Genomic DNA, 477,170 nt, shown 5'->3' with positions numbered 1-477,170 from the left:
ACTACAAGATTTAATAATTATACTGAACTGCCCACCCATCTGACTAATTAAAGCCTGGATATTCTGCATGTCCTTAAACCCAAAAGTAGACAAGAGTGCACAAAAAAGCAGAAACAAGCAAGTATACTAGCAACAACAAAGCAGAAATTTGTTAAAAATCCCATCTCAATTTGCTACCGATTCACCCAGGTCAGATTAATCTCAGAGCTTCACCAAAAAGAAAACACACAGCCACTTGGGCAAGAGAAAAAAACGGACTTCCAGAAGGCAGTGCAATTCATCTACCTGTCTCTCGGGTATCCTAAGGTTCTTTCAGGGGGGAGAGGAGAGCCTCATTAAACATGCCAGAGGTGGGCTTTCGGTGTCATTAAACAGATCTGCAGGGGGTTTCTGCCAAATCCCCACGTTCTTCAACAGTAGCATACCTCTAAATACATCTTTCAGAAGCAGGAGGTGAACAGAGACAGGGAATAGTATTTACTTTGGGAAAGTATCAGTCACATGCCTTGTATATATTAGCAGGTTAGACCCAGGAGAGTCAGCTGAATTACTTGTGACCAAAGAAAACAATTAATCAACAGTTTTAAGGCTTCACAGAATTTTAAATATGTATTTACATGTGGTGTACGCTATTTATTTTGGGTATCTTTAAATGTAGACTCTGAATTCAGTCTCAAGGTTGTGGCTGGCAGGTATTCTGACATAGAAAAAGATGTTTTGCGAAAGGCTGGTTGGTGATAAACTATTTTCAGAAGAGAAATTGTGGCTTTGGGGATTTGGGGTTTTAATTAAGCTGGTCTGAAAAACAACACAGAGATACCTCTTTACCAAATCACTTCAAATTCTAACCGGTTTTAATATTGTTAGGTTTTGATCAAACTGGCTTTAACATTCTCATGTTTTGAAGTCAGTCTGCATGGCTGTAGTGTAGTTTGTATTGGTAGGGAAGTCAGACAATAAATGACATAACTATTATTGAACGAACAGAAGCTTACGGTGCTGGAAGCCCTTTGGAAAGTGTGCACCATGTTAATAAACCACATAATTTAGATCCTTCCCTGGGAAACGTTCTCACATCAGAGTAGCCCCAATGAGGTCGATAATAATAATCACATCACAGGCAGAAGGCCCTAGGTCCCCAGAAGAAGCCAGGATGATGTCACTCAAAAGCAGGGCGAGTATGGCGTAGGGGTGACTATAGCATCAGGGTGCCCCTGTGTTCAGGTTTGCTCTGTGTTGGGTTACCCAAGGAACAGGCCTCTCCCCCCAAGGGGGCTGCATCTCCCGGAGCCCCCAGGACGAGGAATTTCAGTCCACAAATTAATCCGCAAACTCACCCAAGCAACTGTCAGTGTCTAGGGTCTCCCAGGCTTTCCTTGGGAGGCAGCGGTTTCACGGAAGCTAGACAGAAACCAATGCAGAAGTCCAACTGGAAACCTTCGGAGAAAAGGTGTGAGATTGCCCCAGTACTTTCAGCCGATGCCAAGCAAGCTGCGTGCCCATTGGCACTGCTTGGGACACGCACGGCGTGCAGCACCTGCAGGATGGAGACCTCAACCTTTCCCTGGGAGATCATCCAGGATGGCATTTCTTAACTTTCACAATTACTTTCTTAGACAGACTTGTTTTGAAGCATGCTTTTACCTGCATAAGTGTTCGTATTACGAAAGAAAAATATCAAATAATAACCCACAGAGCTGAGGGTTTTGCCACCCCACAGCAGAGCTGCTTTCAGTTCTGTTGTGCCAGAAGTAATGAAAGCAACAGGACTTCTTAAAGATCACTTCTGTGCATCTTTATTTAAAAATAATCATCCCCACACTCCAAATGATGATGAATTGACATCTGAGCATTCCATAAAACAACAATACAGGCCATCTATTACAGAAAGCAACATTATAAGGACTAGCCAGTGCTCACAGCGGTTCCATGCTTTGCTTTTGGATCCACTCCAGCTGGATGAATAGACAGCACAATTCCCAAAGTGCAGGAATTTTGCTGCTATGAAGCACGCGGAGCACAACAATCAAGCCTCGGCTTTGTAATGATAGGATTTCAAAAAATGGCCATTTATTTTAAAATAGTCTCTGTGGTTTGTAAAGCTGTTTCTGCAGAGCGCAGAGGACAAAACGCATATACTTTCACAGGCTTTCGGCTGCTGGCCCAAGTGCAGAAAAGGATTAAGACAAGACAGTTTGAATCTACGTGATGCAAACTAGAAGAAATGAGGAAGATGGCCCTGAAAGCTATACTTTGTCTTCTCCTAGAAGAGGCATAATGAAAACTAAGTGTTTTTTCACAGCTAACAGGATCCAGCCAGACTGCAAAGGTGTAAGCACGGGAGCAGCCAAACAATAGCTCTATTCACCTGCAAACAGATTCTCCAAATCTGGAGTCTCACTTTCTGGGTTCCCAGACTGAGCCACAGGCCTCGAGTTTAATTGGGGTATCTAAAAAAAAAAAGAGCATAATCCAAATTATCAGTTAGTTTTGATAATGCAGGCCTTAGCAAGGGAAAGGACAGCGGCTGAGCCAAACCTAGCAGAGACAGTGTGCTGCATTAACCCAAAGATATCCCCATGGGCACACAGTGAAGATGAAGATGGATGTAGGAGCCTGTAGGGAGAGGGAAAAAACTATTACACCGGTTTACGAGTATTTTCTAAGTACCGCCTGGCACTACAGTTTACAAAGGGGGGGAGCCAGACGACACCTCCAACGTGATCCAGGCGGAGGCACGGAGCCGGGGGACTCCATGGTGAGCCTCGAGGGATGCTGGCACAGCCTGGCTGCAGACGCAGCCTCTGCTGGAGTCGTGTGCTGGAGCAGGAGATCTACCCTTGAGAAGTGAAATCGAGCATCCCTGCTTCTGCCCTGTGCGGGAGCACAGAGGAGCCTGTGCGTGGGTGAGGAGAGGGGGAGAAGGGGAACAGGAGCAGTGCATGGCTCTGGGGCTGCTGTTCAGAGCCTCGACTACCCCAGTTTCAGTTTGTCCTAGCTGAGAGTCAAACCCACGCTCTTCTCACCACAGAAGCCACATGACTAACAGCCTAGCCCCGAGTAACAATGAAGTAGGCACAAGAAATTAAGGTGGAGAAGGGTGCTCCTCTTGCTTGTATCCTCTGGCTGTTTTTTTCTGAACAAAAATGTCCTCTGGCCACTCTGGTGACTAAGTTTACCATTTTGGAATCGGCTCCACCACGCCCGCTGGGTGCTGAATCAGTGGGAGTTATACAACTTCACTATTTACAGGCAGTTTGATCTGCTTACCTCTGCTCTGCCGCTCGCAGAGTGCGCGGCTGGTTTTTCAAGACGAGGTAGCTATCGACAGGGATGAAAGTGGTTCAGAGAAGGAATACTTTGTCTTTCAACTTGGTGAATAAAAATTCACGGTAGTGACGACAATGACCAAAGAGAAAGAGAGGAACAAGTTTCAAATCAGAAGTCAACGCAGAAGTGATTTGGTAACAAACCTCTATACAAAAAGTCACAGCGCATGCAGGTTTACATAAATGTTACCACAAAGCCTCCCCCAGCTCTACTGTAGCAATTCAAATAAACAAATATACACGTAAATCCTTGAACTCACTTCCTAGCTTAGCCACAGAGGGATGGACATGCCCACTGGCTTGAGACCTCAGAAGCCTCACTCAGCTGAACACTCAGGGTTCAGATCTGTCTACTGCAGATCTCCAAATGACAGAGAGGTGGAAGGGCATTTGTAGAAATTGTATTTCTCGCCAGTGCAATAATCCTGAAAGATCAGGACCAGACTGTATTTTTGTGCCTACTGGTTTTTGTGCGATCAAAATTGTCAAGCTGAAGGTAGGAAGCTCACCAGGCTTAGCAATTAGGTCCTCTCTCGGCGTGCTGTAAACTGGACGCCAAAAATCAGTGGCCAGGTTTGAAAAAGTTGTCCTTAATGAGAAGCAAGAAAGGTCAAATGTACAAACTCTGTTACTCATTGGGATTTATTTGCTCAGTTCTAATTTTAACTTTGGTTAGCCCAATAAGAGGTATCACATCACCGTCTGGGTAGCTGTCATACAAAAAACAATGCAGCTACCAACTTTCCTCCATTGGATGACATACTTGGGCAGTAGCCCTTCAAAAAAAAGCTTCAACTTCTTTAGAGCACATTTGGTTTTCCACTCATCATTTTCCTGATGCTGAAAGCAATGTTATTCATCCCAGAGAAGAATAGCTACATTGTATTTCAAAGGTTTAACCAAAACACTCCTTCTGCTGCAAGTTTTCCTTCTTTGAGGATTTTAAAATATATCTACAAAGTGGCTGCTGGGCAGTATCATCAATTTATGGTTAATAGGATCTAATAGAAAAAAAGGACAAAAGGGAAAAGAAACGAATTACGTGATTGCAAGAGTGACTGCTATGTACAAGAATGTGGATGACGAGAAGGAGGACTAACAGGAGGGACTCCTCTCCCCACAAGATGAGCTAATGATTGCTGAATGTGGAATGACTTTGTTAAAAGAAGAGACAAAAACAGAAAAATAAAATGAATTCTTAATACACTATGTGTGTACCATCCTCAATCTATAACCACCTACACACTCACAACTCTTCCACCTTGTTTTTGCAAACCTCACCTCTAGCACTTACATCAAAGACCACCCTTTACCTTCTCCAGCCCTGCTTTCCTGCAGTGAGGAAGCATCATCCACTTCTGCTTGGACCTTGTTTCCCTCTGACTCTTGACTTGTAGTCGTGTGGGACTAGATAGGTACAACAGACACGGCAATCATAAACCATTAGCGATTCTGAAAGGCCAGTCATATTTTGCCCATATTCTTCTTTGGTTGTTTGGTCACACATTTACAGTCTTCTTTCACTAATGTCAAGCTGGTTATCATCACTGCATCCAGCCCTGCTGCCTGACCACTGAACACCCAAATGTACTATTCTGGGGGCACAGTCTTACCCAGGTGAGGCAGGATTCCTCTTCTCAGGAGAACATGTTTCTCTGGGCAGCGGGCATGCGAGCTTTAGGACACCATCCTGCTGGGAATTCAGCTCCTTGGGTCTACTCTTCCTCCTCCCAGGCCTTCTAGTCACTGCCAGAAGCGGCAAATCCTTACAGCTGAAATACTGGTGCTCAGATCAGTGGTCAGTACACTCCCCTCAAGTCACACACCTCCCGGCTGCTTTTGGGACTCACACCCTGAAATCTGCAAAGCAGCTGGCCAGTGTCATGATGAAAGAATCTTGTCGCACGACCACAAAATACCTAGTTAATGCTGGAAGATGGCACTCAAAACATGCTGCCAAGAGAAACTCTCTTTGTTTCTCCTGGATCAGACACAATCGCACCGTGTTAACCAAGCTGTATTCTCACCACTTCCCAGTTGCAGTCATTGCTCAAGACGAAGGAAGACACTACACATCCGGACAGCTGGAAAAAGCAGCTCCTGTTATATATGTAGCAACTTGACTGTTCTCCAATATTTATGGATCCCAACTGCCTTCACTTCATTATACCATTGGGGAAGAAAAAGTACAATAATCCCCTTTATGTCTCTTGTAAGTGAATCCAGCCATGATTATAATATATTGTGGTCACTTGAAGTAGCTATTAATTATTGAATGCTTGCTTCATAATGAATTGGAATATCACCTGTTATAGACCAACTTCTTCATATATTCTCTAACACTTCCAAGTTGCTGTGAAAATGGTCTATATTTTAAAATTAATAAAGTAATAAAATCAATGCAACAAAACCTCATTTCTTTCCCAAACACACTGTAGACTTTGCAGTACGGTCTCATCAGACGTAGCAAAGTAAGGAGGACTGGTCCAAGCCACCCTTGGATCAAAATCCATATTGTTTCCTAAGGCTGTCTAAGAATAGCACCTATGCTACATTCATTAACAATGATAAAATGTCTCAGAATAATGAGAGGAGACTGGCAGTGCCAATTTTTGAATAGTGCGTGAAATTCAGGAAACAGTAATAATAACAACAACATCAATTAAGAGAAACCACGGCAACTTTTACAAAGATAGAGGGCCAAGCTTTCTGTTGATCAAATGCCAAATTAAGCAAATGCATTCTTCTTAATAGAACGTGTCCTGGAAATACTTCCCTCCCATACTCTCTTGACTGGAGAGCAAGAAGGGGAGCATGCTGTTCATTGCTTGATTTCCTAGACTATTTAATAGTACTTCTTCGGTTGTTGAAAAGCTGCTATACATCATCCTGAGAATGACTTCATCTCATAAGTGACTGAAGTAACATGTATAAAATGCTCTGGGGTTTTATTTTGCAAGGGCCTATTTCACATGCAGCATCACTTGCTGCAGAGAAACAAGCACATCTGGGGTGGAATGCAGCAGCTATTTAATTAATACTGACTAGCTAACCCTCATGGATATTGTATTTTGGGAATAGCACATTTTGGAGCAACCCTCATAAATTATTACACCATCTAGCTAGGTGTTAAATGGTGCTTATTATGACACGCAGCCTCCAGTAGAAGAGTACGGATGTTCTCTTGTCAAAAGCAATGGCAAAATACTCAGTTAAATTCAACAAAACTAGAGCTGGGTCTCTAATCAGGTTACAGTAATGCCTCAGGATGACTGACCTCCCTTCAAGATTCCTCATCAGGCAACAGTTTACATCATCAGAACATCTTGTTTCTGCAGCTGAATACACTGTCAGTCTGCACCCACCTGGAGCTGTGGAGGAGGGTAAGCTATGACCTGCAGTGATCATTCCCACTTAGGAAGCACTCCAGGTCTCTATTCTGCTTATAAAGATGAATCAAAAGACCTTATCAAGCACTGTTACCATTTTGCTCTGGGGTCTTAACTGGTTTTGCCAAAAATGATTTCCAAAAGAAATATTTTTTATGATGAGAGTGTAGTGTTCAAGTGGTGCTAGCAAACAGTGAATAATACAATATGCTCATGCTATATCAAATGCAAAAGACTCCCATTAGAGCTTACATCAATTTATATGCTGCAGCCTGGGGGTGTGGATCTCTTCCAGGGCTGCTGGTTACTTCTGCAATTTTTCTCCTGCTATAAAAACATGATTTTACTCAATCCTTTCATTTTAAGAATGAGGATGGATACTGAAATCCACAATACAGCAGGTTCATCTGCAAGCATGGATGCCTCATATACACATAGTAAATCTAAGCACATGACAGTGCATGTGAAGTAAACATCAACCTACAATGACTGTATATGAAAATATAATGCTCTTTTACTCCCTTTCCTGCTTTCAACAACATGAAGCCCTTGGAAAATACCATAATATTTTAAAATATCAATTATACTTATTGAAATGTGCTTGCATGTTGCATTTGTTCATACTCCTTGCTGTAGCAGATGTAAAGATACAGTGATCAGAACACATTGTCAGAGAACACCAGGTCAAATCAATTAACTGGGTTATGCTTGCATCCCACGACTAACTAAATCACTTGCTATACATTTAATGTTAACAAAAGTGCTAGGTGTCTCTGCTGTGAACTGCTGGTCTCCTGGATAAAGCATATTCTCCCAAACCAGCAGCTTCTACGCAGCAACCAGCTAGCTATCTTGCAAAGGAGAAGGACAGAAATAATCAGTGCTGATACCTCTGACCATTGTCAGAATTTACAAGACAGGAGATGGACAAGAGTTTCAGACTCTAAACCAAGCAATGTTTTCCAGCCTTTACATAAGTATCTAACTGTGTTGAACTTGGTCTACTGGAATGTTAGAATAAATTCTCATAGAAAAAATGCATTCAAAAAGACTTCTAGCTTGGGTCATTTTGCTAATTATAAGCCGAGCCCGGTAGACACTGAGCGCCCTGGCCTCCCACTTGTTTCAACAGGACCTGAGGCCATTCTGTCCCCTCAGCAGGACCAAGGCTCATGAACCAGCAGAAAGTAATGCAAACTTTACTTTTGAGCTGCAGAGGAGCTAAGTCACCTCCAAGTGGCATATACAGATACCACATAAATAGCGGAGGAACCTTATCCTACAAGGGAGTAAATGAACAAAGCAGCATGCTGTCAAGGTGTGAAAACAAAGACTACAGGAAATTCAAAGTTAATTTCAAGTAAAGAAGAAATACAGAAGCTTGGTTTCAGGAGAATGTCATGTATTTTACAGCACCTTTGCAGCAGTTTTTTTAATAGATTCTTTATAAACACAATATTCTGATAAGAAGGAAAGAGAATTATTCAATACGATGCATACCCTGTATTTTTTTTATGCTGGAAGGACTTCACAAAGAAATACAATCTCTGCTCAGCAAATTTCAGTTTATGGCAGTAAATTACACTTTATAAGCAATACAAGAATAGTGAAACTTATCTCTAATGCTTGCTGTACAGTAAATGCTGAAGAAGAGAAAAAGACGAGACTTTATAAAGCAAAACCCAGCCCCTCGGAAGTAATGTTGTTTTTCTGTGTCATAGTTCAATAATAGTTGGACAGAAGAATCAATCTGGGGCTGGAAACCACAGTCCTAGTTTTAACTCAGCATTATGTGCAAAGCTCTAAAGATCAGCAGAGCCCAGACCTCCAGACTTTGGTCATCAGAGCAATAATTGTTTTAATCTCTTTTTCTAAATTGCAACAGCACAAAACCAAAATGAAACAAAAGCCCTTGGATAATAACATTCAGAAAATAAACTCTATCAAGAAAGTAAACTGTATTTACCTGTTTAGCAGAAAAAAAATTATGTTTTACGTTCGAACTTATTTTAGAAAATGCACTTCAAAGTGCTATAGCACAAATATAATAAACTTGCCGTGACTCACAGTGTTATTTTCAAAATGTCACAAAATTCCCTTTAGACATATGCTTACAAAATTAATTTCAATAAAATGATCATTTAAAATTTATTTTTATCTGTGAGCCACCTAAACATATAAAATTCTCCTCAAATAGGTAAACGTGCAGACAGGCAACATATTTAAGCTGACCAGAACAGCTGACCAGGCATTACTCTAAAATCCTGTTCAGAATAGTTTGACTGGCCAGCAATGTCTGTCTTGGCCTGAGAAACACCATTGATGAGAACCAAACATTTGGTCCCCCCTAACTAGCAATGTTCCCCTACCTTTTTCAGTTGGCCAACTCTCCAACTTCAAAACTTCCTATAACTGGCCTGATTTTTTTCCAGCCAAAGAGAACTTTCATAGAAATTCAAACTACATTTGAGAACTGCTAAGAATTACTTTGCAATATTTCCTTCTAGCCTGCTGTGCAAATGACTACATTTCAATTACTTCCTTCCTCTGAATTAGATGGACTATCTGGCATTGGGGGCAAGTAAGTAATTTTTACTCAGTGGAACCGTATTTCTCTTTTAAAATTCTGATGATACTATCAAATACCACAATTTAGTGCAATATACAAAGAGGTCATACATTACTACCATAGACAGTTCTACCCCACATCCTCCCCTTTGTTACCACTATGTTTTCCCCTTTCTGTAAAGCTGTTCTCATGAGACTTCATTTTACAAAGCACGGAGCAGAAAAGGCAAATCAGAGTACTTCTGAGCCTTACATCCTAAAATGACAGAAAATAACTTAAATAAGAGTGGATGATATAATTGACCTGAGTGCCTACTCGTTGTTTACCCTAAACTCCCAATGAAGCCAGGCAGCTCTGAGCACTGGGATCATATTCAATAATGATAATTATGACAGAGTAATACATTTCACAGATGTCTCATAGTAGTTTGCTTTCCAGCTATATTATATGCCTATAGCTTAGAATTCTTTGGTCCATGATTCTACACTGTTATGGTACAGGCTTTCAGTAATAACTAGGGATGATTTTTCTAGATTACCTAGAAGACACTGACAAGAGGACAAAAGAAGATTTGAGATCTATAGTTAAAGTTTAAGCCTAATAGCTACACTAATTGATTAGTTCTCCATGGATTTTCTTTGGTCACTGAGGTGTGTACAGAGACTACAGGAGATTATTTTATTGTGTAATTTTCGCAGCGCAGCAGGATACCTTGACAATGGGTTGGATACCACCCTCCTGACAAAAACCACAGGCGAGGGATCAGAGTGAAGAAAATTCAGCCAGCAGAAACTCTCCATAACAAGCAGGGGGTAGGATTTTTGCTTCCTGGGAAAGCAGCAAGATTTCTGGCCCCACAACCTGCAGATATCTGAGGTCTCCCGCGGGACAGTCATTTTTATCGGGAGTTGCTGTCCATTTCAGTCCTAGAGGTATCGGAAGCCTTACCCAGTTCCCTGGCCACTTAGTTCTATTTAATAGCTATCCTGTTGAAAAAGGCTTCATGAAACATGGTTATATCTTGTTTACTGAGCCAGAGCAGAACCAGAGGCTTAGGCAGCAGATGCACAAGTGGTGCAAAGCTGGTTTTGTTTTTGGGGGTGGATGCAAAGAGGCTGAAAGTAGATCTGGAGATGATGAAGGCTGATGGCTGAAGACTGAAAAATGTCTCCTTTTTATACACAGATCAAGCTAGCACAGGCCATGGCAACTGTCACGTCTGCTGAAACAGCACAAAAGTGCTGGAGGACCTAGGGGGGACCTATTCTACAGCTAGAACAGGAGTTGGTGAACCTCCGTTGAGGAAACCAACAGGACAATGAGATGCAGAGATGGCTCATGCAATTGCATCCACCAGAAACTAAGCTGAGACTAGCAGTGCTTTTTGTATCTGCCATCCAGAAGACTGCAACTTGTACTTTGGTATGAACCTGCAACAGCCAGGGGAGACCTCGTTCAAATGCCTATTTTTACTGTTGACCCAGGTCTCAGTTATTTTCACTTCTGAGTATCTTTTCTTGAGATTTCAACTCACAACTCAGGAATCCAGACATGAGCTTGATGCTTCCAAACCCTAGGTCATGGTCCCCTCAAAGGTCGCCTCAGTTGCTGAGTGTTGCATTTCAGGCACCTTGCATGGACGTGACTTTCAGAAGGCGAATACTCAACACTTTCTAAAAACTCAATCTTCAAAACCCTCTCCAAATGGATTAATAAAAATGAAAGCACTTAAAAATTGCTAGTTACTTTCAAAAATCTTACCCATAACTAGAACAGACTGATTGACAAGACAGACAGAAATCATAGGTAACCATAAAAAGATCCATGCCTTGCTGCGCTCAAGGTACTTACAGCGTAAACTTTATTCACATTCATAGTGACATAGTTAATGGCAAAAGGGTTTGCCCTTTATGTCCAGTAACCATATTTTACTTTGTATCTCTGGAGAGCAGGAGTCTGTATAAGCAATGAAAGACGGAAAAAAAAGTTGATGGATTACCAGTTTTTCTTCTGGTGGTGAATTCAGCTGTCTGGAATTGTGAATGTTAGTACAGGAGGAAACGAGATAGTTATCTTTTGTCGAAACTGTGATATAACAAATGTTAATATAATCTCAAAGGGAGGTACAATTCAGAATATCTTTAAAAAAAGATAAAACATATCCTGAAACAAAGGTTGCTTTTAACTATGTGTAAACAGTCTTTGATCAATCAACTGAATCCTTGGAAAGGGCTGATAGATAGCAAAACATAACACAGCACCCCTACCACAGTTGGGTAAGTGCTTAAACTTTACTCACAGAAAGGATGCAAGTAGTTGGCAGGGAGACCCAACCATAATTATTAGAATGGAACTTCTTAATATAAATTAGCACAGTCCTCTCCTTCTGGAAGCTGCAATCAGTACAGAATAAAACAGATTGGTACTGCTGCATTATAAATGCAGTTGACATCAGACAGAAATTCCTCCTGAGGGTTGTCTTCAGATTTCATGGCTTTTCTGCTTCCTCTGCTGCATCCTCAGACAAACCTACAAAGCAGAAAGAAGATGCTTAAAAATTCAGTGTACTTGGCAACTACATGCACTATATTGTTGATTCCATCAGTTTGTAAAAGCCTTGGTTATAGCTGGAGGAAACAATTTATTACATGTAAAACAGTTGGGATAAAAATGCTTAACTTGCAAATTCAAGCACTCACAAGTTTAGAAAATATAAAAAATCAAGGTAATAAGGGCAATTTCACATCAGCTTTTTTATGCATATGATGGATGATACAAGTCTAAGTTATAAAATCGTGGACTACTTATACATCAGAAAAAAACAACAGAACAGCAGGGCATATGATCTGAGACAGTTACTCCAATCTACGTGCATTTTGCCTGCCCCTTTTTCTATGTACAACTGGCAATACAAATTGCAAAACAATGGAAAATTAGGCTCTAAACTCACCAACAAGGATTTTTTTTTTTTTTTTTTTTTTTTTTTAATGTAAGACTAACACTTTCAGCAAGGGGAAAACAGCAAAACCCCTGTATTGAAGGTAACTTCTGCCTTAGATCAAGAGTATGAGGTTCCTATTTTCAAATGTCAGTTCAAGAGATGAAGCCATCTTGGATTGGACATTAATCTTTGCAATAATGAACCTGACAGAATTGGAAGAGTGGGTGGAAACTCACAAAAAGTTGCTTGGAATATCCAGGGAGAAAAAGAACAGGGTATAATAACACAGATTTGTATATGCACATACCTGCATGACTTGAAATTAAAGTCATTATTTAACCCCGCAGTTTCTTCCATGTCCACTCTCAATTTAGGTTGAAAACTACTTCAATCTTTTTCTAATGAATATAAAACAATCCAAAATAAATTGGCACCATCTCCAAATTATATATGAATAATAATAAAAATAACATGTAGCTTGTATGGTTTTGTTGGTTTTGGTTTTCTTCCCCTTTCAAGCTGTCTCTGAAGAAAGGCTGCAATCCCCACACACCCAGTGAAATGAAATGATCCAGCAGGTCAGCAGAATAAAATTTGAGCATCCGGGTCTGCTAAACCTAAACACCACCAGTCACCTGTCAGCCCGACTGCCTTGACAATCAAGTTCACACAGAACTTAGCACCAACAACCTATATAATTTTAAAAGAATATGCTTTCATTTAGATCCATGCAATTCCATGTGAGCAAAACCAGCTAGATCTCTTTTTTTCAGTTTTTATTTTACTCTATCAACGTTTTTTGGTGCTTGGGGATTTCAGTATTTACAATGGTTTTCATGGCTGATGGTACTAAACTGAACAAATTTTATCTCCAGCCTTGAGACTTAAGGAGAGCATCAGGGAACCTAACAGAGCAGGAGATCAAGGATAAAATCACCAAGATACAAAACACTAAAGCAGTAAAATTTCAGCAACAGCTGGAGCCCAAGAACCCTAAGGGGCTAAAAAGTTCCCCTTACTGAAGTTTCTACTTTTTTTTTTTCTTTATTTTTTTTTTTTAAGAGGACAATTAAACATACCATGTTAAGAGCTGACTTAGGTTTACAAAGGTCAGCCCTTGAATGGTACTTCTTTTGTTCAAAACTCTGGTCACATATCGCATGCTGGGATGCCAAAGGGACTGGCAGCAGGTCCCGTCTTGTTTCATTAATGATCTAGGGGAAGGAGGCAGGTAGCATGATAATGAAATGTGCGGATTATAAGAAACCAAGATGAGCTACAAATGCTGGAGAAGAGAAAGAAATATTGCTCTAGGACTAAGAGATTGGCAAAGCTGAGAGAAGATAAAAGGAGATACCACTTGAAATACATCATGGAAATAACAATCTTAAACGCAGATACTTGCTGAGGAAAGCCCTGCAGAAGCAGCACAGTGGAAAAAGCTGTTCAGGAGATACATTGGCAGTGAAATACCCCACGTAGCTCAATGAAGTGCAGAAGCAGAGCTCACAGTTACTGTTCCTGACTCTGTAGTTTCATTGAGAACACATATGGAGCTTTTGATAGCTCTGTACTACATAAAAAGATACCGGAGAATATCTTACTTTCCCACTACAATCAAGCAAAAGAGTTTGCAAGACTGGTTTCTGCACACTCTGACAAGTGAAAGCAGGACACGCACACAGTTTGGATGAGAAACAGCAAAAAAGACTATTATGGTCAGCTCTTTGTACCTAAAGAGAGAAGCTGCAGATTTACCAGAGACCGAGAGTCATGAACCTGTACATTAGCACTGCCCACTGAATTGCACGCTTGAGACACGTGACACTGACACTGCCCAGTGCCCTCAACCTCCATACATTTGAGGACTGGCTAGAGAACCTCTCAGATGCATAACAGCACAGAAATTAATTAAGGAAGAGAGGTTCACAAAAATACCGGGGGGTGAGAGGGAATCGTCATGAAAAGGCTGTAAGATGCTAACACGTATTTTCCTTTATTACACTGAAAACATAACATGTTAAAAATTAAAAGGTAATAATAAAATTCTAATGCAAAAAAATTTGAGCCATAACATAGTGGCCAAGATTCTGCTTTCAAAAGCTGTGATCTCCAGAACATTGACTTCTTACAAATAACCTTTATGTCTATTTCTACAAATTACCATGCCAAAACGGGCAATGTGAACGCTTACTTTCAAGCACATGAAGCACAGTAGATCTGCTAAACCTAATGTGTTAACTGTAATTATGGGCTGGCAGAACTGAAGTAATACAGCAGGATTTACCTCCATTTCACACAGCTTTGCCCGACAGCACTATACACGGCAACAGGGAACCTGAAATACTTCTACATGGATGAAAGAACTATCACATGAGTAAACTGTGGGAGAGGTGAGCTGACAGGTGACATACAGACTGTAGTTATTTTTATTGTGTAACTCCAAACTGGAGGCAATACGAAAACATGGCTTGCAATAACCAACCTTGCCACTCCTAACCTGTATTTTTTCAACATGCAGTATTTCTTAGTCATCTAGAAGAACATAAATTTCACATCAATCTAACTGGCACATGCTATATCATAGTAGGTGAGATGATTAACATCAGAGAGGTTTATGATCAATATATTCTGACAAGCTGAAGCAGATCCTAAGAAATATAGGGTATTAAAATTTAAAAAAATCTGTAGATTAAGGCTCCTTTATCTCATTTCATCAGGACAAAAATCTTCCTTCCATCTTCATATCCCCCATTATGAAGTTCTCAATGTTTCATTTTATAGATAATCAAAAAATCCTATCAGAGTAACACTGGTCTGAACACACACTTAGATAAATGTATATGAAAAGGTTTATATCTCTATTTATCAACACAGTTATGAACTGGGAAGCTGCTTTAGGAAATAACTGTGATAAATTTTAACTCCTCTGTAGCGGGCAATCCCAGGAGATTCTGGAGGCAAGATTTCAAAATAGTGTTAAAATATATGATTAAACTAATACCCTGATCGGTAACATGAGATTGCATATATCTGAGGCCCAAACACCAGATTCCACATTCAGTCACTTAAATCCCTCAAATTGTTTTGTGTATTTGTCAATCAGAGCACATTAGCACCCTCATGTAAGCAGCTTCTATAAACAGACACAGAATACCTCAGTCGTGTTAATTTGCCTCTTGAAAAGCAGGCAAAAAAAAAAAAAAGAAATGCATTCTGTGACTTAATGCATACACATCATCGAGTCATAGAAAGTTCATTTGTAGATGAAAATTTTTTTTGAGTCTTGAAAACTGAAAGTTCAAAGAAAATCAGTTACAGTGACAGAAGCACCGAAGACAACTAAAAAACCCCCAACTTTCCTGGAATTATTATTCATGCAGCTAGAGGGAAAAAAAAAGAAACTACACAACCAACCAACACACACGTCTAAAGGGAGGGATGATACTTGAGCATGATGGCAGAAGTGAGGAGAAAAGATCGTTTTCTGTAGTCATAAATTGTTCACACTAAGCATGATGGTGTAAAGTTTCAAGATGTTCAGGTTAAACAATTAGGCAACAGAACAAACTACCCAGGGAGGGGGCCAAGTCGAGGGTATGAGAGGTTTGCAAAGATAGGGTAGATGAAATCCTAGTGGGGATTAGTGAAGAGGAAGATGCACAGGCTTTGAACTGGATGACCTAAAGGATCTTCTCCAATCCTATCATTTATGCTGCTATGATTCATCCCAAGGAGAACATTTTGGACTCTTATGAATTACTGGCTGAGTTTCCTGGATACTATTGTACATTAGTCTACTCTGAAGCATGCATAAAACTAAGTCAAAATTGGCTTTGAAGTGTTTGATCTACAGCATTCGACACTTCCCAGTCTCTTTTTTATACAGTGACTCAGAAAAAGGGCTGTTGTAACAAGACAACAGAAGTTATTTTGAGTTCAGATTAAGTTAGAGAAGGGAGGCACCAATTTCTTCAGCTATTCCCACCTGAAAGAGGAAAAAAATACCCCATCTCATGGTCTGATGGTTAATATTGCTATTTCTAGACCTGACATAAAACAGCCTTAGAACAAACTACGGCTTTAAAGTAACTGGTTTTCATAAAATATTGGATCCAAAACTAAATGTTCCGAATGACTAAAGTTAATAACTCTTACTGCTTTTTTGTTGAGACAACAGACTTTTCCCAGCACCTTCAAGTCACATTTCTGTAAACCGTAACAATTTTCTTTTTAAGAAGTCCATCTATTCACTGCTCATAGTTTTCATTACCATTACAAACTGCTTAAGGAAATATATAAGGCTTCCTTTTTCTCAGCATATAATCTTTATTCCATGGATACAATCCAAAGGGTTTTTCAGAAAGTTTAAGAAAGCAACAGTATCTTGCTTATCCCAAGCAAACTGACACAGTCTAGCTTGCAGTGCAAGAGGGATTAGTGTAAAATCATCAAGACTAATGCCGTGCAGAAGAGTGATCATCATGATGGACAAACTACGAGCTTTCCTACATTGCTTTAATGGGAGAAACTGGACTTGGGCTGTATTCTGTATCACTCTGTATGGAATAATAAGCAGAGAGTGAGCCTTACCATTGCCTCCCAAGTCACCGGTGAGTCACTGATGATTGCATACATAATTTAAAAAAGATCAGTTTTTTATCTGAAACAGGAGTGATGGTAGCTGAATGAGTGGGAGGCATGGACCGACTCAGTCATTAAAGAATTGTGTAAATCAAATAACTTTGCTTTCCATTTACGAAGTAGTGTGAATGAAAGGACTTCATTCAGTGAACTTTTCTTTGTCCTAAGGGACCATATGTATCACAGGATAGATAATGTGAAACAGTTTCCATCACTCATTCTTAAATATGCCCCCTACTAACTGCAACTAACCTGACAAGTCCAACCTATGTAAAGCTATCAATAATTAAGTTTCTAAACTGGTACAAAATAGCACGGGTAGAGGGGGCAGCTCTTACCTTGGGGGTAGCAGGGTCTATTCCCACAAAACTTAAAAAACCTTGCTAAAAATCTTCCTTTTGTCATTCTGAGTTAATAGTGACATGTACTAGCAGTGTAACACAATGGAGGTAAAAAGGACGTAACAACAACAAAGGCAACATTTATCAAGTGTCCACGCTTTTTTTTTTTTTAATTAACTTTTAAACACCTTACAAAGTTCTTGTGCATTCACACCCTCAGGCAGTAGCCCTCAATGAAATCCCTGCAGACATGGGCCTGGGGCAACTCAGGCTGACTGTGAAAAGGGACATGTTAGGAAAAGCTACAGTGTCCCTTCCAAGGCGATTTCTTTGTTTTGTTTCTTTGTTTTCCAAAGTATCCTTACCATTAATTTTATACTGATAATTAATAACTTACGCTGTGCTTGTCTTGTATTATACTGTTATCCTCAACCATTACATTATATAGCATACACACACACGTACCCATACACATCCCCACTATAAAAATTTTCTGTTGAGAACCCCAAGACCTAAAAAGCATTAGAGATGCCACTAACGGGTCGAAGGAGTGAAGTAGTAGGTTGGATTACTGCCCATTTGGGTAAGGTAAGGAGGTGTGCATTGGTTCGCAGTTCCTGGGATTACCAAGTACTCAAGCTGTAAATGGTAGAGTTCAGACTCCTACATTTACAGTGCTGCTAAGTTTCTATGCTTTCTTTAGATCTTTCTTCTGCTTTGTATTTGGAAAACGCCTAAGACATATGAAATGTTTCTCCTACAAAAGTATCAAATTTGAACATCAGCAAAAGCATCCAGTGACATGACCAAAAACTCCCAAGGCACACAGCTGCTTCTCCTAATTACCCTGGTCACATATATATACACACACACAGAGCTAGAATAAACACCTTCTGTAAGAAGCAAGGAGCTACCAAAACACCGAATCTAGCTTGCATACAGGTATCAAGAAGGAGAGAAGAACAAGAAGAATGGGATGCTGGTTAGTTTGAAGCAACGTAGAGCTCTGTAAGCAGCACTCTCGTAACAGTACTCGAAGTTCCATTTGGGAACCCAGAAAAAAAAAATCATCCAAAAATATTACAGAGAAAACTGAATATACTCGCAGAAAGACAAGGTGCTTAAAAAGCAGTTACCTATCTGAAATTAAGCTATTGATCATTCCTGTGGGAAATATAGTTCAATTAAGCCAAAATTTTGGATGAAAACTGCCTATTTTCTCCAAATACCTGGCTTATCACAACCGCCTATCAAAACCTGGACATTTTTCTACGAAAGCTTGCAAATTTTTTGAGAAATGGTTGTTGTCCTTTAGAGATGATCCAAGCAGTCACAAATGACACATTTCAGCTGGAACAGGTATTTCTTGCTAGGAAGCAAATCCCTAAAAATCAGTTTGCATTTCAGCAGCCAAAACTCACTTCTTTCTAATTAGCTATCAGCCTTTATTAGGGTGCTAAATTAATTCAGTGGCTTCTAGGGCAAATACATACAATATAAATCTAAAACTTCACTAATTATGGCCAAACAAACATCAATGCTTCAATTTACTCTTCGTCATGCTTATATCTTCCCATTCACTGCAACTTAAAATCCTACTAAGCTTTTCAGAAGTGTTTGGTCTTTAATAATATGCTATCAGAAAAGGAAAAAAATATATATTTGGGCCACATATACTGAGATTAGACAGATGATAATCTATTAAAAATAGGGTCTTTTTTAAGTAGACGTAACTCTTTGCTTTTTCCCGGGGAGAAGCAATGCCATAGTAATCAGTCTTTTGCCTGCTTGATTTGTTGTGCTGTTTTATTGCCTTCCCAGACAGACAGACCCACCAGCCAGCTGACTATTAACAAATCCTTTATCTTCCCAGACAAGTGATCACCGTGACAGATAGGCAAAACTCCAGGGGTAGGTTAGCTTTAGGGCAAGATTTGCCACTATTTTCACATGAATGGCAGTGAATCCTACTCCTGGAGACAGCTACACAGTGTCTGCCTGCAGGAGGATCTAAGGCCCTTCACGGATATGAGATAGAGAGATATATATATATATACTCCTATAGGTTGGCTGCAGCTCATAATCGACATCTGAAGATCTACAACCTCTCTGTTAGTATAACTTCAAACATCTCTCATCCACCAATGTAACTCTAATACTGAGCAAACTTTTCAGCTGAGATGATTTTCCTTAGAAAATTGCAAATGCATGTCAACCAAACCGTCGGTTAAATTTCTGCTGAATTTGTCAAATCGATTTGGCTAAAAAAAGTAAATAATTACAAGATTTTTGATATTTTCAAAATATTTTGAATTTTCATTTCACACTGAAGTATTGCAAACAAACTTTCCTTGAATGTAATGTTGGGTTTCTTTTTTTAAAATAAGTTAGCATATACAAAATCTAAGCGAAATACTTCATTTGAGGAGAAAGAGAAAACTGAATCAATCATTGGAGGTTGTTCCAAAATAACAAATTTTCTAACTTTTTTACTTCAGGTCAGAAACTTCAAAACCAAAGTTATTCACAGAGCCCTACTCTAGTTAGTGTATACCTGTATCTTAAGTCAAAACAGTGGCTATTCTTTCAATATGCATGACATAACTGTCAGAATGAAGCTTTCTACAAGTTTAGCTACAATACATGCATGCAAAGTATATGCAGATTTATCCAACACCAGCTTCAGTAAAACACAGAATAAAAAGTATATTATGTTTATATGTGGGAAAAAAAACACCTTTTTATGAATAATAAGTCTTACATTCAGGGTCTGTGCTGTGCATCTTGAGCAAGTTTAACTTGTATGGCTGTGGAACAACTTAGTACCATCACACATAAACATTAGTTTCTCCAGGAGAGGTTTCCAATATTTTCTTTACAGCCTCCGGTACACATCAGCCTATGGCTCCTCAGTACCAGAAAGATACAACAAAACAGAAGAAACTCCAAAAGGAACAGTGTAAATAACTGTGTGATTTTGTGGAAAACACAAAAGAGAGGAAGGAGAGAAATAAAATCGCCAAAGGCAAAGCAACATGAGGAATTTAGTGCAACAAAGAGATATAAAAGAGGATCAGAAAGATGAAGTCAAGGAAAGGAATATTCCAGGCTGCTTTAATGCCATCTATTCTCCCAAGGGAAGTAGTGGAAGACACATGGCTTATGACATTCACAAATTAGTACCACAATGAAGACAACAGTCTGGTGGTGTCAGGGAGATGGTCAAGCTGATATAGCAGGAGATTTCCATTTCTAACTCCTATTATCATACAACTGAGCTGAGGTGCTACAAATTCCTAAGTGTTTTGTAATAGTCAGAGAAACATCAGCTTTTGCTTACCATCAAGTATTCAGCAACTGAACACTCTTCAATATGTTGTTCTTTTTAACAATGGAACATTACAGCGCAAATGATAAAATCATATTCAAGATTTCCACGGATTCTTCTGGAAATAACATACAACAGGATTTTACCATTTGATGTCATTTTTCCTTTGGAGTCTTGTGGGAAAAAGACATTGGTAGAGAGGCAGGTTTGAGGAAAAATGTGTTTTTTTAAAAAAAAAAAAAAAAAACAAAGGAAAAAGAATACTTTTGTGTAATACTTTCCAATCTTGAATTTCACACATTCCTTTTAAGCTACAGTATATGAGAAAAATGCTCTAAGAGGTTTTTTCCAAATGCAATCTTTTGATAAATCTCTGTGTTGGCTTAAAAGCAAAAGAACAAAATAAAAACAGCCTGTATTAAAGTAACAGATGAAAATTCTTCTAAGTGGACATATAACTCGTTTCTATTGCTCACCAAATATCTGCATCTGCTTGTGTGGTTTGGTTGGGGTTTTTAGGGGTTGGGGGGGGGATTTATTTTTTTATTTATTAACATTACCTTTGCAAATGCCAAGTACGTTTTCTGGGGGATAGAGGGGTAACATAATAGCAGTTTGTATTTTTTACCTGTTACTTATTCTAAACTGTCTTAGTATCTCTCTACACCAAAGGCCTGTAATGTAATGCTCCTTATTTCCATGACTTTTTCACTAACATCAGTCTTGTCTCCTACAAACAGAAGTAGAGTTACCTCCTGCTACCCCTTGACCTTAGTAGTTACAACGGCAATTTCAGTACTCACAACAAAAACTGTAAAGCTACTCAGATCTGACGATCCAGTCAGAAATTCCTTAAGGCCCAAATCTGTGCATTTCTGAATGATGACTAGGAAGTTCTGGGCCCTCCAACCTCATATCAAAATCAGCAGAACCAGAGGGAGAGCAGCACTTTGCAGGACCGAGCCATAGAGTAGTGGAAGCCAACACCTCTGCATCAGTTTTAAATGTATTATGGATTTTCTCATGGGTTCAGGAAGCAATAAAATCTAAATATAGTCAGATTGCAGGAAAGCAATATAGCTTTCATCATTATATGATTCTATGGTTTTCTGTGACTCTAGGGAAAATATACTCAACTTTTATAGACAGGCAATTCAGTATTATTACAAATTTTCAGGAGACGTGACTGCTATGAGATTCCCACAAGAAATGCAGTTTATGTTCAAATTACTGTTTTCTATGAGGACACTACTCAAAATAAATTTGTCATGTAAATGAGCTGGTTTAATTACAGCATAACACAACTAACTGTCCTAGATCACAGGCTTTTTACTGAATCAGACACTAACGATGCTAGGAAGAGCAAATGATTTCATTCTGGTGGTCATGTAATGTTAAGTTTATTTCCTCATTGACTAATACGGTAACTGCCTGACGAAAGCAAAGAAAGCAAAGGCAGACATGCTAAATCAGAAAAAAGTATCTAATAAGGTAAACAATTTCCAGCAAATACACTGAAATACAGTGAGGAGGAGATCCTTTGTTGTGCAGTGTTTCAATTTATCACTCACTTGCCAGTTCTTTCCAAGTTTGGAAAAAGTTTAAACAACATCAGTGGCTTAGAACATTCAGAAACAAAATCCCAAATCCCAACATAGTTAAAGGGTATGCCACAAATAGTTAAAAAAAAAAAAAAAATCCTCTATTTAAGGTCAGGTACTGCGAACACTTGCTGTGGTTTATACATAAGTAATTACACTGAACTTAACGAGTCCTACAGGAATTCTCAAACACGTAAATGCTTGCAGAAGTAGAACCTGGTTTTCACACTGTATGTTTTTTACGCTGCTAACTGATTTTCTCTTTTCATTCTAGTATGAGTAGCATAATACTATTAATTAAATATTATCAATTAATGCAAATAAATTATCTCTCAAAGTATGAAAGTCAGGTTTCTCAGACTCTGTAGTTGTACCTACACAGCAGAGAAAGAACTGCCTTTGGAGCTGGTTTACCTCCAGTCTGCCTCTCCTCCACCTGAGACAGCCTAAAGACAGTTCAGCCATGCTTGAAGTAATCCACCTGACGGAGGAACCTCACAGGCTTCTTCATACTCCAATTCAGCTTAGTGCTGATCTTCCATACTTGATGCATGCAAGGTCCACAAACCTGGGCTTGAAGACAGCATCTAGGCCACCATTATCTGTCCTTCTTTATGTAAGCAACAATGTACGCCTCCCCAAGAGGGTGGACATCCAGGTAGGTTTTCACAAGGCACCCTGAAGTCAGTAAAGTCTCCTCAACAACACAAATCTGCTCCTACTTAACAGCTTGTAGGACAAAGCTTTAAGACTTATGTTTACTAGTTCGGACAGTAGCCAACTACTCATACATGACACTTAATCAGCTTTAATTTCAGCTCAGAAAATAGTCTCCAATTACTTCAGCATATGATCAACTTGGAACTGAACGCACCATGTGTGTGTTCCAGCTACTGATATAAGTTGGGTACACGCACAAGCACTGCCTTAAAAAAGAACCTAGGTATAGCCTTAAAGGCTTTCCTAAATAATGCCCCAGAATTCTCTGATACTGTAACACATCAATTCAACCTATACTCCAAAAGTGGCGATATCAATGCATTTATGTATTTCAATGTTATTCCTGATTTAACCTTGCTAGAATATTGATTTTGGAAAAAAAAAATCAGAAACATGACAGTGGGTTTGTGTGTAACTTTTTCTTTTTATCCTCCTTTCTGCCTCCTCAATTTTGCTAATGATCTCAAACTCTGGCATAAACAGTGCTGAAACAGAAAATAAAATAAAAATCTACTTTCATGTTCTGGATGAAAAACAAAATGCTAATGAACAATGCTCATTTAGTAACAAAAAGGAAATGAGGTTTTTTCTTAACATCTTTTACATTTTACCATGCACATGACTTGGAAGTAATGTTGGCATGGTTGGTTTTTTTTTTTGTGGGAGGTTTTAAGTCTAAAAAGAACCTGGTGACATCACCCAAGGAAATATCTAAACTGTATATTATCTTTAACTCAGTACAATTTTGTTTAAAACTTTCTTAGGAAACAGATGCTTTTCTGCCTCCAATGCATTCTCAAAGGAGTCTCTGCATTTACACATGGCATTTCTGATCTCTCACTGAAGGAGAGCTTTACATCAAAGGTCACACAGAGCTCCAAAAGCTCGACTAGAGCCTCTCTAGGTGATAGTCTGGGCAAAAATGTAAAGGGAGATTTGTTACTGAGAGAGATTCTGTTGCAGCCAAAGTGAAATCTAAATACAGTAGATGGAGATTTATCAAAATGTAGATTTAGTCCCACTGTGCCTGCTTATTATCTGCTTCTGCTAGGATCTTGCAACAAGCTAGATGCTATTGATTCTCTCCCAGTGTGTTTGCAGTTTAGAGGTCTTGTTGCTGTAATCGGGGATTTTGTTGGAAGAAAGGCAATATACATCACATGTAACATGTTTTGAAAAGAGCTGTGAGTTACAGTATAGACAATTTTGCCTTTTAACCCTTACTTGGAACAGTGTGCAAGCATGTTTTCCAATCTCTTCCATGAAGTCATGGTCTGCAGTCCATGAAACCACATTAAACAGGAAAATAAATATCATCCTTACAGTGTTTTCAGCTAAAGCTGCAAAGGGATGATCACCTCCAGGAAACGAGCTAGCAGAAATGCAGGATTGTGAAAGTGTGAAAACCACTCGTTCAATGCTGCGTGAAAATGAAAACTGGAGGGTCAACTTGTAGTTTTACCAGTGTTAGTTTAAACTACAGATGATGAACAACAAAACCAGTGTGCAACAAAGGTTCAAATACACTATTTAAAGTAGCACCTACCCTTATTCTCCTGCCTTTTGGAAGGCAGTGAAACAGAAGTACTTTTGAAATCTGTCCAGGTATTAGCATCTCATTTAATGGGTTGCAGTAATGACTGTGAAGTAGTTCAAGACAGACAGCTCCTTTAAGCATGGTGGAATAGTCTGCTGGCTCACACTTAACATGGCCAGATCTTCTCCACCCACACAGGAGAATTCAAATTGTGCTGTCAGAAATAGTATTTGCCTGAAGGATTCCATACGCATTACCAGTCTCAGTCCCTGTGCAGTAGCTTGGAAAAGGATGACTAGTCATTTTAACAAGTTACAGATTTAAAAAGGAATGAGCTATTCTCATATCTATCACACATCATGCATGAAATGACAAGTTAAATAACTTCATGTTTGTAAAACTAAACTGGACCATGTTGAGACACCTGTCTTCAGAGATGCTGCAACACCCATTCAAGCCAAGACTGTTTTGAATGACTTCCTAGAAATACTTCTAATACTTCTTCACCTTCCAAATTTCAGGATCAAATTGTTCTCTTCCTTCTTTCTTTCTCTTAAATCTGATCTAGAAATCCCTTTATCTGGCATATGACGCCATCTTCACATGACAATACCCATATCTGGCACATTTCAAGCCTCATCTGTTTTTCCAGGCTCTTCCAGCAGAGACAGAAATATGCAAGGAGGATGATAAAGTCTGAATACAGTTTGAAATACATCACTTATCTTTGCGAGATCTTTCTGTGTCATTTTGACACACTAAGCTCTGGATATGACTTGATGACACACTGAGCTCTTTTAATACACTGAGCTTTACGGCTGGACTCGATAATCTTAAATGTCTTTTCCAGCCGACATGATTCTATGATAACTGCAATCTAAAACTTTGGGTGGAGACTTCTGTACATGTGAATAAATAATTTTAATTAACTTTAATTATCTGATGGAAATAATACAAGGCTTTACCGTATCTTCCTTAAAGGCATGTGCTTATTTGTCCACAAAGTACATCACCTATCTTAATCAATGGGTATTCAACTCGCGACAGGATGACTGGCATCGGGCTTCAGGGTGGGAGCAAAAAAGCAACCCACAAAGCTCAACGGGATTATGAGTCAACTAAAGTCATGAGTCAAGAGCAGCCTGTTGCTGATTGACTCTGCCTCACCAGTAGGTGTTACTTCAGCCATTAATGCAGATTGCTGTATGGCTGCAGGGATATGCATGCCTGCCAAGGTACATAAAAAATATCCAAACCAAACTAAAATCTGCCAGATTCTGAAAATATCATGTAACACACTGCTCTGTATCTGCAACAGCATCCAAAGTAATGTTTGGGAGAGCTGACCATGACCACACCCATCCCTATGTCTGCAATATAGCCTGAAGGTTTTTCACTGACGACCATTCCACCTAATCAGTCAAAGCGATACTTGGCTATTTGATTGCTGTGATTTAACACAGTAATAACAATAATCCAGACTGTGCTTAAGCCACTCACAGTACTTCCAAAATTGTTTATTAGCCTTGGCTTCTGCTTTAGTAGCTATTTTCAACATCCTTATTACTGAAGTTCCTCCTCTGGCACCTCTGAGAAGGCCAAGGCTGTATGAAAAAGGCAGCCTTACTTTTTGTTTGACCAAGTATTTGATAACTGCACGGTTTATTTATTTAACCTCAGCTCAGGCTAAAGCCGTCTAAAATGCCCTGTGCATTGTAACTTTTGGTTCAAGGCAGAACTGCATACAGAACACAGTCTCCTTCATCATAAGTCAACTGCAAGGCCATCATTTAACAATCTCATCCTTCTGTTGCAATCATATTCTGAAAATTCAGGTCCCCATGCTCAACATCTCTGAGCAAAGTATCAGACATATCAGACTGAGGGTTTCTGTCATGCTTTCACTGAATCTTATCTTTGAGCTAGTACTTCCCAACTGGTAATGGAGCCTGTTTCTGATGACCCTAAGAATGGGAAGGTCATCACTGGCAGTCTATTCTATCATATTCTTTCAAAATAAAACACTTTCCATGGGCTGGAATGACTTCTTTCTTAATGTATTAATATCCTTCCTAACAATAGAATTCACAGGAATTGAATGCATAATTTAAGACTTACACCCAACAGAAGTCAGCATTTTACCAAGCAGTCATTAAGATTAGACAAAGGACATTTCCCCTTAAAAGCAGGTTTTGTTCAACAGGCAAGGCACAAGAGCAATATACAACATAATAAAATGATTTGTCTATTGAACATAAAATATCTCACATTTGTTTTCTTTAAAACGATACACAACTGTTTAATGTATGCACTAGTACTTTTATCAATGCTTCTATAAACTTATACAACTTATTTTGTCTACACAAATACTGTACGTGAAAGGCAGAAGTATGCAGCCTTTCATCTATACACGATATGAAAGAACATCATTTCTCTAGGAGACTTATCTCGTAAAACCGACGCTTAGAAAAGCAGTGCAATTGAAAGCAGTTGGGACATTGTACAAGGGTTTCTCATCATTCTAAGCCTACAGTTCAGCTCACTCAAATAACAAAACCTCTATGCTTATTCAGTCTTGTGCTTCTCCTAAAGCTAGGCCACTCAATGGTGCCAAATAATGTGTTGTCCAGCTTGGACTAAATTGAGAACACTAAGCTCATTTTTCTAGTAAACTGTGCTGTACTTGTACGATTTCTACATTACAAACAGACATTATCTATAGGAAAAGAGAAATTAAAACTTTCTAAAGTCAGCACTGCTTCCTATTTCTTATATTACTGGTGAAATCTTAAGTGTAGATAAATGTGATTGAAACTTAAAAATAACATTATTACCATGATGTACATATACCCACATGATCATATATAATTAAGTAATTGTGTACATGCATATATTCCCTCTGCCAAATTCTACGCCATCGCTATTACTTATATTTGATCTGATAGCTGGAAGACACTCCTCAGACCATTTTATTTAAAACTGTTAACAGTAGATAGCATCATCCTTTACACTCATTAAAGATTAACAAGCTGCTAACAAAACTTATAACACATTCATTTTTTGCTAACTTAAAAGTAAGAGGAAGATAAAAGGGTAACTTGCATCTCATTATGTTGAATTGTAACAGTGAAAAAGAAAAACAAAGAAGATAAAGCAGGGGTTTATACAGTACATCTGCTGATAGCTGAACTTGTTGAGATAAAATACAGGCTATAAATCAACTTGAGATAGTTGGAAGTATTAAAAAGACCAGGTAACTTTCTGGCGTCTTTCATTCTTCCCACCTCACATTATCTATTTTCATAATAATCTTTTACATTTGGTTTGTGGCTGGTATCAAACACTAAAATGAGGAGTGACAGTAAGAACAGCTTTTTGTCTCTGAAATCTGACTTGCCAAGGAGTGGACCTGTCAGCCACATTTGCAAAGGCAGTTCTTCTGAGATCTGTATATAACTTTGAAGTGCCAAGAGGCCAGAAAAACGAAATCAGATTTTTTTACGTCTGACTGTCAGTACTTGTGCTGGACGAATAGATATACTCTCAACTGTGCAAAGTCTGTGATTACAACTCTGTTCTGGAAGTGGAACGCTTGCTTTATGGAAAATGTTGGTATTTGCCATAGGTTGTCATGCTCAGCTATATCAAAACATGGAAGTATAACAAAGAATGAAACTTCTCACCAAGTTTTAGATTGGCAATGTCACCGTAGAACAAGTTGTGGTTATGAAGAACAACAGAAATGACAAAGTCTAATTTCCTGTCCTGATTCCTGTTCCTGACTTCTGACAGATTTAGCTATTCCCTCTCCCACAGTCTGCCAGCTAAATGCACCTATGTCCCCTCTCACCTTATTTCACAGTATCCTCAGCTACCCTTCACATCTACTGATTTCCTCCTAAGCAAGAGCCACAAATTAGGCTGATTTTGAGGTAGGGGTGTACTTACTCAAGATCACAAACGCAACAGGTAACTGTCAAATTCCTGTTTGAGCCTTCCCCCTACTAAGCTGAACCTTTCCTTTACACCCAGCTGACTTCTATGAAATTTGTATGAAACCATGCATTTTTTGAGATGTTTATCTCGCTTTAAAACGCATCAGAAACTGATCACAGGGGTTCAACAAGGGTAGGGAGAGAAGAACAAGAGGCAGCCATTATACTTACATAAGGTTTCAAAGCAGATTAAAAATGAAAGGTATTTTTGTTAGACAAAAAGTAACTGGCCATAACCGGACATTTTGAAATTATAATTTTGGGACATTCCAGTTCAGCAAATCCCAATGTCCCATTTCACTATGTCCAATCGGTTCACGTCAAACAAAAATAGATGTGTTTTCAGCTTGATTTCCTGCAATACGTCTATGTCTCACAGATATTCACTGAAGTTGTGTAAAAACCTTCCCATAAACTAATTCATCACAGGGGCATTAAAAAAAAAAAAAAAAAAAAAAGGTATTGTTGATTTTCCCCGGATAAGAGTAGCTTTAGATGAGAAATTTTGGAGAACCAAAAAAATACTCAAAAATCAAAAGCCCACACCCTGACATTTAATTATATGCTATACTAGGAAAACAGTCTATAAGGAAGCATTTCTAAGTTAGAGGCTTGCATTAAATTTAAAAAATAACCCTATAATTTTTACCACCAGTTGGCTTTATAAAATGCCACATGTTAAAAACCAAACATAATTAAAAAAGCAGGGTGAACTCAATACCTCTAAAAATGCCTTCCTGATTGTAAATGTTCTGTAGAAAGATGGTGCTGAACACTGCATCATTTGAAGAGATAAAGAAAACGCCCTTCAAGTGGAGATGCCCGATTTTACCCCCGGGTGTCTGTGGAACAGAGCACGGGGCTCATTAATGCAAGCTCTGTCCCACACAGGTGTGATCAACACGCCGGCAGGACCCCAGCAGATACCTCCACTTACGGGTACAAACTCCGTGTCAGCACTGGAGTCTCCACCGCACAGCCTGAGCACAGCTCTGTCGGCGACTAGGAGAGCCGTAACCCCGCTCCACACCCTTCTGGCCCCGGGCCTCTCTCAGGGAATAGAGAAGATTTCTATGAAACTGGTGGAAATCAACTTATGTGGTCTGCTGCCCAGTGAATCAAGGAGAGGACAGGAGTCCACGGAGCAAACACTTCTCAGTAAGGGTTTACAAAAACAGGTGCTGATTTTCAAAAGGTAATAATCAGGGTTTGGGGAGTTTTTTCTTCACATCTGGTTCTGGATGAAGCACTGAATGAAGGGCCTCATCTTCACAAGCGTAAGAATGATGAGGGATTCTTTCAGCTGGTACCACACAACCCTAGAGTGCACCACCAAAGGGACTCTTTAATGGACCAGCAGGGAAAGGAAGACGTGGTAATGCGCCTGGCACATGCACACAAAACACAGAATACCTCTGTACCAGGGAAACTCTCCACTGGGAACCTACCAAAAACCTGCTAGCACTAAACCAAGCAGAATATGGCTATTTTAGAGGAATACTGGGTATTGTTAAGCAGCCTTTAGAATGCTGCTCCTCACTGGGGCACACCACTCCAGAAAACACAGCATGGTAACAGGAAAACGCATGCCAGTAGCCTTCATTGCTCACAGATTTTAAAGAACAGAAGGACTTAGACTATGATGATGTCAATACAACCATCTAGTCAGATGGCTGGAATAATACAGAATACAGAATTTCGTCCAATAGTTTACTCAACAAGCCCTTAACTACAAGTTGAGCTTTTTGATGTAAAAACTTCAAGTGAAGAATGAATCACATCTGTAAGGAAGTTATTCCTCTCTGCCCAAAATTTGTCCTTTATTTCTACGTCCAAATTTTTCTTGCTTCTGCTTCCAGCCACATACATGTGCAATACATCGGCTCTAAAATCATTATCTGGTTTTGTTCATCTCTACTTTACATCAAACAAAACACAAGAGGAAGTAAAAAAATAGCTGTAATATGCACATTACAGAGCACTTAATCTCATGTCTAGTGTCATACAAAGTATGAGATAACGATCTTGAATATAACACACATCGTCTACTGGAATGGTCATTGCTTGCATAGCGAGTTTGATTTGCCAGTACTAGCAGGATTAAGTCTCGGTTAAGCACGTATCCAAGAAAACTAAGCCCAACATGGAGAGATTCCCCATTTGTCAGGGAGCACTTGCAGAACGAAGGAGACAGAAATGACACTCACGACACTCCGCGCTTTTGCAGTTTCAGCAGATTTTTCTCCACAGGATACGTAATAGTCTGGTGGACTTTTCTCTCTTTTTTTCAAAGTATGTTTGAAAGCCAGATGACTTATGCAAAAAGCTTTGTTTTAATAAATCATTCTACTTCCAGATAATTTTATTTATAAAATAACAGTACATTTTTTTTAAAACAAAGGCTATAACTATGGAATAGTAGCTCAGCCCTTTGCTACATGTCAGTCAGTGGAAGAGCAGAGTGGAGATGCTGAGGGTCTTGGCAAACAATCTGTGTTATTAACTAAAAATTTGTATTCTGCACATTGAAACTCTATACCAGAAAAGTCCCTACTGATTAGGACACTGATGTTTTCTTCAGCAGAAGGCACTGGCAGACATACTTGCCCAGAAGCCTTCAACTTGAGTGTCATAACATAGTAACAATGGTGGAATAAGCTTCTTGTTAAGAAAGATTCATACTTTATCAATAAAGAAGAAACGGTGAAGCTCAGAAAAGCAGTGTGGAGAGAGATGAAGATAAACTGCACATTTGTTCAGTGTCCTAAAAAATGCCATTTGAGCGCAAGGTAGGAGAAGGAGTAGTTTGGAAATACAGTTGCACCAAGTTGCATCAGCAGTGTAAGAGGCAAAGAGAAGACCACAGTTTTATGCTATTTCTGACCCAGGGGTGTTTCTCCATCATCTCTGATGAGACCAAAGACACTGGCTGATGTCTGACCAAAGACTTTGGCTGGTGGTGAAATCTTTAGCCAGGTTTGCAAGATTAAATGGCATATGGGAACAGCGCAATGCAAGCCAGAACAGAGTGTTCTGTGGGATACTGGCTGACCTGAGGCAGCCGAATCCATAGTGTAAACAAAGTTTCCGAAAAATATCATTTTACCATGTTCACCAACAAACCAAGAATAACAGGAACACAGTTACATCGACGTCTACGTCATCTTTTGCTAAAGCCTCGAGCCCTAAAGCCATTCCTGGCAACCGCTCTGCAGAAGGTGGTATTACTAAAGACAGCAGCTCCGTAACTGAGACATACACAGACACCAGGACCAGGTTCCCTGCTCAGGTCATCCAGCTGAGAATCAACAGGCTACTGTTGCTTTGTTTCTAACCACTTCCTGACTATAGTTTAGCTATTTAGTCTTCCACCGCCTGGTTTGTATTTGATTTGCAAAAATAAAAATAAACAATCTCCCCTAAGGAACAACAAGAATATCGCACAGTATGCAGTTTGTGACCAAAGAGGCTAGGAGCTGAGGCAATACATTCTCTGGTACCTAAGCCACAGGTCAGACTGGTTGCCAGCTAAGCCAATATTTCTGGTTTGAAGCATCTGCTGAACTCTCCCAAACAATAAGAAAGATTTGTTCCATCACTGAAATAGAAAACCAAATTTAAGAACGGCTGTGTAAATAAAGTGGAAGCTCATTCAAAACCCAGAGGCCAGTTATTTCTAGAATATAAAGAAAATTAACCTAGGAAGAGGCCTTAAAGTTTGAAGCTATAATTCTACCAATTTCCTTCACTATGAATGTATACAGAGGAATAAAAATGGCTCTGAAATATAAAATTTAAAGAACACGATTTTTTTTCAGATGTTTCTCTCTGGATAGAACTAATTTTTTTTTTACTGTTAATTTTAAAAGGCACCTGCTGAATTAAAAAGCTGTGATTCCTATTTTTTTCCTAGTAAATAATATTCTATGGTTCATTGCATGTAATTGCATATAATATTGTAATATCATAAAGATTTTGTAAACAAATCAACCCATTATAGCATTTTATGGCTATCTCATCGCTTGTAATTTTAATTTATCCACTTTTAATTAACTTTGGGATTAGTTCTTCCTACGCAATTAAGCTTCAGGCTTTAAGTAAAATCTACATTCCAAATGCCTACTTAAAAGTTGCTTACATAGCATGTTTGCTTAAAAATATGACTTGTCCATCAAGCAAAGCTGAATAACAGCATTTGAAAACTCTGTGTAGAACTTAAATTCTCAAATCAGTTCAGGGTTACCCAAATGTCACTGAAATTTAATTATCATTATGCTCCTTAGCAGTCTTTAAGCATGGCAATGGGAACCCAAAAAGAATCAAACCTGCACTTACCTTCTACCTCCAGACAGTATATAGCAAGCATGGTTCATTCCCCTTGCAAGCTGTACAGTTAACGCTCAGTTCTGGCAGTAGGGCAGGGTGGGAATAGAAAAAAATGCTTCTGTTGACCACCACCTTATTTTCTTACACCCCAGACAGGCTACACATTCGGTTCCCTGTCTACTGATTCCAGTTCCCAATCAGTCAAGCTGCATAGAACAATCTGTTCTCTGGCAATGACCACACTTACTTTCACATTGAATGGAGGGGGGGGGGGGCAAGACCCGGTGACTTGCAGTTGTACATGTTCATATGTTGCCACGTACCATGGCACTAAACCACAGAAGAACTTACACCTATGCTTACATTTTAGCACGTACATGTTCCTGTTTACTTCTGGGACAGTACTCACAAGCTTAAAGTTAGGCATGATCCAATTTTTTAGAATAAATTGGGTAACTCCGGCTTCCCATCTCCTTCTATGCCTTCTATTTCTGCCTAAAACCAAACTTTTTGAAATTTTTTTCTTAAAAGGAAAAGTACTTACACAAAAGGACAGGAATGGTATACATAATCCTACTCAGGCCAATAGCCACCTTTCGAGAGTGATCCAAAGTAGATACTTTGGTAGTGTGCATAAAGCAGAGGGCAAATACAAAGCAATGTCCACCTTCTAGCACTCCGCAGCTGGAAAGTTTCCTAAGCTACAGATCAGTTTTACACCTTTGGAGCCAGCCGTTCTCAACTGATTTTTCTTGCATAAATTCATGTAATCACTGAACCCATTTGTACTTTGAGTTTCCACATCCTGTGGAAAGGTGTTCTACAATTTATATGCCATGTAGACGGGTATCCCTTTTACATTTTTGCAACCTGCTGCCTGATACTTCACTCAGTGGTCCTACTTTTGGTATTTTGAGAACCATCGAACAATTCTCCCCAACTCCACGCCACTCAAGTTTTTCTACATCTCTGTCATATCTTCTCATGTCTCCTTCACCTCTCTTCTATTTTAGAAAAGGCTACCATGAAGTACCCGGTCTTTAGCTTAAATTTTGCCCTTTGGATCTGTCTCCTCCCCTGTCTTTGTTATCCCTATGGATTATGACCAGCACCTCCCCCCTCCGTTTACTAGCAGATGCTCTAAGTGTCTTGATAAGTCTATCACCTCTGCACACCAATCTCCTACCTTGGGTAGGAACTGGTCCCTCTTTAGTTAAGTGGTCACAGCTGGATAAACTAGCTGTTTTCCCCCCAAGCAGACTCTGTTCCAAAAAGACTTCCAGTCACGTACTCTTCCCTCCTGCAGCAGGCCTGGGAGGAGACAGCACAGGTACAGACAACCCTTCTGCTGGCAAAAGGCCCCACTGTTCCAGCAGGTGAGATACACACGATACCAAAACGGCCAGACTGCTTTCCTGCACCCTTCCACCACTGCTCCTCAGATGCCAAATTCCTGCCAGCAGAATGTCCTCATTCATGACTGTCACAAGTACAAACAGGACTCACAGAATGAATGGATTCATAACTGAACCTAATCCCCAAACTGCAAGAGAAGCCATTTGAGTAATCCCCTTATCTGTCAGGGCTGTGTTCCACTTCCCCTACATGTTCCTCACCAAAAAGGGCAGAGAGGAGTAGTTCAGTTGTGGGAAGCTACTGGCATGGAAGGAAGCTCCAGCTGAGCTTATAATGGAAACCACCTGCCCCTTGGTTATGACAGAACAGAATTTCTCATTATATTCCCTCTATACTACTTACTTACAAGACAGGAGGTTTTCAATGTCACATTAAAAAAAGAGAAGGCAACTTAAAAGGATAAATGCATATGAAGAAGGTTAAAAATAAAATATGACTCTTTTTTAATTGGTACACCCAGCACCTTGGTGGGTTAGTAAACCAAAACACAGTGGAAAAGACAGAAACAAAGTAAGAGTTATTACAACAATTCCTTTTCATCTCAAGATAATGTCATCATTGCAGACAGTAGGAAAGAAATTCCTTCTGCTTTCAATAACCAATGTATTGCCGACCTATAAATGTCCCACCTCAGCTTCCCAAAGCAAGTACTAAGCACCACACCACTGGCATGAGTCCCCTCCCCTCTTCTCCATCTCAGTTATGTTTTCTAATTTGGGTAAAAGTCATGCAAGGCGTGTTCAAAGTTAAAATTCCATAACCTGCTATTCTTCAAAGCAAAGTAGCCACAAACAGGTATGTTTGTATTCTACAGCACTCAAAAAGTAACAGTGGAAAAATGCTTTGTTGTGGGTCTAAGACTTTAGTAAAAGTTGATTCAATGCCTTAGCTCAATTTTGAATGTAAAAGCTAAATCAGCTACCAGATAGCAGTCCATCTTGTTTTTATTTTCTGGCATCATAACATGACTTGAGAGGGTAACTGTATCTTGTGCTATGATCCCATCAGATCTTACAAACACAACTGGGATGGACCAGTGTGATACTTGGTATGGTAAGCTTCCAGGGAAGAAAGGTGCTGCCAGTCCACAGCTGATGACAGAGCAGATGATATGTTCCACTCTCTAAATCAGTATCAAACTCTCAAGACGTGAAAGTAACAGAGACTGCATTTATTAGAAGGGATACCTCATTGAATGGAGCACCACAGCACTCTGAGCTAAATCACAGCTAGGCAAAGATCATTTGTGGGGACCTAGAAGCAAGTTCCTATCCCCTCACAGTCATCAAAAAGATAGTGGAATTTAACCGACAACTAAGAAGGAAAAGTAACAAGAAAATAGATATGCTAACAAGATTCACCCTGCAGTCTCAGTGGGATACAGTATTTTCTTCACACTCCCTCCTGAACTGTTGTGTAGTGTTTCTACATAATATTAAATACCCACCACATTCCACCCCAAGGGTGGCTCCGTTTCAGTGCTGGGTGAAGTGATCCTTATTTAAACATTACTTAGCTCACAGGAGTGCTATGAAATTTAATTAAATTAATGCCTGAAAAGTGCTTTGAGGTGCTCAGATGAAAGGTGCTATAGAAATCCAAAGTACTATTAGTGTTTCTAAGGATCGGAAAAGCAATTTGGATAAACTAAAAAACTGTATAAATCTTCCCTCAAAGCAAAAGTTTCTTGCAATTTCAGTTAACCTTTTTTGAATTTTTGTTTTCATTTTTAAGACCTTTACAATTCCTGACTCCACCTTCAACTGGAATAACCATTTTATAACTACACAAAACAAAGCATACTAATACCTCATTCATTTTCAGTCTCAACTTTACTTCTGCATAAAAAGGCACTCTCCACATTTCAAACCACACTGCTTTTGAAGATCATAGCCATCTTTTTATCTATGTTCCGTTACACAGACAACCTTATTAGATAAAAAATAACCAAGTCTCGAATCTTCAGTGAATCTATAGTTACAGAATTAGCAATCAACTATTATTGGCATTAGCTCCAGTCTAACTCTATCGAGCAACAATAACACCCTGAAATGAAAATCGAAGCTGTAAGTACCATCATGTTGATTCTACAGACAGAAGAAACAATAGCTTTCAAAGAAGAAAACAAAGCTTGGAGAGATGGGATTTTCTCCTCAGTCTCTGTGACTGCCTTTGGAATTAAACAGATTTTTGTATGTCCAAATTAGAACACTTCAGAGAATCTTCTTTCTTGAAAAAAAAAGTTGAAAAGATTATAATCAATATACTCTGTTACCATGCAAACAGAGGGCAGCCTTTTACCCAACATATAGTTGAAGACTACATAAGAAACGCATTTCTAAAAGCATAAACACAGAGCATTATTAAAACCATGCTAGAACATGTAAAACTTCTATCAAACAGAAGGTAATTAAACCCCAGAAAACTCATGAAAATGCTTGTTCTCATGAAATTTCCAGCTTGGTTTCCAAATCAAAACAATATGAATAAATATCCTACACAGAAAAACTGCAGGAATGGAGCTTTCAATTCTTTCAAGATTTGCCCCTCACCATTTATTTCCCTTGCAGTCTGGAATGGAGGGGAGGAATGCTGCAACTCCGTCACCTGCAACAGAGTACCAAGGGACGTGGGTACACAGAATGGTATGGCCACGCCACTTCAGTATCACTTTGTTCAATGCAGGCCGAGAGGAATTTTTATTGATTCAGTGCACTTTGGGGGTTTGTCATCTAGTTACAGGTTGTATAACACTACTGTGAGAAATCGTTTTTAACCTTGAGTATGCATGACTGCTTATGACTGCTTTTATGTTATGAGGTAACTATACAGGAACAGAGCAGGCTGCGGTCAAAAGGAAGGAAGTCCCAATCTCTGCCCTATATATATATATATTCAATATAATTGCCATCTGCATATAAAAATATGTGCTTGGTTTTACTAAAACCACATAGAATCTGTGTGTTCTTTTGAAAGAATACAAGAACATCAACATGAAGCAAGCAAGTACAGCACATTGCATGTTACCCAAATACAAAAGTACACTTTGGCCAACAAATAAACACCCACCAAACCTAGAGACCAATCAAAACACAGTGTATTCTACTTAGATGCAGCCATAAAAGTGAAATGTGGTGACTGTACTCGAGCACACACATCAAAATACTACATGCCACAGCCTCCATGGTGAACTGGCCCTGCCAGAGTCTAGCAGATATTTTCCTTCCCTGTGTTGCCTATCACCACGGACCAGGAACAATCCAGAGAGAGATTTCCATTCATTCGGAGAAGCCAAAAGCCTACCTAGGACACTCCCCTCTAAGTCTGCATATGTTGACTACATATATTCTTTCCAATACCTATCCATCTCTCTTCTGGAAACTGTATTAGTTGCTTCTCTGTTGTCTTCTCTCTGGAAGCTGTACAACATTAACAACCATCTTTGTAAACCAGCAATTCCTCCTCAATTCCTTCCATACGTGGCACTTCAAGACTTGTCCATCTCCTTGTTTTCTGCCCCAGACTCGTAGTTCAAAAAGCCTTTGAAGACGCACTCTTTCAATTCCCTTAAAAATTACATTTTAAGTGGAATCCCTCTTACTTCAGTAGGATCCCCCTCATTCCTAAGGAACTCACACCTAGTTATTTTGCATACCCAGAACTGCTGTATTACTGCCTTATTCTAGCTGTCCTTTGCTCTGCTGTAACTTTTCTCTTTCTGTGTTTTTTCCGCTCTTTTAAAATAACATGCACTTCTTACACAGACTTGAAATTATTTCCCACAACTATTCCTGAAATTTTAAATAGTGTTTTTTGCAGTTTAATACAAACGGTATTTATACAGCACCTGCCATCCAAAAAGCCTGAAGGACTTAACACTTTATGTTAAGTTTTACCGTATCTCCGTGAACTGCCTCTTTATTTACAACTCTCTTCCCTCTGGGCAAGTAAGACTATATCCATGTTACAGAACCAGAATCTAATGCAGCGGGGACCAGAAAAGCCCATGGGCATGGCTTCACCCTTGGCTGAAGCTCATCTAAGTATGGGCTGCAGCCCAGAATGAAGGCCCACCCTTCCTCCTCCTCCCTCCTCTTGGGACCCTGTGAACAGGGCTCACACAGCCAAATCAGGGAATGGATCCAGCTGAAAACAGACCTCTCCTTTTGTCAGGTTGCTAACCATCTCTTGGCTCAGCTGACTATCCCACCACACAGGCACTGGCAGTGTCACCACGAGGCAGGGAAAACGCGTGGCTGAGAGGCAAGCATAGCTTCCACTACTTTCAGCAGGAGCTTCAACTTAAATATGCTTCAGATAGTTGTAAAACTGCATCCACAGCTGAGACACAGATAAGACAGCTGCTCTAGGGAGTCATTAAGACACAATGCAGTCTTATCTCTTGTCTCTTACTCCAGCTGCTTGTTCCCATTCCTTCCTTGTGCTGGTGCTAAGGCCCATCAGACTTCACAACTGAATCACCACGTAACACCATGGAAAGCGAAACCAGGCAAAAACCATGCAAACATTTTTTTTCTGGTGGTTTAGCAAACAAAGTGCCAGCACATGGGCAAGGCAGGGGGGTGGGCTCCAGAGCTGGGGGGACAGAGCAGGAGGAAGAAAGAACAATCTCCTCTTTCCAGCAAGCCGTGATCCTAGACCAGTTCAGTCATCTCACGTAAGTCCACGCTAAAGGACTTCTGTAAAGGACCACAAGCCAGCGAGTTGTGAGAATTAACCCAGAAATATGTACTACCCATCTAGTGCCGTACTTGCAAACACTTTCGACCTTTATCTCAAATAGCCTTAAAGACCTTTTATCTTACTCATCGTCTGCCAGTATTTGTCGACTTACTGCTTTCTCAACCTCTTACTTTTTATTCTCAGAATTCACCATTTAAGCTCTGTTGAGTGTTTACTGACTCCCACATTCCCCAGTTACCCAAACTCTGAATCACACTATTCTCTGTGTGTTAATCCCCTTCATCATCCTTAACTGTTCTACCTTCCACCCAAATTCTTCAAAACATTTATCATAGTACCAATGCTGTCCTCCTTTTAACAACTTCTTCACTAGAAGTGGAACTTACCCAGATTTACCATCTACTCACGATCACGTCTTTCCTTAATGTATCTCTGAATTGCCAGTCTTCCCCTTTGCGCCTAGCAGACTCCGTTTCATCTGCTAGGGAAGAAGGGCCACCTCTCACCAAACCCAAGAACGAGCAGTAGTTGTTTGGTACCCACCACAACAGAATCCCATCTCAAGCATAACACATACCAGTCAATGCAGAACATACAGCTATCAAATGATACATTTAGCGTAACAGAGAGCTGCCATAGTCTACCAGTGACCTCCATTATCAAGTGTGTTATAAGCACCACCCCATAAGTAAGTTTTAAATGGGATTTCACCTTCTATTAGCTCTCGATCTTATATTCATATCTAATTAGACTATGTTAACAGACAATGTCGAATGAAAAGTATACAAAAAGGGACAGGACAAGGGCTGAGCAATATCCTCAGCAGAAGGACCTGATCCTATGAGGTTCTGAGTGTCCACAAGTCCAACGCTATTAATACAAGTGAGGGTACCAACTGAGATGTATATAAATGTACTGTCTCAATAACAGTACGTCACACTGACACGAAAAATATTTATGTGCCAGGCTATATAGCTCTGCTCCCATGAGTCTCTAGAGGCTCAATTTACAGGAATGCTATTCCAGAAAATAGTAAATAATCTCTTGCCTACATGGCACATTCACACACACAAAAGCAGTTGTGAAAATCCCTCAGTGCTGCTCCAGCCACGAGAACCTGTGGTCACCCTTAACTTTAAACTCTTGATCAGTGCTAAAGCACCAAATATAATTACACAACTGCATAAAGATAGACACATAAGCTTTTGCAGGCCTCTTCAGAGGAGGAGAGGTACATTTCTTTAAAATGAGAGAAGAAAACCTTTTTTATTTTTAATGCAGGGACACAATGTATTTTATAATTTTAGTACTTCTTTTTAGTATCAGGGCACATTTAAGTTACTGTGCTTTCTTACAGAAATGGTCATGCAAAGAATGAATCTTCCAAGGAGAATGTGGTCCCTACCTTCAGCTTAAAAAGCCTCCAAAAGCCAATTTTAATAGGTTACCACAAAAAGGACAAATTTGCTATTCTGTCAACAAAGAACACCAAGAAGTCGACTAGTCTTGTTACGAGATGGGAAAAGATGAAATGTGATGAATATGCAGCTGATGAAGGAAATGTATCATGAAAACTCTTCAGGATGGTACTCAGTCTGCTAGCAGAGGGCTCTGCCTTGCCAGCTGCCAGAGCTCAAACAAAGCCTTTGATGAAATCACAACTACCCTTGTCTCGGTTTCACAAAAAAAAAAAAAAAAAAGAGACTGTGGACAGTTTAATTATCACAGAACCATTACCATCAGTGGCAGTTTCATAATCTTGAAATGCTGCCATTCTCAAAAGCCATTTGCCTGAAAAAAAATCCTTACAGCAGAAGAGGCTGTCATACTGTCCAAACAATAGAGCAATTCTTATACAATCAGACGCCATAACTAATTATTCAAAACAAAAATACACACCCTCCCCCCCCTTATTTTTAAACAAGGGAACAAAGGATGTAAATTTTATCCAGAAATATTAGATTTTAAAAGGAGTAAAAATATCCAAAAATCAAACCAGATGAACACTGTAGACTTGCCTGCCTTTCATGCCTGTACGTGCACAAAACTGATTCTGTGTTGAAGGAATGAGTACATACACTGTTCATGTTCCTAACAAATGCAATAAAAAATAATAAGTAATAAAAGCAAACTCTGTAGGAGCTTTTTTGGTCACTTTCACTTACATTTCAAAGGAGCTGCCTGCTTCATTCACACTCTATCTAATTTAGGTTAATCACGCTGTATTTTATTTTTTCCTTGGCACGTATAAAGATTGTACTGATACAGTGCCTATTAAGATAAGTGTTTCAATGTTCTTTCTTCTTACCATTAGTCACAATTTCCTAATGCTGATATTTTGCCAGGAAGACTGAGGAAGCAGTTACAAATGCAAGTGATTAGTATGTGTGCGAGTGCCTTGACACACAGTTTTGGTCACTTACTAATACAAATACTGAGCTGGCCTCAGGGCATCTTTGTGTCATTTTCCATTAATAGAAAAATATGAACTCTTTGTAACAAGTTGCTACTAAGTATTATTTCCCTGACTTCTATTGAGTTAACTTTTCAAACATCTGATGTTTGTTATTCATTTTGTACAGCTTTTGGACATTCTAAAAACCTCAGTAATCAAAGCAATATGCGCATTGGAGAATGTTCTTTTTGTTAGTCTATACTGGTCATATATCAATCATCTGACTATACAGAGACTGGAGTACATTCAGCTTATTTTTCTTTTATGAGACAGATCCATATGTAACAATTATATATGCAAATAGTGCCCAAACACGCGGGGAAAAAAGCACACAAAGAGACAGATGGCAAAATCCTCAGCCAGTTGACTTGAGTAGGGCCAAAATTACATTCCTAACATTTTGGCTTAAGATATCCTGTTTGAAAAGGTAAAAGGAGTCCAAAATCATGGAGATTATGAAGAGGAGGCTCAGAGGCTGGAATAAAAACACGCTGCCAAAGCAGGAAGTAAGTGAGGACTAGCTAGAGAGGAACTGCTGCAGCAAAAGCATGAGTAGAGCTGAAATTCTGAAAGGACAGCGTGAAAGCAACGAAGCAAGAGGACCCAACATCGGTGGTTCAGGCAGAAGACAGCAGTTAAGAGGCAAATAAAACCAGTGGTTGTCAATGAAGGAAGCGATAGAAGAGACACATCTAGTTTGCAGCACATTTCATTAGACATAACTGAGTAGGAAGAATATGGTTATTAGTTGTAAGCAGTGGTCCTGGACTAGCAGAGGGTTTTCAGGAGAGGTGCTATAAGCAGGTCAGTAGCATGTTTGATCTGACCCTGAAGTGGGCACACAGGCCAGATTTGTCGCTTCTGATATCCCAGTACTTGGAGGAGGGGGTAGCAGTGTGAGGATTTTCGTGGCCTGCATGGTACATACGGGGAATGGATGCAGTAAAGGTCAGTAAAGGTAAGCAGAACCACCCCATGGCTTGGGGGGGGGGGGGGGGGGGGGGGGGGCGGGAAATCAAATCAACTGACAGGAGCAAGACTACTGAAGAAGGAAGGCTTGTACCTGGAGGCTGTGAGCACTGTAAGCATCAGTTCTTGCTTCTAAGGTGGCCGACCTACATTAAGATTCAAAGAAACCCTCTGGAAGAAGTCCAAAAGGATTTCTGCTGGTACAGGAGGGTCCTGGGATTAGGGGTCACCTAGTGTCCAAGAGAATGTTTCTCTGGCTGGCCTGAAACAGAGCAAGGCAGAAAAGCTTTCTTTGCTCCATCCTTCTGAGCTGCCTGTTTTTTCTGGAGTCTCTTAACCAGAAGCAAAAACGTGCAAGACTGCTTCTACAAAAATACATCAGTGGGGATCCATGGAAACATGCTACTGTGACCAATACATGCCTCCTTTGATTTTAGCTAGATATTTTCTAGCTGCATCGGAAGAACACTTCTTCCCGTTTCTAAAGTGCCTGCTCTTCCCCCCTCCCCGCCCCGCCCAACAGCAAACTAACATATAAAGTCATCTGAGAAAGGTGCACTGTGTACATTATCTGTATAGGACACGTAACAGCCCATGAGGAATAACTTCCAGGATGGTTTTAGCTCACATCCACATTTAAGTAGGTTTTGCACAGCCAGTAACATGGGGAACTCGAGTCACTTCAATGACATCTGCTTCCATTGCCAGTCCAATTTTCAACTCTGTCCCCAGCAAAACAAGCATGTCTAAAGCAAAATGTTTTAAACTCTGTATAGAGTATAAGCCAGGAAAACAAAAAAAAATCCCTTCACTTCCACGAAATCAAATCAGTTGGGGAAGGGATAAATTACAAAACAAATTCTAGATGTAACTAGAGCTGAAGTGAGGTGAACTAGTAAACCAGCAAGGTACCACTGGCATCCTGCAAGACATTTCCATGAAGTCTATCTTCCTGCCCCCCCTTACAAAACACACAAAAAGGCTGTTTAAGCAGCACGCAGAGCCCAAACTAATCATGTTCTGAACACAGTCAAAACACTTGGAGTCTCAGTGGCTGCCACCACACAAAGAGCGAGAGCAGACTGGAGTGGCAAGAGATGACCTATGCATGTGGCAAAGCACTTGGATCTCGCAGCCACTGCATCAGTGTCATCTGCAGGAGGTTTGGGATGCTCTGCCTGGCAGCTTGATGGGTTCTACACTGTATCAGAAGGCACACGCATGTCTGCGTGCCTCTGCGCATGTATGAGCACGCACAAGTGTCAGGGATAAATGCCAAAGCTTTTCTTAATCTTTTACTAAATGTATAAACCTTTAACTATCCGTAGCAGCTAAAGTACAATGTAAAGAATATCTCGACCATCCTGATAACAATGAACTTACAGAAGGTAAAATAAGATAACGTAATATAGGGGAAATATCATTTATACTATTAGTCTTCTATAGAATTCATATATAAACTTATAGACAGGAGGAAGAAAGTATTGGGAAAGCTACCACATTAAACAACAGAACCAATGCATAAGAAAATACACCTCTTATTTGGGACTTAGCATAAAAAAAGAATGGAGGGAAAAACACCACCATACATTTTCAACAGAACAGAAATGTATTTAACACTTCTTCGATCTTATATAAATAGTAAGCTTATTCTATGAAGATTTATGACACTAATTCCATGAGATTATTTATTTTAAATGAGGTATTTAAATCAATTCACAAATGGATTGTTCCACGCCAACTTGGATAGCTCACAGGCACTGTACAAGTTTAACATAGTAGCCCTTTTGGTCTGGGAGGGGAAATAGTCGTGTTTTCCCTTCCCCACCAAAAAAGGCTTTTCTATTAGAAATATAAACTCAAATCCAGGGTGACAGCTCATCTCTCCCTAAATCTAGGCATGTTTTTTTTTAAAGGCCTATGAAATTATAAAGAGTTAGGAATTATATACAAAATAAAAATATGACAGAAAGGGAAGCTTTCATCTCTCATGGAAGCAAAGACTGTTTTTGTTGATACATATGGAAAAAATTAGGACCAATTATATGTTGTGCTTTGGCACTGGGGTTCCAACTTCACCACAGGCTTATTTTTTTCACAGATATACCATTACAGTCAATTCTACCCTTGAACATTTGAACTCAAACCTTGTAACACAGGCATTTTTGTTGCTAGACTACTTGTACCCTGGATGAAATGCTCTGTGTTACCGCTGTACTATATTTAGAGGTTAAAAAAGGGTTATCTGTATAGACCTCCCAGAACATATATTCATAAAAATATAATAAGCTTAAAACATCTTGTGAATAAAGCAGACTTCATTGCAGCATAATTTCTCGTTTTCTAAGTTAGACTGTGAATTACAGTTCTTGGTATCATGAGCTAAATATTCACTCAAATGCAGTTTTTAATATCACAAAACCATTTTACTTTATGTGACAAATCTCTGAATGATGATAGCTGCTTTTTCATGTTAGAAGGTGATGTGATGACTGAGAGGAACTAGTCTAACTAATCCTTCAAGACAGAAATCTTGGCTGATAAAGAGAGGAAAATTTCAAGAGTTTCAGAACTCTTTTGCTACAACAGCCAGAGATCTTAATTTATTACAGCCTAATTTACTAGAGCCCGTGGACTGCTTAAATATCACACATTGACCAAGATAACACTGTATCTGGCACAGGCAATTGGATGCTTTCTTTCCCCTGAGGTTTTTCAAAGAAACAGAATATCGTTAGTCAGCATGGGGTTGGAAAGTGTCTTCTCTGATTTCACAAATGCAGGATATGGAGAATCCATCCCTTCTTTACACCACAAATGAGTCAACCCAGTTAAAGCCTACGGCCAAAACTTGTGATCCCTATGTAAAAAGAAATACAAATACTCACATCTGTCCTCTGCACCTCCCTCTTCCCCCCAAGTTAATGTAACTGCAAACATTCGGAATCAGACAAGCAAAGCCAAAACTCCTGAGAAAGATAAGGTGCAAAAAATGGAATACGCAAAGACTCATCTTCATGACTCGGTGACAAAAACAAAACCCTGCTGCTCAGCAACAATGGCAACAAAGGCTTCTATAATCATAATAAACTCCATTTCTCAGGGGTTGAAGACAGAAGGGAACATTAGATCAAGTAGGCTGATCATATGCATATCAAAACCACTGAAGTTCATCCAGGTACCTCTGTACTGATAATGCAAAACTTACGTTTGGCAAAAAGACAGCTTTCTGAAATGCATCTCATTTTCATACAAACCCACCAAAAATGCAGATTTTAACTACTAATCACCACTTAATAGAAGAAATCTTCACAAAAGACAGTTTTTCAAATCCCCTAAATTCAAAACAATGAGTCAGGCTCCAAAATTTGTGACATTAACTTTAAAAATAAAAATATAAAAAAATAACATTAGGGTGTTTTACTTTTGCTTTATCATTCCTAAGCATTTAGTGCAAATCTTTCCAGGACCGCAATTGCTAGGAAAAAAACTGAGTTTAATATGAACATTGACATACTTTTCAAATCCGTTGTGTTGCAGAACTGAAAGTCTTACTGAAGTATCAGATTTTGGAAGACATAGAACTGAGAGTTAGCAACACCATCAATAAATTTAGATACCATTCACCGGAATCCCTTTGCCAAAAAGCGTATCACCTACGAAGCACAAGAAAATTCACAGAGGAGTAGTTAACAAAAAGATGTGCTCCTGGTCCTGAAGAGAAGCTTTAAAAGGAATTGGGGAAAAGGATTCTTGAAGGATTGTTTCAGGCCTGGAGCATTAAAAACACCACACAGAAAGACAGACAGACATGAGGAGGACTGTACACACCAGAGCAGCATACACCAGAAAGCGACAGCAGCCTGAAAGAAGGAAGAAAAGCAATGGGACTCTTGACAGCTGAGGACCAAGAGACTGAATGGGATGTGGTAAGAGACAGAAGAACAGAGATGGTCAGAGAGACAGCAGACAAAATTATCTTAGAAAAAGATCATTTGTAACCAGGAGAGATGATGGAGAGGAAGCTATGATGAAGAGAAGACTGTAATAGTGAAGGTAATGACAGAAAGAACAAGAAGGGAAAAATAGATGAAAAAATGTGAGGTTTACACATGAAGATTGTTATGATAATTCTATTAATTGTCAGTTTAAGAAGCACCATTGCTAACATCTGAAAATAAGCATCTTCAATTTGTAATCAATGGTCTACTTCTAAAGGCCTTGAAAAAACAAATTTTCACTATAGTTCTGCAGTTCTTTTGGAAAAAGTGTAGTAGTTTAGAAATCAAATCACTTTGTAAAAGCACTAGTCCTAATTAATCCATAAGCATCTCTGTGGTTAAGTCCTTATATAAGTTTAATTATATTTTATTATTTGAACAGAGAACACAAAGACACAGCTATCTTAAAACTCTGCATCAAACAGATCTGTCTGAAGTATCTATGAAGATAATCAGTCATATCTGGACTAAAAATACAAGCTTCCCAAAGATCACAGGCATAAGTAAAGGTGGCCAGGCTGTCTATAACCTGGAAGAATGAAATGCCAGAGCAGGCAAGCCATCGATCGTCTATCAGCGGTATTTCCTAAACGCCTCATCTACTTCGATGTACAATGTCATCTAACTGAAATACTCTGACAATAATTGGTTCTTCCTGTACTTAGACAAGAATGAACATTACGTACAGAAAATGGAGAGGGATCCTAAACTCAAATGTAACAGACAAGGGAAAAATATTCAATGGAAACATAATGCATGTAGCGAATATTAATAACTTGAGCTATTGTGGCTTACGGGGAAGGGTACTGAAATTTTCCCCTTGCATAGCAAAAGCTGCTGCAGAACTAGGAAAGGATTCTTTTCAAACAGCTTAATAACAACTACGTGAGCATAACAGGAAAAAAGTGTGCAGATTCAGATCAGTTTTAATTAAACCTTAAAATGACTACAAGTTCTTCAAGAATCAACAAATTCTGTCTCCTAAATAAAGTTTACAATATCTCCTCACTTTAAACATACTGGGAGGAAAACTGAAAGTGACGAAAAATACCCATTTTCATCCAATCTTTGGTCATGTGAAGACATCAGAAACACTTTTTCCTGATGCCTATATAGGACATGCAATCGATTTTTCCTGAAAAATAATATTGCCCGAGAATGTCAACAACAGAAATCATCAATATTATTAAGCGGAATATGAATTTCAATGGTTTATTTGAAATGAACTCCAACCATCTTGAAAATACCAAAGATGCTTTTGTGAATACAGTGCCCCTTCCAGTCTTTCACAGGAAAATACAGCTACTGATGATATCTACAATCTTGACAGTATGGATAATCACTTTCTGATAAGATCACGCTGTCTGGGCACTGCAAAATTACATAGTTCTGTAGTCTGCTGCACACTTTTCATTACATGCAGAAAGACAGAGTAAGCTGCAAATTCCAAAGCCATGTAGCAGTCTCTTTTAGAGCAATACACCTATCAGGCTGATGTCACATTTTCTCTGGATTATCCAAACCAAACTTGTAACTAAAATCCAGAGTTTGATAAATAGACTTGAATACGAACTTTATGATGTTTTAGAGCTGGTGTTTAAAACCCAGCAGAATGAGACGAATAGAAAAAAATCCCAAATATACAGTCTTTTAATACATCTACTCTTTATTTCCAGTTTTCCTATATTCCAGTTTTCCTGTTTCCCAAAAACTCTATTAAGGAGTTTACGCTTTCACAGAATTTTGGCTCCCCTAAGTTAGGAATAAAAAAGTTGTCATGGATGAAGAAACAACTGCATCAAGACAAAATTATTAAAATGATTTGTGATTATATATTTGGCCTGGTATGCCAAATTTGAAAAAACAGCAACTACGATTTTTATGTTTTCTCTCCAGCCTTATGAATTCTGCTTTGGAACATAAAGGAGAAAATCACACACATCTTTTAGAATTATTTTTTCACTAACTGAAAATAGGATAGCACAGGAAAAAGTTAAAAAAAAAAATCAGTAATGCATCCTTTAAAGGTGGGCACTCACACTAGAGTAGCCACATTTTCTCACAGCATTGGTTATTGATTCAGTGGTATATGAAAAAAAATAACGCCATTTTACGCTTTATGTTTCCTGGAACATTTCCCAGGAGAGCTTCTCATGAATGACACTTCATCTAGTAAGAGACCAGACTTTCTCACAGGAGTTGTACAACGCACTATGAGGATGAGATTGCAGAAGCCTAAGCTAGTAAATCTACATAGTGCTATGGAGTACCATGTACCTTGAACAGAATGGTACATTTAACACAGCGGCTACAGGAGTAGCACAACTGTCTCCACATGCCACTTGTACTTTTGGAGTAAAAGGGTTATTTTTTTCATTAAAATAAAAAGAAAAAAATCTTCCTATTCTGCTCTCATGATGAAACTAAGCCTCAAATAAACCCACACTACCACCACAGAAGTGAAGCAGTGATCCAGAAGCATGTATCTGGGTTCATTCAGGAAAGTTAAACTGATTAAGCAAAAAGGTTCAAAGACAAATGCATCAAATGACACTTGCTACTTCTTGTTAGAGGAGTATTTTTAGCACCCTGATGGCACACTCTGCCAGCACCTTAATTCCAGAAGGAGACCCTCCACAAGGCCATCCACCTAATTTTGGCTTATGTGCTTTATTTCTCTATCTTACACAAATTCAGTCTCACTTTCTTAAGCATTCCTATATACACAAGCACTCTGGAAACCATTCACTGCAGTCCTTTTCCTTTCCTCTATTTCCACAGAGAATTATGCAGGCCACGGTTTTAAAGAAAACACAGTTTATGAATCAAAAAGACTGCTTGGGGAAATACAAAGTAGGTGACAGATTTGTAATACAATATGGAACTTGCATACATGTAAGTAGGAGTATACATGTTAAATCATTGCCTGATGGATTTCCCATGGCAGTGAAATATTAAAAAGTCTGAATAACTGCCTAAAGTTGCTCATTGGTACTGCGGTGCTGAAAAACAATTATTAAAAATCATTTTCTGTAGTAAACAGATGGCTCACCTTTGCAAAGGAGCTCTCAGGTGCTCAAGGCCACAGATAATGACTCCTATATTTCCTTATGTCCCACCTGCTTGTCATGAGATAAGGAGAATGGAGAAATAACTGGAGTGACCCTAACTCTGACTACACTCTTGCTGTTAGACAGCCTTCTGGGTGCAGAACAGGTACACGCAGTTTACAACAGCTGTTAGGAGAATGATATTGAACACTACAGAGAAGCAAACAGATCTATACTGCTCATGTATGTTAGATGATCTAAACCTCTGTTAAGTCAGTGAAAGGCAATCCAAGAAAGTAACACATTTTTATCAGACGCATCTTTCAGCAGTTTTGCCTGTGCAGCATTACTACTTTTTGGCCTGAGCAAGAAGCCAAAACTTCGTGTCTTTAGGGTATTTCTATTATGAAGAGAAAACAATGAGGAAGTCTCCTGTTTCTTTGAAGTGACTTTTCACTAATAAGGTTATTTGCCTTTCCCTCAGGATTGGGCCTGATCTTAGCTCCCTCTTTGCTTTCTTCTGAGGCTGTGGTTTCGCAAATTTTGTGTCCCGTGATTCTCTGCAGGCTCAGTTTTTTAAATCTTGTTGCCTCTCGCATATTTCCACAGAGAGCGTGAAGGCTTACCAGGAGTTTTGATGGGCATCTCTGCGAAGATGCAGCATCAAACACAAGCTACAAGCCTGCCAAGGGTTCGTGGTGCTCTTCAGGACCACTGGCTTGTGCCACTTCATTACCACTGCTGGCATCAGCAACGTCGGAGTAAAGCCTCCCATGGTGAAGTCACATTCATTTACTTGCTTGGACATACATGGAAACCATCTTCGAGAAAGCTCCTCAATCCACACATGCTTTGCTGCCAGTTAACGTTAAGTAGCAATATATGTCTGTACTTTTTCTGAAAACAGCTTCCCCCGCCCCAGTTGACTCCACAGAAGTTGTACTGCTTCTTACACTGAGTAAAGTCTTAAATTGCTATGTAATAGTGGTGTCATAAAAAACCCAACAAAGCGACGGTTTCAGGATTTAAGTTTTTTGATTGGATTCAGAGAAAACATTGCTGAGACAGACATTCTACGACAAAAATAAATATATTTAACCTAAATTTACAAAAATAAAACTGGACACCATTCACTCTGCACCAGGTAGCTACAAAATGTAGCACTTGCTCTCAAGACGATGCCCATAGTTCAGACTGAAATTACCACAGACAACTTAATGACCCAACTCTAAGATACTTTATCTTCAGAGATATTCACTGAAGCTCAGACCCTCTCACAATAAAATACTGAAAATATTGCAGCAGTTTTCAGCTACTAGCCAAGTACTATGATTTCACTGAAATTTACTGAAATCCAGACCTATCAAGGAGGATGTTTTGGGAATATACAGGGGAGTGACAGGTTACACACATCTTATTTTTAAATGAATACTATTTACCTTTGATGTTTAGTATCAGGAATATATTTTTCCAGATTCTATGCAATTAATATATCTACAGACATGCCTAAAAACATTTTGGTCACCGACTTACTAATTCTTTGACATAGAAAAATTCCCTTTTTTAATCTAACACTTCTCCTTTGGTATGGCTCTGGTACAAGACTACTTAACTAATCATTTCATTTTAATGATGCAATGAAAATACCGCAAGGCTGTCCTTACAGTCCTAATTACTACTAAAGGGATCTAAAGGGGATACTTTAGAATATATTCATCCTGTACTCCATAAACCATAAATGCAATTACCAAGCTATATATTCATACCTAGATTAATATACTTTAGAGAAATTAATTCTTCATTACTGACAGGTGTACTAAATACTTCATTCCCATTTGTACCAGCTGCTACACTAATTATGATTTATTCTAGTGATTAATTTTAAGACTTTGATGTTATGCAAGATTACTGTTGAGTAGCAAATAGAAGTGAGATTTAACAGTATATGTATTTATCGTTCTCAGGAAGTTAATATCAACAAGCCTATCTGTCTTAAAAAAATATTCTCTATTTCCAGCTAGCAAGTGTCCAAGATAGATGCAACAGCAGAATTTTAACCATGGTACTTCGTGGATCTCTTGGTTTATTGTCCCAGCTAAAGTATTTTTCTGTGTACTAAATAACCCATGTCTCCCCACTTTTTAGATTTAAATTGTATTTAATTTTAAAAGGCTCCACACAAAACGACAACTTTAAACATTCTAAATAATGAAATAGATCCTTAGGAATTTCTGAGGCAATTAAAAAAAACCTATCCTCCAAATATGGAGTTTTATAGGCTTGGTCTAAATTCTTCTCTGAAGAATTGTTAAAATAATTGTCTTCCTTCCAAATTTCCTCTTTCCAGGAGGAGCCTGAATACGCTGTTAAAAATCAGCAGGCTGATTATTAACTATAATATTCAAGATCGACATTAACAACTACATTATTCAAGTCTGACGTTGTTAAAGTAGATTTGCCTTTTCTGAGTCATCTCAACTTGTCAAAGAAAGAAACCATGGGTTCTGGTTCATTTCACTGCAAGTGTATAGAAGCTGCATTATTTCACTGTCCACTGGCCCAGATTTTTCTTACATTCTATTTATAAAATGAAAACAGATGAACTCAGTAAAACCTAAGTCTACAGAATTATGGCTTCCTTTATTCTAGTGGTAAAGAAGTTTATACGTAATTGGCACATAATTCTATCCAGTGGTTTAAACTTGAAATCAAGAAAGGAACTACTCTGTTTAAGAATCTGATGGTTTCATTTCAGTGCAATCCATCATATTTTCTGATGCTAGTAAATATGGGCAGACTAAACAGCACTAACCTACTACACTGCTTGATGCTCCGGAAAGCTTCCGTATTTCAGTGTCAAGCCCAAAGTGCAGACCAGTGCAGTCAACCAAGACAACCAGTAGCTTATCAATAATAAAGACAGGTTAGCTTAAGAGGATGGAGGCCAAATTCTACTTTCACATTAATGACATCAGGAAATTGAATTTCATTTAATGGAGAGCAGAACTTAGCCCTGTTAGCCCTGTTATGCCAATACCATATTAGTGAAATGTACCTCTCTATATGTTTCATAGTTCTGTGTCAAGTTTTATTTGAGGTATATACTAGAGCATAATGTTTTGGTTTCCTGCCAGAACTCAGATGGCAAAAACTGCTTTGTATTTTCATTTAGTTACTTCTGGGTTAAACAATCAATTATCAAATCTTTTCTGTGTTTCATGAGCAACTAATACATGCCAATTCTAAAAAGTGACTGCCACAAATATATGGCAGTGCAGTGTGGTTTTGGGACACTAATAAAGTAAAAGGTAAACACAAAAGATCCTCCACACTAGCTCCAGAACACAGGCCAGATCTTCAGCTCACATAAAATCAGCACAGATCTACTGACTTCAGTAGCATGGCACTGATTTTACATACAACGAGATACTAGCTCTTCAGTAAAGGCACTATTTCTTTCAAAGAGTTACACCACTGTAATACACAACACGCTAATAATGTTAACGTTTCATTTGTTACCAACTTCAGTTTTATCTATCAATTGACTTTATTACATTGGGGGCGGAAGGAGTAGGATCTAGTTCACCTACTGGTAATTGAGCAAAAATTAGATGTAATAAAACAGACTCCTTTGACAGATAATGCAGAAAGGAATTCACAACCAGAGAGTAATTCACTGCCTTGTGCAAGACATCCATCTTGGAGTAGGATGATGTTTCATCCTATCCTACTTTTCTGTATACTGCTCTAAAGTCTAAGTATCTAGCACCGATCATACATCCAACTTTGAAACGGTAATTGGGAAAAGTTGTTGATTTAGCTATTTCACATTTCTTTTTCTGCAGCTTACCTGGAGCTGAGAAGAATCAATCACCACGCAGAATGTATGTAGTAGGTGATTCTTTGCTACTTCACGAACAAACTAACATTGATCAATAGTCTACTTTTTTTTTTTGAATATGTGGAACTGTAAGAGTTGAAAATAGACAGGATGTGTAGCACTAACGTTTTTCAACACACCACTGAAGATACGTCCCTTTAAGATCACAAAGCAGTACTGTTTTCATCTTAAACTACAATATACTCAAAACATACAGTTGCCTTGAAATAATAAAATGGGAACAGATTATAAATTACAACCCAGTCATTAGCTTGAAGTTCTCTCCAATCCAACAGGATCATAAGGAATCACTTTTCCCTTTTTAATCTCTTTTGCCATTCAAAAGAAATTAGTTTTGGAAAAATTTAACAGTATGAATACATTTGTGTGGATGAATACAAAAATCCTGCTTTTCAAGTCACTTAGGTTATTCAGTCAAAGACACACTGTTTTATAACGCACACCTTGTTGTGTGCCGTAACTCGCACAAAAATATTATTCATACAAAGTTTGTAATAACATACTTTTAGCATTACGATAATAAACATTGTTAACAAATGTTCTATAGTTGGCAAGGACACCGCTCCACCTTACACTAGCTACTAGCCTTGCAGAATAAAGTTTCACTTCTTAAATTAAAAAAAAATAATAAAAAGAAATAAAATCCAGAAGATTTTAGACATCTTTTTGTGAAGTTATTTGGAAATGAAAATCACCACAAAAGCAGATAAAAGACACAAACCAAAGAAAAGTAGCATTAAAAATCTCACATCTTATGTTACAGATCAAATTAAGGTTACAACTCATCAAGACATTTTTAATAGTCTTCTTAAACTTCAAAATGCAAATTTGCCAGATTCAGAGAGGGGAACAGAGGATGACAAAAATGCCTTCAGTAGAATATTCACTTGGAAATATAGAGTCTTCAGTCAAAATACTGGATTCCACTATTTCCCCAGATCCCCGGGCATTCTCTACCTATCAGTCTCTTGGCTCCTCTGAGGTGGCTGGCTCACTTTCTGCAACCATTTTGGGTAACTAAAATTCACTGAGGCGAGGATGTGAAGTCAAAAATCTCCACTTCCTAAGAGAACTCAATGGCACTACCCCTTTACTGTGGTCTTTCCCTCTCATTAATACTTCATTTATTTGAAGTGAAACAATTTGAACAGGAGAGACTGAAAAATAATTATTCCAAAACTATCAGTATACCTGCTGGTACATACACATTCATCTTTGTCTTGAAAGCCACAATCATGCCTCTGCTTAGATCAGTGAATAAATATCAATTATCAAAACACACCAGCAGGCACAATTTAAATTGATTTTTCTCACTAAAATTATTTTGAAACTAAGACCACCTAAAAGTAAACTGGAAAGAAAAAATAACAAGCATTACACAATCTACTGAAAGGATTTAATTAACCAAGTATACCTTGATTTTGCATAGGTGAATCAATCCTGTCCCTCAGCTCCAGCCCCAGCCACCTGAACTCACTCCATTTGAGATTCTTTCATGTATTGAAGGCCCCAGACTGGACGCAGTATCATGTGGTCTAATAAGTGCCAAGTAGAGGGGGAAAATATGTCCTCTCAACCTATGGGCTGTGCCTCTGCCCACAGCAGTCAGATGCTGTTCTCCACTCACTGCCAGGGCACACTGGGGACTCATGCTGGGCAACCTGCCCAACATCCACAGGGCTGCTCCCCCAGCCAGTCCTTCCTCAGCATCACCATAAGGGGTTAATCCTTCCCAGCTGCAGCACTTTGCACTCATCCTTGCTGAAGTTAATAAAGCTCCTGTCAGCCCTTCCCTCCAGCCTGCCTGGGCTATGCTGAATAGCAGCCCTGACTTTGAGGATATCAGTTGGTCACCTTAATTTCATATGGTGGACACCTGATGAGAGTGCACTCCATCACCTTGTCCTGCTGGATGATACAGATGTTCAACAGCGCTAAGCGACAGACAGACCTCATTTGTGACTGGCCTCCAGGTAGAGTATGACCCACTACTACCTTCTAAGCCCAACCATCTCAGCAGTTATTTGCTCATCTACTTGTCCCCCTCTCCAGACCATGAGACCCCAACTTGGATACCCTTCCTTTTGAGCTGTTATAGTGTAGAGCTATGTTCTCATGTCAAATCTTTTATTTTATTCTTCATAACTCCCAAACTGCAAATGGTACAAAGCAGATTTAAGACATGGAAGCCAAAGCTTCTTGAAAGAATTTATCTTGCTAGTGGACTATACATCACAATCAATACCCCAAAATACAACACCTCATTTGGATAATTAATGTTTTTAGAGTATTTCTTTAATTTCCTTCACTCTTTGTCATTATTACAGTTTAGGTTGCATTATCTTAATAATATTGTTCCATGCCACGTTTAAAATATGACCGCTGCCATAGCAATCAAGTACTTGTAGTACATAGTAACCAAACCAAGCTGGGAAGAAACTAAATCAGCCACACTAGCAGCAGCGTAACTCGGTTCAACGAATTTAGGCTACAAACCTCTAACACTTAGACAACTGTCAGGGTTGATATGCAGGTTGCATTATAACAAGTTCTGCATCTGTTTTGTCACAGATTTTGTCCAAAAATGTTTCATATTTAGACCATGATGTCCTTTGAATGACTTGCAAATTTACTTTGCTTCTTTTTCAGCAAGACTACAGTATCAGCATCATGAAAACAAAGCAGCTAAATAAACTTGCAGTAAATGTCCTGTTTGAGGGGAAACTTGCGATTTACTAAGAACCCCAAAGTGCAACATAACATCTACTATATATTTTCAAAAAGAGCCTTCTATTCCTACCTCCCTGAAAGTATTGAAGGTAACACTTCTTTGAGGCTTTGGAAGGCTATGAATGATTTAATGGTTATATCAGGAAATTTAGTCCCTCCTGAATTTATTTTAGGCACTCTTCTGATTAGATAATCCAGACTGCATGAAAGCTCCATTTGCTTTTGTCGTTTACACGAAAAATCTTTACAACAGTAGAAAGTACATTGTCATTACCTAAAGAGAAATTAAGCTAGTGAAATAAACTAGGAGATGCACTGAAAGAACATCTTTGTTTTCAGTTACACACAAGGAAAGACTTAAATTGGGGTTGATGAGGCATCTTGGAAAAGCTAACATTATCAAACAACTGACATTTGGTTCCTGTTGCAAACTTTGGCAGACACAGTCTAGTAGTACAACTGGTAGTTAATCCACTTCTTGTTGGGAGTGTAGCGTCAACCTTTTTAATCAGCCATATTAAACATATTATAATTTTAGCATAATGAAAATATGACCTTTATTTTTGTACTTGACTCAGTCACCACGCACTTAAAATGGTGTAAGACTCCAAATAAAAAACCCAAATGGATTTCTTTGGCAAATTGAAACCATTGACTGCCCTCTTGGTTTTAGACAGTCACTACCTTTTTTCTGGTATAACCTACAGTAAGGTCAAATGAAGAAACAGACCCCTGATCTTCTGATTCCATTGAAAATATTTGCTTTTTTCTATTTTATACAAGTATTTGAGTGGCTCTTTTCATCAGATACTAAAAAAGTAATCTAAAGAGGAAAAAAAAAGATGTTGAGAGGACCTTTGATCTCACAAGTGACTAAAAGCAAGGTCAGAAGCATGATCCAGAAAGTCATGAGCTTTCTGGTGGTTTGTTTTTTTTCGCAAAGAGAGCATCTTCAACGGGGGAGGGAGGAGAAGAGTCAATCAGGAAGCAACAGAAGTCACTTTCAGATGAGTGAGAGCTGGCTGGAACTAGAAATAGGGCCATTAGAGAACAAATTCCTAGGGCAAGAAAAAGCATCCCTGCGTATTTCTTGGGAGAGAGAAGGACCACCTTTGTAGGACAACTAGCTCAGCTACAAAAAGTCTGTAAAATGCAGAAGTCGGAGTCTCATCCAGTAGCAAAGAACTCCTCTTCAGCAGAGAAAACCCCAGCTCCTCCATCTAATCTGTTTTTCAGAACAAAAAGAAACTACAGATGCTTAAAGAACAGACTTTCAACCCACCTCTGACTGTCAGTAACAAGCTGAAATCCCAGGAAAAATAAAGTACGCTGAAACACTCAAAACCTTTCAAAATGTCAGCTAAGACGGAAACAAGACTCAATTGCTACTATTACTCTGTGTTCTAGCCACATCCTTAACAAGAATCTGCCTAACTCTCCGCAGCGTTTGGACAGTATTTAGCCAACAAGCAGAAATTCATTATTATGAACACTGATATTACCTTCATTTTACGTCATTAATATAACTGGCCTATGGGATTTACTGCCACAAGAGAAAGAGTTTAACAGAATTTCCAGATATATTAGTCTGTTTGTAATGTAAACACTGAAAACTATGTGAAGATTAAGATTCATCAACTGGATTACACTTCTGTGTATAGCTACTGAAAGGGTAAAAGCACTCTTGATCAAACACCAGGTTAGGTTCCTTTTATTCTGCTGCTAGCAGGAATTCTCCATGACTGCTTCAGTCTCATCATCCATCATTCAACCTGTACTCATTTTTAGAATGCATGTATCATTTGGCTGCACTTTACAGTAGACGATGAATCATATCTCCTTCTCTCTTACCACAATGTATCCAGGTTACCAGGAAAAAAGATTAGTCAGGAGTGCAGACCACAGCATTAAGAGTAAGTGTCCTGGACTTTTTTGTCAGAAACATTACAGGAAAGCCAGAGATGGGAAGGTCACATTAGGAAAACAAACTCATTTGAGAAAATATAAATACCGGTTCTAAGTCGGACAGCTTTGAATGTTGTATAACAATCATTGTAAATGTCAGATAGCACCCTACACGCAAGTGATTCTTTAAGCCCTCATCTTCATTATTCAATCTGAAATATTTTAAAACCTTGCATAGATACACTTACACGCACTAAAGTCAGAACAGCATAAAACCAGTAATATGATCAATAAAACAAGACAGGAGCCTCTAGACTTGTCTCCACATGCCCAGACTGAAAATGGTGCAGTTACAATTTGAACTCGGCAACGGAGATGGGTAAGTCATTCTCCCCTGCCTGTATCTTCACAAAGAAGTGATAATTCCAGCACTCAGCAATGCTCCGCAAAGAAAGTTCCAAAAATACCATCACGGGCTCATACCTCACTGCCTAACACAGCATGTGCTCAATGCTCGTTAGCGTTGCCCACCTTCCATTAACACCTTCCTCTAACTGCTCAGTTTGCTAGCGCACAATGCATTAGTGTCAGAAAAATATCTTGAAATGTTCTAAGATGATTCAAATGATTATTATAATTGTCATCAGCCTAGACTACATTCTCTTTTCCCACAGTTAACTGTGAGCATCAGATGTGATTTAGAAGTTCTGCATTTCTGGACAGAGGTATGAAAAATATAACACTTTTCTGTGAATTTCTGGTTTTGTTCTGAAAAAAGTTTGTGCTCTGGCTAAGGCAGGTCTCAGCACTTTCCTCTGCCAGAATCCTATGACATATTCAGCACCTTCAACTCCTACCAAGCTGACAGCACTTTGACCTTCAACTTCATGTCACCCCCAGCAAAACATTTAGGAGGTTTGGGAGTCGTTGCTGTTTACTTCCTTTCTTTCTCATGGAAATGATAATGCCTGGTCACCATGTCTGCTTTGCAGCCCTGGACGTTATCAAGAACTTCCTGAAATTTTTCCATCACATTGTTTTGCCTTCTTTGAAGAATACAAACAGAAATTCTGTATTGAAGGTGAACAGCTCTGCTGTGAAATCTCTGATCCCTTCCAGCAATTTCTGTAAAAAGTTAAACATTCACATTTGCTTTTCTGAAGTCACTTACTAGCCTTTCTGTAAGGAAAAATAAATCATCTTTACTAATGACCACTAATCATCATATTGGGTTAAAAAAAATTTCTCAAGTCCATTTTTACTTTGATTTTGTCTTTGGGGAATTGGTTCCAGTTAATACATAGCACACCCCTCCCTTGGCTAACCAGCACTGGCTAGAGGTGATTTATCCGACTGCCATTACCTAGGTAATTTGCCATGTATCATTACACTGTTGACCAGTGATTTGGGAGTCCCAGCAGTATCCCTGGGATGTAAAACTAGTGAGAACCTACTATATGAAAGCTGGAGTTATTGTACTGCTCCTCTCTGAGCTATTTAAGCTACTTTTAGGAGACCCTGGAGCTTGCTCCTTAAAGTGCAGTATTTATTTTCCATGACAGTTACAGACTTAAAAGCTCAGGGCCTGATCCAAAGACTCCTGTAGTCAATGGTAAGCTTTCTACTGATTTCCTTTGCATTAAGCCTTCACACACCATTCACAAAAGTTACAGCCACAACAGGACCCTGTTTTAAAGACCCAAATGATAGTTCATAAGGGGTGAGCCCTTACACTCACCCCTACTGCTGCTAACAGCTGCAGAGAGGAAGAACACGCTGCAGAGCCATTCTACTGCCAACTCACAAACAAGCACATGGGAAGCAAGGAGACCCTCGACTTCAAGTCCTCAATTTTACAACTTGGAAACAGTTCGGTCTCTTATTCTTTCTCTCTCTCACACAGAGGATTCATCTGGGGGGTGCCTTTAAAAAAAATTTTTGTATTCTCTAGATTTGCCCTGTGAACAGAAATACTTGAGTTTCAATGGCAGACTAAAATGTCCTTTTCCTTCTAACTGTTCAGGATTTTGTGGATTAAGTAATTTCTATATGAAGTTTGCAAGTATCAGCCCTGATTTCCCGCTTATAAGAATTCTTACCAAGTTTAAAAAAAAAACCAAAACAAAACAAAACATGTACCCAGACCACTTAGGAAAAAAGTGTATGGCTTCTGCAAATTATCATAACCCGCAAATTAAGGACTTTAAAACAGATACAACCTACGTACAAATATATTACTCTCTGATATAAATTTTAAAGCAGCACCAGACTTGTTTTATACCACAATGATTATGAATACAATTTTGCTGTAGTACAGAGGCAGTTTGCAGAGCCCTGAATCTGTGATTTATCCATTGGATTGGCTTCATATTTAAAATCTCATGTTGTACATTTAAAACATCTGTTGTTCTGAAAGTTCCTAGCAACAAGGAGGGAACAAAATCCCAAACCAAGATCGTAATATGGCTAAATCACTCCTCAGTTTCACTTTTGTATTAAAGCTGCTTTGGGGTTTATGAGCCAGAGAAAGTCTGTGCCATTACCAAAAGGAAATGAACATACACCTCGAAATGATTATTTAGAACACAGACTGTCATCAGATGGAGAGCTGATGCTTACAACAGCTAGAACTGAGCAATGACATATACGGAAGGCTATCAAAATAATACAACCTGACTACTAATCTCAACGATTTTGACCCATTAACTATCATAGAAATTAATCTGTTTTTAAAATATTAAATAGGAATTCTCCCTCTCTGTCTCAGAAATGGTACAAACAATTTCTTTTAAGACCAAGCACGCAGAGTTACGTATTTTTTTTCTAATACAGACATATAATGCAACCTGAAAAACTACTTTCACAGCTAATAAAAACAAGCACAGCAATAAAAACTTATCAAAAAGCAACTTGTTTTCCCCCACTAGAGACCAGAAAGTTAAAAAAAAGGGGGAGGGGGGGAGAGAGAAAGAAGGTCAGAATAAGATTGAGTTTTATGTATGCAGATTTTGATTTTTCACATAACAGAATGAAAGCAACCTCCTAAAACATCTGTGTTGTCTATTTCCAGACCACACATCCTCCTGGACTTCCTTTTGACTAAAGCTAGCTGCAGGATCTTTCAACTTGAATATCCTTGTTTCACACCTGCCTTACAACAGCAATATACGTTTAAGTTATTATATTATGCACGTGTTCATGTGACATGCCAGGAGTTAATGTTTCTGATCTGCAAAGAAAACAATGGCTTCCTGTTACCAGTGAACCAGTATATTGTGTGTATGAGCACAGCACAACTGCTGGGAAATTACATGCACCACATACACTTCTTTGACCAGTGCCAATAGCTTCCCCTGCGTCTAACTTCTACACTCTACTTGTACCAGCTCTTCTGAGGATTCCTCTGACTTCTTCGTTCCACAAACCAGATCTAAGCACAACTTCAGCACAGCAGCTGCAGACAATCCTTTTTGGAGAATTCCACAAAAAGGTCAACTACGCTTGTTAAGATGTTTAAGGTGTCTGTTCTATTTAAATCAAGTTTAAAAAAAAAAAAACTGAATGGAGTCTAGTAAGGGAGAACAATTCCACATAAATGAAAAACATGTGGAAATGTTCAATAGGTCAACTATGTAAAAACGTGTTATATACTGTGTTTATAGGTATTTTATTCACAGACAAGGCTGGCATTAGGGTTTTATTGATATCCTGGTAAAAAGCATGTTAATCCAAAGGTTGCAAACCCCTTTTCTCTGCATTTTAATACAGACCACATAATAGCATAGTAACATACAATTATTTCCAAAACATATTAACTTGCACTTATTTTACATTATATTTTCATAGTAAATCACTTCTGGATTTATATCCAGATTTATTTGCAGGTGACCTGTCCATATACGCCATTCCCATTCAGACGGCCTTATGAACCTAGATCTAAAAATCAGGGTCCTCTATTATCTACGTTATACCGCAGGCTCATCTGCAGTCAGAAGTGCTGGACATTTTACCACAACTAATTAGACAATCTAATCCAAGCAATATACTGTCTGATTTTGTTGTGCCTGGCAACATTCAAAATTTGGCTGAAATCAACTAGGCCAAGTCTAAACATGAAAGCATAAACAAGAAAAGCTGTCACACAGCAAAGACCTTGCGGGTACAACAGAAACTACACCCAGAAAACACCTTTAAAAAGGGGGAAATTTGTGCCTGTAAATAATCTTTGCTTTCAGCGAAACTGATGATATGATTGTGAATACAATCTGATTTAGGCATGGTGGTGTATTGAGGCCTGTGTTTCTCACTTCATTATAACATGGCTGTAACCACCCTGCGCTCAATGGACTTGCTAAGGAGCTTCAGTCACCTCCCGAAATCCTGTGCAACCTCTTTTCAGATCCAATTAGATTTTGGACTTTTTTAATCATGTATCTGAAAGCAATCCACACTTAAATCATGCTGGAGCTGTATCAGTGCAGCACATTACAGTTATGTTTGCCCCTAGAAATCACACCAGTTCTGCACAGAGCATAGCAACCAGTTTGGTACTACTACGTACCAGTTCGGAATCTCAGCACAGAGTATTCATTTTTGACTACGACCTCAGTAACTGTCCTTACCCAGCTATACCGTTAATGCATTTAAGGAGCTAAATGTCCTACAGGGAACGCACCAGCAGCTATGACAGGAAGTTGTTAGCTGCTGGGCTCATGCCTCAGAAATCTGCTTTCCATTTACACCTGCTCCAGCCAGAGCCTGTAGACCAGAAACAAACTTTTGATTAAGGCTGGGAGGTGTAATAGTAGGTGTGATTGTGGAATACAGGAAAACATTTGTGGGTTATGTCCCTTCTCAGACACCAGTTAAGAAGCAACTACGGATACCGGATTTTTTTTTTTTTTTTTTTTTTTATTAAATCAACAGGCATGCATGGTACAACGGGTCAAATCTAATGAGACACCTGTAGTAAAATTGATGGTATCGCCTGATATATTTTCTATCTCTATCTAACCTATAATCAAAACATTTAATACATAAAACTATGTTATAAACCTACAATATAAACCTCTGTGTAATATATATTTGGATTAACTAGAGAAACAATTTTGTACAATTCTGTTTTCCATTTACTAGTTTTAGACTTGGAACAAATTTTTTACCTAAATACAAAAAAATCAAGTGAAAATAAAAGAATCTTCCATTGCAGAAAGTACTGTATTCTGCAATTAAAGATCCTGTTTTGCAATTGATATAAATAGAAAATCTGAGCATTAAATACAGAAAATTTTCAAAGAACACCTTAATGTTTTTCATGGATAACACAGCACCTTCAGTGAATCCTGGAGGAGTCAGGGATATAAAAAACTAGAAAAACTGAAGTTAAGACCATCTTCTCTGAGTAATTAATTCCATTTGCAACATATTCAAATAGCATTTTATTTCAAAGGTATAAAAAGGATATCGATCTACATCCTTTCAGAAAACAAGAGAGGCCTCAATAAAAAGACAGGGACTGCACAAATTTATTAAAACTAACAGGTCAAATTTGGGGCCAACTGAGTGCTGAAAATGCTCCACTAATTTGGACTCCTCTCATAAAAAGACAAGATGACAAACCCTCCAGTCCTCAATAAATGATGCAAACTCCACCATTTACATAAACATATATTTCAGGTTCTATGTCAATATTCAAGTAATTTCAAATCCTTTTTTCAGTTATTCCACTGAAAAGATAAGGCACCTACACATCTGAGCATGGACCCACATGCTCCATAAGAGTATATTCAGAATTTTAAATGGCAGTATTTGAGACATTGATCTGAGAACACTTATTTGAAAATACATCTAGAAGAATGAAAAGAAAAATTATGAGAATAAATGTGTTGCTATTTTAAAACTGTTAAGGATAATTATTTGTTATGATAAATTCTTTTGATAAAATCTTACCACAGGATTTATCTGTTAGAAGATATGTTTCTACTAAACTTACTCACATTTTCCATGGTAAATACTAAAAATCATCCCTCCACTTCCTCCTCATACTTATTTCAGAGGGAAATTACTTATCTACTATGTTATCTTCTTTAAATTATGCTTAACATCTACTACAAGAATTGAATAATAAACCTATTTCCCTGTTTCTTCTTCAGTCTTTCCAGTGCTTAAAACATTGTTCCATCCCATAAATATGATGAAGTACATACACATGTGTACACAACACTTTTCTACGCTTCAAGTATCAAATCAGTAGCTGCCAAGTAAAAAGGAAAGCATTCTAGATTAAAAAAAATTCCTGCACAAGGTACTGAGACTACGCTCAAGAAAGATGCGTATTAGCCTCCTCTTTGCTGCCTGTACGACTATTTACACCAGTGCTGATACACATATATTGACTATTTCAGCACAGAAGAAACCTCACCCTAGGAGAACAAAATTTTTCTCATGCCAGGCTCCAGAATTTGAAAGTGGTATTGATCACTAAATCTCTATATGGTTAGTTCACATACGTCAGGGTCAGATGAAGTTTAGCGTAATTCAGGACTCCCTACGTGTTACATGTTTTGCTTTGGAGCAGACTGTACCTCATTTGTCCCTTTCCCTTTCTTCCTCTTGTTCAATGAAAACGGAGACTATTTCAAGTCTCAGAGATCTCAGGAAACTGCAGCTTGATCAGAAAACGCTGTAGGCAGCTGAGTTTCAAGTGACTTCCTTCTACCTACTGGTATTTTTTTCTCCTCTTCTGGCCCAGTACCAAAATCACATGCACAGTTTTATTACTTCTCTCGGAAAACTATCTGGGAAGGTGCATACTTCCCAGCTGCTTTACTAACCTTGGCCACATGAAATATGGCATTTCATGGTATCTCAACGATCAAGTAATGGTCTGAATGTACCTAAGCTTCTCCTTAAAAAAGTTTCATTAAGTTTTTCAAATGTTGCATGATTCTCCAGAATTCTGATCAAATAAACTTGCTGTACTGAATTAATTTGGATGACCTTAAGCTCTTTTTTAAACAAGTGCTTCTTCATTTACTCATCTAGAGCTCTATGTATCTAGACAGACCAACTTAGACTCTAGAGGATGGAGAAGTAAAAGGACAGAAATTTCAAGAGGAGAGAGAGAAATGACAAAATGGGCAAGATTCATCAGAGAAGGGAAGTAATCCTCACATTACCTTTAACACGCATTTCCCACATCCATGTCTGCTCTTCCATTCTTCCTTTTTCTTGAACTTTGAACAGACATTATCTATAATTGATGAGACTATTTTCTAAGACACAATTACATACTGCTTGGCCATTATTTCTTCTGCCTTCATATTTTTAAATTCCAAACTCCTTAGCAAATCCCATTTAATTAGAATATTACACTGATAATATTTAACATTATACATTAACTACAAATCTCTGACAATTCAGGCAACAGTTGTCGCTGAGGAGATGGATCAATCATAAGATGACTAAATGCCTACAGTTAAGCAACCAAAACAGCTTACTTTCATTCTATACAAACATCTTAAATGGTACATAAAAACAGACAAGCATTTTAAATATTACAAAACTCCTTCTAATGGAATCCAGTCTGGGCAAATACAATGCCCAAGATCAACAAACAACCTTCTTGTGATATACACATAATTAAACGAACATGCTAGTGTAAGCTTCTACACAGAAATGCACTTGCAAAAAGAATTTCAGTGAGGGCATGTATTTCAATCTACATGAATATGAAATTTGAAATGCAAGTGAGATTTCAACAGAGGAGCGAAGACAAAGACTTTAAACACTACCAGTGAGGAGAGAATTTTTATATATAAAAGACAAACAGAAGCAACTGAATTTAGTGGAATTTCTCAGAGACAGAATGAAACAATGTAAAATTGGTATAGCTAATGAGAAGAGTCACATAGTTGAATCACATGGAGTAGGACTTGGTACAGGAAATCATATTTACAACAGTGTTCTGAAGATCAAAACCCCACAAACTTACTTTCTGCGATTTGACCTGAACAAGAATTTCAAAAGCAGCTGAAAGCAACTCTGCTCTTTCAGAATGAAAAAAAGCAGATTCACATTACTCTTGAAAATACACTAGCTCTTGAAGCAGGCATTTAAACCACACACATTTTATTTCTTACAATTTCCATTCAACTCATTTATGTGGGGAATGGGTGAACTGCAAGAATTTTTTCATAGCCTTATCAGAAGATTTAAAAAATACAGATACTGGGAATGGGAAATCTTATCATGAAAAGCATGACACACAGCTCAAAACCCTGAAACCAAACTGTTTTCCCTAAACACCTGGCTTTCTTTTGCGGGATTTTCTGTCCATAATAATCAGTAAGTAAGGTTTAGGAGTGCCAGTTTATTAAGTATTTAAAAATGGCTAAGCTACAGCAGCTGCCTGGATCTCACAGCATGTCCAAATAGACCAAATGTTCCCTGTTGGTAACAGTACATTGAAATACAAGTATAACTATTATGGATTGATACTAATAAACACAAGATTTAATTTTAAATGGGGCTTAAAAATCCATTTCCTTCCCTTACTATTTGCTATTTATTTTTTAGCTACTGAATATTCCTGGACAGTTAGCAAAAATCTTAAACATTTCATCACTCTGCAGTACTGTTGAAGGCTTCGGATGTAACAGTACAATATTTCTGAATTAAAGTTACTTTTCTGGAATCAAGTAAGTAAATACATACCATGTCTGTGTATTTTTCTTTTCAAACTTTCATTTTAGTTCATACCTTACAGTTTCAGCTCACCAATTCCTATCATCTGAACTGAGGCTGAGGGACAGTGAATGAACAGGCTTCTAATGTCACCACGCCTACTTCTTTCTCAAATATTTTGATTTTTACAAGCCTATGAAGGTGATTAAACAGAAAATATTTTTCATCTGGATTTAGTTTATAAAATGTGAAAATTCCATTTCTGAAACTAGGCAATGTTCACAACCAGCTAACTAGGATTTCTGACCTTTTGGGTAGTCATTTGGACTAGACCACTAGGAATTCTATTGCTTTAAAGGAAATCTCTGGGTAGCAGAAGGATGAATGAATTGTTAATAAAACGTGCTTTACAGAATCATTGCATATCAGGTGCAGCACAGAGAAGGAAAAGAAGTTGACTATAGAGCTATGGAGCTATGAGTGCTCTTGGTTAACAGCCAACAGCTGTAGACAGCTCCCACAGTCTATAACATTGGTTAGGTCCTGTAATTTAAGAGTCCATTACAGTGACTGTACTGTAAAAACTAACTTTGTTTCAATTGCTTGGACATGAAGTAAGGAAGTCATGGAAAAGAAAGCTCTTCAAGAATAGCTGCATATGACCACCATAGTGACTGAAAGAGCATAAGGTCTGTTGCATGCACAACAGATATAAAAAGACACATAAATACATAAGCAACTCCACTTTTGCAAATTATGCTCACCTCATCAAATATTCCGGTGCCATTGATCAGCCCTTCTCAAAATTAGAAACAAGATCGGACAAAGGTGGGGCTAATTTTGGAGCCCAAACAACCCACTGAAAAGATTATCTCTGACTTCTGCCCATGATAAGACTGAATCCAAGCCAATATAATGGTTTTGAGCAGCATGCATTGTAGTATTTGGCATGTGAATGGAATTTTTTTGCCTAACATTTTTGCTGTGATATAAGGATGACAACTAAAATAATTCCAGTCATATAGAAAGAAGTTTTCTTTTAAAAATTATTTTAATCATCTGTAATATTTGGAAAATAATTTTATAATCCAAAACACAGCCTGCCTCAAAACTAAGTTAACTAAATGGAATTTTTATTTTCCTCCAAGAGACACTGCCAAAACTGGTTTTCAGACTTTGAGGTGGATTTGTTACTAGAAAAACAAGGTTTGGAACATAACAAATATATACACTAAGCTATTTGTAACTAACAATGGGTGCAAATGCTCATTGACATTCAATAGCTTTCACAACATCACTAAAGAGATTAATCTGAACTAGTTAAATGTGTTTCTATTCTATTGAATGCTATCAAAAGCAATACATTTTGAAAATTGTCATTTTGCAAGTTTTGCAAAATCTCCACAATAAATTTCAATAAGCCAAAGTTTCCTATAGCATTCAATATATAATTTTAAAAACCACTAGAAGTAGGGATTTGTTATCCAAAACTAATAAATCTAGAATATACAGAAAGAAACACCTAAATAATTATAATTATAATCAATTACCTGAGATAAGACATTATTTTTCAAGTTCTGAACCAATTTTGTGATTTACTCGATGTATGCTTTGCAAGCCACTATTTCAGTAAAGGAAGCTGATGCTCCCTGAAGCACGTTCAGCTACTCTTCTCCACCCTCCTCACCAGAAATGCCCACCTTCTCTAGACCTGCTTACGGTCTGCTTCCTTAGCCTATCCCAGAGAAAAAAAGTGAGGTTAACTTAAGAACTTAAAAGGTAGGTTTTAGCTAAGCAAGGTCATTTTGTCTGAAGCGCTTTAGACAGCATTCAGCAATTAGCTCCACACATGAGTAAATTGTTGCTAATTTCTGACAAGGAGAAAAAAGAGGGGGAAGAGGGAGAGGAATATTATGTGTACCCGTGGAAAGGTTGCAGATTATTTCTTTTACTGACACAGCAGAATGTGAAAGGCCGGATGTCTGTGACCTAAAGCATTAGACAATTGCACTTGTGAATTCTTATAATGCATATTTCAGGGAACAGAAATCTTTGGGAGTGAAAGCCTGTCTGAATTGGTTAAGTCATCAGATGCCAAGTGTGAGAACTGCTGGTCTTGTTTCCCTGTTTAATCTCGGGTGGAGGGAGTCCCCAAGGCACTCTGTGTTTATACAGCAAAGCAAAGACACATCACATATGGCAGTACAAAAATATTTCCACGTTGATTATATAGGTTGGTACAACTCTGATTAAGGTACTTCTCCTGTTTTAACTTTAGAGCTGGATTTTCAAATTTACATGTGAACTTGTAACTGAACACTTGCAAAATTTGCACTCACATATTTAAAAAATTATCCTAGTAGAAAATTATATCTGGTTTGGTTTCATTTTAATTGCATCTCTTTTACATGGTTATATTAAAATAAGATTTCATTCAAATGCCTACTGTGCATTTATTGCATGTACCTTGACAAACAAAAGCAACCCTGTTCCCCCAGTGATCTCCCATTTGGGTAGCAGAGTACCTAAGAATAACTGCAAGTCTGTGCAAAAACCGAATGCTACATGTCTCCAGAAAAGCAAATTGCAATTGCTTTGTACTTTACTCACTTGTTGTTACAATGCTGCACAGTTTACAAGTCCAAGTGATATGAATGGTATGTTATACTCTTTAATCATACCAGATTCAATTCTCAGAGTAGTTACAGTTTCATATGTAAACTATCATATGAAGAAAACTCTCTTTTCTCTTGTAAAACTTGACAGATGTCTAAGGTTTTGGTGTTGGCTTTTTTTCTGCTTTGGTTTCTTAATATTTGTACAATTCAGCATTGTTCAGAGGGGTCCTGGGTGTGGCCAAGAAAAACCCTCTAATGATTTCCATTGCACATGAAAGGTCAATGTTTCAGATTGCAATCTAACAAATTTACATTATTTTACAAATATTTTTGGGAAAGAAGACCAATTAAAGGTTGTTTTATAATGCTGGAGTAGGATGAGCTACATTTGAAGCTGCAAACCCGGGGGGGAGGGAAAAAATCAATTCCATATAAATACATGAATTCATATTTACATTGCAGCATTACAATATTAAAAACGAGAGGATAACCAAACTGCAGCCACCCAACAGAACTAGTCTGAAGAAAGAAAACTTCTTTGGTTTAACTTGTATAAACAGATTCCATACATGGCAATACAAAACATTGATTTTTAGAAGCAAAGAAAAGGCATCTCAAGCCCTAAAAGTGGAAACAATCATACATTCCTAAAAAAAACAACTCAGGTCTTGTTTGTGAATTTGCAGCTGACAGCCCTGTAAAATCTTGTTTGTATCTATTTTACACGCAAATATATTCACTCTTATATACAAACTGTATGTATAAATGTTTATAGATACCCTAATATTATATACTACGTAAGCAGACTAACTTCAATTCAGCAAAGTGTGAAGGATTTGCTTAACATCTTCTGAATTTGGGTAATAACGATACTCACACTAGATTTTACATTGTTTAGCATGTATAACAGCTTTGCTGAATATAACTATTTTCTTAAGATACAGCTGCACAGCAGACAAGGTATGTAAGTGAAAGTTACTCGGGTATGTTCCTATATACTTTGCTGATTTAGGGATCGCATATGTGGCAGGAATCACGCCTCCAATAAACCACAGATCTTTCCACTCAAAATATATTAAGTAATATTTATGTACACCAAATAACAAGCCAACATGAAACACTTCTGTTCAAAAGGTCCCCTCCATCCTGTGCAGAGACTTCCAAAAACTGCAACCAGTATCACACACCACAAGTGTTAGACACAACCGTAGAAAGCCACCAACAGTTAAATCCTAACCGGTTTCTATTGCTTTCTGCCACTGCCAGCATGCATTTCAAGTCAGATGTGCGTGTTCACATCTGCACCCTGTGCCTGCGCTACCTTCACACCGCAACAGAACATGTCAAAGTCTCCGCAGACCATTTCCAAAAGCAGTGTAATAAAGCAAATGAGCCAGTGACTTTTTTTAAAAAAAGAAACAGCACGCAGCGCCCAAATTCCATTACATTTCAAAGGAATTTAAGAGTTCAACTCCCTTAAGGTCTTTAGTGTAGGTTAGCTACATGCCATTTATCAAAACAGTAACTATTTGATCCCCGCTTGTGTAAAAAAAAGATGGGCGCCAAGAGGCAGCTTCAGCATCTTAAAGTCAGTGATTTACATACATCAATTTAACCTTATACATGGTGCCTCCACAGTCATTACCCAATAACTACTTTATTGCTTCCTGACAGGGGCCTCCTCCACTGTACCACAGCCATTAAATAATACACTCGGGCTCCCACACCTTTTCAACATCACAGGTCTATCACTGGATCACTGACCAAGCAGTTGTCATCCTAAGCTGATATGAGTTCAGAAAAAAGCTGATTTATCCTTTCAAAAGAACTCAGGAGAATTTTCAGAGAGCGCTATTGAATCAATTGGGTGCACCCAACACAAATTTTTGTGTATACTGACCTCATAATTGTAAAATTATTCTAACACTGTACACTGTCTTTGAGGGAAGGAGATGCTCATAAAGTGGAGGCTCACTTTTTTCAAGTTATCTTCCCACTGTGCCTGGCCATGGCTCTTTAATGCCACCTAGGCAGTTTTTCATTCTTGAATTCTGCAATTCTGTAGGGAAAGCAATTGCCATTCTTCTCACCCAAGTAGTAATAGAATCTAACACAAAAGCAAAGAATGTAAATATGAGGCAACTACTCCCTCAGTATAGATCAGCAAGAAAGAAGCCAACAGCAGAACCCAGAGGTTGACCTCATGTTGTTTAGTAACATTAGCACTTTCCACCCAAAGGGCAAAAGTCAAGGAGGGTTTGATTGTGGAGTCAAAATAGTCCTGCCACTCTGTTATTTTAGCCTCCCTTTCTTCCTCCTGATTATTCCACTCAACATAACCTACAGCATTTAGTGATAAACCTGCTGGCACACAATTTATAGAGAAACAACAATTGACTCTCTCGGCCACTATCTTTTTAAGCAGTCAAAATTAAAAACCCTACTATATATAGTGACTCCTTGGTGTCTAGACTTCTCTCCCACCCCCCCACCCCCCTTGTTTGGTTGTCGGGTTTTTTGTACGTGAATGGGACATGAAGCTTTTAAGCAGAGCAACAGAGAACAATTCACTTTCCCCAAAGGACATAATAGTTGCTTTTTCACAGAACCAAAGGCAGCTTGTAACACATGGTTGACCATGAAAAGTAACTGCTAAGGGATGGTAAGCTCAAGTATCTTCCACTATATTGAAGAAACCAAAGCCATTAAGTTTATGCCATTAATTAAGAATCAGTACATATTTGCACATGGTTCAAACAAAACTAAGATTATTCCATTATCAGAGTAATTTAAGGCAGCAACAACAGTTTACTTTTATAACTAGAAAAGTGTAAGAACAGCAAAGGGAAAGCAGAAAAATCACGAAGTAAGGAAACAACTTTCCTATTCTCATGAACCTAAGAAACACCAGTGACCAACGTGTGGAAAAAATCACAGAGAATGTGAAAGCTGTTTTTGAATTACTATGTCAACCAGTGGTAGAATTTGTTTTTCCAAAGGAACACCTCTAATACTGCTATACGATTACCTTACACATTACACTATTAAATGGCATAAATATTCTGATTTTATAATTGGACAAATTAATGTACAGAAAATAAAACACTTAAATTGTAAACCACACCCCAGCACTACTTCAACTAATCAAGCATCTCCAACTCAGATTTTTAAAATATCAAACTGTTATTCCATCATTGATATAACCAATGATCAAAATTAAGAAATTTTCCCCTCAAAATTTAATTTGTAGACCAATGCTGACAACCTTCTCTGATTGAAGACGTGGCTTTTGATGGAGTCACACAAAGGTCATATTCAGTGCTATATCTGGGCTTCTCTTCTGGTGTTCAGTAACACAACCAAAAAAGAGCTGAAGGATCTCCAAGAAGGTGTGAAGGAGCAAGTGAACACTGGATTGCAAATAAATTAATATCTATTGTAGCCTGCATTCTGGAAAGATAGCGACCAGAGAAACTGGTCTCATACATCTTGGCCAAAAGCAAATGAATTCAACTCACAAGTGACATGCACAGGAAAACAAAACTTACTAATGCACAGAGTATTGTAACTTAAACTAGAGAAAGCAGGGAAACAGAGGTTTTGCATAAAAAAATGAACCCAGAAAAGAGTACTTTGAAATTTCAAAATTTTAGAACTTTCAAGAAGTTCTCCATATTTTTTCATTTGTTGTAACTTGGGCGAGAAAAGAAGTAAAAAGGTTTTATTCCATGTACTACAACCTGGCTCCTGTTATAGGTATCCTTGCATCTTTCTCAGCCTGCATCTGCTTATTTTCTAGACAAAATAATAACTTTTTAAAATCACTTACCACAAAACAATAAAAAGAGGCTACAGTAAAAAAAAATTAGAAAAAAAAATCTGGATTTACACATCTTCAAAATACCTAAGAAAGAAAAATACCAATAAGGAAGAAGAGCCAGTATGAACCTAACCTGATTTTTGTATAACAAGCTGAATTTGCAGAACTGAAATTTACAAAATCAGTGGTTTGCTTTTTTTTTTTTAATAAAGAAAAATGGATTGGTTTAGAAACTTTCATTAGAATACTAGAAGCTACAGATTATATTACTATGTTATCCTCCCACATGGTTTCTAAACCTAACTTGTTCACAATCTACAGTCAACATATGGTGACCATTGAAGATGACCATAAAAAAATTTTTCAAAACAAGTGTACTTGAATAAGATGTTGGACTTCTGAGAGGACACAGTTGAGCACTTTCCGCAAACGCTTCTGCAACACAGATCTCCTGTTTGCTTTTCATAGCTTTCTAACACAGATTCAAGGACAATAAGAAACAAGGATAATGCTATCCTAAGAACAACTGCACAGAAAGTGCACCTACAGACAGTGGCAATGACTTGGCTCTTACATCCAAAGGAGCGAGGATTCTCGTGTGCTGGCCATATGCAGGTTGTGTAATGGCATTAGAACTATGAACAAATAGCCAAGGGACTCATTTATATCTGTTTTTGCAGATGAGACAATTTAATATGAGGATCCATGGGGTGGCATAGCTGTAAATCTTTGACTGAAAACTACAGAGACAGAAGGCAGTGGAATTATTGCAATGCTTTGAGCCTAACAATGAACATCTCAGAGCTCCTACAGCATCAGTACAGGGTGCCAAAGACATGAATCACTAGCCTGAATAAAAATGAAAAGGGAAATGTTTTATTTGTGTAAAAACATGAGAAAGGATGACTTAATTAGAGAACACAACCCTCACTATATCCAATTGATTTATAAGGTTCTTTCATCTATGAGACAACAGTATTTTGCATTACATTTCTCTGCAATAAAGGGCATGAGTTATCCTTCACTACCACAGTGAGCACAGTAACGCATCAAAGGGTTTAGGGAAGGTATGTTTGATGACATCCTTTAGATAGCCCATAAAGTAACACAACACTTCTTGGCATTTCACTACTCCCAATCATCCTGCCTCCATAAGCATCTCAAGAGGCAGGCAGGCTCACCACTATCTTGGCACAGCTTTAGCAGAAAGAAACTGCCATGAGTCTCCTCTCGCTAAGACAAAAATGTTTTACAATATTACACAGACTATTTTACAGAGTTTACAGTACGAATTAATAAGCTATGAATTAATACATTTATACAGACAATGATACCTTTACAGAACAGAAATCTAAGTGTCTCTGTTCCATTCAGTCCTGTCCACAAGCCTTCCCAGTGACCTGGAGAAGTCTTTAAAATTCTCCCTGCCTGCGGTCTATGTTCTTCTGAGGTGGGAGATCATGCGAGTACTTTGAAGCACAGGATGTCTTCGAGATCCAGAATTTAGTATTTCTATTTCACTAAGTTTAGGCTATCCACATACCTTGCCTGCCCAGTAACCATGAGGTCAAGCCCCCTCCAGCCCTCCTCCTTTATCAGCACCAGTCTCATGACAACGTTTTAAGGGCAGGTGAGATCAGTAAGCCCTTGGGCCAGGCAGCATGCCTAGCTTTCCATGTTGCAGGTGAGTGAGTTTAGGACATCTTCAAAGTTTTCTCTGCAGGGTTGTGACTGCCTTACACTGGAATCAACACTAAAAGTTATCAACACCTAAGCTCAGATGGCAAATCTGGCCTTCCTGTGCACAGCAAGCACAGACAGAGCTTCTGTATTACCATTCTCCAGTGGGGAAAACAAAATCCACAGGTTCCTAATGTGTGAGGCTTAAAGGCAAGGGTCAAACAACTACCTTCGGCATTATACCACTATATATCAGAGAGCCTCAGTTCTACTTCCGTTCCTGTGCCACGATGTGTGACATAAGCCTTTGGAAACACCTAAACATAAAACACAAGGTGGAGACGTGTCAGGTGGAATTTAGGTTACTTCTATTTGGTGCTGGTCTCCTAAAAGAGACTTTAGTAATTAAGCCTTTATTGAGGTGATGGAGTCAGCTTTCTCCACAGTGTCATTCAGAAAAGTTTTACATAATAAACAGAAGCTTGTAGTAACAGCTAGTACTATCACCAACCAGGACTTAGGCAGCATATATAACTGATCAAGGCACATGTGTGCATCTACCTCTCCAGTGCCAGCCTAGAGGACACAACGTTTTTGAACGAGGAGGAGACAGGAATCATTTCCTTTTTTAGACTGAATCAAAAACACTCTGTGCTCCTCTCAGAACAGTAAACTGCCTGGCTCCTGGCAATTTTCATCTCTGAACCTCCCCCTCCAGGACACGTTAAGCATTTTAAGGCTTCTAAAAGCAAAATCTTCCCAGAAGTATTACCAGAACACAGCTTTCACTGCACACCCCCTGCTTCCGCCAAATGAAGTAGTGATTCAACTACAGAAAAGTAAGGCTTAAAGCATGCTGAAAAAACTGCTTTGCATTCATGCTAACACTGCCTCCTTGTACTCCACAGTCTTCTCTGTCTCCGCTTCCCCCCTCCTGTTTTGTCCTCTGACTGAAAGCTCAGGCACCAGCTGCCGCGCTGCTCTCCATTTATACAGCACCTACTACAATGGGGTCACAGCCTGTGAAATGAGTTCCAGCACGCTACGATGCTATAAACCACCACCACCGACGGGCCTGTCAAAGCAAATTAGCTAAGTATATTTTGGTGATGCAAGGTTCCCAACTGCTTCTTAAGCAGTTTCTCTTACTGATTTATGAAATCCAGTTTTCCTCAACGAATTAGATGGCCGTTAGTGCATATTACTGAAATTCTGCTTGACTTCTGCAAAACACTTCATGGGCAGAATCTCTGCTGATGCAAAGTAAGAGCTTCAACAGAACAGTAAGAACAACTCATACCACCATCTACCTACCCCTTTACCCACATCGACCTCAGCCCTCTGCATAAACACTCCAGTTGCAAGGGTATGACTCAATCCACATTCGTATTTGAACTCTCAGTCCTGAGGAAAAAAGTATCTGTTTGGGCTGGATGCAGGTACGCTTAGTGAACGTCTCTATTGTACGTTGACACTGTACATACCTGTAGGTGGTCCCAGTTGGATGGAAGAGTGGAGCTAGGATAGGGAAGGTTACAGCTTCACCTCCACTCCTCAGCTATTGTCAAAGCCATCCCCATATTTCAACGCTGAGACAGAAATGAATGAAGTATACAGGACCTCACTGGCATTTAGAAGATTTTTCCCAGCAGCAGCTGGTTGCTACGACTTGGTCTAGACACGAAGAATTTAAGAAGTTTCCTTGTAACCCCCCATGGGAAACGGCCAACTGTGAACACTGCTGGAATTTCCTGATAACCACAGCATCCTGCCCTGTATTTTAGAATAAACAATGTCGACAGCAATAGTGCACCAGAAGTAGGCTTTAACAGTTTGCAGCAGCAACAGGGAACTTCCACCTACTTTTCACTTTTCTTCATTATGCCAACTGATACGTGTACTATGAGCCATTCCTGACACACTCCTATACATTCCCACAGTTACACAAGTGAGTACGTATAGAAGAACAGAGAATAGACAGCAAAGCAGAATTATTTCAAAAGCTTATAGACATTCTTATTGATTCTTATCACATCCTTATGACAAATACTGTAATCAATACTCTTCAACCTATTTTTATAGAGTAATTACACTAAAGTAAGATTTCCTCTACTGTATAAAATCATGCACGGTGAAAAAATAATATTTACAGTATACATCTCTTTTAGCCCACCTTTACCTCAAACTACAGGCAGTCATAACACTTTATACGACTTGGCTTTTTAAATCAGCATAGACTCTGGATTGTACTGTCAGAAAGACCAAGAGATATGATAACCTCCAATACACACGCTTCATACCTGTACAATTTTTGCAATAATAATTCATAGATTTAAAAAATCAGAGCTAAGAAATGTATACGACACTTTCTAGCTATATCCCCACCACTACCATTATGGAAGTCTCAAAGGAAATCTTTCAATATCTGTTGAAAATTATTTTTACATGAGGAACAAGATGTCAGGCCATGAACTTAAAAAAAAAAAAAAAAACACCAACCAAAATCATGCCACCTACCCTACAACACACTTGCACTTCTTAATAAGCAAAATCCAAAGAATTTATAAGAGTTTAGTTTCCCCATATTCTAGAGATAAGTGATCAGTTCAAGTATCTGCATGTTTAGCCACCATCCCAATGAACATGGCAACATGAGTGCTAGCTACAGTGACACGCCATTATACACTGTCTCTTCTTCCTAACTGATGTATGCAAAATTTGTCAAAACAGTACTTCAGGAGTCCAGGAAACTCCTGCGTATCCATCCGCCAAGCTTGATCAGCCTGCAAAAGCAAATGGTGGGGGAGCAGCAGCTACCAAAGACAAATTCAAAGGCAGGTCAGAAAGTAACAAAGCTCCATATGAAGGAAGATCAGTTGGCTTCAGCTGCTTGCTGTATCATCAAGCAACATGGTAACATACCTCTTTCATTAGCACTACATCCAATTCCTCCATCACTTTTTTCTCCAAACTAAAATTCAAGAGCCAACTAAAAATACCAAGCAGCAGATTCACAGCAAGTGAAGGGTGACAGTAGAATCAAATGGACACAACTGCTCACAAACATCACCAGCTGCTTCTGAGGGATGAGGTTTGCAGGCCATCAGCTACACTTGGTCACACTGGCCAAAGACAGAGATGTAAGGAGTTGGAAGATACCTGCAAAGTGTCTTGGTATGGCCTTGTTGGGAAAGGCATAACAGACGATGGAAAATGAATGGCTAACAGAGGCCAAGAATAAGAAAGAACAGAGATATTCAAACCAGGATCACGCTTCCGATCGCTTTTAGTTGGACTAAGCCAGGCAGACCATCTCAAATTATGTTACACTACCACGGCGCTTCTGTGAAGTCCGAATCCAGCCCCTGGTGTCTAAGTAATAGTGCCAGACACACCGAGTCGCTCGTGCCTTCTGTCAGGCCATTAAAACACGCTACAGGTCTCAGACCTGGCCCGGGAGGAGAAGTTTTATTTGACTGCCTGTGCCAGCAAAGGTGGCAGGCAGCGAGCGTGCACTGATGTGCCTGCCACAGGGAGAAGTTGAGTCACTGCTCACCGTGCCAGCTGGATTCAAACGTGAGTTTAATAAACTGGTTCACTGCAGCCATCATGCCTGGTTGCTGCTGGCACAAAATGCTTTCATCTCTAAATGTCACAGGCAGGTTAGTGTGGCTTTTTTTTTTTCCTTCAGTAGGTGAATGGAAATGTGGAAATTCCAGCTAGAAAACACCAGAATGAAAGAGAACAGAAAAAAAAAATAGTCTACTTTTGATGTTGTTTGTTGCTGGCATAAACTGGCTTCGTGATTCTAGCTCCACATTAGGAAAGGGAAGCAACAAAAATAAGCCCGTCCTCTGTGGTCAGTTATAATTGCTGAAGTCTTGGAATTATTTTGAGTGCAAGTTCACTCTGCAAAGGTTTTCTTGGAAGGGGTCAGGGAAATATCAGGCAAGGAAGTAACTTCTTGTCAGACAATCTGAAGAAACATGGCCAGACAAGCAAGAAGTAACCAGCTCACTGCTTGCCAGGAAAGCTGCATGTAAACGCCACTGAAAATCCTCAAGAAACGCATAACCTGTACTGCCTCGTCCTTTGCTAAATTCCTTCTCTGGTTGAGGCTGGTCAATTTTGAACTATATTGCACTTCAGGAAAAGAACTGATCTCTAGATGGGCATAAACGCTATTTAGACCTTGTTCAGACCTTTTAAACAAGATCTCAGTGTGATACTGGTAACCATGCATCTTTTTGTATCACATACAAGAACAACAAGGTCAGCAGCAAGATTTTTGGGAATAATCTTTGAATCTTGTTGCCCTAGTTGACTGTAAAATATGTTTAACCCTCACTGCTCTCAAAGCTTCCAAAAATCCAAAAAAGTTTGTCACCCCCAAGTGCTGGCACCCAGTAGCAAAGGGACTTTTATAAAATTCTGGTTTATCTGTCTTGCTGTGACACACAAAAAAAGGCCAATGATAAAGAAAATGAAGGTGAATGATTATTTTTCATTCCTCAGCCATCAGGCTGCACATGTCTGCTGACCATTGAACTCCTTTTATTTGCAAGGGCAGCATGGAACAATAACTGTTCTCCAACAGAAAGGGAAATGGAAGAGTTACAGAATCACACACCACCCTGTCCCCAACGTCCTTTTAATGATTAAAGGAGAAAAGATAACCCTATTTCCATCGTGGATAATGTAATTTGAGATTCAGGTCATCTTCTCGTTTGTTTGTTGACAGAAGTAAGTTAAGGAGCAAGTACCAAATTTCCACTTCAAACATTTATGCCATATTCAAAGACAATTTATTCTTCACTTTTCCTCTTCCATCAAAGAAACAGCACAGATACAAAACAGGCTTTTAGAAATATGAAATCATAGATTTGATCATATTTAAAAGGAAAGAACGTTTGTGTATTTTCACACACTCTTCCAGCATCTAAATAGGGAAAATGACTTGCTTTGCTCCTGTTCATTCTGGATACAGGTCAGATGTGTCTCTCAACTAATTTGCCTCACCCATGTCCTCACTAAGGATTGCCAAGCCTTCACAAGGCTGTTTCTAAGCTTTGAATATTGCCAAGAGAACAAAACTGCTGCAATATACGTCAGGGAGACATTGAAGCACTTGTGTATTATAATGTTTGAGTTCTATCTGGAGCTGGGATTTAATTAGGCCTTGTTTCTTCTTTACTTTGAAATGTAACAGAAGTGTAACTTTACACAGTCAGCCAACAAGTGTAACAAGATAGACAGTTAGGGCCATTCAGAGTGTCGTCTCTAGACTAGACAGGCATGCAGAATACCATGCTCCATCTCACAAGGCTCATTATATAAAACCATGCAGAAAACAAAACAGGACCGAGTCAGCATTTTCTGCCAGGAAAAATATTATACAGCTTACCAGCTACTAAGGACAGGAGACTGTGAATTCAAAGAAAAAATATAAATTATGTGATTCAAGATTTAAATGTCTCCTCAAAATGAACTGGAGTGGGATGGAGTCGAGTGGCTCAGCCAGCCCAGGGCAGGATGCATTAGCAGGATTACTGGAGATGACTCCTGCCAGATCTGTACCTCAGAGTAGGAAATGCAAGCACGTTTACGTGCCTGCCTCAGTGCCTTCTTAGACAGCACATCAGACCTTTTAGCAACCCAATTTCTCTTTCCTAAACCCACTTGCACACCAAAATTTTAGACTGCGATTTCTTTTGTTAATATTATAATTCATGTTAAATTGATGATGTTGCTTTATACAAATGGTTTAGTCTAAACTGATGGTAGTAAATTTTTACCTTACTAGACAGTGTGAGTGATTTGGGTGCTGCATTTTTAATCAAACAGGCCAACTGTAACCACAGCTTGGAGACAGATGCACAGATTTTGGCTTGAACCAAAGGTGATGAACAGAAACACGATGAAAAACCTCAAGCCCAATATTAATTATTTGCACAATAAAAATGCACTAACATAATTTCTCTTGTAGAAGCATTTGATTTTTCCCCACTCTACAGATTTTGTGAGGTCTGACCTTCATATTAGGTCCAAAATAACCACCCCTCTAAACAAATTCCTTCAGAGATCCCTGATAAGCAAACACTGGTACAATGACATAATTGAAGTTGTTTTGGTTAGATACTGGGAGCCTGATTTCACTTTTCTAGAAACTCTGAAATGTGGTGTACCATGTTGCCGGAAATGCAGCAGCTTGGGGTGGAACACTAGATTACATCTCTTCTGCTCTACTGAAGTTTTTAGCAACTAACCAAAGCAGCATTTGGATGTAGTGTAATATATATAAAAACATCACAGCTGTCTATTTACCGCAGAAAAAAAGCAGATATTTAGGTCATTAACTCCCTGCTCTTGATACTTTAAAAAAATAATAGTCAGCTGACTTCTACTGGTAGCAGATGCTATATACTAGAGAATAACTCCCATAACAGTAGAGCAAAGTTTTAGAATAAAAATTGGCTGACGAAGTAAGAAAAGCAGAGTTAGGCTTTGAAGAGTCACGAAGACCGCACACTGGAAATCTAAAATGATTTTTAAAACAGGCTCTTGTTCCTCTCCCCCCCAACCCCCCAAGGCCAGAGAAGCCACATAGGGCAGTATCAAATTATTTTATTCTGAAATATTATTAATCATTCAGGATCTTTGTCTTCCTTTGAACTTGAAGTGAAATCAGAGTCATCAGTCATCCGCAATGTTTGGGAAAACTCAGCTTTTCAGAGTCAGGGCAGTGATTCAGGCTATACCTGAATTTTCTTCAACACATCCCTATAACTTGTGAATTTGACTGCCACCAAGTATAACACATATAATAAAAATATCACAGTCTAACAAACTAAGTGTAAGATTCAAGTTAAGGAAATTCCATATTTTAGTCCTCGATTTCTCCTCAAACTTACTCAATTCATGTAATGTGTCTCCTTTAGTTTCTCCCTGTGTACGTACATCTAATTATCATCACCTGCATCACAGTGGGGTTTTGCTGGCCAATCAATCTACGAAATGCTTATGCTCAGATATGCAGAATGATCATGCAAAAGTCTCTTGCAGATAGGTGCCACTAATCCCTCCCCAATCCCTTCCAATCCTAATTTACACAGCTACCTCTCGGAAAACACTGTCAAATTATGGTAAAGACATTCTGCGTCAAGGACTTCGTATCATTCCTGGGACAGGAAATACGGCAGAGAAACAACCAGCTACCTGGCACATCCACATACACCACGGAAAATGAATCAGAGTTCGGATTCACCAGGTATTTTTCTTCATAAATCTGTGCAGCATATCTGTAGCACAAATAAGACTGCAGTTGAAAGAAGGCAGAAACTGATTCAGAAACTCCACCAAGACGAATAATACCAACAGAATTTAACCCGCTGTGGGTACCTGCACAAAGCATCAGAGATACTGAAATGAAATGGCCATCTGCACTTAGCAGTTAAACTTTTGGCAGCTTTTTCTCCCCCCCCCCCCCCCCCCTTTTTCTAAATTTCAGAGATGGACCAAATACAACTTTCACTTGATTCTGGAGTGATCAATTTGTGCAACTGGAAGCACTTTTTATCCAAGAATTCAAACATAAATGGCTGCATGCCCTTCCACCATTCAAGGGCTCTAAAGGACATAGGAAGTGTGCCACTGCCAGCTCAATGACTTCTACAACTGTCACTCTATTGAAAGCAATTTTGGGAGGCTTAGCTTTAGACTTTCTTCTCCTACATAATCAATGACCTTTCCTTTGTTGTGTCTCCCAAACCCTATCAGAAGGCTCAGCATTCAAGCAATACTTACATGAGCAGATGGAAGTGCTAAGAGAGACAGCGAGAACGGGGAAAACATGAATGTGATTCAGATATCTTAGGTAGTTTTCAAGATCACAGAAAGCCACAATACGAAACTCTTTCTTCCAAAGGAAATGCAACTACCAACACTTGCTCACTGCTTTAAATGCAGTATTTTCTATCTGTCGCAGTGACAAAAACCCACCCTGGTGAAATACTGATTTTTAAATTGAAAATCTTTGTAGTCATTAAGGGTTTAAAGTGCTAGTATGGAACCTTTACTCTTGACTGATTATATTACATCCACACAATATACTTTACAGAGTGCAAACACAGAATAAAATACCAACTTCAAAAAAAATAAGCTACTTTATTATTCATCTGCTGCTGATTAATTCTGAAAATTAGTACCGTTTGCAGTTCTGTGGGTTTAATATTTTCAGAGTATTAAAATGAACAAGTTGTATGACACTTGTCAGTTTATTAGAAAAAAACCCCATGGATTTCATTATGAAATAGGAAGGTCATCAAAAGTTATCAAGATTTGATTAAACCTCCTTGATCAAAAACACACCCCGCTGACCTTTCCTTTTCCTGTACTTGCAAGAAAGTTATTCCATACAAAACATTTCTTGCAAATGCTCAAATTTCCTGAAGACTACTGGACTGTTTGTTTTCCCAACTGTAAAGGGAGAAAGCAGCAGTGTTAATGATATACCTACTTGAAATCTGCATGCAATTACATTGCATACAAACAGCAGAATGTCAGTAAACTATTTCCCTTCTGCCCATCGACAGTTATTTTCTGTGTATTATTAAACCTATTTAGACAAACATTTCTGTAAATTATGTTGTAAATTACCTGACTTCCAGTATCCCCATGCTAGCAGCTGAATGGGTATGCAGAGAAGATGTTGCCATTCTCTTTAGTGACATGATATTCCACAGGATTAACTTCCATTACAACTTCAGGTTTTGTAGCGATGCTTATGCTAGTAATCACTGTTAATGTTATATTCAATATATTTAGCACAACTTTTTGCTAAATTACTAAGGCAATGAGCAAATACTAAGAAAAGCATGAACGGTTAGAAAATGAAACCAAACCATGGCCCAGCGAACTCTGGCTTTGCTTTAAACACATTAGCAAATCCGTACCTCAGCTCCTCATTTCTCCCACATTTCATAAAGCAGTATTAACCCCTTCCCTTTGCTTGTGGGTGGAAGCGCAGTGCACCGATGAGATACGTTCAAAACCAGACAGCCTTCAATGAGTTAACTTTTCTTCCAGTAAGGTGAAGAGTTTTGCTGACCCAGTGCGAGTCGACTCGAATAAAATTCAATTCTGCTGTAGTCAACAGGAAAGTAGGAAGGAAAATAGGATTTAACAAACAAAGCATAAAAAGTGCACAGCAGGAAATCATTATTGGGGCAATTGTTCACTTTGTTAAGAGACTGGACTGTATTAATATCTATCAGGGCATACCGCTGTGTTTGTGGTTTCTCTTTAGTGCCATGTCTAGTCTAATTAGTTACAAAGTGGTCATACAGGCAAGCGAAGTCTGCAATTGTGCAAGGTTTCCGAAGAATACAGAATACATATGTCATTGATGCATAATCTGGCACCAGCTTATTCTGGTTAAAGTTTGAGTGGTTCACTAAAATTAAATCAATGCTAAAGGAAGCTCAGAATGCCAACAGAAGTGGTTTACAGAAATAGTTTCACTGACCATTACAGCTGCTATGGATTAGGAATGTTAAACGGTTCGGTTCAAGTTAACATTTTTAGTACAGACACACAAAAAACTGCAACCACAGTATTCTGCCTGCATGTTTGCAGTTAAAAGCATCCTAGGAACACACACAACATTGTTCCAAGTTACCATTTTACATTTATCAATTTCAGTCACACTTCTCACCACAAGGTTAAATTAAAATACCTTAAAATATAATATTAAAATACATATGTGTGTGTGTATATGACACTGCAGTTAAGAAATAGATTTGTAGGCAGAAACCCTGTAAACGACTGGTGAAAGCCTGACATTCTATAGGGTTTTACAGGTCACAGAGCCTTATTCATACAGCGATCACAATCATTATATTCTGAAACACAAAAAGCTATCAGTAATAACCAGTGAACAACGTAACATCAGCAATATTTGTACTGGAATAGTTTCTTAACTTTTTTAAGTATGAGAGCTGTCATAAACCAGTTTCTTAAGTATATTCTGAAGGTTCTGGATACAAAGCAGCACCACAGGCAGAACACTCACCTCAATCTAGTTACATTTCAGCTCCTCTTTTTCCAAGTAAAGGGAAATATTTCCCTGGCTGCCTGTCTTACTCAAGCTTCTTTGAAGCTACCTTAAAAGCTACAACCAGCCTCTGAGAACGAGCTTCTGGTTACAAACTGCAGGTGGTGAGGTAAGAAAAGGCTTACAATACAACACAGCCAGAGTTTTTATCAGACTCAGTTTAGATCAATATGCAGGCAGTGGAGTGATGCAAATTTACACTGGTTGTGAATGCAATTGAATGATTTCTACTGAAGAAAGACTTTGATTTACTTGTTTTAGGATGCGAGTGTGGTCCTGCCAAACGCTATTTCCTAATACTGCAGACTTAGATGAGACACATTCGGAATAGATCACTCCGATCCATACATTTGTCATCTCTTACGGAATTTGAGGGATTTATTATGGCCACTTCCTTTTAAGTATTAACATCTGATCCAGTTCACAGGGCATTAGCCACTCTGAAGAAAACCGGAAAAGGTCAATACGCACCGCCAGCTATTGCAAAATGCATCGCATGCATTGCATTTCACTCCTGACCCAATAACTCTCCTTTCCCAACCTTGATATTTCAGAAAACATGGGTATTTTTTTCTATCTGTCACTTGGTAGGACTATCATTTGCTGGCTTTCACAGCACTATGCTTTGACCACTTTTCAAGGGGTGGTATCAAACCCAGTATCTGGCAACATTTCTAATCCCCTCTAGACAAATCTTGTGCTGAAATGCAGAACACTGGTGCAAGGCTCTTTGTAGCAGTTAAGCCCCCCATAAAACCAATTTGGGAATAAAACTATGAGAGACCTGTGTAGGTTACCCATGCCTCCTCTGCTTTTCATTTCTCAGCTAGCCTTACATTTGAAAAGTCTCAACCAAAGCAGCCTCGGGCTTTAGATTTACACAGAACCAGTGGCCCTGTTTGCCTCCATAACTAACATGGAGGAGATGCACTGGTACACCTGATCGCCCTCAGCCACAACTCTTCAAAAATAAAGTGCACAATACTAACTCTATTTGCCTTAGCATGCTGCAGGGCTCCAATAACCCTGTGGGTTTACTAATCTATATATCGCAATAGTGCAGGAGTTTCCAAACTTTTACATAGATTACTTGACTACTCTATCAACCATATATTTATTAAAATTCTGTTTCAAGCAGTATCAATTTAACACTAAAATAATTATTTTCATTTTTAGTCTCTGCTAATTTGAAATCAGTTTCAGGTATGTACATTAACAGAGATTTTGTTGGAGTTATCTGTAATCTACAGATTCATAAAATCCCTCACATGAATCTGAGGCATAAGCCAGTTTGTTCGTAATAACCTGGATTTGTAGATCAGAATTCGGTCTGCTTATTGTGAAAGGTTATCTTTTGTATTGTACTTATAACAATTGCCTTTAAGATAATCCACTGTAAAACTAAAAACCCAATACTCACCCTTACGCAAGACTGCAATTCATTGAGGCAATCTTAGGGGTGAGTTAAAAAGCATTAAATACTTGGCTTCTACAAATTATTAGCACGAATTAATGTCACGATTTATTTTAACTCCAGGTACTTGAATACTACCTCAGTGCGCTGAATTCTGCTGACAGATGCCACGATAGGAAAGAATTTTGTAGGACAAGTTTACAAGATGACGTTGCAAGTTTTGTCAGTCAGGTCCCAAGTACTATATATATAAAACATTTATTCTCATTATTAAAAAAGAGAGTATGATACATAAGTCAAGTTTTATAATGAGAATGAGTAATCTTATGGTTTTGACACTAGGCTGGCACTCAAGAGATGTGGACCCAGTTTAACTAAAAATACACTATGCTTTTGGGTAGATCTTTTAAAACATATTTAAGATGTCCCTCTGAAAAATGGGAATAGTAATTTTGTCTTTTATTTGGGATAAGATTGCCTCTTCTAGCAAGATCTCATTTGCAGCAGCACAATAAGAAGATAACTTCGATAAAAACCTATTCTAAAACTTCAGACCACAATCTGCACTGACCTGAATTCAGGAAGAAAAGGGGGACACAGACAACAGTGACTCTGAAACAAGTCTGACAATAGAAACAGTGCACTAAATGTGTGCAAAGTGAAACTTAGGCATATTAAATACAAAACCTAACATGACCACTTAAGGAGAAAGTATCTCCAGCTATTTTATACTCCCTAAATTACGTTACTATCATTTAATGTCTCGTACACTTCTTTTATCCAGTAGCATATGAATTGTATTTCAATGACATACCTAATCAATACCAAGACAGTGTGAGACTTTTTATTCCTTAGATTCATACAATAACTGTGAATATAACAGTCTAAATCAAATCTCCTGCTCAAAGCAGGGTCAATACTGAATTCAGACCAGGTTGCTCAGGGTTTTAGTTGATCTGTCTAGTCCTGAAACCTCCAAGGAAGGAGATGCCACAGTTTCACTTGGAAGCCTGTACCAAAGTTTTACTGTCCTCATCATGAAAAGGTTTTTTGGATTTTGAGGCTTTTGGGGTGGTGTTTTTTTTGTTGTGTGGGGTTTTTTTAACCTTTATGTTAATTTCTAACCTACAATATTTGTGTATTAATTACTGTATCAGCTATAATTACTCTGTTAAAGTACTAAAACCACTCTCACAAACCCCCAATAGGGTTCTTTCTCCCTTTGGACCACACGCAGTTTTTCCATCTACCAAGCTCATGCTGTACTGTCTTCTCTATTCGCAATATGGAAAACTCTTTTCCTGCACTAACACTATGAAATTTAATCCCTCTGTTGCCGTCTTTTAGAAAGCAAGAGCCATCATCCTTTTCTTCATACATCTCAGTCACCGTGTTCCCATGTCACGTTTTTCATTGTAACTCTTATGAATACAAAACCTTCTTCAGACTAAACCACCAAAAACCTACAAAACCCTACCAGCCCTGCAGTAACAAAGCTTGCCTTATTTGGTGTCATCTTGATCTTCTCTGTTTATCAGTACCTTCAGTCTCCTCCCTCAACCAACGTAAGACCTTCCAACAAAACACTGCCTTAACTCTTTTTGTAGGCAAAAATAATTATTGTGATGCATGACTCCTGTTATATACAAAAAGCAACGCAACAATTACTTCTTTTGTTAGGAAGAGGTTAACATCACTCTGTGGGCTCCTTGTGGAACTCCAGCAGTTACAAAATGTCTTTGTGTAATGTATCAGCATTCCTGAATTTTTGTGAAACTGGAGGGGGAGGGGGAAACCCCAATGTTAAAAATCAGGGAGCTGGAGTCTTTACATGAAATACAGTTTTCTTCCTACCACAAAGCTAAGTGGTTTTGATCCTTCTGAACTTCTCAATCACGTGTGACCAAAGAATTCTTTGCAATGAATTACGCTTGCCTTCTATGTTAATGAAAAGCCAACACACACAATTTATGGAAGTTAGGAACCAAACATTAAAAGTCATAAAAAAGCCACAGGAGTCTTTAACGGGAGAGTCCTCACCTCAAATGGAACTGTTGTAGAATATTTTTGTCAGATTAGGCTTTATTTGAATACGTTCAACTTCGCAATGATGTTTGTACAAACATTCCAATAAACAAAAACATCAAAAACCAATAAAAATCAATAAAAATGAATGGTCACAAGAAAAACAAGGAGTCTGTAGAAGACCCCATTTTCTTTTAAAGCCAGTACACCAGCATTAGGCTTAAATCTCAATCATAAATATCTTAAATACAGTGTCCCTCTTTCACAAAGATGGATCCTGATATTCTGCTTTCTTTTTAGCTTTTATGCTGCTACGCCTCAGTACAACGACTACCTGTAAGGAGCGGTATTCCACCAAAATAACTGTCTTCCTCTTTGTATAGTGACAGAGAAAGGCTTCTTCGAGAGGCAAGAAGTAGCAGTGGAAAATACCATAAGGTCTGAATCCTGAGCCACAAACATTGACAAGGAGCACTTCCATTAGCTTGTGCAACTTCAAAGTATATGTAGCTATATATGTTTTGTAGTGCCCTGTCAATGTTGTCGTCCCTGCTTCCAGATAAATGAGATTGTATAGTAAATTTTCAATTGAAAAACAAAGCTAGCAATAGAAAAATGTTTCTTCACCCTGTTCCTTCTATTGGGACATATTATTCACTTGTTATACAGAACAATTAGCTTTTTCATGTAGTGAGTAATAATTATCTCTCATCCTGTTAAAATCAATACACTTCATTTGAGTTTGTCCACATAAGCCAAGGTTCTTCACCTACACCATCTTGCAAACCTTGAACTGCCTTATTCAGAAAGTTGCTAGACTACCGCTCTAAGTGTTAAGCTGTCACTGTAAGTACTGAGCCATCTATGTGCTTATCTTCTCTACAGAATTAATTAGGCATTTAATCTGAAGTGGCTCCTACCCTCAGTTATGTCTACACACATGATCCTTCACATGACAATGCAACTTCTTGAGATGTATTAACAAAGATTTCCAAATAAAACTACTTTGTACATCAAAGAATTAATTTTCCAAAGTACCTTTGCAGTCACTAAATGTCTGGTTCACACAAGCACAAAAAACTTGAGTAAATGGTGCGTACCACATTCACATTTACCTCACTAGACCCCTGAAAATACTTAACTTGCATCCAGAGGACTTCTAATCTGAAAAAAGGATATTGACAAAATATAAATTTTACATCTTTACCAAACTGTTCAACTGATAGTAAGTTCGAAGGTATATATCAGGAAAACATTAACAAACTATCAATAATGCCATCTTATTCTGTGCTGACGCAAATTATTCACAACAAATTAAGTGAGGTTAAGTAAGGTTAGACTGCCTCCATGCAGCTTGTGTAAGCAGAGGAATGTAATAGTTTCTACTTTGAAAACAATTCAAGAGCTGGATCTCATTCCTAAGGAAAGCCTGATCAGGCCAAAGTGTTTGACAAGCGAGCTGGTTAGACAGCACAAAACACCGTTTAACTACAGTAAAAACTGAATCGTCAGTGCAGTTGTGAAAGAGCCCTTTTGAACAACCCAACCCTCCGTTTCCTAAAATCAGTAATTGAGAAATTTGTCCTGTCCATTTATTACTGCAATATTATTTATGAATCATGAAAGAAGGTATTGATTTGGAGAGGAGCTGTGATGAAATCCATTGCTAAGTTTAATATGGTATTTTTTTGGATCCTACATTGCTTGTAGGAGTAATTACAGATTACAAATTCAGGAAAAAATCCTCATGTTCACCTTTTCTTCTAGCTAACCTACTACCTTTTGGCATTTCCTGCTTGTCTGTGGTAGGTCTGTCCAGATGTTACAAAGAAAACAAGTGAGGAGAAGAAATGTGTACTCCTCACTGACAGCAGTCTTTTTTACCTGTGCATAGTTCCTACGGTAAGCCATTCTTCTTCTTTATAAACATTTTAACACGAAAACCTGCTTCTCAAGGTCAATAATAACAAATTAGTTCCAAGGAGACACACATGCGAAGACCTGTTCCACAGGTTGTCAAAAATATTTTACTAAATTTTTTTTTTTGCATTTCCACATGTAAGTTTTACCGGGAAAATTAATTGAGTGAAAAAAAAAAAGATGAAAGAAATATGGTCAGGCATTTGCTTCCTGTGCATCATCTAAGAGTTAAAACTATTAACTTTATTCAAAGTGTTAGTTTGGCTGTCATTATTACAGACATTAAGTCTTCAGATATCTGAAAGCCTCACTAGCTTCATACGCAAAGTATAAGCAACTCCATATATATCTTTCTGCACTTCAGGATGACATTAACTCCATGATGATCAAACAGATCAGGAGTGGGAGAATAATTATAATTCAAGATCTTCATTTCATATGTGATCATATTCAGTACCGCTGGTACAAGGATCTTGATGACTTTAATCAACGTACCAGTGGACAAGAAATCAACACCACAAAAAAATCTGTGCAGAATTTGACAGGCTTTGACATTTCTATCGTATTTAATTACGTTCCCCTCAGATTTCTATGGGAAGATTCGAATTTGACACTGACTTCCATTATTGTCTTCAGACATGTTTACAACACACAGATTTATTAGATCTCTCAGGAAATTTTACGTCTTGACTATTACTAAATTTTACAGAACTTTGTATTAGGAGCCTGAACACTAACAAACAAGTTGACAGCCTCAGAGGCTAAAAATAAAAATATCTTTACATGCTTTTAGTTTCTCAAATACATGACAGACATACCATGGCAATGTGGCATGAAGGAATTTGTACCACTGCTGTGTCTGATTTTCCTTTTCTTTGGAATACGCAGTTAAACAGGCAATGAAGTAATAACATGGGTTCTGTAGCAACTACTCCAGCAACCTTCCGAACTGTCAGAAAATAAGATCTTGACTCTTGGAATCAGTTTATAAAACCCCATAGCAAATAAGGGATTTTTCTCTACCTCGTACCAAAGTCTTCTATAGGACAGTTCATGAACATCATGCACCCATAACCTCCAATGCAAGTTAAGTACAATAAGGAAAAAATCCACTGCATATAAGATTGAATACTATTCATTATAACTTCTCAGAAATAAAAATTCCATAACTACATTATTTATTCTTTAACAGACTGCCATATTATTGATGTTAAACAATGTGAACGAATAGTAAATACAATACTCAAAGCAGTAGATGTTGCTAAGGTACCTGATGTAGTTGAAGTCAGAATTGCTACAAAAACCTGCACTCAAGAAGCCATTTGGCTGAATTCCAACCAGGATTCTACTGTGTTAAGCACATTCAAAGCTTCACAATTACAAAATTAGAATTGTTTCTCAGTGTGCAAAAACACCTTTTTTTTTTTTCAGTGTGATAAGGTAACAGCACATTCGTAACAGCCTAGAAAATTCTTATTCTTATAAGCTCTTTCTTTATCAATATAGCCATAGTAACAAAATCACCAAAAAATTCCTCTCCTCTGTCTTAATCATCTCAAAGTAAAATGAATACCAACATCAAGTAGGGTCATTTAAATATCATTGATAATTTCTTTCCTTTTTTTTTTTTTATATAATGACCAAGGGAAATTAATGCAGTCCCATACTTTAATAGGAAAGTAGATCTCTATGGTTAATATAACCACAGAACTTAAATCGTTTCTAATCTTGTCAAACTGTCAGTCAGGGTCCTTTCTCATGATCAGAGATCAGGAGAATGAAACTACTGCTCCATTATCTTATGTAAATACTCCAGATGGCCAAGCATGGCTTTTACAGTTGATATCCTTCTCATTAAAAAAGCATGATTTGATCACGCACCTTTGATGGAACAACTAAAAAAGATTCAATGATTGAAATCATCAATGCTAATAAAAAGATAATTGGAAGACACATGCATATGATGCACTTCATTTTCATCTTTTCTGATATTAACTATCAATCATTTTATTTTGGCTAAGATATAATTATATGTACAACCTTGATGTACATGCAGCTCAAATTATTCTTTCCTACACAGTCGGAACCAATTAAAGCAGTAAATGAAGCATGATCAACAAGATGATACAAAGAAAAACCTGTAAATCTCATTTCTGATGACCACCGTTACCATGTCTATCTGCAAACACAGATAAGACAACTTGCTGAGTAGAATTTTCAAAAGTAATCAATGTTATACTAAGCGTGGTCGTATTTAAATAAAATTTCACCTTCTGTGTTTCTTTGGCATGAAGACAATAAACAACCACTTACCAAAGTAGAAGACAGCTGGCAGGTCAGGAAGCGACTATGTCTTTTACTGGCTCGGTTTCATTTTTCAGTCAAACTTTAATAAAACACTGAATGACTTAGAACCCCAGCAGCACTAAGAGTGAGTATTCACACTCTTGACCTGTTTATTAGTGCTTTTTAACATAGCTATCAAATATTACACAACTGTACATTAGTTCCTATTGACCAGCCTACAAAAAACCCCTCCAAAAATTAAAAGGGGGGGGAAGCAAAATAAACATGGAAAAATGCTTTATATCGGCTTCCTTCACAGTTTGCAATCTTAATTGTGCAGTAAGGCAGCATTTCAGCAGAAAAAAACAGCAAACAAGTAACCTTAGCAATCCTGTTTCTACTTCATCACTTTCCTCATTTTGACTTTTTAACAGCAAGAAGAGAAACACAACCCCTACAAAGAACACAAATCTTCCCATAAAAGCTCCTTCCCAGATCAACTGTTAGTGAATGAGAGAATTTAGTACAAAGACATTCTTCAAAACTTGCAGCTTATACTACAACTGTATAAGACTACATAAAATTATTACATTTCTGTTAAACTGACTTTCTATTTATTGGAAAAGTCCACAGGAGAGACTAATTTTGGACAAAATATTTAAGACTGAATGTAGACATGGCACAAAGAGAAACACTTTTCACTTTATTATTGAAAAAGTCTTGTCTTCTACATCTCCCATTTAACCCAAATACACAGATCTCACACCTAAGCAAGCTGTCACTGTACACGCACTGTGTCTGTCATAGGCTTAAGTAGCAGAAAATTGCCAAGGGCTAAACTATTTACAATCACTGTCCTTTTTTTTCACGAAAGAAAACACTGCAGCAGTATGTAATTGTTTTACAATGTCTACTGTTGAAGATTTCATAATGAATGTGTAAGTTTGCATGGAGAACTGTTGTCTGCAAAGGGAGTAAGGTTACAGATCAACAAGCAAATTTTCCAAGGATTTTCATCGTCACCAAGGGGTCAGTTTGGTTAACACTTTATCAGTAAAGCTTTGCCTCAGGAACACAGCAGTTTTCCAGTTTCAGAGAATTTTCCCCTTGCCTGTCCCAACAGCTTCACTCCTCCTGAGAAATCTGGCCAGTGCTGCTGACTAATTTTAGATCTCTGCTAATTTACTTGTTAAAAATACTACTACTGTCTTCATACTGTGCATTTTGAAACATTGCCATTCTGTAGCACTTAGAGAAATGCATCTGGAAAAAAAATTATAAATATTCACTACTTTCATGCACAGAACAGGACCAGCAATTTAATACTGTGTCAGCAGACTGTTTTAGAACTACATCCACACACTCTCTGGTGATACGCAAACTTGCTGCCTCACCCTTGTATGTTTTCTTCTTCAAAGCAGATACCAAAGAAATGAGTCTGCCCCCAGTTTTTTAACATCAGAGACAGTAGGTCAAATTAATACCTAGTGTAACTCAGTGAGATTGGTCCTTGGTCTTATTCCTCGAGGAAAGCACTATTCCAAAACATACAATTAATTAATATCCTCTCTCGTCTATAGATTCCTACAGGGCTTTTAAACCTTTCCTGGTGGCATACTCTCTGCAACTAATATAAGTTAGTACAAAGGCCCTATCTATGCTGGTGCTTTTAACATGTGTGTTTAAAGATGTTTCCACGACCACACGGATAACACGCAGTGACCACTCTACAGTGCAATTATGCAACTAACCTAAAGTAAAGAAGTAGCTTTATTGTCTGTGACAGTGTATGGAAGAGTGATAGAAGAGAAGGAGAAGCAATGCCTCAAGACAGATAAAACTGAGTATGGAAAAAAAATATATGACCACTGATCCCCTCTCACCCACATTCATAATCGAAGGCAAAGCACCTGTTAACTATAATTACATAGGATCAAGATTTTCACGAAGGGGGATAAAGTCTTCTCAGTGCTCGCAATCAGAGTTTAATACTGAATTGACTTACGCATATACTTGAGTCTTTCTGAAAAAAATAAACCTGGGTGTACACATAAACAAAGGAAAGATGGATAGTTTTTCCTGAATCAGATCTCACATGAAGAAAATAGCAGCCAGGAAGGAAAAAGTGCGTGCAAGTGTAATGGAGAGGAGTAATATGAACTCCTAACTGCATTTAGCTTCTTGAAATTAAAATTAGCAAACAAGATGAATAAAGACTCAGGCTTCAGTAAATGCCTGTTTAAAAAAAATCCTTTAGCTGCCTCTGCATCTATTTACCCTTTATCACTATGAACTGAAGTGCAGTGATGCTGGACAGCAGAGACATATGCATATTTTAGGTTATAATTTGCACATGTGTGTATTTTCAAAGAAGTTCCCTTGACAAAGAAAACCAAATACTTCCTGATATCCACGCTCCATGGTTAAAAGTACATCAAACTCAAGAAAAACTAAAGCAAAACTATAAAACCAATAATAAAAGCAAACAATAGACTGCAGGACATGATTTCTGAATGGGACTTCTCTGAAATGTTGGGACTATGAAGTAACAACACGAAAAAGGGCACATGGGAAACTCTCCACGATTCTGAAAAAAAACAGCACTAGCACACAGCCTCCAAATACTTATTGAGAGGAGGGAGGAAAGAGAGCACTAATGCTACTCAGAAACTTTAGTTTGTATTTAGGCAAGTCACATAAGTTTGGAACTTTCACCTTGAGCAGAAGAAAAATGAGAAGTTAGATTTTAAAAATAAAAACCGTACCACTGTAAACTCATTACATTAAAAAAAGATGTATCCAAAACCTACCGCACCATCATTCATCTCCCTGGACTATCTAGAATGTCAACCTTTCGGACCAGAGACTCACAGAAAAAAAGATCAGTGGAAGACCATGTGACCAAAATCAACACTATTAGCAAGGTATTTGTCAGATGAGGTTAATACCAAGTGTAGAAAAACTCTTGACACTTTTCATTCTTGGACTTTATCCTCTGCCTTATACTTGCTCTGGAAATAGCCAGCTGAACAGAATCACTAGTCATGCTAAGGCAAATGTCTTTGATTATAAAACGTCTATGCGGTCAGAAAAACCTCAAATATCTGGAATTCATCTTCTGGAAGCATTTTAAATGACATCTCATGTTCCACAGCTGATAAGAATATGACTTCATAGAATATGCACTTTGTGGTGTGATGTGATCTTCTAGTAAGAAGGTCATGCCAAACGTTCCATGTTGCATTATTTTCTGATCTGTGCAGGTTTTTTACATTAGAAAATTCAACTTTTATTGTACTACTTTTTCAGCTGCTAAGATACCTAAAGTGCAACGTAATTTTTGAGAAAAACTAAAAGTAACAGGAGCTTGAAAACAGAATAAAGCTGTTGTCTTTAAAATCATTTCCCAAAATTCAAGTGATCTTGCAATACACATCCACATTCTTAGTGAAATCCAGTTTAAAATAATTGATCATTTGCAAAACCATTCTAAGATACAGCATTTACATGCTTTTCCATTATAAATGGGGGTAATTCATTGTATGCACTGTTAGTTTGTATTTTCTTTTCCAAAAATTTACAACTGAGAAAAAAAGCCATCAAAACTTCACTCAAAATCACTGTTCACCTGAATGCATTCTGCAGAGAGCGCTTCCTCAGTACCCTGGAAAACAACTGAATATCAAGGTTCTAGACACAATCTTCTTTTCAAGGGATAAGCTTTCTAATTTTATCTTCAGCTTTTGGTCAATTAAAAATTCAGCAGCAGCTTCCAAAACAAAATAATCACCGAGCAGACAGATTATCACAGAATCACAGAATAGTAGGGGTTGGAAGGGACCTCTGTGGGTCATCTAGTCCAACCCCCTGCCGAAGCAGGGTCACCTACAGCAGGCTGCACAGGACCTTGTCCAGGCGGGTCTTGAATATCTCCAGAGAAGGAGACTCCACAGCCTCCCTGGGCAGCCTGTTCCAGGGCTCCATCACCCTCAGAGGGAAGAAGTTCTTCCTCATGTTCAGACGGAACTTCCTGTGCCTCAGTTTGTACCCATTGCCCCTTGTCCTGTCGCTGGGCACCACTGAAAAGAGCTTGGCCCCATCCTCCTGACACCCACCCTTCAGATATTTACAGGCATTTCTAAGGTCCCCTCGCAGCCGCCTTTTCGTCAGGCTGAACAAGCCCAGCTCCCTCAGCCTTTCCTCATAGGAGAGATGCTCCAGTCCCCTCATCATCCTCATAGCCCTCCGCTGGACTCTCTCCATTTTCCTACCCATGCTCATATTTGGGTGACATCCTAGACATACTGCAGTCACGGGGAAAGTACTCCAGACTGCTTCAGGGGAGGAAGCTTTCAGCCCTAATGTGAAGCATTACTCCACAAGCACTTCCACTGGTCAGCAATTATGCAACAGTGGCAAGACATGGCAGAATAACTAGTCGTGTGGCTCTTTTGTATTCTCAAGGAATAGCTACGTTTATTTGGCTTAAAGTATGATTTTTAAGCAAGTATTTTTGACTCGAAAACTTAATTCTGATTCTGACTTTCTGCATGACCTTGGGTGATTTTCAAACTCAATATACCTCAGCTCCTCCTATACTAAAATGAATGCAGCATAACTTATCCACCTCTATAAATCTTTACCCTGCTTAGGTGAAAGCTGTTTTGCAACGTAAGTGCAAATCTTGTTATTTATTAAAGGAGGCTTCTACCACAGCCCCTCACTTAATGTTGTTAGGGTCCCCCTGTACATCTAGTAAGATAATTATTGATTAATGACCACATCATCTCTGTCAGAAATATAAAAGCAACATAAGCACGCCCATGCCTGACAAATCAGCCGTCTTCAGCAATGACTGGCATCATTTTATCTCTTCATCCTAATGCCCCTCCACCTTAGTAGCTTCTAGCAGTCTGAAGCAGGTACACTTGCACTCGCCAACCCCAGTTCCTGTGGGTGGCATGCTGGTGCCAGCGCTGAGGAGCTCTCAGCTTTAGCTTATGAGCGACTCGGAGGTTATTGCACAGATCAGTTCTCTTCCTCACATTTAGGTTTCTCAGCTCATTGCAAACACAGGTTCAAATTTCCAACCCAACAGGTAGGACTAAAAAGTAAGATATTGTCTTAACCTACAAAATAATTACAGTAGCAACACTACTAAACTTCGGAATCTACACTATCCAGGGCAGTATTAGCCAACTCATTTCTGGAAATAAGAGAATTTACATTGACTTCAGTGACACCGTATCATGAATGATGTGCTGTTGGGATTACTACAGTTTTTAATACTGAATACCGTTACTGCACACAATTTACACCCACCTACAAATAGCAAGGACTGAAAAGATACAATAATATTTACTATTAGTATGTAAAAGCAGGTAATTATGAATCTATTTTTTGGAGTGTATCATTGAAAGAAATTTCTCAGTTATTACAGGTAGCAGTTCTTTGGTGTTGCTGGCAATTTCAAAAGTTTGCAAAATTCATCTTAAAACTAACATTTTGCCTGAATGAACCCTACTGGTGAGCTGTTTCAGAACATCACTGTGCTTTGTAGATGGCAAAGGGGTGACTTAGAAATCATTTTATCTTGGCAAGGCCTCATCTGGAGTACTCTGTCCAGTCCTAGGCTCCCCAGTTCAAGAAAGATGAAGAGCTACTGGAGAGAGTCCAGCGGAGGGCTACGAGGATGATGAGGGGACTGGAGCATCTCCCCTACGAGGAGAGGCTGAGGGAGCTGGGCTTATTCAGCCTGAAGAAGAGAAGGCTGCGAGGGGACCTTAGAAATGCCTGTAAATATCTGAAGGGTGGGTGTCAGGAGGATGGGGCCAAGCTCTTTTCAGTGGTGCCCAGCGACAGGACAAGGGGCAATGGGTACAAACTGAGGCACAGGAAGTTCCGTCTGAACATGAGGAGGAACTTCTTCCCTCTGAGGGTGACGGAGCACTGGAACAGGCTGCCCAGGGAGGCTGTGGAGTCTCCTTCTCTGGAGATATTCAAGACCCGCCTGGACAAGGTCCTGTGCAGCCTGCTGTAGGTGACCCTGCTTCGGCAGGAGGGTTGGACTAGATGACCCACAGAGGTCCCTTCCAACCCCTACTGTTCTGTGATTCTGTGAAAGTAACAATCTACCTAGAACAGGTTATATTTATCCAAGATTTGATACATTTAATAATCAAATGTAGATCTGCTAAGAAAAAACAAATGCCATCCCCTGCTAAAATGTAAGAATATTAAGTGCTTGCTAACTGAAAAATGTTACATTAGCAGTAAACTGACTAAGTAGACTGTCACATTATGGCAAGAGCAAAGTGTTGCATCCCAAATACGAGGACATATATTTTAACACGGCAATAAATTATGACTATATGAAGAATTTGCACAAGTGACTTTTTTATCCCTCTCACCACAAAAATTTGTTACAAACAGTAAGCAACTACACATTAAAGTTCTGTCAAAAAATGTGAATTTAAGATACGTAAGAATGGCAAAAGCAGTTTCTAAGACAGCAGAATTAAATTTAAAATAACCAACCCAACATATAGCTCCTCTACATTTGCCAATTAATAAATCCATATATAGATGATTCTGAATTCAAAAATAAAACCAAGAGAAACCCCAGACATGCACCTGCAACCTCCTGCAGCGGTTTTTGTAGAAGAGTGGCATTACTTTTTTCTAGTAGCTGTAAAGGTGTCTCATCCTAAAACAAAAGACACAAGGCATGCCCTAATTATGAATCTAGGTCTAAAAAGAACCTCTAAACCCTACTGAAGCTGAAAGGACAACCAAAGCTTCATGATACAGTGCAGTTGTTGGAGGCATGTTTTTTACTGTATATTTTATTTTGAAAGCTTTAGTCTGCTTCATTTAGAGACTCTCACTATCAAATATAATATCTGGTCATTCGCAGAACAATTACCAAAAAGGAAGTGCAACCACACAAGAATCACTGCTTTAAAAACCCAAATGAGCCTGAAATCAGGGATATTGATAGTTTTCAATTAAATATACTTCTGTATCCTTGTATCCTACGTTTTGCTGAAAGCGTTTGTATCCAATGGAAATCACAGGCAGTGCTGCCAGGCCATTACCAGGGTAAGTCAAAAGTGCAAGAATTCATAAGGAACAGAGACAGCCTACGCGAAGTTAAACACCCGGGTGCCTCTCTCACTAAGTTACCAGAAGTGCCACCACTGGACCTGGATGCTTTTAGCTTTCCTTTAAGTTCATTCTCTTCCTTACCCCCCAGTACATTTCTTGAGCAGACGTATTTGTTACCCCTCTAAAGAATCAGAGGTTTATAGTTCAGCATCCATAGATCTGCAAGACAATTTTGCTGCCATCAATAATACAGTAGTTGCTTAAGTATCGTCTTCCAAGAGCTTCAGCGTTTAAAGGAAGCAGATAAAAATAGAATTTGGAAGGTGATCTAAAAAAAATTACACTTTATTTAATAAAAAATATTTACATACCCAAGTAATCAATAAATTACCTGTATGACCTACACAGCCTCTATCTCCTCACGTTTCCTGAGAGTTCAGCAGGTACAAATGAGATCTCCATTGCATATCCATGATCCCCTTTCTTTTCCTACAACATCATGCTGCTCTGAGTTTTTCCTTCTCTCTAAACTTCTTGGTAGAAAAGCTACCTTTTTTAAAGTTACTGTTCACCAAGCAGATGACCCCTGATCACCTTCACTGTATGATCTCTTCAGTAGAGACAAAAGTCATAATCCACAGAAACACTTAAGAAAAAGAGCACCGGGTTGTTTATAATTCAACACTGGGAAAAAAGTTACAAAGAATGAACTTTTAGCCGTTTTTTCAACAAATATGTTTGCCTTTGAAATAGTTATAAGTTTCATAATATAACTGGATGGATCTGTTATTTAGACCAACCCATCTTTTCTCTCCAAATGAGCTTCTTACCAAAGACTCAAAATGCAAATTTTTTTCATTTCTAGCACTGTGCCATGACCCTGCAATTCTACCCCAAGACTCAGAAAAATGAGGAGAGGACACAAGCAGCCTTACAACAGAAACGAAACTTGCAGTGTGCTAAAAGTATATGCAGGGAGTTCACAATCTCAAACCAGTATGCGTAAACTGTAGATAAACACAGTCCCTATGGAAATCTTCTAAACCTCTGCAGGAGCTGCAAATAGCAGCAAGGCCTAAGGCAAAGCCAAGGAACACTTGGAACTTCTGAGAAACTGAATGTCAACACAATATCATTTATGAAAGTATGCGGTGAATTCTGAGAAGCTGCCTCGCGAGTCTCAGTTCAACCGATGACTTTAGCAGGAGGCTTAACTGCTTTTCCTGCTACCCTTCTTCTTGAACCGGTTCTATTTTGACCAGTGGATAGGAACAGCCAGTGTAAATCTCCTAATCCCTCACTCACGATGTTTAAACAGGCCACGTTGTGGTGAACAGGGTGCTTCAGGTTAAATTTCCATTAAAGGACTTCTCTGCTTTAATCATTTTTTCAATGAAAGTTGACAATTGTAACGCAAAAAAAAAAAAAAACACCACCATAAACAGGCAAACAGGCTGGAACTCCATCAGGAAGCTGTCACTAGGCAGAGTAAAGAACTGAGTTTCGGATGATTTCAGGAGGTTACCATCAACAGAAGAAAAAACTCATCTCCAGACTCTAAAACGCTCATCTTTTGGCTTTGTATCAATTCTTGCTGATTGTGACATACTTCTTGTTTCAAATATTTAATGGTGGAGTTCAGAGGAACTAAAGAACTCTGGAAATTCCAGACAGCAGAAAAGCAATGCAACACAAAGATTCCTGTCAAATAACTATCACTTTTCTCTGTATTAGAGCCAATAATTCCAAGTACTGATATAACAAATGCTGCAACTGTGTAAGAATATCTTTGACATTCACACTGCAACAGCAACAGAAATACAGAGGACCTGCACATACAAAAGGACTGCTTCCAGCCTTTAACTCCAGCTCAGTGCATGAAACACTCACATGCATAAATCCATTCCTACTCAGTACAGCAGTCCACTAATATTAAAACACATTCTGGAAAACCTTGACCTCAGTAGCCTAGATATCACAATTATCATATTAAAAGAGACGAGTAATGAATTGGGTCCCCATGTGGCTGTTTCCCCATAAAACATATCCCAATAGCTTCAGTGGTTTAAATGTCATTACGAAGAGACAAAATTGAAAAATCTGGTCCCCGTTTATTTGCATAATAAATATTACACTACAAAATGGGATTTTCTCCTAATTGTTAGCTAGTAAAAAGTTACTTGTTCTCTTTTCTATGTGGCTGCTACTGTTTTCAACACCTGAAGCAACAGCTGAAAATAGATTTTTAAAAAATTACAACTGCAGAAGGAATTACTGGATCCATATGAAGAAAAACTGTCAGTAAGGCTTACAGAATCACACCAATGACAAAATGCAGTCAATTCCAGAATATGTCCTTTGGTTGGACTGAAAAATATCGTGTGTATTGACATCTGATAAAACATATAATCCAGTAAAAAATTATTCAACCTGACCAAAACCCGTATTTAATTTTACGAAATGTGATGACATAACAATTAGATGAGACTTACCACTAGCTGCTTCTACCGCATTCTGCTTCAGCAATACACACTGAAAAAATTTTGAGTGAAGAGGATGAGTGCCCCAGCATTTTTCTGACAGAGAGAGCACTCTTTTGGGCTTCTAGTTCATGGGTGTCTCAAATTATGTCATTATCAAAAATGTTTTAGAAAATCTACAGAAGTGGCCAATAACTATTGGAGATACAGGGAATGGACAGATCTTTTTGAGGAAACTGGCAGTCTGACTCATTCCTTCTTCTTTGCCATTAAAAACAAATACAGCCTCTGGAGAACTTCGGTATTTTGGTTTCAATCTCTTTAACTCCTAGGCAGGACACAGCCACAGTCAGCTAAAGGGAATGCAGCTAAGAAGTGGTACTATAACCTCCCCATCATCTGACATACAAAGTGTGCCATAAGATGCTAAAACTGAGCTCTGATGCCTTTTCCAGGTAATTCCCTTTTCTCAATATGACTGTGAACCCCTCAAAAATAAAACATGTTGTAACTGAAGTGAAGGCAATACCAGCAACAAAAAGGGGATCAGCAAAAGATCATCAGGAGGAGGAAGTAGTAGTCTCTGAGTCTTGAAGACTTCGTTCACACCTCTGCTCACTTCGATTACTTCCACCCAACAGCCCAGTATCATCTTTTGCTTAAACACAGAATTCAGCAGTCTACAATAGGGTCTGTCTTCTAACCTCCTTAGACATACAGGAAATGCAGGATGGTTGGTTGAACCCACATACATGAAACCAGACGAGGCACGCATAATTAATGAGACAAGCTAAAATTGTATCAGCGCAATTCACTCCTGTTTAGGCAGAAGGATATAATCTGTTCTTCAAATTGAAAGTCAGTACAATACAACACAAATCTTGCACCAACAATTTTTAAAAAGGTAATTTCTCTGAGCATATCTAACTTATACAAAGTAAATTTGAAGACATATTTTGAATTTGTCAGTTTTGTCATAGAGGCTGTTACTTATAGTAATATAATTTTCAAGGAACATACAGACATCATAGTCAAACATCAAGCACACTGCTTCTCACAGAAGGCTACAGTGTCAAGGAATGTTTTGACTACATAGTATTTCCTGAACAAATGGGAACATAAGGTCTTTTTACTGTTATAAAACTATAAATATGAGAATACATAATGCTGATGATGGTGTAGCTTAGGAACAAGTAGAGGATTGCTTAGACTTTTTTTCTTTTTAATATTCTACTTAGAGCATCCATTCAGTAATGTATCACATGCATCAAGGATAAAGAGAGTGACAAAGTTACACTGTGCAGAGCTATTGAAAAGTTCTAATTGCACATTAACATATCAAAAGCACAGAGTTTTAGCTGCTACTCAAATTCAAACAAGCCCTTCAACTGAGTTGCACGTGAGCAGGACCACTGTCTTCAAAGCTTATCCATGCTGCTTCATAAAAAAGTTCTCTTTTCCCAAAGGATTTTTTGTTTATCCTCCAGTATAAGTTCTTTTTTCCCCACAGAATAATATTGTGTATTACCACAGCATCTTTTAGTGCCTTCTATCTAAGTCCATAGGCCTACTTTTCAAGAAAGCAGAGCAATCAGCCTAAAAAATGAGTCTGAAATAAGACCAAAATAAGATACATTCAAAACCACAAGAATTCTTAGTTCTGTTTGTCAAATACACTTTAATAGTTTTTACAAGTCTAATACTGAAGTTGTGTGAGAACTAGCTGGCAAAAAACTAACTATAACTTATCAGGGAAAACACAAAGAAATGTAAGCTATCTTGAATGATTCTCAACAGCTGCATTTTAAAAACAGAATCAGGACTGCAAGTGCATAAACTCTGATGAAAACACTGATTTATTTTTAAGTATGTTGTACTTGGAAAATCATTATAAACCAAAACAAGGCAGAGCTCAGCAATGGAAAAGAAGCTAAAAGAAATCCATATGGGCTTCATCTTTTCACATTTTTTTCCCTAGACAAATCCTGCTACCCTCACTGTTCTTTTTCAGAGCCCCAAACTGTTTTCTCCTCCCTATGTTGTATTCCTGCCACCTTCAGTACAGACCTGCATTGCTAGTCCCTCTCCTTCCCTTCCTTAGAGCTAATTATCTGTCTGTTTGTCATTCAGATCCTTCCCAAAAGTTCCTTTCTCCAACAGATTTCCTTCAACACTCCACAGACTTATGCATTCATGTGTACGTGCAGGACAAACTCAATCCAGGGGAAATTAGGTCCCTAAGTGTACTTGTGAACCTGAATCTGAAAGATAACAACATAATAGTTAAATTTATTCTACATTTGATTCTGCAGAGTGGATGGCCAATGTACTAAAAGTTATAGAATCATAGAATTATTAAGGTTGGAAAAGACCTCTAAGCTCATCAAGTCCAACCATGAACCCAGCACCACCATGCCTACTAAACGATGTCCCAAAGTGCCACATCTACACGTTTTTTGAACACTTCAAGGGATGTCGACTCCACCACTTGCCTGGGCAGCCTGTTAAGTTGAATGAGAATTGTGGGAGAGATCCAGAAATTCCTCCTCAGGAATCTCTAACTTGGGGGTTGAAATACCCAAGAAGTGGTTATCTGGTTCCAGAATGCAATCCTGGTCACTTGTCTACATAGCCTACGGACACAGCAAAATATTTTCCAAGTAAAGAGTCCAAAAACCCAAAAAGCTGTGTGTAGAGCCACTGAGGACAGCCAGCAGGAAATGCTGTACTTTACATGTGTTGGAACTTCATCTCTCCCATCAAAAACATGACTGCCTACCAAGTGCCTCCAGTTGGAACAGATCAAGTGCAGAACTCTCCACTGAAGACAGGCGCCTCAATAAACAGGGTTGCCTCTTTGTAAGACTCTCTTCTTGGGTTTTTGAATATATACAGCTGTCATGCCCAAGTTCTGCTCTGAAACAGATGGTGTGGGCGCATTTTAATAATACTCAGGGAATGCGACTCCAGTAATATTCAAGCATATACCAGTTACTTGGTGAAAGGCAGTGAAAGTGAGGGGAACTTTAACCCCAATAGACATCCTTAGTGCATTTAAGGCATCTCTAAGGCCAAAGCAGAGCACGAGTTCACTATTGTTTTCTTATGATTTTTGTCCACTCCTAAGTTCCATTTTAAACACCAACACAGGTGTTTCAAATCTGGCCTTTCGAAAAGGGACACTGTGAAAGCAATCTCAGTTTAGTACATCATGAAGACTGTGTGATCTAATAAACAGATAAACTGATGTATATCTTCATTTAAAAATAAAGATCCAAGTCATTCTTGAAAAATAATCATTGTCAAATGTGTCATTTCATGGTGTCAGTACCAAGGTAGCTCTTTTATATGTTTAAAGGCACAAAGACCCAATTGTGAAAGGAAAACAGATCATAAAACTGTGTTTCTAAAAAAAAAAAAAAAAAAAGAATGCTAGCTTCATTGGAGAGTAAAGAGTCTACAATAAAAAGATTCAGGCTGAAAAAAAAAAAAGAGAAAACTTTCCTCAGTAAGAAATTGTGGTACTTCAACTAACATTTATCTGTCAGTGCAGCCCCCACCTTCACTACTCCTGGCATTGCCTATGTAAGAACAGCCAGCAACTGGCAATGATGTAGCCTGATGTACAGTAACCTGGTGTACAGTTTCCAAAAGGAAGAAGATTGAGAAAGACAACAGAGGAGAAGTAATTCTAGCAGCAAGTTGAAGGTACAAGGTTTGTTGTTGGCAACCCTCTTTATAACTCAGGAGCAAACTCCTCTCCTGCCTGCTTAAACGACAGCAACAGACGTGCGCAAACAACAACAAGAATACGAACCGCTTCAAATTTTGTCTGAGCGCCATACTTATGGGGGATGTAAAAGCATCAGGGTACAAGACGGACAGCCAGTAGGTGCTATGTGTAGGGAAGTGCCAAACGCTGCCTGCAAGGTATTAGGAGACTAGAGCTTCTGCTGAAATACTTTGCAGGCCCTCAGGATCATGCCTCGGGTTGTGCGCTGCCAGCTGTTACACAACACATTCCTGGAACGAGATCAGCGTAAATGAGCAATGCTGTGTTTAGCGCAGGACATAATAGGTTATGAATCAGGAGCACTGAAGACAAGAAGCTATTCTCTTTTTAAAAAAAGACTTCTTCCCAACATGTATTAAACACACCAGTAAAACGATGACTGCAACTATGAAAACATCACTGCAACCATTTATTCCACTTAACATACCACCTGTATGACAGAAAACAAAAATATGTGAATACAAATGGAAAATAAAACTCTACCACAGTTAAATATGCCACACACAGAGACCTTTTCATACAACATTATCAGCCAAAATAACAAATGTCAAAAAACATAACATCAGTGAAATCTACTAATAAAATTAAATTTCATAAAGGCTCAAGCCAGAGGAGGCAGCAATAAAACCTTGGTAAAAAACCTTACAGCACGCATTAGAAAAAAATCTGAGGGAGAAAAAAGCTAGTAGCATTTTTCATTTTTATTTCAATCTAGGCTATTTCAATCTAATAGAGTTCTTTTCGCAATTAACTGGAGAATCAAATTAAGGGGTTTAGTCATCTAACTACCCAGCAGGCAGGTGCAATCAAGTGGCCAGGTGACTGAATCCTAAAATACGGCTGTGCAATTAAACAGCCAACATAAATTTGTCCTGAGAAAATTATAAGTCATCTTTCAAAAGCAACCCCTTAGGCAAAGAAGAAGAAGAAAAAAAATATAGAGTTCCTTATACTTTCTCTAAGACTTGCAACATAAATGATACTTATACTTCATTGCCAGAAGGTTTTTCTGTTAGAACAACATTTGGAAAAAACAAACAAAATAATTTAAAATTAAAAGGACTTGTAGGGAGCTACATTAGTAACAGGTATGCTTTTTTCAGTTCCCTTTAATCTGCTGTATAGCTTTATAATTAGACAGATCTGATCCAACTGAGCCAAACTAATCCTTAAGCCCAATTAAAGCAAAACTCTAATTGAGGTTTCTACTCTCTGTTCTGCGGATCAAGTTATTAAATTACTTTTGCCTGTACCAGCACAGATGTAATATGTTCTTCCTTTAAAGCCAGCAGCTTTATAAATCCATGAATTTTTTTTCAGAAGTCTCTGGACAAGTTCAAACAGAGGCAGCCATCCAATCTGACCAATATGAAGTGAAGGTAGAGCAAAAAACCACCCCGCCCTCTAACTAGCCCCCAAAATTTCTGTTATATCAAAGCTATGAAGTTATATGCTGACGCTAATTATTAAGTCAATTTGGTTACTTTTTCCTTCCTGGGTCTTTTCCTGATGTAGGTCTTTAAACTTCTGTCCATGCTAAGCTTGTGAATCAGTGCAATTTACAGCGTGCATTAAGATAACTGAACATGGTAAAGTGGAAACGTATACAAGAGATCAAGTATTTTACATAGAGCAGATAATTTTATCAGTGAAGCAGATTTTAACACACTGAATTAAAGAAAAATTAAATTGCAAGAACACTTTAAAAAAAAATCAGGTTTTGTCCTACTTTTGGTTTCAAAAAACCAGTTTTCTATACTTCACCAAAACATAACATAGAACAACAAATTCATGGTACACTGTCTAAGGACAACTAAGAATGCTGCAGTTCAAAATGGTTAAAACAACATAGCTTCAGAGCACGGCTCTCTAGTGGTAGTGAAGTGCTTTGGCTTAAAAATACTTCTACATTTAAACCCAAAAGCAAAGAAAAAGTACTTACTGGGCAAACTAAAAGGTCAGAACTAGCTGAGGGCTCAGTTCTGCAAACCACCTGCCTATGAATAGCATCACTGCTTATTGTCGTGGCTGTATGACCAGCGCCCAAAAAAAGCATATAATTTTGCTACAATGTTTGATTATCCTGTTTGTAACATGAAAAATATGCATATAAATGGTTAAACTGGATGTGGCTACACATATATAATTGATCCTAAAAGACGATACAGTGAATCTTCAACATTTTTTGTTTTATTTTTGTTGGGGTTTTTTGTGTGGTTTTTGGTTGTTTTTTTTTTTAAAGTATGCTTCCTTCTTCGCTACATATGTACATATAAAAACAGGTAGATGTTACTCAACAGATGAGTAAGCTCCTCAGTGGTTGATCACATCCATGGGACACCACAAGCATGAGTAACTCACAACTAAAATTTCACCTCAAAAGTGGGATTAAAGAGCAGAGAAGGTCGATGCAATGTAACAGATCAGAAGTATGGTCATTTCCATCCCTACCTGAACTGCTGAGGATTGCTTTGTCGATAGGTGCGGATGGACAGATGTTATACCTATACCTGCACAGCTAGGCAGAGATCTCGCAAATCTCACTCCTTGGCCTTCTAGGAAAGGAGATAAGGGCTCTGAAAGGCCAATAAACTAAACTCCGGCAAGGGGAGCTTTTACGTAAATGATATAGTGGATTAAGTCAGATCAAAGTTCGAGTTGGTCGGAAAAACAGTATCCCTATAAAACAATCTAATGTGAATGAAATTGTATTTTTTAATAAGAAACCTCAAAAAATCCAAACCACATGAAAAAAAATTTTGCAACACCTGATCAATATTCTAGACATTTTGCAACTACTGAGTAACTCACTCCTCCTGAAACAGTACATGGCTCCTGAAGTGCCCTGAGCATGTTATTAAAGGTTCATTTCATTGACAGGTAAGTGTAACCTGATTTCAAACTTTTGCACCTGAGCAACAAAATAAGAAGCTAATTTCAAAATTACACTGAGATTTTCAAAATTTCTCATAGTGTTTCATTAAACTCTTGGACTAGAACAATTCATAAATTTCATCGTATCCTGATTTTTGTTATCTATAGACATATACACAGATCTAGACATTAAAAAGATGGCACAGCATGTGACCTAGTTAACTTTTATTCTGCTTATATCAAAGATGTAACCACTGAACAACAAATGCAAACGTCACTGTTGCATGAAGACCAGCCTGATCTGAATGTGTAACCAGTACTGGGCATCCACAAATCACAACAAAGAGTTGATCAGTTCTTGCTAAGTATGTTTCATAGCCTTACAAGAGAGCAGTCATGAAAAGTAGTAAAAGGTAAACTAAATCAGTAGTCAGAAATCAGTTTATCAAAAACATACATTTCTAGTTTTGCAAAAGTTGATCGTGGATCATACTGCAGCTATCTCAGGTACTTAAACATTCAGCTTACATTTCATTCCACTGATGGTCACACATTTGGCCAGTTCTTCAAACAGTAAGATAGTCCTTACCAGAACAGGATGCTTAACTTTTTTTTAAACTCATATTGCTCTGAATTTCTACACAAAACTCACCTATAACAGGGCACTACAAAGCACTAATAGATGCACTAAGAAAGTATCCTTTAAGGACAGTATTACAACATAGCAATGATTCCTATTCCAGCAGTGCCGGGGGGGGGGGGGGGGGGGGGGGGTAGGAAATTAGGTATGTAGATAAGAACAGTGAGATTTGAGATTAAAATATACTTTTCAACTTTTACTTGAACGTGGGAGCACACAAATAGAATCCATAATTTAATGACCTGTAATAGGACACGTTCAGTCAAAAACAGAACTAGAGGACAAAATGTTCTAGATGAAAACAACCGCATCTCCAATTACCATAAGAATATACTTCACTTAAATCTAAAATAGCATTAACATTTTGAATATTTTAATTAGCAGAAACCAATTATTGAAACTCGAATATGAGTAAAAATTGAACAGCATGTTCAGTTAATTCTGTTGCCACTATCAGTGACATATACTGGATGCACCTGACATTACAATTTAGGTTTGGAACAGAAGCGAGCTTTTGAAGTCACCCCCACCTTCTGTACTTTGGTTTATACATCATGGAGCAGTCTCAGAGAATATAGATGAGACTCCTGTTAGATGGAGCAACACTAGACAATGTACTTCAACCACTAATGGAGTCCATTGGACCAGATTAGAGACAGTCGGAAGTGAAACGCTGTGAAATATAGACAGCGTGAACATCAAGCTCTCCACATGAAGTGTTTCCTTCCACAAATGTTGGGGTTATTTTCCTCTGCACTGTTTAGCATAGCCATTACAATCACTACTTAGACCACAAATTATGCCTACTGTCATATGCACTTCCATTTAAGTACTGCAGAGTAAACTATACAAACAGCACTGAACCTGTTGCTTATCCCTGCTCTTTGGCATCTGAACTTACGAGTGCTTAGTCTCCAGAGCCCAAGCAGAGAGAGCTAACCTGCTGATGCTACATTTCTACAAAGCCAGTAAAAGAGCATAAGCAATATTGATTCTGAAATAGGCAACCACACTCTTCCAACCCTCACCTCTTAACTTTACAGGACTGGCTCAAACATTTTTGCAGCTATGCAGAGCAGCGGATCAGAGAACCGCTTGAGGTGAAACCAGCCCACTGTGCAAGCACAGCATGAGCAGCCCTGAAGCAAAGACAAATTCAGTCATGAAGGCCTGAACCTAGAGCTTCCCCCAATGCCACGTGGCCCCCTGCACGGCATGCAGGAGCACTGAATTGCCATATGCAGGTATCAGGGTAAGCCTCAGAACAATCCATGGAAAGATATCGGTATCTTCACTAGTTCTTCAGTTAACGCTTCAGAGGAATCTGCTTTCTTCCCTAACTGTCCAGAAGCGTAGGCTGCTAATGTAGGGGGAATGAATGACCAAGCTTGAAAAAAACGCGCACATTTTCAGATACTGAAATACTTCATTAGAGGCCTGAAGTAAGCAGTCAAAATACAGCTATTTGTACTTGATGCAAAGTGCGTTTGATTCAAAAGAAAGCCTATCAGCAGTATCAACAATCTTGAATATATTGGAAGTACATCTATATATGATATTAACATACAGTAACCAACAGCAATAATCAAAGTAATTTAAGAAAACATTATGCCATCTACTTTCTCTGTACTGAATAGTGAGGTCAGTGGAACAAAACCCTGACCTTTGGATTCACTAGAGACAGTAGAAAATTATCTTCCCTTTTTCGCCTTTTAAAATGCTAGTGATCTGGTAGGGTTGACCTTTTGAAAAGGCAAAAGTCTGCCTCTTTCCAATTTAATAGTTTAAGTCAATAACCTGAGTATCTGGATAAACATTCCAATTAAATATTAGTAGTTCTACGTAAATCTTACACAGATCCAGATGCAGAATTCAAAGCTACACAGGCATAAAGCTTCAAATAATAAATTATATCTAAAATAACTCAGAAGCTCATTCCAGAAGATATTTAAAGTGTTCATAATTTAATAAGACTTTTTTTAAAAGGTTTAATGAATGAAATGTAAGATACTGGCAGCTTTGCCTCATTCCACTCCCGTGAGCTCAGTAGAATTAAAGGGACAGAGGTGGGGAAATAAGTATTTCAAGTCACATAACCATGAGAAGTAGGAGCGCCTGATGTAGACAGTCAGCACCGTTTTCTTTATTATGCTGCATACTTAGTCATGTACTTAGCTAAACACATTTTCAGGTTCCAAATGCACCACCTAAGCACACTACTGAGCTCTGCAGATCCTCCAAAGGTGGAAAAGCTCATACTTTCCAATTCACCCCCTTTTTCTTTTCTATCAGTCTAATCAGTTATACTCAAAACTGTGCCAGTTGTGTTTGGTATTGCTTTGCCAGTGTTGGTGGTCTTAAATTTCCACTCCTGTCAAACCTGCCTGCAGGTACTCAGTTACCATTTTTCCCTTCTCTGTTAAATACCCAGCTTTTAACAAATCATCTAAATGCATGGCAATGACTGGAGACAGCACGGAATAAATAAAGTGCAGAATATCAAATTTGTAACGTAGCTGGATGGGAGAGTGGGGGAGCAGGCACTTGAACTTTTTTTTTTTTATTTTGTTACTTAAAAATCCTAATTTTAATTTCTCTTTAAGTTTTGAAAAAGTATTTCCTTACAGTGTTGGTAATCCCTCATTGGTCTAAGATACAAAAAAAGTTGCTATCGGGTATCTATTACATAGGACAAGATATAACCACACTGAAAAGGGATTCAGTTCAGCCTTCAGAAAACTGGACTTCATAAATGTTCAATATATTTTATCTCTGTATAAATAAATGATCAAATAATTTTAAAGCATCACTAATGAACAGGCTGACCTATATTCAAGCTCCTCTAATCGCACCATGACAGACTGTTTCCAGTCTCACCTGAACTGATACTACCCTTAAATGAAATGAATACACCCAATATAAGTGGGGCAAGACAAAAGATTTGAGACTATGACACAACGACCTTTCTAGTGCCAATGTTTGTCATCAAAAGACCTGACAAATCAGTTTCCTCATCATTGTTCCAGTATCAGAATTCTTCCATTTCTTCCACAAAGGTGAATCAATTACAAGACATTCCCTTTTATATTAGTCATAAATCTATGTTGGAAAACAAAGCAAAAGTTCTACAAACTTCTCAAATTCAGCTCAATATGAGACAAACTGCCTCTTGCCACAACAACTCAAAAATACTGACTCCAGTTTCTACTGGAATAGCAGGTGGAAAGGGATGTCGTATCACAGAATGAATGGATATGAACAGATATGAATGACAGGCAGATATTTCTCTGGGAGAAAATAGATGCACAATACAAGGGAATGTACCTTGTCTATCCAGAGATTCCTGTGGAAAGTTTTGTAGATTATTTTACACATCTACACAAAGATAGCAGGTCTTTTGGGATCTCCCTCATCATGAGCCTGTTAATTCTACTTCAGACAGTGCCTGCCAAGAATAGTCTCCCCCAAAACTGTTACTTATGACAAAATCAGGCAACATGCAGTACTTAATGTACATTGCAGATTTTAACACCCATCCTGTTTGCTGTAAAAACAAAGATTGTCTTTGTGGTATTTTAGAACGAAGCATATCACCATGGTTCTGCAATGAGGACAACAATATGTATCTAGCAAAACTATAGTACAAAGATCTAAAACAGCACTGACAACCTATCTCAAGAACTCGGATGCAACTCCTATTTTTCTGTAGTAGCAGATACTAGTGAGCAGGCATGCCTGAATCACCCGCTTTCAGAGAGTTCGCAGAACATTCCACTATTTAGGATTTAAGGAATAGAAGGCAGGAGGGGAGCCCCCTGTGCCCGCTTTTGTGACATAAGAACCAAGTACTTAAACTGGTACAGCGGAAATTACAAACATTAGCACTCAGGTTGCTTTTATAAAAAAAAAAAAAGAAAAAAACTAAACCAAACAAAAAAACTTTACAGGTTGTCTCTCCCAGAACTACAGGGCACTCAGTAGGAAAACCATGAAAGATTATTACTTTGAAAAGTACTGAAATCACAGATAATTGGAGACCAAATAACTGTTGGCAAAAAAAAATCATTTGTGTTTGAAATAGTGATTTAGGTGGAAGACTTTTTGCGAATTAGAGAATGGTTTATAATACCTAATTTATCCTATTTGAATTTTTTAATTCCTCTATGAACTCCACCCGTAACCTTCTCTTCTACAAATGTATTCCCACCGATTTGCAGAAATAAGTCTGAAAACACTGAGGTTCTCTAGAATGAGCTGCATGCATACTTCACATTTCAGTTAGTTGCCTTTTGGTCATTTATTAATAATTGGATTAGATATTACTATTGCCTCTGCTCTGTGATTCTGTAAATAACTTCAAATACGAGTTTAGAAGCAAATAAACAAAATAAGCTTCACACACAACCCTGTGAAGTGTGCTTCTAGAACAGTTTTAGCTGATAGTTCTGTTGCTTTATTTGAGGCTGCCCATGTGTAAACTCCTGCTTGAATCAACGTTAGCCCTCATCTGCTCTTCTTGAGAACACATTCAGGGATATAACCTGGCAGAAGACTGTTCTTTTGGCCACACCTAGGCTCCTCTCTGAGCAGAAGTTTAGAAAGCAATGGGGTCCGGTCCGAACCCTGTGACTCAACGCGAGGGCTTTCCCTTATCCCTCACCTCTCTCCAATCTAAACATTCCCTTCAGACATAAACCGCTGTGGTCTGAGGCTAGGTCTGGATCCAGCCGCACCTAGACTCCTCTCTGAGGAAGATTTTATAAAGCAATGGGGTCCTTTCCGAATCTTGTCATCCAATGGAAGGACTTTCCCTCACACCACATATACCATCTTTTAGACATAAACCGTTGTAGTCAGAGACTAAGTTTGGATCCAGCTGCACTAGGACTCTGAGAAGTTTAGAAAGCAAGGGAGTCCATTCTGAAACTTGTGTCTCAACAGGAGGGTCTCCCTTATCCCTTACATCTTTCTTCAACCTCTATAAATCTTTCTGCCTCAACGCTACCTCAATTTTGTACTCCATTCGCTCAATAAGTAATAGACTGAACCTTGCCAATGAACTTTGTTAAGTCATATTTTAGAAATTCCTATTAAAATCACTTCTTGCAAATACCTTTGATGCTGATTCATTAAGTGACCTAACCACTCATTCGCGACAGGGCATTAGGAACAGAGAAGCAACTCTCAGTTCTGGAGGGAATGGCAACCTCGACAGCCATTGACCTAAACTGTTGCAGAAATTATCCTGAATTTGGAAGAAGAAACAAATGGGTAGTAAATATGGATAAGGCAAAATTCAGATTGGGGAAAACACTCTAATCACTGACCAAATTAATGAAATCTTGCATTCATTTCCACTGCCTTTCTCTACATGTAACACAGTAACTTTTAAGTGTTACCTGTGATTGTTCTTTAAAATTCAGAAATGTCCTACACTGAGAAACAGTTACATAGTTTTCTTAATGAAATTCAAACTACAAAACCACAAAACTGAATATGCAGAGCAGCTGTGATACCTGGACAGGAAATCCAGGAGTCCTGATCACCTTTGCCTTCATAACTACCAACAAGCATTAGCACCTTCTGCACCTCTACCAAATATTATAAGCTGAGCACTGAAAAGGATTCATTGTTCTCCAAGAAAAAGGACTTCTAGATTGGAGAATGAAAGGAGAAAATGGGAGCAGAAGGCGAATCACTCCAAAACAAAAGCTGATCAACAGAAAAAACAGATCTGAAACACAGATCTTAATGGTTACCACGAGAGAGGGATGCAGTTACCTGAAAAAGAAATCAGTTTTGGCTAAATAGTCTATGTTTTCTAGTTTTTCTTTGCATTAAAGTACACAATATAAATCACAATGTATTACATGACTATAAATATCAGATCTTGAGGATCCAGAAAAAAAACGGTGAAATACAGGATGTGACACATTACTTTAAGTCAGTGCATAATTGTCAGAATAGTACTCCAGAAAGCAAATGAAATTTAACAGAGGTTCTTGTGTTGCCCCCCCCCTTTTTTTTTTTAGTTTAGTCACATTTATTATATTACACTGAGTGTATCAGTCAGCTCCTCTGAAAAAGCCTTTTAACAAAGGGAAAAGAAAAGAAAGAATGGTAATTTAATTTTAGACCATTCCAGCTTGATTTCTAGTCCATGCTCAAATGTCTGGAATTCAGCCAGGATAAAAATTGTATTTTAGAGAACACAAACTAACAGAGCCCATGAACAGTTTATTATCCTAAAGTTTAGCTGTTAGCTATAAATATTCCAAAATGTTCAAGCTGCTGCTCAAGGGTATTTCTGTGTTGGCCTATCTTCATGTTCGCGATGGAGTCTTGACCTAGTCTCCATTTGACAAAACCAACAAAATGCTAAGGAGGATAGGAGAAGCAGCTGTCCTAATATGACATTTCTTTCAGGCTTAAAACCAATTTCACTCCAAGAAAGACCAAACAGAGTTGATATAGAAAGACCAGAGGGTGTTTTCACTTTGCCTACTACAGTCCCTTGTGAGTCCAGTGAGACGACATATACTTAGCAGTGGATGTGCTTGTTGGATTAGGTCCTGCATCCACAATTTTAGAGCTGTGAGAAAATTGCCAGGAAAAAGCATAAATGAGTTCTGGCACAATGGACTGTGAACACAACAATGAAGAGGCTCCCCATCATACACTAACCATCTTCCACAGCATAAAAATAAACTAGTATTTCCATTACTGGTTCATTAGGTAACGGAACTCAGAATAACTTTACAATTCCACTGAATAAGGCATAGTACACAATTTAAAAAAAACTAATAGCATTCTGGGTTCTTTTCTCAGTGCTCCTATTTATTAAGGGTCTGAATGCGCTTCAGCTACTGTGGCTGCAAGTCACATGGCAGCATAAGCTATTGTAGCTCATGCAGATACAACCAACCTAGTTTTGGTTTAGCTAACCTAGGTACTGCTAGCAGCCCAGCTATGCAAAAGTTATCTTTTCAGACACACTTTGCAACGTGCACTGAGGAACAGTTGCAGTGACTGTTTGCTTAATGCTGCTAGAAACGCAGGTCAGATGAAAACACGCACGTGCTTTGAACCACGCTTCTCACAATCAAGAACTTCACTGGATTATGACTACAGTGGGGACAACTAATACCCACATGATGTGGAACATTTAGTGAATTTTCTATTTTTCTCAGTTTCTACTGTGCTATGTTCCTCTATCCTCTGCTCTTACCTTGCTGCTTTTTCCTCCTTCCCACCTGCAATGATAGCAGTGGCCAATTTCAAAGTGACAATCTTCTAGTACTCGTACACATTAAAAAAAATCCCTAACATTTGCTGGAATATTAAACACACCAGAATAAAGCCACAAAAGAACAAAATTTTCTTGATAAACAGAGCAACAGGGGAGCTCTAACTCTAACTGCATATAATTTTGGCGGGTTTAACTTCTTTCACATTTAAGGTTTTCTTGAATGGGATTAGAGATCACATCAAAATCCAAGTTACAACATTTTGCTAAGGCTACTTTCCAGAAAACAAGCTTAGCTTCTAATTTTCGAAGTAATATTCTCCAGGATGCTAACAGCTGGGGTATTGCACAGTGTTACACAGCCCATCACTCTGTCCGTGACACTCAGGGTACTAGACGTGAAGACAGATAAGACATCTATGAGACAAAATACATTAAAAAAAAAAAAAAATCATAGTTTCAATTCATTATGAACATGAAGGCAAAGGCAACCTTTATAGAGAAATCTTAAAGACAATTGAATTAAGTAAGAGTTCAGCTTTACGTAGTATCTTATTTACTGTCTTACTAGGTAGGAGGTGCATGTTGAGCTGAACAGTAATCTGGCCTAACCGATGTCACAAAATTTTTTTACTCTATTTAGGAAACACAGCAGGCTAATTAACTACAGCTTTTCTGTTGTAGTTCATCTTGTTCGCCGAGGCAACATGGGCCGTACGCAACATGCTACTGATAAAAGCAAACGTGTCCTCAGTAAGTGGCATAGTTGATTTGTTTTGAGGGTAGCAGGAAACAGACCTAGTTGTAACACCGCTCCAGGTATCACATCCTGTGCTGCTGAACATTTTGGAACCTCTTTCTATTCTTCTCAATGAAATAGAACCAAACTTTGAAACCAAAGTCTGTGCTAGGAAACACAAACTACTTATGCATCCACCACGTTACCAAAGACCTAAACTTGATAAGCCTTATGCACTGGCATACTGCTTACTAACACTAAAGCATGGTATAGATTTACTCATGCAATAACATAGGGTGCAGAGACACACCAGCACTGCTTTGTGCAGCACGAATATTTCTCGTCGTATGTTCCAGTAGCCGTTACAAAATTCAGCACTTACACTGGTTTACATTCACTTCTACTTCAGCCTTATACTCTACATTTGGAAACACTGCAGTAGGTGTAACACTGTATCGGTGAGGGTGACACTGCAACCGCGGGAAGATGGAATTACTCTCACAGGTGAAAAAGATGAGAAGATACTCTGTGGAGTATGACAATACAAAATAACTCAGAATTAAAACGCTCTTAGCAGAGGTGGCTGATAAATATTTCATGAGGCTGACAAAATTACTTCTTACTTCAGAGTAAGTAATAAGCACTACATTGTTGGAATTGTTGATTTTAGTAACAAGGGCTACTGCTATGCTGGTTTTTGTCCGTTTTATGGAAGTCCTCCTGAAGTGTAATATTGTTTGGTCCCAAGGTACCAAACAATTCTTTAACAAAGTCATCCAACCACCCTCACCCAGCACAGCAAACTTGAATTAGTTCTGCAAGCCTAACTTTTCGAGTTCTGTTAGTGTACCCAATGTGTTCCTTGACCAGAAAACATCAGAAGACCTGCATTAACCACAGTCAAACTTACAGAATCAATAACTACTAAATTTTAATCCTCCAATTAAGTTAGAAATATGACACATTCAAGCATTAGGGACAACACAGTCACATGTGCTGCATCTCACAGTCACAGGCAATGAGAACTAAGTCAAGAACCAAGGATTTTGTGACAGGCCACCAGCTATGACAGTTGTGACAGCAGAGGTGGGGCCACAAAAGACATAACTCTTAAAAGCAGAATGCAGTCTTCTGTAAATTAGGCATCCATTCACACTGGGGAACTGCGTCACCAAGCATTCAAAAAATTGTGGAATAGCTCTTAATGCTACCACATGCAAATATAAAAGAATTTTACTAAGTCACCAGTTTTAATTGCTACAGTCAGCACGACCAAAATGTGTACTGCTCCAGCATAGCAAAGTGAGAACAATTTTGAACCACAATAGACTATTGGGATTCAGGGTTCAAGCCTCTTTTGAGACATGTCAACCCTAGCATCAAAGTATCACCTACCTGTACAAACATCGAAATCACACTGTCTCTACAGAAACCCTCTTAGTTGTAGAACCTTGATAGTACAGTAACATTTTGAATATTTGATTCTAATAATTAAGAGAAAAACTTTCTGATACAAACTCTGGAAACATCTCCATACTATTCACAATTTTCTTTAACTAAGATGATATGCTCTGGCATTATACATAATCCACATTACCAACAATGTCTCTTCCTTGACAATTCAAAGCTCTAGCAATGCTCCAAAGTGACTTATAATGGCACTGATAATTTCCACAAAATGACATGGAAAACCTATTTGCAATTCCAGTAACGCTTTCCAACAAAGAGCATCTGGGAATGTGCTCCCCTCATTTCAGGCGTGTCAGCAGTTCTTTAAATGAGAGTCAATGTTTCCATTCAAATCCTTTATTTCTCAAGAGGTTGCAGAGTCAGCCTTCAGGGAGGGAGAACTGATACTAGCAATTTCAGGTGCTTTCATACAATCTTGTATCTCAAAACCAGTCTTTTTTCTTTTTTCTAAAGAGACTTTAAGCCATTAGCTCATAATATGGATGGCTGCCTTCTGGAATTGGGAAGGGAGAAAGGGGCACAAGACACTAAAATTACTTCTAAAAGAAGGTATTTTGGAAAATAACCTCTAACACCTCCACAATGTCATTTTTTTTTCCAGCAAACAGTTCCTAAAGACCTAGAGCTAATCTCCCTTTGGTGGCCAATGTTGACAAGCTATAAAGCAAGTCTTGGCATTTTGTACAACCTGGAAAAAAGACCTGGAAAACCATTTTACAGCCTCATCCTGGATTTAACTAATACTCATCTGATATATCAAACAATTACATTAGTATTAACTTTAAGATTCTGAGAAAGTTAGTGAAACAGTTCAAGCACAGCAGTAACCTTTATTATGTGTAGTCTGACTTTTATATATAACAAGCCACAATTCAAACCCCAAGTTTCTGCATCAGAAAAACTCCTCCTTGGAGTACTCTGAGTTTTTGGGATTTCCTAAAACTTGCAGCACTGGTTTTCAGCAGTACAGGAGGTCTTGGAGTGCTTGGCTCTGTTTTGTGCTATTGAACATCTTGCTTTTAATTACCTATTTTACATAAAGATGGATGGTAGGAGCCAAAAGTGTCTGTATTTTCCTCTGCCTGCCAACCTTGTTGTCCAGGGCCACGAGCACCTGACCAGCATTCAATACTACACCTGGCAGCCACTAAATCCTTCTTGGCTGGCAACACTAAGTGGGCATTCAGATAATATTTTCATGAGTTTCTTTCTCCTTTTATTCTTTTTTTTTTTTTTTTAAATAATACCTCACTAGAAAGGTATTATTTTAGAAACCAGAACAGCGTGATTTTTTTTTCTCAAAGACTGCCAAGAACATACAGGAGCCATTAACATCTAACACAAATGCACACAAAGAACCATTAGTAGAAAGTAAATTATATACACACACTTCTATAATTCAAGAAAGTAGCACAGATATCCATGTACTATCTCACTAGCCAACAAAGGTCTGACAAAAGTAGCAAAGCCAGGAATAATGCACTAATCCAAACATATGAAATTCAAAGCTATGTTCTGAACACAATTATGATTTTCCAGTTCAACAAAAAACTAGGTACAAAAGTTTGTGTATAAGAACTGGAGCGTCAGTAAAGCATTATGTGGGAAAACAGATTTCTTGAGAACAAAGTTTTACTGAGTATTCAGTGAAAAGATTTCACCACAGAGTTAGAGAAAACCGTCACCAGCAGTTCGTATCTATGAGAAACAAAGCACTGAGCATATCTGCAGTGTGCACTTACGATGGCAACACCTGACATGATAGAGAAAATAACTCGAGCGAGGAAATAAAAGCAACACAAGGAATCCTACAAACACTAGCAAGGGAAACAGAGCATTAACCTTCACTTTTACACAGGAAAAGTAAGCAGCAGCAAGTAACAGGAAAGTCAGACTAGTTTCAGTCCTGCCCATCTTTACTGGCAGAGGACAAGCAAGTAAATGAATCCTAGTGACAGACAATCATCTGCTTCTGTTAAGCTCATAGTTATGCAAGATAACTGCCAAGAAAATAGGAAAAACAACATTTAGTCACATAAAAAGCTTTTAAACGTGTCTTTCTTCAATTCCTTCCACTGTGCTACATTTCCCCTTTCTTACATACAAGACCTACTCAGAATTCATAACAACGTGTTTAGCTTTGATTTTCATTTTGTTCCCTATTCAGCATGCCCTTTCTTCTCAACCCATCTCTTATGTGCTTCTTACCTTCTATTACCCATAAACAGTTCTCACGTTCAGAACTTGATAAAAGGAAAGGCTTTTTCATAGATTCCAGAAAGCTTTGGATATGCCCATGAGTATGTTATGCCCTGTATCACTCTTTACTGCTCCCTCAATTGCAACAACAGCAGCCTTCTGCTAATAATTTTAAGAGTGCCTTTGAATTCTCAAATCATAAAAGTGCTTTAAACAATTTGTTTTTTCCTTTAAAGCCACTGAATTTGAAGGAAAATATTCAGGCTTTGTATACCATGACTTGTTCATTTCATACCTTTTTTCTGTGATCTTATAGCAATTTGAGACAACCCATGAAGAAGAGTGTAAAGGTACCCTTCAATTCTTTGTTTCATTGACAGTCAGGAAACAAACTGGAATTAGTCAGAGACCTTTATAACCTTTGAAAGGAAACATTTTGTAAAACACTACCACAACCATTGGTATGGGGCAAACAGAGACTGATCTCTTTACTCACTGCAGTGGATAATATACTTGAATCTGCAAACACTAGAACATAAATAAGACTTGCTATGTTCTCGTGTTATATTACATTTCACAGGAGATGTATATACAAGCTTCTGCTAAAAGAGAAACTGTACTTCATTTGGTATTGACTTAATGAAGGAATTCTCACATTAATCTCTTAAGCTGTACTGCTCTTTAGAAAAACAGACTCTGTGGAAAAGAAAACCGCCATAAATCTCTTCAGCTCACTCCAGAAAAAATAGGCTTTTTGTAGCCCAGTGATTTTCTTTGCACCTTTTCTTGTGGAAACAATTAGCTTAGCAATTTTAAAGCATTAGCTGAGCCCAGCTGCAGGCTCCTGGTATCTTTCCTATTATGTAGCAATGTCCATACAGAAAGAAACAAGGATCTAGTCTCACAGTACCACAATGTATCAGTGGGAAACGCGTAAGTGAGCTAGCTACTAATAAGGTTAGGTCTTGAAGGAGCTTTGACTTACCTGAGGCCATCACAGGTTCCAGCGTTTTTGCCAGAATTGTTTCCAATTCAAGACTCTTCGTTAGCTCATGAACAAAATCCTGTGTTGCAACTCACTTGTCAAAATGCTTGAAACTGAACTGCGACTGTCGGAGGTACACTTACCCCTTCAGACGAGCCCCATTCATTGGTCCCTCAATAATTTTCAAACAGTCTGAAGTCAGACCTGTTGTTCTTACCTCTGTCATGAGTGTAGTAACCAAACTTCAGACAAAAGTTGAGATTCAAAACTGTGGCCATGGACAGCTGAAAAGTCTGCGCTGCCAACAATACCGATTCGTTCAACTGATTGTTTTGACAGCTCATTGTGGGCATGAAATTCTATTCCAGACAGCATGTACATTTTTCCAAAATGATCTTTAGCTTAATTCATACATTTCCCTTTCATTTAATCTCATGTACAATACAGTTAGTACTAGGATTGATTTCTGTCCTATTATACCATCTAACCTGAAAAAGTTAATTGCTTGGCTATGCACATTGAAAATACTTTTGCTGTAATTGGCAAGCATATCAGTATCCAAATGATCACCAGTGTAGCAAATGAGGATAAGCACAACAACAGTAGTAAGGCCACCTGTATCTTACTTTTGTATACTGAAAATTTAGTGCAGTTATTAGTCCAATATGTACATGTGTCTGATCTAGAGCAAATAGAAATCTTTCATAGACCTGTTTTAGAGTTTTCACAGCATATTAAAACACCCTTCGAAACAAATTCAAGGATATGTCTCTGCTCCTTTGTGTAGGTAAAAGACAGTATTAAGAACACTACCATACAAAAATAAAAAGACTCAGTGGATAGCTGGCAACAACTTCTATCCAAAAGCTCCTTCCCATGTAACTGTGTCTACGAACACTCCCCTCTAAAATCAAATAAATAAAACGCTATCACAAAACTTCATCTTCCATCACTTTGTGACGAGCTACTTTATAGATGGCAGTTTCACACAGTTGTGCATTCACATAAATTATGATTCATAGCAAAAACTGAGCACACAGCTAAATTTCAATGTGTCACTAAACCTTTTAAAGAAAAGTAGTTGCAATCTTGTTTACTAACAAGAGTTGTTTGCACAAGGGTGTGTAACTAAGCATCCTTGTGGACTGGAATCACGTGATAGTTCCTAAAACTGTCTAGGCATAGTAACGACAGCAATCTAATTAGAAGGGTAAAGTCGAAAGAGCCTCTGAAATGGCACCCACAACACATACATGAACATTGTCATGCAGTGCTGTAGATGAAGTATCAAAAAACACAAACAAAATACACTAAATAAAACTTGTAGGAAAAGATGTGTGCAGTGTCTGGGTGCAACCTTGGTGGATGTTTCGCAAATTTGGCTCAGAATGTCTTGTTTTACTGGAGTTTACAGCTCAACCTCACAGTCATTTATAGATAGCTGCCTGTGTATTTAATCAAAAGTAACAAGCCAGATGCTTCAAATTAAAGACAGTCAAAAAAATTTATTCCAATACATAAACATAAATGCTGAGACAGTTTTTGGTCTTAGATGCTACGAGTATTAAACTATGAAAGTTTATTTACTTCACTAAATATAATCATACAAGATGAGGACTTTGAAATTTAATCTTCAAGTCATCTAAATATTTGCATGACAGCAAAATACAAAGAATTTAACTAAATACAGTGGCAGTACAGTAGCGAGTGCAAGTGCCAAACCTTTGGTCTCATTTGGTCTCATGAATAGCTTCTCAGAAATATTTGTATTTAAACAATAAATGTAAATACTGGGCCATGTTCTCTGTTGCTCTCTCAGGAAGAGACAATGATAATTCTGAATTATCATGGTAAAGTCAGGCAAACATATCCCTTAAACATTTAAGACTTTTTTCATTGAGATAGATCATTTACAGGATAGATTTATAGGATCTTTGGTGAAAAAATCTGCCAGGAAAATCAAGTCTTACAAGTTGTGGAAATTCCAACAGCCGCATGACATGACACTTGACAAATCTGACTCCCAGGGTTGTAAAATCCTGAACGACTAAGCATACTACAAAGTAATTGGCACCACTGTTCCACAAAAAAACCACCACACAATCAAAAAACTAAAGATCCATTTTTCAGCCCAACCATTCTTTGATTCATACTAACTTTTCATCTGGTTTTCCATCAACTTAGTGGAGTTACTCATGATTTACCAGCATTAAACTCTTTACTCATAAAACAGCAACCAGATCATTTCCGTCTAAAATATTCAGTAGGAATATTGGTTAGAAAAACACGCCTTAGGAAATTCTCTTTCATAGTAGGTAGCATGCAGCAGTAGCATATGAGGAGTACAGAATACTTACAGAGCTATATGCTGATCAATACATGTGTTACATATGTCGCTATTTCATTCTAAAGCTCATCACCAGTACAGTTTACTTGTTCAGAGAAAAGTTGTTTTAAGATTGTTCACCATCTCCCTTAGAGACATCTCTAAAAAGTCAGCATGTACAAGAACTTCCTTATACTTACTTGCTACAAACCACATTTTCAACTCATTTAAATCAGAAGTATTTTAGTACAAGATAGAACTTGAGAAGTGGAGTTCTGCAAATCTCTGTTAATTGTTACGTTCTGGAACATATGAAAACATCTCCTTGAAACCAAACCACTTACTCAAGAAGACTGCAACTCCAGTAAGAAATTCATAACTTGTAAAGAAGAAAATGGAAGATGGTGGGAACGGCATAACAAAGAGAAAGGAAGTCCACAGGACCTACACAAAAGAGTCGACAATCACGGCATTTGTACTCGTGATTGCAGCAGAGGTCAGCATATCTGCATTGGTATTGTAGCTGTGAGCTCATGGAAAAAGCAATGATGTAATGAGAGAGACTTCAAAGTGGACTCAACTTCAAATTATATTCAAACTCTCCACCAGGCTTGTGCAGCCGATGATGGAATCTGTGCTGCTCTGTCCTCACTCTAACCAAAACATTAACATGAAAGTTAGCAGGAATAGGTTTGTCATGCTTACGTTTCTCCCCAGCCGCAATGCACACAGACTCAGTGCCTTGAGGGGGTAAGCAGGAAGAATTATTTTCCATTCACTGGGATAGAGAATGTTCAAGGGTGTATTTTGTACCCACTCAAAGCAAAAGCCATTGGCAAGAAGCTACTCCTACAACTGCAATAACATAATTAACTTCCAAATTTCACGAAACTGATCCCATTCTTTACTACAGAATCACAATATACTTGGATTAGAAAAAAAATAAGAAAAAAAAAATCAGTGTGCTCTATTTCAGCAATAAAAAGAAATCATCATATAATCATTAATTTCCCTTCCAAAGAGATTCTGTGATTGGGCCAGAACCATTCATTCTCTCCTTGCACAGACTTGCAGCGTGACTACTAGATGTCAATTTCTGCTGTCCTAAGTAACTATTCCAAATAAAGCCAAAAGCCTCATTAATATGCTTAGCAGCTGCCTGGAAAGTCTCAATATAATATTTTGTATGAGAACTCACAAGTCTGTAGCAGGATCCTACCCTACAGCATACTTTCTCATAGCACTGCACAGTCTTCCAGGTCTTAGTCCTTTACTCCCTTCACAGTTCTTTGCATAGCGCATACAACATACGTGACCTCTTTCCTAGATCTAAATCTACTCAGGAAATTGAAAAGGTTTTTAAAAATTCTCAGCATGTCCAAAGAGCATACAATGCAGTGACTGGCAGTCATCTCCATGCACTACATACTACATCTCACTAGCAACAGATTGGCAAGCTCAGATATTTATTAGCAGAGTTTCATGTAAATTAACTGTTGAGTATTTACTTTGAGTTTTGGTAAATTCTCCAGCCAGGGTTCAATGCCATACTATCACAGGTAGACTGCTAGCAATACTGGAGTCAACTAGCTCAGGACTAACTGCACATCATCTGCGCAAGCAGCAATCACAGTAGTAATAATGCAGACATGCGGAGCTCAGTCTGGCACAGAATTCAGGTCTCCTCTTGGTCTTGAGGCTTCCCCCTTTGCTCATCATTTCTCTATGTTCCAACCTTCTCAACAGCACTTCTCTTCAGCAGATTTATACGCACAAGCAATTTAACTGTAAGCAAAGGTGTCCAAGTACATCACACCTCAGAGGACTTCTTTCGTCCTTTCTCAGCAAGGAACTCCCTGTGCCTCCTGCTGAGACCTTTGCAATTCAGGTCTTACACCTCTTTTCATTAGATATGGCGTGACTGTACTTTTGAGAACTGCTTGAGTTTTGTCCTAATCCAGCACACTGTATCAGTGGGAGAAATTAGAGTTTACCCTTTGTTCTGATACAGAAATACATGTGACTCCACTAAGGCAACTTCATTACCTTTTTTTTTTTTTTTTGCACTACATTGTGTATAACTATTAACAGAATTCAATCTGTACAAAATCCTGTTGCTAAGATTTGGTCTGGCACCAGATGGAGCAACTACGTAACTACACTTGTCACTCCATTTCAATGGATGGTAGTCCATCGCATTCACCTGAACTTCTCCCATGACCTACAGAATCCTTTGGAATATTCTAACTTGATCATCTCATTTCATTCCTTTGATTTCCATCTTCCTCTGTGAACGCAGTCTGTTACTAGACGTGTTTCTCTTCTGTGCTACGCAGGGATATCAGCCATTCCACCCACGTTCACACTGAACTACAGCTGAAGAGATCCTGTTTTTTCTCTTCAGTTTTGAGCTATTTGGTGTTGTAGACTCAGTCTGTTTTTATCTATTTACACCTGTATCATTAGACTGTGGGAATTTTTTGGTAAAGGACATTAAGAAGCTTAGGCATGGCCCATCAGTTCAGCTGGTCAGCCCAATGAAAAATATTAGCTAAATGCAGAAACTTCTCTAAAGGCAGGATGATTTTGCATTGCCATTAAACTACCTCTACAGCTACAGAACAAAACAACAAAAGCGATCAACAAGAAAACAAAACCCCTCAACTTATAAGCAAACCCATCTTGAAGTCCCTCAGGAAATGAGGGGAGATATATCAAGAAAAAGAATTTTTACTCTACTTTGTCCCTTTTTTCCTCTTACGGACTGGACATGGTTAAATTAAATGCCAACTCATAAAAAATATACATAAGACACAACAAATATTCTTTGAGGTCTCACTGTAATCACCATGGTCTTGCTGAAGTCTCTGATGTCTGAGCAAGAACTCAGGCCAAAAATATCACGTACAGAAAAACACTGCAATGCTGTGATTTCATGCCTAGTGTTACCTTATGGTTTAAGTAGCTCCCTTGGCTCTTACATTTGTAGCAATTAGAATTTCCAGACAGCCCAGTGGCAGATATTCTAGGCGCTCTCTATATCACAGCACTAACTGGCAGATGGCAGTCAATTCTTACCATGAATGAATTAAATTCACTGGTATAACCCATGGCTGTAAATCTAAAGACTTTTTAAAAGCTTTCAAAGTTTTCATTCTGCCTTTTATAGTTACAAAGCAACAACAGACAGCTATGTGATGTAAGTCTCAATTTCAATCATGGGCTAAGACTTACAGTAGGATATTTAAGTCCCCATACTGCTGTTTGTGGATCTCATGAATACACTTCCACACTTTCCCTCTTGTGCTAGTTTTTTCAGCTATAAGGTTATTTAAACATAGCAGAACACTACCCACTGAAGAACAAATACATGCTTGATTAGAAGAACGGAGCATCAGACAAAGAGGGATTACCTGCCATATGTTCTTGATTTATTTGTCTAGTTGCCTGAAGCTGGAATTTTATCAGGATTGTATCCTACATCAGAGAGATGATATACTTTTCCATTACCAGGAGAGTACTTAATATCCAGATGACAAAGGTTAAACTATATGTATGTCAACTTTGACAGCTTCCCTCCTTCTTATGACCTGAAGTCCATGAGGACTGCAAGCAATTAGCACTCTAGAAAAGTCAGAGCTCTAGGCCTTCCATGGATTTTTCAGGCTGTTCTTATGACCAGATACTCATTTTGGAGTTTCAAGTTACACTGTGGCATTATTATACACTGCTGCATTAGATACCCTTCTTTTTTGCTAATGTAAATGGTGCTATTGCAATTAACTATACATTCTAACTCTCTGCCTCTGTGCAACAGTTAACTGGGCAAACAAGCAGCTGAATGCATTTTAAACACAATTAATGTGTTTGCAGATGTGTAAGGAGTTTCTGTCTATTTTTGACTATCATTCGTTGCAACCTCTAAGTTGCTCTTCTTAAGTTCAACACCCATCTATAATAAACACCTCTGATTTACAAACAACATTCAAAGATGTTTAAATATTACAGGACAAAATCAGACAATGAGGGAGGAAAGAGGAATGAAAGTACAACTTAGTAAACAAAACGGGAAATAGCTGCAGTCAAAGCCTGAGAGCTTACCACGCACTTTATTAAACTGCAATGCACTACTTTACAGTGCTGCTTTTAAAATATGTTAACACTATATCACAGTTCCCGGCAGCTCAAAGCCTTTCCAGAAAATGTGTCATCACTGTATGCAGCATATTTTATAGCCAGTATAATTTCATTTGATTATATCCAATAATATTTTTCTGAAATTCTAGGAAGTCTCCCCACAAAAGATAAGTAATGACCATATTTTAATCAGCTGGCACAAAGTCTAACCACCACACTGCAGAAAAAAGCCTTTATTACAACAAAATGTCCTCAGTTTCATTTTGCCTCTGTGGAAGAGGTCGTGAATAAAACCTGCGAGAATCTCATTCAAGTATTATGTAGCACAAAACCTTTCAACTGCGAAGTTACTTAATTCCAATACCGATCTCTACAGTTTAACTATTCTTGATAGAAGCAGCTGAATAAACTCAGAACCCTACACATTGTACTATTACTGCAAGAAAAATTGAAAATTATGTTAACAAAGCCTGCAATATATGTCATTGGTTTCCTATGCCCACAGGCATTCTGAAAAGGTGAGCTGTGCACCCAAGTAAAACAACGTAATTTTCCTTTTCTTACCAGGCTTGGACTTCTGCTTTGCGATCCGCCCATGATCGGGAAATGTTGCTGTGGAGCCTGGTGTAACTGTTCTTTCCTCTAAATCAGACTCTGGGATTGTAGTACAGCCACCTAGTTGAAAATGGAAGAACCTTAATGTGGTGTTTATGTAAGAAAACAAATTCACCGGTGCATAATTAAAAGACGTGATAAATTAGCTGACAGGAACATATAAAACTGAAACAGTCTTTACATTCACTTCACAGAAATGTTTGTTCAAGAAAACTATTACCCTTGTTTAGAAGGTTGATCACGCCTTCATGACTTCTCTCTACTACTTATGCTGGTTTGAAAAAAGTTTGAGTGTATTAAGACCACAGAAGATGTAAAATTGGTTCCACATAAAAGATAGAAATTATGCAATTTGTGTTAAAGATCAGATTACTGGGACCTACTTTTGTAATAAAAGTAATTAAATGTGAATGAAATGACTTTACAAAGTCAACAAACCTTATGAAGATTGTTAGCTCGCCACAGAGAATGACATTATGATATTTTTTGGATGGGCTATTAAATACAGACTTTTTATTACTTAGTGCTAGAAATATGGAAACATGGGGACACTTTCACTGCCCAATAACACACTGCACTGGCAGTGCCTTACTCAAGTGATTTTAGGATGCATGGCATAATAGATTCTTTGTATTTTGCAACATTGCCTTCCGAGTACTTCATTAGAGAACACAATGACTTCTAGCTTTCTCTTCAAAGATGTTTAAATGCCTATGTCTAAAATATGAAGTGAGGGATAATCTAGTTGTAGTATGACCCGAAGATAGCTGCAGTAGCTTGCAGTAGAAAAGGCTGATGTAAATTTATTTCAAAGCAGCTGTGATCACGGTATTGGAGGATGTGTCACTATTCCACAGCAAAAACAGGGCCTTACAGTAAGTGCATTGCCAGCAACACAGCACACAGCTGAGCTGCATCTCTTTCTCACAGCCCTCCCAGGATCACCACTAGCAAGCAAAGAAATCCAAGTACATATCCATTGCATTCTGAAAGCATGTGTTTATAAACAGCAAGTCAACCCCCAGTGGAGCACACGGACTTTCCACCTTTGTCAGAATCATTCCATTTTGCAAAGCAATGTTCTACTCCAGGCCCCATAATCAACCCACAGCAACACAGGCTATTCTCTCCTTACAAACTAAACGAGTAAAACAGTTTAAACTAAGGTTGCATTCCCAAGTAGGACAGCTGCAGTTTCCCCAGCAGTTTCAGAAGCACCGGCAAAGCAACACACTATGTCCCGCGGAAACGTAGCACACTAGCTAGGGTATAGCACTGCAGCTCCAGTGAATCCTGCAAAAACACTTATTCCTATCAGACGAAGAACCAATACAGCATCCTTTGTTCCTAAGGATGAGGAAAGACACAAGCTACTATATTCCAGATATACTTTCTGTCAGGGTGTAAGATGCATCATGGGGTTTATGTTTGACTTAGAGCAAGCAGATTTTTTCAGTTAGCAAGGAGGGTTAGGAGTGAACATGTCAGCAATCTGCAGAATTATGACCCACAACAGCTTCAGATATTTAGGATACCTGCTATGAAACTGAAGGAAAAACTGGGCAATCAGAAAAAAGTCTTCATGTTTAAATACTGTAACACTGTGGCAATGTCTGACATTGCATTAAATATAAATGTACCTAAATGAAAATAAGCATCAGTAAACTAATACATCTGTTCCCATTTGCAAATTTTGACTAAAATGTAAACAATGAGATTTGACAAAATGGAAATCACTGCTTTAAAAGTCAGGTTAGATATTTTTCATTTCGTTCTTCAGATAAAATCTACCCTATTAAACAGTAATCTATAAACAGAGGATACAAAATTAAGGTTTCTTGTACAGAAGAACTATTAAAAATGGCATCATACACTTTAAAAGGTTTTATAACATTTTCTAACAGCATGAGTGAAAACTCACGATTAGCATCTATTGAGTTTCTACACGGAAGTAAAAGAACTTTCACAATGTTCATTCTAAAACCTGAAATTCAGTAACTGATGTAGCCTTGAGAACTGATGGCTTTTGATGCCAAAATACTTAATTAGTTGTCAGTACTGGTAGTAACTGAGTAAGAGTCGGAAAAGGTGTATTTGCCCTTAGGTACAACACACTACTTGCTGAAGGGAAGCAAGACTTCCTACTCTTGATTTTGATGCGGGAGATTTGTTAAGATTTACTTGTCATCTGATACTATTCAAAGTTATTAAAATTAAAACCAAAATTCACTTCTACCATAACTTTATGTTCTTGACAGAGAACAGTGAGGACTAAAATGTTACCAGTGATAGACAGACTATTTTACACAACAAGAAAATGCATGCTGAGTACACAGAGCTATAGTATCAGCATCAATATTAAGAGTAGTAATTACTTCTTACTTCTTCAAGGATATTAATAACTATTCCCTGTGAGCTATTCTTTAAACACTATTGTTTCATAAAGGCATTCCATGTGCTGGGAGCACTGTTCTCAGTGGGGCAGGATTTCACCAGGACCCTTGTGCCAATAATTGTTTAAATGAATCACCAGACAAGAGAGCAATACAACAGTGACGTTTTTACTCTTTTGAGGAAATGAGGCTTACATGACCAAGGTCTTTGTGCCCCCGCATTTCCATCTTACTCTTCTAATACCAGTATTACCTCCCAACTGAAGGAACTATTAGAATTTGCTGAACTATGTATCCCTCACCCTGTTCATATGCCTGTGGCTAGGTAGGACGACTGGACCCTCATCTACACATCAACCTGCATCAACATAAGTGGCGTGCGCTTCTTCAGTGGAACCAACGGCATATTCCATTCTCTTGCTCCAACAGGCACAGGTACCCATCCTCAAGATAACAATGGATACCCTTGACAACTTGCTACAATTCCCAACAGGAGGAAAGGAGTGGAGACCACGTTCAGACAATTGTCACACTGAAAGAACCAAAAATCTTCAAAGCATACTGTAAACTTTCACTAGGCTAAAAAAGAAGCTGGATAAGGCACAAATATACACCACTGAATATAATATTTAAACCACAGTAGACCATGATTTTGTGATTCAAAAACACTTCACAACTCCGAAGGAGAGCTATCTGAAGAAAAGAACCTTTCCTGCTAGGACTCTAAGCTCTTTTCATACTGCAGGGGTTCTACTGAGAGTATCTACTCTGTTCAAAGACTAACAGCACTTTATGTCAAAACCACCCCTTTGAATTCTTGCATATCTCTGTATACATTTCAAAAAGTATCCACTGAATGTCCATTTTAGCAAGGATTTAAAGTTTTTATGCACCTGGAATCCTAAAAGAAATCACAGCAGCAGAATAATTCACATTCATTCATAACTAGGTGAATGGTACACATCAGAAAAGTGAAATACTTAAGGAAAAAGGGGGAAGAGAAAGATAGGAATAGTAGTACATAAATCTATACACTGGAAATCATCCAAGTTGAGAAGTTCTCCAGATGTCATTTTGTAAACAGTGCTTCATAAAACGAATTTCCCCATTAATTGCTGGCAGGAATAACATCTATAACATGTTATTACATTTGACCCACTCTTTCCCCCTTTTCTCTGCAGCTAAATTCTTGTCTGACATCACAGATCTTTTATCAGTTGTGATAAATCCATGAAAGCAAGCTTTGGTGAGCAAAGCCATTTGATAGGGTACTACACACATAAAATTACACTCAAGCTAATTGTGAACTTTGTTCACCAAAGGAAATGAGACTTCTCTTGTTTATTTTCACTACATCTGTTTTTGTATCACATTCGGTTCTTAAGTTGGAAAAAGACACCCACACCCAAAGGAAACATAAACATATAATACATATTGAACAAAAATTAAGTACTGACAATTTTCCTACAGGTTCCTATCACCATGTTTTTACACATTTTAACATAGCTCTAGAAGCTGAAAAACAGGAAAACAAAAGCAGTATACATCTAAAAAATGAAAAGGTACTTTGAGGGAAAGACTATTTGGGTTTCCTCTCTCTCTTCCACTCAATCACAATCTAAACTAAGCACAAATTTTCCATTTTCCTCTGAAATTAACTCTTACAAGAGTCAACAGAAAGAAGAAAGAAAAGCTTCCTGAGCAGTCTTTGGCAGCAAGAGGGTCAACATGTGAGCAGGAAGCTCTAAATAGCAGGTTTTGTCATACATGTATATACTATTATACAATGGAGATAACCTAAACAGCAAAGTTATTTCATAGAGATTCCAGAACTATGTTCAGTTGGGTTTTCTGTGCTGACCACAATTTTTAGGGAAGTGTATACTAAAAATGCAGTCTAACACATTAGAGATTGTTCTCTCTAAAACAGAGTTAATCAGTTACTTCTACTGATTCTGCTACCTAGATTTATTCAAGCTCTGTAAATTTTATTAGGCTCTGTCCATCAGAAAGTAGCTTGCCTGTTGAAGTAAACACTGCATGCAGGCTTTGTAGATGGTGCTATTGCTGCTTTCTAGAAGGAAGATAATACAGTAAAATCTATAGAAGAAAATAATACATATTTGAGTGTACAATGAGATCCAGGGAACATCTATTCATACACCAGGTCTGGATTAGAGTCTGTCATCTGAACAGACACATTACAGGAACACAGGTATATTTCCATTGCAGAGTATAAGGAGAAAGAACAGAGAAAGAAAAAGAAAGATTTTTTTTTCTAAATTGGTGTCTGATAATGAACACAATTCCAATTCGCAGTAGAAAACTGTCCAGGTTTAGTTCAGATACTCACCGGTAAAATGCAGAGTCTCTAATTAATCAGATACAGATTATAAAACATAGCACTTAAGTCTAATAGTGTGGCTCAATTGTGCAGTATCAAAATTCCACTGTTTTGTGCCCGATGTAAGTAAATTTAATGAAATGATGGAAAATATTTCTGTATCCCATTCCATTAGAATAATAAATTAATGAAAAATTATACCCACGAAACATGCAGTCCAAGGTCACTGAAGATCACCAAAACATTTTCAGAGGAAGTACACACAGACACACCAGATTTGATCTGCTTTATTCTTGTTTTACTGAAATGTTTCTTAACAGAACTTCCAGTTCATAAATTCCATAGCTTGTCCCCTATTAAGTTGCCACTATTTACATTGAGAGCTATTCAGATATAATTTGCACCAATTGTGTGGCCTCTGTTTGAGCTTGTAGCCCATTCAAATATTTTCAGCATGGCTGAATTCATGAAACCTTGACTTAAGTAGTTCACGGTACTTCAGCCATATAAACTCTTCATAGAAGCAACAATGCTGTTTAAACTGTCAAATTGTCTTGGCTATTCTTCCAGGATGAGGTTCAGTGCATGGGGTATGCAAGTCGTATGAACAGCACTGAGAAACACATTGCTAAGAACGGATCTAGCAGCTGTTTTCATTAAAAAAGCTTTATTGGACATTCATCCAATAACACAACCAAAATCAACATTCAGTAGTACCCTTACTAATGCAGGACTGAATGCAATAAACTATATAACGCCATTCAGTACCTACACCAAAAGTATTTTGTTACTCACTGAACAAAGGATGAATGATGACAGTTGTGCTTCAACCATGTAAGCGCACTCTTCCATCCAACAACCTGTTCACCTGGGGGCACAGACTGGCTGAAAAACATGCTCTGTGTTCTGGCGTGTGTTGGGAAAGGTAACTGTCACTGAGTTTTGTAGTGCTTGGAGGCCTTCCATCTGTCTTTATGTAACAGCATAAAAAAAATTCAGCTTATGACAAGAACTTTTCAAGGGCAATATCAACTCTTGCAAATACTGTAACCATAAAAAAAAAAAAATCCACGGCCTCACATAACACCTGGTGGGTTTGGTTGAGTGGGTCTCACATCCTCTTCCCCATATTCAGTGTACCACGAAGTGTACCTCTCATTTAGCATAACTAGCAAAGGTTTTTTTCAAAACACTTAAATACAGCAGTAGCAGAAGTTATAGAATATACTGTCATCAACGTATTTTCAGGATAACTCTCTTCATTCAGTAACAAACTCAATTTCAAGCTATTGTTTTGGGGAGCAAGAGGAATATGCAAGGGCATTGTCATTATTACTTTTGTTTTACATATATAAATTCATTTTGTGCACAGAAATATACATATGTATTAGGACAGATATATGAAATATATGAAGAATTTCATACCAAATATTTTGTTTTCAGTAAGGCGTTCTTCCAGTTCTGCAGAGCTTATATTTATTGCAATATTTCAGTAATGCACAGCGGTAAGGAGGCTAATAGATCTTTAGGCTTTTGTACTAACTTACACCAAAAACTTAAATAGGTAATGCTCCCCTTGATAAACACTTTCCTAATTATTTTTTTCTAAAAGTGCCTTCAAATGAATTTCTGCTGTCAGTTCTTGCTTATATCTGTCAACACACCCCAAGAGAACACCTGGAAGTCAGTGATCAGAGAAGCTGCGATCTCCAGAGCATGCTTGTCAAAAAAACCCATTCACAATATTGTCTTTATGTAGTCTCTAACCTTTCTTCAGCGTACATTGAAAGGAGACAGACTAGAACTGACTGTTGTAACCTTGATACCAAAGTCTTCTGGTATTCATCCTTCTAAAAAGTTTAGACAGATGTTTTCCTCCTATTCCCATTTTAAACGCTTGTATTTGCTGGAGCACATATATGAAACATTCTTCAAGCTGAAGATGCAAGCATGCAGACACATACATAGACACTACATATTGGTATGTATACATACATGCACACAAATTTTGGACTTACTAGTGAAGAAGGAGCAAGTCCTCATTCCTTGCAGTCCAAAGTTGAAGAGACAGTGTTTGTGGCTTGGTTTGCAGTTTTGTAACCTACGAGTTACAAAACTGTTCTGCCATACAACCATACCCGCAAGACTTTCAAGGTGAGTATTCTTTGACTAGTTCAGAGGAACAACCAACTATTTACCTTCAAGGAGACCAAGGCATACTGACCTAAGCAAAACACTGTTTACAAGCTCTTAACAACAAGCAGCAGCTTGGTAATGCAGGTTAGTGAAAATGGGATGTTCATCCCAGCCGTGAATGTGAAATAAAAGATAATGCAATTTGCTGCATGAGACCTTGTTATGCAAGGTCTTTTGGATGTCTGAGACAGCCTTGATGGAACAGTAGTCAGACAGAAACTGTTAATGAGGGGCTTATTCATAATCCAGGTCAGAAACTCAGTCAAATAAAAGAAAAAGCATTTGAGATATATGCTAACGCATGATTTTGGGTAAGAACACGAGAATGAAAACTACTGACATCAGATGCAATATCAGATATACTGTGGATAACAGAAGACAGTGGTCTCGTAATTGGGATTCCAACACAGATACTGCAGAATATATGTTGCTCAGAAAGGCAAGATTAAAGTGGTAGAGTAATACTTCATAGCACTGTTGTGATGGGCTACTGAAAGGGTAGTACACAGAATTGGTCAATCTGGAAAAGGATTATAAAATAGTTTAATACACTAACTGTTAAATTATAGCTACAGAATACCAAGATCGTATTTCAATAGCAACTGCAGTTACTTTAATATTATGAGAAGAATTAGTATTATCAGAAATAGTGGTGTTATGGAAACACAAAGATAAAAAATTCACAGAAATAATCACAGGATGATAAAAGAAAAAGGCTCCAGTGTGATGACCAGGAAAAAGGTGAATGCCATTCTGAAATCCACCTAACTGTTCCAATTACGGACCAAGAAAGCAGTCATACTGTTCATCAAGGTACTGGTAAGACAGCTGGAATACTGTATTCAATTCTTGTTACTATGTTTATGACATTAAATAAACCCGGAAAAATTCAGCTGAAGGTTACTAAGATCATACAGAAATCACTTGCCTTATTGACACATGGGCAATGACCAGTCTTGTTTAGCTCAGAGGACTAAAAAAGGAACAGATTGATCTTTACACCGTAATGCAATTAGGCCAGAAATCCTTAGTGTCTGGCAAAATAAAGGACACTTAGACCAAGAAGGAACTGATCATAAATTAATTTTTACTTGAAATTAGGTTTCTGACTACCAAGAGAGCACAGGTTTTGAACAGCTCCTGAACAGAAACCACGGAGGTAGACAATTGTATTTCTGAATGGGACTGAATTACTTTATTCCAACACAGAAATGGAGTTTCTGAACCACGAATTTCTTTACTTCCTTTCCCCCTCCCTTCCCTCCAAATAGAAGATACAGGAAATACAGGACAAAACAGATACAGATTTATGTACTAGTATTCTGAAATTATCCAATTACCTGTTACCTAAGTTGTTATCTAATCATTAGGACATTAATGAATTGCTATTCTCTATTTATCTAACAGTATTTTCACAGCATTCAAACTGAACATGAGATATCACAAAAGCAGGCTACCTGGCTACCTTAACCAGCTACAGGAAATGAACCATTACTTCACAATGGAAAATAAAAAGTTTAAAGATTCTGGAACGAAAGCCTCATTGAAAATATTTCATTAAAAAAACAGCAGTGATATTGTAAACCCTTAAAAACTCTAGTTCTGACAATTTTGGTTCCCAAAGTATTTGGCAAGTAAACTTACTAAATTTACATTTGGAGAGACACTAGACTATAAAGTATAAAATGCCAAGCACTGAAATTTAATACAAGCAATCAGACATTGTATTTTTAAGAGGGTAATGAACTAGCCTCTGTTCTTCTGTATCTCCAGATACTACTTGGAAATAAGCAATTCAAGTGATGAAATAAACATGGATACAAACATCCTCTTTTAATATTACTAAAATACACCAAATAAACATCTATCTGTTGCCTTTCCAAGATAAACAGCATATAGATCCTTTGGGCACTACAGAGTCTAGGAAATCAAAGTATTCATAAGAGAATTCTCTTTTTTATAAACACAGAAGATCCCTTCCACACTTCAAAGGCAACCTCTGCTAAAAATACTTGCTTCTCTATTAATTATATCAAAGATAGCACATAGTTTTTCATGTATTATAAATTTGTACTTTTTCAACCGTACACAAATATCAGATCTGTCCATAACACATAAAACCTGAGTAACTCCATACTTATCTTGTCTATATATATATTCCACTGACCAAATAAATCCAAGTATTACATTGTGTTAGCTCAACCTTTTACAACATTAAAATCTCTGGGATTGATTTTAAGAGGAATCAAAAAAAGGCAACTTTGGCTCCATTTAGTATTGTAATGCCATTCAATTAATCTAGGTTATTTGCAGGAAATCAGCACAGAACCGCACATAATACTTTAAAACTACATCTTATCCTGCAGACAATTTTTTCCTTTGTTTAGAACAATGTCCTATTCAGCACATTTTACTCTATAATTGTATAGAATTTCATTATTTCAAGAGTACTACACTTATCTATGTATAAATTATGCAACTTCACTAACATCAATAGCATTCAACTGTTATGAAAATGACAGAATCAGAAGATAAGTGACGTTTCATTACTGGGATTACTTTGGACCTTTCTTCTGTTTAAGAATGAAGGACTTCATTTGTAGAAGCAAACATTTTGCATAGGATCTTCTACACGTATTTTCAGAAGTAGCCAGAAGACTGGTGTGCTCCACATGACAAACCTTGAAGAGAACTGATTTTACAAAACTGCCAAGTACCTTTCCACCAAACACAAGGTATCTGAAGATATGAGAAATCACACTCCCAAAACTCTCTAATAACTCAGGAGAACCTTGACACTGAACTTTTCAGAGAGGAGGGAGAGATTCAATTTGGCTAATGTCATCAGATGAATTACATCCACTAGAAGATAACGGATATTTAGGGAGAACTGTGTTCAAATCATACCTGCTTTTTTTTTTGTAAAAAGCAAGGTCTGTTTTTACAATAAGATGCTATGTCTAAAACAAAGTGGCCTTTTACATGGGAAGGCACAGGATTAACTGTTCCATTTCATCTTATTTAAAAGCTGACATTGCTGCTATATGATAAAGTACGGGACAGAGCAAAGAGAACACAGAGATGATCTCAGTCAGCCACTTTTATGCCTGATCACAGAATCACAGAATAGTAGGGGTTGGAAGGGACCTCTGTGGGTCATCTAGTCCAACCCCCCTGCCGAAGCAGGGTCACCTACAGCAGGCTGCACAAGACCTTGTCCAGGTGGGTCTTGAATATCTCCAGAGAAGGAGACTCCACAACCTCCCTGGGCAGCCTGTTCCAGTGCTCCGTCACCCTCAGAGGGAAGAAGTTCTTCCTCATGTTCAGACGGAACTTCCTGTGCCTCAGTTTGTGCCCACTGCCCCTTGTCCTGTCACTGGGCACCACTGAAAAGAGCTTGGCCCCATCCTCCTGACACCCACCCTTCAGATATTTGTAGGCATTTATAAGGTCCCCTCGCAGCCTTCTCTTCTTCAGGCTGAACAAGCCCAGTTCCCTCAACCTCTCCTCGTAGGGGAGATGCTCCAGTCCCCTCACCATCCTCGTAGCCCTCCGCTGGACTCTCTCCAGTAGCTCTTCATCTTTCTTGAACTGGGGAGCCCAGAACTGGACACAGTACTCCAGATGAGGCCTCACCAGGGCAGTGTAGAGGGGAAGGAGAATACTTCTTTAATTCTCTCAATCAGCTCTAGTTTTTAAGGATCATCTTGTAGCCTGACTGGGACAAGGGGTTACTCATTTAAAAAAAAAAAAACACACAAGTATTGTTGTAACTGTGACTGGATACTCTAAAATCTGCTAAAGTACAAAGTGAAAGTTGTATGACAAAGACAGCCCCTACTTGTCTTCTCCTCTAAATCATATTTTTCTTGGTTTTGTAGAACATGTATTTAGCATTTGTACATGCTAAAGAAAGTCTATGTCAAATTAAATATAAATCTTGTAATGCATAGTTTAAATATAACATAATTCAGAAACATTTACGTCTTCTGCAAGGAAGCTATACAAAGCAATCTAAAGACTAAAGGATCAAATATGCTATTCAAAATACAACTAAAAGTAGCAGACAAATAACCTGAAACTGGAGAGAAGAATTAATTGAAATTACAGAATTTTATGGATTCCTTTGCACAATCACACCAAAGAAAAAAGAGAAGAAACAAGTTTAGAGTTGCTTTTTGCTAATTTGTATATTGTTCCATGCCTGCATATCTGTTCTTTAAAAGTAAAAATATTTCTTTCTCCCTTAATGATAAAACTGAATCTTAAGCCTTCAGTAAAACCAGAAGATCATTTTATCATCCTGTTTTTTGGTTCCCATTATCTCCTCTGTGCTGGCACAAAGGTATATCTGAAGTTGTGTGATACATCAGATCTAGAAACTCAACTAGCTGAAAACACAACAGTAAAACGCACAAAGGCTAATAAGACTCATGAAATAATTTGTTGAAAGGGCCCTCTGGAGATCGCGTAATCCCACCTCCTAATCAGAGCAGGTCCAGCTAGACCAGCTTGCTCTGGGACTTATCAAAAGGAATTCCAAGTGTCTCCTAAAAAGAGATTCCACCACCTCTCTGGGCAACCTGTTCTGGTATTGGACACAGAAAAAGAAACATTACCATATTTGCATGGAGTTAGCCGTCCTGAGGGATAAGCGTCAGGCAAAGATTAGTCAGGACCCTGAATTTTAGGAAAGCAAACTTTCAGTTGTTCAAGAAGTTAGTCAAGAGGGTCCTCTGGGAAACTGCCCTCATGACAAGGGAGCAGAACAGAGCTGGCAGATGTTTAAGGATGCTTTCTACAGAGCACAAGAGCTCTCGATGCCCAGGTGTAAGAAATCAGGAAAGGAAGGCAAGAGACCAGCAAGGCTGAGTAAAAACCCACTGATCAAACTAAAGGGCAAGAAGGAAATGCACAGGCAGTGGAAGCAGGGACAGGTATCTTGGGAAGAGTATAGGTACACTGCCCAGTCGTGTAAGGATGGGGTCAGAAAGGCCAGGGTGCAGCTGGAAGTGAACTTGGCAAGGGACACAAAGAATAATAAGAAGGGCTTCTACAGGTACATCAGCCAGAAAAGGAAGGTCAAAGAAAGCATACCTCCCCTCATAAGGAAGAGTAGCAATCCGGTAACAACGGACAAGGAGCACGCTGAGGTACTTGGCAGCTTTGTTGCCTCAGCCTTCACTGGCAACCTCTATTCCCACACCTTTGGAGTGGATGGACTGCAAGACTGGGAGGGCAAAGTCCCTCCCACTGTAAGAGAGTATACCCGAGGAACCTGAACATACATATCGGACCTGACCAGATGCATCCCAGAGTCGTGCGGAAATTGGCTGATGTAGCTGACAAGCCACTCTCAATCATATTTGCGAAGTCATGTCAGTCAGGCGAAGTCCCCAGTGACTAGGGAAACATTGCACCCATTTTTAAAAAGGGTAGAGAGGACGATCCCAGGAACTACCAACCTGTCGGTCTCCCCTCTGTGCCTGGGAAGATCATGAACCAGATCTTCCTAGAAGCTATGCTAAGGCACATAGAGGACAAGGAGGTGATTTGAGACAGTCAGCATGGCTTCACCAAGGGCAAGTCTTGCCTGACCAACCTAGTGACATTCTATGATGGAGTGACTGCATCAATGAACAAGGGAGGAGCTACAGATGTCGTCTATCTGGACTTCTGTAAGGCTTTTGACACGGTTCCCCCACAACATCTCTAAATTGGAGAGATACAGATTTGATGGGTGGACTGTTCGGTGGATGAGGAATTTGCTGGAAGGTCGCAGGCAGAGGGTAGTGGTCAACGGCTCAATGTCCAGATGAAGATCAGTGACAAGTTCTGTCCCCGCAGGGGTCCATACTGGGACCAGTGCCATGTAGTATCTTCACTAATGACACAGACAGCGAGACTGAGTGCACCCTCAGCAAGTTTGCAGATGACACCAAGCTGAGTGGTGCAGTCAACATGCCTGAGGGACAGGATGCCATCCACAGGGACCTGGACAAGCTGGCAAAGTGGGCCTGTGTGAACCTCATGAGGTTCAACAAGGCCAAACGCAGGTCCTGCACCTGGGTTGGGGCACCCCCCGCTATCAATACAGGCCGGGGGACAAAGGCAGTGAGAGCAGTCCTGAGGAGAAGGACTTGGGGGTGCTGGTGGACGAAAAGCTGGACATGAGCCACCAATGTGCACTCGCAGCCCAGAAAGCCAACTGTATCCTGGGCTGTATTGAAAGCAGCATGGTCAGCCGGTCGAGGGAGGTGATTCCGCCCCTCTACTCTGTTCCAGTGAGACCCCATCTGGAGTTCTGTGTCCAGCTCTGGAGTCCTCAGCACAGGAAAGACACGGACCTGTTGGAGCAGGTCCAAAGGAGGGTCACAAAAATGATGAGAGTGATGGAACACCTGTCCTACGACAAAAGGCTGAGACAGTTGGGGCTGTTCAGCCTGGAGAAGAGAAGGCTCCAGAGAGACCTTATTGTGGCCTTTCAGTACTTACAGGAGGCTTATAAGAAAGATGGGGACAGCCTTGGTAGGACACAATTTTTATTACAAAAAACACCCACCAAAAACCCCACTAACCACATTGCCCCCGAGAAATTCTACCAATGTAAACATCCTGCTATTTAACTTCCTTGCACTAAAAGTTTGTGTTCTTGTGAAAATTTTGTGGTATAACCAAGCTCACAATGTCTGTGGCATTCTGATTCTTTTGTCTACTCAAAATGACGGAAACACACTGTGAGTTGTCTTGGCTTCCTTCCATAAAATAAGCTTAGTGACTTTATACACAGAAAGACCGAAGACCAAGGACACATTTCATTGGCAAAAGAGTGTTCTGTCCCTTTGCTTTAATTTGGTCACCTCTACAATATCAAGTAAAGCAGAGCAACAGTAGCCTGTCCTGAGAGTGAAAGAGTTCATGCTGTGGATTCAGTGTCCACTCTGATCATGTTTAAAAGATTTCTGACCTGTTCTGAAACTTCAAACTTTGTTCGTAGAATCATAAAATGCTTTGGCTTGGAAAGGACCTTATAGACCATTTAGCCCCAACCTGCCTGCCATAGAAAGGGACACCTTCCACTAGACCAGGTTCCTCAAAGCCCTGTCCAACCTGGCCTTCAAAACTTCCAGGGAGGGGACATCCACAGCTTCTCTGGGCAACCTATTCCGGTGCCTCACCACCCTCATGATTTCATATTCAACAGACAGTTCCCTACAGGTCAATGTACTTTCCTCTTCAGGTAAAATTTATTAAATCAGACCAGTATCTAGAATGCAACCCATCCCTCAACACTATTATAGTACATGACAACACATTATAGGATTTTAAAGACTTGAGGAAGCTTATTTTAATTGAGCAGTCATTTCAACACATGCTCATGAAGTTTTCTTCTATGTATAACTAACCACTGTTTCACAGCTGGACTCAGTAATAACTTTCAATATGAAACAGTGTTTAAATTATTCTTATTAAGCAGTAACACATTTACATTAAGACACTAGCTATATTTCCTTCATATATAGAAAAATTGTTCATTAGAAATACTAAACAAGAAACTCCATCGACTGAATCTAGACTTCTGTTTTCCAATTAACTGAGAACTGAAAGAGAAATTGGAAAAGACATTGTCTAGATTACAATTTGCCTAGAGTTACTGAAATCCAGATCTAGTTTCCGTTGTGTAGTCATATAGCCTGCAGGTATAATATCCTCAGCTGGCACCAGGCTTAATGCTTTTTTATCGATCTGCCCATAGCTTAAGTGCATACATAAGGATATGGATTGTCAAACAATTCTTGTTATCTATCACTGATTATGGAAATATAATACATCTTGCAGCAGCATCTGCGCTTTCTCTAACATGAAACGCTACTTACATCGGACTGTTCATTTCATCCTGTGAACTCTCTGACACTTGTGGTATTTTTTGTGAATTTGTTAAGCACCACTTACACCACAGGCCCTCTCTGCTACAGCTTGTGGTGTAAGCAATAACTTCTCATTAGATTATTTGTATTTTGTACAATTATAATTGTAATCTACAAGGTACATTCAAATTCTTTATATTTCTTGTCTTCCCCAAGAGCTCCTTAGCTTCTCCTCACTTGAAGAATTCAACGCAAAAAAAACTACTAGGGGAAATACTGTACTTAAAGTTCACATTTTGTGGCAGTTGCTAAAGTCAGTCTTGCAAAGGGTTTGGTACAGCTGTTAATACTACATGCTAAGTGTTTCCTACTTGGTGCTCAGTAGGAATTAATAGAAATGAATCAATGAAATTTTCATATTTTCTTTATACCATTATCTCTGTACTTGTCATGAAGACAAGGACAGCACTGCCATCACTGCACCAAAGTTGCAGGGAAAAATGAGGCTTTTACAGTCCTCTTTTTCTCCCAGAACATAAATTGAGTATTTGTGTATTCCTTTCTACTAACACCAAATCTGCAATGGCTAAAATATATCTTCTGTACCTTCCTTTTTGTTCTAATACTGAAGTAAGACTCACCTGAACTGAATGCAAACTCTGAAGGTACTTTTAAAAGAAGTCTGCTCCAGAGTTCCCTCTCATGCGTTCTGCTACGTCAGGTTACCAGCGACTACATCAATATGAGTAAAATGGTAACATACAGTACTGTCAAGCAAATAGCAGAAATCCTCACTAAATTAAGTCACTGGCAAGACTCCCAGCAAACTCAATGGGGCCAGGATTTCACCCTTATCTTGTTGATCAAAACAATTGTTTTACTGTTCAGAAGGACCAGACCGCTACGCCTGCCAAGAATGTCTTAATGCAACTTACCATGAAGAGTCTTAATTTTATATACCTCTATAACTATTCCTTTTTTCATTCTACCACGGTAAACTGTTGACTTGCCAAAAATATTACAACATAATCAAGCAGCATCCATAACAAAGATCTTTAATCTTAGCAAAGAGCCAGATGTACCAAAGCTCTCCTTAGCATAACATTACCACTGCTCTGGAAACGAGTAAGTATCACTCCCTCAGCACCCGCTACCAACCACTGATGTTCGTAGCTGCTGAAGTGGCATACCTGCAGTAAAAAGGAACAGTTTGAACCAAGAAATAAAGTGCTTTCTTGGTTCGTCAATGTTGTGTTGCAGAAAGCTTCCTATTTTTCAGTGAATCGCAAAGCATACACTTGAAGGAATATCTTTTACATAGCACAGACCCAAATTCAGAGTAGACTAACCATGAATAGTATAACTGAATGTGGTGGTTTGACTGCAATAGAGTTAATTTTCTTCATGCAGTTAGAAACTTTTCTTTCTCATAGCTAGCACGGTTGTTGGTTGTTGATGTGGGGCAGCTAGGAAGGGAGGCATAGATGGACAGACTTCAACTAACATCCACATTGATCAATGAGAGTATTCCATACCATCAGCGTCACGCTTTGCATATAACAGAAGTCAGCTTTTCAACCTCATAGAACAGTCCTTTTCAGGAGAACCGTTCTGTTTGGTTAGTTTCTTTAGTTCGGCCTTTTGCTCTTCTGTCATTGGCCTTTGGCCCTTCCTGTCTTGTCTCTTCGCTTTCTCCATGGCATCAGCTGTTTTGGACCAGAGTGTTCTCTTCCCAGCACTGGCTGCTCGATACGGGTGGTTTGTGAGGAACCGTATTTTATATATTATTAAGTGTATTAGCATTATTGTTATTTCTATTAAACTTTTTATCTCCACCCAAGAGTTTTCCCTTTTGTCCATTTCTCCTCGTCCCGCTGAGGGTGAAGGAGAGGGGTGAGCGAGCAGCTGTCCAGTGTGTAGTTGCCAGCTGGGGTTAAACCATGACACTGAACACTTCTTATTGCTTCACATGGTTTACAATATACATTAACTACACTAACCAAAATGATCTCATGTATATGCAATTCAACAGACAGAGAAAATTGAGTTAGCCACATGAGAATCAATTTTACGCTAAACAGAGTTACAAAAGCTCTGTTTTTAATGTGCTGCAAAGACAATCAAAAATAAAGCCTCTCTTTTGACAGATACCAGTACTTTTTATTTGGGAATCTGGTGTAAGATTGTACAACCACCATTTTTCCCTTGATAACTAATTAAATTAAATAATCAAGCAGAACTGCTTAATTTGTTCTCCTCTGACAGCAGAAGTATTGCAAAGTATTAACTCTGCCAACACAGCACCTTTCTAGGGAGCCATGGCAGTTCTTTACTGCCACAGGCATCATAAGAACCTGTCTTACTTCAGAAGGACTTAGGATAGAATCACAGGAGCATAAGAAAACCCTATCTATAACATGGGATATGGCCCTTGCTAGATCTTCACCTCTTTAGTCACCTCATCATATCTGGCTGGATCCTACTTTACATTACTCCATAGACTTTCCTTCTGAACAATTTATGGCAGAATGTAATCAGATCCAGGATATCTAACATCATTTATTCCACTAACTTTAATCTCCTGCATAACTCCTGCCACTTTATTGCCTGCTTTATCAATGATCTGATTCAAATGGGAATATCAGTTTATAACTTCATTTAAGTATCCCTGAACAGCAATCTAATACCCCTAATGACTACTCTGGTTACAAGAAACCCTCTCCATTTTAGAGAATGTAAAAAACAAGAATTACTAATTCACATCTATTTTAAATAGATTTTAAGATTGGAAGGAAACAGTCTGATCATTTAGCCAGACTTTACTCTGAAATGTCCTCCACAAATCCCTATATGTAATTCAAGCATCCATTTATTTTTAAGCTGCTTTCAAGAATGTCACCAGCAATTATTTTTACTTAAAAAAACCCCTCAGTTTTGACCTAAAAGTTCATTTGAAAAAAGTGCTAAAGAAACACATGCTTATCAGTACTCTGATACGGTTTTGAGACAATCATTAAATATTTCTCAGTGCAGCTATAAAATTTAATATAGTTCAGCACCACATAACTTACATTAAAAAAGGTTGTTCATAATACTTATTATCCTCTAGTTGCACTGTTTCTGCTCAGCCATCCATTTGAATTGAGGCATCCTTCATCATCCATATACATCAGACCTGTTCTTTGATCTCTAATGGTAAATTTAAAGGCTGAGTAAACGTTCTTTGAAACACAGTGTGGCACAGCTCCTTATTGTTACACAGAAGACAGTAGGTCATTAAAATTGTAACTCAATTAATACAGTGGAACATCCCCCTAATTATATCCCAACTTTGAAGTAATACCCTTTTTGGTGATACCTCCAATTTACAGTTAGTTTTCTTCAAGTGGAATAACAGCCAAGCTTTCGTTAAGGTCAGAATTAATAAAGTGCATCTTTCATCAAAAGACAGAGAGCTATGGGCAACATACCCTGCTACGGTATTTGCACTTTTAATACACAGTGAACACCCAACAGATATGCAGCGTATCATGTTCATCACATGAAACTCATCAAGCCTGCATTTTTTACCAGTTTGCTGAAGGTTTTTATATTCCTACAAGAAAGTACTTAACATTATTTTGTTAACTATACTTTTTTTGTATTAGTGCTTTAGCATCATTCTAATTAGCAGATGGTGAGCTATATCTTTGCCTCGAAGTGTAACTGAACCAAAGCAAAACCTCTGGGATTCAAGTTTATGTAGCTTTTCACTTTTGCTTGTGCCCTTATCACCACTGTGGTTTAGCGAATGACCCAATTAAAAAAAAAAAAACTGTTTTAAAGAATTTTCAAATCTGCCAGTGTCATGAAGCACCTCATGTTTGATTTCATTACATTTTCCAGCTCATATACCAAATTGTTAGAGATGGGTGAATCTGAATAAACACAGGGGCAAAGCAAACATGAATTCATGGACCTTTGCTTACCATATGAACACTAGCTGAACCATCCATACCAGTTTCATGAGTAGACTAACTGCTGACTGCTCACAAATAGTGGAACAGTCATAAACATGTCTGGTATTCCAAATGCTCTCATTCTTTAAAAACTAAGAAAAAAAGTCTGCAAGTTCAATACTGACAAAGCACAACTTCGTTACAATGTCAGGCATTTGGATTCAGCAAGATGTCACCCTTTTTCTCCCTAAGAAGCAGCCATCAAGACCATGCAGAGGCAACTCACAATGTAGCTACTGAAAAGCTTTGCTGCAGCCAGATCTGCATCCTATCTTTAAAATAAAAGAAAATTGAGAGATACTATACACCCCATTGACTGCCATCCATAATCCAAGATGTTACCTTAAAACACCACTATTTTAGTCTCCGACTGATATACAAGTGTATGACCTATGCTTGCTGAGGCACAGGCTGTGCCCCATGCCCTCTCTAAAACCCAGCCGGTCCTGTCACATCAACCTCCAAGCCCGGTGATCCAACCACACAGAGGCAATTAAAACCACCCTGTGTCACCAGATGGATCTGGCTGTGTTACATGTCCCCTGAAGTCCAAGAGCGCTCTCAAACTGGTGTAGCTAACCTCTGAGAATTAGTGTCTTTAATTGCAGTGTAGCTTTCCATTGTAGGGGGAAAAAAAAAAAAAAATAATAAAAGATTATTAGGACAGACATCCCTGGTGCTCTGAAGCTCACGACCCAAGAAAATTTTATCCTAACTTATAAGACTGTAATTTTAAGCTTTGTTGTCATACAGTTATGCATTGTAAAAATAATCTTCTAGTAGAGAATTTGTCATGCTTAAAGAAAGACCAAAGGCAATTTCTGCTTCAAATGTTAAAGCCACTCTTACCTACTAAAGTTATATGACCTTTAAAATTATTTTTTTGGTTTCAAAAAAAGCACTGGGAACTTTTCTGTGTGCAGCTCAAAACCAGCTGTACTTTGCAAGTAAAAACTTTCCAAGTGCCTGGCTCTCCGCAGATTTTTGGCAAATCTATTTGAAAAATTGAAAACTGGGGGCCTGAGCCAAAGCTTACTGAAGTCTATGGAAAAACTCCCATAGATTTCATCAGGATTTGGATTAGGCCCTAAAAAAGTCTGAAGTAATTGAAAAATCAGTTCTGCATGTACAAAATACAAAATTTTCACTAGGTTTAGATTTATTAGACTTCTTTATGGAAATGTGGAAGACCAAATGCATTATAAGTGGTGTTAGTGATGTACATATAGTTTTGCACTGTTAATTCACCAGAGTTCCACAGACTCACACGTTACTTACACTGCCTACACAATAAAAATGAAATCAATCCCACATATGCAAATACCTTTACTTCATTTTCAAAAGACCTGAATATTGAGAAAAGACATTAATACCATCATAATTCAAGTGATTCTTTGTTTTTAATTGAGGACCCAATAAAATATGGGGTAAGTTTCCCTCCAAAAGCTGTAAGCCAAATTCAGTGATAACAAAAAAAAAAAAAAAAAAAAAAAAATCATTCAAATAACTATCTCATTCTGGGCACACTTGCTTAGAATAACCTAACACTAGTAATTTCAGCTAAGATGCATCTAATTTATGGCAGCATAAGAGAAAGTCAGGTTTACCCAACCTAAGTGTGCCAGAAAACAAAGAAAAGCAGCGACTGCAAAACAAATGGGTTGTGGTGCCTGAAAAAACGGTCACAACATCTCCTGATGTGTAAATAGTTGCACCTCTTGACTAAAGGATGCTACTTCCAGTCAGAAGAAACTGAATAAAAGCCATTAAACCTTGACATATTCTGGCTTGAGCCATACATCATGTTAAAAGAAATACTTACAATCAACTGCAGAGAAATGTTGCCCACACAAAAAAAGGAAAAAAGGAAAGGCTCCCAAAGAACCTGTGTTCAGCACTTTAAGAGAGCAGGGGTCACCTGAAAATTATTTTCCACCACCACCCCCCTCACTCCTCTGTAATATCACTCCCCCAGTACCTTTTTGTGGATGGATATGCTTTGCCATGGTTATACTCAGGAAAATCACTGACAATCACTGTAATTTTGTGGTGGTCCTGTCTAGATAGGGACTGGAAAGGAAATATCATGCAATTATGCTCTTCAAATGCCTGCAGCTCATGCACACATATCACAGCACTTCACCATATAGGTTGTTCTTGAAACATCACAGGAAACCAAAACTTTAAGGAAGCAAGGGAAACCTGTTAGGTAGAAATCCAAAGTCTGACTGGACATACAAGACTGACTCCTTACTAATAGCATACCTTAAATAAAAGGATTATGCTACATTATTAAATTTTGACTTTATTTAAAAACAGATTACATCATTTGTTATAGCCTCTTAAAATAACTATTCAGGTTTTACTTTTACTTTTTTACTAGCTACTATTGAATCTTCTGAAATGGAATGTCAGAGGCTGTACACTTGCTCCTTTAGCAACACTTTTTCCATAGTTTAGAACAATTAGCTTAATAGTGCACATTTTAGAAGTTTATTTCTGCTTGTGGTCTCTCAACAACTCAAACATTATAGAAAATAAAGCCCAGTGACAAGCACAATCATTATGGGAAATTCTTTCAATTGACAATTATTTTCACCAAAAGCTTACCTCAACATTATGAATCATTTGTGATCACTTACACTTAAGTGGGATATATTAAAATTTAATGGATTTCAATGCAAAGAGCCAGCAATAGGACCGTACACACCAAGGTACTAATGTGTTGATCCGAACTGTACTTAGATGAGGCAAGTTAGAATTGCAACACTGCCAACTAAATTTCATAGTACAACAAATGAATGAATCCCAAGTCTCAAGCGGGATTTCTTTTTTATTCATTATGCATGACATTTTCCTCTAAATTATTCATTTTTTTGGAAAATGTTATTGCTTTAGCCTTCTTAACCTTTATACTCCTTCCCTCTGTGGGTTTCACCAGCTGTAATATCAATTGAGGAGGGGAGATTTTCTCAACAACATAATAAAAACTTTTTCACAAGCCTGCACACGAATGTGTTGTTACCCTTCCATCTTCTTTTTCCCCTTTTCACAATACTGGAATCTTGCATTTTCTATCAGTACTTTCTTTTCAATAAAAGAAATTAATACCAATCCTTTTAATCCCTGAAAATTAACCACTTGGAGTACTATCATTTGAGTCCAGCAAGGTGATGAAATTTGACTGAATTCATTAAAATTCAAGAGAGTCCTTCCTCACTCTCTTCCATGTGCAATTCAGATTTCCATTTTTAAATGTGTTCACCTGAACCATGCAGAATGACATAACAACAGGCTGCAACACAAGCTTGCTCACCACAATCTGCTGATCTGTAACCTGTGTTTTAACAGTAAGACACCTAAAAATAACAGTACATAGGAGCTGCAAGGCATATTTGAATTCTATTTTTATGCACAGGTGTTCTTGGCTCATGGTATGACCTTAGGAAAGTCACTTAGCTTCTCTATAGTTCAATCTTCCTTTCCGCAGAAATAAATTACCGAAGTTACTAAAACAATAGAAATAAAAGTTTTAAAGAGTAAAGGAAGTTACAATGGAAAGAAGTTACAAAGAGTAAAGATTCAAATCAGAGAGCCAAACAATCAATGTTCCTGGCTCCATCAAGCTGTTCTTAAGCTTGTCTTGAGCAACCACAAAATATTGTTGCTGTAAGCACTCCCAAAATTCTCCCTAATGACTTGCTGCTCCCCTTTCTTTTCACTAAATCAGCTTTACAGGGCAAGGGACATATTTTAGTCTCAAAAACAGAACCCAAATTATTAGTTTAAAATGTTTGATATATTATTATTTGCTTATTTCTCAGCTTTCACATTAAGACAGAACTCTTCATCACTAACAGCTGATAAATTTCTGTAAAAGTACTTTAAATGTGGAGAACCAGAAGTCACATGAAAATTGCAGCACTGTATCATGTTCCATTATACACCATATCATGTCTGATTATTAGCTGGCATGACACAATATAACAGAAGTGCATGACAATGCTAGGGGCTGTAAGAGTTACGGCAACTTCTTTGTTCCTATTACCATTCTTATGTGATTATCATCTGCAATTAGATGGAGAGAAGAAGGTTATGTTTAAACTGGCACAACATCTCAGCCGTGCAGAGCTGCACAAATTGGATACAGAAGTACACAATGATCACACTGTTTACAGATTTAATCTCTGTTATGCCTTTGTCAAACCTTGCTAAAATCTCCTTGCCTCACAGATCCACACTAGTACTGCAGGATTTTCTCTGCAATTACTGCTTTGGGCCACTCAGATTGATAGCTGACCAGGAAAAGGGTCTTCCTACTGCTCTAGAGATAGAGATACTTGCTTCAGCTATCACAGCGAGGGAACCCTGCATACAGTTGCATGGATAAAAGGCACAGTTTGCAGAAGGAAACCCATGAAGCATACTCTAGAGAGGAGAAATGCAAATAATTGAGAAAAAAATAGAGGAAACCAAATAATGCACAGCTATAGTGGTAGTCTTACTAGAAGGAAGAACTATGACAAGGTAAAAAGTACACATCTTTACCAAATGTTTGTTTGCCTTAAGGCAGCAAGAAAAGTGTGCGAAGTTTGAAACAACTGATACAGTGATGATAGATCTGTTTTGGTTTCAACGCAAGCAGTACACAAATTCCCACAGAGAAACCTTTATCTGGGTATAGGAATCCCAGATTCTACAGGCAAGAGAAAAAAAACATATACTTGTTAAAATGCAAACATACATTAACTTTCAAATCAAATATGTCTAAGTTTCAAGCACTTAAGAAAACAAAGGTTAATGAATGATATTTTAGTGATACATAGCTGTACTTCATATATATATAATAAATAAATTCAGCCAGCGAATGTAAGAAAAATCTTATCTTTCTGTTTAAATGCGGAGTTCAGTCTTTTTTATATCACCTCATACATTAAAACAAACAATTTTTCACTCTTAGTAAACAACCCGCTTCCTGGGGGAATCAGTCTTTCAAGGTACTTTATTGATCAACCTACACGATTTTAAGGAAGCTAGAAAAGATGAGTTCGAGTTTTCATCACAACAGTTAAAGTGAGTTAACGTCAATTTCATATTTAAGGTCCTGAGCCAACAAATCCATAGGAATGAATTGGCATGCAGTGTTTTATAAATGTGCTTTAAAAGCCTCATATAAGAAAAAAAAAATCCTCAGCAAACTGACTTTAAATGAGAAATAAGCACTTATAGTGAGGTTTAGATTCCTGAGATGACAGATACTTACCAACATCCTCTAGATACTTATGTAAATGGTAGTGTATCATGAAATAGTAGAAACATGTGAGGAACACTATCAAAAAGTTGGGTAAAATGCTGAATCTAATTTGGTTGGTAACAGTTTCCACTGACCTCATTGTACTACCAGTTATATCAATCCGTACCATCCAGTCTTCAGGTGTACAAAATCCTTGCAAGGACTTGCAGCAAGCTTTCTGAATAAATGTTTACTCTCACTTTTCCTTACATAGACTTAATAAGCAATGTCAAAAACCTCTATGAATACGCAATATATTTAAACTAAAATAAGCAAGCATATCTAAAAGCATTATTTAAGGGCTACAAAAGGGGAAAAAGTAGTTTAGTATTTTATTGTTACACAAAACACATGTAAAGTATCTTAAGTGAGAATCATACATCATAATGGATCATAGTCTTCCACAGAGATAATCAACACTGGATTTCTGTCACATCAACGACAAAAAAATATATTGGCAATTTTTATACACTTCTCTGCACCAGCATGGGGGGCTATACAAAGGTGTCAATGCACCATGATGCCAGTCTCAGAACACTAAAGTTACAAGAAAAGTTTTCAAACCATGATCCACCAGCCTCCAGTGACTTTGAGAATATCTGCTGGTAGTTGAAAACCATTGGGAAGGCCTCAGTGCTGACTTCTGTACCCTCTTCAGGCTGCTAAATTGCTTCTGAATACTTTTAAACTACATGATTCTAACTTCTCCAGGCAAAAAAATTACTGTAGTTGCTACTGAGATAACATTACCATAACAGATGGGAGACTGGAATCTGTATGAGTACAAGTGGCAGGCACTACATTTTGCAAGGCATTCTGTTCTGAAGCCCACACTACAAAGTTCAAGAGTACCTGAGTTATACCGCTTGTTCCTGTCCCCTAATGACCAATGAAGAATCAGTAATTAGCACTAAGAGAGAAATTTGCAACAACAAAAACTGGTTTTTTTAGACTGAACAAACTATTACTAGTCCTTCTTTATGGTACACTCTGAGTACTAAGAACTTCACAGCAATGTTTATGTCTTTTATATAGACATATAAAAATGAATATTGCTCTTCCAGGAACTCAGATCCACATGTTTTTCCAATTAGTTCTAACATTCTCCTCAAGTTTAGTAGCACACAAAGTTCCTTAAGGAATATGACGCATCCTCTTGCATCCCAGATTTCCAGCTAAGAACACAGCTTCAAAACGGGTGATAGTCACTCACAGATACCACTACAGAATTTCGAAACATTTTTATAAGCTTACGCAAGGAAAAAGAACCCTAGAAAAACTTCCGTCTTCCAAAGCATGACATTTAATACATTCTGGGTGCATACATATATATTTAATGTGGTAAAGAACATTGTCTTTAAAGTTATCATTTACCCATTCATATTTTGAATGATACAATCATGATTACACAAAGCAGAATTATAAACAACTTGATAAACTAAAAAAAGCTATGAAGACAAAGTGTCAAGCCAAGTATATACTACCATGCTTCAGAAAGTAACATCATATGTATAAATACAGAATGGGAAACATCCAGTTAGGCAACAAGTGTGTAGGAAGGGGTCTGGAGACTGAGATGAAGCTAGAGTGTAGCAGGGTATACTCCCTGCTATAGGAAAAGCATTGCATTTTGGAAAACAAATGCTAAGAATTGAAAATCATGATAAAAAAAGACTGAGATAATTTAGTCACAATTAATATAAAACAAAACGTTACAGAAGGGATGTACTAAAAGTGTTCCAAAGCTTTAAACATTATAAAGAACAACATTAGTCATCACCTTCATCTTCAATATTCACAATAAACCAGTATGATCTGCAGAGAAGACAACATGTATCAAATATTAAGAAACCTTTCTAGAAGTACGTTAAATTAGCATATAAGCTATCAAGAGCTATTGTTCAACTTTGGACAAAGTGTTCAAGAGTTCAGATAAACTTAGTCACTGATACTCTGGTTACATTAACCCCATCGCAACACAGAGGAGAAAACTGGATGGGCAGTTGGCTTGACTTCTAGCTCTACCTTTACATAAATTTTAAACATTACACTAACACAAAACTGTTTGCAAAGCCTATTTCCTGGATGCAAAATATTCTTGTTTTTCCTTATAATTTCAGTTCACCTGAGGAGACAAGAGTCTTTGGCATTCCACAGTTTAAGTGATGCAGTACCCAGTAACTGATTTTCAGGTTAAATAATAGTTCCTCTACTGCTCCACTTACATTCAACTATGTATATAAATCATGCTAAAGCAAAATACAAAGATCTCCTAACCAAACAAAAAGAGAAAAGAATTACTGAAGTCCAGTTACAAAAAGTAGAAGAAAAAGGATGGTTTAAAGAAAAATAAAGTCCTAATTTAAAAATAAAAATCCTTGCTTGAACAAAGCGTTGAACTGATACAGACCTCATTTGCAACAGGATGCCATCTGCACACCAGGAACTACTATAGGAAAAGTAGGATCACATTCTAGACCAAGACATACCCAAAACTCAGGTTACACCACACTGCAAACAGACCTCAGACCAATCAGGCTGACACCTAAACAAGTCTCCAAACAGCCACAGCTGACACTGCTTAAGGTTTTCAAAGCAATCCTGCAAAACACAGAGATATTATACAAGACCTTTAAAAGCTACAGAATAAATTCACTGCAGGTAATCAGGATTTATGCTATAAATTTTCACACCGATTAAGCTCAATAAATGACAGCCTGGGTGGTCTACAGCACCTTTCCCCATCACTTCCCTGGCACTGACCCACACTTTGGGTTGGCACCACTCCCTAGGCCCCTCACCGTTCCTCTCATCCAACTGTTTATGCATTGCCAAAGGCAACACAGTACAAGATATAGCCTGATGTGACTTATGGTTATAATCGTACTTAGCCGATGATTCTGATTACCTTCTAATCATCCTTATAAGAACATTTTACATACTGGAAAACTATCACTTCCCTCCTGAAACTTACCTTTCTTTTTCCCCTCAGAAGAAACAAAAAGCAAAATTGTTTCAATCATTTGTAATTTTTGTGCTCTTCTCTGAACTCTATCCAATTTGTCTAAGTTTTTCTTAAATTGTGTTACCTTGTAATTTCAACCAAATCTTTCTCTTGAAGAATAGAAATAAATAATTATATCTCCTCATTAAAGTCATGTAACTACATCCCAAAGTTGGAATTTGCCTTTAACAGGATCGTATTGCTGACTTTTATTCGGTTGCTGGTCCACTATAACTCCCAGAAGTCTATCCCACAGCAACTATGCTTAAGGCATTATTTCTCAGTTTTTAGTTTGTCTGATTCTCATTTGCTAGAGTCCTTTCGGCTTGTCTCGACGGAACACTATCTTACTGGCTTCAGATCCTTCCTCTAATTTACCAAGTAGTGCTTGAAACTACTGCTAGCTTGTTGCAAAACCACAATTTTAACATCCATGCTCCATATTCCACCACTGAAGCCATTAAAGAAAGTAATGAACAAAACCAGACCCAGCAGAGACCATGGCATACCTCTAACATACACTGCTGGATTAACTACAAATACTGGTAACTATTTTCTGGAGGCATCTTTCAAATAGTTGCACACTTTAAGCTAATCATCAGCTTTTCAATGTGGCTTCAGGCAATTTCTCTAGATTGCAGGGTACACCATCTTGAACGTATTAAATATAGCTTCCAGAAATCCAGCTTACTGTTACAGTGCTGCAATGCCACAAGGGTCATAAGCACTTTTAAACAAATTTTTAAACGTTGGTTGCTCTAGAAAAAGGAGTTTCCACCATTAAGAAAAAGAATGAGCTTAAAAACTGGCATTGAACAAAATCCTCAAGCTAATAACAGCTACACTACTGAACAATTACAGGACCATCTTTGGCTCAGAGCTTAAACATCCTGAAGAACTTTCCCCTACATTAACATCCAATATTTAACCATAAATCCTCAGATACCAATTTAATTCTCACTATCTCCTTTCTCCATGCGTAGTTCTACCTCATTCTCCTCTACCTATTTCTATTCCCTCCTTTAAGGGCTGGGAGAAGGAGTTCCTCTGTTTCGCAGGAATTATTGAACAGCTCTTAACAGCATAGACTTACTTCGTATACTCGTTTCCCTTTATAAGACATCATTCAATTTCCTCCTAGAGTAGATTGAACAGGTTTTAAGTTGTAATCAAGAGTGAGGCAATTTTTTTTTATTATTCCCCACTAACTGCACTGCTTTCACACTGAGGAGTGGTCTTTGGCAAATGAACTTGGGTCTTTTAGGTGAATCTAACCAGGCAGATGAATTCCAGGAAAGCACCTAAAGCACTCCGACTGCTCATGGGGGAGCAGTACACCAGAGAGGAGCAGAGCTGGGTCAAACGCCCTCTGAAACACAGAGAGGACAGAAGTCACATTGCCGGCCTCACTTACTTCCCCCTGCAGATCTTCTTCTAACGGACCACATCTCTTGCCAATGTAGAGACAGTAACAGAAAAACCAAACAGGTGACAACATAAACATGTTCAAAGAGTCTCAGTAAAATCTATATTCTCCCAAGCAAGCTCCCAATTTTCTCCAGTCTGTCCAAACACCCACACAAAGCATACAGCACATCCCGCTAGAGAGTAACTAATTAAATACTACGCTATTCTAAGCGTTTGTCAGAAGTATTTATCTGTAAGGACCTTGTCCTGTAAATGAAGATGAAATTTCTCATTTTTAAGCTCTTCCATACTTTTCCAAAAACCATGTTCTCTCAACAGTTAATGAGTAAATGCATAAATGTACAGACCCTTTTATCAAGGCTTCAGGTTGAACTCTTAGTGAAAACAAGAAAGTTGTATTAGGTTTTATAATTTCTTTAAGTGATACATTCTTGTGACACTCTGAAGTGTTAGCCTAATTAGATCATAATTTTGATTCTTAATTAGGTGATTTGGTATTCAAAAGGGCTACACACTACAGCCAGAAATTTTGACAGTAAAACTATTTTGGAATCTATATTTGAATTACAAATTTTAATTCTTTTTAACGTAAATCATGGCCAAAGGGCATTTCAAGTTTAGCTAAAACAGTTTATGTTGGGTGGGACATTGCTGTACCACGTGTCTCAACCAGCTCTTTACAGGTACTTAATTTTTCACTATTCATTGTGTGAAACAGTAATCGTGGCCCCACATATCATCAATACACGGCTAACAGCCCACAGTCAAATATCTTGTGTTTTGCTTGGAATGTACTTCTTCCCTGTATTATTTTTATTTGAGAGGTAGTATGACTGTCTACCTGTACCACAGTGGTAAAAAAAAGATTCTAGTACATGTCACTCATGCCTTCTTGGTATTATTTTGGCCTCATGTAATAGAAAACTGGGGTGTAACATCTTTTAAAATTTTAGTCTTTATATATGCAATGTGAAGGGCATGACCAGACCGCTTTGCCAAGGTCCTTCATCAAGAGCAAGACTACTTCTGATTTGTTTACAATTTTTAAAAAGTTTACTCTTTTCATAACAGAATTAATCATAATCAGTCCCCTGAATTCAATAACACTAGATAATTGAAAAGGCAGAAGTGAGTTTCCTTATTAAATCAACTCACCTTATTAACTTAGGTGGAAAAAGATTAACTGCAGTTATTTACACCTTTTCAAAACTTAGAAGGAAAAACATTGCCTATATAAATCTTTACAAAGTTCATCAAATGAAATACCCTTAAGGCATATTTTAGTTTCACAAGGAAATATTAACAAAAATTTGTAGAACTAATTTAGCTCACTTCACATGATCAGTCTGCTTCCACATATGGGCATGCTGTAACACTAAAGAAAACATATATATATATAGTATCTACCATTGAACAGTCTGCAGCCGTTTTACCAAATCATTTAAAGTAGCACATGCAAAGGAGAGCTGTACATAGTAATAACAAGGACTTCTGAGTTACTGAAACATTGCACAAGCCAGTCAGATATACTAACAGAAATTTAATTATTCTTTGTAATGTAAGAAAATAAAATACAGAAAATAAAGATACTGCCCTAACATAACTTTTATCAAAAGCCATACCTATGAAGACAAGATAATAAACTCCCAATTTTAAGCATGAAGCGTGCATACGGTACACACAGATGAGAAGACTGCTGTAAGTGAAGGAGATCATTGAGGCCAAAGACTATAGTGATACTATGTGGTTTAGGAGACTATGAAGCTGAAGGAACATCCAAATCCAAATTCAGAGCAGGAAACTGGAAAAAAACCCACCCCGTTTCCAAGTCAGCAGGAGTATCTGATGTTCATTAACAGACTGTCTGTCTCACTAGAGAGAAAAGACAGGAAGAAAATGTCTTGCAACTGTACAAAGACGTTAGCCTTCAGACTCTACAGAAAAAGTGTGGCTTTGCTCTCACTGTTACTAAAAAGTGGGAAGATAACGAAGAATATGAATACATTTTTCAAAAAAAATGTTAACTCTGTGACATTCATTTAAATTACTGCGCACTGAAATCTTCTCCATATTCCTTTTCCATATCAGAAATACTATTCAACACCTACTTAAATTAGTATCATCTTTAATTTTATGTTTTCTGCAAGATACCACCCAGTCAATTAGTACTTTCTTAAGTCACAGATTTTTTTATTCAGTGTTATCACTACTTGATAATTAGTCACATTGATATTCCATAAAGCCAGTAAATCAACCATAATAATTTCTCTATCCAGGAAGCAGGACTTTTCACTCCTCACTTTTCCATCACATGTTAGAAATACACACATGTATACATTCAATTGAAAAGTGCAAAGAAATAAGTGATAAGGCTGTTAGAGCATAAAGATCATCATCTGGCAATCACTTACTGCACACTGTGCATGTGCTGCAAGAACAGCAATAAATGATCAAATTGAGATAAAACTGAGATTTAAAATTTTCTTATTACCTAAATCATTCTACTGGTCAGCAACACAACCAGTGTTTGGTTTCCACAATCGGTGAAAAACAAACTGCTAACACCATCAAAAATGCATAATTTTTAGTTTTAATATACAAATACATATTTTGAATTATGAACACATAATTCACGTCTTACCTGGCATGACAGCAGGTTGCTGAGTAGCTGAGTCTGTACTTAAGGAAAGGCGGCCACCTTTGGCCAATCTGTCACAGAAGAGAGTGATGTTCTTCTTCAGTCTGCTAGTATCTTTGGGCATGCACAACTGGCTGCTGAGAGTCAGGGCCTGTTCCTTAGCGCTCTTTGACAAACAAGTTCTTAACAAGTAAGAAAGAGCAGCATCCACAGTTTCTTCCCAACCCTGGATTAAAGAAAAGGAAATTAAATAAAATTAGGTGAAGTGTAACGTGATATAGCACACTAAAAAAAAAGGCAAAAAATCAAGGACTAAGAATTTTCAAATGATGCCATGAAATATAAGTGGGCATTAATGAGTGTCATGAACACCCAGTTCTTCAGCTTGTACAAGTAATAACTAAAAAAACCAAACTTGTTTCAGTATTAAGATTGACAAAAATATAATTTCAGTAATAGTATTTGGACAGTATGTGACACAACAATTACATTCAGTAGTTGCATTAATAATAAAACCAGAAGTTCCTGCATGCAACATTTAGAATTAAGAGCAGAACTGAGATGTAAATACAAACATAACATGTAGTATATAACATTGTGCTGAAGATATGTCAAGGCCAGGGGAAAAAAAAGTATCCAATTGTACATTCTTTGACATCACAACTGCAACCCAAAGCTGCAGATACTCAGTATCTATTTATAAGACCAATTGACTTCAAGTATCAGTACCCACAGTATTAGTACAGGTATCAGTGCTCTGATGAACTGGGACGTAGATTTCTAACTGCAGTGTCAAGCTGTAAATATTCATGAGAAGAACAGCTTAGCAATCCGTTCAGTTAAAACAAGAAGCTACCTACGGAAAAGTTTTCAGGAGGAAAAGCTATATTCAGTGCCATATTCAATATACATATTTCCACAAAATAAAGTGTTTACTCCTGCAAATAATACTCAGTTACAAGTAAGTTTCTTCTCATGAGGCACCTTAAAAAGCACCTTTCAAAGTTGTTTTCAATTTTGTAATCTGTACAATGGTTTTCAGCGACACGAACAAATCAAAGACATTCCTTGAAGTAAAAATCCTGGGTAGCAGAAGTCTTCTTATTTGTGACACGGTTATTAGGTCAACACAAAATTTTAATACATGACACCTATCTCATTTACACAGTGTGCAGTGCAGAATTGTCTCTTTTTGATACATTCTGTAATTTTAAATTACACTCTGATGAGACCATGTGATCAATCCAAAACATCTACGATTAATGAACCTGCAAGATAACCACAAAGTCTGCACATGTCATTTCATTACAATCTTACAGAGCTTGGACAGAGTTAGCAAATACTATGAAGGGTGTTGTGGTCTGCTAACTTCAAGACTCATAACATCTCTTAGCATTCAGCTACCTGTAACCAAGTCTTCTATACGTGCTGCCTACACGTAGAGGGAAGTATAGTCAATCGCTGTAGTATTAGTGTCTCTCGCTCCTGGTTGCTTGGGACTTACTTTGGCAATAGTCTTTATTGACTTTTAAAGTTTTGTGGCTAAAGTTTGGAACCACCCAGCTCTATCTGCTGCTAAGCGAACAGAATGTAATACCAAGGTAGCTCTTTACATAGCAGCTACTCCAGCAAAACAAAAAGAAAACTCAAGTATCCAGTTGCAGTTAATATAACGCCAGAGTCTTCTAGTTTTTAAGGTCTTTCTCATGATGCATTCTACTTGACTGAAAACGCTCAGCTGAACAGCAAATCACCTACCTCTGCAAATTTCCATGACTGGGTAAGAGTAACATTTGAAAGAATGACAATGTCAACCCTGTTGGAGTCCACTGTCAAGCAAGTAAGGTTTGTGAATGTCTTACTAGATACACAGGGCTTTTGTGAAGGCCAGGGTACTGCTTTCGACACACAGAAGTCAAGGCCTCACTTCCCAACCTTGTTACTTCCTAAGAACAGGTTCAAGACAGATGCTTGCTGCTAGTCAAGTACAGCAGTGAGACCACACAGTCATACACAGTGCATCCTGGCCCAAACACACGATTCTTAATAGTGTACTGAAAACACACTGTATGTGTATAGAGCACTTATATTTTACAAAGGAACAGGATCAACTAGTGGGGTTTTCTTCATCAATGTGTCCTTTCCTGACTTCAGAACAATGACAACATTAACTTACTGTCTTATCTGGATTTCCCCCCCCAAAAAGAGACAGGTAAATTAGAAAAATCATGTCAATCAATGCTATAGTAGCTTAACATTTTTTAAATATTCCAGGAAAAAAAAAAAAAAAAAAAAAAAAAAGAGTCCATTGCAGTGCAATCCAGCCACTGACCTGTGATGGTGACAGGAAATAATCCATTCCACAGCGAATTTAGAGGTTAATGAGCTGGCAAATGCTGTCTACATGCCCACATACTGGGCAATGAAACTCAATATGTACAAGGCATCAAAAACAGTCAAGCCAGGCACTCCTAATTATACTATAAATCATGAAAAATAAGGCAACATAGACATAAGAATCTTGAGTTTCACTAAAAGACAAACACTTAACTAACTGGTATCAGCATACAGTAGCTGAGAAGCTGGCCAATACATCTCTCCTAGTAAGTTAGAAAAATGCAGCCAAAAGGAGTATTTAAATGAGGAGAGTGACATATTAACAAAGATACTAAAAAAGCTAACAAAAGTCAGGAAATTAAAAGTGACTAGTATTCTGTCCTTGGCTCACACAGGTATGTTTTACTTTGTACTATAGCATTAACATTTTCCAACCCTTGTTCTTGTATTTAATTTCCATGTAAAACTGGTTTCTCAGTAGACCATAAAACTATCTTCTCCAATTCAAGGACCGTTGACGTAGCAAGTCTAGTCAAATCCAAAGTAGCCTTTATGGTTAGCGAAAGAGTACACAAAAGCTATCTACAAGAAAAAAAATCTTGATGGAAATCTGTGATTGGTGATTTTATACAATTAAGAATGAATGGCCACAAATAAGACTGCATTTGTCAGCAATTTTTATTGGCGCAAGGGGAGAACTGAAGGAACAAGAAAAGTTCTTCACCTCTTACGAGTTAAAAAAGCTAAAAGACATTTGAAAGCAAAAGTGTTCTAGTATACAACCCACAATGAAGAATGATTCTACAGCTATAGTCATAATATTCACTAATGGCTGTATAGTATTCTGCATATTTAAGGTCTGAAAGGAACACCTTCTACAGGAGTGTGATGCTAGTAATCCATCATCATACGACCAGCAAGCATTGCCATAACTGCCACAACAAATGTGAGTCAAGACTCACAAAAAGAGGTATTAAGTCATGCTAATTCTTCATCTTGACTGTATCACCAAAATAGATATGAAAAATACTTCATTCAATTTAACTTTTTCACTGGGAAAGGCTTGGCTTCATATTTCACATGTATGCATTATTTATTTTTCTTTTGGGTAATAGGTAGAGATTGGCAGTTCCTTTTAACCAAATACTATACACTGCAGGAGTCTGAAGACCAAATGTAGATTTGTGATACCAGCAGGACTAAGATTATACTAGTACACATCACTTATATTCCATACACATGATCATTACGGATCCTCAGGTGTCATGGCATATCTGAGTATCGCCATGATTACACATTCAATCTTGCTTTGACATACTGTTTAATCTACAGCACCTAAGTTTTAGCAAGATTCTTAGGTTCTACCATTTGCCAAACAAGAAGAAACCTCCAAAATATTGTTCCCTGCAGGGTAAATGATTAACACACTGTTATTCTAAAATTCTAGACAACAGAACTGGAGGCCCATCTCACACTGCAGATAAATTGCCAGGCTACAGAAAGGGCGCTGATCCTTCGACACAAGGTGCAGGTAGGGAATGTGGTTACCAGCAAAGTTTGAGGGCAGGCCCTGTAAGGAGGCACAGCACCACAACCTGCCACTTGATTGCAAGACTTCACCCTCCAAGAGTTTAAGCTCGTCAACAGACAAGGTCAACCAGACATACACTGCTGCAGGATCCGAGAGAAGGATTTCAATATTGTTGTTAAGATGCATAGGACACGCATATATAGGCAGAAGCATGAGATAAGGCCTAACTGTTGTCAGATTTGATAGGTTTACTCACATAGTTTAGCTTCATAACGCATTTATACTGTATAACCGTCCAGAAGCAATTTCTGAAGTTTTCAGATTCCTCTTGCTTCCACCAGTAGCACCATTCATAAACCACTGGAAGTTAACAAAGTGAAAGATGAAGTACTGGTTAAGCTACATTGCTCCTACTGAGGCCCAATCAAAATCCTATCTAACTGCATGGCACAGAAGTTTACAGCAGTTGGTTTCCATTGCAAACACATACACAAATAAGAGTACCAAGTTCAGTTTCTAAACACACTAAAGCAATTTCACTTGGGAAACACTGAGAATCTCACAGCTCATGCTGCAAACACAAGCTGAAATTTCTGGTGGATACAGTGGTTTTGCTTCATGTTTCCCCCCAGAACATGGCCAAACTGCTTCCAACACAGACAAGATCTAGTAAATACGAGACTCAAGTAGATAATCAGGCAAATTCTGTTACATCACTTTGAATGTAAAAACAAATTAGGATACTTTACCTACAAGTTTTACCACACGCACTTTCTATGAAAAATAAAAGCATTTGTTGCTTTTTTAACAGAAAATCTTCAGCAAGTTTTACCAAATTTTAAGCTGTACTTAAGCAGATAATGAATAAACTGAAAGTCTACCTTTCTCTGCATTGTCTAATATTAGGCTTTACGAAAATTTGTTCCAAGACATTGAAGGTTTTGACACACAAACCATTGATTTAGCTAATGGCAAACATATCCAGACAGCCAAGCCTCATCTAACTGATGAGCTCTATAGACAGACTGATATGACTAATCATTGAGAAACCGTGGGCAGTCAAATCTATGATTCGCAAGGATAGCCTACAGGACTATCTTAAACATATAAATGGTGGATAAAACCCAGTAAAGATTTTTAAAAAGATTATCAAGCCTTCTGAAATTATGATACCACTAATATTCACCAAGCTTTACCTGGACCAGATTATAGCAACGAGTCTACAGCTTTGTAGAAACAGTCTTGTAAGTACCTTTTCTTAAATCCCTTCTGGGGATTTAAGATTTAACTTCTGAAAAGTTATTACTATATTGAGTGCATATATTTACAAAAGACTTTTGCTAGAGCAATCTTTGTGAGCTAGATTTTGTCCTGTAAGAAAAACCTGTAATAGATGTAAATAATATGTAGATTTACTTTCAGGTAGTTATCAGATTGTGAAAAGAACACAAACACAAGCAAAGAAAAAAGACGGAACTGGGAGACAGAAAGAACCCTTGGGATATGCTGAGAATGAATGCTCAGATTTTATGAGACAGCATTTCCTTTAGTACTCTGCAATTGTCATAAATTCACATAATGCACCAAAGCTTAAATCCTACAAAAGGCTCTGACCACAAAATGCCCAAGACACATGTAGACCAAAGCACTGAAACTGAACAGGCAGGGATTTTGTGAAGTTTGAAACCTACTAGCTCGTTACATTGTATAACACAAGTAAAAATATCATTTATATTCACAGTTTTAACCAGATGACCCCAATGACTTTTCCTGTTTTAATATAGATAACCATAGAAACTCATTTTTGCCAAGCTATTAGTCTTCCAATGTTTTTCTTCTCTGAATATAAGATGTGAGCAACGGGTTCTCTTTGAATATAAACCCCAGATCACTTTGTGATGCTTAATATAATAAAAGTATATAATAGGTCAATAGAATTAACTACTGCACCACTCAAACTGATGGAAACATCGTTGTTATATGACAGCAAAACAAAATACAACAAAGTAAATGTGTAAATGCCAGTCCCATAAAAGATGATATTTAGCTTGGAGATTATACCTACAAGGTTTGAAAACAAACAAAGTTAATGATTTAATGATTTAGTCTGCAAAAGAAATAAATATTGTTTTAAATGCCACAAGATTTTTTGGTAAGGGAACACTTAGAGGACCACAGAAACAGAAGATTGCTTTAGCAGTAGTGGAGAGGTGAATGTTGTCTCCTGAAAGTGTGCTTACACCAAATACATAGGCAGGACTGGAAATTACTGAAATCTCTGCTATGCCTTTGACACTGATTAAAGAGCTTCAAGTAGAACTGTTTGCCCAAAAGTCTAACAACAAAGACTTTCAAAACCAATTTCATAATAGGTAACACAGAAGAGCAGCAACTTCTCCATGAATGCTTCCTAATGATATAAGCCCGCTACGACACAGTATTATTCGAAAACTGTTAGATGTTTTCATAGCTGTTTCTCCATTAGGCCATTTAGTTTTCCTTTAATTAGATCTGCCAGTTCCTTTTAGGAAGCCAGGTAAAGTGGCTTGAATTCAAAAAAAAAAAACATAAACCTTTCACAAGACCCACAAAAGCAAGAGAAAGTAGAATTAAAACAGCTACTTCCATCCACAGTTACAATATTACACATAATATTGTGCATATTCCTAAACTGCAACAATATTGACTCCTATTCAAGACCAGAATCTAGAGGTACAAAAGCAGCTCTAAGCAATCACTGCAATCAGCTGAACTCCATCCCAATAAAAACATATGTTGCACTGCATCTAGAAAACCTCAACCCGCCATGCTAGGATTTTTTTTTTTCCTTAAAAATGTCCAGTAAACTATATCAATACAGGATAACAAACTGGGTTTTTCCTAGAGACTGTACAGAAAAATAAGTTGGCCAGTTCATGCCAGTAGGATTATAAGTCTGTACTTTGCAAAAGATATTAATAATTCTCTGATAAGGACCTTCTCTAAATAGTCTTAAGAGCTTTGAAGGCAAGCTTTAAAGCTACATGATGTCATTGCTGCCCAAGAAATAAGTCACTTTGTCCACAGTAAGCTTCTATTTCTAATTTAGTTTATAAAATATGAGATAAGGCAACTCCACTCAAACACTAACTGTGGTTACTGCAATTTTTAAGCAACAAAAAAACTTCTATTAAAAAAAAGTAACAAGATGCTTTATGCAGATAACAGCATAACAAGGGAAATAAGTCACAAATGCCAACAGAAATCTGTACACAGTGGTGCTTGCTGATAAATCTCTTCATAATTTTAAAGCACAATAAAACTCATTCAAAATCCTTCACATAAGATATCTTAGACAAGAAACTGCATCATCTTTGTGAGAAGATTAGATCAAAACAAATTATAGTACTATTGAGGCACAGTTTCTCCAACCTGGAGGTACAATGGGCAAGGTTTCTGGGTGGGGAAATAGTGCTCTATAAGGCGCAGACCTGGAGATATAAGCAGAAGGAAGTGGCTCCTGTAAGAGCTCAGAATTATTTTAGGGCTGAGGACATTCCAGGGAAAGGATGGGGTGGACAACATGGAAAGGGGGGGGGGGGAAAGTGACTCTTGGGAGGCAAGTTTGAAAACAACTGGTTTATGGAATCAACAGAACTCTTAAGTGTTGCAGAAAACTTAGTTAGAGCACTACAAATTAATACTATTTATCTTAAGTGTAAATAAATCATTCTAATAGCACAGTCAAACTTGAACAAGATTGTTTCTAAGTTGCGTTCATGAGCCAGACAGATATTTGATTCTGTATCACAAGACGTCTCTCAAAAAGCCTGAATTTACCTTGAAAGCCTAATACTAATCCTTCCTAAGGCAACAGCCATTTTTCCAGCTGCCTATGAAGTAATTTATCCTGCAATGACAGCCAAGACAGTTCTTAAAATTCAAATGCCATGTGAAACATAGTGCAAAAACTATGCAAAATTGGTGCAAGCCAAATCATGGGAATTCTTACAGCTGTTAACTCAGGAATTTGCCTGGCTATATCTTATTTCTTGATTTTAGTCACAATAATGATTTCATCAGCTCTCAAAAATGCTAGAATACTTGGAAGCTCACCTTACTGAATGACAATCTTGGCATTTATGCTTATGCAAACCACCAAAGAGGTTTCTTTATCTGAAAGCACTAATTCACAAAAAACACCAGCGGTGTGTGTCTCAACACTTCGCTTTTACAGTGATTGCAAAAAATTATCTTATTGTTACACATACAAACTAGTAATCCACTAATCCAGGGCTACTGAACTGGTAATTTCTAACATAGGTGCAGACCCTTGGCAAATTTTGCCAGGATTTCACTGAGCTACCAGTCATCCTAGCCCATATTCTTCCAGCACGTTCTATATTTCTAACTGACCTAATTGTCTCAAAGAGGAGGTAACAGCCACAGCAGTAAGGCATGCATTTGTATGTTCTGCCAGAAACAGAGCTTACAAACATTCCTTGTGAGCGTCCCTGTAAAATTACTGCTAAAAATGAATTGATAAGGCATTTCAGAGACCTTTTGAACAGTCTGAATAAAATGAAAGAAAAAGCTAAGCAAATAGACTCTGTATCTATATAGCACTTGGGGAAAAAAGCAGTAAAATATTACTGAAGTCTTAATGCTGCATTGAATTTAACTGAACAGTCTCAAGGGACAGTGTATTTTGTAAGATGCAAATGACTTGGTTAAAGAATTATTTTTGTAACAATATAAAAAAGTTTTCTTCAATACAGTGCACTAAAAATACCAGTCAGATTATTCTAGAATCTTCTACAATTCACTTTTGCAGAGAAAAAAAACAACCACAAAAAAAAACCCCAAAACTCCACATACACAAGTAATGAAAACCTACCACTGGAATACCTAAAAAGCAGGGAAACGGTGAAATCCTACAGACTAACAGAATTCAAGTCTGATGAAAATCCAGACAAACGACTTAAGCTTAAATACGTTCCAAATCTACTGAGAGCCTAAGAGGGACATTTGCAGTGAGCACACAACAGAAAAAGCATCAACTAAAATTCTTGTACTAATCCTGCTGTCTCTAATCTTTTCTTCCTTTAAATCAAATATTATGTATTCCTTTAAATCAAATATTATGTATAACATCCATAATATTAACCTACCTGACTTTTATTTCAATTGGCATTTAAAATAATTCGATTCTAACAGAAATTTGCAGACTGATGAAAGCAATATCAAAGTGAGGATATAGCTGAACATCCAGGACAAGGTAAGAGACAGAGCAACTAAAATGAAGAAAGTAAGATACACCGTTCTAGAAGAATAGTTCAAAACAGTACATAAATCAGTTTCATTTCAATTAAAGGAAAGAATTTTAGGCAGAAAAACATCCTTATTTGTGAGACAGTACTCTGAAGTCTTAACCTATTGTCAAGAGCTGCACTAGAGACATTATAGTCATTAAAATCTTAAGGATTTGGACTTAACATACTTAACCACTCCAAAAAAGTACAATTTACTTAAAACACAAGGGATAAAAGACAAGTGCAAAACCCAAGTACAAAGTAACTCTGACCACAGTACGCCATCTCCTAAACAATCAAGCTCTGTAGGGATCCTGGTATAAAAGATTAAAGAGCCTATGAACAACAACAAATAGAAGAGCAGAGAAAGGAATCAAGACTTACACAGAAAATTTTGAAATCTCTTTACCATATTTATTGAACTAGTCTGTGCAAAGCTATTTAACAGTAACTATTCATGCTAGCAACTACTTTCCAGCTACTTCAGAGCATTAATTCAAATACTAACATCTCACATTTTGAGGTAGCAGATTGCAAATATCAGCTTTAGAAATAACCCTTTGTGAATAAATTTTCTTTTTTAGAGTGTCAGATACACTTGCCATTTCTGCACAGTGGTTGTAACCACCAGCGACAACAGAAACAGCAACTTCATCTGTTCAGTGCAGAAATATTTATTTAATAGAAGATCCAGCAGCATAAACAACCTTCTACAAGAACTTCTCAATTTGAGTCTTGCTCGGTAAACATATATTGGTATCCTACAGCAACTTCACCTGACAGAAATCGGTATATATGACAGGTTATTTCCTGAAAAGGACACTTGCCATTTAAAAGTGATTTTTTGTCTTTCTCTGGTATTTTTGTCCTCTGAAGCATAATTTACAAACCACTGAACACTTCTGCACTAAATACAAGACTAACGGTGTTTGGAGGATTCTATTCAAACAACACTTAACTTTAAAACAAAATTTTCCGAAACCTCATTCTCTAATGTCTCCAGGTATGGAAGGAAAGCTGAAAATGCATATGGCTTAGAAATCAAAATAATGTTTTTAAAATTATCTTATGGAATATGCAATATTTGTCTTTTAGGAATGGTGTTCTTAAACTAGTATTTTACCAAAGATCTTCTGGAAAAATCATAATATAGAAGAGTAGTAATAAAGTAGTGGGTGTTTCAGGAATCTAGCAAATTGAGCATTACTAAACAAAAGTTCTGGAATGCTGCGTTCCACCATGATGATGACCTCCATCATTAAAAACTATAATGTATTTTTCAAGTTCAATTCAGAAGAAACTCCTGCTCACAGAAACAAATTATGGTTATTAACAATTGTAGGGTTTCATGTATTAATGAAACAACTGATACCACAGAGAGTGTATCACCTGTAAGAAAGCAGAACTCCTCCAGGTAGGGATCATAATAATAATATTTCTACAGCTGCATAACTCTTCCATGTTTTGGGTTTAGTAATTTGCTCTCAGGAAAGTGCATGCTTCACCAAAACACAAAATAGCAGGATGACTACAGATGGTGGTTTTATTAGCTCTTCCATTAAAATGTAATTAATCTGATTATTGTAGCCAAATTTCCACATACGCTGTGTCCTTTAGGATTGAATGTTCCTCACTTGCACAGAAAGACTTTCAAAATTAGGTTAGAATTAGGTCAGAATTAGACTAGAGTTATATCAGTAGTTTTCTTCTTGACTGTACCTATATTGCCCAGCTCCTCTTTCAAAATTCTTATATCTCAAAATCATAGCACTACAGATTGTGTCCTAACACCTGTTTTTTATTATTTTATTTATGGACAACAGTGAAAATTATAAAGACCCTTAAGGCAGTGAGTGAGAGGCAGAGAAGAGGGTATGTTTTTCAACACATAGGTTCTAACTATCTATCTAATTGTACAGTTACTCCCCTAGGAATGCTTGTTTGTTGTAAGACAAATATATCCTTTCTGGAATCACAAATGTTCACATACATCAGGGGTTTCTGTAGAAGCCACTTCTGAATTCTGAATTTTTGAGGATTTTTTAGCATCTGAATTTACTTTTTAACTTGACTGCTTACAATCATTGATTCCATTCTGGGAACTGACGAAAGCAGCTCTTGTATGCACTACATGAATGCAGTGATTTGGCTTCTTCTTTGCCATTTTCAAACATCTATTGTTTTCCTTTTTAGCACTGAAACCCTTTAACACTTCATCTCTCTTTTCCTCTAGGACTTATCATCAGTTAGCTAGGAAAACTGGAGGTGCTGTTTGGGTTTTGTAAATGCTGTCAAAGTTGTCTGCGTGCATGCAAACACATCAGGAGTCATGCATCTTGCCGAAGAATGCTGTACATACAACAGCAGGTCTGCCACGCATGAGGTCTGTAACTTCAATGAAGTTCAGCAAGATAGTTTTTGATATGGGGAAGAGGAATCAGACCTTGTTATAGTTGGTCTGGAGAAAAAAAGCAGAGAAAAGCTAAGCTAAAAAAAGCTTTTTGAGACATCTTACTGCATCTCAGCCCATATTTTATTCTCATATCAGTGATGCACTTGAGAAGGAACTCCTCTTACTACAATATCCTTTATTAGGTTACCAATGTAAGATGCTATGAAACTCTGACTAATGAGTGTTTCCAAAAGCTACCAAATATGGAACTATATCCACTCAAATATTTTAGCTCTGAAAAAAACACAACTTGACAAAAAAGTTTGTTTCTAATTAAATTCTCACGGTACTTTAGATCTCTTCACTATTAACTTTAAACTCAGCTCTGTTGTATCAAAATGTGGAATTTCTATTCTCCCAAAATGCACAGGTGAGGACAATGAGAATAGTGGCAAACTGGACTTGTACTTTTACATGGATAACCAATTCTCATGCTTATGCTAGAACTATTGGGTTTTTTGCTTGAGACAGTAGCTTGGGCAAAGATCACCAAATCCTCCATTGTTTCTACAGCCTTATGACCAAATGCCTGTTTCACTTTTGAGGTAACAAAACCATATTTTGGCGATATCAAACTCTTGCTTCACTGAAAAAGCCAGGAGAATACAGCAAAATCAATTACACAATCTTTAAGTTCCTTTAATTTGAACTATCCTGTCCTAATGTAAGGTGGTGTATCACCACTTGTGCAGATAGAATACTGGTATATCATTCCTAATCTAGGAATAAAGACAAAGCATCTTATTAACTAAAAGGAAAAACTTCCATCTAAAAAATGGCTACTCTGAAAATCATGGTAAAAAAAGCCAGCAAGCTAATGATCTGGATGAAGAGTTAGAGTGCACCCTCAGCAAGTTTGCTGATGATACAAAACTGGGAGGAGTGGTGGATACACCAGAAGGCTGTGCTGCCAATCAGTGAGACCTGGACAGGCTGGAAAGTTGGGCAGAGAGGAACCTGATGAAGTTCAGCAAGGGCAAGTGCAGGGTCCTGTACCTGGGGAGGAACAACCCCATGCACCAGTACAGGCTCGGGGTGGAACTGCTGGAGAGCAGCTCTGCGGAGAGGGACCTGGGTGTGCTGGTGGATGACAGGTTAACCATGAGCCAGCACTGGCTGCCAAGAAGGCCAATGGGATCCTGGGGTGCATAAGAGGAGTGTGACCAGCAGGTCGAGGGAGGTTCACCTTCCCCTCTACTCTGCCCTAGTGAGGCCTCATCTAGAGTACTGTGTCCAGTTCTGGGCTCCCCAGTTCAAGAAAGATGAAGAGCTACTGGAGAGAGTCCAACGGAGGGCTATGAGGATGATGAGGGGACTGGAACATCTCCCCTACGAGGAAAGGCTGAGGGAACTGGGCTTGTTCAGCCTGAAGAAGAGAAGGCTGAGAGGGGACCTTATAAATGCTTGTAAATATCTGAAGGGTGGGTGTCAGGAGGATGGGGCCAGACTCTTTTCAGTGATGCCCAGTGACAGGACAAGGGGCAATGGGCACAAACTGAAGCATAGGAAGTTCCGTGTGAACACAAGGAAGATCATCTTCTCTCTGAGGGTGACAGAGCACTGGAACAGGCTGCCCAGAGGGGTTGTGAAGTCTCCTTCTCTGGAGATATTCAAGACCCATCTGGACGAGTCCTTAGCTTCTTTTAATCAGATACTAGCATATCATCTCATTCTTTAGAATAAAAGTATCATAGCTTTGAACTGATGTGAGACAATCAAAATAAAACCAACAGTAAATACGCAAGTTTTCAGTCTATGAACTCTGTCCTATTCTGTAATATAGAGGCCATACACTAATGATGCTGAAACTGATAAGTTTTTCCAGCATACAAGTAATTCCAGTGGAACTTTGCAATCAATGATAAATCATATAATATTTCTAAAACCTCGGTACTATCCTTTTACTTTTCAACACCCAGCAAGAGTCTGCAGATCTTTCAATCAGGACACAATATCACAGGAATTCTCCACTGACAATCAGCTTCTTTAGAAGAAACAACCCAAAAGAAAGAGTCACTGATTATGTATATTGAGTGTTAAGACCTTTTGGTGAATGTAATCACTGTAATGCATCACTCTCGTCATTAAGCAGTTTAGATGACAACTGATCTGAACTCCTGGTATGCAGCACATGTTCAGTAATTACTACTATACTAAAATACTTTAGCTTCTCTTTGTACCTGACCTAGACAGATTACACTACCCTAACAAAGAGAAAGGTTAGAGGTCCCCATCACAATATTACATAAAGACATCTGATAGCAGAAGCTGATTTAATCTAATCAAACAAAGGCTGTATCGCTTGGGACAACTGCAGTATTTTGTAGAATATCCTAGTTAGCTTTAAAGGAGGTAACATACGCTGGAGGCAAACTAATCCAGCAGAACACGGTTCTGCCTTGACTAACTTACACTGAGAAATACCATCCTTGAGTATGCTTCTGCTCACAGGAGAGACAGCCCACTGAAGAATAACTTCAGTATCTCTAATACTGGCAGAATAAGGGGATAGCTCAAGTTCACTACAAAATTAATTCTCTAAACTTATTTTTAAAATACATCCAACAAACAGATATATCAGGTTCTCCATTAACATAAGGTTTATACCAAGGCTGAACACTTGTTCTGATACAAGTTCAGGGAATACAATTAAACAAGAATACAATGATTCTTTCCGTCCTTCGACTTTTATAATTCATAATGCATATTAAAACCTGCTTGTCCATAATTTTATGCCACCTGGAAGAAAAAGACAAAGTTTTCTCTTTTGAAAAGCAGTACTATTACCAACCACCAGAAGTAAGCCTTTTGAAAAATAATAACCTTATGCTCCCCTATTACCAGAGACCATAAAAACTGCAAATTAGAAAAAAATTTGAAAATGCAATTGGGCATAGCTTCTTCTGCTAGTTCTTTGAAGTGGAAAGCATCAAATAAAGATATATCCTGGATTTTCATTAATACACAAACAGCTTAAACAGACCACACTAAGCCTTTCTTTCTCACACCAACAAAATATTGGCATTTTTCTGTTCTACCCACAGACTCCACTGTGAAAAATCACACGAATTCAGCCACAGACGAACGTCACCAGATATTGGTGTAACTTGCCTCCCACTTGTTGTGTTTGCCATAAGCCATTGTCTTCTCAACAAATAAAATTAACTGCAGGAAGAGAAGGATTCTCAAACATATAAAGGAACCACGATAGTGCTTAAAGTAACAGTGAGATTACCACCTTGCTCTTCAAATTCCCTCTTTACTCCAAATTACTTATTACAAACAGTTGATCTTTCATTTATAGACACCATAAAACTGACAAGTAATCAGTTTGAAACTCTGCTTTTAAGGAATCACAAATTAAATAGAAATGGTTACACATCAATTTGCAGTAACTTAGTGGCTTTACAGCCACATGTCCTTGTCTCCACCTGTTTTAGTTGTCTCTTGTGTACTCTGGTCCTCTTGAAAGCAGGCTAGCAGGCAGAGCACTGAACAAAGGAGTTTAGCTTCCATATCAAAACGTAGAACAAGAGAAGGCTGGTACTTAAGTCATCCTCTTACTTCTCATTCTCCAGCTGGATCACATATACACACCCGAGCAAAAAGATACTGACAGGATCCAGGCACCACTACTCCATTTGTAACCTCTCTCTCATACAGGGCCTTCCCTGCCCAAGGAGTGGGAATCTCATTCCTTCACCTTCATCTTTCCTTCACTTAACAATCATATTCTGCCCTGAACCAAAACTAAACTGCAGACTGAGGCCGACCTTTTTTACTGAAAAAAAGCTGGGTTTTACCACGAAAAGCTTAAAGTTCCTTCCTTTTATTTTGGCGATTAAAAGTTTAAAAACCACTAGCTTGTCTTCCCCCCCCCCCCCCTCCTCCCCCCACTGGACATAGAACTGCTTAACTGTACCAGAAGAGTCTGAACGGTTCTGCTGCATGGCCTTGATTCAAATAGTAGAAAGGAGGCCTGTTTACTAGCTTTGATCTCTGAGAAAACATACTCAACATTATTTATTTTTCCCAGCTGGAAAAAAGGCAAATTTCCTGTGCTTCTCCCTCTAAAACTACTTATTTTCAGTTGCATTATCCTTCTTGTTTCTAGAAAGAATGGGGGGAAGGGAAATAATCTATCTGCTACAAGTTTGTCTGTTCACAGAAATAAGGAATACAACTGTATGGAAAACTGGTTCCAAGTTACCCGTTGTCACTTGCCCATTGCCTAATGGTGGTTTGGAGTTTTTTGTGGGTTTGTTTGGTTTAGGGTTTTTTTTGTTTTGTTCAAGAAATTTAAAAAGTATTTACAAAATACCAAAAGATAATTCATACTAGCCTATGGCAAACAAAATATACAATATTTCAGCCTGTTACACAGTTGGAGCTTTGCATTTAAAAAGTGATTAAAATAACAAGCAGATTTACAGACACAAAAAAACTAATTCCAGATGTATTCTACTGTGATTAAGACCTGGGTTGGATTATACCCTAATTCATTACAAGAATTAGTGAAAAGTGACAGTTGACAATGAATACTAAGAATTAGGGCTCAAAAATTACTCTCAAAGATGTAATTAGTAGCTCAAAGCTTCAACAGTACTAAACATTAATGGAAAAATTCAAGAAAAAGTTGGCTACTGTCAGTCTTGGCAGAATTAAGCCTCCTGGAATTACAGAAATAACCTTATCTTTAATCTTGAAAGCTTTCAGTCAGTAAAGGATTCTTTCCACAAAAGGGTATTTTCTACGTTACTCTAGAACTCTACGGTGAAACCCACCCGCTATCATACATAAAACCCATCAGGCTATCTAGTCTTTCCCAAATGACTCATCTTTTTTTTCTAGCAGTTTACATTCAGATCATCCTCTTACAGAAAGCACAGATACTTTTGATAGTAACTCCTATGACTCTTACTAGGCACTTCATGATTTTCTTCTGACACCATCTCTTTTTCATCATTGCTTTTTCTACTTTATCTAATCAACACTGTAAAGCAGTAAATTTATAGTCAGTCACTTAAGTTAATTACACTAGGATCATGGAGTCACTTAAAAATATCCATTTCACCCTCGGGCATTTTTCTTTCAAATTGCAACTTCAATAAGAAATTAAGCTCAAAAACAGACATTTACTTGGTTGGTACAATTCCAAACGTGAAAAGAGATTAAAACATACTTCCTTCATGCCATTTTATAGCTATCAACTATAGTATTACAAATGTGACCATAACAAGAAACAGATGGTTCTGAGCAATGAATCACATGTATGTCATTATTTGGTAACATCACGAGAACTATGAAAATATTGATTCTTCAGTAATGTTACTATTGATGACTATACTGCTGAGGGCTCTCCATCAATTCTAAAGTTAGAGTGTTAGCATTGACAGACGTTTATTCCTTTGTAATACCAAACAAAGAAAGCATTAATAGCTTAATGATCAGACTTCTGAGCCATCAGTCTATCCAGACGTCATGCAATCATTATATCAAAACTATCCCAGGTAGCATCAACCCTTTGAACCCTTTAAATCAGCCCAAATTCCCGCCTTTCCGAAAAGGATTTGCTATTGTAAACATATGCTTTATCACAAACTTTGAATTTTACCAATATCTTTTTCAATTCACTCAGTAAAATATAATCATTGAAAAATGTCTTGAAGTGTTCCTTGCTTTTTTCATTTTTCAGACTTTATAGTATTTCAAATTATTGTCACTCCCTGCTATAAGCTAGTAACAAATATGCTAGTCTTGCAGAACAGTCATCAACTATCCTAAAAAAAGTCAATTGCGTAATAAAAATTTGATACATCATTAATATTACTACAATAATCATGGATTCTTTTTTCTCCAAAAGCACTCTAAAATAGTTTTCTACCATATATTTGAACAGATAGCAAAACACAGGACTCCAAACCAGTATACATTTTCAAGTACAGTTTGCATGGAGCTGTAACACTACGCTTTGAAATACAGACAACATACTTCTATGTCTTGCATACAGGTTTAATTTTAGTCCCAGAGTAACAAAGTACATTGGGACAAAATTGCACCTAACTTCCATGCAAACAAGATTAACTTTTATTCAGTTTCAGAATCACTTTCTTAATGGTTTGATCAGCAGAAGGATTAGCTTATTTATCCCACTGGTCAAAAGCAGAGACCTGAGAGATTGAATTCCATTTCTGCTGTTATACTTCTCAGATTGTACAGAGTTCACAAAAAAATCACTGAAAAGGGAAATATCTTTGTACTTCTAATGCTAAACAAGGACAACCCTTTTCGCCAGTTTAATCAAAGCAATACTATTTAGGTGCTAGCTAGTTTACTGCTGGAAATACGATGCCAAATTACTGTTACTCTGAAAATATGCAAGTTTTCAGTATTACTTCCACTGTATCTTTGTAGACAAGAAAAAACAAATTTTACATGTTCTTACACAAAAGGTTGCAGCAACAGAAACCATTTAGTAGTCTGAAAAAAACTGGTGACAATAGAAACACAAAGCCCCAATTTTGTATTTGCTAAATATCTAACTGGAACAATCGCCAGGTCTAGAAAACAAGACGCAATCTGTTCTAAATGGAATGGCATGTATGAGAATAATGTTGATGTTATGGTCAGAGAAGCATTTCTTTTTACAGTAACAGTATATTCTAAACATTTCCCTTTTATTAAAAAAAACAAACGACTTCCACAGTTTAACGCTCACAAGGCAGAAAATGTTCTGGATATGCAGACTGCATCCAAATTGTCTTCTAATACATTCCACCCAAACAAAAATACAACAAACCATTGGGCAGAATTGTTTGAAGAGAAAATAAAAATTCTTCAGAGTACTTTCTTTTACCAGTGTTCCACTCAACTGCTTACAAGGAAACCTGGACGCTAGCTAGGAGCTTCTGTCTGTAAATATCACTGGTCTGTGAGAAGATTTCCCCCTCCCCTGCATAAATTTCTCCTTAAATTACATTCAGATTTCTGTGGTACCGTAACAACTTCAATATGGCACGTATTTCAGTATTTTGTAAAGGTTTCATTTCCATTTCCACCTCCAGTTCTGGCTGGTTTACATCTTTCATCCTGGCTGCTCTGCAGGATGTACATCCTTACAATATTTACGTGAGGTCTCACAGTTTTAGCATGGAATATTGTTAACAACTGTATCAAACCCACATTGAGATATATACTGAAGTGATATCTGTATTACAGGATACGCAACAGACCATGTTTTATCAAAATATGTGTCAAAGCAAAGCAATTCCTGATGGCAAAATAAAAGTGAGTCATGCAAAAAATGGTTGTCTGGTCTTTCATGAGATTCATACGAACTTTCTTTCAATTCCACTCACGTGAATGCATACTCCTCAGTTGTACAGCTTGATTTTTGAAGTTTAAATGAGCAAAAACTCCAAAACAAGTCTCAACAAAACTGTTTGGCTTTGACTGCTATGGGTCAATATCATGTAAAATGCCAAAATACTTTCTCCCCCTCAGCCGGAAATTGCAGATGATCCTAAATTCACTTGGAACCCAGCACAAGCTTTCTAAATGGCCACAAACCATTCTTAGTGCTCTGGGTATGTACCAAAATCTAGATTCACTGTACATTGCAAAAACCCTGTGCAGAGCATGAAAATTAAAATGTATGTGTACTTTGATAATTATTATTTTTTATTCTATAGAAGTCGTTTGTGAAAGGTTATGCAGTATAGTTTATAGTTCAGATACCTAAAAGAAACTGTTGAGATATTAACGTCAGAGTTTATTTTGCTTCTGACTGTGGCACACTATCGTTAAGTACTTTATTCTAGAACCCAGCAAAAAGGCTGGATCTGAAACTAACTGGAGATCAACTACAATTCTCAAATTTAGAACATTCCTTAATTCAGCTAAAGCAGTGTTTAGCTGGGGACCTTAGGCAAGCGTAAAATACAGCATTATCTTTCTTTACAGACCATTCTCCAAATTTTGCACGCAATCTCACATAGTCACACTCACTAAATCAGAGCAGAATTTGCAAGATATCTACACAATGCAGGACTATCTAGTGCATGGTTTGGAGAATACATACGTATTATCTATTCACAGTACTTTCTTTGTATAACTTTCATCCATTATATAAACCAATGTGCAAACACTAAAGACCAAGTATGGCAAATGCTTAATAGATGAAATATAGCATACTACTGTGTGTACATGTCTATATTTTATAGTTCTGTTGGACTGTGTGCATGTGAGTACACACGTATGCATATTATATAGCATTTATATTTAGTCTTCAAAAAATTGAGGCTATTCTGCTCGTGCTAACAACTGGACAGAAGCCAAAACTAGCTAAACTTGTGCGAGACACTCCTACTTGGCTTAATAAGGAAGGATTAAGCAGAAGTTAACTGGTATTACCCATATTTTCTAATGAAACATTCTATAATCTACTCTTATTTTCCCACTTCCCTGTGAAATCAATGTAGTTTGTATCAAACACCCACTTAATGAGACTACTAAATCACTTCAAAGGACAGTCTTCAACAAAGCACATGGGGAAATGTGTTAATTTAAGCGCTTAAAGCTCTGTCAATGAGCATTTTTCCAGCAGCTCTTACAGATTCTTACCAGTTCTTGTGTATCTTCTGCTAATGGCAAAAAAGCAGCTTCCAGAATAGCAACTTGATCAGCGCTGAGCTTCTGCCACAGAGTAATCAGCATAATCACCAGATGAGTGGCACTTTTCAACTTTGTGAATGCCTGGAACATGTTGACTTGATTTTCTTCTGCTGCATCTGCTAGAGCTATTACCTGCAAAAATTACAAACGTCTGTTAAGTATAATTTTACCATCCGTGAACACGCAGCACTGAAATTACCTTTGGCACACTTGTTTACTTTTAGACAATTCTGAGGAATTCTGTCTTCCATAAACAGAAGCCACAGAGTGTTAAATGAATTATCATTTATCTAGATTTTTCTTTTGCACACCCAAGGCAATTTCAAGTCCCTGTGGCAACAGCATTAGTTTATCTAGTATGATAGTGTAGAAAGGATTCCGTTTAAAGCACGTTAAGACATTCCTGAAATTGATCCCCATCATGTCTCATAATACATGATAACAAAATAACTTTCAGGTTTATACCACACAAGACACTTATCCATCTATGACCAGCAAGCCTACTGTATTAATCAAAAACAATACATTTATTTTACGCAATTAAAAATGCAGTATATAATTATTTCCACATGAACATAACAGCCATCTGTTATTTTATGAACACTCGGGTGTCTCAATATTTTGCGCTAGCTGCTTCAGCTTTTATGCCAAAATGTAAACATTATGGATCATATGTATGAAGCCAACACCACTTTAACTGCCAGACATTATGAAAGAATTTTCAAAATAAAATAAAATGGCAGATTCACTTCTTGTAAGATAAGATTGTTTTGCCAAGTACTTCAAGATGGGGAAAAACAGAAGAGCTATTGTATGATATTCTACTCTGTTCAGAAATAATTTGTTGTTGTATATAATATTGTCTACTCACAGCACTACAAAAACTGGTATTTTGAAAAACATTGTTATAAATGCCTTCTTTCTTGAAATACAATGTTTAGACATTTTCCATCACTGGTGAAAAGTGAAGATGACAGTGATTTCAACATGCAATTGCTATCATTTCAGTATGACAACACAAGATTTTCCACAGTATTTGCACTAAATTACTTCAACTAAAGGAAAAGAACAAAGGTAAGGGGTTTATCCTGGGGGAGCACAACTTACAAGACCTGTTCTCATGCATGTCACTACATCTTCATCTTGCCTAAATAATACTTGGCTTACACCAGTGCTGATTATCTTCACTGTCATTTAAATCAACGTAAATTTAATTCACACACTTTACACAATTTAATTCTCACACACTTTCTCTTCCTGTTTGTTTATCTGCAAAATCAGCTAATGGGTGATTGACTGGAGTTGTGAAAAACTTCACAGAAATGAAGTTAAAGTGTAATTAGTATTACAACAGAATTTACAAAGTAAATCTTGTAGAGCTTGATCCATTAACATTTGGCAACAGCAGGATAATGAAAATACTATACGATGCATCTTCAGCCGGGAAGCAAAGCCAACCAGCTGTTAGCATTTCGTGGAGAAAAACTATTTTTAAATCTGCAACACTGGCATTAGACATGCATGTGTGTTCCCTCCAAGCTCCCATGTGACTGGGAAGATAAAGAAAACAGAATTTCAAGGAACTATAAATACGAAACATTTCAAACAAAACGTTTTGATAGCTTTTGGTTTAGGTTTTAAAATGTAGTGTTTCCAAATAAAACGGAGAACCCACAGGACACTCACGAGTCCAAACACCACATAAATCAGAGCCAAGTAACAAAACAACAAAAAAAAGCCCAGCTAACCACGTGAAGAAGTGAGAAATTAATCAAAAATACTGAAAACCAACATGACATACTTTGGTTAGAGGAGAGTAAAAGTATCACAGACATGTCACCTAATGTAATCGTGCCCACATTCAGCTTGCTCAGACCAAAGCGCTGATGCTCTTCATACCTCACCTTCTGCACAAGGTGGAGTCCCCTGTTGCAGCTACTCTTCATCAATTACGGGTGATGAAGCTACACGACAAACGCCAACACCAGGCAGCACCCTATGTCAGTTGCACCTGACCACTGTTAAACAGTAATTGTATGCACTATGCAGCTTCGTCTTTCTGAGGAGACAAGCAACAACAGTAGACAAGTTCTCCTTAGTCTGACAGAGGTCTTCAAATATCGAATCACCTTTCATGTCCAATATGCATTTGAGAATTTTGGGAATAAAAATACGCTAAGATGAATTTAAGGTGCTGATGACGTTCATCAGTATGCTTCTTATAATATTACTGGATGGAATGGTGTAATGAATAAATTCACAAGTCCTGGAATCTGGAACAAAGGCAAGCTAGCTGTATCTCATTATGCATAATGCTAAGCTAGTATCAATTGTGCTGCAGAACCAGACAAACACAGTTGCACTTGTGTGACAGCCACCTGAACCCCACTTACACAACAAAGGCAAAGGACACCTAGACCAAGTCATGAATTAATTCCCAAGTGGTCTCTCACTCTGTGCTGTATTTAAACTTCTACTGTAGTGTATATTTCAGAAGCATAAATCACATAAAGTAACTGACATAACCTTTTACCTTTAGGATCCCTCATTTCAGAATTTGCTTTCTTTCCATTTTATAACCATGAACAAAGGAGATGCTCACCTTTTCAAAGGCTATAAATATTTGTAAAACAAATATCCCAGTACTCCCAAACAATACCTAACCTATCAAGCCTGTAAGCCATTTTGAAAGCAGCTTCACAAAAAACCCTAAAAAGTACAACTGTTAAAAAAGTTTGTCTTTGGCACAAAATTGTACAATTCTGAAGGCACATAATACAAAACAAATATTATACCAGTGACAAGCCTAAGTTTCTCAAGGACAGGTGCAGCCTTGGAATGTTGCAGGTCACCAAAACATATAGCAATTAAATCTTTACATGACTGCATATACACAAGTTCTACTTTACACTTGCAGAGAAACCAAAGAGAGGGAAAAAACATTCCTAAGTACTAATTATTCTGTTAATAGATGAAGTGACCTACTCTAGCTTTCAGAGATCTGGAATATCCAGGATAATACAATATTAATTACCATATGGTAATGTAAGCACACAGTCACTGTAGTTTAAAAAAAAAAAAACCTATACCACAGACAGAAAAAAGGCTGCCAAAACAGCACCCGTTGAGATATTCCGAGTACTAAAAACCAAAGCAACACAGAAAGCAGCTGGAAAGGACTAAAGATAACTTTGACAATACATGGTTCCACAGTAAATACTTAACATGAGGGGAAAAAAGGAAGTCTTTCCTCAGAGAAAAACTACTCTAAACATCTCCCAGGACATCAGCTATAAATTTTGGAAGTGTTCTGGGGTTCTTCATTCAAACAGTTGCAGCATGTAAGGATGAGTAAGTTCTAAAAACATGACATTCACTTTTTTACATGATTTTATTTTCACCTGAACATTACCTCTAATTGTACTTTACAACAGTTGAGGGAAATAAAGAATCCACAGCCTTTGCAAACTGAGATCCTAGTCTCTTTAGACTTAGTCATGTTTTCTTTGTGATCTCCCAACTATATCTTCAACTCTCACAGTAGATTTTCAATCTGTTTAGATAAGATCTATTATATCACTTTCTAAACAGATGCAAAATACCAAAAAAAAGGAAACTTCTCCCTGTCTCACTTTTTCACAGGGTAGGTGGAAAAATGTATTGCAAGTGGCAGTTCTAAGTGTAGCTTCAATGCAAAGATTTCAGACGAACTGGAAACTATCAAGTAAGAAGTCCATCTGCATTGCATAATGCCTATCATGGCTTATTTAACATTTTTCTTTCTCTTTCTTTAATATCACAACGCTTTCAAAGAAAGAAAACTGAAAATAAGTTTTGCAAACTTTCTTTCTATAAGCAATGGAAGAAAGGAAAGTGGTTGATGCAGGAAAGATCTAAGAGGTACTGGAACACGTTGAAAGTACAACGTTGAATATATATTCTTACAACCTACCAAAACTTGCTTTTCATTTAGATCTTTTTTTGTTTAAATTTTTCTCCCCAAATTCTTGTTCTGTTCCAATACAGCAAATTACAGGCCAGGTAAGTTATTAACGAAAGCATGTTGTAAGAAGAAAAGAAAGAAAAAAGAACTATTCTCTAAATTAAGATAATATTTAAGATTTTTACTAAATTTCATATTAAGTTGCAAAGGTAGAGATGCAATCCAGAATTACTCTTATAATTTTGAGAACTTCATCTCTCACCATTATTATCAGGATCTGACTGCAGTAATTTCCAAGCACAAAGCATTTCTCATGCTTTCAGCCTTAAGCGTTCAAGCAGAAAGATTTCTCTCCATGATTATTTCATTGCTGAGTAGACCTTAAGATATCAAGCATTTAACAAATGCAAACTAATGGTGATTCAAGTCTTAAAACCAGATTTCTCCATTATTAGTGCCTACTTCAAGATATTTCTTAGGGCATTAACATCAGCAATAACTTCAAAATTACCAAACTCTTGAAAAAGGCTTGCACCATATCCACTCTTGTGTATTCAGACAAGTTTATTGGGGCAATAATGAACACCACTCTCCCAGGCTTATTCCAATAACACAAAAAATATCAATACAATTCCAAAAATACAAAATGCCTTCCTATTAACTGGCTAGGAAGTTGAAGAAAACTTTGAAAAAGTAAAGGGCAAGAAATGAATATGAAGTTCCAAGGAGCTTTCCTTTGAGTTGGTAGTATATATTCTTGGAGTCCCTAACACCATTGAAACTGCAGACTCTCACAGATTTTATACCATACTCTAAAACAGAGAAACAGAAAGGCGGCTGACAATTTGGTGGATTTTTTTTTTAAAGTCAAGAAAAACATAACTGATCACCACCTGTGAAACTTTAGCCAAGTACTCTTATTCTCACCTAGTTCTATCACACTGGGTTCAGTTTCTAATAAATTTGAAGTACCTTCATTTTTAGCAGAAATGAAGTTTGAAGAGAGCAGAAGTTAGGCATTTAAGGAATACAGAATCTCTTTATATTTCATCCATAGCACTTAGGAGCAAGTCGTCTATGCAAAATTTGTTAAAATATGAAAAATACCATCAGAAATGTAATTATTCTGAAATGGACACAGGGATGATGAATTATCAAGACTATTATATACCCCACAGTAAATTAATCCATAATCAAAGCCTTTGTACCCAGTTTCAAAAGAGCCGTTCTGTACACTGTTATCTAAGCAAGAACAGAGATCACAAGCTCACAGGTCTCCTCTGGCAATCTTTCTTACGGAATAATTAATTGATCCGACCCCTTCCAACTATTTTTAAACACAATTAGATCTTCATAAAGCAGGATTTTAATGCATATAAAGGAGAAAAAAAACAGAGAGCTGAGAAATGCTAGGATTACTGCTTGTTCATTCCTATTGCAACTTGACATTTATTACTACTCTGTAAGCCTTTCCCACATTAACTCATTTTAGAAAAGGAAATACAACTCAGTTACTAAACCTATAACAAGGCCTAACAGAATATTTCTGTGGTTTTAAGAAGTCTCCATCATATATCCTAGTTCACATAAGCATTTAAAGTCAAATACTTTTTTCCTTACAAGCCCCTTTACCTTGCTCATGTGGCATGCAGCCACACATGAAAGCTAAGACACCAGCAAAGCAAACCTTTAAAATAGATACAGCAATATAAGTGATAATATCAATTTCATTAATTAAATCTTGAATATCCATTATTCTGGGAGAATTTTTTTTTTTTACAGGCAATTCTCCAAGTAGTTTACAAAGTGACAATACAGTGATCAACAGCATGATTCCCTGTGCAGACCATCTCACTCAACCACTGTGCACACAGCTTTTTCAGGGGACTAAAGCTTTATGGAACACAAGCAAAGATATTTATGGCAGAGCGCCATCTTTACCAAACACTCCGTCACCAGAAAGACTAACCATGTCACTCCTGCAAAGGAGCACTTTAAATGCTGTGGTGTTCCCACATCGCTGCAATGTCAACACAAAAGCACACTTTGGGATTACGTAACCTCATGCAACAATTATCTGACCCTTTTAAGAATGCCTCAGCTAGTGCTAACCATGACCACAGCTTTTGAAACTGTGGCATAGGCCCACCAGGATGACAAAGCATCAATTCACTAGACACTGAATACTCAACTTTCAAGTGAAGCCCAACATGACCTCAAACTGAGAAGACAGCAGAAACGAAACACATTGCAGCATGACGACCCATACTTTATCTGGATGTGCCTAGCTACTTCGCAAAATTCTACTGCCTCACTTGATGAACATGAAATCATTGATTATGACAAGTAATTACTAGTGATGTGTGCCTCTGGAAACTAGAACAGCCAGATTAAATACTCAAGGTTGCAGAAGAAATTGTGTGGTTTTGTTGTCTTCTATGTTATTTCCATGATAGAATTATCATTAGCAGCTCTACTGCACCTTTAACTGGAATTTGCCACGAAGCTGTACTGTCCACCAGCACATCACAGGTTCCCAGAATCTCTGATAGTCAATGAATATTGAAGACAGTTTCACTCTGGAACTGTGGTTGAATTGGGAGCAACATATAAAAAAATACAGCCAAACATCAGCCAAATTGACACAGAGAAGTGGAGAGATTGGTTTTTACCACCAAATATATGGTATTATGCAATGATGACCAAAAGAATTGTTTTACAAAGGAACAAATGTTCAACAGTGAAGTTGCATACTTGATATATTAAAATAAGCTGTGAACCTAAGCCAAGGGTTTAAAAAAACTAACAAGGGCATCATCCTGCAAATTTCTAATTGTATTTCAGTTAAATGGGATCTATGGATGTCCAGGAAACTAAGAGAGACTCATTAGACCTGACCTTCTGCAAACATTTATGTACAGTGAAGCTCAATAGGTAACTACACTGGGAACGTTGCATTGACTCAGTAAAGGCAGGACTTCATCATATCATAGACAACCACTGTCAGTGTGATTATTCATATGTATCTAGTGAGAAAAAAGCATTTGCAGAATGTTATATATCAGGTTATGAGTGTAGTTTTAGAAATCCAGAATAAATCCACAAATCATTGCTTCATTTACCGAGAATGTACACATCTCCTAAATCACGCTCATCTAATATCTATATTTTGTCACAATAATGAAAAACAATAAACATTGTGACAAATGTATCTTTAAAAGTTCAATGAAAACAAACTCAATTAACACATAATATAGATATTTTTCCATCTGTACAGATGAACACAAAGCCATTTCAGCAAATTCTATTCAACGCCTTTAAAAATATAAGTATCAGTATCAAACAAATCAGCAAAGCAGTCAAGACAGTGAAATACTAACCTAAATTCTAATCCGTTAAACTTGACCCAGTTGCGATTTTGGCACTTCTGCTTTGTACCAAAGCACCTGAGGAAATTTCCAGAACTCCCCATTCAGGCTGGCTAGCATATAATTTTAGGTGACTAGAAAATGTTGTGGTTGCTAAAACAGTGTCTGACAGTAAGACTCGGAATGATTAAACTAAAAGAGTACACTCTGGAAACAAATTCTAAACATAGCAATAAAAGAAAATGGATAGTGGGCTAATTAGAAGCTCAGACTTAACTGCAACACTAGTTTCAGGATATCCCTCATTAAAATTACTTTTCTATTTTGAGACGCTTTATAGAATTTCTCTATTCTTAGTAAAATCTTGAGAACATGTGCCAGTACATCTGGAAGTAAAACAGGCTTCTCAAGTCAAAGTCCAAAGGTTGCAAGACACGAACTGTTTGCTTGAATACCTTGTCTTATTACAAGTTTTCCGTAATTTATTTTGGTTTTTGTTCTGAAAGAGACATAACTGCTTCAAAACGAAGCAACATCCTGATGAAATGCATGTTTTATAAAACTCAGTCAAAAACACAGCCCGTGTAACACTTGAGAATTCTGGAAAGACTGGAGTTCACCAGGTTTTACTGGATTTTCTAGCAAAAAAAGAAAGATGGTTTCAAAAGAGTCACTTGGTGAAAGTAAAAATTAATTTTTCATGCAAGGTGCCACAAGAGTAAATTTCAGACAAAGTAGACTCCTGCATTCCTCCACAGATGAAGTATAGCACAGACCCACAGCAACGCTTGCTCCACAATACCAGCAAATAACCTTTCCAAACTTGACCTGCATCGTACAATATTCAACTTCTATGGCAACAATTATTGCTGCACAGGTGCGATTATTTTCAGTGATGCAGATTTCATTTTATGGGAGCAAAACAAGCACTGACAGACCGAAAACATCCTACTGCCAAGTCACACAGCACATGGACTTAACCTAATAACAAAGAAAAGAGCTTATCATATCTCTGCTTGCGATCCTCCATCTATAGAAAAAGAAAGAAAAAGTAACCACCTAAAGTAACATTACAGTGTATTCAATGGCAACTCTTCAGGTGGTGATCAAAAGTACACATATTTTTAGGTCACCAAATTTCTTGTGCTGCAGATAACCGCCAATGATGTTCATTCCTCTGCACACCTGGAACGGCACCTTCTAACTATCTTCTCTCACACTGACAAATTAAGAATTCCCACTTGAAATACCCTGTTAATTCACAAGCACAAAGCCCAGGAACAGAATCAGGTGCAGTTTTCTTTACATGCACACCTGCCCTAGCCACACAAAATCAGGCAGTGCATTCTGCCAGTTAAACTTAGGAGTCAGAACTTAAGCAGAAATCAAAAAATAAACCCAAAATAATCAAGTGTTCGTCCCCCAAACTGGTTCATCTTATAATCAAAATAAGATAAGCTGCAAAACTAGTAATTATTTTAGTGTGTAAAAATCATTTTATCATAGGATTATTCTGACAAAATAAGTATGTCTCACCATAGGTTATGGATTACTGTTCAGTAAAGTAAATGTCAATATTATATACAAACGTACATATTTACAGGATTAGGGCTTTATGATCAATCAAAATTCCATGTTGTTCCCCTGCGGCACTTCTAAATGTATCTGAAGCTATACGGCTTTCTCACATTCACTTCAAAATACATTCTTTAATGATACACTTACAATCTTAAAAAGATTTGAGAAATGAGAAATGTCATGAAAAAGCAGTTCAAAATTGGCAGTATGGGCAAAAGGCCTCCACCCCTGTCTTTGGAAACACGACTTTTTCCCTGCCTTCAGTAGAGCAACTGCTAACTCCACTCGCATTCAACATTGTTGTTCTTTTCCTTAAAATAAATGAAAAGATAGAAGAGCTAACAAACAGATTAAAGAAACTTCTTACAATATGTTTAGCACCAATTCTCTATTGAAAGAGCAGCTGTGTGGCTAACTTGCCAATTTTTGAGACACACACTTATTTGACCTAGCCTCACCACCTGTGTATGCTGACAGAAAAGCAATACCATTCAGGCCAACCTAGAGTTAAAGGGGGAACAATCTCTCACCTTTAAAAAGGCTTTGGAGGCACTCAAAAAGATTCAAAGTTCAATTCAACTCTACTTCCTAGAAGAACACCACTTCCTCCAGGAAGGAAAAGCGCTAAACAGCCTACCATCAAATGCACAAGAATTAATGCATTTATATTGCAGCCTTCCATGCAAACATCTCATTCTTCAACTTCTTTATTCTAACAGGCAGCTGAATCTACAGAGGAGATGGCACAAGATGTGCAAGGTCCTTTGTAAGTCCTGCTGTCCTAGACTAAGATTCCCACTGGGGCTGCCAGAAGTAGAGGAGCAGAGGAAAGAGATAGCAAGTGTCAGGTACACTTCAGTGTCTGAAATATAATAATTAACCTTGTATCTTTCTGTTTTATATCTAGAAAAATTTCCTTGCTGTCTGAACAGTTTATGGATAGTTCTACTGCATACTATTTGGATTAACTGATAGCACCCTCAATTATACAGAGCATGAAAGAGCTCATTTTTCAATGCTAATAATATAACCACATGCAAACACACCCCACTAAATTAGTAACAAATGCTCTTACTGATTTTGGCTGAGATAGGGTTTCTGATAAGAAAAGATTTTCCTTTCAAAAAAGCTCAATTTAAACACTTGCCTTGTTCCCCTGATGTAATACAGATGAAGTTCACACCCTGGTCCAGTCAAATTTAATAGTTTCAACTTCGTTTCAATCATTACTGGTCATCACAAGATGTATTCAAAAGGGTATTTATGTTCGCTTTATTCTATTGCATCAAAGTTAGGAAAACACATCTGGGTAGCACACATTCTAGCCACACTGCAGACCAAAAACCCAGATAAACGTTTTGTCTAGAGGGATGACTAAATATGTTGGCGAAGTATCAGAACAAATTCACTTTGATGTTTCAAGTTGGTGGAGCTCAGAAACATGACTTAAATTATACAGTTACATCCTCTGAAAGAGTAGCAACCATCTCTTCCTTTAGCATCTGCTAAAAAAAAAAATCATTATGAATGATGGTAGAATTTCACATAAAAAATGGTAGAAACCTAAGAAAAAAGATTTCCCTACTTTCACTCATATTCATGAATACTTCACCTTCATATCGTTGTCAGGATCATCGCCAGTGCTCGCCTCTGCTGTTACCAAAAGTGCCTGAGAGACTGCTTAGGAGCCCATAGAGAAGGAAGGCATGCGAGATCCACATTGCAGGTGCACACAGCTGAACTCCGACTGCACAGACAGGTTCCACATAAGCAATGCCGTCAGAGTGATGCCGAGCTACTTGTCAAAAATTAGTGATGAAAATATATAAAAATAGATAAAACCTCATATCAGGTGTAGAGCTAACTTACTGAGCTCCATCAATCAAGTAAGAAAGCAGACAGCTGGCGTGTTGTTAAATGATAGGACTGGAGAGAATTACTAAGCACCATTCCTGTGGGAAGTACTAAACAAAACCCACTGCGCAATCAGAATATGAACCAAACATTATGTTCTTCTCTAAATGGAAAAATCCTACGGGAAAACAGAAAAGAAAAACCATCTCCCAAAAGAAATGACTCCATTGCAAAGCTTACCGTTAAAGAAACTGGAGGAAGAAAGCATAATAACCAATTTTGTAATTTATATATTGGTAATTTCCTACACAGACACACTTTTTTAATTCTACGAGGGGCATTTCCAGCCTTTCACTACCATTTGGAGCTATTTCCATTACTTCCTACATGGAAATCTTTCAGTTAAAGGCACAGGTTCTTTCTCACAACACAGACAAGCATAACTACGCGCACACCGAGGTTTCCTCAACCAGCGGTTTGACTCCCTCTGTACATACTCATTTGACAAAACTTTAACCACGACTTTACAGCAACTGTACCTTACAATCTGCATGTCGCTTGATTAGCATTCCTCATCTCACTAGAATGACTGAACTGCCAACATAAAGAGCCACGGTAGGTGAAGTAGTTTTAAAAATACATTAATAACCTGCATCCCTAAGTTATTTGTTTCTGAAAATCTCACTCTTCTTCGAAAGTATGCATCCAGGAAGCAGCTATCACTGCTTTATTTTGTGGTAAAAAATGAAGCTATGCCCAAGACTATCAGGTCACTTGGCACTAATCTAAGCCTGTAACAGCCATTCAATGCAAGAGAATAGAGCAATGACTACATCATACCACTTACCAGCGCTCCTGTTCTGGACATCAGAGAGAGGTCTCAAATAATCCCTTAGGATTAAATACAAAGCTATCCACAATATAGTGAAGTTCCATTTTCCACAACTCCTGTTTGACTGGGACAATCCGTCTCACATAAATGACTACAGAAGTCTACCCTTCCGCCCTTTATCCAGTTCTCTTCAATACATCCCTGAAGGGCAGCAGGGGTCTTCTGAGGTGCATACACACCAACGCATGAATTCTTAGAGTCAGGTCTTCATCTGACAGCAAAAGCGTAACACCCAGAGTAAATTGAAAAAGGAGAATAGGAGTAAGTGAACAGTTCAAAGTTTATTACATGCTGTTATTCACCACAAATTTTCTTCTGCATAGTAGCACAATACTAAAGACACATCATTCCCAACACTTTCCCTTACTGTGAGTAGTAACGTGTATTAAATCTGCAAAAGGAGCCAAGAAGGTGGTCCAATCAAAATCAGCCACAGACACTTTGCTTCCCTTCAGAACAAAATTTTAGTACATTTGGGTTTGGAGTCACAATCTATATCTAAATAATTCTGGCTATAAGTAAACTAAAGCTTTACCTAGTAACTGTTAAGAGTATTACTTTTCCCATTGAAACAAGCCATTCCAACCTAAGTCTACATACCACATACCTCTGTTGAAAACAAAATACCATTTAAAAACAATCAACATAAACCCAGACCAAACAAGTATCCTTCATTTGGTGCTCAGGTGGTTAAAGCATCATGTTTAAGAAAAGATCGATGTGAGAGTTGCTGTTTGGATCCTTGAGGGCCCATTCACAGAAAAAAAAAATTCCACTATGCCAACTGACATATGAACAAGGACAGCATGTCAACACCATACCATATTAAGTTGTTTTCCATTTTCTGTGCCACAGATAAAACATTCCCAGCACTAAAAAAGCCACAGGTAAACAGCATTTTACGATGGAGGCAAATGATTCTAGAACACTGCAATATTGGTCATTCTCTGAACCTGAAGATTTATCACAGGCCAGGCAACCATATACTGAATTCACAAAGAAAGCAAGTTTTGAAACAGAATACTGTACATTGTAGTCTCAACTACAATACGCATCTATGCTATAATAAACAAAAATATTAACAATTCAGACTTAAAAACTACAGTTTAGAATATACCTCATGCCTCTGGTAACTGAGGGTCACAGTACTGCTTATGTGTCAAGTTATACAAAAAGCTTATGTTCCTTAGTTATTGTTTCAGAAAGTCTCACTGATGGGGTTAACATTTGGGTAAAATGAACCACAAGTTCGGGGTGAAAAAAGTCATTGAATCTTGCAGTCATTTTTTCTAGTATGTCCTCAGCACTCTAAAATTAATAGATGTTAAGTAAATTTCTTAAATACAGTATATGTAGGTCAAACTTCATAGTCTTTTTTTTCCCCCCACAAATCTAAAAACATGAATTTTTGCTCCACAGATGTTCTATAGTAGATTAACCAATTATAAAACACAAAACTGACCTTACACGAATAAAGCCAGAAATTTTCTTTAAGTCAATGAAAGCTTTGTCACAGATTTCAGCATAACAGATTTTACGAGGAAAAATCAAATGCAAAAAGCAAACAAGCTAGTAAAATATATTTTCTCCAATATATAATTCTAATTCTTAATCATATTATATAATACATAAATATAATAAAAATATAGCATTCTTAATAATTCTATTCTTACATATCAGTTTTCTGTGGATAAAACATATTCAGCTGCTATCCAACATAATATTCACACAACAGAAAAACTATAACTGCCCTGACCTTTATCAAAGAGTTACCCCAATATAACATTTCACTTGATAAAAAGTAGCTCCATATTAAATGAAAAAATTCTTTCCCCAAAAGTTAATATTTAGCATTTTCACCATTGAAAGATCACTACCACCATGAAGAATTATTATCAGAGCACTGACGGACAAAATCTCTTTCAAAATGGGAAGGGGGTACTTCTGTCAGTAATTATCCCTGATAATTGGAAACTGTCCTCTTTTATGTAGTCTGTTCTAGTGAGTGCTCCTCTTATCGTTTTTTCTCCATGTGATACCAGCCAGTACCTCTCAATTCATCTGCTGCTTCATTTAACAGTCTTACTCCTCCATACTGAGTTGTTTTCTTTTCAAATATCTTCCAATCTTCAACATGTTTCAACTAGGTATTACTCAGTTTATTTCTTTATTATCAAGCTATGAAAATATTGCAAAGATTTTTTTTGGTCATTTGATATATATTCAAATAGCAGATGAGTTAGGAGTATACCTTATGTATGCTAGGGTGTCAAGATACTCTTTTCTTTCAGCTTTTACGATGATGTTTCACAGATGACATACCAACAGATTTTACAAAAGGGTATTACCCAGAATCTGTAATTCACCTAATAGCTCTTTGAAACGCAGTGTAATTTTAGCTCCCTCTCCTTTATCTCCAGGTACCCCCAACCTCCCCTGTCCTTTCGTGGCGATATTGCAAAACAATATCCAAAACAAACAATAGAAATGGGAGGCAAAATACACAGACTTAACAATGGTACTTACAAAACAGAATCCTGAACATACAGCTTTTTCCTGAACCACTGCATAATAAAATTCAATAGCATATAATCAACAAGGAGTTATTTGGAAACTGAACATAATTTTTTAAAATAATTTAAACTAAACATATAATTACAGGAAGATAAATAAAAATCTCGTATCTTTCCATAAATTTGTATCAATCATTAATTATATTATACGCCCACGTAACTTTCTACCACTATTCCATTTCAGCCATTCCATTATTTTGACTAGCATTAACATCAGGTCAACAATCTTACACTTACCTCAGTCTTCCTTGAATTCACTTGAACATCAGCTTTACCCAGTTCTCTGGAACTGCCCTGCTTTGTCACTTCTTGTTAACCTTTCTTCTACAGGGAACTGTTTGCCCAAACTGTTAAAATTCTCATATACGAGACAAACTGAAGATTTTAAAAGGTTTACAGTATTGTTTAATATCCTTTTTAGTGACTACTGGAATCTATTACATCATTTGATAGGAACACAACTTTTCCCTTTAGATCAATGAAGAATATGTATTCAACTTATCTGCTTCTTGAAGTTACTGCATCACATCACAGCTGGGGGGGGAAATCAATAAAGTAACACCTCTAAAGGAAAAAAGTGTCTAATATGAATGCACCAGTCTCAGGTAACTGGAACTTTTCAGCTTCTGGAAGATTTAAATGCAAAATAATATTCTGACATCTGTCTGTGGAACAGCCCTCTCATACTGACCCTTACACATACATTTCAAATCCATCAGCAGAAAGCTGGAAGAAAAATATGCTATTAACTAATTAACTTAAATAGGCAGGGGATCAAGTAAGTTTCTTCCCTATTGTGCTGTGATCTTTTGTCCCTATCTTCTGTTCTCAATCTGACTGATACTGCTTTGAGACACACAAATAACTCTGCAGGAAAGAAAACCCACACCTGCACTAAACTTATTCTTAGAGCTTTTCCTTTAATCTAGGTCACAAATGTCATTATGACAACTGAAACAGTTCTTAATGTTATAATTTCTATTTCCTTCCATTCCTCTCTGCTTCAAGAACATCTGATGTTGCAAGTTCAATAAGCAAAATATCATCCCATTTGCTTTAATTTAACCCAATAAAGTAATTTGCAACTCATTTTCTAAAGAGTTCAGTTTACATACACAGAAAATGCAGATTTTATTAGCAGCCTGTTCTTAAATTTCACACTATGAGGAAACCATCTCAGGTTGTATACAGATATTTCAGTACGTAAACACACTGCGAAGTATGTTTGAAAGCATCAGTGGCATTTATGCCTATAATTCTGATGTGCTTGTCAATTTGCCACAAGATGATTACACTCTCAAATAACGTCTTGTGTGGCTGTAATCACACTTTCCACTACATTTTACATTATTCAAACTTCCGATTGTAGTATGAAAGCTTCACGTAAACTAGAAGCATGCAGGCAGTTCTGTTCCATGGTGATACAGCATTGCTCCACACTTGCTCGCTCCTCAGTAAGGCTCAAATTTTGCATATAATCTAAGGCCCCCTAAATTGGGTAGGACACTAGTTTTAATCAGGATTTGTCACAGGAGTTAAGATTTACAGGATTCAACCATTAAAGATTCCTGGGTTCTATTCTCCACAGCCAGGAAGAACATTGGGTGGGCTATTTATAGGCTAGGATATTTCAAGAGGGGGAGAGAGAGAGAATATACATATTCTCTCTATATGTGGAGAATATGTATATGCTATATATAATATAGGATATTTTAGGGACACATCTCCACTGCTGAAAAGTATTCACCCAAGAAAGCAATTAACATTTAAATTGAGCAACTGTCAGGCAAAACATGCGACTTCTCTGTCTGGTCCTATTCCTAGACATTTTTAGGAGTCAAACAAGCAAAGAGCTTTGCCTTATATCCTATTACAACTACTTTTCTTGATGTTCAAGTAATTGGTGACCTGACAATAGGCATCAATACAGCTGTGAAAACAAATACACTCCACATATCACCTGAATAAGACCTCCATAATTGAAGGCTAATACATTAACCTATGGTGTCATGTACTACATACGCAGCAACAAAAACCTATATTTTTGTAACATCTTCACCACTTTCTTTCCAATGTTATCCTGACACCTTGGCAGCCCATGGAACTATTTGAATGTAGAAATGCCCTGTTTTAAAAAGAAATTGGGCTCTTTAATCTTTGTCTGTAATATATTGTTTTAGTTCAAGAATTAAAATCCAGAGAAATAAACTCCCACCACTTCTTTCATATCACTGCTAGGAACATTGTAGCCTGAACTTTTTCGCATTCTAACACAATTTGTAATTGCTTTAGAATGCATTAGTTGAATGGTCTTTAATTTGAATCACCTGTCTAGCTAATTTTTACTTTGATTTGTGGTATTATTGTAAGTCTTAGATAAGGGTCTTATGTTAATAAAAGGTATGCTTTGATTTTGCTTAAGCTCACTTAATTATTATATACTATAGCACCAAGACTTAAGGGCAGTTTTATGACTTCATTTCTGTAAGTGGTATCAGCTTCTTATCAAAAATTTTGCATACAAGTTTAGTTAAAGCATGATGGCAAACAAAGAATGAGTTTATTTAAAATGCGTATATAAAATGCATCCAAACTATAAAGCAGAAAATGTACATCACTATAGACTATACTAAAGTACATCTCTTCATCAGATTAAAGTGTGCAGCAAAGAATTTTTTTGCCAATAGGTCAGAACCTGTACACCTCCTTAGAAAAAGTTGCGATCATACAGTACAATTTTACAAGCAACAGTCCTCCAGGCCCATGAGGTTAATGTGAATGGCAAATACGTTCCTAAAAGCATAAGATGACCTTTATTGCTTCTAATTGGGTTTCTATGTCTTCTTCAAGCCAGTGAAAATTGTCTCATTAAACGACACACTTTTTACAGCCACGTGGTTCTGACAAACAGGAATACATCCACTTGAGAGATGTCAATGAACTTCAATAGTACATTGTGCACTTTGGCCTCTGAAGTCAAATGTACATGCAAATAAAGCCTTGAAATGGTTCAACAAAGCATTTTCTACCAGTGTATATTAAAATGCAAATTGCAGGAGATTAGCCTAATAACTCACAATTGGTGACCTTAAAATAATTTGCTTCTAATCCTCACTTAATTTAAAACCAAATATTTTAATAAACAGACTCGTTATCAACTGTTTCCCCATCAACTTTTTTCTGTTTAAGACCTACTATTTTTCTATAGCATTGATTTGATGATATTTTCCCTTCAATGGAAATTAAGCAGGGGTTGCCCCTGTACTACCAAAGAAACGGAATACTTTTTGACAGAATTCGTTTCTCTATGCATTTAGCTGCCTTCACACTTTTAAAACAAACTTTACTACTTTATTTTTTAACTTTTATCTTAGCTAAAGTATTTGCTTTAGTAGAAATGTTACAAGCTCTCTGCATTTCAGATGGAGAACTTAATGCTACTGAGCACATTTTCATCTTTGTCCTAGTTAGTACTATTAAGACTGGTTTAATGAGTATTTTAACAAGTATATTCTTGATTCTGCACCTTTATCTTAACTTGTCAACAAGCTCTGCTCTCCATGGAAACAAACAATAAAAGACTAACTTGACATATTTAACAAAGGCTCTGTCCTTCAAAGACAGAGAGTAAAGGAGCAATTTAATTAAGATAGGAACAGAAGCTGCCAATCAAATTTTAAAACACTATTCATTAGATCGGTTAATAGAGAAAAAGAGTGCCACAATTTCTGGAATCCAATCTCTTTCACTGCTGCGAGCAATACCTCACTGAACATGAATTGTTAAAAGGATTGACATAATATATTCTGGGGGAGGGAAGGGTTAGAAATGTTCACATATTCCAGTGAACCACTCTGCCATAATGCTTGCAAAGTAACTCTGGTGTATTCCCCTTGGGCAAACACCTGTTTACGAATTGGGACATATCATTAAAAGTGACTTCACCTTCTTTTATGCTCCATGCCAAATTTAGTGCAACTCATTTGGGTTATGCCAGACCTGCATTCCATTCCCATGTTCTGGACAATCAATTGCAACCTTCAGTTTGACTACTTATCTAAGGTGTTTACAACTGTGCCTGAAAACAGGGAGAGACAGAAACGGCTTTCAGATCTCCCATCTAAAAAAATGGTGCCACTAGCTAAGTTAACGCAAACACAGCCTTAAAACCCACGAATGAGGCAAGTTATTAACTCAAGTGTACAGCACTTCTCATTTATTCATTGATGATGTCATACAAATTTACAGAGGAACCTTTCTTAAATACCAAAAGATAAACAAACATGTCAGCACACAGTGGAGAAAATACTCTACTCTGAAAACTACTCAAATGGCTAAAAGGACGCTTTTGTCATCAATGGCCTCTTTGCCGAATTCAGGTATGCAAATTTTTTGCAGAGATATGTATTTTGTAGGTTTTGCTGAAAATTTTTAACCAACTGTAAGAAATAAAAAAATAAAATTATAAGAATGCATCTATTCCTTTGAAGAATGTCATTGGAAGTGACATGGGCAAAATCAGAAACCTAAATGAGTAATATGTAGGCTACTTAAGTACCATGGTTTCATGTTCAAATGCACTAGATCTCTTCCAATAATTTTGGAGGATATGATACTCTAAACAGCTGAAGTTCATTGTTATTTTAGGTACCCAGATAAGGTGTTGGAACATACAGCAGACTATGTAAATTTCAAAGTGTAAAGACTAGTACTTTTTATATTAAAAGTTATTCACCCGTCTGACACTTATTACCATACAGTCCAATTTTTATTGTCATTAGTCACCTCTTCTTTTGATTGCACTGATTAACCGTAGGTAACAGCGGTTAGAAATAACAGTATAAAAATTGATGGGACACAAACACACGCTGTATTAGTTGTAATGGACTACATCCTGGTTACTAGGCAGAAGCTAGCTTTCCGCTAACACACAGTAAGCGCACCACCTAAGCCAAAACAGGGTTCACCTCCCACATCACTTGTTCCAGTATCAGAGACTTCAAAGCAACAAAGCCAGTAAGAAAAACTGACACATTCAGTGCCCTAGAGTCACACAGACAGCTGGGATTACTCCAACACCCTAGAAACCTCAACACAGGAGTTTAATTGCTGCTGCAATTTACTCAGATAATTAATCTCAACTCTTATGACTTAAAATGGCTAAGTTTCAAAAGATACATCTACCTGAACCAAATTAACATCTAGATATTTCTTATTTGAAGGCGGATCCACCTGTCTAAGCCTGAGCTTTTAAAACAGCTAAAATATTTCAAGGCCAGGGGAGTTTTTTGGGACAGTACCATTATGTCTGTGTAAGGAAATGTCAGGAAAGCTTCCCTCATTCTGGGTATAGATGGCAGGTCTGTCTAAAGTGACTAAATTCTCCTAACTTAGTCGGGGCTCCTCAGCAGAAAGTTAACATTCTCTCAAATGAAACATTGTATCTGATCATACAAGACCTTCTAAAACATCTCAATGCAAAGTACAATTGGTCTAAAATTTTGTGCATATTAAAGACTTTTTCCTTGCAGTAGATTAGGATTGATCATGTATGAAACCAGAAGTAATGCACGTAAAGGGTAGCCTGAGTGGCAACTTTTAATGCCAGTGTAGGGACCACTGTAGCATATACCTATGCACTAAGCATTAGTTCTTAGACTACCTCTGCACCATAAATCAAAAGTTAAAAAAAAGGAGGATCTCTCCTTTCATAAAACATGTTAGTAATCAAAAAATTAAATCAGAGACTAAAGGTTCTTAGCTGAGTTCTTACTTCATCTGAAAAAGTTCATTCGTCTTTGTCCTTAACCTCAGCCTCCAGACACTGCATCTTTTAATATTACTAGACACAGTGTCTACCACTACCTTCTTTTAAAACTGAGTACTATTGCAAGGATGTAGACTCTTCTTTGTAAGAGCTGTTTAACAGTTGAAATCCATGAATTTAAATCCGCCGCTGAGCGTCTGAACAATACTATTTCCCTCTTGCAGCTCTGACTTGAATATTATGGAAAACATTTCACCTTGTTTTCTGGTAGCTACTTAACAACATTAAAAGCAGGGGGAAGTCACTTGCACTTAATTTTGTTTTGGTGGCTCTAATCATTAAATGATAACTGCACTTTCAGAAACTATGGGAATTAGTGAACCTTGAAGAATGCACCACTTGGGGAATGAAATTCCAGTAGTAAATGCTGTTTGAAAGTGTCTTCAGAGATTATCAGTAAATTGTCTAAATGTAAGAGAGGATCCAGCAGGAAAGTAAATAGATCTGTCCCGAATACTGCATTTCACATTTTCATCAGTCACCTACAGCATGGAGTAAAAAATTATACCCAGACACCAACGCACAACACCACATCATAAAGGCATACCAAAGAACAAGATTAAGCTTTCAAATAATTCTGAAAAATTGAAGGTTTAAAAAGTTTGCTATGCAACAGGAGCAAAGAAAATTAAGTATTGCATTTAGGCAGAAATAATTAACTGTATAATATAGGGGAGGGTAGGCCTAGGGTTATGTACCAGATCTGCAGAGAAGGATTTCAGCACCACAGCAAATCAAAAATCTGAAAATATTTCAACAGTATTCTGCTGTTGCTAAGAAAAATCCACCAACAGGACAGTGCAATGTATAAACAGTGACTGTGCGTATGTATATACATAAAACTTCCATAAAAACTGAAAACATTGTTCCATTTTGCTGGAAATAAACCACCATAAAAGGACTAAATACTAAAATGAAAGACTATATTGACTAACATTAATCATTTCCATGCAACTCCATATGTAGCACTTCCCTTTAGAATTTTTTTCTGATACCTATGGCTAATTTGTTGTGCTGTTCATTAGGCAAAACTTACTTGAAAAAAGGTATTTGCATTTTAGGTTAATGAGTTGGGGGACACAAATGAGTTGGGAGCAGCGCTATTTAACATCTTTGTTGGTGATGTGGACAGTGGGATCAAGTGCACCCTCAGAAAGACTGCTAATGACACCAAACTTAGCGGTACAGTCGATACACTGGAGGGAAGGGATGTCATCCAGAGGGATCTGAACAGGCTTGAGAGGTGGGCCTGTGTGAACCTCATGAAGTTCAACAAGACCAAGTGCAAGTTCATGCACATGGGTAGAGGCAGCCCCTGGTATCAATATAGGCTGGGTGGAGAATGGATTGAGAGCAGCCCTGAGGAGAAGGACTTGCGGGTGCTGGTTAACGCGACATTCAACATGATCTGGCAATGTGCACTCACAACCCAGAAAGCCAACTGTATCCAAAGCATAGCCAGTAGGTCAGGGGAGGGGATTCTGCCTCTCTACTCCGCTCTGGTGAGACCCCAGCTGGAGTCCTGCGTCCAGCTCTGGAGCCCCCAGCACAGGAAAGACATGGACCTGTTGGAGCAAGTCCAGAGCAGGGCCACAAAGATGATCAGATGGGTGGAACACCTCTCCTAGAAGGAAAGGATGAGAGAGTTGGGGCTGTTCAGCCTAGAGAAGAGAAGGCTCCGGGGAGGCTTAGAGCAGCCTTCCAGTACCTGAAGGGGGCTTATGAGAGAGCTGGAGAGGGACTTTTTACAAGGGCACATAGCAATAGTCCAAGAGGTAATGGCTTTGAACTGAAAGAGGGTAGATTTAGATTAGAAAAGAAAGAAATTCTTTACTGTGAGGGTGGTGAGGCACTGGAAGAGGTTGTCCGAAGTTGTGGATGCCTCCTCCCTGGCAGTGTTCAGGGCCAGGCTGGACAGGGCTTTGAGCAACCTGGTCTAGTGGAAGGTGTCCCTGCCTAGCGCATGGCAGGGGGGTTGGAACTAGATGATCTTTAAGGTACCACCTTCCAACCCAAACCGTTCTATGGTTCTACGACTAGATTATTTACTTGTACAGCTTAACTGCAGAGTATTACAACAGCCAAGGGATATAGCTGTTTTGATATCTGTACCCAAGAACTACAGTAAGTATTCCTGAAATGGACACTGCACAAAAAGAGTTTGAAATAAAAATTTTATCTTACTCTTTGATAGTAACTAGCACAAATACCTTAACCAATTTTTTCATAAAACATGGGAAATTAAAAAAGCCAGCAATAACTTTTTCTGCCAAAATCCAGTGTTTCTTTAAAAGTAATTTCACACATCATCTATAAGCTTGAGTATGTAATTATAAAAGACTTGTATGTTTGAACACAAGAATTCTGTAAGTAGCTTACCACATTGTGGATTTGAAAGACAGCACTAATACCTTGGAATAATGCAGAAGTATGGGGTCCTGTTCTCCATCGTGGCTGAGCTTAGTGCAATTGGTGCATTATGCTGTCTTTCAGCAGAACTGAACTGATCCACTTGTTGTTATTTGCAGCTAGTCTCAATTTATCTAGTCTGAGGGGCACTTGAGCACAACCCCATATAGGGATCTCATGAGTAACTTGTATTTCTATATCCTCCCAGAACAATCAAAAAAAAAAAACAACCCAAACCTAAGAATGTAAGTACAGACAGCACAAGATCCTCTAGTCACTACATGAACAGGTCAGCCAAGTGCAAGTCAGCCCTAGCCCAGAAATGTTATTGGTGTTTTTTGCGGTCTGCTAACCCAGTCAGCTTGGGCACAGCACTTCACAAATTCAGAACTGCAGCATGGCCAGAATTAAAACATATTTGTCTGTAATAAATATGTAGACATACCCTACCAAAAACAGAACTCTCATAGGATCATTTCTGATACTGAGACAGTATTGTTACACAGTCAAGGATCTTGCTCAATAAGTGTAATGTAGAAATGTAAAATATGTATGATTGTAATCTTAATTTTAGCTTACATATCATTATTACTAGAGGAAGAAACTGGCTCAGTGTTCAAAAACAAGTGCTTCAGCTCTGGGCTCAACAATCTGCCGTCATTTCCTCCTGTGCTAAATAAATGGAATAAAATCTCACACCTCAGTCTCAAATAATAGATCAAAACTATAACGTAAATTATCCAAAAAAGAACTCTGTTCCACCACATTTCTGCCAAATTCGATAACATATTAGGTCTGAACAAAAGAAAGTATAATATCCAACTTGGATGATGTAGAGCCATGTCTCCATCTGGCCATGGAGACATGGCTGTCCCATTTGTTTTATTACGAACACTTCATTCACATGTAAAACATCGGAAACATTCTAGAAATCAACCCAAATTTATGCTGCTAAAGGTATTCTACAGTTATCTTTAGAACCTGTGTTTTATACACATACGGATACACACAAATATATTTGCTCACACTATATAACATACCACACACTACAAATATTCATCCACATATCAGTTTTATAAAAACATCCACTTATCAGCTATATAAAATAATCATGAGGAATCTAAGCACTTCCTATGCACTTGCACAAAATTGTCCTGAAATTAAGTCCACAATTAATACATTTCTCCGATTTTTTCTAACTTTCCTATTTAACAGGGCATACCGCCTACACTGAACAGAATTCTCTTTTCAACAGGGACCAAAGCAGTGTTCTAATACAGACTTTCAGAAGTGAACTGTAGCATAATGCAACTAATATGCATAGAGCACGCTCTCCCAGGACTAGTGTTCTGCTGCCAGAACAAGGGAGGCCCACTTACTCAGCTGACCTCCCATCCTCAGAGGTATTAGGACTCCTCCTCAAACTACCGAGTCTCAATCCTGGCACAACTCCAGTACCGCACTCGTTTCATAAATGTGCTTTCAGAGCCAAGACATCTGCGTACTTCAGTGACATGCGAGTTATAAAAGCAGTGTTTATACCCAACTTCAGTATAATGTGAAAGTTTAGCAGCCACAAGACAGCTTTATACAGTGACTGGACATTAGTTAAAGGATTCATTGTACTTCCAATGACAGTACTCAGCAAAATAACTAGAACTCTATAAATTAATTATGCTTTCTTCTAATAATTACTCAACTCTCCTGGGTTTATATACAAGATGGTCCAAGCATCTGAAAACATGGCAGGAGGCCCATAGACTGATTTAATATTTATCCCTACTGACCAGCACTTCCCATTATCATTGTTCACTGCAGGAAACAAGAAAGTTAGCTTCGAATCATACAAAAATGTAGCACTGCAGCTGCTGAGCTGCACAGCCTTCTGGCTGTGCTTTGTCCCCAGGGCCAGTTCTCAGAGTGGGTATCCTGGCAGGACTGCACTTCTTTCATGCCCGTGTATCCTATTCCCGACGTGGCATTTAAAGCCTTCATTTCTGTTCCCTCAGAGTTCAGTCCTCCTACATGTATCATTCATTCTGGTAAATTCAAACTAGCAAACACCATGTACACACAAATATTTTCCTAGTGGTTTGAAATGAATGAAAAAACACTATTTTCAAATATCTAGTCCTTTCAGATAATAATAGTACCTACTGCTTGCCTATAGGAATTAATTGTCTTCCAAATAAAGCTAGACATACGGAAAGCAACTTCTAAAATGCATTATTAGTGCTTTTAAAAAGCCACTGCTATGAGCTGAGAGTGCAAATATGTTTTATCATCATTCATTATCTGAATCTGGGTGGAAAAGTCACAACTGCTAACAGATGCCTAGATAGATGCCACATTGGAAAAGGAATGCATGAGTAAGGATGGAAGCAAACATCTAAAAAAGCACCATTTGTACCTAATCTTCCATGGAAGATGTTCCAACATTCCCGTAAGAGTTACGTCCGCTATACTTTCTAATTTCATCTAATGTTCCTGCTCGTTTGCCAAAAACTCCCATTTTAGATTGTTAAATATGTGAATTATTAAAATCTATAGTGAAATGTATAGGAGTACACCTTTAAATAAGTGAAGACTAGAGTAGTGTCAGGGCTTCTGCAGTTTGATAGAATAATCTACATCATCTTTGCTATTTTATATTTTAGTATTATCAATTATAATTCCCTACTCTTGCTTTTCCTCTGAACCTTTTAAGGCCAGATTCACTGGGACTTTGACTCATTCTCAGCAACAAGAAAAGCAGAAGCATGCAGTACCAGTCTGGAAAGGTTTACAGATGCTTTATTTCCTCAGCATAGCTAGAAAGCACATTCCTCTTCTCCCTTTCACCTTACAGATTCCCATTGCTGCTTGCATCTTCCCATGACTTTCTATACGCATACCCCAAATTCCCTGCCTGGTGGCTTTCACGCTCCACTGCATAAATTTCTTTTCACTGCACACATTCCCTTGTAGTCCAGAATTAATATATGTCCAATACACAGCTTTCTACCTCCTTAACCATTTACACTCTCATGGACAAGCATCTGAAGGGATAAAGCAAGCCCAACACAAACATTTTGCAGATTGGGATTTCATCACTTTTACCAGGTAACATGTTTAAAACTTAAGATTTTGATCGTAAGTCTTAGAAAAGTTTGTCATTAAATATTGTCAAATAGCCTTTTTCAAATGGTTTACAAATTAATAAAGATTTTTCAGATATCAATTTTTTTCTGCCTCACTTCACTAATCAGACAAGATTGTAAACTCTGTCTTTTCCACAATGAAATAGAATTCCCATCTTCAGTGTGTAATTCAGCTCCACCTTAATTGCAAAGCTGCAACTAGTTCCTTAAAATGTCTTATGCCCGTTCTAGACACGTCCAGTGCTAAGGAAAGTGCAAATAAATTCAGAATTCTTCAAGAATACAATATTTAAATACAGTACACAAGGCTTCTTCTGTGGAGCTGGGGTCAATACTCAATACATAACATTTTCTGAGACAGCTCTACGGCCTCCTTTCCATAAAGCCTTACTTGTAGAGGGAGGGAAAAAAAAAAGCATTTTCCTGTCAAAGAGCTCATCTGCTAGCACTGCAATGAATACGACATTTTTAACTACAAGATGAATGTAGTGTGAAATGAACACAGGTATCTATGATCCTCCCAGCTCCAATTGCAGTTGTGTTATGAATATTTAAATAAACATCTGGATTCCCTTTAGAATTTAGCTGGGAAGGGAATGCTGTGTTGTAGAATAGTGGTTTGGGAACAAGGATTCCGACTTCTTTCTAATACAAGAAATTATTTATTACGTGGTTTCTGTATCTCTAATAAATAGAAAATCATACCTACATAACAGCTTGAAAATATAATTAACAGAGAAGTGCAGATTTTAACATTTTCATTCTGCAGAATATTCAGCAATTTAAAATCTCAATGCAAACAATAGTATTAAAGCTTTCCAGTAAAGTTTTCAAAACTATTCCATTTGAGCCATTTAATTTTGTGGGGTTTGAGTTTTGAAATGGTCACACTCTCAATTTAGACAATACAAAATCATTTAAAGAACAAAAATATGAAGAGTGGAAAATAATAATTCAAGTGAAACATTTAGCTGAATTTCAAAGTGTTAGGTTTCCAATTTTCTCCTTTAGTCTTAGTAAATATAAATCAATTTCACCATGAACAAGAAATCTGTACAAATGCTCCATATACAAAATAATTGAATAGAACATTCTGACAACTACAAATAACTCTGAAAACCTGGAAACTGGCTAACTTTAGTGACTCAGCATTTTCTGAAGAAAATATACATTGTCAAAAAAAAGCTAAATATATCCAGAGAAGAGACATCATGAACTCCAGAATAATGAATAATGCTGTATGTGTAGGGAAAACAAAAACCATAAAAGACTAGTTAAATGTGGCAGAAGAAAGGAAAGCAGAGAAAGAGCAAGAAAAAGGAAAGAGACATATCTGCAGCAGACATTCAGGATGCCAGCAAGAAGTGGCTTCTGGACATCTAGGTTTGTAGGTGTTAAAAGACATTGACTTAAAATAAAATTGTAGAAGAAAATACAATAAAAGTAATAAAATTACATCAAATTCAGGCTCAAAATATTTTAATAATTACACTTTTCAGATGACCTGTGCTATGAAACCACTGAAAAGTATCCTTTCAATATAACAAAAAACCTTGAGCTGGAACAAAACATCCACTATGTAGTAGCAATATCTTTAAAAACAGTGCTTGCAGAGTACAGTTTCTCCTACTGTTTCACCCATGAGGCTTTATAGTATAGTCTCACTATACTTGCCTTTCACTTCAAGAAGAAAAAAAAAAAAAAAACAACACACCACACCACATAAACCACAACAAGCCCTCAGCAAAGCTCAAGTGCTCCCAAATTTCTTCATGGGCCACCTTAGTTCAGTTTTTCTAGCACTGCTCTACTGCTTCCTCATAATTTATTAACAGCCCTCAAAGACTTTTTTTGCACCTCTGAGCAGAATATTGATTGCCACATTGGAGAACTGATGCTTGCGTTTAATTCAACATCTTTCTTCATCAGTGTTCCTCCCACTACTTAAACATCTCACAGGCTTGTAACGTGAAATTTGTGAAGACACAGAAAATTCCACTGTCTTACAATTATGGGTTTACAGCTTCACCACTAAAATCAACCAGCAGCTTAAACAGATGCTGAAACAAGAGTCACATATGGATCTTAAGCTACATTTGAAGGAACAGCCAACACCGCTGGAAGAGAGCACCCCAAGAGCAAAACCATGTAATACTGTCAATCAAGTTTTTACATTTAGAGGATGAATTTCACAGATTAATCTGCTGATCTGTTATTTCTCCTAATGTTACACACAGCCATAAGCCTCTGACTCCAGTACCTTTGACCTGAAATGTGGAAGGATCAAAATTTAGCAAGTTAATCTGGTAGAAATGACTGTTGAAACATACTAAAATACACAGCCAAATTTCGATGCCAAAACAATACTTGTTCCTGCTGCTTTTTTTCCCCACCTTTTTTTAATTATCAGTAAGATGGTTGGGTTTCACTTCAAGAGGAATTGCAAAATCAAATATCCGGACAAAGACCTCAGAGGATTATCAACAACAAATTTATCAAAGCAATAAAAACGCACTTTATATTTCAAACATTAATATGGAGAAGTTTGCAAAATTTACATTAAAATAATTTTTATTAGGAATACATAGTTGAAAAACTGAAAAGAGAAAAAAGGTAGATGGAGAAAGAATTTCCTTAAATGACAGAAAATCTTCTTTTACTCAGTATGATTACAGAAAGATTGAGACTCGACGTCTTAAGAAATATTTCCTCTTATTATACTATCATTTGCACATAGCACTTACCACTTACTTTGCACTTTTAGTACATATGTGTTAATATCATTTACACACTCAAGTGTAGCAACTTCAGCTTGTAAAAGGTCTCATACTAAACCTGAAAAGACACTCAGATCTTCTACTACCAGATCTCAAAGTATATTCACTGGATGACATTGCCCACTATGCAACCAATTCCACATGATATATAAATCCTAAACATCTAAGCAACCAAGTCTGCCTGCTGGACCTAATTATTTGTTTTCTACTCCTGTGTTAAGTTATCAGTTTGAAGTAAACGAGGAAAATATGGCCCTAAGTGTATTAAACTTGAAACAAAAAAAACTGTTTACAGAATGAACCCAGAATTATATATGAGCTGCTAAATTCCCTTGCTGTTATTTGGTATTTGCTAGAAACATATTGGTAAGGTTTGTATGCAATCAGTTTGAGTAAGTTTTCACCTTCCAGGAGCTGGGAATAATTAAAATATGACAGGTGATAAAATATTAAGTAATTTATAAAACTTTATAAACTAAACGCCAATTTTTCTTAAGTAGTACCTAAAAACCATCTCATTTACTGTACTTTTACATCTGTAGTGATCCTGACTGAAGCCCATGACGCACCGAGGAATTTGTGATCCACACAACAGTTCGCCTGCACAGGCCCAGGCCAGCGGTGTGCTGCGAGCCCAGCATGGCCCTTGGGCTTCTGCTGTGCCGCACACATCGCCTGGCCACAGGACAAATGCGACCAACACGCTGTCACAGAGGAGACCGTAGGTAGCTCCACCTCCATACCAGCAACTACACCACTTGAGTGGCCTTGCCTTTACCAGAAAGTGCAGCAGGAGGGCCTCCCAATAACATTGTTCCTTTCTGACTGCAGAGATGATAAAGAGTGGTTTTCTTATTTTCCAAGAAAATCCTTTAATAGCTTGAACGACCAAAAGGGAGAACATCTTTGACAGACAGTGTATGCCCAGTACCCTGCACAAGGGTGGGAGGTGCATTTGATGCTGCACTGCCTGGGGTTCCCAGCATCTAAAGGGACATAAAGTTATCTACACTTCTTACAGTGTTAGCTCCAATAAACAGCATCATGAATGATACCTTACAGAGTCTGAGTACCTTTCTTACTGGGATCATAACTGACCAGCAGCTTCTAGTGCAACACATCTCATGCCTATATTCTCTTAGCCTACTGCTGGCTTCTCACACTGCAGCTGGTAAACCCATGGTAGCTTGGGGCTCTACAGTAGTTCCTGCTACCCACAAAATACTCAGCCAGACAAATCCAGGAAGGCATCTAATGGAAGCTGCACATCTTTACGCAGGATCCTTTACACAGAAAAGCACTGCCCTAGGAAGCGTGGTAACAGGTCCCTACCCTCCTTAATTGCTATTACGGATGAAAAGATCCAGGGATGGTACCTTCCAGTCAAAGTTGGACCCAAACGAAGTACAGAATGCAAAGTTTAAGGCTAGAAAATAAAGAATACAAACTGCAAGCCACCAAAGAAATATCTTATAATCCACTGAGCTGTTCGGCTATGTCACATCATGCCCTGGCCAGGCTAAATTCTTTCCCCATAACTCTGTCCTATTCACTGGAACACATTCAGATGTAACTACTCTTAGGAATATCAAATACCACACAATATATTGTAAAAATTCCTCATATGCTGGACATCATCAGGTAAAGGGGGGAGGAAATACACTGGGGAGGGATTTCACTGATTTTTGGACCATTTGGTTAAAGCCTCTTCCCTGTTTTTCGCAAGCAAAGAGGTTCATCCTATACTGTTTTAATCAGGATTTTGATTAATTCTTTAAAAATAAATTGGTAACTGTCTGACATTATATATGTGCATGCTGCAATTAATAAAGATGAAATATTTTAAGCACTCAGTCTACAACACTCAAACATGTTTCTGAAAAACTGACATGAGCATGTTAAGGCAATGAATCAAAGACTATTCTGTAAAAACTAATGTAAAACCAAAGAAAATCTGAATATATAAGCCCTAACTGAAAATAGTAACTTAACCATGTTTTCTATACTAAAATCTACTCAGTACCTCACAGATAAAATTCTACTACAATGAAGACACGATAACACTGCTGTAAATATCTGAGTTCTCTTCCTCATTTTCATTTAAGCCCTGAAAGGTCAGTGTTCTATTGACATAAGTTCCAGAATGCACATTTCCTTATCAGAGAAACTGAGAAAAAAAAGCTGCATATATACGAGTACCTTTCAGAACATCCAGAGCCTGTTAAAGAATGCTAGCCTCCTTGTTCTCCAAAAGGCTGAGCAAATCTTTTCCCCAGTCCAAATAAAGACCAAAGTACAACCATACCTCTTGGACTAAACATACACCAAAAATAAACCAAAAATACTCACTCTTCCTCACCATCACTGCTTTTCTTTCAAACTTCTGTTTTATATTCCTTTGATATGCTCTTCCTTGACTACTGAATCTATTACTTTTGTACTGCAGGCCATCTGTCTCCCCTGTTCTACCTTGAAATTCTTTGCCACCCCTCATGTCCTTTCTACAGAACCTTGGGAGTCAGTTTGGTTGATTGGTGAGCTCATAAAGCACGAGATTTTTTTTTTTTTTTTTTTTTTTAAGTATTCATGCCAGGAAGAGATTGTTTCATTGTTTACACAGCTGTTTTAAAAAATGAAAACATTATGAAAAAAACAACATTCTTCAAACTTTCAATTTTATTTCCTTGTCTTTTGGAACTAAGTTGTCTTTTAAAATCAATCTTCATCCATCTGTCTAGAGATTTCCATTTTTTATGGCCTGGATTCTCAGAATAGTGAATGGAGAAGTCCATTTTTTTCAGAGTAAAAAAATGAAATCTTATGTATTCATGTAATCAGCAAGACAAATCATTCAGTCACTGAACAGGTTATCATTTAATTAGACTGACATTGCGCTGGGCTTACTGAACATGCAAAAAGTTCCTGTACTAAATGTTAAAAAAGCAAATGTAAAAGATTCAAATAAAATTTTTTTTTTTGTACTAGCATTAGGCTGACCTTCAGTAATCTTAACCATGCTGAGTAGTTGGCTTTAGCACATATTTAAATCGGTTCTACACATGATTTACATGATCAAAAGTATACCCATAGGATCATACATGTGGATCAAAATGCCAGACTATTTCATTTGAAGGCTGTTTTTATTTCTCTTCTAGTTATTTTTGTAACATGATGGTTTTAGTTATTTGGCTGTTCTAAAGACATTAGCTATCAGGCAAACAAAGATATAACACAGGAACTAAAAATAAACCAGTTCTGATACACATTCTCCTTTTCACAATTTGGTTTATAGGCCTACAGTACATTTAGAATTCTCATTTCATTTGAGGGAGGAAAGGGTTTGAGCAAAGTCTGAGTAGTATCAACAAGGTGCTGTTGTTCACTCTGTCTCGTCAGTAAATGTGAAACAGGATCTGAACCACAGCACAAGTCACTGTACAAAGACTCTTCACACAAGATTACCACTGCAGAATTCAGCATAATGTTGGCATTGCTAATGGGATGAAACTAGAACAGTATGAATAATACATTACATGCACCAATCAATGTTACACTGTAATGGACTGATGGAAAATAAATACTCTTCATGAAAACCAAGGAAGAACTTTCAAACACAAATATTTTATGATTATTCATTTATTATCTTTACTAGATGAAAAGAATCAACTGTGACAAAAGTGTAAAAGCAGCATAAATCTTCCTTTATCTTTACCAAACATTTATTATTGCTTTGAAACATGACTAGCTTCTGTACTTTCTGAGTTTTCTTCCCCTCCACCCTCCTTTCCCCTCCCAATCAGGACATACAAAATCTAAATGCCAACTCCTGTTTTAAATAATTTCTACGCCTCTATAAATTGATTATTTGGATTTAAAAACTAAGACTAAGTAGTATGTGTAAAAATAATTTGTCTCATTTTGTCTGAAAGTCCCAGATTCTCTTTCTCTCATGTGTCATCTTACCCACCTTTTCCTCCAAGTACAACCTCTACCACACTTCAGCCCCCAGATTTCCTAAACTGTTATTTTCTTACCCAGTATCAACAGCCACTCACACACATGTACCTCCTCTGAGCTAAGATCACCTTTCCTCCTTAGTCTCACCAACGTTAATAACTATGTAAGAGAGTGCTTTCCTACACCATACCTTAACTTCAAAATGCTCAGCACCCACCTCTCTTCTAGGCTTCACTAATCCATCCAAGGCTCAGATCTCCTTCCCTACTGCCCCACAACCTCCATGAACAGTCAGACTCTGTGCAGATGACAAATACCCCGTACTAGTTGCGTGCCTGGAAAAGTAAAAACGAAGGCTGCAAAGGATCTGGTGTCATAATAATGAAGCCAGCCCTGAATCTCTCCTCTTTCCCTGCATGTGGTCCATGTGCTTTAGTCAGTCCAGGGGCACATAGTTGTATCATTATTAAATCAAAAAAACACATGGGCATGTCATACTCTCCAACTTATTACTCCACCTTCTCTTTTCCTCAGCTCAAAAAAAAAATCCAACAGTGAGCGTGCTCTTCATAGCCACTATCTTGGCATTCTTCCCACTGGCTGAATTTTTGAAACCTTCCGTCTATCAGTTACACAAAGTGGCTCTCAGACTAACGACTTCTTTATACAACAATTTCAGGACCAACCTATCAACACCCACCACATTAATTATTCAAGGCATAATTAACATTCCAAAATCTCCTCAATCCAAAGGGATTTTATGACTATCTTCAGGTTCATTTGATATTACTATTAAATCTTTGCAACGACACCTCTATCTCAGCCATCGGCAAACTCTACACGTTTTTCAGATTGTGATTTCATATCTACCAGTGCTAGTCTTAGAAGAATTCATGAAGCAACCGGCAACTAAAAATACAAATAAAAACTACCTACACAGAAATCCCACTCATCTGGCAGGTATGCAGCTGGGCCTGCCAGAAGGCAAAGTCAGAGGCTGGCTGACTGCTGTCAGTGCAAATTTAAAATATCCGGTTTTACAGCATTAAAGTAATGCTTCTGTAAAACAATGAGACTCTGTTTGTCTAAATTCTAGGCATTTTCTTTTCTGTGTTTCCTTTTTTATAACTTCCAAACAGCAGGGGAAAACAAAAAAAATTAAAAAATTCAGTGTGCAGGTACCCATTATGTTAAAAAAAGGACAGAGAGATACTGTATTAGGTTTTACAATATTTGAGACAATGATTGGTATTTTAAGTTTGGACTGGCTGCAGAGAAGGGTTCCAACTCGAGTGTGGCCACACTGGGCTACCACAAAAGAAATGTTAAGATAATTAACGCTGTAGGACAGCCCTGAAATTAGTCATTGCCACATGTCCCACACTATTGGGAGAGAATTTTAAATTTTTCTTCATGGTCCTTTTGGCCTGTATTTGTTGACCACTTTTTCTTTAGTCTACCAAGACTAAGAGTGTGCTCTGTAAAATTAAGCATCGCTTTTGTAAGAGTAATGACCATTCCAACGATCACATTTTCTCATTAGTGAGTGATTCTTAAATGTATTCCCCTTTGTCTTCTCGTAAATAAAATCTTTACAAAGTTGAAGAAAGAAAAATACTAGATGAGCTTTGCATCATTCTTGCCCTGTTAAGATTTTCTGCTATGGGAAAAGGTCAGTAACTAATTCCCTTCAGACTACAGACTGAGGCAGATCCAAAAATGTACACAAAAAAACAGTATTAGAAAAGCCAATAAATGAACGCAGAATCATCTTATTGTGTAACAGCTTTCCTAAGTACCTCCATGTTCTTATCACTCTGACCTTCATCCCTAACCAAGGATGTTAGATTTGTTAACCTCAAAACTTGATTAGGATCTGGTGTACTGAAATGGCAAGATCTTCAGAGAAAAACTTTATTCTGCACTTCCACAGCATCCAATACACCGAGTTCCTTGAGCCTAGCTGGAGTCTACAGGTACTTCAGAAATTTCGAGTTACTTCACACCGCTTTAAAGATCCTGATCAGAACCAAATCCAGGCATTTTCAACTTAAACAGAAACTTTCTTTTACTGCCATCCGAGAGATTCAAGGTCACAGCTGAAGAAAATCAGTCAGCATATCTCAGAGGCTGTTACCACTAGAACCAGAGGACATGTGAAAATTGGGGAACTGTTGGCTGCAGCAGACTGCAATGCTGGGACAGCCTTCTAAAAGCCTGCTCTGATTTCTCTCCAAACATCCCTAACCCCTTCAGCACGACAAGAGTAGCTTCCTCATAGGTTACCTCTCTCACTGTGCCCGGGGGAACTGCCCACATCTGACGGGTGGGAGGAGGACGAAGAGACTAGCACAAGCAGCAATACCCAGCACTTCTACTGGGCGAAGGTGTCAGGGAGGGGGCCACTCGTGGCAAGGGGGGAAGGGGACCCACTGAAGGATGGGAGGGCATACTGTGGGGATGACAGGTCTCCAGTGCCCACAAACGACTGGATGCGGAGCCCAGACTCACTCATCCTCAGTCTCTCATTTGACCTGTTCATGTTAATGAGCTGAGAATGAACTTGTCTGGGAACATTTCCCACTAACTTTGGCAGCGCAAGGCATTTTGAAACCCAGGATCCAGAGAACCAGGGGATCAGGCTGCAACCCAAACAGTGAAAACATAAGCCTGCTCAGGGCTCTAAATCCAGATTCTGACATGGGAACCACACTAGAAACTATTAGTAAAAACGTATGACTTGATTCAAATTACATAAAATTTAACAGACAGGTTAAGGAAGACTACATTCCTTTGAGATTTCTTAACAAATATTTAACATATCAATTTTGATTTTCAGTCTCTGAATATACATATATTCATTTTTTTATTAGCTAAATATGTAGTTCTTACACTCATTAACATGTTTTAAGACCAAATTTCTTCTTTTCAGCTTCTGAAAACTACTACTGGCTTTAATGTTATAAAAGACTATACTTCAAGGTGGTCTCTTCACTATTTTTTTAAATTGCTAATATCCAACAAAGATATGAAGAAAAAATACCTTGCAGTGAGTTTAGACATGCAGACATATCAGGAACATACAAGAACCCTTTTGCATTATTAGGAATTTTCCCCAAGATTAAACTAGAAGACCGACTCGAATTGTATACATTATCCAGAAACCAGTATTTGCACACTACTCATTCACATTTTGAAGTGTCAAGGTAACTATATAATTTTTTCTTAATGATGTCACTTAAAGGCTTCAAAACACTAAAGAAATTTTTTGTATGTTTTGGTGAAACAAAGGCCAAAAAATAAGGCACGCTAACTTTTAAGCAATCAAGCACAGGGAAAAAATACCCAATACATTAGTAGCTAAAATTATAAAAAGGCAGGGGAGTCTACTAGCTTAAGTATGGGGAAGAAGGGAAAAATCCCGAATTGTAATCGCAAGTCTTTCACCAGCTTGCAGTCAGTCTCAGATAAATTGCTACCCAGTAGCATTTAGCTACCCACAATTCAAAGTTCTGCTTCTATTTGCCAGGAATGCTTGAGAGATCTTAGACTTTACTTATTCACTATATATGAACACTTCTTTAATGACTTTTTTTTTTTCCTAGTAAATTCTATTGATGTCTCAAAGTTTCAGAAGGAAAAGCCTCCAGAAAGAACTTCATTAAATTACAATCTTCTTCTACAGTTCCTTGATAACTTATTTGGTATTTTATGTATTATGAGCTCCTTATCCAAATTCTTCCTTTTTCATAATGTAACAACTCTTAACATGAAAGCTAAACATATTTACAATATTTGTCTTTTGCTGCACTCTGCTGGAACAATCCATTTTTCAACTGAAAGCAACATTGTTCTGTATGCTGTGCAAAAGTTGAGAGAAACAAAAATCTAAGAATCTTATTTCTGGTAAATATGTACTCTTTTGATGCACATGTATTTTTCAAACCAGAGTTTAGACATTTAAATCCATATTTAGTTGACCTAATGAAGTGGCCTGTTTTCCAAGACAGAGCACCTGAAATAGTCTTGCATAGAACAGGATAAAGGAGGGCTCCCTACAGCTCACAATAAAACAACAATTAAGTGCCTCAATAAGGCACTGAAAAATCTCTTGAAACAGACTGGAAGAGTCTGGGCTTGCATGCATCAACTATCCATCACCTGAGAAGCACACTATTTTAGAAATGCAACATACACAAAGAAACCAAACCCTCTCCATTTGAGCCCTGATCAAAATACGAAAAAATTAAGAGACAATATAGGTTATTATAACATTCACAGAAAATGAGATAAGACTTTGAATCTCTTACAAAAATCACTACAATTTACTGGACATTTTATGAAATTTGAAAGTTTACAGCCCCATTTGCTCAATTAAAAAAATTAAGAAACTTACCTGAGCTAGAGAACAGACCTCAGCTTGTCTTAACAGAGCTATTAGCTCCCATGATAATTTATTCTAGTTGAGGATCTGCTCCAGAATCACCCAAACACACTACACAAATTAAATGTGACCTACTACTACAAAAATGCGATTAAAACAAAAGGTTATGACTTTTTCTTTCCTTTTTTCCCCCTCCCCCAGAGAGTAAAGTCCTTTGCAGTGACCATAAACTTCCAAAAAAAATATCTGAAGGGGAAGTAAGTAACACAGATGCAACAGAACTGAAATGTCACAGGCTTATTCTAGCAGTCTTCTGAGGGTAATGAGAAAAAGCTTTCACTCTTAGACCTGTCTTGGGAGTTGCAAATACAGATGTTGGCACCAGTCCCAGAACACAAAGCATACTTTTCAATTTTTACTAATACCTGCTAAAACTGCATCTTGGCATTTTTGTTTGGAAAGAAAATTAAGGAATAAACCTTCTTAATGCTTTGTAATCCACGTAAGTCTCAAAAACTCTTCTTGGGAAAAGGTTTCCACAGAATGTTTTTTATTTTGCAAAGAACAACGGGCCCTCTTAGGCAGTCATTGCCTTTACAGATTGTCTTGCTGAATTCAAAACCAAGAATACAGGCAATAATCAACAAATCACTCAGACTCACACGAATAGTGAAGTAATAGTTTCAGAGCTTACAGATATAGAATGTATGAACAGTGACACAGGAAACAAAACACAAAGTTTCCAGTGAAACATCTACTTCAAAGGTCAAAGCACTTAGCCTAAAACTGGACAGGCCAACCAGTTTCTCTGTAAATGCACTGCTGGTATCCCCACCACCGACACCCTCAAAAAAGTTTAATAAAACATATTTCAGAAATTAAAACTGTTTTTCATAGGAACAAACTTATAAACTAGAGGCCAAGTATTTCTCTGTTCCATAGATGGGTTTCCCACAGAAGACGACACATGAGCAAGATGAAGACTTGTATCGGTAAGCGTAAACAGAGAGTTATACTTCAAACTGTAACCATGCCAGTCTGCAATGTTTAACCCGTACTGCAACCAAACATATGGGGAGAATGGGTGAAAACTTTCTGAAGACACTGGGCTTCCAAGAGAAAACGGACAGTGCAGGCAATTTAAGAACTAGATAAGGGGAGCAATAGTTAATTATTGGGTAGGAATCAAGTCAGATAGACCTACTTGTTGTAGACAAGCTTCCACTACCACGAATCTCAGAAAAAAGTAAAAAGAGGAAATGAAGCAGGGTATCTTTGCATGTGACATTATTTCACATTGTAGAACTAACTAATTGCAATTAAACTACAATCTCTTCATATGCTTTTATACAAAGGAAAAAATAGCAAAAGATAAAGCAAAAAAATGCAAAAATACAATCCAGTAGATATGAGTAAAATACTGAAGATTAAGTCAACCTGTGAGCTGTTCTTAACTTCTGCAGTTTATTGTTTCTGCATACAATCGAAAAAAACAAGACATGATCTTTAACTTTGTCAAAGACAATTCAACAGATGTTTTAATGAATCATATTCCTTGTGATTCTGATCAAATACAGACTTCTTCCCAAAAGGAGGTAAAAATCTGAAAGATAGCTATTAGTAGCCAAGAAATAATCTGCTTTATATTTGTTTCCACAATAAAGAAAGAAGAGAAATTGAGTGCATCAGATGCTCATAAAAGCTAAAAGGAATGAATGAAGCTAGAAGATATACAACATGTTGAAACACAGTCTTTTTGAAAATACTATTTTAAGACAGACTTTCAACTGCCTATTGAAACGAAGCAGATAGCTAATAGACAATGAAATGCTCATTAAGGAGAAATGAACAAATAATGAACATTCAAAGAGTTTACTTTTCCTCCAAAGCATGGAATTTTCTCAAAAATCTTCAACCCCACTCAAATTAGAACAGAGGCAAGAGTTACTGTTTTCTTTAACATGACAAATCTAATTAGCTAGCAAATATTTAACCAATAGCTAGAGGTTGCTCTTTAAGTACTAAATAATGAGATGTAATTAAGGTAGAAAAGGCAAAAGGTTACTAATTCAGGGCACTTCTATGGTGTAGTGTTTAAATTACAGGTTTTATACAAAATGCATGGGCCAATGCACAAGAAAAAAATCCAATTTTAATGGAATGCAGAACAAATTAACATTTTAACATTATAATACTACTCAATTGTATAATAGGATTTTGCTAAGTGTCACAGAACAGAAAATAAAAGTAACACTCCAAGGTATGCTTGTTAACCTCTTCAAGCTAAATATATTACAAGCCTACTGACAGCAGTAAATAGACACATTGTAACATGAAAGGCTCTGAATTCAAAGGCCTTTAATGGCTGTTGCTTTTTGTAAGTAGATTGGCCTTAAGAGTATAAGCAATGAACAAATTAAAAATTGTTATCTATACCAAATACTTTCAAACTTCCTAAACCGAAATGGAATGATTCCCTCAAAAATACCATTTAAAAATCTAGTTCCTGTGATATATAATGTCTTTCTCTGCACTTTTCCTTCCCATGTAACAAGAAGTTACAAGAAGCCTGGCAAGTATCACCTTCAGCACCCATATATAATGTTTTCTAGATTGACCAAAAGGCTTTTTCAAAAAGTAAGGATTACAGCTGTTACAGTCAAAACCTGCCACCTCAGCATTTCAGCATCCTGGCTGTCTACCCAATCAGGGACTCCAGCAAACACTTAATATTAAACATGTCTAAATAATACTACATCTGCATCCATAACATTCCCAATATTGAAACAAGAAACTGGCAGCCACAAAACTTTGTCAAAGAACTCAAGGCAAGTAGAATTCTATTTAATAAAAGCCTTAAAATATCACCTCTGTAGTTATGATACTCATCATTACTGTCTTCCTTCCTGACTTCTGACCCCCTCAGTTCATTACACCATCTTTTCCTGCATTAACCACCTTTTTCCTTCTCATACGGGTTTAAATTATCCGCAAGAGAGTAATTAACGGCTTCACAATGTAGAAATACCTACTGTGTGGAAGTCAGCAGTTAAGCACAACTGAAACAAAATAGACCTTCTGAGATGCCAGCTGGCAAAAAGAAATGGAGAAGAAAGTTCTTTTCCCTTTTGTTTTTGTCAATTTACGGATTTAACCAACAGTTTAGCTCCAACAAACTGCACCTTTTATTAAAAAGATCTAAACTGGGAGAACGACCACACAAGTTACATTCTTCCTCAGAGAGGTAGTAGCTAGAACAGCAGCCCCGAGCTGACTACAAGGAACATACACACAAAGAAACATTACATTTTTAATAAAGTGTCTATATTCTTTTTTCTTATTTTTTTCCTTTTCAGGAACACTTACTCCACTACTATACTGCCTCTGCTTAATAATACGAAGCAGAATCCTAACTCATTTGATCAGGAGTGTGCAATGAGTATGTAAAGCAGTATTAGTTGTACTGGGTGGAGCAGGGGACTGATGAACTGAAGTCAATTCACACCTCTGACATTGGTCCACAGGACAGACGAATGGTCTCTACAGGTCATTTTGGGCCAGCCATCATCAGCAACTAAATTAAATGTCACAACTGTATGAGTATGCAACACACACAGAACAGTGATTTAGATGCTTACTTTCTCTATGCTAATAGAAATAAGCAGTTGTGGAGACTGATGTAAAATGATTTTAGGTTAAGTTAGCAAAGAAAATAGCTTGGTGTTGCTGGGTTTACAGTAACAAAACAGTAACCAAATCCACTTCAATACGAAATTCATACCAAGATCTGCAAGCAATAAATGAGTAAATGAAGTTAATTTGGCCCTCAAGTATTTATTTCCCAGGTGTTTTTTTGGAAATGGGAAGAGGGAGGTCTTTTTGTTTTGTTTTAAATCAGAATTTGGCATAAAATGCTATTAAATTACATGACTTCTGTAGCTCTCCTCGTTATTTAGTTGTTGGTATAATGAACATACAAGTCTACACAAACCCAAGCATTTCATTGAATCCAAGAATCAAAGTCTCTGAAATATTTACTTGGCATGAATTTGAAGCTAACATATACTTGCCATCCAACCACACTGCAAAATTACCATCTACTGTACAAAAATGTATCCCTTATTGTGAGCTTACACCAAAAAGTGATTTAGTTCGATATTATTTCAGCTACCTGAACGCACAGTACCCATATACACACTAGTAAAACAAGTACAGTAGCCACCCAAAAGCAAATATTAAGATTACATCAGAACCCACCAAAAAAGTGCTTAGTACTACACGCAGAAATTAACCAAAACTGAGCTTGGATACATGATCTTTGTGAAATTGCTCATTTCAATTGAGTGGTCCAGATGTGATGAATTAAGTGAATATTAAATTATTATCAAAGTAACTAATATATCTTCCACCACATATGGTCACTAGTCCTTCTCAGCTGTATAGCTTTTATGCCTCAAATGCTTTTGTACTGCATAATTATAGGGCTGATAGAGAAAATTTCCCAGGGAGCATGAAATAATAGTGGTTTCCAACCTTGCATGTAGACAGTATAAATTTTTTTATTCAGGTTTTGATTACACTACTACACAGCACTTCCTCTCTTGCCCATGGAGTACATTTCTCCCAGTGAAAGAGCCTGTCAATGATTTCAGCTTCAGCACAGGTATCTGACATTTCAGATTATTACATAGGACATTCCTTTCAAAGGAATAAGACTTGTCAGTACTGCTTTCTTTGGGGAATTTTAGCCAAATGGTTCCACTTCTACTCATTCAAACGCACACAGGTTCTTTCAGTCCCTACAGAAACCCCTCATACTGTCTGGTGAGTTCACGTTAGGCTGAGGACACAAGATCTACCCCTACAAAGGAAAGAGATTTTTTCCCCACTTCAAAAAGGCACTAGCCAATGAAACTAATGTCACAAGAAGTGACATAAATAATTTCCTGCCACTGCTTTTATGCACCAGGGGGTACAGTCACATCGGTATACCAGCTCTAAAGTGGGAACTGTACTTAGGGTGGAGTGGGGGGAATAAAAATCACACCTCTAGGCCTTCAGTGATTTGAATGGAGCAGTGGGTGTTGAAACCTGGCTTTCAGATTCAAGGAGAGTAATTCAGTAAATAGGGGTGTATTGATATTGGGCAGAAACATTTAGAACTGAATGCAGTCCAGCAGACCCCAGGTGAGGCACTTTGTGCCATATCTACATGCACAAGGACATTTTACTTCCAACTTCTCTTGTGATGGCTGTATTATTTCCAGCTTTTACATGCATTTAATACCTTCCACAAAAAAATGGTTACCGAAGATATGAGCAATTTTACCTATTTGCCCCACAAACTGACCTGAAATGAAGACTGTCCCACACTGAAGCAAATAATCACTACCACAGACCAAAGTACAGAAGAGTTGTGCTGACAATCCTAATATATGCTTCTCAAACACAGGTTAACTACTTCCAGACATTTTTGGAATTCATCTTCTAACAAAATGGGGCTTTGATGGCATTGTAAGTACCCCACTGTTAAAGCTAAATAAGTCTTAGGGAAATAGAAACATAATACTATTTGAACACCAGTAAAATAGACCATTTTAATTATACGTAATAGTCAATAAGCTACTTTTAGTGGCTATGAAAAAACTACATTTAGCAGAAACAGCAATAAAACAAGAGAAGTTAAACACAACTCCTCGAAAGAACACCGCATTTATTCAAGCCAAAAAGAGCTAATTTGTATTATGGGTGTAGTTCTCACTGACATTATCTGGGGACAATGACTATTACAGGAGCAGGTGTGATATATAGCCTTTGAGTCATGCATGATAAACCCTAATGGTTTTGCTTTGAGGTCAAAGCCCTTACTAATCAAGTAATGATTCATTCTCAAAAATTCCTGAGGCCATGTGTGTCAGAACTGCAACTCTAGAGAGAATGCTCAATCATTAATGATCACTTATTTATATCAGCCAATTAATAAGCAAGGAAAGGAGTTAAGGTGCTTGAACAAAGAGTTAATGGACCTTTAACGACATTCCATGTGTTTTAGTGAATAGAACATAATGAATTGTATTTGCCATTGGCCACAAACCACCAACCACCGAAGTGTTCCACACACTGCTAGTGTTAAAATAATCCTAGGAACAGTATGAATGCTTTCAAAATATTAGAAAATTATGTTTACTTAAAAAAATTGTACTGTCCATACTTCTTTCATATTACACCTATGTAGTAGGTTACAGATTAGAAATAAAGAGCCTAGCTTCCTAAATCAGTAGACAGACATGAGGTAAGGAGAGAAATGGGAGATTTTCTTTTTCTTTAGCATATTAGGCACTGAACCTGTTATCAAGTATCACAGAAGTAAAATTCTGACTCTTAAGATATACAACTCCAAAAAGACATTCAGGAACAATTCTGAAGGCTAAAATAAAGATATAATGAATTATATGTATGTACACACATATATGCATGTGCACAAACATAGAATCACAAAATGGTAAGGGTTGGAAGGGACCTTACAGATCATCTAGTTCCAACCCCCCTGCCATGAGCAGGGAACCCCCCCCTGCCCTATTCTTTTGTACTAATGCCTATAAATTAGACACCTAAGGAGAGCAAAGGCATTTGCCTTTGATATACTCTTCATCTTTGTTCCGAAATCGCTATGGAAATATCAAAGGCAATTATTCCTTCTAACAGCCTGAAACCACCAAGGATTACTAACCTAGAGTATTTGCAGTTCCCTAAACAAAACAGAAAGAATATAGGGAAGTCAGTTCATTGATGTGAGCCTGCAACGAAGTCCCAGAAATAACAGACCCAAAAATCAAATGGGAGGGTGTCCTTTACTAGCTGGGGGAATCTTATTCCAAGAGCAGAGAAAACACAGGAAACAGAGGCAGAGAGGGGAGACCGTGCTTCCTTTCAATAGGCAGTGACAAGACCCAATTCTCTTGCTGAAGAGATGAAACTAAGTTAAAATCTTCCAATTAGGGTGGCTGTTTTCTACACAGCTGTATTTTTCATGCTGTCTAACAAAGTACACATGCATATTTAACAACTCCTTCGCAAAATTATAACTTGCTCTAAGCGTCAAATACACATACCTTAAGCAGTGGGGAAATTCAGCATCAGGGACTGGACAAAGCTGGAAGAGCTGTCACCAGTTTGCGTTAATTGGACTCCACAAAATTCTGAGCAAAAGAGATACGAGATCGAACCTAGAGCGCATGCTTAGAGACCAAAAGATAGAGAGCACCTGCAGTTCTGCTTCTCACAGCAGCCAACAGCACAGCAAAAGTTAGAACACATCTGCAGAGAAGGCTACAGACAGTCACAGAACTTCTTCCACACCAGCTGAAAGACAGGAGATAGTGAAACTGGGAGCCACGTAACTACAGTAGTGCAGTGCTATGAAGAAGGTGTATTAGTGCATTTTTGTTCAACTGACAGGTGCAAACCTGTCAGATGGAATCACATTCACACCTAGGTGGTGCTCACCACAGGCGAAGCAGATGTGTGACCATGTCCCCAGGTGTAAAGGCAAGCCCTTAAACACTGGACCAGAACCCATGTCTTAAAAACCAGGCTGTCTGGAATAATGATGTTTTAAAACAGCTAAGGATCTGTTCTGAAAACTGACCAAAAGCGTTAAACAAAAAGGACAAAATGCTTACATTTAGATATCTGTCAACTGTTAATTGGAATATTGATTTTTCATCTGAAGTTCCGAAATATCAGAGGGGAAATGTTATGATTCAGAAGATACAATTCAGAACCAACTACTTACTTCAATCGTGATAATGATTTACACCCAAAACTAATTTTGCCTTGTAGTGTCAAATACTATAAAATGGACAAGAACTGGCACACAGTATTTTAACACTTCAAATACTGCTTGACAAGGTTTCAACACTCTTGCTTGATCACAAACCACAATGAGAGACATAACATGCATGATCAGTAGCTCTAGGGAGAAAATTGCTCACAATTGTCTTGTTAAGTAAGATGTGCTCAAAGGGACTCTAAGTTCCTTTAAGTTCTGTCCAAAATTCAGATTAATTACACATTCTGCTGAAACCTCAAGAAACAAGTCTTTAGCACGCTTCCTAAACTATGTCCAGGGATACAAAAGAATTGCTTTTTCTCCATACGTTTAACTTTGAAAGTTCATTGCATCATTAGCTTTCTCTTTTTGGATGCTTTTCTAAAACACCTTTAGTTAACGCTTCAACATGAGCTGACTTTCTTTTTGTGTGTGTATTTTAGAGTAAACTTGAACAAAGCTGCAAGTCAGGTCCTACATGCTTTAATCAGGTGTTGCTGTAAATTTTTTTTCCTTCTTTGAGAAAAAGAATGCTATAAAGTTCGCTTAGATTTGATTATTTAAATGTCAACTTTCAAGACAAGAATAGATCCTGTCATGTAGTACAGCTACTCAGTGTCACTCAAAATAACATGGGACTGAAGGACTCCAAAAGGATCAAACCAGTTGCAAGTTATTCATAAACAAGGAACAAACATAAGGACACTTCAATACCAGTCCTGTGCTGTGGCATGGAACTGTGGGCCAGTCCTAAGTTTTAGCAGCTGACATTAATTCATAGCACAATTGCTTAAATACCATCTCAAAAACATGAAATAGTCCACATTTGTTTAAATTAGATTACAACAAAGAAACAGTTGTTGAATGAAATTCCTAAGGTTCTAAAAATATGAGAAGCACCTTTCTTCAAAGCTGTCATATGAAAAAAGGACAACTCCTGTGACAACACTAATTAAAAGAACCAGTGCATTCATTTAGAGATATCTGACTTCCAAGTCCTTCACAAAATTCATCTGTTTCTCCAGAAGTCTCTACTGCATGCTCAGGCTCCCCAGCTAACATCCAGGGCTGTCTATGTGAGGGACAGCTCAGATCACAGACCTCAGGGAAAACAACTAACCTTACACAGGGATCAAGCTTTCTCAGTCACAGGCAACAATGTCCTACACAGTTTACGGCCTTATAAAGAATTCACATGGATCCTCCTGGTAGAATTGTCTAGTTTATTCTAAATAAGGAGTCAGGGTATCTCTCCTTGGAAGCAATTGTGTTTGTTGACAACTTCTAACAGACTGATGATGAAATGCTACACTTGCTTTCCAGTGCTGCTAACTATATGAACAAGATAAACAATATAGGAATGCTGAAAGATGAACAGATGAGGGAGATTACAAAAAAAAACACCACTGTAGGAATTGTGTTTGTTCCCATTCCCTATAAACAGTAACCTATGAGCACCTCTTAATCTGAAAGACTATTTGAATACTTCTCCCCTTGTTTGAAGCAGAGGTTTTAAGTGAAAAATTCCTACACTTGTGAATCTCTTCAAGCTGCAATTCATATGCAGAACTCACAAGATGCAAGATCAAGACCAGCCAAGATAAATACAAACCATATACTAAAGACAGCAGAATGAAATGGACAACTTCTAGTTGTTTCCAGAGCAGGATCTGAAAATTATGTTGAAAGCCACTTTACTCCTGCTTAAAGCCAAGTATTTCTGTGAGACAGGTTATTCAGTAATAATATAAGATGACCATGACAGAATAGCTGAATTAGGAGAAAATAAAGGAAATCAACTTGCAGCATCAATTAGTTCTAGCAGTTCTGTTTAGAAAAGCATGTTAGGTCCTCTTCCTAAGGGCAAAATGCTCTCTTATAAAGTATGTTAAAGAAATGAAAGCTAAAATGTATCACCAAACAAAAATAAAGACCAACTGTTGTAGATCACAGTTATTAACCCTACATATCCAAGGTTATGCAACTGTGTTGACTATTCACGTCAGACTTGTTCTGTTGGTCCATTCCTAGTAACTGTCATTTCCAATCACCACAGAAAATTTTACAGTGACATGAAAATTCAGAAATCATCAAGTTCCTCTACATATTTTTTAAATTAGCACACTAGGAGGGGAGAGACACTCTTAGTATTTCTACTGAGACAGGGGACATCATCCATCTTGTCTGGTTAGTGGGGTACTGCCAGTCAGCACTAGTGCGCTGGCTTGACAGTGCACAAATAAGCAACTGACAGAGGGGGTGCTGGTGTCACGGGTAGAAGTTGAGATGTCAGTATGAGAAAGCACAAGTTGGTAGTTTTACAGAGCAGAGATGAAGAAGCCTCAGAACATGGGGAAACCTCAAGTACTGTGCAATACTGGCAAAGAATAGGAAGGGAGGTATACTTACTACTGATGACAGAAGTGTGGGGATTTTGCAACCTTTTATTGTAATACAATGCAAGGTAGAAGTGATTGCTTTGTCATTATATTTTTTGTAAACTTGAACTGTTCGCACTTGTCTCAGATTCACGTTTTAAGTACTTCAAACTGGTTAAGCAACAGTTAGTGCCCTAGGAAAACTCTACCTCACATTTCAAATTCATCCTTCTTCCTCTTTCCCTAAAACAATGTAACTGCAGTAGTCTACTAAACATGGCTACAGGGTTAAACACAGCTTATAACTAGACACAGTTAGTAATGCTAAGATTCACTAGGATAATATCGATGTGGGTTGAAAGAAGAAACTGATCCATCTGATTTTTATGACACTTGTTAATTCCAGCTTGTATTTGGAAACCCAAATAACCTATGTCAAGACTCACTGCATGAAAACTATAGTTCCAGGGCAAGCACCTGCAGCTACTCCCAAACTATGTTTAATAAGGCAAAAAACACATTGTAGAGATTAAAGATCATTAAATTACACTTACAAGCAACAACATGTTTCTAGTAGGTGAGCATTATACAAAGTGCACGCTGTTTACAACAGCTACCAAAAGTTTGCTGCAATCTCATTTCATAGTTCATGTCCTTTAAACTAAAAGGCATCTATGCAATCTCAACTACTGTTCAATTGCTTTTAAGCTTATCTGAATTCCTCTCTTAGTGCAAGAGCTCGCAGCATGTCCAATTGCACTAGTATTTTTTTAACCAGAAATCAAGAAATTGATTCATAGGCATACAAATAGGATTTACTGCAAATTTATTTTTCCATTATTTCCGTTGCACCTTCCTATAAATCATTCCTAAACATTGTAAGAATTTCTTTTTTCTAATATACAAGGCTACTACGTATACAGCAGCTTTTCTGTTCCTTCCAGGATAGAACACCTGATGTCACTATTTGTTAACTGTTGTTAATACTCCAATCTATTTAGACCTATAATATTATTTCACGAAGAAAATTCTAGAAGAAAAAATTAAATAGGACTATAAAACCAAGAGCAATCTTTTCATCATTGCACACACTGATGCCTGCTTATACATTTCTCTGTCATTGTGAAGATACAAAGTAAGGCTAAAGTTTCCTTACAATAAATCCATTAGTAATTTTATCGCAGCACTGCATACATCCTGTCTTGTTGGCAATGGACAAGGACTAATAAAAAATACAGTTGATAAATAGAAATGCTTTTTACCAGAGAATCAAATGCATTTTGATTAATTTTCTCTGGTTTGGCATCTATGGGTTTGAGACGTATGGTACACCCACATACATATCACACAAACCAAACTTACTTGAAGTTGAAAATCTGAAAATTAACATCTACAATCTATGTCAGCTGTAAAATTCAAATCAGTTCAGTAATTCATAACAATTTGCAGTTGGGCAAAGAAACTGCACAGAATAAATTTAAATTAGATATGTACCACACCTAGGCAATGACTACATGAGTTGAATATTCACTGTTACCCGATTTATTTTTAAAAGACTGTTAACACAAAGGTTATTTATTTGCTGTATAAGTGTTCTGATGCAAGGAAATAAGGGAAGCAATAGAAGCACCTTTATATCCCTGTGGATTTGGAGAGGTTATACCATTATATTTTCAGTTTTAAAAAATCCTAATCCTAATTGTTCTATTAAGAATGCAATTCATAGACCCCAAGTCCTGGAGATTCCAGGTTAAAAAGAATAATAAAACCACATACTAATACTAACTGGAAACTCCTCCTGTTCTACATGAAAACGTTTGGAATATACTATAAAACCAGAACATACACATTTCCCTTCTGATTGCAAAACCCAATGCAAAAAGTAACAAAACCTTTCTATGTACATAACTGTTACTTTGGCACAAAGATCAGGGGATAAAACAAAGCAAATTTTTCTAATTATAGAATCACAGAATGTTAGGGGTTGGAAGGGACCTCTGTGGGTCATCTAGTCCAACCCCCTGCCGAAGCAGGGTCACCTACAGCAGGCTGCACAGGACCTTGTCCAGGCGGGTCATCAGCAAACTTGCTGAGGGTACATTCTAACTCTTCATCCAGGCCACTGATGAAGAAGTTGAATAAGACTGGGCGAAGTACTGACCCCTGGGGTACACCACTAGTTACAGGCCTCCAACTAGACTCAGCACTGCTGATGACAACCCTCTGAGTTCTGCCATTCAGCCAGTTCTCAATCCACCTCACCGACCACTCATCTAGCCCAAACTTCCTGAGCTTCCCTAGGAGGATGTTATGAGAGACCATGTCGAAAGCCTTGCTGAAGTCGAGGCAGACAACATCCCCTGCTCTCCCCTCATCTACCCAGCCGGTCATGCCACCGTAGAAAGCTATCAGATTGGTCAAGCATGATTTCCCCTTGGGTAATCCATTCTGATTGCTCCCAATAACCTTCTTTTCCTCCACTTGCTTGATGATGACCTCTAGGATGAATTTTTCCACCACCTTTCCCAGGATGGAGGTAAAGCTGACTGGCCTGTAGTTCATTCCCTGGATCCTCCTTCTTGCCCTTTTTGAAGACTGGATTGACATTGGCTTTTTTCCAGTCCTTGAGCACCTCTCCTGTCCTCCAGGAACTTTCAAAGATGATGGAGAGCAGCTCAGCAATGATATCTGCCAGCTCCCTCAGCACTCGTGGGTGCACTCCATTGGGGCCCATGGATTTGTGGACATCCAGATTGCTGAAGTGATCTTTCACACAGTCCTCCTTGATCAAGGGAAGGTCATTCTATCTGTAGGCTTCCTCTCTTACCTCCAGGGCCTGGGATTCCTGAGGGCCGGCCTTAGCACTGACGACCGAAGCAAAGCAGGCAATCGGTAACTCTGCCTTCTCTGCATCCTCCGTCACCAGGACACCCACCTCGTTCAGCAGTGGCTCCACATTGTCCCTAGCCTTCCTTTTGCTGCTGATGCAGTTGAAGAAGCCCTTCTTGTTGTCCTTGACATCCCTTGCCAGATTCAATTCCAGGTGGACCTTCGCCTTCCTTGTTGCATCCCTGCATGCTTTGACAACATTCCTGTACTCTTCCCAAGTGGTCTGTCCCTCTTTCCACATTCCATGGACCTTTCTCTTCCATCTGAGCTCTGCTAGAAGCTCCTTGCTCATCCATGCGGGTCTCCTGCCTCCTCTTCTAGATTTCTTGCTCAGGGGGATGCACCACTCCTGAGCATGAAGTGATGTTTAAAACAGCGACCAGCTCTCTTGGAACCCCCTGCCTTCTACAGCCCTGACCCACAGGATTCCTCCCAGTAGCTCCTTGAAGAGGCTGAAGTCCAAGGTTTTGATCCTACTTATCGCCCTGCTTCCTCCACGCAGGATCCTTAAGTTCATCATTTCATGGTCACTGCAGCCGCGGCTACCTCCAACTTTCACATCCTCACCCAGCCCCTCCTTGTTTGTTAGTACAGCTTGTGGGCAAGAATCCTTTTTCCCCTTTGAGGCAGCTGGACTCCATCTGCCACCAGCAGGCTCAGTGCCATGCAAACCTTCCCATGATCACAGAAACCAAAATTCCACCGATGGCACCAGTCTGAGCCACATTATAAAAATATTCAATATAAGGGAGGAGATAAGATTCTCAAACAACAGTAAGAGAATAAAAAAATCAAATTTTCTAACAATTAGAGTATTTTATTATGGGATTTATCCTATTTTATTACTAAAACTTCTACATCACTTCTTCAGAGTTCAATCCAAATTCCACTGAAGCAAATACGAGTCATTCCACTACGAGTCTATGGGGTATGGATCATTATTCTTTATTGAATGCATTCTGCCTTAGAAAAACTACTGAACACAACCCTGGTGCTCAAAACAGGCAATTTTCCAAAAGGAAAAATAGAGACAACTTGCTTGAACAATTCTTCTGAAAAGCTGTATTCTCAAAAATACAATTGTATTAATTCCAGTGTCAAAAGGATACATACTTGAAAGTAGTTTTGGAGTGAGACTTTATACTGTCCATATTTATCCAGCCTCATTATTCCTTTACCGAAAATACATGTACCATATTTTGAATACTTCTACTATTTTCATTAGATATACTTGTTCAAACAAAGACAGAAGATGATACTGAATTAAAGAAAACAAGGTCTTTTCTAATATAGGAAATGGATCATTGAGCAATTTCATTTCATCCACATAGCAGAGACAATAGTAAATCCTACCACAGCTCTCATTTTCAAAACAACATATGCAGCAGTAGGGTTTCTATGGTAATTACTGTTTTATTACAATTTTGTTTGTAGTAACAATAACATTTCTTTATTGCAAGGGGATTCACATGAACAAGAAAATGACATAGGAAATCTACCAAGAAAAAGGTGAGCTTGCCTAAAACAAAGCTTTAATAAATGTGGAAAAAGGTAAATATTTGTTCTCTGGAAAGAAATCTTTTTCCTCATTCTCCTTTCAACTACACTAATTCTAATTAAAAATGCTTACAACAGTAATTGTTAAGAAAAGCACCCATCTAATTTTGAAGTACCTTATAAAGCAAGATTCTGCAATATGCACCTATTTCAGCTACTTGAGTTTTGTCATTCTCAGAACTCACTTTTCAATCCAACTGCATAAGAAAACCGTCAAGCGCATCCCAGCTGCCTTTAAACTTAAAGGCAACAGTTCGACACAGCAAAAGCAAAAGCAGACTCAAGAGACTCACTCCTGTTTATCTTTAGGGCTTATTTAGTCATGCCATTTAAAAGTGTTAAAGAATCACCCATTTATCACAACAATACCTAGTATTTCTTAAAGTAACCAGAAAACCCCCACTTTCAAACTTAAACCACCTCATAGTTAACTCATTCACAGTAAAGACTGAAATAAAGGCAAATCTGATTCATGTATAATCATACATGGAAGGGCGGTTTCCTCCATTTTAGAGAAATGTTTTCTTAGAGCAACAACATCAAACACCTTTGGTTTTCATTTGTTGTGATATACAACAGCACATAAAGGTAAGTCTTTTTTCCAGCAAGGAATCTAGCTGTGACTCAGCTTCTCTGACAAGGCGCTTTAGACAGTAAAGTCAGACTCTCCAACAGAAAAGAACAAAACACAAAGTAACTTCTTAGCAAAAGGAATCATGAAACAAGGGTTATTCTAAAGCAATGCAGGGCTGAGGCAGGAAGAGAAAGAAAAAATGTTTTATTTCTTGTTTACTTCCAGTATGGGGATGGTTTAGGAATGATTTTTTTTTAAACTTTCTTCTACAGCTGTCACATTCTGAAGTGATTAGAACATAAAATCCCCATAAGGAAGAACATGGTCAGCCTCAGACAATTTTGTTGTGAATGCTACACCAGCCAAACCATTCCACCAGTTTACAGTGTACCATAAAATATTTACACAAGCTATGAACTATAAAATATTTTCACATGAACTATAAAATATTTACACTATCAACATCAGTTAGGAAAGAATGATGTGTTGTCACGCTGGTGTGACCCAGTAGTAAAGATTTTGTGGTCACAGATTAAATAAAACTATTGCAAATCATCTGGAAAGTTACAGGGAATATTAGGTTAAACAAATTACTGCTTCCTGGTCTCCTGGATGGTAAATGTAACCAGGAAAGCACAGCTTATATGCTTTAAGCTAAGTTTTACCAACAACATAAAGAGGTCAGGCTCATAATCAAACTGTACTGACCTCTCTGAATGTTCCTTCTAGCAAGGTGTCCAGATGTTGAAGAGGAGCAGGAGTTTTGTCTTTGAATCGTGTCAGCAATCGCCGCTCAATAGCTCGAAACTGTACAGCCCTTTCAGATAACAGCTCCTGAAATTTTTCAGCATTCAAACGTAGCTGCAATTTAAGGGTGTTGAAGAATTTGGGTTAAGGGTCATATACATTACATATGCACAGTCCAAATGAAATGGGAGAATGACAGTAAAATTCTTTGGAGAGTGTGTATTATTCAAGCATGATAGAGTCATTTATACCAGTTTCATATTTTACACTCCTCATGAAGCTTATTAATATTTTCAACATTTATCATTTGCCACTAAAAAAAACTGTCACAGCCACAATAATCTGACAATGCATAAATATCTCATCAAGAAGCCTAATAACAAGAGTGAAACTTCACCACCAGGATCTCAAGGCTTTTTCTTGGTTTGGTGTGCTATTTACGGCACACACACAGCATATTGGACTTGATACTCATTGCAGTAGAAAGTAAATGGTTATTTCCTTAAGCATATAGTACTAAGTTCTGCACTGTTTGAATTATTGTCTTTTTCTGAAGTGAAATCCATTTTCCTTTTATATATTCTATAGCAACAAACTTTCTTGAACTGTTCACAAAACTTTGAACTACATTGTACATCAAATGCCCAGGTATTAAGAACTCTTATTTTATCTTTTAATCACCTTACAATTTTCCAGCACATGCCTCTAACAAAAAAATCACTAAAGGTGAGTCTTTCAAAATGCTGTGACTCTTCTGTACAGCTGACATGCTGTAACTAGCAGAAGTTATGAGAAGAAACATTAAGACACAACTTTTCAGATGTGAGCATTATGACACATATCCATTTTGAAGTGCCCCAAAATGAGAAGAAAAATTAAGTTTCCTAAATTTAGAAATCAGATTATATTTAAAAATAAAATATAGCATTCTGTCACCGCACGATTATGAGGGACAGTTCGGGGAAGCGAAGAGAAAAAGAAACACGATGTAGCTTTTCTAGAAGTAGCAGGGGGAAAAAAAAGGGACATCTCAGCTAATACTCTCCCAAGTTTGCCAAACAAAGTTTGTTGAAACTAACAAAGATGGGAACATTAGGATCCCCTTGCTAGATCATTTGACACTTTTTAGACCAAGTAATTATCACAAAATTTCAGAAACTTCAAAATAGCCAGCTGCAACATAATTAGATCCTAAATTAGCAGCCCAGCAATCACACCTATATTTCAAACTTCAACGTATTTAACCTTGTAATACAATCTAGTGAAGCCTATGTCTAAGGTAACTCTACAATACCAGACACTAAAACACCCCCAAATTTTCTGAATTTCAAATCAGTCGAAAGACTAACAGAATAACTACTCATGCGCTTGAGAGATAGACCCGAATCCGTCTTAAACACCAGAGAATCTCAACTACAACTTCAATCTTTCTGTGTGGTGATGGCTCCACCTCACAGAAAATTCGGCAGCATGAAAGAACATCCAGCAGTATTTCTCACTCTTACGTACATACATCGCTGCTTTTGCCCATTACACAAGTTTAATAGAAATTTTCAAATAGCTATTCTTTTTTTTCCACTGGAAAGGCAGGGGGGAGGTGTGCACATATTTTGTTTTATTAGCTATTTCTACAAGCTAGCTAAACTATTGAACATTTTTCACTGTCACCTGCATGACCAAACAGGAAAAAGTAATCACATTTCTTTTACATCTAATCTGGTAAACTTCCTTGAGTCTCCAATGCTGCTTCTACAAGGGCAGTCAGCTTTTTTAAATCTGAAGGTACTTTTTACATAATTACCAGGATGATTCGAAAAAAAAAAGTTCATAGCTTCATTGTTACAGGAAAGTTAAATAACCCAAAGCTAATTTAGAAACCTTTTTACAATTACCATGACATTAGTGAATGAAGAACCCACGGCTTCTGTACAGGCAATGAGCAGAAGGGCAAATACTAGTACCATAACTTGTATCATTCACAGACAGCGCACTAGCTACTTGCACTCTGCTAACCACAAGGGCCGTTTCAGAAGCAAGGCATACTCCACGTTAAAAATTAAATTACAACATTTTTTCCAGCATTATCTCAGACAACTTCTTTTCTGAAAGCCAAATGCCTGTGACAGCTACAAGTTTTAATCTGATTAATCATAGTACTAACATACAAACAATTTTTAAACTAGCAGAATATTAACGATTCACTTAAGTAACATACCTCAAAATGTCGATCAATTAGTTCAAAATATTCTTGCAGGGGAATTGAACCAGAAAAGCTACATGCAAAGTCTTTGCAGTTTTGCTTCTTGAAGTGTTCTTCAAGTCGAAGCATGAGCTCTTTTGTTATCAGCCAAAGGTCTTCCAATTGATCACTCTGGATCCTATATCGTTCTTTGAAAAAAAAAAACCAAATACAAGCCTAATAAATACACATGTAAGCCACATACATTCACTACACAACATAGTTTAGATCACACGCAACTAACTTAATTGTATCCAAAAGCAATCCTGGCATAACACAACCTTAGTGAGCTTTTCTGAGGGCTGGAGGCAGAAACTGGCTCTATTCACTGTGGACCATGACAGAAGCACAGCATCCTAAGCATCTGATAATAGTGATAACAAACCTACTCCCATCCACCTAAAATCTAGGATGTCTTCTGGAAACAGTTATTGAGTTCTTAGATAATATAGTCAATATAATTTTTATTACCTCTCCACTTCATAGGATATCTTCTAGTAGGAAAACTATTACTCTAACTAGTCATAGACAACAATACTCAGTTTTGATAGTGCTATGATTCACTCTAGAGACAATTAATAGTAGTAGAAGGTGAATTTTATCCATCTACATGGTAACATAAACTGAAGTGAAAAAACAAATCCCGTTAGCCAGTGTTATCTGTCCCAGCAAATTCATTTAACTTACCACATTTTAGTGAATTTCAAACTAGTTGGACGAGATTTTACTCCTGTTGTTTCTAGTCCACATTTGCATAACCCTCTCTTAACTTTCCAGGAAATCAGAATTAACTACATGTTGCGAGGAAAACATTGTGGAAAAATCATAGCAGCATTTTCTTTTCCAGACACTCTCAAACAACAGTTCCCTATTTTTTTCATTACTCATCTACAAATACCTTACCCCAAAAGGACAGACACAAATGCAGCTATGAGGAAAAAGAGTTACTGGGGTTTGATATAAAATGGTTCTTTTTTTCCCCCCTTGTTAACAAGGTTCACAGTAAATCAAATTAACTAGAATGCTTTAGAACTTGAATGCACTTATTTAAAATTTTCTCAACATTAGTAATTCAAGATTGTTTGACATTACCACTGGCATCATTCCCAGGATGCATATTTCACTGAATAGAGAATGACAAATTTTGTTTACAGTGTAACAGGAAAGAAGCAAGTTTTATTTAAAAACATGCCTGTTAAAAAAAAGAACACCATCTGCTGAAGATAACATTCAACCTAATATCCATTTTTTAAACACTCACAATGTAATAGCTGGACTTAGTTGGATGTATCATCATGCTCTGCCTTAAGTGATTTTTCCTTGAGGGAAATTAGCTGAGATGTTTTCAGGCTAAATCAACAGTCATTCCATTTATAATTGACATTTCTAATACATTAATGGTTTAAAATGGATAAAACCGATTTCCTCCAAAATGCATATTTAGTTTCCATACACTGTTTGTTGCTCAATGCAATCTAATTTTACTATGGCCTGAGTATTGCAGTCATTTGCTTTACATGATCTTCCAGCTCTCAAAATAGAGAAATTAGATTTAGAAACTGTGTGAAACAGAATCTTTAGTTGTATACGAAACATATGCTTTAAACAGAAATACAATGAAGAAACTAAACAAATAACTGCGCTTCTGCTCAGCCTTGTTGTAATAGTTAATCAGCTTGTATTAGCTTTTTGTCAAAACAGGCTCTTTTAGAGAAAGTTACAACAGATTTCCAGAAAATTCTCAAACAGAAAAGCAGGAAATTGAGGACCACCAACAGGTTACATCGGTTACAAAGGGTTTTAGCACTACAGATTGTCCAACTAACACAACCAGCATTGAAAATGGTTGCCCTGCCAGTAGGTTATCTGAAGAAAGTCTAGAAGATTCAGTTCACTTCTCAGCTAGGAAGAGCATACCAGCAGAAAAACACCCAGCCACAATTAGCAGCTATGCCTTCTTTACACTTTGATTAAAAGACAGTTTTCAGAAATACCAACAAATAAACCTTAAAACCTTAATCTACATGGGGACAGCTTATTTTTAATATGTATTAACTGTCAAAATGAACTTCAGGCTGGGCTTCTTTGCAGCAGTCCTCTTGACAGGCTGAAGTAACATCTTCAATTACTACGCTGTTCAAAATGGATTAGCTAATACAATTAAACAAATGTGAAAACAGATGTCACTCATGTTTGCAGCTTCAGCAGGGAAACCCAACTGAACCTGGAGACTCTCTGGTCTCTCCTACGTGCAGTTCTTCCCATTCAGAACATGGAGGTCCATTTGACAAGGGATATGGAAAAAGATGTCTTTTTCCATTGTCCAAGACTAGCTTCTTTCATGGAAAACCAGAAATATGAATTGATCAGTCCAAATGAACTTCTTTACATTTCCGAAACACCATTACTTCTAGTCACTATTTATCTACACACACAATTTTCTTTTTGAAGAACATTTCCACAACGATAATGCTGCATAAGCACTTTTACAAATTATAAACTCAGTGTTAAGTTACATAACAGAATAAGGACCTCCCAAATAATAGAACAGAATTCATCTGCATTCATTAGTTCCATAGATTTGTCCACTCAAGCACAATCATTTCAGTATCACAAAATTCTACCAAACAATGCTTTTGTGTTATGCATAGTGTCTGTTCACAGATATTTCAAATCTCCTTTGTAAAGTGAACTTCACAAGTAAAGCAGTGTGGGAAAGTTTATAGCAAGACTGCAAGCCTCATTCCTAGCTAGTGAACAAAGAAACCTGAGAGCAAAAGCTTGAGGGTTTGCGATGGGGGAATTCAAAGTTACAGCCTCACTAGAAGCTAAAACACATTCATTATAGACGCAAAATTTGTCCCTTACACAGCACCAGATTTAGCAACTATGCAAAACAAAGTCCAAATAAAAGAATTAAATTGTAATCCAGAAAAAAATAGTTATTTATAAATCCTTCAAATTCTTCAGGTTTTAGGGACTATCATTGCGTGTCTAGTTAAACTCCAAGATCTACTATTCAAACAAATATTAAACACAAACTAACAATAAAACAGCATGCAAATAACGCATACACGAACCAATACAAATGGATTTGAACCTTCGAAATGTAAAGTGATTCTTGGTACAATTAAAGTTACTCTCCAGATGGTTTCTAACACATTTGATTACATTACAAAAGTATTAAATTTTATCTCATAGCTCACACTGACACCACCAATATATATATGTAACCCATCATGAATACTGATTTTTGAAAACAGTGAAGCAGATTTTTGTGTCAAAAGAATTTTGCAAAAACAAACTAGATTCTGATTTTTCGAAAGCATTCACATTGTTCTGTTTGAACCCTCTGCAATGCACAATAAGTATTATACGTTCACAATTTGTTAGTCTGTTGTATTAAATGAAGACTTTGTGCTTTGCTGGCATGGAAAATCCTAAAAACAATTGAACCGATTTGGTTGCAATGCAAATACCAAGAAAGTTTTGCATGTTGAGTAGTTGTACAGGGCAAGACCATAAACCCTGCAAAACTAAGAGAGCAAATCTTTCGTGAGCACAAACTCACAGGTGGTTGGAATATGACTATTTAGTTCACAAACTGCCCTATACATGAGACGCTGGACTAGGTAACAGCATATCTACATGCACGTTCATACATTCTGTAAACATCATAGGAATGATATTGAATCCTTAATCCTATATTTACAAGATATACAGGCATCTAAAAACAGACACAGGCATTTACTTGGATGTACAGAAGCAAGTAAGGTCTGATGTCTAATTAAGATGAAGAATGACTGAAAGTCAATGGAGAGTTAGAAACCTGCTTTTTAATCCCTTTCAAAAATTCCAGTAGATGACTACTTCCAAACACAGGTGTTGATAAGGTGTTACCTTTGAGGAAGAGAGGTTTTTTCCATTATGAGAGTATTAATTAACAAAAGCATTACTAAAATATAAAGAAAATCCAATTTCTTCAGAGAACTGTCACCGTATGTCACGTTAGGGTTAAAGAAATCTGATAAATTTCAAAAGGAAAGCCCTCCCGTTGAGTCACAAGGTTCAGAGCAGACTCCTTTGTGTTCTAAACTCTCTCTCAGAGAGGAGTCGAGGTGCGGCTGGATCTACTCCTAGTCCCAGACTTGCTCAATGGTTTATATCTAAAGGGTTAAGCGTGTAGCCACTTCTCAGATTCAACTTGCCTGTCAGAGCCCCTCCAAGGACTTCCACTGAAAGTTTCACAAAGTTGAAACACTAGGTAATTTATTCAAGGGACAAGCATCACAGGTTCAGGATTGCCGTTGATAAATGCACTGTCTACAAAAATTGAGCTCAAATGTAATGGTTTAGCACTTTAGTTAATCTATTCCCGGGGATACGTCTGACAGTCAGAGGCGCAACTCTTACCAAAGAGGCGTCCTTTCTTGGGGGGGGAAGACAGGTTCAGGTCCATCGACCCATCCATCAGGTAAGGTTCTCGTTTGGTTCCTCCTCCCAAAAAGAGTTTTGCAAGTGCCAATTTTTATACATTTGAAAAAAATCTTTTTGTGAGGTGGGACTAACTCAATTATTATGTGTCAATTGGCTCTTGGCATGGAATGTTGTGTCACAAGCAGGACTCAGCAGTTTGACTGCTCCCTATAGAGCAGGCATCTTGGTACGTGCTCAGGAGGGCCATCTTTTTTATCTGAAGAAACCTCTGGTTTCATGGACTCTGCCGCGCTCCACAGATCACTTGGTTTACAATGATGGGCTATCCCCCCCTTACTTCTGTCTGATAAGATAAGCACAAGGTAATTGCTCATTTGTTAACTCTTCGGCTCTTGATGCCCAAGTCCAAGCATGTCTCTCGTCTTGCATTGAGAAGTCCAGCAAGGCCATAGATTACACTGTAGCATACTATTTTGAGTATGATTTTTTGTTTTGCAATAAAATTTTGTGCCTTCCATAGTAACATAATCAGATACTTAAGAGGAGATCAGAAAAAGTCAGTTAACGCTTTGAAACTCCTGCATTAATTCTCACACAATTATTATCCTTCTTTGTACGACCCACGTTCTCATTTTGTACACATATCTGATGATAGAGGCCTCTTTTACATTAATACTAATAGCACTTACGTGATGTTTTTGAAGCAAGAAGAGTGGTTTTTGAACCAGTTAAAAACTGAAATCCCAGAACATTTGCCTGGTCATCCTCAGACGGATCAACAAAGTCTGAAAGAGAAAGTCAAATACAGTTTTCTATAATTCATCATTGGCATTCAAACAAACCTGAATCCACAGCCAGGACCACATCAACCTTCGCACAAACAGTTTAGCAAAGGCAATCTGAATAAGGATGCTCCCCTTCTTAGGGCTCAGAAGTAAAGATCAGCAGTAGTTTGGTATACCCTCCCTTCATTCACGGGTGGAAGCTGTGCCACAAACTGTTGCTCTTCTCCAGCCTTGAAACAAAAGGTAGATTTCTCAGAGGTTCAGTCTGTACCATCTAAAGAATTGTGATTAGTGTACAGCCCAAAGATTATCACCTTTTACCAGATGCAGAAATTATCATGAAAACATTTAAGCACGCTCTCTTTTCAGCTTTCAGCGGAGCACAACACCTAGCTTGCTAAAACTACCTACTCTGCAAAGTCCATGCATGGCCACCTATCTTTTAATTCAATGTAGTGGGTGATACCAGGTTAAAAGGCTCAATTTTAGAGTGCCACATTTTAAAATCTACTCTGTATCACCTCTCCTCCCAACCTTCTCCCAGAAATAAGGCAAAACAGGGAGTAGAAGAGATACCATTTTTATTGAGTGTACCAAGAATTGAAAGTTCCTTCACGAATCACATCATAAACAGCATACTTTTTTCCCCCATCACTGAAAATGTGATGAACAGAAAACAGAAGATTTTAATATCTTCTTCTGGAACACATTAGACCTGTGTTTTGTGTTCTATTTTCAACAATACATCCCTAGGTTAAAAATAAAATGTAATGCTCTATTCTGAAAGCATTATTGCTTAGCCATACTGGAAGCCTATGATTGAAACCCCAAAATATAGACCTCTGAAAGAAGTTTGGTTCAAGTATTACCCATCCATCTGAGAGAAGAGGTATATTTACTCTCAAAGTGAGGAAAATCATGCTACCAAAACACCCAACTGTGCCTACTCCACTGCTCTCAGCAAATGTACTATATAAGGTTTTCAAAGAGATGCAGTTTCACCTTAAAAGCATCAAAGTTCTTGGCCCATACAGCTCTCACAGCTGTTCAAGAACCTTAGTCCTCTGAAGTTCAGAAACATAATCACTGCCAGACCGAACTTACTCACAATCACTTTAAGCCCTGTTTATTCAGTTCTTCTTGTGTTAATATGATCATCTAGATCCATGATACAGCCACAAAATATTTAGAAAAGGCAAATGTATTCCCTTTTTTTGCCCATCTTCTATTATGCTAAATCAGTCTCTTTCTTCTAGTTCTCCTCTTCAAATCCCTAGCTCATGTTCATAGCCTTTTTCTACAGTGAGTTTGAAGTAATTTTTATTTAATATCAGGAACCAGCACTCAGTGTGCCAGAGCATAGTAACTTGATAATAGTTTCCTGCGTGGAAACATTTTATCTAGCGCATCCTTGGTTCTTATTTGCTTGCTTGATTATACCATATTGTATCACAGAGTACTCCTGTGGTAACATTCATCTCCTATCTCTTCTAAATTATGAGCACATAATTACAGTAGAAATCATCTTCATAACATTACACTTTATAGTACTCAATTTCTTTCTTCACTTTCCAGTCCTAAATGGCACCTAATTCTTCCTTCATGCTATTTTAATATTCTCCTGAATATAAAACATTGCTCAGGCTTGCACATCAGAAAATACTGCTAAAGTGACTGTTGTCTTTTTGGTTAAAGGCAGCTAATGAAATTATTAACAACATCAGCTCCAGACCAATACATCAAGAACTTCACAAATCTTCCTCCAAAGCAGCTGTACCACTTACTTACATCATTTACCACTTCTGCTTTGCCCTGTTTATCTTTTCTTAAATGAATGCCCATCTTTTCCCCATTACAACACCACTCATACAATTTTATGTAAAATGATTTTCTGGATACATAAAAATTAGATCTATATCATACCCAGTGTGTAAAGAAATCGGCAGTTTTACCAGAGACAGACTAGCCCGGGTGGATTATTATTGAAATATCATGCCACCGTTTCTTTCCAAATACACTTATTAAACATTCTAACATCAGTTTTATTAATTATCTCCTTACTTCACATGGACAAGCAACACTTGTTGGAGTTCCTAACAGATTTCCTATTATAGACACATTTAAAAACCTACCTGGAAAAATGGCGAGAAAACTGACAGGAGGTTTATTAGTATCAATAGTTAGCTTGTGGTTTGCTGCTTTTGAAGGTTGAGCTGGAAAGCAAATTAACCGCAAAGGTAGCCTGAAGTTACACTGTGCAACTTTTGGTATTCCTAAAATGAAAAGACAGATTCATCTTTCATATCCGTATTCTGAATACAAGATGCTTCATACCGCTGTCCTCAAAGAAGTATCACAAGATGTTTTTAATGTGATTAAGGAATATGTTAAAATAAAAACTATGTAAAAATCTAGACTTTTATGAATTTTTCCACCTAAAATACCTTTAAATTTTAATATTTTTAATTTGAACGTGAAATGTGAAATGAACATTTTCAACTGAATGGGAAAGCAATTTATTAGCCAAATCCACTGCATACCTGTACTTATACCAATATGCAATGAAAGTTACCATATTATTTAATGCTCTAGACCAACAATTCTACTTTAATACAGACAACAGCTGTGTGATTACTCCTGATGCTTCAAAATTGAAACGTGTTTTGATCAGGAATATCACAAACTAAATCCTTTTTAAGAACATATTTACTCCTCTTTTATACTCTTAAATAGCATCTATGCAACCTTCGTATCACCTGTCAGAGGTCTGAGGCTTAGAGAAAAATGTATCTAAAGGAGATTTTTACCCAAAGGTATACTAAATTCTATCTTTCAACTCACTGCACCATAATAAAACAGAACTGTAAAACAAACTGGCTACTGCCTTTGGTACTGAGATCTAATATCATATGCAATTTTATCAGAATAGTGCAAGAGAAAAGAGCAAGTTTTAACACTAACATTTAGAAAACAAGTCCATCAAAGTGTGTCAAATTTGTTCAAATATAAACATCGTTTAAAATTGTTGGCAGGTCAAAAATCACCTCGCGTGTTCTATGCAAAACGTAAAAGTGCTAGTTGCTACAGAATATAGAGTTGTTCTTTTGGGCAGTCAGATTACGGGGTTTTTTTGAGCAGGATTTTTTGATGAAGCAGCTAACAGGGAAACCTTGTTTTGTTTGGGTACACACATCACTATGGGCACCAATACTCATCTTACTGAGACTAAGGTGATACCAATAATTACTCATTCTCTCCCCAATAACCCACAAAACTCAAACATTAACCCCACCACTCACCTCAGCAGAATTTAACAAAGTACATTTTTATAAAGAATAAAGTAATTACTGTTATTAATTATATGGAGACAGAAAAGTCATGAAACTAATAGATACACAGAGGTTATCAGTCACGTAAGCTTTGCAGGTTAGTACAAAACAGAGCTCAAACATTTAACCATCATCCAAGCAATGCTTTTTGCTAACAATTTTGTTTGCTGCTTTGTGAGTCTCTTGCAATGAAAAGTTATTTCTAAGACTCATCTCAGGGGAAAAATGTTACCAGAAGGCTCAGACTCATCCCTCTGGTTATCAATTCATTAGGTCTTTTAGCTGGCTGATAATGCCTTCAAGTAACTATCCTGCAGCAGCTCGTAAAAAACAAAATCGGTGTAAACCAAGCAGAAAGCTTAAGACAAGTCCTCCAAACTCAGATATTATTGGGTTCCAAGGAAAATCCCTGAAAAAATACTGGACAATAAACCCATAACCTTTCAAATTTACTCACTCAACCTTATCTTCATTACCTGATGGGAAAACGAAAATATTTTCTTGATGACAATGTAACACAAATCTCTTACTATTGAACTTAGATAGGGAGACTTATCAACTGGAAAAAATTAGTAATGAAATTAGCCAAATCTCTGGGGAGATTTCTAGTCCGTGAATCCAAAACAACTATATATAAGAGAACCAAACCAAAAACCTCCAACAAAACATATCACTACAGTGAAAAACTCTTGCTGGGAAAAGCTTTCAAAATATTTCAGAATTTTAAATGGTAGTAAAGAAACACAAAGCAGTAGCAAAGTGCAGGAGCCAGAACTTCCTCAATCCTTTGGTGTTATGTCTAGTAACACATCTCACTTCATCTAGAGTTGTGATACACTGCACAACATACAATTTTAGCACTGTAATAAAGAAAAAATATGAAAAAAATTCAGATTGTCTTCTAATCTGAAACACAACAGAAGCTTTGTAACATTATCTTGTAAATTACTGCTATTTAAAGGCATACTATGCACTTACCTGATAAAAGTAATGTTACCTGCACTGCAGTTATGATTTCACTTCCAAATTGCTCATGCATTCATCTTAATTATATTTGAAATTTAACATTGATGTGCATGATTAAAAAACATTTATGCTCAGATTACTAATTTAGCATGCTAAATATTCAGAGGTTTTACGCTTTTTCTGGTATTGATGACCCCGAATTTAACTAGTCCAGTGCACCTCACAGTAACCCAAACAAATTTTGGGCCACATTTGTAATGTAATTCTACAAGTTCACTGTTTTCCACAATATTCTCTCCAGCATCATGTTTTCATCTTGAGCAGAAATCTCTTACAACAAAATCCAAATTTTAATTTTTGGAATGTTACCCTTCCAAATTATACATACATTTATTTTCATATAGTTTATTTACATATTTACTCTATTTTTAATAATTTGTAAATTACTTTGTGTGGCAGATTTCTGCCACATGGTGATAGCTACTCTTGCCAAGAGCAGTATTTTATTAAGCTGGTTCAAGCATCTATTTCCTGCACAGCACCTCAAGGTCCCCCGAAATATCCAGAAACCGGAAAAGGAAGGGAACCATTAACACAGTTTTCCACTTTTTTACTTTACTTAGTATGCTCATAAGAGCAAAGTACTGAAAAACAAGACTCAAATATATATACATCTATATGTATAACTTCCGCTTAGGAAAAATGTGAAACTGAAAAAACCCTTTCAGTTAATCTCTAAATTTAAGACAATCTTTTTTCCCCTCCCCAAACCATGAGGAAATTTGTACTTAATATATATTTTTAAAGTTAGTAAACTATCTCCTACAAGGACCATATCTTTTCAGCACATGTACAAAACTACAGTGCAAAACTACCCTTCTCTCTTTTTAGTCTACCTATACATACGCTAGCTTTCCAGTCCTGTCTTATAATTGTACCTTTTGCAAGTATCATATCTACCACAATCACAGCTATGTTTTGTACTGCTGGTATTCTCAGACAGAAAGTAGCCTTTTAGCCTTGAATAAGATGTTGCCAATAGGAACTGGAATGAAGAGATGTTAAGCGATAACATTCTCAGAGCTATTCAGTCCAAACAGCATAGAACTAGCTACAAATCCTTAATAGCTGTTTCAGTTGCACCAAAAAAGCTATAATTTAGCTATGTTCCTGCTAAAATTTGAAAAAAAGCTAAAAATACGGTAAAGAAAGAACATATAATTGTGTTTTCCATTTTCAATCTCAACGCACAAGGCACTTAATACTTCACCAAATTCCTATGTTACATATGAGAAAGTGCAATATACTTCACCAAGAAATGTCTTTACCACTTCTTATTTTCTCCATGGGTAATTGTCTTCTTATGGCTAAGCCTCGTTTACTTCCAATTTTCTCAAATATTAACACCTTCATAGCATCAAACCAAGTATAACAAGAACTTAAACAAATAACAGGTAAAATAACAGCTCCCTTCCAAATCTGCTTTATTCAGCATACGCTGTCACTCATGAACCAGTCCAAACTTTGCATTTATTCCATTCACTCACCTTCAGGGTTGAGCTCTACCGTACAACCAGCAATGGGACAAAAGAAAAAAAAAATACATGAGATACTACTCAAATAAGAAAAAAAGGAAATGTAGTAACAAGTTTTAAAGAACTTAAGCCATATTTGTTAAGTAGACCATACATAAAGACATAGTACTAGCCAAAACCAGACACGAGACCACATTCATCAATAGTGCAATACCATCCAACTGACTTCTTAACCTTCAGCTGTATGAATCCCACAGAAATACACTGAAGACTGATTTGACCACAAGTATGATTATCTTAAACAGAAGAGGAAAAAGTCTCTATTCAGATAAAACGAAGTCAAACACACTTAATTTTTGTTTACTAGTATATTGAACTTAAGGATTTGATTGCCTTGTACATGTAACACTAGTATTTATATGTAATTGAACAGCATTATCTCAGCTTATTAATTTAAATGAATACCCAAAAATTTAGCAAGTTCTTAATTATGCTCCTTTATTTAGAAGTCTTCCAAATTCTACCATTAAAGGTAAGTTTGTAAAATTTCTTCTACAGTTCCCTGTGTTAGATGTCCTATCTTCTGGGATTTTTTTTTTTAATTGCATATAAACAATCAAAGAACTTAAGATACAATATTTCTTTACTTGCCTTACCCAAAGCCAACCTCGTATCTAAAATAAAAGCATAAATTTAACTAGTGTCACCCGAAAGAAATACATTAATTTGCCAGTGAGAAATACCCTTTAAGTTCGATCCTCTGTGGTCTTGCAAAGCAAAGTCACAGAAGCAAGACCAGCAAAACAAAAAGTAAGTTTTCAAAATCAGAGGATCCAAGATACTCCAAGGCGTACTACCTACAGTCATACCGCAAAACCTGTCTAAAGCCACATCACTCAGTCGGACACTTCTGAAGGTACAACATCTCATTCACAAGGAATAAACAGTCAAGAGTCACAGTACAGAGGGACTGAAGTTGTACAAGCTGTTTGTGCAGACTCTCAAGAAAAATGGAAGAACAGCCTTTTCTCTCTCACCCTCAGCATATATCTGCAAGCCTTGTCGAAAGAAGGTAAGATTACATTCTTTAAAAACATGAGTTTCAGTTTTTTTTAGAAACAAACATTTCAATCATCACACAGCCTAGACTACTGTCACAATGTTTCAAGTGAGAAGTGATGTGAAGTAAATGCTTAAATAAAAGTGTCTGCATAGGATAAGGTACTCAGGACCACCACCCTTCACAGAAGCCCTTAACTCCATATAGATTTCTTTGGTGCCAGTCTGGCATTCCCTTTGTGCTGGCACAGCTCTGTGTTTTCAGAGTGAACCAAATCAGTAAATCTGGCTGAGAAATAACTGTTGATTGTGTGAGCACAACTGGGGAGGACATGCAGGAGCAAAGCCAAGCAGTGAGAAGTGACAAACAGACAGCTTAAACCTGTTCATGCTGCACGTCATATGGAAACCCTGCCTAAATACAGTTTCTCAGTAGCCTGACACATTCACAGTCTTTGGATAGAAAACTAATCAGTCAGTTACGGATAACAGGGTAAGTTTACATATCTAGGGTCATATCTAGTTTACATCTCAAGGGTCATTAGGGCATTACAAAACAACGACTATGTTTCTTATTCCTTTGGGTTAGTTTATTTGTTTAGAATGAATATGTTCAATTGTTGAAAGGGAAGTGAGCATTAATCACTCCCAATGCTTATTCAAATCTCTTCCTCAATGGGGAGCCAGTTATTGTCACATTTGTTGGCAGCCCAGAAGGCTGAATCGTCATAAAGATGTCCAAGAGATGGACTCTTAAAGGGCAGAACAGAAGCAAATTGATACGACACAACAGGAAAGCTTGTACAGCTGCTTCCCAAGCCATAAGCATACGATTTTACCTCTATAAGACCAATCACATAATTATGCAACAGAAAATACTAACTAAAACTAAAACTGAAGACTCGACTGATACACATTCTTTCTTTAATTACTAATGCCTTTCAAAAGAACATTTATAAGAAATATGTAAAGAAAAAGACCTCAAAAAAGGCAAATCAATTTGAAATATCAGGTGGCTTACCTGTTGGCGTATCATATGAAACCATACAATTTCCTTCTAGTTCTGGTGGAGAACAATTCCCCTTCAAAAAGACAGACAGGACCACGGTTTCAGATGAATCTGGTTCTAAAAAAATACAAAATTAAATCAAGTAATAGGAGCATCCAAATGAAAGCAACACGTTTTCTAGCACTTTGGGAAATATTCTACTGAATTACAATAGTTGTTTCCATCAGTTCACATTTAGCAAATCAGGGCACATGCTCTTTTTTGAATCCTTAATTTATAAAAGGCAAACTAGTCTTTCTAACTTACAACTATCTTGAAGCATAACCAATAAAAGAATTCAGCACCCTGAACACAAAGAATATCAAAATAAATGCAGTTCCAGGTCACGATTTTAATATTTTCCAAAGCCATCAGCCCTTTGTTCCTGTCACATGATGAGAAAACATTAAGAACTATCCTTTCAGATGAGAGCAGCAATCAACAGAGCTCTGTTTAAATAGGGACGATTACTGTACATTTCAGAGCAGAAATGGTCTGCAGTCCGAACTGAGACAGCAGGACACACTTCTCTGGTCTTCAGCTCCACTTAGTCTTCAAAGCAATCCCACTTGCAGTCTTATCAGAGTTGGAAAAAGGCTAGACTCACCAAACAGTTGATGGTAAGCTGGGAACATATGCTAGTCTGCCCACAGGTAAACAAGCTCTCTGTCCCTGCTTTTAGCTCAGCAGTGCCATTTCTACAGAGAATTGCCAGCAAAACAAAATGCCCAAGAGTACCACAGAATAACTGGGGTTTGTTTTTTTTTTTTTCCTCTCCATCATGAAGCTGCCACCCTGCCTCTCCTCACCTGCCATGCATCATACCATAATCAAGGAAGCAACTCCATTCCTTTGTCTTCCTCCACCAAGCAGTATCTAGAAGCTGCAGAGGGCAGGCAAGGCAAAATTGTAATTGTGTAAACTGCAGCATATCTGCAACAATGCACTCGATGGAGGTTGGACTATAACTTTCAAACACCCTCAGAAAGAGTAATACGATAGCTGCAATGGTACTATAATAACTTACCTAAATCATCAAGGACGAACTGGTCACAGGTCACTGCTAATGGAGCTTGTACACATACTGCCAGGTTTGGTTTCTGCGCGGTCACTCTGCTCTGTATTGTTACCTAAATCGAGTGACATACAGAAGTATTTAAAAGAAGCAACAAATCCATCTGCATAGCAGAAAACAAACTAATCAGCAAAAAGATACAAAAAACCTGCAAGGAGCAATTCAGCAATGTTTAGGAACTTCAAATTTCAACTTCAAAACCAGTATTTTCCTTTTACAATTCTTATTTACTTACAGCCAATAGTGGAACACAGTAACTTGAAAGGCAACAAAAAACTGAGGGGATTTCTCATGTTCTTTGTAATTTTAACTCAAGACAAACTAATGCTAAAGTGTTAATTAAAATGATAATATTTTGCCAGTTTCATGCATTTGTTCTAATGCAAATAAAAATAAAGTGTTGCCTCTGAGATGACTAAGGTAAAAAACAAAATAAAAAGAAATCTAACCAAAGAAATTATTTCCTTTAACTGCAAAGAGCAACACAGTCTTCTGAATAACTTTAGATTCAAGTGCTATTTGATTTTTTTACTGGAAACAAATTCTAAAATTCAATATACAGGATACCCAGCACAACTACAACTCTAGATTCTAAGAGCCAACCTAACCATAAACCTGGAGTGGCCCTGGTTGCTTCTGTTGAAGGCAGTTATTTCTCTGCAAAACCAATGGATATCAAAATAACGTCCTTAGCTCAGATCTACAACGAAAGCATAGCAGTGACTCAGATCTGAATGTGATCTGCATATACACAGACCATATCTACTATATATTATCATCTATTTTGTATTGCTGGTATAACAAGGAGCTCACTACAGCCACATTAAATCAGTTTAGGAAAATACTATTAGTTATAACACAACTCAAGTGTTAGGAAGTTTGACTAAACAGAATTAACATCGATACTTATTTTGGTTTAACAATACATTTGGGCTGCAAACAGGCCCTCGGATCATCCATGGCTATTAACGCTAGCAAGGAATGAGCACATCTACCTCTGTACATACATCAGGTAAACTTTGCCCCATTTTCTGAAGAAAAAAATTACAATAAGATGAAAAATGAAGATGGAATCAATAGCCTTACAGATGTTATACCAACTAAATGAGCTAGAAGCATGCAGACATGAAATTGCACACTTGAGAATTTGTAATCAAGACAGTGACTCTTAAAGTTACTGGCAAACACCACTTCGGTACACTTCTCAATTATGTTTGGCTTTCTGCTGCATGTAGGAACCCAAAGTGGAGAACCTTCTTATCCAGAAACTTTTGTCAAAAGTATCTAATTTTATTATATTTTTCTGACATGCTTGTCATTGGTAAATTAAATTTAAAAATAAAGTTTTAATACAAAAATAAGTATCAAATTCTGGAAGGTTTTTTTAAGAGCACAATGCATTGCCTGCAGAGTTTTGGATACAACCACCACCATTGCAGTCAGATAATATACATTAGTGACATTGCCTACTCTGCAGAAAACATGCAAGGTACACACACTGGTTGCAGTTGTGCAATTCAAGAAAATATTTAATTTCAAAATTTATGAAAACTGTTCTTAACTTGTCCAAATTCAGTGGTTAAGTTCAATTTAGTCTGACAGAAGTCATAACATGCAACCATAATGTAATGTACAATTGTTTCTTACTTTCATAAGAACCAATGCTTATAACTTTGTAAATATTAAGGAGTTGAATCCATTCATTAAACGGACTTTTCCATCAACTGCAGTTAGTTAGAATGGAGACATATGAAGATCAGTTAAATGAACTTATCAGGGAAAAAAAACTCTAGAAAAAAATGAATGCTTTATAACTCCTACATTTACTATTTTTGTTTCATTAAAAGGTATAAGATGCATAAACAAGAAAACAGAATAGGGAATTATAAAGTCTTCCCATTAAAAAGCTCAAATATAAACACATCCACCCTTATTTGAAACAGTTTGCCATTGGCGTTACAATACCAATTAGAGTATGAGAGAGAATAATGTGAGTTACTGTGTTCCCAATACTGAAATCGTAACCATTCCCAAAAAATATAGAATGTGATAATTATAAAGACAATACTTTCCTCTGTACTAACTCACATCATATATGGGCTCCAACGTAAACTAAAAGCTGATAAATTCATACCTTTCTGGAGGTAATTTAAATTTACGTTATATTTTTAAGGCACCCTTATATTCAAACAGCCTGATTCAAAGTCCAACTCCGTTCATTTGAACTTCTCTGAGCAAAACTGTCACAGACTATCAGGATTAGTATTTTCTCCTGTATCACCTTACCATTTAAAAATGCAGAGAAAGATATTGGACCAAGAATAACTAAACCACACCAGATTAAGGGAATCTGGTTCAATAAATAGTCCAGTTACCCCCTGTACTTTTCACTCAAGACAGGAGAACTTGCAAGGTTCTCAAACATAATGCTCCATTGATATTCCTGGAAGATCCTCTCACACTCAAAAATCATGACTTTTTTAGGCAATACTAAGAAGAAACTACACTTGCACACACATGCATGTGCACACTCACTTCCTTTAGATCAGTCACAGCAGCAACCCTCATGAAGGACTGTAACGATGTCAATTTTCAAATCAGATTTTCCTAGCATTTTTTTTCCACTAACAAAAGCAATGAAATTCTTTTTTATCAAAAAAGTCTATCATTGTTTATTGACATCTAAAAAGGTAGCTGAAGATAACAAACTTCACATTTCAAGTAAGCGAGCAGGCCCTTTGAAAAGTGTTGGAAAAATTATTCTTATAATTTCAAAACCAACTTCATTTCACTCTAATAATTTTTTTGTGTCTGTTTCTTGATAAGCCCATCAAAAATAAAACTCCAATCGCTTTCTGACTTCAGCAGAAGGTTTGCTGGAATGACACCTTGTCATATTAAGGAGGAAACGAATTAAGTATAAATGGCATTTCAAATTTTACTCATTTTCATGATCTAAGTAAAATACACAAAAAGTGGTAAGTTTGCTAAAATTTGCCCCCACTATTTGAACACTACTGTTTGATTCAGGCACACTACCTTTACTGTGACTGATGGTACTGCCTCTGCTTTTACCTCACTGTCAACGGCTTTCTGTGAAGAAAAAGATGAAAACAGTGAATTCTATTACACATGAATGAGTGAACACAATGAATGCAATATTACTTTCCTACCATCAACTTGGTAAACAGGGAATTAACGGTAAAGGACTTATCATTCCTATGACAGATTAAAATACACAAAATAGATTTCTGTGTTCCTTCTGAAAATGTAAAGCCTATGTTTGAAATTGCCTGCAAAAAGGATAGCAAAAGGTCATGAATGCTGTGTATATAAGAAGCTAATACACTCTGATGTATATATGAATATTTGAAACTGTTTTGTTTGGCACGCTACTTTCCACTGTGTATTTATTTAAATTCTGGAAATACCTTCTGTTATTCAGTAGGGAAAAGCTGACTTCCAATCTGCCAATACATTATATACACACCATAGTATGTACTATAAAATCATCACACACCATCTTATAATCAGAAATATATTTTAAACTTCAAAAGAAAATTATAGCAGGCATCTTGCTACATCCTGCTAACTTCTATTTCAGTAGAAAATTCCATCTAATTCAAAATCCATCTCAACTTTGCAGTCCAGTTTCATATCTTATTTCACACTTGCATGTCATTTTGCAACAGGTCACAATCCCTACAGTTTAAGAAAATGTTCCTGTTTGTTTAAACAATATTTTATTTTAAAGAAACACTTCTGCTATAATACCAAATTACTAACTTGAACTTCTACCTTCTCATAATAAAAGAGCAAATTAAGATCAATCTACATCCTCTGCCCACCCTCCTTTTCATCCCAACATGACAGTATAAGGTCCACATCTGTGAAGTTCCTAAGAAGTTAGGAAGTTGGTAGGCTCTCTGGGTTCTAGAAACAGGATTTTCATCTGTACATTGTGTAGTTTTTTCAGTTAAAAAAAACATAGCTACTATCATGCTGGCTTGTCATGCCCACTGTCTCTGGTGACCAGTGGTTGATCCTAAAGCAACAGCAGAGGTGGAAACAGACTGGTCCCTACCATACTCAGGTTTCACAAATCAGTTGGACTTGCTGGATCAGAGGCCATACATAGAAGCTGGTGTTCAATAACCAGAAAGGTCCTCCACTTGCTTGTCTAATCCATTTTAACACACCTGCATCCCCTTTGCTTTTACCACACAGATTGCAATTTAAATTTTTCACAAGCGCATAAGTACCTGCAAGCCTGCAGTTTCCCAGATCACTGCAGAAGCCCTAAAATTGCTCCTACATTTCCTGTATTGATCCTTCCCCATGAAGTATCTTATCAGATCTTTCCTTTCCAGACAGCTACCGAAGGCAACCCCAGGAAAGCCTACCACACAGGCAACTAAGATATATGGATAGGTGTGGGAAATAAAAATTCAAGGCTGTGGTTTGATTGATATATTGAGTTACTTCTATGGGAAACAGACTATTTGCATCTGGAAGGTTGAGCGAATGAGTAGAGCAGCATTAGAGCATTCTACGGATCTCAGAGTTCTAAGCGTTGTGAGCAGATCATTGCAGCCAGCCAAGACCATACCACAATATCCTTTTGTCCACATACACATGCTAGGACACTAGCACACACTATAGAGAGGTTCCTTTACCAAAGAATATAGAAGTATATAGTAGAGGTAGGAGTAGCAATAATAACAGTTTAAATAAATATATCATATATGTATTGAAAGTATTAAAGCGCAGCTCCTTGTGTATTTTTTGAACGGTAAGCAGCCCTGAAAAGCAGTTTTGCAGAAATTAGTGGCCAGAAATGACTAATTACAGATGTTCTAGTGCAATGAGTATGTTCTGAAACGTTAAAGTGCAAAGTTTTGAGAGACAACATAAGCTCTCCTGAATCTTAATTTGAATTAATTTTTATAAGCTATATATATAAGCTATGTATACAAGACAAATCAACTCATTAGGCTGCAACGCCAGAGAATATTGAATGATGCCTTCCCCAAAGATAATTTCTTACAAAGCATCTTTGAGTGGTTCATGTATTCTACCTTTACAAGATCCACAGGGTGACACTTATACTGCTTCAACCCATATTATTAACTGCTCACCACTACAAATTCTCACCATTACAAAGTTCTTCCAGACCCTAAGTTCTCATTCATTTACATTTGCTTAGCCAAGAATCTAAAGGTCCCCAGACAGAACATACCAAATTTTAATAATTCTAATTAAAATTATTAACAAAAGTGCACTTTAATTGATGGAAAACTGGGGGCTATACAGAGGCTCAGTCCCACAAATATAAATACATCGTAACATCTATCCATAATCAACTGTTATTTACTCCTGTATGAAACTAATGTTTTCAGAGTACTTTTTATACAGGTACATACAGATTCTGCATCCAAATCAGGTGAAACTTCTGTTGTGACAATTAGACCTCTATGTTTTCCAGATTTGGGCAAAATATCTGAAAGAAGAAGTATATTAGCTCTCCTTTAACAAACATGCAGCTGCATTTTTAAATAACACAATTTCAACAGCATCAGGTTTCAAGACTTACATCACTACACCTACTAGCGTACAGGAAAATATAACAACGCATATGATTTTTTGATGAGAGAAAATTCCCAATTTTATAAGATATCTACACAAAACCTAAACCTGGATCTTATTCTGGATTTCTGCTTTATAAAAAGGATTTAGATGCATTCTATAACCATATTTTACACCTACTATCTATGATCTTCAGAGACTATGGAGTTTTTAAACTTTTGTCCTTACATGCATATACTAATACACCTGTAATAAACAACTATCTCCAAAATACACACCACATCTCACAGTACTTTCATCTAAATAATTTGATAATGATATGTTAGAAAGATTCTATGCCTAATAGTGTAAAATAAAAATAGATTTTAGAAATTCCTCTGTGTAAGAAGGTACATGAAAGTTACGTACAGAACATTGTATGAGACTTGGTTTCAATATTACCTGATTATTTCCAGGACTTCCAACACACGAGGCAAAGAATGCTACAAACTCATTTACATCAGTGATATAAAGCCTAAAGATTCACATATGTAAAAAAAGTTGTAAGGATTAAAAGCTAGGCACTTAAATACCATGAGGAATTACATAATCTCCTAAGACTCCAGAAGTCCATCTCTAAGGTATTTGCATTTTTCTGAAAAGTACTTCTCTTTCTTAATACTATATGTATTGTAAAAAGAAAAATCCAAACAGGAACTTTATGGTTCCTAAAGTAATAGTAAATACTTACAGGGGAAATTAACATATTAATTGCATAATTGAGAGCATGAGCACATTCAGAAAGCTGCAAGAATTTTATTACACATAGGGTCCTGAAAAGGACCCAGAACTAATAGGCAACACATTATCTCTTTCTAACAAGAGAGTCAAGGGAAAAGATTTTGATGAAGACAAAGTTTCACTTTCTTGTGCTCAGAGAAAAATTCCTCCCTTTACTACAAGGAAAACAAGCAAAACCAAAACACATTCCTCCAACAGCACCTAAGGAGGAAGATTAGGCCTGTTTCATACTGCCACAATGGCACACAACTGGTTCTGCCAATCACACATAGCTCAGCACAATCCATTCCACTCGTACAGATATGAAAATATCTTCCTCTTCTATCCCTTCTTAACCATTTCTCTTCAGGTTGCTTCTTCAAGCAACTTCTGTCATACAGTCATTTTTCTATTAGAAATAGGACAGATATCACAACCAAAGTTTACATATAAGCACCAGCTTTTTGTTACTACTGAACTGAGCCAAAACATCTATGTTTAACCACTTATGTCATCCAGACTGATGCAAGTTACATTACATTTAAGTCCATATAACAGTTAAGATTTTAAAATATTTCATCAGTTTATAATGTAAATCCTTGTTCTTTAAAATGTGTAAAACAGCTTAAGTTCAACAGTTTAATGGTCAGCAATACAAGACATTTATGGAAATAACTACTCTACTTTTTTCTCATATGATGACCTAATTCTAAATACCTTCCACATCTGGAATTCAAAATGAAACAAAGAAAAATTATATCCACATAAGGGTAGATATTTTCAAAACAACAGAAGCTCTTACTGCACAAGGATGAATTCAAAAGTCAATAGCTCATTTTAAAGATCATGCTTAAGAGTAACTTAATGCTGACCACTGTTCAAAAGTGCTTTGTATTCAGCCAGACACGATGAGCAGTTAGCTAAAGTTCTAAGAAAAAAGCCAAAACGAAACAAAGCCAAAACATCTGAAACTGAAAGCCATTCTTCAGAAGGAAAATGTTTTGTTGCAAAAAAGGTTTTCTCAAGTATTACATCCAGTTAAAGCCAACATCATTAGAGCACCTCTCCACAACGAAAGAAGCATTCACAAAAACTCATCTGGAAACACCACTGTAACATCTTCAATCAGATTTGAAAGACTGAAGTAGAACGGGGAAATGATTGACAATATTCAATGTAAACTTGTCAGTCATACCATGACAGCCATTAGAAAAGTCATAAAGGATAGCTACGTTTCCTTTCTTTCCCTCTAGATCTTCTACACAATATGATAAAATTCACAAACAGAAGTAGGTTCAACCTCAAACGGATTTATTCCCTCCATCATGTTTTTCTTTCCTGTAGTTATGATAGCCAAACAAAACTGTCAAACACTTATAAAGAAGGGCTGTGATAAAATTCAGTGGAATTTACCCACATCTGTATGCTTAAATAACCAATTACTGTATTTGTAAAATCAAAAAATGTATATTAGTCTATCACAATAACGGACAAAGTTATATGCAGTTACAAAAAAGGAATCGAGTTGTAGAATGAAGTTCACAACTGCAGATAAAGCATTTCGTATTTCTAGGGAATTCAACTGTGAGCTTTTTCACTTTCATACAGCAAGCCACGACTATTTCTTTAATGCATTTAAAGAACATGCTAACGATCATGAAAGATTTTATTTGGTTCTTCCTATTTGTCTAAGATTTTTCGATAGTTTCCTATAAAATCACAAGCTTCCAATTCCCTGTGCAAGTCAGATACACCGTATAAAAACTCAGTTATGAAAATAGAGACTTCGAAGGATCTCTGTAGAACTTGTGCCCTTACTTGAATAAATTCAATGCAAGTTCTTAGCAACGAATGTAAATTCCAGCATGAATTCCAGCAATGATCAGTTACTCAAGTTTTGATATCTCTCACTATATTCTTCAAATAAAATTGCTTTTGAAAGTTAAAGCAACAGAAAAGTTGCTTTAACAAAAGTCATTCCGTGTTAACTGCACGACTTAAGTCATTTGTAATAATAAAACAGAATTTGGCAATACTTTTGCGCTCTCTGAAGCCTAGGTATATTGGATTGTTGCTGTGAAATTCCTTAAATTTTCTTGCCTTTGGGTAGTACTGTCAATTTTTTCTCTGAACACTCGCACCAGGGAGTAGATCTGCAACCTGACATATCTCTTAAAAGTTCCAGCAGGCATTATGAAAATACAAACAAAATACTCTGTATCCAAGGGCCTTACAGTCTAGGATTTTGTTTGCACATTTTTTGTTAAAGCCTAAACATTATTAAATACTACATTTCCTACAGAAATGTAATTATGGTTATAGTATGAAAATAAAACAAAATAATTTATAGTGCTAAAAGGAAAGCCAAGTGGTTAAAATTACATACAACTACAGAAAAGGGAGAAGTATACCTTGTGTTTTCGTGGCCTCCTTGATGATCTTCTGAAGCTCTTTCATTTCAGCATCGAATTTTTCATAGTTTATTTCCCTAGAATCAACCCTAGGAGCCTGGAAGAGTGAAGGATCAGTTCCAAGGTAGGAACACTGAAGATGCCCATTGTCACTCAAACTGACTATAACGCCCTTCAAGTCTCTGCATTAAAAAAAATAAAGCTCATTAAGAAACCAGGAAGAATCACAGAAGCAATAACACTGAATTCATGCTGCTTCACCTGTTCCATCCACAAATCTAACAGAGCTTCCTGTTTTTAATGAGATTCTTTGTCCAAAAGAAAACAACATTCATTCTTCAATTCAGATGTGTTTATTAATATTACTTCCACTTGTTGCAATCACACCTAAGAACTAATCTGTGCTAGACAGACAACTAAAACATCACCCAAGTATCTCATAATCTGTATAATCAAGATAGGTAAAAGAAAGGATCAAAACAAACAAGCTGAGTATACAGTACATTTGTAAAATTAAGTAACAATTTGTAAATAAAAAAGGTTTTTTGAAGTGTGGGTATTTAGGTTGGTATGCAGGAAAAGGAACTAGCCAAATGGAATACTAAGTAAGGGAAGGGATGTATCAGAGGAAACCACAAACGCATGGAACACGTTCACAGTGAAGACAGCAGTAGCACTTTGGTGGCATCAGTAGCAACTCTAACCCATTGTTCGGCTGCTACTGCAGCTACTGTGCTGGCTTCAAACCCGGGCTGGCTCTTACTAGCAGCATCCTTCTGAAAGGCAGCCACATGGATCCAAAAGATCCCCCTTGTGCTGCTCTGGATCAATACAAATGAGTGTTTTATTAGCTACACAACAGTCTCTTTTCTCCTGAGGGAAGAGTACTTCACTGAACTTACTCCTACAAAAATCTCACTTATTTTGCTTATCTGATCACATACCACGCAACAGCAAGATTTAGGAAAGTATTTAACAATTTATGAGACAACAGGGAGTACTGCGAACATTTTGCTTAACTTGAAGGTTATTCTTAAACAGCAGAGGAACTGAACAGTGAAGACTAGCATAGGTGCTAATAGCAAAGCTTAGGAGAAATATTAACTGTCATTTTATTTTTTTTAAAATGCTTACCTTAATTAAATTAAAAGCTCATTTATTTTCATAACTGAGGTGACCCTTCATGCCAATAATTTGCTCTTATTCCATACTTAAAATATTTTATAACAGACATTGCCTCTGTGTCATATACAATTGTCATATAAAGCAAAGATTAGTCAAATTTATCTCTTCAATATAAAACTTAGTTTTGAAAAGAAAGCCTAATGCACTATCCATCCCACTAATTAAAGCCATTTCAAACATTTCATTTATATAACTGTTCAAGCTAGAATTCATAGAGAAATAACAAAATTTCTCTTAACTTGCATACTCTGATACCTTTCAAGCACCTCCTCTAGTACAATCCTCATTAAAAACCAGGCAGCTACATCAAAAAAACAGAATTCTCTCTGGTTTCTTATGCTGTCTTGAACAATGGCTCCAGTACATACAAACAGGAAACCTCATCCCAACATTTTCCAGGGTAATAGCAATTGAGAAGGCAAACAGGTGACAGACGAATTTTGACAACTGATAGTCCAATTGGACAGTCCAAAGTGCCTTTTTACAGAACAGTAATGCCACAATCCCAGTGTTGATTTCACAACTGCAATCAAATATTCAGGGAAAACTATGCTGTAACTGAGATAATCGGAACTCTGTACACTTACATTATAACTGCATACAGAAATGAAGACCCCACTGGGCACTATACAAATAAGTAGTTGCTGCAGACAAGTTTGAGCTTTCTCTTTCTGCAAAAAGTCATTTTTACTCAGTGAGTGAAATAAATCTCCTGGTTGAACTATGAACGCATGGAGATTGGTTGTTTGTTTTTTTTTTTTTTTTTATTTTGGACAACAGGTATCCCCAGCTAGTTTGTTGCTGCAGGTGGAACATGCAAATCTGAGCTGCTTTCTGGAACAGAATACACTAACAGGGCTCAAACCACACTGTTCACCTTATCTATTACATAAGCTCAGGTTAAACAGAAATACTGTTCTACTGCCACAGAAAACCTTCCAACTTTTCACCATAATTTTTAACATATATTAACAGTCATTACAAAAACTAAGCAAACTGTAATAGGAAGTCGTCTGTGAGCACCATAAGGCTGGAGATGCCAAGTCTCCCCAACAAATACTTTAAGTAGAACACTTAGTAGTGATTTTCAACTTACATATCCAGTACCTGTGTTAGCAGCCATCCTGTGAATGTGATGGCCTGTTTGTGACCTGTAAACTTCAGGTATGCACCTGTTATTTCTGACAAATCATAAACTCTCAATCCAAAGTGAGAGGAAGAGGAACCAAGCATGAGTCCTGCTTTCTCTGGCTGCTTGAATATTCATTGCCAACTACAGTTGGTTTCCTTGCTCAGGACTGGGTCTGTTGTTGGAGTTACATGCAAAACTGCTCATCCTGGTTTTCTTACATCCAAAGACCTCTGTACAACACATCTGTGCTACACTTACAGAATTCTGGGTGGCACATGGAACAAATACATTGTGCTAACCCTGAGATCTGCATATGAACAATACAAGGAGACAGACTATTGTAAATATTTGGACCATAACACAGTGTTTGTAAGGTATGCAAACACCACCTAATGCACAGTACTTTGCTTAATGCCTGCCAAGCGTTTGCAGAGAACTTTACCACACTGACCATGGTCACAGCAAAGTCTCTAAAACATGGATGTTGTTGAAGCAGATGCTACCATGCATCTGAAGGGTGGGTGTCAGGAGGATGGGGACAAGCTCTTTTCAGTGGTGCCCAGTGACAGGACAAGGGGCAATGGGCACAAACTGAGGCACAGGAAGTTCCGTCTGAACATGAGGAGGAACTTCTTCCCTCTGAGGGTGACGGAGCACTGGAACAGGCTGCCCAGGGAGGTTGTGGAGTCTCCTTCTCTGGAGATATTCAAGACCCACCTGGACAAGATCCTGTGCAGCCTGCTGTAGGTGACCCTGCTTCGGCACGGGGGTTGGACTAGATGACCCACAGAGGTCCCTTCCAACCCCTACTATTCTGTGATTCTATGCTACCAAATATACCACCCCATGTTTTGCTCCAGCAATGGCTTTGGACCATCTTAAAATTTCTTTCCCGAGGCTATGAATCTGTTAAGAAAGATCCATGAGGACATCTGAACGTAAATCAAAAGGACATGAAGAAATATACCCACACTGTTAGTAATAAATCTTTATGATATACTAAAGTATAATACATTCAAAAGTGGTTTATAAATAGTCCTTCCTATGTAACTAAGTTGGCAGTCATCTGTGCAGGTAATTAGTCTACCAAACAAAATCAAATCAATGAGGTGATTTCCCTATACAAATTCATTTTTCTTAGCTTCTTTTCTTAACTGTTTATGTCAGCATTACAGTATGCACATTCAAATACTTCATCTTAAACTCATTTCAACTAACTTTCTTGTTAGTCAGGACATCCTTTAGCTCTGCGCTAGCTCAGAGACAAAAGCATTGGTTTAAGAAAGCAGCATTACAAATGACACTTTTCCTTTGCTTCAGTTACTGTTCTGTGGGGTTCTAAGAAGATTGTTCAGCATGAAATATATAAATATAAAAAAAGCCTTTATCAATAATTTTTCCCTGTTAAAGCTGTCCATGAATTTGTACATCAATAGAAACAATAAAAAATATGAGTAACCAGTTATAACATATGACTTACAAGACATTAATTTCTCTGTTGGAATGTCTGTCAGCCAGTCAAGCTTGCTTTACTTTCTCAAGCTTTTTTAACAGTGGTTAAAGACAGCAGGGGGATCATATTTAATAGTTTTATAGTAGTTTCCCCATAGCTACTGCACTTGTACAATATCCCTGCAAATGCCATTACTTCATTTGGCACATTTTGCACACAATCTGGAATTTCAAATACTTGTTAAATTTCTTTTATTGTAAACTTTTTTTTTTACTATATATCACACAATAGTCAAAATCATAGCAAATCTAAGGGGACACTAACAGTGAGGAACTTGAAGTATGAAACAAATTATTCTGGTATCTAAAATAACTTTACAGTACAAAGCAACTCCTACACACATATGGTAATAATTTGAAAAACTATATTGGATTCTGAGTAATAATAATGGCATATGCTTTTTGTAGGTCTTCTCTTACTAAACAAATTGCTCACAACATAATTCTTAAAGATATTAAAATGGTTTGCATGTTTCCAGTTATATAATACCAAAGTGATCACTCAAACAATTGACTTAGAAGTTGAATCTGTAATTCTGACCTCTACTTCAATGGCACAAGCTAAGCCTTGGACAACTCTTCGAACAAGGTCTGGTTATTGACATCGTTTACAATTTTATTTATATTTATAAAGCTTCTAGCCTCAATCTCAGAATTAGTCTTAATTGATATTACTCATACCAATCATTTTAGAAAACAAGATGCTATAGAATATTAATTTCAGTCCCTTATTAATAATGTATTATTTATAAATTACTAAATTAGGAAACTAATTCCTGAATTGTGCTCAAGCATTTTGAATCCAATTCAGTCCTCTTTTTACCATCCTCTGACTTAATTTATGCAAGGGCATAACTACAATAGCACTTTTTAGTTAAGTGCTTTTGAAAACCAAAATTGTTCTACGTTTCACTACTATTTCAATGTCATTGTAGCTGTAACTGTGTGAAGTATTCAATAAAATGCTGAAGGAATTTCAGCCTAGGAATAAAACTACAATTTTTTTTTTTTAATTAACTAATGGGAGTAAAAGTCAAAAGCCCATCTTACTCTTATTAAACGCACACTCCAAAAATCAGACCTTCAGCTGAATAGTTGAAGTATACCTGTTGCGACTCAGAGCCAGCTACCACTGATTTAACTGGTTTTGGGTATATGGAGCACACTCAGGCTCCTTTGAATACCCCTTCCTCATTAAAAAAATCTTTGTCCAACTTTACATCAAAAGAAATACTTGTATGCGTAAGACTTCCCCATTCTGCTATTATACACAAAACCAGATAATCTGTTTGCTCTCAGAAACTAAAATTTTTAAGGCTATTTATGGTATGTATTTAACATGTTTTGCACACTGCAGAGGGCATACAAATGTATAATGTAAAGTGTTCAATTATAATTGTTTAACAATATGTAATTATATTGAATATCATTAAGTGGTAAATAATTAGTGCTGTTGCTTTACAGAAAAGCATTCTTCATCGTCCCCATCTGTGTGATAGTTTACGATTGCTGAACAGGATACCAGACAAAAAAAATTGTTAAATACACATAACAGGAAAAGGGAAACGAAACATGACTTTATCTTTGAAATCAATGGAAAAGCAGTTAAAGAGAAGTTGTGACTAGAACAACAGGTCAACACCTATCCCCTCTTCTAAGCACTGAAATCCACTGAGTCAGAACTGAATAAAACCCAAATTTGGCCAGCGTTACAATTCTGAAGGCCTGAAGGCTTTTCCAGCTTCCAGGTCATATACAGGACTTTCACTCTCTACATGGAGTGAAGACATTTTCACTAGCGCCTTTACATGGTGACACCACAAAACACAGCAAAACAGCAAACTAGTGCCTTACTACACAACAAATTCAGACAAGTCCTTAGCTTCTGTGGTTCTCTCTGAAAGACACACATTGCCTAGAAGTCCAAATGCCATCCAGCAACCAAATAAAATGGAGCATCTTCCACCAAACAACAAAATGAATAAAGCAATGAAATTAATTGGTTTTACTTCTACTGCCAAGTTAAAAACAAACACTACTCACAGAAGTTCGGGTTGGGGTCTTTTCTGCCAGACCACTGCTGCCACCTGCGGGGCAGCACACCAAGGCTTGCGAGGGCAAGCCAAGCTGCACAGCTTTCACACAGGAGAGCCCTAAAAGCCACCCCATCACATTAACTTTTTTTTTTTAAACAGAGTTAGTATAATAGCTTGACAGTTTAAATGTCAAGGAATCTTAACAGGTTAAGATTTAATAATGCATGCAGAAGGACAGACATCCATGCACGTCATCATCTTCTGGTTCCTTCAGGCAAGGAATACATACTGGTACAGGCAGGCTAAACACGATTTAAACTCATGCTACAAACTGCATATAAAATTATTTTTTATCTGAAGGATTAACCAACTTAGTTTCTTGTTGTTTTAAACATATAATCAAAACTTTCAAAAGCAGTGAAGTTTTATTAAAAACTAGTCAGCTACACAAAATGCAGATTTAAATTAAAATTAGTATTTGTCACAAAGTAGACTACAACCAGAATATTCAGAGTGATGAGAGGCCTCCAGAAATATATGATCTTGCTTTAAGAAAAGAAAAAAAAGAGCTCTGAAGCATAATATATTCAAGGAAAAGTTCGTAGCTTCCACATTGCATTTCTCATTATCACAGTTCCATATCCAAGACACTTAACAGCATTAATTTTCAATTTGGATAACGTGAGGACTGATAAGAAAACCTGCTTACTTTAAATAAGAGTGCAGCCTTTAAGGCAGAGCTCCAAATAAGAAGAAACACAGAGCTCCAAATAAGAAGAAACAAGAGAAATTACGTTGTGATGTCATCGATGACAGTACCATTGCTAGCAGTAAAAAAGAAATTAAGACCAACTGTGACACACCTGAAACATCTCCATGCTTCACTCCCTCTGAGAGCTACATCAAGAAGTATGTGTTTCTTCATTTGCACTTCCTTCGCTTGAAGTCTAAAACCTGTTTCAAGGCCAGACTTCCTCACTGGCAGACAAGGCACACGGCAGCTTCCAAAGGCTCAAAACCTATACCCAAAAGGTAATGGCTATGGCATTGCAAATACAGGATCTGCAGGGCCTCAAAAGTTTATCCTTCATCTAAACCTCTTCCTCTCCCACTTCAAGATAGCAATTAGGGTCCACTTCACATCAGGCAAGCTGGAGAGGCCTCTAGCACCTCTGCTTCCAAATACAGAGACACACAAGGTGCTATACTGGTAAAATCTAAACTCTAGTAGGTTTACTGTTTTAGATAAACCTTATTCTTAACTGTTAGCTTCATACAAGCTAATATTAGATAATATACAAGGAAAATTAGGCTACCCACAGACTACAAAGATGCTAACAACAACAACCATGATGTGTCTTTACCACAGAATTATTCTTAAAGAATAGACTATCTAACTTCAAAAACACTCAATTCAAATCGATCTCCATCTCTTTCTCCTCACAGTTTGACAATGATGTGTCTGCAAACATCAAAATTCACCACCATTTCAGGCAGGAAAAAGTAAACAGGCATTTAACAATACTTATTGTCCCTTCACCCTGCCTTGTAAAGAGCAAAGCTGCTCTTTAAATAATCTCTGGCACTCTGCAGTGCTAGCTGGCTCTCATCTCCATAGCTTAACCCACCTGCTGGTTTTTGTACAAAAAATGTCTTCTGTTAACAGCATATAATTAAGACCTTCAAAACCAACAGCCTTAAATTGCTCATAACAATTGTTTTTCAAACTAGATGTCCAGCACTTCCATGGGCACAAGTGTCAAAATACACCCGTTTACTCCAGCCTACTGCTCAATACTCAACTCCAACACAGAGTTCAGAAACTGATACAGTTATAGTCTACTTTGTCACAACATGAACAGCTACAAAGAAATTGCAGGTTAGACAAAAAAAAATGCTGTTTGTTTAAAAGCAAGTATTTAAAATACTAGAGGGGGAATTACTTGCCTTCTTGTTGTTGAGCAGTTAGAATTTCCACTTTTAAGGCTTTCTCTAGAACCATGAGAGTAGGCACATTTTAAGTGTTACTCTAAAGTAAGCCGAAACCCTTACAAAACCATATGACTGTAAAAAGTAGGCTTTTTGAAAAAGCATATAAGTGACATGAAATAAAATTAGGAGAACTGGCAATATGGGTATGTACTTAATATCATACAGTAAATACCATTTGAAACCAACTTGCTAGAAAAGCCCAGTCATGAATCACAGTATATGCTGGAAAGGGTAATTTCACACATCTACGTCTTTTGCGGGATCAGAATACTGTTAAAGAAATACAATCATATCTATATTTTGTGGCTGAGCTACACACATTAAAATTATCTCTTCAAAAGACCTTTAAAAGGGTAATATTTTGTACTGCGATCTCTTGACAATCCAGTGGCAGTTTAGTGATGAAAAGACAAATGCAATCTTTTCTTAAAAACATTTCTATGAAATGCAGTTATATTTAAGTAGAAAGATTCTAGAATTCTCTGCATATAACTTCTCAGATCAGGCAACGTTCTTATAGAACACTCAAATAAAAATTTATGTATATACACATGTATATAATGGAAGAGTTCATACTGTGCGTCATAACTGGCATTGCTTCTATTACTGTACTACTACCCAGAAAAAGGAAAAATCTTTCAACAAACTATAAAGTTTGAGTCCTGCAGTTTTCTTTCCATAAAACTGTGTAATAAGTGCTAAGTTTTGCTGGGTTTATATGTAAGTTTTGCCATTTTTATATGGCAATTCTTTAACAGTTGTGGTAGCTGCGGTGATGTCAGTTATAATAAAGAATAACAGATGGGCTGGAAAGAACAACAAAGTATTTTCAGGCATCTGGATAGCTAAAAAACGCAATAAGAGGGTTTTTATTTTGACTCCACCCACTATCACCCTATATGTGATTGCACTTTTACACCTTATATACTTAATTCAAGTACAGTATTTTTTTTTCTCCAGTTAAATTCAGTTCCTGTTGCCTTTCTACTGTTTGGAGAGCTCTGTTACACAAAGTACGTTCATCTAACCACCCAATGTACTGTGATTAAATGCCAGAAAACAAGTTTTAATTTCAAGCTCAGATCTGAACCAGGCCAATATTTTCTCACTTGCAAACTGATTGCAGATCTTAATTTTCTTTTAAAAATACTGGAAGCTAAAACTTCATAAAGCACATTTTCAACCAATGGCTGTACACCAGAATTCAGAACTCCAACCTTTTGATTCACAAAGCTCATTTAAATTAAACTGATCAGTCTGTTGAGCTATATATGAGTTCAAATCTGGGAATTCTGTGTCAAAACAAAATTTAAGCACTAGCTTATGTTCTTTTCTTTATGGAGACAGGTTGCTGAATCAGAGACTTTATACATAAACCTATTCAGACAAAGTGCCATGAAGTTATAAGCACTTCAACTGTCAGGCTCAAGCTATTACTCACACACAGAAAACAAGTCTCAGTTTTATGAAGCCAGTCAACAATAGTCTTCAGGCACTTTATACCTCATTAGACAAGTATACAAACCACACATTTTGTACTAGTCACTCTAATATTATGAAATACTACCAAATCAGAAAATGTAAAAGGAATATTGTATTAAACATTTTTCCAGAAGCCATAAAAGTGATTCTCTCCATGGATGTATGCTCCATGTCCAAAGCTCCAGCTTTCACAGTGTTCCCCACAGCATCCTCCTGGAGAAACTAGCTGCCCATGGTTTGGACAGGTGTACTCTTTACTGGATAAAGAACTGGCTGAACAGCCAAGCGCAGAGAGTGGTGGTGAATGGAGTTAAATACAGCTGGTGGCTGGTCACAAGTGGTGTTCCCCAAGGCTCAGTTTTGGGTCTGGTCTTGTTTAATATCTTTATCAATGATCTGCATGAGGGGATTGAGTGCTCCCTCAGTAAGTTTGCAGATGACACCAAGCTGGGCAGGAGTGTCCATTTGCTCGATTATAGGAAGGCTCTGCAGAGGGATCTGGACAGACTGGATCGATGGGCTGAAACCAATTGTATGAGGTTCAACAAGGCCAAATGCCGGGTCCCGCACTTCAGTCACAACCACCCCATGCAATGCTACAGGCTTGGGGAGGAGTGGCTGGAAAGCTGCCGCGCTGAAAAGGACCTTGGGGTGTTGGTCGACAGCCGGCTGAACATGAGCCAGCAGTGTGCCCAGGTGGCCAAGAAGGCCAATGGCATCTTGTCTTGTGTCAGGAATAGTGTGGCCAGCAGGAGTAGGGAGGTGATTGTGCCCCCTGTGCTCAGCACTAGTGAGGCCACGTGCTGTGTTCAGTTTTGGGCCCCTCACTACAAGAAGGACATTGAGGTGCTGGAGCATGTCCAGAGAAGGGCAACGAGGCTGGTGAGGGTTCTAGAGAACAAGTGTTATGAGGATTGACTGAGGAAGCTGTTTAGTCTGGAGAAGGGGGGGACCTTATCGCTCTCTTCAACTACCCAAAAGGAGGTTGTAGTGAGGCAGGTGTTGGTCTCTTCTCCTAAGTAACTAGTGATAGGACAAAAGCAAATGGCCTCAAGTTGCCTCAGGGGAGGTTTAGATTGGATATTAGGAATAATTTCTTTACTGAAAGAGTGGTCAGGCACTGGAACAGCTGCCCAGGGAGGTGGCTGAGTCACCATCCCTGGAAGTGTTTAAAAAACACGTAGATGTGGCACTTCAGGATAGGTTTTAGTAGGAAGGGTGGTGTTGGGTGGATGGTTGGACTTGATCTTAAGAGGTCTTTTCCAACCCATGATTCTTTTCCAACCCATGATTCTATGATTCTCCAATAACTGTAAAATTCTTCATTGTTTGGTGTTGGGATAAAGATGGGATTGTTTTTAAATGCAATAAACACAACAAATGTGTCTCAGTATTGTGTTCCCCTTCAAAACAAAAACTGATTAGCAATCCTGACATGCAGCAGCACATATCACTTGGCTTATGCTTCAAGTGCACTGGAGCTTGTGTAGGGAAAATCAGAGCCAATCAATCAATCTGGTCAGAGCCACCAGAGCAATACTTCCCAGCCTTGCAGTCATGCTGTACACTAATGGGGAGAGACATAATAAATGTTTATTATGTTTATTATGTCAGGGACCTAATAAATGTTTATAAATATCTGAAGGGTGGGTGTCAGGAGGATGGGCCAGACTCTTTCCAGTGGTGCCCAGCGACAGGACAAGGGACAATGGGCACAAACCGAAGCAGAGGAAGTTCCAGCTGAACATGAGGAAGAACTTCTTCACTCTGAGGGTGACAGAGCACTGGAGCAGGCTGCCCAGGGAGGTTGTGGAGTCTCCTTCTCTGGAGATATTCAAGACCCACCTGGACAAGGTCCTGTGCAGCCTGCTGTAGGCGACCCTGCTTCGGCAGGGGGATTGGACTAGATGACCCACAGAGGTCCCTTCCAATCCCTACCATTCTGTGATTCCGTGTGAGACTGGACAGAAAGAGCACCGGAATACACAGTAAGCTACTAAGCCATAAAAACCACTCGACCCTTCCTCACATAGCCTTTGAACCTAGGGTTAAAGCATCAGGAATTTTTTTTGCAGGCATTCATTGCTGCTCATATGGTCCTCAAATAGCCAAGGTCAACAATAACACTGTTGAAAGGTGGCAAATCAGACTATCCAGCCAAAACACCTTCCCACTTTGATCTGTAAGTATCCTTAAGTGGTCATCTCTAGTTATAAGAATGAATGCCACTTGCCTGCAGTAGTATATGGCAAAACAGGAAAGTCAAAGACAGGCAGCAAGAAAACACTACCTTCAAGCAGAAGCAGCTGGAAATTACTAGATAACTAAACAACACTGTACACATCTTTTTACACTACTCATCTGTTACACATGCTTTTATTAGGAAACATGCAAGAAAAAAGGGAAGAGGCAGCTAGGAGTAAAATAATAACTCAGTACATAGCAGGAGATTATTGCTTCAGTAAATTAGAAGTCACTGTCTCAAAAACTAACTTGTATTTAAAAATATTATAAGATACTCTCTTGTAATGCACCTATGTATCCCTAACACAAGTGGAACTTTCCAAGAGACAGGAAAGTGTAGCAGCAAGGGCTATCAGCACCACCTGGTACAATACAAATAGTCAAACACTAATTTACATGATTACATAGAAAATTTTCACTAGTCAGTAACTCTGAAGTGATTCACTAAACTGCAGCATTTTACCCTATTTCAGCCTATGCAATGCGGCTTTGCATTTGTTATTTTAAAACTCTAATTCAGTAGAATCCATAATCAAATATGTAACAGCGTAAGTCAAAACACGAACACCAATAGCCTATGGGAAGCTGGCTTTAATAGTAATGTATTTATCAGCCATCTATGTGATGCAGTCTTAATGGGCTGGTGGTTCGCAACACCAATGTTAGGAGCTCAGGCATGACCCCTATAGTGAAGCCTGCAGTGATCATACTTGGACAAGCAGTAATGACAAATTACCTAAGTAAATTTCAAAGACCCTAGCCAGTTGTAGTGCTAGCAATTAACAGAAACAATCACTTCTTGGTTGTAAATTGCAAAATAGAATCAGTTGTGAAGACACAGAACCCTGTGATATTTTTATGGGATCATTCCTCAGTATAAACCTAGGCAGACTTGAAGTGCATAAAGTGCCAAAGGGGGGGATAAAGCTTAGTAAGTAGCCCTGCATGCCATCTTTAACATATAAAGCCTACTTTTATTTCCTGGCTTTTCAACAGTTGTTTTTGTTTAAAAAAGAAAATTATTTTTTCCCCCATCTCAAATAATGAAGATCTATTTATTAGCTTAACTCAAGCTAAAGAGCTAGGTTTCAGAAATTTAATACTTTTTGCAACTCAGAAATCCTTATTCTTTAAAGGTGATGAATTACTTCTGCACAAAAATACCTTTCCAGACTGCTTTGTATTTCCTCTTCAGAAAACACGCTGTTCCATTACCAAGTAAAACTGTATTTATCTGTCAAATAAATGAACGTGAAAGCAAATATTCTAGTAACTTTCACCAACTTGTCCATACCTGTCAACCCCTTGCAATAAAAGAACCTTCATATTTCACAAGGCATACAGAAGATCATTTTGTGGGTTATTTGCTTCAAGAATCTTTCTTCCATGAAGAACAGTCCTGCTCACAGATACAGTAGCACGTATAAATGCTCACAAAAGAAAGCTGGTTCCCGTATTCAAATTCCCAGATGTAGCTCCTAAAAGCAAGAGGCATCACATATGCCAAGCATCCAATTACCTATAGACAAGTACTACAGGGTATTTCTAATCAAATTCCAATGTGGTTGAAGGTGAAAATATCCTTCATCTAAACATTAAGTTCACTGATAAACTGGTGCCTGAAGTAGTAAGAGTTGCTGGTAGATTCAACTGAGAGGGAAGAAATATCTTTCCCACAACACATCCCCTAAACCCCAGAAAAAAGTCAGGCTAGCTTTTAACATTCACAGGCTTATCAGAGAGAATTTGAAGGCCATATACAAACAAAACCAAGCAGTAAAATTAGAGACTAGTGAACTTTTAAAAGTGTTCAGAAGAAACAAAGCCCCTGATTTACAGGCTTCACGCTTTCCTATTGCAAAAACAGGTTTGTAACCTGGAAGTGATCAAAACAGAAATACCTTTCCTGAGATTTCATCCAAGCTATACTGCTCTATCTATGTGGTTTTAACTCAACCCACAGTGGCATTTCAGATTTTAGTTTGTGATGGAAAAATCTCTGAGGCTAGCAACACAAGCTATTTTGCTTCAGACTGAATGAACCTTAACATAATGCTCTAGTTCCAGGCCAGCCAGGTCAGAGTAATACTTCATGCAATCAACCAGCCTTTAAAACACGATACTCTTAGGAACAGCTTTGCCAAGCCAGTTAGCATCAAATAATTAGAAGCATAGCTGTCTAGGCATTTTAATCTACTCCAAGGACCTTTTGTGCTCAATCACATGGAGACAGAATAATTCTGGCACAGAAAAACAAATACCACTTGTGACAGGCCCTTAAAAAGTAACTTTTGATACTTTCTGAACAAGTTGTTTCAGATGATTCAGACAAAGATAACCCAGAATAAGATAAACTCACAAATTTTTTTCAAGTTTCTGATCACAAACTTCTATAGGAAAATCTCCATTTCCTGACAGAGAACACTCAAGTTTTAACAGAAGGCAAAAAGTGTAGTTCAGAAACTTAAAAATACATCAGTTTCAGAGTGCAGAGACACATCACCAAAAGTGTTAAGTAACCACTTACATTTAATTCTATTTTTCCTTGCATATTTCTGCAAACATGATGAAATCAAGCAGTTTATGCTGGAATTTAATGCCGAATGTTGTAGTGTGTTATTATTTACATACTGGTATTGCAATAGGTAAATATTGCATTTCACAATATTGTAAAAGGAAAAAAATCAATTCATAAAGAATAAGGAGGGGCACACACTAGAAACACAAGTTACTTGGCTGGAATTCTCTGAAGCACTTTAACAGCTGATCTCAGAAATGGACTACCAAAATTATAGGATAAAGTGTATGACTGTCTTTATGAGGCAATCACTACCCCTGTGCCAACGCATTTATATAAAATATCTTCTAATAATGCTTTTCTTATCCAGTAAGCCAGAGCCCCACATTAGAATAGACATTATGTTAACAAGAAAATACAGATGAACATACACGATCTACAGAGACAACTGCTTTCAGAACACTCCATTTACTTTGTAAGTATTATTGCAATAAAAAGAAGGGACACAAAAGTAATTAATTGACATACGTCATATTTAAGGCACTTCAATCTCTCAGCAGTGTAGGATTAACAACTCTGTGCTTATTAAAGTACTTATTTATGTTACATTAGTGCCCAGAGGCTGTAACTGAGACTGAGGCCTCTCCTGAAAGGAGTATTAAAAAATCATTATCACATTGACTCAAAGAATTCCCTTTCAAATTTATATTTTTTTTTAAAACACGTATGTTTTCTTGAAGCCAAATTACTACCTCTATAAACTTTACTACAGTTTTTGCTGTTTAGCTCACCTTTATTTTTGAAGTCATAAAGTATTAAAAGCATACTGCTATTTTTCAACAGAAAGTCAGAAGCAGCATAGGTCTGAAACACACATGCCCTAGACTTCTCCCTGCCTTTCAGAGGTAATCGGGTCTAGACACACAGATGTTCCTTTACTTATCAGTACCTGTACACAAAGAGGTTTGTATAACAAGATTGCTGTGTCTCCACTATCTACAGAACAAAACCCCAAACCAACCCCTAGTAAGTCTGTGGGAATTCTGAATCCAAGTGGCAAAATTATCTAGGACAAATTAGTAGGCTCTCAAAACTCTCACTAAGACCAAACTACCAAGTGTTAAAGTTCACGTGGAACAGGCAGAATCTGCATAAACTTCTTAGAGGCATTATTGAAACAGATGGTTCAATAACATGAGTTTCCAAACAAATAACTGTATATACAAACATAAATACAATCTGCTGCTGCAAAAATCAATACCTTTTTCAAATTTTTTCTGACATTTTTTCCAAACTTCAAAAGCTGTACTGTCATATCCTGCGTAATTAACTTTTGGTTTATACCAACTGGACCACTGAGACTATTTATTATATTCTACTTGTAAGACCTGTTGGATGAAAGCCACTACAACTGTCTCCAGAGAATCTAAAAAAATTTAAATTATATATTATTAAAAAAATCGTTAGGTAACCATTAGTACTAAACACAAACATTCTTCAGATCACTCTGTGCAAGTCAGTAAAGCTAGTTAGTCAGATGTTGCATCTTCATCCGTTACATGATAAAGGACAACATGATCAAGTATTCAATAATCCAGCATCTGTTCGCACAGCAGGTACAAGCCTGCAGGGGATCAGAAGTAATCTACCTGACAAGGACACTCCTATTCTATCCCTCATGGTCACAGGCACTGGGCAGCCAGCACCCACCACAGCTCTGGTGGCACACAGTTCAGGCAGGAGCTGGATTGTAAGAATACCAGTAAACTACACTGTAATTTGCTTATCATTTCAGTGACAGACTCAGCACACATTATCAACATGTCAATCTCTCTACACTTGATCCCCTGCCCAAAGAGTTTTTCCCTGACCTGTCTTCACATGTATTTCACAAAACATTTTAGTCCATTGCACTGCAATCCCAAGTAATTTAAACAGTTCCTTAATTTCCACAGTTTGACACTGGAGTTAAAATCTGTCCCAACAAATCATCTCTGGAATTCATATGCTCTTAAACGCTTAATGAAGAACAGATCTTCAGGGAGATTCCCTATTTTCCTATCTCAGGGAAGGATCTTACCAGACTGCAAAGCTGCACTTTTCATTCCTTTAGAGAATAATCTACTCCACTGGAGCCATGAGACCTCAAGTTCTACCTTCACTTAAGAAAAACAGAAAATCTAAAGCACAGTACAGAAATTCTAGCATTCTTTTACAAATAACAGTATGCCCGTTAATGAAATGAATATTTTACAAAAAGAAAAAAAACTCTGAATTTTCCTTTTACAAGTTACCTTATTTCTTACATACCTGAGAACTGCTTCTTAGGATCTATAAGCTAATTTCACAACTGGAAATAAATCTGAAGAAAGTAAACTTTAACAAGTTACTTACTGTAAATTTGCTACTTTTACTGATACAGGAACATGGGGAAGTTGAGCGGCCCATTTCAGTGTAACATCTTGATAAACATTCAACATTTTACTATGGTTTCCAACTAGAGTGTTTATTGTTCCTTCTTTCACTGTTAAAGACATAAAACAAGTTTTAGGATGAAGGATTTTCAAGAGCCAGTACTCTTTGAGACTTATACCCCCTTTTTTTCTTTTCTTTTCAAGCCTTTACTTGTTATAAATGTATTTAGTATAACTGAAGTGTCAAAAGTTATGAAAGTTACATCGACAATAACCAAGGACAAGTGTGATTAATTACGGATACCAATTTCAGTTGCATACTACACAACACATGCCACAAGTTTCCAAGGTTCTAGCCAGTCATGCTTGGTAATTTAAAGCATGGCTAACACTCATAACTGACATGTTGGCATGCCAGGACACACATGGCAAAATACACATTGGCGAAATTCTTCTACTTATTCTTCATTAATTCATTGACCTGTGAATACTGATTAAGAATGTATGCATTTATAGGTTTTATTTATAGTATAATTCAAATCAGAAAGTACAAAATGTGAAGATTAAGATCATATTCATAAAGTCTAAAAAGATTTTAGGTCTGAAATAATACACGCTGTCAAAAAAATTATCAGATAGTTTTTGAAATATTAATATAGAATAGGCATTAAGAATCTGTAGTTCTGTAGTGGCCTCCAAGTTGCTTACATACAATGTAATAAGTTAGTTTCATCTCCTAACACTAAACTTTGATTTTTTTTTTTTTTTTTTTTTAACTATCAGTAAATGATAGAAGGTCCTCACACACTAGTTTACTCTTCCAAAATCTCTCACTCTTCCATTTCCGTGGCTTTGGTAGCCTGGGCAGACTTACTCAAACACTAGACAAGTACCTCAATTTGGTGACAAGAAAATATCTATTTAGATTCTAAAAATTATGATATTTCACAATAAATAACATTTGAAAATAAATTTGCCTCATCCAAAAAGAGCTCCGATCCCACAGGTTTTCTACAAATCAAGAAAATCTTCTTCAACCAAGAAAAATTTATTTTTTATCCAGTGGAAAAAAAATTCTTTGCTGTAAAAGTAACCAAGCTAAAGTTCAGTTGAATTTTCCTTTTACAAACCTGAACAATAAGGAATGAAGCAACTCGGACTGTAATCAAGCTTTTTCATGAATCGAATTTGCCCGTTATCCTTAAGGCAGAAGAAGTTTCTCTCACCAAGCACAAAAACAGAAGAAACTGCCTGATTAAAGGAGACAATGCATATATCCAGTGCTTGCTCTCCGATGTTTAAAACCCAATCCACCTTCAAAAGAAAAAACATGCTCCAGAGATCAGTTGAAAGCTGCATATTAAAGAAAAACTTACACAGAAAACTTTACAACTCAAGTTACATAAATATTATTAACATAAAAAAGCAAAATCAAGCTCTTTGTGAATAAGCAAATATTAGTTCTCCTCTTATTTTGAAGGGAGTTGGTGACTTTCCTTACTGTGAGTAAAGCAGCAAAACCATCATCCACTTTTTGATATAGTTGTGAATTGATGGCTATGCAGTTCACTTAAAGCATAAAGAATTTTCATTTTGAATGGGATGCGTAATTTAAATTTTAAATATAGTTAACTATTAAATCCAAGAACAGAGTATTAGAATCATTTAAATCTGCCTCTGTATGTGTCCTTATATATTAAGGGCAAGGTTAGAGAGCAGAAGGTGCTAACCTCTTCTACCAATACACGTAAACAGAGAAACAGACAAAGTTTTAGGTGTGTAAGCCAATATTCATGCTTGCAGTCACTAATGTACACATTCTTCACATTGAAGAGTTTGTATATATGATAGCTCGTCTACTTTTCCAACTACATACGTTGATATAATAAACGACTACTCCCAAATCCTGCCTTGCCTATATCCTTGCATCTTTAAACAGTAATACTGCTTATTGATACGTTTCATTGGTTTGTTATTTCAGCTCCTCTGAGAAATTTCAACTAATTCACACATGCAACAATTGCTTTTGACCGCTGCCAAGCTAGTTAAAAGGAAATTCAGAATTTCTGAAGCAAAAAATATCAAAGTTCAACTGCCAGCACTTCCTATATGAACAGCTTCAATCATTTTGCTTAAAGAACACAGAATTTGTTAGTAAACATACTGGAATAGCTGATACATGAAGCCACAAGCGTCATCTTAAAAGTCAAAGTGGAAAAAAGCCAGATTTACTACATTTGTCTCCATGTATATTTCTTTTCTTAGATTTAAAAAATGTATTTAATTTGCAGCATATCTGATGAAGCTTTCAAATTTCTTAATTAAAAACTAGGTCTTCTCCTAAATGTAGGATTCTGACTGACTTAGTTTGAAAAAATTCTACAATTAGCCACTGGAAGGCAGATGCTCTCCTAATATTATACTGTCATTCCTGAAATTTGCTGAATCTAGCATTTTACACAGTACATTTAACAGAAAAACAATTCTACTGCAGGGCAACAGACAATTAAATTTTCTTCCTCTTAGTAGGAGGCAACTCATATATTAAACAACTTAGTCACAGGGACCTCCTGAAGACCACTGAATCCACAGGGATTTGACAAAAAGAGTCCAGGATACTGACTATTTATGGAAACATTTTTCACTGCTGAGTTTTCTTAACGTACAAACGATTCCTCAAAGAGAATGAGGTTAACTTCATAAGTCCAAAGTCAGACAGACTCGAATCAAGAACATAAGCAATGTTTCAGCTGTACCTATTTATCTGTTTTACTACAGTTTAAATTCTGTATCAAAGACAGCCTTAGAAATAGTTATTTCTAGCATATGATTATTTTTTTCCCCTCCTTAGAACAACAGTGTTTTAAGGCCCAACATTAAACAACTGAGGCCTAAAGAAATCTTAATAGAAGTCTACTGGAGTCTTTCCATTGCCTTTAATGGCAATTGGATCAGCTCCTTTGTCAGCAGACAATGTTTCCATTTGTTACTTAGCATTGGTGGTCTTAACATGTATGCAGTGTACCGTACAGGTTATGTAAAATAAACAGGTTTTACCACAAGTCTTTTTCCAGAACTAAGTTTTTGCTGTTCTGTTTCTTGTCTTTCATCAGCATCTGTCGCAAACGCCAGCACTTGGTATCTGGTATTGGAAGTTTAAAATAAGTAGAAAAATAAAATATATCTTTGTAGCCAATACCCTTACATTAAGTAAAAATTAAAATATAATCATCATATTATGAGTATACATACTCAGTAAAAGCAGTCTAAAAGGATTGTTAGAAAGCCTACTGCAACACGTCTATCAGCAAAGATGTTAAATATCACTGTAGGATAACAGCTAAGTGTAAAGGTAGAAATTAAAACAAACTTTTCTACTCAGACTTTATCTGGTGTCAAAACAAATTCAACAGCTAAATATAACACAGCATATAAATCCAGACCAAAGACAGAAGCAAGAAACCAACATGTTTACAAATTGTGAAAGTAGGATTTTAATAAAAAATAAACTTTTTTGCCCTTAAGCTTTAAAAAATCCTCTTAAACTACCCTGAAATACAATCTGCTATATCTAATAGTTACACTCTCAAGTACATCCATTAAGTAAACAAAGTGGTTCCAATACAAGAGATAACAGTAAACTGACACCAGTAGGCAGCACATCTAGCAAAAGATGGGAGGATTGTGGCTTTGGGGTTTTTGTAACTGCCAAACTAAGAACAATTGGCATTGAAGACATCAGCACAAAACATGTCAACTGCCATAAAAGCTTGACACATCTATCTGCCCTTGTTTACACCAATGTAATCCTCAGGGTTCAAACTGTGTCCTCATGGACTCTTCTGTAACTATCTTTCCTGAATTTGTGCTGGTGTCCTAACTTGAACTACCTTGTTTAATACAACCATAAAAATAACCTTTTCTGTCCTTACCATGTCTATTTCCTTCACTTTAGAAGGATTACTTCACTCTATTCTAATGTCCTAATAGTTCAGACACACACTAGAGATCAGTACCACAGTGTCTTATCACTTGGCACTTAGGACCAATAACCAGAATCCAAGTGAAGAATTCCTTTAGAACTACACCTTCCTACAAAGACAGCACACTTGTGAGTCAGTGACAGACTGAGGAAAAATTATAGCCACATTTGTTGTGGAAGTCAAGAATCTAAACATAATGAAAATGCATGAGAACAATTTTAAAGAAAAAATATTTCTTTATTCCTTACCAATATTAATAAACTCTGTTATTTCTTAGGAAAAATATGAACCTTCTATTAAATTACTTTTACTTGCAACACATTTTCCCTTGTATTAAGAAAACAATACCCTATGTCTATAATCTGCTCATGCAATATCCAAAAACTAAAAACCATCTGATCAAGCTCAAGCAGCTTAAAAAGCGTATTGCTTGAGAAATTCAAGTGACAGAGCAAGGTAGTGTGACAAAGCCTTGTGTTAGATTAACATTCCCCAGATTAGATTCAAGGCATAATCTATAAAAAGTGGCATTCTTATTTTCATTGGTATGATTACATATGAAAAAATCCTTAAGGTTGTTGTCAGCGCACTCCTCCAGCTTGACGAGATTCATCTGAATGGCAGCCCTACTCACTATATATTAGCCACTTCCTACAACTTGGCATCATCTTTGAATTTCAGGACATGCCTTTTGTTCTACTGTCCAGGATGAAGATGTTAAAGAAATAGTGGCTCCAGCATCAGCTTCAGAGGAACACAACTCATCTTTGGCTGCTAGTTAGAATTGTGGACAACTACTACTCTGTAAGCCTGACAGCTCTGCCACTTCTTTATCCATTTTTAAGGTGGTGTTTTGTTTTTTTATCATGGGTAGTAGCTCTGCCCAAAACACCACCCCATCCCAATTTACTGCTACAGAGAGATTCAAAATGCCTAAGAGCAGACCTCGTCAGTTTTAATGAAGAAATGATGAGGCAAAGCAACCATTAAGTTCCTTGGCCTTTTCACACCTTTGTTAAAGTTGCTCAATATTTCCAGTAGTGTGTCAATTTCCTGGATCTACCATTTTACATCTGAGGTATCTGTGGAAGTCCTTGTTCTTCAGACCATTTGCCAGTAGAAGTTTTAACCAATCTTACATCTTCTCAATCCCATCCTCAAGCCCAAGTCTATTCTCTTGAAAGCTATAGTCTTTAGTCCACTGCCTATCTTCCTCACTTCTCTCAGGATCTTAATCTATATCATCTCAGGGTCCCTGCAGCCAGTGTCTGCAACACTCAAAGGCAGATGCTGAGTATTACTTCTCCAAACATTTCTTTCATCCAAGTTGTGGATTCATAGAATGGTTTGGGTTGGAAGGGACCTTTAAATGTCATCTAGTCCAACCCCCCTGCAATGAGCAGGGACATCAACTAGATCAGGTTGCTCAGAGCCCCATCCAGTCTGACCTTGAATGTTTCCAGGGATGGGGCACTACCGTCCCTCTGGGCAGCCTGTTCCAGTGTTTCACTGCCCTGATTGTAAAAAATTTTTTCCTTAGATCTAGTCTGAATCTATCCTCTTTTAGTTTAAAACCATTGTCCCTTGTTCTATCACAACAGGCCCTGCTAAAAAGGCTGTCCCCACTCATAATTCTCCCGAGATTCAGCAAAGCACCTTCCCTAGCCAGACTGTCTAGCACCCTTGTCATAGTTTAACCTTGCAGCTGGCAACTAAGCACTAGACAGCCATTCGCTCACCCCTCCCTTCCCCCCCCAGCAGGATGGGGAGGAGAAAGAGACAAAACGGGAAACTCGTAGGTTGAGATAAAGAGTTTAATACAACAACATAAATACTAATACTAATAATACTAATGATAATAGCAATGATAATAGTAAATATGCAAAACAAACTACATACAATTTTTCTCACTACCCGATGAATGATTCACAGCCCAAAAAAGGTTCAAACTCTCAGCCAAAAGCAGATTCGAAAACCAAAAGGACAAACTAGCCTTCCTGCCCCCCAGCCAACCCCCATTCATAAACTGAACACTACATCTATGGTATGGCATATTTCCACTGGCCAGCGTGGCTGTCTGGCTGTGCTCCGCCCCAGTTCCTGCACACCTGCTCATCAGCTGCAATACAAGAAACTGGAAAAAGTCCTCGATTTCATCGCAACAACTGAAAACAGTGTTATCAACATTCTTCTCCTACTAAATTCAAAACACAGTGGCTACTGAGATGAAAATTAACTCCACCGCAGCCGAAACCAGGACATCTGCATGTCTGCATTATCCCTCATGCACCTCAGAAGCCTTCCACATTGCTGAAGCCCATTATGTTGCCTTCCCAGAAGACATCAGTCCTCCATGAGAACCAGGACCTGCAACTGGAAAACTTCTGGTTTAAGCAAGGCTTCATAGCAGACATTCAACACAACATCCCCTTCCTCAAGAATCCCTCTGATTCTAAACAGATGGATGCTTAATAAAGTCTCAACACGGTGGCTCTGTAAGAGACCCATATATTTAAGCTGCTCCTCCGCAGAGAACACAAATCCTCCCTTGTCTGTCTTTTCTTCCTGAACAGCTTGACTCATCAGTTACAGGACCTTAGTCATGCAAGCTAACCTGTCACATCTTCAACTGCACACAAAAATTCTACTTCCTCCTCTTCGTTGCCAAGGCTATAGGTGTTTGTAAATACACACTTAATACAGGCCCTCACTCGTTCCACTTCCTCTAACATATTACAGCATCCCACTTTGTGCGCTTGACCCTTACACCCTATACCATCACTTCTATGCTGGATTTCGCACCTATCCCTCAGTCTAGCAATCACAGAGGTTAACAAGCCTCCTCTGCCACTTTGTTAGGTGGATTCCACCACTCCCTATCAGCCCTCATTCCTTTACAAAGATCCTATGACCACAAAAGCCAAAGCCTTGTCTCAAATCTCTTCTGAAAACTGAAGAGACTCACCAGACTAGCACCTATTTGCACCAAAATAAAAATCCCATTGAAAACTGGAAGGAACACCTTGCTCAAGCACTACAGTGCAGACAACACTGAAAGCAGACTAGACTGCACTGAAGCAGGGAAAAACCTAGTGCTTGCAGGACAGCACAATGTACCTTGATAAGCTAGTAAACTTTATACATTTAAACAAATAAAATAGGGTCATAAAGTCCTCAGGACACATAGTATGCTTTCTTCTATTACTGTATAGAAACAGAACATTTTATTTTTCTTCTTTCCTGAAACTACCTATCACCTGCTTTGGGACAGCATCAGTAAAGGCAACAAACATTAGACATGATTACTTCTAATTTTTTTACATACTAAATGATAGCACCAAAATATGCTATAATTACTGAATGTGAACACATACTGGTAACTCTCAACCTGTCGACAAGACGACACTGTGATGAAAGAATCTGTCCGAGAGCTGTAAGTCAAGGGACCGGGCAGCAGAAAACCAGGTAAAAAACGGCCAAAAGCATAGCTTTCCTGTTCAAACAACATGAGCATCCCATCCATGGACTGTATGCATATCAAATCTCGACCTAAGGAAAGCAAAAGAAATACAAACGAAACAAAGCAATGTTATCAATATAGTTATAATCCTAAAAGTTTTAGTAATTTAAAACTGTACTCAATAAGTAGTCTTAAACATACGATTCATTTTAATTTACATGAGTATTTACTACGAGGAAGAACATTAAGTATTCCAACCTTAGTAAAAGCTTACTAAAATAAACTAGATTTTTTGTGAAATAACATTCGGAATACATTAAGAGAAAAAAAAAAGACAGATACTTTATTATTTCAAACCAAAAATTCAAACAATATAACTATTACAGTTTCAGTACTCCCAAAACCCCAAATTATCCTGGTTCTTAAATGCCTCTACACCTTAGAAGCAATCATAACAACTGTAGCTTAAAAATAACCCATTCTAGTCTTTCAAGTGTACTTAAGCAACAGAACAGAAAGTCCTACAAATATGTATTGTTGTGCAAATACAATAATGTTTTCCACACTTTGAATTCACATTTTCTGTCTTCAGGAAAGAAAAAACAGAACAGGCCCACTCAGTGTTACCAACAAGATTAAAAAAAAGTAAAAAATCATCTTGGAGTAAATGAATTCAAGCCTCATCCATTATTCAGCAGCCTCGAGACATGACTTGTCAGACATCAAGTACACAAATCTAAATTTAAAGCGTAATTTTGAAAACTTCTGAGATCAGAAGCTGATTATGCAGTTTGTATTTCATATGCAAGGGTAACAATTCAAACAAACAGTATTTCACACGCATTCAGAGTCCTATACCAGTAAGACTAACACTTTCTGAAGTTGATAGAGGTATCTCATGAATCCAGAGATCAGTCCCTATCTTGCAAACACAACGTGAAATACTTGTAATTCAAAATGTCTGTTCACCTGCATTAAAATACTCCATTGTGCGTCAGGGATTATTTTATATGCGTGGAGGACCCAAACAAATTGTCTGTTGACTAAACTCCATCCCCAATCCTTTAAGCACCATTTTCTAACACAGGAAGGTGAAGCAAAACAAAAATAGACTAAAACTTCATTCTTACACTTAGATAAAGGTAACAAAGGTCAAAGTGATATTCAGCATTTGAAAAAGCAACAAATGTAAAGTACAGTGCAAAACACTGTTCATCTCCACAGAAACTTTAACTACTTAAAAATAGTGTAATAGGTCAGCACTATATCATGTTATTTGTCCTTGTGATTAAAACCTACCATAAAAATTTAGCTTAGGGTAAGAACAGAAAAAAACAAAAGGAAGGTAAAGCAGCTGAGTCCTTTCCACAGGCTGCCCAGGGAGGTTGTGGATTCTCCTTCTCTGAAGATATTCAAGACCCGCCTGGACAAGGTCCTGTGCAGCCTGCTGTAGGTGACCCTGCTTTGGCAGGAGGGTTGGACTAGATGACCCACAGAGGTCCCTTCCAACCCCTACAATTCTGTGATTCTGTGATTCTGCCCTCCCTCGCATCTTTTCCAGATTTTCCATTTCCTAAAAATCAAGTTCTACCATTCTTCTTTCTAGATTCTGCACATAATTCACTACATGTTCTATAAACCCTGTTGCAAATATCAACCATTTGATAACGAAGGACAATTGAAAGTGTAATTCATATTGTTAATTTGGTAGAGGCGAAGTTGAATCTCAGTCTCTAGTGAAAAAGTTAGAATACTTTAAACCTTCACATCAACGATTATATAGGCAGAACTGCAAAACAATTTCAGCAGTGTAATTTCAGGAACACTGATGGCATTTCAAGTACTTAATCACAACACCTGTTTCTTTATGTTCTACATAGACCTTTTCAGAAAACCTTAAAAGTCATTCTTACTTAATGGAGATTTGTTGGTTTTGTCTGTTTGAAGACTCCTAAATTGCACACATTTTGAGAGGTAACATTAACTGACAATATAAAACTTACATTTTGCTTTCACAAGGTATCAACTAGAAAAGCTGCTGCAAAACTCATAAATTAAAATATAGAAAATAATTTCATTCAACATTAGAAAAATCTCATGTTTAATACAGATTAAGAGAAGTACTCCATTAATTAAGAATCCTTTGTGGCTTCAAAAAGAAACTTAGCTGAGAAACAACAAAAACCTCATCTTCCTAAGCTGAAAAATGTCAGAATCTGTACTAATAAACCAATACATTATATGACAGTAATTCATTAAGGTATTCTTCAAAAGTAGTCAGACTGAGATTTTGCCTAATACAGAAGTCAAACCAATATATCCTTGCGTTTTTTCCTACTACCGCAAATGAGAAGATTCAAATACATCATCTTTATAGCAGCTCATTAAACCAGTGACCACTTGTCACTAGCAACTTCAATTTGATGATTAAGTCTCAAAAGTTTAATTGACAGCATTCTGAAGTTTGCTCCACTACACTGGAAACTTTAAACATTTTAAATGTTTCTTCTTCTACATGCAGAATAAAGTCATACATCCTTCTAGGAAATGTAAACTCTTTACCTCTCTCAACAGCAACAGTCAAGGAAGAAATGCTTCCTGTGACTTAAACGCAACCATTTTGAGATAATTAGGTGTTTGACATAGACCTCCAAAAGCATTTTCTAAACAGATGAATTTACAGCTATGATTTTCCTACGATTTTCTACACAGACTTTTTAAATTATAAAGCAGGGTCTAGGACTTCTGTTCAATCTTTGAATTTGTTGTTTATAAAATTAGAAATATTCTACAGTATACAAACACATCAGATATGCATACATACACACACACCCCTTTTAAATGTGCATACATTTTCTCCAGAATTATTTGTATAAAGCAGCTTTATTAAGCTTTAAGAACCATTTACCCTCTTAAATATTCTTCACAGGACAGATTCCAGAATTGTTTGATTTATTCATAACTTGTAGCTGACATTCTGCAGCTGAAATGTGGTATTCAAGAGGTTACAGCAACTACTGATCATAGTCAGAATAAACATTTGGTTTGCTGCTTATACCAAGTCTCTGGCATACTAGCTAAGAACACTGCAATGCCTTTACTAACCCACCATTATGAAATTAGTGAGCGATCTATAAATATGTACCTTATATGTTTCAATTAAAAAACAAAACAAGATGGATATGGGAATTTGAAAGTTAACATTAAGGTTCCTACAATTCTGAATGTCCTGCTTTTCATCACTAACAGTTAACACTATCAACTATTAGTAGTGTAAATCAAAAAAGAAAAAGCACATATTTGTAAAAGAACTGTAGTAACTACACAAGTTCAAACAGCATCATTTAAAGCACACTAAGGCTGCGAGTAGACAAATGAACAAAACTAACGCTTTGCTACTGCTAGCAGGAGCAGTCCTGCTCACCTCCTTCCCTCTGGGCCTACAGCTCCCCTTGCCCAGGTCACAGTTCCTCCCTACTCCCAAGCGAGATCTGGTTCTGATCCAATGGCTGTTAAGCCAGTAGTAGGACACCAACCTGAATTTGTCATTTTTTAAAAACTTTCAGATGAGTGAATCATCATCTCACATAAATAATTCCCTACAGGCTTAGCAACTGCCAGAGGTGACCTGGAAAGTATGAAGTGTGATACGGCTCTGGAGGTGATGGTTAAGGGCATGACGGCCCAGGTGGCTTTATTCCTTGATGCCACCGAGGAAGGAGAAGGGCACGAGGAAGACTGGATGTATCCTGTGGGCCAACAATTAGTTGCACAGCAGGTAACCACAGTGAGAGCTGTTCTATGACTGTCCCAGGTTTGGCCAGGACAGGGTTAATTTTCACCAGAATCCAGGAAGGGACACAGCCGGGCAGGCTGACCCAACCCCAACCTGGCCAAACAGAACAGGGTATTCCATACCATGTGCCGTCATACTGGGTTCCGGTGGGCGGGGAGCACGGCGGGAACTCACTCGCGGCTCAGGAGGGCTCAGCCACTACCCTGGCGAGCACATTGTCACCTGGCTGCTGCAGTGCTGGGATAACGGGGCCAGCAGCTTGGAGTTAGAGGGCAAGGAAGCCAAGCAGCTGGGATCCCTTGCCAGGGATGGGGGCATTGACAAGGCCATTGGGAAAAAGGAACAAATCCTCAGCCTCTGGAAGAGACTTCTCTCAGGTGTGAGGGAGAGGTACCCCTTCAGTGACGATTTTGTATGCTACCCTGGCAAGTGGACCAATATGGAAAGGGGTATTCAGTACTTGAGGGAATTAGCTGTGCGGGAGCTGGTTTATAATGAACCAGACAATGACCAGTTAGCCATAGACCCAGATGAAGTCCAGTGCACAGCATCTATGTGGAGGAAGTTTGTGCGGAGCGCACCATCCTCATATGCCAACTCACTGGCAATAGTAAACTGGAAAGGTAAAGAGGCACCAACAGTGGATGAGGTGGCTGTCAGACTCCGGCAATATGAGGAAAGTCTCTCTTCCTCCCTTGTCTCAGCTGTGGAGAAACTGGCCCAGGAGGTGTAGCAAACCAAAGAGAATATGTCCTACTCCCCACCTGTACAGGTCAGTATCTCAACTATTAGGGGCAAGCGTTTCTTTGCTCAGGAGAGGGAATACAGAGGCTACATACCACAGGGCATCCTGTGGTTTTACCTGCATGACCACAGAGAGGACATGAGGAAGTGGGATGGAAAACCCACCTCAAGTCTAGAGGCACGAGTGCGTGAATTGCGAGGTAAAACAATCACAAAAGGGGATTCTGTTAGGAAAAATGCCGCTCCAGTTTCCAGCAGTCAGCTCTCCAGGCCAGGCAGACAGTTTGATCTTGATTGCAATCCTCAGGAAGGGACCTCCAAGTCATTCTTACAGCAGGTGAGCAGCAAACTATCTGACCAGGATTAGAGTGGCCCTGCCTCCAGCCAGGTGGAGGAAAGGGACAACCGTGTTTATTGGACAGTGTGGATTCGGTGGCCTGGCACGTCAGATCCACAAGAGTATAAAGCTCTAGTGGACACTGGTGCACAGTGTACTTTAATGCCATCAGAGTTCAAAGGGTCAGAGTCCATTTGTATTTCGGGAGTGACAGGGGGGTCCCAAGAGCTGAGTGTACTGGAGGCTGAAGTGAGCCTCACTGGGCAGGACTGGCAGAAGCACCCCATTGTAACTGGCCCCGAGGCTCCGTGCATCCTTGGGATAGACTATCTTAGGAGAGGCTATTTCAAGGACCCAAAGGGGTATCGGTGGGCTTTTGGCATAGCTGCTGTGGAGATGGAAAAAATTAAACAGCTGTCCCTTTTGCCTGGTCTCTCGGAGGATCCTTCCGTTGTGGGGTTGCTGAGGGTTGAAGAACAACAGGTACCCATCGCAACCACAACGGTGCACCAGCAACAGTATCGTACCAACCGAGACTCCCTTCTCCCCATTCATCAGCTGATCCGCCAGCTGGAGAGTCAAGGAGTGATCAGCAAAACTCACTCACCCTTTAATAGTCCCCTATGGCCAGTGAGAAAATCTACTGGAGAGTGGAGACTGACAATAGACTACCGTGGCCTGAATGAAGTCACACCACCACTGAGCGCTGCCATGCCAGACATGCTAGAACTTCAATATCAGCTGGAGTCAAAGGCAGCCAAGTGGTATGTGACAATTGACATCGCTAATGCATTCTTCTCCATCCCTTTGGCAGCAGAGTGCAGGCCACAGTTTGCTTTCACCTGGAGGGGCATCCAGTACACCTGGAATCGACTGCCCCAGGGGTGGAAACACAGTCCCACCATTTACCATTTGCCATGGACTAATCCAGACTGCACTGGAAAAGGGTGAAGCTCCAGAACATCTGCAGTACATCGATGACATCATTGTATGGGGTGACACAGCGGAGGAAGTTTTTGAGAAAGGGGAGAAAATAGTTCAGATCCCTCTGAAAGCCGGTTTCGCCATTAAGCAAAGTAAAGTCAAGGGACCTGCGCAAGAGATCCAGCTTTTGGGGATAAAATGGCAGGATGGGTGCCATCAAATCCCAATGGATGTCATCAACAAAATAGCAGCTATGTCTCCACCAACCAGCAAAAAGGAAGCACAAGCTTTCTTAGGTTTTGTGGGTTTTTGGAGGATGCACACCCCAAATTACAGCCAGATTGTAAGCCCTCTGTACCACGTGACCTGGAAGAAGAATGATTTTGAATGGGGCCCTGAGCAACGACAGGTATTTGAACAGATTAAACGGGAGATAGTTCATGCCGTAGCCCTTGGTCCAGTCCAGTCAGGGCAAGATGTTAAAAACGTGCTCTACACCGCAGCCGGGGAGAATGGCCCAACCTGGAGTCTCTGGCAGAAAGCACCAGGGGAGACTCGAGGTCGGTCCCTGGGGTTTTGGAGCCGGGGATACAAAGGATCCGAGGCCCGCTATACTCCCACTGAAAAAGAGATTCTGGCAGCATATGAAGGCGTTCGAGCTGCTTCAGAAGTGGTCGGCATTGAAGCACAGCTCCTCCTACCACCACGATTGCCGGTCCTGGGCTGGATGTTCAAAGAGAGGGTCCCCTCTAAGCATCATGCCACCGATGCTACGTGGAGTAAGTGGGTCGCGCTAATCACCTAGCGCACCCGAATGGGAAACCCCAGTCGCCCAGGAATTCTGGAGGTAATCATGGACTGGCCAGAAGGCAAAGATTTTGGAGCATCACCAGAGGAGGAGGTGACACGTGCTGAAGAGGCCTCACTGTATAACCAGCTGCCAGAAGATAAGAAACAGTATGCCCTGTTCACGGATGGGTCCTGTCGCATTGTGGGGAAGCAGCGGAGGTGGAAGACTGCTGTATGGAGCCCTACATGACAAGTCACAGAAACTGCAGAGGGAGAAGGTGAGTCCAGCCAGACTGCAGAGGTGAAAGCCATCCAGCTGGCTTTAGACATTGCCAGTCGAGAGAAGTGGCCAGTGCTCTATCTTTACACCGACTCTTGGATGGTGGCCAATGCTTTGTGGGGGTGGCTGCAGCAATGGAAGAAGAACAACTGGCAGCGCAGAGGCAAACCTATCTGGGCTGCCCCATTGTGGCAAGATATTGCTGCCCGTCTGGAGCAGTTGGTTGTAAAAGTCCATCACGTGGACGCCCACGTCCCTAAGAGTCGGGCCACTGAACCACCAGGTGGATTAGGCTGCCAAGACTGAAGTGGCTCAGGTGGATCTGGACTGGCAACATAAGGGTGAACTGTTTATAGCTCGTAGGGCCCATGACACCTCAGGCCACCAAGGAAGAGACGCAACATACAGATGGGCTTGTGACCGAGGGGTGGACTTGACCATGGACACCATCACACAGGTTATCCATGAATGTGAAACATGCGCTGCAATCAAGCAAGCCAAGCGGGTAAAGCCTCAGTGGTATGGAGGACCATGGCTAAAATATAAATATGGGGAGGCTTGGCAGATTGACTACATCACACTGCCACAAACCCGCCAAGGCAAGCGCTATGTGCTCACAATGGTGGAAGCCACCACTGGATAGCTGGAAACCTACCCTGTGCCCCATGCCACTGCCCAGAATACCATCCTGGGCCTGGAAAAACAAGTCCTGTGGCGACATGGCACTCCCAAAAGAATTGAGTCGGACAACGGGACTCATTTTCGCAACAGCCTCATAGACACCTGGGCCAAAGAACACGGTATTGAGTGGGTGTATCACATCCCCTACCATGCACCAGCCTCTGGAAAGATTGAGAGGTACTATGGGCTGCTAAAAACCACTTTGAGGGCAATGGGGGGTGGGACTTTCAAAAACTGGGATACTCACTTAGCAAAGGCCACCTGGTTGGTTAACACCAGGGGATCCACCAACCAGGCTGGTCCTGCCCAGTGAAAACCTCAGCACCCCGTAGAACGGGATAAAGTCTCTGTAGTGCACATGCGGAACATGTTAGGGAAAACAGTTTGGGTTAGTCCTGCCTCGGGCAAAGGCAAACCCGTCCACGGGATTGCTTTTGCTCAAGGACCTGGGTGTACCTGGTGGGTAATGCAGAAGGATGGGGAAGTCCGATGTGTACCTCATGGGGATTTGATTTTGGGTGAGAATAGTCCATAAATAAATTGTATAAAGTTAATTGTTAAATAACCCTGTCACTGTGTTATCACTGTTATAATTGTTATGTGTTGTACCAGTAGTATCGTAGTAAGAATCGTCCAGATTAAAGAAGGATGGACTTTTTGATGAAAACCTAGCAGAGCACAGCAATGATGGGACTGGACCTGGTTTTCAACAACTGGCACCCAGCAACTTCATTTAGATCAACATCTCCTGTAGACTGTGAGCTCCGGATGCAGCAAGTGACCGCCCATCACCACACATCACCTCTCCTGTCACGGAAGACCATTACGACAGATGGAGCCCGAAGTTATGGATTAAATGAACTCAACAGACACTTTAGAGCGATGATCCACAGACTAAGGGAATGATATCTGGAGACAGCAGAAGTGGTGGTGATCAACTGGACAATGAAGGACCTGGGCATGACGTAGATGGTATGGAATAAGGGGTGGATAATGTCCTAGGTTTGGCCAGGACAAGGTTAATTTTCACCAGAATCCAGGAAGGGGCACAGCCGGGCAGGCTGACCCAACCCCAACCTGGCCAAACAGAGCAGGGTATTCCATACCATGCGCCATCATGCTGGGTTCCGGGGTGGGGGGCGGCACAGCGGGAACTCACTCACAGCTCGGGAGGGCTCAGCGGCAGTGCGGTCCGGGAGAACGGCTCTGTGGTCATGCGGTTTGTTCTGTGTATTCCCCTTATCTGTATCGTTGTTGTTGCTGTTTCCCTTTGTTTGCTGTTCTGTTAAACTGCCCTTATCCCGACCCACCAGTTTTCTGCCTGTTTTCTTCCCATTCTCCTCCGCACCCCAGCGGGGGGAGGGGCAGCCACGTGGCACTTTTGTTGCCGGCAGCAGCCAAACCAGAACAATGACCATGTGAACCTCTGAGGATTGACAGCTGTTTAGAAGAGACAGGATCCCCTGACTAAATCCAGTAAAAGTATCTTTGCTAACAGGCTTGTCAAGTCACAGCAACTTTAAACTAGGAATCAGAGGGGAGGGAGAGATTTTACAGCAGTCAGCTGAGGGAGTGGTAGATGTGGTAGGCAAGCAAAGGGTCCCAGGATGACATGAACCAAAGGGACATAGCAATCAACAAAACAGTGAAGTGGAATGACCTCAAGCATAGGAATCCAAGTAAGGAAGTGCCCATGCAACAGCAGCCTTATAGAGAAAGCTCTCATGCCCTTTTTGAGTGCCCTTCTGAAACATCTCTACAATAATACACATAGAATGGGGAAAACCAAGAGGAACTGCAAGTCTGTGTGCAGATACAGGACTATAACCTCATTGGGAGCACACAGACATAGTGGGCTAGCTCCCATGACTGGAGTGCTACAATGGATACATCCAGACCCTTTAAGAGGGGCAGGCCAGGATGGTGATCAGGAGTTGCCCTTTTTAGCAAGGGAGCACCCAGAACACATGGAGTTCTGCCTGGGGACAGGTGATGAGCCCAGTCACAAGCTTATGGGTCAAGATCAGTGAGCAGACCAACATGAGTGCCTGCCATAGGCCAACCTGATCAGGAAGATGTCAATGAGGCACTCTTCAGACAACTGGCAGAAGCCTCACATTTAGTGGCTTTGGTGCTCATGGGGAACTTGAGCCACCCTGATATTTGTAAGAAGGACAACAGTAGGGCACAAAAAATGTAGGAGGTTTCTGTAACACATTGAAAAAAACTTCTCAACTCAGGTGACTGATGAGCTTAACAGAAGTGTTTCGCTGGACTTGATACTTACAGGCAAGGAAGGATGTGAAGGTTGGGATACAACCTTGCCTGCAGTGACTATGAGATGGTCAAGAGGATGATCAGGCTAAGTTTAGGTGCATAAGAGGAATTAGTAGGGCATAAACAGGACCACAGTCCTAGACTTCAGGAGAGCAGACATTAACCTCTTCAGGGATCTGCCTAGAATAATCTATTGGCATATGATCCTGGAGAGAAAAGGTCCAAGAGAGCTGGTCGAATATTCAAGGATCACCTCCAAGTTCAAGAACAGTGATAGAAGGTCGGTCTGTGGATGCCATTTACCTTGACTTTAGGAAGACTTTTCGTGCTACCTCCCATAGCGTCCCCATACATAAGCTGATGAAGTCCAGGCTGTAAGTGGACAATGAGGCGGACTGAAGATTGGTTAAATTACCAGGTCCAGAAGGCATGCTACCATTCATAGGGACCTCAACAGGCTGGAGAAGTAGGCAGACAGAAACGTCATGCAGTTCAAAAGGAAATGCAAAGTCCTACCCCAGGAAGGAATAACCACGAGCATCAGTACACACTGGGGGCCAACCAGCTGGAAAACAGCTCTGCAGAAGACCTGGGGTCCTTCTGGACAAATTATACCATAAGTCAACAATGCACCCTTACAGCAAAGGCAGCCAACAGTATCCCAGGCTGCACTAGCAATAGTATCACCAGCAAGTTGAAGGACGCAATCCTTTCCCTCTACTCAGCACTGGTGAGGCCACATGCAGAGTATGGGTCCAGCTCTGGGGCCCCTGGTACAAAAAAAAAACCCACCCCAAGGACATACCACAGCAAGTCGAGCAAATGGCCACAAAGATGATTAAGGAACTGGTACATCTTTCAGATGAGAAGCTAGAGAGCTGGGGCTGTTCAGCCTGGAGAAGAGATGGCTCAGGGGCAATCTCATCAATGGGAGAGAACGAACAAGAGGAAGGCAGACTCTTCTGTGGCACCCAGTTACTGGACAAGTGTCAACCAGAACAAATCATATCACATGAAATTCTATATGAACATTAAAAAGCTTGGGTTTTTTTTTTTACTGCGAAGGTCATCAACACTGGAGCTCACTGTCCAGAAATGTTGTGAAGTGTCCTTCCATGGACATATTCGAAACACAGTTGAACACAATCCTGAGCTACTTCTAGCTGAACCTGCTTGGGAAGTGGGATTCAGCTAGATGAAGTCCAGAGAAGAATCATTCAAATAAGGCATTTAAAGGCGGCATTCTATCTTTCATCTCTAATCAAGTCCAAGGCACTATGGTTAGATACGCATTCCTCTAGGCTGTGAAATTTCACAGGATTTAGTGCTATCACATACTCCTGATCAACAAACAGTGGAAGCCATTAGAGAAACTTGAGATGTCTTGCACTGGTATGCTAGTAATGTTAATGATACCCAGCTTCCACTTCCCAAGAGTTCCTGACATTATTATCACACTACTGATACAGTCTAGAAAAAGTATGTAGTCAGCTGTATAAGATTATGAGTAACTAGTAGAAGTACTGAGAAACTTGTACAAACATTGATAACTAGTAAAAGGTGCTAGCCCACTGATTGCTACCACAGTCACTTAGGTATAGTTATCAAAGTATAGTTATTGGCTACTAGAAATGACTAGTGGCATTTTTATTTGGCTTGCAAGAATAGTGCTTCATAATCCAGGTGTCCATGTGACCATGGTTATTCCACCTCTGTTACCTCAAAATCACATATGTTCACATTCAGCACTAAAAGGCTTACTGAAAACCCTCTCAACACTTCATATTAGCTAACTGTTCAGTTACACTTACTTTACACCATTATCAAGAATACAACCCTGTAAGTCTAGGTATAGAGAGTCTTCAACTCCCCTTTCAGTTTCTGATGAATTTTTCTATCATCAGCAGTATGCTACAGAAGACATCTGCATCTGTCTGCCCTATTTACAGAACCTTAACTTTCAATGTCTCACTTCAGTGGAACTCCCTGGCACCTGAAACCTGAAGACAAAGATTACAGATACCAGCCTGAAAAAACCTTTTTTAAAGGCACAGTAGTAAAACACATTTGTACTTTGTTTCCTAAGGCTCCTTATTTGTCATCTTATCTTCCTTAGAAAGAAATAGATAAAAGCCAGGAAAAACTCAAAAATTAAGATAATGCATAATTTAAACTGCCAAAAATTAGAACAGTAATTATGTTTACATTTTTGCCATGTTGCTATTCTACTGTTTTGAAAAGTTCTAAATATTGCTTATATACTAAATAATGCCCTTACCAATACAGAAGTCTTACAGATTTTGTAATAGAATCAAATTTCAGGTACTTCTGGTTATACTGATGGTAGTGAGAAAGCTATCTTTAAGACACTTTCTGACCGCAACCTTCAGGCTTTAAGCTTGTCTAAAATATACAGTTTAGTAGCTAATTTCTATTCTTCTACAGCAGACATAATTGATGTGCAGTGGTAATCTAGTAGACATATTACAATTCAAATAACAAAAAAGTAAAGGTCAGTATAGGTGTTACTGCTTAAGTTACAAGTAGTACTAGCTTCTGCTCTCATATATTATAATACCAATCTTATTCTTACCAAATTACATCATGAAAACAACGAACCAGAAATCCTATAGCACCTTCTGCAATATATAAAGCTGCATGTCATATTAGACATGGAAGCACTCATCTGTAACATTCATAATCCCTAATCATACACAAATATCATTGTTAAAATATCTTCTAAGAGTAGTGATATGATTGAATATGACATGACATAATATGACAAGTTCTTTAGAGCACTCCAATGATCTCCAAGTATATTGCAGTACTGAAACATACCATGTGAGGAAACAAATATGCATCAGGCACTTAAGACCAAATCAGTAATCAGTCTTTTTGCCTTTAAGAGCACAGCATCACTTCCTAATACACCTACCACTTTGTTCATCGTATTTGTGTTGTTCCTACTCACTAATTTCCAAATTTGGATTTTAACTACCTTGTACTAGTGGATCAAACTCCAATTATCCAAACTATTACATTTAAAGCATAATTAAAGAAAATTAAATTGTGTATGAACTCTTATTTCCCAGCTTTTTATAGGTAATCTTATTTCCTTTGGCCATTTGTTTTTAATGTGTAGCTAGTGAATGCAGTTTTTATGTTTCCCTTTAAGAAATGCAGTCTTCCAAGAAGTCAGTCAGAAATGTCCATTTCAGAAAAGCTTATTGCAGCCAGTTGGCTCTGCCAGTGACATATTTATAAAGTGAAAATATAATCCATAATGTTTTCTGCAGATCAGATGGAATCACTTAGCGTACTCTACATGGTTTCAGCAGCTTGTGCCTCAAGAGGAATGTCCCTCAGCCAGAAAGTGTTACTTCTAATCACAAGTCCAGCTACTGCTGTTTTGTAGTTTTGTTATTCTAGTATGATATGAATACATTTACATCACACTTTTAAACCACAACATATTTTTAGAACTAATGCAAAGCCAAAACGAGAGGCAGGTGGTAGCTCTTTGAAATAAGCTTCTAATTAAAGCTATTTTGGAGCTCAAGTTTTTTGCATGTTAATGATTTCCTCTACTCTGAGCCTCCCTTCTGGCACTAAATCATCTTCATAAGTACATTATGTAATCACAAGGCCTGAGCACCATGTGAAATTATGCAATGAAAACTACAGTATCAAATGGGATAAATTAGAAATCAGAGAAGGTGAAAGTTACAGATTTCAGGGGGACATCAGCAGGGAACTTCACTTCCTTCAATAGTAATCAAAAGCCTCATGTGGAAGGAGGCATGAATGAAATAAAATGAGATACCACGGAACCTAAGAGCCCTTTAATGATACATGGGAAATGTTTTCCTAACTCGACAAAAGCAAGCTAAATCCACAGTGCATTGACAAGTGAAGCAATGCACAGAAACTGTATTCCCAGACACTGGAACAGAAATTACTGTCCTGACTCGAAATTTTCCTTTCCCTTCATCATCAAAATTTTTCCCCCAAAATTTCTCTCAGTATAGAGAAGAAAGTCTCTTCCAGTTCAAACCCCTTTTGGAGAATTCAACGTGCTCCTAAGTGTAGCTCCTGAAGCAAACCAGATCTGGGTCAACTGTGAGAAAAGTACTTCAGGAATCACTTCTGACTAATGGAAAAACCATTTGAAAATATGTCAGGCAGTTCTTAAAACAATGTATGCCTAGTAAAAGGCAAGTCTTAGGTTACTTCCCTAACCCCAAGCAGGAAGCACATGTCAGTGTACATTCAGAAGGAGCTCTGAATAGACTAGCTTGGTGGTCTGGTGGTTGCTATTGCATTACTACAGAAGGGATCAAAGTTCAGAACTTCAGAACCAGTCATTCATTCTAGGCTAGAGGATCTGACAGCACCACCACAACACTAGAATACCCTGAACACACATAAAGGAAAGGAAATGCCCTGCATCATTCAGTGCTCATGCATGTACCCATCCCAAACAATGCAGGAACTGCACATATGTTCCAGCTGAGATTGACTAAGTGCTTTTCTGCTGGAATTGAAAAAATTCACTCCAACCAGAAAGAAATAAAAGCACAGAAGTGGATAAGACTTTAAGAGAAACTAAGGAAAGTGTTTAAGGAAAGCACTAAATCCTTATTCTACTGACGTTATCTTTAATTATTTTCTAACCCCTTCCAAACACTAAAGTATTGCAGTAAAACATATTCACAAGTCCCAAGACAAGGGAGATTCTGCAACAGCCCACTCTAAGAAGCCTCCCCGGTCAAGACACAGTAAAACACGCGGTCAGGACTGCCATGGCAAAAACAATCTTTTTGCTTCTCTCAGCCATCATACTGTATTCTACCTAACCTCTTTCAGATTTCTGCCTGCCATAAAGCATAAGAAGGATTAGATGGAAAGGGAATCTTGAACTATTAAAATATCTCCAAAGGCCAATCAGCCCTCACTCACACAATCAATCCTCTAGAGACCGGTGATATACTCCTTTATTCTTGATCCGACTCTTAACACGGAAAATGACATAGTTAAATTATGCAACTTGGGAATGATCCCTTTAAACCTCATATTGAGCTGAGGTGGTGGAAGGACCCTTAGGAAAAACACTAATATGGTTCAAAGGAGCACAAGACTCACATGCAGTACAGAGATCCGAAAGTATCATAGCTGCACCACCCAGCACATGAAAGTTTCCACTGAAACAAACCTGGTATTTGGCACTGTGTAGATGAGGTAAAGTCTCCTTTCCTAAACAGATTATAGTATGAAAAATTGTCTATTACAACCTTCATATTAAGCGAAGAATTTTTTCCACATTCAAAAGCAGATGTTTCTATCTAGTACAAGAAATAGTCTCAGGAAAAATGTTCAGGCAGCTGTGAAAGCAGTATCACACAAAGTTGTTATTTTTTCAATACAGCAAATTGATTATAGACAGTATAGATTGGGTCTTGAAAAAGAACATTAGCTGTGCATGGGAGAATGGCTGTATCCATAAATGTAGCCTGAACAATGATGATTCATTATGAAATGGTAGAATCCTTTCCTTAAATTCTGTTTCTTGCCTTAACTGAGCAACTACTTCTCATACCCTGACAACTGCAGAAACCTTCTTCGAAGTCCCTGCATTTATAGAGGCATTACACTACCAACATATGCTTTTTCTGAAGAAGGCAGAAAAAAAATTCTAGTCTATGAACCTCTCCCATGTCAAGCTGCCCTCACTTCAAGCTACACACCTACCACATTATATAAATATTATAAAACACCTTACTGAACTAGCAAATCTCCCACAAGTAAAAACCAAATAAAAGACAAGTACTGTTAGCAGTTGCCATTCCAAATCAATAGCCTTTGACTGAATAGTTACTTAAGGCACATGGATGTTTTTAATTAATGATGAATCAATAGCAGACCTTTCATCGAACTCAAATAAAGTTCAATATAGGCCCTATTTTGCAATATTTTAGGTACTTTCAAAAGTTATCAGTAGGATCATAAGTCACCATCACACAATAAATCTACCATCTGTAAAATTCCATTCAAGACAGACCTGCAAACTTATAACGAAACAAAAAAAAAAATCCCACTGCTAAACACCAGTGAAACTCCCCATCTTTTCTACTACTTCTCCATTTCCAGTCTCCTTAGTCTAAGAAGCTTCATAATTCCCAAGCACTTCCCAAAGCACTTTGATTCTTTACTAATTTTTTGAGAAAGAATTGTTGAAAATAGTTGCTGAAGAATGCTCTTAACAGAAGTCACATCCAAAGAATTCATTAAATGTAGTTTATAACAAAGTAACAGCCTGAAGCTTACAAAACCTCAGAGTTTACTTCACAGAATCTTAGGTGGAGCACCAACATCTCTTCAATAACCTGTTAAGATTAGAAATGAACAGCTTCATCAAATAACACACCAATAATACAGCCACCTCTCACATTCAGATCATTTGTCTATATATATCCTGACCAACACAAGGAAAGGACTAACTCTTACTTTGTGGTCAAATGAGTCAGTGAATTACATCTCTATCAAAAAAAAAAAATCACCATCCCTATTTGTTTCCTTCTTGGCAGTCTCAGAAAAGACACCATAGATTTAGCAAGCAGGAACAATTTGTTATCTTCTGTTTTAAGACTGTTGGAAGCACACTGCAAATACTCACATGATCTTATTACTTCGCCACTAATCTTGCAAAATATTGATTTCATACTTTTGAAGGTAAGCAAGATGACACACATTTTCATTCCAATCAATCATCACCCTAAAGAGCAGCAGCATACTTTTTTCCCCTGCTGTAATCCATCCTTGTCCATTTTATTCACTACAGTCGCCAAATACATTTGGGGGGGTATTCATATTTAGCTTTATTAAACCATGCTCATAACCAGACTCAGTCATGTTAAAAATGCAAACATTTAGCAAGGCTGCAGCTATTAGGCTTAAATAGCCTAACTCTTTAAGTTATAACACACTCATTTGATCTGACCTTACACAAGGCACAACAAAGCGGACAACCACCACAATGCATGGTGAAGTTACAGATTAATTTTGTGTAAAAAGGAAATTTTGAATCCAGTAACTCGAACTTTTTTGGTCTGCTAGACTTTTTTGTGCTGGATTCTTTTTCTACCACCCCTCCCAGAACTCCCCAGTTTCCCTTAAAACTTTGCCACTTGAAATGGCAGCAGTGCACAGGACCAGCCCTCAAACTTCCAGTAGGCAGAGGTTCTGCTACTTAGCAAGAGCTATTATTAATGTAGGCTCAAGTCTCATTGACCAAAGCTCACATTACCACCCAGCAGAAAACATGGCAGTCCCCCACAAAATCATATAAAATGAAGCCTACCAAAAATGTTTATTTTTCTACCTTCTTGAATTTCTAGTTATTTTGTGACACTTAAAAATCTTCTTCATCTGCATATGCATAGCTGTCCGAGTTTCCCAATGATAAACCTGTCAACAAGGACTAGAACAAGTTGTGACCAGGATAAACACCTACTGGATACCACAGAATTAGAATGCTCCTCATGTATCTGAAGTAAAATTACATTGTCACATTTTCAGCAATTTTCTTCTCCTCTTGCTAGTCTGCTTCCTCTCACTTCTGATACAGGAAAGCTGTATTCATTGTCTTTGCTTTGCATGCTTTTCTGTGCTTGGAGGATACACTCAAAGCTACTCACCACTACCTAAAGTCTCCAAGAAGATCTCTCCTGAATTACATAGTAGAGTGATTTCTAACAGGAATGGCTCGTACCAAACCTAATAACCCAAAGTACAACTAGTAGAAAGCACCATAGCCTGTACAAGATACATTTCACCCCTCTAAGAGCAACTAACAAGGGTTGGTGACCATCCAAAAAAATTTCCATACATTAGTGACTTTGTGATGGAATAGTCACAGATGAACACTAGAAAAATAAACAAAAGCTACATACACACATTTCTGAAAGACCCTTCGAGAAGACAAAAGAGACTGAATAGAAACTAAAACTGCATTCTTTTGGATGAAAAAATCTGGGGCAGCAAAGAAATCCGATAGAGAAATGCATCCAACATGAAATTCTGGAACACTTAAGAAAGTACATATGTAAATAATACAGCTATACATAGGTTTGAAGTAACAGAAAATTCATCATGCCAAACTATTTACTAGACAGGATAACAATATACACTGCATTTCTAAACTTTAGAGACAGCATCTCTAAACTTAAGTAAAACATCTGATATGATCTCAGACAATTGTCTCACAGGCAGGCAATAGCACTAAGAAGGAGAATCTGGGGATTAGAGTAGGATGATTAATGAAATATGAGTCAACAATATGTCATCAAAAAGACAAATGTAAGATTGGGTAATTATTAATACTCATGCACTATTAAAAGCATATGAGGTAATTATAGTTCTGCTTGGCACCCTGTGATTCTTGGAAGGAGTATTGCAGAAGCCATAATCCCACAAGCAAGACAAAATGTTTTATACTACCACTACACCACAACTGCACACATTTGGGTACCATACTTCATCTAAAGAAATTGGAAAAAGCATCATACCAAATCTATCAAAGTTTTGAAAAACAAGTCTTTTACTTATGTACACAACTGCTCCCAAAGTTACATATTTCTACAGTTGGGTTTACTTCATTTTAATTATAGTGCTTTGTTTAAATGAAATGCAGATTAAGTGACATACCTAGCAATTTATAACTGAAGCAAAGTTCTGGCATACTGAAAGGCAATGAGAGTTTTTATTTTTGTTAGGCTACGATCTTACTCAATGTTGTAAGAAGTTGAGGGAGCTGAAAGAAAGGGCACGGTAAGATTCAGAGAACATGTTCCTCAATTATTTTTCCATTCACATGTTCAATTTAGAAAAGAGGTTCTAACTCCATTATTTAAAAAAAAACCAAAAACACACCACTAACAGGTTTCCAAAGTTACATGAGAAACCATTTAGAGTTAGTCATCAGCAGATCTGTTCCATGAAAAAACTTGAAGACCAAGCCTTTAAAGTAATCTGTCCTTATCCAGAAGTAATTTAACAGGAAGGTAACAGTTAAACATTCTGTTCCTTAACAGAACTAGCCAATAAATCAAAGTCCAAATATATACTGCTGCTGTATTTAACATAGTCATAAGAATCATTTAACTTTACAGCATAAAACTTGGCTGATAATTTTTTTCTGACTAACACCTAATAAAATTCATTCTTGCAGAATTGTGGAAAAGTTAAGCACAGTCTACCCTTCTTATAAAGTTTCCTGTTACGAGGTTACATGTTTTACACATACGTTGTATTTCATTATTAAAAAAATTCCTCTGTATAGCACCTTCTTTGTTGTAACACTCAAACATACTTTGCCTCTAGGCCAGTGCTACAATAAAAGTAAAATGAATTCAGGGCCATTTGCTGAGAAAAAGATAGGTTCAAGGTACTTTCACACTTTTTTGCTTGTAACATTTTCATGTCAAAGCTGTGTTTTCTTTTTTCCTTCTCTTTGCTGTTTTATTATTTCCTTTTATTGGCACAGTATCCATTGAACGATTTCAAATAAAGCTGGCTTCCAGAATAGTTCACATTAAGGCATTAAGATTAAAAAATAAATTCTAAAACCTCTGCATTATTAGGGGGATCCAATTCTAAATCATTTATCAACTCATTTGAAGACATTATATAAAACCAGGATGAATTCAGTGATTATTTAGCTACTAGATAATGCAAGTATATTTTGTCGAACTGCACAAAATGGTAATATTGCTTTTGCAGTGAAAATAAAAAGCCATTATCTATGTGAACACCATGAAAAAATAACTCAGCAACTAAGAAAGCAAGGTTATTAAACTATGCTTTCTCTGTCATGAAGTAAAATCAGTATTCTATTCAAGAGTAACGCAATAGCTTGTGCGTCACACTGGTAAGCTATGAATACGCTGTTTCTTTAGTTCTTAAGTAGAAGGTGAAAATCTTAACATAAATTGAAAAAGAAAACTATAAGTTGACAATGTTCATACACCCACCTTAACATACCACTTCTGCCCTGGAGAACAATCACAGAACTCAACCGTTTACCTGGGAAAGGTCATCCTCCTCTTACAGCACGCCATCATTCACAGATTTCCCAAGCACTTCAGACAGTAGCTCAGGAAACTGCACTTCATACACAAGTCCTCAAAGTGCAGAATTTTAGTATTCACTCCTTATACACTGTTATTTGTTCATATATGAGCTACTATCTTGCCCACCATTCAGTCTAATTCACAACTGACCACAGGAAATTTATGTGATAATCCATAAAGCTACCTAAGCTTCAAGTAATAGTGGTTTTGTTTTTACTTCAAAGCATTTCTCCATTCTTTATAACATTTCAGCAGAAGTTTATTGCATACACTTTCGTCAAACATAAGTGACATCCGACTCCAGGCAAACAAGGCAAAGAATGAAACTGCGACCTAATCTGCACACTTTGTCAAAGCAGTAGCAGGGACGCTTTTACTATGTAAGACCATAATACTGTCATTTCTTATAACCCTGCTCCACATCAGTAAATCTCTCTAAGAACAGTCAGGCACAAGTAGTGTACTGACTCTTTCCCAAGATGTAGAAGGACTTAGGCTAATGGCTATAAGCCAGCTGAGTAGTAACCCATTCAACAGAGACTGGTAATGTAGGAACATGAGTGATTTTCCAAGTTAGTATCTTTCTCAGATTTGTCCAAGGGCAGGACAACACACCGTGTCTAAATACTCTGAATGTGAACAAGACAAAGTAAAAGCACAGGACAGTTTATTTCCAATTGCTGCAGGTACAAAATTAAGATATCTGCAGCACCAATTATCTAATCATCACATTAGAAAAAAGCTAGAAAAGTGAATTATGAAGTAATATGAATTTATTTATCCTGAGTTAAAAAACAGTTTTGTCTAATGCCCATAGCCTGCAAGTCTTCTACTGCACCAATATCCAATTTCATGTGATTCTTAAGTAAGCAGTTGATAATTATGTCTACTATCTCCGAGTGATTACCCACCTATAAGAAGTTTTAATATTACCACATGAGGATGGTTCACTTATTGTTTCATATAATTGAACAGTGGTAAATTAACCAAAATTTCTGCACAGCTAGAACAGATCCAATTCTGCATTGTTTTAATTAAAAGAACTAGACCCAAGAGAAATTCTACCACAGAGAACAGAAACTACACTATTTTGGTAGAACTGTAAACAAAAAATTAATGGAACAAACTATGATCAAATTATAAATCACAAAATTTAACAATGCTGGCTCAAAATCTAATTACTACATACTTAAAATCTCCTCACTTGTTTCAATAAACTTTTTTTTAACATTAAGATTAAACACTAAGTAGAATATTGCTTAAGACTTGACTATTTCTAGATTAATAGCAGATTTATGCCTGAAGAACTGGAGGTACACTGCTACATAAAGAAGAAAGAAAACGAATTCTTATCTAAGAAACTATATTCAATTCAGTTGATTCACTCCATTCCATGTTTTAACAGTCTGAAAATATGCAACTCATTTACCACAAGCCTTCTATCAGCAGTGACTTTCAATCAGCCAAAAGAAGTTCTAACATTTAGGGTTTACTAGCCCAGTACAACATTTTAAACTATTTTACACTCTTATTTATTTGTCCTCAAAAACCTTGATACTTCACAGAAGACATTCGAGAGATGCTACCCAGTATACAAATGAGAGTTCTAAGCCAGCACATCTCATGCTGTGTGTAGCACACACACTGTTGCAAAACCAGCACAGCTGCCTCCACACCACACAGCAACCACAGAAGCATAAGTACATCCTTGCTCGCACTAGAGAAACCCAAATCAGATCTTTGATAGACAGGGTAATAAGGAGAGAGCTTTGCTTTTGGGTGACCAAAGATTCTAAACAAGTCTAAGATGCTCAATGACTTCCCCACTTCTCCCCCAAACAAAAACATAAACCAGAGTTATGCAAACTATACTCTTGTACCACAAACTGATCAGGTTCTTTAACACAATCTTACCCAGTAACTTGGCTCGTGACAAATCTTCTAAAGACTCAGAATGACATACTACAGATGTGAAAACAGAAAAGACTTTCCAAGATACTGTAAACTATCAAACCTCACTATCATATAATGGAAGTTGAATTGATAATACAGCAATCTCTGGTGGCATAATGTATGACGCCCTAATAGTATAGCCTGACCTTATAAAAATTGTGATGAAACAGGTTATCTAAAGTGAAATCTGTGAGTTGAGTCCTCACCATAGGTAAGGGTGCAATACAGATCTTTCAAGTGTATGCTTTTTCACCTTAACTTTTTTTAAAAACATAAATCAAAAGAGTTTACAGCAGAATCACCTCAAGTTCTTTAAATTTTATATTTGAAGTAAATTATGAAGACTGTACAATCTGTTCATTACTTAAGGGCTGTGACATTTTGTGGCTAGGCACTGATGCTTGATTTAGATTTTCATCTTGATAGTTTTTTTCCATTTATTTTTTTAAACATTTCCTTTAGTTTTTTTAGGATTCTAGCTAAACATAAGGGATTTCCTTGCTATTTCCCACATCCCTGACCCTTTAACAGTTTTGCTGAAAGCAAGACTCAAGTTCATTTCACCTTTTTGTTAAAGTTCTACAACCAACAGAATACATTTTGTTTCAATCAATAAAACACTTAGCTATAGAGTTTTTTAGAAAGGGCTTTTGTGTTTTCTGTACTTTAAGTCTTGCAGTAAATACACCTGTTGAATCAGTTCAAGTATAAATACAGCTTTCGAGATTGCAGCCTGCTAAACAATAACTGTAATGAGAGGACCATCTAGTGGTGACAACCACAATTCACAGCCTCCTACTTTAAAGACAAACGCATACTGTTAATCTATGCAAGTCACTGGACAACTGCTCAGTCTTTGGGGTTTTTTATTACATAGCTTTAATAATTTCTTTAAGTTAAATTTCAGCCTTCTATGATGAGACTAAACGAGTTGATTGTCTTCATCTGTTCCTGTTTTGAGAACCATGTCAATTCTTCCACATGTGAAACTTGCTCTTAGCATCAAATCATTAATCTGAAGACACTACCAAGAATTAAGATGCTAACAACTAGGCTATAAAATAGGTTTGTTTACCTCAAGTCTCTCCTCAGAAATCTATAAAATCTTTTTTTTCAGTACAAGAGACCAAAAAATCACCAGGTGAGAAATTACAGTTGTACTCTGTATACTTCACACCTCCATCACATTTTAGCTGAACAGACATGCAGTTTAACAGACCAGATTACAACATAACAAGGGTCTAAGATTGCCACAAACTAGCAGGGACAGAAGAGCAACAACCTACATTGGAGGAAGCTGACAGAATGTGATATACATCTAGTGGTGTTTGTTTCTATATTTTGAACACGTCAAACAACATCAGAGACATTCTTCCCCAGCTACCAAAGTAGTAGAAGCTGTGAGAAATCCTTCTCCCTATGAAGCTGCAGAGTAGGCACGCAGAGAGGTTTATGTAAGCACACATTTAATTACAAACAGCTTAAGGAAGCTTAGTGGGGCTTCATAACCAAACCAAAACATAAAACAGTAGTAGAGCATTTGCTTCTAACAGCTCTTCTGCTTAATTTCTGAAAAGCTCTGTTAGCACTCCAAGTCAAACACTACTGAAGATGGTATCGGACAGAAAGGTTCAGGTCATAGTGGCACTGTTTAGGCCTGACTACTTTGTCCAGACAATGTATGCTTTACTAACAGCTACACCCTTAAAGGGGAGTAACAGACTGATGAAAGGGGAACATCCAGCCCAGAAGGCACTGGAAGCTGGATGATTGCTGAAGAAGCATGAAGTTAGCAAGAACCTAGGGTAACTATGAAAAAGGTAAGGGCAGCAAGGGGAGATCGCAACCACCGACTCAATTCATAACCAGAAAGACCGCACCCCCCCAGCTTGCAAGCATGTGTAGTTAAATAAACAAGGAATATAACTTTAAGACAAGTGTATAACACAATGAACTAATTAGACCATAAGGAGCAATTTCTTTGGTTTTGTAAGAGTATATAGTCCTTGTGACTCTGCTAAGCAGTGCGCTAGCTTTGTGGAGTTATCACCTAACACCCATATCTGCACAAATATGCAAAAAAGACAATACCTCTGCTCTGTGTTTACATTGGCATACCACACACCAGGTAAACAAATCCACTTCTGGGAAAACAAAGAAAAATTTCAGGCAATTTCTCCTTAGACAGGCATCCTAAAGACACTAAACTGCTTTGTAAATTAGAGAACTAGATTCTACTCCAATACAATCTAAACCAAACTTTAATACTATGAAAACTGAAAGTTTGGTCTGAAAACTGGAAGCCTGGTCTGAATAAATCTCTACCTCTTAATCCCCTGTAACGATCTAAAGGGAACTGCAGGATTTTCAGCAACTCAAAGAACCACTGGCTTGAAACAGAGTTCCCTTCCATACCTTTATGCATACCTTGCTGCCTTTTTATGGAACTGTTCCCAAACTTTAGTAGCAGTCACCCAGCCTCAAACTTCTGGTTCCAGCCTGTTTTATGCATCTCTTGCAACCCTACCTACCCCATCCCACGCTGTGGAAGGCTCTTGAGGACAAGAGAGCATGCTTGAACTCTTTCCCCACACATTTCTATACAAAGCAGGGAGCAGCAGTCTGGAAGAGGCAAGCCTCAGCCAGCTTCTTTGTTGTCCAACTTCCCTTTTTCGAAGGAAATTGAAACTTACTCCAAAGGAGTGAGTAGAGGCCAAAGGAGATGTGGAATGGGAAATGGAAACTGTGCTGACTTCACATCCGAATTTTCAAAATTGACTACGCAACCTCACAGCATCAAGAGACTAACAGAGCACTTGGCATCTCAGTTAAGGCCACAGCTGTAGTGGCCCACTAGACAGCACAAACTGCATCTGCATACAAGTAGAAATCACATTACAAATGATGATAGGAGAAATCTGAATGCCAAGAGGCAACTATTTTATCCGATGTAAGAATAAGCAGTAGTGAGCTGATCATTTTCAGCAGTATCCATTAATCGACAGGCAATGATTTGGAAACAGTCCAACAAGAAAGATACAGAGCATTAACTGGAACCCAAATAACTGTTCATCCCAAGAAAGGACAAAAAACCCTCAAGAATGTATTAGAGCACACCACAGTACAAACCGAAGTACACAATAAATCCTGTTTTTCTTTTGCCAGTGTTAACTGGTATGGTTGGGTAGAATGAGTTGCTTTACCACTGAAGGTATAGGATTAAAAGCTCCCTAAAAACAAAAAAGCATGATCTTCAGCAAGTGAAATATGAGCAAGACTGAGCAACTTCATAGATCAAGTGCCCTGTATCAACTCCTGCAGCATTCTTTGCTTCCTCAGGCAAAAGATTACGTTCCCTGGGGACTTATATCCACCCTCCTCCCCAACACTCCCACAGCATACTTTCCTTTCTGTTTAACTGCCATTCTCCTGTCCGCTTCAGTAGCTCTGTAAACATGACCTCTGAAGTGCCTCTTTCACCTTCACATTGTTTCAAGGATGCTTGAGTATAGCAATAAGATACATTAGTCACAGCAGTAACAGAAGGTAATAAATACAAAAACAACCCTCCCTGTGTTTTGTTAGTCCACTTCTAGAGTGTGGTGTAGAGGTCACTTAGCAAAGCAAGTTCACTGCTGCATTCTTACAGCACTGCCACCATCATGAATTAACCTCTGCAGAAGGCAAGAGAGTGTCAACAGATGCCTAGCAAGAATTCCAGAGTAGCCTGCGGAAGGCAGATAGTAAAAACCAAAATTTATTTATTTACTAACTAGTTTGAGTCTGCAGCCCAGAACGCCTGCCAAAGATACTCACAGATAGTATGGCAGGCCAGACCAGGACAGGCATCTGTTTACTAAAATTAACAATGCTCGATAGACCTCATTTCTGGTTCACTCTGGCTGGTCTTGCAAGATGGAAATAAAGTCACAATAGCATCTTTCATAAGCCTCAAGGAGAGAAGAGGGTATTAAAAGATTATACTTCAAAAACCTGAAATAGATTCACTGCATAAAGCTAGGGGCAAGATTAAAACCACATCCTTGACAAGAAATCTAATCAGACAGACCAGGAAAGCCACATAAAAAGGATATTCAGTGTAGGAAGTCTACAAGGACATTTTGCCCATTTTTGTGATCCTTCAATATATGCCTTAGTAGCCTGCTATCAGATAGCTGAACATTCACTATGATTTCTCCTAGATTTAGGTCTTCAATAGAAAGCTTTGTCTTATGATATGAACATGTATTTGTTACTAACACAAATCTCTGCCTTCCTTGTTTATTAACATTTTTGCCACCTCAAAACAACACTTGAGGTCATTCTTTTTGCACAGCAATAAACACACTAACATGAACTGGAACTGAGAATATGAGAAGAAAAAAGGAAGAGGAAAGCAGCTTAACGTTCTGGAACTGAAGTGCTACTAGAACACAAGTTAGCAGAACTTACCAGAGCTCCCTCTGCTGTTCTTGCCGCTTTGTCAGGATTGGCACTCATTTTGACCATCCTAGCTGTTGAAAAGCGTTTGGCTGGCTGAGTAGGTTCTGAGGCAAACATTACCTTCTGCCTCTCTAGTTTGCAAAGACATTGCCCATATTACATCACTGGCATGCCCCACAGCCCATGATAAGGTATGTAAGAGACAAGTCTGGCATCAAGATTGAGCTGGTGGTCAGACCTCTACTCAGATCTCCATGGTAAACACATACATCAAAAATCCAGAGTTTATTCTGGAGAACTGCATGGCAGTACATGGGTACTTTGTTTTATCGCTGAACCATTCCAGACACTCACAACTCAGAGCCTACAATCCCCTCAACACATCTGCTACTGCAATTCCACTACAGTATGTCAGGAAGCACACTATTCCCTCTTCTCAAATTTAGGAAACTTCATATTGTCTTTCCGCTGTTAACAGGAATATGCCCATGCCCTATACACATACACTCACCCCCCTCAAGATACTAACAGTATCTACACCTTCTCACCCATGCGAGTTGACCATTTTTCCACACTGATTGTGCCAAATTAGTAGGTGAAAATCTCCTCAGTGTGAATTTTGGTCAGCTGAATTTAATCACAGGGACAAGCTTGACAGAACTAAGGGATTGTCTGCATAAATTTGCCATATCAACTCAGAAGGCTTTCTGCCTTGGTAAAGTGATACTACTTTGCCAACAGTTTAGTGACACTACCTGTGTACATGACTACCACTCCAAATACTGTTGGGCAAGCTTTACTTCTGAAGAGAAAGAGCTGTCACATAAAGCAAACCTAAAGGCTTCCGAATTGGAACCCAAAAAAATCCATAATCATGTCAAGTTCAGAAAAAGACTGATAGATGTATATATTAAATTCATTCAAGACTACAAACACACCATAAATATTTTCCACTGTTATGTTTTTCCAATTACAATTTAATTTTTTTTTGTAAAGTCTGCATTACATATCTTTAAAGATACTCGATATGTTAGGTTCAGAGAATGAAGATGTTAACTGTTTTCTTTGTCCAGGATAAGCAAGTTGCATAAAAGCAAAACAGAATTAAAGCACAGAATAAAACAATTATTTTAGATGTCACAGTATTTTACAACAGAAGAGCCAGGGGTTTTATACTGTTATTTTAAAATCAATATTATCCTTGTAAATGCATATCCTGTTCAAGCTGTGAACAACTATTCTGTATTTAATATTCTTTACCTCATATTAACTTCAGTTATTTCCTACACGTATCAGATAAAAGATAACATCATTCATCGAAAGATGGTTTCCTCTAGACAGCAGCATCATGTTGCCTTTCAAAATCTGAGTTAATTCTCAACTGCTCACTTAAACAACTAATAATAAAAAATATGCAACAAGGAGCTTACCTTTCACACCACCAAATGGACCATAAGTCATATTACAAGCAGTTCTCTGCAGATTGTGCTCATACATCAATTTAATCTGATACTGGTTCCCATGTTCCACATTTCCCTGAGTTCCTACAAAAAACAAAGGGTATATATTTATATCTTTGATCCTTGCAATGTGGAAGAAGTAAAGGAGTATCAGTTTAAACAACCTGAAAAACTACAACTTACTCCTAGTGACTTTGAGATACGAAGGCTCACACTGCTGCTTTCTTTAAAAAAAAAAATACACTGAGCTACAAAAATTCCTAAAGGCCAGAACCAGAAATAAGGTCTCATGGTATTAAATATGGTACAAAGACTTAGCAAGAGGCTGAGATTTTATTACCGATATGTATTTCTTGTCATGTCAGGCACACCTCTAAGACCAGAAGAAAAGCCTGCTCAGAGGGGAATTCTTATAGTTCTCCAGTTATTCGGTGAATTCTCTCTTTGGAGATATTCAAGACCTGCCTGGACAAGGCCCTGTGCAGCCTGCTCTAGATGACCCTGCTTCAGCAGGGGGGTTGGACTAGATGATCCACAGAGGTCCCTTCCAACCCCTGCCATTCTGTGAATATGCTATATCCAACAGTCAGCCTCAGCTGTAATAGTCCGACTCAAATTAAGCTGTAGCTAGTCATTAGCTATAATTTCATAAAGCTATGCTTAGGGTACATTTATCATTTGCCTTTACTCTGTCTGAAATCCAATGCAGTGACCAAAAATGCAAAGATAAGGGACAAATACATGGTTACAAAAAAAAAAATTGCTTATAAATATCTGAAGGGTGGGTGTCAGGAGGATGGGGACAAGCTCTTTTCAGTGGTGCCCAGAGGCAGAACAAGGGGCAATGGGCACAAACTGAGGCACAGGAAGTTCCGTCTGAACATGAGGAAGAACTTCTTCCCTCTGAGGGTGACGGAGCACTGGCACAGGCTGCCCAGGGAGGCTGTGGAGTCTCCTTCTCTGGAGATATTCAAGACCCGCCTGGACAAGGTCCTGTGCAGCCTGCTGTAGGTGACCCTGCTTCAGCAGGAGGGTTGGACTAGATGACCCACAGAGGTCCCTTCCAACCCCTACTATTCTGTGATTCTGTGATATACTTCACATTTTCTGAAAAGGCCTGCATGAACTTTAATTTCCTGACTCCTTCAGGGAACTAGCAGAAATTCACAAAGTCTTTCTAAAGAAAATGAAGTTAAAGCCCCCCTTTTGATAATCAAAAGTCTTTCTTGCCCACCATGAAGAAAACAAAGTAGTTCATCATCTAGAGTAACGTTTAAAGACTAATATTAGCAAGCAAAAAAACCCCACCTTAGAGAACAGTCACTTCAGCAGGGAAAAAGGTGTTTTGAGTGAGATCTAAGCTAAATTCTATCACAGCTTTAAGTATACAAAGACTATTCCAACACCATCTTAAACAACATACTATGAAAGATTTGTAGCTTATGCTAACCTTTTAGGCAATTTCTCCAACTAAAATCCAATATAGCTTTCAAGGAATTACCCCTAAAGCAGGCCCATGTTAGGGAAAGGACTGGAACAGATATGAGGAAAAAAGGCCTGGCCAGATAGGTAACTAGCTAAGCAGCACTAACACCAGAGGAAAAACAAGTTGGAAAGTGTGCATACTGACTGCAATACAATATCCAGGCCATACTTCAATCAGACTTTTTATATGGACTATAATACAATATCCAGAGCCACACATTAGTCAGCCCTGAAGGATGCTTTCATTTATCAAGAAGCAGCATAGTTAGTTTATTACCGAAGTAACAGATATGGCAACATGTATAAAGCAAGCAAAAAACCCACTGTATTAAAGTGTAATTTGCCATGGAAACACAAAGAAATAGTTTTCATTATTTCTCAAAGGAGCTTGTTCAAAAGTACTGTTCAGGTGACAGAAATTACCATTACAGCATGAATGCTTACAAATTAGTATGAAAAGTCTATTAAAGCATTGTAAAACTCTGCTTTTATTATTACTTAAATGTTTAAGCCATGTAGACCAAACAGCAAATCGTAACTAGAAAAAAAATACAGACTGACTTCCCATTGTATGCCATTAAGGCAAATTTTGAAATAAATTGTTTTAATAAAAACTGTACTGGTAGGCAACAATCCTAAGACATAAGTACTACTACAGAGAAGGGAAAGTATGACAACTGCAGTACATCTCAAAGTAGATGTACTCAAAGATCAATTTTCACAGGTGTCTCCAGATGAAATAACTAGAAGGCAAACAGAATCTGGAAGGAGAGCATGTGTTTCTAACCTATCTGCCTACAAAGCTGTGAATAGCAACCAAGCTGCTCCTACAGGAAAACCATGCTCTTACAATGAAAGGAGCCACAGCTGTCCCTGCACAGAGAAAATGAACAATGTACAGTAGTCTACTGAATTTTGAAGATGGCGCTGCAATCAATAGGTCTCTTAAATCTGTGCTTTCCTTTAAGCATACATCAGAGCATTCGATGCACAGAATCAGTGTTTTGTGACTTGCCTTTTCACATACAGAGAAAACACAGCATTTATAATTTCTAGGCATAGGTAGCAGAAGAAACAGGATTTAAGAAATAACACTTCTCACCAGTATTAACCTGCTATCTTCTCTTGGGCTACACTAGCAATGTTCTAGCTTTCCAAGAAATTATCTGGATTTTTGAGTCCAGATATAATTATAATTGTTTCATTTTTAAAGAGCTAAGTAACTTATCATTAAACAACCACTTGGTTATTAGCATGCTGAACAGTAACACCCACTCCCAAATATGTAATGAGAACTAGTTTTTCACAAGCATTACCAACCACAGACCATCACACACATCATGACACTGAGCAGATCAGCAAATCTGTTAAACATCAGGAAATATCTCGATCTAATGACAAACGTTTCCTCTTCATAAATGAGTCTTGAGTGGGAGAACACAACTGCAGCTCCTCAGGGATGATAAGCAAACACTGTATATACCACTTGCAGCATCTAACCTAACCCAAACTTTAGAATACACCTAAAATGACTAGAAAGTTTGTATCTGTAAACTAACCTGAAACAGCATATACACAGAGTTTTCGGAAATGCAACACAGCCAGATGAAGCCCTTCAGTACCACTGTAAAGACAGTTAAAAAAGCACTGCTTTCAGATAAATTCCAAATAAAATGCATACAGGGTAACATTCAACAACATGTTAAAATTACTTTCAGGTGTCAGCCAAATCCACAGATTTGGGTGTTAGACACTAGCATAAAAACTCAGAAGTATTAATCTTCCTAAATTTATGCTGCACTGTTAGAAGTTAATTTCAAAGTTGAAACAAATCATTTAAGAACATATTTTCAGATTTAAGTATGAGGAGTAAGTCACCTATTTTCCCAGTTTAGCTTGAAATTAATTTCCAACAAGGAGCTGTTAATTCTTCCAAAAACCAATGGACAAAAATCTTCACTCCAAACAAGTATTATTCAGCAACCACATACATTACTTTTCAAATTCACTTTTGTGAGTTAATGTTCTTCTAAATAGATTCTCTTACAGCCAATTAAATATATGTTCTTAAAGAATTCATTTTAATTTTGAAATTAACTTCTAATACTGCAGCACGACCTTTATTTTAAAAATGAGAGAAAATCCTGTACTAACCACAGGAAAGACTTGTGTTCTGAGACCAAAGGCCACAGGCTGGAAGGCCTACATCAGTTGGAAATTGTTCTTCTTTTATTCAAGTACTCATGGAGCAATTCTCTAAGAATTCAAACACCCTACCCTGTGAAATGATCTAAAACATCTTCTATAGTTACAGCACAAGAACCTTCTCTGCAGGAAATACTTCTTAGGTTTGGCAGAAGAAAAATGCGAATGTAAAATTCTGAAGTTGTGACTTTCGCCTTGGAGTTTAATTAATACAGGTTCTGTGGAACTGGTACAAAAGTGAATTTCAAAAAAGTAATGTATGTGGTTGCTGAATAATACTTGTTTCAAGTTATGATCTTCATATGCATTTGGGGTTTTCCTCTCATTTTTAAAATAAAGTTCCTACATAGATTCCCTTACAGCAAATTAAATATAAGGCCTTTTCCTTAGAGTCACAGTACCTCTCCTCTAGCTGGCCACTTGTTTCCACTAAATTAATTGGAATTAAAGATCTTCAATCCTCTATCAAACCCAAAACAACTGGCCAATATTACATCTTAGATCATAACAAGTTACTCAAGTTTTCTTAGCACCTAAAAGACTCTCAATATAAGAGTTCTGTTCTACATGCTTTTAAAAAATAGTCCAAGTATCTGGAAGATACTCATCCACATATACATTAAGTAAAAATTCTCTCACATCAGGATGATTCAAGAAGCAGATGAAACACATACTAGGGACATTCATAGATGTGCTTAGCTGTTGTCCATCTAGAAATTGAAAACTCACCCTCCAAAACAAAGAAAGAAAACCACATCTAAGCCTTAAATAAACAGCAACATAGCCTGTTGTTCATTGACTTACGAAACAAATCTTCCCACTTCCACCTGCAATATCGGTTCTCGTAACTGCACTTCCAAGAGCAAGTCTTCAGCTTGTGCTCCATCTCCAGGTTTCACAGGATGTGGATTAAAGATTCGGAGATATCCCATATAACTGCCCACAATAATCTTATCTACAAAAAAAAAATAACCAGAGGAGGCTACAGAATACAATAGTACATGTGGAATTCAACTTGTTGCAGAAGTGCTTCAAAGAGTACCCTAAAATAATAGTATATTTACATGGTTCAATTAATGTTGATTACGCTCTGTCTTCTACATTAAGATTAGCAATTAGCTTTCTGCAAATCCAAGAAAATTTGTCAGCAATGGGTTCAATATGACAATTATAATGGTGGTGGCACTACGCATTGTTAGTATTCCATCACTTTAGATTGATGTTCACACTTCTTAAAAAGTCCCATTCTGGTTTTGAAGAGTACTTCAAACTTTCAGCTTCTACATCTTTGACTTGTGTGTTACACGTACCACACCAGCAGAAGTGTCAAACTTTAAAACTGGGACCGATCACATTTATTCAAATGCATACTGAAGCCAGATAAGTACTACAACAGGTCAGCAAAGCTACGCCTTCACATCATCCGCTCTTGAGACAGATCCATTTTCTCAAAGAGGAATGCAATAGTTACATCAGAGTTACTTTGGAACCAGTATTTTAAGCAAGTAGTCATGTGGTTGTTAGTGAATAACAAAAAATTGTTAACGAAAACCCCGGAAAGAGGTGCCTCCCACAGTAACAACCAACAACGCAAGTTGGCTGCCAGTACTTATTTCCTCTAGATACAGCTCCTCATATCAATGCAGATCAAAACCAAAGCAAATAAAACTTGTCCACAAGTCAGGAGAACATACAAATACCCCTAAGCCAGTTCACAAAGTTCACAAAGTTCTAAAGGCTTAGCATAGTTCCACAGGACCCCAAGTCAAAAGCTCAGAACAGCTGCTTGCTTCCTCTCTTCTCCAGCCACAAAAAACTTGCACTCCCAAGTCCCTCATTCAGAGAATACTGACTGCCTTCCCCACTCTCATCTTTTCCTCAGATCAGTAACAAGTATTCCATCAGCAGTAGACTAAACCCATTTTAGTTATTAATTCCTTAAAAACACTTAAAGTGAGGACATTTTGACCTGTGTTAGGCAATTGCAAATAGCCAATTCACTTTTGGTCCTGAACTCCAGAAGAGCCTACTCTAAAAACAAAGAGAAAAATATAACGTTGAGAAATGAAAGAGCAGCAGACTACTACTCCCACAACACTGCTTAAGTCCTGCTTTTATATCAATTACTTTTTTTTCCTCTAAGAAAAGACTATTCAGAACTCTGGCAGAATTCTGGGTTTTTTGATCACAGGTCTACACAGCACCAGGCCTGCTGGACACAGATGGGGTACACCTGTCTCAGAGGGGGAAAAGGATCTTTTCACAGGTGTTAACAGGGCTCACTGAAAGGGCTTTAAACTTGATTTGAAGGGGGAAAGTATAAAACCAGGCTCACTAGAGATAAGCCTGGGGGCAGCATGCTAAGCAAGGTCCTTTGGTCTGCCATCTCAGTAGAGGTGGGGGATGGAGATCCACACGGCAGCAAAGACTCAAGGGTTATCAATGTGTTAGAAAACACAGAAGCACGTGAGAACAGTCACACAGGAATTAGGACTTCTCCCCAAAAAAAGACAGCAGGATCAATAGTAGAAAAGATTGTTTGTTTTGCAAAATTCTTACCTTATTAGCTCTCATCCTCCTTTCTTTCCTTAAGTTTTTTTTTCAACAACTTACAACATATGTTTGCTCCCATGGCTAACTGAAAATGTTCTATTTTAAAGATACCTACCATTGAGGGAATAAGACATGAGAGAAATTATCACTGAACACAATCAAGAATTCAGATGTTTAGAAACCTACACTTATATGAATACAAATAGCATTGAATTAATCCTCTTAAGGCTACAAGGACACATTAAAGATCTCAGACTTTACCCAGCTAGCATGGCTAACAAGCTTTCTGTATGCACTGGTCAAAGCAAACTTGCAGCTCTGTAGCTTAGAAGTCAGCACCCACATAATTCTGAATTTACCTCGTCCACTGCCACTATTATCAACATCAGCAACACACAGACAGCCTTGGTCAAATTCTTCCTTTTCTCCAAGTATGGTGGACCACCAGTCTCGAGCTTTAAACAATGACATTCTTCTTTACTGAAAACAAAACAAACCATTTTTAAAGTGTATACTAACATATATACAACTGTTTATACAAACAACTCTTTACTTGTCAGTAACAACTTTCATTAAGTATATTTCATCTCTTAGCTTCACATTGTTCTAGCCTGAACTGAATCAATGTTAATTTCAGGTGTCTTGGCTTTCTAGTTATGTAGTTCAAAAAACCTTAGGAAACTTCTTGACATTGGTTTACAAACTAGTTGTGATAGACACTGCTAGTCATATGAAGAAAAAGCAAAAAAACAAAACCCTGCTTTTTTAAAATTCTTAAAAGCCTTCTGTAACAAGCATTACAAAAGCATTACAAGTTTCAAGTTACAGAACTAAGGTATTCTCCCTTACCATGGAGCATCAAAGATTCTGATGCAAGCCCTCTGCAAGTGAATTTATTTTTAGAAAAGTAAACAAAGACATAAGCAGACAACATCAAAACCTCCACCATAATCGCCTTGAACGTGCCCTAGTGACACGGCTAAAGAACTCGGTCAGACAGGGCACAAATCAGCTTTTCTACTGCCTACCTGCTGTTATTTTAAGGCGGGGGGGGGTAGAAGAGACTAACCCTGTTGCAGGCGGCTTGACAACAACATCACCCCAGTTCAAAGCTCGCAGCTCCATGCCCACACTCTGCCATGGGAGTGGGACAAACCCGAACGCGCTCGACACTACAGCCGGGCGGTTCTTCCCGCGAACAAGGGAAAAACGAGGGGAACACCCCTTGCTTTCCTCCGGAGCAAACGTAGGACCCGCGAGCCCTCGCCTTTCCTCTTGAAAGGAAACCGCGTCCGGCAAATCTTTATTTTTTTTTCTCACGTCAGGCGGTCACCATCGCGCCGCCGGCCGGGCAACCCGCCGCAGCCGAGCGCAGGCTGGCGACAGCCCAGCCCTCCCCGCACCCCCTCTCCCTCGCACAGCCCCCGCAGCACCTCCACCCGAGCCCCGCGTCCGGACACACACGCTCACCCCCCGCAGCGGGAGCGGAGACACACAGACCGGCGGGGGGGGCTCGCCTGGGCGGGGCGGGGCGCGGCGCCTTCCGGGCGCGGTCCGAGCTGCTCCGGAGCCCTTTTCCCCACGGGACCTCCTCACTCGAGCGCAGACCTGAGGCGAAACGAAAGGTGAAGGAACGGACCGGCAGCGTTACGACCCCCTCCCCGCCGCCGCCATCTCCGGCGTCCTTCCCACCGCGCCTTAAGTACACCCCCCCCCCCTGCCGCGCCGCGCCTCGCCCCGCCCCGCCCGGCCCAGAGGGCAGGGCCGCCCTTCGCGCCGCCACTGGGAAATGTAGTTCGGGAAGCGGCGCGGCGGACCGTTGGGCCGTCCCATTTCTTCCCGTCCGGGGGGGGGGGGGGGGGGGGGGCAGGAGGAGAGGCATTCCCTTGTGTTTCCTGAGGAAAAAGAAAATAACAAAAACCCTTAACCTTCCGACCGGTAGCTTTCCTTTTCGGAGCCCTCACGGAAACGTTTGGCCCTCGGCCGCCTCGCTCCACCAAGCCGTCCCCCCTTCCTCCCCACTTTTCCTCCTGCGTGGTACCGCCGGCGGGCCACGCGCACGTGACGACTCGCCGGGAGCCCGGCCCGGAGCCGAGGCGGCTGGCGGCGCCGTCGTTGCCGGGTCTTGGCGGTTGGCGGGGACCCGCTCGGGCCGGCGCTGAGGGACTAGCGGCCGCCCTTCCTCCTCCTCCTCCTCCTCCTCCTCCTCCCCCCCGCCGCGGCGGGGGCTCTCGGCGCCCTGCCCCGCGCCGGGCAGCTACCATGGACAGGACCGCCGTGGCGAAGATGGGAGCGGTGGCCAGCGCCAGCGTGTGCGCCCTGGTCGGCGGGGTGGTGCTGGCTCAGTACATCTTCACCATGAAGAAGAAGACGGGTAGGAAGACCAAGATCATCGAGATGGTACGTGGTAAGGGGGTGGGGGGAGAATGAGGGGAGCAGAGGAGGCCGGCCGGCCCCCCTCCGCCCCCGGCCGCACGCCCTCCGCCTTCCCGCAGGCTGCGGGCGGGCCGCCGCACGCCGCCCTCAAACACCGGCTCCTTGCCCGCAGCCCGCCATTCCCCTCTCCTTCGCCCGTCCTGCCGGAGGCCATCCGTCTGCTGGCCGACGCCGCGGGTTGAGACAGAAGTCCCCTCTCCAGACGCGTGGGGCTCCCTGCGCCCACCCCGTTGAGGCGAAGGGGCAGAGGAGGGGTGCTGAGCCGGGCGCAGCTGTTCTGCCACAGCGTGGTCCCGTAGCCCTAAAACCGCCTGCTCCCTCCTGCCCTGTCTGCCTCCTGCCTGCCCATGCGTGAGGCTGTGGGTCTTGGTGGCGATTTAAGAGCCTGCTGGTAAGTTGTTGAAAAGAAGCGTTCAGCCATCTGTTGGAGCTGGGAAGGAATGTCTGTTAACAGTTACTATAAAAGGAAGATGGAGAGCTCTGTCTCTACTGCCCTTGTTAAACTTGTTGTTTAGGGTATTATTTAAATATCTGCTTATCGGTGGCTGGATGGTAAAAGGTCTTAGTTCAGACAGTATGCCGATTACATTAAAATCCTTCAAAATTTGAATTTTTGGCTTGGACATCGCTGTACTGAAGAACTGAACTGAAATCAGCAAGTCAGTTGATGCTAGCCAGTGGATATTTTGTGATCATCCCTGCCAAACCTCACTAAAAGCTCAGATTTTTTTTTAATTACACATAGATTTTGCTAAGAACTAGGATTCTGTATGTGAATTGTGAGCTAACTACTCACCTGGCTGTGTGATGCCACACTTGCCGGTGCAAGTCGTGCAGTGCAGTTCATGGTACTGTGGGTCCAAAGAAGAATTCCACTGTGCGGTTTTGCTAATCATAAAGTCATCATACCTACTGTAGAAAAAGGATTTGAATGCTGTTTCTAGTCATCAGTCGCATTGTTCGACAATTTGGAGGGGGCTGTCTTGCTTTCTAGTTTCTGTGAGCCCACTTACAACAGCTTGCGGGAGAGCAGAAAGTTTGGATTGCCACTGTAGGGAGGTTCTAGATCTATTTCTAAAAAAGAGCTCTGGGGTCTATAGTAGGATTTTACAAAACTCATATGAAAACTTACAGCGGCATAACACTGGTTAACTATAAATTATTCCTTTTTAAATCAAGTACTGTAATACTAGAACTTACTTTAGAGTTATGGGGGCAATAAAATAACAACATTTAAAAGCCTGATCACACAAACACTCAAAAGGCAGATCTAAAAGGTTCAACTCCTATTGACAACAACCCATTTGAGCTGTGGTTCAGAAAGTGCCCAATAATTGCTAAAGATGTATTTGTATTAACTTTCTGTGCAATGTTTAAATGATGTTTTGGCTGGGAAGACTTTAACTTTTATCTTTGTTGCAAAGATTTTTGCCTTTGGTAGGGAAAACAATTGTTACACCAATGTTAAGTTGATTTCTGGTAAGTGAATTTCTTAAGTATGTACTTCAGTTAACATTTTCAGAGCTATGTTCTTGGACACAGATCTGTGATCCTAAACAGATATGTCCAAAAATTCTGCTTTTATGATCAGAGCTTTTCTCAACTTTAAATTGCAAGGGAAAAATAAAGCTTGTTCAAAGCATGTCAGCTTTCTCATATAGAAACATTTTACCAATTGGATGCAGCACATATGCTTACTTAGAGAGCTAGCATTTCAACTGATATTCAAGTTGGCAGCTTCCTCAGCTAACAGAGATCTTTAGTTCACCAGCTGCAAGTCTTCTTTCTTCCTCAGGGAGTGTTTTCAGTGGACATGTAATCAGGCTGTGAAATATCTGTGAAATAAGTGAAATAGCTATGTAAACTTCATACCACAGATTTTAGTTTGTCAAATAAGGATGAAAATGTGTTTAAGTGCTTGTTTTACTTGAATATGCTGCATTCTGGAGAACTCTCTGAAGTAGTTTTATCCACCTAACTAGATTTGATTCAACGTTTGCCATTTATGAGATACTGTATCTGCTTTCATTTATCACCAGAGAGACCTTGCTTTGACCTTTGGGGAAAGGTGTTGTTTTCTAGTCTGTAATTTAGTGTAAGTTAGCGTGGTGGTGGGGAACCATACTGGTTTATTGAAATGTATTTTTTCTAATACATGAGTTACTATATCAAGCTGGTCTTCTGTGTTAGATTAAAATTACAGGATTGTTCTTGTATTTTAAGCAGATTCTTTTGGTTCAAGTTTTCTTTGTGGAACATTACACTATACCCCTGTTAGACTCAGAATTACCTTGATTTATAACTTGTATCAAAATCAGTAGGGAGCAGGCCTGTTTACACCTTAGTTGTGTGACTTTAATTCTCACCAATGGAGTATTATTTCATTATAATTAACTACAGCAATATTTTTTTTTTACTTTTTCTTCTTAGTTAAAATAAAACTAGATTAATAGAAGACCCAAATCTAAGTAAATATCTGACTTATAGGACTGTTTAAATGCTAAAAAACAGCAACCTTTACAAATCAAATAGAATATCTGTAGGACACGTTAACATCATGGATTATGACTCAAAAATGTTTAACATGAAGAGAAGTGGAAAAGATTCCTAAGCATTGTGGAAAATACAAGGGTAACCATGCTTCCTTGCTGAATAATAAAAATCAATAAATTCTTGAATATCTATCTCACATTTCAGTAGATTAATTCTTTAGCAAAGTAATTAGCCCGGTACACAAATTTACGCTTAATAAAGACACCATAAAATCAATGCATTTTATTTGGAAGCAAAGGTTTAAATTTGGAATTAAAGTATTAATATTGTGTCTTCATTGACCATCTGAAGTATGCAAACAGAGAGTTTGCCTTAAGCGCTGATAAATGTAGACAGAGTTACTTTGGCTCCAGTTGCAAAGTAACAGAGGCATTAATAGTAAATATATAGCCAGTCACGTGAAGGTTTACTCTGTGTGTTAAGAAACAACTATGTCCCAACGCCTTCTGTATTACTTTGCACAGCCAAATTGCCATTTCTGTGAAACTGTAAAAGTATTCCTACAGTCAGGTGAAGGTAAAAGTTAGCCGCAAGGTTGCTAACTTTACATTAAAGAGAAGGATAATAATGAGTTAGATTCTTGAAGTAACTTACTAGATAATGTTTGATAGCTACTTTAGAAAGAGATTAAACCTTACAGTAACACTCAGTCTTTTGGACTTTTCAGACCCCAGGAAAGTTTGCAGTGAAGTTATGGATCCTTTCATAGCAAATCAATTCTACTGACAAAAGGCTCAAGTTTCTTGCTTAGTCTTTGTGAAGCCTTTTAGAAACTCAGCAGAAAGCAGGCGTTGACAGACTAGAGTGAAAAATGTTGCCCAAGTCTATCAAAAGCACTGATCTGTAAGCAGTAGCCCATTCTAACTAAAATATGGGGTTAATGTAGGAAAAACTGCTTAATGGAGTAACAGTATCTTTTGTTATTTGTCTTTTTCATAAACACAGTTGTTAGAACCTTGGATTTTTTTCAGCAGGTCACTCTTTAGTTTTGGAGCTTTTAAATGTATTTATTTTAGATGGATGAGAAACATAACAGAGGTGGTTGAAAAGAGAATAGCAGAATACCTTAAACTGAGACTTATTCTCTTAGGTTTGTTCTCCAGAAAACTGGGCAAACGCTTAGTTAAACTTGTTTATTTCTCCATCCTGTTCCTGAAGTGAGAGGATCTGATTACCCGAAAAACAGATTTTGTATCAAATTTCAACAACAGCAAATTAAAAATCTACTTAAAAAGCAGTTTCTCATTTTACAGGAAACTTTTTAACCAGCCATTATTAAATGTCTCTGGGTGGTTTCCTTTTTAGTATGTTGGGGCAGGAAAAGAAATGCATGGATTTTTGCAGTATTAGAATTTACCTGGAGAGAAATAAGCAAACAAATAAGTGAGGTAACTGCTATTTATCTACTTCTCTAAGAAATAAAAGGAACATATTCTGTGAGTGGGACTGTCATACTGCTTTATTCTTGTCTTGTTGCTAGTAACTAGTTATTATAGTAACTGTGACATTACTCTGTCATGAGACGTTGATAACCTCCAAGTGGAGAATAAAGGAATATGTAATGTGTAGTATACATACATATTCAAGAATCTAAACAACTATTGTATGAAACTCCTTCATACATACTTTTTCCTTGACAAAGAAGAGTTCGAGGCTTTGCAAACTGTGGCATCAATGAAAAGGGGATGGAAGGAACATGGACTCTCTCTAACAATACCACTGCACAACATTGTCGCTTTCTGGATATTGCAGTGATAATATTTAAAATGTTGTGACCTTGAGAGCCATCCAGTGATGTGATCCATGTGGGAATAATACTGTTCTAAGAGAATGGTACCATGGTACCAACCTAAGTAGTGAGGAGTGAAAGAACTCCTGAGACCTAATACCTATTACCTACCTATTGATGCAGGTAATACCTACATCAATAGCTAATACCAACCCATCAATACCTAATACCTACCTATTGATGTGTGACTGAGAGCCCTTACATCACTAGTGACTAGAGTATTAGCTAATTTTTAGAATATTGTTAAAATTTTAAAACCAAGTTAAATTTGATATGAGTACTGTGGATGTCATATAACTATTTCTATAAAACCTGGGCTTTGTTTAGACTGTATTCCTGAATAGAAAAAACACTGACAGAGTGATAAAAACCAGAATTAATAAAACAAGGTCGTGTTGCCCATAGGCTTTTTTCATGGATAATCATAATATATAACAACTTAGAATGTGGCTTGTAAAACAAGTTTACACAGGCCAGGAAAATACATTAAGCATAGTTCATGTTGATACAACATAGATACTAGATACACGTTTTTATTCTCACTGTAAATAATTCAGTTGAAAATTTAAAAAAATTTGGATCCTAGGAGAATAGAAATTGACTCAATTTCAGTGTTTTCTTCTAACACTGTTAAGAATCAAAAAGCAGTCTACCATACAGATTAGGTACATACTAATATTTTACTTTATTTAGTATAATAAGCTGATCCAACAATTTAATCATCTGTTTCAGAGGTAGGTTTTAATTTTCTGAAATTGCCGCTGCCTTATTTCTTTTTTCAGTAGATCTTGAAACATATTCCTATAAGGAACAGATATGGGAAGATCAACTAAATTTTTAATTTTGCATTAGTTGCTTTAGAACTTCTTTATCCTAGTTATAACAGTTATCAAAAACATAGCAATGAACTACACCTTGATGCCGTGAAAAGCCGAAATTGAAGACTCAATAGTCGGCAGACTATTGAGCAGGTATTCTTTATTGCGGCGCCGGGCACACGGGGGATCTCTCCTCCAAACGTGTGCACCGAAGAGACACAGTTACTAGGTATTTATGCCATGTTAACATACATATTCATTACATTTCCAAGAAATGTTTATCATAGTAATGGCTTTTCCGAGAATTCATTAATATATGGTAATGTCCATCGCACATGTTTGTTTGGCGTCTCTCGGCAGCGGTCTTCAGATTATCCTGCAGCCTCCTTATCTCTGTAGTTTGCATACCTGTTCTCCCAAGGCCCAGGCGCCTAAAGGGATTATTCAGGAGTCCCTTGTCTTGCAACCGTCCCAGTATTCACAAAGAACCAAGACTTGTTTCTGACCACCTGAAGTGATAACTTCCCCTACATGTTACATTTGTTACATTTACAGTTATCAACCTGAAAAATGAGCTCTAAGTAGTAAATATAAGTAAATGTCGGGATACAATATATACTGTAGGTATAGGCTCGGAAGAGCTTGTTTGCTGCTTTTGTTTATCATTTGTATAAAGTCTTTCTCCAAGACAGAAAAGCAATCTTTCAATGAATCATTCTGCTCTGGAATACGTTTACCTTTTCATAAATGATTGGTATGTGTTAAATCATACTTTCAAGTGATTTTTCTCTTCTTTGCAATAGCTCTTGGTTATTGGTTGAGCTATAATGGCATCTGTTTTATTAAACTCTTTACACAGATTAAGACCAATAGCAAATAGTAAAAGTATTAAACATGTTACCTTTAACTGTCAATCAATATAAGCAGTAAGAAGTTTTTTTAACTGTCTGAATACACATATTGCAAATTTGTTCATACTGTGAATTAAAGTTGCATAACATTTCAACAGTCTTGAGTTAACAAGAACTTTCAACTTTAACAAAAAAATATATAAATTGATCAATACAGGCATTGAAGAGACACAGGGTATGGATTCATGCATTTATAGGCAGAATACTAGCTGTAAATTCAATAGAAGTTTTAAATGTACCTGTAAATGTAAAAATGTCCCAATTTGTGTAAGTCTGGAAACTTCTTAAAAATACCTTGACTTTTTAAGTTCTTTATTTGAAAGAAAAAATGCAATAGCTGCCTCTTACCTTGTATTTTCACTTGTATGAATTACGTAATGCAAAATATATAAAATTTTTTCTGTGTTGGCTAGTTCCAATTCATGCTAATAGCCTTCAAGCCATCATCCCCTTTCTTCCCTCCATGTGCGCACACACAAGCATATTTTGTGCAAGTATACTACAGTATACTCTTTGCTTACTGTGAAGAGTAAGTTTTGGAGAGAGTTTAGAGAAAAATATCAGAAGAGAGGCACATTCTTAGATTTTATTGCCGTAATCTGGATTTGTCAGATGGTAATTTAATTTTCAAGATTTAAATTTTAACTAGTTGAGCTGCAGCAGACAGTGTAGAGCAGCAGGTGGCACTAGTGTGAATTTTCTGTCTGCACAGTAGATCTCTGAAGATGGATATACAATGTTTTGTAAGTACCCTGTTATTTAAGAAATCCTGTCCCACAATGACTGGCATTTCTTGGCCACTACCTGACTCTAGGTCAGACATGTACAACTGAACTGGTCCTGTATGCAGAGGGCCTAGAGTAGCAGCTATGTCTCTGCTATGTCACGTGCTCAGCACTGAAATTTGCCTGATCCCATCACTTGCTAAGAGCAGCTGAGAGGCAGGAGTATCTTATAACTGTTCTTCCTGGCCTCCTTTCCTAACCAGCATGCAAAGAGATGTAAGGCCAGATAAGACTGAAGAGAGCTGGGGAAGTATACTGTTGTGGAGGATGTGGAAAATAAAAGTTAGGACAAGAAGTCTAACTTTTCCCCTGGCCTTCCTGCAGTCATGTTGCTGTGCAGAAGTTGGTCTGTAGTGACTATTTCTTCGTGGGGTGGAGGTCTCTGTGTAGCAGGCATGTTGACCAGTTGCTGGACATCAGCTGCTTTGTCTTACCCAAAAGTAATCAATCACCAATGGTCAGCTGCTGTAAAACGTCAGCTGCTCTAAAACATCAGAGAACTTACAATGACTGCAGTAGGCAGATTTTTAGTCCCATGTCAGTCATGCAGCAGCTTGACTGGCACTGTGCCGTTAAGTGTGAATCTGTGGCTGTTGTGTTGGTCACCTCTATCTTAGGTTATTTGTGTCCAGTTTCTGACTGTTTACGAAAAAAAAATATATTGCTCATTAAAACTCCACTGGATTTTTCTAACTGGGCTAATCCTTATATCAGTATAGTGGTTTACCTGAATGTTAAAAAAAAGTGAGGCATTTTTCAGTACAAGTGGACATATACTTAAGGTTGCAGCACACAGGTCAAAGAAGATACCATGTTTAAATACTAAAAGGAACTATATTCTTTTCATTCAGTAATGCCACAAAAGAATACAGAATTGCATTGACTTAGACAATAATTACAAAAAATATGTTTTGATAACATTTCTATAAAATACGTAAATAAAGCCTCTTGCTAGAAGGAAACATGGCTTCTGCTTTCATATGTTCCAACTTTTTAAAAAAAGAGTTAATTTCTTTAATTTGTTTTGTTTTTTTTTTTTAAAGGAGTAGGGCAAGGTTCAGACTTGGACACTGGAGATTCATCAAGTGCCTAAATATAGAATTTCAGACTTCTTGAGCTGGTTTTGCCATCAAGAAAGATTCCTGTTCAAATGTACCTGTTCTTACTTGTTTCCCCACTCATTAGCTGTAACTTCCTTCCTGCACCCTTATATAAAGAACTGTTTGTCTGCTTTGCAGATTGGATCACTGAAATAATCCAAGTTTGTTAGAGCTTTTGTTTTCACCTAAAAGTTTGTTTTACTCCACCTTAACACTGACAGAATGAATACCACTGAAATGTACCATTAACCATGTTCCTTTAAAGCATTCCCTCTTTGCTGGAAACTTACTAGTTATCAGACTAAAAGTGTAATTTTTACACTTAGCAGTTATTAATGCAACACTTATTATCTTGGATTGCATCTGCCTTTGCAATGTAAATCAGTTATGGGTAAGCCTCAATCTAGTCTGCATGTTAGGGTGGAGAAATTGTATGTGAAACTGAAGGGTAGAAATTAGTACAAAGCAGTAGCAATATTGGTACATTAGCAGTAGTAGTAGTATGGTACGAAGTATAGTAGTATTACTACAAACCGGTTTTGAATATGTCCTGTATCGCATGGCAAATACACAGAGATACAAGAGATAAGCAGCATCCAATTGCATCTTTGAATGGATCCAGCAGACAGAAACACCCATAAAACAGTGAGACACGGAGACGAAACAATCCATCACACCTCAAGTCATCATGCTGCCTATTACCTTTAAAACGAGTGTATGGTAGCTGTGTTTCATCTTTAGACTTAATGCATTATTTTTTCAAGAAGTTTAAAGAAGAGTCTGTACCCAAAGATATCCTAACAGTTAAAAACTTAATTAGTCTCAATGTGTAACTTTAGTTGGAATATTATATTAGCACTACATTCTTCCATTAGAATTGTAGTGTCTGGTAATGCATTGTAGATTAAACTTTGTCCTGCTGACTTTGCTTTCAAACTGGGTCCTGCAACTCCGCTTTTCAAGGGTCAGAGTTTATTTGATCTAGATAGAGCATTCTTAAGGTTAGTGAAAAAAAAAATCTAAGCAGATTTTTTTTCTTAGAAGCTGATAAGAGGACAAGAGAATCAGCAGCAACTGCTGCAGCCTAGGCCTTGGGCTTAATACAAATTCCATTCTAGATAGTGTTACATGGGAAGCTTCTAGAGAAACAAGCATTTGTTTTAAACTCAAATTTCAGCTTACGTACATATAGATACATACAGTATATTTAATTAGAAAAAGTATACATGCACATGTACAGTTTGGGGAAAAAATAGTATAGGTCATCAAAATTATATTATTATGCAAGGTGAGCTTTTGCACACCTGATAGCTAATTAAGAATTTATAAATACACCACAATGTCTACATACTGCCATTTCTTAGAATTATATACTGTTTGCCTAGGTATTTTAAAGAAGGATTAGTTGTACCATCAACCTCACCTGTAAGCATTCTTTCAGTAAGCAATAGATTCTGTTAACATGAGAGGGAAGGGGATCTTTCAGATAGCCAGACTGCAACATCTATCCTGTTACCATAGCGGTGTTAAAGGAAAATAAGAGTTCCACTCAAATTCAAAAATTCTAATTTGTCAAAAATTATTTTTCTGTGTCTGTGCTCTCTGAAGAACCAGTAGGAAAAAGGAAGGGTGGCGTAAAAAATAAGATACTTGAAATCAAACAGAAGCACTATCATGAAGAGCAAATGATTCTCCCTGTCGTCACGTTACAAATAGCGAGTGTTGGCTTACCTTCCATGAAAGGTCTTGCCTGACACAGATAATATCATCTGCCTAGCAGTGGTCTATAGCAGAGGCCCAAGGAAAGCATAGGCATAGAGATGGAGCAAGTTATCATGATTTTTTTCACAGCCTCCAGCAGCTTGTATTGCAGAGACGGTGTCTGTAATTTAAGATGAGCTTTTTTCATGTTCACAGAATCACAGAATCACAGAATAGTAGGGGTTGGAAGGGACCTCTGTGGGTCATCTAGTCCAACCCCCCCGCCGAAGCAGGGTCACCTACAGCAGGCTGCACAGGATCTTGTCCAGGCGGGTCTTGAATATCTCCAGAGAAGGAGACTCCACAACCTCCCTGGGCAGCCTGTTCCAGTGCTCCGTCACCCTCAGAGAGAAGAAGTTCCTCCTCATGTTCAGACGGAACTTCCTGTGCCTCAGTTTGTGCCCATTACCCCTTGTCCTGTCACTGGGCACCACTGAAAACAGCTTGGCCCCATCCTCCTGACACCCACCCTTCAGATATTTGTAGGCATTTATAAGGTCCCCTCGCAGCCTTCTCTTCTTCAGGCTGAACAAGCCCAGTTCCCTCAACCTCTCCTCGTAGTGGAGATGCTCCAGTCCCCTCACCATCCTTGTAGCCCTCCGCTGGACTCTCTCCAGTAGCTCTTCATCCTTCTTGAACTGGGGAGCCCAGAACTGGACACAGTACTCCAGATGAGGCCTCACCAGGGCAGTGTAGAGGGGAAGGAGAACCTCCCTTGTCCTGCTGGCCACACTCTTCTTGATGCACCCCAGGATCCCATTGGCCTTCTTGGCAGCCAGGGCACACTGCTGGCTCATAGTTAACCTGTCGTCCACCAGGACACCCAGGTCCCTCTCCGCAGAGCTGCTCTCCAGCAGGTCCACCCCAAGCCTGTACTGGTGCATGAGGTTGTTCCTCCCCAGGTGCAGGACCCTGCACTTGCCCTTGTTGAACCTCATCAGGTTCCTCTCTGCCCAGCTCTCCAGCCTATCCAGGTCACGCTGAATGGCAGCACAGCCTTCCGGTGTATCTACCACACCTCCCAGTTTGGTGTCATCAGCAAACTTGCTGAGGGTACATTCTAACTCTTCATCCAGGTCGTTGATGAAGAAGTTAAACAAGACTGGGCCCAGTACTGACCCCTGAGGGACACCACTTGTCACCAGCCTCCAACTAGACTCAGCGCCTCTGATGACAACCCTCTGAGTTCTGCCATTCAGCCAGTTCTCTATCCACTTCACCGACCACTCATCCAGCCCACACTTCCTCCGCTTCCCCAGGAGGATATCATGGGAGACTGTGTCGAAAGCCTTGCTGAAGTCAAGGTAGATAACATCCACAGCTCTCCCTTCGTCTACCCAGCCAGTCATGTCATCGTAGAAAGCTATCAGATTGGTCAGGCATGATTTCCCCTTGGTGAATCCATGCTGACTACTCCTGATAACCTTCTTTTCTTCCACTTGCTTGATGATGGCCTCCAGGATAAGCTGCTCCATCACCTTTCCCGGGATGGAGGTGAGGCTGACCGGCCTGTAGTTCCCTGGGTCCTCCTTCTTGCCCTTTTTGAAGATTGGAGTGACATTGGCCTTTCTCCAGTCCTCGGGCACCTCTCCAGTCCTCCAGGACCTCTCAAAGATGATGGAGAGTGGCTCAGCAATGACATCCGCCAGCTCCCTCAGCACTCGTGGGTGCATTCCATCGGGGCACATGGATTTGTGGACATCCAGATCGCTTAAGCGATCCCTCACACAGTCCTCCTCGACCAAGGGAAAGTCGTCCTCTTTGTAGGCTGCTTCTCTTACCTCCGGGGCCTGGGATTCCTGAGGGCCAGTCTTAGCACTGAAGACTGAAGCAAAGAAGGCATTCATTAGCTCTGCCTTCTCCGCATCCTCCGTCACCAGGACACCCGCCTCATTCAGCAGCGGCCCCACGTTGTCCCTAGCCTTCCTTTTGCTGCTGATGTAGTTGAAGAAGCCCTTCTTGTTGTTTTTGACATCCCTTGCCAGCTTCAATTCCAGGTGAGCCTTGGCCTTCCTCGTCGCATCCCTGCATGCTCTCACTACGTTTCTGTACTCTTCCCAAGTGGCCTGTCCCTCTTTCCACATGCCATGCACCTTTCTCTTCTGCCTGATCTCCGCTAGAAGCTCCTTGTTTAACCATGCAGGTCTCCTGCCTCCTTTGCTAAATTTCTTTCTCAGGGGGATGCATTGCTCCTGTGCATGGAAGAAGTGTTGTTTAAAAAGCGACCAGCACTCATGGACCCCCCTGCCTTCGAGAGCCCTGGCCCACAGGATTCCTCCCAGTAGCTCCTTGAAGAGGGCAAAGTCAGCCCTCCTGAGGTCCAGGGTTTTGATCCTGCTTATCGCCCTGCTTCCTCCATGCAGGATCCTGAACTCGACCATTTCATGGTCACTGCAGCCGAGTCTACCTCCAACCTTCACGTCCTCCACCAGTCCCTCCTTGTTTGTTAACACGAGGTCCAGCAGCGCGCCTTTCCTTGTTGGTTCCTCCACCACTTGCATCAGAAAGTTATCATCGATGCTCTGTAGGAACCTCCTGGATTGCGCCTGCCTAGCTGTATGGTCTTCCCAGCTGATGTCAGGGTGGTTGAAGTCCCCCATGAGAACCAGAGCCTGTGACTGTGAGGCTGCTTGCAGCTGCCTGTAGAAGGCTTCATCAACCTCCTCCTCCTGGTCAGGTGGCCTGTAGTATACACCCACTGTAATGTCACGCGTGTGAGCCTGTCCCTTAATTCTAACCCACAAGCTTTCAACTCCTTCTTCACTTGCCCCCAGGCCAAGCTCAATGCATTCCAGTTGCTCCCTCACATATAGAGCAACTCCCCCACCTCTCCTTGTTGACCTGTCTTTCCTAAAGAGTCTGTAGCCATCTATGACAGCATGCCAGTCATGCGAGTTGTCCCACCACGTTTCTGTGATGGCGACCAAGTCGTAGCCGTCCTGCTGTATAATGGCTTCCAGCTCCTCCTGTTTATTGGCCATACTACGTGCATTGGTGTAAACACACTTGAGCTGGGCTGTCAATCTCACCCCTGGCCTTGGCACTCCAAGCCTAGGCTCATCCCTAGTGAGCTGGGCAATATCCCCTTCCCCCTTCGAACCTAGTTTAAAGCCCTCTCAATGAGCCCCGCCAGCTCGTGGCCAAGAATTCTTTTCCCCCTTTGTGATAGCTGAGCTCCACTTGTTGCCAGCAGGCCCGGTGCTGTGTACACCTCCCCATGATCAAAAAAGCCAAAATTTGACCGATGGCACCAGTCCCTAAGCCACCTGTTAACCAGGTGAGTTTTCCTGCCCCTTTCAGTGCTGTCCCCTGCCACTGATGGGATGGAGGAAAACACCACCTGCGCCCCTGATCCCTCAACCAGTCGCCCCAGTGCCCTGAAGTCCCTTTTGATGGCCTTGGGACTTCTTTCTGCTACCTCGTCCCCGCCAACCTGCATTACCAAGAGGGGGTAGTAATCAGAAGGCCGCACCAGACCAGGGAGTTTCTTCGCAACATCCCTAACCCGGGCCCCAGGGAGGCAGCAGACTTCCCTGTGGGATGGGTCCGGTCGGCAGATCGGGCCCTCTGTTCCCCTCAGAAAGGAATCACCTATGACAATGACCCTCCTTTTTTTCTTAGTTGAGGCAGTCGTAATTCTTGGGGCTGTCTGACTCGTTCTAGGCAACCCCCTGGATGGAGCCTCACCTTCACCCACATCCTCTGTGGCCAGTCCCTCACATTCCAGAGCCCCATACCTGTTGCTTAAGGGCAACTGAGCAGGTGAGGGAGGCCGGGGGGAAATTCGCTTGCCCCCCCGAGCAGGGACCTGTTTCCATTCCCAAATGTTAACTGGATGTTGTTATCCAGTATCCAGTATATGTTGTTATCCAGTATTCCAGTATATGTTGTTATCCAGTAGCTTTTTAAGGCTGTGTAAACTTACAGTATCACCAGAAAGGTTAATTCTCTCCAAAGTAAGGGAGTGGTAGCAAAGCACAGAGATGAGGTGATTCCCTTAACATACAATTGGAGGCAAAAGATGCCTGCCTTGAGCTGTATTGATTCAATCCCAGCATCGTCAGAACTGATTCTGTGTGGTTTGTACCTCATATATTCTCTCAGAAATACACTAATTTTTTGCCTGGAGTAATAATTGACAGGAGGAGATCACATGAAATACTGGAAGTTCAGGCCCTAGTGACTTCTATTGCCACAGTTGTTACAGTTCTTTCTGAGTTTTGTAATGTGTAACAATACCTCTGTGTTTGAGAAACATGTCTTAGATTAATGTGTTAAGTCCATCAAAACCTCTTACCCCTATGTTCTATTAACTGGACTTCAGGATACCAAGTCTGCAATGTATTTGGCTTGCCTTCATTCCTACTTGCTTGTAAGAGTCAAATGTCTGTTGATTTATCACCAGCAGAGATCTCTGCTTTTAGAGTGTTTTTGTAAGCTCAAGAGAAAGGTTCATAAGGGACAATGATGCTACAGTATCTTTTATTCTCTCATCTGAACAATCAATTCCATATAGAAATGCAAGTCATGGCTTCCTGCATGTTTCAGATTATGCTAAAAACTCTATTAATTTTAGATTTCCAGAACTGCTGAAACTTTAAAAAAAAAAAAAACTACACACAAAATCCCCTTCTTATTCTGACCTCATAGACTTTAATAGATTAACTACCTTGAGAGAACATTAAACCAGAATAATTTATCTCACTGCATGACCTTAACATAAGCTAATCATTGTTCTTGCCCACTGCTTAAAACCTTTGCTTAGTCCTAATGAAACCGATTATCTACCCCATGCTTAAAACATGCACAGTTATCTTGCTGAATTAAAATGTCTTTATGTAGCCTGGTTTTTTTAATGAACGACAATGGTTTTATCAAGATACCATTTTTCAGTGAGTACAATATCATAGTGATTGTTGTATTAAAAACAAGAATAAATACTTAAGAAGTTTAGCTGTTCTTTTGAGTGTATGTGATAGCACTAATAACTTTATGTGTTCAATACAGTCATAAACGGTCAGCCTATAGATGATTACCAGTTTTGTCTTGTCTTGTAAAGAAAGATTGACCTCTGATCAGATCTAGAAAATCTCTAGCAAATAAAGTTGCTAAATATGTCTTGTGATACAGTGTTTAATTCCTCTAATCTGTTCTGCGCATACATTTATTTTTGCCGTTTTAAAATATAATAGTCTTAAAACCATTCACATTAAGACCCTCACGTTCGTAGCATGTCTTTTCTCTGGATTTATCACAATTTAATGAATTCAGTCTTTAATATGTGCCTAGCACTTTTCCATAGCAAGTGCTGTTTGAGCTCCTTCTGTTTAAAGAATTTTGTACATTCCTCACAAGTCATGTCTCTAATACGCACACACTTTCATACACAAATAATATTTCTGTATTGCATCATACCAGCTGTAAATATGGCTAGCATTTTTTTTACATCACACTTGTACTGGAAAAATAAGTGATATCCTGCAAAAGCGTCCTTCTAAACCTTTATTTAATCCAGCTTCGTCAACTGAAATTTATCTTATTTTCCTTGTAACTGTCACTTACAAATATAAAAAGCTACTACTGGAACCAGTATGCTGCTCATTAGCTCAGTTCACCAGGGCATGAATAAACTTCATGTTTGAATTAAATTCTTTTGTGTTGGTTCCTTTCTTCTGCTTGATTTTCGTACTTGAGTGCTAAGGTTCAGTTAGCTTTCCCTGTCTTGTAGAGATTATATCAAGTAGTCTGTTTGGAAAATATGTACTAAGTAGACTTAATATAAAAGCAAAATTAGAAGACAAATACAGTTCCTTAATGTTGAAAATTGATCCCTGCAATAAAACAAGGTATTCCTCAAGTAAAGTTGGACAATATGCTAAATATACAGGAATATATTCAAAGTTGTTCAGTTGTAGTAGTCTCACTAAACAAGAATAAATGGTAGTAAGTTCATGAAAAGCCACTAGCTAATGTTTATACTGTAGACAGGATTCAGTCTCCTCTAATTCTTGTAGCAAATATTCTAATTCTAATGAACAGAAATGACTCTTAAATATGACTTCTTTCTTGATCTTTAAAAGCTGATGTCAGTTTAGTTGAAGTATTCAACTTTTTACCTTAAAAAAAAAAAAAGTTCAGCTTACTTGCTTACATAACTTATCTGTGCTGTCTTCATTTCTTTCCACAAATAGGGGCAGCTTAGGGCAGAGTTGTGTCAGTACTGGTAGAACCAGTTTTTCTTTGCTTCAGACTAAAACTTCCAGTGCTTCACACTCTGAAAGCATCCTGAATGTCTGCAAAGAAAGTTCACCTAACACACCACCATATAAAGGTGAACCTTTTCCTAGCCTTATATGAATGACAAATCATCCAGTGTTTGAAGTGTTGTTCATTTATTTCTCTCTCTCTCTTTTTCTGTGTAGAATATTTTACAGTCAAGATATGGCCCTCAGCCAAAGAGAAAAGGTTAAAGTAGAACCTATCTGTTGAAATAGCTATACCTCTTTAGTTCGTGGTTCTTAAAATACATTTAAATGACCTTTGGTATTGTGAGAGTAGAAATGTCATGTTAGACTTTGTTTCTTTCTCTTCAAAAAAGAAGTGATAATTTTAATTCATCTCTGACCAGAAGTTAACCAGTGTAAACAAAATGCTCAGCTGCCTCAAATCCTCAGTAACAGAAGGTGGTCAGTAGTAGCAATAGTTAGTTAATTAAAGCATTTGACACAAAGGTTGCTTAGAGTTGCAAACAGTCTTCCTTGTTTTGTAGACGAGGAGTTTCACATATGTCATTTTCATTAAAGTGAAAGTATCTCATTAGAGATACAGTAGAAGTTTTTCTAAGAATTAGGTGTTGGCTGTATTAATATTTACAGAAATTTTGCTCACGTCATTTTCTAGCTCTTTTACTAACATGTAATCATTCATTTTACATGCTTTTTAATTAGCAAAAATTAGTCTGTAAAAGTTGGACTTAATTTCAGCAACTCTTTTCTTCAATCTTAAATCATATGTAAGTTTAAAAAAAAAAACCAACCCACACTTTTGTTTTTTTCTTTCCCCAACTTTCATAAAGACCAGGCTAACTTTCTTTAAATTCTTGGTAGCATTAGAATTAATTTTCTCACTAAATCACATGTGAGAAGTACCAGAGTATCAACAGTTCAGCCCCACCACAGCCTTAGAGGTGCACAAGACTTGTTTATCTAAGTACTATTGTCACCTTTGAAATACATAAAAGCTCAGACAGGTACTTTGCAAATTGAGTGTATAAAGTGATGCCTTTCCCTGAACTACATGGTTCATCTAGCAAGCATATTTTACTTCATTGTTCACAAGACTTTTTAAAATTGGAAATCTAGCACTGACATAAGCTACAGCTTTTTGTTGTGCAAATAAGTCATATTTATTCAAGTTACTGCATTATACATAGCTTTCCCAAATACTGTTACGGATATACTATTAACCAAAAGCATGCTAACTATATTAATATACTATAAAAGGTAATATTCCTTGTATATTACCTATAATAACAGTATACAAATGCTATAACAAGTAGATTAATGAGAGCTGTGAATCCTAGCAAATACCAATGCCAAGTAAGTTTGATTTACTGTATATAGTCTTTACAGGGATTCTGCTGTGTTTTGAAAATATCTTTCAAACTGTTTTGCTGCTTCAGGATACAGCAGACCTTAACAGGTACATTTTGGGGCATTTCATTCAATTCCAAGAGGATGTGTGTTGATGAAAGTTGCATGTTTTGTATCAGTCACAGTATTCACTAGCTGTTTCATTAGGTCAAAACATAGAGAGCACAACTGGAAAAAATGGGGTTACTCTGTGTAGGTCAGAGTCTGAGGAATCCTGACAAACTACATACTCTACAGCTGGAATGTGGACACAAAACATGTATGGATCCACTGTACCATTCAGAAAATGTCTGTTGAGTTGATTTTTTTAAAAGTAGAAAAACAGCACATCCTCCTCAAAAGGAACTTTTCATAACTAATTAATTTCTAGAGTCCTGGTACTTGGGGGGAGGGGGGTTATAGCATTAGGGGGTTTGTATGTGCTACACTACCAACCTGCCCTTGCTTCAGTTCTGACGATTGTGCTGGTCACGTTCATCGGCATGTGTGAAGAATTGGCCTGATGTTTGTGGTTGGTTCTGGCAGCCTGAAATAGTGATCATAAAGCTACGGCTGAACAGGAATTATGGGATAGTATAGGGAAGCTTGTACTGTTGCTATAGCAAGAGTTAACTTCACATGACACTTGCAAGCACTTACACAACTTCGAAGTGTAAATGAGATCAGACAATACTTCCTTCATCTTCTCACAGTAAAAAAGATTCCTTTTAAATACTTCTTCCGTGTCACCTAGTTACTGTCTTTGGTCAGGCAACATGCCTAATGACAAACTTCTGAAAGCATGTTGAGCTGCCTTGTATCTCAAAAATCCTGACAAGCAAGCTCCTTAATTTCCTGTTTCAGTACCACATAGATAATTAAAGTCAAAGCAAAGATTAATTAAGTAATCAATTTGCTGCTTCTACACAAATAAATGTGTGCTCCCTTGTAAACATTAATGAGACCACATCAATGAGCTGTAAGAAATTTGTGGCACTCTGGGACAGGAAGTCCTAAAATAAAAAGATTTTGTAAAAGGGTTAAAAAGTAACAAAGTAGTAAACTTCTGCTTTGAAAAACAAGTGCCTCCCTCTGTTAGAGCAGTCCAAATTTGCCTGCTGCATCCATGAAAGCTGTCCATTCAGTGAAGGTCAAAGGTTTTGTTGTTGGTACACCAGCTGATCATCTGTAAGCCTGTCAGGCTGCGCTGCTGAGCGGAACAAACTGCTGCGCACTGCTGATGTGCGTCACAGGACCCTGGGGTTTTGCACGGGGATTAGTCAGGCTGTATTTGGAAACGCCCTCAACTGCACCTTGTGCTGCTATATTAGTGTTTCTCAAGCGAGAGGAATTTTCTTTTGCATCTGCAGCTGCTCCTGCAAAACCCTCTGGTAAGTGCACAGCTTCCGTCAGCAGTACTAACTGTCTCCTGCCTGCATTTTTAAGGCAGGGTTATGAGCTAAGGCATTACTAAACAGTTGTTTATTGTGACAAATTGTATTTTTTAAGTAAAAATTTGATAGCACAGAATTGGCAACAGCATTGAAGGAATAAATATATTTACCAGTTTTTATTGAATAGGTTAATTCAACTTCAATGTTCCTCTACTTTTAAATATGTATCAGAGTATTCTTAAGTGTGGGTGTTTTCAGAGTGACCTAGCTATGTACCATGCATGTCTGCTTTTATTTCTATACAGCAGGAATAGCAAAGATCACATAATATAGCAGACCAATTCTTTAAAAGCGTTTGGTTGGTTTTTGTTGGCAGCCTGTATGCAAGCCCTGCGTCTCTGGACTCTGCTTGCCACCTATGCTGTTGCAGTAGGACAAAATCAAGGACAGAAGAATAAGGAGTGCCCTAAGCTCAGCGCACAGGTACTCTTCTTTAAAAGCACAAGAGGAAATGCTGTTGTCATGTTTTCTGTGAACACTCTCCAGATTTTTTATATGCGGGGTTTTTTTTTCAAACTAAATATCAGAATCCAGCCCATTAAGTGTAAAAAGATGTAAATAATTAAACAAAATAGACCAGGAAAAATTATTTTTAGCATGCATCCTATTCAATTTCTTAAAATAGCTTAGGTAGTGAAGCCAGTTCCAGTTATTTCATATAACCTGTGGTCATTATATGCAGTTTTGCAGCATGTTATCAAGCAACTGTGAAGATACTCAATGGTCTATTATTTCATTTCCATAATAATATTTGCCTATTTACTTTTTAGATAAGTAGCCCTAAGGCTATTTCTTGGCAAAACTACCAAAAGAGTAATTTGGTAATTACTGCTTACTCAGGATTTCTTACCATATTTGAGTTTATATCATATAAATATAAAACATATTATGGTTTTGGGTTAGGTAATTATAGATTAATAAATATCTGTCCTGAGCTCAGGTTATGCTAGTGGACTGCATAACCACTAGTGCAATTCTCCTGACTAGCTGCACATAATGCAGAGACTGATGTGACTACACTCACGTCCAGTAGCTTTTAATGTTCCTGTCTAAAAGGTAAGCCTATTGACAACTGGGGCGGCTAAGAGAAACCTCTGTTGCACTCATGGACCAAAATTCAAATTGTCTGAATTAAAGCCAAAACTTGGTTTATACATATATCAGTGTACAAGCACATGTGGCTATATATGAGCATATACAGATGGAGGAAAAGATACGCACGCACTCCCATTCTGTGGCTTTTGTTACGGCTCCCCCACTTCTTGCAGCTCATATATTGCAAATAGCAGAAGTTACATGAAGAAGTTTGCAGGCTTTTCAGAAGCTTTTTGGTAAGCTTTGTTGTCTAGAGTAAGTTGATGAACATAACGTTATGTAATAATATAAAAAAGAAAAGGGGAGTGGAAAATAAGATGTAAATGTAAATTAAGGAATGTGCCCCTTTTCTTTATAATTTCACCAAACTGTTACTTTCTACCACCAAGAACAAATTTTCTGTAGCTTGCCAGGGTATCAAATTTCACAGCTATCATGGATGCCATGCCCTGGCTTTTTTGGTACATGTCGATAAGTAAGTATATGTGATAGCTAGTCTCAGACCTTGGATTTGAGCATCTGCAGTTCCCAAAATAAATGTCATTTACTCTTAGTTTATACTCTTTTACCAAGAAACTCTCACCAGGGACAAGAAATAAAATTTACAAATAATTGAATCCTATCCATTTTATCACTTTGATTTACATTTTCCTTGTTCAGAAATAACATTAATACTTCCCCCTCCTTGACAGCCCACCCTTGTGTGTCCTCTGCATCAAAAGTTAATAGATTTCGAACCTAGTCTAGTCTAAGGCAGGTTTACCAACAAAGTAGAAAAAAAGAAATTGTGTGATAATTGAAATTCACATACTGTCAATAGTACTATGGCTAGTTCTTATTCATTGTCTTATCACTTCTGTGACATTATGGTCATCTGAAATTTTGTGGAATATTTTTAATATGTCTGTAAGTGCAAGAACAGTCCTTGTTATTATTCAGAATTATTGACACTTAACAAAGTACTCTATCAATCATTGAGAATTATAGAGAAGTGCCCTTAAAATTTAATCTACCCATAACGCAGAGTATTTTCTTAGCAGTGATTTTTGGGAGGCATCTGTACTGGATTAGTCTTTGTAATATAAAAAAACTTTGTATTTGCCAAGTAGTGTAGGCTTACAGGGTATCAATATAAAAGTACTTGGCCTCATTTTCATATGTCCTTGATCAAAGCATTACTTAGTAGACTTATGATAACAACCTCTTATATTTTTAGTTATTACTAGTAAGATGTCAGGCTGTGTATCTGGATTTGATTGTGAAATGAGCCGTATCACCATGCAGTTAAGATAGCAAGTCATTCATCAGCTCATCTTTCCCAGTTTAAAATTATGGATAGTGAAAACAACAGAAAGTCCCACAGTCATCCTTTATATGAAGTTTCCTTTCTTATTGGATTTTTTTTTTAACCACGGAGACTTACGTTATTGTTTTACTAGGTAGGGGGAGGGAAGTAACTGCTCTGCCTCCAGCACTCAGTAGTTTCGAAACTTCAGTATAATCTTAACTCCAGAATATGACATTACACCTTGTGCACACAATCAGTTATTAATTCCTTAGGATACCTAATTGGAAATACCTACTATAGCAGCTGTGAATTCACTTAGATACCTGCCTTTCATTTTAGTGATTAGCACCAACTCCTGTTTAATCATCGAACCCACGCAGCATGCACTTAGATACACACTGTCTCAAATACTAAGGAAACAATGTATATAAGCAGCACCCAGATACAACATAAAAGCAGCTCTGTTTGCAGTCCTGCCATCTAATTGTATAGAAGAAACTTTATTTCAAAACTAGAATTCAATGCGATCTTTACAGTAAATACTTTTCCTCTTTATTTAGCCCAGCTACATAGATGCATGTCTCATGAACTAAATATACTTGTGATTTTCAGAACTATCCTTGTTGTAAATGACCCATTCTGTGGTTTGTAGGACTGGGGGATTTCCAAACCTGTGTGAATCCATTACTGTTCATTCATCAAGGTATGACTATAACATTGTTAGCTACAAAAGATTTCCTGCATCCTTATTCCAGTTACCTACTATCACAAACAAGCAGATCTGTCTTTCCTTTTCATATATCCAGTTAAGCTCAACCTTTAAAATAATCTTTTTCAGTTTTGTTCTCTTTGCTTCTCTTTGAAGGCTCTTTAAAAATGCTAGAGACTAGAAACTTAAATGTATTTGTGGCCAATGTATATGCCAACCACAAATTACCTGTGGGAGGTGTTGTCTTTTAACATGTGTTTTAAAAGAGATACCAGTCTCTGAGCTATTTCAGTAACATACAGATGTCCTTGGTAAGAAAGCAAAACTTTTATAAAATAACAGAATAAATAGGGGCAGATAAGTGATTCAATATGATGTACTGCCAGATGTGACAATGAAATATGAATTCCTTCTCCTGTGCTTATATAGTTTTAGTCCTGTATGTAGAAGCTCCTTGCTCCGAAAAGCTTTCCTGCTTTTGTTAGTTGCTGTGGAGTATTTTATTTAGTTGTTTTCTCCATATGCGTTCTTTGCAGTCAACTGAATTTTGGGCCTTTTGTGTATATTGAGTTGACTCCTAGAGCTCTCTTAAACAATTTACAGAAAGACAAATTTTGGTAAAATTGACTGAACTTTTCTTATTGGCACTTTTTCACTCTTTGTTCTTTCATCTGTCTTATCAGTTCTTTCCAACTTGAATCTTATTGTCTCTTTGAAGTATGAAGAATGGCAAATATGCAACAAGAAACTAGCAGCTAGACTGGGCAGAAGTAGAAGACATTGAAGGAGAGAGTTTGCCAGAAAACTGCTGACTGTTTATTAGACAGTTTTGTTAGCTTCTAATGTAATAATGATAAAGCCTAAATAAAAGAATTGCTACTTAATGTTCAGTTGCAAATATGAATACAAGGAACTAGTGAAGGCGGCGGTGGCTATTTTGACTAACCATGTTTGTCTGAGGCTTTATCATACCCATAATGAAGACTTGGTTTTGCCTATGAAAGTGCCTGTGAGACTGAAATTGTCGGCGTTATACTCGCTGCAGAAGACTTTTCTTTTTTTTCCCCCTAAATTAAAATACTCTTCAACTGACTTCAGTTCTTGTGTAAAAATGAAAGATGGATTAGAAATAAATGAACCTTAAAAACTGATCTTGAGTAGGAGTATCAGTTTACAACATCAAAGCAGGAAGTTTTCATCATGCTTAAAATCTTAAGCAATGTCTTGTTTAACACCACCTACTGAAAGTGTTTACTGAGGAGGCTTTTCCCTCAGGTTGTTTCAGAAATTTACAAGAGGCCTCAGTCTGGAAGAAAACAGGAGCAAGCAATCCAACTTTCATCATAACAGTCGCTCCCTCTGGTCTCTCCATCTCCCTCAACATCTGTTCTGTTTAAATCAGTTTTATTAGGAAGTCTGTTGCTTAGCAGCTACGTAAACCAAATGTTTGAGCTACGTCTCACAAAAGCACACATTTAGATTTCACTTTGTTTAATTTTTGCATTTCAAGTCTAACAATACATCTATAATTTGCCTCCTGAAAGTCAAAGGAATTAGACTAGTCAATTTACAGTGAAAAAAATTACAAAACAGAGTCAAATTGCTTTATCTTTCATTATAGATGAAAAAATGCTATGTACCCAACAAACAAGTGGTAAGATTAGTTTTGTTTACCAGCACTGTATAACATACAGAAGAAATACCATAAAACTCCTTCAAAGAGTTGCGTATTATTAATATTTTATTTGTGAAGGTAGAGAAGTTGATTTATTTCTGCTGATGATTGTGAATAAATATCTATAAATGCTTTGTCGATGTATTTCTCAAAAGATGAGAGAATTCTTTAATGGATATTCTTCAGGAATTTTTTTTTAATGCTCATTAGCTTTCTTAATGATTCCCAGCCTGGGATGTAGCCATTCCTAATGTACCTTTTTGAATTTGCTGTGCTAATAACAGTAGCAAGGCACTGCAACCACATGGAGAACAACTATCTTGGTTTAGGCGGTACCACTTTTACAGAAAATGTCTTTGCCATAGGATGACAAAGGAAACCCTTAAATCTTCCAAACTAAGTGAAATGAATCCAGTTTGTTACTAGACAGTAAGAAAGGTTAAATAGAGATTAAGCAAACTTTTCCGAAGATAAAGATAGTTGAGCACTAAAATACATGGTTGAGGAAAGTGAGGAATATGTGAGTGGAGGTTTTGAAGAATGGGTTAGACACATATCACCGAGAATGATGCAGCTGTAATAGTTTGCTCCTGCCTGGGGGAAGAGTGGACTAGAGCCGATATTTAAAAGTACCTGCAGCTCCTGCTTTTTGCTGACACACAAGTGTCTTTTCCATTACTAAAGCACGTGTCTGCAAGACTTTAAAATATGCTCTTTTTCTTAAATGATAACTTAATTCCAATTTGACTGTGAGTTGGTTGTTAATAATAAACAAACCACTTAGCAGCATCAAGAGCAGGAAGACAGAGTGTTGTGTGACTTATTAACATTTGGTGATCTGAGTACTCTGGTTCCACAAATGTGTCTGGAAATAAAAGTTGCTCTTTTTTTTTTTTTAATTAGCTCCTTGCGGGAAAGATTACATACTAGGTATAAGAAAAGGAAAGTTCAATGATCAGAATGTGAATAATGTAGTTCCTAGCACTTGATAATCTCTGAAGTTCTATACACAGAAAATAAAATTTGCTCTGTCAACAGATTGCAAATGTCTGATACCTTTGCTTTAGAAAGAATCCATACATGATTATACAGGAAAGAAATACACACTAAATTTGGAGATTTTTGTCAATAAGTAGTTCTTTTACCATTTCTGCAAGGTTGAAGAGAAACTTTTAGAGCAAGCACAGGCGGGGGGGGTGTTGTTGAGGGTGTGGGTTTTTTGTGGGCTTTTTTTTCCCTTTTTTACCAAATTCAGCATTAATCATAATATTCAAGAAATATTCTTCATTCAAAAGGAATACATGGTGTGATAGCATGTGTTATTTCAAAAGTGTGCAGTAAAATAGGTAATGGAAAATGACTGATGGGACTGGCTAGGGAGCAGGAATTCCTATATGGCCTTGTATTAAAGTACTTAGTTGACACATGCAGTGTTCTCAACAAAACAATGGGTGTCTAAAATCAGCCTCTCTTCTTTATTAACTACGTTGAAACTTTAAGGGCATATTAACTGCACAAAGAGCTAGTTTTAAGGTTCACCATCACCCAGTGACATATTTGAACCAGAAGATGATCCTGTCTGTCCTGTTTATATCTCCCTTATTTCCTGCAAATACAATTATCTTTTGCATGAGTGTCAGCTTATTGAATAATGTGATATTAGGAAAGGGAATGAAGACAGACATTGAAAGCAAACAGAAGTTAATGCAGTCATCAGTTAATATATGCAGAGTATTTTCTGTTTCTTCTCACTCATAACTTGCCTTCCTGTCCTGACCATGTCTTGCTGTCACGTGAAACTGTGTATAGATGCAGAGCTCCCAATCTGATGGACAGCAGGTATTATTCAATACATTTTCCTCTGTAAGTATATTACTGTCTTTGTTCTTACTCTTCACAGATGCCAGAATTTCAGAAGAAGACTGTCCATATTAAGGACCCAGGAAGAGTAGAAGAGATTATCTGTGGCCTCATCAAAGGTGGAGCTGCGAAACTTCAGGTAAAGATAGTAGAAGGTGTAACCAGTTTGGAATGAAAGCAATCATATGATTTTTGCTCTATGCCAAAAATTATAAGAATATTTATAACCAAAGCCAGCCTTCAAGTAATCTCCAAAACTTAGACATCATTAACTCTTTTAATAGCCCTTGTTGATTCAACTGTAATTCAGCCAGACACTAGTTAACTAAATAACATAAACATATAAGCTTGGTAATTTCAGGAAATATTCTGAGAAAAGGAATTAGAAAAACAGTTTTGTTAGAATAAAGTTATGGGATATTCTGGTTTATGTTACAACAGTTCAATAAAATAGGAAGATTTCTGTGACACATGATACTCAACTGCAACTATCGTTGATCGTTCAAAATTTCTAGCCATTCTTTATTTTGTCCCTCCATGTTGTAAGACAGTTTTGCTTTTTCTTTCCTTAAATAGATTATTACAGATTTTGATATGACATTAAGTAGATTTTCCTACAATGGAAAAAGATGTCCAACTTGTCATAGTGAGTACTTTTTTTTTTTTTTAAATACAGATCGGTTTGTTCACTCCTTTTAGTTTTTCCTAGATTTTAATTTTCTATCCAACTTACTCCCTAATAAATGAGATTTTATATTGTCTTTTTACCTAACTTGTACATCCTAATGAAATAGTATTATAGTGAGTGTCTATGTGTTTTATTTATATATATTTTAATCAGAATCTTTGTGAATTAAAATCAGATAAGTTGCCATTCACAATTAAAAAACTAAGTTCTGAACTATAAGATGTTACTGGCTAGATACAGTAGGTGTGACATTTTTTAAGAGCTGTTAATAGTCCTGATGCCTCCAAGAACCAAGATAGTAAACTGCTCAGAATTGACATTTTTATCCTGTAGCCTTTCAGAACAATCACAAAAAACGAATTTAATAATGAAGTGGGAATCCTAAAACATATACGATGCCCCATGATGATTTCAGAAACAGTTAAATCTCAAGAAACAGATAAGAGGCTTGTAATTAACCTTTTAATTCAGAGATGAGGGGAAGGACATCTTCTTGTTTATGAAGAAAAACCTGCCTTTTACTGGTTGCTGGTAAGAAAAGTTCTGAGGAAACATAGTGGTATATAATCTAACATTGCCTTCTATGCCATGTACATTGTTGTATAGCAAAGCAAAAGAAATACGGCATCTGTTTTAACACTTTTTTTTCCACCCCCCAGACATCATTGATAACTGCAAGCTCATCACGGAGGAATGTCGGAAAAAGGTAAACGAGAAACCTACTAGCGGTTGGTTTGTTGTTCAGAACTGTTAATATTCCCTGGCTGTACTGTGTATTGAATTACACAACACTATGAGACATGGGATACTTTCAAATCCTTAAAGCTCTCTGAGCTTTCTCACTGACTGTAAGGCATCCAGTCACTAACAGAAGTGATCAGAAATATTTGTATTCTTGATAGTGGCATGTCATTCAGTTTAACGGTGTCTATGTTTTCTTCTTAGATATATTTACAAGTTAACTCTGTTCAAAGAGCATTTCAGATTCCATTATATCTAAATAATGTAACCAGAATAAAGGAAGTTATTTTGATTGGTTAGATGAAAAACCAAGTGTTATTTTATAAAAATACATTAAACATCTGGCTTTTTTTTCCCCTTCAGTTATTGCAGCTGAAAGAAACCTATTATGCCATTGAAATTGATCCAGCTCTCACTATTGAAGAAAAATATCCATATATGGTAGAATGGTAAGAGACACCTCCCATCTTCAAATTGTACTAAGATTAGATTTAATAATTTTTTAAAAGCCATTAACTATGGCAGTAATTAGCTTTTGGCTAATGCATTAACTGAATTAATCTCTTGGAGTGTTGTGCAACAACTGCTTTTGCTTTGCTGTTGAATGAGCAAGAATGAACCATATAGGATCATGAGATGTAATGAAAGGTAAATCTTTACAAGTCAGTTTCCACCCATTTTTTGTTTGTATTCTAGGTACAATAAATCTCATGCACTACTCATTGAACAAGGTTTACAAAAGGATAAACTTGCAGAAATTGTGAGGGAATCTGATGTTATGCTGAAGTAAGTTCCTTTTGATTTGAACAACACTGTTTCGGAGCATTTTCTGTGGTTTCTTACTGTGTGTTTTCAGGGGAAGAACAAACAAACAAACACACACATTCCTGAGACTGTGACACTGAAATCTTGGAACGTAGCGAGCTCTTCATGCCCCCTGCTTTATTCATATTTTGTAGCTAAATGCTCACAACTATCACACTGTATACTCTAGAGATCTTAAAAAAAAATTTTTTAAAGTTTGAGTCCCATCTCTACAACCTTCATTTCTGTAGACTTTCATCCTCCTGAAATTGCACTGGTGGCTCTTTTTTTGTAAGAGGAATGTAGAGTTCAACTTTGTTCCTTTGAAAAACAATCCCTGTAATAGTTTTACCTGAGATAAAAATGCAGTGACTTGAGGAATATGTCTCATATGTTGTATTAAATATTGTTCTTCCTTTATGGCTAAAGGCAAGTTTACAAGACGGCAAAATCCTTACATGAAATGTGCTGCGGCTCCCATCTCTTCTGAAGTTCTCCAAAATTGTCTGTAAATTTGGGACTACTGAAACAAGATATTAAGACTTGATTTGTGGAAGTGTTTGTTTATGCTACTGACTAAATTCTTGTCTTTTGCAAAACAGACAATCACACCATCTCATGTCTGTTTGAAAGCCTATATCCATGTGGATTGAAACTTCATTCACAGGCTAAAACTCCCTCAAAAATTTTCATCATAATTTTTTTTCTTAAATGTAAAATTCTACCAATCACTGTCTGTGTGGAGAAGGTGTACACAGATAAGATTATCTTGTTCCTGGAATACTATAAACAGTTTTGATTGGATACTGAAAACTATTAAAAGCTTTCAGGAAAGAGTGACAATAAATGTTTTCAGGATTTCAAAACAACAAAAAAATGGTTTTATGGTAATAACCCTTTAGAAAGTCAAATATTTAAGCAAAGAAGATTGAAAGGAAATGTATAGCCTGATAGTAGCTAGAGAGAGTTCTACTAGTTGCTTGCTTATTGTGGGGTGTTTGGGGAGGGGGAACTGTTTTTAAGTCTTTAAAACATGATTAGATGTTTGGGGGGAAAAAATTCTGCAGATCAAGACCAAACAGGCCTTGATGTAAGGGTTTCTTTCTAAAACTGTGTGCCTTGTGTTAGGTTGATAGTTCTTGCTAGTCTGCAGAGGTGAGGCAAAGGAAATAAAGTGAAATGCTCAGGGATAATTAATTCTATTTTCCAAAGAAGATGTGAATGGCTTCTGAAAACTATCACTTTTCTTGGCTTGCTTTATTTGAGATTTGATTTGTATTTACACCCTGTGTTACAGAGAAGGGTATGAGAACTTCTTTGATAAGCTCAGTGAACATAATATTCCTGTGTTCATATTTTCTGCTGGGATCGGGGACGTTCTTGAGGAAGTTATCCACCAGGCTGGAGTCTACCATTCTAACGTCAAAGTGGTTTCCAACTTCATGGATTTTGATGAAAATGTACGTATGAAATAACCCATTCTTAGCAAACATGACTGAGGTATTTAGGAGCTATTTATATATACTACAAGTTGAACATTTTAATGCAACAGATGTAGGCATCTACCTGCCGTATAGAAAATTAGAATTGCATACTCATCACTCCCCCAGGCAAAAAACAAGCAGAGGATACCAGACCAAACACTGTTAGTGTGGTGTGACTACGATACCATTAATTTCCTTTAATGACAGCTTCAGGCTCAGCCCGGTACAGCGCTACTCCTCCTCCAGGCAGGGAGAATTGCTGTCTGTCTAGTCTTAACAGTGCTATTGCAGTCATTACGTTATTTAAGAGTAATTTATCTTGTTCGTCACTAGAGATTACGTAGCTCAATGTTAGTTCAAGAATAATACCACCAATTTCATTCTGGATTCTATCTTGTCTATATGATACTAGAAATAACTTCAGTGGGGTTTTTTTTATAGGGGATATTAAAAGGATTTAAAGGAGAATTGATTCATGTTTACAACAAACATGATGGTGCCTTGAAGAATACAGAGTACTTCAAACAACTGAAAGACAACAGTAATATCATACTGCTGGGTGATTCCCAAGGCGACTTGAGTATGGCAGATGGAGTAGCCAACGTTGAACACATTCTTAAGATCGGCTATCTCAATGATAAAGTAAGTAGCCCTGTAACCTTTTGAACTTTGAGTCAAATACTGTAAGTTAGAAACAGGTTCATTATAATAAGCTTCAGATAGATATCAAATCAAGTGTTTGGCCCACATTTGTTTTGAGATTTCAAACATTTTTCATGGGTTTCTTGCCCCGAGTGTTTTTCTAACCCAAAAGCTACTAAAACACAAATGTAAATTGCTTTGGTTTTCGTCCTGAACTACTTCCAAAAAGGTATTTTGTCAAGAAATAAAGCTCAGAGGCTACAGAAATTAATAAATTAATTCTTTTAAATTCCTGTGGCTCCTCCCCCTCCTTTCAATACTGGATTGATAACTGAGCAAAATTATAATCTTCCAAATAACAAATTTAGGCAGTGTCTCCTTTTTTTTGATTTTTGAGAAGACACAACTGATTGTTTGCTAAGTTATAATGTGCATCCGTTTGCATTCAGGAGAGAGAAAACTTCAGTTTTTTATTTCTCTCTGCCTTTCAGGAAGCTGAGGAAGTAGGTTTTCTTTCAGTATCTTTATGTGTGAGATCCTGGAATAAACGTGAGGTATTATGTCCTGGAATGCACACGCAGTTATGTCAGGCTACTCCTACTCTGTCATCCTATGGAATTCACTCATAGGAGCGATACATATTTGCACGGCTCATTCCCTGAATTTGGTGAAAAGACTGGTCAGTGTTTTAATGACAAAAAGTCTTTCAGTAATTAATTCTAAAACTAAGTGGGTCTTTCTCTTTGTCCCTTCTGCAATTAGGTAGATGAGCTTTTGGAAAAATATATGGACTCTTATGATATTGTCTTGGTGAAAGATGAATCCCTGGAAGTTGCCAACTCCATCCTACAGAAAATCCTGTAAATTGCAGTCTGAAGTCACTCCATTCCTTCCAGGAGGCAACTGGACAGAAGAGCACACGTGTGCTATTTTAGATGTGTTTATTACTCATTTACAGAACTGTTTTAATTTAATTTAAGACTTTTATCTTCATTTTGGTATTTTGAAATATATATGGTATCCATTGTCAACTAGAAGCTCCTTTTACTGCTCTTATGCTGTTCTTTATTGTCTCACACTCCTATTATAACTAAATTTATATTGGATTTATAGATGTCAAACTACTGCTGGTGGGATACTGTGGTTCATTGTATTTTAATCGGGCATTTCAGAGGAGCATTTTAGAAAATGTGGCTATTTTGTAAAATTGAAGATGTAAACGTTCTGTGAATAAGCGGTGTGCACGTGTCTGTTGCCTTTTCTTCTTTCAAAGAAGATATTTCAGTCTAAGCTGTACTTTGAAGGATCTTACTCGTATGCTACAGACTTTTGCAGAAGTTTTTCATACGTATATTTTTCTTCAGTAAAAATGCTCTATTCACCCAATTCTGGCAAAGTGTTTCTTAATAGATTTTTGTATCATTATGAAATATTCAGTATGCTTATGGTTTCTTTATCCTCTGTGGAAAGGGAAGAACGTTTTAAGTTAGTATGTCTGAGGTTTGACATCTTTGTAACAACAGATAGTTTCACAAGCTAATAGTACACAGCCATAACTTCAGCCCCTTTTCAGATTTTATTTCGTGTACGACTCCAATTCCAGCCTGCTGTTTCACGTCAAAGCCAGTATGGCTCGTCTAAAACAACTTTTCTTGGAATTCTCAGTGAGCTGCTCTGGGCACAGAAAATGAAAACAAAGCTAGATCTTCATCGTGGATTTTAAAAGCTGACTTGCCATCTTGCAGAATCAAGTTTTCTTGCTACCAGCCCCATGCCTCAGAAGCACTTACAGAGGACCGCTCCAGACTGGCTTTAGATCACATTCCCACTCTCTGCAAATTGTAAGCGCAAGTGTCAGCATGGCATCCTGGCCCTTCCAGCTTTGTTATGCACGTCCTCTCTGTGTAAACAGCCGTTGAATCTTCAGAAAGTATTTCCCCTGTACTGTACATGTTACAGTACCTCTCAGCATCACGTACCAAATAGCGTAGCTGAATCTAGCCGCAGCTTTGGAAGCCTACTCTGACATGTTGCAGGAGAAGTTAAAGGTGGTGTTGTGACCCTAGCCCTAAGAGGTCTCAGCTGATCTAGCTCTATTCATTAATAAAATAGAGGCAATCATATAACTTCCCTAACATGCAATATAGTCATTGTTCCCCTTTGCTTTCTTTTATACACAGCAAGAACTGTGCCATCTTCCATTCCCTGGGAATTGTAACACAGTACGGGAGAGCCTAGATCTGCATTCTCTCCCACCAGCAAGTAATACACATCTCAGGAGATGGCCTCTTTCCTGTCCAACCTGTGGCCCATTACCTAAATTCTGACTTCGTAGCACCAGTCATATTTTTTTTCCAAATCAGCAGACTTACATCTGTTACCACTCCTACTGGAACTTTTCCAAGAAGGCCAGATGGGAGGTAGTTCCCTTACCCCACCTCTGCGTCCTCCACAGTAAACCAGAACCAAATCATCCCCATATTTTGAATGCACGGCAGAAGCTTGACGTACAGTCTGAAGTAGTGCGAGAATCCTCTCCTACTCGCACTGCACATGCTGTGCTGGCAGGGAACTGCTGAGCACAGAGACCTCTCACAAATTCCAGCCTGGATCTTAACAGGCAAAGACTGTTTGAGGGACGATGCCCTCCCTGTACACGATCTACAGTCATGGAATTCCCTGCTCCTGGCACAGGGGCAGCTAGATTCCCCAGAAGCCGTCCATTTGAGCAGAAAACCACTTTAACCATACGGCGACGGAGAGGATAGCGTCTTGGCTGCCTTCCGTTTGAGAGCCACGGCTCGGGCGGCAGCAGGCTGAAGAGCTGACAGCGCCCTAGCAGTACCAGTGACAGGAGGAGACAGGAGCAGCAGCTGCCTCAGCCCTGGCCTGCCAAGAGCCCATCAGCCAAAGCCAGAAGGCGGGGAGAGCTCGAAAGCAGGAGTGACAGCTGCTGAGTCAGTGGCATCTAAAGGGCTGTTATTCACCCTCCCTTTCCTGCATACACACAAAACCAAGTGCCCAGCGGCAGCACGTGCTGCAGCTGATGTGTGACCGACAGGAGCTAACACTGGCCGAGTGGGAGACACTGCACAGAACAGGCTGAAGGCAAGGAGGACTTGTGGCAGTGGGGCTGAGCAGGGGTGTAGCAGATCCTCTCAGAGTAGCCAGGGACAGCAGCTTTGTAGAAGTTGGCACAGAAGAGCAGGAGGAAGCGTATTAGGACATGCCAACCACGGTGGGACGCAGGCTTGCAGGTGCCCCAAACACCCACCCAGGAGGGGCAGGAAGGATGTTCCTCAATGCAGGAGGTAGGAACTTCCTCCTTTTCCTCTCTTGCTTGGATTTGCCATCGAGCCAACCTTCACCCCCAGCCCCTGTGGCCTCTCTCCCTGGCCCCCCCTATTTGCCTGGGCCAGGGAGGAGGGCAGGACGGTCGTACTGCAAAACTGCAAGGGAGGGAGCAGTCATCTTCTGCCAACACTTCTGCCAGCACCGCTGGCAAGAGAAGCCGGGCAACGTTACGTGTGACACCCCACAGGGCATCAGCATGAGCTGCCTGCTCAGCAGCATGGTCTGCACCACCCGGGACATGGCAAGGCTCTTGGGGAACGCTGCAGCGTTTCCAAGGGTGGCCAGCAGGCACAATTTCTTCAACAGGTGACATTTTGGGGTTTACGCACCTACAGAATTTACATTAGCTGAGCTGACATCAAGGTTTTAGGGGGCGTGGGGGGTTGGTGAGTTTTGTGGTTTTTAAACAAGCAACCGCACTGGCTCTTTTGTCATAGCTGCCAAATAAAAGTCCAAAATGCAAAGGCCTTCTGAAAAACACCAAGGTGTTCAGATGCACTGCTTACTCAACCAGTCTCCCGTTGCAAAGGGCTAATTACCAGGCATTACTCCCAAAGTTTACACTGGGGCAAAATTTTCCGTCTACAGGCGGGTTACCTTTGGAATACAGATAACAGTTAAGATTTAGAGTATGTGAAAAGTGGCTGATAGCCACAGCTCCACAACACAAGATACCTCAGCAACACACACTGCAGCACAAGGTCATTCTGGCTACAGGCATAATGGATTTCCCTGGCCATCCCAGCACTGGTGAAAAGTTGGGGGCAATTCTGGTCTCTCTGCGTAGGGTTTCTGAGAGGCGAGAAACACTCATCCAACTTGTCTCCAGATTTCACATGAAGTTAGTGATCCTCTCACCAGAATTTGTCCTCAGCCTCACCCAACCCTACAAGAAGCAAGCTATCGCTCCTTCAACGTGATCAGGATCTCATTGTTCAACCCACCCACAATTAAAAAAAAAACAAAAAACCAAAAAACAAACACCCAAACAACCAAAACTATCTCGAAAAGCACATGCAGAGCAATATGGAAAATGATTAGGCAGTATCTTTAAAAGTAGTTAGCAAAACAGTTCTCCAACTAGATCTTCATCCCAGTTAACGAAATTAGTATCCAGCTTGCTAGAGCCCAGGCATATCAGCAGTGACCATTTGATGGTTTCCCAACTACACCAACACTTCAAAGTCTTTGCCTTGGTAGAAGATTTCAGATCAAACAACCATCTCTCAAGCATTTTTTAAGGCAGATTTTTCCAATCATCTCACCTCCAAGCAGATGGACAATGAATCGTCAGTGCCCGAATGCTCAGTCCACAGTGACAGCCACTTCACGAAAAGGATTCTTGCCCTTCCACAAGCCCGCAGGCAAGCCAAGACCTCCAGCACACTCTCTCCATTAAAGCCTGGCAGTCTCAGGTTCTGTGCTAGGGCTCTGCCAGAGCAGTGAGCCTCTGCTAGGATATAAAAGCAGCTAAAGCCACGTTGCGGTAACCTGACAGAACCCATCTACTGCACAACGGGTATCCGCACGCCAAAGAAGTTGCTGGTTGAAATGCCAAACACACAGCTTTCTAGAAAAAAACAGTTACCGACATGCTCAACCTGAACCAGGAGGTGCGATTTAAAAAACTGACATAGTGCTGTGCAGATTATCAATATCCTTTCATCATCTCACTGTTAACCATGACTCTTGCTTGTATGGTAGTTAAGGGAAAACACAAGATGCGCTTTTAGATATCCTCCGCTTTTTCAAAATCCCATCTTTTTATTGCTGATCTGTTGGCTAGAAATAAGAATGGATACTATCAGTCGCCTCTCCAACACCATGAACGAAATTAACGGCAAACAAAATGAACACCCCACCTACAAGTTAAATCGCCCTTCTCCAGCAAGTCAAATTGTTGTAATTGCCATCCAGATCCTGCAGTCAGTTTTAGGGAAGAGACACTACTCAGTCTGTCTTTCTGAATCAACTTTCTAACTAGCAACATTCTGCCACCCTAAAAGCGTATTTCATTTATGCCTCAGTTAGGAAAGAAAGGTATCATACATTTCCCAGACCATTTTCCCACAGCCAAAAGAGTATTTCTAAAGTTAAAATCAAGGAGTAAGCAGCAAAGTTAAGCGAGTTTGTTACTTTTTGCCCCCTCTGCTCACAATATCTGTTCTGTCTGTAGCACATGTCCAAGGTCAAGTATTTGGGACCTTTATTTAGCTAAAAATGTGTCGTCCTCCTGAGTGGGTGTTGCAGCCAGCTCAAATGTCCTCTTACTGTCAAACACAAATTAGTAGTCCTGAACTGAGCCAAAAACACGCACCAAGTACGAGCTAAAGATACCAATTCAAGCTTAAAGGAAAATCAATGTTTTTTCACACAGAAAAAACCATTTGAGTTCGACAACTGCAAAAAAACACAAACCCTAATTTAAGGATGGTTTTTAAAATATACAAAGCACATACAGAGTTATACAGCATTTTAGGGCAGAAACCTCACACAGAAAATATAAATACCCGTATTTTTCTGGGTGCACACCCGTGTTCCTTTTCCACTGAGCCTCTGACAATCCAGAAGGTAAGCGCCAACCTTGACTGCAGGCAGCTCCCTTCCATCCACCAGCTGCCCGGCAGGAGTCAGCGGCCCGGCTCTGGGAATAGCACCTGGCTGTTTCATTACAGGTGGGGCAGCAGCCTGATCTCCGGTCAGTCCCTCCTCAGCTAAACCGTCCATTTTCATCCGGCTATTAATGATCTGTGAAGAGTTAGCATCTATTTTTCTAAATAAGTATGTAAGAAAGTATATAAATAGATCTCTCAATAGAATCTAAATATAGATAGAATATCTATATTTATATAGAATCTAAATAGACACTTTCTGCATAAATAAATTATTTTGCACGTTGAGGCAGAAAACATTTCCCTTCTATCTCTGCCCACCAGAGGCCACCCTCTCTAACAGGACAGTGACGTAGTGGGATTGATTTCTCGCTGGAGGTGAGCTGAGCTCTCCCAGTCCGTACCAGCACAGTTTCAATCCCCAACCAGCTCCCCCCATCCCAGGCTCTGGTTTGGCTCCCTAGCACGCAGGCTGCCCTCACTTTTATCAAAAGGCTGCCACGCACCGCGAGGAGCGACGGGTAGCGGCACTCAAGCGAAGCACAACTCTTTTCTGAGAAGGAAGGTGGCCCTGAGCTTTCCTTTGGGGTAGGGGCTGATAGCTGCCCACAGAAAGGAAAAGAACTGATAAGGTCTACGTTAAGTAATAAAAAATTCTGGATTTTAAGCAGTTTAGCCTAATGCAACCAGGTAGTCCTGGCCTCTGTTGCCTTTGTCTGGGCAAGTAAACGCTGTGTAAATACGAATATTTTGCAGCAAGTTTTTCCATTTACTCTCTGCTTTCCCCCAGAGTTGCATTCTCTTTTCCAAAATGGCAGCCTCCAGGCTTGGGGAGGGGGGCGGATGAGGTCAGGGGGCAACAAAAACTTCCTCTCGACAGAAAAACATCATTTAGATGCACCACAAGCCATGTTTGCTATGGCCTAGGGAGCAACAGAATGAGAATTTCAGAGGTACTTACCCTAGCCAGAGGCACTGGAAAAGTCACACCTGCTATCCCATCGCTGACGTGCTTTTCCAAAAAAATTCCAGCATGGCGACCTTCGGGATTACCAACTGACGGCACTTCTGTGTGCGGGGCCGCTCTTGGTTCTGCACCTGCCCTGCAGCACGGCTCTGCTGTCCTGGTTTGCCACGCACTCCTCAGACCACCTCCTGGGAACCATCTGGAACGATCCTCTGCGCAGAAAGGGCCGTTCACGAAGATTTTCTCAGACAAAACAATTCCAGACATCCAGAAGACACACTTGGTTTTTGGGGTACATATGAGAACAGAGTAAGATGCTATTTCCACACCGAGGACTACTTCTAGCAGCACTCAATCACAACTTGCTTCCAGCTGCTTATCTCAGCTTGGTAAGCGCCCAGAAGCAACGCACCTGAACCACAGCGACAAGCGAGCAATCTACTTCCCAATCAAAAAAAAGGAGAATTTTGTGCAACAGCCTTCTGAGAAAGCGGCTTTCACAAGATGGTAGCACTTCTACGGAGTCATTCGGGCCATCAACTTTTGGACTGCAAGTGCCATCCACTGATATGCACAGTATTTATATCTGGCATAAAGGACTGGGATCTGCATCAACCCCAAACCACACCACACTTCCAGCATTTTATGTGCAGTGGATGGGGTTTTGGAGCTACAGATGGAGTGAAAACATCAAATCTCGGGTACGAAGCCCGGCGAGTTTGCTTTCGCTGGCCTGGGGGATGAAATGTTGTTTCTTACATAAAAGGATTTAATTCCATCAGGGAGCTGGAGTTGCCAGCTGAGAGAGCCATCACCCTCCCAACTGTCGCAGCTGACGGCAATATGGGATGGGCAATTTAGGGAACTCCTTGGAAGGCCAAAGAATGACTTCACTTCACCTGTGTGAAGCACTACACCAAAATCTTCTATTGTGGTTTATTACTCTCAATCATTTTGAATCAAATAATCTTAGTTTAAAATATTTTTCCTGAAGATCAACAGCAATACTGAACATCTGCAGGATAAGCCTGCCAGGTGCACAGGGAGAGTGCTGCACGAAGGGTATCTGTTGCTACTCAGATTCCCCGCCCACCAAAATGGCAGGAAAAAAAAAAGAAACTTTAACAGTAATAGTTGATCAACATTTTATTTAACAAAAAGATCAGTTATCCAACATTTAATGGTATCAAACTCAAAAAAATATTTCACTGCCCTTTCTATAACAACTGTATCAAAAACCTACACAAAACGTTTTCGTCCAACTGCAATACCAGTTTTTAACAAGAGCGTCTCGGGGAGCTTACAAGCCACATGTACAGATCAAGAAAAGCAAGAAACTCAACACAAAGCATATCATGGAAACACAGCTCCCTTTCTGCTTGTCTTTGACACTGTCGCACTATAGCTATTTGTGCTCTTTACACGTAGTCTGCTTGAGGGGGGGTCATACAGCCTTCAGAAAAATCTGTCTGTTGAGTGTGTTTGCTATTAAACCGCTCGCTACATTTATAGATCCAATGGGTGACTGTCCCACGAAGTCACGTAATCTCAGCAGTGCTCCCACGGCCGATTTTGTACCGAGCAAGAGGCCAGCACGTTTGCAGGCATAAACAGACGGGTCTGTTTCTTGATTCTGTCACTGTCTTTTTGTTTGTTTGCCGTGCCAGACTGCTCTGCTGCGTAAGCTCAAAGTACTTACTCGTTAGCCTAACAATTCCCAAAATAGGAGGCAGAAACCCAACATAAAATCAGTTCTATCCAGTATTTAGGACAGTATTGGGACCCCATAGTACTAATATTTAAAGTCTAACGAAACTATAAATAAGGTTGCAACTAGAAAGGTTTGGGAATCACTGACCAGAACACTGTTTCAACAGGGCAGCAAGAAGAGTCAAGGTTGTTAATTAAATACAATGCACACGGTAGCAAACTTTTATTTTGTAAGGTAAAAGCCCAACACATACGCAGTTACAATTCTAGGCCTGTTTAATTTAATTCACAGCTTACAGAATTTTGCAGTGGCACAGCTATCATTTGCAATTGCATTATCATTCTGCAGTTTGCAAATCAGAGCTCCTGCTGGCAAATATTCACATGAGTTTGTTCAGTTACTGGAAAGAGTGCTCATGCCTTTGCAAAGGAACGGGGCTCAACGTCTGACAATGTTTACAGGTTATTTTCGTGGGGAATACTTTCGGGTTTGTTCTCCTGCAGAAATAGTTTGGATACAGAAGGTTTTTTAAAACTCTTTTAAAAGCACTCAGTAATTTTCTGCCTACCATCCATCCATGTGACCGTGTATTGTTCAATGACAACTTCTAATCTTTAGCATAACAACAGACCATGTGGTTCACGATACCACATAAAGCAGTACACTCTTTATCCATTTATACATCCTACCTTGAGGTACTTAACATTTTTTTCAAATATACCTAATGATTCCAACTGAAAATCTCTTCCTGTTTGAACAGTCTGCCAGCACATGGGCGCAGGCAGACACAGGCTACCTAGCTGAGTGCTAACCTTTCCGTAACGTGCTCGCCAAAACCTCTTCCAGGACACACGTTCCGACAGTAGGTCAGCTCAGGACTCTTCTTTTTTTCTTAGCTTTACAGTTCATCGTGCTCCTCTCTGGCCTCCTGGTCTTTCAACTTGAATTCTTCAGCGGTAACTTTGCCATTTCCATCCCGGTCTTGATTGGTAAACATATTTTTAACAATCTTTTCAAAATCAAAACCAGGAGCCAGTTTTCCTTTGCCAGAATCGACTTGAGCTTGAATGTACTCGGAAAACTAGGTGGAGGGAAAGGAGGAGAAAGCAGCTCACAATGAAACAGACATTTCAAACTGACAAGGTATTCGCCAAAGTAGCATTTATTTGTTCTGACTCTTCAGCATTTCACTACTGAAGTGTAGATACAAGTACACTGTGACAACGTAAATTAGACTAATTAGGTCAGACACCTGAGGTTAAATCACTCTTTCTGGAGTTCAGCAGGGATTTCCTCGCTTATTCCAGTGGGTCCCACACCCGTAACAAGAAAAGTTCTTTCTCATAATTTAGGGGGAGGATGAGTTGAACAGAGTGACTTAGGAACAGATCTGTATGGAGGGAAGGGGTTTAATTCCACGTGCTGATACAAGAAGCTCACACTGTAAAACACACATCCACCGGCATCTTACAAAAAAACAACAGACAAGAAAAAAGAATGGAACACAGAAACAAGACTTTAAGTATCAGGATACCGTGAGATTTCTTACAGTAGCTTCAGGCATTAGGCCTTCCACTTGACTCCTGTGACTTCGGTGGGAGAAGGGAGAAGAGCGATGAAAAGGTTGCAAGGTTACAAAGTTAGCTTTCCCTAAAATCCTTTTCCTGATACATCTGATGAAGCTATTCAAGCTGGTTAGACAACCATCTGACAGAAGTCATACTGCTGGCTTTCCCAAAACAGAAAGTCCACAGTCAAACATAACTTTTCCAACTACTGTTATCTCTGGCACTACTCGTTAAATAAGCTTCAGCAACGAGAGCTATTTCTGACATTCATTTACACCTTTTAGGCCAAGCATCCTCCCGCATCTCCTGGGCTTCTCCTCCTTGCTAGGGGACCAGAAGGATGTGGATAGCAATAGACATATCCCACCTTGCTTGTTCTCTAGACTGGTAAAAGCTCTTTCCTTCTCTGCAAGGGCAGAAGGAGAGGTAAACACAAGATGGAGAAAGAAGGAAAACAAAGAGGTGGAAGAGAGCGCTAGGAAAAGGGAAAAGAAGATTTTGATTTTGCCCCATTGGCTTGTTAAAATGCTCAACGGCATCTCACACTGTTCCATAGGTCCACAGCCCACCCCTCGAGCGCTGCAGGCAGCACTACTCGAGCGAGGAAGGACACAAACCAGAACAACAGAGAAAGCCAGCAAAGAAGACTGAAGAAGAGAATAAAAAAATTGAACTCCCAGATTAGAGAAACCGCAGAGGAAAACCTCACGGAGGTTTATATTATCACGGACAGTGTGGCAAAGGCAAGCGGCTTTCAGTTAGGGCACCCAATGACATTCTCACACTGCAGATTTTAGAAGCAAGCAAGGGGAAAGGGACTTGTTCACACGGCGCACAGTTCACCCACAGATGGAGCAGCCACGTGCACTGCCAGGCTCCACAAGTGATTAAACGGTTCCTGGCTGCACTGCTGCAGGCTCAGCTCTGGCCCAAGAATTCACCACAAACCTCCAGTTGACGGACTCTGTGAAGGCCGACACAGTGCAGGATCGCCGAATACTAACTCTGCCTCTTACACCATGTATCTGTTGTGGACCAAGGAGACCATGACAGTAAATGGTCTTAAGTAGTATGGCCATTCTTCTATTTCTTTTTGGTTCTATCTCTAAGGCTAAACTACCATGCTCTAACTGACATCCCGTTAACTTGACAACAAACACCATGTCAGAAGAGGAGAGGAGGAGAAGAGGAGGAAAGGAGGAGAAGAAGAGGAGGAGAGACCCCATTCTTCAGCATCTGCATTGATGGTGGTAGGAGAAAACCACTGCAAGTGTTTTCACTGTGTCAGCTTACCTCCTCCAGAAGAACCTCTCCATCATGATTCTGGTCTATTTCTTCAAAAAGATTGGGAGAGACTTCCCCGTTCCACACAAACATGTACCCTTCAGGCAAGCCAGACACCAGCTCCAGCAGTTCGATGTCGAAAACTAATACAGCACTACCAGGCACTTCTCCTTCTGTCACAACAAATGGCAAAGAGGGATATTTATCCTCACTTACACTGAAGGGTATATTTCCTTTTAATCCACAATTAAATTTCTCTTCCTGCTCCAACAGGTGCTTCTCTACTGTGATCCCCAAGCCCCGTGATCCCAATCCCACCAAATATCCCTGTTCACTTTGGCAGAGGTGATCAAACCATAAAGGAAGCTTTCATAATAGAACTGCATCCATTTTTTTCATTTCTAAAGATAAAACTGCAGGAATGAATCAATGAATCTTGCTGATACACTGTGTATCAAGGTGCTACTGCCAGACTCAACAGTGTTGCAACTGCTTGGGATGTTACCTCAGGGAAACCACGGAAGGAGTTGAATTTATTCTTGAAAAAGAAAACTGAGGACACCTCTAACTTCTGTCCAGTAGCAAACAAGTAATCTCTTCAGATATCCGGGTACATACCAAAACACTGACACTCACGCAATGTTTCAGACCATATATATTGAATGCAATTTGAATGATGGCAAATGCCTACGACAGGTACGTTTATAATGGCTTTTGACACAGCAGACTTCTTATGTTACAAGGAAAATTTCAATTTATTATATACAACTATACCATTTTACATAATAGTATAAAATGTTGCATATATAATACTTGTGTCATATTTCATGTAAGACAGGTACAAGTGAAAATGCTTCTTCATCTCTTATCACAAATTAATTCTCCATTAAGCTTGGCACATGATGCCTGACAGACAGTCTTTAGAAAATACAAACTGTTCTGGAGCTATTCTTTGAAGATAGCAACTTAAGCTGTTTCCACATACACCAGTTTGTTGATCTTAGTGATCTATCAATAGACTCTTTTCCCTCATGTCTTTTAACTCAGAAGACCAGTAACAACCACACATACTGGGAGATGAGAGTTCTTGTCACTTCTGTATTGTTCTTTTTATTATTGTTGCCTTTATCATTAAAAATTTGTAAGTCTCCATGCTCTAAAACAGAGCAAACTGCCTTAAATGTAGTGGCGCTGGGGTTTCAACAGCACCGATACACTGTTTCACAGATTGCATTCAGTTTAGGTAGTTTCTGAATTTTCAGGTTTCTTTGAATTTTCTAACCTATTAGAGCTGAACAGTCCTCTTCAGTTTTGTTTCCTGAATAACACGTCACACGTCCAGGCGTGAATACCCAAACCCCTATCACAGAGCACGGTGTTTACAGCCCTCTGCAACGCCAGAGCGCCTGGAGCTTTCCTTTTTGACAAAGCAACGTTACTGGGAGTGTGTGCTCCCTTTTGTACTGGGATGGTCTTTCTACTGGCCACAGCAACAGTATGACCTAAAATGCTACACAGACAGTACATCCATTTCACTGGAGAATGGGGGTGGGGGGTTGTCTAAAATATTGACATGAGAAACCTCTAAAAAAATCCCATTCAAGCAGCAAAGAGACCCTCACCTGATGTCCTAACGCACAGCACATAACAAAACATGCATATTTGCATTTCAGTTGCTCAAGAGATGCTAAGTGCATGTGCAATAGGTTTCGTTCACTTACCAACTCCATCTTCTCCATAACCAAGATGAGGTGGAATGATGACTGTTCGTCGTTCCCCGACACACATGTTTTGAAGGCCCATGTCCATCCCCACCACCACCTGTCCAGATCCCAGAACTATGTTGTAGGTCTTGCCAAGACTGTGTCTGGAGTGGGGATAGGAAAAAAAAAAACCAAAAAACCAACCCTCAACATACAACAGAGAATTTCTGTTATTCAAAATTACCGCAGGAACAGCGATTTCTAGTTAGTGTCCTGTCATTGCCAAAAATTAACTTCATGCCCAACGCTCTGTTCTACCAAGCGGTTACCTAAAGTTGTTCTCAAGGTAGCAAGTTACAGCCAACACCAAACAGAAGTGTCCTTACCGTTGACAAGCCCTCTGGTACTAAAATTATAGGCTTCTTGAATGAAATCCAACGAAAATCATTAATCCTGCCAATTAAATCCCCAAAGTATTTTATCTCAATATAAGGGCCTTTGCCTTTCACATATGCATTTCCAACTAATGAAGTTGGACTTTTTAGCAGATGCAAAAATTTCAGATGTACATTTGTCCCAGAACTACCAACCTATACGGATCTGGGTGCGTTCACATGGATCAGCCATCCCTTTAACGAAATCGGTCGCTATAATGTAGTAGTCACTTCACCAAGACAGCACGGAAGTGTACCACTACTACTGCTATTTAACCACACTATGTTTTGATTTATACCTTGCTGCTGGTGGCTCATGTCTAAAATTAGAAATTAATCACAAGTTAAAACCCCAAAAGTTAAACACATATTGTGATTCTAAAAGCAGAGCGTGCAGTGTTAAGGCTTTTTGCTCGGTATGTGTCACAACAGCAGGACCCTTTCTTCTGTCGGCCTCCTTCCTTTGGTCGTTTGGCTTGGCCGCAGCACTGCAGGACATGCTTGTAGAACGGCGTATTATTTGGAAAGAAAACAATTCAGTGGCTGGGAGGTCAGCCTTAAAATCAGGAGCACAAGATTCATGATATTTGATTCCCTATAAACTGCTTTGAATGTAACAGTCTCAACATCTGTAATCGATGGCCTTGCTGGACTTGTCCATGCCAGACGAGAGACATGCTCGGACTCGGGCATCAAGAGCCAAAGAGTTAACAAATGGAGCAATTAACTTGCGCTTATCTTATCAGACAGAAGTAAGGGGGGACAGCCCATCACTGTAAACCCAGTGATCTGTGGGGCGCAGCGGAGGCCGCGCAGCCAGAGATTGCTTCGGATAAAGCACAGATGGCCCCCAGAAGCGCATACCACGATGCCTGCTCCATAGGCAGGCGAAACTGCTGAGTCCCGCTTCTGACGACACGACATCCCATGCCAAGAGCCAACCGACACATAATAATTGACTTCGTCCCACCTCGCAAAAGGATTTTCAAACATATAAAAATTGGCACTTGAAAGCTCCCTTTAGGAGGAGGAGCCAAGCGAGAACCTTACCTGACGGACGGGTCGACGGGCCTGAACCTCTCTTCCCCCCCAAGAAGGGACGACTTTTTGGTAAGAGTTGCGCCTCTGACTTTGTCAGACGTACCCCCGGGAACACATTGTTAACTAAAGCCCTAAACCATTACCTTTGAGCTCAACTTTTGTAGACAGTGCATTTATCAACAGCAATCCCGAATCTGTGATGCCTGTCCCTTGAATAAATTACCTATTGTTTCCACTTTGTGAAACTGTTTCAGTGAAAGTCCTTGGAGAGGCTCTGACAGGCAAGCTGAATCTGACAAGTGGCTACACACTTCACCCTGTAGACATAAACCATTGACCAAGTCTGGGACTAGGAGTAGGAGTAGATCCAGCCGCACCTGGACTCCTCTCTGAGAGAGAGTTTAGAATGCAAGGGGGTCTGCTCTGAACCTTGTGACTCAACGGGAGGGCTCTCCTTTTGCTGCTTATCAGACTCCCTTACCCCTTTTAACGCGACAGCATCCCTTGGTTCCTGCTACAAAATGCGAACTGAGCTTTCCTGCCATATAAAAGGGTTTTAAATCCAAACACATTACTTGCATACATACTTGCCTACAGCATCACACCATGTGCTTCAACGTAAGCCAGCTTTTCATCTCTGCAAGCTACTGTGTACACTGTGAAAACTATGAGCTGCTTCCTATGCTAATTAAAACCTGCTTAAAAATAGCTTTTCCCAACTTCCCTTCCAAAAATAAAATATTGTTTAGGTGACTTGCACTATCCAAAAGATGAAGGCAGAAAAAAAGCTAGCAGAGTTATTCTTGTAGCTGCAGCGAACAGCGTGATGGGCTTACTTTAGTTCTACATGAGACAGACCGGAGCAATCTCTTCTTCCCTCATAAACCTACTGTCAACAGGAAGAAGGAAGAGGAACATTATAACCACAGTCACGAACAAGCCCTCTTGATAGTTTCTCCATGCTGACACTTAGCGCAACGCTACAGTACAGGAAAATGAGCACCCATGTGTGGTACAAACGTGACAGTGACCATTTACTATCAGCTACACTCAAGCTAGCTTTAACTAGACTACACCGAGCATCCCCACCAGCCCTCTCTCAGGATCACCGAATCAGTGCAGAGTGCAAATCCTACCCAAGAAACCAAACACACTCGGACAGTTTGTTCACATGGAGCCCTGTGTCGCTCCAGTCTGACTGGCCCAGACACCTGAATTAGCCCTTCCAAACAGAGGGCCATACAGACACCCTGTCTCGTCACCCCACCTATAGTGTTTATGTTCTTCTCCAACACATTCCTACACCCACTTTGTTACCAGTTCTCTCATTATGCCATGATGGATTGTCTTTTTCTTGTCTTCCTCCTTTATATCTTAGGCAGGCAGACAGGAAAAGAAAAATACATTATATGTAAATACTCCATTTTTCACTTAAAAATTCATTATTCCCTGCCAGCCCACTTTATGGGCAATTCGTTCTGCTTTCACAGCTGCTAGGGACTTTTTTCTTTAACCAGGTAATATACTTACGTCGAGTCTAGCAAAGTACCGTCCAGGAGCGAAGCATTGTAGTGATACTTCAAGTAATCTCCCTTCTTACTCAGTACGGTACAGTTGGAAGGTTTGTAGTTAACCGTAATGCTGACCGAATCCGAGGGGTTGTGGAAATCAACCACGTGGATGTCAAAGACCAGCACGGCAGATCCTGGAATCTTTCCTAAATAGGAAGCAAATTAGGCAAGTAGAGAAAGAAACGGAACCCAAACAGGCTTCAGATGACCAGGTACTGCACCCCTGTAGGAATACGTATTCCCACCGTGTCTGCTACCGGGTCACTCTGCTCTTCTTGTTCAGACTTAAAGGGTTACATCTCCTCTGCACGCAGCAGATGCAAGCCGCATCCAGTGTAGGAAAGTGAACCAGTGGAAAAGCACTAAACAGGCACTCAGTTCAACACCAAAGGAAAAAATTTCCATTATTCTGAATTTGAAAATTATGCAGAAATTAAGGAAGAGCCATATATTTCCTGTGGCCATCCCAAGTGACTTATTCATGTTTCAGATACCAATTTGTTATTGGTCATCAAAATTCTCACAGAACTTCTCATGTGTCAAGGAACGCCATTCTGTCCAAAAGGTTACATTTCCTTAAAACATCCTGATAGTAAGTGACTTCTTCCCCCCCTTCCCAGGACAACGTGCAATCGCATTACCAAGACCGACAGACACATCCAGACCCAGGACTCGGTTTTGGAGGAGTCTAACACCCAGATCAACAGCACAGAATCTGCACTCCCAGAACAGAGGCTTCTCTTCTAACTCACTTTTTCCAAACAACATCCCAGGAGGTACCTTTTGAAACACCAGCCATAGAACTGATCGGCCAGAAGGGTTATCGTATTCAACCTCTCACAGCAATCTTTTTAGGTACTAACGAGTTTTCCCAAAGGAACCTTAACTGTATGCTATACATGCACAGGTACTTTGCTGTTACATGCATCCACCGTTTACAGAGGTGGCTTAGGAGTCCACAAAACCTGTGGCTGTGGAAGGAACAAGGAAGAAAACTCAACACAATTAATTCATCTGGCATACAGAGCTTGTGACGACACACAGGAAGGAAGATCTCACACCGCAAAGCTCCCGGCATCCAAGCACCAGTCTGTCTGAAACACTGACTATCCAAATGAGTTCAGGTCACCAGGTACCAGTCTGCCTGCAACACTAATTAGCCAAATAATCTCAGGTCACCAATTACACGTGAGATTGTTCTGCGTTCTTATTGTCCTGCCTGTTTAGCTAATTAAAACAATTTTTCAAATTCTGGGTGTAATCCTGTCAGTTGCATGCCCACAAAACAACGAACTAATTAATTCATAAGCCTTTCAAATGCCAAAACAATGGAACTACACACAGATGCACTAAACAATAAAGGAAACATTATTAATTATGGAAGACTTGAATGACAAGTCAAGCTCACCTCTTCCTTCTTCTCCATATCCAAGATGAGGAGGGATTATTATTCTTCTTTTTTCACCAGTGCATACACCTAGCAAACCTTCATCCATTCCAGCAATCACATAACCTTTCCCGACATAGGTGTCATACGTACGATTTCTTGAATAGCTATGGAAAATATTTGCATTTTAGCAGTGTCAGGTGCACTCAAGAAAACACACAATCTTGCAATAGGTCTGCAACAGAGTTCTTAAACCAGTTAAGGTCAAACACACAGTCACTGACCAGGCACCTGAGAGGCACAATGCAATCGCCATGCTCAGTGACTCTAGGCCACCAAGTTTCATAATCAGTGATGCTCATCATTTGCTAATCAGTACTGGGACCCTGGCTATGGCACTGCTTCTCTGCAAATACGTTTCTACTATATCTTGAAAGAAAATCCAACCTGTTTATGTATTTTAGACTAAACAGAAAACATGTTTTGATAAGTAACTGAAAAAAAATGGTTTCCCCCTTTAAATTATCCTCTGCTCTGACTCTGCTTTAATAAGTGCTTATCAACTAGATACCGTTTACGTTCATTTTCATGAGACACCCTTCAGACTATCTCATTTTGCAACCACAGCTATGTGGTTCAACTACTCCAGGCAGGAGGTGAGATAAATAGGTTCTCCTGGGAGGCACAGTATTAACATGAGTCATGACACCAAAACAGTATCAATACTGTCCCTCCCTTCCAAACTATGCCAATCACTTGTACGTAAGTTGAGGGATCTGCTTCAACATCTGATGATACAATAAAACAAGCCTACGGCAACAAATGATGTTTGTTGTAAGGATGTGTCTGTCTTCCGCCTTTCTTCAAGGCACATTACATGAAGGCACTACCCAAGGAAGGCAAGGCAGCAAGGGCTGAATTCATCTTTACAAGGCAGCTCTGGGCATGAGCAAGATCAGCACAGACCCGGATATAACCCAGAGGTTTATTCAACTGCTCTGGGTCCAGACAGCCCTGGCTGAGCTGCCCAGGGGCAGTTCTGCAACTGAATATTGCAGAGGGGAAAAAACGAAGGACAATTGTTATTAGAGCTCTCGACCCCAGCCATTCGCAGTGCTTTCGGCATGCTCCCTGTACTAGTGAGAACATTTTTCCTGCCCAACTCCAAGGCTTTCAATAACTATCATTAGCTGCTCTATTTCTTTATGGATACCTGTTAGATATCAGCCTTTCTTGGCAGGCAACCAGGTTACGACACTCTAACAAATAAGCCCTCTGACAACTGTCAGCATTTGAGAATGATTTAGAGGCTGCTGCCCACAAAGTATTTATTACTATTTATTGACAACAACCCTAATATAAATACTACAGCCATTTTAAAATATTGTTTAATTACTGCAGACAACACTCATTTACGTCCCAGAAAAGAGAGATTCTGGGTAGGTGCACTGTGGATAAGCTTTAAGTTCTTAACTTAGAAGTTTTCATAAGCTGTAAATTAGTCTACAGCGATGACGGCTGATGCAGGTGTCTGGGCTTCTATCCTCCCACCAAGCTGGGCAGCTGAATGGGGAGGTCAGGGTTGATTCTGAACCTTACCGCACCTCAATTCAATTACATGAGATACAGCTGACTCCTCCTCATGGGAAGTAGCACAAGTGGCATACTACGCAGCCTATGTTTGCAAACTGATCCTGATCTTCAGCTTGCAGCAGCTGCAGTAGTACTAAACATTTTCCCACGAGTTTATTTCACAAAACAGTTTACTGTGGCTCATCTTCAACTCTTTTTAGCTACTTGTGCCAGCTGTTCTGAAAGCTGGCGTGAGCAAGTAAAGTACTGCTCATTAAAGAGCAAACAAAAGTGAAAGGAAGCTACAAGGGTATTATTATTCATCGTATAATTCTGTACACGAGGCTCATGTGCCCAGAGAGCTTTGAATCTGAAGTGACAGCAATCCTTCCTCCTTTATCACAGAAACCCCACTGCTGAATTCAGTCTTGAAAGACACCAGCCTTCAAAATGCAAGCAGCTTTCAAGTACAAAGGGAAAGGCTGTCCTAAGATTAACCTCAGACTAGCCACTAGCTCACAGACTCACAACTCTCAGGACATAAAACGGGAATCATCTTTATCTTCTCTCTCTTCAGGAGCATTACCTACTTGGCAGATAAAGCCCATGGGGCAAAACGTCTTCAGGCTCGAGTGCCTAGAGCGTACAAAGCTTCACGAGGGGGATCATCACCCCTAGATGGCGTCTGTGATATTGCCATGACACAACATGGGCCTTTGTCTTCCTTCCCATACTGAAAAGGCTTCTACGAGTTTTTTAAGAACAGAAGACTCCAACTCCACTCACAAATTTCAAAAAGGAAGGAAAAGCAAAGAACTGTATTTGGGCATATTACGGACCAGATAGATGAGCCAAACTGGAAATGGGATCTGTAGGGCTGAATGGTTCGGTTACCTGGAATCAAACAACGTGCCATCCAAAAGTGTGCCGTTGTAATGGTATCGAAGAAAGTCTCCCGTCTGGCTTCTCCGCTCGCAGGATTCAGGCACGTGCTGGTTCTCAATAGTAATACCATCTTTGGGGTTATGGAGATCTAGCAAAGCCACATCAAAGACGAGAGAAGCTTGGCCAGGGATGTCCTTACCTACAAAAGCATTAGAGCAGAAAGTTGGTAAGAAAGAGCAAGTGTTCTACAAGCAGCCTAAACATGTTTGCTGAAGAAAAGTAACCTACTGCTGAAGATCAGGCACCTCCCCTCCCAAAACAAATTAGCATGATCTGCTTCTAGTCAGTCATTTTTTTGTTTCGTGTGTGGGTTTGTCACTTTACTCTCCGACTCAGTTATTTCATTCTGTTCCTGTTGTGGTGGCACTGCTTCACCAAAACCAACAGCCTCTTCAACAACACACATCTTAGTCAATATACACCAGCTCTGCCTGAGCTACACAGCTTAGTCTACCAGTATTTCCAACACGCCTCATAGAATTGCATAAAATAACCATCAGAATGCGAATTTGGTACATCTGCTCTTCCCATCCTATTAATATCAAAACAGGAGACCGCATGATGCAAGTTGAAGAAGGGTAAATTGAGTATCTCAGTGAAAAAGTACCTTTCCACCAATACACAAATTATAGTGTGGGTTGCTTTGACTGGGAACCATTGAGGCCAAGATCTTGGCAAAATTTTAAAGCACAACTCTACGAAGTTTTGTTATCTATGGAGATGGCTATCACAGTTAACAGTAATGAATTCATGCTGGGGTATGAAACCTTCTACACCACAGACACATTCTTAAACATTAGAGCAGAGAAAGAATTTAAGAAAGCGTCCCAAACTATACCCAATTGCCCTCTCATATGACATGGGGACCTCTGTGTATAACCTGCAGGATGCATACAATCTCATAGGACAATTAATCCATCCAATAGTTATTATTAGGGCATTGCTTGCAAAAAAAAGAACAAAACTGGAACTAAAAACACATTTTTCTTTTTCAAAAGTTTTCTGTCCTCTGTGGCAGTCATTGAAAGAAGTATGCAGTCACCTGACTTCCAGTTTTTGAAGCCACTAGATATTAATCACAGACTATATTCTCCAAATGAAATTTCAGTATACAGATTACAATTGTATCAACAATATGTCTGCTAAGCAACTTACTGTTTAAATTAAAAAAAAAAATCTTGTACTTGCTAACCAGTACAACCTTATACATAATACACTTTGAACCTCTCTTTTCTTCACTTTGTTCCATCTGTCTGAAATCAGTAATAATGCTGCCCATAAATTTAAAATACACTAAGTTTGTTTTAAAATATGGATGACTTGGATCAAAAAAAAAAAAAAGATAACTTTTACCATCTCCATCTTCTCCATATGCCAGGAAAGGTGGTATTGTGATAATGCGCTTCTCTCCTACGCACATTCCCAAGAGACCTTGGTCCATACCAGGAATCAGCCATCCAATTCCCACATAGGTATCATAAGTTCGCATTCGATTATGGCTAAAAATGGAAAACAAAACAAAACAAAACAAAACCATGAAAACAAAACAAAACAAAACCACACACAAATGTCAGACAGCCACAGGAAAGAACAATATTAATCCTCAAAAGCCACATGCTATGCACAATATAATTCATAACTTGCTGCTTCACAAATACTGCTCCTTGATTTACCACGGGCTGGCTGGGTAGTGCTTCCCAGAGCACTCAGCTATTTCAGGTACGCAACAGAGGTTTTGAAAACTGGCTCACAAACAGAATGGCAGCTGTTATTAAAGCACCATTTTCCACCAAACTTTACTGAAATACACATGCTGTAAACTTCAAATCTCAGTATGAAAGTGTTAGTACCTCTATTTCATTACATGCTTCGCTTAGTTTATAAAGCTTGTATCTAACTTTAATAGCTATGCTGCAGTGGTTATAGAATTTTTTAGACTGCAAATAAACAGTAATATAGATGCAGGGAATGGAATTTGGAAAAAAAAAAAGGGGGCGGGGGGAAGGATCTGGGCTCGTAATCCCCACTCAGAAATGATGTACTCGTTTATTGGTTTGAGTCAGTACTGCTGCCCCATAACCCCTCAATAAATTACTGAGACTTCTACAATGCTAGCTTTCATTTCTTGTGTTTCTGAGCAATTGGCATTAATTGTTATACCAGTGAAGAGGGAGTAAATGATGGTTGAAGGGGGAGTAAATGATGGTTTCAGGTGACATCAGATACCTGTTAAAATACACAAAAGACACACAACCAGCTGAGTACCTTGAATCAAACAGAGTCCCATCCAAGAATGTTCCATTGTAATGGTATCGTACAAAGTCCGACACCTGGACTGTCCGAGGACACTTCTCAGGTTTGAAGTAAGTCTGAACCTGCACTTCATCCTCCGAGTTCCAAAGGTCTATCAGGAGCACATCGAAATGGAGCACAGAGTTGGGGGGAATCACACCAGCTGCAAAAGCAAAATGACATAACCAGTTTTCTTTCCCTTTTTGTACAGGGCACCAGCGAAAAGGGAACCAAGCCACGCATACCCAAAAACAAAGGCACATAATGCACACCCTGATCCTTCTTACGCTTATATCCCCCTGGCCCCTTGTCACTGTTGCTGCTACCTAAGGGCGGGAATCTGGCAATATGTCTATCAGGCAAACTGATCTTGATTTAGCATTTATTGCCTCTACGAGTGTGTAGAGCAAAGCCGCTTTTGGCACTGACAAGGCCTTGTGCAGCACTACAACGCCAAAACACAGTAACTATTTAACGAGGTAGGTATAAATAACTAGTTAACTTCGGCAGCAAGGTTCCTTTGCTGAAGGTGCTCTACAGTCAACAGCTCTTCCTTCTGCAGCAGAGGGAGCCTGGAGCGATCAGCTCGGCTACTGGCTCAACGAACACCCCGGAGCAGAGCAGAACCTCTGTGAAATGCAATTCCTGCCCCTTCTCTTCCGTCACGCCATTTTCTAACTGCTCTGCTGAATCACCTGCCCAACCAGGCGTTCACCCGCCCGGCGCTGCACTTACAGACGCCTTCGCTCCCGTAGGCGAGCTTGGGGGGAATCTTCACGAACCGCCGCTCGTTCACGCACATCCCGACCAGGGCTTCGTCCATCCCAGCGATAAGCTGACCTTTTCCCACAAACACGTTGAACGTGGATCCCCGGTCATAGCTAGAGAGGTGAAAGTGAGCAAAAATGTTAGCGGTTCATTCAGCCATCATTCCACTATTTTTTTGAGAGTTTAACCTTGTGTCCCCCTTGCCCCGTTAGCGCAACTTTATCGTAAGACAGCTGCTAAGAAAAAGGGCAAATCTAAATGTTTCTGAGACCTTCTGCTCACTGCTCAGCATCTACCTGAAACGTGTTCTAGCAGTGTGCGATGGACACTGCAAGCACCTGAAGCCTGTAACTACAAACAGCTCACTTACACACTAATACTATAACCAGTACTGGAAAATCACGGATGAGAAAAAAAACTGAAACGCTATTAGAAGACGTGAAAGGATGGCTGCTCCCACAGAGGATCTCAGCATATCGATTTTGGTGAGTAATACCACAAAAATACTACGTGAGACTGATAAACTTTACAACCTGAGACATCACAGGTGGGGACTCTGTGGGAGAAGAGGAAAGGGAAAAAGATGCCTTTTCGAGTAATAGTTGTGAGACCGGCCAATTGGTTCTTTATTTTCTCCAGATGGATACTTATTTTCTTCTCCACATTCCCAGCTCTCATGTCATTAAGACTTAAACAATCAAAAAATAGAGATGTGCTTTAAATAGCAAGTTTGCCAGATCAAGACAGCTAGCTAAATGATCTTCTACTGCAATAATACATGAACATTTGAAAGGTAGAAGAAATGATGCTTAAATGATAACAAAGTTTTCCACAGAGAGCAGCAGCGTGACCACAGCAGAACATTAACATTAGCTTACATGATTAGTCTGACCACCTTAAATCCGCACAATGACCCCACTCTGCTGCGCCTGAATTACTGCTGTTATTTAAGCAATGTATAAACATACAGCAGGAAGCATTTCAAAAGCTTCGTGCCTATTTTTAAGCTTTTACTCCTTCCATTTTCTCAAATTCCTTTTGTAATTCAAAGGACTCCCCTTCCCCCCTGAAAAAAGGCAGGACTGGAAAAAATAATTTAAAAAAAAGGATTGCGCCTCTTTGCCTGCTAAAATATTCTGGAAAGCAGCCAGTACTAGATATCGCTGGGGAAATGATGTCAAACTTTCCTTCGAAGACTGTACACATCACTTCCACAACATACTGAGCCTCCTAACAGTCCCAGAGCCTTGAAGCCCTCAAATATTTCACTGAGTGATCTTCCTGTTCCTGCATCATTTCTTTTCCTGGCAAACATTTCCCTTAAAATAAACAACTCTCTAAACCGACCATACACTTTCGGTTGCACAAATATTCCTACTCCCAGGCAAGGATGGAAAATATTTAAATTAGCTCCTGACAAATTCTGTTACACACACAAAAACATAATTAGGATGTTAAGACTAATAACATAATAGGTTCTAAGAAACCCCAAAAAGTGGTATTTTGTAGCGATTGACAAAGCTTAGCAATACATCTGGGATGGACTTAGAAGAGCTTTTTTTGGCCAAAAATAAACCTACAATTAAGAAAAACAGATCATGCAGCTTTGCGGGACTGACTGCTTTGCAGACTCCTTAAAACTAAGGAAAATTATTTTCTGTTAGAGCAATTGGCCAAATTCACAGCAGATGACTAGGCAATTAAATTCAGACTTAAAAATGCAAATCAGTTTATGGTCAAGGAAATAAAAATGCAAATGCTGATGGGGAGAAAAAAGGAATAAACAGGCACAGTAGTTAATTTATGTGACGCAGTCATGAGTATTAGGACTGTCAACAGCCTGCTAACAAGAAGAGCTGTATTACTCTCTTCTACTTGGAAATACAGAAAAATAATTTTAAACCTCAAGAACATTTTCAGCAGTTGAAGAAGAAACAAATAAAACGGCCCTTAGTTCAACACCCAGAGTATTTTCTAGACCAATTTCATAGCAGTGTTTGACTAAACTGATGCTGGCAAGCACTTTCATAAACTTACTAAAAAAAAAAAACAGGTAGCAGCTCCGACAGGTAGAAAAATGGGCTTTCTAATAGGCTAATTTTAGTATAAATTGATTGAGTATCTTTAACTTGTATGCAGGGAACACTTAAGATTTTATGACAAATACTCCAAAATATTTCTTCCATTAACCTACAGAACATAAAACCTCCTAATTTTCTACTGTCTTAACATGACAGACCAGTCATCAATCAATCTTAAAAAAAGACCATAGCTAGCAAATAACAAAATGTATGCCAGCATGAGCCACCGTCTAGAAAAAACATGACAAGCTGAACCAACCTGACTTTTTACACCCTTCTGAAACGAAAACGGCCACACAAATACTCAAGCTAGATTAGACTACCATCATTCTTATTTATTTACTGGTATTTAGAGGACCCGAAGAGATATAGGCTGTACAGGTCTGCACAGCCTGTTCCTGCTCCAAATAATTCGGAGCCAAATGACACGGAACTTGGAATTAAACCAGAGCCAGCACTTGGGAAGACCCTCCAGGTGTCCAGGTGCCCTGCCTCAGTGCAGAAACTCGCTGGCACAACTCAGCGTACCAGTAAGCCCCAGTGTGTATCTGCAGAAATCAGAAACACATTGCTGAACACATGGCTGGTTTTCCAATTGTCACATATTTGTAAAATGAGAAGTGAGGACGCTGCTCTTCTTTGCGTGTCCTCACATCTGCAGCTAAGACTTATTTTCCAAGACTGTTCAGCTGCCAACGAATGTCCTGGCTGTGCTTTTTCACCAAAACCGCACCAATGCCAGCTACCGCATCCCGCACTTTATCGGGCGAACAGTCAGCTCCGGAGGAAGAGCTGGGCTTACTGTGAAAGGCAGTTATTTCCCTAGGGCTGCAGATTTTCCTTGAAGTACGAGGAAGATTACCAAGATTACTGAAAATACATTTTGCTTTTTCCTTCCGAGTAATACTTTGATCGCTGGCAATGAATGAAGCAAGAAAAAACAAAGAAGCCGTCAGCAGCACCAGCATCCTTCACAACATCCCGATCCCGCTGTTTAGGCTTCCTGATCCCAAAATAACAGCAGGAAAGCAGCCAGACGCTGCACTGTGCATAGGTCACATTTATTCAAGAGTAACTTATCCAAAAGCTATATAAGCACAGTCTGATAATTCTTGTATTTCTGGTAAAGACAACGATTCAGAAATGTTTGCGTCCTAGTAGGTTTGAGCCTAGAGAAGACTTAGGAAACATGCAGAAAGAAATCGGCAGGAAATCACCGAATACTGCGACTGACTGCGGTATCCTATGTGCTCCCGTTTACCAGGGAACCTGAATATCCTCGCGGTCTTCTCATCTCTCGGAGCAGAAACCTCCTGGTCTGCGCCTTGGAGAAGCCACCGGAGGAACGTGGTGAGGATCCATCCGGGCACGTAAACTGCTGCGAACTGGACCCGGCCACCGCTGAGGCCTTGCCTCCGGTCCTCAGCAGCCACCACCCAGCCCTCTGCCCCGTGCTCTTGCTCGCACGGCATCGCCACCACCCCGCTTGCGACCGGTCACCCCGAAAGCGCTCGCGGGCCGCGGCCATGACCAGGAGCAGCGGGACCCGGACCAAACCTCAACCACGGCCTCCACCCAGCGTCGCCATCTCCGAACGCCCGAAGGAACACCTTCGTGGGGTGTCCCCTCCCCAGAGAGCACCCCCACAACCAGACCCCGGGGGCGGGGGGGGCTGCACGCCAGGCCCCGCGGCAGACCTGGAGTCGAAGCGGGTCCCGTCGGGGAAGGCGCCGAGGTAGTGGTAGCGCACGAAGTCTCCGGGCCGCACGGCCCGCGGGCAGCTCTCGGGGACGAAGCGCCGCTCGACGCGGAGGCGGTCGGCGTCGCGGGGGGGCTCGGCGGAGGGCACCGGCGGCGCCTGGCAGGCGGCCCAGCTCACCAGCAGCGCCGGCAGCAGCAGCAGCGCGCCGCAGCCCGGGCCCCGCCGCCGCACGGCCGCCGGCCCCGCCATGGAGGGCTGCGAGCGGGGCAGCCGCCGGGCGCGACAGGCGGCGGGGGGACGGACGGACGAGGGAGAGCGGGGCGCCCGCCCCGGCCCTCCCGCTCCTCCTCCCGCCGCTGCAGACTTGCAGACGTGGATGAAGCGCTCCCCCCGCCCCCGCGCGTCCGTCCCCGCTGCCCGGGCCGGCGAGGGGGCGGCGGTGCGACGTGGCGCCGGCCCCGGCCCCGCTCTCCCGGCCCGCAGAGCGGCGGGCGGTTCGGAGCGGTGCCGGGTCCCGAACCCGGGGCGGGCTGGAGGCCCCCCGGCGAAGCCCCGCACCGCGGCTTGTCGGAACGGTGCTCGCACCGCAGCGCGCTCCCTGCCTGACTGCCAACACCCGGGAATTGAAAAGCCCACCGCAGGATGGTGTGGGCTGGAAAGGACCCTAAAGATCATCTGGTTCCGACCCCCCGCCATGGGCAGGGACACTTTCCACCGGACCAGGTTGCTCAGAGCTCCATCGAACCCTGCCTTGAACACTGCCAGGGAGGCGGCAGCCACAGCTTCTCTGGGCAACCTGTGCCAGTGCCTCACCACCCTCATGGTGAAGAATTTCTTCCTTATATCTAATCCAAATCTACCCTCTTTCAGCTTAAAGCCATTACCCCTTGTCCTGTCACCACGTGCTCTTGTAAAAAGTCCCTCTCCAGCTTTCTTGTAGGCCCCTTTGGGTACTGGAAGGCTGCTCTAAGGTCTCCCCGCAGCCTTCTCCAGGCAGAACAGCCCCAGCTCTCTCAGTCTGTCCTCACAGGAGAGGTGCTCCAGCCCTTGGATCATCTCTGTGTCCCTGCTCTGACCCCGCTCCAACAGGTCAATGTCTTTCCTGTGCTGGGGGCTCCAGAGCTGGACATAGGGCTCCGGGTGGGGTCTCACCAGAGTGGAGCAGAGGGGCAGAATCCCCGCCCTCGTCCTGCTGGCCATGCTGCTTTCGGTGCAGCCTGGGATACGGTTGGTTTTCTGGGCTGCAAGCGCACATTGCTGGGTCATGCCCAGCTTTTCATCCACCAGCACCCCCAAGTCCTTCTCTGCAGGGCTGCTCTCAATCCATTCTCCGCCCAGCCTGTATTTGTGCTTCAAACAACATCACAAATGTTCTATTTTAGATTGAAACTCCAAAGACACACGTTGGTGCGCTGTCACAGGTATTTGCAACAACCTGTCAGGGAAACTTTGCAAATGACACTGAAAAAAATGACCCGCCAAGCACCCAGTAAGGCACCGGTGTCTGAGATGCATCACTGCCCCAGTCGTCCAGCTATCCCCTTTTCCTCTCTCATTGATCTTGCACACACCAGTGAGGAGGAACTTAGGTTTGTTCTCAGTTATTCTAACTGGTTTCAGTGAAGAAGCATGGAAAAGCTAAGTACCTGCGTGTGAAGCATCAAACCTTGAGAAAGATTAAGTTAAATAATACAACATTTGTGAAAACGGAGGGAATTTTATGGCAGCAGGTTTGGGGCAAGTGGCTGGAAATACAGGCACACCTAGGAATGTCATTTATTTAAGAAACACCGATAATAAGATTTTGTTATCGATAAATTATTAAAGCAGCACAACCCACACTCGGGTGGACCACTTGTGAAAAGAAACCACTGAAACCAGGGCAGCTGTGTGCCCACAAATGCCTGAGCTCCGCGCTTGGGAAGGTGACAGCTCGCGGGCCCAGCTCCCCACGCTTTCTGCATCCGCCACCCAGCTGGATCGCCCCAGCCACAGCAGGGACGCAGCCAGATCAAATGTTTTTAAAGTGCCTTCAAAAACGCCCTTGTTTAATATTGACATACTGCTAGGAAATGGCTGCCGCTTGACGACCTAACCAGTGAAAAAAGTTAGCAACTCGGGCAGCTGTTTAACGATAACCAGATTTGCGGTTACAAATCACGTCCTCCTTCCAACAAGTCACGCTGGGCGTTCCCAATCAGCCCTGCGAAGCATCCTTTAAACAAGCTGTGTAAATTGTCTGGCAGTTGCCTAGATTTAAATAGCTTATTTTGATGTTGGTTTGCATGGACACACTTTGTTTTCTTAATGAGAACTCATAGTTCACCATTGCAGTATGTTGATACAACCAAAACGAAGATAAAGCTTACCCTACATTTGGCAGTTCTTTTTGCCAGGCAGTGATGACACAGGCTTTATTTATGCCCATTTATTTAAGAAGTTCTATGTTTTCAAAACAATTCCTTGGATTCTTGCTATTTATGCAGTTTTGTACTTGTTATTCATCACCTCTGTCAATAACAGATCTCCACTTTCGATGTAATTACCATTGCCTCAAGACTGCTATAAGTGTTACCAGTTTTATTCACTACTAACAGAGGCACATGTCCATTCTGTGTTACCAAACCTGCACGCTTCATGCCCCCGCTCCATTCTCCCCGTAGCTGATGCACCTCTCCATAAGCACATGGAGAGATCGACATAGTTGCCAGCCAGGCAGCTGCGGTTGCTTTCTATCCTCAGTCTTGTTCAGGGAGCACAAGGGTAGCAGAATGCAAAAGCTGTCCAGTTTTCCTTAGAAATGTCATTTTTAATGTTTTTCTAATTTGTCAAAGCACAGACACACACAATACAAATTCTTATTTATAATTAACACTTATTAATTCCGCATTTTGGGCATGCCGATGGCTATCAGATCTCCTGCTCTTCAGTCAACCCAAACACAGCAATGACTAACACAGCGTGAGCCAGGAGATAAGCACTGACATGCATAAAGCGCCTAGAGCAGCTAGTCCTGCAGGGACAATTATCCTTCCCAGACTTCAAACCAAGTACAGCTAAGCTCCATTCTCTCTCTGAGAACTTAGCTTCCAGGAATGTCACAGGTCAGACATTAACTGAGAACTAAGGAGCTGGAATTCATGCCTTTGCATCTGCTTTTGGAGGATGCTGTGTGCTGCATGTACTGTGCAAGGGACTGCAGTTCTAGATTTGGGCTACGTTGTATCAAACTAAAATACATCTCAAGGATTCAGTGCTGTTCCCAAGTCTTTTGAAGGGCAAGGAAGTCAAATGCCAGCTCTCATTCTACCTGTGTGTCACAGCAGCATTACTATTTAAGCTCGTCACACAGAGAAGAAATTCAAGAGCTCAAGTGGCAAGAAGGTAGATATAAAAATTCCTTCACACACTGCTGGTACAAATCATGTCTCAGAAGCACTGAAGAAAGCTGAGGAGCATGCTGATGACTCATTTCACATAAAAATTAATTTATATTAATTTAATATATGCAAAAAAGAAATAAAGCCTCAGCTTGAGTCTGAGGTAGGAAAGACACCGCTCCTGTGTAACTTCAGATGCTCTTCCGCTCCTTGGAATGCGCCTGAAGCCAAGCGCCAGGCAGTCACGAGATGGTGGGTCTAATGTAAATTAAAATGTTTGCAACACATTCGGTCACATAAACATAGGAGAGGTTGTGACTAGTGAAATATTCTGCTGAGTAGCTGTTGGACTTAGCCAGTACTTAACCACTAACTGTTCTCAATTACCCATCATACAGCTAAGATTACAGGCTGGAAGATTTCAGTGCCTGGATGCCTGAACTATGTATTGTATTTTGATATGGAAGTTTTCTAAAAAGTTACCATACCAAGACAGAAAAATACAGGGTGGATTTGCAATGTTTTCTAAATACTCTATCAATTATAGATCAAGAAAAACAGAGGTAGTCCTTTTTTTTTTTCTTAGAAAGAGTATGTCAAATGCTGTAGCTTGCAGATACCTTGAAATTACGGCAGGCAAATTTAGAGACAACTCAGATACTAGAAGTAAAAAAGTGAGAGTAATGGGAAACACAGCTTGAACTGATATAAAATCCAATTTCAAAAAATATCAATCTGCTTTTAATCGGTTGGTAACATTCAGAAAGATCACAGTGTATTGCTGGTTTTGTCTCTATAATTGACAGGGGGATTGTGTGAAGGGACACTGAATTATTTTTATCTTATGCGGTGTTCCACAGCTGTTCACCTCGGTAGACCCTCTCTTTCAAACTCCTAAGAAGCTCTTTAGAGAATAGTTTTGGGTTACAACTAATGTGAAAGAACCATAATGCTCTTTCTGCTGAGCTGAATATCAAGTAAGGCAAATAAAAACCCCAATTAGAACTCAAAGTTAATTTCTCCTTCAAAGATCTGTCAAGTTCATAGAGATCTTCAGATACTATGAAAAAAACACAGAACCCCAGTGCACCAACACTGGTTTTGAGTATTAAATATGGCTAAACTATATCCATAAAACAGTCTCACTAAGTACTGGTTTTAGTAAACAGCATTTTGAACAAATACTCTTTTTATTTTATGCAGCTGCATGATAAATTCACAGAATCACAGAATGGTAGGGGTTGGAAGGGACCTCTGTGGGTCATCTAGTCCAACCCCCCTGCCGAAACAGGGTCACCTACAGCAGGCTGCACAGGACCTTGTCCAGGTGGGGCTTGAATATCTCCAGAGAAGGAGACTCCACAGCCTCCCTGGGCAGCCTGTGCCAGTGCTCCGTCACCCTCAGAGGGAAGAAGTTCTTCCTCATGTTCAGGTGGAACTTCCTATGCTTCAGTTTGTGCCCGTTGCCCCTTGTCCTGTCACTGGGCACCACTGAAATTCAGAGCACCTCGAACCTGAAACAGCGCTTTGTACCCAAAATATTTTAATATAAATTCTATTAGTTACACATAATTTAATTATATTAACGCTGTGAACCAGTACCCTCTTCCAGACCCCTCAGTGCCAGGAGAAAGTCTTACTAGCCCCCAGGTACCCAGCAACTCCCCTGTTGGAGATACACCAACAGAGCTGTCTTTATTAGTCCTGGTCAGCCTATCATTCCAAATGTGCCATGCTAAATTATTATCCAACTGATTGAGCAAACCCGGCTCACTTTGACGGACACAGGTTAGACTGCACTTACAAAAGCCCATGGCCACCAGAGATGAGGCAGTAGCTCCCAACAGCCATACAGAAAGATAGCTTACAGTTGACTGCTGACTGAAACTCCTGTGAACTAAAGCATATTCAAAATATATCGCAGGTACCCAAAGTCAGAGAATGGTTTTGAAGCAACGGAGTGCTTATACTAAGCTGCAGAAAGACTGGGATATTCCTGACAAAGGATACATGTGGTTAAGCCATGGTTTTTCAGTCTGTGGATTTCTATAGGCTTGTGCACAACCGGTAAGGAAGCCTGCTGTACATTAGCCTAAATTCCCAACGAGCAGGGGTTTGCATCTGCAACGGAAATGATCTAGGAGACCGCGCACCAAAAAAAAAGAAAAAAGCAGAAAACCTGTGAGCTAAACTGCAGCCTTCTGCCATGCAAAATTTGTGAAACTGCGAGTCTCATTGAACTTTCAAATGCAGCATGCACAATCTCAAAACCGTGTTGCCCAGACTTTGCAGAAATGAGTGACTCCTGCAACAATGATACTGCTGGTTTTCTTCAATGCCTTAAAAACAAATATAATCCAAAAATTGCTGATAGTTTGCCTATAGAAAGGTTCTTCACTCAGTCAAAAGGGAGCGCAGAAGCATTACACATTTATTTGAAGACTAAACAGTTTCTCAAGAAGTAGAACAGACACTAAGGTCTGAAAAGGAAATGGTCTCAATGGCGTAACTAATTTATCATGCCTAAATTTTATCACGCCTGATCTGCACTCTGGTAGAACTGTTGCAGCTCTATACTTAAAAATAATAATATTTTGTTCCAACATTCTTTTAAACAAAGCTGCCTTAATTAAGTTGGTTTGTAAATTAGGTGTGGACTACGACTCCTGCCCAGAAAGACAGAACCCTTTTATCCAAGCTCCAGTCTATCCCCCACCCCCACATCCACCCATCCCCTGCCTATAGCCTTTTGCCTATAAAATGCCTTCTGGAAGCCGTATGTGTTGGGAGGAGAAGAGGAAACAGTTCCTCCGCAAACAGCTTGGCACTAAATAAACCATGCAAACTTTCCTGAAATGTAAGGGTATCTGTTCTATCAGAAGTAAAACCAGACGGCATTTTGAAATGAGCACACCACTTGCCTGTCTGGGGTAAAAGGATTATTTCCAGAGGTGATCCGAAAACAGGCAAGTCAGGCCAGTCGCTTCTCCGCATAGCAGCGCTGCCGCTGCCAGCGGCCACTGCCTAAGCGGACTGGAAACAGGACACCCTGTCATTTTTCCCCTCCATCATTAATATTTATATGTGAGTCCCCTGGGAACTGCCCGTAGTGCATAGGTGTGACAGAATAGTGCTCACTGGTGCTTATTGCTGTATGTAAGCATTAAAGCAGGTGCTTATCAGGGGTCCAGTGCAAGAAGACCACTGCAATCTTCTCATCTATTTAGTAAGTGCTTAGTAACTCTTACATGAATTTTTATTTACATTTTGCATCTTGAGAGAGAAAAAGTCATGTATTCAGACATGGAATCCTAACACTTCACTTCTGCTAGAGATTTCAGCATTCTTTTGGAAGCAGATTCACATGGACTCATAGGATATTAACTGCATAACTGTGTACTAAATGACAGTTTTAGGCCCAGGCTTACAAAACTGGGTGCTTTCACATCACACAACTACCTTTAGGTGTTTGCATAGAGCTGGGACGATCATACTGAGTGCTGAGCACATTCTGATCCCATTCCTGTTTTGCTGGGCCGCTGTAGCACAAGTCAAACTGTTTGTTGCCTGCCTTCTCCACCAATTGTTGCACCCAAGTTTTAACTGCCTGTCCTGATGCTTGGGGTCCAGACCAAACATCCCATGCAATCTGTGCGGGCTAAAGGAACACTCCATAAGCATAAACCCAAGAACTGCAACCTTAAGAAATGAAAGAGTTATTATTAGTCTGGTTACAATCATGCTAAGACATACAGTCCATATTAGCCAATTATTGAAGCTCATTCAATAACAATGTAATTAAAACTACTATACACAAACTTAATATTATCTATGCCTTTTTTTAGTATTGTGTTCACCCTTCTACTGGGCTCAGAAGTCAGTAACAGTGGTGTTCTTTAGAAAAGGCAAAAGCTGGTTATAGTAAGTTGTCAGCATCCCAAGTTGCTTGCTATTATTACAGTGCTAATATTTATGACTTCTTCTTCCTCTTTGCCGGGAGGAGAATGACATTGTGCATTTCTTTCTCCTCACTTTAAGACTGCTTGGGGTCATTTTTATGCTTGCTAAGAGTCTATTAACTTGTTCTTTCTTTGTTGGCTCACAGTTCTGTGTTATATCTCAGTTTACTACATGTTCTAGGTTTTACCTATGCTGCAGACTTGTTCTTTGTTCTATTTGTTAACCCACAAAAATCACTGACTCACCTTCTAAGGCCTCATTTCTTTAGTGACCTGTGGTTGACAGTGTGTGGTTTGTGTCTACAGTCCTGAGGCCTCTGTTACTGCTCTGTGCCTGAATTTTCAAGGCCTCCACTTTTATCTTGTGCTTGTATTTCGGGAGGTCCCAAACACCCTGTTTTTCTCCCCCTAGCCTTTAAGCTGTGGTTTCCAGATAATTTAACTAATGTTTTATTAATACAGCCTAACCACCTTTAGCCAACATCTACTTGTTTTGGCAGTATCACTGGTATATTATTAAAATTACTTTATAACTGGGCAGAACACCTCTCATTTCTTAGTTTATTCAAGCAAGATGAAAGAGCACTGTGCAAGACTGGCAGGAGAAAGCCCTATTAGAGGATGCCAAATTCATTTTTTTTACACACCCCACAAGTGACAGATAGGAGCATAGTCCATGCATGAATCTGCCTAGATACAGACTGGACTAGGAAGGAATGTGTTTTCTCTATCTGTAATGATATATTTATCCTTCCAGTTCTATACCTATATAACTATAGATGACAGTAATTTCCAAGCAAAAGTAGCTATGAGGGAGTATTGCTGGATGTCATTCATAGCAAACTAGCATAATGGAATTAAAACATAGAGGCACCTAGCCCACCATTGGAAAACATTGTTTTTGTGTCTGTGGCATTCTGTCTAACACCAGAATTCCTTTCTCATTCCTTTAGACACATTCGTGGGTCAACTTACTCAACTAATCCTTGCTTCATTGCTGTACCACTGCTACACTGGTCTTTCTCTGTCACTCCCTTGAGAGGGGCAGGGAAAGAAGAAGGTCTAGAACTGTGAGTTTCCATTCATTTTTCAGTTATCTAGAAAGAAGCTCTCAGTAGCTTGACATATGGGAAGTCTGTTAAGCTTAAAGAGCTGCGAACTTTGGATAGTTTTGAAACAACTACGGTTAAGTGGGAACAGCTGTCTCGCATGGAACTAACAGATCAGCTATTTTAACAAGAGAAAGTCAAGCATCAAGAAGAGTGTGGTCAGCAGGACGAGGGAGGTTCTCCTTCCCCTCTACACTGCCCTAGCGAGGCCTCATCTAGAGTACTGTGTCCAGTTCTGGGCTCCCCAGTTCAAGAAAGATGAAGAGCTACTGGAGAGAGTCCAGCGGAGGGCTACGAGGATGATGAGGGGACTGGAACATCTCCCCTACGAGGAGAAGCTGAGGGAACTGGGCTTGTTCAGCCTGAAGAAGAGAAGGCTGCGATGGGACCTAATAAATGCTTACAAATATCTGAAGGGTGGGTGTCAGGAGGATGGGGCGAAGCTGTTTTCAGTGGTGCCCAGTGACAGGACAAGGGGCAACGGGCACAAACTGAGGCACAGGAAGTTCCATCTGAACATGAGGAAGAACTTCTTCCCTCTGAGGGTGACAGAGCACTGGAACAGGCTGCCCAGGGAGGTTGTGGAGTCTCCTTCTCTGGAGATATTCAAGACCCGCCTGGACAAGGTCCTGTGCAGCTTGCTGTAGGTGACCCTGCTTCGGCAGGAGGGTTGGACTAGATGACCCACAGAGGTCCCTTCCAACCCCTACAATTCTGTGATTCTGTGATTCTGTGATCTTCCTGTTTAATAGAGGCGGGAAGCAGAACCAAGAATCCTTGCTTTAAACTTTTTAGATTGTATTTTTCATCAGTTTGTTTCTGTAGTTTCTCTGACCCATTAATAAACACCGGAGCCTTTCTAGGCAACTGAACCAATGTTCCCCTGGAAAGCTGGCAACTCAGAGCAGGACGTATCAAGGGCAGACGCTGGCACTGAATCTGAATTTGCCTATTTTAGAAATGCCGCGCATTGTTTAAATGGGAACTGTTCTATCAGTCACTACATTATGGAGGCAAAATTCAGTAAAGGAATCTGCTTTTCCAAGGGAAAAGTTCTTGCAAATTGATCACTGATTTAAGAATATAGCCAAAGCTCGGAAGGAGGAATTTCCTGCAGCTGTGAAAAAAACCTGGCTACCAGACAAAGAATCTAGCCTTGATCCCTACTAAGTCAGTAGCGAAACTCCTGCCAACTGTGATGACAGTAAGACTATAACAATTAGGGGTTAAGCAGCAATATAGATACATAGACTTAATACATGAGGAGCATCCAATCTGGAATAATTATCATCCCTCTAATAAGGGGCTCAGATTGCAGCAATCCTGACTCAGCCTCTCATCTGTCCAAAATAGAAAAATAGAGAATTACAGATTTCATTGCATCTGGCTGTTTCTTATGAAACCAAAGTCCTGCCCACTCAGCTCGGGCACAAGCGATCCCACAGAGGATGGTATGTTTTGTAAGAAGTTGGGAGGCTGTCCGAGGGTTGTCAGCCAAAATCTCCCTTCCTTACTATTGCTATATAATGTGTCGTTAGCATCTGAGTGCTCCTGCTACTCACATAGTTCCCAGATGTGCTCAGTCCTCACTAAGGCAAAGTCCCTTGAAGGCTACATAAAGCTCTGCATCGGTAATGATGTACTTGGGGCCTTCTATTAACAGAAGAGACACCATGTATACCCAGAGATACAATGCTGTATCAACAGTGTACTACAGAAATACACGCCCATCAAATAGAGACTCGTTCTTGAAATAATGTCAATGGTACTTAGCACAAAATAGCTGGGACTACCTACAGTTATTTGTATATATTTATAAAGACCAGAAAGCAAAGGGTGAAAACTCGTGAAAAAGGTGAGTTATTGAGTGATTTCACGTCTCTGAAGTCTTAAGTTAGTTAAAATAGTGAAGAAAGATCAAAGATAGATTATTTTCACTGAGTGGTGGCTTGAAGAGATGGTAAGTATTACACATCTGATGGAATGGATGACTTTATCACTACAAACTCGAAGTAATCAATAAAGCAGTATCACCACAGTAAGATGGAGGGAGTCCATCCATGCAGTCAACGACCAGAGGCTTGGAGGGCAGAATTTACAAAAAGAGAGACTATCGTTCCTCTTGTAAGTACCAGCTTATCAGTCTTTGGGATAAATCCAATAAGATGACTTGAATGCTTAAAATGGGGTGTAGCCTTTACAAAAGGACTTCAAATTAAAGCAGCAGTTGAAATCACTTCACTCAACTGCTGTCCAACAGCAATTTCCAAAGACGCTTCCTTGATTAGCTGTAAAGCTTTCCTGCAAGGGCACATTTTCTAATATCCTGGGTAGCAACCTAGTCTTTACAGAAACAAACAATGCAATGCTTAGTTCCTACCTGTGCTTGGCTGGGATCCAAAACTTTGATATTCTTCTGCCCAGCTTTCCTAAAGGTTTGCCCCTGTAGACATTTACAGTCTTAAACACTGACAGGATCAGGACCGTACAAAACGCAGCTGTGGCCACCATGTTCTTTCAGACGTTTGCTCCCTCACTTCCTTTATGTGATGACGTATGGCAGTAAACACCACATTAAAGGATCAGGTGTGTAGGACCACTTTTCACTGCTGAGCAGCGCCATTGTAAACATGAGATGATCTGAGAAGCGGGAAGTAGGAGCACAATATTGCCACCTGGTGCAATGGTGCTAATTGAGAGAGAACTGGGCTCTGGCCCCTGCCTGCTTAAAGCGTTGGTTTTGTATCTTACAGAAATAAGTACAGTTTCCAGTGTTAGGATGGGCACCCCTCTTAGTGTACTCACAGCCGAGTTCAAACACATTTGTCCTTCTCACCCATAAACCTCAAATTCTTTCCTCTGCTGCTTCCAAAGAGTGGAACATGAATGGCGGGTGGGGCCCACCAGCACGGCCATTAGCCTGATGGTTCGGGTATTTTTTCTTGGTGAGACAGAAGCCACCATCACTGAATACCTAGACTGAGCAGGGAACTGAATCCAAGTCTCTCATGGTAAACTAGTATACAAGAGAAATCAGCAGCACTACCACTTCAGACAAAACTTTTCATTTCTCTGTGAGAAAGGATGTCAGCACCTCCTTTCACAGATGAGGTTCCCAAGTGGTTAGAAGTGCCATTGATGTTCTGAGGTAGTCTTTCCTGAGGTTAGAAACAGCCCAGATATTAGACTTACTCTATTCTGAATGTCTCCTACTGGCTAGCTTCAGGCAGCCATGGGCTGGCCATGCTGGATTTAGACTGTACTCTGCTCAGCCTGCTGCTTCTTCTGGATCCCTTAGGAGGTGCTTAACTTCCCAAGGAGCCTAATACGGGTTCTGGATTCCTCTCCTGTGCGTAATATCTGACACGTAATCAGAAACAGATCCTGGCCCAAAGCTCCTGCCAGCCAAAAATGGAGAAAAACAGATTGGCTGGCATTCCGCCAGGGTTACACGCTCACAGGCAGACTGATGCTCATCGGATGACATCGCTGCAAATTAATTTCGTCCCAGTATTATCACTTGCAGTTGAAACATTCAGTTGTTTATAACAAAAATAAAGTTGTAGTGGATATTACGAAACATACAGGCCTTTCAGATACTTCACATTGTGGCAGCAATAAATGTTTCTGCTTCGATGTTTTGGTGAAGCTGGAATTACAGCACTGTGACAGTCAGCTCTTGCAGTAAGACAACGTTTGCCCAGATATTAACTTCTTGAAATGTTTGAAGAACTACATTCAAATAAAGTGGAAAAAAACCCCAAACCAACTTAAAACAAATAACTTGCTAAGTAAAGGAACCAGATCCTCAGCTAACATAAACCCTTTAAATAAAACTGATTTAAGCAAATTACAGATACTGAGGATCTTTGCTCCAGAATAAACAGAACTGAAAATAACCATTACACTTTTTCTACTCCCTCCTTCTTCACAATTCAATTTGTTTCAATCTTTCCTAAGGCCTGGTATGAAAGCAATTGTCTTCTGGGGTAAGCATGCAACAGTCACAGGAATCTAGGGCTTTTCTCAGCAAAGGAGGAAAAAGAAACTTCGAAGCTACCTACAGCTTTAAATAATCTCCTTCTCTTAAAAATGGGGGGTAAAAAAGTCTGACCTCGCAGCTAGGTACTTCTGAGCTGGGTAATAAAGTGATAAAGTTCATTTCTAAGACAGATGAGGAAATGCATTAGAAAATTATTCGTATCAAACCAAAGAAAGAATACATTTAAACCACTGTGGCCAAGCAGGTTTATATACCTATCTATATACCTATCTAATTTTACCTTTTGTGTGCCCCATTAAGTTGCTGCAGTAAAGAATATTACACAAATGCCCTGATCTGCTCAGAAATTTGTGCCTGGATATACAAGCCACCAGGATGCAAAGGACGCAGCCAAGCTCTCATTGACTTAACGATCAGAAGAGGTTAATATACCATGGTCTGTCCTTCTACCTCCACTCGCAACCCCACCCTTCTGTTGAGACTATGCGCTTAGTTCCCGAATTCGCGACAATTACTCTGTCAAGGCTGAAGTCATTGAATCTGAGGTCATCTAAGCCAGGCCCTTACCTGCTCCAAACTGGCAGATCTCTTCTTACTTCAGCCAAGCTAGGACAGCCAAGGGTGTATGAAAGCAAGACTGGTCGGGTTTCCGGATAAATCCTGTCTCTTTTGCTATTGCACACATCCCTCCCACAGAATACCATTCATAAACTGGAAACTCTCCACCTTAAAATTAACTAGGTTAATTAACTAACTGGTTATTAATTAATTATCTGGTTTGAAAATGTGAAGTAAAAAGGCACTTGACAATAGCAAAATAACACTGGAATGAAAGGGGGGCTAAAAAAGTCCATTATATCACCTGAGTCTGGTGCCAAAATAAAGTCTCTATTTAGCAGGCATCAGCCCAGCTGGTACTTAACTTCTAGTACCTATTGCCATTTCTCTAAATAGAGTAAAAAATTGATACTGTGTCTCACAAGTTCTTTCAGACATTTTAAATGTAATTGCGACACCTCAGAACATTTCTCCTTCCTCACTTGTTGCTTGAAGATACATGACCATGTAAGGGATCAGCTGGGATTTGATGTGTTACCACACACCAGCAGTGTCACAGCGGCAAATCTCTTAGCCTCCAGCAAACATCAAGTCATCTGCTTAACGTGCTCCATAGTGGATTACCTTAAATCACATTACCTTGCATTTGCCTCATACTATGCACAGACACACGGATACTTAGCTTAGCAAATAAACTGATTTTGCCTCTGAGCCCTTAGACAAGAGGTCTTTATTGAGTTTTGCACCTCGGGTCAACTGCTGTGATCTGCCATTATCAAGGGATGGCAGCAACTCGGCCACTTCTCAGATTAGGTCCAAAGAAAGGCTACTAATAAAACTCAAAAAAGGCCCACAGCTAACCAAAATACATACACTAACTACAGCCCCATGAACGAAAAGGGTTCTCGCACAACTTACGTGCCACCTCACGACATCTCAGCCAGATGGATATGTCAGAATTAGTTTCTGAAGGGCAGAAGTTGTTTTTTTTGAGAAGTACATCTGCAAGATTATGTCGCTTTGCTGCTGAGTCTTCTTTTGTGGTAAAACGGCTGCTGCATTCTTTCCAGTGCCAATAAACCTATAAAATTTGGTGTGTGAAATAAAAATCTTCATCAAGATTATGTATTAGTGGCAGGACATGCAAATGCTAGGTTTTGTTTTTTTTTTAAACCTTAAAATAAGCACTGAATCCTTGCAAAAGACTATGACACAATTAACGGGACAAAACCAGTTTCCCAGAATCTGTAGTTACAAAGGCAGCAACTTAGCTGAATGCAAGTGAGAAATGAGACACACGATCTTTCATCCCAAATAAGTAAGGTTTTACCCAGTAGAACCTAAAATAATATTAAAGTAGTGCTTGCTTAATGAAATTACATTGTTAAATAAACCCTAAGATTGGTATTTCCCTTGTAAAAGGTAAGTTTTTTAATGACTGTTTTCATGTTCTTGTACGTCAGAAGCCCAGAGCGCAGTGACAGTAATGAACAGCAGACAGCACCCTTTGCCTCTGAGGGGCACTTCTGAAGCGCTAAGGTGACCACTTCAAATCACCTTCAGCTCCTGGACTTCCCTCTAAGCTGGACTTTTTGCGTTTCACCCAGCTCTTGAGGCAGCCCCAGACATCTCCCGTCCCCTCGGCCTTCAGCGTGAGGCTGAAGCGGCGATCTGGGCTCTGCCTTCCTCCATTCCTCATCCTGCTCCAGAAAGATCGACCGACGCGTACCTCACCAGCCCCGAGGCCTGGGTGCGGGCCGCGGCCCGCTCGCTGCCGGCCCGGGCCCTTGCCCCTCCTGCCTGGGCCGCCCGCTCCCCAGCGCCTCACGGCCAGCGCCCCGCCGTGTGCCCACCCGCGCCCCGCCTCAGCCCCGGTGCGTGGATGCTTCTGGCGCTGAGGTGTTTGGGGTTTTTTTAATAACGGCTCCCGCAGTGCCTCAGCGCCTCGGGCAGCAGCGCCCTGCAGCGGGGCCGAGCGGGGACGGGGCACACCGCAGCGGCGGGCGGAGGGGGCGCTGCCCAGCCCGGCCCCGCCGCCGGAGGAAGTGGCAGCGCGGAAGGCGGGGAAGGGAGAGGGAGGGGGCGTGGCCGCGGCCTCGCTGTCCGCCGCGGCTCTGCCCGCCGCGCCGATGTCCCACAGGGCGCGAAGGGGGCAGGAGGAGGAGGAGGAGGGGGGGGCGGAGGAGGAGGAAGCGGCGAGGGGCAGCCAGGCGCGGCCCAGGAGCCACCCGGAGCCGGCGGCGAGCGGCGGGCGGACCCAGGGCCGGCATGAGAGGAAGCGGAAGAGGCAGGAGGCGCAGCAGCTCCAAAAGCTCCAGCACCTGGAGTCCTTGTGAGCGGCGGAGGAGGGGAGGCTGCCCGGGGCTCCCGCCTGGCCGACCCGCTCTGAGCGGGCCCCGCCGGCGTTCGGGGCTCGTTTCCAGTGCCGGGTTGTGGGGGGGGGGGGTGGTTACTCTGCCGGTGGCCCCGCGGGAGACAGCGGCCCGTTCCCTTCCCGCAGCGGCCGCTCCCGCCCCGTTTCTGCGCGGGAGCAGCGGCGCCAGGGCCGCTTCCAGCGCTGCTCGGCGGCTGTATTTTCTGGGGGAGGAAAAAAACGGGGCTCTTCCAGGTTGCTCGGAGTCTGGGAACTGCAGCGTGGAAGCAGAGGTTGTTCAGCCGATTTCCACTCACGGAATCCCAGAATGTTCGGGGTTGGAAGGGACCTCTGTGGGTCACCCAGCCCAACCCCCCTGCCGAAGCAGGGTCACCTACAGCAGGCTGCACAGGACCTTGTCCAGGTGGGGCTTGAATATCTCCAGAGAAGGAGACTCCACAACCTCCCTGGGCAGCCTGTGCCAGTGGTCCGTCACCCTCAGAGGGAAGAAGTTCTTCCTCATGTTCAGATGGAACTTCCTATACTTCAGTTTGTGCCCGTTGCCCCTTGTCCTGTCGCTGGGCACCACTGAAAAGAGTGGATTAAAAAAAAAAGATAAAATTAAGGTAGAAAGGTTTGAGATCTGCCTGATGGCTCCCGTCAGCAGCCCGCACTGCTGTAAAGGGTTCATGGTGTTGAAAGGGGTTTGATGGAATAAGAACATCAGAAGGTTCACAAGAACGTGATTTTTTTCCTTTTCAGTCTGTTTGTTATAAGATGAACTAAACGGCACTCCTAAAGCTATGGTCATAAAGACCATTTCATAGCGCCTTGGCATGGAACTGCTAAGCACGTGCACTTTCTCGGTTGCTGTGCTCAGCGTGGCGCCCGCTTGCTGTTTGGGTTTTGATAAATTCTGTAGCTACTGCTAACTCCAGAGAAATGCTGCAGAAAAGATGGTACTTCGGTCAGTAAGGTTCTGTCTTGAGGTTTAACAGACAGGGAGAAGAAGATATTATTCTTACGTGCTAGGTTTGGCTGGCGAAGCTAGGTGTGAGGAACAGCCTGACTCGACATTTTCGGCTGAGCACGTCTGCGATTCAGCGGGGCTGAAGTAAAGAAATTTGGATTAGGTGTTGGGGAAGGGTGCTGCAGAAAAAGAGGAGAGAATTGTGCCTTCGTGGTGACTAAAGCTGAATTGGATGTAGCACGCAGCCATTGGAAAGCAGCGCAGTGAAAGTAGTTGTTCCCCCACGAGAATATGAATCTGGAGGATGGTTGCAGGAGAGGCGTGTGGTGAGATGACAAACGCTGTGCCACAATCTGCTTACATCCACATATCCATGTTCTGCTGTAGTTCTTAATGATTATTGATTAGTAATATTTAAGGGAAAAGATAAGGTGAAGGTTTAAAGTCTATGTCATTGAAATACTGTATTTTCTCAATTTATTTGGCTGTGCTCAGCTGCAGAGTAACACTATTTCTATTGCTTTTCAGCTATGAGAAACCTCCCCCGGGGCTAATTAAGGTTGGTAAATTTATTGCAGTAAATTCTTAGCATTACGAGGGATTTTCACACAACTTGCGTTTTAGCTGTTTATCTTGTGTACGTTACCTATATAAATTACAGAGAGAAGTAGGTGCTTCCAGGGAAAAACTCGGAGCTCCTCAGTTACAAGCCAGCCTCTTTGACTTGATGAATCCTGAGTGAAATGCCCAGAGTAAGAGGACGATACCAGTTCTTTCATCACCTCTTAGCAAGCACACTTAATGCAGTATTTATAGTGCAGATAGAGGAGGGAGTCATTTATGGTGAAGCAGACTTTCACTTTGAATGACATCTTTTCAGAATTCTTCTCCATTGGTTATGCTCAAATAATTGTCTAAAAATACTTTCATAATGATTGTTGCTTTTTCCAAATTTGTATACCTAAGCCATAACCTAGTGCTTTTAACCTAAAAAATAGTGCTCTGTGTTGTAAAGGCTGTTTTTAAATGTTATGTCGTGTTAGCAGGAAGAGAAAAAAGAAGTCTCTGTCTGTTAAGTTTTCATTTATATTCTTTTTTAAAATAAATTACTAAAGTAAATGAGAAGGAATGGAATTAATACGACAATAAAGTTCAGACTGGAAAATTCAAGGGTGAGGGGGGGAAAAAGAAAATTGCTTAATGCTCTTAAAAAGGTCAGGTATTTTGGATCCTTTGTGTGTTACAAGAAAAAGAAATGTTGCAGGGCAAATAGGTTCCATATTAAGTGAAGGCCTGCACACTTGGAGTATTAATTTTTACAAAGTTTTTTAAAAAACGTGGTTTTTTATTGTCCTTATCTTTTTCTGTAGGAGAATGAAACAAAACCAGAAGACTGCATACCTGATGTACCCGGCAATGAAAGTGCACGAGAATTCCTGGCACATGCCCCAACAAAAGGGCTTTGGATGCCTTTGGGAAAAGAAGTCAAAGTCATGCAGTGTAAGCTGAAAATATTCCAGATGTCATTGGACCTTCATATAGCCATCCGTTTACCCTGGGGGAGGGCAGAATGTCTGGTGGACAGATGACAAGGTCCAGGTAGATTGGCATCATATTGATATAAAAGCAACCAGTACGTTGAAGACTGTAATAAAATGGATTTTATGGATGTTACGTTTATTGACATAATACTTGTATCCATTTATTTGTTTCAGCAAATTGAAAATATTTTCCATAAATATGTTTGGTTGTTTTTTTTCCTCCTCTTTTGATCTGGCTCAGAGGTGCAATTCACGGCTGCTTCTTTTTTTTAAGGTTGGAGGTGTAAACGTTATGGACACAGAACAGGAGATAAAGAATGCCCATTCTTTATTAAAGGCAATCAGAAATTGGAACAATTTAGAGTAGTGAGTACAAATTCTGTAGTATTATTACTTGTATTTTTTAATATTGATGATGCATAACCATGCAAGTGAAGAGAAGCCTGTTAGATGATGCTTTATTAAGGACTTTTCCTCTGTCTCTAGTATAATGTAGATGCTGAAAATCTCCTAATAAAGAAAAAGCTGCAGATGTGGTTGGATGTTTGACTACTTTGCAGAAAATCTACTCTTCGAGAGGAAAATTAGTAATTTTTACATTTAAATTGGAAATCTTCAAGAACCTGTTTCAATCATTATATTCAGTTTTTGTGATTAAAATGTTTAGTCAAGCTTGAGCTGCCCACATTACAGCTGCTTCAAGCCTTCCGCTCTCACTGAACAACTGCATCGTGAAGCCTGTTGTCTAGGTCTGTAATCCAGTCATTGCCTACAAGTCTGATCTCTTGCTACGTGAGGCAACATCTCAGTTCTGCTGATTCTTTCTGCGTGACCTCTTTAATTTTTCTTGTTGCTCTACATTGTTAAACTGTATTTCAAGCTCTCGTCACTTCATATCTTATGTCTTCATTTCTGTCCTTGAAAAAATGCAAGCTGGACTTACTGTATCCAATCAGAATGCTACTGCAAAGAGTATTTTTAGCCCTCTCCCATGACCAGATTGCCTCTATTCTTCATTTTTCCTCAGGCTGCTTCTCTGTTGCATCAAACTGTTGCCCTTCATGGTGTATTCCCAGCACCTTTCATTTGCTACTGACATTTTAATTCCCCCCTCTGGTCAGCGTCTGATATCTTCTCTCTGTTGAACTAATTTGCTGAATCTTGCAACAGAAATAGTCACCCCATCTTTTTGCTGCATTGTTGCATGGCATGAACTCACCTTAAATGTCTGCAAGGTTTATTTGCTGACTTCCTTCACGACAATCTTTTGCTGCAATGCCTGTTTAATTTAAAACTAACTGATTTAAGAACCAATAATGGTAGCGCATAGCATATTAGGGCAACTACATTAACCTTTTGTCTAATATTCCTTGCTCTTATATTCCTGTGCGTTTGTATCCAAGTTTTTAAAATACGCTGTAAGGACACTGCTTGTTATTTTGAGCTTAAGTATTCCTTCTGTGTCTAGCTATTCCTATAATATATCTGTGGGGTTTTCTTACTTAACTGTGGTGGGAGAGGGAGAGAGGTAGTATGCCTAAGCAGAGTCCCCTTCATTAGTGAAGTAACTAGATAAGCTTTTCCTAAAGTAAAAAAAAAAAAACAACAAACAATTCAGATTGATGATGTTAAATCTGAGATTATGCTTGTGAATTAACAGCTCACTAAATATATTTCATATTTTGATAAAAGCCTCTTGCATTAGTTTATTTTTTTAAGAAATACAACAGTGAGTAATAAATACTTTTCTTTACCACTTTAAAGGCACATGAAGATCCAATGTACGATATAATAAGGGAAAACAAACGTCATGAAAAAGAAATGAGGTAAGTCTGTTTCTGTAGTAAACTGCTTTAAATTTGGTTTTCATTTTGATAATAGGATACTAATGTATAGGTGAAATTTTGATATAAGCTGCGCTTACCAGCTCCAGACTTTTTTTTTTATGGCAGTTTCTTTATGTTGGCAGACACTAATACATTTCTACCTTCTCAATAATCACTCATTAGTACTTGCTACCTCTTTAATTCTATTAGCTTCTATATTTTTTCCCAAAAGGTTTAAATGTCAGAATGTTCAGATACTTGAGTTTATTTTTTGTTTAGGCCTAGAAAAAGATTTTAAATTTTTTTTCTTCTTTCACTGACTTCACTGATATGTTTTTTAAAATTTGGTACATCAGAGTGCCTTCAGTAGAGATGAAGGGATGGATTTCAACAGCTAGTTCCAGGCACCCGATGTTGTTCCTCATGTGAGGTCATTATTCAATATATAAAGCAGCAGAGTTCTGTAATGCGTTTTTACTTAACCTGCATCAATGAGGTAACTGAACAAACTATAGGTAGCCCATAGAGTAGTACTGCTGCTGTGGGTGTGTTGCCTTTTTTTTTGTTTGTTTTTCTTTTAAGAAAAAAAAAAAAGCAGCAGAGCCTTGGAGAGCATACTGAAAACAACAGTAAAATAAACAGTTTATCCCCATTTGCCAGTAATCCATGAAGGTTCAAAGGAAGAGTGCCTGTCAAAAATACCTCTGCATCTAAAGCAGAGCCTACTCTGTCAGCTTCACTGACATCTCTGTATTGGCAGGGAAAGGAATTTTGTAATATCGTAATCCCAGTATGCATCTGTGTGTGGATAAGCATAGAACTTCTTATGGTGGTCTGGTGACAGCTGGTGCCTCATTGTTTTGCACACATAAATATTGGCCAATAAGCTAGTCTGTCTGATACCGCGTGGGATGGAAAGTGCCTGAAAGCAGACCGTCTGCTCGTCTCAAAAGAGGTTGCTTTTATCAGTCTGAAAACTGTAACGAGAGTGTAATTCAGCAAAAGACGAAGTGTTCCCCTGCCCTTTGCATGCAGCTTCCATGGCTCAAGCTAGGAAGGAAATGGATGAAAGCTTGAAGAAATTATTACAGGTAGAGAAGAGCTAGAAAGGATTCTTACTCACATTTTTTAAACTCAGGATACAGCAACTGAAGCAGCTCCTGGAGGACTCTACCTCAGAAGATGATGATGATAACAGTGATGACAGCGATGAGGATGATGAAGATGGCAGCAGCTCCACTTCCTCAGAATGTAGAGATAAACACAAGAAAAGAAAGAGAAAGAAGGAAAAGAAGAAAAAAGAAAAGAAGAAGAAGAAAAAGAGAAAGCGTAAATCATCTAAATCTAATGAGAAGTCAGAATCTGACTGATGGCAGTCACCTGCTGCGTGCTCATTGACCTTTACTTGTGAACTGGAAGGAAAGATCCAAAGAATGAGGAGGAAACTACCAGAAAGGGCTTTATTCAACTCAGAGCATACAGATGGATACACACAGCATCCTACAGTGGATGTCCTCTTCTGCCCCTCTGCAGTGCTGCAGCCAGAAGGAAGAGAGCTGCATTGAACAATACTCAATCAACCATATCTTTATACTTTAAAACCCGTGCAAAAGGTCATCCGTCCCAGTCAGATTGGGCCTCTGCGTTGCTGCACGCGACTTAGCAGCGGTGACTACCAAGGTATCGCTGACAAATCTGTGGAATTCAGCAGACTGTATTGAAGTGTCTTTTCTCCATGAAGTTATTTTATTACATACAATGCCTCATTGTAACAGGATTGCAGTTTGCACCATGCAGAGCACTAACATTTCACTGACAGTGCTTACAAAAAGCAAGTTGTACTGTAATTTTTTTCTCTGCATACCGCCTATGTGCTGAAGTTCATTGTACTTGTCCTGGTACTGGCAGCTAAGGAAATAAAGAGCACTGCTGAAGGGGGGAAAAAGTTAATCAAGGAGATTTACTTTAAAACAAAACTGCAGTGTCAGCAAGACTTTTTTTTTGTGTAGCAAAATCTCAACATCACCACCATTAATATGCACAGTTCTGCAGTACCTAAATGCTCTCAAAACCATAGGAGTGGGAGCCAAGTGTAACAATATTAGATGTTCAACTTTACTGTAAAGAGGTAGTGATTTTAGTTATTAAAAAAGGGGGTTTTCATGTTAGAAATGAAAAAGATTAATTTCTACATACACTTCAGTATCAGTTGTTTTGATACATTTGAATTTTTTTTTCCCTTTTAAAAAGGCTGGGGGAAGTGAACTCCAACTTTTTTGATGTTTACTAAAATTATTTTGTATAGTGTTTTATGAATCATACCACAAGAATATGAATGAGTAAAGCTTTCAGAATAGTTTTCAACTATATGCATATAAGCTACAGAACAGTAGTGAAGGACTTGTAAGCAGGAAGAAGGGAAAGTTTTGTGTAATTAGTTGACCTTGTGGACTGACCACACTTTCTTTTAAATAATCTTGCAAGGCAGACTTGACTAGCAACAGTAAGCTAGCTATAAACTGTATTAGAGTAAGCATCTCTTTTTGAAACATCAAGGTACAGTGGTACAAAGCTGTAATTTGAGGACCTAGATAATGTATATTGGTACTCTGCAAAAGGAGAAAGAAAAATAGATTTGTTTTGAAAGGAGTAGGAAGGACTTTCAAGAACTTAGTCTCTGTGCTTACATTTATATTGAAAAAAGCACAGTAAAGTATGATAGTAGTAGAGTGAGCATTAACATTGAAATCAAGGAACCATAAACAAAAGTGCATTTAAGACTTTTTTTTTTTCTCCCGAGAGCTTTGGAAAAAAAGGACAGGGGAAAATATACATTAAAATGTGTTTTTTCCCTTCTGTAAGTCTAGGAGTCATTTAGTTCAAATAAACCCCCATTCCTTGCCAGTCATTCACAGTATGTTCTGGGGAAAAACAAGGTAGTCAAGGCCTACTTACAAAAAGATTCTTTGTCTTATTCCCAGAGCTTAAATGTGGAGTTGTGTTTTATCCTCCAATATTATTTAGCAAATCTCCCTGTGATGGGATTTGCTGGTGACTGCTGATAGTTCCCTGTATCAACATCACCATCAACAAATTCAAAGCTCCTGGCTCTTTCACCAGAAAAAAAGATTTAACAGCTGAAATAGCATGAGGAGATTTACCATGGCCTGGTTCTGTGTATTGCCCCATTTGGTGTCGAGAAGATCCATGTGTTTATAGCACTGGTGATTGTTGGACAGATGCTGGAAGCTGCAGCTAGTATTCACCTGATGCATTGCAAGAGAATTCTCACTCAAGTTTGTCTAGAGCAGAGCTAACCTAAAGATCTCTGCAGTTACTTTAGCTTTTGTCATTGAAGATTTTTTCTGAAGTTTAGTTAAAAAAAGCAAACTCAGTTTTTCCTTAGTCTGTCATCCCATTCCTTGTTAATGGGTCCTTCCCATTTTACCTACCAGGGTTTACTGTTTGAACAATCTAGAAAAATACTGTAATAGACCATTCTCTAACTTACATAAAATGCAATTTAAAAGTTTGTTTTGAGATACCAAATCACTGTTCTGTACAAGACTAAAGGTCTTTTTAACCCAGTAAGTATCTTTTTTTGCCGATGGTCAAAAGTGGGTGTCTACACAACAGAGCAGTGCAAACTCTAGTGGCGTTATTTCTGTTATTTCACCAAAATGCTGTCTCAGCCTGTACTGCTTGTAGTGCGGGTACTTTGAATTATAGGCTATATTTTAGTAGCCTTGGATGTATTCCCCACCCCACATCCAGTCACTTCTTGTAAACGTCACAATTTCCTTCAACAAGGAACTCTGAAGATTAATTAATATTTAGTGAAAAAATATCATTTGCTTTCAGACTGTTCCCTATTAGTTTAGTTTCATACACTCTAGTTCTTGTACAGGAAGGCATGTGAACAACTGATTCCTATTAATTTCCCCATATCATTACCAGTTTTATAGATCTCTATCATATCCCATATATAAAGATTTCATTAATTCTCTACTGAAGCTCAAAAATAGAGCCAGTTTCAGAATTAAAGCTAACAGTTTCAGTAGAGTAATATTTCAAGTAGTACTGACTGGCAGCCAGTGCTAGAGTGCCAAGAAGCCCAGGTGATTTCATCATTTAGCATTTTAAACAGTGCCAAAGCTAGCATTTAGGACATTCTATGTCTTTTAGAAATACATAGACTAGAGATAAATACCAACACCCAGGTATACTAATGGAAGATGATTCTATGTAGAATTAAATCCAGAAAGCAGGATAGAAAGCTATAGGTCTTAAGACTAATTAGCCTTACTTTTTAAATCTTAGCCATTGGACTATTTATGCTTTTCTTCAAAACTCTTTTTCCCCCCACTATCAATCCTTGCCTTCTTTGTACACATTTATTTCCATTTAAAAGTTCTGTTGAAACCTGAGTGGTAGTAATAGCATAATTGTATAGTCCCATGAATCGTGTGAAATGCAGCTACAACATCCCTCATAAGCAATACAGCTGAACAGGTCTTCAGCTCCCAGATCTGATTATCTTAATACTCTGAACCATTCTTCTCAGAAAGATTACTTCAGCAAAAATACTGACCTCTGTCTGATTTCTTTGGCCATGAAGTTACTTGGGGTTTATAGTCTTGTTGACAGAGATGGCTGGTGGCAGCGAGTCGGTCAGGGAGTGTGAGGACTCTTAAGTGGTGCATTTGTTTTTGCTTGGTATGCCTATAGTTAGCATGCAATGAGCAGTTTTTGCCATTGCCTCCTGTCTTCCATTGTTTTATTTTAATAGAAAGACCTGTAATTATTTTTTTCCAACATAAGACAGAAAAGAAGATGGGACATTGTAAAAGGGAGAGCTTATGCCACACAGACAGCAAATTAAAATATAGAATTAAAACCTAGCAAGCCAACACAAACCACTAGCTCCACTTCAGTGATTATACCACACCCACTTTGCAACAGAAGTTTTAGTTAGCTACAAATAATGATTCAGAAATTCTGAGTCACAGACAGCAACTCTGTCCAAACAACACTCCCAGTACGGCAGTCTCAGAGGCCTCAAAAGTTTGTTACTGGTGTGCCAAGAAGCGAATAGATTCTTCAGCTGCTCCTCAGTAGATGCTGCAGGAAGCATATGAAAACTTCAGAGGCATTGCAATGCTGCTACAGTTACACACTTACAATACTGCCAGCACCACAGTTACTCATCACTGGGCAATCTAGCTTCAGTGGTAACAAATTGACACGTATCTGTAAAATTAAATGAGATGCCACTGTGGCTGGTGGCCTGGCCAAATGAAAAGAACATGGACTTAAATTCACAGCCTTTCAAAACGGAGGCTGTATTTCACAGCCTTTCTGGAGCATGACCATTTTGCCCACTAGAATGTTAAAAACAGTTTAAGCCAGTTGATTTAAGATGCAGTCCAGAAATCATCCATGCTGCTGAGTGAAGGAAAAAAAAACAAGTAGAAGATTTAGTTTTAAGGTCACAGGACTAATACTGTCAGAGCAGAGTAGACCACATATACCGTTATGTAATAATTATTTCTGGAGCACTAGAACATTCATACATACTACTCTAAGCGTGGGTGTGGATCCCATAGCATGGGCACACTACAAAGTTTTAAGCAATTAGTTTAAAATAGCATTTGTTTTCAACAAAGAGCTATCTAAACACTCCTGCTGCTACTCTTGCATCTTCTTGGGAGCTAGAATCACCCGGCCCTCAACTGATTCTTACACCCAAGTAGAAAACATATTAACTAGTGCAAGACCTGTGAAAGGATGACTAGCATGATCTTGGGAGTACCTGTGAAAGATTTACATGGCACTTTTATTTTCAGGAATGGCTACTGTGAGGTCATGAATATTTCTTTATCAGACAAACAGCAAAAGACAAACAATTACATGCCAGCAGAATTGGCTTCGTATTCATTCCCAAAGCTACACTCAAGTTCAGGGAAAAAGAAGTCAATCCTTACCTAAGAGGTCAGTTATAGCTGAGGATTACTCTTAGGTCATCACTTGCAGTCTTCAGGGTGAAGAGATTCTACCACTTATTCTCCCCATCAGAATAAAGTCTATCCCCCTCCCTCTTAGAGCAGCACATTCCTGTATTAGGTATCCAAGAGCAGCAGTGTTATATTTGCCAGAGCATTAAAAAGCTCCACGCTTGAAATAATTCTCTCCCTCATTTTATTCTGAGGTTCTGATGCAACAGAAGTTTTGTGCAGCACAAAAGCTAAAAGAAGAATTTGTATTTCTTATTTTCTTGCAGTGCTTAGGGTAGAGAGGAAATAAAACCTTGGCATCACAATGTTGAAGTGGGTCCTTTCCCCTAACAGCTTGAGATAAAGGCTGTCATTACTGTAGTGCTTTAACGTAAGCAAGTGCTACTAGAAATAATAAAAAGATCAAGGATAAGTTGAGTAGGGAAACCTCAATACTCCCCACTGCAGGGAAAATAGCATAACCTCAGTTACTGGTCAAACTACTAATAGATAGGCACAAAACTTGAATGCAGTCACAAGAAATGCTACTTTTATCTATGTAGGCTACTCTAGGGCACAGAGAGCAAGAACATTGGAAGAGGAGGCAGAAGACAAGTCTTGTCTGTCCATCCCTCCCCCCCACCTTTAATAAAAGAAAAAACAGTTTTTTTTACAGTTTCCCTACCTCTTTCACTCACACTGTCACTTTATTTGGGAATCATCCAAGAATGGCAGTATCATGTTCATTCTTCTCACATGGTGATTCTAGCTTTCATAGATGTGAAAAAGATCACACATTTTTGAGCTATCCACCTCATCTAGATCAGCCTATTTCTATTATTCATAAAACTAGGTCTCTGCTGAGCTATCTTATCTTAGTTCTATAAAGAGACTTTACTGTAGTGAGTTGCCAAGGGTGGTATCAACTGTAATAGAAGTCATCAGTAAGAAGTCAGGGAACAGGGCAACCACTGTGATAAAGACTTCTGTTTCACCTCCAAAGTCCATCTCAGCTCAGGGTCTCCATAGAGGACTCAAAAGTCTCCACAGAAACAGAAGGGGAAGAGGGGGAAACATCACATCAACTCAGTGCTTTAGTTCTAGTCCTTAATCATGCATTTAAGGAGAGTAAGATCTGAGGAACTGCCTTGAAATTTCAAGTCAGTGCTTGACTTGATACAGCTTTGACTATATTCTGTTACACTGACAAGAATAAATCCAGCCAAAAATCCATCTGATAGAAGAGAATCTTGTACCTATGTCCACATCATAAACAGACTACAAGATGACATTAACAGGTTTCACAATCCTGCAGATCTTAAGAACAGGGCAGCAGTAAATGGTATGTTATAATAGAATTGATGTACATACAACCCTATCAAACTTTTTTGCTTCCATGTGTAGATGGAATACAAGAAGTCTCAAAGTGCAATTCTATTAAATTTATTATTTAAATAGTAGATGTGCTAGTTGTAAAAAGGTGACTTGTGTTAGATACTCAATTCCATTTTAATAGTGTCCTCAGTCTTTACAGTGCTACTTCTTACCCTTTAAGAATGAACAGCAACTTACAAACTACACAAGAGAATAACAACCGAGTTTTAGATTTATGCAAACTTCCAATACATTTTTCTCCCTCCTGCCCCAATATTTGCAGTTATCTCCTCTTACTGACAGACTTTCTTGTTCCATGCCCTAAGAAGAAAACAAAAAAAAACAGAAAAGAAAAAGATTAAAGTATGCATTCTCCCTCCATATAATATATGTCAATTTGCTTCTAAAGAAAGAAAGACTAGACATCAATGATTGCCTCTGCTGTTGCAGGAGAGGACACTGATGGTTGATATTAGAACTATGTACTCAACTTCCCTGCAAGGATAAATTCTGCAGAAATGGTATTGGACTGCAGAATATCCCAGTATAACTGATAAATAAGAGTTCTATACCAAACTCGGCATATTTTCAGTGTGCTCTTGTAACTACATTGTTGAATGCATCCAAGAAGCACCAACTATTTCTGAGGCAAATATAAGTAGTATTTTGGCATTATGCAAGTTTCCTGGATGCTTTTACTGAAAAGGATCAGCAATTAAAGGTTTAGTGCTGATGATTAACTAATCTGACTTCAGAACAATGCCAATTTTGACTAATATGTCAAAGTTTGTTTCCAACCTTTCAAATACATGGACTTGTAATCCTCTGTTTAATATGAGAAAGAGACAGTATTTAACTAACTGGCTGAATACTCAAATTAGCTTTGCTATGCCAGATCATTCTTTTCCAGAAGGAACTCTGATCTTTTAGGCAGCTTCTTGTATGTACTGACCCCTTTCAATTTATAACCTTTGCAGATGCTCCCACAAATGCACAAAAGCATGTTTGTTATTGAACCTACTTAATTGATTTTCCTGTCCACTGTTTTTCCTGTCTTTCTCCAAAGTAGCAAGAAGTTCCTACTCCATAAAATTGAAGTTCTTAAGAATTATCTATATGCATTTGTGTTGTATCAAATTACAGTATTTTGGCTGGAGACAGAGCTGTAGCTTAAAGAAGAGGATATACTGCAAAGTGACATGGGACCCAACATTTTAAAAATGTTGGAACAGTCTGAAGAGCAACCAGACTAAAATAGTGGGTTTTGGTGGTGTCATCCCCCCCACTTCTTTCCTGCCCCCTTTCCCTTAAACAAAGGGAAGGAACCTGGTCAAAGGGACAACAGGATTCAAAGCAAGGTAAGTGTTCAAAGTTTAGCTTGCTTTTTTCTCATCTTGTCTGCATACGTAGCATTCGCTGTTATTTCACAAGCTATCCAATTTCCTTCCAGTTCAAACAAAGAAACCATTAGTCCCCGAGACAGTAATGAAAACATGCTTGTAACACTCATTTTCATAGCTTGTCACTGTATACCAACCTTTGCGTACACTGCTTTTTGGCATCTCCCACACTTCTACTTCTTCCACCTCACATCTTGTGTCTCTGCGTTTTGAAGGTGGCTTGCCTATTCTTTTCTTTGGTTTAACCAAATGTGGGCACCCTAAACAGAAAGACACAACTGGTGTTATTTCTCCAAAGCATAGTCTTCAAGCAAATTTAAGCTTGACTTTCCCTAACTGGTCTGTAGTGTTGTTCTTTCTCCCTTTGCTCTATGTGCCCATTTTAGTGACACATAAAACTGATGCTATGTATGTCAAGCAACAGTCTTATATGTCTACAATATTTAATCACTGTCTAACCGTAATTCTGGATTCATTGTATTTCGGGTCATAACTTGAATAGTTGTTAATGTGGCAAAAAAAGAACCCAGCAAGAGTTGCATAATTCTGCTCTAGTTCACTTCTGAAGTGTTCAAGACTAGCTGATAGCTGTTTAAGTGGCCCACCTTACCCATTGTCTTTAAAAAAACACTGAATTCTTCAGACCTGTTATGCACCACAGGTACACAGTTCAAAAAGTCAAATTTAACATATGATATTACTGCTAATGCAACACATCTTGTTTAGCCGAACTCCCTTACTTGCAGGGCACTTTAAGATCAATTTGAAGAAACCAGTCCTAAGATGAGCAACATTTTACAAAGGACAGTTTTACTAGCACTTCTGATGCATCCATTGGCATGAACAGTGTTCAGAAGAAACTGATTCCTGTTTTCTAATACTGAATGTGATGATTCTTAAACTACATTGGCTGGAAAAAGAGGAAGAGAAAGTAGGGAGTAACACATAGGCCAAACATCCTCAGTATGCCACACCATCTACGTCTTAGAAGAAACAGAAAGGACATGCTAGAAGTTAAATGTAACAAAATTATTTTAGAACTATTTTATTTTTTATGAATTGTTGTAGGGAGCTAAGAACAGTGTTGCTAAAGTGTTTTCAACTGCTGTAGAGTAGACTAGCGTAAAAAACCTACAACATTTTGAAGTGTATGGACAGAAAGCTTCCAATATAGGAGGCAAATTCCAAACCCCAGCATGCTCAAGCAGGAAAGCAATGCAGAGAGAACTCTTAAGGAATATGCTCTGAAGAATAGTCTACTGGGCTGTTGATACAGGAAACCAGTTCAATGATAACAGAAGTCAGAAGAGAAGCAAGCCAGTCTGTTCTGAAGATAGCAGACTGTGAAGTTATTTGATAGACTGATCCTGTGATGCCTGAAAGCACATGACCCAGGAGAGTAGTAATACTCAGACTAGAGCAAATTCCACAGTTGTTCCAACAGCACTTACAGCAAGAAACACCCTTGAAGAACATCTAGAAACAGATGTGAACTCCAAATAGACTTTAATTGTAAAGAAAAAACATTCTGCTTCAGGAGGAAAAAAAAAAAGATATGGAAGCTACCTAATCTTTTACTTTGTTAGAATAACTTTGATTTGTTCATCTTAACCACATCAAGATGATTTGCACTCAGGCAGTCCTTTAGCAGTAGTGGGGCAACTGTTGGTTCGTGCTGGTTTCTCTGGAAATTGGCCTATGTAATAGCTATTACACATGGCTTGCTACATGTTCTACTCATCAAGATTAGGAACTATCACTGCATATGCACTCCAGAGAAGCATTGTTCTGGGTAAAGAATTAATACTATAGTTTATGGCAGTAGCAGCTTCGCACAGTTAAGGGCTTTGCTTGGCCACATCAAAGCATTTGATACTTTGATTTCGCATGGTACCTTTGGAAAAAAAAGTAGCTGTAACGTATCCTTATTCACATTCTGAGTTTGAGAAGGACAGAAATACACCCCAAGATTATGAAATACCTGTCAGTCAGCACAATATCAGAGCAGTGAGAATTAGGGTTTGTTATCTTCAAATCTTATCCAAATATCATAAGCTTGCTGTGTTGTATCATTGTTTTGAATGTTGGTTAAGAACAGAAACACATTAAGGAAATAAGTTGTACCTTGTTCTTTGCTCTTGACTGGGGGTGAGAGGCTACCATGTATTTGGCTGGTAAATTTGGGTTTTGCACCACTTCTAATCCAGTATTCTTCAGATGGTATCACCACGTTGTCCCTTAACAGCCTTCCTAATAAAAAAAAGTTGATTTAAAGTCAGTATTTAGTTTTGCTAATGCTAATATACTGTTTGATCCACAAGCCAGAATGCAAAGCTAGCTACTGAATCTAACTGTAAGAGTCTATCAAAATAAAAACATAGTTTTCTGGAGACCACAAAATTAAAAATTACAAGCTGCTTTAAGTGCACAGATTTTATGCAAAGAAAATAAAGTTTAAGAACACTAAGCCTGTTATTAGATCACCCTGTTTTAAATGCCTCTCAACACATGACTCTACTAAACAGAAGCCACTTACTGAAGTACCCATGTAACCAGTTATGAAGCCTGACCAATAACTCTGCTTATTCTCGGTTCAGATGAAGCCAATTTCTGCCAATATCTACCTTTGACTAAATAAAGTATTTTTCTAGATCAAATTTAATACAGTTTCACACCAATTTTATGTCAATACAGCAAAATTTTTCTTGCTAATGGTAAGAGAACAGTAGCTACAATAATAAAATTGTTTTACTCCTCTTCTGCAGAGAAGTTACACGTGGTATGGCCACCAGATATTATAATGAACTTAATCCTGTTTAATCTACCTAACATGTATGTTATGGGAAAGTCCAAATGTTTGTATAAATTTAGATGCTGAGTTTCCAAGATATTATTAAATGATGGCAAATGTGTAGTTCAAGTGACCTTAAGATTTTCAAATTAATAAATTGCCACTAGTGTCAGAAAGGTAAGTATATAAAATCTAACTTAAAGGAGAGTTTCTGCAAAATTCTCTGCTGGTTGTGAGGATGTAGAATCCTCATGCAATAGGTAAGAAATTGCAGCAAACCCCCTCCGCCTCAAAAAAATATTCTGGAGTACTTCTGGCTCTAAGCCAAACCTGAAGGTGCAACATTCTCAAATCTTCCCACTGATTCAAACTACAATTTGCAACTGCAATTAGGTGTTCTTTATGTTTTCTATAAAGCAGCACTTTGTCCTCAGCAATTAGCTTACCTCCCAATAATTTCCGTAGCATTCGCTGTTGTTGAAGTCCTTCTCTTCTTGCCGTAGGTCTCTTTCTTCCATAATACCCATAGTCACTGTATACAACTTCATCTTGGTCTTGCTCCTTTGTCTTGTAAACTACACCAATGTTTTCACCAAGCCCGCTCCTAGTTTTTATTTTATCTTGAGCAGGCCAGCTAATTAAATGAGCCGGTATAGCATTTTTAGGTGGTTTCCAAAGCACCCTTTGGCCAACTTGGTAGAAACTTCCTTTACCAGGTGTCAAGATTCCATATGGAGTGGCTTCTTGAAAGAAATACTCAATTTCATCTGCATCGTCGTCATCCTCTCCATCTTCATCCTCCTCTTCTTCCCTCACAGAGTATTCTTCAGAGTCCTCCATTTCTGACAAACTCTTAGCTGCTTGTTTCTTGAGAGAATTGATTTTTTTTTTACTAGAAGATCTAGGAAGGGCTCCCAGCTTTCTGCCTTTATTGGAAACCTCTTTAATCTTTATGGTTGAGGAGTTTTTGACATCTTGGTCATTCAAGCTGTTCATCTGCTCCCTTCCTACTACTTCATCTTCATTAAGGGACCCACCACTTTTAATGTTCTCCTTCTCTAAGCCCTCTGTATTTTTCTGGAAAGTATACATGCTTTTCTGAAGCACATAGTCAGGGACTAAGTAAGACACTGGGGCATTATCAATTGATGAGCCTTCCTCTCTAGAGGACACATCACCAGAAGATAGACTGAGTACACTTTGACGTTTTCTTTGTGGCAAACAAACATCGTAGTTGTAGTTTGTGTCCATACTGTCCAAACAAGCCAGCCAACTGTTAGAGGGAACATACTTCTCAATTGATTCGTCACACCAAATACTTTTATCCGTTTGACTTTCATTGGTTGCACTGTGGCTTAGATTCAGCTTTTTCTGCTGAAAACTCAAGTCACTCATTACCTCCATACTAGATGGAAGTAGTCCTGCCTGTTGAATAAAGCTGGGCTCTTCTTGAGAAGTTTTTGAGCCTGTAGATTTTTTAGAGCTGGATTTCTTAGCTACTACGACATCTTGTCTTACCAGTGGTTGATCTACACTAACAGGTCTTGCCAGCTCTGCAATTTGCACTGCCATGGTTTCACCTGGGGAAGATTTTGCCCATTGACTAGTATTCACCTGCTTTTCCCCATCCAGCTTCCCTTCATTATTTTGGACCTCTTTTTCCTGAACAGTTTCAACACCCTGTTTTGAGGTATGAACAGTTTTTCTCTCATCCAAGTAAGCTCCTGGCAGCATTTTCTCCCCTTCATGAGGGCTATATATCATTCCTTCACATGAGCTAACAGAAAATAAATCACGCTGCACTATGTTCTCTGGGACTGGTTTACCACTTGCCACATCATACAAAGGGATCGTTTCTTTAAAGGACTTCCATAGTTGGATAGCTGGGGAGCCATTTCCGTATTCTATCCTCACTTCCTCCTTTTCAAAGGCATAGCTTCCAGTAGGAAGATTTCTATACTGCTTAGAGCTGGAAGGGCTCTTGTTATGAAACTCTCTGTCTACCACAATGGAAGATCCAGATGAATCCTGTTTCTCTGAAGTACTTTCAGTCTCCGTACCTATACCAGAAGAAACACAGGCCATATTTCCTGTATCACAACCTTTTGTTTCCATACGGATATCTTGATGCTTTCTTTGCTTGTTTTCAGGCTGCCTAGGATCAGTCTGTGTTTCTTTCGTCTCCATTTTTTTCCCAGGAGTACTGTAGTGCCTAAATCTTGTTGCATGATAAAACATAGGGGAAGGTGGGGGAGCATTAAAATGAGGCCTTCTGTTAATTCTTGCATGCATGGGTTGCTGTGGAACAAAAAATCCAGGGTACTCATGGAGTGCGACAGAATAAAATGGATAATACGGATTTCCACTTCGGAAGCCTAGACATTGGGTATAAAAAAAAAAGTAAAGACAACCATATCTTCTTTCTGAAATAAGTCATTCTGATTAATATTTGCTTGCATACACAGGGACAGCTACAAGATCAGACACGTAGGCAAGTGAAACACTCCACCTGTCAATGATTGGAAGCAAGTCTGGTATAGATACCCAGAGAGAGTTCCTTGTAATGGAACAGCTAATCTGGACAGCTACACTTTAACCAGAGCTTGATTTTATTCCTTAGAACATACACCAGTTAGCTTTCCATACTTTTTTTGCCATTTTATGGACAATGCTATAGTGCTGTCTTTGGAAAAAGACAGCGCCAGATAGAAGTTAACATAGGTATACCATTTAAAAGATGTTTTTAACAATATTGTTTCTGTGTGGATTTTTATATTTATCCATACCTGTAATGCATGCGTGGAACTCAAAAGATACACACATATTAATTGTTAGGCATATTCTAGAGCTCTGTATCTGTAGGCTAACCATTACTTAATATTTTGCTTAGTTTCCATTCTCCATAAATAGATGCTTTCCAGCACACAAACTACACATTTAACTGACACTTCATAAATCAGATCGTTGACAACTAGAACATTACATTAATTCTACCTTAAACTCCCACGAAGCTTGTTAACACAGATACATGTTTGTTTCCTCCACTCCAGCAGTAATTTACTAAGCAAAGCTACCACAGACAGCTCTCCTTTACCTTACCTGGAGCAGGTACACAGTACGGACTGTACGCGTGACTGAGGTACCATGGATTGGGAAAAGGCTGTTGTGCTGTTGGCTGTGCATAAAAAAAGGGTCTTGTGTGGTTTGTGGAATACAATCCACTTTCTGAAGTTGAGGCAGTATTCATTTTCTTTTTTTTTTAAATACTGGAAGAGATAAACAATCAGGATTAACTACCTTAAAAGCTGTGCAACTTAATGATTTTCATGCTCTGTCAGAATTCAGCAGACATTCCTCTCCCAGCCCCATGAAACCAGATCTTTCCAGAAGAAAACTACTATCTTCCAAACAAAAATTAGAAAACCAACATTACTACCAAGGTCAAAGATTTTAGTTCTCCTTTGCTGAGCAAGCTTTTATATGCATCTCTCAATATTAGCACTCCAAGCCAATCTTATGACACACTTTAAAGCCACAGGACAGTCACAGGACCAGTAACTTTAATGTAGTCCTAAGTGTGTGCATCTGTATAAGCGGTATTCCAGCCAAGCAAAAACTAGCCTTCAGTCAGTTAGCCTTGAGCAAGAGGCCTCAAAAAAAAAAAAAAAAACAGTGGAAAGCATCACACAATTAGAATTTTGGTGCTTTATGAAGAAAACACTTCTTAATGCCAAAACGTATGTTGCATTCAACATCACAAGAAGAGCTCTTATTAATTCAGAATTTTTACTCTATAATACACTTAAGAACAACAGCTTACATAATAAAGCAAATATTTCAGTGACACTGTGCTTCAACTAAATGATAAGTGACAGAAAAAGCGCAAAATCCTCATGCATAATTTTGCATTCAAAGCCATACAAAATTCACAAGACAGAAGTTCTTCCCACACTTACATATTTCCTCAGATAACTAATAGACTAAGCTCAGTCCATTCGAACCCATGCAAGTGATACAACCCTGTCACACATAGCTTATAAGCAACAACAACAGAAATCAGAGAACACACGAGATCAAGTGATGGCACAGGAAAAAAATCACAGCAGCTCAACTCTTCAGAGAGCTTCAGCACTTCAAAGTTACAGAAAAACAAATGAATTCAAGACCTGTTACAAGCTAGCACGCAGTTCAGCCTAGAGTTTCAGAAAGCTTTCAGGAGCACTGGAGCCCTCTTCAGTTCCCATCTAGAATGGCCCATCCAGCTCTTGGAAGCCCCAAAAAGCCCACAGACTCCCCTCACCCTCCTAGGCCAAAGCTTCTAGAATTATTTTGACCTTTGAGAGAGTGCTATGGAGAAGGGGAACAGACCAAAAAAAAAAAAAAAGCAGCCCTACCAAAACTAAGCTATTCCCACCCCATTAGAGCCCCTCCAAACTAAGATCCATACTGCTGCTGCTCACAGCCCAGCAAGAAACTAACCCGGTCCTGAGCTCACCCTCTTTATGGCGGGCAGCTGCTGCCTGTCCACTCCCCCTTCCACCTGAGGCTCATCTGACAGCCACCTGGGTGCCTTTTGCCATCACTGCCTGGGAGGGAGAATCAAAACCCCAGCGTAGGAACCGCGGTAAAAGCCTTCAGCTGGTGCACAGAAAGCTGGTGGCCTCGCCTGGCATCCCGGAGTGAATCGGGTGTACCCCTTCTGCAGCACTGGAAATCACATTAAGAAATTCAGGGGTGTCAAAGGGAAGTATTGCCCATCTTCTCCTTAAAGCTACTGTTAGACACTTTTTTGTAGGGAGAAAAGAATAATCAGACAATGAAAGGCAAATTGTACATTTGATTTTTAAAGTCGGTCGGTTTCTCAGTGCTGAGTAAAGGGAGCAATGCTCTTCCATCCTACCACAGCTAAGTGGGCTGACCAAGGCAATGTTCTTTTCATATAACAAGGGAGGCGTTTATTCAAGTTAATTACATTATTCCAGTTAATTACATTCATGTAATCCCTATAACAGAAATTTATGAAATTTATGTCATTGGTATAACAGAAATTTACGAAATGTGAAGTTATAATTTGAGTCCGCCCTGGGTCTTTACAGGGGATGAGAGTCTGAGTGGCTGCTTCGCAGCTTTGAGTGCCGTGTTCGGTTTTGGGCCCCTTGCTACAAGGTTATTGAGGTGCTGGAACATGTCCAGAGAAGGGCAGCGAGGCTGGTGAGGGGTCTGGAGAACAAGTCTTATGAGGAGTGGCTGAGGGAGCTGGGGCTGTTCAGTGTGGAAAATATGAGGCCGAGGGGGGACCTTGCTCTACCTGAAAGGAGGTTGTAGTGAGGCAGGTGTTGGTCTCTTCTCCCAAGTAACCAGTGACAGGACAAGAGCAAATGGGCTCAAGTTGTGTCAGGGGAGGTTTAGATTGCATATTAGGGAAGATTTCTTTACTGAAAGAATGGTCAGGCATTGGAACAGGCTGCCCAGGGAGGTGGCTGAGTCACCATCCCTGGACGTGTTTAAAAAACACGTAGATGTGGCACTTCAGGATATGGTTTAGTAGACAAGGTAGTGTTGGGTGGATGGTTGGACTTGGTGATCTTCGAGGTCTTTTGCAACCTGTGATTCTGTGATTCTATGATTCGCGCCTCTGATTGAGAGGGCGCCGGCACTGGGAGAGATGGCGAGAGACGGCAGCGCAACGAACGCGCCGTGAGCGACTGGAGAACAGGGAGGTGTGGATGCTCGGGGACTGTTCACATTGCTAGGCTGCGGAATTCCTGTCATTTCTGGGGTTTTTTTTATTCTGTCCATGTGGTTCAGATTAAACTTGTCCTTTGCACTAAGACACACATCACAGAACGCCCGGGAAGGGTCACTCATCTGGTTGCTCCCCGATGTCCCAAGTCAAGGCTTTTCTCTTCCCCTGACGGCAGCTCGCGTGCCTTGCCTGGGGGGTTTCACACCTTCAGCTCCTCCGCTCATCAGATTCAGCTTTCACCTTATTTAAATTCCTAATCTTGCTCTTGGTGGATGGACCCGAGGGGAAATTAAAAACTTTTATAAAAAACATTCCCTAGCTTTTAAAAAGCTGCCGTTCCTCAGCGTCTTCCTTTCCCCCGGAGCAGACCTCAGCCTCCTCCCGCCTCCCCTCACCGCGGCCAGCTCCCGGCTTCAGGCGCCGCCGGACCCGAGACGCGGGCAAACCTCCCCGCCGAGGCTCCCGCCGGCCCGGCCGCGCCCTGCCCCAGCCCCGGCGCGGAGGAGCGGGACCGAGGAGCGGGGACAGCCGCGCCCGTCCGCCGCCGCGAGGCCCACAGGCCTCCCCCGGCAGAGGGCGCTGCGCCCGCCCGCGCGCCGCCCGTGGCGCCCTGGGCGCGCGGGCGGTGGCGTGGGCAGGGGAACAGGAAACGGGGGCGGGCCGAGGCGCGCGGGGCTCCGGGCATGCGCGGGGGGGTCAGCGCGCGGCGCGTCGTAACGGCCGCCGGGCGGCGGCGGTGCTGTGGCGGGTGAGGAGGCGGCGGGCAGCGCGCCTGCGCGCAGCGTGAGGCCGGATCCTCCTCCTCCTCCTCCTCCCCCCCCAGCTTCCCCGGCCCCCTCGCCCCCGCCGCCCGCGCTTGGGACGCAGAGGCAGGAGAGGAAGCGGCGGTCGGAGGTTTGTCCGGGGTGGGGAGGGAGGGAGGATGGCGGTGACGGCGGCTCTTCTCCCGCGCTCGCGTCCCGCCGTGAGGCGGCGGCCACCCTCCTCTGGCGCCGCGGTCGGGCCGTTTCCCGTCTCCGGGCGGCCGGCGGGGCCGGACCCAGGGTAGGCCGCCCCTGGCCAGGGCCGGGGTTCCGCGGCGGGGAGGCCCGCGGGGGGCTCTGCGGCAGCCGGCCGCCCCCCCCACCCCCTCCCCGCCTGGGTGCGGCTCCCGCCCGCCCATTCCGCGACCTGCGGCCGCTCCCGGCTGGGGCCGGCCCTGAGCCCCGGCGTGCGGCGGGAAGGTGCCCCCTTCCTGAGGGTTGGCGGGGGGGCGCTGAGGGAAGCGGAAGAAGGAGTAGAAGCGACGGAGGGACGGGACGGCGCGCCTGGGTGCCAGGGAGAGGGACCAGAGGCGCGTTCCCTCGGGAGCACCGCGTCGCTGCCTCCCGCGGCGGGGGGGGACGGGGGACCGTGAGCTCGGGCCGGCGGCGGGGCGGGCGGTGGGCCGTTCGGCGCTGCCCTGCGGGGGAGCGGGGCGGGATTTTTGCGGCTTCAGCGGGGTTTTGTTTTGAGAAGCGCTGGAAGGGGCGGGCGCGGTGAGGTCTCGTAGGAGAGCAGCGCGGTGGCGGCGTTGCCGCTGCTTGCGATTGCCCATCTTTGCGTGCTGATCTCTGGCTAATCCTGTGTGTAGTGTCGGTACCCGCAGCGGCCGAGCATGGGCTTCAGTGTCTATATGGGCGTTCAAAGAGTCAGATTTCTTAGTAAACTTCTATAGACTAAATATACACATAGTATAGCTTTGAAGTTAGCTGTCTGTATGCTGAAGATTTTTCCAGTACTTACTGTTACTTCTGTTACGAATGGGATACATACCTGCTGCTTTTAAAGTAACTTCAGTTATGATTTGGGAGTGGTTTGGTGTTGTAGTTAGCATCTGCGTTTTTAGAGGTTTCCTTGCAAAACCACAGCTTGGCTTTCTGCATTACTCCATGAGCACAGTGGACCTGAAAGGCTCTGTGCTGTTGTGAGCTCACCTAAGGCTGTATCTAGGTGAATTTTATTAAGATGTATTTAGGAGATCATTAACATACCTGATCAACTTCAGTTTCCTGTAAATGTACCAGGAGAAAAGGGTAATTTTTAATATACTCAGATGTGTAAGTCATGTAGTCTCATGGTCTTGGGGGTAGGTGTCATGCCTCTTTCCTTCTTGTTTCTGTGTGTGGATTAAAAGGGTCCTGTTACACTTGCTGCTGTGTAACTGGCATCTTGCAGGAACAGACCAAAGTGGAAGACAGGATGTTGATGCTTATTTAGTTTTTTTTTTTTTACTGCATTTTGGACAGGTGGTTGTTGGTTGGTATTTTTTCTTGAGGCAGGCTTTTTTGTGTGGGTCATGTGATTATGAAAAAGACCAGAACTGGTGCAAATCCTAAAATTTCTCTTCCTTAACTTAGTGACTGTTGCATTTTGAGAATAAATTTTATATGCGTGTATAAGGTATCCATTAGAAGACTCTTAACCTTTCAGGAACTAACTTATGGTTAGTTAAGCTGCATTAATTATTATTCTAATTTCTTAATGTAGAAATGTTGAATTTGTAGTTGAACATCATATCTGGTAGTGAATATTTGACGGAGTGGTATATACTCGTGAGCTGGAATTTAGGTTGCTAAAAAAAAAGACTAGCTTCATTAACGTAATAGAGTTTCGAGGGAAAAAAGCCACTTTTCTGTACATATAGGATATATGGCTGGATCTTACTGGAGACATCCGTGGCCTACTTTTTTCAAAGGTTAATTTTCCAAAACAGGTCAAGTCTTTCCACAAAACAGAAACGCCCTTGGGGGTGGAAACTACCTGTGCACAACATAGAAGGCCAGTTGCCAAGTTAAGTTGTTGGTTTATCTTGTGCTAATTTTATTTCTGAGCAGGTATTTCCTTTAGTGTATAACTTCCTTTAGGAGCAGAAAAACAGGAAAGAAAATGGTAATGAGGAGTGTATTGTGACCAAACATGTTGTTAGCATGGATTCTGACGCTTCTAGTCTCTAGTTTTTTCATGGTTTCAGAAAGCTCGCCTACCTCAAAGCTGTAACTCTCCTCCCAAGCATAATATGTATGGGAAATAGTAGTAGTTTCCAAGTGAATAGTAATTTTCAAGGTGTTAACATTGTAGGAATAAATCGGTCCTTGTTTTTTGGTGAAATTTCGTGTTGTTGCCTTATTAGAGTCTCCTTGATGTCTTCGGGTTTCTGGACTGCAGTGCTATCAAAGACACCTTTGATGGCTTTAGAAGAGAGGAAAGCTTCCAAGTGTGGAACTGCTTCATCAATTACCTATTTCTTGTTTGCTGCCAAGGATCCAAATTTGATACATTACTCAAGAATCCAGAGTGTCCAGCTCCTTTTTCTTGTTTCTTTCCTATCTTTGAGATCTGTTGGCTAGGTGTATTTATTTAAGTAATTGATTTTAATTGTTTTTAGTACTCATATTCCCCCTTGCCATTAGTCGGTATGATTGTTTTGAAATATGTTGATTTGTAACTCGACACGTGGCTAATAGTTACTAAGTGTTAAAGTGCCTGACCTTCCTACTTTCATTGCTAGCTGGGAGGCTTGCTGTCTCTACACACATGATTGCTTGTGTAGTTTGGTGTACGGTTGCTCAGTTCTTAATTCTGACATATTATTATGTTAAAAATAGTGAATTACTTCTTTAGATATGTTTTTACTTGTATGAAGCTGCCCTTGGATGCATAGGAAATTGATTAAAAGTGCACAAAAGTAGTATTTAAAGCTTCTTTTTATTAGTTAAGACTAAATTAAATAAGTTGAATGTCCAGGGAAAGAAGTCTTGGTGGTGGTTTATTTCTTCCAAACATACAGGTTTGTTGAAGTGTGAACTGTAGCTGGTGAAGTTAGAATTCAAGCGATATTTACATGGCTGAAGATGCATTTAGGAACCTGTGAGACTTTCATAGATCTTTAAGTGTTTCCCAGAAGTTTGTTGGAAGTTAGGCATCTAATCTGGCAGACTGCTTGGTGGGATTTTCAGAAGAACATATTTCTTTTTCTAGTATCAGAATACCTAAAAACAAAACTAAATATTGACCGTCTTTGTGTCTGTTTTGCCCTCCTTATAATTTGGAAAATATAAAGCAAATTTTGTTTTTAATTAGTCCAGTTGAAGAATATTATATCTATATGTCTTATGCCTTTCCCTAATAATGAAATTGGAAATAGTCAATACACTTATGCCATGTTTTACATTGAAGTTTAGTGTTAACAAGTCCGTGTGTATAGTACAGTATGTATCTCTGTTTATCAATCTTTGCCTGACCTCAGAAGATAAACAGATTCAAGGAAGGCAATTAATAGCCTGACCCATAACTCATTAGTATTTGATAATTAATTTTTGGAATGGTGTCATTCAGATTTGAAGTACAGGAACAAGTGTTAAAAGCCACCTCATTAAAATTACTTAGGCTAAAGAGAGTAATTACTTTAAAAAAACCTGCTCTTATCAACCTGTTACTTAGTGTTGCTCTCCAGCTTAGTAGGGAGTTACTTTGGATCACCTGGTAATAGTTTAGTTTAGTTTGCAGTCCAGCACAGCTGTGGCCTTCCAGCAGCTACCTGCCAGTCTGGTTTTATATAGCTGGATTCCGAGAAGTTACCCAGAACAAAATGGTCATTCCAGTGACATCGTTGAAGGGGAAAGTCTTATTCTTGGAATTTGTCTTCGGGGATTATTTTATTCTGTCAGTTTCAGTTCAGGATGTTAAGCTAACTTCAGCCATAGATCTTGTAATCCATAAATCAGAAATGTTCAATGCTGTGTAGTTAGGAGAACTATGGGAGAGTGTAGTACATCCGTAGACATCTTTTCAAGTTCATAGTTTTTCAGTTAGCTGAGATCTAAGAGCTGGATGCCAACCAAGCACAGTGTGGTGAGGCAGATGTTAGACTGGGGCTGGGGAGAACTGAGCCTCTTAGAGTTCTCCTTTGGCAAGTGTGTGGCTTTGGACAAGCTGATTCTTATTTCAGTGCCTCAGTTTTTCAGCCTCTAAAGTAAGGAGAGTAACTGCTTTAAAATTGCCTTGAACTCTTCAGAGGAGTCTGAGAGAGGTAGGTAGTCTTGGATGACTTTCCAGGCACAGAATGGTGTTTCTACACCACTTATCCTAGTGTTTTGAACAGATTCACTTCTCTTGGGCAAATTACGATATAAATGATGGTGATTTTAGACCAGAAATTCAGAGATCCATGATGCATTTATTGTTCTCCTGAGAGGTGTTTAGTATGGTTTCATTGCAAGGGAATGGATGTGACTCCTGACTTTGTGACAGGTACAAAATTTTGTTCTTTAGCAAATAGTTATCTTTGGAAGCAAAACACAGTATGGATGTGGAAAACAGGAATCATGTTCATAGCATGTTCCTACTGTGGGCACCTCCCTGGAACACACCATGGAAGGGAGATGCGTTCAGATCAGCTGTAAACCCGGGACTCCAGCTTTGTAAACTTACAGTTCAAAGGTGGTTCACATCGCATATATGTTCCTCAACAAGGCTCCTGTCATCACCTCAATCTTTTCTGCTATGGAGGGTCATACTCAAATGTTCCAGCTATTTATAGTAATTAATTTCACAGTTTCAACTTGTCTTCTGTGGAACAGGTCTGCTTTTTCAGTTATTGACTGTCAGCCGTATGCTGCCAAAAATGTCTTTAATCTTACTAGCAGGTGTGTAGCAATTTCTCCATGACATCCTTGACTGGTTCTGTTACCTAATGATTAAAACAGCGTATATTAGATTTGCTGTCTTTTCCTGTTTATGAAGATTTATGTTCTTTAAGGTTACATTGGAATAGGAAATTACAATGTCAATGCCTTCTTTTGCTAAAGCTTAGTACTACCGATGCTCTGCCTGAACAGAACTTAATCCATTGGCTTGTATTATTCTTGAAACTTTACTCCTAGGCCAGGAAAAACAATGCTTTAGAGCGACTCGGGATACCAGTAGAGCCATGAGCTATTTATTTCTGTGGGTCTAACACAGTTAGGAAGTCTGTGTGTCTCTGTAGCCATTTAAAGTTCAGCGCAAAATCTGTCAGTGGATTAGGTTGCATGTTTAGCTGTTATCAGATAACCAGGACAGTCATCAGTGATGCAGATAGGATGCATGCTAATTCAGTGAAAAGAAGCTGTGACTTGAAGCAGGTCATTTCTTTAGGTTTGCGGTATCTTTGTGTATCCTTGATATACTTGTGATTTAGTGACTTCAGCAGTTAACTGCACCTAAAACTTGAAGGTCTGAAGTCAAGACTTACGCTGTATCTGTTACTGTAGCAGATAATAGTCTCTCCTTCCTCCCCCAAATAATAACACCTTTTCTATTTTTCTTAATTAATTGGCTTCACATGAACAAACAGCGAATGTTGGGTTTGACTATTTTGACTGTTTTCCAGTTAAACAAGCAGTGAAAACTAGGAGTTTGAGGTTCCTGTTTGTGTATATTTCTTCACTGAAGAAGAAAAAGATCAGTGACACTAAATTAGTAGTAATTGAAGTGGCAGTAATTAAACATATCTGTTTCAAGTGAGTGAATGTTAATACAGCTGTCTATGAGTTGTATTACAGGCAGGGCTCTGTTGAAATAGCAGATCTTTGATATGGCTGGCAGGTATTTCTATAGCCTTCATCTTACACTAAATCATATATTTTTGTATGGAATTTAAAGTATGTCATTTCAAGTAAGGTATTTCTGCATTCACCATTCATCATGAACTATAATGACAGCGATGTCTTAGGTATTAGGCAGACATGTCCCTGATTATTCCTTGATTTTGGAATGCAAAAGAACAGTGCAAGATTAAATAAGTCTGCAAGTATTTGATAGACGTGGTACTCTGGTATCCTTTATGATAGTGAATTTTTGTTTTCTCCTGTCTGCAGCAGTCATGCTTACCTGGCTGTATGGAAATGGCTCAGGAGTTTGAAAAAAAAGTGAATTTTTAGTCGGTGAAAGCCCTTCTGCACGGAGAAGATGAATCAAATAAGCATCGGGAATGTAGGTGGCTAGGTTGTTTTAGTCCTTAGCTCTGGTTCTGCTTGTTCTCTAGTAGAATGCCGAAGGTGAAATATATGGGTTGATGATGATTTGAAGAGTGTAACTGGAAAATGATGGCATGTTTAAGAAACTGCATTTATATTTTTAGTGGCCTGGTATTGGTAAGCTTGATGAGAATTAATGTATAAACTCTTCTGTTTTTCATTTCCCTTTAATACTTTTGTTGTTTATTTTTTTCTCAACAAGAGTTTTTGTGCAAGTAATGAAGTACTAATTTAGAAATAAGTTTGTTAGACAATTACTTCTAAGGGCTGACTGTGAAAGGTTTTCAAAAAAGTGCTAATGTGTAAATTAATTCTATTTTCCTGCTTTCAGTCACCCAAGCGCAGCCACTGATCACGAGATGTTACCACGAAATCTACCTCAGACTTCGCTTTTGCTCCTTCATTTACTGCATCGTAGATCTCAACAGGAGCTCTGCAGACACTCTTGAAAGTCTCTGAACAGATTGTGACACCAAGTCAAAGCATGATGACCTAATAGTAGGTCAAAGTCTGAAACATTAATTCAGCAGTCCAAGATAACGCTGCCTTTTTTTATCAGTATCACTTCTGAAGGCTACAGACCTCCTGTCGTTTCTTCCCTGGTTACTTCAGAAACATTCAGCTGATCTTTCTCTGGCGCTAAGATCTTGACTTTTCTCTCTGGTCCTGGAAATATTAATGGAATACAGTCATGTCTACCCAGGACGAGAGGCAGATAAATACCGAGTATGCTGTATCCTTGCTGGAGCAGTTAAAATTCTTTTATGAACAGCAGTTGCTAACTGACATAGTGTTGATTGTTGAGGGCACTGAATTTCCCTGCCATAAGATGGTTCTTGCAACATGCAGCTCGTATTTCAGGTGAGTATTCAAAGCAGGATCTATTAATTCTAGAAAATCTATGATACCTGGTTTTGAGTGTAATATTACTTAACTGATTAACATTTAATGTGTTGCAGAGAGTTTTAAAGATCAGTGAAGTGTGTTAAAGAACCTAAATATCATTACTTTGTAATTACAAAAATTACAAAATTTTCTAGTATTTTGTGACTTACTCTGATAGATACTGTAGTTTTTACACTAAGTGGGGAAAAAAAAATCACACTTGTGATGGTTTGTTTTCTTTAGGGAATTAATAATGTCTGAATAATTAGTATATTTCTTATTCTTCATACTTAGTCTTTAAATATTTAATCTTTTTTATTTCCCAAGGTAGGGTAACAAGGGATTATTAAGACTTTGCTATGGGAGTTCCATTGTCATGTTCATTAGCTGTAGTTTCTTAGCAGAAGCCTCTGCTAAAAGCGGGGATTGCTGTGCAAGTTCACAGCTTCGCTTTCTGAATCATTTTGTTTTCTCTGATCGGCAAGGAAGTCGGAAACTCTTCTCTCATCTGAGAGAGGTGTTCTTGTGTTGTTTTTGGGTTTTTTTACTCCCCCACTGAGATGCTGTTGCAATTTTTAATTCGGTAGCTCCTGCTTCCCAGGCGTCCTGTTTTTTCTCTTTTGAAAAGTTTTTATTAATAAGATATTTTGAGTGCTGCTACTTTTTGCAGATACTTCATAGTAAGTCCTAGAAGATGAAGCACCAGTGATAATCTGCAGTGATAATCATTTTTTGTTGGCACCACAGTATAATTAATCTGCCTGTCTGGAAGGAATTTTGAAGCTTGAAACTAGTCTTGGTGACATCACGCGTGTGTTACCTTCCTGATGCATTGTGGAAGGATTATAACTTTTCTTTCCCGTTTAAACAAGGGAGGGTTTGCAGATTCTGTTTTCTCGTCGAGATGGGCTCACTATACAGAACACTGCTAAAATGTTTTTTTCTGTATTCTTGTGTAGAATACAGAGAATAACTTCTAATGCAGGAAACTATTTGAGGATTAATTTATTACTTTCACACAAGTTTTTGTTGCTGCTGGTTTTTGGGTTTTGTGTTAATTTTTTAATCTCAGATGAGTCTGATACAATTTCTAGCAACAAGTGTTATGTTATCACTAGGTAAATGATTATTGCCGTTGGCCTTCTGCAGATGACATGGTTCCAACAGCCTATAAAATAACAGCCACTGGAAATGTGGCCAGATTTAATGTGGGTGGCTAATCATAAGGTTGGAAAGCTGTCATGAGTCCACACGGTGTGTTGCATTAGAGATCTGCAGTCAGACCTCTTATTCATATGTGTTTGTTTATTATTTATGGAATGAGGTTTTGGCACTGGTTAAAAGAAGTGGTTTTGTCATGTTCCGTTTTTCTTCTCTACTTTGGTTTACAAAAAGATGCTCAGCTTCCTAAATTTAGCTTTATTATGAAAAATTGATAGCCCTGAAGGAGGCTGTGGGGAGAGGGGAAGAACAGAAAAGCATCTCTTGGTGTGATCCGGCCGTTGTGTACAATTGCAGCCAGCTTGCCTTCCATCTTCGTGCTTGAACACCACGCTGAGGCAGCGCAGGGAGCTCGGCAGGGTGTAAGCATGCGCTGGAGCCAGATTCTCCAGCAGCTACCGCTTGCTTTCTGTGAAGGGGAGTCTCTGCTGGCACTCATACTGTCTTGCTTACCTCTCAAAAGCTGCATGGCAAGTTGATACTCACTTGGCCAGTCAGTGATCCCTCCAAAAATGCAAGTTGCTGCGAGTTAAGGAGCTTAGAAGAAGAGAGATGGGGATGGGGCAGGAGGGAGCGGTGGTGGGGCCCTGTCTTTGTGTCGCATGCTTCTTGGAATGGCTTTGCTTAGGGAGCGTATCTCCGTGTCCCCTTCCCCCCTCCAGCTGGAGGCAGGACTGTAGGGCGCACCCACTGTCCCTTCCCACCTGTTTCATCTCCAGCTTCCTAAAAAGTCCCAAATCAAATATAAAGAGCCTCGAGCTGAATTTTCAGTACAGCCATAAATACCAAACCTGAATTCCTATAAAGCTCTTAAAATTGAAGTTCCTCATTAAATTGCCGTTCTACTTTTTCAGGAAGATGTAATGGAAATACTTACATGGGTTTGGGGTGGGGTTTTTTTTTTCCAGACCAAGTCTGATAGCTTTTTCTGTCTTTGATTTTTGTCTTACAAACTTGGAAGTAAGTTTACTGCATGTTATTATGAAGGGTGAATAAGAAATACTTCATGCGGTGCTAGCGCTTGCTGCTTTTTCTGACCTAACTTTCTCCTCCTCCCAGTGGAGCATGCTTTTTGATATGACTTAGCTCAGTCCATTGTATAAATCTGCTGCTTTTGTTTTAGAATCTAAAATCTATCTGTGTATGTTTTGCCAATACTTTCTGGAGGATGATTCTTCCCTCTCATCATCACCTGACATAGAAATGTTTTAGATTTCGTTATGAAAAATTAGAGTTCTCTGCTGATTTAGGACAAAAGAGTTTGCATAAATATAAAATATTTCTCCAGAAGGCACTGATGGTACTTTTTGCATGTTCTGTACAATTCTAGATGGTAACCTAAGGTAAATACTCAATACTTGTAAACAGGCAACCAAAAAGACTGTTCACCTTCTGGAGCATAATCGCTGAAGGCTTAGAGGTGACAAGTGATGTTAAGATTACTGCACTTCCTGTTGGTCCTTGTCTTTAATATGTATATTTTTCTTCAGAGCCATGTTCATGAGTGGGCTGAGTGAAAGTAAACAAACACACGTACACCTGAGGAATGTGGATGCAGCCACTCTACAAATTATCATAACTTATGCATACACGGGTAACTTGGCAGTAAGCGACAGCACGGTAGAACAGCTTTATGAAACTGCCTGCTTCCTACAGGTAGGAATGTTTTATTTTGAGTATGAAATAACTGCTTCTAATCTCTGAACCACTCTTTATCTCATTAAGGAGTCTTTTCTGTTTAGTCATTTCAAAATACTCTTGTTCAGTTTGCTCAGTATAGACAGCAGTTGCTTGCCAGGTATGTTTTGTACCCATCCCTCCTGGCTTTATGGAGCCGATGGAGGGTGGCAGTAACACAGTGCACTTCCAATATTTAGATAATTAGTTTCTCAAGCAGACATAATCATGTGATGCACTTAATGTGAGTAAGTCACTGCTGTATTTTTGTGTTTATGTAGTATTCCAGGCATGAACTCTGGTGTTTAGCACTAAGTGCAGGTGCTTTTACCTGCTGCTGGTAGGCAGAGGAATACGTGGTATGTCGTAACGCTTAGTGTGTTTCTTCTTTGCATTACAGGTAGATGACGTGTTACAACGGTGTAGAGAATACTTAATCAAAAAAATTAACGCAGAAAATTGTGTGCGTCTGCTAAGTTTTGCTGATCTCTTCAGCTGCGAAGAGTTAAAACAGAGTGCTAAAAGAATGGTGGAGCACAAGTTCACAGCTGTGTACCACCAGGAGGCTTTCATGCAACTGTCACATGACCTGCTGATAGATATTTTAAGCAGTGACAATTTGAATGTGGAAAAGGAGGAGACAGTTCGTGAAGCTGCTATGTTATGGCTGGAGTACAACACAGAATCACGGTCGCAGTATTTGTCCTCTGTTCTTAGCCAAATCCGAATCGATGCACTTTCAGAAGTAACGCAGAGAGCCTGGTTTCAAGGCCTACCACCGAACGATAAATCAGTGGTGGTGCAAGGACTGTACAAATCGATGCCCAAGTTCTTCAAGCCCAGACTTGGTATGACAAAAGAGGAGATGATGATATTCATTGAAGCTGCTGCTGAAAACCCTGGTAGCCTCTATTCTTCTGTTTGTTATAGCCCCCAGGCTGAAAAAGTTTACAAACTCTGCAACCCTCCCGCTGACTTGCATAAGGTGGGGACGCTTGTAACTCCTGATAATGACATCTATATAGCAGGCGGGCAAGTTCCTCTGAAAAACACGAAAACCAATCACAGTAAAAGCAGCAAACTCCAGGCTGCCTTCAGAACTGTGAATTGCTTTTACTGGTTTGATGCACAGCAAAACACCTGGTTTCCAAAGACACCGATGCTCTTTGTTCGTATAAGGCCGTCCCTGGTCTGCTGTGAAGGATACATCTATGCAATTGGAGGCGACAGCGTCGGTGGGGAACTCAACAGGAGAACTGTGGAGAGATACGATACTGAGAAGGACGAGTGGACCATGGTAAGCCCGTTGCCTTGCGCGTGGCAGTGGAGCACAGCAGTGGCAGTTCACAACTGCATTTATGTAATGGCACACAACTTGATGTACTGTTATTTTCCCAGGTCGGATGCTTGGGTAGAAATGGCTATGCGACAAACAAGTAGATGTTTTGCTTCAGCTGCTGCTTTTGGTGATAAAATATTCTATATTGGAGGACTGCATATTGCCAGCAATTCTGGTATAAGACTCCCAAGCAGTACTGTAGATGGGTCTTCCGTAACTGTGGAAATCTATGATGTGAATAAAAATGAATGGAGAATGGCAGCCAATATCCCTGCCAAGCGGTATTCCGACCCCTGCGTTAGAGCCGTCGTCATCTCTAATTCTTTATGCGTCTTTATACGGGAAACCCACATGAACGAGAGAGCAAAGTATGCCACCTATCAGTATGACCTGGAACTCGATCGCTGGTTTCTAAGGCAGCATATATCAGAACGCGTGCTGTGGGACTTGGGGAAGGACTTCCGGTGCACTGTAGGAAAGCTATACCCATCTTGCCTTGAAGAGTCCCCATGGAAACCCCCAACATATCTCTTCTCACCGGACGGAGCCGATGAATTCGAGCTGGATGGGGAGATGGTTACTCTACCACCTGTGTAGCTCCCAAATCAGACTGCCCAACTGATTCTGTGCTCAGTTATTGAAATAAAGGGTTGTGAAAGGGCAGGTCTGGAAGCAGAAATGTCAAACCTGTCTTTCATGAGTTGTATTTTTATGCCCTACCTAACACTTGCCGCCGTTCAGTATGAATCAGTGAAATGAGCCGATATGCTTCCATAATCTGAAATACTATTATCTGACAGTTGAGACACATATATGTATATCATGAGCTTAAGCATCTGACTTGTCTAAAGAATTAATTTCTAGTTCTATGAAGTCTCGGTTCAGGAAAATTAGCTTCAGAAAAAAAGTAGTTATTGTTTTTAGGATGATGTCACAACTCTTTTGAAAGTATCTTCCAGTTATATTTGAACCTACTTCTGGATATTCTGCTTAAGTGCTAGTTCTCTTAAGTGTCAGTGCGGCCTAATTAGACTGTGCTGCGCTTACTTAATACTAATACCCATGTTGGTATAGTAATGCCATTAAAAGAAAAAGAAACAAATCCCATGGATCTACCTGTGGTAGGAAGGGTAGATCTTCCATTGTATGGTAACATGCAGGGCAAAATGACTGCAGGTTCAGTCAGGCTGTATTCTTAGGTGCATGTATTCTATTTTCGCTAACTTATACCTGTCTATTTAGAATACAGGTCTTCCAAGCAGCTGGTAGTTTACCAGGTGTGGACTTCAAGTTGCTGGGCTTGCAATGGGAGTTGTCAGCCCTCATAGTGCGGGTCTGTGTGGAGCTTTAATCAGTAAATGTCTCCACATTCTGTATTACAGTAACATTGGCTCATGTATATTACTTCCTGCTGCTGATGTATTTTTCCATTGTAAAACAAAGTTTTAGTGTGGATTAACCAGGTCTTTATTTTCTGTTAATTTAATAACAAGCATTACTGTAGTGTGATTGTGTATAGATATCCTGTAGCTATCAGGTTTTTTTACTGGGGGGGCGGGTGGGGAGCAAACTGTTCAGGAATATCCTGCGCTCTGTGCGCAGGAGAGCAGATGTGTAGTGCTGCTCTGGCATTAATCCCAGGAACCACTAGCAGTAGCGGGGCGCCGCCAATCTAACATGAACACAGGTGCTTCATGACAAACCTTACTAGCATGTTCAGCTGCATCATGTTCTGGCACTGTATTTTGAATGACATTAATTTATTAAAAAAGACTGAATCCAGCGGAGTTTGAGTATGCTTTCGAGTTGAAGTAGATACAGTTATGACAGCCTTCTAGCGCACACACGCTTCTAAAAAGTAGTTTGTTGAAGGCAACTTGAAAAAGTTAAGCTATGAAAAGCTTGGAGATGTGTAGGTTAGTTGACCATGCTTACTGGTCAGTGAAAGCTGGAAATTAGATATTCAGGTAAAACTGACGATTGTACAGAACTTGAGTCCCCAACTATATTTTTTTGTAAATCATTGTTTCTCCAATCATGGCACAAATTCTGCTCTACCAAAAGTGAAGAAGGGTGTTAAGGAGGTAATGAGGAATCTTCTTCCATAAACTCAGAAGGTAAGAGACCTATTTTCAGTCTTTAGTATCAAGAGCAAATTTATTTACTCCATGGTCCAGCCTGTCATTGACTTAATTCTCTTTTTTATTCCAGTAAATACAATTACAGTTTTCAACAATGAGGACACCTGTGTATTTTTGTGGCTAGGTCTCAAGTGGATTTATGAAGTTTTGTCTTGTATACTTATGAAAGGTTTTGACTGGAAAAAGGCCTTCAGATAAGAAATGTGCCTTATGTAAAACTCTTCCTTATGCATTGGCATTTTGTACCATGCAAGGATTTATGGGACGCAGAATAATAGATAGCTCCGACAGAAAGAGGCAACCTACTGATTTTCTGATGAAGGTGACAGGTTTGCGTTTACCATTACACCTTTGAACACCTGAACTGCCTAGGTAAGAGGGGAAAAAGTGACTGGGGGGATCCTGCAGATAGGTCTGTTTCTATTGCTTGCAGGTAGCCCAAGACATCCAGTTGCGAGCCTGGTCAAGGGGATACACATTGAGAGAGAAACAGTGATACCGCTTGACGATGCGATTTGGAGAATCCCAGACCTCAGGCCACAGCAGGAGAGGTATCCTCCTCCCGCCAGCTGGCAAGGACCGCTCAGTTCTGCGGGTCGTTCTTGCTTCAGCCCACTCTGTCGGGCTGCGCTTGGCTGCAGGACGAGACACTGCTCTTCAATGGTAGCTTATCTCTAGCTCGGGAAGGACAAGTGGGTTTATTCTGTCACTGAGAATGTTCAACTTGAGTTTAAAATTTTATGCGTAGTTTCTTACCAAAGGGGAAAAAAAAAGGTAAATTTGAATAGGAAATAGGTGACTGAATTGCACTGTCACAGCTGCCTCACAGAACCTGGAGGAACTGTCCTCAGTTTTATCCATTTAGGAACATCTCTTAAAATACAGATGGTCTACACTACTTTCTGCTAGCCTGCATTTTTAATATATTATTTTTATATTGTTTCTATACGATATCTGCATTTTTTTGATTTTGTATCATCTAAGATGTAGTACCTTATTTAATTTCCTATTAATAATACAGTACTTCCAGCCTAGTCAATTGTTTAATGCCCATCTAGTGACTCTGTTGAAGACATACTTGCTGTTAGCTCGCTCACTTTCACAACTGGTTGCTGCAGTCAGTATTCAGCCCCAAAGGAAAACGCAGCTGGCAAATGCTGTTCTCGAGTCTCAGTTCTTCCCTTGCATAATTTGAGAAGGAAACTGCAGGCAAAGTGTTGTCATATGTCTGGAAAGGGTCACTAGTGGCAGAATTAGATAAAGACTTCTGTGGGAACAAAGACAACAGCTGAATAAATATGCAGTTCTCATTTCACAAATAATATAAATATGATTAAATCCTTCACAGAGTTCTAAACTAGTATCTTACTGCAAAGCTTCAGCCTGATACCAGCCTACTCAATTGGTACTTGGCGTTGCAGTACATCTGTGTACAAGTTTCAGGGAATCAACTTTGGATGTCCTCAAGCTTTGCTACATTTGCAGATAGTTTGCTGCTACATAGTTTCACTTCCCCCTGCCTGCAGTAACCAAAAGAAGCGATCCGGCCTCCGCCAGACTTTAAGGCATCCATTCGTTTTTACAGTTGTTTAAAGACATACCTAGGTCAAATTTGTGTTCTAAGGGGACCACTCAGAGCGAGAGCAGTGACCTGTGTCAAGCTTTACAGAGAACAGGATCAGATGGATAGGTAACTTGGGGGGAAAATAATTTGATAAAATGCTAAAGATGATTATTTTTTAAAACATTTAAAGCCTTTTAAAACATATAAGTCAGCCTCTCCTCTACTATAGCATTAAAGACTCAAAACACCACAAAGTGATTTGTCATACATCTTTAATCACAGTACAATAATGTCATGTTTCTGCCTTTAACGAATAGTCTCCAAGTTGCCCTTTTTAATGGAAACTAAATATGTGCAAGAAAGTAAAATTACACTGCATAAACAACATGATGTAAACTTATCTGTGTGTTTGACCAGCTACTTACATACCATCAGAAAAACGTGAAAAAGTTTGAGAGAATTGTAACTGTTTTCTAGCCATAAGCTACACGTAATTGACATCTGATGTTTTTCAAGGCAGTGACATTTCCTCCTGCTGGAAACAGTAATTTACCAAATCATTCTCAGCTGGGTACAGTGACAGTTACAGTAGAAGTTTTTAAGTTTTAGAATAAACCTTACAGTGAATAGCTCGCGATGGCAGAGAGCTGGATGCGCAGCAATTAATCTACTCAGTGTCCCGATTCTGACAATCCACATGAACTACATACTATTCTGAAGCCAAATCTAGATCAGAATTTTACAGTTGTACCTGATGTAAGAGAGCTCTGTGACCTACTGAGGACTTCAATCAATTCACAGTAAGCAGTACCCAATAGGGAATAAAAAGTCACACTAGAGGATCCGCTTGTCCTAAATTTGCAAAAGCAACATCCACCATCAGTTGAAGTGGAAGACAAATTTGAAAAAGACTGCCCATGTATCACAAGCAGTGACCAATGTCAAAACCAGATGCCTGCAAGTGCCTTCTAGTGGGATTAATTTCTTAAAATAATACAGCTTTTTGAGCAGACAGAGCTTTAAACAGGCTGGATGTATTTATTTTTCAAGCAGCACAAGAAAAAGCAAATACATTACTTGTATGTTCAATTACCAAGCAACAGTTTCTATGTTTAAAAACTGCATTCACGCCTTCACTGTTACAATTAAATACTGCTACATTAGTTGCTCTGCTTATTAATAATTTCTATGGAAATCAGAAGCTTGTTTAGGCAAATACTAGATTTAATTACAAGGGTGCTTAAAACAGATGTTTAAGGTCAAACAAGTGCAATGTACTAGAACACTGACCTAAAAATTATAATTACATTGTGATATTTGAGGAAACGTGTCAAATGTGCCCAGGAATAAAGGCTATAACATGAAAATGACTGATGAAAAATAGTGAACATTTTAGTCAAATGAAATATTAGGTCAACAATACTTAGTCTTGTGGTGGTTTGGGGACTTTTTGGCAGTTTTGTAGCTCGTATCTATGCTTGAAAGGCAGTTCCTCAAATGCTGGCACATACAAAAAGCGGAGGCTGATATCAGCCTTTGATGCCAGAAATTGAGGGGTGCGCTACTGTCTTACCTGTAAGTCAGTTTGCGCTGCTCACTGCCAGCCAGCATCACCTTTGCAACACACACGTGATGACGGAGCTGTAACACCAGCTTCCCAGCTGACTCCTCAGAGGCACCATCACCACCTCACTTAGGACTCGCTTTCTTGCAGTGCAGACATGGATGTCAGGGTCTTTGAAATGGAAGTTGACTGCCTAAATCTTTCTGAGTAATAATGCTTGCACTGGAAGTTTTAAAACAGCGGGGAGGAAAATACCTTGCATTATATTGGATTTAATTAAAGAGGTTACAACCATTAAATTAGGAGGACTACATGAGCTTCTATGAACTTCAGTGGCTGTATGCCTTCCTGCAGCCCAAAACTTAAGTTTAAGCGAATGTCAGACAGCAAATATACAGGTTAATAAAGACCACATATTACAAAGATCACGTCAGCTCCACCCGCTGCATGAGTCTGACTCACTGGATGAGTTTAAGTCATAGCCCAACCTGATAGCAGGATGCCAGCTCTTAAAAAGATTGAAAATGAATACATTATTCTATCATTTGTGAAGAAAGGAAAATACTCTTAGTCAGGTTGTATGTTTGGCTCCACAAGCGAGACAGCTGGGACAGTGGCAAAAAGACTGCAGAGAAAGATCTGTCTGGTCGCCTTGCCCAGAAGAGAAATTCTGTGACATATCACGACAGAGTCCCTGTACAAAGCAGCAAGCAGCTGTGCCTCAGCTTCGTGCTACAGACAGCACCCCTCCTTCTGCCTTTCCCCACATCAATCACCCCCCCCCCCCCAAAAAAAAGTCAGCTTTCTCATATCCCTGTGCCAGCGAGGGAGGTTGTGGGCGTAAGGGGAGTGCAGGGAGCTAACAAATTGGCTATACAAATTCGGGGCATAGGAGAATCCTACAGATGAAACTCAGGTGAGGAGGTGACATTGAAAAGAGAGCCTTGAAGGTCCTGTTTCTGTACCTCGTACATGTAAATACCAACCACTTGCCTGGCTCGAGAACTCACCATAGTGAGCTCCTAAGCCTGAATTCACCTTGTGTGCCTTAAGTTCCTGAAGTTCATTTCATAGGTGCGTAGATCCTTCACGCACCTTTATTCAGCCTTCACTACAACATGAAGCCTGACCGCTTCAATCCCAGACAGCAGCTACCGTTAGCCATTTCAGAAAGGCGAGGGATTATTTTCTTATCTGTGTGCAGAATCAGAAAGCTCTAGACTCATCACGAATAAATGCAGCCCTGGTCTTATTTCAGCAGAGCTCTTCCTGCATAGCAAGTATTACTTTGAAAATACACAAATGTCTGTCTCAGAGTTGTGGAATAAAACAGAAAAGAGCATTGGAAGTTTTAGGAGCTACACAACTACACACAGAGACGAGGAGCAGCAGTTGCAGTCCGACAGATACATTTTACTGGTATGTCAGCAGCAGCAGATTAGTAGAGCTTTGGGGGCCTTTTTTGCCCTTCTCAGATGGAACTGCTCTCAGGTTTTCCACGGCCAGTCTACCTAGTTAGCCCTGCAAAAAATAGTGAAGGCTCTAAAACAGATCCTGTGTTTTCTAATTGCTGTCTGAAGCAATAAAACTGAAAACTAAGTTGTTGGACAGGAGCTACGTGACACAAGTGTGGATTTTCTATTAGCTTTTCAAATGCATCTACAGAAATTGGAACTTAATTTCTTAAAAGAAATTACATTCAAACGTTCTTGTTCATCTTTGAGGAATAGAAGAACTAATCATGACTTAAAATCTTGGCCCCGGAAGAGAACACGGCAAAATGCTGACAGATACCGATGAGGCAATAAACTAAGAGCCTTTTACTACAGAAAGCTGGAACATTTGATAGCATAAAGCAGAAAATGCTACCAGCTATTATGTGGGGATGTTACAAGGCATACAGAGGCACACACACTGCAAGAAACAGGACATGATCTCCTAGCATCAGAAAACGTAGGAAGCGGAATACACTTGCATACAGAAGACACTGCATGCACATTAGATATGGAATACAGCATTATGCCACTTCCTTTCGTATCAACTACTATATTTCTTCACACAAGGATACGAACCATTTCAGTTACTCTCTCAATCCTGGTGTTACTTTCCTTATGAAAAAAGTAGTCATCCAAACAGAACGTTCCCTGAGTCGACACAGAAAATCTATATAACTGATTTTCATTTGGAAGAGTCTCTAAATTACTGGGGGGCAAAAAAAAAAACAAACCCCAACAAAAACCCCCACAGAATTTGCTACTGTGCTAGTTTTAAGCATTTCTAGGACTTTGTATTCATATGTGTGTAACTACACTGATGATGTAATTACATCCTAACAGAGCAAGACCTCTCAAAACTCTGTGATCCAATCCCAATTCGGGAGAATTGTTTTGTAATACTTTTCCTGAAGAGATCTCTCCAGCTGGCATCCCATTCATGTCCCAGCATGAAAACACAGCCAAAACACATGCAGAGTTATGACGGCCTATTGCATAACATCAAGAAAATACTCATTTTGCAACTGTCACACAGATTTGGGGACACAAAGAGAGCTGGAGACAGATTAATGCAAACAATTGCATGTGGCTACAGAGGAGAAAGGAAAAAAAACCTTAGGTCAGCCACAGTCTTACTCTGCACCCTGCCTATTTTAGTCTGCAGGTGAAAGCAATGAAGTTCCACCTGGCTTGGAACCCTCTAAGGGTTTCCACCCTGTATTTTTGCAGAGATGCTCTCAAATCCAGCCTGAAAGAGGAATCAGTATTTATACTCTGCTCATTTCTAAGAAGAATTCACAAACATTTGGCTATTTGGATTGAAAAATATAACTAGTTTACATAAATATTTTCAACATCCAAGATAATGTACAAATCTAAAGTCAAACACATTTGGCTTGCAACAAGCCCTGTTTGCTAACGTCTTTATAAAGGCTCAGTTTTAAAGAAAAGTAGTCATTTCAAATACAACCGATACACTGCAAATGCCGTCCCACTGCATGGAGACACCCACCGTTCTTCTATACTTCTAGCAAAACTGAATGGTCACATTCTGCGTCTGCTTGCAAGCAACATATGCCTTGTTTTGGTCCTGGGTAGTTAATCTCCACTCCTATGTGTCGGAGCAGCCTTTTTACAGCTCAGAGAAAGCATTGCACCTGAAATATTCAGCAGCATTGTGCAGAGCCACCATTTAGTCCCCGAGGCTTTGGGCTGACTGTGTAAAAGTGGAAAACCACGATGACATCGCTGATTTTGCACTTGTGAAGGCTCCTCCAACTGACTGACCTGCATTACACAACAAAAGAAAGGTCAGTAGTGTAGTGTTCTCATTACTAAGCTACTATAAATAAATTAATTTTTAAAAACCCAAAACCACACAATCAGTTGTCCAATTTGGGATTTAAAATTCCAAGTCTGTGTCAGAAAATACTCAAAGAACTTGAATGCAGTAGCTCAGCAGAAATGGCCTATGCTGCCCTTTGCCCTGGAAGGCTTGCTAGGCTGAGGGCCGAAAGTCGCTCCTCGCCAGAGTGTACAAATGCAAAAAGAGCAGAAAGGCTCCACCGGAACAGAAGAGGAAGCTACGCAATTTTTGGCAAGCCTGCTGCAGAACAGCTAGCAGATTCTTCAGTGGGCGAAGTCCCGTTCTCTCGCACTGCAAGATGACAACGGGATGTTGCCCCGGCTCAAGTGCAACAAGTGCCTTTCCAGAAAATCGCAGACTTCTTGCAAAACCTGCAGACACCAACACAAGGTCTTCCTCCGATTTCAACCAGCTCTTGATAGTTTTAGTCAAAGTGATATAAAAATGAGAATCACTCAGCACAGAGGGTGGTGGTGTGGTCTTAAGCATGCCCAGATTACAAGAAAGCTTTTCCCTGAACATTTATTTTCCCATGTTCATCTCCAGCACACACTGGCAAAGGAGTTTACACTGGTTTCCCTGACCTAGCTGCTTCTCTTTCTGCGATCACACAATACACAGGGCCTCAATCAGCAGCTTTACCCCTCAAAATGCTGCTCTACTTTGTACCTGTGTTGTAAAGTACTCTTGAATTAAAATGAAATATAACTGAGGTACAGGATGCTTCTTCAAAAAAGACACATCTTAGCTGCAAGCTGGTGTCAAATAAATTTCTTACCTACAGCTTTTCCCGTTTGTACAACGTTTCGGCTAGTAGAAACCATCACATTCCCAATCTTCTTTCCACGTTCACTGTTTTGCACAGAGCTAAACAAGAGAGATACTGAAGAATGTTAGTTGACTGACTTCTTATTACTTCCAGGTGTAAATAAAATAGATAGTTAAAATATATAACAATACACATGGATTTATATAGAATCATAGAAAGTTTTGGGTTGGAAGGGACCCCTAGAGGTCATCTAGTCCAACATATATGTATATAGCATACATATATGTTTTTTGTGTGTGTATATATAAATGTATATATGTATGATCAAGCCCATAATTCCTGCATGCATCTTATCCACATTGATCAGCTAGGCAAGCTTCTCAGTGGAAGAAGAGATACTGTCAGCAAGACAGGAGTCAAAACGCCCAGTGGTTCATTCTTATACAACACACTTTATACCTTCCCTAAATGCATTTATGTTCCAAATGAAAAAGGCAGATTTGCAGTAGTTTTGAGAAATTTTAGCCCTAATATATAAGTTTTAAAGAAAAAAGTTAAGTGTTACTGATCAGTCATTATTCTATTTTCTAAACAGAGTTTACTTTGTATCTTGCTCTAAGATTAAATTTTTGATCAAGTACAGTTTACACTTCGGCTTTTGTTAAAGAAATACATAAAGACGACAGACGCTACTGTCGTTTGGAAAGGAAAGTACGAAAACAATCAGTTCTACTGCACAAGTGTGATCCCTTGAAAATAATCTCATTTAGTTTTAAATTGTAACATTCAACATTTCAGGCTTTGCAAACCCATTTACGTAAAAATTAACAACACAGCATGCCACATTCTGTTCCTACTTTCAAAATCTTCAGCGTAGATGCAAAAAGAAAGAACAGAGAACGCTAAGAACAAGTTTAGGCGCAGCTGGCACAAGCGAGCCGTGTTGCTGAGCATCCGATAGCACAGTCACATCTGGAGAACAAGCGCACTGTTGTAAAAACATTAATTGTTAGAGACACGCTAAGAACTGCTACTGGCCCTTTTACATTGATTTCAGGCTACTCAGAAGAGTTAGTATCTTCCCTTTCAAACACAAAAATAGGGCAAGATTGTAGACACCGCCACATCTTTCATATTTAGTCTTTCTACAAAGACCATCCATTAATAATAAGAGCTGCTCTCAGCATGCACCTTATTGAGGGCGATTACCTTGAGACAAATCGTGACTCATTTGCAGTCTCAATCGCCATCACGGAAATTCAATCTGCCATTGGTCAGCAAAAGCAACAAAAAGACTCAGCGGGCTGAAGTCTGACCCTTTTTATTCCTCCGGCTGCTCTTCCCTGTTAGCGTCTCTTTTGGGTCTACTCACAGCGTGCTGAAAGGAATGGCCTGCAGTCAAGGCAGGCGCAGCATCAGCGGCACGTGTGCATTGCTGATGTACAGGCACCGCAAGGAACCCGGCTCTGATGTGTCACGGTCAACACAGCTGAGCGAGCAAACAATCTGCTTCGCTCGGTGCGTAAACACGGCGAGATAGTTAACTGCAACCCCAAGACTGAGTTCTGGCTTCAGTTAGAGCTGAGCACCGTGGGAACAACGAGCACCGTTGAGTCTAAAGACTTCAGCAGCACAGGTAAGAGCTGAGACCAGCTGAAAGTGCAGTTGAGTTTGGTGCAATAAGAGGCGATGTAAAACTCATTTTAAACATCTAAATTGAAGAAACTAAGCCACGTCTGAAGTACATACACAGTGAACTCTCACAGTTTTAGAACAATGCTGCATTAAAAAGCAGCTAATTTAAAAAAGCTGTTTTCTCCTAATAATGAGACCTAAAATCGATATACAGAAAAACACTCATGAAAGTTTTAACAGCTTTGGTTTACAATTTAAAAATAAGTCGACAAAAGCATTATAATTGCAATGCAAAAATCAGGGCTGTATTATGTGGAGTCCAACACAAAATAGTGCATTCACACCACTTTTCCCTATTTCAGGCAATTGCTCCATCTTTGACGTTTTGCGAGAAAACGCTGAGTACAATTTCACGTACATGGTCAGTTTAAATAACTATTTTGTTCAGTTCATCATAACAACAGTCATACAGTTATTAGTATTTGACCACACTTTAACAAAATATACAAGTCAAAGTACTATATACTTACTGTGACAATCTTAATTTAACATCTGATACAGAGTACTGTCCCTGGAATGGGTGGCTAGAAGAGGAGGAAAAACCCAAGAAAACATTAAGTATTTATTCTTTCACAATTAATCCATATCAGACAACTGTTAGCTGCACTCCTCTCTGGCTTACCAAAAAAAAAAAAAAAAAAAAAAATCTGTTGTAGGTATACTACTCTATGGCTTTACAGAATGCTGGGTCCCAGTGACTATTCAACTGTACATTTCTTATGAACTACCTGTAAATTGCCTTCTATTTACAGCTGAGGTGTGATGAATCTTTTCACACTAAGGCAGAGGCACCTCCTTCTAGCAACACAGAGCGAACAGAAAAGAAAAAAAGATCCCTTAAGTAGGCCAGAAAAGCTTTATAAGTCTAAAGAAAAGCCTTCTTCAGACTACCACAGCTGACAAGGCAAAAGCAAACACAACTCCCTACAGTACAGTAATAACCCACGCTAAACAAAACACAGGCACAGCCAACAGTGTCGCCAAGCCTGGCATCATCTAATCTTGGAGTGAAACACACATCAAACAATCCAAAGTACAGAAGATGCAACACAAAGCAGCCAGCTCCCCTCCATCCCCATCAATGACAACCCTGGACACAGCTACTCCCTGGACACCTGGAAGCAATTCATAAAAAGCAGAACCATCTGAGGACAATTCCTGAGGAATGACAAACTTTCTACAGCTGGCAACAGCCAACAATCAACTTCACTTCTCCTGACTCTGGATATATTTTTTCTTCATAAAACTATAGCCTAGAATTGGAGCAAGGTATTGAAGAGCAGAAATACTCGGTTTCTGTACTTACAGAACAGGGCCCCAAAGTTTCAGCCTTGGGGCTTTCTAGAAGGAACAAGGGGAATGCTGTAATTCCGCAGAACGGTGTTGCCTGACTACATATACTAGGAGCTTTCCATGGTAAGCACTAAAAGACCACCAAAATTAAATAAAATGGTTCCTTACCTAGAATTTACTTCTGCAAGAGCTGGATGCTTGTTGCTATTCCATACTCTGTAGTTGTGGGTATTTTTCCAGGCTGCTATAAATGCTGTTCCGAAGTCTGACAAAGTCTTTTCGTTGTCTGATAAATTAAAGATGAGAATTTGCAGCAATTCATTAGAGATGTAATACAAGACAAATTACTTTTTTTCTTGTAAAGAAAATTTCCAAGCTCTTATCAAATCAAAGAGAATTAAAACTCCAGTACTAAGAACTGGGCACTTTAAAATGAAGATGATAAAACATTTTTGAAGTGTCCCAAATATATAAAGCCAGGAGGGGGAAAAAAAAGCAGCTTAAAAATATTTTTGTTATTTTTCATTCATTTATAAAGTTCAAAGTAAAGAACTCAACTGGGAAAAAGTCATCCAAACATAGGTCTCTTGACTTACTCTCTAGGCAAAGAGAGGAAAGGGGAGAGAATGGCCACATAGCAACTAAGAATAAAAACATCATTTGCCTTGGTCTCGGTCAGATACACTGGGCTTCGCTGTACCATGTTATTACTCATTCAAATTTAGCAAACCCCAAATCCACTCCAAAACTGCAGAATGAACTACTGTGGAATAAACAACAACATCCCCTTTAAAACATGGAGGAGTACAGGAAATCATTTTAGAGCCAGCCAGTGAAGTAGCACGAGTTTCCAGAAAAACCTGACAGTTCATATAAACCCAGTAATCATCTTAAAATATTCATACTGTCAGATAAAGAACTTAACATCTTCTAGACTTTAAGTTCTCAATCCCATGTTTTTTTACAAATACCACTGAACAAGATCTGAATTAAGTTAATTGATGTGAATAATCGTAACTTCATCCTTGTCAACAGGGCCAGTGCTGGGCAAACTAAACATTTTCCACAAATAAACCACTGATTCATTTAGTTACATTGATGCACAAAAGGCTGGAACATAGAGAATTCCCTCTGAGTGAGGACATAAAATGTTGAGCTCCGGAAAACAGAAGCTTATAAAGCCTCCAGATGACACTTTCATTTATGTGAATCCCTACTAAGACCACGGCAGGAAGGAACTGAACAGTCCAGTAAAACTTCCTGAAGACAGCCGCTTGACTTCATGTATCCTTGAATCCAATTAGTTCCCCAAAATTAACTTCAGGTTGCAGTAGCATTTGTAAGACATCCAAGTTTCAATCTCATCATATATGGGGTTTCAAGTACTTCTACTTTTGAGGAAAGCTTAATTAAATCAAAGAGAAAGAGACAGTCAAGCGAAAGTGTCTGAGAGGTATGAATTAGTAACAAGCTTGCCAAGGAATAACAAGGATAGCCAAAGACAACCGAAAAAGCAGCCTTAAACAAAAAGTTAGGCAGAGGGAGCTCCAATGACACGCCACATGTTTAACACAGCAGAGCAAATGCTTATTGCACCCACCCTCATCTTGGTCTCTAGACAAGGTATCTGTTCTACCTGGCTGCATCACAGCAGCAAGCAGTGCGTGAAGATAAGCACTGAACTGAGCCCTGATCCACTCATCTCCTCCTTCCCATCCAGTGCCATCAAGGAAAACATCGTCTCTGTTCTCAGTCACGTGCTTCACCAAGTAATCTGCGAATCTTAGGTCAGCAGTCGTTGGGTTCAGGATCTTACGCAGTTCTGGATCGTGGATTTGTACATGAGCATCTTCTATCTGTTTGAAATAATTCCAAGGGTAAACATTTATCTAAATAACACTGCTTACATATACATGGCTACCCAAATCTAAACCCACAGTCCCTCGAAATATCAAAAAGAAACAAATGACCAAGGAAATAATGAATTAACTGTTCTCAGAAAGTCAGACACTGCTCCGATATACCCAGAATCTGACCATCTTCCTGGCACACAGTAAAAGCTGCTTATTTGACAGGGTTTGGCAGGGGAAATTTGGTGCTCCCATGGATTTTCCTAGAGGCTCTTTGATTATCACTTTGATTTCTGAAGTTGGTTACCTGTATATAGCTATCTTAGGTTCCCACATGCTGATTACATGTTGTATCTGTTTGCCAGAACTGATACAGTGCTTTCCTAGATACTATTTTTTTTAGCCTCTTGATTAAATCAGAAGGAATTCAATAGCGATGTGCTTTATTATCCAACTGTATCTGTTTTTCAGCTGCAAGCACTTATTTTTTTAGACATTATCACAAAGTCATGAAAAAAGACCATGACACAAAGAGTAAAAACACACCAGCAACAACCTAAAAATTTAAGAAGTGCCCTGCAAATTCAAATATTAGATTATAAGAATATACAGAAGAACATTTATTAATTTTGCATAGCTTATCTAATCCTGTCCTAGTGAATGATACAAATTTAATAAGCTTCTGAATTTAAGAATTTATTTCATAGGGAAGCAAGTCAAAATTTGGGCGTGAATCTGAAACTTTAAAGCTGTATTACAATACAACCGCTGCTTCCCCCTCGCGACCCCCCTCTCTAGTTCAAGCAGTTCAAATGCAAAGCTTCATACTTCCACAATTGCATCGCTCAGATGTTTCTGCTGTCGGAATAGGATATTGGTAGCTCCCGCAACAAAGCCACGGACTGTTACATCTGACAGGAGATGATGCTGCTGCAGCGCCATGTATGGCAAACAAAGGTACCCCTAAAGTAACAGACATGTTCAGAGGATTAACATAAGGCCAGAAAAACCCCCAAAAAACTATATTCAGATTTTTTCCAAATAAAAGCCAGCACATTCCACCCAGAATGAACCCTGGTTATTACAATTTCAGCCACAGTTATCTCTTGTTTTGCTACCATTACATCTGCAAAGCAACCAGATTCTACGTGAATGAAATTTTTCAAGAGGTTGTGTTGCCTTTCAGTCTCAGGACTGAAACACAATGCAAAGGACGGGAATCAAATGTGTTTATAAGGCAACAGAATAAGCAGTATAAAACAAGAGTGAGGTCTCGGGTCACTTCAGAGACAAGAAGTCAACAGAGATAAAGATTCACCTATCCACTTGCACACCAGGACGTCTTCTGGTAGTCCTGAAGCACGTAATGCAGAAAAGCTACAGACTGCTATCCACATTTTATAGGTGGAGATTTCCAGGCTCCAGAGATAGCAATCAATTTTTGATAAGCACACGCACGCCCCCTTTAAGAAAGAGCTGGATAGAAAGCAGTACACTGTGCTTTTTAGCCACTCCACGCTTGTAAGTTGATGTAGTATCCTACATTCCAACTAAAAAAACAAACTCAAACATTTTCAAAAAAGGCTTTGAGGGAAGTCATTGAGAGATCATTGAGAAGCAGCTGTAGGTATTGTAATTTCTTTTTAAATATAGGACAAACATACCTCTGAAGTCTAATGCTGAAGTCTAATTTCAGGTGTTCAATTGCATAAAGCACAAAGCAATTTATTCCCTAGCAGAAACCCAGCAGGGCTGACGGCACACAGGACAGGAACAAAGAGCACGTGCACTTCATCACACGGTACACGGTAATTGGAAACATATGGAAGAAAGGAGCACAACTATTCCCTTTTGTTGTATTAGACACAGGGATGGCTTTCCAGATGACAAGCGCTTATCAGCTGAAAACAAACAGCCTGTGTCAAAGGAACAACGGTGCTTTGAGAACAATCACCAACCTAAAATGGAGAATTTTCAAAAATGCGGCTTAAGAAGCTGGCAAAGGAAGGTTTAATGACTGTACACTCAAGTAGCAAAGTCTAGGAAATCTTTCACTATTTAAAGTATCAAGTGTGAGTTCCCAAATTCACATTTGTCTAACGACTTCAATTTCCAGGAGCGTGGTCCCATTCTTTTTAAAGAATGCAAATGACATTAGTATTAGATCTGACAGAACTGGTACTAAAGAACCTCTTTTTCCTCATGGTCGGTGTACTTGGATACGGTATTGTGCCATCTTGCAAAATCTCCTCCCATTCATATTTGCCAGATTTATTAGTCCTTCCATTGCATGGCATAAAACAACCCTGAGACAAGAGCTCTAAAAGAAATGTAAACTTTCCAGTAAGTGGTTAAACTATAACTGCAAATCACATAGTTCTGATAACTTCTGAGCTGTAAAGTCTTTTCTACTTTAACTACACTGGATGAACTCAAACAAAAACTGCCTTTGTGGGACAGAAAGTAAGCACATAGAAACTGTCAGCTTCCTTAAAACTGTTTACCTTTCCACTTTATGAGCGTAGTAGCAAACCAAGTTTGCACTCACAGGCCACCTTATCAATTATTTTCTTCTTGCTTTCAGTCTAGTATTTTCAACAGAACTCGACACAATGCAGTTTACAGGCTATTCTTTTGATTAGACAGACCACAAGGAGAAACAACACATTGTAGATCTTAATTGAAAAAGCACTAATAACGGCAACGTGAAGCAATACAGGCATTGACATTCGAGCTGCCCACTTGGGCCCACAGAGTGTACTGTTTCTAATGAAAGTTATTGTGAGAAGCTCAAACACCATCATCAAATACAACAGTCTGCAAGGAAATGCAAATAAGCACCTCCAAAGGAAGAAACACCACTTTGAACCTCATCAGCTTGAGGAAATCAATCTGAATCTTCTACTTTATGGGTAAATGTTCATCTAAAAGGTTATTACATTAAAAACAAAACAAATCACTTCTTTTACTGACAAAATTAGCTTTAGAAGGTACGCGTTCTCCCTGTTTTTTTATGGGAAACCAGCCCTTGTAAATGTGTTGCTTCTTATCTGACAATGCCCATCAAAGTCCTTAGAGAGACTCTGGAATACCTGGAGTTCAGTTAAGCATCAGCACAAGCTTAAAATTCAGCAGCTCAGCACAATGCACAGGGAAAGAGCCACAGACAACCAGGACGAGTTAGCATGTGAAGAGCAGTGAAATTATATATATATGTATATAAAACATAAATATTTTGTGTGTGTGTTTGTATATACACACACATTTCTATATACATTTTGTGCGTTTATATACACAGGCATTTATAAATACATATAGATAAATTAAAAGAGGAAAACACAGGCTTAGGTGTCAATTAAGATGCAGCTTTCAGAATCTTAGTTTAGATCAAGGTTTCTAAACACTTCCAAGTACTCTGATCTTACCCCATATAGGTTAAATCAACAATTCTTCAGAGTAAAAGACAACAGTAGTTACTGATACATTCCTTTTATTAACCACAGTGGGGCTGCAGGTTACCATCACATAGAACTGAAAACAGTACGTAAGTATACATATGAAAGCAAAGTGGAATGCATGTGTGCATGCACACACTCCTCTCAGGTGTGTACTCCTTCTTTCCACCCACCTAGGAACACAGTCACTTGCCAGAGGCTGTACTTGCGTGTTTTGTAGTACCTTGCTGTCCATCTGGGGCTGGGTAACCAAAATTACTAGCCACTTCTGAAAAACAGCAGTCTTTATGAGTTACCAGGTACCATGAACAACAAGCTTACCTTGGTAAAAATGGCCAATGGCATACCATATTGGTCCTCTTCCAACCCAGATATCAGTCCTGGAACCAGGACCGCGTGTCCTGTGTTTGCCTGGGGCTGCACAGTGATTGGCAGACTTTCTGAGCCTTCGCTCGGAAGATTTTCAGCCTGTCCTGCTGCTGCATTTTCACGTTCTCCTTTCAAATTAGACTCCTCCAAAATGCTAGGATCTAAGGTCTCCCAGTCACTTTCAGAGGATGCTGGAGAAGTGTGGGAAGGAACTTTCAGGTGTTGCACAGTCCCACTGGAGGACTGAGCTCCGTTGCAAGTCTTGTCTGACTGGGAGTAAGGCACCTTTGCTTTTTGACTTTCCAGTGAATGGTTTCCTGCTGTCTTCCTGCTTCCCTTTCCCATTCCTAAGTTTGTATTTGAAGTATTAGCAGCAGATACAGAAACGCAGTCATCTAACGGCGGTGTATTTTCCTGCAAGCCAGCATCCTCTGATATGCTCTTTCTTGGTCTATACTGTGAGCAGTCAATAAGACCATGTTCAATCATACCTGGAAAGTGATAGCACAAATAAATACCGGCATCTCAATAGAAATTTCAGTGACTTTTGTTAAAGAAAATGGACAAAGTGGTCCTGCATGCAAAAAAAAAGTATTTTAAAACACTACCTTGGGGAGGGGGAGCATGTTAAAAAACAAACAAACAAACAAACCCGAAACCTCAAACCCCACACTTTATCTCCTAAAGAATCTTCCCCAACTTTTTTGCTTTGAGAAGACTGGTTAGAAGCCAAGAATCAGAAAGGTTAGGGGGGTTGGGTTTGTTCCGTTTTTTTTTCTTGTTTTGAGGAGCGTATGTAGAAGGAATAGAGAGGTTTGTATTTTTAAGGAACTTGACAGGAATGTGTGACTTATTCAGGGTCCCATCTACATTACCCACGGCAATATAGAAGAACAAGTGTCTCCAATTAAGCACAAGAAATAATCCATAGAGCGTAAGTAGTAAGTATTAGGAGACGCGCACATAGCATACGGACATGCATACAAGTCACCCATTTTTCAGGCAACATACCAACATAACCCTATTGTCACATCAGCTATTACCCAAATGAAACAGTACAGCCAATCTCAGTTATCTACCAGAAAGCACACAAAAAGAACTTCTCTTCTTACCAGGAAAGAGTGACAGGACAGTCATCAGAGCTCCCACCAATCTATTTACTGGAGAAATATAAAACAGCACCTGGTGGCAGAAGGGAAGGGCGTGGGGAGAAGACAGCATGCAAGAGAGGAAAGGGGAATTAGGAAGGAGAGAATGAGAAAAATAAAATTACGCTTAAGCATGACAAATATAGACAGAACACAAGCCAACAATTCAAGGCATTGCTTCTGATGTTATTTTAGAAAGTCTGCTTAGCAACAATAGCTCTTACAACATTTCAAAGCAAATATTTAAGTATGTCTATTGTATAGTTACATTTTAAAATAGATGTAATGTATATTATATATACATATGTGTATAATACATACTTGTCAATCATTCAGATTTTTCTGTCAGTCATTCAGATTTTTTTCCCCAATTGATCCAGTTACTGAGTGACTGACAGAAAAAAGCTGTTCCTGGCACACCGCATAAGTTCTTGTTCATTTGTAGTACATTAAAGTCTCTCTCTGTTATGAATCAGAGACACCAGATGATCTCCATTCCAGAACTCTGACAAAAACCTATGCAAAAACATCTCTTCTAAGAAAGTATATTAAAGATATGCAGACAAATGAAAAACAGGAAAAATGCAGCATGCATCATAGGCATCTTCCTATGATTAAAAAAAATCTTCTGGAAACAGAGAACATGACTGATACTAACTTTGGCAAAGCACTTAAGGCAAAACATGGGAAAACAGAAACTCCTTAATTAAATCCGAGAGACTGGGATCAGCAAATTAGTTAGGAATTCAAAAGGGGGTGTCAAAGGCTAGCAATGAAACAGGAAACACAAGGCAGACTGAATATTACTACTGGAGTTCCTTCAAGATAAGCCTTCAGGGGTGAGGAAAGAAAAAAAAAAAAAACCAAACCCAAAATGAAAAAAACCCCACAAAAGTCAACTTATTTAACTATGCTATTTTTACCTCCTCAAGCAGCACAATACTCGTAAAAAATACACGAGCATTACAAGGAATCTACAATGCAAAGGAAAGCAGAATGATGTAACTTGATGACTTTGTAGGCCAGTTTAATAGGTATATGATGAAATTAAAAGTACAAGTTTGTGGACTTAGACTTAATAAAAGAACATCTGCTGTAAGCTAGAAAGACACTTCAGAAGTGACTGATGAATAACAACTCGTGATCCACCAGTATTTCCAAGTCTACAAGCTAGTGATTTGATGGAACCAAGAGAGAGAAAGACCTATGCAGACCTAACACATACCAAATGAAGTTTAATGGTACCTCAGCTAGAAATAGACTACGTATATTATCTTGCACAATTTGTTTGTTTTTTCTATATTCATTACCAGTGAATTCAAACTGCAAAAGCCACATAAAAAATATGAGAAGAACAATCGGCTCATCTGAGGACAGAACTTCTGCTAACTCCAATGGGAATAAAAAAGTCTAACATCTTTTAAGATGTTGCTCTGTAATATGCATATATGAAAGATATATGATACAATAGCAAGGAACTACAACAGCAACCCTACATTACCCCTAGAGGTTTAGATTCGCAGGTACCATGTATTCCTAGCCAAACTTATTTTTAAGCCTACAGAAATAATTAAGTCTTTAAAGAAGTACCTTGCTTTCAAGAAATCTATTCCAGTCTAGTTTTTTGTCTGGCTATACCGCTCACTTAAGCTGAGTACTTTTCTATATTTGCTCCAAGAAAGACAGCAGAGGGACTTCAATCTGTATGGGTGCACACTTCCTTACCCCTCCCAGCTCCATTATATAGCCTACAACATTTACATCAGCAAACTGGGTGGTTCTGGCAGCAGAAAGTCAAATGATCACCATCTGGAAGTAGTCTTCCAGCCTAGTAACAGCCAAGAGGTGAAAGAAAAATCCTTTAGCCTGTGGAAAGGCATCAACCAAATCACTAAGGATTAAAGGAAATCAGTCTGCGGCATTCAGGCATTTTTCAGCTCAAGGAAAATTGGCATTACTAGTGGCTTCTTGCATATTATATTTCAGGTCTTTGAACATACAGATATCCACAGTTGTTCTGGAACCTTAACATCTGCCAGAAAACAGGCACTGCCAGAAAACCAAAATTCTTCCTTTTGAAATTGCAAGTGTTGTCTTCCTGTTTGACCTTAGTGAAAAACAAAACCAAAGCAACCTGCAGGTTTATTCAGTAAGCATCCAGCTATTCTCAAAATAATTTCATATGTTTAAGTCATATGAACATCCTCGGGAAACCCTCCCTCTCCCCTCTTCTGTCCATTTATGTCTTGTGGTCTGAGCAGCTTCAGAAAATAATTGTTGCTCAGTGTTTTGTTTATATATGTCCTCATGCTGAACTGACTCGATGAAATGCTATTGTAAGTTTTGAAACAGATCAATACAGATACTTTACAAAATCTTAACTGGAAAATATTTTTTCCACTAATGTTTTCAAAAAAAAAAAAAAAAAAAAAAATCACCGTAGACTTTCAGAATGTATGAAGTTATTTTTGGGAAGAAGCTTGCATATCAAGGCTTGATTACATACATGTCTACATTTGCACTCCTACTATGTCATACTCATATTTTCTCAAGTATACCTTCTGCATAGCCTTTAATATAGCAGTCTTTAGCACATGATTCTAATGCAGAAACTGAATTTATTCTCATCAATAAATACTTAGAACTGTCAAGCTGTATCTAACTTACAGAACTAAGTGACAAATGCAAAAGCTTTGGAGAAGCTGCTGCTTCTATTTTTAAAAGCCATATTTGCTGCTTCACAAAAGATACCTAGGCCTTGGATACAGAATTTATAAAAAAACGCAACTGTTTTGATATCTTGCAGATTAAGACCTACTGACTTTCCAGTTGCAGCTAACAGGAAATTCTAACGTTCCTTCTCAGCACTCTGAAGCAGCTGGGTTTTAACACAGCATGCTCGCTGAAGAAAAAGCGAAATTTGAGAAACTGAAACAAAACTTAAAATAAAAATTTAGAAGAAACAAAACTAAACAAAATCCCTGCATAAGTGTGTCTGGGAGCTGACAGTCATTTCACTGAAAGTTCTTGTGCTGGGTTGTTAATACATACACAAGAGAAGAAAACAAATGTATCTATTATTTCACATCTGCTTGTACATTTTGCATATGCCACTTACATTGCTAAGATAGCACTGCTTCTGAGGCAGTAAGATAGCCCAAAGAAAACACTGAGCCTAGAATTCAACAGTTTTTACCAATTTATAACCTGAGCTGAGCCTGACCTAACAGATGTGGCTCTTTACATCGCCTCCTGCAGGTGTCCGTGCAACTCAGGTTTGCAGGACACTTCTAGCACTTGTTTCCTTTGGTCTGCCTATTTAAAACCCAAACCAGAAGTTCTACTTACTGAATCCCGTAAAGCTGTATGCTCCCTTTTAGGCACCAGAATCTCCTGTCGGTTCCTTCACACAGGGACCTATTTGCATCACATCAATCCTTTCCTATATTTTATAATATGTTAAGTTTCTCCACTCACATTTAATCACATTTTACTCACTCTGGCTGGGACAGCTATTAGTAAGGCGGAATGTGGACAGAAGTGGAGGCAAATTTTTACGTGAAGACACAGCAGTTACTTTGAGCATAATTTCCCAATTTATATATGGATGCAAAGTTGTTGATACGACTTCAGGTACTTTTATTTTACTTTAATTTGTTTTCCATTAGTACATTCTACATTAACTTCATATGAAAAAAATTAACTATTGTATTTCTATTTCAATTACCTGCCTCAGCTTACAAAATGTTACCTTTTTCTCTAGAAGAATCAATTTAAAAAGGATCAAGACCTGAAAAATACAAAAAGGAAAAACATGGTGAGTGAACCAGTGCCATTTATCAAAACCACTGTGCAAGCATAATCTCTTATTCAAGATCTCACATTAATCACTGTGTAACTGTCAAATGATCAAATATATTTGAGCAGTTAAAATCAGTGTTCCAATACTCTTACTCCACTTCAGCACTCTTTAAAAGAGCATTTGAGATGCACAAATAAAAACCTGTGTGAAGAATTGTGTAATTTGAAGCACACAAAGCTTATTTATAAGAAAGAACACATTGTATAACTCCAGAATTTTAAAAAGCAGTAAACTGCACAAACATAAAAGAGTTTCCCCACAGAAATACAGAAAAGAACTCAGCAAAATACCAAGAACAGCATTCACCTCACCTACTTTTAGGCATCTACAGATGAGGCATCTAGATCAGAAGTGGCTGTCCAGACTCCCTACACTCAAACACAGACGCTTCTGGGGCATGACTGGCAGACATCTGAAGTTAAACAACAATGAGTTCTACCCCAAAAATCTCCTCAGCAGGCGCAAATACACCATGAAATTCAGATTCTCTAATTTGTTTCCTTGATGCCTCTCAGTTAATAAAAGACTCTAAATGATAGCATTTAGAATTTGTACCTCTTTGCACAAATTTGCTTCTATTTGTACCTTAGCTATACAATACACACTCAAATTCAAAAGAAGAAGTGCAAGTCCCCTCAGGTTCTATGATGGCAGGAACTGCAAAAGTTACAAGACACAGGGAAAAATGCTCCAAGTTGTCTCTGCATGGACTTTAGCAATATTCTTCTATCACATTCATCTGATGAGAAGCAGGAAATAGAAACAAGACCATACTGAGATACCACTTGTACTTTGGGACAAGTCTAAAGAAATGCCCCACAAACCTAGAAATCTCCAGGGAACTCAGCAGACAGACGAAACTTCTTAGTCTGGAACTTACTTTCACTGATGTTAATTAGGCGGAAGGGAAAGGGAAATCAGGAGGCTATAACCAGAAGTACTTAGGAAACAGTCATCGTACTCCTAGCTCAGGTATGTCTAGACATGTTTAATTTTTAGTTCCCCACAAAGCTTTTTACTCTACAAAATAAGAGAAGGCAGAGAACGCCTACCTTGTGTCTAAAGTGAAGAACGAGATCCCGAGGAGACAGACCTGAGATACCAAACAGAGAGCAACTGTTACAGTTTAATAGCTAGCAGAGACACTAACTTACTTCTCATCACCACTTTTCAGGGGGAGGGGGACACCTATTATGCATTCTATGTAAACCTGGTTATTTCAACAGCAGAACTCATATCAAATTCTTTCTTTTGAGCAGGAGCAAGAATTAAATCTACAATAGAGACAATAATAATGTGAAGTCATGCTCTGAGTTACTCCCGTTGGCTGCCACACAGCATTATGGAAACACTGAGTTAAATACTACACTGTGCATTCCGAAAACACAGGGAAGAATCAGAATTAAACGGGACAAACCCCAAATAACAGGCAGATGAAAGCTTGAGCACCCCACACCGTCAAATAGTTCCATCTAAAAATTAAGAAAGTACTATCTCCCAAAAGCAGTCAAGCAGTCTCTTGTCAGACTGTTAGGTCAAGAGGTAACATGGCTTTCAACCTACAACTAACTCCTACTACAAAAGCAACACTACATTCATTTGACATTTATTTAAATCCATTAATTAAAAAAAAAAGTAAAACAGAATACTGTGCAGGCACACAGACCTCTCGTGCTTAATCTGGTAATGCACATAAACAAATTAGCTCAGGAAGGGACTGTGTCGATTAGTATAACGTTATCTCTGCTGCTTGTACAAAAAAGTCACTTACCAAGATAAACTTGTGACCCTTCTAGCAAGGTACTGCTCAAGGAATTATTCATATGATCATAAAGTTCCTGTAAAAGTTAGAACAAAGGTAAAAAAACCCAGAAGCTGTTAATGGTATATGGTCACATAAAATCCAGAATAAGTAAAATTCACTTTTTCAAGGATTTCAATGTCTCATTCCAGAAAGAAATTAAAATTCTAATAATGAAGTCAACAGAGACAGAGGCTGACAATCGCACTCATTCTCGTGTTTCATTACAAGTCAAAAAGTTGACCCTCTGTCACATTAGGGTAGTTAATTTAGTTCGTGTTAAGTTATTGCAAGAGCTGAATAAATGCGTGACCTATGTGAATGGAATATTTGAGTGCTAATTAAAAACACTAAAATCCACAGCCATACACTGAAAGCTTTGTTCTGTGTGGTTATTACTTAAAAGTTACCTTTAGAATTGAAATTTGCGAGAAGTCTTTTTCTTCAAAATACGCATGTGTAATGAGTTGCAGCTTTGCCTGAAGTAACCCATACAAAGGCTTGAAAGAAAACCAAACACAAAAGCAAGTGAAGAAAACTTACTTAGTCACTCATTTTGAATTTTAAACTTCTTCCATTCTTATCTTACACTATAGACATATTATTACACATAGAGTTCATGGAGAGGCACTCCTTAGTTGCTAACTCACAGCATCTTTCTCCTGTAGTTGTTTTAAATAATGATAATTCTATTTTCTTTCCATTGGCAGACACCATACCATCACTGAACATCTTTCTGGAAAAGTACTTTCCTGCTTTACCATTGCTTATGCAGGTCCAGTAACAGTTCTCTCTTCAGCTTTAAGCACAGAAAGAATTTCTGTTCCCTCCCTGGCGACCAGTAGCTTTTGCTAAATAGGTGAAAATAAAAGATGTTCCTTCAAAACAAGAGTATGCTGCATGCATGACTACCTTAAACTCTTCCATAGTTGTCAACAGCCACTCTCTCCAGTTAATTATAATGGCCAAACCCCTCAATCCTACTACATAAAAAATAAGTTAGTGGCACTCTAGAATAATCAAAAGTGCAAATAGATATCCCGGGCCCTGACAACAGGCAGATACTTTCACAATTACTGTTACAAGGAGATGCCAATTCAAAGCCGCTCACTCAAATGCCATAGCCTTTCGAGTCAATTTAACTTCAGTATTTTGTTACCCTCTGCAACATTTTAAAGACAGATGCTTGGACCCAGAAGTTCCAAATAAGAATATGGAAAACAAAAAAATTTTAATATGTTGTTTTGAAGTATTTTAGTAGTAAACAAACATTCTTACCAGCTGACTGAGAACACAGACACTTTTCTGTACTGTTTCTCTGGTGATGTCTGCTTGCCGTACTTTTAATGCCTAAGAAATAGAAGTATTACAGTATTTTTACCCACACACAATTTCAAAAAGAATTATTTCACAGGTCTAGTTGCCATATACCATCCCCCTCTTTAAACAAAATCCTAAAACTGGCTGCCTTTAGTGGTGGAACATCCAAACCATATAACAGTATTCCCTTACCTAGTAAAAATGGTCATAACACTGATAAGTCGTAGTTGTGTTCTCATCTCACTGTGCACAGCAAAGATTCAAACACAGCCGTGACGAGAGGCAGAGGACTGTTTAAAAGACACTAGCATGAGAAACCGGCAATAGCCCTGGACAAGGCAACAGCATTTCAACTCAAGGTAACGTAACAGAAGAGAAGCCACAAGACGTTGCTTGTTCTTCTGTAACATTACCTGTGAAAATGAACCTTGTTGAAAAGTTTTTGCCTAGAAATTGTTCAGTTTGTACTAGAGGATTTTCTTTGAGCCACCCATAAAATAAAAAAGGTATCATCTGCAGTATTAGCTACATTCTCAGTCAGACCAAACGGTCCCAGCATTTAACAGCAGACCTAGAAGGGGCAGGGGCAGAAATACAGCCAAGTGACTCACTTAATTGTACAAAACACCGAGTGTGCAGACTGCAGCCCACACATCAAAAAGGACAAATGGAAAGAGTGCTAGAGCTGTCCTATGAAAAACATTGTTTTAGATTCTGCTTCTTCCAAAAAGTTCATTTTAAACATCTATTTATCTTCTTAATTGGTTACTAAACAGCATAAACTGGAATCGAGAGCACAATAAAGCCAAGTTATTGCATAGTTAAACAGAGCAAGATGCTAACCACAGATTTAGTTCAAAAGAAACAGAAATAAAATGTGCACGTGTACAATTTCTCCTACAGCATAAAACAGGAACCTGAAATAGAATCAAAGTATGATTAACACTAAAACAGAGAACATAATGTACATCTTCTGAATACAAGACTCATTTAAAACTCAAATCCACGTGGCATTCCAGATTCTTGGCATTTCACTGGAAAAGGGAGTAATTTTTAAAGAAACTTGTAATAACTTCTCAATTGTAAGTGTACAGATCATACTGCCATCATTACTTTTGAAAATATGGGCAGATTCTAGTAGATCAAGTACATAACTTCCTCAATGTGATAAGGGGCACTGTAGCTCCAATCGATTTTTCAGCTTTACTGCCAAAGTTCAGTATCACTAGGCAGCTACAATGAATGGAAGATTCTGGTCTACTTTGCAGGCGTACTTTTGGCAAAGGAGGCAGGTGAAGAGAAACATCACTACACTTGCATGGTCAGATCCCAGGAAATACTCTACATTTCTTCATGGTCACACACTGGAGAAATTTCAACTTCTTCCAAGCAAGAGGCCTACTTCCCGGAAACATGCCTTGGCCACCTGACAGACTGTCAGCTTCATTTTGCTATTTGGTGCCGACGCCTGGGTTAGCTCTCAAGAACGAAATCATACAAGTACTAAACATATAAACCTTCAATGTTTCAAAAGATCACAATATGCTTGCTGACATTAGGGAAAGAAACAGTTCTCCAGTTCTGTACCTACCTACTGTGCACATTGTCATAGACTTTTAGCTGATCACGCAGTTTGACTGTTGGTGTAATGCAGGTCACTGAATTTTAGCGTCGTTAATGCATCGAGCCTATTATTTCATTAATATAATCAACTTGGAACATTACCTTCGCTTCAATCTGCCTATAGCAAGAGACTCCATATACTGTGGTTCGATCCCCACATCTCGGTGGCAAATGGAAAAACACGGTATCTATGAAAAAGAAAAGACTGTTTCATAAGTCACTAACAAGAGTTCAGTATTTTTGTTTTCAGCATCACTTATTTATAAAAGGTTTACTGCTGAAAGTATTGGTGTATTTACTTCTGGAGACTCAAAAAAAAAAAAATAGACAGAAAAAGTCATCCATAAAGCTACGCCTACACCCAAATTACTTTTCAAATTGCAAGACACGTTGTGGAAGAAGCTCCAGCCGTGCTAATATGGGTATTCTGACAACAGCCTCATGTTTAGCCTGACCAAGCTCCTATAAGCCCACTGACAGGTTTTCAGAAGCAGCTATTGACAGCAGAGAAGCACCACTGAAACCTACAGGCAGGCTGCTTTCCCAATTCAGTACAAAGAAGCAAAGACAAGGCGCTATGAGGCAAGGCATACAGTTGCGAGTGTGATGCCATTAAGAAGGTAAATGCAATGAAAATAGAGAAAAAAAAAACAACACCAAGGAGGACATATAAAATTGAAAGATTAGAGCAGTTGCTACCACTGCCAAGGTAGGTAACCACGCAGCAGCACCACTATGCTACACAAAAAGGATTTGTGAATCCTAGTCTTACACAAAATAATTACTGTCTCTCTGCAAGTGTGACATAAAAGAAAATAACTCTATAAAATACAACAAGAGCTTGAGATACACACACACACGCACGCACTTGCTAATACTGTAGAAAAGTTGCTAACTCCCAAGTACAGGAGAAGACATTATTACTGTTTGCCTTTCAAAATACAAATGAAATCTGTTTTGAAACCAACTATTAATTTTTTGTTTACTTCAATAGCAACACAATGAACAGAAGCGACAATCCTATATGCATGAAGTCCAACATAAAGAGGGGCCGTTTATAACAAAGCTAATTCCCTTGAACAAGTTTAATTGTATTCTGGAGATCACCTACGGTTTTAGAAAGCCTTTAAAACTATTTCCTATACCATGTCATCCTCTTTGAAAAATGCAACTACCAGTGGGAATTACTTTAAAATGCAAAAACAGATATCTAAAAGTTACAGTAAATGTAACAGAACTATTATCTAAAACATATTTGCCTGTTTCAAGTTCATGCCTATTCTTGACTACAAAACACAAGGTTTTGTCGCCAAGTCTTTTTTTTTTTCCCTTAACAAAAAATACACATTGATAATCTTTCAGTGCAGCAATGAAAATGTTCAAAGTTGAGTAGTAACTAGAATGGCACTGAGCCAAAAGGAAACAGGTAAGTGCAACAGCATATGATTTTCCTGGCTTCGAATGCAGCCTACTGCTTGTTACATATTTAACAATGCAGAAATAGAATAAAAATTATGACCCAGAGCAGAGTCAGAGACACTCTTATTGCTGCTAGGAAGGGGATTATTTTGATATGACTACCTCTGCTTCCAAATGAGATCTCTGGAAGCTGGAGAATTAGGGAAGTACATTAAGTTAAAAAAAAAACAAACAACCCTCAATCTTATTAACTGTAGTCTTAAAGGGTTTCTGTGATTTTGGTGTTTTAAGTGACTTCCTTCTTCACTGCTGTGCAGAAAAAAGATGAAACAATTGAACATGCATATAAACATCACAGTGATGAACTGAACTGCTGTCAAATAAACAAAGAAATAAATGCAATGCTACACAAAAAAACTTGTGGCAGAGAACTTGCTGGTAACTACATGGCAAAAGAATCATTCTATCCTCATTCTGATGACTGATATACTAAAGATCCTGTTTCGGCCCTTTACATTTGCCCATTTTCAAAATACATCATTCTATAGACACTGAATGACTTGTAGGTCATTCTAAGAATCTTCAAAATAGTGTAGGAAAACAAAAATCATAATGACTACAAACACTACAAAGCTAAATTTTAGAATTTCATTTTTCCCTTACCTCAAAACTGGATTAGGTTTTACTCAAGAGTTTATTCCCCCTACTAAGAACTTCTGAGAAACCTGGTAGCCTTGTTTTGCGCTAGGACTACTTACCCTTAAGCTTTTATTGACATCTGATTTCTCGATGTAGGAGGTACACCTTTATGATCTACTTTCACTTTAAAGTCTAAAGCAACACATCATTGCCAATGTATTTTGCAGCTTAAACAAAAAGTACAGAAGTCTAATAGTGAAAAGAATTGTTGATCAACTGTTCAGATTCCAGGATTCTTCTTTCGGTTGCAGCAGAAGTACAACTTCTCTCCTTTCTTACCTTCCTGATAGTTGTGAGCGCCATCTGGTAAGGCAAGAAATGGCAAGTATTTCCATTCCTCTGGTAAACTGTGGCTGTCATGGCCTTCCGCAGGCTTTAGGGGCGGATAGGAAAACTCCACCTAATGAGACAAACACAAATCGAGGGGAGGCAAAGAAAGAATACATAATGTTGCCAAACAAGCAAGCCTCTGTAATTCAGCCTAGCACCTTTTCTTTAGCAATAGTATGAAACAAAATTTTTCTTGCTACTAGCACTCCTTGTCTCTTCCTCCAAAGCACCCACGGACCGACTTGTATGTGGTCTACCTGACAGGCCCCAGGGCAGATTTGGCTTCTGCGGTGCTTCTGTCCAGCCTAGTACCTTTTCCTCAAGAGAAACATGAAACAGATGTTCAAGCAGAAAACATCACCCAGCAGCTGAATACCTTCTCCCCCATATGCACGCAGCCAGCAGCACGCTGATGCACCTGCAATGTCAGCGGGGGTCATTGCTGGGGCACACACATCCTCAGACCAGATTTGGTTTCTCAGTCCCTCAAGTGCTCATGACTAGGTAACACACTAACACATGCAAGCCTCTATTTTACCCTATGGGATGCTGAATAATGGCAGAAACTACGCTAACAGCAAAATACTGCTTTTCAGTGATTTTATGCCCTTGACTGCAATGAGTGCTACACATTGGCCTGAATTTGTTCTTTTTCCTTTCCCCAAGAAATCCTGCCTTTCAATTTCACCTTTCATTTATTTGCATTTACCCCTTTTTCCCCAGTAACAGGGACAAACTTTCTATTCCTCGCACTACATTACATGTCTACCACAGATCCTCATAATCAGCATCCTCACAGTACTATCCTTTCATCTTCTTTTCCTATGGAGACCCCTCTGGGTTTCCAGCCACTTTCACCAACTCTTTTTTTTCCAGACATGCATTTCTAAAATTACTGAACAAAATCTAACCACAAATTTATCAGTAAAAGAAACTGTTTAAAGATACTGCAACTTCTTTTGAAGGACATTTAGCAATAAACTAGTCAGCTGTAAAATGTGTACATGAAACTAAAAAAAGCATGACAAAGCAAGTGCACAGAAAATCTTAACATTTGATGGATGATAGAATAAAAACACTGTAAAGGATCAGAGTACTGAAGAAATGGGAAATAAATCATGAAAACTGAAATTCTTCACCATAACACACGGTGTCACTGTTTCTACAACTGTTGCCAACTTGGAAAAAAGCACAAAGGACAAGAAAACGCTAAAAGAAATCAGCCTTGCTACTTGCTGTATCAATTTCAGGTCTTCTTATTCCTCGGATCATAAGAGATCTTGAAAATACCCACAAAAAAATAAAGGTCCAGTGAAAGACCAAAGTCCTAAGCTAAAGATAAGCAACCCACAAAGAACAATTACGCAAGCTGGGGGGGGGGGGGGGGGGGGGGAGCAGGGAGAAGAAACATGCAATCGAAAAAGGATTACTTTTGGCAGGGGAAAGCTGAAGGAATCCAGACCCTGACTTGTAGTTTGTTATCAAGCATCCATAGAGCCTTTGAAACAAAATATGACCTTAAGCAAAACAGAAGAGCATCCAGCTTGCAAACCAGAGAGAAACACTGGAATTAGCATCTAAGCAAGGAGCAGAGAAACTGCTTGCTATTTAGCACACACACAAATCTTGGAATTCTGTGCTATCCTTTTCAGATCACAGATTATAAGAAAATTTAAATGTTAGAAGCTTCATGTAAATACCTGCAATATAGAAGAGGATCACACCACACTATTTCGACGCTGTCCAGATTCAAATTTGCTGGCTGAAAACACTGTTTACAGAATTATTACTGGATTCTTGCAGGACGAGTAACCTTAGCAATAAACAAAGCATGGTTCCTAAGTTTCGAAACACAGATAGTTGAGGAGCATCTACACTAATGTCCTGAATCAGGTATTTTCTTTCCCTGCATGGCCAACAGAGAGGGACGGATTCACTCTCTGCAGGAGCTTCTTTCCATCAAATACAGAGGAAGCCCTCGGTCTCGTAGATTTCAGTGAACACCTTCACAGCATCATTCCTGACAGGGTAATACCGTAAGCAAGGACCTAAGACACCATTGCCTCCAAGCACTTACAGAATTACAATTGTATTTTGCATTCCAACCAAAATAATGAATTAGAAGACATATTTAAAGGAAAGAAGGGTAGGACAATTCAAGCTACATGAAAAGATCTGTATTCACTGAAGAATATATTTTTTTTAAAGTCCAGAATAAAGCTGAGAGATCTGGCTGCTGTGTTCTTCTGACAATGTGAAATTTGCGGAAGTACCACCTTGTTCTAGCTCAAAATGTGCTACTGACACCTCTGCTGCTATCCGATACTCCCAGCAACAGGGATTTCTGCAGGCTCCGACTGTTCCAAATTCAACAAACTGAACAGGCATTAGTGACACTGATTATAATCTTGTTTTATATTAGTTTGCTTCTTTCAAAAATATGTGTTCTATTACAGAGATTTCTGTATACGAGAGAAAAAAAAAACCCCACAAAACTCAGATAAAGCAGAATTAAGATTAAGTGGCCCTAAATAATCTATTTTACAGATACACTTTATGATAGACCTGACTTGCATTATGACACACTATCCCTCCCCAAGAGGATCCATGTAGGAAGTACCCTGCTTTCTAAGGAGGAATCATATTTGTGTGGTTTAATAAATTGCTGCTTGTAGAAGAAGTACCGCCTCATACTGCAGAGGCTGAAAGGGTGGAAGTAACAAAGAGGCAGGAAAAGGGACAATCCAACAGCGAGAACAGCATGCAATGCCCTGCAGAACTGCCTTCCACCCCTCCTACGACTTAACTCTTTGAAATTAAATCACTGGGAACTCTTGAAGTCAAACTTTTTCACAAGTGGTCACTGCAGGTGGGATTTATGTCAGCTGACGACATGTGCAAAAGCAGGATCCCCTAGACAGTTTTTCTAAGCATTCTGCACAGTCAGAGGAAACAGACACCTGCAGGGGATGATTCATCTGATCTGTTTCTTTCCATCTCCTCTGAAGAGAGCTAGCTCAGACTGCTATGTCTAACTTGCAGAGGACTGAATTAATGCAGATGAAACTCACTCTTAACTGTTCCTCATCTTCTAGACATTCTGCTTGATTTCTACAGCTCAGTTTGCAGACTTGCATCAATTGCAGTTAGGAATCCTCTGCATAGAAAACACATTATTTCAAAACCAAAGGTATTATAAGAACATTGAGTAGCTTTAAAAAGTACCAAAACCCCACATATCTTGAAAATCTTGAAACTGAGCAGTGCACATGTACAAAAGTAGTAATTGTGGGGTAAAGAGAATCTCAGTTCTATCACTTCTGATTTTTTGAACAACTAGAGCCTGAGTAAAATCCTTCTCTCAGCCTGTGTGTGCAAATTGTATAGTATAGTGCCATACTATATACCATACATAAGGTATGTCAAATATTTTTTATCTCATCTTCCACTTTAAACCCAAGACCCACCATGACAGGGGGATGGGATGGGACAGGACTACAGAAGAGACCTGTCCAACAGCTCTTTTTCTTCCTCTTCACAGAATGAAGAAAGAGGAGCTCATTTTTTATTTAAATACATTTGATTTTAATGTAAATCCATACATATATGCATGCGCATGCATAAACATGCACTTCAGTTTCCCTATTTGTCATTAATACATATATGCATTACTAAAAATCCCTGCAAATATGAGAAATAAAGTCTTAATAAAGCTCAGTAGTCAACAGAACAAAGAAATACATGCAAGTTTTCAGAGATGACTGCCAGAGCAGATTTTACAGCTTTTTGTCTCCTCAAGTGAATTAAAAAAAAAAAACTCAACAAAATGAAATTCAAATTCAAAGCTGAACTCCTCAGAGACTTCAGAACAGGCTACATAAAACATGAACTAGAATCTTCACTCATTTCTCACTCTTCCAAGCATCAGGGATCTTCATTGCAGCTGGAAATATTGATTATGCCTGTCAAGGGGTTTCAGTGGCAAAGCTTTCTGCCTGTTCAGATTGTCTTGTTCCATAAGCAGACAGCTCTGGATGGATTTCAGAACTAAAATCAATACAGAATATTGTGCTGTGATTTAGTGGAGAAATAAATAACTGCTCTTCACTAGACAAAGTATTTCAACTCTTGGGGATTACTAAGTTAAAATAAAATGTAAGTCTAAAAAAATCCCTAAACTGAAGTACAACTGAATTTCTGGAACTGACATTTTTATTTTTCTGTAATTCTGCTGCATTAATTAACCTTTTATATGCAGTCTGTATTGACTCTGACAGTTTAGATGCAAAGCACCTACTGAAACACAATAGTATCTTGTTTGTGGAATGAAAAAAAAAGTCCAGGCAATCTGTTTTGGTTCCTTGTCTTTAAAGGGACAACTTCGCCAGAACAAATTTACTAGACATTCATTAACTCTAAGAAAAGATCAGTGCAGGCAAGGAAAAATGTATTTTGGCTCCTACATTTAGGAACTGACATGATAGCTTTTCTTTAAAAAAATGCAATGATATTGTCTTCTACTAAATTACAAGTACAGAATCAGAAGAGTGGATAAAAAAAAGGACATTGATAAGAGAGGAATTTCCCAAATAAATGGGCATGTCTACCTAAACTATCACACTCAAACATTAGACAGGTAGTTGGCTAATTTTTGGTGAACTTTATATGTGGGTAAGGTTGCTTTCCTTATGTGTGAAAAGTATCCAGTGTTAGCAATCACAGTAAGAGTAAGATCCTCAGTGAACACTAAACAGGGATAATTTAAAATGTGCTGGCAAGTCAGTATAAACTCCCCATCCTCCCCCCATCTACTGTCATACGTTTAAACTACAGTTACAACATAAGCTCTCCTCTTTAACAGGGGTATTTTTGAAGATTTCTCTTCAGACTAGAAATGAAAAAAAATCTGGACTCAAGTAAGTTTTTCCATTGGTTCAATGGAGAGAGGGTTTAATCTCAAATCTCTAAAAAAAATCTGAAATATTTAGAATAAAAGTATTATATTAAAGACAAGGATGCTTTCAGTAAGTTGCAGAATTTAATTTAAAGGAGCAAACCCATCCCATTCTCTGAACAACTCTCTCCCATTGCTTGTACTGAGCCAATAGGTAGAACAATTGCTTCAAATAAAGATCAGCAAAACCCACTCATTACATTCCTATTTAGAAAAACTTTTCCCTTCATAAATAAATTTCATGCATTTCATTTTGAGGATACCAACTCCTCCTCTCTCATTTAAGAAAGAAAAGCAGAAGTATGTTGAGTATTGAGCCTCATGCTAAGCAGCAGTGACAAGAAACCCAAACAGATTAAACTCACACCTGAAACTTGATCCCTCATTTCAAATAAGTCAGTACTCATTCTTCACCTGAAGTAGGGATTTTTAAAAGTTTTCTTGATATACTAGCCCCAACATAGCCAGATTCAGAGAAAACCAGCACACCAATGATTTTATCTGAATCACCATAACAACTGCAGCATGCAGCCAAATGAAAACTTAAGAATATTCTCAGGCTTTCAGCACTGAGAACTATTTATTATTTAAATCACAATTTAATCAGATTTAAATGACAAGTTTTCCCCGTTGTTGTACGGCAGAACCAACAGATCAGGATCTGCAAGTTGAAGAGCCCAACCGTATAACAATAATGCCTACACAGTAATGTAACGACCAACAACAACAGTTCTTTAAATATACATTATATATGTATATAAATACGTATGTGCAATAACTATGTACAGTACACATGCATATTTATATAAATATGTGTATATAGAATATGTATATATATAAATATGTATATACAGAATAAATATGATATGTATTTATATAAATATATTTTAAAATCCAGTACATACCCACAGTAACAGTGAACAAAATCCATGTATTACAAAACAGTAGGGTATCCTTCCAGTGTCTCAGACTGGAACTTCCTCACGTTCCCAGATCACTAAAGCTACAGAGCAGCCACTTAGACAAGTTCTAAGACACCATTTGTATTGCTACAGAATATTACCACTTCAGCTTGCTCTGAAAAATCTGACCAGGTTTGTAAAGTTTTGACTCTTAGGCCCTTAAAAGATAAAACAACCTGAAACACTGACACCTTTGTGTCTCTTTCCAAAGTCATGCTAGTATGCATTTTAGACACTTTTTCCAATTACTTAACACTTTAGGTTTATAGTCATATAGTTCAAGTCAGACATAAATCCTGTGCTTTGGAACTTTTGCTCATACCAGTCTCCTCAAAGAAAGTAAAGAACAAAAAAAAGCCCCCCCCCTCCTCCCAGAAAAGGAACATCATACTACTGCAACCATTCCAGCCTAGGTGACTCGCTAGGGAACTCTGTGCTCTCACGACAAGACTTCATGGTCTTACAGAGAGTAAGTTAGCATTCACACAGGATGAACCCTTAAGGTACAAGGTACCAGAGAGGGCAACCCTCAGCTCTACACCCAACTGATGCCTGCCCAGCACAACAACTAGCACAGACTGGGGTCAGCAGCAGCCGATCTTGCACCCACACAACCTGCTGCGCCCACCGGCTCTTCACAGACACAGCCAGGTACAGGGACTGGTGGCAATTCCTCTCCCCCAGGACAGCAGCCAGACCTCATCACACATGAGACCCAGGTACCCACCCTTTACTCAGCTCTGCTGCGTGACTGGTTCCCAAGGGGAAGGAGCCCACGCAGACTGGCACGGAGCTGTCAAATGGTACAGTGAATCCTCCTTTTCCTGGGAAAATGGAGGACCAGGACTATAGGCACACTTCAAAGCACATTCACTTGTCAGTTTAGAAACAGCCACTGTGTGTAATTCATACAACATGTATTGCTGAACTGATGTAGTCCAAGCGAGCGATCACGTTGTCTTATGAGCCAACAAGCATTCAGGTTCTTTACCACAGGACATCTGACAGTCCCAGCTCGGTGAACACGTTCCTTCCTTATAAGTTTCAACATTAGATCTACTCCTGAGAGCAAACAAATCCAGCCCAGTACCAAGCATGAGGCTGAGAAGTTACACAAACACAGTAAGATCATGAAGTGCAGAACATGCTCCGCTCCAGGTAACCTGACTGAAAGAGGCAGCCCCATGCCCTATCTGCCAGCACGTCAGAGCAGGCAAGGAACTTGCTTTCACATCTTGTATCCACAACTTTCTGAGAGTGCTTTCAGAAACAACATGCCTGCCTAGGCATAATAATACATATTTCACCGATTTAGCATTCATTCATTTATTCAAGAGAGCAGTCAAGATTTCTGGTGCAGAATGTTTAAATAACCACTCGGATGTTACAACACATACAAAGAACAGACAGATCACAACATGAAAGTTAACGACGATGACTACGGGAAGCATTACTTTCTTGAACAATAAATACAAAATACTAAATAAGTGGATTACATAGACATGCAAAGAGTGGAACCCATTATTAATTCTACAATCGAGATCAGAATCTGCAGTATTGTTTATAGAAGTGTGACATGGCAATTACATGTGTACTCAGCAATTCATTGTGTATTTAAAATGTTTATTATCCCATGCTAATTTGAGTAGCCTTTCTAATAAAAGCTAAAAGCTTTCAAAGTTTCAACCTGCTGAACATAAATAAATGCATATATTCTAGGCAACAGGCTAATCTTTGATACTTGATGTATGCTATGATCAACTTAACATCACCCAGAGATTTCACGCTCATAACAGTCCTTTAAAGTGCTTAAATAATATTATAATGAGCAGGGAACAAAAACAAAGGAATTGTCCTAATGTTTACAGGTTATCATCAATAGAGCCAGGAACAAAGCCCTTCGGATTGATTCCAGCCTAGTTCAAGTTATTTTTTGCTTCTGTTGTTCCTTTAATAAGCTCTTGTTTAATCACTAGAGAAGATTAGCTATTGCATAATACCCGCCTACTGTGCTCCTCTAAAACAAAGGCACAAGGACTCTACAGACAACAAAGCACACACTTCGCTTACATGGTTAAGAAAGTATCGAGCACATCCAACAATCACAGCAACTACTGGGTTGGCAGCGATCAACAGGAGAAAAAAGTAATTCTCCAGTAAAGCAGAGCCTTAGAAGAAAGACAGCAGACAAACAGGGACTTAACACACACACCAAAAAAAACAAACAAACAAAAAGAAAGGTGCCACCAGAAGGGCTGCCCATGGAAGACTGTCCAGAGATAGGAGTGGATTATTATAAATACGGAATCTCTACTGAGAGAGCAACTTCTGTGTTTCCCTCTTGGAAACTTGTAGAATCCAGGGTGCAGGAGACGTGGAAATCTTGGTAGTTCTCAAAAGAGTTGATAAGAACAACAGAGTCAAGTCACTCATTCCTTAGACACCTCCTAATTCTGCAAAGCCAAGCCTAACTTGCCAGCTGTGCCGCTTGCAGACATATGCTCCCCAGGCACAAGTGAAAAAGGCTATGTGCACGGTTTGCTCAGGCCACGTTACGTGCCAATTTCTGCGGATCGCAACAAGCACTACCTTCCAGAGCTCAAGTACCTGAAGCTCCCAAATGACAGGAGGAACACATACACAACTTGGGAAGGGAAGAAGTCTTCAAGGGCATTCTTCCCTCCCAAAGACCATATTCAGGCTCTTTTCTAAAACTTGTGTTTCAGTTGCTTCATTCCTGATCTTAAGTTTCCTTTGCACGCCAGGAAGAAAATCTATGGTCAGGCAAGATAGGGGGATTGGTCTTCAAACACAGTCCACACAAAAACATACCCACACAGACAGGCAACTCCGACACTACTTTGGAGAAAGCAAACATCACATTCACCTTAAAAAGTTGTTCCAGTACTTTGAAGATCCTTAGGACAAACTTTGGGATTCCACAGGAATATGCCTTTCCGTATTTATAATAATCCACTCCTATCTCTGGGACGCCAAGTCTGAAATGCCATTCTCCACTGGCGTACAGAGAAGTGGGTGAAGATCAGCTGCTGTCATTTCACAGAGCAAGGATCCCAAGCAAACAAAAGCGACCAGCGATGTGAGCAGTCCACAACACGCGCAGCACTTTCCCCACTGCCCCTGCCTTTTTTTTCTTTTCCACAACACAGCTGGAAATGTGTTATGTTTAAGTCAAAGGCGGATTGGATGATAGTCAAGCCCTTGAGAGGATACACAAGACAACATTTTTGCTAAAGACCTTTATCTTAAGACAGATAAGGACTTTTCACACCACTTAATGCTTTTGAAAATTAAAATGTAAGGCAAATTAAGTGCTTTATTGCTCACTTGTAACGAAAGAAAGCATTTCATGATTCTAAAAAACCACCTTTTCCCTTTATTTGCTCTGAAATCAGTAGCCACTTAGCACTACAGCTCCTGAAAACTCCTGAGGAATTTGTTATCAGCTGCTTCAGAAGAAAGGGACAAACAGCCACAAAATCCAAGACTCACCATGCTATACTAACACAGGAGATCAACAGAACATAACAAGAGCCAGGGAGCTGGACCAGTAACCTGCTGCAGCACCTAATGAGCCTACCAGTGACCGACACTACAAAACAGATCACACCACTTCTGTGGCAGGCTTCCTTTATTATCAATTTACGTCCCAATGCTTTCGTGACTTGAGTCCTGTAGATCCTGAGAAGCATGTAGGAACTCCTACACAGCAAAACCGTATGTTCTACGTTAATGGACAGAAGTATGAGCAACTACATGTGACAAAGGGCTGTGTTTGTTGTTCCTTTCTCCTTAGGCCATGCCCCTTATCACTACCAAACAGGCAGCAAAAAAGCAATTTTGCTTGGAATACCAGTGAAATGGTTTAGTAATCTAATTTCATGTGTATGAAAAATCATTATCAAATGAATACTATGCATGAGCTCTGCCAATTTGCTATTTGATGATGCACTGAGGAGGGTTCCCATAAGAAGTCAGCCAGGACATACAAAGCAGAGAAGCTTGTCACAATGCCTGCTTCACACCAATTGTCATTCCCTTCTTTAATGAACCTGTTAAGAGTGTGTATTTAAGTGGACCTAGTTTCCAGCCAAGTTTCTCCTCCTGTTCTCTGAGCATTCTGCCGTAACTGCCTCTTCTCCTTGGCAAAGATACACAGCAACCAGCACTTTTTGAACATCTCACTGGTATCACAGTCCAAGTCAGTAACTACAGAGGCCCAAAGAAGCAGGCTGGCAATCTGCTCATGTAAACAAACAAAAGCCCACAGCTTCTCCAAAAGCTTACTCCACACTAGCTAAAGGAAACTCCTTACAGTGCATTCAGGATTTTTAGCTGGAAAACGCAACATGCTGCTGTCACGCAGCACAAAGCCTTCCTAACAGTGAGCGGCAAGTCAAAGGTTTTAACAATCGTCCGGGAAACTGCATCCCGAGACTAAGCAGTGTACGTACAGCAAACCTTCACTTTTCCTCTTACATAACCCTGCTTCTGCCAGCAAGAAGACCCACGGTCCAACAGTGGAAGAAGCACATGGAACAACCACCGTGCTTGTGCTATCAAAAGGCACACAGAAACGGACCAAATCCTTGATTCTCCTTCTCTTTTGAAAACAAATGCCTATGGATTGTTTTTCAAATCTACACAAAAAAAAAAAAAAGATGTTCCTACATATTTCCAAACTGCACACAGAAGTCTTTGCTCTATATGTTGCGATTCTTATATTGTAAGTTAATAAGAGGAAGAGCTGTACACTTCAGACATCAGGATCTAACCAGAACACTTGCCCAAGAACGAGTAAGAATCCAGCTACGTCCGTTACCAACAGCAATCCCACACAGAGAATCCACATCATCAGAGCTCCATTTCAAGTTACACGCTGCTGGACACATCAGCTTTGCACCACATGTATATTTCTATCCCATTCTTTCCATACTACAGCTTCAGAGGTAAAGTCAGCTAATGAAAACACCTAGCATCAAGGAACTGGTCAACACACCTAACTCCATGTGCATTCACTAGTTAAGACTATTTGAGAAAACAGAGATGAAAACACAGGACCCGAAGGGAGCCTTCTCAGCCAAACCAGGTAGGTTCCTGCTATGACGGGCAGGCTAACTGTGTGATCTCTCAATCTTAAACTCCCCAAAATCACTCTGAATTACTGCCTTTGAAAGCCGCTTTGGAACTTCGCTTTTCTGCCATCACTAGTTTCTCATATCCAACCTATAGCATGTCTGCAGACAGTTTACATCCCCTTGTTCTTGTGCCAACACTGTCTTTTAGACTGAACGGTTGGGTTTTCCTAATTTTTTTCCTCCTCATTTTTTTCATTCAACGGTCTCCTGGAATACAAGCGCATTTAATGCAGTGGTTCAATGAATACTTCAAAGGCCATTATCAAACATGACAACCAAGCAGAGAAGTCCCAGGCTGCTGCTTTCAAGAGACTCTCTTTTCCAAACCCATACTAGTCTTCTTGTGCCCATCTAGCTGCCCTCTGCAGATGTCCGCTCAGCTAACAGAACCCATGAACCAACCACCTCCAAACCAACTCACCAACACCAGGCTTACTTTTTGGTCACCTCAGTTCCCTGTTTCAGCTCACCACACAACTGCCTCTGCTTTCCTGTGGTGGAGAGGCAGGAGAGGAAAAGGGGAGAATGTTCCCATATTCGCAAAGGCGGCTTACAGTCTTCATACGAACACAGCCTCAAATTCCATTTTGTTAGCCTACCTAGCCAAGCTCTTCTGTTATCCTTGAAAACAGACTGTCCAAGGATCCCATTTCACCCATTCCTGGAAGCGACAGGCAGAATCCAAAACCATTTTTCTGAAAGGTGGATCAGAAGTTTTATGCATCAGTGAACATTACTACACTATAGGACGACATCTGTTGCCACTCTCGCCCTCAAATCACACTACTTCTGTGACTGATCCTTGATCATATGCAGTCTCTTTTCTCTCCCAGAGGTCTCTTCATGTTAATTCCCAAGCCTATAATGTTGTTATTCATTCCTATTGCATGACTTCACAATGCACCTCATTTCTGTCATTCCAGCATTCCTCATCACCCAGCTCTTGCACCACATTCCAGTCTTCCTTTGTAACACCAATTCATCAAGTTTGCTCATGATAGTTAGATTTTACTGTGTAAATGATGCCAGCGCCACTTACACGGGCCCAAATTCAATCCTGAGAAACACCCCCAGCAAGCACCTTTCAGACCAGCAGCTCCTCTTCTGACACAAATCTGTTGGGGCTTCCTCTCCTTCATACTGTTCCTTACTCAAGTACCAGCTCTTGTACTAATTATCCAGTATCTTCACCTTCAAAAAAAAAAAAAACAACCCACAATTTTTTTTTTTGCTAGTGCTGTGCGATCCGCTGTCAAGCTCCACGCATATTCGAGCTACTTTGTTCCTTTTACAGAGAAAATAAATCAATCATTTATTCTTACAAAAGATGCAGGTCAGTCAGGCATGATCTATCCTTAGTGAATCCCCGTAGGACTCAGTCTACTTAGTTTCACATTGTTAATTAATTCTTTCCTTCACAAATTCTCCAGAGCCTCGCTAGTATGCTGATGTCAGACTCATTAGGCTATAGTTGCGCAGCTCCCTGCCTCCAGTTCTTTTAGGAAACAATTTTTACAGTTCAGTAACAAATCTGCTAAGTTAGAGGTACAATATATTTAAAATCAGATTTCTGATCAGATTTCCCTTAGGAAGCCTGGCTGTTTGTCATTCTACCAAGTGTCATTCTGTTCCTGCAGTTCTTCTCCCTGGAACACAGCTACCTTCCCCAGCTACCTTCCTCTCTAACTTCCCGAGTTCATTTCTTCAGATACTTCAAGACGACTTTGCTTCAGAGGTATTCTGACCCAGTTCTTTACAACACCTGAAAATGTATTTCTTCGAACATTTTACTGGCCGCAACATAAAATTCACTGTTACTAATTTATAGTTTGGATTTTTGGGGTTATTTTTCTGCTTTGCATCTACCCTACACAATGTCACAAGAAAAGAAATAATGGCCCCAAAAGAATGGAAGCAACAAAAGCCACCTCTGCTTTTGCCTCCAACATATGTCTTTTGCAAGAGGCCAACAACAAGGAGAGGGCAAAAATGCGCTCATCCTCCGACAGACACCCAACTGACTCTCATCTCCTAATGGTCTTTGACAAGAAAGCAACTGATAAATATTGCAAACCTTCCAGCCTAGATGATCTATGTACTTCACAGCAACCGATCCTGCAAACATCCACAGGCGAACAGCCCCTAGACACCCCGAGGAGAAAGGATGCATCCCAACTCCGCGCAGGTCTCTCAGAAAAGGAGATGGAAGAACACATGCGATCAGCCACTGCACTTCCGCTTCGGCCTCTGCTGGCATGAGGAATTGTCCTCCTGCCACCGCGCTGCGTTTGTTTTGTTTCCTGGAGCACCAACAAATACTGATTTAACTCTCTGCTACCATGCACGAAACGCGTTCCTGTCAGACCGATTCCTGCACAACAACCACCATCACAGTCATTATTGTTGTGGCAATTTTTATGCAGATGAAGAATGTTCCGTGCAAAAAAGCTCACTGCAAGCGCAGCACTGTATCTACCTGCTCTTGCCTCCGCAAAGCCGCTGTGCATGCAGCCCAGCTGGGCAACAGCATCTCCTGTTCTAAGGGTTGAAAAAAATATTTAAAAAAAAAAAAAAACGAGCGTAAAATGCCTATGAAACACACAACCTAAAATTCTTCTACCTCACAGGCCTCGCGAAGCAGCCAGGCATATATGGAAGCAGGGAAGGGACGCGCAAAGGAAGGGTGGACCTGCACCCGGGGCCCGCAGGCTGCCTGCGGACAGGCCGCACCCGTCAGGGCTCAGCGCGGCGGCAGGCACAAGAACCGAGCTGTTTTCCCCTCAGCTCCCCGCCCGAGCGCGTCCCGCAGGCCCGGCCCGCAGCAGGCGCGGAGGCCCGGCCCGGGCCGCCTCCCGGCGCCGACCGGACAGCTGGGGGGGGGCGGCCGGCTCGCGGAGCTCCCTCAGCCGGCCCGGGCTCCGCTCGCCCCCCGGCGGGAGTGTCCAGCAGGGCAGGGAGCAGGCACGCAGGCAGCTCCGCACACACCCACCGCCCGGGGCCGGCTGAGTCACGGCCCCGCCGGGCAGCCCCCGCCCGCCCCACGGCTGAGGGACCCCCCTCCGGCAGGGGCTCCAGCCGCAGCCCGAGGACAGCGCCCGGGCAGGGAGGGAGCGCAGAGGCGGGAGACCAGCGGCAGCCTCACCTGGCAGCCCTTCTTGTGGTGGAAGCCCACCACCACGATGTGCAGCACCGGGCCCCGCGGGGGGGTGCGCGGCTGCTCCATGGCACCCCGGCGACGGCCGCTCCGGAGGACGTCGCCGTGCCCGGCTCTCGCTCCGCCTCCCGGGGTCCAGCGGGGCCGCAGCCCCGGCCGCCCGCGCTTCCGCAGCGCCGGCCGGGGGAGGGCGGGGCGCCGCCGGCAGCACCTCCCCCTTCCCGCTCCGCCCTCGGGAGGGGCCCGGGCCGCCGCACCTCCTCCTCCTCCTGGTCGCCTGCGTCTCTGGGAGTCCCCTGCCAAAATCGCCCGACGCGCAGGGACGGCGCGGCCCCGGGCGGCCTCCTTCCAGCGAGGAGAAGTTCGGATTAATATTAATGACGGCGCAAAACGAAGTCTGGGCTGGTTTCAGTCCAGGCGTGTCGGGTTGGCTGCCGAAGGTTAAAAGTGAGAAAAATCAAGTTAGGGCTGCTCCTGTTAGCACTGTCCCGCTGCTGAGCGTACGTTACGATACCCTAGAAAGACAGTTCAAGGACGTGTCCAAGCCAATTTATTGTGAGAGAAAAAAAAATATTAAGAATTATCTTGCTGCACCCTGACCGTGCTCCCTCTTTAACCTTTGTTACGATTCCACTCTGGTTATTTAAATCAACAACATTTGCTAGAGACTGTACTCTTCATAATTAAGATTCTCGGTGGAAGTAGGAGGAAGAGATTATTTCTGCAAGGACTATAAAAGAACAGTGCTTAAAGAAAATCTCATCACCGACACCATACCCAGAGGCTCAAATGATAACAATAAAGCACATAATTACGTATTGTTCCTCAGCTCCAACAGAAGTGGCGTTACAGGAAAAATACACTGTAAGGAACACAGGATAAGCTACAAGGAACAATCCCGCTCTGGCAAGCAAGTAATTTCTTACTAGTTTTAGTCTGTAATTTACCATTTAGTATCATTTCAAAAAAGAAAAAGGAATGAAATATTGGCTGTTAGGTCCCGCAGTAAGGAGATCTCCCCCCGAAGACGCATGGGAGTGTTTGTAGCTCACACTCGGTTCACAGAGGAAGGTGTAGTCTGGCGTCGCTCTTACTGCTGTGGATGCTGCATTACAGAGTGATGCTGCTGGATAACTGGGGCTTACTGCTTCTCTGAATAGATTATTAGATTTTTTTTTTTCCTGCTTGAAATTTTCTTTCCCGCTACAGCAATAGAAATGTTGGACTGACAACATCAGCCTGTTCTAGGAGAACTAACTGGCTAACATCACCTGTGTTTTTTTTCACAGCTCACGCTGCGTGTATTTATGAGGAAGGAAGGTGAGAGCTGCTACGAAACAGAAGCTCTTGGGAAAGTCTCAGTCAGAATTTTCCTAAAGGAATTTTCTTTCTCAGTGCATAGCTAACAAATAGCCATGAAAACTCAGCTCTACAGTCCTTCTGTTACTCAGAGTATTATGTTACTTAAGAACCACCAGCAATTATATCATTACCATAGTACTCGTAATTCGTTGGTCATTCTGCATTTCATAACAGCGAGTTCTCAGCTTGGCTTCCGTGCAGTGGGACTTCCCGAGATGGGCGAGCTTCACCTGGGCAGTATGATAGTTTATGTCTGGAAGTAGCATCAGAGGTGAGCAGTCCTGGCGGCAGCTGGTAGCTCCGCTCTGTTTGTTAAGTACAGCCCAGCTTCCTAAAGAACAAAACTGTGAATTTGTGGAGACGAGCGTGCGACTGAAAAATAGTAATTTTGGGATTTCTGTTGAAGAAAAGCATAAATGAAGTCCAGCCTGGATCTGAGGTTTGTAACTAATTTCTTCTTGATGGCAATCTCACTTTGTGTTTGGAATCGATTTTTTTCCTGAAGCTCTTGTCCTAATTTTTAGAAAAACTGAACAGTATGCAGTAAGGATCATAACACTGGTTGGAATTACGATCTCTTGCTCAGAAGCTTCTGTAAAAGAAATAGGAAAAAAAAAAGACTGCAAAAGTATTGATTGGACATAAATTGAATGAATGTCTCACAATATTAAAAACTGTAGAACATTTCACAAAGATAAAAAACTTAGATATGAATATAAAATACAGAAAAATGCCCATTAGTTAAGTAAACAAATGAACAAAACTAGCACAAAGTGATTATTTCATGTGAAACATGAAAAAAAGCAGTAAGGCAAGAGGAGAAAACGCTGCCGTGTGAAGGGCCATCCACGTTCGTTATGGTGAACGAAGGTACACGAGAATTTCATTAACGCGATGATTAGGATAAGTCTACCCCCACTGACTACATCCATCTTCCACATGGGGAAAAATACTTGGCTGAAGATATTTTGGTGTAACCATGGGCAGCCCTTCACCTCTGCGGCTAACATGGACGCCATCCCACCTCAGCTCCTGTCGCTCAGCGAGGAGAGCCGCCGCCGCTTGGTGGGAAGCCTGAACGGGGCAGGCGAGGTGGGAAGGCGAGCAGGCAGCTCCTGTCAGGCGAGGGTCTCCTTGCCCAGCGCAGGGCTGTGTGTGTGCGCGGAGGCGGCATGAGGCGAGGGAGGGCGGTGGTGGCCTGGTGGAGGGGCACTGGGACGTCCCAATCTCCGGCACGGGCAGCGACCGGGGAGGTGGCTTTGGGCCACAGTTCGGGTGCGGAGCAAAGGCCGGCTGGGGACGAGTGTTGGTGCTCGGCCGTCACACGGTGATGAACCACACACCAGCGACAGTAACGGGTTGTCACTGAAGGGGACATGTTCCTGTGGCGCTCCAGCCTACTGCCTCAGAAACTTGTTTTATGTTGTAGTCGCAGTAAAGTGTGCAAGGACACTAGAGTGACCGTCTTTTCTCCCCACTCTTGCAGCACGTGGACGAGTGGTCCTTTGATGTATTTGCACTAAATGGCCCCAGTGGGGATCACACGCTGAACTTCATTTTCCGTGAACTTCTCAGCAGCTTGTATCCGTTCCAAAGGGAGACGGTTCCTGCAGCGCTCTGGAACAGCGGTGTCAGCCACGTCAGCCTCCTGATAGTAGGGCTGAGGAAGCGATGGGACCGTCTCGTTTGCATGGGGGTGAGTAGTTCTTGCCCACAGTGAATATTCCCTTGTACCGTGAACAGTCACTTCTCGCTCTGGCTTGCAAGTAGCCGAAGCATTGCTGGGCAAGCATCCGCCCCTTCTCAGCTCTGCTAACCACTCCCACAGCCCGGTCTGCCAGCAGCTGGCTGAGCTGTACATCCAGAGGGATCCCTCAGCCCAGCCTGCTGTCAGGGCCTTTGCTGAAGCACGTTCTTCCAGCGTTCCTGTTCTGCCCTGCCTCCTCCGGGCCATTCGGTGAGGTCTCGCTGCAGCTTTCTTCCCCAGCTTCACGGCCAATCCAGGCACCAGCGGTACACGACGGGTGCTGACTGGGACTACGCAGCAGACTGTGCTAACATCGCAAGCACCATGCCTCTTTTTGGTAGGCGTTTCTGTGGTTTCGTTGTGTGGACTGAAAGTGCCGCGTGTTTGATATGAAGTATCTTCAGAAAAGAAAAGAACCAGGCTCCCAAGGGCTGGGGGAAAGGTTGCGGTATCCCTGCTGCTGCTGCTGACAGGACGGAGTGAGTTACCAGCAGCTCTTGTGCAGCCCAGATCTGCCTGTGTGTTTGGGGCCAGTCATGAGGAGCACTGAGCAGAGTAGGAGGGGAGGCGACAGGCAGGACACAAAACACTTGGTTTTCAGCAGGTGCTTTCTGCCTTGGGCACCGTGGCACCAACAGCAAATAAGTGCTGGGAAGTCTTTTAAGTTGGTTGGCATCTTCAGAAGCATCGGTCATGGGAGTAACTGCACATTTTTTTTTGGCTACAGAGGGGCACTCATCAGAGCGTGGCTTTTTACTGAAATTGAGGAACAGAGACACTGGGATATCTCCTCCAGCGAGAGATGTGATGGATGTCCTCAAAGACTTCACCAGCTATGGCCTTGAGCACTGGGGTCAGACACTCAGGGAGTGGAGAAGACCAGGCAGTTCCTGCCGGAATGGCTCTTGTTCCTGTGCAGGGAATTCTTCCCAGCTGAGAGGATCTTTAACGCAGCGAGCCTGTGCCAGCTGAACAACAGCATGCACTGCCACTGCATTGCGTTGCAGGTATATTCCGGCTGGCTTATTACAACACCTACCTCAGAAAATTAACAAGCGGCCACCTTACTACATGGGAAGAAGCTATCTGGAGACACTGATGGCGAGGCAAAATGTGCACAATTGGATTAAAGTCAGGTAATAAAGCGTTGAATTTCACTGAAATTGCTAGGAGGGGACATGGCAGAGCCCCACAGAGTCACTGTGGCTGCATGCATCCTCCACAAAGAGAGGGTGATGACTCTTTCCCAGCAGTTTAAGAGGTTGTAAGAAAGCAGCGAGGGTTAACTTCGAGGTATGAACTGAGCTTGGAGTTGTCCTAAGGAGCTCGCTTATCCCTGTATCTGCTTCAGAAGGTCATCCAGTGCCCGCTGCAAATCGACACTAGCTGACCTCTCTCGTGACACGCTGTTCATCCCAGGACAGTCACAGGAACCAACAGGGGAGAGCGTAACGATGGGACATCTCAGGCTTTCAGCACTGGATTCCCCTGCGCTCTGCCTGGACAGTCCCACCCTGCCAGGCCCACACAGACGCCAAGCAGGAAGGCAGTCCCCAAGTTAGGAGAGCTGAGCATTTCCCCCATTTTTCATAATCTGATTGCGGAGTCCATGCAACAAAGTGCAGGGAGCTGTTTTTCCTCACATCTATGAGGCCTCAGGCACTGGCTCAAAATGACTTTGCAAGCTCAAAGCCAGTGAAAACGAGAGCTGGAGCAGCCAGCTGCTATATCCCATGGCATGGAAACAGAGATCAGCAAAAATAGAGCATGGCTACAGCGTTCTCTGGTTTTGCTGATCCTCATCCATTTTGTTAGTACTGGGAGCAGCTGCCTAAAACCACAAGTCCATCAAGTTTTGATCAGAGTTTTTATATGCTATTTTTCAAGCGGAACCTGCCCATGTTAGGCTGCACAAAGCTTGGTAACCTGCGGTCTTTGCAGTGCCGTGTAACAGACATTTATCACCATAAGAACTCAAAATTTTTAAGTAGTTTAGGTTTACTCATTAAAGCTCATATTAAGGAGACACGAACCAGAAGCAGGGCTCCCTGAGCACACTCCATTTCTGCTTTTGTGCTGTAGATTCAGGCTCTTGCCATGCAACTCTGTGCCCTGCTGGGATACTCTCTCTCTCTGACACGTCTCATGGCAAGCTTTAGTGATGCTGTATTGAACCAGCACCCAGGAAATAAGCCTCCTTGACTGTAAAGGAAATTACTCCGAACTGAAAACACAATGCGTGCTCCAACAGGTGAAATAGTCGAAGGCTTCAGCTAAGGATAAATCTGATCGTAATAGACCTGGCTTACATCATTTTAGGATCTGACCTTAATACTTTCTGGCACTAACAGGGTTTTGGCTCAGCACAAGCAAAGTGAGAAGTGGGGAGGAGCTTTTTGGAGGCTCGTGGTGATTTTAGACATGCCATTGCCAGCGGAGAGGCTGGTATTCTGGTCACCAAACTTAGGAACCTATTTTGCCATGGACTCTCGGTGACTCCTCAGCGAGAAGGGCATTGCCCTTCTCTGGGGGCTCCGTCCCTGTGGTTCAGGGCTGAAGCTCAGCACCAGAGGTGGCTTTGTGCAGCAATCCTACATTTTCAAGAGGGTAAGGGCTTGGTTTGACCCATCTGACTGCAGTCACCATCGCTGCAAAGCCACAAGGCCGTGCAACAGCTGGGTACTGGTGGCTCTGCTGTGCCGAACACAAACCTCTCCTTGTTTGTTTTGGTTCTGCTTTTGTTCTTTTTCTTCCAGTGAGGTGCTGCTGGGACCCGTACCTGCCAGCTTCACCTTCCAGCCTAAAGACAAGGCAAACTCCGACACTCAGGGCTGAGCAGGCCCTTTCCCAGGGCACCGAGTCGAGAGGAGGCGTTAGGACGGTGTGTGTCAAGGAGCGGCGTTGCTCAGCTGCGCTCTAAATAAAGTTTGATGTTTTTAGAAGCGTGGCTGCCTTCACGCCCCCAGCATCGGTCCCTGCCACGAGTTACGCAGCAGCAGGCCTTGCACAGCCTTGCAGCCAGAGGTGCCTCACTAACAGACAGCAATCTGTTTAATCAACAGGACACAGGCCAGGAGACATCTTTGGCCTCCAGCTCACGGCAGGAGTTGTCCCGACTCCCCCAGACCACACACTGTTTACACAGTGGGAGCGAGAGGGGACATTCCTACCAGGATGTCCTTGGGAGTGCCAACTCCTCCAAGTACGAGGAAGGGATGCATGTACTAACCCAGTCCCTGGGGTCCTGTAGACCACACACAGCCCCAGCACCTCCTCAGACGCAGTTGTGCAGAACCCACTCCTCTGTTGGGAGCACGCAGCAGCGGCTGCTGTCTCCTCCTGGCTGTCACGCACATGGGGAAAGCGCGGACCCCCCTCCAAGGCCGATCCAAAGCTGTTTCCCCAGCACGAGACTAAAAGACCTGACAGCAGCCCTTGACGGAGGGCTGGGGGAAAGCAGGCCACCTTCCCTCACGCCCTCGAGGGCCTTCTCCCTATCTCTGCGTCGCTCCAGTCAACGCAGCAGCACACACAACAGGCACAAATGCATTTGCCAGGTGGCACAAGGAGGCTGCGGATCCAGCTTGGTCCGCACGCGGCCTGGCTGAATCCACTTGTTCTTCTTCCCCCTCAAAAATACTATTGAAACCCAAAAGCACTTGCACCCACAGCCCCCGAGAGCCGTCGGTAGGGGCCAGGGGCACCCAGCCCCCCTTAACCCTCTCCCTCCCCACCATGACCTGGGGAGCCGGCTGGGGCGGGATGGAACACTGGGAGCCCCCACATTCCTTCCTGGAGACGCCACAGAGTCCTTAGAACCCAACGGCCACCACAGAACATGGCGCAGCCACCACGGCAGCTCCCACCCCGCGGCCCCCGCGCCCCTCCTGCGCCCCGGATCCTGCACACTTTTGTGCTCCCCGAGACCTTCTACCCCCCAGGTAGGCACCCACCCCGACCCCTGCAGCCCGCGGACGCTCTCGGGGCCAAGAGCGGAGGTGACTGCCGGGGCCATCGCTCCCCTCTCTCTCTTGCAGCCTCAGCCAACCGCTGCCAACTGCCCGCGCAGCAGCAGCCCTTCCCTGCAGCCTGGCCACCCCAGATCTGGAGGGCACCCCTGGCACGGGGGGCACCCCCAGCCCCCCAGCCACCACCACCAGGTACGGCAGCCCTCTCTGCTCTGGCACCCCACCACCTTCGCCACCCCCACCATCCCCCACCCCCGGGCACCTTCAGCACCCCCAGACCCCGCGCTCTCCCACCGGCCCCACCACCCCCGGCCCCACCGCACTTTTCCCACGGGGCTTCAGCAAGACCGGGCCAGCGTCCCTGCCCTCGCCTGCCTGATGCGCGCCCAGGAAATCCCATTTCCAGACAATTTCCCAAACACTTGGGGCCATCTCTCCTGTTTCACCTCCCTGAAGCGACTCTCCTCCCCGATTCCCAACCACATCCCGCCGGCACAGCAGCTCACCCCGCGGGGACCGCCCCGGCCACCACCTCCCCACGTGCCTGGCGCAGAGCCGGGGGACGTCGGCGATGGGGGCCGGCTCGGCGGGTGTCCCTGGAGGGTCCCCCCGGCCCACCGCCGCTCCCTCTCACCCACACAGGGCTGCAGATGGCTCCATGTGGCTGCTGGTTCGACCCCCACCTCTTCCACATCGAGTGGGCCAGCACCCACCAGCCTCCAGTGCCAGGCAGCGACGTCCCCCACAGCACCTCTGATGCCCCCCACAACCAACACCTTGGCCACCCGGCACGTGACCTGGCACTGCCCGAGAGGGTACCTCTCGAAGAGGCCCTCAG

General features: G+C 39.3%; 7 protein-coding genes across 18 annotated transcripts; 3 read left to right on the top strand and 4 right to left on the bottom strand.

Annotated features, from left to right (window-relative positions):
• Positions 1 to 8,135: 8,135 nt before the first annotated feature.
• BBS9 (Bardet-Biedl syndrome 9) lies at positions 8,136 to 318,342 on the bottom strand. 2 transcript variants are annotated; one of them, XR_012763711.1, is made up of 24 exons: positions 317,857 to 318,070; positions 316,746 to 316,866; positions 314,638 to 314,788; positions 313,188 to 313,252; positions 310,114 to 310,227; positions 282,247 to 282,421; positions 277,947 to 278,031; positions 276,020 to 276,203; positions 274,870 to 274,999; positions 258,375 to 258,556; positions 255,042 to 255,118; positions 252,658 to 252,711; positions 249,571 to 249,673; positions 248,517 to 248,621; positions 246,449 to 246,463; positions 242,739 to 242,879; positions 240,511 to 240,606; positions 235,361 to 235,533; positions 233,107 to 233,259; positions 180,417 to 180,599; positions 160,187 to 160,409; positions 128,971 to 129,081; positions 11,587 to 11,816; positions 8,136 to 11,243 (listed from the first exon to the last, which is right to left on the bottom strand). XR_012763711.1 is itself a non-coding variant. In XM_075418656.1 (24 exons), the coding sequence occupies exons 3-24, from the start codon at positions 316,855 to 316,857 to the stop codon at positions 11,776 to 11,778; spliced, it is 2,673 nt and encodes an 890-aa protein (XP_075274771.1). In that variant the 5' UTR covers positions 316,858 to 316,866; positions 317,857 to 317,994; positions 318,315 to 318,342; the 3' UTR covers positions 8,136 to 11,775. The 2 variants fall into 2 exon arrangements, 1 of the variants encoding a protein (XP_075274771.1); XM_075418656.1 differs by adding an exon at positions 318,315 to 318,342 and having other exon boundaries at positions 8,136 to 11,816; positions 317,857 to 317,994.
• A 94-nt stretch (positions 318,343 to 318,436) lies between these two features.
• NT5C3A (5'-nucleotidase, cytosolic IIIA) lies at positions 318,437 to 349,996 on the top strand. 5 transcript variants are annotated; one of them, XM_075418661.1, is made up of 10 exons: positions 318,437 to 318,760; positions 337,941 to 338,047; positions 344,292 to 344,390; positions 344,828 to 344,897; positions 345,599 to 345,645; positions 346,044 to 346,129; positions 346,377 to 346,466; positions 347,782 to 347,944; positions 348,410 to 348,610; positions 349,373 to 349,996. In XM_075418661.1, exons 1-10 carry the CDS (start codon positions 318,649 to 318,651, stop codon positions 349,472 to 349,474), a joined length of 1,077 nt encoding a protein of 358 aa, XP_075274776.1. In that variant the 5' UTR covers positions 318,437 to 318,648; the 3' UTR covers positions 349,475 to 349,996. The 5 variants fall into 5 exon arrangements, with proteins under 5 accessions (XP_075274776.1, XP_075274772.1, XP_075274774.1 ...); XM_075418659.1 differs by having other exon boundaries at positions 318,729 to 318,786; XM_009933684.2 differs by lacking the exon at positions 318,437 to 318,760 and adding an exon at positions 337,411 to 337,561.
• A 6,697-nt stretch (positions 349,997 to 356,693) lies between these two features.
• FKBP9 (FKBP prolyl isomerase 9) lies at positions 356,694 to 390,443 on the bottom strand. Of its 2 annotated transcripts, XM_075418655.1 has the most exons (11): positions 390,341 to 390,443; positions 389,530 to 389,692; positions 371,787 to 371,932; positions 371,025 to 371,214; positions 370,113 to 370,258; positions 368,709 to 368,898; positions 366,264 to 366,409; positions 364,815 to 365,001; positions 361,828 to 361,973; positions 360,116 to 360,279; positions 356,695 to 358,335 (listed from the first exon to the last, which is right to left on the bottom strand). In XM_075418655.1, exons 3-11 carry the CDS (start codon positions 371,872 to 371,874, stop codon positions 358,153 to 358,155), a joined length of 1,440 nt encoding a protein of 479 aa, XP_075274770.1. In that variant the 5' UTR covers positions 371,875 to 371,932; positions 389,530 to 389,692; positions 390,341 to 390,443; the 3' UTR covers positions 356,695 to 358,152. The 2 variants fall into 2 exon arrangements, with proteins under 2 accessions (XP_075274769.1, XP_075274770.1); XM_075418654.1 differs by lacking the exons at positions 389,530 to 389,692; positions 390,341 to 390,443 and adding an exon at positions 375,598 to 375,851 and having other exon boundaries at positions 356,694 to 358,335.
• Positions 390,444 to 390,740: 297 nt separating this feature from the next.
• RP9 (RP9 pre-mRNA splicing factor) lies at positions 390,741 to 397,277 on the top strand. The gene is made up of 6 exons (XM_075418653.1): positions 390,741 to 390,943; positions 392,463 to 392,493; positions 393,305 to 393,434; positions 393,750 to 393,841; positions 395,240 to 395,301; positions 396,440 to 397,277. Exons 1-6 carry the CDS (start codon positions 390,741 to 390,743, stop codon positions 396,669 to 396,671), a joined length of 750 nt encoding a protein of 249 aa, XP_075274768.1. The 3' UTR covers positions 396,672 to 397,277.
• Positions 397,278 to 402,029: 4,752 nt separating this feature from the next.
• Positions 402,030 to 411,559, bottom strand: LOC104328673 (uncharacterized). The gene is made up of 6 exons (XM_009933704.2): positions 411,355 to 411,559; positions 409,959 to 410,125; positions 407,306 to 409,234; positions 406,193 to 406,318; positions 404,206 to 404,328; positions 402,030 to 402,989 (listed from the first exon to the last, which is right to left on the bottom strand). Exons 2-6 carry the CDS (start codon positions 410,104 to 410,106, stop codon positions 402,952 to 402,954), a joined length of 2,364 nt encoding a protein of 787 aa, XP_009932006.1. The 5' UTR covers positions 410,107 to 410,125; positions 411,355 to 411,559; the 3' UTR covers positions 402,030 to 402,951.
• Positions 411,560 to 413,333: 1,774 nt separating this feature from the next.
• On the top strand, positions 413,334 to 426,310 carry KBTBD2 (kelch repeat and BTB domain containing 2). Of its 3 annotated transcripts, none has more exons than XM_075418651.1 (5): positions 413,334 to 413,499; positions 419,487 to 419,598; positions 419,974 to 420,503; positions 423,239 to 423,404; positions 423,826 to 426,310. In XM_075418651.1, the coding sequence occupies exons 3-5, from the start codon at positions 420,334 to 420,336 to the stop codon at positions 425,359 to 425,361; spliced, it is 1,872 nt and encodes a 623-aa protein (XP_075274766.1). In that variant the 5' UTR covers positions 413,334 to 413,499; positions 419,487 to 419,598; positions 419,974 to 420,333; the 3' UTR covers positions 425,362 to 426,310. The 3 variants fall into 3 exon arrangements, with proteins under 3 accessions (XP_075274766.1, XP_075274765.1, XP_075274764.1); XM_075418650.1 differs by having other exon boundaries at positions 419,484 to 419,598; XM_075418649.1 differs by lacking the exon at positions 419,487 to 419,598.
• A 2,414-nt stretch (positions 426,311 to 428,724) lies between these two features.
• AVL9 (AVL9 cell migration associated) lies at positions 428,725 to 469,422 on the bottom strand. 4 transcript variants are annotated; one of them, XM_075418645.1, is made up of 16 exons: positions 469,244 to 469,422; positions 454,976 to 455,096; positions 452,681 to 452,766; positions 450,914 to 450,985; positions 450,046 to 450,135; positions 449,606 to 449,672; positions 448,887 to 448,927; positions 447,700 to 447,762; positions 443,937 to 444,006; positions 442,777 to 443,315; positions 439,829 to 439,963; positions 438,751 to 439,006; positions 437,319 to 437,436; positions 436,328 to 436,381; positions 434,172 to 434,260; positions 428,725 to 433,314 (listed from the first exon to the last, which is right to left on the bottom strand). In XM_075418645.1, the coding sequence occupies exons 1-16, from the start codon at positions 469,322 to 469,324 to the stop codon at positions 433,220 to 433,222; spliced, it is 1,977 nt and encodes a 658-aa protein (XP_075274760.1). In that variant the 5' UTR covers positions 469,325 to 469,422; the 3' UTR covers positions 428,725 to 433,219. The 4 variants fall into 4 exon arrangements, with proteins under 4 accessions (XP_075274760.1, XP_075274762.1, XP_075274761.1 ...); XM_075418647.1 differs by having other exon boundaries at positions 438,787 to 439,006; XM_075418646.1 differs by having other exon boundaries at positions 447,724 to 447,762.
• Between the last annotated feature and the right edge of the window lie 7,748 nt (positions 469,423 to 477,170).

The sequence above is a fragment of the Opisthocomus hoazin genome, chromosome 4 (genome assembly GCF_030867145.1).
Source record: "Opisthocomus hoazin isolate bOpiHoa1 chromosome 4, bOpiHoa1.hap1, whole genome shotgun sequence".
Classification (NCBI taxonomy): Eukaryota; Metazoa; Chordata; class Aves; order Opisthocomiformes; family Opisthocomidae; genus Opisthocomus; species Opisthocomus hoazin.
This window is presented reverse-complemented; position numbering and strand designations above follow the sequence as displayed.

Bases quoted from the DNA above. Each gene is read 5' to 3' on its own strand.
- BBS9 (XM_075418656.1), bottom strand. From the start codon at position 316,857: ATGTCATTGTTTAAAGCTCGAGACTGGTGGTCCACCATACTTGGAGAA. The intron at 248,622-249,570 runs GTAAGTTATTAT...GTATTTTTTTAG, and splicing joins GTTCGTCCTTGATGATTTAG to AACCAGATTCATCTGAAACC. The intron at 233,260-235,360 runs GTATGTTACTTA...CTTAAATTGCAG, and splicing joins TAATTGATCGACATTTTGAG to CTACGTTTGAATGCTGAAAA.
- NT5C3A (XM_009933684.2), top strand. From the start codon at position 337,411: ATGTGCGTCACAGGACCCTGGGGTTTTGCACGGGGATTAGTCAGGCTG. The intron at 345,646-346,043 runs GTAAACGAGAAA...TTTCCCCTTCAG, and splicing joins CGGAGGAATGTCGGAAAAAG to TTATTGCAGCTGAAAGAAAC. The intron at 346,467-347,781 runs GTAAGTTCCTTT...CCTGTGTTACAG, and splicing joins GAATCTGATGTTATGCTGAA to AGAAGGGTATGAGAACTTCT.
- FKBP9 (XM_075418654.1), bottom strand. From the start codon at position 375,851: ATGGCGGGGCCGGCGGCCGTGCGGCGGCGGGGCCCGGGCTGCGGCGCG. The intron at 371,933-375,597 runs GTCTGCCGCGGG...TCACCTCTCTAG, and splicing joins GGGACCCGCTTCGACTCCAG to CTATGACCGGGGATCCACGT. The intron at 370,259-371,024 runs GTACTCAGCTGG...TTCCATTTTTAG, and splicing joins GGGACTCTGTTTGATTCAAG to CCATAATCGAATGCGAACTT.
- RP9 (XM_075418653.1), top strand. From the start codon at position 390,741: ATGTCCCACAGGGCGCGAAGGGGGCAGGAGGAGGAGGAGGAGGGGGGG. The intron at 390,944-392,462 runs GTGAGCGGCGGA...ATTGCTTTTCAG, and splicing joins CTCCAGCACCTGGAGTCCTT to CTATGAGAAACCTCCCCCGG. The intron at 393,842-395,239 runs GTGAGTACAAAT...ACCACTTTAAAG, and splicing joins AATTGGAACAATTTAGAGTA to GCACATGAAGATCCAATGTA.
- LOC104328673 (XM_009933704.2), bottom strand. From the start codon at position 410,106: ATGAATACTGCCTCAACTTCAGAAAGTGGATTGTATTCCACAAACCAC. The intron at 404,329-406,192 runs GTACAACTTATT...CTTTCTGTTTAG, and splicing joins AGTCAAGAGCAAAGAACAAG to GGTGCCCACATTTGGTTAAA. The intron at 402,990-404,205 runs GTTGGTATACAG...TTTTCTTCTTAG, and splicing joins AAAAAGCAGTGTACGCAAAG to GGCATGGAACAAGAAAGTCT.
- KBTBD2 (XM_075418649.1), top strand. From the start codon at position 420,334: ATGTCTACCCAGGACGAGAGGCAGATAAATACCGAGTATGCTGTATCC. The intron at 420,504-423,238 runs GTGAGTATTCAA...ATTTTTCTTCAG, and splicing joins ACATGCAGCTCGTATTTCAG to AGCCATGTTCATGAGTGGGC. The intron at 423,405-423,825 runs GTAGGAATGTTT...TTTGCATTACAG, and splicing joins AAACTGCCTGCTTCCTACAG to GTAGATGACGTGTTACAACG.
- AVL9 (XM_075418645.1), bottom strand. From the start codon at position 469,324: ATGGAGCAGCCGCGCACCCCCCCGCGGGGCCCGGTGCTGCACATCGTG. The intron at 439,964-442,776 runs GTAAGCTTGTTG...CTGTTACTTTAG, and splicing joins CATTGGCCATTTTTACCAAG to GGGTACCTTTGTTTGCCATA. The intron at 437,437-438,750 runs GTGGGTGCAATA...TTAATTTATCAG, and splicing joins GTCTAGAGACCAAGATGAGG to ACAACGAAAAGACTTTGTCA.